This window comes from Nothobranchius furzeri, chromosome 1 (genome assembly GCF_043380555.1).
Source record: "Nothobranchius furzeri strain GRZ-AD chromosome 1, NfurGRZ-RIMD1, whole genome shotgun sequence".
Taxonomy (NCBI): Eukaryota; Metazoa; Chordata; class Actinopteri; order Cyprinodontiformes; family Nothobranchiidae; genus Nothobranchius; species Nothobranchius furzeri.
This window is the reverse complement of record NC_091741.1, coordinates 103,435,621-104,012,336: the sequence shown is the minus strand read 5'-3', so window position 1 is coordinate 104,012,336 and position 576,716 is coordinate 103,435,621. Positions and strand designations below refer to the sequence as shown.

At 42.9% G+C, this 576,716-nt stretch overlaps 11 protein-coding genes across 29 annotated transcripts; 5 read left to right on the top strand and 6 right to left on the bottom strand.

Moving 5' to 3' along the window:
- Positions 1 to 4,179: 4,179 nt before the first annotated feature.
- On the top strand, positions 4,180 to 41,267 carry irf2b (interferon regulatory factor 2b). The gene is made up of 9 exons (XM_015967452.3): positions 4,180 to 4,418; positions 16,382 to 16,474; positions 16,550 to 16,649; positions 16,806 to 16,982; positions 17,061 to 17,107; positions 21,287 to 21,365; positions 21,450 to 21,602; positions 36,869 to 36,906; positions 39,070 to 41,267. The coding sequence occupies exons 2-9, from the start codon at positions 16,388 to 16,390 to the stop codon at positions 39,331 to 39,333; spliced, it is 945 nt and encodes a 314-aa protein (XP_015822938.3). The 5' UTR covers positions 4,180 to 4,418; positions 16,382 to 16,387; the 3' UTR covers positions 39,334 to 41,267.
- A 22,061-nt stretch (positions 41,268 to 63,328) lies between these two features.
- Positions 63,329 to 75,649, bottom strand: LOC107390752 (caspase-3). Of its 2 annotated transcripts, none has more exons than XM_015967694.3 (7): positions 75,541 to 75,649; positions 74,113 to 74,196; positions 68,064 to 68,206; positions 67,072 to 67,200; positions 64,091 to 64,266; positions 63,810 to 63,924; positions 63,329 to 63,742 (listed from the first exon to the last, which is right to left on the bottom strand). In XM_015967694.3, the coding sequence occupies exons 2-7, from the start codon at positions 74,190 to 74,192 to the stop codon at positions 63,513 to 63,515; spliced, it is 873 nt and encodes a 290-aa protein (XP_015823180.1). In that variant the 5' UTR covers positions 74,193 to 74,196; positions 75,541 to 75,649; the 3' UTR covers positions 63,329 to 63,512. The 2 variants fall into 2 exon arrangements, with proteins under 2 accessions (XP_015823180.1, XP_054594887.1); XM_054738912.2 differs by lacking the exon at positions 75,541 to 75,649 and adding an exon at positions 75,364 to 75,534.
- Positions 75,650 to 76,063: 414 nt separating this feature from the next.
- Positions 76,064 to 90,338, bottom strand: cenpu (centromere protein U). 5 transcript variants are annotated; one of them, XM_070552837.1, is made up of 12 exons: positions 88,308 to 88,464; positions 88,130 to 88,181; positions 88,003 to 88,069; positions 87,819 to 87,927; positions 83,017 to 83,068; positions 82,772 to 82,940; positions 82,562 to 82,682; positions 82,403 to 82,481; positions 79,296 to 79,343; positions 78,922 to 78,983; positions 78,711 to 78,861; positions 76,064 to 76,265 (listed from the first exon to the last, which is right to left on the bottom strand). In XM_070552837.1, the coding sequence occupies exons 1-12, from the start codon at positions 88,391 to 88,393 to the stop codon at positions 76,194 to 76,196; spliced, it is 1,068 nt and encodes a 355-aa protein (XP_070408938.1). In that variant the 5' UTR covers positions 88,394 to 88,464; the 3' UTR covers positions 76,064 to 76,193. The 5 variants fall into 5 exon arrangements, 3 of the variants coding, with proteins under 3 accessions (XP_070408938.1, XP_054594885.2, XP_070408937.1); XR_011520994.1 differs by lacking the exon at positions 78,922 to 78,983 and adding an exon at positions 90,111 to 90,338 and having other exon boundaries at positions 88,003 to 88,181; positions 88,308 to 88,484; XM_054738910.2 differs by having other exon boundaries at positions 88,003 to 88,181; positions 88,308 to 88,466.
- Positions 90,339 to 98,312: 7,974 nt separating this feature from the next.
- st3gal5 (ST3 beta-galactoside alpha-2,3-sialyltransferase 5) lies at positions 98,313 to 235,236 on the bottom strand. Of its 3 annotated transcripts, none has more exons than XM_070552841.1 (8): positions 235,102 to 235,236; positions 189,297 to 189,361; positions 178,570 to 178,690; positions 125,980 to 126,189; positions 116,408 to 116,544; positions 116,139 to 116,325; positions 115,696 to 115,854; positions 98,313 to 99,599 (listed from the first exon to the last, which is right to left on the bottom strand). In XM_070552841.1, exons 2-8 carry the CDS (start codon positions 189,326 to 189,328, stop codon positions 99,342 to 99,344), a joined length of 1,104 nt encoding a protein of 367 aa, XP_070408942.1. In that variant the 5' UTR covers positions 189,329 to 189,361; positions 235,102 to 235,236; the 3' UTR covers positions 98,313 to 99,341. The 3 variants fall into 3 exon arrangements, with proteins under 3 accessions (XP_070408942.1, XP_070408944.1, XP_070408945.1); XM_070552843.1 differs by lacking the exon at positions 235,102 to 235,236 and adding an exon at positions 198,414 to 198,716; XM_070552844.1 differs by lacking the exons at positions 178,570 to 178,690; positions 235,102 to 235,236 and having other exon boundaries at positions 189,297 to 189,335.
- A 78-nt stretch (positions 235,237 to 235,314) lies between these two features.
- Positions 235,315 to 302,587, bottom strand: polr1a (RNA polymerase I subunit A). The gene is made up of 37 exons (XM_070552814.1): positions 302,301 to 302,587; positions 301,916 to 302,024; positions 301,732 to 301,827; positions 299,283 to 299,432; positions 298,987 to 299,097; positions 282,049 to 282,134; positions 281,867 to 281,955; positions 281,514 to 281,594; positions 279,988 to 280,105; positions 279,745 to 279,886; positions 279,508 to 279,669; positions 277,988 to 278,110; positions 277,673 to 277,900; positions 277,383 to 277,490; positions 277,154 to 277,300; positions 276,580 to 276,771; positions 276,355 to 276,504; positions 276,073 to 276,256; positions 275,918 to 276,000; positions 271,203 to 271,361; positions 270,534 to 270,632; positions 270,262 to 270,414; positions 269,896 to 269,978; positions 269,644 to 269,809; positions 269,224 to 269,347; positions 269,055 to 269,131; positions 268,797 to 268,984; positions 267,225 to 267,392; positions 265,564 to 265,699; positions 265,326 to 265,480; positions 263,945 to 264,065; positions 263,696 to 263,803; positions 257,284 to 257,553; positions 252,146 to 252,346; positions 239,297 to 239,414; positions 239,060 to 239,224; positions 235,315 to 235,631 (listed from the first exon to the last, which is right to left on the bottom strand). Exons 1-37 carry the CDS (start codon positions 302,375 to 302,377, stop codon positions 235,504 to 235,506), a joined length of 5,055 nt encoding a protein of 1,684 aa, XP_070408915.1. The 5' UTR covers positions 302,378 to 302,587; the 3' UTR covers positions 235,315 to 235,503.
- Positions 302,588 to 302,648: 61 nt separating this feature from the next.
- Positions 302,649 to 322,621, top strand: ptcd3 (pentatricopeptide repeat domain 3). Of its 2 annotated transcripts, none has more exons than XM_015968160.3 (23): positions 302,649 to 302,781; positions 304,554 to 304,594; positions 306,224 to 306,254; positions 308,054 to 308,099; positions 308,175 to 308,243; positions 309,325 to 309,429; positions 309,507 to 309,630; positions 309,713 to 309,813; positions 309,892 to 310,041; positions 310,119 to 310,179; positions 314,336 to 314,418; positions 314,631 to 314,775; positions 314,871 to 314,921; positions 316,987 to 317,076; positions 317,160 to 317,188; positions 318,331 to 318,437; positions 318,513 to 318,591; positions 319,394 to 319,484; positions 319,575 to 319,660; positions 319,852 to 319,988; positions 320,073 to 320,114; positions 322,128 to 322,286; positions 322,526 to 322,621. In XM_015968160.3, exons 1-23 carry the CDS (start codon positions 302,693 to 302,695, stop codon positions 322,572 to 322,574), a joined length of 1,965 nt encoding a protein of 654 aa, XP_015823646.1. In that variant the 5' UTR covers positions 302,649 to 302,692; the 3' UTR covers positions 322,575 to 322,621. The 2 variants fall into 2 exon arrangements, with proteins under 2 accessions (XP_015823646.1, XP_054594890.1); XM_054738915.2 differs by having other exon boundaries at positions 302,709 to 302,752.
- Positions 322,622 to 325,725: 3,104 nt separating this feature from the next.
- Positions 325,726 to 358,027, top strand: LOC107391212 (plastin-2). Of its 3 annotated transcripts, XM_054738916.2 has the most exons (17): positions 325,726 to 325,852; positions 326,850 to 326,889; positions 328,268 to 328,335; positions 334,570 to 334,721; positions 337,321 to 337,450; positions 337,529 to 337,661; positions 343,119 to 343,200; positions 343,291 to 343,456; positions 343,530 to 343,669; positions 343,932 to 344,027; positions 344,838 to 345,024; positions 345,106 to 345,184; positions 345,307 to 345,427; positions 347,098 to 347,231; positions 347,346 to 347,469; positions 348,711 to 348,835; positions 357,277 to 358,027. In XM_054738916.2, exons 3-17 carry the CDS (start codon positions 328,275 to 328,277, stop codon positions 357,407 to 357,409), a joined length of 1,863 nt encoding a protein of 620 aa, XP_054594891.1. In that variant the 5' UTR covers positions 325,726 to 325,852; positions 326,850 to 326,889; positions 328,268 to 328,274; the 3' UTR covers positions 357,410 to 358,027. The 3 variants fall into 3 exon arrangements, with proteins under 3 accessions (XP_054594891.1, XP_054594892.1, XP_054594893.1); XM_054738917.2 differs by lacking the exons at positions 325,726 to 325,852; positions 326,850 to 326,889; positions 328,268 to 328,335 and having other exon boundaries at positions 334,585 to 334,725; XM_054738918.2 differs by lacking the exons at positions 325,726 to 325,852; positions 326,850 to 326,889; positions 328,268 to 328,335; positions 334,570 to 334,721 and adding an exon at positions 335,591 to 335,637.
- Positions 358,028 to 365,428: 7,401 nt separating this feature from the next.
- LOC107391279 (cyclic nucleotide-gated cation channel) lies at positions 365,429 to 385,810 on the top strand. 2 transcript variants are annotated; one of them, XM_054738913.2, is made up of 11 exons: positions 365,429 to 365,565; positions 365,718 to 365,818; positions 367,039 to 367,149; positions 367,267 to 367,458; positions 367,538 to 367,642; positions 370,418 to 370,524; positions 370,638 to 371,125; positions 371,213 to 371,491; positions 377,059 to 377,157; positions 384,186 to 384,563; positions 384,684 to 385,810. In XM_054738913.2, exons 2-11 carry the CDS (start codon positions 365,730 to 365,732, stop codon positions 384,861 to 384,863), a joined length of 2,028 nt encoding a protein of 675 aa, XP_054594888.2. In that variant the 5' UTR covers positions 365,429 to 365,565; positions 365,718 to 365,729; the 3' UTR covers positions 384,864 to 385,810. The 2 variants fall into 2 exon arrangements, with proteins under 2 accessions (XP_054594888.2, XP_054594889.2); XM_054738914.2 differs by having other exon boundaries at positions 365,429 to 365,818.
- A 7,330-nt stretch (positions 385,811 to 393,140) lies between these two features.
- Positions 393,141 to 401,552, top strand: LOC107391402 (calnexin). Of its 4 annotated transcripts, none has more exons than XM_015968744.3 (7): positions 393,141 to 393,262; positions 393,373 to 393,449; positions 393,596 to 393,608; positions 393,685 to 393,767; positions 393,858 to 393,977; positions 394,056 to 394,158; positions 401,328 to 401,552. In XM_015968744.3, the coding sequence occupies exons 3-7, from the start codon at positions 393,599 to 393,601 to the stop codon at positions 401,402 to 401,404; spliced, it is 393 nt and encodes a 130-aa protein (XP_015824230.3). In that variant the 5' UTR covers positions 393,141 to 393,262; positions 393,373 to 393,449; positions 393,596 to 393,598; the 3' UTR covers positions 401,405 to 401,552. The 4 variants fall into 4 exon arrangements, with proteins under 4 accessions (XP_015824230.3, XP_015824303.1, XP_015824381.1 ...); XM_015968817.3 differs by having other exon boundaries at positions 393,143 to 393,262; positions 393,703 to 393,767; XM_015968895.3 differs by lacking the exon at positions 393,596 to 393,608 and having other exon boundaries at positions 393,144 to 393,262; positions 393,703 to 393,767.
- Positions 401,553 to 409,511: 7,959 nt separating this feature from the next.
- On the bottom strand, positions 409,512 to 483,671 carry LOC107391650 (centrosome and spindle pole-associated protein 1). Of its 4 annotated transcripts, none has more exons than XM_070552806.1 (27): positions 483,535 to 483,671; positions 483,064 to 483,159; positions 478,924 to 478,996; positions 478,657 to 478,760; positions 471,792 to 472,042; positions 471,586 to 471,689; positions 467,314 to 467,410; positions 464,509 to 464,566; positions 464,182 to 464,420; positions 463,446 to 463,564; positions 463,200 to 463,332; positions 462,957 to 463,062; positions 453,471 to 453,618; positions 453,217 to 453,393; positions 449,399 to 449,511; positions 447,837 to 447,986; positions 447,017 to 447,169; positions 446,732 to 446,845; positions 441,518 to 441,584; positions 441,258 to 441,384; positions 433,061 to 433,191; positions 432,829 to 432,966; positions 421,053 to 421,093; positions 420,902 to 420,962; positions 413,032 to 413,144; positions 412,807 to 412,919; positions 409,512 to 409,703 (listed from the first exon to the last, which is right to left on the bottom strand). In XM_070552806.1, the coding sequence occupies exons 2-26, from the start codon at positions 483,157 to 483,159 to the stop codon at positions 412,812 to 412,814; spliced, it is 3,021 nt and encodes a 1,006-aa protein (XP_070408907.1). In that variant the 5' UTR covers positions 483,535 to 483,671; the 3' UTR covers positions 409,512 to 409,703; positions 412,807 to 412,811. The 4 variants fall into 4 exon arrangements, with proteins under 4 accessions (XP_070408907.1, XP_070408905.1, XP_070408908.1 ...); XM_070552804.1 differs by having other exon boundaries at positions 483,525 to 483,661; XM_070552807.1 differs by having other exon boundaries at positions 447,843 to 447,986; positions 483,525 to 483,661.
- A 2,305-nt stretch (positions 483,672 to 485,976) lies between these two features.
- snx25 (sorting nexin 25) lies at positions 485,977 to 569,704 on the bottom strand. Of its 2 annotated transcripts, XM_015969424.3 has the most exons (22): positions 569,475 to 569,704; positions 568,891 to 569,394; positions 568,514 to 568,598; positions 548,219 to 548,435; positions 545,765 to 545,937; positions 539,115 to 539,301; positions 538,516 to 538,586; positions 523,690 to 523,880; positions 523,461 to 523,592; positions 523,121 to 523,270; positions 521,299 to 521,424; positions 521,041 to 521,205; positions 520,827 to 520,958; positions 515,598 to 515,738; positions 506,805 to 506,918; positions 506,572 to 506,649; positions 497,670 to 497,753; positions 497,458 to 497,575; positions 497,309 to 497,375; positions 486,939 to 487,120; positions 486,739 to 486,839; positions 485,977 to 486,660 (listed from the first exon to the last, which is right to left on the bottom strand). In XM_015969424.3, exons 2-22 carry the CDS (start codon positions 569,215 to 569,217, stop codon positions 486,595 to 486,597), a joined length of 2,907 nt encoding a protein of 968 aa, XP_015824910.3. In that variant the 5' UTR covers positions 569,218 to 569,394; positions 569,475 to 569,704; the 3' UTR covers positions 485,977 to 486,594. The 2 variants fall into 2 exon arrangements, with proteins under 2 accessions (XP_015824910.3, XP_070408902.1); XM_070552801.1 differs by lacking the exons at positions 485,977 to 486,660; positions 486,739 to 486,839; positions 486,939 to 487,120 and adding an exon at positions 496,169 to 496,266 and having other exon boundaries at positions 497,298 to 497,375.
- Between the last annotated feature and the right edge of the window lie 7,012 nt (positions 569,705 to 576,716).

Genomic DNA, 576,716 nt, shown 5'->3' with positions numbered 1-576,716 from the left:
CCAAATTAGCCTTGAATTGTTCACACTTTAAAAAAATTTCCATTTCCGATGTTTGGTTATGGCTTTATTGGTGTACCGAGTTGATCTTTTTGCCTGCAGAACTTCACCATGTTTCTGAGAGTAATGATATTTCCTATGGGTTAAGTTGTTTCAATCACCTGTCCAAGACCAGCCCCTGTGTTGCGAGTTTCCTCATTCCTCACAAACACACACACACACACACACACACACACACACACACACACACACAACACGCTGCTGTGCACACAAATTAAGCCAATAAAATGAGTATTCTGTTACGAAAGAATAAACAAATGAATAAACAAATAAATAAATAAATAAATAAATTTATTTATACAAAAAAGTCAGACAAATACATTTTAACCATCAGTTTTCCCTCTGTTGGACCACAACTCCCAGTGCTAACCTCTGCTACTCTTCCCTCTAGACACTGCTTCCCGTTTCCTCACCCGCTGGACTTCCAGGGTGCCTTTAGTTCCTCGTTTTAAATAAAATATTTAATTTTTTCTTTCAATCTGAGTCTGTCTCCTGATTCTGCATGTCTTGGGTTAGACATTTGCCCCAGAACATGACACACTCAAGTAAAGAGAGGAGTAGAGCTGTCAACAGATCACCACCTGGTGGTGAGCTGGATCAGAGAAGTAATAAAAGCATGTATCAGCGACTCCAAAATGTGTTTGGGACATGGTGGACGTAGAAATGATGATTAAAACATCACTAATGTGACTGACGTAGCGGCAATGTAAAATCTGTAAAAAAAAAAAAAAAGACAAATGTGTTTCTTACGTACGGAAGTCAAAGTGTGCCACATAATCATAAAAATGTCTTTTCCCTTGGATCGAATGATCATTATATTCAAGGGTAGGAAATCCCTGAAGCTGTACAAGCCAAAAGAAACCTGATTAATATGGCTAACGTGCATTTCTCCTGAGTGAGGCCAAGATAAATATCAAAAAATACAATATAAATGATAAGCAATGAAGTTACAGTTTCTAAAGAGCTTTATATATGTATATATAAATTAAAAAATTCCAAATATTATGGACATTTCAAAATAATATGTAAAAATAAGAAGGAACAACTGTAAAAATGATTCATTCCAATATGGCAGCTTGGTGATGTCATAATATGCAAATTAGATGAGTGCATTTGCTCCCAACACAAACTTTGGGTCCTACTGAAGATTTTTCTCATTTACAGCTCACCTTTGCCTCTGACCATTTTCAAGCTACAACCTTTTGAAGTAGTCGTGTCAGAATTCAATATTTTCTTGAAAAATCGGTAAAGAGTTTTATATGTGAGAAGGAGGATCTTAAAATCTATTGCAGCCAATGTAGGGAAGCTAAGATAGGAGAGATATGATCTCTCTTTTTAATTCTCATCTGAACTCTAGCTGCAGCATTTTGGACAAGCTGAAGACTTTTAACTACATTCTGTGGACTTCCTGAGAGTAATGAATTACAGTAATCCAGTCTTGATGTAATAAATGCATGAACTAGTTTTTCAGCATCACTCCTGGAAAGGATGCTTCTAATCTTAGCAATATTCCGAAGGTGGAAAAAGGAAATCCTACAAACCTGTTTAACATGGGATTTGAAAGGTGAGAGCCGAGTCCTGGTAGAAAACCATTCATCTTGTATTCCAGTAACAACTAATTACTGTTTTCAACAATTCATTTATTTACGACAACTTCATGTAAAATCTAAATTTTTTAAATAGTTTTACAGTTGGTGTTTTTTTTTTCCTGTTTTACCTTTCATCACTGTTAAACATACGGTTATTTTCTACAGTGTAGGTTACTTTTTCTGGAAAAAGTAGAGGATTCAGCTGCTCTGCTTCCCTCTGCTGGAATTCTCTTCCCCCTGACCTTTGCACCTCTCACTCTCTCACTCTTTTAAACTAAAACCACCCCTTCAGACAAGCTTTTAACACCTAGTTTACATGTAATTAATTTTCATTTTTCAACATCTTAGTGTTTCTATGGACCCATTGTTTACATCTGGGTAACTGCACACATCCACACTAGCTGGAGAGCAAGAACCCGTCTCCAGCCGTTGTCCAGAGCTGTATCTGTCACGTTGGATAGAGGCTAGGACCCAAAGGCAGTTTACCCAGGAACGGCACACAGACAAAACAAGGTCCTTTTATTTTGGAGTGATGAAGGAAGTCCAACAGGGAGCCAAATCAGGTTCAAGAACTCATAGGAGAAAAAACTAAAAAAGGTAAAAACTGGAGGCATCAAATAACGCTTATAAGGGTTTTATACACCTGTCTCATGCAGCTGATAGCTAACATCCTGTTAAAGGTTTAATCCATGTTTAACTTTGTATTTTCTAAATAAAATGATCTTTATTACAATTCTTGCATTTAGGAAATAAAACACTGAATTAGTGATAAATAATTGCCTCTGCCATTGTAATACAGGACATTTTTATGACTATGTGTTCAGGTTGAACATGTGACCGCTAGAGGGAGCTGGAGACATATTCAGAGAGGGTTTGCAGGCCTTTATGAGTCAGCAGTCTGTTCCTGGAACTGAACCTGTACTTTAACCTAACCCCTAACACACCAGGTCTACAAGTTTATAACAAGAGTTTCTTTTCTCATGTTTGTGTTTCTGCACATCAGTCTTTATTTTTGTGCTGGTGGCTGGGACCTGCCTCCTGATGCTTTTCATCTGGGAGCACCTAATGTTTAAGTTAGGGGTGACAGTGGGTGAGGTTAGGAGTTCACCCTGTAACTGGTGGGTCAATCCCAGGCTTTGTCCGTGTGAATCGTTCTGTCCTTGGGCAAGGAGCTTCACCATCCTCACCTGTTTGTGGTGGTTGGAGGGGTCGGAGGTGGCTGTGTAGGACAGCTGCACTTCTGTTATTGTGTCCCAGAGTAGCTATGGCTGGGATGTAACTCATCATGTGTGTGTGTGTGTGTGTGTGTGTGTGTGTGTGTGTGTAGGTGTGTGTGTGTGTGTGTGTGTGTGTGTGTGTGTGTGTGTGCCTGTGAAATGGGCTGCTTTTTAAATCGCTTTTATATGGGTGGGAAAGGTATGGAATATAGGTTTTATGGGGTCATTGTTATCTGTAAAGCACTTTGAGTTGCTTCTTTGTATGAAAAGTGCCTTATAAATACATTTTTGATTGATTTTTTTGATTGAGAACATACCAACTCTATTCATGCACGAGCAGAACATGGTAACTCCACATATGCATGATGAGAACATGATAACTCTATATTCTTACTTTTTATATTTACTTATCTCTTATTTCTATATTTTATTTTTGCACCAAGTACTTAATGTTGTGATTTCTTGTACATAAGACAATGAAACCTGATTCTGACTCTGGACCTTCTTGCTGAGGGACAATAGGGCTACTTTGCATCAGCTTTCATCAAGTTTCTGTTCCTGTTTTTCCAAGCTGGCTGCTCTTATACGGTGTGATGGTGTTGAAACAGACGTGAGCAAAAATCACAAGTCGTTGAATTTTACTGAAATAAACTTCTGTTTTCATGCTGGAGATTCAGGAGCTTCTATTGTGTGCTTGCTGTCTTTGGTTGTTTTTACTTCTATTCCAGATATTTATAACAAGCAGTTTTATTTTGTACATTGTTTTTCTAAACTTCCTCTTCGTTTGTCAGATAATTGTGTTTTACAGATGTTCTCGTGTATTTTTCATGTAAAACGTATTTTCTGTTAGACGGTGTTTAGGTCCAGAGGGCTGGGGTTAGTTCCGAGTTACACAAGTTTCTTCAGTTTCATCAGGTCGTGAGGAGGGAAAAGGCTGCTTCAGTTTCCTGTCTTAGCTGCTTTCTGACTTTCTGGTTTCGTTTTAGGCAGCAGCTGAGCAGAAAGGAAAGGCAGGGTGGGTATCAGGGAGAAATGAAAATGAAATCCAGCTCAAAGATCGTCAGTGAGCGGCTTAAACCCTTACTGCTGTTGTTTTTATTTACTCATAAGCGCTTCCTTACGCCAGGGTTTTAGCCATCGACATACATATATGGTATTAGCTCGTCTACAACATTCAACGTAAAACAAACTGCAAGGTAATGCTGTTTGCTTCGCTGTGTTTATTCTGTCCACGAGCACACGTTTTTGTTGAAGCGGAGGAAACAAATCAGAGTGAGGCCTCTTTTCGTTTGGCTTTCTCTAGCGGTCGCGCGCACGTTGGCCAAAGATTGTTCGTAGACGCAGCTCGAGCCCGCGAGCTAGAGGGGGATTTCCAGCACGAGCTCCACTCTCACTTCCCGAAGCAACCGTTGTTTTGCTTTCGGTCTGAGAGCACAAACAGAAATAAACATTTCCGTTCGCCGCCTAAACAAGCCTACAACTACTTGTCCAACTTTGGGGGCGCAGACTGTCCGGACAGCGGCTCCTCGAGGCGTCAGGCCGTCTAACTGAGAAGGTAACATCTTTTATTTCCGCCTATTAACCGCTGTTGGCTCGCGCGCACAGCGAGCTGCCTACAGGAGACATGACAGACAGCTGCGCGTGTCAGCGGGAGTCCTGCCGCTGGACTCGCTGTTGTTTTCACTTTTGACTTCATCTGGTTAGTGGGTCCACGCGCGCACGCACACACACACACACACACACACACACACACACACACACACGCTAGTTAATGTTGTCACACACACACTAGTTAATGTTGTCACACACACACTAGTTAATGCTGTCACACACACACATTAGTTAATGCTGTCTCTCTCTCTCACACACACACACACACACACACTAGTTAATGCTGTCACACACACACACACACACACACACACACACACACACACACACACACACACACACACACACACACACAGTTAATGCTGTCACACACACTAGCTGTCACAAACACTAGTTAATGCTGTCACACACACATACACATCAGTTAATGCTGTCTCACACACACACACACACACACACACACACACACACACACACACACTAGTTAATGCTGTCACACACACACATTAGTTAATGCTGTCACACACACACTAGTTAATGCTCTCTCACACACACTAGTTAATGTGTGTCTGTATCATAAAACAATGGCCTTAAATGGCCGAGGTGCTCTTACACATATTTTCTACATGTTTCTAAATATAGTTTTTAATAATTATTGATATTAATAGGAATTTTCTATTGGTGAGCTTTTCGTGCAGCCCTAGCCGTGACACACAGACTTCATGGTGGATCTAAGGTGACATGACCAGGGCGGGAGAGCTGATCGTGTTCCTGTTGCTGTGGATGTTACCCTAAAAGCCACCTGAAGCAGGCTAAAATGCAAAAACTGCCCCTTGACAAAACATGTACAACACCCCGTGGAAGTGCCATGCCGGCCATGTGCCCTCATCCATGATGGTGGGCAGAAGCTGCTTATTTGAGTGGCACAAATAGTCACGGGGAAAGCCCTTATCCTTTAGTAAAGTAATGCAACAAGTTCAAATGCTGCTAAATAATTAGCAGCATTATAGTTTATTTAGGCTTTTTGTGACCTGTGTAACTAGTTGTAAAAAACCTAATTTCATTAAAGCTTTTGGTTTGCTGTATTTTTATGTTGTTTTGCACAGTTACAGTATACATTAGCATTCTATACATTAGCATTCTACACATTAACATTTTATACATTAGCATTTTATACATTAGCATTCTATACTTTGGCATTCCATACATTAGCATTTTATACTTTAGCATTCTATACATTCACATTTTATACATTAGCATTATGTACATTAGCATTTTATACATTAGCATTCTATATATTAGCATTCTAAATTATAAAAACAATTCTTCATAAATGTTTGCAGGTTTCATAGTAAAAAAACTACTAATTTTTCAACACAGATTTCATGGTTTTGTGTGATTTAAGGTCCAAAATGCTATCACATTACTTCCAAAATAAAAAAAAATTATAAACGCAGATAGTCCATGTTGTCCTGAGAAAAACCATGCCTCATCAGGCAAAATTAATAGTTTTTATTAGAACATACAAAGGGATGAATTAGCTTAAAAACGCTTCAGAAGACCAAAGACAGAGGAGGACTGGATCTACCCAACTTTTATTATTATTTCTTAGCCAACAGGCTGCAATATATACCAAGATGGTTGCAAGATAACCCACTAGATGAGTCTTGGTTAGATATAGAACAGACACTTTGCAATACGATAGAGCTTTCAGACTTACCATTTATTAGCTCAAGCATAAGAAAACATGAAGGCTTCAAAAGTATTAGTATCAGCACTTCTCTGACGGCATGGTGGGAGTATCTTAAAATGACAGAGTCTTCACTAGTACCATGCAGACGCACACCTATCTGGAATAATCCTGATATTTTGCAAAATAATAAAATAGTGAACCTTCCGGACTGGAAAAATAAAGGAATCCTATACCTGGAACACATATATGAAGGATTGGACTTCATCCCATTTAATAGAATAATCTCCCAATTTGGAATAGATAAGAATAGCTTTTTAGAATATCACCAAATTAAATCTGTAGTCAAACAAAAATTTAAGCTCAATAAAATAGAATTACAAACACCACCAAGGGTATTAGACTTCTATAATCTCAAACCCCCCAAACTAAATGGTAAAATGGTAAATGGCCTGTATTTGATATAGCGCCTTCTAGAGTCCTATGACCCCCCAAGGCGCTTTACAACAAAATCAGTCATTCACCCATTCACACACACATTCACACACTGGGGGTGATTAGCTACAATGTAGCCACAGCTGCCCTGGGGCGCACTGACAGAGGCGAGGCTGCCGAGCACTGGCGCCACCAGTCCCTCCGACCACCACCAGCAGGCAACGTGGGTTAAGTGTCTTGCCCAAGGACACAACGACAGCGACAGACTGAGCGGGACTCGAACCAGCAACCTTCCGATTACGGGGCGAGCACTTAACTCCTGTGCCACCGTCGCTCCTGTGCCACCGTCGCCCAAACTACTGTCTAAAGCAGGGGTGTCAAACTTGCGGCCCGCGGGCCGGATCCGGACCGCAAGCGGGTTAAATCCGGCCCGCGAGATGGTTGTGTAAACCTTATTTTCATACTTTACAATGTAGAGTGAAAATAAACGTATCTTTGTGAGCAAGTTTTCTCTGTAATGAGTATAAATAAAACAAAGCTGCGCTCAAGGCTCACACAAGAACTTGAGTCACATCCTGAAGTTGGCTGCCACTCAGGATGTGACTTCTGGTATTGATGTGCTGGTGAAAGCTAAAAGATGTAAAGTAAAATGAGTCGAATATACTTTAAGTGCTGCATGAAACTGATCTATCCATGTGATCTGTAAGCTCTTTGAATCACTAAGGAATGTTTTTTTAAATTTGTTGATTTTTTTCTTCTTCAAATTTTCAAGTACACTTCAGGTGTTGTACTTGTACTACACTGTCCTCAGGCTCCAGCCTTGTTTTATATTGATTGTATTAAAACAAAGAAAACAATCTGAAGTTTTTTATTTTATTTACCGGTCCAGCCCACTTGGGACTAGATTTCCCTCAATGTGGCCCCTGAGCTAAATCGAGTTTGACACCCCTGGTCTAAAGTATATAAGACACTGTCCAAAATAGACGATAGAATAGCAATCCCTATTGAAAAATGGGAGGTGGATCTATCAGTCAGCTTTGACCAGAACTTCTGGTCCCAAACTTGTTTAAAAACTTTTAAAATGATCAGACACTCCAATTTACAATTAATTCAGTACAAAATTCTACACAGAGTACACTATACAGATTATCGGATGTTCAAGATGGGGTTTGTGTCATCTGACACCTGTACACACTGCACAAACAACATTCCTGACAATTACATTCATGCACTGTGGTCCTGTCCACCTGTCCAGGAATTTTGGGGTAGAGTGTGTGAAGACCTGTCAAAGTCTCTGAAATGTCATATCCCAACCACCCCCTCTCTTTGTTTACTGGGAAACCTGGACGATGTCCCGATTGAAACATCTTAGGTTCACGTGGTTCTGACTGCCATATGCATCACTAAGAAAACTATCCTCTTGAATTGGAAAAATAGAGAATCTCTCTGCATTAACCAGTATAGAAATCTTTTTTTGGATCATATTACACTTGATTTAGCCTCTGCCTTCACTTCAAATCAATCTCTCTGGGCTCCTTTGATCGGTTCCATCACATAGCGATGATGGGGGACCATTGATATTGTCCTGCGGGATGGTGTGTGTGTGTGTGTGTGTGGGGGGGGGGGGGGTCTGAGTTTGGAGTATCCGGATGTTCCCTGGAGGTGGGTTCACTGGGGGTGTCTGGGACTGGGGGGCTGTTGCCCCCCTCTGGAGGTACTTGGGTTGCCTTGGGGGGTGGACTACTGGCGGTTGTGAGTGGGGCCCCTTGGAGGACTTGGCGGCGACCATGGGTCACTGCCTGGAAGCTGCATTGCCCCTGGGAGGGTCTGGGTGGGGGCCTGGGGGCTCAGGGTTTGGGTGTGGCCAGCCCCATAGGGGGATCTGGGCGGGGTCTTGGGGGTCGGGTCCTGACATGTATGCTGCCAGGAAGAAGGCAGGAACATGCAACAGTGCCTGGCCCGGGTTCGGGGGCCTCGAGTAGACCTTGGTTCCTCTGCTGTCCCATCACAGGGGAGGGGGAGGTCCAGGAGGGGGAGGACCCAACCTTACCTGGATGTCCCATGTCTTATATATTCTGGAAGTTGTGCAAATGCAGGGATGGGCATAGATATTCTGCTGGGGTGGGGCTGGGTTGTTGCCCTCGGACTCCGTGAGGCTCTGTAATGCTGCTGCTTTGGGCCCTGGCAGGATGGGCTGGGGTCTCCATGCCCTGGGTGGCAATTTGACAACAGTGGTGCCTATTGGGGCCGGTAGGGGAGCTGGCTCCCTGGAGGGCTAAGCCCAACCAGCCATTCCTCCCCATCCCCACATATTTCTCTCCTCCTGCTCCCTCACATCATCACACAAACATACACATAGGACCTTGGGGGGTGGACAAGTCAGGGAGTGCAGGTATGGACCCCATTTCTGCATTCCTGTGGCAACCTGCCCCCCAATTTTATTTGCACCTTATTAGGGCTGCAACTAACGATTATTTTCATAATCGATTAATCTGTCGATTATTTTTCTGATTAATCGATTAATCGGTTTGTTATTGTTTAGCTATTTAACCTATACAAGTGATGAATACATTTCAGTTAAGAAAAAGAAAAACATAAGAGAATTGTGCAGTTGACTGCAATCTATTTTATTGCACATGAACACAGTCAGTGGTGTAAAATGAGCTAAACAGTGCAAAATATCAGTCCAGAATAATTTTTGGCATCAAAATATAAGAGGTAAATTCCATAAAAAATAATGTAGAATCTAGAATAGTTTGTAAGTGGTATGCATTGCTGGGGGGTGAGTGTCTTGTCCCCATGTAGTTGTCCATCGTTGCTTGTTTTTTTCTGCATAAGAAACACAAATAAACTGAAATAAGTACACATATAAAATAAAGCAGCACACACACTACAACACTAAATCAATATTACATTATTTGAATTAATTAACAATATACAGTGATCATTTATTTTGACAAAAATGTGTTGTGAGGCGTTTTACAGCGTTAGTCAGTAAAACAGCCTCTTAATAGTAAAAAAAGGACTTTCTGAATTTCTCCTGTATTTAAAAATTGAAAGCTTACAACTATGCCGCGTTATATTCACCTGGACACAGCTCGTCTGTATATTTTTCTCCGCGGAGTTGTCCTTTTTTGAATGAGGAACATAGTTATGGGTTTGTGCCGTTTTTCTCTTAACGAGAACATTCTTATAAACAGACGTGCTAAATTTGGCAAGCGCATGATACACAACACGGAGGAGATTCAAGATTGCATCTAGTCAATCAGAAGTAGAACACCGTAGACTGACGCGGCAAAAAAACATGTTTAACATCCACTATAACGAACTCAGCTCCCAAATTTGATCTGCGTTAGCTTGTTTATTTTCTGTTACTTACTGGATTTACCAGACTTTACTTACTGGATTTACCAGACTTTCCTCTGCTGCATCAGCCCCCACATGTTTTCGTCTCAAATGTTCACTTAGGGACGTCGTGCTTCTGTGCCATGCTAGATGGTTTTTGCATATTTTGCAGGTCACCCATCTTTTCAAGGCATCTAGAGTGAAGTGCTCCCATACTCGTGAGGTTTTTGTCCGGGGTTTCTCTTGTTTTGTCGCTTCCATTTTTCTTCCGTATTTCTTCTTGTTCCGCCATCTCTCACAGCAAGATGAGCGTCAGTAACGTGATACGTCATGAAAACCGAGGGCACTTATTGGCTCATTTCTTCTTCTACGGCTCCACTGGGAGATCAGTGGCTCATTACTGCCACACACTGGCGGCAAATTTAACAGATTGTAACCAATGTCAGATTGTGGTAAAAAAATAGACTTTATGCGGTAAAATATGATTATTAAACAACTAATCGATGACTAAAAAAGCTGTTAACTATTTTAATAATCGATTAAATCGATTAGTTGTTTCAGCTCTACACCTTATACACTTCCACTAACGACATTCCACACAAACACACACTTAGGGCCTTGGGAGTGAGCACATTCAACGGCACTTGGCAGGGGGATTTCTCAGCCTCCTCTCGGGTGCCAGTGCCCACTTCCAATTTTAAACCTCACTTAGACACCGAGGGCTGTGGGCGCAAGTGGGGTGGTGCGGTGGCATCAGCTGGCATAGGCCAGACAATGCCCGCACTGCCCGCTCACCACAGCCATGGAATACACCTCATGAACACACAATACTATATTGGAGCAGGCGGAGAGAGACTAGGGGTCTTGGCACACCTCTGTTGTTGCTTGGCTTCCTGGGGGCTGGAGGCTAGGAGAGAGATCTGGCCATCTGGTTGGGGTCTGGGGTGGTGGGTTGCTGTGCTCAGCGTTGGGCGGGGGAGCCTGCTCATCAGCACCCCAGCAGAAAGGGTCAAACTCTGGTTACCGGTGATGGTTGTACCCAATGTGCAGCAGTACCGGGACCAGAGTGAATAGGGTGTGTATGGGGAGCATGAGTAGGTGTCCGGTGTGCATTTTTGTAAGTCTTGGGTTGTATGTGCATGTGTGAGCATGAGGGAGGGAGTGTGTGACTGTGTTTGTGTATGACTGTATATGTCAGGTGGGGCCTTTGACTCCTCCCCTCTCCTGAAACTTCTTTTGATGATATAGATCTTCGTCCCCCCTCCCCCTGCCACACCTGGTGTGGGGTGTGGTGCCTTGGTCTGCCTGAGTGTTTGTGGCTCCCGGGTCAGGGGGTTTAAGATTTTTGGCATCTGCCTGATCAATCCAGGTGGCTGCCTGGTGGTGTCTGGGTCCCTGGGCTCTGCTGGGTCCCCGGCGGGGGTGGTGGCCCCTGGGTCCCGGGTCGCTGGGTCCCGGGCTCGGCCGGCTAGGGGGTGGGAGGCTGCGGGCGGGCCTGTTGGCTTGCCGCTGATATCTCCCGGGACTCTGCCGGCTGCTGGTTGTGGCCCCCCAGGGCGATCCTCTGTGCCTCTCGAGGGGGGCGTTGGGCCTTTCTGGTTGCAGTCTCCTTGGGGTTCCTGTGTTCTGGGGCAGCGCCTGGATCTCTGGGACTTGGAGCTCCCCCCGTCTCCTACGCATCTTTGGGGGGCGGATCTGTGGTCCCTCACACTCTCTATTGGACGCTCCTATAGAGAAACCTTACATAAACAAGCGCGTGTACACACACAGGTGCTCACATGGTGCTCTCAAAAGTATGGGCTTGGGCACATTAAACACAGGTCTTAAGACTATGGTGGGCACTTAATGCACTGTGATTTATTATCGTGTGATTGTTCAGTTAAACAATGTTGATTATATATTTCTTCATCAAGTTTACACAGTGATGGCTTGATCTTGTATTGTTGTTGTGTTCCTTTTTTTTGTTCTTTTGCTTTTTTTCTTCTCTTTTTCTGCAGGTCTAGAAGCAGACTCTTGTTCATTATTGTTTATTTTTGTGGACCCCCCCTTCCCCCCTCTCTCCCCACCTTTTGTCTTTGTGGGGTGGATTCATTTCTGCTTCAACCAGTTTTAGTAAAACTGAAGATTTTGTATCTAACTTATTTTATTTAACTTAATTTCATGTTATGGAGTTAAACACGTGTTCCATAAAACCAGCCTGGAGAACATTCTGGAGACTGTTCTTTTGTTCATCGAGCTCCTGATTAAATTAGTACTTTTTAAAGGGGTGTACTCATTTATGCTGAACATTGTGTATGTATATGTATATATTATATATATATATATTAGGGCTGCACGATATTAGGAAAACCTGCGATATTCGACAACAGTGCTTAATATTGCGATATTACTCGCGATAAATGAACAAATACTAAAGTACCGTAAATCCTCTAATACAGGCCCGGGCCTCTATTTGACTCAAGCTCATCAAGCTCCAGGCCTTTATTGGAAGGAGGGCCAGTATTAGAGGCAGGCCTCTATTTCAATTTGAGCAAAATGAACTAATGTTCCTTGGAGTTTTTGACAATTAAAATTGCGCCCACATTTTCAAAGTTAAACACATTTCTTTTAACAACAGTAGTTTCTGCTTCAGCCATCTCCCCCTGCTTTAGCCCTCTCCCCCCTCCCCCTGCTTTAGCCCTCTCCCCCCTCCCCCTGCGCAGCGGCCGCAATCTCACTGATGCGCCTGCAGCCTCTCGGAGTTCCTGCTGCTCTAAACATTAAAATAATTATTTCATTTTCTGTTCCTCACTTCTGATGACCTTCAATGGTGGCTGTTTGTTGCAACAGCAGGTACAAAAACTAACTTGTTTTTATTTGACTATTTTTCTGTCCTGCCTGTTTATTATCTTCCTGCATCTCCTCTCAATCCTAAAGAAAAACTGCTACCTGGGTTCATATATATTCACCTCATGAGTTACCTTTGAACTGCAGTTCTAAAAGATCTACTGACCGCAAAAACAGCGGAGTGCTCGCTGTTTGTCGGCCGTATCAGTGATGAGTGCGTCGGAGGACAAGGTGATGCGTGCAGCGCCCCGCTCCACAGCATGCAGCAAACGCATCAGGCGCAAATAAAAGACAGAAAACATTAAAGGAAATGAACCAACATGAACGATCGCGTGTCAGTACCTACGGTCTGGCACAGCGCGTTGCCCCCACCCCCCACCCCCGAGCGCAGGAGCTTGTCACCTGCTGACAGCAGACTGCTGTCTTTTCCGAGGGCTGCATCTTGCCGGTCATTATCACGTGACAGCGACTAGTCGACGACAGGCATAAAAAGTCACTATAGTGAAGTTGACTAGTTCATACACCCCCTACTGCTGCTCTCCAGAGTGTTCTGCAGCATAATCAGCACGTTCTCTTTGAACTTGACAGTGTAATGACCTGGCTGGGGTTGTAAGCCAGGTGCTTTCTGGGTATTGTGTTATATGTGTTTCCTATCGTTCTGCTAGTTCCTATGTGCTGATTTGCGTGTTGTGTGAGTGTTATGTAAGCCACAGGGAAGTTGATGTGTGTTCTGTGGAGTGGGTTGAATTAGCATGGTTAACTGACACCGTGACTCTGTGTGGTAGGAGCGTGATAGAGGATTGTGTCTGTAGCGTTACAAAGCGTTGAAGAAAAAGCCTAATAAAGGTCTGCTTGAACCTCTACTGCCTCCTGCTGGTTCATTTGGGGACTATAACCCTGCCGCTGGGACGCTCATACTTGCTTGTTACTACATTCCACCCGGCCACAATAAGAGACCGGCCAATATTTACCTCAACTGGCTTTGACACCGGCCACAATTGGAGACCCGGCCTTTAATTGAATACCGGCCTGTATTGGAGGATTTACGGTATGCAGTGTTGATGTCGTCTGGCGTGTGATGTCTGCTCTGGGTTCAAAGCTAACAAAAACTAATGCATGAATTCCATTACAACATAACATTTTTATTGCAAAAATATGCAGCTGCACCTGCTACTGTATTAGCAGCAAAACAACAAACTGCATGCATGCAGTTTCTCAGTGACTTTAAAACATCACCTCCACCATAAAACTTTTTCTGATGCTCCAAATACAGAAAAACATCCCTTACCTGTAGGGATGCACCGATACCGTGCCAATACCAATACCAGTATCGGTATCGGTAAAAGTTTGCCGATACCAGGAACCAATACCAATGCAGTTGCTTGAAAATGGCTTCACTGTAACTTGTCATTTCTGTTCACCTAATATTTTAGTTTTGTGATGATTTCCATTCATATATTTTACTTTTTATCTACCTCACAGTCTTTTCCTGTTGAAAGCAGAGAAGAAAATAAAATCTGTATTCCAAATCATTGCATTTTTTTTGTGTGGTGGAAGTATCGGCATCGGCGAGTACTCAGATCCAAGTATCGGTATCGTATCGGTTTGGAAAAAAGAGGTATCGGTGCATCCCTACTTACCAGGGTTTTTTGAATAAATAAAAAACAGAAAATAAGTTTAAATGTTAAATAATAGTTAACATCACTTAAATGCAACAGCAAATTCTCTCATTGCTACTGAACATTTTCTCCACTTATGTGGTTATGATACAAGGCTGTTGCTGCAATTGGGAAGTGAACTGTGCTGGGCCAAACTAGGAGAATATTAAGATTTTCTGAGGGGAAGAGAAAAACATTTGTCTACCTTTCAGAAGAGGAACTGGCAAAAAAAAACTACATGGAAAATATGTGAAACCGTTTGTTTTTAACCCCAAATTGAACAAGTTTACCTAGATCTTAAAAAGCAGCTCAGATGATGAAACTGCAACTATGATTCTTTTAACAAGCTAACAAATTGAACTAGCTCCTCTAAGACAACCGGCTAGCAGAGCTTCTGACTGACAGTTTAGGTGCAGCAGCAAATCAACTATCCTGATTAGGGCTGCACGATATTAGGAAAACCTGCGATATGCGATAACAATGATTAATATTGTGATGACGATATTACTTGCGATAAATAAAAATTTAACTCAGGAACTAAATTAATCAACAACAAGGAAATAAGAAAATCATAAAAATGAGAAAAACAAAAGATGTGAGGAAAGGGGAAAAAATGAACAAGAAAAGGCGATCAGTGGATCCCAGGAAAAGCAGAATCAGCAGAAAGAGCAGAACTAAGCTAACTCAGGTGTTTGCTAACCATCTAAATTAAGTGCTGTCCGCCTTGGGGGCGGACATCTTACCTATGAGAATCCACCCATTGGGCCAAATGGATGAAGAGCTGTATTTGATTTGTTAAAAAAAACATCACACCTCTATTTGATTGACAGAATGCCTCATGTGTAGCAAACATTTGAGCTGACCATTCATTACGATATTTATCTGTTCTTTGCGATATGCATATTGTGCATGCTGATATCGCGATAACGATATATTTACGATATATTGTGCAGCCCTAATCCTGATTATCAAGATTATAAAAGCTCATAAATGAAAAATCACTTTGATGTGTGGGGGAACTTTTCCAGGCCCTCTTTAGCAGGGTGGGACTGGGAGGAGAGTGCTGTAGCCTTTTAGCTGGAAGCTAACCGGAGCCTGGGGCTAACATCACCACCCGGTGGAACACTAGCGACACAAAGGTGGGTTGGTTCACCGGCACGTGTCAGAGTCAGCCCGATAAAAGTGATTGACGACACCGAGCGGACTCACGTTCACATTTGAAAGCAGTGCTGACTCCAGAAACCTCAGCACAAAGTGCGTTTGTTGCTCTGAGCCAGCATGACGAACAAGGGAACGGCACCGCTAACTCAGTTCGGGGTTTAATTTCCATCCTAAGGGTCTACGTAGGGGGCTGGCGTTTTACGTGAACAGACCCGTCTGATTGGCCACATGTTGGTCATAATAATACTGCCACGTAAAAAACAGCTGGTTTACAAAAAGCTGATGTATGACACGGATGGGAATGTTTGAACAAAACATTTATCGCCATTTTTGTCGTGCTTTGCGATTGGCCTATCGCACGTCCTGTTATCCCGATGGCAATAATTTTTCGATATATTGTGCAGCCCTAATACATATGTATTATATATATTTTAAATATGTATATATATTTACACATATATATTATATATATATAGATATGTAGATACACATACATATATATACACACATACATATATATATACATATCTATATATATAGATATATAGATACACATACAAATATATACACACATACATATATATATATACATATATATATATATATATAGATAGATAGATAGATAGATAGATAGATAGATACACATACATATATATACACACATACATATATATATATGTATATACACACATATTATTTGGAGCCGTGGCACAGCGCCACCCTTGAGCCTATGTAGGGGAAACGCTGTGTGTGTGTACCATGACTTGAGCGTGTACACCTGTGTGTCCACAGCTGAAAATGCCCGTGGAGAGGATGCGGATGCGACCGTGGCTGGAGGAGCAGATTAATTCCTGTCAGATCCCAGGACTAAAGTGGGTTAACAAGGTAAGAGTCCACCTGGAGACGAGCTCAGACTCACGTGTTGTGGTTCACACGATAACAAAAGCACTTGATCTGCAGGAAAAGAGAATTTTTCAGATCCCCTGGATGCATGCGGCTCGTCATGGCTGGGATCTGGAGAAAGATGCCCCACTCTTCATGAGATGGGCCATACACACGGGTGACTGCTTCTCTTCTGCTGTTGCTAATCCAAGACACTTCAGAGTTATGCAATAATAGTTGGCTTACAAAAGTGGGAGGGGCAGCTCTGGGTTACTGTAGAAAAACTCTTGACCTGTTGAGTCTGAACCATGTGCTCTGGTTCATTGGGCTGTAGGTAAGTATCAGCAAGGTGTAGACCGACCCGATCCAAAGACATGGAAGGCCAACTTCCGCTGTGCCATGAACAGCCTTCCAGACATCGAGGAGGTGAAGGATAAAAGCATCAAAAAGGGTACCAACGCCTTTAGGGTTTATAAGATGCTCTCGTCTTCAGAGAGGAACCTAAAGAAAGGTGAGTTCTGGTTCTGTTCTGCTCACCTGCTGTAGATTTGACCTGAGACCTGACTTTTTCTCTTGGGTGTGTATGTAGGAAAGAAAAAGGCTGACAAGGAGGGAACGTCTAGAAGACATAAGGAGGTGGGTGAACTGTGTGTGGGGGATGTTGGGATGAGGAATGCTGATTGGACAGTGTGGTTCTGCTGTCTCACCTACACCTTGTTTTAAAGTCTGCTGGCATGTTAGTCATAGGGAACCTAAGTCATGCCCATCTACTGCCGGACCATGGGTCCCCAACTGCAAAAAGAGAAAACGAATATGACTCTGAGAGGTTAAGTCATTTCCTGATCCAGTTTGACAAATGCCATGAATTTCACATATGATGTCCGCGATTTTTAAAGACGTATTTTGATGCCAAGAAAGCTCTGATTTTTTTTAATGCTGGCGACGGTTATTTTAGGTTTTGTGTGAAAAGATGTAACGGACTAGTGGTATGAGTGTCCACCCTGGGACTGGGACTTTGTGGGTTCAAATATGGTCAGATAATACCAAAGACCAGACCGGATTTGAAAAAAGGGGACCCAATTAGGGTTGTCACTGTAACCGGTGTAGTGGTGAACCCCGGTAAAAAAGTTGGCAATAATAATAACCGTCTTGTTTTTTAAAAAATATGTTATCTCGGTGGATTACCGTGGCTGCGGTGTAGGCGCGGTGACCCTTACCAGCCACCGTATTATCTGCTGAATTTGCCGGCGGCACATGTGCACTTTGTTTACAGCCAAAACTTCCTTGAAGCTAAGCTGAAATAGCTGAAATAATGGTCAAAGGAGGAGAAGGCAGCTCTCAGGACATTTATTATCCCTCAAAGAAGACAAAGTCGGAAGTATGGGCATTTTTTGGATATTTGAAGAATGCCGAGGGACAGCTGATAGAAGACGGCTATCCTGTTTGTAGCATGTGCAGGAAAAAGTGTGTGAAAGGCAGCAACGCTTCAAATCTCTGCGTGAATTTAACAATGATTACTGCCTGATGACATTTTCCCAAATCTGCAAAGCCCACTGGAAAGACACAAACCGAGGACAATATTTTCCTGATATAGTGTTTATTACTCAAGTAAGGGTAAAAAAGTATCTGATTAGAAGGCTACTTGAGTACTGAGTATCATCTGATCTAATATTTTTTAAATGATGACATCAAACAGACAAAAAAATAAGAAGTTATGGGCAAATATTGCTATTTTAAAGACTAAAGGGGAAAAATGTAAACAAATAAACAACATAATTACAAAATAAATTTTAGGCAAAATTTAGACACAAACTGAGGACAATATTTTCCTGATATACAGGGTTTATTTAGTCGTCTGAAAATGTAACACATTTTAAAAAGTACCGCGATAATACCAAAAACCATGATAATTTTGGTCACAATAACCGTGAGGTTAAATTTTCACACCGTGACAACCCTAGACCCAATGCCTCCCAGCTTGACACTCAGCTTTAAGGGGTTTGATTGGGGTTTAAACCACCAAATGGTTCCAGAGTGTGGATGTGTCTGCAACTCACCGCTCCCCATGGGAATGGGACGAATGTGGAGAGCAAATTTCACCAGTGCTTGATGACTAATGGGACTTTATTCTTAATCTTAGTCTCACTAAATTGAGGTAATCAAACCAGACGTGGTTGAAAGAAGCATAAAACGTTGAGAAAATCACTATAAATCTGTCCTTGTTGTAAGTAAGTAAGTAAGTAAAAGTTTATTTATATAGCGCCTTTCACAGATATAAATCACAAAGCGCTGTACAACATGATAAAGATCAGGGCAAATACCTCTAACCTTTGTAAGCAGCATCTACGCTTGGGGAGAGGACGTCATATATGCCACGTCTGATTTGTAGACATTTTAATTACAAATTTTAACAAGCTAATAAAGTACATGATGGTCAGAGTCAAAACAAATTACTTTTTTTTTAAATTGAGGTACAACATGTGATTCAGGGAGTAAGGCAAAGCTGGTTCGAGAATTAACTTATCGACCTGTTCGGGGGCCCGTGAGCTGACCAAAAAGGGAGGAGACTTAGGTTCCCCGTTGCTAAAAGACTTTATGGAGAATAGGATTGCAGAGATTAACCTGTCTGACTATCAACCATGGTGTGAAACGCTGCACTTAACCTACTGTAGACATTTCCAACACCGCAACAGGACAACAGTGTGACTTGCGCAAACCAAAACGAAAGTGAAAGTGTGTTCATGTTTTTCATTTATTTGTGATATATATATAATTTTTTTTTCTAGTTTTCACTTAATAGAAAAAAACGACATTAAAAAAATTCAGCTTGCATTATTTTTTGTCTAAATGTCAACCTATGCATCAGTGTTGGCAAAAATTGTGCCTGGAAAACCTCACCAGGGAGGCATCCAAGAGGCATCCTGACCAGGTGCCCGAGCCACCTCAACTGGCTCCTCTCGATGTGGAGGAGCAGCAGGTCTACTCCGAGCCCCTCCCAGATGACCGAGCTTCTCACCCTATCTCTAAGGGAGAGCCCAGCCACCCTGTGGAGAAAACTCATTTTGGCCACTTGTATCCGCGATCTCCTTCCTTCGGTCACTACCCAAAGCTAGTGACCATAGGTGAGGGTAGGAACGTAGATCAACCGGTAAATTGTGTAAATCACATCAACTAACACAGCCCTACAACGTCCAGAGCCTTAAGAATCTCTGGGTGTATCTCATCCACCCCCGGGGTCTTGCCACAATGGATTTTTTTGACCACCTCAGTGACCTCGGCCCCAGAGAGGAGTCCAACCCAAAGTTCCCAGACTCTGCTTCCTCACTGGAAGACGTGCCAGTCGGATTGAGGACGTCTTATAAGTTTTCCGCCCACTAATCCACAACGTCTCAAGTAGAGGTCAGCAGTACACCGTCATCACTGTAAACAGTGCTGATAGCGCACTTTAGGTTTGAGAGCTTTTACTTCCTGAGACGCTGGATGGTGGACCAGAATCTCCTTGTTACAATACAGAAATCTTGCTCCATGGTCTCACCAAACTGCTCCCACACCCGGGTTTTTGCCTCCGCGACCACCCAAACCGCATCCTCCCCCACCACCAAAACCAACTCCGTGGTCAGTTGACAGCTCCGCCCCTCCCTTCACACGTGTGTTCAAGACATGCGGCCGCAGATCAGATGAAATGACAACAAACTAAGTAGATCATTGAACTGTAGCCTAAGGTATCCCGGTGCCAAGAGCACATATGGACACCTTGAACATGGTGTTGCTTAGACAGTCCATGACATGCACAGAAGTCCAGTAACAAAACAGCGTTCAGATTCAGATCAGGGGGGTCGTTCCTCACAACCACACCTATCCAGGTCGAACTGTCGTTGCCCACATGAGCGTTAAAGTCCCTCAGCAGAATGAGGCAGTTGAAGGAGCACTCTCCAGCACCCTGTAAGGACTCCAAAAAGGGTGGGTAGTCTGACAGCCGTGGTGCCTGTGGTCCTCGGGGCAGTAACTCCCAGACTGGAGGAGTGGCTAAAGCAGATCCCAGGAAAGACATCAGACATCTCAGTCCAGAAAAGAGCAGCTCTAGGAACAGCTAAGATACTGCAGAACCCTCAAGCTCCAAGCCTCTGGTAAAGCTGTGTTTCCCAACCCTGGCCCTCAGGGCACACTGCCCTGCATGTTTTCCATGTTGCCCTCTTAAGCACCCATGTTTCCCTGCTGCCTCACACCTGACTTAAATAAATGAGTGATTAACAGGCATCTGTAGCACTTGATGTCCTCCTGAGGAGGTAATATAACTCAGGTGTGCTGAAGCAAAGGACAACAAGCAGATCAGTGGTCCCTGAGCACCAGGGTTGTGAAACACTGGTAGAGGACCTGATCTTGGAAGGATGGGACCACCCGTGGAGGGTCAGATGGGATTTTTTTTATACAAGGTAGTTTCCCTGCTTTGACAGAAACCACAAAGCCCAGCAGTCTATCATTGTCTATCATCCATCATATTTTATTAGACTGACAATTGAAGGTTGGAAGAAGTTAACATATCGCCCAACCCTACTACCCAAGTTGACACACCCCTACTGAAGGTGGTTTCATCCCAACAGAATAGTGAGCAGCTAGAGTTGGAACAGGACCTGTTAAATGTCGTCCTCATAACAGATGGGAAGGTGAGGGCTTGTAGAAGCAGTCTGATCTCTAACTAGCTGTTTGTTACTGAGGGGTTCTGGTAACTAGTCTGTTTATTTCTGGTGGAACGTGAGCCTTCAAAGCCCAAAGCTTGCAGCCAGTCTGAATATTCTTCCTCTGTTTTCATCTCAGTCTGGACCTGCTGACCTAATCAAAGAGGAAATCCTGAAAGAGGAACTGGTGGAGGTTACAGTAGCTGACAGTGGGTCAGGTAGGACTTGGAAATGTTTATTTGTCGCTGTTTTGGTTTGCCTTAATCAAAGTTAAGTTTCCTCTGTCTTTGTCCACATGGAAGGGGTCCACCCTCCAGCTGAGGAGCAGGTGATCAACAGCGAGCAGCTTCCCTACGTTTGTCAGACCATTGAGGTCATCACCGAGAACGAGGAGCAGACAGTTAGCTCCTCCCACTCGTACCCGCTCCAGATCTCTCCTGTGTCTTCATGTTGCGGTGAGACCAGTGTTGTTTTTGGCGGGCATCTTAGTTTTAGTCTTAGTCTTGATGATGAAAATGTATTTTAGTCTCAGTAGGTTTTATAGTTATCTTATTTTTTCATATTTAACACAGAGCAGTAATTGGATGTTTTTTACCTTCGGCTGACATGTTTCGGTCAGAACCTCCACCTTCGTCAGAGCCGCCAGCTGTTCGTGGCGTCACTTCCATCACACGGCTTAAATCCATCCTGAAATACCTGAATCTTAAATCTGTCATTCACGCTTTCATTACCTCCCGCCTGGATTCCGCCAACTCTGTACTGACTGGGATTAATGCACACGCTTTGAGCAGACTACAGAAAGTTCAGAATGCTTCGGCTACATTCTTCAGATGCATGCACACCACACCCATTCTTGCTAATTTACACCGGTTCCTGGTTAAATTTAGGCTTCATTTCAAAGTCTTACTTTTTGTTTACAAGGGTTTGAACGGTCTGTCTTCATCTTATCTAACCCTCCCACTGTCTTCATGGGTGACCCCCAACACATTCTCACTCCCAGCACGTCAAAAACAAACGCTTGGTCAGCCACCCTCTGCCTCAGACCCCTGACGCCAAAAATGCCCTTTTTCGTTACTTATGTGCGAAAAGGGTTTTTTCCCTTTTCTGACTGATAGTAATAATAATAATAATGCATTGAACTTATATAGCGCTTTTCAAGTCACCCAAAGTCGCTTTCACACACTCTCACATTCACACACTGCTAGTGATGGTAAGCTACTTGTAGCCACAGCCGCCCTGGGGAGGTCTGACAGAGGCGAGGCTGCCATTTGGCGCCATCGGCCCCTCTGACCACCACTAACACAGGCAAGTTGGGTGAAGTGTCTTGCCCAAGGACACAACAGCAGGATACCCCTGGCGGGAGCTGGAATCGGACCCATGACCCTCCGATCATGAGGCAACCCTCTCTACCACCTGAGCTACTGCTGATGTGATATCCGCTACCGTTGCATCCCAATGCAGCGTAAAACTGACGCGATGGGATGTCCGCAGCCAGGGCACCAAACAAGCTCATTGTACCTCACCCTAATCGTATCCTCTTATTTAACCTTCCCCTCACCCCTATCCTAACCTTAACCATCTTGCTAGCTAACACGTTAGTGATGTGTCGGTCGCTCTAAAAGCCGGCTCTATGAAGTGAACGGCGGGAGCCGCCTCGTCATTGGTCGGGTTTGGACCGAGCCAACGCGAGGGGAGGTTTCAACTACCACGGTGGAGGTTAAAAGCAGAGGGTATTTGTAACCTCCCCATCGCCAGATGGTATGTTCTAACGTTCCCCTTGGGCGTCAAATACGAAAATTCACAGTCAGAATGCATGGGAACAGACGCTTGATCACAGTGAGAGTAACGTTTTAGGTAGCAAGAGAGTTAAGGTTAGGGTGAGGGAGAGGGAAAGGTTATAAATAGTGAAACGTTAAGGTTTAGGTGCGGTAAAATGAGCTGGTTCTGTGCCGCATCAGCGGATATCCCATTGCGTCAGTTTTACGCTGCATTGAGATCTGCAAAAGGGAGAAACCCCTTTTCGCACATAAGTAACGAAAAAGGGCACTTTTAGCGTCGGGAGTCTGAGGTGGAGGGTGGCTGACCAAGCGTTTGTTTTTGATGCGCTGGGAGTGAGAATGTGTTGCCCTGCGAGGAAAGTTTACCATTGAGCAGGATTGATGGTTTATCCCTTGAGGTCCACGTGGCAGGGGTGAGGTGGTGCTCACTCCATCCCTGCCACATGGACCCAAGGGATAAACCATCAATCCTGCTCAATGGTCAACTTTCCTCGTGGGGCCACCCATAAAGACAGTGGGAGGGTTAACTGAGCTGTTGACTCCATATACACCCACACGTTCCCTTCGATCAGCCGATCATGGGGGTAGCACACCTATTCTCATGCTGCACTCAAACTTTGGAACTCTTTACCCATCCAAGTGCATTTGGTCCATCCCTAAGTGTGCTCTTAAGACACTTTTTCAGCATCGCCTACCCTTCAAGATCTACTAAAAACTGCACGACTCCTGTTTTACTTTTCCTGTTTAGCCTTCGGCTTTTTATGTACAGCACATTGGTTAGCTGACATGCTATTTTAAACTGTGCTTTATAAATAAAATTGTATGGTATATAAATTATAAATATAAAAATAGAATAAAAATTTCTAAATAACGTAAAAATGAGAAGGAATGTCTGTAAAAGTGATGCATTCCAACAAATTAGATGAGTGAATTAGCTCCCACCACAAACTTTGGGTCCTGCTGAAGATTTTTCTCATTTACAGTTCACCTTTATCTCTGACCATTTCCAAGCTACAACCTTTTGGAATATTCGTGTCAAAATTGAATATTTTCTTGAAAAAACTCTTCACACCCAAAGGGTCAACTTCTTTGAGCGAACAAACATGAAAAATAAATGTTATTTGTGTTTTTACATTTTTCACTTTAGTTCAGGCCATTTAGAATTGTTTTCATCACATTTAGCTTGTATTTTACTCAAAATATCCATCTTTTTTATTCTATGACCATTTTTGTTGCATTGTTTAGAAAAATAACCTTAACATAAAAACTATTTGACATATTTTGTATTAATTTAAATATGTTTTAAAAATTGCATGTAATTTATAATAATTTTTACTGAAATTTTAGAATTATTTGTTCTACAATCCATCTGGTATGTGAGCTTGTTTTTACATGTATAAACAAAAGAAAAGAATATTCATCCATCCATTCTCGTCCACTTATCCGGACTCCGGTGGCATGAACAAAGTCGAGAGGCCCAGATTTCCCCCTACGCAGCCACTTGGACCAGCTCTTCTTTGAGGATCCCAAGGCACTCCCTGGCCTGCTAGGAGTCATGGTCCCTCCACGGTGTCCTGGGACTTCCTTTAGGTCTCCTCCTGATTGGACGTGCCCGGAAAACCTCACCAGGGGGGGATCTAGGAAGCATTCTAATTTGATGCTCAAGCCACCTCAACTGTCTCCTCTCAATGTGGAGGAGCAGTGGATCTACTCCGAGCCCCTGTCAGATGACCGACCTTCTCACCCTATCGCTAAGAGAGAGCCCAGCCACCATGCGGAGAAAACTCATTTCAGCCGCTTGTATCCGCAATCTCGTTCTTTCGGTCACTACCCAAAGCTCGTGACCATAGGTCAGGGTAGGAACATAGATCGGCCGGTAAATCGAGAGCTTTGCCTTCTGGGTCAGCTCTCTCTTCACCACGACGCAGCACCAATCTGCCAATCAAGCATGCTCTCCAGTTTTCTCTCACTCATAAACAAGACCCTGAAATACTTAAACTCCTCCATTTGGGGCAGGACCTCATCCCTGACCCAGAGAAGGCATTCTACCCCTTCTCGACTCAAGACCATGGTCTCTGATTTAGAGGAGCTGATTCTCATCCCAGCTGGTTCACACTCTGCTGCAAACCACTCCAGTGAAAGCTGGAGATCACGTTCCAATGAAGTCAACAGGACCACATCATCTGCAAAAAGCAGAGACCTGATCCTCAAGCCATGAAAATGGATCCCAACATCACCTTGGCTGCGTCTGGAAATACTGTCCATTAAAGTTATGAAGAGAATCTGTCCAACTCTCACTGGAAAAGAGCCCGAGTTACTGCTGGCAATGCGGACCAAGCTCTGACACCGGTCATATAGGGACCGAACAGCCCATATCAGAGGACTTGGTACCCCATACTCCCAAAATGTCCCCCGAGGGACACGGTCAACACCTTCCCCAAATCTACACATGTAGATGGGTTGAGCAAACTTGAATGGCCAGGATGAAAACCAAATTGCTCCTCCTGAATCCGAGATTTGACGATCCGATGGACCCTCCTCTCCAGAGCACCTGAATAGACCTTACCAGGGAGGCTCAGGAGTGTGATCCCCCTGTAGTTGGAACACACCTTGCGGTTCTCCTTTTTAAATAGGGGGACCACCACCCCTGTCTGCCAATCTAGTGAAACTGCCCCTGATGTCCATGCGATATCGTAGAGCCGCATCAGCCAACACAGCCCTACAACAACAACCAGAGCCTTAAGGAACTCCGGGTGGATCTCATCCACTCGATGCAATTTGCTGGGTTCCTTATTTAGGAAACCTTTTACTGATTGGCTTAATGAACTGAACTGTATTGGAATGTTTATTTTGAGAAGTGCCTTGAGAAGATTCTTGTCATGATTTGATGCTATATAAATAAACTGAATTGAATTGAAGCCTTGCTGCCGAGGAGCTTTTTGACAACCTCAGTGACTTCAGCTCCAAAGATTGGAGAGTCCCCGGACCCTGCTTCCTGACAGAAGACGTGCTGATGGGATTGAGGAGGTCTTTGAAGTACTCACCAATCCACAACAAGTGCCCACCAATCCACAACATCCCTAGTTGAGGTCAGCAACACACCATCCTCACTATAAACACTGTTGGTAGCACACTTCTTTCCCCTTCTAAGGTGCCGGATGGTGGACCAAAATCTCCTCGAAGCCAAGTGTAAATCTTGCTCCATGGTCTCACCGAACTCCTCCCACACAATTTTTGCCTCCACAACTACCCAAGCCAAATTCCGCTTGGACTGCCGGTACCTATCAGCTGCCTCTGGAGTCCCACAAGCCAAAACAACCTGATGGGACTCTTTTTTTTTTTCCAGCTTGACAGCATTCCTAACCGCAAGTGTCCACCAGCGTGTTTGGGGGTGGCCACCACGATGGGCACCTGTGACCCTGCAGCCACAGCACTGCTATGACCGTACTCCTCCCCCACCATTGGAGCCAACTCGCCACCAAGTAGTGGTCAGTTGACAGCTACGTCCCGCTCCACCCAAGTGTCCAAGACATGCGGCCGCAGATCAGAGAAAACAAGAACAAAGTTGATCATCGAGCTGCGGCCTCCTGTATCCTGGTGCCAAGAGCACATTTGTACACCTTTATGTCTAAACATGGTGTTCATTATGGACAATACATGACCAGGACAGAAGTCCAATAACAAAACACAGCTCAAATTCTGACTGGGGGGGCATTCCTCCCCACCTCACATCTCCAGGTCTCACTGTTGTTGCCCATGTGAGCATTAAAGTCCCCCAGCAGGACAAGGGAGTCACCAAAGGGAGCGCTCTCCAGCCCTCCTCTAAGGTCTTCAAAAAGAGTGGGTCGATTTAGCTGCAATTTGCTCCACGAGCACAGTCAGGACCTTTCCCACCTCAGGTAGGCGGAGGGAGGCTACCCCGCTACCCTGTCATTCACTGGGGTAAACCCCAACATACAGGCACCAAGATAGGGGGCAACAAGTTTGCCCACCCCTGCTCGGTGCCTCTCAGTGGAAGCAACTCCAGAGTGGTTTAGAGTGTAACCCCTCTCAAGGTAACTGGTTCTGGAGCCAGAGCCATGCGTTGAGGTGAGTCCAGCTATAGTCGGCACCTTTCAACCTCTCACACCAACTCGGGCTCCTTCCCTACCAGAGATGTGACATTCCAAGAGCCAGCTTCTGTAGCCGAGGATCAGACTGCCAAGGTCTCCGCTTTCGGCTGCCACTCGTCACACACTGCACCGGTTCCCTTTGGCATGCAGTTCATTTCACTACCATGCATCATCCGTGACAGTGGGGGTAGGTGATGCACATTAGTTTCACTACCGTGCGTCACCCAAGACAGTGCAGCAAGGGGATGGGGATACGCTTGGGCCGCCTATTGAGTACCACTGCTATAGAGAGACTTCTTTTTAAGGTTTGGAATAAAATTATATTTTCTTACCATATTATTAGGCTCACACATCTATAAACAATTAAATAATAGCACACTTGAACCATTTTGATCCACAATGTCATAGTCAGCCTGCATTTATGGCCAAAATGACAGCTCTACTGTCTAGAGCTGGGTCAGCATCTTTCTCTTCGACTTGGATGGTTTCAGTCACACCTTACAGGTGCTGGTTTCACCCTGACCTCAGACCAGTCATTCAGGCAGAGCTGGCTCGGTCACTTTTTAATTCCTTTGGTGTGTGTGTGTGTGTGTGTGTGTGTGTGTGTGTGTGTGTGTGTGTGTGTGTGTGTGTGTGTGTGTGTGTGTGTGTGTGTGTGTGTGTGTGTGTGTGAGTGTGAGTGTGAGTGTGAGAGAGAGAGAGAGAGAGATGGATGTGCATGTGTTTACTGAGGCTGTACAGAGTGTCTTGCTGAGAAAATTCACAGGTTAACCAGATTCTACCTGTTTGCGTTTGATAGAGAAGTGGCGGATGATATTGGTTTTGCCTCTGTCTATTAAAGTGTTTTATAAACTGCTGCAGTGACTTTGAAGGTAATGGCTAGACTTTGCCAGACAACTGTAGATATTCAGTGTAGCTACACTTTAACATCTATACAGGTTCTGGTCATGAACTTAGACTACCATTAGAGTTGATTTGTTTCATTAATTCCATTGAAAAATGAAACAAACTCTTATTTACCAAGAAATCACAATGTAGCCATAGAAACACTACTTGGTATATATGTTGTGTGTGTGTGTGTGTGTGTCTGGAGGTTTCCTATTGAAAACGAGTTTTCCTCTTCACTGTTGCTACCTGCTTACTTAGTATTTGGATTGCTGTAAAGACTCAGACACTGCTTAGTCAATCACCTGACCTGAACATCATTAAGTTAGTTTCCGAGAACAAAGTAAGGAATCTCGGTGTTGTCTTTGACCATGACGTGTCATTCAAATCCCACGTTAAACAGGTTTGTAGGAATTCCTTCTTTCACTTTTGGAATATTGCTAAGATTAGAAGCTTCCTTTCCAGGAGTGATGCTGAAAAACTCTCTCTCTCTCTCTCTCTCTCTCTCTCTCTCTCTCTCTCTCTCTCTCTCTCTCTCTCTCTCTCTCTCTCTCTCTGTCTCTGTCTCTCTGTCTCTCTCTCTCTCTATATATATATATATATATATATATATATACAGGAGGAAGGAGAAAATAATCAGCTTGTTTCGTTTTTATAATTGTTCAAAACCCAGATCTTAATTGTGATTGGAATTTGATTGCTCCTTTAATGGAATCTCCTACCATCTTTATGCAGATGACATCCAACTGTTCATCTCCTTTAAGCCCCACGAGATGTCTAAGCTGCAGCTGTTACACACCTGCTTAGACTCTATTAAAACCTGGATGTGGGAGCTTTCTTCAGCTGAATGAAGATAAGACTGAGATCCTCATATGTGCCCCAGACAAGCTGGTTCCCAAAGTCAGAGACTCTCTTGGTCAGCTTGCTTCTCACACCAAACCCTCTGTCAGGAATCTTGGTGTGACCTTTGACCCAGCTCTCACCCTGGATTCTCATGTCAGTTCTCTTGTTCACTCTTCCTTCTTCCATCTCAGGAACATTGCTAAGCTGAGTCCCATTCTGTTCCACTCTGAACTTGAGACTGTTCTCCACACCTTCATCTCCTCACGCTTAAGCCGGGCGTACACTATGCGACTTTTTCACTCGCAGTGTTCAGCTTCAGCTCAAACTGTACGACTTCCTCGCAGAGCAGATCTCACTCTATTTCACTACACACTGCACGACCCAGTTCTCGGATGCGACCTGACTGCTCACACTGTACGTCTGGTAGCAACACGTCGGACGTAAAAATATGCTAAAAATAGCAGTTTTTACTCAACACGTCAGACTTTTTGGTCTTGTTTTGCCTGTTGTCCTTCGGGAGTGCTGCAGGAGGACACACAGGGATTTATGGGGGTTGGATGAGGAAAACGAAATAAAGAAAGTAAATCTGTGTTTTGTGATCAGTTTAATTTGACACGAACACGACAAACACGCTTTCTTGACAATCTTTGTGAGTAAAAAAAACGTGTAGAAGCAAAAACGAACAGCGTGTGTTATTAGGGAAATAGCGAGCGAGGGGCGTTGATGCAGGATTGCGCATGCGCCGTGAGCGGTTCTGATACATTTTGGGTCGCAGCTGCTCGCAGCGCCGCTTCAACAGTGCGATACCCTCACGAGGGACGAGCGAAATATTAAACACGCCAGAAGTCCGTGCGACCTCACAACTGCTGATCGGCAGCTGGTCACGTGGTGATAATCGCCTCTCGTAACCCCCTGTACACTACACGACCGCTCGGCGCAAAACTCGCCCCGATGTCGTGGATTCTCGCACGACTGGAAAATCGGCTCAAAAAAGAGAAAAAGTCGCACAGTGTACGCCCGGCTTTAGAATACTGTAACACTCTTTTCACGTGTCTGAGCAGAACCTCCCTGAACCGTCTACAGGTGGTTCAGAATGCCTGTGCTCGGCTTCTGACCAAGTCCTCCAAACACACCCACATCACCCCGCTTCTCCTCCAGCTTGACTGGCTTTCCGTCAACTTCAGGGTTCATTTCAAGATCCTGGTTCTGGTCTTTAGGGGCTTACATGGGCAAGCACCATCTTACATTGGTGAACTTCTCATTCCCTACACCCCCAGCAGGTCCCATGACCAAAGCCTACTGGTTGTGCAGCATCAGGCTAAAGGTCAAAGGTGGCAGATCATCTGCTGCTGTGGCCTCCAGACTCTGGACCTCTCCCCCTGAGCCTGAGACCAGTGGTCTCCTTTAAACTCACCTGTTCAGGCTTTGGTGGGACCTTTATCATCACCCTCTCCTTATTCTGTTCTCCCTACCTACTTCACCTTCCTCAGGATCCACTGACTTCCCTGTTTCCTATTAACTCTCTCTCTCTTTCATAACCTTTTTTAATCACAATTATCTATTTTTGCTAATTTTAAACATATTTTTAATAATTTTCTAAATTATTTTTTATATTTTAAATTTTTTGTTTTTGTGAAGCGCCTCGTGATTTTTATCTTGAGGGGTGCTGTAGAAAAGATCTTCTTTCTTCGTCTTCTTTCTTCTTCTTCTTGCCCTACCTTTACAGGGGCATTATGGAAGTTTGACAGCCAAAACATGTATAGAAATAATAAATTTCTTCTTAATACATTCTCCTGCAATACCCTGGTCCTGTAGAATGAGCCCTGGTATTTTTACTGTGATTGCCTATTTTTCTGTAAAATCACAGAAAAAGAGTGCTGCTTGGGTCGAGCAGGCTGCTTCGTGTGCTTTCACGCTCAGGCATAGGCCTCCGAACCGTTCTTTGAGCGTTGTTTCAGCTGTCATCAAGCAAATTGATGGTACAGATACAAGTGACATCACTGGCGCATGAGCTTGCACGTCGGACTTATGTGCAGAAGACCCGGGTTAGATTCTGGATGTGAACATAGTTTATTTAGTGTTTCTTTTTTACATTAATGGTATATATTTTTACAGTAAGATGCCCAAATTTTTATTTGAGACTCGCCGAACGGTATTGAATTCACAGATAAAAAAAGATGTGGGTTCAACTTTCATTTTGGAACAATTTTTCAAGAGCATGCAGGAGGACTGACCCATCTTAAACCTTTGTCGGCTGTGCTGAAGAGAAAGTTACAGAACCAAATTATTTAATTAATTAGCTGCACGTTCTCCTGTCCTCCGGGCCACACACACACACACACACACACACACAGAGCTGACTGTCTCAGCTGTTATTTTCGTTAAGGAGTGTGCACATACAGCATGCGCGCCTCGTGCACAAGCCTACTATTGAAGCTGCCATTACGCTTTTGGCCTGAGGGGGCAATTGCGAGCATAAAAATTCAAAACTCCGTAAAGTCCCTTTAAGTACCTGGGTGTTCACCTCACCAGTATACTGAACTGGCCCAAAAACACAGATGCTCTGTTTAAGAAGGGTTAAAGCTGCCTCCACCTCCTGAGGAGGCTGAGGCCCTTTGGAGTTAATTTCCATCTGCTAAAATATTTTTATCACTCTGTTGTTCAGTGGCCTAGTGACTACGTTTACATGCAGCCAATATCCGGGTTATGATCGGGTTAAGGTCGGTATTCGGGTTTCTGAGTTGATCAGAATAACCCGTTTACAAGCATAAATAGAAAGAGTTACCCCTAACTTGCATAACCCGATTTAAATGCGGACGTTGGGATAGCGTCAGGACGTATGGACTACATCAAGACGCAATATGCATCATATTTCGCTGTCTCTGTACTTTCGGCCGTCAACAAAAGACATAATGTTCGTACTTTTCACCAGACCGATGAAGACAGAGGTTTCCTCGTCACTCCAAAAGTGTGGTGCTGTGCCGCGACTCGCCATGTTGCTCCCAACTTGTTGTTTACTTCCGGTGTTCTGGTGCATACAAGACGTCTCGCTACTCAAAAGACCAAGATTCCTTGCGAACAGAACATGCGCAGAACACACGCTTTGATGGGGATATCATGATATGCGTTTACACGACCAAACATTCGGGTTAGAAAAGGGTTACCCCAGGTGTAGTAACCGGGTTTTTTAAAACCCGGTTATGAGCATATCCGGGTTTTTGGCGGTGTTTACATGGCCGTGCGGAACCGGGTTATTGTGAATATTCGGGTTTTAAAAGGGTTACTGGCTGCATGTAAACGCACTCAGTAATATGAATGTCCATCCCGATACTGGGAGATCAGGGTTCAACTCCTGGTCAGGTCATAACAAAGACTGAAAAAATGGGACCCAATGCCTTCCTGCTTGACATTCAGCTTTAAGGGGTTGGATTGGGGGTTTAAACAACCAAATGGTTCCTGAGTGTGGCCATGTCTGCAGCTCACCACTTCTCCAAGGGGATGGGTCAAATGTGGAGAACAAATTTCACACACCAGTGTTGCAACTAATGGGACTTTAACTTTGTTGGCTTTGTTATCCACTCTGCTGTGGTCTTTTGGGGTGCAGGCAGCTCTGACTAAGACAGGAAGAGACTGAACAAGCTAGTTCACAAAGCTAGCTTGGTTCTGGGCTACTCACTGGAATCTGTTCAGGAGATGTGTGAAACGAGGATGCTGCGGAAGATGACCTCTTAGAAATAACCCATCCCACCACTCATTTCCACTGTGGGGACCATGGACAGTTCCTTCAGAGGCATACTGAGACATCCCAGATGTAAAACAGAATGCTTCCGTAGGCCATTCATCTCCTCTGCAGTAAGAGTGTAGAACTCCTCAATTTAACTGGTACTGGTTGGGGTTGGGCAACATTTGAATTTGAACAGTTTCAGTTCCTATCATGTCCCGATTCCGAATATTTCAAGTGGCAGGATCCAAAAATATTACATGTTTTAAATGAGCCAGCTAACCAATTCAATTCAATTCAAGTTTATATAGCGCCAAATCGGGACAAGAGTTGTCTCAATGACCTTCACACAGTAAACATTCCAATACAGGTCAGGTCATTAAGCCAATCAGTAAAAAGTTTCCTTTATAAGGAACGCAGCAGGTTGCATCGAGTCACTGACTAGTGCCAGAGTCTTTACAGCAATCCTCATACTAAGCAAGCATGCAGCGACAGTGGAGAGGAAAACTTCCTTTTAACAGGAGGAAACGTCCAGAGGATCCTGGCTCAGTATAAGCAGCCATCCACCACGACTCACTGGGGATGGAGAAGACAGAGCACACACACACACACACCATATATACCAAGTAGTGTTTCTTTGGTTACATTGAGATTTCTTAGTAAATATTCTATTTGGTGAGAGATACATTTTATTGTATTTATCCTAGTGAATCTATAATTAAACGGGTAAACTAGTAGTAGCACATTCCTTGTCAAAGAGTAAAATGTTATCAGGAGAGGGAGAATGTTTAAATGGTTAGCAGCAGTGTGCTAGACGATGGCCCCCTCCATGAGGCCACGTGGGGCCATTAAAGCCAAACTGAAACCGCATTATGGATTTAAAGCATCCCTTTAGGCCTCTGGTCTGACTAATGTGTCAATTGGCGTTGCTTTTATATGTTGCTGGTTTTAGTTTTTATCTGCATGCAGTGTTTAATAATGATAATACATTTTATTTGAGGGTGCCTTTCTCAAATCCAAGGACACCTTACAACAAAACACAGAGATAAAAACATTAAAAACAACACAGAGGTTGATCGAGCAAATAAGATGCATTAAAATTTGAACATTTTAAGATTTAAGTCTGAAGGGAATAGGCTTGCTTGAATAGGTGAGTTTTGAGGTGTACCTTGAATAATGTAAATGAGGCAGTATTTCTAATGGCATAGGGAAGTGCATACGAGAGCGGCGGAGCAGAGCAACTGAAAGCTCTGCTCCCCATGGCAGTAAGGTGAGCTCAAGGTTGAAAAAGGTGAAGTGCACATGAGGATCTAAGAGACCGGGAAGTGATTGCAATAGTTAATAAATCACACAGATAAAGTGGGGCCATGTTATGGATAGATTTAAATGTGAGTATTAAGATCTTGTATATGATTGTGGTTTCTATTGGCAACCGGTGTAGTTTTTTAAGAATAGGAGTGATGTGATTTCTCGAGGGGATACCAGTAATGATGCGTGCTGCAGAGTCCTGGAAAAGTTGGGGTTTATGATGGGATTTAGTGGGGAGACCAAATAGAAGGGAGTTACAATAGTCGATGCGAGAAGTGATGAGGCTATGAACGAGGATTGCAGCAGCATGAGGCGTGAGAAAAAAAATGGAGTCTGTTGAAAATGCGTAGATGGATATATGTGGCCCGAGTAACATGGTTAATGTGAGATTTGAAAGTGTAAGTGAAAGTGAATGTGTACCTTCCAGTATGACACCAAGACTTTTTACCTGTAGAGATGGGTGAACAGCTCCTCCTCCAGTTTAAAGAGACAGTACCCCAAAACGGCTCGTTCTCAAGACTGTCCTCAGAACAGGGGTAGATGAGGGTCTGTAGAGCAACAATAATGAGGAAATCAGACCAAAGAACTGCAGTTCCACTGTATTTAGACCCCAACTGAAGGATTTAGATGTAAAAAGGAATAACTTAAAAGCATGTTATGTCTCCTTTAAGCTCAGCAAAAAAATATTTACTTAAGCCAAGTAGGTTTGTGATCTATCAAACATGGAGTACGCACAGCTGCACGCAATCTCTGCTTTATAAATCGGAGACTAACGAGAATGTTTCTCAGCTGCATTTTAGTCATATCCCACCCTCACCACGCCCATTTACTGCCATAAATAGTCAATGCAAAGTGCCTTGTGGACCTCATGCATATACATAAGCCGGCTGTTGCAGCGCTCTGCCAATGACATGGCGACCGTGGATCAAGGAAGTGCAATTTCACAGAAGCAAAAATTCAGGTACTTGTGGGTGAGGTGGAGAAATGAAAGGAAGTGCTTTTGCAAAACAAATAAGAGAAAATCCACAGAGTGGCACAGCGTTGCTGAAGCCGTCAATGTTGTGAATTCTTCAGAGAGATCTGTGGCGGATATAAAAAAAATGGTCCAATCGGGATTTGATCCCCTGACTCCCAGGTGAAAGTCACGCACGCTAATCAGTCAGCCAAATGGAGATCTCCCCCATACAAGTAGCCAGGGCGCATGATCAATTGGGTCACAGTGACAGGACACACACTGTCACAGACGCATGACATTCTGTCTCAATCTGTCCCCCTGCTGATATTCTACATTCTGTATTCTGCACTTCAGGCTGTGTGTGTGTGCTTGTGGGGGTTCTTGTTCTGTGTGAAAACGAAGCAGTACCAGTGATAATGCTGCAGGATTTCATAATTTTATCTGTCTCAGCAGCAGCACTGCAGGTGCTCTCCATGTCCACAATGTGCGTAAACAAGGTCCTTAGTCAGCTTAAAGTTGCGCACATTTTTCCGCTAAGTTTTCTTTCATAAATCCCAAAGTTTGCGTGGAAAGTTGCTTACGCAGTTTTCCGACCCCGTTTTGTGCGTAAGCAAGCTTGATAAATGAGGCCCCTGACCTGTATTGGAGTGTTTACTATGTGAAGTGCCTTGAGATGTCTCTTGTCGTGATTTGGCGCTTTATAAATAAATTTGAATTGAATTTAATTGAAAATCCTCAATATATTGTGATATTGATTTTAGACCATATCACCCAGCCCTAAACCATGGGGAAGCAGATAGATAATAAATAAAAGGGGGCCCAAAACCGAGCCTTGGGGAGCTCCTGCAGGAACCGGGAATGAAGTAGAAGAGTGAGACTGCAGTTGAATGAACGGAGTACGATCAGATATGTATGTGATGAGCCAGGCTAGAGGAATTGTGACTAATGCCGATAGATGCTAATCTTTTTAGAAGTATGTTATGAGCGATCGAATCGAATGCGGCACTGAGATCTAGTAGAACAAGAATTGAGAGAAGGCCTGAGTCTGCTGCCATTAGTAGATCATTAGTGATTTTACCAGTGCTGTTTAGCTGTATTAAGGTTTTATTGCTCTGGTATTCAGCATCAGCTCATGTGATGTTCTTTCATCAACCTTAATTTTAAGAGTGTATCGCTCTTTTTAAGTCTTTTCTTTTAAAAGGTTTTCATGTTCATTGTTGTGTTCGGCGCTTTGGATGACTCATTTCGGCCACCTGTATCAGTGAACTTGTTCTTACGGTCACTACTCATTGCCTGTGATCATAGATAAGGGTAGGACATTCCAACAATGGACAACATGATGTTGGTAGTATTCCAAGACTTTGGTAACAGTTAATTCTCGTTTTACCGCCCAGACCCAATGAAACCACTAAACTGGTCAGTTGTGGTGAAGAGGAGCTAAGCCAGCAAAGCTCTCAATCCTCACCCCGTGGTCATGAGCTGTGGGTAATAACCGAAAGAACAAGGTCAAGAACATGAGTAGCAGAAATGAGAGTTCTCCATTGGGTAGCCATGCACAGCTTCAGTGATGGGGTGAAGAGCTCAGAGTAGAGCTTTTGCTCCTCCATGTTGAGAGAAGCCAGCTGAGGTGCTTCAGATGTTTTATGAGAATTCCCCCGGCCGTCACTGGGGCAAGGTGTTTCAGGACTGTCCTGCTGAACCGAGGTCCCTGGATCTACTCAGAGTATGCGTGATGATCCTGCTGGTAGTGGTTGCTGGGAAAGTGCAGTTTGGGCTTCTTTGCTGAAGCTGCTACCCCGTTCCTCTGTATAATTAGGAGAAGACAGGCTTATGGCCAATGTTTTGTAGAACCACAGCACTTTGTCTATCCCTACCCAGGATGAGTAACTACAAATGTTGGGTTGTGGGGCTCAGTACTGATGGAGGTTAGGGTTTGGACTGATTTCTGACCAAATTTAGTTTGTCTCAAAGAAAGCGAACAGAATCGGTTTATAGAAGCATAAGGTGTCATTGTCGTGTTTGTTTATGTCCACAGATCAATAAAGTTTACACAAACCAGATGAGTGGACTGGATAGCTCATTGGTGGTGTTGTAGTGATAAACTTCTGTTTTTGTACAGGCAGCGACACGGAGAGCGACACCGAAGACACCAGAGAGGTGAGTGTGACTCGGGAGAGACACGAAGGCATCTCCAGCTGAGCCTCACACCAGAGGAACAGGTTTCTACCTGCTCTGTGCTCATTACTCACACAGGGTGTGTGTGTGTTTGTGTGTGTGTGTGTGTGTGTGTGTGTGTGTGTGCATGCGTGCGTGTGTGTGTGTTCCTTCCTGTAGTGTTGCAACAAAGTGAGAATAGGGAGGGCTTTGTCAGGAACTGTGTCTTTCAAACATTAACAGTTTGATCTGATTTGTGGGTTGTGTGTGTGTGTGTGTGTGTGTGTGTGTGTGTGTGTGTGTGTGTGTGTGTGTGTGTGTGTGTGTGTGTGTGTGTGTGTGTGTGTGTGTGTGTGTGTGTGTGTGTGTGTGTGTGTGTGTGTGTGTGTGTGTGTGTGTGTGTGTGTGTGTGTGTGTGTGTGTGTGTGTGTGTGTGTGTGTGTGTGTGTGTTGTAATGTGGGAAACTATCTGGTGTAGTCGTCATCACAAATGCGTCCTAACCAGTTAGACGGCTGCTGGGGTTAAACTGTATAAACTGGTTTGTTCTTTAAGGTGTGAGAAAGCCGTCTAAGAGGTTGTCCCTAAACTCCAGGTTCCTCATTCATCGCCTACTTATGAACAGATCTGTTTTAGTGTGGTGTTGACCATCTAGTACTGGTGTAGAAATGTTCCTAAACATCAGACCAGCTCTGACCATGCGTAAGAACAGTGTCTAGTGGCAGAACGAGGAACCACATCACTGAAGGTCTCAGTCATCCACTTATTGTTTGACCCAGTCAGTAATGATGTCTGTGGAGAAACAGCTGTGTCACACACCTGCTGGTAAAACCTAGAAGACACCTGTGACCCACGGGAACCTAACATTGTAGCACGACACCACCGTCATCAGACTCTGCTCTGACGGGGACGAGTCTGCCTACAGAAGGAGGAACAGCTGGTGTCCTGCTGCAGCCACAACAACCTGGTGCTAACCCCATAACCCTGTCTGACACCCCATCACAATGGTGGACTCATGTCTCTTCCTGGCCACCACCATCACCTCCATCATTAAAAGGCCCAGCAGAGGATGAACTTCCTGATGCAGCTGAAGAAATTCAACCTATCAGCACAGTCGATGAGGCGGTTCTACCCCGCAGTCATCGAGTCATCCTCACCTCTTCCATCACCGTGTGGTACTCTGGAGCTACCATCAGGGATATGAAGAGGCTGCAGTGTGTTGTGTGCTTTGCTGAGAAGGTCATTGGCTGTAAACTACCCTCCATAAAGGACCTGTACACCTCCAGGTCATTGAGGCATGCAGGTCGGATCACAGCTGACCCGTGTCACCCTGGACTTCGACTCGCTGCCATGTGGCAGAAGGCTCAGATCCATTTGGCTGCTTATATAACCACCAGAACATCCTACTCTGATGGCATCACCCCCGCTATTCAGCAGCTTCTTTGGCTGCCAATAAAATTCAGGGTCCACCACAAAACTTAAATCCATTCATTCAAAATCTAGTCCCCTCTTGTCTGTCCCAGCTCCTAGAAGTCACTAACCCCTCTGGTGTGCTCAGGTCCTTTTCCATCTACTTAACTGACCCACCAGCACATCTTCTCATTAGCAGGTCGGCAATCATTACCTGCTCACCTCAGGAACATGACTAGTCTTCACCTGTTTCAGGCTGATCTCAACACTCACCTGTTCTAAACTGTAGCTGTTCTTGGTGTTCATCTGATGCTATATTTGGGGTTTACATTTTCTACTCTTTAAATGTTTTATTTATTGTTAACCTGATTGTACTCCTTGGGTTTTCTGAAAGGCACGCCAAATAAAAATTATTATTCGGACCAGAACCTCTCGCCACAAGAACCGTTCCTTCCCTCTGCTGTTGAACTCATGAACGACCATCCTAGGACTGCCCACTCCAGTCACATGACCCGGGGTTGTTTGGACCTGAACTGACCTGCAGTGTCAACTAAAGTGACACGTGGTTCAGGAGATTTAATGAAATGATTTTCATTTATGATCAGTTGTACTTTTGGAGAATCATCAACACGTTTGACTCGGGAGGTACTCGTGGTACGAGGATACGACTCAGGTCCACGAGTTAGACGGGGTTAGGAAGGCCTGCTGTCCCTGACTGGCTGTCTCTAACGACGTTCTTGTCTCCATGTCTCTAACAGGGTAAAAGTGTGGGATGGAAGCATGACTACAACTCTGTCCTCAGGATCCCGTCCTGCTCTCTCCCAGGCATGTCCACCTTCGTCAGTCCCAGTAAGCCCAACTTTAGGGTGACCAGCATGAAAGACCCCGCCCCCCTCATTAGCTACCACCTGGACAGCTGGACCTACAGCCAGAACCAGAACTGTCTCTCGTCCTCAGCCAGCAGTGGTCATGAGATGCGTGCCAGTGTCATTAGGAAAACCTCTGATGTCACTTCCTCCTGACCTCAGAACAAGTATCATTGATGTCTTCAGGAGATGGGAAGGACAGAGCAAGGACCACATGCCAGGATTTGTCTTTAGCTGACCAGTTCATACTGCAGCCACCCCCACTTCCCCCATGCAGGAGGACCAGAAGAACGCCACGGATCCTCGTCCCCTCTAAGCCAGCATCCCACTGGACTGGGACAAGGGGGTGTCCCCAAACACATGTGCTCAGTTCGTCTTTGCTGAGTCACAGAGACCAAATGTCCACTATTGTGGTACTCCATGAAGACACTTTGTGACTTAGCTACACATCCCTGTGGGGCTCCTCCAGAAGACCATGATGGTGATACCAGTCCCAGCCCAGTGAGGCCTGGCGACATGTGGGTGGACACGTCCATTCTATTGAGTTCAGTTAGCTGCAAACAAACCAGAACCTCGTCTTTCTGTCACTGTCCGCATGTCCAGCCACATGTCCCACAGCTGGACACTTCAGGACGCTCTGGTGTCCCCATGGTGTAAGAAGCTTTTATACTTAATGCCTGCAACTGCATCAGCACCTTACACACCTGTGGTGTGTGTGTGTGTGTGTGTGTGTGTGTGTGTGTGTGTGTGTGTGTGTGTGTGTGTGTGTGTCTGTGTGTGTGTGTGTGTGTGTGTGAGCGTCAGAAGGCTGAACAATAACTTGTAGAATAATTAGTCATCATGCTAAAGCATCTTCTCTGTGGTGGACCACACCAGCTTCTGCCACAATAAATAATTATAATAATAATAATAATAAATCACACACAAAGTTGTGAACATTTTAATTTCCTTTCTGAACTATTTCTGTTGAGAGTTTAATGTTTAAATCTGTTAGATTGTTACTGACAGCAGCTACGTTTAAGTTTCACTTCCTGTTCTGCCTGAACGCTGCTGCAGCATGGAGGTGTAGTTCTCAGTCATCCTGGACATGATCATCCTGAGAGTTTTAGCTGAAAACAGCTGGACGTTTCTGGATATGTTGGAGACATTTAGCCTCTCATCCCAGAGGCTTCTTCCAGACTTTGGTCGTGGTCAGAAACAAACACACTGGTTGTGCTGCAGGTCTTTTTCTTTTTTTTTCTCCAAAACACGTTTTTGTCTAAATTAAGGTGATGTTGTTGTTCAAAGAATTATGTTGAAGTTCAGATTATTTCATCAAGTAGGACCTGTGGTTAGCTAGCTCATGTAAAGCATGTCATGTCTTGAAAGAATCAGAATCGAAACGAGGAATCGGAATTGTTAAAAATCAAAAGATGCCCAGCCCTGTGTGTGTGTGTGTGTGTGTGTGTGTGTGTGTGTGTGTGTGTGTGTGTGTGTGTGTGTGGCTTCTGATCTTGTCTGCAGCCAAACTGCTTCAGTCTTTTAGTAACTGACTTTTACAAGAAGTTCTTAGAAAAGAACTGAAGACACCTCTCTCTCTTTCTCACTCACACACACACACCTTGCTGTGGTAACAGGATCAGGTTCAGCTCTCCACCGTATCAGGAAGTGTGTCAGAACAAGACTGTAATAAGATAACATGACAGACGGGGGCAGGAACATGGTGGCTGTTCTTGGTTAGGGTTAGGCTGAATGTGGACGCTTCCTCGGTGCCTTCTGGCGTCCTGATCCTGATGCAGCCTAACGGGCTGTTATCTAAGCCCCTCCCCTCTCTGGCTGATCCTGGATCGGTGTGTGTGATGTTTACGGTGAGGCGTTCCCGTGGTATAAACACACCAAAGATGTATTCATGATCATGAGTCCAAAGTCCTTCATCTGCTGTACAAGCCATCATGTTAGTCCAGTCATGTGAGATATTGTTGCTGTTATTTAGTGCCACGATGCCCTTCGGGAACATAAACTGAGTTTTTGTTGATCCATCATAAGTTTGTGAACCTTCTGAATCTGCGTGTGAATCATTCTGTACGTCTGAAATAAAGAGTTTATTTATACTGCCGTGTTTGTTCAACCTTTATCTGCTGTGTTCAAAAGATCAGAGTCCAGGTTTATGGCTGTGATCCCGGAGCGGAGCGCTCGTTTATGTGCAGCTGCTGAGATAACGGGGGTGGGGTGGTGCAGCTTTAGCTCTTTTCTGTGTGTGTGTGTGTGTGTGTGTGACATGTCTAACAACAGTCTAACCACACACACACAGTTGAGCTCTAACTGCTGTTTCGGTTTCAGTTGCTGTTCCCGGTTCGCACCCTACTTCCTGTTTGTCTCGGGGGCCCAGCGGGTGGTTGCCTTGACGACCACTAACCACTAGTCATAGTAAACAGTCTGTTTTTGTTCATTTCACTGTTTGACTTTTTTCCTTCTATGCTCCAGTGCACCCCCCCCCCCCCCCTCATTTCTAGCTCCTGATTGGTCCAGGGTTCGGGTCAGAGAGGAAACGCGTTGTTTATCTGGTTAAACGTTTAGATCCTCTCACTTATTTAAAACGTCTAATTCCTGAACAAGACTGGAATCTGTTCCATGTCACTTCCTGTATTTCCACATGAAAAAGCAGGAAGGTCCTGGTGCTGTGTTGTGATGCTGCCACCTGGCGTTCAAAAGGCTAAACTGCCTTGTGATCTAAGGTGGATTTACCCAATCACAGGGCAGATACTGTTTTAATAACCCGCACTGTAAAGATTAACTATGAACAAAACAACTGAATTAGTGACATAAAATGAGTTCATTGAGCTCATAGTTCCAGCCCTTTTTGTATCTTCATACCACTAACTGAGCTAACTGGAGAGAAATTGCTGCAGCCCGCATCATCACTAGAACACCTTCTTCTCAGCACATTACGCCTGTTTTTGCAGAGCTTCACTGGTAACCTGTAAGATATCCAGTTTATAACTCCTCTGCTAACATAAAGCTCTCAGCATCACAGCTCCATGCCACCGTGCACTCAACCACCAGTAACCTACTTGTGACACCGCGTGTAGCCCATCCACCATGGGCCTTAGGTCCTTTGGCTCACAAGCTCCTCGGCTCTGGAATGAACTGCCTCCATTTATTCATCCAGCTACCTCCATTCAACACTCTCCTCAAAACGCACCTGTTTGGGCAAGCATGCCCTACGTGTCTGGCTGAACCTACGTGCAGGTCATGTCTGACTTGACCATCATTGGTCAGTCTGAAGCGTCGGGCTGTTACCACTGATTTTACTGCTTCTTCCACCTTGATTATGATGATCTTGAACGTATTGTTGTTCCTGTAATTGATTTAATTATTCCTGCCCATGATTGTATCTTGCCTGCATTCCTAAATAACCTTATAAAGGTGTGTCCTAATAAGTTGACTTTATTACTTTTACAGGTATTAGGTGCTATCTACTTAGTATCTCGAGTGTTAATGACATCAGTTCCATTTGACCAAGTGTCACTTTGTATTTTATTGTATTTATTGTTTCATGGAGAGCTTTCATCTCACTCTGTGTTATTGAGTCTAATAATTGCTATTATTATTATTGTTATTAGATGGAGTAAACAGCCATCAGCCTAAGCACACACCTAAGTTAAGGTGTCTCCAGGTCATTCTCAGCTCTTACAGTCAAAACAAACAGACAAAACATCTGGAGGCTAAATGAAGCGATCTGTTCTTCATCAGTCAAACGATGCTGCATGGAAGTAAATCTACAGTCACGTCTTGTGAGAAGCTTTGTTCCCCTTAAATATTCTGTTCCTGCTCATAACTTTTGCAAATCAAGTGCAAATATTTCCAAATACACACAACTTTTAGTCTATTATAAGAAGTGTAAACAACGTGAGATCACATCCTTTTACTGGTGAAAGTGATAAACATGTTGGAACGAAGTTCTCTGGCTGACTGTTCTATCGGGTTAGGTGAACGTGTGATAAGTTAGAAAACACTTGGGTTTCTCTTGGACATGAAAAACAAACATGAAACAGCAAAGAGGGACAAACAGCACCATGATGTCTTTACTGTAAGTAGGACATAAGACCACGAGCTTGACATCTTTGTGTAATTTAACAGAAACGTCGGTCGCTCGTGAAGAGCCTGAGGTGTTCCTCCTGACGGGGGACTTGTTTTCAGGAAGGGAGACATGTTTCAACGAGGCATATACGGTTTATTTCAAAGTAAAACCCATGTTGCATTGTTTTCCTTGCTTTAGTTCTGGGGTTGATGACGGGATATCAGGTCACACTAGTTTATGTTATTTTACAGGTAAATCTTTAGAAGTATTGTGTCAAACGTCTACGTGTTGCTCTTGTGGGAGCAGGTATCTGGAGACATGCAGCAAACAAGCAGTGGTCAGTGTGATTTTCAGACAGAATGAATGATTAGTTAGTTCACCTGTCCAGGTGTTCCCAGCTATCGGAGCACAAATAGGCCATCTAAGGCGAGGCAGACCAACCAGAAAAACTAATAAACCAACAAGGACAGAAGGCAGCAATGAATCAGCGTGTAAATAAAAATATCTAATTACAACCTCACAATTTATAAACCTGCATCTAATACATCCAACCTTAAATCCATGTACCTGTGTGGTGTCAACGCCTCATGCACGCCAGCTCTCAGTCCAACAATCATCCAGGCACTAAAATTCACTCATTCATCCATGATGCTGTAACGGAACGGAATGACTGTTTTTTTCCTTCCTCTGACCAGTGTTGGGAGTAATGCGGTACAAAAGTAATTAATTACTGTAATGCATTGCCTTTTGCTGTAATGTAGTAATGTAAGGCATTACAGGGAAAGAAAAATGTAATATTTACTCGGTACAATTGTCAGTAACGCAGTAATTACAATGCATGTTTAAACCCAGAATCAAGATGTGTGTTTCCTAAAAATTCAAATTGTGGGAAACCTGAAAAAGATCCAGTATCTACATATATGACGTCATTTATGGAGTTAGCTTTGCGGGCAGAGAGGACGCAGCGGTAACGACTCAAATACTCTAGCTGCGTCCAGCATGCGGCCGCTGTAACATTCCCAAAATCGCTCCACTAAAACAAAATCATTCACTTGCGATCGTTCATATCGGCGCATATTCTCGGGTACTTTGTACTTTTCTGACGTGCGTTGCCTCAGCTGAGTTCATATTCTGTGCCCCGGTGATTTCAACTCATTGCTGCTGGAGCGCCGCGCATGTGAAGATCCCTTTGGCTGATAGTTAGAAAGTAGGAAATCTAGGAAACAGTTTTTTCTGGAAGACGGAGAAAACATGCAGCATGCAGGAAGGTTAGAGAGAGAAAGGGCAGGAAATTATTCAAATAAAATCAAGAAAACAAAACAAAGTGCTTGAAAAGAAAAAAGTAGGTAGATTTATCCCCAATACACATTTTTACCACTGAAAAGCAATAATATATAAACATTTAATATTTATACATGTGATAGAATCAGATCACCCCAGAAGTCAGTCCCACATCCAGGGCCGTATCAAGGCATTTGAGGACCAAGGCAAATATAGGCTTGGAGCCCCCACCACCTCACTCCCTGCTCAGTTACTATAAGATGGCAGCGCGCTGAGAGTACAGATTGTTGTTGCTTTTATTTAATAAACAATCATTTTAAAGCACTGTTATTATATCTGACTGTTTTTAACAGCAATCCTAGCTCAGACACCACATAACCTTCCACGGGATGTGTCATGAGTTCAACTGGCATCAGATTACCAAACTCATACTGACGTTGTATTGTAGAAAGTAACTTAGAGTAATGCAAAAGTTGTGTAATGCCTTACATTTTAAAATCAGTAATATTGTAATGTAATGAATTCCTTAAAAATGAGGGTAACAAGTAATAAGTAATGCATTACAGTTTTGAAGTAACTTGCCCAACACTGCCTCTGACACATGACTAGTCTGCATGAGATATGGTCTCAAGGTCTCACGCATTCCTTCTAACCTGCTTATTTTCAGCTCAACAAAAGAATGAAGAATGAACTCTTTTCTTTTAATTAATCAAAGAACTCTATTTTAATAAAGCTAATCCATCAAAGTGTTAGTCAATAAATAAGATGTGACCGATCTGTGAAATCAAAATATTAATTTCCTTATTATAATCCTATAGAATATAAAGGTACTATGACTTTAAGTGTTCCAACAGGACTGATTTCAGAATCAGAATGAATTTTATTGCCAGCGCTCCAGATCAGAGCATAGGAACTTGACTCCATAGTACAACCTGACCAAGGTTACACACACACATATAGACAGGACAGATACAGGCAGACCATGGGAGCAGCCATGACAGCGCTTCTTTGTAGATGAATGAGGGAATACATGAGGAAAGTTCAGGGGAGGGAGAAAAAAAGGCATTAACAGGGTTACACCAGCAGGGTGTAGGACTCTAATGCAAAAAAAAACCCACCCGACATGTAAGCACAAACGTCACAGTTCACAACATGAGACCCGGTAGGTAGGGGGAGGGGCTGGGATCCTGGTTTCCTCAGCGGGGGCTGCCTGTGGCGCTCAACCAGCTGGCTCCGCAGGTGGGAGGGAGGTCATGGGGAAGCACAGAGAGCAGTGAGTCCTTTAGCTTAATGACCTCGGTAGAGACCACAGTCTGAAGGCGGGGGGGGGGGGGGGGGGATAGAGTTTCACAGCATTTGTCTGCATTCCTTCCATCGTGGGGGTTTTTGCACGCAACTCCAAGGCTGCTTATGGCGTCAGATTCGATAACAGAACTTTGTTTGGGTCAGGCAGAGATAATTTTTCCTCTCTGCCTTAAGTCTGTATTGATCATTCAAGTCCTCCAGTGAAGCAAATTCAGTGATTAAACATCTCCACACCGTCCGTTGACCCTTTCCGAGATGATATCAATCTTGCGTGCTAACACTGGTAACGCAGCTAAGACATTGTCCAGCTTGCGATTCACCTCGAGCAACGTCCCAGTCTGTGAGGTATCCACACGGACGGTGCCGTCCATGGTTGCGGGTCGCCCTCCAATCGCTCCCGTCATCCCAATTTTACGGAAAGCCAGATATCCTCCCACTCCAATCAGAAGAAATCCAGCGATAATCAGGCCAAATATCCACATATCTTCGACGTCCTCAATGGACAGCTGAGAGAGACAGATGATATTCCACTTCTTCCAGGAATCGAACATATATCCCGCTGCATGTGTCCCCTGAGGACAGGCGCGAGCCCCCTCCTCCGTCCTCATTGTAGAAAAAAATCTTATCAATCGTGTTGAATAACCAATTAATTAAATCCATGCTGAAAAATGGTGATTGCAGAGGAAATGCAGAGAAGCGCTCTGTAGGCAGACGGGACAAAAAGAGCCTTGGGAAAATACAGATAAGGGAGGAAAAGGCAGAAGCGACTGTTCCCTGTGAGTGCCGGAAAAGAAAAGTAGTGTTAAAAATACATAACACATTACTTTCACTGATCCAATCAAAATCTTACAGATCTGACGGAGGCGTGGTTCCGATGGTGTTTGGTCATTTTTCATTTGACCATAAACCATAACATCCGAAGTATAAAACTATGCCACGCCAAACTATGTAACGTCAGTTCAAAGCGTTCCAGAGAAAGTGATGGAGTGGCCAATCCTGATCTAAAACTCTTCAACCGAAAGAACCAACGACAAGCTGAAAAATTTGTCGCTATTCCAACAGCGGCAGCAGTTCCTTTCAGAACAAAAGCTGAACCATCCAGACCCAGGCTTGGGTCTCACCAGATGCCAACAAACTGTCGTGTACCCAGAAGTAACTCAAAGACGGGTCTGATCAGAACCGCGGCTTTTCCTACCGGCTCGGTTCCAGAGAAGATCAAGCTGGACCTCGATATTCCTGATCTAAAGAGGAATTCCATGAAGGGTATGTAGACCGGCAAATGGCGTCTCATGTGTTTATTGACCTCCTAACCAAAGCTTAATGCGAAAACAACACCTTCAGTTCCCGTCAGAATAATCGCTTCTTCGGATTTGCTGGTTCTGATTTAACATCACACGTCATCCATCCACCGTCTCATCCATTTTTAGTTACACCACACATTTAGTTTTGAAGTCAGTCTAGTTTAATTTGTTAGTAATAAAATTCTTACCTTTTAAACTTGACTCTCTCTTCTGTTGTCTCTGAGTGAATACGAAGCGGTTATCTAATCCCTGCAATAAAAAGATCCAATCTTCTGGTTTAAATAACTCACAGATCCGTAAGGTGGATTTCATATTTCCTATGGAATCCCACGCCTTATGGCTCATTAAATAACACGTAATCTATTTCATTACAATGCTGTAGACTTCATCACACAGTGGGGAAGTTCACTTGCTACAGCAGCACACATACTAATCATCTACTAACGATTACAGGTAAACACACGAAGGCAATAAGCTTTGTTGTAACCTTCAACCACTAAAAACTACGGATAAAGAGGAAGCTTAAGCTTCCAGAACATGCAGCATACAGCTAGTCAAATGTACATCAGGTAATGCACAGTTATTACACACACTTTTGATATTGTGTTGCATTGATGTTACTGTGTACCAGGATAATGCTAGTACTAGTACTAAGGAGTTATACACCCTTACTGCAGAGGGAATGAATTACCTATGGTAGCGTTCTGTTTTACTGAACATGAATCCATTTATTATCCGGTTAGCCGGAGTTGGACCACACAGGAAGCAGCCTAAGCAGAGGCCCAAACTTCCCTCTCCCCATCCACGTGGGCCTGCTCCCCTGGGGGAATCCCAAGGTGTTCCCTCACCTGCCAAGAGACATGGTCCCTCCAGCGTGTCCTGGGTTATCCTTTAGGTTTCCTCATGGTTGGACGTGCCCGGTAAACCTCACCAGTCCGAGCCACCTTGACTGGCTTCTCTCACTGTGGAGGAGTGGCAGATCTCTGAGCCCCTTTTCTTTCTGGCTCGACACTCTCTTCACCACGGCAGATCGGTACAACGCCTGCATCACTGCAGATGAAGCACCATTCCTCCTGTTGATCTCACACTCCATCTTTCCCTCACTCACGAACAAGACCCTGAGATACTTAAACTCCTCCACTTGAGGCAGGACCTCATTCCTGACCTGGAGAAGGCATTCTACCCTTTTCCAACTTAAGACCATGGTCTCTGATTTAGAGAAGCTGATTCTCATCCCATCCGTTTCACACTGTAACGTGATGTAAGTGGTTACTTTTAATAAATGATCAATAAGATGTGATTCCATATAAATATGAATTGTTCCATTCCATTTTATTTATAAAGCACGTTTCTACACGGCCGAGGCCAACCAAAGTGCTGCACAGTAAAAGAGCATAAAAATCAACACATGGGAAGAAGTAATAAAAGTAGTACAGTAACTGCTGTGGCAGTGTGAGCGTCCTGTCACAGTGTCCCGGTTGATCATGCGCCCTGGCTACTTGGTCAAGGGAATGTCTCGTTGGCTGACTGGTTAGCGTGCATGACTCTCACCTGGGAGTCTGGAGATCGAATCCTGCCTGGGCCCTCTTTTCTCCACCTTGCCATATTGCTATTGGATGGTCCCTCATGCTTTACTGACCCAGCTTGGCCGGGCTGAGCAGATGGCAGAACTGACTATTGAGGAACTCTTTTAATAACTTGTTTATCAATTTAGACAAACCAGGGAACATTTTTTAAGCGACAAGTCTCTCTGAGAAACAGGGTTTGGAAAACACTCGCTTCAGTGAGAGGAACCTTCCCACAAGGTTCTGGTTCTGCGACAAGCTCCAAGCCCCTCCCCACATCTTCAGCTCGATGTCCGCCTTACGTACTCGCTGACAGCAACCTGCACTGAGCTCAGCTCAGATGTCCTGATGGGAATCTTTTTTTGACTGATGTAGCTACCTCTGAGATGTGCATAACGATTAAAATGTCAGTGCACCTGCACACGTCGGGGTCATTCGACCAACGAGGCTTCTCTGTCAAAATATCTGGTCACTCTGAACCCTACCTTTTAAGTGTTCTGCCTTCTTGTGACAATTGTTGCAAAGAGAAACCTTAAACTTAACACCAGAGCCATGTGTCGTTATCTCATCACTGTAAATGGGGGAACATAAACTCATAGATCAGATCCTTTTTTGACCATTACAACAAAGTTTCATGTAAAGTTTAGTTCAGTACAAAGTTTAATTACAACAATCCAACGAGACAGAGCCTGGATTTGTATTCTGAACATTTTAAACATGTTTTAAACGGAGACGTGGGTGACGCATCAAAAAGCATCACCTGCTGAGCTAGAAACCACCAACAGGGTGAAAAACATCTTAATATTGTAGGCACAGACGGGCTACAACTTCTGGATCCATGTTTTATTAATAATCTTCTGTTGAACGGTAACTTTGATGTACACGAGCGACCGGTATTGGTGCTGTCACCTGTTGTGATGGGTAAAGCTTACGGTAGGCCCCGCCCACAACGCCACGGCTGCTGCGGTTACCGGTGTTTTCTTTGCTGTGGGAAACGGGTAATAACGGCTCTTTGATGGGAAAAGGTTGCAGCCCCACCCCAAGTTATTGATAAAGTGTTGATTTTGATTTACCTCCTGGCTGGCTCGCCATATGTGTAACGTTTATAAGTGTAATAGATTATCAATAGAACATAAAGGTATTGAATAAATTGTAATATTCCACAAAATTATAGATTATCAATATTATCCATCCATCCATTTTCATCTGCTTATCCGGAGTCGGGTCGCGGGGTCAGTAGCCTCAGCCGTGAGGCCCAGACTTCCCTCTCCCCAGCTACCTGGGCCAGCTCTTCCAGGGGAACCCCAAGGCGTTCCCTGGCCAGGTGAGAGACATAGTTCCTCCAACGTGTCCTGGGTCTACCTTTAGGTCTCCTCCCGGTTGGACGTGCCCGGAAAACCTCACCAGGGAGGCGTCCAGGAGGCATCCTGACCAGATGCCCGAGCCATCTCAACTGGCTCCTCTCGATGTGGAGGAGCAGCTACTCCGAGCTCCTGAATGACCGAGCTTCTCACCCTATCTCTAAGGGAGAGCCCAGCCACTCTTCGGAGAAAACTCATTTTGGCCGCTTGTATCCACGATCTCATTCTTTTGATCACTACCCAAAGCTCATGACCATAGGTGAGGGTAGGAACGTAGATCGACCGGTAAATCGAAAGCTTCGCCTTCTAACTCAGCTTTCTCTTCACCACGACAGACCGGTACAGCACTCGCATCACTGCAGATGCAGCACCAATCCGCCTTTCTATCTCATGCTCCAGTTTTCCCTCACTCGTGAAGAAGACCCTGAGATACTTCCTCCACTTGGGGCAGGACCTCTACCCTGACCCTTAGAAGGCATTCTACCCTTTTCCGAACCAAGACCATGGTCTAAGACAGACCTGGGCATTTTACGGCCCGCGGGCCACATACGGCCCTTTGGTTGACTTTGACCGGCCCGCGTAAGGTTAATTGGAAATGACAAAATAAATGTATTTTCTCATTTTACCTCATGCATGGGCTAAGGCTGCATTGCTTTTATTTTGAATTTGTTTTTTACGTGCACAATGACGCAATACGTATAGCAACAAGTGCCCGCGGTTGACATGGTGATTGTAGCCCCAGAAATGTCCACTCATGCAAAAAAAAAAAAAGAAAAAAGAAAGATGCCAAATACAGGATTTTCAACAAAAATTGGACTGCTAAGTATTTTTTTTTTTTACTGAAGTCGGAGGCAAAGCCGTGTGTTTGGTTTGCGGGGAGGAGATTGCCGTGTTTAAAGGCTACAATTTGAGTCGGCATTATGACAAGAAACACTCGGAAAAATACAAGAACTCATCTGATGCTGAGAGGGCACGGACATCCGAAGCTTTGCTAGCAAAGTTGCAAAAGCAGCAAGGCTTTTTTACTAAGCTTCACACATCCAGGGATGCAGCAACCAGGACCAGCTTTGTGATATCCCACAAAATAGCTAAAAACAGCAAGCCGTTTTCGGAGGGAGAGTTTGTCAAAGAGTGCATGGTGGAAAAGACTCCGCAGCACTAATATGCCCTGAAAAAAAAGGCGCATTTGAGCAAATCCCGCTGTCCAGGCAAACCGTGGGGAACCTGGAGCTTCAGCTGCAACGTGAAGTGGCAAGTTTTGACTTTTTCTCATTGGCCTCAGACGAGAGCTGTGATGTCCGGGGGATAACGGAGCTCACAGAGGAGCTGGAAGCAATGCGGTCGATGAAAGGGACAACGACAGGGAGTGATCTTTTTACAGAGGTAAATGCGTGCACGGACACTCTGGGATTGAAATGGGAGAGACTGTCAGGTGTCACAACAGACGGTTGTCCAAATCTTACAGGGAAAAATGTCGGACTTTTGAAACGCATGCAAGAGAAAGTGACAGAAATCGATGCAGATCAAAAATAGTTGTTTTTGCATTGTATTATACACCAACATGTGTTGTGCAAGTCAGTGCTAAAAATCAACCATGTTACTGATGTTGTTACTAAAATAATAAATTCATCAGGGCACGGGCAATGAATCACAGACAGTGTGTGGCTCTTTTGAAGGACTCCACACAGCTGTCAGATGGCTCAGCCTGGGGAAAGTGCTGAAGAGGGTTTGGGACTTGAAAGCAGAGATTCAGGATCTCTGCTGGATTTCTACTCTTCTCTTAAGGAGGAGAACTTTCCAAACCTGAGGAGACATGCTCAGAAGATGTTAGTTCTCTTCGACTCTACCTACATTTGTGAACAAACATTTTCAATGATGAAGTTTACAAAATCCAGTTATAGATCCTCTCACTGATGATCATTTGTCAGCTGTGCTTCGCATCTCCACCTCAGACATTCAACCTGACTTTGATGCACTCATTAAAGCCCAGCAGAGACTAGATTTCTTTCATTGAATAAGAAAAAAATCGCTTCAAAACACAAAATAAGGTGTTTGGACCACAAATGTAGGCAACTAGCAGTGAACTGGGACACTTTTTTTAAACCTCTTTCTCAAGATCACAGTTCAGTGATTTTATTTTACAGACAATACTGTGTGTCTGTAGAATGCTAAGAACCCCTTTCCAACAATATTTGAAACTCAAAATGTGTTTTGGAGTGAATGTGACTGAAACTGTTAACTAATATAAGTCACAAATGTTTAACAAAAACCAAATGGGCACACTTTGTTTACCATTGCCTTGGGAAATTTGAATAAATCACATTTTTGTAAGCCAACCTCTCTTTTTCATTTTTGCTCATTTATAACATATAGTCTACTCTTACCAGCTTGAAAAAACGATGGTATTTACTGCTTTTTATAAAGAAATACCATTAATATTATGCATAATTGACTTCAGCCTTTTGGCCTGGCCCTCCACAATATTTTCTGTTTCTCATGTGGCCCCATGGAAAAAATAATTGCCCACCCCTGGTCTAAGATTTAGAGGAGCTGATTCTCATCCCAGCTGCTTCACACTCAGCTGCAAACCTCTCCGGCGAAAGCTGAAGATCACGTTCTGATGAAACCAACAGGACCACATCATCTGCAAAAAGCAGAGACCTGATCCTCAGGCCACCAAAACGGATGCCCTCCACACCTTGGATGCGCCTAGAAATCCTGTCCATAAAGGGTATGAACAGAATCGGTGACAAAGGGCAGCCTTGGCAGAGTCCAACTCTCACTGGGAACGAGCCCGACTTACTGCCGGCAATGCGGACCAAGCTCTGACACTGATCATACAGGGACCTAACAGCCCTTATCAGAGGGCCTGGTACCCCATACTCCCAGAGTACCCCCAAGAGGGCCCCCCGAGGGACGCGGTCAAACGCCTTCTCCAAATCCACAAAACACATGTAGACTGGTTGGGCAAATTCCCACGCACCCTCCAGGATCCCCCTAAGGGTATAGAGCTGGTCCAGTGTTCCATGGACAGGAAGAAAACCACATTGCTCCTCCTGAATCTGAGGTTCATCAATCCGATGGACCCTCCTCTCCAGAACCCCTGAATAGACCTTACCAGGAAGGCTTTGAAGTGTGATCCCCCTGTAGTTGGAACACGCCCTGCGGTACCCCTTTTTAAATAAGTGGACCACCACCCCGGTCTGCCAGTCTAGTGGGACTGCCCCGATGTCCACGCGATATTGCTGAGCCGCGTCAGCCAACACAGCCCCACAACGTCCAGAGCCTTAAGGAACTCCGGGCGGATCTCATCCACCCCCGGAGCCTTGCCACAGAGGAGCTTTTTAACCACCTCAGTGACCTCAGCACCAGAGATTTGAGAGGCCAACCCAAAGTCCCCAGACTGTGCTTCCTTACTGGAAGACATGTTGGTGGGATTGAGGAGGTCTTAAAAGTATTCTGCCCACCGATCCACAATGTCCTGAGTAGAGTTCAGCAGCACACCATCCCCACTATTGATAGTGTTGGTAGCGCACTGCTTTCCCCCCCGAGGCACCGGATGGTGGACCAGAACCTCCTCGAAGCCGTACGGAAGTCTTGCTCCATGGTCTCACCGAACTCCTCCCATGCCCGGTTTTTGCCTTGGTGACCACTTGAGCCGCGTTCCGCTTGGACTGCCGGTACCCGTCAGCTGCCTCTGGAGTCCCACAGGCCAAAAAGACCTGATAGGACTCTTTCTTCAGCTTGACAGCATCCATAACCGTCAGTGTCCACCAGCGGGTTCGGGGGTTGCCACCACGACAGGCACCGATGATCTTGTGACCACATCTCCGGTCGGCAGCCTCAAGAATGGAGGCATGGAACAGGGTCCATTCAGACTCAATGTCCCCCGCCTCCTCCAGAACATTTTAGAAGTTCTGTCGGAGGTGGGAATTGAAGCTCCTTCTGACAGGAGACTCTGCCAGACATTCCCAGCAGACCCTCGCGATACGGCATCCTCCCCCACCATCTGAGCCAACTCACCACCAGGTAGTGGTCAGTTGACAGCTCCGCCCCTCTCTTCACCCGAGTGTCCAAGACATGCAGCCGCAGGTCAGATGAAACAACAACAAAGTCGATCATCGAGCTGCGGCCTAAGGGATCCTGGTGCCAAGAGCATATATGGACACCTTTATGTCTGAACATGGTGTTCATTATGGACAATCCATGCCTGGCACAGAAGTCCAATAACAAAACACCACTCGAATTCAGATCGGGGGGGGGCATTCCTCCCAACCACACCTCATCAGGTCTCACGGTCATTGCCCACGTGAGCGTTAAAGTCCCCCAGCAGAACGTGGGAGTCACCGGAAGGAGTGCTCTCTAGCACCCCCTCCAAGGTCTCCAAAAAGGGTGGGTAGTCTGAACTGTAGTTTGGTGCATAAGCACAGACCACAGTCAGAACCCGTCCCCCCACACGTAGGTGGAGGGAGGCTACCCTCTTATTCACTGGGGTAAACCCCAACGTACAGGCACCAAGATGGGGGGCAACTAGTATGCCCACCCCTGCTCAGCGCCTCTCAGTGGGCGCAACTCCAGAGTGGTAGAAAGTCCAACCCCTCTCAAGGAAACTGGTTCCAGAGCCAGAGCCATGCGTTGAGGTGAGTCCAACTATATCTAGTCCGAATCTCTCAACCTCACACCAACTCAGGCTCCTTCCCCACCAGAGAGGTGACACTCCATGTGCCAAGAGCCAGCTTCTGTAGCCGAGGATCAGACCGCCAAGGTCCCCGCCCTCGACTACCACCCGTCACACACTGCACCCAACCCCTTTGGCTCCTCCCACGAGTGGTGAGCCCATGGGAAGGGGGACCCACGTTTCCTCTTCAGGCTGTGCCCTGCCGGACTCCATGGGTGAAAGCCCGGCCACCAGGCGCTCGCCAACGTGCCCCACCTCCAGGCCTGGCTCCAGAGTGGGGCCCCGGTGACCCACGTCTGGGCGAGGGAACACGGGTTCCATTTATATAATTCATCATAAGAAATCTTCGGGCTGCTCTTTTTCTGATCCCTCACCTAGGACCTGTTTGCCATGGGTGACCCCACCAGAGGCAGAAAGCCTCAGACAACTTAGCTCCTAAGCCCACATAAAGGAACATAAAGGTATTCAATAAAATGTAATATTCCATAAAATTATGGATTATCAATATTATTGAGCCTTTAATATGATTGCTGATGAAAGTAGGTACTTTGGTTAATCCAGGGAAACAACACTTTATAATAATCTGACTCAGAGACAAAAATATAGTTAAAAAATCTATTTATTGCTATATTAATGATGATGGAAGGTTAATGATTATAAATGGTGACACAGTGATGTTAAATGAGACAATGAATGAACTGATGAAACATGACCTGGTGTGTTTAAGAGTTTTCTAAGTGACTCAGAAAGGTGTGATGTCTGGTTTATTAAATACATTTGGCTGTTTGTTGGATGTAATTTAACAAGTTATCAGATTAATATCAACCACTCTGACACCATTGTTTAGTCTACACACCCTAGATCATGGAAGCTCTGGAGATCCGGTCTGCAGGTGAAGGGTATACTTCTGATGTATCTGAAGATCGTAGACACCCTCAGCATATGCACGACTGGTCAGAAGATACTTCCTAGGTGGCTTCTGGTGGACGTTTAATGTCTGATGAGTGGGTGGTGGATTGGGCAAATAATAACGGTCAGTGCGCCCCAGAGCAGCTGTATCTACATTGTAGCTCATCACCACCAGCGTGTGAATGGGTGAATGACTGATAGTGTTGTAAAGCGTCAGGGGGTTCCAGGATTCTAAAGGCGCTATATCAAATACAGGCCATTTACCATTTTCTATAATGATTAATTGATTCAAAAAGGATGGTTCTTTAAGCCAAAATTATTTCACTGATAAATCTGGTTTGATTCCCCCAGGATGGTCGTTTCGCATGAGCTGGGAGCTTTGGGTGAACTGGGGGAAACAGGAAGTGGTGTTTATAAACTTTGACCAACCAGATCTAAGAAACTTAAATAGGTTTTATCCAGAGTCCTCAAACACTCCCCTTTTTGAGACGCTTAGGACTAAATGTATGTAATTTAACATACGGAGTAAATCTGTTAAACATTCATTAGTTCATACACTGATATTATGTGGATGTAACTGATAATTTATCATTACTAAATAATCAAATAGAGTCATTTACTATAAGATCTGAAATAAGTCATGAAATAATAAACATTTATTACTTTAGATTGAACATTTATTGTAGATAACACAGAATATGAGTGTAAACAACCTGTAGATTGAAAGAAATCATTTTATGATACAAAATAAGAATAATTTTATTCAGAGTAAAGTCTCGTCTTCTGCATGGACCTTGGACTGGGAGCTCAATGAGTCACCATTTATAATCATTAGCCTTTCATCATCATTAATATAGTAATAAATAGATTTTTATAAACTATATTTTTGTCTCTGAGTCAGATTATTATAAAGTGTTGTTTCCCTGGATTAACCAAAGTACTTAGTTTCAACATCAATCGAATATTAATGGCTCAATAATATTGATCCTCCATAATTTTATCGAATATCACATTTTATTGAATACTTTTATATTCTATTAACATCCATCCATCCATTTTCATCCGCTTATCCGGAGTCGGGTCGCGGGGGCAGTAGCCTAACGCCGGGGACACACTGGCCGCGGAAGCGCCACGAAAATGGGACCGCCTTCATTCGGCGCCCTTGTTAAGCTATTCTATAGACCACATGGGCCGCCGAAGCGCCGCAAATTGCCTCGTGCCGTGCAGCGATCATTTCGGCATCGGCTCTATTTTTTTCGTGAGCCGCGGGTGAATCGCGTCAATTCTGGCAGGAAGTCAAACCTAGACATAAGAGGCAGGCTGGTAAAATTAACAAAATAAAGCATTTCAAAATAAAATTACGCAATCAAATGTGTTCGTAATCAGACACTGCAGAAAAACCACACGAACACACACACATACACACATCGAACTTGTGTGCGTATGTGACCGCGTGAAGGGGGGTGTGGTTTTGGGTGTCTTTTCACCAGAGCAAACAGGACAGAGGCAGAAAGTCTGAGGCAAGCAGTTAAGATGGATGACTTTAACCCTTTGATGCATAATGGTCGCTACAGTGGACAGGTACTCAAAATTGTTATTTCTTTATTTTTGCTATTAAGCACAGCTGTTGAAGACTTTATTGCATGCGAGCCCCTCCATTTGGACTTCAGTAAGCCAAGCCAACATATTTCATGTTCAGAATGCACGCTGTCCTCTGAGATGGACATGTAATAAATTATTTGTAAATGACCAAAATGTTACAAAAAAATATTTGTTGAAATTTGTTTCATTCACACCTAAAGATGAATGAAAAAAATTGTTTAAAAAATCATGGTTGAAGATCTCATAATTCATGCATCAGAGGGTTAAATTAATTATGGAAGTTGAGAAACACAAGGAGCTGTACGACCCCCGAAAAACACGGTTATTTATGTACCCATTTCTGAAGAAACTGCTAGGATACAGCTGCAGAATTGGAGCGGGTTCCAAGAGATTCAACTGGCAGAAACAACTCATACCATAGGTACACACACACACACACACACACACACACACACACACGCACACACACACACAAGGTGTGTCCACGTTCAAGGAAAATATTTATTTATAATATTATTTCACACACACGTACGTACGCGTGCGCGCGCACAAACACTCAAACGTAGAGGAAAAGAGCTGAGAAAAGGCAGAGAGGAAATGGAGGACACCAAGTGTTTAAAAGAAAAACTACAGCTGAGCCGAGGCGCGCCTCGACTGGGGCGCGTCTGATCTGAACTGAGGAGCGGCGAGCAGAGGCCGAATTTCGTGAGCGATTCGCTTCTCTGCGCTTCGCAGCGCTTCCGCGGCCGGTGTGTCCCCGGCGTAAGTCGAGAGGCCCAGACTTCCCTCTCCCCAGCCACTTGGGCCAGCTCCTCCAAGGAATCCCAAGGTGTTCCCTGTCCAAGTGAGAGACATAGTCCCTCCACCGTGTCCTGGGTCTACCTTTAGGCCTCCTCCCGGTTGGACGTACCCGGAAAACCTCACCAAGGAGGCGTCCAGGAGGCAATTAATCTATTAAGATTTTATTAAAAGTAACCACTTATAAATATTTACAGTTTAAACCAAATAACTGAGACAACGAATGAAATGATGAATGTGAGCTTAGATGTTATGTTAACAAAACCTAATTAAGTGTTTTAGAAAACTGGGATTTCTGGGTTGTAAAATAAATGCCTTACTGACTCAGCTCGGCTCTTTTTAATAACTGTTGTTTCTCAATTTGGACAAATCAAAAGTTTACAAGTTTAACTCAGACACCTCTTAACAGAGGTTATTTCCCTTAATGTGAAGTAAAAATGTTAAACATTCTTAATAATATACCAATGTTATTGTGTGAACATACTGATGAAAAAATCATTATTAAATTCAACAAGTAGAGTTACTTGGTGTCATTTAAGATCTGACAGAAATGATAAGAATAAACATTTATGTCATCAGTGTAAAGCAGTCAAGACACCAAAGTCACTTCAGATGAAACAGTCATTGTTTAATGTCGTTTATCTTTAGCTGTAAATGGTTAGGGTCATTTTATGAGACATATATAAGACATGTTTTATTGAACGGGCTTACATAAAAGTCTTGTAGATAAGGCCACTGGACAAGTTAAGAGATATCCATTATCACCACCTCCTGGTGTCAGGTCGACACACCCTGTATCACTGCCGAAAGATAACTGTTGGCCCATTTGATGAACTGCATGGTCTCGGCCACGCTACAACACTGTTGCAAAACGCTCCAACAAAAGCCGGATATCACGTTCTGATGAAGCCAACAGGACCACATCATCTACAAAAAGCAGAGACCTGATCCTCACGCCACTAAAACACATCCCCTTAACACCTTGGCTGCTCCTACAAATCCTGTCCATAAAAGTTACGAACAGAATCGGTGACAAAGGGCAGCCTTGGTGGAGTTTAACTCTCACTGGGAACGAGCCCGACTTACTGACAGCAATGTGGACCAAGCTCTGACACCGGTCATACAGGAACCTTACAGCCCGTATCAGAGGGTCTGGTACCCCAAACTCCCAGAGTACCCCCCACAGGGCCCCCCGAGGGACGCGACCGAATGCAGGCCACTCAAAAACATTGGTCCAAAACTGTTTTTATCACTTAAGAAACATCTCCAAACTGCAAAGGTTGGTGTCAAATCATGAACTTGAAATGGTTCTCCATGCCTTTATCACCTCTCGTCTAGATTGCCGTAACACACTTTTCACGTTTTAACAAAAAAGCCCTTGACCTCCTTCAGTTGGTCCAGAACTCTGCAGCGAGGCTCCTAACTGGAACAAACACAAGAGCACACATCACTCCTATTCTGATGTCTCTGCACTGGTTACCCGTTAACTTTAGAGTTCATTTTAGAATCCTGACTATAACTTTCAATGCTCTACATGGTCAAGCTCCTCCCTATATTACTGAACTGTTAAAGCCATATGCTCCGACCCAAGCCCTCAGGTCCACCCACCAGAACCTTCTAGAAGTTCCAAAGACCAGATAAAAAAGTCGAGGTGATTGCTCCTTCCAGACTGTTGCACCCCGACTGTGGAATGATCTTCCTTCATCCTTACATAGCATTGACAGTCTGGACACTTTTAAAAAACAGCTAAAGACCCTTTTATTTAAAGCTGTTTTTAACTAAACCTTTTATTTTCTTATTTTTAACTCAAAATTGTTATCATCTTTCATTAGTTTATGAAATTTAGGACTTTATTTTTTCTGATGTTAATTCTGTTTTGAGATTATTATGATTTTATGACTTTGTTTTATTTTGTTTTGATCTATGTGAAGCACATGTGGTTCTAGGTCTGTGACAGGTGCTATATAAATAACATTTACTTACTTCTCCATATCCACAAACACAGTTGATGGAGATTTGTGGGATGCACATCCAGGGCCGTTCCACCACATCCCAAAGATGCTCTATCGGGTTGGTTGGGTAAACACCTACGCACCCTCCAGGACCCTCTAAGGGTATAAGAGCTGGTCCAGTGTTCCATGGCCAGGATGCAAAAAGCCTTGCAGTTCCTAGAGCTATACTCTTCCTATATACTCCACTGCATGGATAACATACGACATGCAAGTGCTAGCTACTTTAGTGCAATCATTTCCTCCAACAAGAACCACTCTAAAATACTCTTCTCACTGCTTAGGTCACTAACAAGTCTTCTAGATTCTTTATCATCTCACTGCATCTCCAATGAATTTTCTTATTCCTTAATGTCATTTTGCAATGAAAAAATCAATTGAGTTCATCATAATCTAGGTTTTGCCTCTGCTGTTTCCGCTCCTGATGAACTTCCACCTCCAACTCATTCATTTTCCACGTTTGAGCTACTATTCACTACTGATCCTGGATCTTGTTTGTAGCTCTAAGCCTTCCACCTGTCAGGTAGGCCCATTTTCCACAGCTCGGGCTAAAACCTGCCTTCCCTCCCTGGCTCCTCTTGGTTTCACCAGAACCATCCAGTCTATGGAAACTGCAGTGATCCACCCTATACTGAAAAAACCCTGGCGCTGACTAGGGCTGCTCAATTAATCGAATTTTAATCACGATTACGATCTGAGTTTTAAACGATTATAAAAAACATAACAAGCCGATTATTTGCTCCTCCCGCTTGCGCTGCCCTAAGTTGCAAATGAAGCGCTCCTCCACAGTGTTGCCAACTTAGCGACTTTGACGCTATTTCTAGCAGCTTTTCAGACCCCCTTCTTGACTTTTTAATCCTAAAAGTACCTAGCGAACATCTCAGAAACATTTCTGGTAACCCTTAGCTACTTTCTGGATAACTGTCGTCGACATTTCCTGCAGGTTAGCTAAACACTCCGCCTGTGCTCCGGACCGTTCTTCACAACATTAGGAAAGGGAATGATGCAGTGATGTGTCAGTCGCTAAAGACAGCTCTCGGAGCCGGCTCCTTGTTGGATTAATCAGAGTGAGTGACACACACACCGCACCTGCGGTCTCCTGAGCAGCTAAAAACAGCTAAATGTGCGCGTGCGGCGTGCTAAACACACGTGCAGCTTGCCCGATTGCTGTGAGACCGGGGTGGGGGGGTGGGGGGTGCAGCTGTGGTCGGGACAATTATTACATTAACTGATGGGCCTGTAAATAAATAGTTTATAAATAAGGTAGAAATAAGTTCCTCACGCTGATAACTAATCTCTCTGAGGACACGGTGCTACAGCACCTTGACACGACTCAATAAATGTTATGTAACATTTTGTGAACATCAATTTATTTGCATTTATTTGTTATAAATGCCACTGTATAATTCTTGCTGTCAGTATTTGCAAGATATTGGTATTTGGGTCTGTACTGGTTAGACTCAAGGTCTATAGCCCTTGGGTCATAGACTATGAGCTATAAGTATATTGGTCTTTTTATCCTGGGAATCAGGAGTTCTTTTAGTGATCATCTTGTTTCTTATTTTTGTCCTGATTGTGCCCTGAGCAGTTTTATGACTGAATAAAAACAAATAAAATCAACATAAATTGAAAAATCGTCCTAAATAATCGTGATCTCAATTTCAGTCACCATAATCGTGATTATTATTTTTGCCATAATCGAGCAGCCCTAGCGCTGACCCTAGTAACTTTAGCAACTTCTGGCCAATTACTAAACTGCCATCCATCTAAAAAAAAACTCCATCAGCACTGAAACAGCGTTACTTAGGGTCACTAATGATTTTCTTATGGCCGCTGATGCTGGCTTAATCTCCATCCTGGTTCTTCTCGACCTCAATGCAGCATTTAGCACAGCCTGCCATTCCACACCCCTGAATAGATCCTCTGCCATACGTATCTCTCACATTCTGTTTAACTGGTCCCAGTCAATGTACAATTAGAACCCACTTCCTTCAGCTGAACACTTTTACCTCCATTATTACGTGTGTAGTATTGTGTAGTAACTGGAGTTCCTCAAGGGTCAGTCCTCAGCCCCCTACTATTCAGATTTTATCTGCTCCCTTTTGAATCTTTTTTTTTTTGTTGTAAATTTAATATTTAACTATACTCAGTTAAATATGTCAAGTGCACAATCCACCAGGCTTCCACCATCCTCACTGACTGAATGCTTGCAGATATTAAGTCCTGGTTTCTTCTAACTTCCTGAAGATGAACTCTGACAAAACAGAAGTGCTTCTCATGGGTACTCCATCACCAGTGAAGGCCACAAAGTTCTCAGTAGCAATAGAAAACACTACTGGCACATGCCTAGATCAGACTAAGAGCCTTGGTGTTATTCTGGATAGCATCCTGTCCTACTCTAAAAGGGTTCAGATGAAGGCATCTGGATTTGGTTTCTTAAAGACGTTTCTCTTCTCATCCGAGGAGTTTTGTCAGTTCTAACTGGAGTATGGGAGAGTCAAGCTTATAAGCTGTAGCTGTCTGTTGTTATTTAATGAGCAGAAGCTACTCTGAGTACCCCTCCTCTACCTGGTGAGTCATTAGCATCTGTTTCATTTGAACCCTTTTTGATTACCATGACCTGGATGACTGCGAACCTTCATCAGCCTATTACCCTGTCCTACATTCTCATATCAGTCCTGTCACTTGATCAGCTTACAAAACATCAACCGCCTTCTTCCATCTCTTTCTAATCACTCCACCACTACTTTAGCTTAGTCTCTTCTTGCCTGCATTATTTTAACTCACTCCCTTTTGGTCTACCACAAAAGTTGCTGCATAAACTCTACCTGGTCCCAGAATACTGAAATAGTACCTATAATGGGATTGTGTAGTTGTAATGTGTAGAGGTCAGACATAAACACACGTATGTCCCACCGACAGGGCTTCAGATTCACATGAATATAACCGTGACGAGGCATCAGCTTTTGCGTTCTGAGCCCAGGTGGTACCTGAAGTCCAGATGAAACAAAGCCAGGTCAGACGCTCATCTCTGCTCCATAGCACCTACCTATGCAGTAGTTAAGACAGCTTAAAAGGTTGAATTACTACTGTGCACTTATTCCAAATCAAACACTCTCAAAACTTTTCTGTTACAGCTCACTAAAGGGTACCACTTCCAGGCTCATAGAGCTGTAACTGCTCATGTTGCACTGTGTGGGGTTCAAACTTCAGCTAGCAAAGCTACACATATCCTTCAGACACATTTTTCTCCAAAGGAAATCAGGAGATGAGGAGACAAGATTCGGAGTATAATGCATTTATTTCTGTCACTTTGGGTCAGTTAGGGACGCAGAACGTGGTTTGGTTCAAGTATTTACAACAAAAACTCCTCCGTCTGGTTTTAGTCCAAAGTGGTGCTGGTGTATGTATGAGTGTTCCATCACCACACACATCAGGGCCTCTATGCATGAGGAAGTGGACCCGTTTAGCCAGAAAAGTGAAACTCTTTGGTCAACATGGAGACGATGCAGGGGATTTGCTTCTTCCCACTATGCTCACGTTTGCTGGAGCTGGATTCATAGTGCCGCGCCACATGGTTGTTGACTCGGGTCAGAATCTGCATCAGCTCCAGTTCTCCACTGTAGCTTTCCAACATCTTACACAGCGACTGGATGAACCAGGAGCCAGTGTTCACATTTCTCCAGGCGAGGTAACCTGCATGTTGGTTTGTTAGAAAACAAAATCTGGACCGCGAGCAGAAACAGGAAGTGTTTGTGGTTACCTGGAGCTGTGGAGTACGCATACAAGAAGTCTGCTTCCACCGGAATCTTCTCGGAGGTCTGCCCTGCCACAGAATCAGTCTCTACTCCTTCATCCGTGGTCGTGCCACGACATGCCTAATGTTGAAGGACGTGAGGATTATGTCGCTGTGTGTGTGTGTGTGTGTGTGTGTGTGTGTGTGTGTGTGTGTGTGTGTGTGTGTGTGTGTGTGTGTGTGTGTGTGTGTGTGTGTGTGTGTGTGTGTGTGTGTGTGTGTGTGTGTGTGTGTGTGCATACACTTACCTGTATGAAGAAGAGCTTTGGTTTCCCTACCAGACTCAGACAGCTGTGTCCTTTAAAACATTGTACCAGGGTGTCGATCTTCTCACACCCATCGGTGCCGTAAATGACGCCCTCTTTTCCATGGCTGAGCAGCACACAAACAAAGGAAGCGTTCTCACTGTGGTCCTGACCCGAGTCTGCAGACACAACCAGAGTTAGAGCATCACCACAAGATTTCCATTCTTCCAAAAAACCCATGGAGCAACTGCAGCTTGTTCAGAACGCTGCTGCTAGAGTGTTAACAAGAACTAAGAGAACGGAGCACATCACTCCTGTTCTTAGATCCCTACACTGGTTACCAGTAAACTACAGAATAGACTTCAAAGTGCTCCTACTAGTTTATAATCACTCAATGGCATCAGACCAAAATACATGTCAGATCTCATTCCTGTGTACACACCCAATCGGGCTCTGAGATCCTTAGGGAACAATCAGCTGGTAGAACCTCGGGTCAGAACCAAACATGGTGAAGATGTATTTAGCTACTATGCTGCACACATATGGAATCAGCTTCCCCATGACCTCAGATCTATCCCAACCCTAGAGTTGTTTAAAACTAAACAAAACCCTAATGCACTCATCAGCCTTTACATGAATTGTTTCTTATGCTGCATCATCTTCACTGTAATCTGTGATGTAACTTTGTCTTCTCCTTTAGCTCTAAACTGTAATTCCATCTGTGTGTGTTTTAATCTGTGTTTTTATATCATGTCCTGACAATTGTAAAGCACATTGAATTGCCTCTGTGTTTGAGATGTGCTCTAGAAATAAAGCTGCCTTGCCTTAATGGTCGACTGAGCCCAAGTCCAACTGAGTTAACCCTCCATCTAACCACTGTTATGTGTGTGTGTATACACACCTAAAGGATTATCAGGAACACCACACTAATACGGTGTTTGACCCCCTTTCTCCTTCATAACTGCCTTAATTCTACATGGCAATGATTCAACAAAGTGCTGAAAGCATTCTTTAGAAATGTTGGCCCATATTGATCTTGCAGTTGATGGAGATTTGTGGGACGCACATCCAGGGCCGTTCCACCACATCCCAAAGATGCTCTATCGGGTTGAGATCTGGTGAGCGTGGGGGCCGTTGTAGTACAGTGAACTCATTGTCATGTTCAAGAAACCAATTTGAAATAATTTTAGCTTTATGACATGGTGCATTATCCTGCTGGAAGTAGCCATCAGAGGATGGGCACATGGTGGTCATGAAGGGATGGACATGGTCAGAAACAATGCTCAGGTAGCCCGTGGCATTTAAACCATGCCCAGTTGGCACTAAGGGGCCTAAAGTGTGCCAAGAAAACATCCCCCACACCATTACACCACCACCAGCAGCCTGCACAGTGGTAACAAGGCATGGTGGATCCATGTTCTCATTCTGTTTATGCCAAATTCTGACTCTACCATTTGAGTGTCTCAACAGAAATTGAGACTCACCAGACCAGGCAACATTTTTCCAGTCTTCAACTGTCCAATTTTGGTGAGCTCGTGCAAATTGTAGCCTCTTTTTCCTATTTGTAGTGGAAATGAGTGGTACCCAGTGGGGTCTTCTGCTGATGTAGCCCATCTGCCTCAAGGTTGTGTGTTGTGGCTTCACAAATGCTTTGCTGCATTCCTCGGTTGTAACGAGTGGTTATTTCAGTCAAAGTCGCTCTTCTTTCAGCTTGAATCAGTCGATGAGCGGCACAACGGGCCTCAGGATCTCGTCACAGTACCTCTGTGCATTCACAATGTCATCAATAAAACGCACCTGTGTTCGTTGTTCATAACATACGCCTGCCCATACCAGTACCCCACCACCGCCATGGGCCACTCGTTCCACAATGATGACATCAGCAAGCCGCTCACCCACACGATGCCACACACAGTCTGCCATCTGCCCTAAACGGTGAAAACCAGGACTCATCTGTGAACAGACGTGTCAAACGCCATTAAATGTGAGTGTTTGTCCACTCAAGTCACGACAACGGACTGCAGTCAGGTCCAGACCCCGATGAGGATGACGGGCATGCAAATGAGCTTCCCTGAGACGGTTTCTGACAGTTTGTGCAGAAATTCTCTGGTTATGCAAACCGATTGTTGCTGCAGCTGTCCGGGTGGCTGGTCTCAGGTGATCCTGGAGGTGAACATGCTGGATGTGAAGGTCCTGGGCTGGTGTGGTCACATGTGGTCTGTGGTTGTGAGGCCGGTTGGATGTACTGCCAAATTCTCTGAAACGCCTTTAGAGATGGCTTATGGTTGAGAAATAAACATTAATTTCATAGGTAACAGCTCTGGTAGACGTTCCTGCAGTCAGCATGCCAACTGCATGCTCCCTCAAATGTTGCAACATCTTTGGCATTGTGCTGTTTGATCAACCTGCACATCTCAGGGTGTCCTTTTATTGTGGGCAGTCTAAGGCATACCTGTACATTATTCATGCTGTCATCAGCCCCTTGATATGCCACACCTGTGAGGTGGGATGGATCATCTTGGTAAAGGAAAAGTGCTCACTAACACACATGTAGACAGATTTCAGAACAATATTTGAGTGTCATGGGTGTTTTTTGCATGTAGAAAAAGTTTCAGATGTTTGAGTTCATTTCATGAAAAATGGGAGCAAAAACTAAAGTGTTGCATTTATGTTTTTGTTCAGTGTACCTATACATATAAGTATACATATGTGGAAAAAAATTCTCGTGATAGAAACCATTCAACACAAAACAACCACCCTTGACTAAAGCATGGTTGTGGCAGCACTGTGATGTGGGCATAAGTGATGCTAAATACTAGCCTAGAAATCTAGACAGACAGTAGCCAAAGTAAAGGGATTTGGCTCTGCAGGTGGGTCTAGCCACGCAGCACTGGATAGGACAGCTTGTCAGGCTAGCTAAATACCACATGATGCAAAGATTACCAAGAGTTATATTTACATAGCAGACTCTGTACTGTGATTACATTGTTTCAACAGTCTTCTCATTTCTTCCACTTTCTGGTTTTTAAACATGACGGTGTTGTAACCCAGTTTCTTGAAGGTCTTGAAAACTTCATCAGCATCAAGATCCGTGCCTTTACGAAGGTCCATATCTAGAAGGAAATAACAGAACACGGTAAATTTGTGAAACAGGAAGTGTAGCCTGCCTCTTTTCTAGTCATCTTCTAATGCTAACTCATGTTGGCAGAAGATGTGGGTGCTTCTGAACCAAGAGAGAGTGGGCTCAACCCCAGTTTAGTCTCAGATTAACTAGAAATACAGAATGGTACCTAAACATCCTCCAGGAGGAACTCCTCCAACCATCTAACAACAGTTTGGTGATGAACAAGCCTTCTGCAGCATGATGGAGCACTGGGCAGAAGGATTAAGTCGGAACCAGTGGATCAGGACCAGAACATGAGCATGTTGGGTCCAGGAGATCCGGTGGTCCATCCTCCAGAGGCAGGAGGATAAACACAAAGCCAGCATTGATGATGAAGAAAGAGCTCCATCAGTCAGGACCTGGAGGTCAGGTTGGACTGTGGGAGTCTAGAAGGACCAACACTGGATATACTGAGCCTTTTTCTAAATGTGATCACAGCTTTTGAAACTTTCGACAAGCTTGTAATTCTTCAGTAACCATAGAAACATCTGAGTAGGAGTTCCAACACCTTCTCTAAGCTTTAGTCCACAGCTGTGATTCAAACCCAGCATGGAGAAACTTGATTCGTCAGGAGTTTGTACTCGTGGTAAGTATTTCCTGTAGGTCTTCGTTACTACTGTGTAGTTCTTATGTAGGTTCTGCACGTCCAGCACTGGCATGAGCTACATGATAGCCATAGATAACACCAGTTGTTACCTTGGGGTTAGGCTTCATTAACCTTTCACAGAAAACCACCTCGAGTCTGAAACAGCAGCATGGAAGTGCAAGTCCACGTTTGCTTCTAGTCAGGTTCTAACACAACAAAAGACTTACTGGTGGATTCGTGGAACTTCTCGTTGTTGATGATGAGACAGGTTCCGATGCTGGGGTAGGCCATCTTGTAGCGGTAGGAGGGGTCAGAACCTGCTGCTTTACTTCCTGAGCTGGCAGGGACCTTCTTCCCACCTTCAGCTGAACTGAAGAGTTCAAAATACACAAAGACTCATTAAGACACGGATTCAGATCCAGGAGAACTAGTCAGGAACATCGAGGGTCTGATGGCTGAGTTGGGGTGGAGCTTGGAGAACTTGTTGTCCCACAAAACAGAAGGAAGCAGTTAAATGTTCCATTCAGCAGATTAAATTATGTTTGCTTGTGTTTCTGGTTTGGCCACCAGCTGATCAGTCCCAGACAGACTAAAGCTCTTAGCTTCAGGATCAGCTGTGCTGTGGGCCATTGTTGCTAGTCTCCCTTCCGAACAAGGACCGGCCACGAGGACCCCGTCCTCTGTGTTGGTGTGGTCGGAGTAGCTGGTGGGACTGGCGAGTCTCCACATAACTCAGTGAGGAGGAGTTTAGTGTTGGGGGTTAATGATGTACAGGTGACATCACTGGCAGATTGAACACTCATTTGTATAGGACGGCCTTCTCCTACAGATTTTGGTTTCTTGTTTTTAGTCTTTGTTTTGACTTCTTTTAACTAATTTTTATTTTATTTTATCTAAATTTAATCTCATTTGCATTTTATTGTCCTCAGTAATGTCCATGTTCCTGTTTTGTTCTGAGTGTTTTGTAGATTCTCCTGCCCAGCGCCTTGGGCCCTCTGATGGTGGACAGGGCTGTAAGTGAAGCATGATGATGATGAAGGACCCTTTGGAGTGCTTCCTGACTTGTGGTGATTTTAGGCAGGCGCGCAGATAGGGTGGGGGACAGGGGGTTTCAGACCCCCCCCCCCCCCCCCCAGATTCAGATCGACCCCGATCCCCCCCACCACCACCAAGGCCAGAAAGAAAACAAAACCGGAGGTTTAGCGCTTGAAGCTCCTTTTTCCAATTACATTGAATGCAGCATGACTAAACAAACACCGACTCCAGAGGCACCTAAGTGGTTGCTGCTAGGACGCAGGATGAAGCGAAAAAGGCAAGCAACGATTACTGCGTATTTAAAAAAGACCAACAGTGTAAGTAGGCGGCACCGATCTGTCTGTTTATGCATGTTGGTTCTAGTTTCAGTACGTTGTTGTCAGTGTTGGGACTTACCGTAAATCCTCTAATACAGGCCCGGGCCTGTATTTGACTCAAGCTCATCAAGCTCCAGGCCTTTATTGGAAGGAGGGCCAGTATTAGAGGCAGGCCTCTATTTCTATTTGAGCAAAATGAACTAATGGTTCGCTGGAGTTTTTGACAATTAATATTGCGCCCACATTTTCAAAGTTAAACACATTTCTTTTAACAACGGTAGTTTCTGCTTCAGCCCTCTCCCCCCTCCCCCTCCCCCTGCGCAGCGGCCGCAAACTCACTGATGCGCCTGCAGCCACTCGGAGTTCCTGCTGCTCTAAACATTAAAATAATTATTTCATTTTCTTTTCCTCACTTCTGATTACCTTCAATGGTGTCTGTTTGTTGCAACCACCAGGTACAAAAACTAACTTGTTTTTATTTGACTATTTTTCTGTCCTGCCTGTTTATTATCTTCCTGCATCTCCTCTCAATCCTAAAGAGAAACTGCTACCTGGGTTCATATATATTCACCTCATGAGTTACCTTTGAACTGCAGTTCTAAAAGATCTACCGACCACAAAAACAGTGGAGTGCTCGCTGCTTGGCGGCCGTATCAGTGATCGGTGCGTCACCGGAGGACAAGGTGATGCACCCCGCTCCACAGCGAAACGCATCAGGCGCAAATAAAAGACAGAAAACATCAAAGGAAATGAACCGACATGAACGATCGCGTGTTAAATAATTTTTTGAGGTGGCGACACCTGATTTGATAATGTTACTGTGGCCGTGCTCAGGAGGCAGATCTACCGACCGCAAAAACAGCGGAGAGCTCCCTGCTTGGCGGCCGCATCAGTGATCGGTGCGTCGGAGGACAAGGTGATGCGCGCAGCGCCCCGCTCCACAGCATGCAGCGAAACACATCAGGTGCAAATAAAAGACAGAAAACATTAAAGGAAATGAACCAACATGAACGATCGCGTGTCAGTACTGACGCTCTGGCACAGCGCGTTGCCCCCCCCACCCCCCACCCCCCCACCCCCCGAGCGCAGGAGCTTGTCACCTGCTGACAGCAGGCTGCTGTCTTTTCTGAGGGCTGCATCTTGCCGGTCATTATCACGTGACAGCGACTAGTCGACGACAGGCATAAAAAGTCACTATAGTGAACTTGACTAGTTCATACAACCCCTGCTACTGCTCCCCAGAGTGTTCTGCAGCATAATCAGCACGTTCTCTTTGAACTTGATATCAAATTTTCGCCTCCTCTTCGTCTCCGCACGGTTAAAGTTACCCTCGCGGTCTATCACTGGCAAATCAAAAGTGAGACGATGACACAACCACCCCCCGTACTTGCCACAATAAGAGACCGGCCATTATTCACCTCCGCCAACTCAGACACCGGCCAAAATTGGAGACCCGGCCTTTAATTGAATACCGGCCTGTATTAGAGGATTTACGGTACTCGTTATAAGTGCCAAAGCCTCATTGCTGACTTTAACAAGTCTCATCTACAAATATGATCCCTCATGACGTTACATCAGAAGATAGTGGAGATGTGTAACCCTCAGGCTGAGCAAAGTTTGGGAGTTTTTAGAGTTTGAAAAACGCCTCCTGCCGAGAGGCTCCCAGACGGGAGAGGAGGAGAAGCACGCAGCATGAAGAGCGCAAATATTAGATAAAACGATATGAATGATACATTGTAGTGTAAAGCGCTTTGGAGTCCTTACTCTTGAGAGGTGCTATACAAGTGCGGGTCATTTAAAACGTATAATTGCTGGCAGGTATGGTCTTTGTTGACTGATCACTTTGTCTGGTCATGACTGACTTTGATTATGAAGCAGAATATTGACTCTGATGAAGAAATTCACTCATCCAGCCGGGACGATTGACACTGCTGCAGCATCAGACAGCTGGTGCTGCACGAGAGGTGTGTGGAGTTTACAAGCTCCAAACGTTGGGTTTGATGTTGGTTTAACCTTCTCTGGGATGTGATGGATGTAGAAATGATGGTAAAACACAGCTAACGTGACAGACGTAGCGACAATGTAAAAAAAAAAAAAAGAAAGCCGTAAAAAAGAGGCAGAGGCAGATGCTTTTTGTATGTAAGTCAAAGTGAGCCACATAATCATAAAAAAAGTAAAATATAAAATTTAAAAAGAGATTAATATATTTATATATAAATAAAAACTTTCCAAATATAATGAAAATTTCTAAATAACGTAAAAATATGAAGGAACATTTGTTGGTCAGGCTGAAAAGTTTGGGAACCACTGCTCTAAGTGATAAGTGAATTTTGTTTTTAAATATATTTTATGTGCAGTTTTTTAGGGCTTTTATGTTTTCTGTAAAGATTGGTATGCTGAAAATCATTTAATGTTTTGCATAAAGCATGAGGTTTTGGTTAGTAATTGTTGATTGGGAGAATAACAAATGACTGAATTAAATAGTGGAGCGCCTCTTTCGGTGTGCCCCAGGGCAGCTGTGGCTACATCGTAGCTCATCACCATCAGTGTGTGAATGGATGAATGATACACTGTAGTGTAAAGCGCTTTGGAGTCCTTACTCTGAGAGGCGCTATACAAGTGCGGATCATTTATCATTTATAGTGTTGATCAGGCAGAGCTTTGTTGCCAGCGTTCCGCTGCATAATGGCTTCAAACACGTATAAAAAAGTTAGTTTTTACGTAAACCATTGGATGAAATCACACAAACTGACTGAGCTCTAGTTAAGGCACTTGCAATAGTTTGTGTATGTGTACGTGCACATGCGTGTGTGTGTGTGTGTGTGTGTGTGTGTGTGTGGGTGTGTGTGTGTGTGTGCGTGTGTTTGGGGGAGGGTACAATGGAACTTTGTCCCCCCTAGTTTGAAAATCCTATCTGCGCCCCTGGTTTTAGGGCCCGGGCCTGTGTCTCTGGACCGTTTTAGAGGTCTAGCTCAGGGAAGCTACGGAGTTGTCTGGTTCAGGTTTCCTGAGCTCTACCTTGTTTGTTTTTCCTCCATAAACGTTTATTTAAGACAACAACGCGGTCTCGGTAGCGTGGAGAACTACTGGTCATTAGACTGGCTTCTGAAAGAGTCACTGACAGGAGGGAAGAACGGAGGATTGACACACCTGTGTAATGTGTGCTCATGCTGCTGCTATGGTAGCCCCGCCCTGCTGTTGTAGGAAGTGGGTGTCTCCATCTCACATGCTTCAGTGTCCAACAGGAAGTGAGCTGCAGCGGCCACCGTCATTAATAAAACCGGCTGTAACACCGTTGCTGTCGGATTCTCTGATCGAGTCTTTGAAGAACCCAATCAGATGACAATTAGCAGCAAATGAAATGGCCTATCAGAGGAAAGCCCTTCTAGCCAATCAGAGACGAGAAAGGTGGGACATTTAGCTAATTGTTTACAGGTGATTGGTCCTTTTCTCATCTAGTCCCACCTGTTCTATTAGCTGATTGGTTCATTTGTCTGTTCCTCGCCTTTCCTGTCTTCTGATTGGTTTTTCATCTTTGCCCATTGTCCTTCAATTTCATCGATGAAAATGACCAATTTTGGTCATTATCTAATTAAATTTTTTGTTTCATTTTCAACTAAAGTGGCCCCGCCTTCTGCATAAATGGTGTCTCTAGGAACAGAGCTTGTAAAAACGCCTGAAGGTTGCTGCTTAATGGTTTTCATCCCATCTTTGGTTTGTGGCTCTAATTGGGTCTTTGTTCTGTTCAGCAGAGTTAACAGCTCAGTGTGTGTGTGTGTGTGTGTGTGTGTGTGTGTGTATGGGGTGCACACGGGTAGTAAATCACAGCACCAGAACATGGAAGTCTGGGTTCCTCAGGTACAAAAGGTGAGTAGAAAAGACAAACATGATCTTAGTCGACACAACACTGTCTGGTTTTTTAAACTGGTCCTCAGGGACCACTGACCCGCAGGCATGTCTCTGCTTCAGCACACCTGACCCCCAAATTCCACTACCTCCGCTCCGCTCCGGCACGAACTACGCAGCAAAATCGGTCCCGTTGTAGTCAATCAGAGCTATTCCATTACTTCGGCAGTGCGCCGCCCGGCAAAAATAGAATCGATCCTATTTTTGCCGGACGCCGGAGCACCTCCGCAGTCAATGGACAGGAATCACAACCGCCCAACAGGAAAGGGAGCAAGCACAGCTTCCGTTATTTCACAATAAATCGATAAACAAAAGGCATTTTTTGTTTCATATGCACAGGTTTAACAACTTTTAACAACTATCAATGGCGGCTGAAGTTTAAATGCACAAAAGTAAGCCATAAATACAGTTTCTATCAAAGTAGTCACACTTTGTTGATCCAAACACTGCTGATCTCTCAACACAAATGATGGGCAGATTAAACAGTTCATTTTGATGCTTCTCCCACACAACGGGTGTTTGGATCTAACGTCCGCGTTTATTGCTCGGACTGTATCGCAAGATCTCGAAAATCCCGCGCATGCCTGTTTGCCCACCGGAGCGGAGCCGATGTAGAGCGGGTACCAGTAAAAATTGAGTTCGGAAGCGAGCGGCTGCGGAAGCGGAGGTAGTGGAATTTGGGGGTGAGTTACACCAGCTGCTCAGGAGGACATCAAGTGCTGCAGATGCCCGTTAATCACTCATTCATTTAGGTCAGGAGTGAGGCATCAGGGACACGCTGGTGTTCCATAGGGCAACATAGAAAACATGCAGATCCCTGAGGACCTGGGTTGGGAAACACTGATAGTGAACCATGAAGTAACTAGCTGTTAGCCTATCAATTCAGCCAGGACTGAGGTTGAATCATCTGAAACAAGTTAGACTTTAATTCTTCGTAAATGTTCCACAGAGCTCCACGTCAAACATCTGACCCGTCCCTTAGACCTGCTGGGAGGAACGAGTTAATCAGATGAATCACCTTGTGACTGGCCAAGGCATGGCGTCCACGGAGTCCTCAGCACCTTTCTGCTCGCCACCACCGCTGGAGACCTCAGCCATGTTTCTGCACACCATCAACAGAACGAGTTCAGATGGAATTCTGTCTTTTCTCCTGTCCTCCTGGGACCATGTGAAGACACGTCTAACCTGCTTCATTCTCCTAAACAAACAATGCTTTATTTATTCATGCTCATGAGGTCCGACCACACGATGAATGCATTTTATAAACAGAAGCACCTCACTTATTCATCTAGACGAGGTGCTGAAGCTCAAACTGAGAATCAGACTGAAGAAAGGAGATGTAAGAGACTGGTACCAGACGGGCTGGTCCGAGTATGCCAGAACCTGGCAGTATGCTGGGATTTGAACCCACACCCCCAGACTGGTTTGGATGACGGATCAGAACGGGTTCCGATCAAAGTCTGAAGAACTGTCCCAGAACCACAACATGCTGAACTGCAGCAGCAGAAGACCACACGGGATGCAGCAAGACCTCAGTCCAGAACTTCTGGGATGTGGTGGATGTGGAACAGAGGGTTGTCCTCACTGCTGTTCCTCATAGGTCTGAAGCCCCTCAGCTACACAACCAACAAGACTGGAGATGGACACTGACAGTCATCCACATGGATGACATGAAGCTGGACACCAAGAGCGTGCGAGACATCCACTCACTGATCCACACCAGGATCAGCAGCATTGATGTTGGAATGTCACCTGGAGAAGTGTGGTCAGATTGTGACAAAGAAAGAGAAGGTAGTGCACACAGAAGAGGTCTCACTCCCAGAAGGACAGTAGCAGAGGACAGCTACAAGTACCTTGGTAAAACCACAACCTGACTGTAAGGAGAGGAGTCACAGCCAACAGGATCCCAGCAGCTACTCACCTGGTTCATGATCCTATGATGAAAGCTACAGGCTAGCTGTGGCTACACTGTAGCTCATCACCACCAGGGTTTGCATGAGTGTGTAAAGCACCTGGGGGGGTGGGGGTTCTAGGGCTCTAACAGGCCATGCTATTGTGCCCTGAACAGCATTCCCATTCTGTCAGCAGAGATGGGATTTCTAATGAAATCTGTCGGAGCTTTAGTGGTTTTATTTATGAAGAACTTCCTGCTGTAGCTCCACGGGTCTGGTTCTGATGATACTCGCCACCAGGAACGTAGATGGAACTGCTCATGACCTCTGACCTTTAGTACGTCAGTAACAGTAAGAATGAAAATGAAACTTCTCACCAGGTGAAATGAGTCATCCTTGGACACAAATCATTTGTAGCGTTTCGGAGTCACAGAAGAGCTGATCTGAGGTAAATTAGTAGCAGAAGATGATGTACAGGAAGTGATGTAACAGCAGAACACCTTTACCTGGAGCTACAATAAACACAGGGCCAGAATGACAGAACAGCAACATACCTTTCTGCACAGGTGTAGCAGCGACTTGGTCTCACTCCCAAATGCAGCAGCTCCCGGAGCACCGAGCTCTTATCAAATCCTGAAACTTCCACCAATCAGCACAGCAGTTTCTGGGGTGGGCGGAGTTTAGAACTGCCTAGTTATGCTGGAAAGCTTTTCCCGTTTTCGTTAACTGCTGTTCTTCAGAAAAATCCCAATCACAGCAGAATATTCAGCGTTTGTTTAAGCAGCAGCAGGGCACGCCCTACAGGGACAGCTTCACACGGGGTACACATCTCAGCACAACAGCTGGATGGCAGCAGGGCACACCCTACAGGGACAGCTTCACACGGGGTACACATCTCAGCACAACAGCTGGATGGCAGCAGGGCACACCCTACAGGGACAGCTTCACACGGGGTACACATCTCAGCACAACGGCACATGATGCTGGATGGCTTCTTGCTGCATCGTGATCTGTGCGTGAGTCTGGGTTCAGGTAATCTCCCTCCGCTGTAGCTGATGGATAAAAACAACTCCTGACTTGTAGGGTTGAACAAAATCCTTTTTATTTGTTATAAAAGGTTTATAAGTAACAGGAACATCTCCCCCCCATATGCTGAACACGACACCACATACGGAGCTGTGCTTGGAGCAGCTCCGCCTTCTCATCTTCATGGCTGATGACCTGCCTCCTGAGCCAGACTCGTCTCCAACAGCAGAGCTGCTAAGCTGGAGGCTCCATACTGCAGAGATAAGAAACAACCTTTAATACAGCACCCCTCAAAATAGAAATCACAAGAGTGAAAAGTAACAATAAAGCATAACATAAAATAAAGATGGGAAAAAGGAAAAGCTGTGGTTAACGATGTGAGGAGAGGGAAAACTACAGGAACTCAGGATCCCTGAAAAGACAGAATAGGTAGACAGCAGAATAAGGGGAGGAAGGTGATTAAGGTCACGCAAAAGCCAGACACGGGTTTCTTCCATAAGTCTTCTGCATTGGTGCTTTAGGCTGTGAATGTAAACCAGGGTCCACAGCAGGACCTGATCTGGTTCTGACAGGACAGATGTTGTCCAGGACGGAGAGGCAGTGCTCATTAAAGTGGTTGAGCGTTCCACAGCTTTGGGGCAGCATGGACAAATGCTCGTTCACCCCGTGGTTTGTAACGCATCCGGGAAGTGCAAAGCAGCAGGTCAGCCGACCTCAACCTGGGCGTGGGTACATAGGGAGTGAGCAGGCCAGAGAGATGGGGAGGTGCCAGGTCGTTGAGTGCTTTAAAGACAAAAGTCAATAGCTTCAACTGTACTTGGAAAATGATGGGGAGCCAGGAAAACGTGACAGGACAGGGTTAATATAGCTACGTCGGTGCGTGTTTGTCAAGAACCTGGCAGCAGCGTTCTGGATGACCTGCAGCCGATTCAGGGCTGACACCAGAGCACCAACTAGGAGGGTGTTTGCATAGTCCAGGTGTTGTTCGCTCTTCCTTAATGAAAAGTGCACCTTTCCTGCTGCGAAACACGGAGAAGGTTGGCTGATGTTTTGGGGATGTGCGAGCGAACAAGGCTCTGGAAACCTGCTCAGAACTGATAGTAAAACGAACGCAGCAGCTTCAGAAATCCTGGAGGAGAATTTGTGCTCATCAGCCTGAAAGCAGACTGGATGTCCCAACTAGGCAATGATCCAGAAACCAAGGCCGAGTGGACCTGCCAGTGGAGTGGCCATCTCCGTCTCCTGGAAGCTCTGTGGGACGAGCTCTGACGTGATGTTCATGACAGATAATGGGTTAACAGGAAGCTTTTTGTTCAGAATGGACTGTTACCGTTAGATTATATACAGAATAGGGTTGGGCATCGTTTGATTTTGAACGATTCCGATTCCAATTCCTTGTTTTGATTCTGGTTCCTATCGATTCCCGATTCCGATTCTATCAAGACATGACATGCTTTACATGAGCCAGCTAACCACAGGTCCTACTTGATGAAATAATCTGAACTTCAACATAATTCTATGAACAACAACATCACCTTCATTTAGACAAAAACGTGTTTTGGAGAAAAAAAGAAAAAGACTTGCAGCACAACCAGTGTGTTTGTTTCTGACCACGACCAAAGTCTGGAAGAATCCTCTGGGATGAGAGGCTAAATGTCTCCAACACATCCAGAAACGTCCAGCTGTTTTCAGCTAAAACTCTCAGGATGATCATGTCCAGGATGACTGAGAACTACACCTCCATGCTGCAGCAGCACTCAGTCAGAACAGGAAGTGAAACTTAAATGTAGCTGCTGTCGGTAACAATCTAACAGATTTTAAACATAAAACTCTCAACAGAAATAGTTCAGAAAGGAAACTAAAATGTTCACAACTTTGTATGTGATTTATTATTATTATTTAATGTGGCAGAAGCTGGTGTGTTCCACCACAGAGAAGATGCTCTAACTTGACTAATTATTCTACAGGTTATTGTTCAGCCTTCTGACGCTCACACTCACACTCACACACACACACGAGCATTGGTGAGTAGCTGCGTCTGACTGCTGAAGCTCCGTGTGTGTTTTTATTCCTGCAGTGAGACAAACTCCAGAGTTTGTTCTTTAAAGCTTCTATTAAATGTTGACGCATTTTAACAAGTGTCCTCTACACTGCAGGAGTTAAAGTTTACATTACGGAGTAAAAGTTCGGCAGAGGCGTTTGTTTATATTTGACTGCTGCGTGCCGGGTGGGGTGGGGGGGTGGACCTCGGTGCAGCACAGACAGCTGGTATGATCAGCTCTGAAAAGCGTTGATCACAATTTGCAGATCACGTTTATTTTTCCACGGAGATCGGCCACGGATTCCTCTTCCGTCGGCATTCTAGGAATCGAAACAAAAAACTTTGAACGATTCTGGGAAAAATGAACAGTTGGAACCGGTTCCAATCGATGCCCAACCCTAAATTACAGAACCTTCTCCACAACGACCACAAAAGACACCAAGATGTCATTGATGTTTCAGGAACTGGGGCGAGTAAACCTTTTGACACAACTATATGTACAGATGTCCATAGAGCACATGCCTCCTGTCAATCTCCTGATGTCTTTTGCTCTGATGGTCACATAAGTGAAGTTGTGGCATCTTCTGTTAATCATCCAAGTCCAACCCCTGTCTAGCCGTGACCACAAATCAACGTTATGAACACAATGACTACCACCTTTACCGTCTCTTTGTCAGCGCGGCGCTCCAGGTAGAGCGAGTGAAGTCTTCTGATGTTCTGGAGGAAGGCCTGGCCTTGCTTCAGGTCAGCTAGTCTCTGTTGGAGTCCAGTCTCCTCCTTCTGGAGCAGCCACAGCTGCCTCTCTGCCCTGCAGGGTAAAGCACATGCTGCAGACCCTTCTAAAGACCCCAAAGCAACTGTTTCTCACCTCATCAGCTCCTGTTTTACTTCCAACAGCCTCTGTGTCTTTGTGTGAATCAGTGACCCCACCTGACACACACACACACACACACACACACACACACACACACACACACACACACACACACACACACACACACACACACACACACACACACACACACACACACACACACACACACACACACACACACACACACACACACACACACACACACACACACACACACACACACACACACACACACACACACACACACACACACACACACACACACACACACACACACACACACACACACACACACACACACACACACACACACACCATCAACACCACAGCTGCCAGTCTACAGGAACCATCAGGCAGGACATTGTTACCTTGGTGTTCTTTCTTTTTCTCGCCTGAACCTTCTCAAAGTTAGAGATCTGCAGAGAAGAGAAGAAAGGACCATCTGAAATTCCCATGTCCTACAGGTTTGTGAATGTTCTGTGATCTACCCTTTCCCGAATCAAGACCATGGTCTCAAATTTAGAGGAGCTGATTCTCATCTCAGCTGCTTCCCACTCGGCTGCAAACCGCTCCAGCGAAAGCTGAAGTTCACGTTCTGATGAAGCCAACAGAACCACATCATCTGTAAAAAGCAGAGACTTGATCCACAGACCACCAAAACGGATGCCCTCCACACCTTGTCTGCGCCTAGAAATCCTGTCCATAAAGGTTATGAACAGAATTGGTGACAAAGGGCAGGCTTGACGGAGTCCAAATCTCACTGGGAACGAGCCCAACTTACTGCCGGCAATGTGGACCAAGCTCTGACACCGGTCATACAGGGTCCTAACAACCCGTATCAGAGGGCCTGGTACCCCATACTCCCGGAGTACCCCCACAGGGCCTCCTGAGGGATGCGGTCAAATATCTTCACCAAATCCATGTAGTGTTCAGCATAAATGAGTACACCCCTTTAAAAAGTACTAATTTAATCAGCAGCTCGATGAACAAAAGAACAGTCTCCAGAATGTTCTCCAGGCTGGTTTTATGGAACACGTGTTTAACTCCATAACATGAAATTAACTTTAATAAAATAAGTTAGATACAAAATCTTCAGTTTTACTAAAACCGGTTGAAGCAGAAATGAATCCACCCCACAACAAAAACTACTACATCCAGTATTTATTATGACCAGGGTGGTTTCCAAGGACAGCACCAAGTCTTCTAGGCATGGGATGAACAAGATGGAGACATATGGCAACATCTGTCTTTTTCCATTCTTCCAGAAGAACTCTTCTAGAGCCTGGATGCTGGATGGAGAGTGATGCTCTACTTGCTGCTTCAGAATTCCCCACAGGTGTTGGACTGGGTTCACATCAGGTGACTTGTCCATCCAACCACCTTCACCCTGTTCTTCTTCAGAAATGCAGCAGCAGCTTTAGGCGTGTGTTCTGGATCAGTGTTAGAAAAGTGCACGACAACCACGTGCATGGAGTGATGGCAGCATCTTCTCCTTCAGTACAGAGCCGGACACTGTTGAGTTCATGATACCATCAATGAGATGCAGCTCCTCAACACCAGCAGCACTCATGCAGCCCCCACGAGGACTTCCATCTTTAACGGTTTGGATCACTGTTGCTACACAATTGTGACTGACGTGTGAAGCTGTGCTGATCTTCTTGTAGCCCTCACCTTTTATGTGTAAAGAAATTATTTCCTTTCTCAGATGTTGGGACATTTCTCTTCCATGTGGAACCGTTGCTGACATCATGAAATGGGAAGGGCTTTTCTTTGTGCAGTAATGCTCTTTTATAGTCACCTGTCTGCTGGACTGCTCTTAGATGATTCATCAGACTCACCTGTGGCTGAGTTCCTGTCACGCCGGGGACACACCGGCTGCCGAAGCGCCGCAAAACGGGTACCGCCTTCATTCGGCGCCCTTGTTATCCTATTCTATAGACCACATGGGCCGCCGAAGCGCCACGCGCCAGCCCGCGGCGATCGTTTTGGCGTCTGCTCTATTTTTTTTGCGAGCCGCGGTTCAATTCTGGCAGGAAGTCAAACTTAGACATAAGAGGCAGGCCGGTAAATTGAACAAAATAAAGCATTTCAAAATACAATTGTTCCGTTTTTATAATACTGTGATTAACATTTGATGAATTAAGCGGCTCTAATTACTATTATATTAATTAATTTATCATGGCTCCAGGTCTCAGTCGTTCACCACAGAGAAAAGGTGGCCTAGAGGCTGACCGATGTGGGTTTTCTAAGGCCGATATCTAAGGTTGATATTTATACATTTTAGCAGCACATTGATTGTGAAAGACAACCGAACACTCACTGTGTGCTATTTAAATTAAATAGGTCAATAAATCTCTTAAAATGTATTGAACTTCAAATAAAAAACAAACTCCAAACATAAGAAAAACAGGTGTTGGGGTCCTTCCTTCAGTCTAATAGTGGCGACAGTCGCCACACAGGTGCCTGACGGCAGATAGAGAAATGATTGAATATATCGGCCGTCCTCCGGTTTCTCGGCCCTCTGACACTTACGCTCACACAGACGAGCGTAGCCGTCTTAGCTGCATTTGGCTGCTAATACGCGTTTTTATTTCTGCAGCGAGCCTTAGAAACTCTCCTCGCTCCACCCAGTGTGTTCTTTAAAACTCGTGTTGAATTCACCGTGTTGGTGCATAACGAGCTTCCTTTTTGTTTTCAGGATGCAAACTTGACGTCAGTCTCACGGAGTAACATTTCAGCAGACACAGGGAAGGGACGCCATGCTGCACTCACAGTAAAGTAGGAGCAACGGACAGCTGGTGTGATCAGCTCAGAGGCATTGATCAGATTTTTCAGATCACGGAGATCAGCCACAGACGACTGGGAATAACGGACAGTTAATCCTGGTTCCAGTCATGCCCAGCCCTAGTCATTAGTAACACTTCACCATGAGATAATGTGGGAAAGCGTCTAGATATCGGTATCGAGGGTAGAAACACCAGTGTCGGCCAGCTGCTAGTCATGACTTAAGTCTCTTTGTGACGGAGTTAAAGTTAGCTCTATCCACCTTCCCCGGGAATAAAGGACCAGACCACATCAGGTAAACACGAGGAGAAAACAGGGCCCTGGAGTGGTGACGCAGCAGGTTAATAATCCGAAGTGCTCAAGGCAGAAAGATTGGGTGGGGAACCACCAGAGGCAGCACAAACGAGCAGGTCCCGGAGTGGAGGGCTGAAGGAGTCAATCCAGTTCATTTATGAAGCTCCACATCAGGACCAGAGTCGTCTCAAGGACCTCACACAGTAAACAGGTCAGGTCATCACGCCAATCAGTAACAAGTTTCCTATACAAGGAACCCAGCAGGTTGCATCGAGTCACTGACTAGTGTTGCGAGTCTTTACAGCAGTGTCAGCAGCTGTGATGGAAATGTGGTGGACGGGATCTTGGTGGAGCAGAATATCAGTAGGGGTGGAGGTAAAAGAATGTGGTACTACACCTGTTCCAGGAGATGCTCTCGGACGTTATCGGAGAAACAGCGGACGGACTGTTTGACTGCTGCAGACTCCACAGTCTCACTGAGAAGATGAAGACAAACCGAGCCGCTGCTTTACTTCTCCTGATGGAACATGACGAGATGAACAAGTGTGACGTTTACCTGTACTGGTCACAGAAACCCAGGAAGGCATCTAGAACCACCTGAAAATGGGTTCCTTTCCGTGCCAAGGGCCTGGTCTTCTGTCTGTGCCTGCTGGCTTCATCTCCAGCTGGTGCTCTGCCTTCATGAGGAACAACAAGTGTAATGCTCCAGAAGAAGCTCATCACCACAGAGAAGTCAATAACTCTGCTCATCTCTTTCATTTCTCACCTGGCTTTCTAGACGTTGAGCCTCTATAGGAGGACTTTACAGGCCCACCAAGTCCCAGCACTCTAGTCTTCTTTGCGTTTGGTACCCAGATGTCTTCTTCGCCCTCTTCCTCATCAGAGGTCAGAAGCCCTCTGTGGCAATGCTGGACTCCACCAGATTCATGCTCCTCCTGAAAGACGGTCTACAGAGAATCAGAGCTGGAAGTATTTTCACCGACTTGGACATGTAGACATGGAGATCTTTACTTCTGATCCAGCTTCTCTCTCCTCGTCCTCCTGCTGCAGAATCTCGGCTGGTCTAGTTGGAAAAGCAGGAATGAATCTAGTCAGTGAGACTAAACCAGACCACTACTAAACAGATGTGTGAGCAGACATTAGCATCAGTAGAAGAACGTTGGGCTGTAGACATCCCTCCTCTGCTGTGTTGATCAGACCTTCAGCTTCTACTGCAGGGCTGTTCCGGTCCGGGCCTGGAGGGCCGGTGTCCAGCATGTTTCAGCTTCAACACGCCTGATTTCAATCAGCAGCTCATCAGGCTTCTGATCAGAGCCTGATGAGCTGCTGCTGGTGAGTCACCCACTGAATCACGTGCGCTGGAGCAGAGAAACCACTAAAACATGCTGGATGCTGGCCCTCGAGGCCCGGACTTGAATAGCTCTGGTCTACTGCATCATGAACATACAGCAGAACTTATGACCCTCTAAAGGCCGTTCATGTCACACAGCGAGAACTCCAGAAAGGTCTCACACGGTACGACAAGACTTCAGCGAGGCAGACCGAGCGGCGTCTCTCTCCAGCAGCACACCTACCAAAGCAGACGTCGCTAAGCAGACCGCCAACCAAAACACTTCTTCTAAGTGTCAGCTCATGACCCAGCTCGTCTTCCTCAAAGAGGAAGCCTCTTTATTAAAACCCTCGCGTTGGCGTCAGACTCCGGCTGCAGGTCTCCTTAGAGAAACCTACTCATGCTTTTATTTCTAGTTGGCTGGACTACTGCAATGGTCTCCAAACTGGTCTTCCCAAAAAACCCATGGAGCAACTGCAGCTTGTTCAGAACGCTGCTGCTAGAGTGTTAACAAGAACTAAGAGAACGGAGCACATCACTCCTGTTCTTAGATCCCTGCACTGGTTACCAGTAAACTACAGAATAGATTTCAAAGTACTCCTACTAGTTTATAATCACTCAATGGCATCAGACCAAAATACATGTCCGCTCTCATTCCTGTGTACACACCCAATAGGGCTCTGAGATCCCTTGGTAACAATCAGCTGGTAGAACCTCGGGTCAGAACCAAACATGGTGGAGATGTATTTAGTTACTATGCTGCTCACATATGGAATCAGCTTCCCCATGACCTCAGATCTTCTCCAACCCTAGTGCTGTTTAAAAATAAACTAAAACCCTAAATCAGCCTTTACATGAATTGTTTCTTATGCTGCATCATCTCCACTGTAATCTGTGATGTAATAGCTCAACCTTAAATCTGTCTTAAACTCTAAATTATAATTTAATCTGTGTATATTTTTATTTGTGTTTTTCTGTTTGTTGTTGAGCCATTTAATGCTATTATAAAGCACATTGAATCGCCCGTGTTTGAAATGTGCTCTATAAATAAAGCTGCCTTGCCTAACTGTAGCCCACTGACCCATCATGGTGAACGGTGTTCTCCAGTGGGATGGCCTTTGTCCACCAGGAGGTTGGGACATTGGTACACCTTCATCTATGAGGCCATGCTTGGATTACTACCACCTACAACTTAATGCAAGTCTGCGAGAAAAACCAACAGCTGATACTCTGTGTTCTGTTTGCTCACACCGAACCGGGCTAAAGGGCTTTGGTTCACTCTGCTCCTCCTGCATGGAGCAGGCTGCAGGAAAACTGAAAATGAACCCAGTTTGACTACATTTAAAACCAGACTGAGAACCCTTGAGACGGATTCCCTGTGTTGTCACTGCCTTCTGTAATCCAGGACATCACATGTCTGTGTAACTGTAACTTCTGCTGCCTCTTGGCCAGGACTCCCTTGAAAATGAGGTTTCAATGGGACCTTCCTGGTTAAATAAAGAATAAATGAATACAAATGTGAGATTTCCATCAACAGCAAAGAGATCTCATGTTTTTGTGGGGGGGTTTTATGTTCGTGAGCTCATCTCACACATAATCAGTTTTTATAATGTATCTGATGGTCTAAATGGTACTTTCATTATTATAGTATAACTGCGGTTTAACTTGGGCTATTAACAGAAATAATAACTTGGTGTGTAGTTTATAATCCACATTTTAAACCAAAGCTCAGAGAGGCAGAGTCTTGCTGCTGCGGCATACCGAAGGTGTGTTTTCATTAGTCGGTTGCAGACGGGAGTCGTAGGTTTTCAAGCATGCTTGAAGACTGTTGGACACTGATTTGGGTCGTGGGACGGCTCATAAAGCTGTCGCAGAGCGGGTCACACTGGATGATCACAGATTTACAAATCACCCTCACCTTCACCGTTTTTTAATCAAATGATGCTCCCAACGAGGGATCTGGAGGAGTGTGTGATCTGGGCCTAAGACAGTTTCAATCCCTCTCACATAAAGCATCTCAGCAGCTGGCCACGCCTACCCACACCATGACTGGCTGATATGAGGTGAGCAGTGCAGAAACCTGGGAGGGGCTTGGAGTAAAGCTGCTGCTCCTTCAATGTCAGCAGTGCAACATAACTTAAGGACACCACGGACGTCTCCGCCCACATGCTCTTAGACGTCGAGAAGGCTGCATAACCCTGACATCAGGGTGTGAACAAAGCCTGGCTGCACAACAGATGTTGGTAAAAAGAGGGTGTGGGGGCATCTCCGCGCTGTTACGGACTTCCCTTTAGCTTACACATAACTTGCTTTTTATGACGACTGAAGCTGCTCCTAAAGGTCCCTCCACGGTTCCTGTGAACCTTCTTGTGGCCTGAGCTCCAGCTCTAACGGAGACAAGCTCCTGGAGCTCTGCATCGCTCCATTTTATCCTCTCAGCTGATTCAGTTTACAAAGTTTACTTCTACTTCCAGTACAGTTACACAGCCTGAGCTCGGTGGCAATTCAACACGCGTGCATGACACCACCCTCTGCTGTACGAAGGCGAGACCTTGAACTAGGAGTCTGCCATTGCAGTAACAGGACTACCAAGCTTTGCAGCCATATTCCAGCATTGCCATGCAGCCACGGCGCTTTCATAAGATGCACTGTGGCGGCATGGCGCCGTGTTCCACGGATACGTATAAATGGTAAACGGCCTGTATCGCTCTAGCTTCTTAGGGTTCCACAACCCCCCAAGGTGCTTCACAACACAACCAGTCATTCACACGCTGGTGGGGGTGAGCTATGATGTAGCTACGGCTGCCCTGGGGCAGAGGCGAGGTTGCCATAACACAGGCGCCACCGGTCCCTCCGACCACCACCAACAGGCAAGGTGGGTTAAGTGTCTTGCCCAAGGACACAACAGCAGTGTTGTCTGGTGGAAGCCGATATGGAACCTGCAACCTTTGGTTTACTGGACAACCCGCACCGAGTTACGACTGTCTCATGAATGAAAGCAGGAGTTGTTTGCTGGTCAGGAGCACACAGCTCAAACGTAACGCCTCCTCGGTCGCCAGTTCTGCTCTTTGTTTTTACGGACAGAATTTCTCGGTGCAGCCGTAGGGTGGAGTGTGTCAAGTTTGGACCTTTTCTCTGCTTTTTTGCTAATGATGTGGTCCTTTAGCCTGGCAAGCCAGACTAAATAAATGTATTATTTAGTTTGGCCACGCTCCATTGACGGCTCTCGGTTGTGGGGCGGGTTCTACCGTTGTCTTTCAAATGATCTCCGCATTCCACTGGACAATGAATGTGACATACTCTTGTTTCACTCTGTTGCATCATCCCACCCACCAGGCATATAGAGTGCCCTGATTGGCCCACAAAGTTGATAAAGCTCTGTGATTTGTTCACTAAGCAGATAGAGCACTATGATTGGCCCACCATTATGGACCAATCATAGCTCTTTATGTGTTTGAAACCCCTCTAGAGAGCTGTGATTGGCTAGCCAGAGTCCTGGTAGGAGCTGCTGAGGTTCCAATGGAGCATGCCTAGACCATTCTTTGCAAAGCAAGAATTTGGTCTAGTTCACTAGGCTAGTGGTCCTTCTAAACTGCCACCAGCTGAGTGTGAAGCTGCTGGGATGAAGATCCGCACCTCCTAAATCATGGCCATGGTCCGTAACTGGAAAAGGGTAGCCTGTCATGTCTGGGTGGGGCAGAGGGAGATGGAGCGGTGGTGATGCGGATGCTAAGCCGGTCTGTTTTGGCGAAGACGAGTTAAACCAACAAGCAAAGCTCACCTATGGTGGCCAAAAGAATAAAATAATGAACACATGCAGCTGAAAGGAATTTTCTCCTCAGGTGGCTGGGCTCAGCCTCGAAGGTAGGGGGAGGAGCTTGGACATTCTGGAGAGATTTAGGCAGGTGAACTAATACAGACAGATGAAGGAGCATACAGGTATGTGTTAACAGTATTAACATCTGGAGGTACTTAATAATGGATCACTCCAGATCAGGTACACTTGATCATTAAGGACGGGTGTTTTCCCATGGCTGTACTGGACCTAAACCATAAAACTCAACTCGTTCTCCAGACACCACAGGAATGGGTTTCCTCATCCACTCCTCGGAGATGATGAACACCTGGTGCATTACAGTATGGGTCAGCAGGAGCTCAGGAGGTAGAGCGGGTTGTCTAGTAATCAGAAGGTTGCATGTTCGATCCCAGAGAATGCTGCTGTTGTGTCCTTGGGCAAGACACTTAATCCCCTTTGCCTACTGGTGGTGGCCAGAGGGACCGGTTAGGGTTAGGGTGCCAGTGCTCAGCAGCCTTGCCCCTGTCAGTGCGCCCCTGGGCAGCTGTCGCTACATCGTAGCTCATCGCCAGCGTGTGAATGGTACACTGTAGTGTAAAGCACTTTTGAGTCCTCGAACTCTGAAAGGAGCTTCACAAGTGTGAGTCGTTATCGTTTACAGTGAGGACCAAACCTTCCTGATGTTACCTGGTTTTTCTCCTCGTCCTGGTGCCCCCCTGCTCCATCTCCTCAGCGGCTCCACCTGTCTCTGGGAGGTCCAACTCCTCCTCCATGGCTGTGCTGTGCAGTGGTTTACCTGGGCACACAAAAGCGTTGGTAGTTAGACGCCAGGTTTGGAAGAGACCCAGTCATCAGTAGCAGAAAGACTCACAGTGGTTGCACCGCAGCCCCTCCATGAAGATGGCTGTGTCGATGGCAGACAGGTCAGGAGAACCCACCTGAACACCAGAGCCGTTTAAGGGTCTAGTCGCTGTTTTATCGGTTCTACATCTTCCTACCTGGTTCTGCTCCTGCGGGCCGGGGCGGACTTGGGCTCTTCTCTTTCTGGCGCTGCGGGTTAAGGTAAAGGATAAAATAAAAGCCAGGCGGGAATGGGTTAAACCGTTAGGTGTTCTTTTAGCTAAAACTAATAAACACGCAGTGAAACAAGCTCAAGCCGCTTCACAAACGTCTTACCTCATTGCGCTCGTCCTGTTGATTTCTGTCGCGCGAGCAAAGTCAGCTTCCCGCAGTAATTTGGTTTGAGTTCCGGACTGAACCATTCCAGTTCTGGGGTAGGGGGGCTTCTTCTTCTTCTGTTCTTTAATGGCGGGTGGCACCTAGCTTGTAGGTGCATTTCCGCCATCTGCTGAGCTGGAGTGTGGATTTATTTTATAACTCTCGATTTAGAAGGTTCTTTTATACTCAGAGATCCACCTTCATTTTCTTTTAACTACTTTGTGCCCGTGCACTCATATACAGAGATAGACGCACCCCGCCTATGGGCATGCACGGATTATATTAAGGGGTGCAGCATTTGTAAAAGGTGTCATTGGTTGCCCAAGTCTCTTTTTGTCAAGGTCGTGCTAACAGAGCTGGGGCAGATTTTTTTTTAAAGAACTTTTAATGAACCTTTGCAAAACGAACAAAAGTGACTACATTTATAAAATTTGTTAGCAGAATGACATTACAGAGTAGTTCCGAAGTTCGTGTTCATCTCAACTTGCATTTTGTAGATACAATTCAACTTGGTATAGTAAGACAATAAACAAACAAACAAACAAAAAAACACAACAAAAAATCAAAACAAAAATAGAACATGAAAGGATACAAGTAAGACAGCATGAAAAAAACAAATTATATGTGTATATAAATACAAATTTTACAAGGGGAAGTTAAAGAGCAAACAAGATCTATTGTGTATACAATCCAAAAAGCGGTTAGACATTAGTGTTCATAATGAAATTAGAAAGCTTTATAGCATTGGGGGTGGACATTTTACCTAAGGATCTCAACAGCAGTTTAATTTCATTTTTGAGATTATTCCACGTAGGTGGATTTTTGAGATATCGGCATTTGTGTATGAAAATTTTTGTTAAGATTATGAGATTATTAATTAGAAATTCATTATTTTTATCTTTTAGTATAATGCCAAATAAGATATCTTCAACTATGAAATTGTTTATATAAATTTGATTGGAGTTCAGCCAATCCTGGAGAGAATTCCACATCATTAAAATTTGATCACATTCATAGAAAAGATGTTTGGTCGATTCATCGTTTTGTTTGCATAAGTAACATTTTTCCACATTGAACTTAAATCTAGTTTGTATAGAATGGTTAGATGGGTAAATATCATTCAAGGTTTTAAAATTGACTTCTTTATACTTTGGGGGTGTAACAGAATGGAATGCTGGTGCAGCCATATGTAGGGGAACGAAATTAGGCTCTGCAAATATGTAAATATGGCTGATTTTGGTTAATATGTACCAATCCTAATTTAGGCTCTGTTACTTAATTTGTGATATTAATTTTATTAATTAATAACCAAATTTTATATTGTTAAGAAGACTCAAAGGTTGTTTTCATCGATAAACTGACGATAATATCTGTGTGTCTGTGTTTCAGTTCAATGAGGAAACCAGTTTGACAATTAAAAGTTTTAATTCTTCAAATTAAACTAATGATTTTGAAATTGACAAACAGGAAATAACAATCAACATTGGCAACTTTGTGGGACAATCTTTAACAGTTGATATGCTGTTCTTGCTCAAATAGACCTAATGTTGGGGAAGGAAGATTGAGAGTAATATGATGTGGTTATGGATGCGTGTGTGTGCAAAGTGTAGTGAGAATTGAACATGAGGTGAGATGAATGCGTGTGTGCATCTGATTTTGCTTCAGGAAGAAACAGGTGTCTGAGTGAAGTGATGGTTTGGATAAACTTAGGTTTAGTTGGAAAAGATGCATCAAAACGCTATCTGTCGTGTTCTGCCTCACCGAAAATCGGACCCCCTGTTGGACCCGGGACGTCACCTTAGGATGATGTTTCATCCAGGGCACCTTGGCTGGCAAAGAAGACAAAGATGCGCCGCGAACCGGTCCAGAGTTGCCCTCGGTACACGTTGATGGTAAAGCGTTTTGTCGATGCGCTTTCTTAAGTTAATTCACTCAGAAATCAAAGACTCTGTATGAGTCTGCGTTAGAAGTTGCGATTCAGCTGTCCTGTCTGGCTGACAGGAACAGCGTGAGAGGGGGAGGGGGGGGGGGGGAGAGGGGAGAAACGAGCCAACCGGCTCCCCCCTTTGGTTTCTTCAGGTCCTCTCTCTTTCGTTGTCCAGCACGAACTGAAATCATAAGACTGAAACTTACCAAAAGCCTTTCTCTTCTCAAAGCAAACGTGTGCGTCAGCAAATGTGTTTTGGAGTTTACTGTGAGAATCTGTGTGTGGGTGTGTTTGAGTGTGTGTGTGAAGGTCAGTAACAAACATCCTCAAAAATTATCTAATTAAGTATGGATTCATTAATCCATTATAATTACCCAAAGCATAAGAATCATTCATTTGATTAAAACACATTTATAATGAACAAAATGATGATTATTCTTTAACATTAAAATAAAGAAAGGAAGTTTTAAGACTTGTTATGACTACATTTATGGGAACAACATCTTCTGTGGGAACAACATCTTCTGGCACGAAGCTGCAGGTGGCAGATGTTATGGTTTCCTCCCAGACTCGCTGGCGTTCAGGTCTTAATCTGTGGGTGAAAGTTCTCAGCGACCCAGCTTTGACCCAGCTGAGTCCAACACCACCTTTGTGACAGAAAACCCATATTTCCTCACGTTACAGGGGTAAAGAGAATTTTAGATAGTTGGTTCTCAAAATTTTTATTTCTTCTTTTGAAAAGTTTTGTAGTAACGAGAATCGGAGTATTGGGTTTGGATAAAAGGTTTTGTTTAATTTGTTTCTCAGGAAAATATTATTACATTTTTTATTGAAAATTTCTATCCCATCAACTGCTAATATTTTGAGTCTAGGGTTAAATATATAACCGATAGAAGCTTTAACTAGATGAACCAGAGCACTTGGGATATTTTTAATCACCTTATTATATTCATTTTCAGAAAAATCAACATCATATTTGAGATTGAAGTTCTTAACTGAAAGAATATTTCCATTTTCGTCTAAAATATGTGTCACTGACCAAATTCCTCTGTCCTTCCAACTTTTAACAAATATGGTTTTGGTTCTATCCAAAATAGTTCTATTATTCCATATCGGAACATCATGTGGGCTGAAGTTATGTTTGAAAACCATTTTTCCAAAAAAGAGGACTTGTCTGTGGAATTCGGAAAGTTTGAGAGGCAACTTTGGGATTTCAAAATCACATTTTAATAGGAATTCCATTCCTCCAACTTTTTCAAATATAAATTTTGGAATTGTATGCCAAATTTCCTCTCTATTTATTAAGGATTTAAGCCATTCAATTTTTAATACTACATTCAAAATGTCAAAATCTATTGCTTTTATACCACCATCTTCCTAATTCTTAATTAAATCGCTTTTTCGAATGTAGTGATTTTTGTTCTTCCATATAAAATTAAGATTCATTTTATTTATTTCTTTAATAATTTTAGGAGATATGGCCAATGATTGAGCAGGGTATATCAGTCTAGAAATGGATTCCATCTTTGTTAGAAGAGTTCTTCCAAATACTGTCAGATCTCTTTGAAGCCAACTGTTTAAAATTTTCTTGTTTTTTTCTACTGTGTTCAGAAAGTTCTTCTGGTTTCTATCACTCGGAACATTTGTAATATAAATTCCTAGATAGCAGACTTCTTTTTTAACAGGGATGTTAAACAAGGAGGTCTTCATGTATTTTTATTAGTTCACATTTATCAATAGTGAGATTTAGTCATGACGCCTCTGAAAATAATTTGTTTTTAAAGCTGTTGGGATTTGGTTTCTGTCTTTTAAGAACAGGGTTGTATCATCCACTAACTGACTAACTAGGATAGATTTATCATTTATATTTAGACCTTGGACTTTAGACGATTTTAGATGAGCAGCTCAGTGACTAAAATGAATAAGAGGGGGGAAAGACTGCATCCTTGTCTGATTCCTCTTCAAATTTGAAATCTAGGGCAGGTTCCATTAGAGAGTGAAACGGAACTATTAATATCTTTATGTAACATAGCAATTATATTTAAGAATTTTTCACCAAAGCCAAAGAATTGTAGGGTTTTAAGTATTAACCTGTGTTCCACAGAGTCAAATGCTTTAGTAAAATCCAAGAATAAGATCAATCCGTCATCTGGGAACAAAGATTTGTAATCCATAATATCAAGAACCATACGAATATTATTGTGTATTGATCTTCCTTTTAAAAAACCTGATTGAGTTGGACTAATAACTTTTAATAAACCCTTTTTCAATCTAGTAGCCAATGCAGTTGTCAGGATTTTATAATCTGTGTTTAATAAAGTTATTGGTCTTAGATTATTTAGAAATCGTTTGTCTTTACCAGATTTGGGTATTAATTTAATTATTCCTTGTTTCATTGTTACCATTAGTTCATTTGAATTAATACATTCATTTATAGCATTATGAAGTAAACATTTAATTTCATCCCAAAAATGTTTATAGAAGTTTGACGTCAGACCATCAGGACCAGGTGAACGATTTAAGCGCATCTTTTTTATTGCCTCATCCAGCTCTACTAATTTCAAGTCTACCTCACAATCATTTTTAAAACTGTTTTCAATTTTGGGGATATTATGCTGAATTAATTTAAAAAAGGTTTCCGCATTTCCTTCATCAAATGAGGCTTCATAGATTTTGCTGTAAAATTGAAATACTTCTTTAGCAATTTTTTTAGAGTCTGTGCTTTCTTTGTCCTCAATTATGAGGGATTAGATAGAGTTTTTACTTTGTCTTTGTTTTTCTAACCTGCAGAAGTACGCTGTACTTCTTTCCCCCTCCTCCATCCATCTGGCTCTTGACCGAATATAAGCTCCTTGAGCTTTCTGTAAATACATTTCATCCTATTCGTTTTGTGCTTTGGCTGAGTTTATTCTGTCTTCTTCACACCAATCAATTTTACCATATATATCAAGAATGATTTGAATGAGATTTGACTCCTTCTCATTTTTTTGTCTTTTTAGTTTTTTGCTAAAGAAAATAGTGTTTCCTTATTGAAAATTTTAGAAAATCCCATTTTTGTACAGCTGTTTGAAGATCATTATCTTTTTTAGTGTCTCTTATAATTTTCTTTATGCCGTCACAATATTCCCTATTTTCTAGTAGACTATGATTCAATTTCCAGTAATCACTAATATATTTTTTTCTTCTTGTAAACATGTTATGTTTAAATTAACTACACAGTGCTCTGTTAAAGGACTACTTGATATTGTTGAAGAACATTTATAGTCTGCTATAGCATTAGATATTAGCCAATAGTCAATTCTTGAGGATGCCTGACCATTAGGTTTTCTCCAAGTAAAGGATCTAGCATATTTATTTTGCTCTCTCCAAATATCCACTAGATTATTCTGGTTCATAAAGTCACTCATTATTTGATTTGGATGATAATAAGAGTATTTGCTTGGCCATCTATCTAACCATTCATCCTGAGTTAGATTAGAATCCCCTCCCATTATGATATGGTCTATGGCATATTTATTTTTAAATTCTTCAATAATAAAGAGAAGACATTTGTTTTTCTGTTCATTATTGTACCCATAAATGTTAATTAACATCACAAGTACCCCGTCTACTTTCGTTATGCATGCAATCCAGTGTCCATCAGAGTCAGCTTTGACTATTAATACCTCCCCTTCAAGCTTGTTGAAAAATATTGCTGTCCCAGCTGAGCGATTGGACCCGTGACTGAAGAGGATTTTGTCTCCCCACTGTTGAGACCAGAACTTTTCATCAGTTTTGTCCGAATGAGTTTCTTGAAGAAAAAAGAAGTTAGATTTTTGCCCCTTGCAGAATAAAAAGATAGCCTTGCGTTTAATTGAGTCTTTGAGTCCCCTTACATTTAAAGAAAATAAATATTTGTCTTAAGTTGAACCATAAAACACACAACACAACTGAATAATAAATGGGTTTAAAACCACCAAAATAATATTACCGCTAAGAGGTAGGAGCTGAAACTTTTGAAAGCCCTTATTCTGAGTGCTCCGAACAAAATGTCATTTTCACCTTTGTAGTTCATTATCCTGTTATCCGTTTTCCGTTGATGAAGCCGTGTGAACCTCTGAAGCCCGCCGTCTTCCCCTCCTTTCTAGCCTGGTCAATCTTGGGCCACAGCGCCATTTGTGAGTGCATGTCCTCCATGCGGTTATCTAAACGTCTACCAAGCAAGTCAATGGCTTTTAAAATAGCATCTAACGGCATCTCATTTTTACACTCTTCGGTCGTACCTTTAGTCTTCTTTTCATTCAGGGTTTTTTCCGGCGTTTCCCTGCCTCGCTTCCCTATGCTAGCAACATCCATGGGTGAAGCGTTACCCCACGAATGTTAACCAAGCCCCCACAATGCGGCTCTCCGGGATAGCCTTGTTCTGTGAGGATACAACAGACCCGTCCTCGAAATGTGGGCGGAGCGAGGCCGCATTTGAGGACGCGAGAATGACTATTCTTGGAATTCGGACAGTACTCGTCGCTGCGCTGTGACATCATCGCACTCTTACAAGCATTCTTCCCGTGGATTCGGACACACCCCAAGTCTCTTTTTATCAAGGTTGTGCTAACAGAGCTGGGGCAGAAATTTGCAAGCACAACAGTGGTGTGACGTAGCTACATAATGGCGTTACGTGTCTCCGCACCAACGCAGACGGAGAAGAATACATCAGGCTTAAGGTGTTCCCTGGCCAGCTGAGAAACTGAGGCCTAGTTTATACTTCTCAGTCTGCGTTGGGACAGAGACACACAACGCCATTATGCGTCAGCGCAAGGGCTCTCCGATGGGCTCACAGAGGGTGACAGAGACATGCCCAAAATTTCAAACATCCGTCAAAAGTGACTTGTGATTGGTCAGGACGCCGCTTCCTGTATATTCGTCACCAGCACCGCTGTAGCTCCATACAAAGGTAAACAGATATTTAGCGGCAGACCCAGAACAGATTGAAGAACGTATAGCAGAAAAAGTCTGAAAATATTAACATTTATTCACCCGTGAGTGAAGGCGTACAACATACGGAGCAAACGGGGACGGAAAACGTGGGTTTGGAGGTGGCGACCGCGAGAAGAGGTAGAGGAGAATGAAGGACAAATTTAGTTGTGCTATTAAGTCTCTGAAATATATGAACACATTAGTAAATACACCATGGGGAGCCGGTTGGTTTATGCTTGACGCGTCCGCGAGGTCCGCACAGCTCCGCGCGGCGAAATTGCGTCATTTTAACAACCACGCCCCTCCACCGCGTCTCCGCACGGCTCAAAATTTCCGCAACGCGCACCTCGGAAAATTTCTAACCACGCGGACGGACGGACGCGGAAAAACATGGCGGATCGGCAAGATCTAGTATGGCAGAGGTTCGTAAATACAGAAATTTGTATGATTCAGCTCTCAGAGATCACCGTGATCAACATGTTGTTAATAATTCGGGGAGAGAAATAGCTCGCACTGTCGGAAAAGACGAGGACGCTGTTAAAAATGCTGAAATGCCATGTTGTAGACAGTAATTTCTACTTCTACTATGGTGTAGTGTTGGATGCATGCCGTAGAGCTCCATGCTGCCCCGTTCAGTTTGGGAGAATATTGGCTCACCGCAGAGACGAGCCGCATGAACCATAAACGCTGCAAGTTGTGAAGCTCGTTCCAGCCGCGAGCCGCATCACCAAGTGGAAAGTGAATGCGTCAAGCATAAACCAAGTTTTACGCTGCTGTCCCCGTGACCCGACCTAAAGCAGCTGAAAATGGATGGATGGACCCAAGTCATCCTATTTGTAGCTGCTTTCACATCAGGACCAGCCCAGGTATGGTAGAAATGGTCCAACACACCACTGCTGACTGACTCAAAATAAAGTCTACTATTAGGAGGAGCCTCTGACTGGCGGGTTGAATCAACCAGGGGGGCCTTCCTGCATGTGCAAATAATTATCATTCTGGATACTTTGGAGACATGTCTGACTGAAGCTATCTCTGTCTGAGGACACACACACACACACACACACACACACACACACACACAGTCACTTCCACACCATGGGTCTCCAGAAGAACGAAAAAATGAATGCAAGTCAACGGGGCTAAAAACGCTCTTTTCTAATTCCGCTTGTTATGGGCCATGAATTTCACATATGATGTCCGTGAATTTTAAAGACACATTTTGATACCAAGAACGTGCTTATTTTCGAACGGAGAGAAATGCTATTTTAGGTTTTGCATGAAAATAAGTCCAGGACTAAAAATGCACTTCACCAAAGTGACGTCATCAAACCAGACACGAAGAAAACTGACGGAAAAGGGCTGTAAGTTCAGCAAACTTCCCACAGGAGGAAAGAACCACCATAAATCTGGTCAGTGGTAGGTTGCAGCAACGCTAGGGTAGAGGAGATTATGTGGTGACGTCACATATGCGATGTGCCAATTTCTAGTCTGTAGTCATGCTAATTACGAACTTTTACAAGCTAATAAATCTCAAAGTACGTGACTGGCGTGGTCGAAACACCCATCATTACTTTTCATTTAAATTGCAGTACAACATATGCATGATCCAGGGCGTAAGGCAAAGCGGGTTAGACAATAGCGTTTTAGCCCCGTTGACTTGCGTTCATTTTTTCGTTATTCCAGAAACCCATGATGCAGAAGTGACTTAGGCTCCCTGTCGGGGACCGGATACCACAGAACAGTGCTACGCCCTCTTTTGTCCAGGCAGGGAATTGCTTTGCAACCCTCCGCTGCCTGAACAGAAGTTTTAATGTGAAAACCTGTCCCGACACTCTGTGTGAGTGTCTCCATTGTGGAGCTCACGGAGAAGTATAAATCAGGCTTTAGCATATGTCAGATGAGACGGAGAACGCAAGCTTGTGATTGGTCAGGACGCCGCTGTAGTCTACAACACCACCATTGCGCCCTCATAAACAGAGTGCCAAAGATGTCTAGCAGAAAACACTGAGCAGCTTGAAGAATACCTCGTGGAAACCCCCCAAAAATATGAACGTTTTATTCCCCTGGGACTGGAGGAGTGAAAAGATACGCAGCAAGCGTTTTATTCGTGGACAGGAAACGTGAGGTTAGAGGTGGCGAGCGCATGAGGAGGTGGAGGAGGATGAGGGACAAATTTGTCTGTGTTAAAAAGTCTTTGAAATACAAACAAACACAATAGTAAATGCACCATCTTGGACTGGATACATAACAGGATAGCACAACAGCACTACGCCCTCTGTTGTCCTGGCGAGAAATTGCTTTGCAACACTCCCCAGCAGACGTGGCTGAAGGCAAAACGTCTCCGTCCGTGCGTCTGTCCCTCATGGAGCTGATGGAGACGTATAGTCTCTCTAGTGTGTCCTGGGTCTTCCTTTAGGTCTCCTCCCAGTTGGACGTGCCTGGAAAACCTCACCGGGGAGGCTTCCAGGAGGCATCCTAACTAGATGCCCGAGCCACCTCAACTGGCTCCTCTCAATGTGGAGGAGCAGCGGGTCTACTCCGAGCCCCTCCCGGATGACGGAGCTTCTCACCCTGTCTCTAAGGAAGAGCCCAGACACCCTATGGAAATAACTCATTCCAGCCGCTCGTATCCGTGATCTCATTCTTTCGGTCACTACTCAAAGCTCGTGGCCATAGGTGAGGGTAGGAACGTAGATCGACCGGTAAATCCAGAGCTTTGCCTTCTGACTCAGCTCTCTCTTCACCCTGACAGACCGGTACAACGCCCGCATCACTGCGGACGCAGCACCGCCAATCGATCTCCCCTGGTTAAGTGTTACGGGGTAGCAGTGAGCGTGGGTGGGGGCGGGCGAGGAGTGGATTCCTGCAGCCAAACTGAACTTATGGAGCCACACGTCCGGTCGTTTAGTAGTTAGTAGTTTTTGTGGCGCTACTACGGCCGGTTTTATTAGCGTTGGTGTATTTGAGAAAAAAAAACCTTCAGGCAGCCTACCTTGGTACATTAGTGCAGGGAAAACTAACACCTTCTAATGCTTTGATGGAATGATGTCATTTCCTGTCATGTTTACAAATATTACTGCACATTATACAGATTTGTTTACTTTATTAATACTGAGAAACACAATTTCAAACAGTCACTGTTCATTTTGGTTTTTTCGATTAATTATTATTATTAAAACAATTATAAATATAGTTTAAATGATCCAGAATGTGAAATTTTCATGTTTCTTTACAGTTTCAAGTAGGTGTCGTTAACACTTCCTTTACAGACTTTAACATGATTGCTTCAGAATACGTATACATCTGTTTTACTCACCAAAATAAGACTAAAGCTAAAACTAACTGGACAGCTAAATGGTGACTAAAATGAAAACTAAAACTAAATAAAAACATGTTATCAAAATTAATACTGACAGATGCAGAACTTCTTACATGCATTAGTAAGCAGCTGAAGACCTTAAAAAACACAAGACAGCAGATAAATATCACAGAACTGGTGAGAATAAAGTTAAAATACAACTATATGCTTCAGATAAGACCATGATGCATCGCTACCAATAATACACTGTTTTAGCAGCGTCATATTTGACATTATCGTGCACTGTAACAGTTTTGTTGCAGTGTTGAGAACATGTTAGCAGAGATGATCTCATACTAATTCTGCTGGTTCAGATCACAGTGATGTCATCAGACACAGAGGAACTAGAAATGTCTCTAATACTTGTAGAAGTATTCTTTTCTAGTATTTTGTGTTTTACTGTTTTGAACGTGTTGATCTGCTTGTTAGAAGGTAGACGGTGTGTGTGCAGATCAAACATATGTCAAAGATTCCTCCTGAGCCTGGACATGTGTGGACAAACAGAACACTCAGGCAGAAGAAACAAACCAGCATAGGCTTCAGGGGTCACTCCTAACATTAACAGAAGTCTGACCTGTCTGATGGACAGCCTGTTGGACGTTGGTCTTGTATTTTGTGTCACGTGTCCTTGATAAGTAAAAAGTTCCTTAAGTCTTCTTTGATCTTGCCGTTGCACAACTCAGTTTCTTCTTGATCTTTGGAAGGAGAGGAAGGCTTTTGCCGGGAACTACCCAGGGTTGGAGATGGTTGGGGGTCAGGTGGTGCAGAAGGAGCAGTGGATCCCTCCCGTCAGGTCTGTGATGACTCCTTCTCTCACAAGCTTTTGAAGCATCTGAGTCTCTCTGTCTACATTGTGCATCTTCTGCTGCTCCATGAAGCTCATGGGCAGGTGGTCGTAGTAGTGCAGCGGCATTCCCTGTTGGGAGACGTTATAGCCGAAGCCCGCCAGGCTGACCTCATCACACAGCAGGCTGGCTAGGTTCAGGGCAGTCATTCCCAGGGTTGGCACATTCTGCAGGACAGAGACAGCAGAGTCATCCAATAGTTATTTTAAAAGAGATGAGCCACTTTTATATAAAATGAGCACAAGTCTGGCTGCAGCAAGGGAAACATAAAGCCCATCTTTTAGTTCCAGGGCTTGAGTCCAGATATCAGGAGGACTATATCGTGCAGCGGAGAATCTGCAGCTGTGTACTATTGTGGAATTCACAAGGAAGGAGGCGGGTTTCATCAAATCTAAGCTTCTTATTTCAGTGTGCTTGTAATGGCTCACGAAAAAAAAAATGTAAATACATATTTCTTTCAAAGATACACATGAAAAGTGGCACTGGTAATATCTCATCGTTTATTGTGCCTGCTGTTCTAGAAGCTGTAATGTAGCACGGTCCTTTAAACTGACCTAGACCCCATTTATAAAGCTGCAAATGCACAAATCAGGGTCTGTATAAGAGGCCAAGCAGAGCATTTTTCTGCACCAGTAGCCATTAGGACGTCATTGTAGACCTAACCCTAACCCTACCTGAGCTTCAGCAGGCCCGGCAGGAAGGGTTTAGAGGTCTTACACCTACAAAACCACCGTATCCACTGAGTTTCAATGACCTTCTCATTTCATTTATTTGACCCATTCAATATCAACACTTTTCAATCAAACAGTTCATTAATGTTTCACCAGCCACACCGGGGCTCACACACCTTCAGCTAAATGCTATTATGAGCAATTACAGACATTACTTAAGTACCACACTGTAAATATTAGGGGTGGGTGCCATTAATCGATGTGGCGATGCATCTAAAAGCTTAACATGTTGTTTCGGCATCGATTATTGAACGTTGATGCTTAAAAAAACATAACATCAAAGTTTTGTTGCGAAGCCCGTACTAAAAAAATAAAAACATGTAACCGGAGCCTTAACGAGCGCGCCGCCCAGACTGTTTAGTGAGTGGCACTACCTCTTTGACCTCTTTCTCCATCCTGGAGACCGTCTCCCAACTACCGAAGAACTCAGAGAAGGCGAGGAGCATTACAAAAGCAATAGCTACTTTTATCGCGACGGATCTACGCCAGTATTCAGTAGTAAACAACAGGGGGTTTTGGTTAGTGGTGCGCACCATGGAGCCGCACTATAAACTTCCACACCAAAAGCCCTTTGCAGAAAAAGAAGTCCCCCACCTCTACGAGGAAACCAAAGCAAGCGTTCTGGAGTCCAGGAAGAAGGCAACCGGGATAGCGCTCACATGCGATGCATGGACATCGGTTGCCACCAAATCCTTCGTTACTGTAACGGCGCATTTTGTTCTTGCGTCGGACAAGAACGGGTGGAATTTGGTGAGTCACATTCTTCAAACTCGAGAGATGAGTGAGAGTCAAAGTAGCACCATGTTGGCTTTGCCCATCTCACACAACAGGAGGATGTAGGGGATCAAGAGGGAGGGGAGGGAGTGTGGAAGACAGTTAAGTTTAAGATGAGTATGAGTGTCACTCTGCTCTATTTTGTTGTGTTCACCTCACTGTACTGAAGCTCCAGGCTGAATATATGTTCAGTTGAATTATGCACTTTTATTCTGAAAATATGCAACATATTACCTTCAAATATAGCAGTTTTTTTCTGTTGCCTATGTTCCAGACTGAAAAAGCTGAATTATTTTATTTTGAGGAATGCACTTTTGATCTGTATGGCAGCTTTTTTGTAATGTTATCATATGGCAGACTCATTAAGTTTCCATTAAATAAATTTGATGGAAGTAAAAATCTTGTTTACTTGAATTAAACACCTCATTAAATCTGGGGCTTGCCTGTTTTCAGTGTTTCCCAACAATGGAGGGGGCACTAATGTAAGCAAAGCTTTCCCTGATCGAAGTTAAGTTAGTCAAAGTGCAAATATTTACACGTCATACAGTTATAAAATAAGACTTTGTCTTTGAAAAATAGTTAAATGTTAAAACAATTTATTTACTAATAGAGAGTAGTTTAAGAGCACATATGTCAGACTCAAGGCCCGCGGAGCATTTTTATGTGGCCCACGAGATAAATATCAAAAATATATTAAAACTGGCCTGCTGGCCGATTTTACCACAAATACTTCAACTCCCATGATGCTTTGCGGCGTCAGCGCGGAGCCGCCGCGCCCCCTCCTTTGTGTTTTTTCCAGCGCCTGCTGCCGCTGTCTCGGACAAACTAAACACTCCTCTCACTCAGCGCCGAGTTTACTCAGCTATTTGTCGACGTTGAAGCCCAGAAATGGAGATTTTAACCTCTCAGTAATGTGTTCACGACTGAAAGAGAAAGTTTTCCAACTAACGTCCAGACAGAGCCGATATAACTCCAGCGAACAGCACACGCTCAAACCAGCACGACTCTCTGGTTGCTGTCGTTGTGTTTCCTCCCCGACACACAACAACGTGGTCAAGCTGCTCAGACATGTTCATCAGCACAAACCTATGTGAGCACCTGTTGTCATCTAATGTTGTCATTATTATGATGAAGATGAACAAAACAACAGGAGTCTCCTCCTCAGCTCAGATCAACCCCATGATGCAGGTATCTGGCTGGAACAGGTGAGCATCACAGTAAACCAGTGGAACAAACTGAGCTTTAAATATGTTGGTTTTATGCTCTTTTTCTGCTCCAAAACATGAACGTTAACAGGTGAGATATTGCATTTTCATTTAAGATAAAATGATATTTTTATTTTGTTGTTGGCCCGTGAGAAAAGATTTAACCTACAGTAAACAGGAAGTGGAAAGGCTGCAGATAGATGAATAGAATAGAAAATCCCTTTATTGTTCCTCAGTGGGGAAAGCTAGACGTCACAGCAGCGATGACACTTATTACAGGAGAAAAAAGGAATAATATATGCCTTTAAAATGTCAAAGGTAAAGAAGTTATTAATACATGATGCAAATGTTAGACCTGAAGCTAAGTTAGCTAATGTCAAAGTTTACTTCACCAATGTCGGTTAGCATCAACGTCTTAAGTTAGGATGACCATATGTCCTCTTATGCCTGGACATGTCCTCGTTTTGGACATAAAATTAATTGGTAAAACATCAGGAAGTGTCTAGGTTAACCTCATATTGTTTCATTGACTGTCATGCAACATTTTAAATACAGCCACTGCCCTGTCTGGATGACGTGAAAGATCAGAAATAAAAGTTAAATAGAGAAACAAAGCAAACGAGGAGCTGCATGCATGTGTTGTAACTAAAATACTGAACCGTGAGTGTAGTTTCACAGATGGATTTCTGAAAAATATACCCAATGTTCAGTCGTGGCTGTTGGAAACTAAATCCTGCTTTATCTGAGAAGAAAGGTGAGCAGCACACCTTAGCTAACACGGTCAGAGCTGCTACAGCAGGTTATGAGTTCATTTCGGGACAACACAGAGTAATTATTATCCGAGGTTTATCAGTTATCACTGACAATCATTTAACTCCGAGACGTCGCCGTAAAAACAGTCCGACTTTGATGAATCAGGACATGTTTACAATCAGTGGATTGCTCGTAATCTCAGGATTATAATGATGCTACTGACATCACTCTATCTGAATAACGGGATGCAACAGAACTAAAATACTGCAGTCTGAACATCAAGTGATCTTGGATAACAATAGAAAGAGTGATGATTATTCTGATCTACTGTTGGTGTGGGTCAGGTTTTTAAAATAAACTATATTATCTTATTTTCTCTGTCAGGTAAAACACTAAACATGACTCAGAGATTCAGTGGAGAAAATATTCCTGTATCATTTTTAAAAACACATTTCCATCAATCATTAACAATATTTTTCCACAGATATGAATAAATATTTTTTAGTCTATTTGATTTATTATGCTGGTTTTTCAAAGCAAGCCTTCAAAGGTACGTGGGACAGATGAACATGACCTTCTCTGACTGTATTCACCTCAACAATCTGCTATTAGATTAAGTATGTCAGGGTATCTGCAGGTTTAAGGGAGCCAAATTTAAGACTTTTTAAGACCTTTTTTAAGACCACTTTGACCAAATTTAAGCTATTTTTTAAATTAAATTCAAGCTATAATTTCCAGCTATTGCCTGGAACCGGTGCTAACCACGTCGCAAACGTGGGATTAGCCATCCAGTTACCATTAATACTGCACTTCCCCATGGCGCAAGCTCCCACTAGCTTAACCAGCTAATGTGCACATCTAAAAATAGCCCCCTTTCACAACCAACTGAACGTGTACGGTTCCGCTTACACCAACATCATACACAAAAAATGCTGAACACAAACTAGAAATTCACGAAAATTTTATAGAAATAAAAGAATCTTGTTTATTGGGTCTTTGGTAATTTAAGACGTTTGGAAAATGGATTTAAGGATTATTTGTCATTTTTAAGGATTTTCAAGGCCTTAAATATGGAAAAGCAAATTTAAGACTTTTTAAGGACCCGCGGATACCCTGGTATGTTGTAATCTGAATCCATATTAATGTATATGTAACCCAGGTTATCTTCTAGAGTTATTGAGCCTAAATTCCTTTAAAAAATGCTCCATTGTTAGGCACCGTTTTTCGGTAGTATAAAAATTACGAGGGTTACTTGAACGCAGCATGCAGCCGAGCTGCGCAGCCCTCCCCACACCGGAGAATATTAAAACTTTTTTGTCCGTTAGGCTGCAGAGGTTCAGCTAACTGCCGTCAGCGAAGTAATAGATGACTGGAAACTTCTGGGAATGTAAGGTTCATCACTTGAGAAGGGTTTAAGATTATTTGTGAGGAGGTTTTATTGAAACAAAAATGTTTTATGATTATAGAGTGTGTTCGCTACTGACGGAGAAACCCTACTGTGAAGCCAGATTCGACACGTCTGATTTCTAGTCTTTTATTTACCGGTTTTTACAAGCTGATAAATGTCATCAAACACACCCAGAGCCCACAAACCAGACAAATACACTGTGGGCTGTTCTCCATCTAGCTCTGTCTGAAAGAGCCTACTTTACAGTGGTGTTCCTCAACACTGTGACTGGGATCTAAAATCCACATACTTGATTTACTAATCTATAACTTTCTATTGGAACAAAAACACACAAGTTTGGTTTTACATTTAAGAGCAGGAACTGGAGAGGAGCGGTGGTGTTTTTATGTTCACACTTTAGCTACAGTGACACCACAGTTCAGTAGGTACTAGGGCTGCACAATATATCGAAAACTTATCGTCATCGCGATAACAGGACGTGCGATAGGCCCATCGCAAAACACGGCAAAAACGGCGATAAATGTTTGGTTCAAACATTTCCATCCGTGTCATACATCAGCTTTTTGTAAACCAGCTCTATTTTTTACGCGGAAGTATTATTTGACCAATCAAATGTTGTTCTTTTGATATGCGGCCAATCAGATGGTTCCGTTCACGTAATACGCTTGCCCTCTACATAGACCCTTTTGGAAAGCATTACCCGAACTGGCTCAGAGCAACGAACGCACTTTGTGCTGATGTTTCTGGATTCAGTGCTGGTTTCAAACGTGAACGTGAGCCCGCTCGGTGCCGTTAATCATTTTTACTGGGCTGACTCCGACATGTGCCGGTGAACCAACCCACCTTCATGTCGCTAGTGTTAGCCTCAGGCTCCGGTTAGCTTCCAGCTAAAAGGCTACAGCACTCTCCTCCCAGTCCCACCCTGCTAAAGAGGGCCTGGAAAAGTTCCCCCACACATCAAAGTGATTTTTCATTTATGAGCTTTTATAACCTTATTAATCAGGATAGTTGATTTGCTGCTGCACATAAACTGTCAGTCAGAAGCTCTGCTAGCCGGTTATCTTAAGAGGAGCTAGTTCAACTTGTTAGCTTGTTATCAGAATCATAGTTGCAGTTTCATCATCTGAGCTGCTTTTTGAGATCTAGGTAAACTTGTTCAATTTGGGGTTAAAAACAAACGTTTTCACATATTTTTCATGTAGTTTTTTGCCAGTTCCTCTTCTGAAAGGTAGACAATTGTTTTTCTCTTTCCCTCAGAAAATCTTAATATTCTCCTAGTTTGGCCCAGCACAGTTCACTTCCCAGTTACAGCAACAGCCTTATATCATAACCACATAAGTGGAGAAACTGTTCAGTAGCAATGAGAGGATTTGCTGCTGCATTTAAGTGATGTTAACTATTATTTAACATTTAAACTTATTTTCTGATTTTTTTATTTATTTAAAAACCCTGGTAAGTAGGGATGTTTTTCTGTATTTGGAGCATCAGAAAAAGTTTTATGGTGGAGGTGATGTTTTAAAGTCACTGAGAAACTGCATGCATGCAGTTTGTTGTTTTGCTACTAATACAGTAGCAGGTGCAGCTGCATATTTTTCAATAAAAATGGTATGTTGTGATGGAATTCATGCATTAGTTTTTGTTTGCTTTGAACTGCATAAAACCAACATCGGATTGACAAAAACAGAGCAGTTCTTATATGTGAAGCCATATCTCTTAGTATTAATGTGGAGTTCGTCTGTATATTTCCTTAGTTGTTATCTAAATACATTCTTTGACTCAAAATATAACTTGGTGTCTTTCAATAAAGTTCTTATATTTTATTTTGCCCCATTTCATCAACATCAAGAGCTGTTGAGGGTCACCGTTTATCATTTGCTTATATTTTACATTTCCTTTAGAAATTCAAACGTATTCTCTCCAAAAAGTGTTTATTTTTCGACTACAGGACTACAACCGCTAAGACTACGACCGCAAATTTGTTCTGACCAATCAAAATCATAACGTGATAAGGTAACTTCAGTAAGCTTCATGTTCAGCCAATCAACTACTTTGACGTCATCGGCAGTCGAAGGACCCCGAGCCGATCCTGCACACGAGCAGATCCTGTACCGACAGCGACCGCTAGTAAAAAAAAAAAAAAAAAGGAAAGAAAAGGGTGGGGCTGAGAAGGCAAGAGAAAAAAAATTGTGGGCATTAGATGCTGAAGCCTCTAAATGTCACAAATTAACCGACATACGTAGCCGCACAGCCAGCAGCAGCAGCTCGCACCAGGCAGAAGTCAGGCAGATAGCTACACAGCAACATGGCAGCAGTAACGAGGGACAGAAAGATGCGCTGGTTCCACTGGCAGATCCAGGGGAAGTAAGTATGGAATGTAAGAGGAGAAACATTTGCAAGGATTGATGTTAGGAAGTCATGTTTAGGTTGCACTTTTATTTTATGATAACAGCTAAATTTCAACATTTTAGCTGTAAAAGGCCACATGCAGTGGGTAATAAGAAATATGTTGTGGTTTTACGTAAAAAGGTTGGTAGAAACTTTACAGTTAATGCTCACAAACTTTGAAAATCTTAAATACAGAAGTTACATTTGTATTGTTGCATTTTCTTTTAGATGTGGTATCATTTGTGCAGTAAGATTAATTACTGCATAGATTATGAAGCTTATCAGTAATACAGCTTTTAATACAACATATAGTCAACATTAGCGCTATTGCTATAATTTTGATGGTTTGACCACATATTTTTGCTGCCAAATATCCGTGCGCCGATTACTTTGGGCCGGGCCTAGTCAAAGTCCAGGGCTGTTTTTAGTCCCAGTCCATCCCTGCCTATATAACGATAAATTATCGATTTACTGCCCAGCCCTAGTCACATCTAATGCTTTTCCTCTCAGCCGTGGGCATTTCCCCCTTTTAGACATAAATTACAGCTAGGTTGCTCAAACAACGTCCGGCTCTGGACTCTGACTGGTTCTTTTCCCGTCTAGTCCTGCCTTTTCCAATTTCTTATTGGTTCTTTTTTCCATTTCCATTTTCTGATTGGATTTTTATTAATGTCAGTTTTTGTCATCGCCTTTTATTTATCAGCGGGAAAAAATCCACAAAATTGCAAAGCCGCAAAGGGTGAACCGTTTTATAGAGGGACTACTGTACACAGAGAGGAATATGGAACAGTCTGTGTCTGCAAGAAGATTTTGACTGCCATCTCTAGTTCATGGAAGAGAAGACCCTTGCTGCCACATCAAGCTGATCACAGAAACCCCTACGAGGTGGGGCTCTATGCAAGAAATGGTTGAAAGGGTGACCAAGCAGTAGAAAGGTCTTACAAGTCCTCCGTGCCGACAAGAAAACACATCACCTAGTTCCAACTTGGCAGGATACAGATGTTCTGAGGTCCATGGATAAGATGCCTTGTCTGGGAAGCTTCACCCAAGTGTTTCCCACTTGAAACCCATCCTCCATCTGTTCAACAACCAGATCTTCAAGCATCAGGATGGTGACGGTGAGCTCACCACGACTGTAAAAAAGGGCAGACTAACGTACTTGAATGAAAAGTATGCTGACCAGACAACCCAGGACTTGCTTGACATCACTTCTATTGTCAACTAGGGTTGTCATGGTAACCGGTATAGCGGTAAACCCCGGTAAAAAAGTTGACAATAAAAATAACCGTCCAGTTTTTAAAAAACTAAATTATCTCGGTGGGTTTACCGTGGCCGCGGTTTCGGCGCAGTGACCCTTACCAGCCACCGTCGCTTCAGCTGAAGTTCCCGCGGCGCGCACACGCACTTTTTAGTTTGCAACGGCACCAAAACTTTGAAGCTGAAATAATGGCCGAAGGAGGAGACGGCAGCGCCCAGGACATCCATCAGCCCTCAAAGAAGACTAAATCGGAAGTATGGGCATATTTTGGATTTCTGAAAAATGCTGAGGGACAGTTAATAGAAGACGGCTATCCCGTTTGCAGAACGTGCAGGAAACAAGTGTCTGCAAAAGGCAGCAACACTTCAAATCTAACGGCACATCTGAGTGACCATCACCCACGTCTCTACAGCCAGTGCAAGGTAAGTTAACATTAGCATTTTAGCTTAAATGCATGACGTGAGGACTTTTGGTTGAGGGAGAATGCAACGAGTCACTATAGACTGCAGCCGCAGCGTCCTCTGCCAGCATTTAAACCGTGTCACGGACACCCTGTTGCTGGAAGAAGCATCTTATTTGTTGATGATGATGAGAAATATACAGTTAGTTCCTTGTCATTGATTTGTTTACTTATTCAATGCCATTTATACTTGAACATTTGGATTTGATTACATAGTGTAGTAGTTATTTTAGTAATTTGTTTAAAGTTGCTATTTATTTTAAATACATATTTTTTTAAGGTTGACTTGTACAGTGCTCAAGTCAAGTGTGGACTGGAGTTTTAGATTTTCATTTTGATAATGAAGAAAACAAGTATATGAGAAAACAAGTGGTGTTTCTTTGATTTGTTTACATATTGTTTATGTTTTGAATGTTTGGATTTGTATAATTTAAACCTGCACAGACTACTGTAACATGTTCCAGAAAAATAAGCTATTTGTTCCTTTACTTGTGAAAAGTTGCACTTCTGCTAAGGCTTTGTGTTATTTTAGGTTTAATAAACACTGTTAAACATTTTCAGAACTATTTCAGTTTGTGTAGAACAGGACTATCAATGCTTTCTGAACACATGCAACACCGTCTAAAAAATACCGCGATAATACCGAAAACCGTGATAATTTTGGTCACAATAACCGTGAGGTTAAATTTTCATACCGTGACAACCCTATTGTCAACCCTTGCTTCAAAAGCACAAACATCACAAGAGCTGCTGCAGAGCCACAGAAGCTGGTGACCAAACAAACTGAGGCAGTCCCTCCACCAGCCACTTCCTTACATCAGTATGAGCCAGAGGAGCGTCCTGCTAAGAACAAATAGAAGACTTTGAGCATCTAATTTAAAATATCAACACACCCCCAAACAAGTGGACCAAACATTGGAGCAGTCCGTTGAAAGTGAGCTAAGCCTCTATCTTCTACGGGAAGCTGGCCCAGAGGCAGAACCACTGGAATGGTGGAAATATTTAAGAGTCTCTGTCGCAAGTTCTCCATCTGGGCAGGTTTTGGTGCTAGTGGGAACACTGGGTCATGCCAGACGTCAGCACGGAAACCAGCAAGAGCTGACCAGCTTGTATTCATTAAAAAGGCCCAGCAGAGGATGAACTTCCTGAGGCAGCTGAAGAAATTCAACCTGCCAGCACAGTCGATGAGGCGGTTCTACACCGCAGTCATCAGTCATCCTCACCTCCTCAATCACCGTGTGGTACGCTGGAGCTACCATCAGAGACAAGAAGAAGCTGCAGCCTGTTGTTCGCTCTGCTGAGAAGGTCATTGGCTGTAAACTCTCCTCCTGGACCTGTACACCTCCAGGTCACTGAGGCGTGCAGGTCTGACCACAGCTGACCCGTGTCACCCTGGACAGTCTCTGTGACTCGCTCCCATCTGGGAGGAAACTCAGATCCATTTGGACCAGAACCTCTCACCACACAAACAGTCTCTTCCCCTCGGCCGTAAGAGTCATGGACGACAATCCTAGGGCTGCCCACTCCAGTCGCTTGGTTCCAGTCACATGACCCGGTGTTGTGTTTGTACCTGAACAGACCTGCTGTAATTAGTACCTCCACTGTATATTAATTATTTTATCTTGTTTATATTCTTACTTCCTGTTTGCTTATATCTTATTTTAAGTTCTTTTCTTTTATCGTGCACCAAGTGTTGCAGTAATTTCCTAATGTTGTGATTCTCGCACAAAAGGCACTAAAACCTTCTGATTCTGAATCGGAATGATCTCACAGGAAGCCAGTGGAGTGAGGCCAGGACGGTGGGAATGTTAACGAACTCCAGATAACAGGAAGTGTTTTTATTGCTTGAGTTTTAGACCAGCTAAAGGACTGTAGTAGCACAGCAGTCCAGGCACGATGAAACAAAAGCACGAATGACCATTTACAGGCTGTTCTTGGAAATGAAAGGTTTTAATTTTAAAATGAAATTCAAGCCTTTCAGATTTTCATTCCTAAAACTCAAACTGCTGAAGCCTTGGGTTTGGTAAATAACCTCCTTTTGTGTTCTCAAAGCCCATATGTGAAGTACTCTTGTTTACCTTTTATATTACTTACTTTAAACTTGAAAGGTGGCGAGCGCATGAAGAGGTGGAGGAGGATGAGGGACAAATTTGTCCGTGTTATAAAGTCTCAGAAATACAAAAGTCACAATGTAAACACAATAATAAATGCACTATCTTCGACTGGATATACACGCTACGCCCTCTGTTGTCCTGGTGGGGAATTGCTTTGCGACGCTTCCCCGGAGACGGAGAAGTCAGAGAGTAAAACGACTCAGTCCGTGTCTCTCCCTCGTGGGGCTGATGGAGAAGTATAAACTGGGCTTAACTTATTTGGACACCCTGTGTCGGGATAGATGGATCCCCTAGTGGTGTCTCCTTATCCTATCCGAGCTCAGCTGAGTGTTATGTTCTTAAGTGTGTGTGTGTGTTTGGGAGAGCGGATTTGTGAAAGGGGGTTGTAGTGACCTAATTGTATGTCACTCAGCTGGGTGGAGGCAGAGAGGTGTTTTTGATGCACTTTAAAAAGTAACTCCAAACATCATCTTGCTTTGATGATCTTGATTATTGTACTTGTGCTGCCTTTATATTACGGTGCTGTTGCTTCAGAAGTACGAACATGAATCATGGTGGGGCGAGTGTTAAAAACCGTGAGCTCGCCCCACCACGCATGTTTAATTAGACCCGAAAGCACCTGTCAATACATCTTTATCGCTTGTGTCATATGTGGCCTCACCCATGTAATTCTATCAGGTACTGCCGCCATCACCACAGGTGAAACAAGAAAGAAAGAAAGGGCTCCTACAGGGGTCCGTGAATGGTCTGTATTTGTATAGCGCCTTCTTAAGCCTGATTTATGCTTCTCCGTCTGCGTCAGTACGGAGACACGCAACGCCATTATCCGCCCTTGCGTAGGGCTCCGGCAGGCACGCAAGTACGTACGGAGTCGAGCCCACTTTTTTAAACATCCGTCGAACGAGACGGATTACGCAAGCTTGTGATTGGTCAGGACGCCGCTGTTTACAGCTCCGCCATTGCAAAGAGAGCCGAGGTTAACTAGCGGCAGACACGGAGAAGCTTGAAGAATACCTCGCGAAAAAACTCTAAAAATATGAACGTTTTATCCTCCCGTGACTGGAGGAGTGAAAAGATGCGCAGCAAGCGTTTTATTTGTGGACGGAAATGACAGGAAACGTGGGTTTAGAGGTGGCGAGCGCATGAAGCGGTGGGAGAGTGAGAGACAAATATGTACGTGTTAAAAGTCTCTTATATACACAAAAACACAATACAAACACACTATCTTGGACCGATACATGACAGGATACCACAGAACAGCGCTACGCCCTCTGTTGTCCTGCCGGGCAATTGCTTTGCAACACTCTCCAGGAGACGGAGAAGTATGAGAGCAAAACGCTTCCGTCAATCCGTGCGTGTCTGTCCCTTGCGGAGCTGACGGAGAAGCATAAACCAGACTTAAGGGTTCTACAACCCCCCAAGGCTCTTCACAATCACTCATTCACACACACATTCATATGCTGGCGGTGATGAGCTACGATGTAACCACAGCTGCCCTGGGGCGCTCTGACAGAGCCGAGGCCTGCCGAGCACAGGCGCAACCGGTCCCCCCGGCCACCTCCAGCAGCCAAGGCAGGTTTAGTGTCTTGCCCAAGGACACAACAGCAGAATTCTCTGGTGGATTGCACCTACAACCTTGTGATTACTGAGCAACCGGCTCTACCTCCTGAGCTACTGCTGTCCCTGTGTTAATTAGTTTCATTGCTTTTATTTTTGTGGGGAAATGATATAAATGTGGGGTCATCTTATTCTGTAAAGCACTTTTGAGTCACACTTTATGTATGAAAAGCGCTTTATTAATAAAGTTTTGATGGATTGATGATGATCATTCATGAGTGCTGCTGCTCTGATGGGATGGTTGTGTGATTAAAGCTGAAATGGCAAATTAGCTTAAAACATCTTTTCATGCCTCCTAACAACGTTCTAACATAGTTTAAAGAAGAGCAGTTCTCTCGCATTTGTCTAAAAACCTCCACCAATCACACGTTTCAGACTATGCCACGGTACCCGGTGTAGCGGTAAACCCCGGTAAAACGTAGACAATCATAACGTCTTGTTTTTTTAAATATAGGGTCACCGTGGCTGCACTGCAGGTGCGGTGACCCTCACCAGCCACCGTCTCATCTGCTGAAGTTGCTGCATGCACACTTTGTAGTTTACAACCCAAACTCTTAGAGGTGCTGAAAAAAATCTATTCAAGTCTGAATCGGGATTCTTATTTATAAAGATTCAGAATCGATTCACAAAGGTTCAGAATCGATTCTAAGAACTCAAATATTTGGCATGTTACGGGTTTGAGATGCACTTTTTTGATATTTGTTAGGAGAGTCAGTACTCCGTTTAGTTTTGTGGTCCCATAAATTGAGAAAATGTATGTTTGAGTCTGATGATAAGAGGGCACTAGAATGTAATTTTTTCCATACTCAGAAATTTGAGATATTCTCATATTTATTTTTCTAAGTTGATAAATGAGTACTCAGGATTACTCATGTAACTTGTTTCTACACATACTTGAAAAGTATTTGAGCGTATTACTTTCAAAGCTACTGTTAGGTAACAACAGATTTGTTATATTTTACAAGGTAAGCAAAAATAAATGTTGCATTTTGGTCAAAAGATTGCTTCTGTTTACAGTTTTAGAATCACTTTAGTTCACCTTGTAAATTTGCATTTTTTGAGCATGACCAGTTTAAAGTAAAATAAAAATGTCCCATAGCTTTAACTAACTTGTTCAACAAAGTAGTTCATCCTAGAACTGACACTCTTTGTTAATACTGATTGTGAATCGATTTAAATTGAGAATCGAGAATGGATTCTGAATCAAATCGGCACCCCAAGAATCGGAATCGAATCAAATGGTGACTTGCTCTAAGATTCACATCCCTACAATCTCTCCTGAAGCTGAAATAATGGCTGTAGGAGGAGATGACAGCGCTCAGGACATCCATCAGCCATCAAAGAAGATAAAGTCAGACATATGGGCATATTTAGGATATTTGAGGAAGCTGAGGGACAGTTGATGGAAGACGGCTTTCCTGCTTGCAGCACGTGCAGAAAAAGTGTCTGTGAAAGGCAGCAAGGCTTTGAATCTCATGACACATCTGCATGACCATCACCCACAACCCTACACTCAATGCAAGGCTAGTTAACGTTAGCGCTTCAGCTAAAATGCCAGATGTGAGGACTTGGGGTTGAGGGAGAATGTAGCTGCAGCGCCCACTGCCCACATATAAACTGTGTCGCCTACACCCCCATACTGAAATGATGCTATGCATTATGGGGCTCCCAGGGGCAAATAAGAGCTGGTCTCTCTCCGCATCATGAATTTAACAATGATTACTGCCTGATGACATTTTCCCACATCTGCAAAGCTCACTGGAAGGACACCTATCCTGATATAGAGGGTTTATTTTAGCCTGGCCAGCCAGACTCGTCCGCGGTTTAATTCTACACACCGAACGCGCCATAAGGGACGGGCTGGCCCGGCGAGGTTTATGTAGTTGTCTGAAGATAGAACACGTTTCTGGTGCTGTAATTAGTACATGTAGTACCCTAAAAACGACCAGCAACACATCGTTATCAGGAAATAATAAATAGGAGTGGGATGTCCCACTGAGGGAAACAGTTTAGGTGTCCCTGATCTATCAGTGGGGCTGCGTAGAGCAGCCGCCAACTGTACTCAAGTAACAGCAGCCCACTTAGTAAAAGTAGCTGTCCAAGAAATTACTCAAGTAAGGATAAAAAAAAGTATCTGATTAGAAGGCTACTTGAGTACTGAGGATCATCTGATCTCATATTTTTTAAATGATGACATCAAACAGCCAAAAAAAGAAGTTATGGAGAATTTAGGTATTTTAAAGACTAAAGGGAAAAATGTAAACAAATAAACAACATGGTTACAAAATAACTAATTTAGACAAACGGAGGACAACATTTTCTGATATAGAGGAAAACCATGGTGATTCTGGACACCGTGACAACTCTATTTCAGACCAAAACCAACTATTGGACCACCGGTTGTCGGTCTCACCGACCCACCGCCCCTCCCCGGGTCCTCCACTCATCACACACTCACGTGTTCAGCAGCAAAACACCACTGGTGTGAGAGCTTCTCCGCTCAGTCACATTGGAGAAGGAGAAGCTGATGATAAATGTGCCACACTTGTGTAGCACCTCTCTGAGTCAGAGGACTCCAAAGCGCTTTACACCACAGACGTGCACATCTGCGACAGAAGTCACGTGTCTGCAGCTTTCTGCGTAGTTCAGAGGGGGGAGTCGTACCAGCGTATTTAGATGCCAAATTCCATACTTGCTATGAAAAATGTGTACAGGTTGGCAGGTCTGCATGACCTACTGTATCAAAAGCCGCTTTTAAGTCCAGAAGAACTAAAACCACAGCGAGCCCTGAATCAGTGGCAAGAAGGACATCATTAAAAACTCAACAGAGCAGATTCAAAGTGGTGAAGGGGTTTAAAACCTGACTGAAAAAACTCCAGATCCTTGTTTTCATCCAGAAAGGATCTTAACTGGCCATAAACAGCTTTCTCCAAACCTTTTGATAAACAAGGAAGCTCGGAGGTAGATATACAATTGGATAGCAGTAGGGTACAAGCCAGACGGTACTACAGCATGTTTAAACGTGCTAGGAACCACACTCGACTCCAGGCTGCGGTTTACAACAGCTAGGACAGATGGGCACTTCTTTATGAAGCCGAGGTGGAACAACGGGGGAACCAGACGGTTTTAAATGATCAATAATCTCACCAAGAGAAGCTACAGTCACTGGAACTGATGAAAGATAGCCGACGAAGTAACCAGAATATCTCCAACTGATGGAGTGATCATCACCAACACCATCACTCTGAGGAGCATTCAACATGGCCTCCACAGAAGGAAATAAGACACGAGGCTTATTACAGTTTGATAAAAGTCATCTCGAGAAGAAAACCCTGCTTGCGTTTTTAGCCGTAGCCTGGTGGTGATCTTGGCATCCTTGGGAGCTGCTGCTTTATCCCAGCTGTTTTCTGGACTACTTTAATAAACCTCAGGGCAACATGTGGTTCTGTCACAGGAAAGATCACAATGTACTCTCCCTAGTGTGTGTGTGTGTGTGTGTGTGTGTGTGTGTGTGTGTGTGTGTGTGTGTGTGTGTGTGTGTGTGTGTGTGTGAGCTACCTGGTCCCAGCCCCACAGGTGTGGTCTGGGCTGAGAGAACCTCAGAAGATCTAAAGCTGTCTCTCTGATGACCTGAGGGTTCAGCAGTCTGAACCTTGAGGGCTCCAGAGGAACTTCATTTGGAACTTTCTGCCAGAAGAAGATCCAGTCCCACAAAGGCTGCAAAACAGACACACACACAAGCATGATGACCACAGAGAACACCCTTATGATAACATGCTGCTGGCATGTCACCAGATACCACTGTGGATCCCTCTGTAGGACGGCAGAAGCAGCAAACTGTTACAAACTCATCGTGCTTATCGTTTACCCAGAACCATCAAAATAAATTACACGTGTACGCTACTGGAGAACGTCAAACACAAGGGGCTGGTGCCAGGATCTCTGTAGACAGCAATAACAGCTGCATCCGTCCTCGGAGGAACCCAGACCTGATCACTCACCACAGGCAGCTTGTTGATCATTGCAGAGATCCAGCTGAGGTCCACTTCTTTATACGCCACAGCTACAAAAACCACACGTGGGTCCTTGTCAGCCCAGCGTAGTGGCGTGCCCTCTGGGTAGCTCATCCTGATGCTAGTTTGATTCCCAACATCAGCGCTGAAATCTCCTAGAGGGCCACTGTTTAACCTAACACACACACACACACACTTAGAGATAAAGTCTTTATTCCTCAGAGTCTTGTCTGTACTAATGCAAACACACCACTGACCGGATTATAGTATCGAAGCGATCAATCAGCGGCCCAAGCTCCAGGCCTTTGAGGATGCCCCCATTCCCTACGACCACACAGCGACGGCACTGATCCGATGACCTCTCCAACAGGGGCTCAGAGTCTGGAGCTGGCAGCTGGGAAGACAAAGACCAGATGCTGAGGAAACATGGTGTAGGACCCATGTGGTAGCCCGGTTACACGTGTGGGCTGGAACGTTACATCCCTTACTAGTCCCTACGGTAAAGTACAGGGAAGTCATTACACGTATAAGCAGCTGGAACCAGATGTAGCTTTTCAGCAGAAAACACACATATGTTCAGCAGATGAACCACACTAAGAAAAAATGGTCTGGTCAGGTATTTCACGAACCTCTTGGATCAAAATCAAGGGGGCTGCTACTATCATTGGTAATCATGTACACTTTAATGCTTCTCGTGTGGATAAAGACTACAGGGCGTTATGCAATTGTTGCTCACACTTCCGGCTGTCGTAATTTCGATGTATGCACCAAATTAGGATGATTTCACTTTCTTCGCTAGGTTGTTTACTCTGTGACCTGACCTTTCTGGACATTACCTCAGAATGGGTGGAAACACTAACTCTGTGCTCTCCTCATTGGACCCGAGTGTGACTGGACAACTGACTCAAGTCGACTCAAAAATTCTTGGACTCATATGGGGCGGTTGATGTGTGGCTTTTCCAGAAACCTACCTTTTGGGTGTACCCTTTACTGTTAAGACTTTTTCCAAAGTTTTTTTTGTTTTTTGCAGACGCTAGAAAATTAGAAACAAGAGAAAATGAGGAGCAGCCAAAAAGACGACCAGTCACTGCTTGACATGCATGATGAAATCTGGAGGAGAATGGGATCATGCAACAGCAGGCAGCCCTGACCAGCCACACGAGTGTACAGGTAGTATTGTTATTAACCCTGTCTCCATTGTGTAATGATTTTAAATGTTTCAACTTTTTATAATTGCATTCAATTACTAAAATATATTTATTTTAGATTACAAAGGAAAAAGCTGGATCTTAGAGTATATTTGTTTACATCTCGTACCTTTTTGTGGCCTTAAGCTTTGTCATCCGCTATAAGCAAAGTTCAGGAATGGATGATTGCTGGTAATTCTTTCACACATTCACACTGATGCAACTGTCTACTTTTCTGTAGGTGCATAGTTAACCTGAGTGTGACCCTCTTCCCAAGGAATGAAAGCCCTTTGCTGTACTGGAAAAGCTTTCAAGCCCTGGCCAAGGCAAGCTCCAAGTACAGTGAACGTCTCTTTTCTGCTGCATCACACATTGTGGATGAAGAGAGAAACAGGATTCAGTGTGAGAAAGCAGAGAAACTTCTCTTTGTCAAAAAAATCTGCCTTTGTCAATGGAGGAAGCCTAGACCACAACCTGCGTTGTCAGGAGGAAACACTTTCCATGTTTGATACTTTTATTTTACACTTTACACTTACAAGTTGGCATTGTCCTTGTGTCCCAGGTCTTATATTTTGGTTAACAATGTTATAGCAGGGACTGATTTTCTGTCGTTATGTCTGCCTGTGGAAACACTTTTCCAGTGTTGGGATATTTTCTGTCCTGAATATTTGTTACTTCCCATGGGCTCACCACTTGTGGGAGGGGCCCAAGGGGTTGGGTGCAATGCGAGATGGGTGGCGGCCGAAGGCAGGGACCGTGGCGGTCTGATCCTCGGCTACAAAAGCTGACTCTTGGTATGCGAAATGTCATCTCTCTGGTGGGAGAGGAGCCCGAGTTGGTGTGCAAGGTTGAGAGGTTCCGACTACAGTCATGGCCAAAAGTTTTGAGAATGACACAAATATTAGTTTTCACAAAGTTTGTTGCTGAACTGCTTTTAGATCTTTGTTTCAGGTGTTTCTGTGATGTACTGAAATATGATTACAAGCACTTCATATGTTTCAAAGGCTTTTATCAACAATTACATGACATTTATGCAAAGAGTCAGTCTTTGCAGTGTTGGCCCTTCTTTTTCAGGACCTCTGCAATTCCACTGGGCATGCTCTCAATCAGCTTCTGGGCCAAATCCTGACTGATAGCAATCTCATTCTTTCATTATCACTCCTTAGAGTTTGTCAGAATTAGTGGGTTTTTGTTGGTCCTCCCACCTCTTGAGGATTTACCACAAGTTCTCAATGGGATTAAGATCTAGGGAGTTTCCAGGCCATGGACCCAAACTTTCAACATTTTGGTCCCCACGCCAAGCCTTTGAACTTCCGCTTCCGGTCGGCAACAAGATGGCGCCTGTGCTTGGCTTAGCCGTAGTCTCCGGCCACATTTTCAAACTTTTCTCCACTAACCTCCTCTTTTCCACCTTGCTCCTGTCTGCGATCCTCTTCAGTAGTGTCTCTGCTACCATCTCCTATGATCGCCAGACTCTTTTGTCCTTCCGTTCGTTTATGATCGCCCAAGACGCACCAAGGACGTACCATCCTGTTTGTTTACCTGAGTGGCGCACTGGCCCAGAGCCAAACGACGGTCCCGAGCTGCACACCTCCAGCGATGTTTATCTAGTCCCGGAAAAAACATCGGAGGAAAAGAGGTAAACGAGCAGGAATCCAGGTGAGAATAAGACTGCTCTTAAAGCGTGGTTTATCTAGTAAACATTGGCATGATCTTCTAGCGTCTCTTCCTTTGTTTGGTGACCTGAGCACCACTTCCGCATTCCCGCCAGGCCGCGTTGAGGCGCGTTCATCCGTCCAAGTTTTTTAAGGTCGGTTTATCCTCATTCCTCAGTGGTTTGTCCTCCTGTTCCCTCCATAAGTGGTTTTTATAAACACCGTGAATCTAACCCTGCTAATTTACGTCCACTAACTCCAGCTGTTTCTGTAGTTTCTGATTCCTCCACCTCACTCAGCATGGCTCTATTAAAGTCCCGCTCTGTTAACAATAAGTCCTTCCTGCTCAATGATCTAATTCTCTCTAAAAACCTGGATTTTCTGTTTCTGACTGAAGTTTGGCAGCAAACATCTGATTATTCTGGTCTGATTGAACTCTGCCTGAGTGGTTATTCTTTTCTTAGCCAACCCCGGGGTTCTGGTTATGGTGGAGGCCTAGCTGTTGTTTTCAGAGACCATCTTTCATGTAGCTCTACAACCTCTGGTCGCTTTGCTTCCTTTGAACTGCAGCTGATTAAAGTCGGGCGTAAGGACCCGTTCTACTGTGCTGTGGTCTATCGTCCACCTGGTCCAAACAGTTCTTTCCTTCAGGAGTTTAGTGACTTTCTGTCCTCCACTCTGAAGCTGTCCAGACTGGTGATTGTTGGTGACTTTAACATCCACGTTGATGATCCCTCTGATCTCTTTGCCATGAATTTCTCCAGGCTTATGGACTCCTTCGGCTTTACCCAGCATGTTTCTGGCCCCACACACACCAGGGGGCACACTCTAGACCTTGTTTTTACCCTGAGTCTAAATGCTGACAGTGTTTGTCCTGAGGACGTTTATATTTCAGATCACCATTGCATTTCCTTTACCTCGTCAGTTTCTGCGTCCCCACCTCCTGCTCGCCGTATGGTTAGTTCTCGTTTTCTTAATGAGAGCACAGCTAGCAATTTTTCTGCTGCTTTTGATCCACCCTGTTCTTCTGATAACGACCCAGATTCCTTAACTTCCCAGTTCAACAAGCACTGCCTCTCCATTGTGGACAACATCTGTCCTGTCAGAACCAGATCAGTTCCTGCAGTGAACCCTACTCCCTGGTTTAATGACAGCTTTCGCAGCCTGAAGCGCCAGTGCAGAAAAATTGAGCGTTTGTGGAAGAAAACCCATCTCCACGTCCATCTGCTGCACCTAAAGGATCTTCTGACATCCTTTAACTCTGCAGTCAGAGACGCTAGGGTTTCCTATTTCTCCAACCTGGTGTCCCAGAGCAAAGGGAACCCCAAGGTGCAGTTTAACACCATCAGCAGCATTGTCTCTCCTGCCTGTCCTACAGCCCCCATCCACTCTGTTGCAGACTGTGAGAACTTTCTGTCTTTCTTTGTGGACAAAGTCAATAAGGTTAGATCTAGCATCTCTCCTTCAGCCTTATCGCCGCCTCTCCCGACTCCAACCAGGCCCATCATCCTAGATAGCTTTGCTCCTGTTTCTTTGCCTGAGTTAGCCAAACTAGTTAACTCTATGAAGACCTCTGCATGCCCCCTCGACATCTTCCCCTCATCTTTGTTTAAAAGTGCTTTTCAGTCCATCGGTCCCAGCGTGCTCTCTATAATTAATGCTTCTCTGGTTTCTGGTCAGGTCCCTAATTACTTTAAAAACGCTGCAATCCACCCTCTTCTTAAAAAACCAAGTCTTGACCCCTCTCTCCATAGCAGCTTCAGACCCATCTCTAAACGTACGTTCATCTCCAAGATCTTGGAAAAGGTCGTGGCTAAACAACTCACAGCTGCTATTGATGAACATAACATCTATGATAGCTTCCAGTCAGGTTTTCGTAGAGCTCATTCTACTGAAACAGCACTTCTTAGGGTCTCTAATGACCTTCTGACTCACAGTGATGCAGGGGACTGTTCTGTTCTGGTCCTGCTGGACCTGATTGCAGCCTTTGCCACTGTTGACCATCACCTGCTACTGGAGATGCTGAGAGATTGGGTAGGCCTATCAGGATCTGCCCTGGAGTGGTTCTCCTCTTATCTCTCCGAGTGCTCCTTCTATGTGGCCGTCTCCAAGTTTAGGTCCTCCACCACCTCTCTTACCCATGGTGTCCCACAAGGTTCTGTGCTGGGGCGTCTGCTCTTCCTCCTCTGCTTCCTCTTCAGCACATCCTGAGCTCCTTCAAAGGAGTCTCCTACCATCTTTATGCAGATGACATCCAACTGTACATCTCCTTTAAGCCCCATGAGATGTCTAAGCTGCAGCTGTTACACACCTGCTTAGACTCTATTAAAGCCTGGATGGCTGGAAGCTGTCTTCAGCTGAATGAAGATAAGACTGTGATCCTCATCTGTGCCCCAGACAAGCTGGTTCCCAAAGTCAGAGACTCTCTTGGTCAGCTTGCTTCTCACACCAAACCTTCCATCAGGAATCTTGGTGTGACCTTTGACCCAGCTCTCACCCTGGATTCTCATGTCAGTTCTCTTGTTCGCTCTTCCTTCTCCCATCTCAGGAACATTGCTAAGCTGAGTCCCATTCTGTCCCACTCTGAACTTGAGACAGTTATCCACACCTTCATCTCCTCACGCTTAGACTACTGTAACTCTCTTTTCACGTGTCTGAGCAGAACCTCCCTGAACCGTCTACAGGTGGTTCAGAATGCCTGTGCTCGGCTTCTGACCAAGTCCTCCAAATACACCCACATAACCCCGCTTCTCCTCCAGCTTCACTGGCTGCCAGTCAACTTCAGGGTTCATTTCAAGATCCTGGTTCTGGTCTATAGGGCCTTACATGGACAAGCACCATCTTACATTGGTGATCTTCTTAGTCCCTACACTCCCAGCAGGTCCCTGAGGTCCAGTGATCAAAGCCTACTGGTTGTGCAGCGCACCAGGCTAAAGACCAAAGGTGACAGATCATTTGCTGCTGTGGCCCCCAGACTCTGGAAGTCTCTCCCCCTGAGCCTGAGATCAGTGGACTCAGTGGTCTCCTTCAAAAAGCAGCTGAAGACTCACTTGTTCAAGCTGGCTTTTGTATGACCTTCTTCACCACTCTCTCTTTATTCTGCTCTCCCCACCTATTCAACCTTCCTCAGGATCCACTGATATCCCTCTTTCGTGTTCACTTTCTCTTTCTTAACATTTTTTTAAACCACAATTGTCTATTTTTTGCTAATTTTAAATATATTTTTCAACATTTTCTAAATGCTTTTTTATATTTTTACATTTTTTGTTTTTGTGAAGCGTCTCGTGATTTTTATCTTGAGAGGCGCTATAGAAATGATACTTTCTTCTTCTTCTTCTTCAAGCCACTGAGTTATGACTTTTGCCTTATGGCACAGTGCTCCATCGTGCTGGAAAAGGCATTGTTCTTCACCAAACTGCTAGATTGTTGGAAGAAGTTGCTGTCGGAGGGTGTGTTGATACCATTCTTTATTCATAGCTGTGTTTTTGGGCTAAATTGTGAGTGAACCCACTCCCTTGGATGAGAAGCAACCCCACATATGAATGGTCTCAGGATGCTTTACTGCACCTTTTCTTCTCCGGACAAGCTTTTTTCCAGATGCCCCAAACAATCGGAAAGGGGCTTCATTGGAGAATAGGACTTTGCCCAGTCCTCAGCAGTCCATTCGCCATTCCAATTTCCCATATTTGTGTCGTTCTCAAAACTTTTGGCCACAACTGTAGATATAGTCTGACTAACCTCAACTCTGAACGTTTCCTTCAGAGGGGCTGGACACTACAGTACTCTGTAACTGTGCTCAACTGGTTCAGTTTCTATTTTACAGACAGAAACTTTCTGGTAAACTTAAGACACATGTTCCTTACAGATCCACAAGGCTAATCATGGTGTTCCCCAAGGCTCCATTTCAGGTCCTATACTTTTTAACCTGTACATGCTACCACTTGGTGGGGTCATCAGGAGACACGGGATAAATATCCACGGTTATGCTGATGACACACAGCCATACATCTCTGTGCCTCCTGATGCCCACAGCAACTGATGCATTTCTTAACTGTATTTTAGATATAAAGACCTGGAGGACAAAGAACTTTCTCCAGGTCAACCAGTACAAAACTGAAGTTTTAATTACTGAACCTGAGACTCAGCGAGCAAAATCCCTAAAGAAATTACAATCTGTCTTTTACTCTTTCTACGCCGATTAGGAACCTTTGGGATTATCTTTGAGTCTGAGTTTACATTATTCCACATTTCAAACATACAGTAAAAGCGTTTTTATCATCTAAATAACTTAGCCAGTATCCTTATTCTTCTCTCTAAAGCAAACATTGAGATTTTAATGCATGCTTTTAGCCTTCAGCTGCTACAAAACGCTGCAGCCCTTGCGTTGACTAGGACCAGGAAGCAGGTGCATAGTGTGCCCGATTTGAAATCACTGCATTGGCTCCCAGTACGCCACAGGAATGTATTTAAAATTAGTTTAATTGTTTTTAAATGTTTTAATGGTCCTAGGCCCTCCTATCTCACATAGTTACTTTAACGTATGAACCTTTGGAGACCCTGAGGTCCTCTGGCATGGGTCTGTTAATAGTTCCTAAAGAACACAAGCTTATGGAGAAGCCTCTTTCCAACATTATGAAACAGTCTGCTAGAGTACCTCAGGGTTGCAGAGTGTTAATGTTTTTAAGAAAAGCCTCATGGTCCATCTTTTCACCTACTTCTCCTGACCTGGCCATAAAGCTATAGCTTTCATATTTTTGTATAGCACTTTGAGCTGCCTTTGATATGACAAGTGCTTATAAATAAAATTTGATTGATTATTCATAGACAGAACAACAGGGAGCCTAGCACTTCTCCCTGTCCGGTTGGCTCATGGGTCCCTGAATGGTGCAAAAGGAACTATTTTCTAACCTGCTTTGCCCTCAAGCCCTGAATCACACATTCGTACTTCAGTTTAAATGAAAAGTAATGTAGTGTGACCACGCCAGTCACGTACTTTGAGATTTATCAGCTTGTAAAAGTTCGTAAACATGACTACAAACCAGACGTCGGTACGTCACATATGTGACGTCACCACAGAATTTCCTCCCCCTAGCATAGCTGCTACTTACCACATGACCAGATTTATGGTGGTTCTTTCCTCCTGAAGGAAGGATATGAAGTTTGCTGAAATTACAGCCCTTTTCCCTCAGTTTTCTCTGTGTCTGTTTCGATGACGTCACTTTGGCGATGCACATTTGTAGTCCTGGACTTATTTTCACACAAAACCTAAAATAACCCTTGCCCTGTTTGAAAATAAGCACGTTCTTGGTATCAGAACGCATCTTTAAAATTCACAGACATCATGTGTGAAATCCATGGAACAAAACAAGCGGAATTAGAAACAGTCCCATTGACTAGCATTCATTTTCTCATTCTTCTGGTGGCCCATGGTCCGGAAGTAGATGGGAGTGGCTTAGACTCCCTATAGAGAATTTCTGCCAGTGAATGACCTCACTTCCTGTAGGACAGAAGCCATTATTGCTGATAGTTTGTTGTGGTACTTTTTAACTCTGATATGGTTAAAGTGAGGGTTTGGGATTCTTCCTGTTTTATTCCTGAGTGAGGGCCACTGGCCACATTATTCAAGATATAAAGTTCTTTTTACAGAAGCTGTGCTTTCAGGACTTGCATAGAAAAATGATTTGGTTTACCTGTCTGGGGTCCAGGGTGTAAACTGCCCTTTTTAATCATATCCCAAATAACTACTACTGCCTTTTGTGGTATCAATCTTTTCAGCACAACCTGGACTGTCTGAATCTATACTTATTTTTTTATTTGGACATACACGAAATGCATATTGGACCTTAAGTCAATCAAAACATACATTATTTTTACTGTGAAACCCACAAACATGTATGATGAATGTTTTTTATTATTTAAAATGGCAATTTAGACCAGCGGTAGTCAATAGGCAGCCAAATGGCCATTCTTTGTGGGCCCAAACCGCCAGCACCCCCACCCCGGCCATCGCATGTGCGCTGTAGGGGTGGGAATGGTGCTGCTGTTAGGTTAGACTGGTTATAATTGTGCCAATGCTGATAATTCCTTATCAACATATGAGCAAAGATTTATTATTTCCATAAGAATGGGACTGTTTTTGTTTTCCAAGATAACTCCAAGTTTATTTGTGCCACTCCAAGAAGCAGTTTCTGTCCACTAAGCAGGGGAGCACATCAGGCACTTCCAAGTGACAAAAACAATCAAATAGATCATCTGGACTAAGACAGGAACAGCTGGACTCTTGCTTTTCTCCTTGGTTACAACCTAAGCCCTTCTCCTGTCTTATAGGCATCACAGAGGAGGCGGGGCTTTGCCTCACTGCGTGGAGATGGAGAAATTACCCGTTGTGGCACCTGTTTGAGCAACTTCCTCTGTGCCTACCAGGACATCATCATCCTCATTCTGACCCAGCTTCTGTTTTTCAGTGTCTAAGAAGGATTGATCAAAATCCTTGCTGTGGCGTCAGACTCCAGCTACGAGTCCCACTCTCCTGTCTTTCAGCTAAAAACCAGCTGAACAGTCATTGTTCTCATCTTCCTTTATACATAAAACCCACTCAGCTGCATAGAAACTATAATCTTTTTGTCACAGATCACTTCAGCTTCTAAAGGTTTCAGTCTCAGTTTACTGGTTATCTAAAAAAGTTGTTTCTTTAATCTAGTATAACTCTGCTTTTACTTGGCCTGATAACACAATTTAAAACTGGGGTGTAGTTCATAATCTCTCTTTTAAAAGTGAAACTCAGGGAGGCGGAGTCTCGCTGCTACGACGTCCCAAATTAGACCTGTTCAAAAGATGCAAATCCGCGTCCATAGACCCCAGAGGGTTAAACTACTCAAATGACCAGTCCTGAAAAATGTTTTCCTTCAAAGCAAAGCAGAGCCACAGAAAGATCATGTACTAATCCCATTTCAGGAGCCTGGAGTGGGTCACGGACGAGGTCCTCACCAGCTGCAGGAGGTCCTCCACTTTGCCTTTAAGACCCTGGAAACCAAATGGAGGCGGGTACAGGAACAGGTCTTCAGAAAGAGGCCCATCTTGCCACATGAAGGGCCGGAGGGCTCCATTAGAGGCCAGGAGATGAGCCAGCAATTTCTCCCTGGTGCCACCGGGTTGACATGGACCCTCCAGAACTCGGAGTGCGTGTTGGTGCACAAGCTGCAGGTGAAGAAGAGACAATCAGAAAGACTCAACATGGCTATGTGATCCAGCACTCCAGTTGATGTCTGCAAATGAAAGGTTATTTTCTGGTCAATGTGTAGGTGAAAACTGACCACTTGATACATTACAGCATGGAGAGAAGTGAGCCAACTGTCAGAGCTCCAGAAAGCTACAGCAAGAAAACCAGGAACCAAGAGCTATAGCCAGAAACCCATACCTGACCCAAACAAAGGCTCCAAGCCTTGGCCAGCTGCCTACAGAGACACACGAGAGAAAGTGAAGCCAGATAAATAAACTGGCTCTTCTGGACCCAACCAGCTAAAGTGTACTCTCAGTGGCAGGGTAATAACAGCAGAGTAGACCCACCAAGGCTGGAGACTGAACAGTACTGGAAGGGCATGTGGGAGAAAGAGGCATCACACAACAGCAATGCAAAAGCCTCTCCAAGAGAAGACCTCAGCAACCTACCCGAGCAGAACCCAGTATCCACCACTGTGGCAGACATCCAGGAAAGAGACGCAGGTATGAAAAACAGGTCAGCAGCGAGACCTGACATGATCATTGAATTCTTGGAGCTGTACAACATCAACAGGACTCTTAGAGCCTTCATTACAAACTCAATGGAGCTGTGGAAACCCCCCCTTGAGGCCAACTGCACAAGTCTCCATCAAATGTAGCATAAACCACGGAGACACACTGTCCCCCTACTGTTCTGCATAGGTCTGAACCCCCCTCAGCTAAATAATCAACAAGACTGGTGATGGATGCCGACTCAAGAATGGAACCACAATCAGCCACCTCCTCTACATGGATGACATAAAGCTGTATGCCAGACTTCCCTAGAAGGAACAATTGCAGACATTGAGGACAGCTAGAAGTACTTTGGTATCCCATAAGGAAATGACAACCTTGATGAAGCTGCAAGGAAACAAGCCACAGCCCAATACCTACAGTTAGCAAGGCAAGCTAGCTCAATGGCGAGAACAGTAATCCGATATCCTGCAGGAAAGACCACAGATGTTCACCATGCATGGAGGGTTTCATCCTGGGACGTAATTTTGGGGGGGGACGGGTGGGACATGTCCCCCCCACTTTTTCAAAAGGCAGTTTTGGTCCCCTGCACTTTTTTCCGTCCAAAAACAATGTTACGCTCCATTAAATGGATTTGGTTGAGCACTAGGACCAAAACGGAAACTGGTTTCCTATTAGACCCGCCCAAAAGCTAATCTATTGACTCTGCTGATACTTGCTAACGTATTATTGGCTGTTGCTGCTGTCACTCAAGTTGTAAACAGTCAGAACGTGCTCACGTTGTTTTGCTAGTTTGGAGCCGCTAGGGAACACCGGTACTGAGTCACATCATCAACTAGACGCTGTGTAATATCAGCTCAGCTCAGCTTCCATTACATAACATTTGAATAAGTGTTCATTTGTGAGTCTTTGGTAGTTAGACACAGCCAGGAGGCAGCATGTCAAGAAAACGAAAAGTGGATAAGAGACTTCTTTCAAAGTCAAAACGTAAGTTGGAACATGTGACACCCCTGCATTAAGCTCAGACTCACCTCCTCCTTCACAAACATACTCAAAACTAACTTTTACAAACTCATCTCCTCCACATAACTGACTCCTCAGACACAATTTATTCGTATTATTATAATTATTATTTTTTTATTACTATTATCATCATAATTATTATTACTAGTAGTAGTAGTAGTAGAAGTGTAACTTCAAAACTTTTATCATTTAACTTTATTGTAAACTTATCTATTGCAATGTATATTTTCACATTAAAAAGCTCTGAAAAATGAACAGTATCATCATCATCAACAGATTTTTTTAAGCTTAATGTCAAAGATGTACACTTTTCATTAGATTTATCTTATTTTTTCCATTTATTTTTTGTGTGTTGAAATGCAACAACTGTTTAAACACTTTTAAGGGAAAAAAACATATTTAATATGTTTTTATACACTCAAATGTTAGGGTGATGATCATGTGTAAAACATTAGTTCAGCATGTCCTCTAACACAGCAAATGAACAAACGGCCAGATCTCAGGAGGGACCGTTTATGTATAAATAATTTTTATACTTTTGACTAGGCCTGGGAAAGTAACACATTTTGCTGGACGATATTTTGTCCAACAAATTGTTGATGATAAACGATATCATTGTCAACATTATCTAGACCAAAATAACCACTAATATAATGTTAATATATCATAATAATGCAAGTACACCCTTTAAAATGCAACAAATAAACCTTCATTTAACATTGAAATGTCCAGAACCAGAACTTCTAAATGAATAAAAATAACAAACAAAAATTGAATAAAAAAGGAATCTCACTCCCTGTTAGAAAATGTTGCACCAAAAACAATAAAAAAGACCCAAAACAATAAATACAATGGCCTATCCATTGTCAACAGCCAAAACTGCACTTCAATAATGATAATAAATAAAAACTAGAACTGCAAGCAGTTATCAACGGGTTCCAAGCCCCCAGCGCCAGTCGCCCACCCGCCCCGCCCTCAACTTCGCCAGTCCTCATGCGGTCCAGCCCCAAAAACACGTTCTCCCGCCGGCGTCCCGTCAGCTCACTTCAACCGGCGCAATGAAACTAACACTCAGGATACGTCATTAAACCAGCAAAGCCTATACACATATCTTTCAGAGGCATGGCTGACTTCTCAATCGTGGTTACAATGGAATTCCACTGTTTCCTTATTAAAGAACGTGAAGATTTAATGAGTGAGATTATCAAACAATGATCTATACATCAACGGAATATTACAAATAACATAAATCCTTGATAATGTCTTTAGATTTAAAAGATTTTCAACAAAAACTATGAGTTTCATTTTGTGACTTACTGACCAAATGTTTTAAAAAATCATGAAAAATTCACAAATCATCCTAAAATTACCAAAATATTCTCACATGGCAGTGTTAACATGCGGAATACTATGATGTTGTTTTTAAATCAGTAGACTCAAAGCTTTTATGATAAAAAAATTGGGAAATATAACTATAAAGGTCACAACAAAAATTAAAATATTCATAAAAAAATAGTGCTACTTTCTAAAATTAGGAGAAAAATCTCAGATCACCATAGGTACATGTGGAATGTTGTAAATGGCTTATATTTACTGTATACCTAAAAAGCTTTCTAAAACAAATATTAATTACGTTGTTGTCCAACTATACAGAAAAACTGGTAAAAAGTTAAAAATTCATTAAAAATCTATGCTTTTGTATAGAAATCTCAAAATATTCCCAGGTTGCGTCTGTGATGTGAGAATTCTTCTCATATTTTTGATGGGGTCATAAATGTAAAACTGTACTTACAATAAAATAATATTTGCATTAGTGGCTGTAGACAAAAATATGTCCTACAATTAAACACTAGGGGGAGCTCAAATCAAAGAGGACATTTTTTTGTTTCATAAACCACCTAAGAGTGAACTTTGTAGCAAATTACAAGAAGGTTGTGAGAACAGAATTTGCGCTACAATTGCTAGCCTAAAAATGTATTTTCATAAATATAAAGCGTAAACCTCAACATGGAGCTGCGGCTTTCGTGACATAAGCTCTAGCCTATCCAGCTAACACAATCTGGAAATCTTAGCCTCTTACATGCAAATAATGATTTTTAGGAAATTTTTCAAATTTGAAATTTTAAATGATCATAAGCCACGCCCACTTTGATAAATCATTACCATATTGATAATGTAATCTTAAGACTCTATAGTGATGACAACCACTAAGTTTCGTGCAGATCCATTTAGCCAGTTCAGCAGTATAATTTCTTCCCAGTTATAGCGCCCCCTATTGTTTAATCAAGTTGAAAACCAGGACATACACTTGAATTGACCTTAGGTATGACTGTTATGAACAGCTTTGAAAAATGTCAAAATCTTTTGAAGTTACTCTAAAAAAACTTTTTCATTCTCCAAAATTTTTAAAAAAAATCATATTAAAAAAAATAAGCAAATTATCCAAAATCCCTTCACATCTTTTGGTCAGCCGCTCCTCCTCTCTTGTCAGGGAAAGATGTGATGTGATTGAGTTTGACGGCCGGGAGGAGTTAACGAAAGTACGTTGGACTTACTATGCAAATTTCTACTAATTTGCATAAGTTTAAAACATTTTTTAAAATACTCATCTAAATTTGACTGACTCAATGAACATACTGGATGAGATCATTTGTTTTTTTACGAAAGTAATGGGGAGAAACATGCCAAAAATATTTTTGGGGTACCACAGCGCCACCTATTGGACAAAATTCAAAAAATTTTCTGTGATTGTAGATGTCATTATGACTGATATGAATTGTAATTTTCTGTATAGAATATGTATTTTTCAGGAGTAAATGGGCGAAAACGTTTAAAGCCTATTTATAGCCTATAAGCCACGCCCACTTTTTAATCATTTTCAAAATATAGCTTAAGGGTCCGATGATTAACATATGTGCCAAGTTCTGTGGAAATCCATCAAGCCGTTTAGCTGAAACAAACTTTTTGACTCTTTAGCGCCCCCTATTGGTGAATCCACACAAAATCGGGTAGATAGGGCTTACCGCTCATACTTCATAAGGGTGTAGAGTCTCATCAATTTATCTTGAGAAATGGTGAAGATATCATCAATTACCACATGTGCTAGCTAGCACACTGATTTTGACATGGTGTCATTAGCCCAATTTTCAATATTTCTGCATTTTTCTTCATCACCACAACTTATCTTAGTCCATAGATCATATGTACGAAGTTTGAAGTTGATTCGACGAAAAATGACGAATAGGTGATTAAAAGTAAGTTTTGAGTTTTTTGCGATCTAGCAAAAAATCTAGTTAGGCGGAAATGGGCGTGGCCAATACAAAAAAGATGGAGAATCACCCAAGGATCATGTACATATAAAGTTTATGACTGTAGGACCTACGGTTTGGGAGCTAGTAGCTGAAACGTGTTGACCTCCGCAATAGCGCCACCTAGGTGACGCGGGGTCCAAATTTTCGAATCTGAGTAGCGGTCAGGATTTTGTATCAGACTGCCATGTCAGATTTTTCCTGGCAATTTCTGGCTCCTGCCCCCATACAAACGTAGCGGAGAAGAATAATAAATAACTAGAACTGCAAGCAGTTATCAACGGGTTCCAAGCCCCCAGCGCCAGTCGCCCACCCGCCCCGCCCTCAACTTCGCCAGTCCTCACGCGGTCCCGCCGCAAAAACACGTTCTCCCGCCGGCGTCCCGTCAGCTCACTTCAACCGGCGCAATGAAAGTAACACTCAGGATACGTCATTAAACCTGCAAAGCCTATACACAAATCTTTCAGAGGCATGGCTGACTACTCAATTGTGATTACAATGGAATTCCACTGTTTCCTTATTAAAGAACGTGAAGATTTAATGAGTGAGATTATCAAACAATGATCTAAACATCAACAGAATATTACAAATAACATAAATACTTGATAATGTCTATAGATTTAAAAGATTTTCAACAAAAACTATGAGTTTCATTTTGTGACTTACTGACCAAATGTTTAAAAAAATCATGAAAAATACATAAATCATCATAAAATTACCAAAATATTTTCACATGGCAGTTTTAACATACGGAATAATATGATGTTGTTTTTAAATCAGTAGACTCAAAGCTTTTTTGAAGAAAAATTGGGAAATATAACTATAAAGGTCACAACAAAAATTAAAATATTCATAAAAAAATAGTGCTACTTTCTAAAATTAGGAGAAAAATCTCAGATCACCATAGGTACATGTGGAACGTTGTAAATGGCTTATATTTACTGTATACCTAAAAATCTTTCTAACAAAAATTTATTACGTTGTTGTCCAACTATACAGAAAAACTGGTAAAAAGTTAAAAATTCATTAAAAATCTATGCTTTTGTACAGAAATCTCAAAATATTCCCAGGTTGCCTCTGTGATGTGAGAATTCTTCTTATATTTTTGTTGGGGTCATAAATGAAAAACTTTACTTACAATAAAATAATATTTGCATTAGTGGCTGTAGACAAAAATATGTCCTATAATTAAACACAAGGGGGAGCTCAAATCAAGACAACATTTTTTTTCTTTCATAAACCACCTAAGAGGGAACTTTGTACCAAATTACAAGAAGATTGTGAGAAGAGAATTTGCGCTACAATTGCTAGCCTAAAAATGTATTTTCATAAATATAAAGCGCAAACCTCTTTGTGGAGCTGCGGCTTTCGTGACATAAGCTCTAGCCTATCCAGTTAACACAATCTGGAAATCTTAGCCTCTTACATGCAAATAATGATTTTTAGGAAATTTTTCAAATTTGAAATTTTAAATGATCATAAACCACGCCCACTTTGATCAATCATTACCATATTGATAAAGTAGTCTTAAGACTCTAGAATGATGACAACCACTAAGTTTCGTGCAGATCCATTTAACCAGTTCAGCAGTATAATGTCTTGCTATTTATAGCGCCCCCTATTGTTTAATCAAGGTGAAAATCAAGACATACACTTTGATTAACCTTAGGTATGACTGTTATGAACAGCTTTGAAAAATGTCAAAACCTTTTGAAGTTATGCTAAAAAAACATTTTCATTCCCAAAAAATTATTTAAAAAAATCATATTTAAAAAAATAAGCAAATTATCGAAAATCCCTTCACATCTTTTGGTCAGCCGCTCCTCCTCTCTTGTCAGGGAAAGTTTTGATGTGATTGAGTTTGACGGCCGGGAGGAGTTAACGAAAGTACGTTGGACTTACTATGCAAATTTCTACTAATTTGCATAAGTTTAAAACATTTTTTAAATTACTCATCTAAATTTGACTGACTCAAAGAACACATTGGAATAGATCATTTGTTTTTTTACAAAAGAAATGGGGAGAAACATGCCAAAAATATTTTTGGGGTACCAGAGCGCCACCTATTGGACAAAATTCAAAAAATTTTCTGTGATTGTAGATGTCACGATGACTGATATGAATTGTAATTTTCTGTATAGAATATGTATTTTTCATGAGTAAAAGGGCGAACATTTTTAAAGCCTATAAGCCACGCCCACTTTTTAATCATTTTCAAAATATAGCTTAAGGGTCCGACGATTAACATATGTGCCAGGTTCTGTGGAAATCCATCAAGCCGTTTAGCTGAAACAAACTTTTTGACTCTTTAGCGCCCCCTATTGGTGAATCCAAACAAAATGGGGTAGATAGGACTTACCGCTCATACTTTGTAAGGTTCTAGAGTCTCATCAATTTATTTTGAGAAATGGTGAAGATATCATCAATTAACACATGTGCTAGCTAGCGCACTGATTTTGACATGGTGTCATTAGCCCAATTTTCAATATTTCTGCATTTTTCTTCATCACAACAACTTAGCCTAGTCCATAGATCACATGTACGAAGTTTGAAGTTGATTCGACGAAAAATGTCGAATAGGTGATTAAAACTAAGTTTTGCATTTTTTGCGATCTAGCAAAAAATCTAGTTAGGCGGAAATGGGCGTGGCCAATACAAAAAAGATGGAGAATCAATCAAGGATCATGTGCATATAAAGTTTTTGACTGTAGGACCTACGGTTTGGGAGCTAGTAGCTGAAACGTGTTGACCTCTGCAATAGCGCCACCTAGGTGACCCGGGGTCCAAATTTTCGAATCTGAGTAGCGGTCAGGATTTTCTATCAGACTGCCATGTCAGATTTTTCCTTGCAATTTCAGGCTCTTGCGCCCATACAGACACAGCGGAGAAGAATAATAATAATAAATAATAAATAATAAATAATGAAAAATCCGTAGAAAAACAATAGGGTTCCCTGCCCTTTGGGCTTGGAACCCTAACTAGAACTGCAAGCAGTTATCAACGGGTTCCAAGCCCCCAGCGCCAGTCGCCTACCCGGCCCCGCCCTCCACTTCGCCAGTCCTCACGCGGTCCAGCCCCAAAAACACGTTCTCCCGCCGGCGTCCCGTCAGCTCACTTCAACCGGCGCAATGAAACTAACACTCAGGATACGTCATTAAACCTGCAAAGCCTATACACATATCTTTCAGAGGCATGGCTGACTCCTCAATCGTGATTACAATGGAATTCCACTGTTTCCTTATTAAAGAACGTGAAGATTTAATGAGTGAGGTTATCAAACAATGATCTATACATCAACGGAATATTACCAATAACATAAACACTTGATAATGTCTTTAGATTTAAAAGATTTTCAACAAAAACTATGAGTTTCATTTTGTGACTTACTGAACAAATGTTTTAAAAAATCATGAAAAATACATAAATCATCCTAAAATTACCAAAATATTCTCACATGGCAGTGTTAACATGCGGAATAATATGATGTTGTTTTTAAATCAGTAGACTCAAAGCTTTTTTGAAGAAAAATTGGGAAATATAACTATAAAGGTCACAACAAAAATAAAAATATTCATAAAAAAAATAGTGCTACTTTCTAAAATTAGGAGAAAAATCTCAGATCACCATAGGTATATGTGGGATGTTATAAATGGCTTATATTTACTGTATACCTAAAAAGCTTTCTAACAAAAATTAATTACGTTGTTGTCCAAATATACAGAAAAACTGGTAAAAAGTTAAAAATTCATTAAAAATATACGCTTTTGTACAGAAATCTCAAAATATTCCCAGGTTGCCTCTGTGATGTGAGAATTCTTCTTATATTTTTGTTGGGGTCATAAATGTAAAACTGTACTTACAATAAAATAATACTTGCATTAGTGGCTGTAGACAAAATATGTCCTATAATTAAACACTAGGGGGAGCTCAAATCAAGACGACATTTTTTTTGTTTCATAACCCACCTAAGAGTGAACTTTGTGGCAAATTACAAGAAGATTGTGAGAACAGAATTTGCGCTACAATTGCTAGCCTAAAAACGTATTTTCGTAAATATAAAGCGCAAACCTCTTTGTGGAGCTGCGGCTTTCGTGACATAAGCTCTAGCCTATTCATTTAACACAATCTGGAAATCTTAGCCTCTTACATGCAAATAGTGATTTTTAGGAAATTTTTCAAATTTGAAATTTTAAATGATCATAAACCACGCCCACTTTGATCAATCATTACCATATTGATAATGTAGTCTTAAGACTTTATAGTGATGACAGCCACTAAGTTTCGTGCCGATCCATTTAGCCGGTTCAGCAGTATAATTTCTTCCCAGTTATAGCGCCCCCTATTGTTTAATCAAGTTGAAAACCAGGACATACACTTGAATTGACCTTAGGTATGACTGTTATGAACAGCTTTGAAAAATGTCAAAATCTCTTGAAGTTACGCTAAAAAAACTTTTTCATTCCCAAAAAATTATTTAAAAAAATCATATTTAAAAAAATAAGCAAATTATCGAAAATCCCTTCACATCTTTTGGTCAGCCGCTCCTCCTCTCTTGTCAGGGAAAGTTTTGATGTGATTGAGTTTGACGGCCGGGAGGAGTTAACGAAAGTACGTTGGACTTACTATGCAAATTTCTACTAATTTGCATAAGTTTAAAACATTTTTTAAATTACTCATCTAAATTTGACTGACTCAAAGAACACATTGGAATAGATCATTTGTTTTTTTACAAAAGAAATGGGGAGAAACATGCCAAAAATATTTTTGGGGTACCAGAGCGCCACCTATTGGACAAAATTCAAAAAATTTTCTGTGATTGTAGATGTCACGATGACTGATATGAATTGTAATTTTCTGTATAGAATATGTATTTTTCATGAGTAAAAGGGCGAAAATTTTTAAAGCCTATAAGCCACGCCCACTTTTTAATCATTTTCAAAATATAGCTTAAGGGTCCGACGATTAACATATGTGCCAAGTTCTGTGGAAATCCATCAAGCCGTTTAGCTGAAACAAACTTTTTGACTCTTTAGCGCCCCCTATTGGTGAATCCAAACAAAATGGGGTAGATAGGACTTACCGCTCATACTTTGTAAGGTTCTAGAGTCTCATCAATTTATTTTGAGAAATGGTGAAGATATCATCAATTAACACATGTGCTAGCTAGCGCACTGATTTTGACATGGTGTCATTAGCCCAATTTTCAATATTTCTGCATTTTTCTTCATCACAACAACTTAGCCTAGTCCATAGATCACATGTACGAAGTTTGAAGTTGATTCGACGAAAAATGTCGAATAGGTGATTAAAACTAAGTTTTGCATTTTTTGCGATCTAGCAAAAAATCTAGTTAGGCGGAAATGGGCGTGGCCAATACAAAAAAGATGGAGAATCAATCAAGGATCATGTGCATATAAAGTTTTTGACTGTAGGACCTACGGTTTGGGAGCTAGTAGCTGAAACGTGTTGACCTCTGCAATAGCGCCACCTAGGTGACCCGGGGTCCAAATTTTCGAATCTGAGTAGCGGTCAGGATTTTCTATCAGACTGCCATGTCAGATTTTTCCTTGCAATTTCAGGCTCTTGCGCCCATACAGACACAGCGGAGAAGAATAATAATAATAAATAATAAATAATAAATAATGAAAAATCCGTAGAAAAACAATAGGGTTCCCTGCCCTTTGGGCTTGGAACCCTAATAACTAGAACTGCAAGCAGTTATCAACGGGTTCCAAGCCACCAGCGCCAGTCGCCCACCCGCCCCGCCCTCAACTTCGCCAGTCCTCACGCGGTCCCGCCCCAAAAACACGTTCTCCCGCCGGCGTCCCGTCAGCTCACTTCAACCGGCGCAATGAAAGTAACACTCAGGATACGTCATTAAACCTGCAAATCCTATACACATCTTTCAGAGGCATGGCTGACTTCTCAATCGTGATTACAATGGAATTCCACTGTTTCCTTATTAAAGAACGTGAAGATTTAATGAGTGAGATTATCAAACAATAATCTATACATCAACAGAATATTACAAACAACATAAATACTTGATAATGTCTTTAGATTTAATTGATTTTCAACAAAAACAATGAGTTTCATTTTGTGACTTACTGACCAAATGTTTCAAAAAATCATGAAAAATACATAACTCATCATAAAATTACCAAAATATTCTCACATGGCAGTGTTGACATGTGGAATAATATGATGTTGTTTTTAAATCAGTAGACTCAAAGCTTTTTTGAAGAAAAATCAGTAAATATAACTGTAAGGGTCACAGTCAAAATTAAAATATTCATAAAAAAATAGTGCTACTTTCTAAAATTTATAGAAAAATCTCAGATCACCATAGGTACATGTTGAATGTTGTAATTGGTTTATATTTACTGTATACCTAAAAAACTTTCTAACAAAAATTAATTACGTTGTTGTCCAACTATACAGAAAAACTGGCAAAAAGTTAAAAAATCATTAAAAATCAATGCTTTCGTACAAAAATCTCAAAATATTCCGAGATTGCCTCTGTGATGTGAGAATTCTTTTTATATTTTTGTTGGGGTCATAAATGTAAAATTGTACCTACAATAAAATAATATTTGCGTTAGTTGCTGTAGACAAAAATATGTCCTATAATTAAACACAAGGGGGAGCTCAAATCAAGACGACATTTTTTTTTGTTTCATAAACCACCTAAGAGTGAACTTTATGGCAAATGTCAAGAAGATTGTGAAAACAGAATTTGCGCTACAATTGCTAGCCTAAAAATGTATTTTTGTAAATTTAAAGCGCAAACATCTTCGTGGAGCTGCGGTTTTCAATATCTAAGCTCATGGCTATCCAGTTAACATAATCTGGAAAACGTAGCTTCTTACATGAAAATAATGATTTTTAGGAAATTTTTCAAATTTGAAATTTTAAATGATCATAAACCACGCCCACATTGATCAATCATTACCATATTGATAATGTAGTCTTAAGACTCTACAATGATGACAACCACTAAGTTTCGTGCAGATCCATTTAACCAGGTCAGCAGTATAATGTATTGCTATTTATAGCGCCCCCTATTGTTTAATCAAGGTGAAAATCAAGACATACACTTGAATTGACCTTAGGTTTGACTGTTATGAACACCTTTGAAAAATGTCAAAATCTTTTGAAGTTACGCTAAAAAAACTTTTTCATTCCCAAAAAATGATTTAAAAAAATCATAATAAAAAAAATAAGCAAATTATCCAAAATCCCTTCACATCTTTTGGTCAGCCGCTCCTCCTCTCTTGTCAGGGAAAGTTGTGATGTGATTGAGTTTGACGGCTGGGAGGAGTTAACGAAAGTACGTTGGACTTACTATGCACATTTCTGCTAATTTGCATAAGTTTAAAACATTTTTTAAAATACTCATCTAAATTTGACTGACTCAATGAACACACTGGATGAGATTATTTGTTTTTTTACGTAAGAAATGGGGAGAAACATGCCAAAAATATTTTTGGGGTACCACAGCGCCACCTATTGGACCAAATTCAACAAATTTTCTGTGATTGTAGATGTCACTATGACTGATAAGAATTGTAATTTTCTGTTTAGAATATATATTTTTCATGAGTAAAAGGGCGAAAAATTTTGAAGCCTATAAGCCACGCCCACTTTTTAATCATTTTCAAAATGTAGCTTAAGGGTCCGATGACTAACATATGTGCCAAGTTCTGGGGAAATCCATCAAGCCGTTTAGCTCAAACAAACTTTTTGACTCTTTAGCGCCCCCTATTGGTGAATCCGAACAAAATGGGGAAGATAGGGCTTACCGCTCATACTTCATAAGGGTCTAGAGTCTCATCACTTTATCTTGAGATATGGTGAAGATATCATCAATTACCACATGTGCTAGCTAGCGCACTGATTTTGACATGGTGTCATTAGCCCAATTTTCAATATTTCTGCATTTTTCTTCATCACAACAACTTAGCTTAGTCCATAGATCACATGTACGAAGTTTGAAGTTGATTCGACAAAAAATGATGAATAGGTGATTAAAAGTAAGTTTTGCGTTTTTTGCGATCTAGCAAAAAATCTAGTTAGGCGGAAATGGGCGTGGCCAATACAAAAAAGATGGAGAATCATCCAAGGATCATGGACATATAAAGTTTTTGACTATAGGACCTACGGTTTGGGAGCTAGTAGCTAAAACGTGTTGACCTCCGCAATAGCGCCACCTAGGTGACGCGGGGTCCAAATTTTCGAATCTGAGTAGCGGTCAGGATTTTCTATCAGACTGCCATGTCAGATTTTCCCTGGCAATTTCAGGCTCTTGCGCCCATACAGACACAGCGGAGAAGAATAATAATAATAAATAATAAATAATAAATAATGAAAAATCCGTAGAAAAACAATAGGGTTCCCTGCCCTTTGGGCTTGGAACCCTAACTAGAACTGCAAGCAGTTATCAACGGGTTCCAAGCCACCAGCGCCCGCGCTGTCCACGCGGTCCCGCCCCAAAAACACGTTCTCCCGCCGGCGTCCCGTCAGCTCACTTCAACCGGCGCAATGAAAGTAACACTCAGGATACGTCATTAAACCTGCAAAGCCTATACACATCTTTCAGAGGCATGGCTGACTTCTCAATCGTGATTACAATGGAATTCCACTGTTTCCTTATTAAAGAACGTGAAGATTTAATGAGTGAGATTATCAAACAATAATCTATACATCAACAGAATATGACAAACAACATAAATACTTGATAATGTCTTTAGATTTAATTGATTTTCAACAAAAACAATGAGTTTCATTTTGTTACTTACTGACCAAATGTTTCAAAAAATCATGAAAAATACATAACTCATCATAAAATTACCAAAATATTCTCACATGGCAGTGTTAACATGTGGAATAATATGATGTTGTTTTTAAATCAGTAGACTCAAAGCTTTTTTGAAGAAAAATCAGTAAATATAACTGTAAGGGTCACAGTCAAAATTAAAATATTCATAAAAAATAGTGCTACTTTCTAAAATTTATAGAAAAATCTCAGATCACCATAGGCACATGTGGAATGTTATAAATGTGTTATATTTACTTTGTACCTAAAAAAAACTTTCTTACAAAAATTAGTTACTTTTTGTGCAACTATACAAAAAACTGGCAAAAAGTAAAAAATTCATTAAAAATCAATGCTTTCGTACAAAAATCTCAAAATATTCCGAGATTGCCTCTGTGATGTGAGAATTCTTTTTATATTTTTGTTGGGGTCATAAATGTAAAATTGTACCTACAATAAAATAATATTTGCGTTAGTTGCTGTAGACAAAAATATGTCCTATAATTAAACACAAGGGGGAGCTCAAATCAAGACGACATTTTTTTTGTTTCATAAACCACCTAAGAGTGAACTTTATGGCAAATGTCAAGAAGATTGTGAAAACAGAATTTGCGCTACAATTGCTAGCCTAAAAATGTATTTTTGTAAATGTATAGCGCAAACATCTTCGTGGAGCTGCGGTTTTCAATATCTAAGCTCATGGCGATCCAGTTAACATAATCTGGAAAACGTAGCTTCTTACATGAAAATAATGATTTTTAGGAAATTTTTCAAATTTGAAATTTTAAATGATCATAAACCACGCCCACATTGATCAATCATTACCATATTTATAATGTAGTCTTAAGACTCTACAATGATGACAACCACTAAGTGTCGTGCAGATCCATTTAACCAGGTCAGCAGTATAATGTTTTGCTATTTATAGCGCCCCCTATTGTTTAATCAAGGTGAAAATCAAGACATACACTTGAATTGACCTTAGGTTTGACTGTTATGAACAGTTTTGAAAAATGTCCAAATATTTTGAAGTTATGCTAAAAAAACTTTTTCATTCCCCAAAAAATATTTCAAAAATTCATATTTAAAAAAGTAAGCAAATTATCCAAAATCCCTTCAGATCGTTTGGTCAGCCGCTCCTCCTCTCTTGTCAGGCAAAGTTGTGATGTGATTGGGTTTGACGGCCGGGAGGAGTTAACGAAAGTACGTTTGACTTACTATGCAAATTTCTACTAATTAGCATAAGTTTAAAACATTTTTTAAAATACTCATCTTAATTTGACTGAGTCAATGAACATACTGGATGAGACAATTTGCTTGTTTACTAAAATATTGAGGAGAAACATGCCAAAAACGTTTTTGGGGTACAACAGCGCCAACTATTGGACAAAATTCAAACTTTTTTCTGTGATTGTAGATGTCACTATGACTGATATGATTTGTAACTTTCTGTATAGAATATGTATTTTTCATCAGTTAAAGGGCAAAAATTTTTAAAGTCTATAAGCCACGCCCACTTTTTAATCATTTTCAAAATATAGCTTAAGGGTCCAATGATTAACATATGTGCCAAGTTCTGTGGAAATCCATCAAGCCGTTTAGCTCAAACTAACTTTTTGACTCTTTAGCGCCCCCTTTTGGTGATTCCAAACAAAATGGGGAAGATAGAGCTTACCGCTCATACTTCATAAGGGTCTAGAGTCTCATCACTTTATCTTGAGATATGGTGAAGATATCATCAATTAGCACATGTGCTAGCTAGCGCACTGATTTTGACATGGTGTCATTAGCCCAATTTTCAATATTTCTGCATTTTTCTGCATCACAACAACTTATCTTAGTCCATAGATCATATGTACGAAGTTTGAAGTTGATTCGACGAAAAATGACGAATAGGTGATTAAAAGTAAGTTTTGCATTTTTTGCGATCTAGCAAAAAATCTAGTTAGGCGGAAATGGGCGTGGCCAATACAAAAAAGATGGGGAACCATCCAAGGATCATGTACATATAAAGTTTTTGACTGTAGGACCTACGGTTTGGGAGCTAGTAGCTGAAACGTGTTGACCTCCGCAATAGCGCCACCTAGGTGACGCGGGGTCCAAATTTTCGAATCTGAGTAGCGGTCAGGATTTTGTATCAGACTGCCATGTCAGATTTTTCCTGGCAATTTCTGGCTCCTGCCCCCATACAAACGTAGCGGAGAAGAATAATAAATAACTAGAACTGCAAGCAGTTATCAACGGGTTCCAAGCCCCCAGCGCCAGTCGCCCACCCGGCCCCGCCCTCACCTTCGCCAGTCCTCACGCGGTCCCGCCCCAAAAACACGTTCTCCCGCCGGCGTCCTGTCAGCTCACTTCAACCGGCGCAATGAAAGTAACACTCAGGATACGTCGTTAAACCTGCAAATCCTATACACATCTTTCAGAGGCATGGCTGACTTCTCAATCGTGATTACAATGGAATTCCACTGTTTCCTTATTAAAGAACGTGAAGATTTAATGAGTGAGATTATCAAACAATAATCTATACATCAACAGAATATTACAAACAACATAAATACTTGATAATGTCTTTAGATTTAATTGATTTTCAACAAAAACAATGAGTTTCATTTTGTGACTTACTGACCAAATGTTTCAAAAAATCATGAAAAATACATAACTCATCATAAAATTACAAAAATATTCTCACATGGCAGTGTTGACATGTGGAATAATATGATGTTGTTTTTAAATCAGTAGACTCAAAGCTTTTTTGAAGAAAAATCAGTAAATATAACTGTAAGGGTCACAGTCAAAATTAAAATATTCATAAAAAAATAGTGCTACTTTCTAAAATTTATAGAAAAATCTCAGATCACCATAGGTACATGTTGAATGTTGTAATTGGTTTATATTTACTGTATACCTAAAAAACTTTCTAACAAAAATTAATTACGTTGTTGTCCAACTATACAGAAAAACTGGCAAAAAGTTAAAAAATCATTAAAAATCAATGCTTTCGTACAAAAATCTCAAAATATTCCGAGATTGCCTTTGTGATGTGAGAATTCTTTTTATATTTTTGTTGGGGTCATAAATGTAAAATTGTACCTACAATAAAATAATATTTGCGTTAGTTGCTGTAGACAAAAATATGTCCTATAATTAAACACAAGGGGGAGCTCAAATCAAGACGACATTTTTTTTTGTTTCATAAACCACCTAAGAGTGAACTTTATGGCAAATGTCAAGAAGATTGTGAAAACAGAATTTGCGCTACAATTGCTAGCCTAAAAATGTATTTTTGTAAATTTAAAGCGCAAACATCTTCGTGGAGCTGCGGTTTTCAATATCTAAGCTCATGGCTATCCAGTTAACATAATCTGGAAAACGTAGCTTCTTACATGAAAATAATGATTTTTAGGAAATTTTTCAAATTTGAAATTTTAAATGATCATAAACCACGCCCACATTGATCAATCATTACCATATTGATAATGTAGTCTTAAGACTCTACAATGATGTCAACCACTAAGTTTCGTGCAGATCCATTTAACCAGGTCAGCAGTATAATGTATTGCTATTTATAGCGCCCCCTATTGTTTAATCAAGGTGAAAATCAAGACATACACTTGAATTGACCTTAGGTTTGACTGTTATGAACAGCTTTGAAAAATGTCCAAATATTTTGAAGTTATGCTAAAAAAACTTTTTCATTCCCCAAAAAATATTTAAAAAATTCATATTTAAAAAAGTAAGAAAATTATCCAAAATCCCTTCAGATCGTTTGGTCAGCCGCTCCTCCTCTCTTGTCAGGCAAAGTTGTGATGTGATTGGGTTTGACGGCCGGGAGGAGTTAACGAAAGTACGTTTGACTTACTATGCAAATTTCTACTAATTAGCATAAGTTTAAAACATTTTTTAAAATACTCATCTTAATTTGACTGAGTCAATGAACATACTGGATGAGACCATTTGCTTGTTTACTAAAATATTGAGGAGAAAAATGCCAAAAACATTTTTGGGGTACAACAGCGCCAACTATTGGACAAACTTCAAACTTTTTTCTGTGATTGTAGATGTCACTATGACTGATATAATTTGTAACTTTCTGTATAGAATATGTATTTTTCATCAGTTAAAGGGCAAAAAATTTTAAAGCCTATAAGCCACGCCCACTTTTTAATCATTTTCAAAATATAGCTTAAGGGTCCAATGATTAACATATGTGCCAAGTTCTGTGGAAATCCATCAAGCCGTTTAGCTCAAACTAACTTTTTGACTCTTTAGCGCCCCCTTTTGGTGAATCCAAACAAAATGGGGAAGGTAGGGCTTACCGCTCATACTTCATAAGGGTCTAGAGTCTCATCACTTTATCTTGAGATATGGTGAAGATATCATCAATTAGCACATGTGCTAGCTAGCGCACTGATTTTGACATGGTGTCATTAGCCCAATTTTCAATATTTCTGCGTTTTTCTGCATCACAACAACTTATCTTAGTCCATAGATCATATGTACGAAGTTTGAAGTTGATTCGACGAAAAATGACGAATAGGTGATTAAAACTAAGCTTTGCATTTTTTGCGATCTAGCAAAAAATCTAGTTAGGCGGAAATGGGCGTGGCCAATACAAAAAAGATGGGGAATCATCCAAGGATCATGTACATATAAAGTTTTTGACTGTAGGACCTACGGTTTGGGAGCTAGTAGCTGAAACGTGTTGACCTCCGCAATAGCGCCACCTAGGTGACGCGGGGTCCAAATTTTTGAATCTGAGTAGCGGTCAGGATTTTCTATCGGACTGCCATGTCAGATTTTCCCTGACAATTTCAGGCTCTTGCGCCCATATAGTTTTAGCGGAGAAGAATAATAATAAACTAGAACTGCAAGCAGTTATCAACGGGTTCCAAGCCCCCAGCGCCAGTCGCCCACCCGCCCCGCCCTCCACTTCGCCGGTCCTCACGCGGTCCCGCCCCAAAAACACGTTCTCCCGCCGGCGTCCCGTCAGCTCCCTTCAACCGGCGCAATGAAAGTAACACTCAGGATACGTCATTAAACCTGCAAAGCCTATACACATCTTTCAGAGGCATGGCTGACTTCTCAATCGTGATTACAATGGAATTCCACTGTTTCCTTATTAAAGAACGTGAAGATTTAATGAGTGAGATTATCAAACAATAATCTATACATCAACAGAATATTACAAACAACATAAATACTTGATAATGTCTTTAGATTTAATTGATTTTCAACAAAAACAATGAGTTTCATTTTGTGACTTACTGACCAAATGTTTCAAAAAATCATGAAAAATACAAAACTCATCATAAAATTACCAAAATATTCTCACATGGCAGTGTTGACATGTGGAATAATATGATGTTGTTTTTAAATCAGTAGACTCAAAGCTTTTTTGAAGAAAAATCAGTAAATATAACTGTAAGGGTCACAGTCAAAATTAAAATATTCATAAAAAAATAGTGCTACTTTCTAAAATTTATAGAAAAATCTCAGATCACCATAGGCACATGTGGAATGTTATAAATGTGTTATATTTACTTTGTACCTAAAAAAAACGTTCTTACAAAAATTAGTTACTTTTTGTCCAACTATACAAAAAACTGGCAAAAAGTAAAAAATTCATTAAAAATCAATGCTTTCGTACAAAAATCTCAAAATATTCCGAGATTGCCTCTGTGATGTGAGAATTCTTTTTATATTTTTGTTGGGGTCATAAATGTAAAATTGTACCTACAATAAAATAATATTTGCGTTAGTTGCTGTAGACAAAAATATGTCCTATAATTAAACACAAGGGGGAGCTCAAATCAAGACGACATTTTTTTTGTTTCATAAACCACCTAAGAGTGAACTTTATGGCAAATGTCAAGAAGATTGTGAAAACAGAATTTGCGCTACAATTGCTAGCCTAAAAATGTATTTTTGTAAATTTAAAGCGCAAACATCTTCGTGGAGCTGCGGTTTTCAATATCTAAGCTCATGGCTATCCAGTTAACATAATCTGGAAAACGTAGCTTCTTACATGAAAATAATGATTTTTAGGAAATTTTTCAAATTTGAAATTTTAAATGATCATAAACCACGCCCACATTGATCAATCATTACCATATTGATAATGTAGTCTTAAGACTCTACAATGATGACAACCACTAAGTTTCGTGCAGATCCATTTAACCAGGTCAGCAGTATAATGTATTGCTATTTATAGCGCCCCCTATTGTTTAATCAAGGTGAAAATCAAGACATACACTTGAATTGACCTTAGGTTTGACTGTTATGAACAGCTTTGAAAAATGTCCAAATATTTTGAAGTTATGCTAAAAAAACTTTTTCATTCCCCAAAAAATATTTTAAAAATTCATATTTAAAAAAGTAAGAAAATTATCCAAAATCCCTTCAGATCGTTTGGTCAGCCGCTCCTCCTCTCTTGTCAGGCAAAGTTGTGATGTGATTGGGTTTGACGGCCGGGAGGAGTTAACGAAAGTACGTTTGACTTCCTATGCAAATTTCTACTAATTAGCATAAGTTTAAAACATTTTTTAATATACTCATCTTAATTTGACTGAGTCAATGAACATACTGGATGAGACCATTTGCTTGTTTACTAAAATATTGAGGAGAAAAATGCCAAAAACATTTTTGGGGTACAACAGCGCCAACTATTGGACAAACTTCAAACTTTTTTCTGTGATTGTAGATGTCACTATGACTGATATAATTTGTAACTTTCTGTATAGAATATGTATTTTTCATCAGTTAAAGGGCAAAATTTTTTAAAGCCTATAAGCCACGCCCACTTTTTAATCATTTTCAAAATATAGCTTAAGGGTCCAATGATTAACATATGTGCCAAGTTCTGTGGAAATCCATCAAGCCGTTTAGCTCAAACTAACTTTTTGACTCTTTAGCGCCCCCTTTTGGTGAATCCAAACAAAATGGGGAAGGTAGGGCTTACCGCTCATACTTCATAAGGGTCTAGAGTCTCATCACTTTATCTTGAGATATGGTGAAGATATCATCAATTAGCACATGTGCTAGCTAGCGCACTGATTTTGACATGGTGTCATTAGCCCAATTTTCAATATTTCTGCGTTTTTCTGCATCACAACAACTTATCTTAGTCCATAGATCATATGTACGAAGTTTGAAGTTGATTCGACGAAAAATGACGAATAGGTGATTAAAACTAAGTTTTGCATTTTTTGCGATCTAGCAAAAAATCTAGTTAGGCGGAAATGGGCGTGGCCAATACAAAAAAGATGGGGAATCATCCAAGGATCATGTACATATAAAGTTTTTGACTGTAGGACCTACGGTTTGGGAGCTAGTAGCTGAAACGTGTTGACCTCCGCAATAGCGCCACCTAGGTGACGCGGGGACCAAATTTTCGAATCTGAGTAGCGGTCAGGATTTTCTATCAGACTGCCATGTCAGATTTTCCCTGGCAATTTCAGGCTCTTGCGCCCATATACTTTTAGCGGAGAAGAATAATAATAAATAATAAATAATGAAAAATCCGTAGAAAAACAATAGGGTTCCCTGCCCTTTGGGCTTGGAACCCTAATAATGAAAAATCCGTAGAAAAACAATAGGGTTCCCTGCCCTTTGGGCTTGGAACCCTAACTAGAACTGCAAGCAGTTATCAACGGGTTCCAAGCCCCCAGCGCCAGTCGCCCACCCGGCCCCGCCCTCACCTTCGCCAGTCCTCACGCGGTCCCGTCCCAAAAACACGTTCTCCCGCCGGCGTCCCGTCAGCTCACTTCAACCGGCGCAATGACAGTAACACTCAGGATACGTTGTTAAACTTGCAAAGCCTATCCACAAATCTTTCAGAGGCATGGCTGACTTCTCAATCGTGATTACAATGGAATTCCACTGTTTCCCTATTAAAGAACGTGAAGATTTAATGAGTGAGATTATCAAACAATGATCTATACATCAACAGAATATTACAAATAACAAAAATACTTGATAATGTCTTTAGATTTAAAAGATTTTCAACAAAAACTTAGAGTTTCATTTTGTGACTTATTGACCAAATGTTTTAAAAAATCATGAAAAATACATAAATCATCCTAAAATTACCAAAATATTCTCACATGGCAGTGTTAACATGCGGAATAATATGATGTTGTTTTTAAATCAGTAGACTCAAAGCTTTTTTGAAGAAAAATTGGGAAATATAACTATAAAGGTCACAACAAAAATTAAAATATTCATAAAAAAATAGTGCTACTTTCTAAAATTAGGAGAAAAATCTCAGATCACCATAGGTACATGTGGAATGTTGTAAATGGCTTATATTTACTGTATACTTAAAAAGCTTTCTAACAAAAATTAATTACGTTGTTGTCCAACTATACAGAAAAACTGGTAAAAAGTTAAAAATTCATTAAAAATCTATGCTTTTGAACAGAAATCTCAAACTATTCCCAGGTTGCCTCAGTGATGTGAGAATTCTTCTCATATTTTTGTTTGGGTCATAAATGTAAAACTGTACTTACAATAAAATAATATTTGCATTAGTGGCTGTACACAAAAATTAGTCCTATAATTAAACACAAGGGGGAGCTCAAATCAAGATGACATTTTTTAATTTCATAAACCACCTAAGAGTGAACTTTTTGCCAAATTACAAGAAGATTGTGAGAAAAGAATTTGCGCTACAATTGCTAGCCTAAAAATGTATTTTCATAAATATAAAGCGCAAACCTCTTCGTGGAGCTGCGGCTTTCGTGACATAAGCTCTAGCCTATCCAGTTAACACAATCTGGAAATCTTAGCCTCTTACTTGCAAATAATGATTTTTAGGAAATTTTTCAAATTTGAAATTTTAAATGATCATAAACCACGCCCACTTTGATCAATCATTACCATATTGATAATGTAATCTTAAGACTCTATATTATTGACAAGCACTAAGTTTCGTGCAGATCCATTTAGCCAGTTCAGCAGTATAATTTCTTCCTAGTTATAGCGCCCCCTATTGTTTAATCAAGTTGAAAACCAGAACATACACTTGAATTGACCTTAGGTATGACTGTTATGAACAGCTTTGAAAAATGTCAAAATCTTTTGAAGTTACGCTAAAAAAACTTTTTCATTCCCCAAAAATAATTTTAAAAAATCATATTAAAAAAAATAAGCAAATTATCCAAAATCCCTTCACAACTTTTGGTCAGCCGCTCCTCCTCTCTTGTCAGGGAAAGTTGTGATGTGATTGAGTTTGACGGCCGGGAGGAGTTAACGAAAGTACGTTGGACTTACTATGCAAATTTCTACTAATTTGCATAAGTTTAAAACATTTTTTAAAATACTCATCTAAATTTGACTGACTCAATGAACATACTGGATGAGATCATTTGTTTTTTTACGAAAGTAATGGGGAGAAACATGCCAAAAATATTTTTGGGGTACCACAGCGCCACCTATTGGACAAAATTCAAAAAATTTTCTGTGATTGTAGATGTCATTATGACTGATATGAATTGTAATTTTCTGTATAGAATATGTATTTTTCAGGAGTAAATGGGCGAAAACGTTTAAAGCCTATTTATAGCCTATAAGCCACGCCCACTTTTTAATCATTTTCAAAATATAGCTTAAGGGTCCGATGATTAACATATGTGCCAAGTTCTGTGGAAATCCATCAAGCCGTTTAGCTGAAACAAACTTTTTGACTCTTTAGCGCCCCCTATTGGTGAATCCACACAAAATCGGGTAGATAGGGCTTACCGCTCATACTTCATAAGGGTCTGGAGTCTCATAAATTTATCTTGAGAAATGGTGAAGATATCATCAATTACCACATGTGCTAGCTAGCACACTGATTTTGACATGGTGTCATTAGCCCAATTTTCAATATTTCTGCATTTTTCTTTCATCACCACAACTTATCTTAGTCCATAGATCATATGTACGAAGTTTGAAGTTGATTCGACGAAAAATGACGAATAGGTGATTAAAAGTAAGTTTTGCGTTTTTTGCGATCTAGCAAAAAATCTAGTTAGGCGGAAATGGGCGTGGCCAATACAAAAAAGATGGAGAATCACCCAAGGATCATGTACATATAAAGTTTATGACTGTACGACATACGGTTTGGGAGCTAGTAGCTGAAACGTGTTGACCTCCGCAATAGCGCCACCTAGGTGACGCGGGGTCCAAATTTTCGAATCTGAGTAGCGGTCAGGATTTTCTATCAGACTGCCATGTCAGATTTTCCCTGGCAATTTCAGGCTCTTGCCCCCATAAAGATCAAGCGGAGAAGAATAATAAATAATAACTAGAACTGCAAGCAGTTATCAACGGGTTCCAAGCCCCCAGCGCCAGTCGCCCACCCGCCCCGCCCTCAACTTCGCCAGTCCTCACGCGGTCCCGCCCCAAAAACACGTTCTCCCGCCGGCGTCCCGTCAGCTCACTTCAACCGGCGCAATGAAAGTAACACTCAGGATACGTCATTAAACCTGCAAAGCCTATACACATATCTTTCAGAGGCATGGCTGACTTCTCAATCGTGATTACAATGGAATTCCACTGTTTCCTTATTAAAGAACGTGAAGATTTAATGAGTGAGATTATCAAACAATCATCTATACATCAACAGAATATTACAAATAACATAAAGACTTGATAATGTCTTTAGATTTAATAGATTTTCAACAAAAACAATGAGTTTCATTTTGTGACTTACTGATCAATTGTTTTAAAAAATCATGAAAAATACATAAATCATCATAAAATTACCAAAATATTCTCACATGGCAGTGTTAACATGCGGAATAATATGATGTTGTTTTTAAATCAGTTGACTCAAAGCTTTTTTGAAGAAAAATTAGGAAATATAACTATAAAGGTCACAACAAAAATTTAAATATTCATAAAAAAATAGTGCTACTTTCTATAATTAGGAGAAAAATCTCAGATCGCCATAGGTACGTGTGGAATGTTGTAAATGGCTTATATTTACTGTATACCTAAAAAGTTTTCTAACAAAAATTAATTACGTTGTTGTCCAACTATACAGAAAAACTGGTAAAAAGTTAAAAATTAATTAAAAATCTATGCTTTTGTACAGAAATCTCAAAATATTCCCAGGTTGCCTCTGTGATGTGAGAATTCTTCTTATATTTTTGTTGGGGTCATAAATGTAAAACTGTACTTACAATAAAATAATATTTGCATTAGTGTCTGTAGACAAAAATATTTCCTAAAATTAAACACAAGGGGGAGCTCATATCAAGACGACATTTTTTTTGTTTCATAAACCACCTAAGAGTGAACTTTGTAGCAAATTACAAGAAGGTTGTGAGAACAGAATTTGCGCTACAATTGCTAGCCTAAAAATGTATTTTCATAAATATAAAGCGTAAACCTCAACATGGAGCTGCGGCTTTCGTGACATAAGCTCTAGCCTATCCAGCTAACACAATCTGGAAATCTTAGCCTCTTACATGCAAAGAATGATTTTTAGGAAATTTTTCAAATTTGAAATTTTAAATGATAATAAGCCACGCCCACTTTGATAAATCATTACCATATTGATAATGTAATCTTAAGACTCTATAGTGATGACAACCACTAAGTTTCGTGCAGATCCATTTAGCCAGTTCAGCAGTATAATTTCTTCCCAGTTATAGCGCCCCCTATTGTTTAATCAAGTTGAAAACCAGGACATACACTTGAATTGACCTTAGGTATGACTGTTATGAACAGCTTTGAAAAATGTCAAAATCTTTTGAAGTTACTCTAAAAAAACTTTTTCATTCTCCAAAATTTTTAAAAAAAAATCATATTAAAAAAAATAAGCAAATTATCCAAAATCCCTTCACATCTTTTGGTCAGCCGCTCCTCCTCTCTTGTCAGGGAAAGATGTGATGTGATTGAGTTTGACGGCCGGGAGGAGTTAACGAAAGTACGTTGGACTTACTATGCAAATTTCTACTAATTTGCATAAGTTTAAAACATTTTTTAAAATACTCATCTAAATTTGACTGACTCAATGAACATACTGGATGAGATCATTTGTTTTTTTACGAAAGTAATGGGGAGAAACATGCCAAAAATATTTTTGGGGTACCACAGCACCACCTATTGGACAAAATTCAAAAAATTTTCTGTGATTGTAGATGTCATTATGACTGATATGAATTGTAATTTTCTGTATAGAATATGTATTTTTCAGGAGTAAATGGGCGAAAACGTTTAAAGCCTATTTATAGCCTATAAGCCACGCCCACTTTTTAATCATTTTCAAAATATAGCTTAAGGGTCCGATGATTAACATATGTGCCAAGTTCTGTGGAAATCCATCAAGCCGTTTAGCTGAAACAAACTTTTTGACTCTTTAGCGCCCCCTATTGGTGAATCCACACAAAATCGAGTAGATAGGGCTTACCGCTCATACTTCATAAGGGTGTAGAGTCTCATCAATTTATCTTGAGAAATGGTGAAGATATCATCAATTACCACATGTGCTAGCTAGCACACTGATTTTGACATGGTGTCATTAGCCCAATTTTCAATATTTCTGCCTTTTTCTTCATCACCACAACTTATCTTAGTCCATAGATCATATGTACGAAGTTTGAAGTTGATTCGACGAAAAATGACGAATAGGTGATAGAAAGTAAGTTTTGAGTTTTTTGCGATCTAGCAAAAAATCTAGTTAGGCGGAAATGGGCGTGGCCAATACAAAAAAGATGGAGAATCACCCAAGGATCATGTACATATAAAGTTTATGACTGTAGGACCTACGGTTTGGGAGCTAGTAGCTGAAACGTGTTGACCTCCGCAATAGCGCCACCTAGGTGACGCGGGGTCCAAATTTTCGAATCTGAGTAGCGGTCAGGATTTTGTATCAGACTGCCATGTCAGATTTTTCCTGGCAATTTCTGGCTCCTGCCCCCATACAAACGTAGCGGAGAAGAATAATAAATAATAATGAAAAATCCGTAGAAAAACAATAGGGTTCCCTGCCCTTTGGGCTTGGAACCCTAATGAAAAATCCGTAGAAAAACAATAGGGTTCCCTGCCCTTTGGGCTTGGAACCCTAATAATGAAAAATCCGTAGAAAAACAATAGGGTTCCCTGCCCTTTGGGCTTGGAACCCTAATAATAAATAATAAATAATGAAAAATCCGTAGAAAAACAATAGGGTTCCCTGCCCTTTGGGCTTGGAACCCTAATAATGAAAAATCCGTAGAAAAACAATAGGGTTCCCTGCCCTTTGGGCTTGGAACCCTAACTAGAACTGCAAGCAGTTATCAACGGGTTCCAAGCCACCAGCGCCAGTCGCCCACCCGCCCCGCCCTCAACTTCGCCAGTCCTCACGCGGTCCCGCCCCAAAAACACGTTCTCCCGCCGGCGTCCCGTCAGCTCACTTCAACCGGCGCAATGAAACTAACACTCAGGATACGTCATTAAACCGGCTAAGCCTCTACACATATCTTTCAGAGGCATGGCTGACTTCTCAATCGTGATTACAATGGAATTCCACTGTTTCCTTATTAAAGAACGTGAAGATTTAATGAGTGAGATTATTAAACAATAATCTATACATCAACAGAATGTTACAAATAACATAAATACTTGATAATGTGTTTAGATTTAATAGATTTTCAACAAAAACAATGAGTTTCATTTTGTGACTTGCTGACCAAATGTTTAAAAAAATCATGAAAAATACATAACTCATCCTAAAATTACCAAAATATTCTCACATGGCAGTGTTAACATGCGGAATAATATGATGTTGTTTTTAAATCAGTAGACTCAAAGCTTTTTTGAAGAAAAATTGGGAAATATAACTATAAAGGTCACAACAAAAATTAAAATATTCATAAAAAAATAGTGCTACTTTCTAAAATTAGGAGAAAAATCTCAGATCACCATAGGTACGTGTGGAATGTTGTAAATGGCTTATATTTACTGTATACCTAAAAAGTTTTCTAACAAAAATTAATTACGTTGTTGTCCAACTATACAGAAAAACTGGTAAAAAGTTAAAAATTAATTAAAAATCTATGCTTTTGTACAGAAATCTCAAAATATTCCCAGGTTGCCTCTGTGACGTGAGAATTCTTTTTATATTTTTGTTGGGGTCATAAATGTAAAACTGTACTTACAATAAAATAATATTTGCATTAGTGTCTGTAGACAAAAATATGTCCTAAAATTAAACACAAGGGGGAGCTCATATCAAGACAACATTTTTTTTGTTTCATAAACCACCTAAGAGTGAACTTTGTAGCAAATTACAAGAAGGTTGTGAGAACAGAATTTGCGCTACAATTGCTAGCCTAAAAATGTATTTTCATAAATATAAAGCGTAAACCTCAACATGGAGCTGCGGCTTTCGTGACATAAGCTCTAGCCTATCCAGCTAACACAATCTGGAAATCTTAGCCTCTTACATGCAAATAATGATTTTTAGGAAATTTTTCAAATTTGAAATTTTAAATGATCATAAGCCACGCCCACTTTGATAAATCATTACCATATTGATGATGTAATCTTAAGACTCTATAGTGATGACAACCACTAAGTTTCGTGCAGATCCATTTAGCCAGTTCAGTAGTATAATTTCTTCCCAGTTATAGCGCCCCCTATTGTTTAATCAAGTTGAAAACCAGGACATACACTTGAATTGACCTTAGGTATGACTGTTATGAACAGCTTTGAAAAATGTCAAAATCTTTTGAAGTTACTCTAAAAAAACTTTTTCATTCTCCAAAATTTTTTTAAAAAAATCATATTAAAAAAAATAAGCAAATTATCCAAAATCCCTTCACATCTTTTGGTCAGCCGCTCCTCCTCTCTTGTCAGGGAAAGATGTGATGTGATTGAGTTTGACGGCCGGGAGGAGTTAACGAAAGTACGTTGGACTTACTATGCAAATTTCTACTAATTTGCATAAGTTTAAAACATTTTTTAAAATACTCATCTAAATTTGACTGACTCAATGAACATACTGGATGAGATCATTTGTTTTTTTACGAAAGTAATGGGGAGAAACATGCCAAAAATATTTTTGGGGTACCACAGCGCCACCTATTGGACAAAATTCAAAAAATTTTCTGTGATTGTAGATGTCATTATGACTGATATGAATTGTAATTTTCTGTATAGAATATGTATTTTTCAGGAGTAAATGGGCGAAAACGTTTAAAGCCTATTTATAGCCTATAAGCCACGCCCACTTTTTAATCATTTTCAAAATATAGCTTAAGGGTCCGATGATTAACATATGTGCCAAGTTCTGTGGAAATCCATCAAGCCGTTTAGCTGAAACAAACTTTTTGACTCTTTAGCGCCCCCTATTGGTGAATCCACACAAAATCGGGTAGATAGGGCTTACCGCTCATACTTCATAAGGGTGTAGAGTCTCATCAATTTATCTTGAGAAATGGTGAAGATATCATCAATTACCACATGTGCTAGCTAGCACACTGATTTTGACATGGTGTCATTAGCCCAATTTTCAATATTTCTGCCTTTTTCTTCATCACCACAACTTATCTTAGTCCATAGATCATATGTACGAAGTTTGAAGTTGATTCGACGAAAAATGACGAATAGGTGATTAAAAGTAAGTTTTGAGTTTTTTGCGATCTAGCAAAAAATCTAGTTAGGCGGAAATGGGCGTGGCCAATACAAAAAAGATGGAGAATCACCCAAGGATCATGTACATATAAAGTTTATGACTGTAGGACCTACGGTTTGGGAGCTAGTAGCTGAAACGTGTTGACCTCCGCAATAGCGCCACCTAGGTGACGCGGGGTCCAAATTTTCGAATCTGAGTAGCGGTCAGGATTTTGTATCAGACTGCCATGTCAGATTTTTCCTGGCAATTTCTGGCTCCTGCCCCCATACAAACGTAGCGGAGAAGAATAATAAATAATAATGAAAAATCCGTAGAAAAACAATAGGGTTCCCTGCCCTTTGGGCTTGGAACCCTAACTAGAACTGCAAGCAGTTATCAACGGGTTCCAAGCCCCCAGCGCCAGTCGCCTACCCGGCCCCGCCCTCCACTTCGCCAGTCCTCACGCGGTCCCGCCCCAAAAACACGTTCTCCCGCCGGCGTTCGTCAGCTCACTTCAACCGGCGCAATGAAAGTAACACTCAGGATACGTCATTAAACCTGCAAAGCCTATACACATATCTTTCAGAGGCATGGCTGACTCCTCAATCGTGATTACAATGGAATTCCACTGTTTCCTTATTAAAGAACGTGAAGATTTAATGAGTGAGGTTATCAAACAATGATCTATACATCAACAGAATATTACCAATAACATAAACACTTGATAATGTCTTTAGATTTAAAAGATTTTCAACAAAAACTATGAGTTTCATTTTGTGACTTACTGAACAAATGTTTTAAAAAATCATGAAAAATACATAAATCATCCTAAAATTACCAAAATATTCTCACATGGCAGTGTTAACATGCGGAATAATATGATGTTGTTTTTAAATCAGTAGACTCAAAGCTTTTTTGAAGAAAAATTGGGAAATATAACTATAAAGGTCACAACAAAAATAAAAATATTCATAAAAAAATAGTGCTACTTTCTAAAATTAGGAGAAAAATCTCAGATCACCATAGGTACATGTGGGATGTTATAAATGGCTTATATTTACTGTATACCTAAAAAGCTTTCTAACAAAAATTAATTACGTTGTTGTCCAAATATACAGAAAAACTGGTAAAAAGTTAAAAATTCATTAAAAATATACGCTTTTGTACAGAAATCTCAAAATATTCCCAGGTTGCCTCTGTGATGTGAGAATTCTTCTTATATTTTTGTTGGGGTCATAAATGTAAAACTGTACTTACAATAAAATAATACTTGCATTAGTGGCTGTAGACAAAAATATGTCCTATAATTAAACACTAGGGGGAGCTCAAATCAAGACGACATTTTTTTTTGTTTCATAACCCACCTAAGAGTGACCTTTGTGGCAAATTACAAGAAGATTGTGAGAACAGAATTTGCGCTACAATTGCTAGCCTAAAAACGTATTTTCGTAAATATAAAGCGCAAACCTCTTTGTGGAGCTGCGGCTTTCGTGACATAAGCTCTAGCCTATTCATTTAACACAATCTGGAAATCTTAGCCTCTTACATGCAAATAGTGATTTTTAGGAAATTTTTCAAATTTGAAATTTTAAATGATCATAAACCACGCCCACTTTGATCAATCATTACCATATTGATAATGTAGTCTTAAGACTTTATAGTGATGACAGCCACTAAGTTTCGTGCCGATCCATTTAGCCGGTTCAGCAGTATAATTTCTTCCCAGTTATAGCGCCCCCTATTGTTTAATCAAGTTGAAAACCAGGGCATACACTTGAATTGACCTTAGGTATGACTGTTATGAACAGCTTTGAAAAATGTCAAAATCTCTTGAAGTTACGCTAAAAAAACTTTTTCATTCCCAAAAAATTATTTTAAAAAATCATATTTAAAAAAATAAGCAAATTATCGAAAATCCCTTCACATCTTTTGGTCAGCCGCTCCTCCTCTCTTGTCAGGGAAAGTTTTGATGTGATTGAGTTTGACGGCCGGGAGGAGTTAACGAAAGTACGTTGTACTTACTATGCAAATTTCTACTAATTTGCATAAGTTTAAAACATTTTTTAAATTACTCATCTAAATTTGACTGACTCAAAGAAAACATTGGAATAGATCATTTGTTTTTTTACAAAAGAAATGGGGAGAAACATGCCAAAAATATTTTTGGGGTACCAGAGCGCCACCTATTGGACAAAATTCAAAAAATTTTCTGTGATTGTAGATGTCACGATGACTGATATGAATTGTAATTTTCTGTATAGAATATGTATTTTTCATGAGTAAAAGGGCGAAAATTTTTAAAGCCTATAAGCCACGCCCACTTTTTAATCATTTTCAAAATATAGCTTAAGGGTCCGACGATTAACATATGTGCCAAGTTCTGTGGAAATCCATCAAGCCGTTTAGCTGAAACAAACTTTTTGACTCTTTAGCGCCCCCTATTGGTGAATCCAAACAAAATGGGGTAGATAGGACTTACCGCTCATACTTTGTAAGGTTCTAGAGTCTCATCAATTTATTTTGAGAAATGGTGAAGATATCATCAATTAACACATGTGCTAGCTAGCTCACTGATTTTGACATGGTGTCATTAGCCCAATTTTCAATATTTCTGCATTTTTCTTCATCACAACAACTTAGCCTAGTCCGTAGATCACATGTACGAAGTTTGAAGTTGATTCGACGAAAAATGTCGAATAGGTGATTAAAACTAAGTTTTGCATTTTTTGCGATCTAGCAAAAAATCTAGTTAGGCGGAAATGGGCGTGGCCAATACAAAAAAGATGGAGAATCAATCAAGGATCATGTGCATATAAAGTTTTTGACTGTAGGACCTACGGTTTGGGAGCTAGTAGCTGAAACGTGTTGACCTCTGCAATAGCGCCACCTAGGTGACCCGGGGTCCAAATTTTCGAATCTGAGTAGCGGTCAGGATTTTCTATCAGACTGCCATGTCAGATTTTTCCTTGCAATTTCAGGCTCTTGCGCCCATACAGACACAGCGGAGAAGAATAATAATAATAAACTAGAACTGCAAGCAGTTATCAACGGGTTCCAAGCCACCAGCGCCAGTCGCCGACCCGCCCCGCACTCAACTTCGCCAGTCCTCATGCGGTCCCGCCCCAAAAACACGTTCTCCCGCCGGCGTCCCGTCAGCTCACTTCAACCGGCGCAATGAAAGTAACACTCAGGATACGTCATTAAACCTGCAAATCCTATACACATCTTTCAGAGGCATGGCTGACTTCTCAATCGTGATTACAATGGAATTCCACTGTTTCCTTATTAAAGAACGTGAAGATTTAATGAGTGAGATTATCAAACAATAATCTATACATCAACAGAATATTACAAACAACATAAATACTTGATAATGTCTTTAGATTTAATTGATTTTCAACAAAAACAATGAGTTTCATTTTGTGACTTACTGACCAAATGTTTCAAAAAATCATGAAAAATACATAACTCATCATAAAATTACCAAAATATTCTCACATGGCAGTGTTGACATGTGGAATAATATGATGTTGTTTTTAAATCAGTAGACTCAAAGCTTTTTTGAAGAAAAATCAGTAAATATAACTGTAAGGGTCACAGTCAAAATTAAAATATTCATAAAAAAATAGTGCTACTTTCTAAAATTTATAGAAAAATCTCAGATCACCATAGGTACATGTTGAATGTTGTAATTGGTTTATATTTACTGTATACCTAAAAAACTTTCTAACAAAAATTAATTACGTTGTTGTCCAACTATACAGAAAAACTGGCAAAAAGTTAAAAAATCATTAAAAATCAATGCTTTCGTACAAAAATCTCAAAATATTCCGAGATTGCCTCTGTGATGTGAGAATTCTTTTTATATTTTTGTTGGGGTCATAAATGTAAAATTGTACCTACAATAAAATAATATTTGCGTTAGTTGCTGTAGACAAAAATATGTCCTATAATTAAACACAAGGGGGAGCTCAAATCAAGACGACATTTTTTTTTGTTTCATAAACCACCTTAGAGTGAACTTTATGGCAAATGTCAAGAAGATTGTGAAAACAGAATTTGCGCTACAATTGCTAGCCTAAAAATGTATTTTTGTAAATTTAAAGCGCAAACATCTTCGTGGAGCTGCGGTTTTCAATATCTAAGCTCATGGCTATCCAGTTAACATAATCTGGAAAACGTAGCTTCTTACATGAAAATAATGATTTTTAGGAAATTTTTCAAATTTGAAATTTTAAATGATCATAAACCACGCCCACATTGATCAATCATTACCATATTGATAATGTAGTCTTAAGACTCTACAATGATGACAACCACTAAGTTTCGTGCAGATCCATTTAACCAGGTCAGCAGTATAATGTATTGCTATTTATAGCGCCCCCTATTGTTTAATCAAGGTGAAAATCAAGACATACACTTGAATTGACCTTAGGTTTGACTGTTATGAACACCTTTGAAAAATGTCAAAATCTTTTGAAGTTACGCTAAAAAAACTTTTTCATTCCCAAAAAATGATTTAAAAAAATCATAATAAAAAAAATAAGCAAATTATCCAAAATCCCTTCACATCTTTTGGTCAGCCGCTCCTCCTCTCTTGTCAGGGAAAGTTGTGATGTGATTGAGTTTGACGGCTGGGAGGAGTTAACGAAAGTACGTTGGACTTACTATGCACATTTCTGCTAATTTGCATAAGTTTAAAACATTTTTTAAAATACTCATCTAAATTTGACTGACTCAATGAACACACTGGATGAGATTATTTGTTTTTTTACGTAAGAAATGGGGAGAAACATGCCAAAAATATTTTTGGGGTACCACAGCGCCACCTATTGGACCAAATTCAACAAATTTTCTGTGATTGTAGATGTCACTATGACTGATAAGAATTGTAATTTTCTGTTTAGAATATATATTTTTCATGAGTAAAAGGGCGAAAAATTTTGAAGCCTATAAGCCACGCCCACTTTTTAATCATTTTCAAAATGTAGCTTAAGGGTCCGATGACTAACATATGTGCCAAGTTCTGGGGAAATCCATCAAGCCGTTTAGCTCAAACAAACTTTTTGACTCTTTAGCGCCCCCTATTGGTGAATCCAAACAAAATGGGGTAGATAGGGCTTACCGCTCATACTTCATAAGGGTCTAGAGTCTCATCAGTTTATCTTGAGAAATGGTGAAGATATCATCAATTACCACATGTGCTAGCTAGCGCGCTGATTTTGACATGGTGTCATTAGCCCAATTTTCAATATTTCTGCATTTTTCTTCATCACAACAACTTAGCTTAGTCCATAGATCACATGTACGAAGTTTGAAGTTGATTCGACAAAAAATGATGAATAGGTGATTAAAAGTAAGTTTTGCGTTTTTTGCGATCTAGCAAAAAATCTAGTTAGGCGGAAATGGGCGTGGCCAATACAAAAAAGATGGAGAATCATCCAAGGATCATGGACATATAAAGTTTTTGACTATAGGACCTACGGTTTGGGAGCTAGTAGCTAAAACGTGTTGACCTCCGCAATAGCGCCACCTAGGTGACGCGGGGTCCAAATTTTCGAATCTGAGTAGCGGTCAGGATTTTCTATCAGACTGCCATGTCAGATTTTCCCTGGCAATTTCAGGCTCTTGCGCCCATACAGACACAGCGGAGAAGAATAATAATAATAAATAATAAACTAGAACTGCAAGCAGTTATCAACGGGTTCCAAGCCCCCAGCGCCAGTCGCCCACCCGCCCCGCCCTCAACTTCGCCAGTCCTCACGCGGTCCCGCCCCAAAAACACGTTCTCCCGCCGGCGTCCCGTCAGCTCACTTCAACCGGCGCAATGAAAGTAACACTCAGGATACGTCATTAAACCTGCAAAGCCTATACACATATCTTTCAGAGGCATGGCTGACTTCTCAATCGTGATTACAATGGAATTCCACTGTTTCCTTATTAAAGAACGTGAAGATTTAATGAGTGAGATTATCAAACAATCATCTATACATCAACAGAATATTACAGATAACATAAAGACTTGATAATGTCTTTAGATTTAATAGATTTTCAACAAAAACAATGAGTTTCATTTTGTGACTTACTGATCAATTGTTTTAAAAAATCATGAAAAATACATAAATCATCATAAAATTACCAAAATATTCTCACATGGCACTGTTAACATGCGGAATAATATGATGTTGTTTTTAAATCAGTTGACTCAAAGCTTTTTTGAAGAAAAATTAGGAAATATAACTATAAAGTTCACAACAAAAATTTAAATATTCATAAAAAAATAGTGCTACTTTCTATAATTAGGAGAAAAATCTCAGATCACCGTAGGTACGTGAGGAATGTTGTTAATGGCTTATATTTACTGTATACCTAAAAAGTTTTCTAACAAAAATTAATTACGTTGTTGTCCAACTATACAGAAAAACTGGTAAAAAGTTAAAAATTAATTAAAAATCTATGCTTTTGTACAGAAATCTCAAAATATTCCCAGGTTGCCTCTGTGACGTGAGAATTCTTTTTATATTTTTGTTGGGGTCATAAATGTAAAACTGTACTTACAATAAAATAATATTTGCATTAGTGTCTGTAGACAAAAATATGTCCTAAAATTAAACACAAGGGGGAGCTCATATCAAGACGACATTTTTTTGTTTCATAAACCACCTAAGAGTGAACTTTGTAGCAAATTACAAGAAGGTTGTGAGAACAGAATTTGCGCTACAATTGCTAGCCTAAAAATGTATTTTCATAAATATAAAGCGTAAACCTCAACATGGAGCTGCGGCTTTCGTGACATAAGCTCTAGCCTATCCAGCTAACACAATCTGGAAATCTTAGCCTCTTACATGCAAATAATGATTTTTAGGAAATTTTTCAAATTTGAAATTTTAAATTATCATAAGCCACGCCCACTTTGATAAATCATTACCATATTGATAATGTAATCTTAAGACTCTATAGTGATGACAACCACTAAGTTTCGTGCAGATCCATTTAGCCAGTTCAGCAGTATAATTTCTTCCCAGTTATAGCGCCCCCTATTGTTTAATCAAGTTGAAAACCAGGACATACACTTGAATTGACCTTAGGTATGACTGTTATGAACAGCTTTGAAAAATGTCAAAATCTTTTGAAGTTACTCTAAAAAAACTTTTTCATTCTCCAAAATTTAAAAAAAAAAATCATATTAAAAAAAATAAGCAAATTATCCAAAATCCCTTCACATCTTTTGGTCAGCCGCTCCTCCTCTCTTGTCAGGGAAAGATGTGATGTGATTGAGTTTGACGGCCGGGAGGAGTTAACGAAAGTACGTTGGACTTACTATGCAAATTTCTACTAATTAGCATAAGTTTAAAACATTTTGTAAAATACTCATCTTAATTTGACTGAGTCAATGAACATACTGGATGAGACCATTTGCTTGTTTACTAAAATATTGAGGAGAAAAATGCCAAAAACAATTTTGGGGTACAACAGCGCCAACTATTGGACAAACTTCAAACTTTTTTCTGTGATTGTAGATGTCACTATGACTGATATAATTTGTAACTTTCTGTATAGAATATGTATTTTTCATCAGTTAAAGGGCAAAAAATTTTAAAGCCTATAAGCCACGCCCACTTTTTAATCATTTTCAAAATATAGCTTAAGGGTCCAATGATTAACATATGTGCCAAGTTCTGTGGAAATCCATCAAGCCGTTTAGCTCAAACTAACTTTTTGACTCTTTAGCGCCCCCTTTTGGTGAATCCAAACAAAATGGGGAAGGTAGGGCTTACCGCTCATACTTCATAAGGGTCTAGAGTCTCATCACTTTATCTTGAGATATGGTGAAGATATCATCAATTAGCACATGTGCTAGCTAGCGCACTGATTTTGACATGGTGTCATTAGCCCAATTTTCAATATTTCTGCGTTTTTCTGCATCACAACAACTTATCTTAGTCCATAGATCATATGTACGATGTTTGAAGTTGATTCGACGAAAAATGACGAATAGGTGATTAAAACTAAGCTTTGCATTTTTTGCGTTCTAGCAAAAAATCTAGTTAGGCGGAAATGGGCGTGGCCAATACAAAAAAGATGGGGAATCATCCAAGGATCATGTACATATAAAGTTTTTGACTGTAGGACCTACGGTTTGGGAGCTAGTAGCTGAAACGTGTTGACCTCCGCAATAGCGCCACCTAGGTGACGCGGGGTCCAAATTTTTGAATCTGAGTAGCGGTCAGGATTTTCTATCAGACTGCCATGTCAGATTTTCCCTGACAATTTCAGGCTCTTGCGCCCATATAGTTTTAGCGGAGAAGAATAATAATAAATAATAAATAATGAAAAATCCGTAGAAAAACAATAGGGTTCCCTGCCCTTTGGGCTTGGAACCCTAACTAGAACTGCAAGCAGTTATCAACGGGTTCCAAGCCCCCAGCGCCAGTCGCCCACCCGCCCCGCCCTCCACTTCGCCAGTCCTCACGCGGTCCCGCCCCAAAAACACGTTCTCCCGCCGGCGTCCCGTCAGCTCACTTCAACCGGCGCAATGAAAGTAACACTCAGGATACGTCATTAAACCTGCAAAGCCTATACACATATCTTTCAGAGGCATGGCTGACTTCTCAATCGTGATTACAATGGAATTCCACTGTTTCCTTATTAAAGAACGTGAAGATTTAATGAGTGAGATTATCAAACAATCATCTATACATCAACAGAATATTACAAATAACATAAAGACTTGATAATGTCTTTAGATTTAATAGATTTTCAACAAAAACAATGTTTCATTTTGTGACTTACTGATCAATTGTTTTAAAAAATCATGAAAAATACATAAATCATCATAAAATTACCAAAATATTCTCACATGGCAGTGTTAACATGCGGAATAATATGATGTTGTTTTTAAATCAGTTGACTCAAAGCTTTTTTGAAGAAAAATTAGGAAATATAACTACAAAGGTCACAACAAAAATTTAAATATTCATAAAAAAATAGTGCTACTTTCTATAATTAGGAGAAAAATCTCAGATCACCATAGGTACGTGTGGAATGTTGTAAATGGCTTATATTTACTGTATACCTAAAAAGTTTTCTAACAAAAATTAATTACGTTGTTGTCCAACTATACAGAAAAACTGGTAAAAAGTTAAAAATTAATTAAAAATCTATGCTTTTGTACAGAAATCTCAAAATATTCCCAGGTTGCCTCTGTGACGTGAGAATTCTTCTTATATTTTTGTTGGGGTCATAAATGTAAAACTGTACTTACAATAAAATAATATTTGCATTAGTGTCTGTAGACAAAAATATGTCCTAAAATTAAACACAAGGGGGAGCTCATATCAAGACGACATTTTTTTTGTTTCATAAACCACCTAAGAGTGAACTTTGTAGCAAATTACAAGAAGGTTGTGAGAACAGAATTTGCGCTACAATTGCTAGCCTAAAAAATGTATTTTCATAAATATAAAGCGTAAACCTCAACATGGAGCTGCGGCTTTCGTGACATAAGCTCTAGCCTATCCAGCTAACACAATCTGGAAATCTTAGCCTCTTACATGCAAATAATGATTTTTAGGAAATTTTTCAAATTTGAAATTTTAAATGATCATAAGCCACGCCCACTTTGATAAATCATTACCATATTGATAATGTAATCTTAAGACTCTATAGTGTTGACAACAACTAAGTTTCGTGCAGATCCATTTAGCCAGTTCAGCAGTATAATTTCTTCCCAGTTATAGCGCCCCCTATTGTTTAATCAAGTTGAAAACCAGGACATACACTTGAATTGACCTTAGGTATGACTGTTATGAACAGCTTTGAAAAATGTCAAAATCTTTTGAAGTTACTCTAAAAAAACTTTTTCATTCTCCAAAATTTTTAAAAAAAAATCATATTAAAAAAAATAAGCAAATTATCCAAAATCCCTTCACATCTTTTGGTCAGCCGCTCCTCCTCTCTTTTCAGGGAAAGATGTGATGTGATTGAGTTTGACGGCCGGGAGGAGTTAACGAAAGTACGTTGGACTTACTATGCAAATTTCTACTAATTTGCATAAGTTTAAAACATTTTTTAAAATACTCATCTAAATTTGACTGACTCAATGAACATACTGGATGAGATCATTTGTTTTTTTACGAAAGTAATGGGGAGAAACATGCCAAAAATATTTTTGGGGTACCACAGCGCCACCTATTGGACAAAATTCAAAAAATTTTCTGTGATTGTAGATGTCATTATGACTGATATGAATTGTAATTTTCTGTATAGAATATGTATTTTTCAGGAGTAAATGGGCGAAAACGTTTAAAGCCTATTTATAGCCTATAAGCCACGCCCACTTTTTAATCATTTTCAAAATATAGCTTAAGGGTCCGATGATTAACATATGTGCCAAGTTCTGTGGAAATCCATCAAGCCGTTTAGCTGAAACAAACTTTTTGACTCTTTAGCGCCCCCTATTGGTGAATCCACACAAAATCGGGTAGATAGGGCTTACCGCTCATACTTCATAAGGGTGTAGAGTCTCATCAATTTATCTTGAGAAATGGTGAAGATATCATCAATTACCACATGTGCTAGCTAGCACACTGATTTTGACATGGTGTCATTAGCGCAATTTTCAATATTTCTGCCTTTTTCTTCATCACCAACACTTATCTTAGTCCATAGATCATATGTACGAAGTTTGAAGTTGATTCGACGAAAAATGACGAATAGGTGATTAAAAGTAAGTTTTGAGTTTTTTGCGATCTAGCAAAAAATCTAGCTAGGCGGAAATGGGCGTGGCCAATACAAAAAAGATGGAGAATCACCCAAGGATCATGTACATATAAAGTTTATGACTGTAGGACCTACGGTTTGGGAGCTAGTAGCTGAAACGTGTTGACCTCCGCAATAGCGCCACCTAGGTGACGCGGGGTCCAAATTTTCGAATCTCAGTAGCGGTCAGGATTTTGTATCAGACTGCCATGTCAGATTTTTCCTGGCAATTTCTGGCTCCTGCCCCCATACAAACGTAGCGGAGAAGAATAATAAATAATAATGAAAAATCCGTAGAAAAACAATAGGGTTCCCTGCCCTTTGGGCTTGGAACCCTAATAATAAACTAGAACTGCAAGCAGTTATCAACGGGTTCCAAGCCCCCAGCGCCAGTCGCCTACCCGGCCCCGCCCTCCACTTCGCCAGTCCTCACGCGGTCCCGCCCCAAAAACACGTTCTCCCGCCGGCGTTCGTCAGCTCACTTCAACCGGCGCAATGAAAGTAACACTCAGGATACGTCATTAAACCTGCAAAGCCTATACACATATCTTTCAGAGGCATGGCTGACTCCTCAATCGTGATTACAATGGAATTCCACTGTTTCCTTATTAAAGAACGTGAAGATTTAATGAGTGAGGTTATCAAACAATGATCTATACATCAACAGAATATTACCAATAACATAAACACTTGATAATGTCTTTAGATTTAAAAGATTTTCAACAAAAACTATGAGTTTCATTTTGTGACTTACTGAACAAATGTTTTAAAAAATCATGAAAAATACATAAATCATCCTAAAATTACCAAAATATTCTCACATGGCAGTGTTAACATGCGGAATAATATGATGTTGTTTTTAAATCAGTAGACTCAAAGCTTTTTTGAAGAAAAATTGGGAAATATAACTATAAAGGTCACAACAAAAATAAAAATATTCATAAAAAAATAGTGCTACTTTCTAAAATTAGGAGAAAAATCTCAGATCACCATAGGTACATGTGGGATGTTATAAATGGCTTATATTTACTGTATACCTAAAAAGCTTTCTAACAAAAATTAATTACGTTGTTGTCCAAATATACAGAAAAACTGGTAAAAAGTTAAAAATTCATTAAAAATATACGCTTTTGTACAGAAATCTCAAAATATTCCCAGGTTGCCTCTGTGATGTGAGAATTCTTCTTATATTTTTGTTGGGGTCATAAATGTAAAACTGTACTTACAATAAAATAATACTTGCATTAGTGGCTGTAGACAAAAATATGTCCTATAATTAAACACTAGGGGGAGCTCAAATCAAGACGACATTTTTTTTGTTTCATAACCCACCTAAGAGTGAACTTTGTGGCAAATTACAAGAAGATTGTGAGAACAGAATTTGCGCTACAATTGCTAGCCTAAAAACGTATTTTCGTAAATATAAAGCGCAAACCTCTTTGTGGAGCTGCGGCTTTCGTGACATAAGCTCTAGCCTATTCATTTAACACAATCTGGAAATCTTAGCCTCTTACATGCAAATAGTGATTTTTAGGAAATTTTTCAAATTTGAAATTTTAAATGATCATAAACCACGCCCACTTTGATCAATCATTACCATATTGATAATGTAGTCTTAAGACTTTATAGTGATGACAGCCACTAAGTTTCGTGCCGATCCATTTAGCCGGTTCAGCAGTATAATTTCTTCCCAGTTATAGCGCCCCCTATTGTTTAATCAAGTTGAAAACCAGGACATACACTTGAATTGACCTTAGGTATGACTGTTATGAACAGCTTTGAAAAATGTCAAAATCTCTTGAAGTTACGCTAAAAAAACTTTTTCATTCCCAAAAAATTATTTAAAAAAATCATATTTAAAAAAATAAGCAAATTATCGAAAATCCCTTCACATCTTTTGGTCAGCCGCTCCTCCTCTCTTGTCAGGGAAAGTTTTGATGTGATTGAGTTTGACGGCCGGGAGGAGTTAACGAAAGTACGTTGGACTTACTATGCAAATTTCTACTAATTTGCATAAGTTTAAAACATTTTTTAAATTACTCATCTAAATTTGACTGACTCAAAGAACACATTGGAATAGATCATTTGTTTTTTTACAAAAGAAATGGGGAGAAACATGCCAAAAATATTTTTGGGGTACCAGAGCGCCACCTATTGGACAAAATTCAAAAAATTTTCTGTGATTGTAGATGTCACGATGACTGATATGAATTGTAATTTTCTGTATAGAATATGTATTTTTCATGAGTAAAAGGGCGAAAATTTTTAAAGCCTATAAGCCACGCCCACTTTTTAATCATTTTCAAAATATAGCTTAAGGGTCCGACGATTAACATATGTGCCAAGTTCTGTGGAAATCCATCAAGCCGTTTAGCTGAAACAAACTTTTTGACTCTTTAGCGCCCCCTATTGGTGAATCCAAACAAAATGGGGTAGATAGGACTTACCGCTCATACTTTGTAAGGTTCTAGAGTCTCATCAATTTATTTTGAGAAATGGTGAAGATATCATCAATTAACACATGTGCTAGCTAGCGCACTGATTTTGACATGGTGTCATTAGCCCAATTTTCAATATTTCTGCATTTTTCTTCATCACAACAACTTAGCCTAGTCCATAGATCACATGTACGAAGTTTGAAGTTGATTCGACGAAAAATGTCGAATAGGTGATTAAAACTAAGTTTTGCATTTTTTGCGATCTAGCAAAAAATCTAGTTAGGCGGAAATGGGCGTGGCCAATACAAAAAAGATGGAGAATCAATCAAGGATCATGTGCATATAAAGTTTTTGACTGTAGGACCTACGGTTTGGGAGCTAGTAGCTGAAACGTGTTGACCTCTGCAATAGCGCCACCTAGGTGACCCGGGGTCCAAATTTTCGAATCTGAGTAGCGGTCAGGATTTTCTATCAGACTGCCATGTCAGATTTTTCCTTGCAATTTCAGGCTCTTGCGCCCATACAGACACAGCGGAGAAGAATAATAATAATAAATAATAAATAATAAATAATGAAAAATCCGTAGAAAAACAATAGGGTTCCCTGCCCTTTGGGCTTGGAACCCTAATAATAAATAATGAAAAATCCGTAGAAAAACAATAGGGTTCCCTGCCCTTTGGGCTTGGAACCCTAACTAGAACTGCAAGCAGTTATCAACGGGTTCCAAGCCCCCAGCGCCAGTCGCCCACCCGCCCCGCCCTCAACTTCGCCAGTCCTCACGCGGTCCAGCCCCAAAAACACGTTCTCCCGCCGGCGTCCCGTCAGCTCACTTCAACCGGCGCAATGAAACTAACACTCAGGATACGTCATTAAACCGGCAAAGCCTATACACATATCTTTCAGAGGCATGGCTGACTTCTCAATCGTGGTTACAATGGAATTCCACTGTTTCCTTATTAAAGAACGTGAAGATTTAATGAGTGAGATTATCAAACAATATCTATACATCAACGGAATATTACAAATAGCATAAATCCTTGATAATGTCTTTAGATTTAAAAGATTTTCAACAAAAACTATGAGTTTCATTTTGTGACTTACTGACCAAATGTTTTAAAAAATCATGAAAAATACACAAATCATCCTAAAATTACCAAAATATTCTCACATGGCAGTGTTAACATGCGGAATACTATGATGTTGTTTTTAAATCAGTAGACTCAAAGCTTTTTTGAAGAAAAAATTGGGAAATATAACTATAAAGGTCACAACAAAAATTAAAATATTCATAAAAAAATAGTGCTACTTTCTAAAATTAGGAGAAAAATCTCAGATCACCATAGGTACATGTGGAATGTTGTAAATGGCTTATATTTACTGTATACCTAAAAAGCTTTCTAAAACAAATATTAATTACTTTGTTGTCCAACTATACAGAAAAACTGGTAAAAAGTTAAAAATTCATTAAAAATCTATGCTTTTGTATAGAAATCTCAAAATATTCCCAGGTTGCTTCTGTGATGTGAGAATTCTTCTCATATTTTTGATGGGGTCATAAATGTAAAACTGTACTTACAATAAAATAATATTTGCATTAGTGGCTGTAGACAAAAATATGTCCTACAATTAAACACTAGGGGGAGCTCAAATCAAGACGACATTTTTTTTGTTTCATAAACCACCTAAGAGTGAACTTTTTGGCAAATTACAAGAAGATTGTGAGAACAGAATTTGCGCTACAATTGCTAGCCTAAAAATTTATTTTCGTAAATATAAAGCGCACACCTCTTCGTGGAGCTGCGGCTTTCGTGACCTAAGCTCTAGCCTATCCAGTTAAGACAATCTGGAAATCTTAGCCTGTTACATGCAAATAGTGATTTTTAGGAAATTTTTCAAATTTGAAATTTTAAATGATCATAAACCACGCCCACTTTGATCAATCATTACCATATTGATATTGTGGTCTTAAGACTCTATAGTGATGATAACCACTAAGTTTCGTGCAGATCCATTTAGCCAGTTCAGCAGTATAATTTCTTCCCAGTTATAGCGCCCCCTATTGTTTAATCAAGTTGAAAACCAGGACATACACTTGAATTGACCTTAGGTATGGCTGTTATGAACAGCTTTGAAAATTGTCAAAATCTTTTGAAGTTACGCTAAAAAAACTTTTTCATTCCCAAAAAATTATTTTAAAAAATCATATTAAAAAAAATAAGCAAATTATCCAAAATCCCTTCACAACTTTTGGTCAGCCGCTCCTCCTCTCTTGTCAGGGAAAGTTGTGATGTGATTGAGTTTGACGGCCGGGAGGAGTTAACGAAAGTACGTTTGACATACTATGCAAATTTCTACTAATTAGCATAAGTTTAAAACACTTTTTAAAATACTCATCTAAATTTGACTGACTCAATGAACATACTGGATGAGATCATTTGTTTGTTTACGAAAAAAATGGGGAGAAACATGCCAAAAATATTTTTGGGGTACCACAGCGCCACCTATTGGACAAAATTCAAAAAATTTTCTGTGATTGTAGATGTCACTATGACTGATAAGAATTGTAATTTTCTGTTTAGAATATATATTTTTCATGAGTAAAAGGGCGAAAAATTTTAAAGCCTATAAGCCACGCCCACTTTTTAATCATTTTCAAAATGTAGCTTAAGGGTCCGATGACTAACATATGTGCCAAGTTCTGGGGAAATCCATCAAGCCGTTTAGCTCAAACAAACTTTTTGACTCTTTAGCGCCCCCTATTGGTGAATCCAAACAAAATGGGGTAGATAGGGCTTACCGCTCATACTTCATAAGGGTCTAGAGTCTCATCAGTTTATCTTGAGAAATGGTGAAGATATCATCAATTACCACATGTGCTAGCTAGCGCGCTGATTTTGACATGGTGTCATTAGCCCAATTTTCAATATTTCTGCATTTTTCTTCATCACAACAACTTAGCTTAGTCCATAGATCACATGTACGAAGTTTGAAGTTGATTCGACAAAAAATGATGAATAGGTGATTAAAAGTAAGTTTTGCGTTTTTTGCGATCTAGCAAAAAATCTAGTTAGGCGGAAATGGGCGTGGCCAATACAAAAAAGATGGAGAATCATCCAAGGATCATGGACATATGAAGTTTTTGACTATAGGACCTACGGTTTGGGAGCTAGTAACTAAAACGTGTTGACCTCCGCAATAGCGCCACCTAGGTGACGCGGGGTCCAAATTTTCGAATCTGAGTAGCGGTCAGGATTTTCTATCAGACTGCCATGTCAGATTTTCCCTGGCAATTTCAGGCTCTTGCGCCCATACAGACACAGCGGAGAAGAATAATAATAATAAATAATAAATAATAAACTAGAACTGCAAGCAGTTATCAACGGGTTCCAAGCCCCCAGCGCCAGTCGCCCACCCGCCCCGCCCTCAACTTCGCCAGTTCTCACGCGGTCCCGCCCCAAAAACACGTTCTCCCGCCGGCGTCCCGTCAGCTCACTTCAACCGGCGCAATGAAAGTAACACTCAGGATACGTCATTAAACCTGCAAAGCCTATACACATATCTTTCAGAGGCATGGCTGACTTCTCAATCGTGATTACAATGGAATTCCACTGTTTCCTTATTAAAGAACGTGAAGATTTAATGAGTGAGATTATCAAACAATCATCTATACATCAACAGAATATTACAAATAACATAAAGACTTGATAATGTCTTTAGATTTAATAGATTTTCAACAAAAACAATGAGTTTCATTTTGTGACTTACTGATCAATTGTTTTAAAAAATCATGAAAAATACATAAATCATCATAAAATTACCAAAATATTCTCAGATGGCAGTGTTAACATGCGGAATAATATGATGTTGTTTTTAAGTCAGTTGACTCAAAGCTTTTTTGAAGAAAAATTAGGAAATATAACTATAAAGGTCACAACAAAAATTTAAATATTCATAAAAAAATAGTGCTACTTTCTATAATTAGGAGAAAAATCTCAGATCACCATAGGTACGTGTGGAATGTTGTAAATGGCTTATATTTACTGTATACCTAAAAAGTTTTCTAACAAAATTTAATTACGTTGTTGTCCAACTATACAGAAAAACTGGTAAAAAGTTAAAAATTAATTAAAAATCTATGCTTTTGTACAGAAATCTCAAAATATTCCCAGGTTGCCTCTGTGACGTGAGAATTCTTCTTATATTTTTGTTGGGGTCATAAATGTAAAACTGTACTTACAATAAAATAATATTTGCATTAGTGTCTGTAGACAAAAATATGTCCTAAAATTAAACACAAGGGGGAGCTCATATCAAGACGACATTTTTTTTTGTTTCATAAACCACCTAAGAGTGAACTTTGTAGCAAATTACAAGAAGGTTGTCAGAACAGAATTTGCGCTACAATTGCTAGCCTAAAAAATGTATTTTCATAAATATAAAGCGTAAACCTCAACATGGAGCTGCGGCTTTCGTGACATAAGCTCTAGCCTATCCAGCTAACACAATCTGGAAATCTTAGCCTCTTACATGCAAATAATGATTTTTAGGAAATTTTTCAAATTTGAAATTTTAAATGATCATAAGCCACGCCCACTTTGATAAATCATTACCATATTGATAATGTAATCTTAAGACTCTATAGTGATGACAACAACTAAGTTTCGTGCAGATCCATTTAGCCAGTTCAGCAGTATAATTTCTTCCCAGTTATAGCGCCCCCTATTGTTTTATCAAGTTGAAAACCAGGACATACACTTGAATTGACCTTAGGTATGACTGTTATGAACAGCTTTGAAAAATGTCAAAATCTTTTGAAGTTACTCTAAAAAAACTTTTTCATTCTCCAAAATTTTTTAAAAAAAATCATATTAAAAAAAATAAGCAAATTATCCAAAATCCCTTCACATCTTTTGGTCAGCCGCTCCTCCTCTCTTGTCAGGGAAAGATGTGATGTGATTGAGTTTGACGGCCGGGAGGAGTTAACGAAAGTACGTTGGACTTACTATGCAAATTTCTACTAATTTGCATAAGTTTAAAACATTTTTTAAAATACTCATCTAAATTTGACTGACTCAATGAACATACTGGATGAGATCATTTGTTTTTTTACGAAAGTAATGGGGAGAAACATGCCAAAAATATTTTTGGGGTACCACAGCGCCACCTATTGGACAAAATTCAAAAAATTTTCTGTGATTGTAGATGTCATTATGACTGATATGAATTGTAATTTTCTGTATAGAATATGTATTTTTCAGGAGTAAATGGGCGAAAACGTTTAAAGCCTATTTATAGCCTATAAGCCACGCCCACTTTTTAATCATTTTCAAAATATAGCTTAAGGGTCCAATGATTAACATATGTGCCAAGTTCTGTGGAAATCCATCAAGCCGTTTAGCTGAAACAAACTTTTTGACTCTTTAGCGCCCCCTATTGGTGAATCCACACAAAATCGGGTAGATAGGGCTTACCGCTCATACTTCATAAGGGTGTAGAGTCTCATAAATTTATCTTGAGAAATGGTGAAGATATCATCAATTACCACATGTGCTAGCTAGCACACTGATTTTGACATGGTGTCATTAGGGCAATTTTCAATATTTCTGCCTTTTTCTTCATCACCACAACTTATCTTAGTCCATAGATCATATGTACGAAGTTTGAAGTTGATTCGACGAAAAATGACGAATAGGTGATTAAAAGTAAGTTTTGAGTTTTTTGCGATCTAGCAAAAAATCTAGTTAGGCGGAAATGGGCGTGGCCAATACAAAAAAGATGGAGAATCACCCAAGGATCATGTACATATAAAGTTTATGACTGTAGGACCTACGGTTTGGGAGCTAGTAGCTGAAACGTGTTGACCTCCGCAATAGCGCCACCTAGGTGACGCGGGGTCCAAATTTTCGAATCTGAGTAGCGGTCAGGATTTTGTATCAGACTGCCATGTCAGATTTTTCCTGGCAATTTCTGGCTCCTGCCCCCATACAAACGTAGCGGAGAAGAATAATAAATAACTAGAACTGCAAGCAGTTATCAACGGGTTCCAAGCCCCCAGCGCCAGTCGCCCACCCGCCCCGCCCTCAACTTCGCCAGTCCTCACGCGGTCCCGCCCCAAAAACACGTTCTCCCGCCGGCGTCCCGTCAGCTCACTTCAACCGGCGCAATGAAAGTAACACTCAGGATACGTCATTAAACCTGCAAAGCCTATACACATATCTTTCAGAGGCATGGCTGACTTCTCAATCGTGATTACAATGGAATTCCACTGTTTCCTTATTAAAGAACGTGAAGATTTAATGAGTGAGATTATCAAACAATCATCTATACATCAACAGAATATTACAAATAACATAAAGACTTGATAATGTCTTTAGATTTAATAGATTTTCAACAAAAACAATGAGTTTCATTTTGTGACTTACTGATCAATTGTTTTAAAAAATCATGAAAAATACATAAATCATCATAAAATTACCAAAATATTCTCACATGGCAGTGTTAACATGCGGAATAATATGATGTTGTTTTTAAATCAGTTGACTCAAAGCTTTTTTGAAGAAAAATTAGGAAATATAACTATAAAGGTCACAACAAAAATTTAAATATTCATAAAAAAATAGTGCTACTTTCTATAATTAGGAGAAAAATCTCAGATCACCATAGGTACGTGTGGAATGTTGTAAATGGCTTATATTTACTGTATACCTAAAAAGTTTTCTAACAAAAATTAATTACGTTGTTGTCCAACTATACAGAAAAACTGGTAAAAAGTTAAAAATTAATTAAAAATCTATGCTTTTGTATAGAAATCTCAAAATATTCCCAGGTTGCCTCTGTGACGTGAGAATTCTTCTTATATTTTTGTTGGGGTCATAAATGTAAAACTGTACTTACAATAAAATAATATTTGCATTAGTGTCTGTAGACAAAAATATGTCCTAAAATTAAACACAAGGGGGAGCTCATATCAAGACGACATTTTTTTTTTGTTTCATAAACCACCTAAGAGTGAACTTTGTAGCAAATTACAAGAAGGTTGTGAGAACAGAATTTGCGCTACAATTGCTAGCCTAAAAATGTATTTTCATAAATATAAAGCGTAAACCTCAACATGGAGCTGCGGCTTTCGTGACATAAGCTCTAGCCTATCCAGCTAACACAATCTGGAAATCTTAGCCTCTTACATGCAAATAATGATTTTTAGGAAATTTTTCAAATTTGAAATTTTAAATGATCATAAGCCACGCCCACTTTGATAAATCATTACCATATTGATAATGTAATCTTAAGACTCTATAGTGATGACAACCACTAAGTTTCGTGCAGATCCATTTAGCCAGTTCAGCAGTATAATTTCTTCCCAGTTATAGCGCCCCCTATTGTTTAATCAAGTTGAAAACCAGGACATACACTTGAATTGACCTTAGGTATGACTGTTATGAACAGCTTTGAAAAATGTCAAAATCTTTTGAAGTTACTCTAAAAAAACTTTTTCATTCTCCAAAATTTTTAAAAAAAATCATATTAAAAAAAATAAGCAAATTATCCAAAATCCCTTCACATCTTTTGGTCAGCCGCTCCTCCTCTCTTGTCAGGGAAAGATGTGATGTGATTGAGTTTGACGGCCGGGAGGAGTTAACGAAAGTACGTTGGACTTACTATGCAAATTTCTACTAATTTGCATAAGTTTAAAACATTTTTTAAAATACTCATCTAAATTTGACTGACTCAATGAACATACTGGATGAGATCATTTGTTTTTTTACGAAAGTAATGGGGAGAAACATGCCAAAAATATTTTTGGGGTACCACAGCGCCACCTATTGGACAAAATTCAAAAAAATTTCTGTGATTGTAGATGTCATTATGACTGATAAGAATTGTAATTTTCTGTATAGAATATGTATTTTTCAGGAGTAAATGGGCGAAAACGTTTAAAGCCTATTTATAGCCTATAAGCCACGCCCACTTTTTAATCATTTTCAAAATATAGCTTAAGGGTCCGATGATTAACATATGTGCCAAGTTCTGTGGAAATCCATCAAGCCGTTTAGCTGAAACAAACTTTTTGACTCTTTAGCGCCCCCTATTGGTGAATCCACACAAAATCGGGTAGATAGGGCTTACCGCTCATACTTCATAAGGGTGTAGAGTCTCATCAATTTATCTTGAGAAATGGTGAAGATATCATCAATTACCACATGTGCTAGCTAGCACACTGATTTTGACATGGTGTCATTAGCCCAATTTTCAATATTTCTGCATTTTTCTTCATCACCACAACTTATCTTAGTCCATAGATCACATGTACGAAGTTTGAAGATGATTCGACGAAAAATGACGAATAGGTGATTAAAAGTAAGTTTTGAGTTTTTTGCGATCTAGCAAAAAATCTAGTTAGGCGGAAATGGGCGTGGCCAATACAAAAAAGATGGAGAATCACCCAAGGATCATGTACATATAAAGTTTATGACTGTAGGACCTACGGTTTGGGAGCTAGTAGCTGAAACGTGTTGACCTCCGCAATAGCGCCACCTAGGTGACGCGGGGTCCAATTTTTCGAATCTGAGTAGCGGTCAGGATTTTGTATCAGACTGCCATGTCAGATTTTCCCTGGCAATTTCAGGCTCTTGCGCCCATATAGACACAGCGGAGAAGAATAATAATAATAAATAATAAATAATAAATAATGAAAAATCCGTAGAAAAACAATAGGGTTCCCTGCCCTTTGGGCTTGGAACCCTAATAATGAAAAATCCGTAGAAAAACAATAGGGTTCCCTGCCCTTTGGGCTTGGAACCCTAATGAAAAATCCGTAGAAAAACAATAGGGTTCCCTGCCCTTTGGGCTTGGAACCCTAATAATAATAGAGTTGTAATTTTTTAACTTTGATATATATATATATAGGATGGAAAAATTATTGAGATGGGCACGTGACGTGTCAAGGGGTCTTTACATAACACCCCCCACCCCAAATCCACACAAGCCTGCTGTGTCCCCCCCACTTCTGAAATCAAAATTTCGTCCCTGGTTTCATCCCAAATACAGCACCCTGACACTGTACACTAGAGCCTTTTATCCAGGAACACTACTCAGGCTAAAACTGCTCTGTACAGCGTTGTTTGAGTCAGCCCATCTCAGTGTGTTTTGTTCCCATGCAGCTCCATGACACAAAGTGGGTGCACCCCTCATAGGTGCGGGGGAGGGTAGGGGCCGCTGTAGTCGCGGGGGATGGGGGGTTGATCTTTACTCATGACAAAATAACATGAGGTGATCAGTAAACAGTGTACGGTAACTTGTACGCTCCACAGAAACACAACTCAGCTGAAAAATGGCAGTATTGCTGGACAATTTGCTCAGTTTTATGGCTTTTTGTCAGACTCTGAACCAGGAAATGGCTGCAGGCAGTGAAACAAAAAGCAAAAAACTCCGGAGCAACCAGCGACTCGACCCCCTAGCCAATCAGTGGCCAGAATCACGTTACCAGCCCGACACAGCCTTGCCAGGTTCCTCTACAGAGCGGGGACTAAAAATAAGGGAGAAAGTGGAGGGAAAATACCGAACCGTGCCCATGGGAACAGTGGTCGAGTTGAGCTGTATTGGTCCAAGTTGCTCTGAGTAGTGCTCCTGGAAAACCACCTTTATTCCTCTAACTCTGGGCTTTGATTCACCAGCTGATACCAGTAGAAACCAACCTGTAGTTACGTAGCAGTTACCTAGTAGTAATAGTAGTTACAGTAGATACCAGTAGTTACCCAATAATTATCTAGTAGTTACATTAGTTACTTAGTACCCTCAGTTACACCAGTAAAATAAAGACAGCTGTAAAGTATTTACTTCAGCTGATGTTTGGGTTATGACTGATGTATTGTCCAGTAAAAAAATGAGCTTACAGTAGACCTGAACATGACTCACCCGTCTCTGAGAAGGGCTGACGTGCAACTCCACATGCACATCAGTTCCCGTCTGGATGAGAGGCAGGGAGATCAGCATCAAACCCAGCAGTGCCAGACCAAGACACAGCACCAGCACATACCTGCAGACACACCAGCAGAGAGGAAGTCCTGGTGCACAACATCAGGACCAACATTTGTGTAGGTAACCTGGAGATCATGTCCGAGTGTAGGAACCTTACCACAGCTACCGGACTGGGTTGGGGTCGGGCGACATGGACTTAACGTCTCACTCAAGAAGAAATATTTTAATTCCCTTTCTAAACACATAAATGTTGGTGATGTCCTTCCCCACTAAACCACAGAGAGAAGTGGCCTCTACCCTTACTAAGATTAGCTGAAATTAACAGCTAATTCTTAAGCAGAAGTTGGTTTTCAGGAAGTGATGAGAAAAAAGCAACCACAGCTTGTCTGAATTTAAGGCTGTATGTTCTCTGAGTCATCCTCTGAGGTAGGGGTCAGCAATCCGCGGCTCTGGAGCCGCTTGTGGCTCTTTCATCCATCTGACGTGGCGTGCTGCTTGAATGACTGAATATTTAATTAAAATATATTTTATTTTACTGCATTCATTTTTATCTGTATGCCAGTTCTAAATGTGAAGGATTTCTGTGTAATCCTGAGCAGGTGTACAGGTCACCTGCTTGTTTGTAATCAGATGTCTCTATGAGCTCTAGGAGCTTTCTGAGCTGAAGAGGATGTGAGATTCTGGACTTTTCCTCAGACAGGCTCATGGATGCATTGCCACATTGGAGACAGGAACAAGCGCTATTCAGCCAAAGTTTCATCATCAGGAACATTTTCTAAGTCAGTGGTTCCCAACCTTTTTCCCAAGGGACCCCGTTTTTTAACAGTAAAATTTTTGACGACCCCCTCCCATTCTCTCTTCCAGTACAAACATTATTAAGAAATGATAAAATTGTTCAAGCACATTTTAATATGCTTTGATTGAATAGATAACAGTAATAGTAGGCTCCAGTACAGAACAAAGTCATTAACAAAACCAAACAGAGCATAATGTGCTTGACAGTTTGTATTACTTCTCTGAACACAATGTTTCTTGTAAACACTGATAAATCAATCATTCCTTTCAATAAACGTTTGACACATAAAAACTACACTGAGCAAAATGTACTTAAATGTGTATATTACTGTTTATACTAGATTATTTACTGTAAAGGCTGTGATTAATCAACAAGTCCTATCTTTAATGAACTTTTGACACTTGAAAATAAAACAGTGAGCTGAGCAAAATGTTCTTAAAAGTGTGTTACTTTTTCTGTACTAATTATTTCCTGTCTTAATATCAGTTAACTTTTCACTCATGAAAAAAATGTGAGCAAAATGTAGGCTATAAACAAGTAATAAATGAAGTTTTAACCCCTTAAAGTGGAGAGGTCCTGGCGACCCACTGAGAGGCTTTGGCGCCCCCTTGTGGGGGTCGGGACCCCCAGTTAGGAACCACTGCTGTAAGTGACAAGTCTCTCTGTGAGACAGGGTTTGGAAACACTCACTTCAGTGAGAGGAACCTTCCTGCATGGTTCTGGTTTTGCTGCTGTCGGTGACCGACACTCTCCAAGCCCCTGATCTACAGTCAGGTCCATAGATAATGGGACATCGACACAATGCTAACATTTTTGGCTCTGTACACACCACCACAATGGATATCAAATTAAACGAACAAGATGTGCTTTAACTGCAGACTGTCAGCTTTTATTTGAGGGTATTTACATCCAAATCAGGTGAACATTGTAGGAATTACAACAGTTTGTTAAGGGACCAAAAGTAATGGGACAGAATAAGAACCTTAAATCAAACTTATACATTTCAATACTTGGTTGCAAATCCTTTGCAGTCAATTGCAGCCTGAAGTCTGGAACACATAGACATCACCAGATGTTGGGTTCCATCCCTGGTGATGCTCTGCCAGGCCTCTACTGCAACAGTCTTCAGTTCCTGCTTGTTCCTGGGGCATTTTCCCTTTATTTTTATCTTCAGCAAGTGAAATGCATGCTCAATCAGATTCAGGTCAGGTGATTGACTTGGCCATTGCAAAACAGTCCACTTCTTTCCCTTCAAAAACTCTTTGATTGCTTTTGCAGTATGCTTTGGGTCATTGTCCATCTGCACTGTGAAGCGCCGTCCAATGAGTTCTGAGGCGTTTGGCTGAATATGAGCAGATAATATTGCCCGAACTACGTCAGAATTCATTGTGCTGCTTTTGTCAGCAGTCACATCATCAATAAATACAAGAGAACCAGTTCCACTGGCAGCCATACATGCCCACGCCATGACACTTCCAGCACCATGCTTCACTGATGAGGTGGTATGCTTAGGAACATGAGCAGTTCCTTTCCGTCTCCATACTCTTCTCCTCCCATCACTCTGGTACAAGTTGTTCTTGGTCTCATCTGCCCATAGGATGTTGTTCCAGAACTGTGAAGGCTTTTTAGATGTTGTTTGGCAAACTCTAATCTGGCCTTCCTGTTTTTGGGGCTCACCAATGGTTTACATCTTGTGGTGAACCCTCTGTATTAGAGCCCTGCATGGGCCTAAAATCTGAGCCCGTGTCCGGCCCGGCCCGAGGGGGTGGAGCCCCAGCCCGACCTGGTCCGAAAAGGTTTTCAGGATTCTCTGGCCCGACTCGAGCCCGAGCCTGACTTTTTTTTTAACCTTTCATAATGTTTTGGCGTGATAGAATGCTGAGCATTCTAATTATCTGTGAGAAGCGTTCTGCAGTAAAAAAAAAAAAAAAGAAAAAGAAAAGAAAGAAAAACAGCATTCAATGCAGCATTTTTTTCTAACAGAGCGTATTTTTCGAGCGGCAGATGAAATTTACGAACACTATATTAATTGGATGCGTTTGTAAATTTAATCTTGTGCAATTAGAAAAAAAGCAGCATTCTAATTTTCTAACTGCGAGCGCATTTACAGAGCAGCAGATTAAATAAACACCCCCAAATAATATAGCGTTTGTAAATTTAATCTGCCGCTCTGAAAATGCGCTCTGCAGTTAGAAAAAAACAGCAATGAATGCTGCATTTTTTTTAACTGCAGAGTGAATTTATTCACAGAAAAATAGAATGCTGCCGTTTTCATGAGAATAAACGAATGTTTCTGACACATCAAAGTGGACATAAAATGGCATATTAGAATAGGGGCACATGTTTCATTCAGCAGTTTGAGAATTTGTTTATATAGGTGCATTTATAAACCACACAGACCTTAACTGAGCTAACGGGTGCCGGTGCGTGAGAAGCAGGCAGGTGCTGCTGCGTTTAAGTGTTTCAGTTTTTTTTATGAACTCGATTAAAAGTAAAGGTGCCCGGCCCGTGTCTGAGGTAATTACACAGTCGTTGGGCCGGGCCGACCCGCGGGCCTAGGGCTCCAGTGCAGGGCTCTACTCTGTATTCACACTGGTGCTGAGCTCACCGGTGTGTTCCTTCTTTTTGAGAGTGTTCCAAACTGTTGTTTTGGCCACACCTGATGTTTTTGCTATCTCTCTGATAGGTTTCTTTTGTTTTTCAGCCTAATGATGGCTTGCTTCACTGATAGTGACAGCTCTTTAGATCTCATCTTGACAGTTGACAGCAACAGACTCCAAATGCAAATAGCACACTTGAAATGAACTCTGGACCTTCTATCTGCTCATTGTAATTGGGATAGTGAGGGAATAACACACACCTGGCCATGGAACAGCCGAGAAGCCAATTGTAGCTGTCAGTTGTTTGTTTATTTCAAACACTTTGAATAATTTCCAGCCGGGGGCACTGTTGTCTAATCAGAAGCTGACTGATTCTGATGTGAAACCAGAAGTTGCTCATTAGTTCATATTAGTTCAACACATTTGCGTTGGCAAAGAAAACTTTCTGCAAGGAAACCCGCCCTGGCTGAGCTAGGAGATGGAATTTTGCCTCAAACAAACCATCAGAATGGAGGTACATGTTTAAGAAATGTTTGGACATTAATATTGAGTTTATTTTGACCGTGCACTGATGTATGTTGGTTGGTTATGTACCCAGCCCGGAGATTCTGTATTGTGTGACACAGCATTCCAATAGGATCTGATATTTGCAGCCCCTGGGAAAGCGGAGAGAGGTATATGATTTACTGCTCCTGTGATTAAGATGTGTGTGTTTTTTTTGTTGTTTTGTTTTTGGGTTGCTGTAACCATTGTTCATTTAACCGTTTGTACAGTTTTCACGGTCTGATGGTTGACCTCATCAACAGAAGTAATTTCAGATGAACAGAAATAAAATCTCTGCACCAGTCGAGGCTCTCTCATCACATTTCCCTTCCTTCAATCCTGGGACTGCTACACCAATTGTCCCATTACTTTTGGTCCCTTAACAAGAGGGAGGCACATATGCAAACTGTTGTAATTCCTACATCATTCACCTGATTTGGATGTAAATACCCTCAAATAAAAGCCGACAGTCTGCAGTTAAAGCACATCTTGTTGGTTTAATTTGATATCCATTGTGGTGGTGCACAGAGCCAAAAATGTTAGCATTGTGTAGATGTCCCAATATTTATGGACCTGACTGTACATCTGTAGCTTGCGATCCACTTTACGTGCGCGCTGACAGGAAGCTGCACTGAGCTCAGCTCAGATGTTCAGATGGTAATCTTGATGACTGATGTAGCTACCTCTACGATGTGGGTAACAGTAAAAATGTCAGCTCATCTGCAGCCTTGAGATTTCTGCATCAAAACATCCGGTCACTCCGAACCCTGCCTTTAAACTGTTCTGCCTTCTTGTGACGATTGTTGCAAACAGAAACATTAAACTAGATTAACACCAGAGCCACGTGTCGTTATCTCACCACTGTAAACGAGGGAAAATAAACTCCTTGATCAGATCCTTCTATTACCTTTAACCTTGTTTCATGTAAAGTTTACTTCAGTACAAAGTTTAATTACAACAATCCAACGACACAGAGCCTGGATTTGTATTCGGAACATTTTAAACGTGTTAAAAGGAGACGTGTGTGACGCGTCACAAAGCATCACCTGCTCAGGTATTAAAACAAAAGTAATATAAAAATATTGTAGCAGAGACAGGCTACAACTTCTGGATCAATTTTATACAAACCATTTTATTATCTTCTGTTGAAAGATAACATTGAGGTACATGAGCGAGTTGTACTGGTGCTGTCACCTGTTGGGATCAGTTAAAGCAGCCATCAGCTGTCTTAGGGTAGGCCCCGCCCACAACGCCACGGCTGCTGCAGCTCCCAGTGTTTTCTTACTGTGGGAAATGGGTAATAATGGCTCTTTAATTGGAAAAGGTTGTCAAGGGGACACCAGAATTTTGACCCTTTGTATGTGGTGTCACACCGCTCATGGGGCTGTCCTCTTAGCCTTTAGACAGTAGAAAACTGTTTACATGAGTTGAAACTCCATTGAAGTTAGTCAAAACAAGCCAGTTTGTAGCCTTTTATCGCTTTTACTTAGTTGATTTCACAGTGAAATGGTAATTCTGGTGTGAGGTTGGATGCACGAATCCAGTCCAATCTACCTTTATTTGTATAGCACTTTATACACAACACTGTCGACCAAAGTGCTTCACACACAGATAAAAACATAATTAAAACCAGTAAAAAAATGAATATACTAAAACATACAAAAACATAGTAAAATAAATAAAACACGACACTGCTTAAAGACAGGAGTAGATTAGAATAATCAGTCAGTATTAAAAGCCAGTGAATAATGGTGAGTCCTGAGGAGCGACGTAAAAACGACCAGAGAAGATACATGTCTAATACTGCCTGGAAGCTGGTTCCAAAGTCCAGGCATGGCAGCGGAAAAGGACCCATCTCCTCAGCTTCAGCCTCGTTCTTGGAACCACCAACTGCTGCTGGTCAGCCAACCTCAATTGGCGAGTTGGCTCATGAAGCATGTCCAGCATGTCCGGTGGATAGGAAGGAGCCACTCCATTCAACGATTTGTACGCCAACACCAGTATTTTAAAACAAACTCTAAAAGCGACTGGAATCCAGTGCAGAGAAACCAACACCGGGGTGACATGCTCATGCCTGCGAGTGCCCGTTAGCAAACGAGCAGCAGCATTTTGGATTAACTGAAGTCTATTGAGACGACCCTGACTCACCCCGACATAAAGACTATTGCAGTAGTCAAGCCTTGAGGTGATGAACGCATGAAAGGGTCTTTCCAGATCACTTCTCACCAGAACCGACTTGACTCGGGCCAGCTTCCTTAGTTGGAAGAAGCAGGACTTCACCACAGAGTAGATCTGCTCGTCATACTTCAGCTCTGCATCAACTTTCACACCTAAGTCAAGGATGTCCTTCAGAGGAACGGGTGCCAACAGGTCCAAAGGAGAAGGGGAGATGGTTGATGCCCCACTAGGTTTAAAGTAGTAGGTTTTGCTCTCATTTATGCTCTAAAAGTTTGCAGCCATCTACCCTTTGACCTCCTCAAAACATTGTAGGATGTTCGCCACCCTTTTTACTGGTGCATAAATCTGACAGTCATTCGCGTAAAAATTAAAGAACCATATTTCCAAAAAATGGCACCTAAAGCCTGCCACACAAAGAGCCATCTACTGAGCAAACGGCCTCGAATGATCGCTTGCTCAGTAGATCGCTTGCTGTGTGCGCCTGATTTTCACTGAGTTTTTCGCCTCACAAGACGCTGAGGTGAAAATCTGACCAGTTAGATATTTTCGGCCTCATGGGGGGTAGAAACTCGCCATGTGTGCACTACATGTGCTGCCGGATGAGCTGAATTATTCTAGTGGCCAATCAAAGCGCGTTCTCTGATCACATGACCCCAAGATGTATTCAGATGCAGTCCCCTGCCCTGTCTGCGTGCAGGCACCTTTTCATATCTCTAGAATCAGTCCTCGGTAGGTACCACGGCATTCGGTCGGAGCCTTAAAAAGTACCAAAGTCGGTTCTCATCCCCGGTGAGGCTGTAGCATACTGGTGGCCATTTGTTACCAGTAATAATATTTATGCTGCTAATATTAGGTTTTAACAGAGTTACATAGTGTGGGCATTTAGGTAAAACTCCACTTATACAAGATAGATTTCCGTCCTTGCTCTGAAAACTAATGGTTAGAAAGACCAACTGAGCTTGAGTGGTTGCGCCGTAGGATGGCAGCACCGACGAGAGCTCCCAGTCATCTCAGCAAAAATCTTATTATTTATTTTGTTCTGCTCTCTATTACTGTGCGCACAGCGCGATCATACACGCGGTATGACAGACAAGCGCTTCTGGAGCTACGTTCATCAGCCAGTTCGGACTTTACAGCAGGTTTTGACTCCGTGGACGCTGTGCTGCCTGGGATCCTTTGTTTACTCGCACGACGTCGAGGGAAAACAAAGAGGGGAAAACGTGCTGGAGTTTTGTGCCGAACGCGACAGAGAAACAGCAAGCCACCTCTCCCCAGCATCCTGCTCGCGAATCTCCAGTCTCTGGACAACAAACTTGACGAGCTGCGTGCACGGATTAAACACCAGCAAGACATCAGGAACTGCTGCGTTCTGGCCTTCACGGAGACATGGCTGGAGCCCAGCGTCCCCGACTGCGCCATCACGCCGGATGGATTCACTGTTTACCGGGGAGACCGAACGAAGGACTCAGGCAAGAAGAGGGGAGGAGGGGTGTGCTTTATGGTTAACTCCTTGTGGGCCAGGGATGTGTGTATCTTAAAAACTTACTGCTCTCATAGCCTCGAGCTCCTGACCGTTAAAGTCAGGCCTTTTTACCTCCCGAGGGAGTTCAGCTCAGTTCTCCTCTCAGCTGTTTACATTCCACCACACGCTGATAAAGCCACGGCTATGGACGAACTGTATGACATCATCACTGGACTTGAGAACAAAAATCCAGAAGCTGCCTTTATTGTGCTGGGAGACTTCAACAGAGCCAACATGAAGAAGGTTCTCCCCAAATACTATCAGCACATCTCCTTCCCCACAAGAGGTGATCAAACATTGGACCATTGTTACACTCCATTCAAAGAGTGTTACAAACCCCTCCCCCGCCCAGCTTTTGGTAAGGCAGACCATTGTTCCATTCTGCTGCTGCCTGCATACAGACAAAGACTAAAACGGGAAAAACCAGCTTCCAGAGTTATTTACAAATGGGACAGTGAGGCTGAGGAGGTCCTGCAGGACTGCTTTGAGACAACTGACTGGCAGATATTTGTGGATGCAGCTGATGGCAACATCAATGAACTCACAGACTCTGTCATTGGATATATTGGGAAGTGCATGGATGATATCATCACAAAAACCACTGTCCGCATATACCCAAATCAGAAACCCTGGGTAAATAAAGATGTTCGCGCCAAGCTAAAAGCGCGAACCTCTGCCTTTAACTCTGGAGATGCTGACGCATATAAAGCAGCCAGGTATGACCTCCGAAAGTCCATAAAAAAGGCCAGAAAGGACTACAGGGACAAAATGGAGTCCGGCTACCACAGCTTTGACACCAGGCGACTGTGGAATGGACTGCGCTGCATCACTGACTACAAGAAGGTCAGCACAGTCAGTGTTCAGCCCACTGCATCTCTCGCAGACGAGCTGAACAACTTCTATGCTCGTTTTGATGCAGACAACAGAGAGGAGATCCTCTACCCTCAAGAGGACAGTGAGGCTGCAACTCTAACTCTGGAAACAGAAGCTGTGAGATGGGCCTTTAAAAAGGTCAATCCTCACAAAGCTCCAGGACCAGACGGCATCCCAGGCCGGCTACTCAGAGTGTGTGCAGACGAGCTGGCAGAGGTGTTTACCAACATCTTCAACCTCTCCCTGAGGCAGTCAGTGGTCCCGACGTCCCTCAAAGCATCCACCATCATTCCCGTTCCCAAAAAATCAGTGGTCTCCTGTCTGAATGACTACCGTCCTGTTGCACTGACATCCGTCATCATGAAGTGCCTGGAGCGGCTGGTCAAATGTCACATCTGCTCCTCCCTCCCTGACACACTGGATCCTCTTCAGTTTGCCTATCGGACAAACAGAGCCACAGAGGATGCCATCGCCCTGGCAACACACACCGCCCTCACTCACCTGGAGAAAGGGAATACATATGCAAGAATGCTCTTCATCGACTACAGCTCGGCATTTAACACCATCATCCCCTCAAGACTTGCCACGAAGCTCGTCGACCTTGGGCTGGGAACACCGATCTGCAGTTGGATTCTAAACTTCCTCACAGACAGGCCCCAGGTGGTGAGAGTTGGTAAGCACACTTCCTCATCACTCATCCTAAACACAGGTACGCCCCAGGGTTGTGTGCTTAGCCCCCTCCTATATTCCCTGTTCACACACGACTGTGTTGCTAAACATGAGACCAACATCACCATCAAGTTTGCGGATGACACAACCATCATAGGCCTCATCACAGGGGATGATGAGACGGCCTATAGAGAGGAGGTGATGGCACTGTACGAGTGGTGCCTGGAAAATAACCTGACTCTCAACATCAGCAAAACCAGAGAAATGATAGTGGACTACCGGAAACGACCAGTCAGGGAACACCAACCCATCCGCATCAACGGGGTCGAGGTCGAAAGGGTCAGCAGCTTCAAGTTCCTTGGAGTCAACATCACTGAGGACTTCTCCTGGACCCTTCACACAGACACTACTATCAGGAAAGCTCGCCAGCGGCTTTACTTCCTGAGGAGGCTGAGGAAGTTTGGCGTGAGCGCCTGCTTCATCTCAAATTTCTACAGGTGTGCAATTGAGAGCTTGCTGACGAGCTGCGTCACAGTGTGGTACGGAAGCTGCTCTGCCAGCAGCCGTAAATCACTACAGAGGGTGGTGAAAGCAGCAGAGCACATCACTGGCATGAGGCTTCCTGCCATTCAGGACATTTATCTCCAACGATGCCTCCGGAAAGCACACAGCATCATCAAGGACCACAGCCACCCGGCACATCAGCTGTTCTCCTTGTTACCATCTGGCAGACGTTACAGGAGTCTGTCTGCTCGGACTACAAGACTTAAAAACAGTTTCTATCATCAAGCCATACGACACCTCAACCACAACACCTAAACACACACAACACAGGACTCAGAAGCTACCCTGCAGCTTCACAAGTACTATATTTAATCCGTACTGGTCACTTCACTTTATTGTTATTGTAATTTATATCCAAAGTGCAACACTGTAATCTATATCCTGCATAATTTATATCCTGCAATACTGTAATTTATATCTAAAGTGCAATACTGTAATTTTCTGCAGCTCATTCCTGTGCAATATCCCATCTGCCCTCCCGTCATATTTCTTTTCAGGATTTTCTTTATTGACACATATATATTTAGTCATCTTTTCCCTTTTACCATGTCTCTCTAATATTTTGCTCCTTACTATATTTTTTTTTGCTTTATTTTATTATATTTTTATTATATTTTATTATATTTTCTCCTGTATCATGTTGCTGAGAGACCGCTGCTCGTCATACACGTTTCATTGCAATGTTGACCCTGTGCTAACTTGCATATGACAAATAAACTAAAACTGAACTGAACTGAGTTAGCTCAGGTTACTCCTGTGTGCTAACCTGTAGCCTGAATAGTTGTTTCATGTTTATCTTGTAGTTCCTCCTGAATAAGGAACAGAGAGAACCCACACAAAGGTCATAATGGCGGTAAACCACTAAGCTGTGAACAACTTCAGCTCATTGAAGTCACACACTCAGCTGCAGCAGACTTACCTGTGTCGAGTCCAGCGTAGCAGGAACCTCATGATGCTCTCATGTCATGTGCTGGACCATGGAGCCTGAACACACACAGGAGGTTAGGGTTGTCACAAGCGGCTAATTAAACCCTCATGGTTAGACAATCAGGATACAAACAAGGACTTCACTGGTCTAGTTAAAGCACTTAAACAAACACCAGACACACACACACACACACACGGTTGAGAGGTGTATCAAATGTCCCACAGGCACTTTTTAATTATATATTTATAATTAATGTAAAATTATTTAAACTTCATCTAGAGGTGGCCCATATCGTTCATTTCTTGCCCAGAGAAAAAAAAATCTATGATGTTAAGCTAAATTTATGATGATGTCATTGCATCTACTGAAGATCACATGGGTCATGCACCGTGGAGTTATTAGGGCAAACATGGCTGGAGTCTAACAGTGTTGGCTCATATCAGTGATTATACTGTAATTACTCAGAGTCTCTGGTTGCTCTTTTATGAGTATTATTTTCGGGCTACTGTTGCCGTAACCCACGCCTTACAAACTCTTAACTTTTTCTACAGAATCGCTCATAACAGAGTATTTACTAGCATAGCAAACCAGAGCGGAAAAAATAATTAACCCTATAGTTTTCTATTCCAACCCTTACAATATGTTTGAGGTCATTTGGCCAATCCGGCTATCCGTAGATGTTTCCTGATTACACAGGGGAGGGAGGGGTTTGACTCGTCTCTGCAGAAGCAGGATGGAAAACAGAACTCTGTTGGCATTGAATGTTCCCAAATAATTAAAAACCAGAATGCCAAATGCAAAGTTTAGAGCAGCACATTTAACCAAAGGCTCTCAGATTGAGCAAACATGCCGCTAGCATAGCGGCTAATCGCTAGCATAGCAGTTTCACCTGTTATATCGATATAAAGATATAAAGTCATCTTGTTTTTTGTTTAAAAATTATATCGATATTTTAAAAATATCGATATATGGCCTAGCCCTAGCTCCATTGAACATATGCGAAGAGGAATCTCTGAGACTGTTATAGAATTCCACTGACAAATAACTAAAGCTTTTAAGGAAAACAGGGGATTAACAGACGACATTGATGACCAAGGACCTTTCAGACAACAACTGAAAAACGCCGTCTTAAAATGACTGACACCTTGTTAGAGCAAATACCGTATTTTCCGGACTATAAGCCGCTACTTTTTTCCACGCTTTGAACCATGTGGGTTATAATGAGGTGCAGCTTTACTGAAGATTTTCCTTCACCTGCCAGGGGGAGCTTTAGCAGAAAGTGAAACAGGTGGAAGTCAAAAGTGGAAATCGAAGAAAGTGCTCATTTTAATTTAGCACATGCAAGCAGCCGGCACGACGAGGAATTTTTTTCAAATCCATACCCCTTCATCATGGTAACTACACGTATGAGTTCATATGATGCCGCATTTAAGTTGAAGGACATCGATCTGGCAGTAAAGGAGGGAAACAGTGCTGCCGCACGTAAGCTTGGCATGAATGAATCCATGGTTCGGCGCTGGAGACGGCAGCGGGAAGAACTCATTCAAGCCAGCTTCACCCGGGGATGATGACAGCAACACGGACAGCGACACTGACATCGTCACAGAAAAGGTATGTGACAAAGCTCTTCTGAGGCTGTTCAACTCCGACACTGAAGAAGAGGACTTTACTGGCTTTAGTGCGCAAGAGGAAGATGAGAGCGAATGACTTTTTCTGGTAGGCAAGTGTGTTTTATTTACTAGCCAGGCATGTTTTGTGTGCAGTTTTTATTTTCTAATCATCCAGGGCTTATTAATGCTGTGTCAGCGCTGTTTTTTTCTTCTAAACATGCATGCAAATGACCGGTAATAACGCGTCAGTTCTCTTTTTATTTTATAACCATCCAGAAATATGAATGCTATCAGTGCTGTTTTCTTTTCTAAACATGCAGGCACGTTCACCCGTGTTTAAAATTTGTTTTGTTGAATTAAAACAACAATGAAAAACCTCCGTATAGCATCTTTCTGTCTAATTATCTTATGTTATGGCCGTACATGCGCTGTGCGCCGGAGACCTGCATGTGGCTGCTGCGCCGTGGCTTGTATTTGAGTGCGGCGTGTGTGTGCAGAAAACCTTTTTTTTGTTGGTGTGGCTTATATTGAGGTGTGCTCTATAGTCCGGAAATTACGGTATGTCATGAAATGCTATGTTGGGTTTCCAACAGGAAACCTGTCTGGACTGATAAACTGGGTTGTACACGCAGAAAAGAATGAGGAAAAAAAATGGGTGCTGATAGTGTCTTTAAAGCATCAACATCTGCTGAGGGAGTGTTTGATGCAGCAGAAGGCTGAAGGAGAGGAGGAAAAAGACAAGATGTTATTACTGCGAAAAGAGGTCACTGGTCAGAAGATTGTTTTAGCCATCCACCAAGTCCAAAGTACAAAGGACAAGACCAGGACCAACGACTAGCAAAAGAAGAGCCAGAAAAGAAGAAACAGGAAGTTGAGAGAGAGAGAGAGAGTGAGGTAAAGCCGATAGAGGAGGCAGATGGATTTTTACTAGGGATGCACCGATCAGGTTTTTTGCTGCCGATCACCGATACCGATATCAAAGAATGCTGATCACCGATACCGATCACGTTCATTGGCCAGAAATTTTCTACAACATTATAATGAGTGCTACAAACTACATAATCTGGGAATAAAGGAAATGTAACCTAATCTAAAATGGTCTGTATGACCCCCAAATTCCACTACCTCCGCTCCGCTCCGGTCCGCCCCCGCCTTCCGCAGCCACTCGCTTCCGAACTCAATTTTTACTGGTACCCGCTCTACAACGGCTCCGCTCCGGTGCGGAGACCTGAGGGGGGCAAACAAGCATGCGCGGGATTTTCGAGATCTTGCGATACAGTCCGAGCAATAAACGCGGAAGTTAGATCCAAACACCCGTTGTGTGGGAGAAACATCAGCATGAGCTGTTTAATCTGCCCATCATTTGTGTTGAGAGATCAGCAGTGTTTGGATCAACAAAGTGTGACTACTTTGATCGTAGAAACTGTATTTATGGCTTACTTTTGTGCATTTAAACTTCAGCCGCCATTGATAGTTGTTAAAAGTTGTTAAACCTGTGCATATGAAACAAAAAACGCCTTTTGTTTATCGATTTATTGTGAAAAACGGAAATTGTGCTCGCTCCTTTTCCTGTTGGGCGGTTGTGATTTCTGTCCATTTACTGCGGAGGTGCTCCGGCGTCCGGCGAAAATAGGATCGATTCTATTTTTGCCGGACGCCGGAACAGAGGGCGGCGCACGGCGCCGCACTGCCGGAGCACGGCCGCAGTAGTGGAATTGCTCTGATTGACTACAACGGGACCGATTTTGCTCCGGCGTTCGTGTCGGAGCGGAGCACAGCGGAGCGGAGCGGAGGTAGTGGAATTTGGGGGTTAGGGTTGTCACGGTGTGAAAATTTAACCTCGCGGTTATTTTGACCAAAATGACCACGGTTTTTGGTATTATCGCGGTATTTTTTTTAAACGTGCTACATTTTCACACAATTAAATAAACCCTGTATATCAGGAAAATATTGTCCTCAGTTTGTGTGTAAATTTTGCCTAAAATGTGTTATTTTGTAATTAAGCTGTTTATTTGTTTACATTTTCCCCTTCAGTCTTTAAAATAGCAATATTTGCCCATAACTTCTTATTTTATGTCTGTTTGATGTCATCATTTTAAAAATATTAGATCAGATGATACTCAGTACTCAAGTAGCCTTCTAATCAGATACTTTTTTACCCTTACTTGAGTAATCCGTATATCAGGAAAATATTGTCCTCGGTTTGTGTCCTTCCAGTGAGCTTTGCAGATGTGGGAAAATGTCATCAGGCAGTAATCATTGTTAAATTCATAATTATTCTCGGAGAGAGACCAACTCTCATCTGCCCCTGGGAGCCCCGTAATGCATAGCGTCATTTCAACATGGAGGTGTCCGTGACACGGTTTATATGCAGGTAGCGGCGCTGCGGCTGCTTTATATAGCGACTCGTTGCATTCTCCCTCAACCCAAATCCTCGGATCACGCATTTTAGCTAAAACGCTAACGTTAACTTGCCTTGCGTTGACTGTAGAGTTGTGGGTGATGGTCACGCAGATGTGTCATGAGATTTGAAGCGTTGCTGCCTTTCACAGACACTTTTTCTGCTCGTGCTGCAAACAGGATAGCCGTCCGTCTTCCATAAACTCCCTCGGCATTCTTCAAATATCTAAAAGATGCCTGTACTTCCGACTTTGTCTTCTTTGAGGGATAATAAATGTCCTCCTGAGTGCTGCCGTCTCCTCCTTTGACCATTATTTCAGCTTTAGCTTCAAGAAAGTTTTGTTGTAAACAAAGCGTGTATGTGCCGCCGGCAACTTCAGCCGATGATACGGTGGCTGGTAAGGGTCACCGCGCCTACACCGCAGCCACGGTAAACCCACCAAGATAATATAGTTTTTTAAAAACAAGACGGTTATTATTGTCAACTTTTTTCTTTTTTCTTTTACCGAGGTTTAGCGCTACACTGGTTACCGTGACAACCCTACCTGATCGTTTGCTCTGATCTATTTTGAAAATTCCGATCAAAACCGATAGGGGCGTTATCGGCCGATTACGATCAAATGCCGATCCATCGGTGCATCCCTAATTTTTACATCTGCAGATTTATGCTTAACAACAGAAGTAAAACCTGAAATAAAACACCAGTTAGTTTTCTTTGTGACAGTGGCACCTGCAGCGCAGTTCTTAGAGTCATACATCGTCTACCCCCTCAAAGGGAAGCATCAATGGGAAATCAGCTGACGGAAATATAGAATGAAAAAGTCTCAGCGAGCCAATTACATATGAACATACAGAGACACAAACAACTAGTTTTAGCTGATAACTGTCTGCTCAGAAGAGATTTATTGTCACTCTTAAATATCTCCCTACACCCATGTGCAGGAGGTCGAATCAGGCGCTTCTGTTCTCTACAAATGCTGTTCACCATTTGTGGAACCTAGACATTGCAAATAAGGCCCAACAAAAACAGAAGAAGACTCCTCAATGTAGTGACTATTTACCAAAAACCAAAGAGACACAACTGATGAACGTAGCGGTGAGATAAGCGACAGCCAGGGCCGGATAAACAGTTCAAAAGTTGTTACCGCAGTAATGACTATAACAGACGTGGCATGCCAGATTAGACCTAGTTCTCTACTTAGTGGAAACCAACAAGGGAGTAGATGGACTTAAAACACACATAACTACTTCACACATCTCCTCAGCCAAACCATCAAACTGAAAAGATCTGGTATATTATGCTAACAAAGATCAAAGCATAATGGACTGGGAACAACTGGGAAAATTAGGTTCAGACCAGTTACTGGAATGAGAAAGTTCCCACTAAGCTGGCTGGCTACAATAACTCCCTCTGTCCACCTGTTGGAGGAATGACTCATTCTCCTCTCAGTAGAGGAGGACCACCTCCTTGCTGGGGTTCCTTTTCAGTTGTGGACAAAGGGAGCCTCAGATGTAGGACTGTTAAAAAAAAAAAACGCAAACCAGTAAAAATAAGGAGAACATAGGCCCATAATAAAGCAATCAATATCCTCTAAAACCTGATGTACAGAAGGAATTCTACCAGTGATTCAAGCTAACCTGGAGACAGGAGTCAAAGTGGAATGCTCAGATGTTCCGTGGAACACCAATCTTCCCAGTAGGAAAAGCTCCACCCTTAGGGAAAGATGAGAAAGTGAAGTACTCTCAAGAGGATAAAAGATTTCTGCAGATACCATTCAAAGATCCAAACAACGGACGTGTTGCCCAACACATCTGCTGAAAAGGAACGTGGAAACAAAAGAATCGTTTTACAAAGAATATACTAATTTATGGAGGATGGATTAAACAATGGTTTTGCAGAAGTGGTTCCTAAAAGTGAACTAAGAATATCTCAAAACAATACATATCATAAAGTTGTGTTTGACACCATAAACCAGATTGTTTCACCTGGCCCTGTCACGTTGAGAGGATGGTTTGGACCCAAAATGCAGTACCCAGGATGACACGAGGCAGGAGTGGTTTTAAAAGTAAAATCATTTTATTAGGTGATGAACCAAAAATCCAAAAAGGGGAGGAAGCCAAAAACCAAGTCCTGAACAACAGGAGTACGAAAGCTCACTTAGTGCAACAAAACCTAGAGCCATAAGCTCACTAGAGCACGAAACAACGCTGATAAACAATAATGGACCGACAACAACACAGAGACAACACAGGGCTTAAATAGACTGGGAGGAACAATTAGGGAAACAGGAAGCAGGTGTGTGGAGTGAGGGCTGGAGGGAAGACAGGTGACAACAATCATCTAAATGGGGAAGCAGAACCAAAGGAGGCCAGATAAACACAAAACTGAACTAAAAGACTGAGGGAAGGACTCACACACACACACACACCCAAATACACTCAGACACAGACACAGAGCTGGGGACAAAGAGGCTGGAGCTACAACTGGAGGGGATGGGGATGATCGAATGCCTACAAACAGAAAACACATAATTGAGACGCAGAAAAAGAACACATGAGGGCGCTATGAGACACAAAAGGGAATCAAGAGAGGATGGAGACACATCAGGAGACACATAAAGGAGGGGGCAGACACAGACCATGACAGGCCCCTCTAATCCAGATTACTCAGAGTCTGACTGCAACAGCATTGTTTGAGATATCAGGGCCAGTTTTCACCCCCCATCCGCTTCCTGTTCTCCCATCCAACCACCTTCCTCCTAATCATGGTCTTTACTTCCGTACATTTCCAGGACGTTTGCCTCATTCAGAAACACATGAAACAACCTCATGCACTGTAGACATGATTCCGATCACTCTGTCCAAGGACGTTAGACCAAATTAGCCCACGCATGATGGATTTATTAATTAAGGGCCGGTTATTCACTGGAGAAATTGTCTTTCAGTTTCCGTATACATGCACCCCCACAGATGACTGGCTCAGTCAAGAAAGGTGTGCTTTTACTTTCCTCAGCATTTAGAGTTCCCATGGCAACGTAATACATTGTAATACAGGTATACCTTCAGGGAATGCTCTTGACTTGACTCCTGTTTAATCTTTGATGCTGGCCATTGTTTGGCCACTTGATGGAGCTTCCAAGCTTTTGTTGACCTAACTTGGATGTTTTCCCTTGTCTGCTTGTTTTATCTGCTCTTCTCAGAGACATAATGGACATAGGGTTAGTTAGCTGGTTAGTCAAGGAGATCTATCATTAAATCCTAATCCAGCCCACAGCCTCCTGCTGCTGTTATTATCAGTAATCTAAAATAAACATCCCACATGTATTATTGGAAGTTCAGGATTCTTTATAGTTCTGGTACATTCAGCAGCAGAACTTTATGCTTCATCATCTCTGAAGTGAGAACATTCAAACAAACCAGGCCAAGCATGTTACTTTTATATTGATCTTATTTCATTGATAATTGATTTAGTTTTTAAACCATGACTTGTTTAAGTTGTTAATTTAAAAACAACCTGTTAAAAGCACTAGAATGCAGGAGATGACATCTACTCACTAAAATCTCTGTGGGAGACCCCCAGACCAACCCCCATTCACACCAGGTCCTCTCCGTCTGTCTCCATCGTTAGCGCTGAGGACGAGACTGGGACACGCGGCTAAACACGTCTCTGCCTTGTCCTCTTCTCAGGAGGAGCAGAAACTCGTTAGAAGGTAACTAAAGGCTTTGCTGCTCTGAGTTAAAACAAGAGAATCAGGTGTGTCTGAGCAAGGACACGTAGAAAACATGCAGCCACTGTGGCCTTCAGGGACCAGGTTTACTCCCCCGTCATTCACTATAGAAGTTGTTCTGATTTCATGTTTAGCTACTTTATTATACGTTCATACCGGCCCTTCACCTGCTGGATGGTGTTCTTCCACAAAGAGCATGTTGATGTTTTTACATTTAAAATGCCCAGAACTACTGGTGTGTGTGTGTGTATGTGTGTGTGTGTGTGTGTGTGTGTGTGTGTGTGTGTGTGTGTGTGTGTGTGTGTGTGTGTGTGTGTCACCTGCTCTGTTTGCTTTGATCAGGGCATTGTTTTGTTTTTTTGTCTCACCTTTTTCCACCCGGCCCTGACCTGCTTTCACGTCTGACTGCTTCGGTGTTGGTACCAGTGGTTTGGTTAGTAACGTCTGGGTTTATACATCAACAATCGCTTCCAGGTGAGCTGTAGGATCTTTTATGACATCTTTTTTTTTATCTCTGTGCACATACGCGAGTGGCTGGGCGACAAAAACAGACAATCAATACGTGACGTACACTTTTAGGAGAGTTTACAAACAAAATCCTCGATATATGTCTAAAGAAGAGGAGGTTTAGAGAGAAGCTTAAAATCTGCATTGAAAATAAATTAAAGTTATTAAAAACCCGCATGAGCTCTGGGATGATGGAAAACGTAGGTCTGACTCACCGGTGTTTTTTTCACCAATCTGCTGGGGAGACATTTAGTCCTATTTAACAGAAAGCCCTGAAGCCTTCACTCACGAACGTCTTGAGGCCTACGATTACTTTGCTTTAGGGAAAGTTGAGCCGATCTCTTCTGAAAGCAGAAAGCAGTGGTTGTGCCAATAGCAGCAGTTAGCTCCGACGAGCAGCGCTACAGCTTTACATCACCTGTGGGTGACGGCCAAAGAAAACAGACAGTCCTCACAGCGGCTGTGTAGCGGCGAGGATTGACTACATATTTGTTAAGTGAGCAATAAGACGTGATATCCCATATAAATATGAAATATTAACCTGAAAGATCTTTGATTTAGATTACTCTAGGTTATTGTACTATTCAGGGTACACACACTTCATATTAATTCAGACAGAGTCAAGGATATAGTTATTAAAATGAATTAAATTCTATTTTCCTAACTAATGAGTAGACAAGCCAAAGTATGAATGAGATGATGGTTGTACAGGATAACCGGTGATGTGATGTTTTAGCAGAATCTTGTAAGTACCTGAGAGATCTTGTGATGTCTGGGTTGTAAAAACAGTTTGGCTGTATGGTTTGATAAGCTAGAGATTATTCATAAAACCATCCGACACCATTGTGCAAAGTCTACGATACCCTTGGATGACGGTTGCTCGCAGCAGTCCGGACAAAAGGCAGCCAGAGTGGTGAAGTCATGGTCACAGGAATCCCAAAGAGTCGTAGTTCTCTTTGAATTCAGATTTCTAGTCCGGCCATGAGATGCAACCAGGGTCTGCAGGTCAGACGAGGTGCTGGGTGGCTCCTAAAAGAGCCGCTACTGATATCACTCACAAGCGTGGCAGAGAGACTTTGACCTTGGGGTCAAAAGAGACAATGGTTCCAAATGCTTGCTCACACCAGTCTGCCGAACCCAGAGGCAGCTGGAGAACTAAGGAATCAGGAAGTGATTTCTGTATTTATCAACTTTTGTTCACAAATTATAGACAAATCAGAAATTGAAATTTTTTAAAGACGTTACCAAAGACCTCAGAAAACCACGCCTTCACTCAAGATACTTATTGGCATATTCTTAGTGTGAAGTGAATGTTAAACATTAATCATAACCTGATGATGTATGAGCATACTGATAGATTAACTTGTTAAATCAACACATACTGATCTGGTGTAGTTTAAGATCTGAAATGAATCATTGCAGGAAAAATATTTATTTTAACACATCATTGATTAATGCACACATTATTAAAACACTTTGGATTTAAACATCTTGTTCATTCAACACATTTGATTATATCAACCTATAAAGTGGTAAAGCCATTTATGATAGACAGATAAGCTTTACTCAGAGTAAAAGTTTCGTCTTCTGCATGAGATCTTAGCTTCCAACAAAGATAATGGAATTCAGAAGAAGGTTTTATTATGGCTTCCCTTCTTGGCAACAAGGTCGTAGAGCCGTGTGTTTACTGGTTTGGAGACCAGCAGTTAAGATGTGTCAGGATGTGTGACAGTTTGTGCCTGCAAGTCAAAAAGTTAACTTCTGGTCATTTAGATGAAACACTCAGCCTTTTGGTGTGCTACAACAGCAAAGCTGGGTCCTTTCCCCTTTCTTTATTATTATTCTGATGGCGGATTGAGACACCTGAATCGGAATGTAAAAACTAGATGACTCCATGGATTTAAAAATACAGGAAGATGAATGTTCTCAAAAACATATTCTCCAATTAACAAATACTTGGTCACAAGGAATTACCATGAACTAAATGAGCCTCACAAACTGTCAGTTGCTGCAGGAATCCAGGCGTTCCTCAGAGTGTCCAGGTGGCTTCCCATTAGGGTTAGGCCATGGGAAAGAATGGGCCATTGGCGATGGGCTGTGACGTTATGTTGGTGTTTTACAGGAGGCGATTTGTTTATTTCCTTGTTTGGCCGTGAGTTTGTTTGTTATTGACAAATGTATGTTACGCACAGAGAACATCGTGGAGGTAACAATCAAGAAAAGATCTCCATCAACGCTTCTGAGCCGTTTCTCACCTTCTCGGCCTCTTGCTGCTGACAGTGGGCGCGCTGAGGAGGGGCTCGGAGAGCGTCTGTAATGCACTCCACGGTGTCCACAGCAGCGCGGTGTTGAGTGGAAACCCTTCTGTCTTTCAGAGAGTCTGGAAGACTTCTGGTTGTTTCATTTGGAGAAATGTTTCCTGATTTTAAAACTTTGGCTGAGTAGTGCTCGTTATTCGGCGACTGCTTCGAGTGTGGATTCAACCAGAACATTTAAACATCCACAAGTCTGTCTGAGGCAAAAATCCAGAACCTCATCACCTCTTCAGTAACCTCCCTAGAGATGTGATTACACACAAGCTGCACAGGTTTACGCCGAGCAGAAGGTAGGCGCGTTCGGGATGCGGCAGGTGGAATGTTCCTACTTTAAGTGAAATCGTTTTATTGCTGTTTATGTTACCACTCTGATCAGCTTGCTTGGACAAAACAAGAATTAAAATGAATGGAAATTTAATTAATGATTAAGTATTATTTTAAAAATATAAAATAAATGGACCATGTGACATCTGGCAGCATGCAAACGCTGCCTCCTCAGAGTGCGTCCAAACACAGCAGCGATTCCTTCCATTTCCTACCCAAACTCATAAAAGAAAGAAACCCAGTAGCCCGTTAAAAAACCATTGTACTTAAATAAAATACCACGATGGTGGGCACCACAGAGAAACAAAGAGGCTTCTTCTAAAAACTTTAACTGTGTTTAATACGGGTTGTTTACACGTCACTCTACCAAACAACAAAAACTAAATTCAACAAAAAGAAAAATCTAAATTTCTTTTCCAGCAAACATATGCACTGTGCTTTATTAAAAAAAATCTATGTTTTGGGCTTCTTCTCTGTTCGCAAATCAGGCCGTGCGTCATGATGTCACATGCACGAATTAATCGCCCATTTTTGGACCGACGATTGGCGGTGGGAAAAATTATGCAAATCTCCCAGCCCTAGTTCCTATCATATCTTTTGTATTTCGCAGTCGTTTACAGAGGAAATTCTAATAAAACTTTTTATCAAGCCTCCCACGGGCCGAAATATCAACCACACAGCAAGAATGATACACCTGTTTGGATAAATCCTCCTCCAAACATGCCAAACAACCCAATTATAGGCAAAATGTGTTGTTTCTGGTACACTCCTGTTGTGTGAAGGGCTGACATGTTTGTTATGACATCATGTGACATCACGGTGGAGAGAGAGAGAACCACCAAGAAGGTGACGGGGGGAAAGTTTGCAGGTCTAACTGTTTTGGAGGTTTAACTTCTGCAGAAGTGAAGTATTTTGGGTTCCAAGCAAATGATACAAGAGAGCCGGTGTTCTGTCAATCCCTGTTCCCCCTTCAACAAGTGCTCCGTTGCTATAAAGAGGTGATGACCAGATGTGATTGCGTCAGCAGCGCCGCAGACAAATGACAGAGCTGAAATAACAGCCTATTTGATGCCTGTGATTCAAGGAGATGGTTTTCTGATAGAAACATGCTGCTCTCTTCCCATGATGTCGTGACTGGCCCAGAAATCTGCATACCTGTGACACAAGCTCACCATCGGAACAGGTTTTCAGCACCGCAGGGAAAGTTATCGGTCCATAACGTGCAATGTTGAAGCTTGGGCTGCATGGTGGCGCAGTTGTTAGCACTGTTGCCTCGCAGCACAAAGGTTGCAGGTTCGAAACTCGGCTGTGGTCTTTCTGCGTGGAGTTGCGTGTTCTCCCCATGCACGCGTGGGTTTCCTCCGGGTACTCCGGTTTCCCCCACAGATCACAACATGCCCTATAGGTTATAAATTGTAAGTCGCTTTGGATAAAAGTGTCTGCCAAATAAATAAACAAACATAAACATAAAGATACTGTTTTTCCTGGTGAAAATTCTTTGTAATAAGCTGCTTATTTTAATAAAAGTTGTTGATATTATGTATATTATTTTTCCAGCAACATCAGTGTTTAGTATTCGGTTTCTGAAAGGCGAGGGTAATGTCACTTGAGGCTTACATCATAATTTATTAGCAATGGTAATGCCATACATCGTGGTGGCCCAGGCCAAGGCCTTTCTTCAGAGCTAGCTCTAAAGTTTAATTATTCAGATTTTTAAGCATTTATTACACTTAAGAGTAACAAAATAATTCACCCCCCAGAGTTGTCATGAATGTAAACTAGATCTATTAAACCCAAAATATGTTTTTGAACCAGGCTGTAAACATGTTTATTTCTGCTGCAAAATTGGCATTTTTAACATGGGAGTCAATGAGGATTTGCTCACTTCTGACTTCAGCCCCTAGTGGATGAAGGTGGAATTGCAGTTTTTGCCACTTCCTTTTTTGCTTCATATCCAGAACCGAATTATGGGGAATTGCTAGTGGAGCAAGGCTAATTTACAAGTACCGTATTTTCACGACCATAAGCACATTATTTCTCCAAAATGTACGCCGCGCCCTATGGTGCGCCTATTGTGTTGTTGTGAGACGCGAACGTAGTAGAAGACAAGGGGCGTGGCGTGAACGTACGGACGTGAGCGAAGACAGACCTGTGGATCTGCCACATCGTCATCAACATCTTCGATACTTGCCTCAGACTCCGGCTGTGAGTCTCCGTCCACTTCCTCTGCTTCCAGTTCAAAAAACAGCCGTACTATCTGAACTGCCTGGTGGACATTTATCCTTATCATCATCCTTTATTAAAGCCTAATAAAAGCCTACTAAACTGCAGCGACAATATATCTGTCCGGATCACTTCAAAATATTAAGTTTACCGTCAATATCTGTCTAATTGTTTGTTGTTACTCCGTTCGTGCGACTCCTTTCCCACGAAGCGGCTCCTTTTTGCGCACATCTCGTTACTCGTGCAGCCTTCCTCTCTCTCTCAGCTACATCATGATACTTTTTATCAATTGAATATGTGAGACTTCCACCAACAGCAAAAGGATCTTATGTTTTTGTGGGTTATTTGTTCACAAGCACATTCCCTCTCACGGATTACTAAACTGCTGTTTTGACAAGTTATCAGATTGTCTAAAAATAGGTCGTTTTTTTTAGTTTAGTATAACTCCGCTTTTACGTTGCCTATTAACAAAATTTAAAAATTGGGGTGTGGTTTATAATCTCCTTTTTAAAGCTGAATTGAAATCGAAACTCAGGGAGGCGGAGTCTTGCTGCTACAGCGTCCCACATCAGACCTGTTCAAAAGACGCGGATACGCGTCCATGGACCCCAGAGGGTTAATAAAACACAATTCAAATCGCACTATTTTCTTAGGCCTATTAATAGCACACATATGATTTTGTTCATGTGGAAAGTTTATGTGGTTAAATCCACCAACTACCGGTAAACACATTCTGAACTTCAACACAGCACATTAGCGCTTGAAGCGGAGCTGCGAGCAGCTGCGACCCAAAAAGTACCAGAACCGCTCTCGGCGCATGCGCAATCCTGCATCAACACCGCTCGCCCGCTATTTCCCTAATAACACACGCTGTTCGTTTTTATTTCTACACGTTTTTTACTCACAAAGGTCGTCAAGAAAGTGTGCTTGTCATGTTCATGTCAAATGAAACTGATCACAAAACAAAGATTTACGTTCTTTATTTCGTTTTACTCATCCAACCCCCATAAATCCCTGTGTGTCCTCCTGCAACACTCCCGGTGTACGACCGGCTTTAGTAGGAGGGAGACCCACGATTATCGCTTTGTCGCGCATGTCTCACTGAAAATGAATGGAGGAGAGGCGAAGTTGCCTCCCGTGTGTCGAGCCCATTAGAAGAGCACGAGCCGTCAGTGCACGCAATGAGGAAGTGCACGTGCGCTCTAAACCAGGTCTGAACCAAGACTAGACCAGCAAAGTGAAGCATGCTTTTGGCTGTTTATAATTTTCACAATGTCTGGTTTGCACTGATATGTTCCGAGTCCCGAGCCCGCACAGATGTTTTACCGGTACGTTTTACCGTGCCCGCGCCCTATAACACGGTGCACCCTATGGTCGTGAAAATACGGTATATCGTATTTTCTTTTATGACATGGAATTTGTGTTTATCTTTGAGTTTTGTGCATATCTTCATTTGGAACAGTTTCCACTGTGCAACTTAAAGTGCAAAGTGTACGGTTCAAAGGATTGGACCAGAGAAAACCACAAATAAAAGTTTATGCATCCATCTCGTCATGGTGTCAGGAGCAGTTACACTAGGAGCCACGTTGTCTGAGGCTTTAAGTCTCTGGTAGGGTCACCCATGGCAAACAGGTCCTCGGAGAGAGATCAGACTAAGTGCAGCCCACAGACCCCGTAAGACAAGTATAAATGGAAACTGTTTCCCCTCGTCTGGTCACTGGGGCCCACCTCTGGAGCCAGGCCTGGTGTTGGGGCACATTATTGATGACCTGGTGGCCGGGCTTTCACCCATGGACCACAGCCGGGAACAGCCTGAAGATCAGATGTGGGTAACCCTTCCCATGGGCTCACCACTCGTGGGAAGGGCCAAAGGAGCCGGGTACAGTGTGAGATAATAATAATAATAATGCATTGAACTTATATAGCGCTTTTCTAGACACCCAAAGACACTTTCACACACTCTCACATTCACACACTGCTAGTGATGGTAAGCTACTTGTAGCCACAGGCGCCCTGGGGAGGTCTGACAGAGGCGAGGCTGCCTTTTGGTGCCGTCGGCCCCTCTGACCACCACTAACACAGGCAAGTTGGGTGAAGTGTCTTGCCCAAGGACACAACGGCAGGATACCCCTGGCGGGAGCTGGAATCGAACCCATGACCCTCCGATCATGAGGCAATCCGCTCTACCAGATAGGCGGTAGCTGAATGCAGCGACCTTGGCAGTGTGATCTTCATCTACAAAAGCTAGCTCTCAGTATGTGGAATGTCACCTTTCTGGTGGGGAAAGAGCCAAAGTTGGTGTAGGAGTGTGAGAGGTTCCGACTAGATATAGTTGGACTCACCTCAACACATGGCTCTGGTTCCGAAACCACTTTCCTGGAGAGGGATTGGACTTTCTACCACTCTGGAGTTGCTCCCACTGAGAGACCCCAAGCAGGGGTGGGCTTACTTCTTGCCCCCATCTTGGAAATCCCAATTCCAACGTTTGGTTTATCTTGGTGAATGAAAGGGTAGTTTAAGTCTGCCTTCATGTGGGAAGACTGTGTCTGACTGGGGTTTGTGCTTATGCACCAAATTGCAGATCAGATTAAGCACCCTTTTTCAAGTCCCTGGAGGGCGCGCCTTCAATGCTCACACGGGCAATGACAGTGAGACCTGGAGGGGTGAGGTTTGGAGGAATGACCCCCTAATCTGAAACCCAAGTGGTGTTTTGTTATTGGACTTATATGCTTGTCATGGATCATCCATAATAAACACCAGGTTCAAGAATAAAAAGGTGTTAAAAATGTGCTCTTGGCATAGGATGCCTTAGGCCGTAGCCTGATGGTGGATTTTTTTTTTTTCCTGATTTGTGGCTGCATGTTGTGGACATTCGGGTGAGGAGAGGGGTGGAGTTTTCAACTGACCACTAACTGGTGGTGAGTTGGCTTTGATAGTGGGGAACGATGCCGGTCAGACCTGGCAGACCCAAACGTGTTGTGAGGGTCTGCTGGGATTGTCTGGCAGAGTCTTCATTAAGAAGGAGCTTCAATTCCCACCTCTGACAGAGACTGGATAAGACAGCTCGGCAGCCTCGCCTCTGTCAGTGCGCCCCAGGGCAGCTGTAGCTACATCGTAGCTCATCCCCACTAGCGTGTGAATGGCTGATTGTGTTGAGAAGTGCCTTGGGGGGTTGTAGAACCCTAAGAAGGCACTATACGGATACAGGCCATTTACCATTTGAGTTTCCTTTAGTTAGCTTTGCACCAAAGAAAAACAGATAAGATAAAAACATACAAGGTAAAAATCAGATAAAACAGTCAGGCATAAAGAAAAGGGACTGTTCTCACATATATACAAGCAATCAGAACAGACTTAAAACAGTCTAAGTACTCAGAAGCAAAATGATCAGAAACTATTAGTAGGAGACTATTTTCATGTTCAGTCTGAAACAGAGTGCCCAATTAGAATCAGAAATCATCATTAAAAGTTTTTTTTCAGTCAACCACTGATTTAATTCAATGATTCAATGAATCTAATGTTTTTAAATAGCGTGGCAAAAACATCAGTTAGTTCATAATTCAAGTTTCAATTCAATTCAAGTTTATTTATATAGCACCAAATCACGACAAGAGTCGTCTCAAGGACCTTCACACAGTAAACATTCCAATACAGGTCAGTTTATTAAGCCAATCATAAAAAAGTTTCCTATATAAGGAACCCAGCAGGTTGCATCAAGTCACTGACTAGTGTCAGAGTCTTTACAGCAATCCTCATACTAAGCAAGCATGCAGCGACAGTGGAGAGGAAAACTTCCTTTTAACAGGAAGAAACCTCCAGAGGATCCTGGCTCAGTATAAGCAGCCATCCACCACGACTCACTGCGGATGGAGAAGACAGAGCGCGCACGCGCGCACACACACACACACACACACACGCACACACACACACACACGCACACACACACACACACCATATGCCAAGTAATGTTTCTATGGTTACATTGTGATTTCTTAGTAAATATTCAATTTGGTGAGGGATAAACTTTATTGTATGTATCCTAGTGAATCTATAATTAAACAGGTAAACTAGTAGTAGCACATTCAATGTCAAAGAGAGTAAAATGTTACTATCAGGAGAAAGAGAATGTTTAAGTGGTTAGCAGCAGTGTGCTAGCCGATGGCCCCCTCCATGAGGCCACCACAGCTCAGCAGAACATCATTGTTGCTTCTTCTGTAGCTCCAGTTTTGCTGCGTCCTCCTCACTAAGTTTCCATGACTTTAATGTTGCTACATTACTTAGAAATGTGTGTAGGGCTCGAACTTAAGGCTGACTATAATCTGTTAAAATCAGCTGAGCAGGAGCTGTTGGTGGTTCTCCACTCCAAATACAGGTCGAGAGGGGAACTGTGCGTTCCCGGTTCTGTCTCCAATGCACTAGAACGACTTACCCTTGGTGTTATGCTGGCACTATCGATTCTCGCTCGGAGACTCGTTTTTATGCCATGGCGTTTAGAGATCACGACACTGCCTTGATCTCTTGTTTTTATCTCGTTTAACATGTTTTTATGATGGTTTCCTGTGTTTATAATGTTTTTATGACTGTTTTTATTCTTTAATCTTTCTTTTAATGATCCATGACACTATATTTGTACTTATCGTGTTTTTGGTTGTGTTCAGCACCCTAGTCTGCTGAGAAGTTCTTGGAAGGAGCTTTTTAAATAAATGAACAGAACTGAACTAAAGAATGGTTCTTTAAGGTGAAGGACCTCTTTAAAACACTGTTAACGCTGCAGAACTCAGGCTGGTGTTGAATAACAAATGCCGCCACTTCAACGTTAGCTCAGTGCAGACTCAGCTACCCCGTGGGATCACAGATATAAAAAGTAGCTACATCCCTCTTTAGCTTTTCTGAAACCCCCCAGCTGGCTGAGAATGAAAGTGGTTTCCTCCCAACAGGACTGAGACGTTAAAACTGGTCAGTGATTACGTGACTGCAGAGGTCTTACATAATGCTCCATCATCAGACGTGTTTGTGTTCTAAGACTCAAGCATCATGGGGAGGGGTCATGACAGGTAACCTGATGTTACAAGCATTGTGTTTATTCATCTAACAAACAGCTAGTGTGTTCAGTGTTGATGGTTCTGTGAATAGAGGTGCAACCATACAAGCCCCATGCTGTACTTAAGTTATAACGAGGCGTTTAAAAACATACTGTTGGGTCGGCCCCTGGGGACTGGGCTCAAGAGCTGGATCCAGTTGTTGTGGAGCCTTCAGAAGACACCTGTGGGAAATACTGAAGCTGACTAACTGTGCTGTTCCCATCCCACTTCGGCCTTATCTGAGAAAGAGTGGTTCACCTGGTGATGTTATGCTGTTTTTTAAAACTGTACCCCCCGGGCCTGAAGACAAGATGATGTCAGATGCAGCAATGGTTAACAAACTACAAGGTGATAGTGCCAAATGCATCTTCAAGAAACAAACGAACATATTAGGCTGCTGCTGCTTTGATGTGTTTATGCATGACCTCTAGAGGTTGTGTGCTGAACTTTCCTTGTGGTTAAATCTAGTGATGCACCAATAAGACATTTTTAGGCCGATCTCCGATATTAATTTCATTGTTTATCTTTATGTATTTAGCAGATGCTTTTGTCCAAAGCGACTTACAAGTGATAATTGGCATATTGCCCTTGAGGCTAACAACAACAATAACAACAACAACAATGACATCAGTCATGGAGGGTAGGGAACAAGGAGTGGACAGTAGAGAGGGGGAACGGGTGCAGGCAAGGTGCTGGTTAAGAAGATGCTCTCTGAAGAGCAGGGTCTTCAGGAGATTTTTGAAAATTGAAAAGGAAGCCGCAGTTCTGGTAGTGCTTGGAAGGCCATTCCACATTTGTGGAATGATGCATGAGAAGAGTCTGGATTGTCCTGAGCGTGGTGTAGGCACTGCTAGCCGACGATCCTGTGATGACCGGAGCGGCCGGGCCAAGACGTAAGCCTTTGCAAGAGGATTCAGGTAGATGGGAGCCGTACCATCTCGGACTTTGTATGCTAGTGTTAGCAATTTGAATTTGATGCGTGCTGCTAGCGGTAGCCAGTGGAGCTCAATGAACAGAGGGTTGACATGTGCTCTTTTTGGCTGACTAAAAACCATTGTTATGGCCGATATTTGCTGATACCGACATACTGACATTAATGCTTCTATAATCAGCAGATTTTGTGTAGAATGAAAATTACTAAAGCTGAATTTATGTTAAGTACATACACATTTACACTTTTGAGAGTATCACAATCACTGTCACGTGACTAAACAAATAAACATCACCCCCTCACCCTCTTGTAGCGGTGAGGATTACCTACATATTTGTTAAATGATTAATAAGATGTGATATTCCATATAAATATGAACCTTATTGGTTTTTGAATATTTGATTCAAGACTAGATGTCTTAGCAGACCTGTTGTTGCTTGGCTTCCCGGGGCTGGAGGCTAGGAGGGGGATCTGGCCGTCTGGTTGGGTTCTGGGATGGTGGGATTCTTTGCTTGGCGTTGGGCGGGGGAGCCTGCTCATCAGCACTCCAGCAGAAAGGGTCGAACTCTGGGAACCGGTGATGGTTGTACCCTTTGTGAAGCAGTACTGGGACCAGAGTGAATTGGGTGTGAATGGAGAGTGTGAGTGGGTGTCTAGCGTTCATTTTTATTTTATTTATCAATCAAAATTTATTTATGAAGTGCTTTTCATGCAAATGCAGCTCAAAGCGCTTTACAATATTAAAAACAACCAGACAGCAGTCGGTTTCCCACCCCTCCCTTTGTTTCTCCCTCCTCCCACCCTCAATCCTGTCCCAAGCAGATGCAAAATCCCGCACGCACGCACGCACGCACGCACGCACGCACGCACACACACACACACACACACACACACACACACACGTACGTAATAGAGAAAGGGCAGCTGGCTGAGTGCAGATGTAGTAGATACAAAGAAGACGAAAACGCCATCAAAGGAGCCAACTGCACCGGGGGCATCAAGATTGGCAGCAATAGCCTTGGCATAGAGTAGACATGGGAAGCACCCCGGCCGCCACAGCCCACCGCTGCCCCCAGGGCAGTCAGCCCCCACAGAGGAAACACTAGTTTACTAATGAGACTAAGATAACAGTTAAGAAACAAATTAAACGTAAACAGCTGACAAATAAAAATCTAAATAAAACACAGTGATAAAAGATGACCAAGTAGAAACATATAATTACATTTATAAAATATTGTACAACAAAGTATTAAGACTGGTTAAAACTAATAATTATTACAAGTTAAAATATGTAAGAAAATATGCCTTATTTAATTAAGAGTAGTAAGTAATAAAACACTGATAAAATATATGTTAAAAATAAATAAATAATAAACAAATAAAATAAAAAGGTAAAAACTGGCCACAATAGATCAAAATCACTTAAAAGCTGTACTAAAAAGGTGAGTCTTGAGCCTGGCCTTAAAAACAAGAACACTCTCTACGGCCCTGAGGTCCTCTGGCAGACTGTTCCAGAGGCGAGGGCCATAAAACTGGAAGGATGCCTCGCCTTGGGAGTGTGTCCTAACTTTTGGAATGACGAGGAGATGGCTGTCAGAGGAGCGCAGGGACTGCGAAGGCTCGTACTTATGAAGCAGTTCTGAGAGATAAGAAGGCCCAAGACCATTAAGACATTTAAAAACCTTTAAAAGAACCTTCAAATAAATCCTGAAACATACAGGAAGCCAATGCAGCTTGTTTAAGAGTGGTGTAATGTGCTCCTGCCTCCTGGTCTTAGTCAGGACACTAGCTGCTGAATTTTGTAGGAGTTGTAAACCTGAGGTACTCTTTTTGGGAAGACCAGAAAGCAGGGCATTACAGTAATCAATTCTACTGGTGATAAAAGCATGCATCAGCGTCTCTGTATCGGCCAGAGAGAGAAAGGGGCGGACTCTGGCGATGTTTTTCAGGTGATAAAAACCAATTTTTGTAAAATTCTTAATGTGGGGAATAAAAGTTAGCTCAGAGACAAAAATAACACCCAGGTTCTTCACTTGAGAAGACAAATTAAGAGTTAGTGATTGTAGCTTTGGAAAAAGTTTCTCTCTCTGGGTCTCAGGACCGATGACTAAAACTTCGGTTTTGTCCCGGTTAAGCTGGACTGGAGAAAGTTTTCTGACGTCTAGGATTCAATATCCGAAATACAATTAAAAAAGGGCATCCAATGGTCTTGCGTCATCGGGAGACACAGAGATGTACAACTGTGTGTCATCTGCATAACTGTGAAATTGCACTCTGTGTCGTCCGATGACGCCACCAAATGGAAGCATATACAGATTAAAAAGCACTGGGCCTAAAATCGAACCCTGGGGCACACCACAAGTAATCTCACGGGTCTTAGAACAGAAGGTATCTAGACTTACCATAAAAGTCCTGTCTGAGATATGAAGTAAACCATTTATGGACAGCACCAGAGAGGCCGATGTGTTTTAACCGGTTTAAAGAATGTTGTGGTCCACTGTGTCAAAGGCAGCGCTTAAATCCAGTAGAACCAGAACCGTCACTTTCTGTGCATCATAATTTATTCTTACGTCATTCAAAACTCTTAACAGGGCCGTCTCAGTGCTGTGGTTTACTCTAAAACCAGACAAATTTCTCTAGGACATTATGTGCAATAATAAAATCATTAAGCTGCATTAAAACAAGCTTTCCTAAATTTTTACTTAAGAATGGTAAGTTAGATATTGGTCTGAAGTTGTTGAAATCACTAAAATCTAAGTTTCTCTTCAACATTTTTGTAAGTCTTAGGTTGTATGTGTATGTGTGAGCATGAAGGAGGGAGTGTGTGACTGTGTCTGTGCATGGCTGTATATGTCAGGTGGGGTCTTGGACTCCTCCCCTCTACTCGGGCTTCTTGTGCTACTACACATCTTCGTCTACCCTCCCCCTGCCACATTTGGTGTGGAGTGTGGTGCCTTGGTCTGCCTGAGTGTTTGCGGCTCCTGGGTCAGGGGGTTTAAGATTTTTGGCATCTGCCTGATCGATCCCGGCGGCTGCCAGGTGGTTCTGAGCCCCTGGGCTCAGTTGGGTCCCCGGCGGGGCTGGTCGCCCCTGGGTCCCAGGTCGCTGGGTTCCAGGCTCGGCCGGCTTGGGGGTGGGAGGCTGCGGGCAGGCCTGTGGGCTTGCCGCTGATATCTCCTGGGCCTCTGCTGGCTGCTAGTTGTGGCCCCCCGAGGCAATCCTCTGCACCTCTCGAGAGGGGCAGGGGCTCTTTTGGTTACAGTCTGCCTGAGGTCCCTGTGCTCTGGGGCAGCTCATGGCTCTCTGGGACTTGGAGCTCCCTCCATCTCCTACACATCTTTGGGGAGCAGATCTGTGGCCCCTCACACTCTCTATTGGACGCTCCTATAGAGAAACCTTACATATACAATAGGGATGGACAATATATCAACATCAATATCGGTATCGGCAGATGTTAATCATTTTTTAACATATCGGTTCGATAAATAAAACTGGGCCAATACTAACAACCAATATTTTTTCCATCTCGTCTCCTTTTGTTTGCCTGTTTCAGTGGGTGGGGGTGGGGGGTGATGTGTAATTGCTTAGTCATGTGAACAGTGATGGTAATCATCTCAGAACCGTAAATGTGTGTGTTGTGTTTACATAATAACGTAAATTCAGCTTTAATAATTTTCATTCTAAACAAAATCTGCTGATTTTAGAAGCATTAATGTCAGTTTATCGGTATCGGTAAATATCGGTTATCGGGCATAACAGTGGTCTTAATATCAGATATTGGTAGTGGCCCAAAGATTTCATATTGGTGCATCGCTAATGTACAAACATTCAAAAAACAATAACAATAAAGTTTTAAGTATCAGGTGTGACATTAAAAGCATAAGCTTTGATGCTCCACCTGAGAGTAAATCTGTAAGGCTTGTCACCAGCATTCAGATATCAGTTCGGTTTGCCTCACAGCCAGACAGGACACGGAGAAAAATAAATTACAAGCAGGTACAGATTAATACCAACAGAGTTTAAAAAATTGTCATGATTGTTTCCTCCTGTATATTTATTTCTAATTTAATAACAAATAAAAATTTACAATTTAATTTTCATTCATTTTTCATTAATATTAACTACGGGTCGGCCGATTAATCGGGCCGATATTTAGCATTTTTTCGTCATCATCATCGGCCAATAAGCCTCTTTAGTACAGCTGATTTAAAATCGGGCACCTCAGCGGTCAGCCCGCTGCTGCTGGAAGCCGGTGAAGGACCCCGATCCTCCTAACGAGTATTTACCTCCGAGTAAAAGGTAAGGCTTCTCTTTGGTGTTTCTAACCCTACAGCTGTGTGTTTATTGTGAATTAAAGTAAAATATGAAATAAAACTTAGCTGAGTGAAAGAAAAAAACAAGCCATAAGAACCACCCTAACCGGCAGCATGCTGCTTAGAGCCCTGCACAGGCCTAAAATCTGAGCCCGTGTCCGGCCCGGCCCAAGGGGGTAGAGCCCCAGCCCGACCCGGTCCGAAAAGGTTTTCAGGATTCTCTGGCCCGACCCGAGCCTGACTTTTTTTAACCAACTAAATGAAAACAAAGTGCGTCAATCCTGACCAATGTGTTAAAAGACGTGCAGGATCCGATCAATTTGTTTTTCCCTCGTTTACCGTCATGGAGATAACAGCGCAGGCTCTGGTGTTTATCAAGTTAAATTTTTTCTCTTTCCAACAATTTTCACAAGAAAACAAAACAGTCAAAAGCAGGGCTTGTGTTGACCGGATAGTTCCCGTATTTGACGGTTTATTTTGACGGAGAAAGAATTACCCCGACACATGCAGACGAACTGACATTTTATTCGTTACACACATCGCAGATGTAGCTAAATTACCCAAGAAAAGATTCCCATCTGAACATCTGAGCTGCTCAGCGCAGCTCGCTGTCAGCGCATATGTGCACAGCGAGCTGAAGTTGTGGAGATTGGCTTGCAGCGTGTTGCAGAACCAGAGCGCATGTGGGAAGATTCCTCCCACTGAAGCAAGTGTTTTCCAAACCCTGTCTTTCAGAGAGACTTGTCACTTAGAAAATGTTCCCTGATTATGAAACTTTGGCTGAATAGTGCTTGTTCCTGTCTCCAATGTGGCGACACATCCATGAGCCGTCTGAGGAGAAGTCCAGAATCTCTTCAGCTCAGAAAGCGCCTATGATTACGCACAAGCGTGACCCGTCAACCCTGTCTCACAGTAAGACCGGGTTGGGCCTGTTCAGGTTTATGCAGACAATCTTTACATAGAATTGACTTACAGATATAAAATGAATTCAGTAAAATATAAAGCATTTTATTTAAATATCCATTCATTATTTTACAAGCACAGAGAGCCGCATCAGATGGATGGCCGCGGTACATGTTTTCTCCAGGACCAGAGAGGGCGCAAACTCAATACATCTCTTTTATTGTGAGGTAATAATTTCTCCGAGTTTTGAGGTTGCTGGCGAGAGTATACATGCACGCTACGGGTGCGGGCGGGAGTGTAACACACACGTTGCAGTTGCAGGCGGTAACGGTCAGATATTCAGCGGGCGCGGGATGAAGAAAACAGTCCCGCGCAGGCCTCTACTGCTGCGTTTGAGTTTCAATTTTTTAAATGAATTTGATTAAAAACAAAGGCGCCTGGCCCGGCCCGTAGTAATTACACAGTCGTTGGCCCGAAGCCCGGCCGACCCGAGGGCCTAGGGCTTCAGTGCAGGGCTCTTATGCTGCTAATGCTAGGCTAGCTTGTTGTTAGCTTTAGCCCTTACCGTTCCTTTTAATTTCCTAACGTTAATGTCCTATGAGCAGTGTTGGGAACGTTACTTTTAAAAAGTAATTAGTTATAGTTACTGATTACTTTGTCAAAAAAGTAATTCAGTAACTAACTGAGTTACAAGATCATAAAAGTAACTAATTACCAAGAAAAATAACTACTTAGTCACTTTTTTTCATTAACGCATGCAAGAATTACTACAATAGTGAAATATAAATGACTAATGACTGGAACATAATAAAATGTATGTCCAAATGTTTTTTATTAACCTGAATACTTTAAATAAATAAGCACTTAACAGGAGGAACTACTAACAGGAGCATTACACTAATCTAGATTATTAAAAGGTCACTGTGTGATATTTAACAAGACCCCAATCAGCTAAAATTTAAAATTGCAAATAAACACCTGTAAAGGTTCCTGAGCCTTTAAATGGTCTCCCAGTCTAGTTAAATTACAGAAATAAATGTAATTTCGCACAGTATTCTAATTTTTCCAGCTTCACATAATTGTCTGTTAGCAGCATTTCTTTTGCTGATAATCTAGTAACGGTTAAATAAATAAATAAAAATCCTTTAAAATGACACTAGAAAAGGCACAAATCTGATGGAGGACTTAAATGTACTAACTTGGGTCAGACCCAACCACAGAAGAGCTGAAGCTGGGTGGTAAACACACAGGTAGTTCTGATAGCACCTGAGCTCCATGGCGTCTGAAACTGATGCATCAGTGTTACAGCGGGACTAAAGACATGATCAGAAACAGGTTACAGCTGGATGATCTAGGAAGGTAGAAGATCGTCGCGTCTGAGCGGTGAACAGGTGAGCGGACCTTCGGGACATCCCGCTGTCACGCCAAGAAGGGCACGGCTGCAGATCCACACCTGCAGCAGCGAATCTGCGGGTCTGCAGCCGTAGACTATTCATCACGTCTTCCTCGTTCTTCACGGGCCGTGAAGCGCTTGGATGAAAACATCTACCTCTTTAGCTCCTGATCAGCTGATGACAGCTTCAACACACCGTGCTGCTTAACGCACGCGTTTTCCTATCAGTAACAGAAACGATAGTTTTGTTAAAAGAATACGGTAATTAATTCTTTTGCTCGTTACAGAAAGAAATATTTTTTTTATTAACGTGGTTATTTTAAACGGCGTTATTCCCATCACTGCTCTGTTTTGTCTACAGTGGCAGCGACTGAGACGGTGAGGGTCTCCGCCCACCCGGCCAATCATCATCATGTTTGTAAGTGCGTTACAGACACCTCTCTCTCCCTGACTGCAGCTGAAGTGTGGCGGTCAGAAAGCCTCACACTGTTGCTCAACGTTCGACAAGCACATAGTAACGCACAACCTTCCGTCCCCAGTAACGGCGTTGCAACAGTGGGAAAAGTAATTAATTAGATTATTCCGTTACATAAAAAAGAACGCCGTTAGAAACGCCGTTATACTTAAACGGCGTTACTCCCAACACTGCCTATGAGCACAAAAAAATGCACTTACAAAACTTCCCATAGAAATATTATATATTAAATAAGTCCCAATTTTTTTACATGAATTTCATCCTTGGCTTCAGCCCTAACAAAATATAATAAAATATGTGTATTTCTCAGATTTAACCCCTTTATTGCCAGGTTTATTATCAAAACTAGAAATTTGAAAACTGTTAAAAAAATGAAAAAATCAAATCATTTTTTGTGTGTTATGTCCAGAATCCAGATGACCTTTTTTGTGGGTAAACTGTCACAGCCTTGGAGTGTCACAAATAGGCATACAAATATTTTCTGCTCACTTTGTAGTTTTTGTGTGATGTCATGTTTTCTAAAATACGCACTGTTAAAGTCCTTTGAGCACAAAAAATGCACTTACAAAGATAGCCAGTAGAACACTTATTGATAGCACAAGAACAAAGAAAAAGTGTGTGTGTACGTGCATGTGTGTGTGTGTGTGAGAGAGAGAGAGAGAGAGAGAGAAGAGAGAGAGAGAGAGAGAGAGAGAGAGAGAGAGAGAGAGAGAGAGAGAGAGAGAGAGAGAGAGAGAGGTTGCTTAGGAAGGCGTTTCCTGTTTTCAGTGTTGCACTACGTGTAGCTGTTTGGTGTTTGGGGCTCGCTAAAACTGATTTAATTTCTCTGTACTAGGATATCTCTGAGTTATTGTAGCACAAAAGCACGCTAAAACACAAATTTTCTGTTGTTCCACCTAGCTTTTAGGGTACCATTTGAGTTTGCACGCAGTTTATTTGGTGTTGAACAGTTTGCTCGTCCAGTTAGCTTAGCCTCAGCACAGCTGAGGCTAAGCTAACTGGCTACTTCTGTCTCTGCTTCTCCGGCTCCTATTTCTTGCTCTCTGTGTCAGACGTTTAGTTACTCCTCTGCCTCCTTTAGTGATAATGGTACGTGTAATAAATGTAGCATTTTTGTAGCTTTGGAGGCGAGGGTGTCGGAATTGGAGTCCCGGCTCCGCGCTGTTGAAAAACCCATAAACAGCCGTAGCTACTTAGCTAGCGCGGAGCTAACTAGCTCATAACAACTCTGTAGCGATCCTCCAGCAGAACCCGAGCAGCCGGGACCTCAGGTCGGCTGGGTGACGGTACGCAGGAAGCATAGAACCCAGCTCGTGGGCCACCACCAACCCGTCCACGTTTCTAATAGATTTTCCCCGCTCAGTGACGCACCCACTGACAAGCCGACTCTGATCATTGGCAGCTCCATAGTCAGAAACGTGGCATTAAGGTTGGTTTATGCTTGACGCGTCCGCAAGGTCCGCACGGCTTCGCGCGGAAAAGTTGCATCATTTTAACAACCACGCCCCTCCACCGCGCCTCCGCACGGCTCAAGATTTCCACAACGCGCACCTCGGAAAATTTCTAACCACGCGGACGGACGGACGCGGAAAAACGTGGCGGACCGGCAAGAACTAGTATGGCAGAGGTTCGTAAAAACAGACTTTTGTATGCTTCAGCTCTCAGAGATCACCGTGATCAACATGTAGTTAATAATCTTAGGTGTGTTCTTGCTGTGTCTTTCTAAATCCATGCTTTCGTTCTTTTTAAACACAGAAACAGTTTGGTTTACCTGTTTTGTAGCTACAGTTTCGCCGACGGCTGCCGGCTTCTTCAGGCTGACGCTGATGGTGGCGCTTCACTTCCTTCTCCGTTTATCTGCGGGCAGCAGAGGACGTTGTCGCCCTCTACTGCCCGCTCTCCCCTCTCCGACGATGCAGTCCCATGCGTGGTCCAGCGTGTAAACTCCGTCGTCCCTGTTCATGGTCCCACATCCACGTCTCCCTATCTCTATTGCTTCCTTGATCCATCTTTTGTATTTTTGTTTTTCGGTGGTTATGATCCGTGTGTTATCCCAGTTCATTATATGGTTTTCTCTTAAGCAATGATCTGTTACGGCTGACTTTTTTATTGTACTTTCTGCTTCTTCTTTTGCTGCTCTTGTGTGTTTACGATTTTCCTCTTTCTCGCACTCCTTTCTATGTTCTGGAAAGAGGACACCTGGACTTGAAAAGGAATTACAAACTTGATAAACAAATGGAGGAACTAATTAAAGGACACATGATGGAAAAACAGGAAAAAGAGTTCATAAAAGTAAAAGAAAGACACATAAAGAAGTTAAACAGACTCATAAACAAGAAAAAGAGGGGAGAAATACAAGGTAACTCCACACCAAACTCATGGGTATGTAACATTTCACAATACAAACTAACAGAAGCAGAAGAGAGCATATTAAAGAAAGGTTTAAACTTTGCAGTCACACCAAAAGAAATACCATATGATGAATTTATTGTAGCAACAGAACTAGCATGTCAACAGATCACAGATGAGGGAAAGAAAGCAGAACTCAGAAATAACATAGTTGGGATATTAAAAAACAGCCAAATTCAACACAGCAATATTACAAAAGAAGAACAATCAGCCATGACAGCATTATCCAAAAATGAACAGATAATTATTCTACCGGCAGATAAAGGAAGAACCACAGTAGTTATGGACAGAGAAAAATATAAACAACAGATGAACCAGATGCTAGAGGACAAAAATACATATGAAATACTTAAAAAAGATCCAACAGAAAACATTAAGAAAAATATGAAAAAATTACTGAAGCCACTGCACGAAAAAGGCAAAATAACAGAAAAAATGTATAAACACTGGATTCCCACGGCGAATATAACACCAAGAATATATGGAACGCCAAAAAACACATAAACAAAACACCCCACTTAGACCAATAGTTGACAGCATAGGTACACCAACATACAACATGGCAAAAGATATCAGCAGAATCATCAGCCCGTTATTAGGAAATACAGAGCAACACTGCAAAAATAGTATAGAATTGGCAAAAGAACTAAAGGAAATTACAATAGAAGACAACGACATACTCATCTCACACGACGTCACATCTCTGTTCACAAAAACACCAACCCAAAAAACCATAGACATAGTAGTTAACAGAATCAGACAAGACAAAACTTTACACAAAAGGACAAACCTCACAGCAGACGACATAGCACAACTGATAGGACTGGTAGCTAACTCCACTTACTTCACATAAGATAACACAATATACAAACAACTGGAAGGCTTCGCCATGGGTAACCCGTTATCAGCCACCCTGTGCGAGTTTTTCATGGAAGACCTGGAACAAAAAGCCATAGCCACCGCCCCCCCAAACTGTAAAATAAAACTATGGAAACGCTACGTGGATGACATACTAGAAATCATACCAAAAGGTCAAACAGAAACACTAACACAACACTTAAACAACATTGACGACACGGGCAACATAAAATTCACTTATGAGTCAGAAACAGAAGGCAGCATTTATGGACATGAAAATCACCAGACAGACCGACGGGACCCTAAACATAAACACATACAGGAAACCAACACACACAGACCAATATCTATTATGGACATCAGAACACCCCACCATACACAAAATGTCAGTAATCAGAACATTATATCACCGAGCAAACATAATAACAGAAGAGAGAGACCGTAAACAAGAAGACAAACACATACAACACGCTTTAAAGACCTGCAGATACCCGACATGGGCGATAAACAAAGGAAAACAACAAACAAAAACAGAAAGCAAAGAACAACCCAAAAAAAGAACCAGAAATCCAGAAAGACAAGAACCAAAACCAGCGATAACCCTACCATACATCAGAGGCATAACGGAAAAAATAAGAGCAACAATGAAAAAACACAACATAAACACACCAACAAAACCATACACAACAGTTAGAAACAGACTAGTACACCCAAAAGACAAAATATCAGCTGGACAAAAATGTGGAGTCATCTACAAAATCCCATGCAAAACATGCAATAAAACATACATAGGAGAAACCGGACGCCAACTCAATACACGGACAATAGAACATAGAAAGGAGTGCGAGAAAGAGGCAAATCGTAAACACACAAGAGCAGCAAAAGAAGAAGCAGAAAGTACAATAAAAAAGTCAGCCGTAACAGATCATTGCATACGAGAAAACCATATAATGGACTGGGATAACACACGGATCATAACCACCGAACAACAAAAATACAAAAGATGGATCAAGGAAGCAATAGAGATAAGGAGACGTGGATGTGGGACCATGAACAGGGACGACGGAGTTTACACGCTGGACCACGCATGGGACTGCATCGTCGGAGAGGGGAGAGCGGGCAGTAGAGGGCGACAACGTCCTCTGCTGCCCGCAGATAAACGGAGAAGGAAGTGACGCGCCACCATCAGCGTCAGCCTGAAGAAGCCGGCAGCCGTCGGCGAAACTGTAGCTACAAATCAGGTAAACAAAACTGTTTCTGTGTTTAAAAAGAACGAAAGCATGGATGTAGTTAATAATTCTTGGAGAGAAATAGCTCGCACTGTCGGAAAAGACGAGAACGCTGTTAAATATGCTGAAATGTCATGTTGTAAACAGTAATTTCTACTTCTACTATGGTGTAGTGTTGGATGCATGCTGTAGAGCTCCATGCTGCCCCGTTCAGTTTGGGAGAATATTGGCTCACCGCAGAGACGAGCCGCACAAACCATAAACGCTGCGAGTTGTGAAGCGCGTTCCATCCGCGAGCCGCATCCCCGAGCGGAAAGTGAATGTGTCAAGCATAAACCAAGCTTTAGAGGCTCCAGCAACCATAGTTAAATGTTTACCTGGGGCCAGAGCGGGCGACATTAAATCTTATCTGAAACTGCTGGCTAAGGATAAGCGTAAATACAGTAAGATTGTTATTCACGCTGGCGGTAACGACACCCAGTTACGCCATTCGGAGGTCACTAAAATTAATGTTGCTTTGGTGTTTAAGTTTGCCAAAACAATGTCGGACTCCGTAATTTTCTCTGGCCCCCTGCCTGATCGGACCAGTGACGACATGTTTAGCCGCATGCTGTCCTTTACCCGCTAGTTGTCTAGGTGGTGTCCTGAAAACAACATGGGCTACATTGATAATTGGAAAACTTTTTGGGGAAAACCTGGTCTGATGCGGAGAGACGGCATCCATCCCTCTTTGGATGGTGCAGCTCTTCTTTCTAGGAACATAGCCAATTTTATTAGTCCTCCATGACAACCCAGGGTCCAGACCAGGAAGCAGAGTCGTAGTTTAACCCACCCCTCTGCAGCTTCTGTACTGTTACCCACCCACTACCCCATAGAGACAGTGTCCTGCCCACGGCCAAAACCACACAGATTAAATATCAGGCTTAATAAAGCAAATCATGGAAATATCATAAATATTACATCAAATTCAACTGAGCAGAAAACTAGAAAAATTAAATGTGGGTTGTTGAACATTAGATCCATTTTTTCTAAGACTTTGTTAGTTAATGACTTGATTTGTGATAATCAGATCTCTTTGCTCTCTCTCACAGAATCCTGGCTGCAGCAAGAGGACTATGTTAGCTTAAACGAGTCGACTCCTTCAAATTATTTAATATATCATATTGCTCAAAGTACAGGGCGAGGAGGAGGAGTAGCAACCATTTTTCATCCGGACTTATTAATCAGTCCCTTACCAATTAATAGCTACAGTTAGTTCGAACATCTTATTCTTAGTTTTCCTAATCCAGATAGCAAAACTGTAAAACCACTCTTGTTTGTAGTTTTATATCGTCCACCAGGCCCTTACTCTGAGTTTTTGGATCAGATCTCTGATTTTTTATCTGATTTAGTGCTAAATACTGATAAGGTCATTGTAGTGGGGGATTTTAATATTCATGTGGACATTGAAAATGATAGCCTCAGAATCAGAATCAGAATAAGTTTTATTGCCAGCGCTCCAGAGCATAGGAACTTGACTCCACAGTACAACCTGACCAAGGTTACACACACACATATAGACAGGACAGATACAGGCAGACCACGGGAGCAGCCATGACGGCTCTCCTTTTAGTGGATGAAGAGGGGAATACATGAGGAGAGATCAGAGGAGGGAGAAAAAGGCATTAACAGGGTTACACCGGCAGGGTGTAGCTCTCCAATGCAAAAAAACACCCAACATGTAAGCACGAACGTCACAGTTCACAACATGAGACCCGGTAGGTAGGGGGGAGGGGCTGGGACGCTGGTTTCCTCAGCGGGGGCTGCCTGTGTGGCGCTCAGCCAACTGAATCCGCAGGTGGGAGGGAGGTCAAGGGAAAGCACAGAGAGCAGTGAGTGCCTTCAACTTGATGACCTCGCTGTGCAGAGACCACAATCTGAAGGCGGGGGGGTAGGTAGGGTTTCACAGCATTTGTCCGCATTCCTTCCATCGTGGGGGTTTTTGCACGCAACTCCAAGGCTGCTTATGGCGTCAGATTCGATAACAGAACTTTGTTTGGGTCAGGAAGAGATAATTTTTCTCTCGGCCTTAAAGTCTGTATTGATCATTCAACTCCTCCGGTGAAGCCAATTCGGTGATTAAACATCTCCACACCGTCCGGTGACCCTTTCCGAGATGACATCAATTTTGCGCGCTAACACCGGTAACGCAGCTAAGACATTGTCCAGCTTGCGATTCACCTCGAGCAACGTCCCAGTCTGTAAGGTCTCCACACGGACAGTGCCGTCCATGGTTGCAGGTCGCCCTCCAATCGCTCCCGTCATCCCAATTTTTCGGAAAACCAGAAATCCTCCCACTCCAATCAGAAGAAATCCAGTGATCATCAGGCCAAATATCCACATATCTTCGACGTCCTCAATGGACAGCTGAGAGAAAGATGATATTCCACTTCTTCCAGGAATCGAACATATATCCCGCTGCATGTGTCCCGTGAGGACAAGCGCGAGCCCCCTCCTCCGTTCTCATCGTAGAAAAAATCTTATCAATCGCGTTGAATGACCAAGTAATTAAATCCATGCTGAAAAATAGTGATTGCCAGAGGAAATGCAGAGAAGCGCTCTGTAGGCAGACGGGACAAAAAGAGCCTTGGGAAAACATAGATAAGGGAGCAAAGCAGAAGCAACTGTTCTCTGTGAGTGCTAGAAGAAGAAGCCTTTAGTAATATCTTAGACTCAATTGGTTTTACTCAAAGAATACATAGCTCCACCCACTCCTGCCATCATGCATTGGACCTTGTGCTGACTTATGGCATAGAGTGTGAGGAAATAACACTCTTTCCACATAATCCAGTCCTCTCGGACCACTTTCTGATAACCTTTGAGTTTTTTTATAACTGAGTTCTCGAGACATGAAAGTAAATTTCACTATAGTCGGTCTCTATCTGACAACGCAGTTGCATCTTTTAAATCAACTGTTCCATCTTTACAGTCCTCATCATCTCAGAGACATGTAGCAGAGGGCAATATTTTCAGTTCAAGCCCCTCAAAAATTGATGCATTAGTTCTTCATGTTAATTCCTCTTTACGTGTGGCATTAGATGACAGCATGGGATAAACTTCCACTGTTATGCTCACGATACTCAGTTATATTTATCCATTAACCCTGATGAACCTAATCGGTTGGGTAGATTACAGGCTTGTCTTGAGGACATAAAAATTGGATGACTAAACTTTTTGCTTTTAAATCAAGACAAGACGGAAGTTCTCATCTTTGGACCAGAAATCCAGAAAAGGAAATTGCTTAGCCAATCCTGACCTGAATGGCATTACAATAATCTCCGAGAACAAAGTAAGGAACCTTGGTGTTATCTTTGACCAGGACATGTCATTCAAATCCCACGTTAAACAGGTTTGTAGGATTTTCTTTTTCCACCTTCGGAATACTGCTAAGATTAGAAGCATCCTTTCCAGGAGTGATGCTGAAAAACTAGTTCATGCATTTATTACATCAAGACTGGATTACTGTAATTCATTACTCTCAGGAAGTCCACAGAATGTAGTTAAAAGTCTTCAGCTTGTCCAAAATACTGCAGCTAGAGTTCTGATGAGAATTAAAAAGAGAGATCATATCTCTCCTGTCTTTGCTTCCCTACATTGGCTACCTGTTAAATTCAGAATAGATTTTAAGATCTTTCTTCTCACATATAAAGCTCTTAATAATCAAGCTCCATCATTAATCAGTGATCTGATTGTTCCATACGTTCCTAACCGAGCACTTCACTCTCAGACTGCAGGTCTACTGGTGGTTCCCAGAATATCTAAAATTAGGATGGGAGGCAGATCTTTTAGTTATCAGGCTCCTTTCCTGTGGAACCAGCTCCCAGCCTTAGTCCGTGAGGCAGACACTTTGTCTACTTTTAAGAATAGGCTTAAAACATTTTTATTTGATAGGGCCTATGGTTAAAATCTGATGTTAGCCTAAATCTGGACAAGTGGGGGAGTAGAGGGAGGTGGAGTGTACAGTTGGTTAAGACGGCTCTCCCTTGCCCTGCCTCCAACATGCCTCCATCTAAATAGGATAGATTATCCTGAGTTATCTCTGTAGTTATGCTGCTATGGGCTTAGACTGCTGGAGGATACACTGACCACTTTTCACACTCTACTACTTTCTTCTACAATCTGCTCTTTAACTGTATTATTTTCTGCAATTTCAGTTGTTAACTTTATTTTCTCTCTTAAGTGTTTTTCTCCGCAGAAGAAGCTACAATGATGTTCTGCTGAGCTGTGGTGGCCTCATGGAGGGGGCTATCGTCTAGCACACTGCTGCTAACCACTTAAACATTCTCTCTCTCCTGATAATAACATTTTGCTTTCCTTGACATTGGACATGTTACTGCTAGTTTATCCGTTTAATTAGAGATCCACTAGGATAAATACAATAAGGTTTATCTCTCACCAAATAGAATATTTACTAAGACATCACAATGTAGCTATAGACACATTACGTGTGTGTGTGTGTGCGTGTGCGTGTGTCTGTCTGCTCTGTCTTCTCGATCCCCAGTGAGTCGTGGAGGATGGCTGCTTATACTGAGCCAGGATTCTCTGGAGGTTTCTTCCTGTTAAAAGGGAGTTTTCCTCTCCACTGTCGCTGCATACTTGCTTAGTATGAGGACTGCTGTAAAGTCACTGACACTAGTCCACTAGTGTGAGAGCTGCAACAGAAAATGGAGCAACCATCGTCTTCAAAACAGGTAGAAACAGAATAAAACACAAAGACGGTACTGAGTTTAACATATATGATCACAACAGACTGTATTACATTGAAACTGTTACTGAATACACTGATAAATGTGCTAAGTGCTTGGACATACAAACGTGGCATGAAATTCTAGGTCACTGCAATCATGATGATTTACAAAAGCTGGAGAATGTAGTTGATGGCATGAAAATCAAAGGCAAAATGGGAAAAGAAGTAAACTGTGAAGTATGTAGCCAAGGTAAATTTGTTCAATACAGAAATAGAAAACCAGACAGAAGGGCTAAGAAACCTCTTGAACTAGTGCACACAGATCTGGCTGGTCCAATAATTCCAGAATCTAAGGATGGTCATAAATATGCACTATCATTTGTGGATGATTACTCAAGTGCTATTTTTGTGCATTTCCTGAGAAACAAAAGTGATACGGTACAAGCAACCGAGAAGTTCCTAGCGGACACAGCCTCATATGGTGATGTTAAATGCATTAGGTCTGATAATGGGACAGAGTTTATGTGCAGAAGGTACCAAGATTTACTGAGTAAACATAAGATCAGACATGAAACTTCAGCGCCATATTCCCCCCATCAAAATGGTACTGTAGAGCGGAATTGGCGCACCCTTTTAGATATGGGGAGGTGTATGCTCATTGAGAGCGGTTTACCCAAGTACTTATGGACATATGCAGTCCAGACCGCAGCTGTGATCAGGAACAGATGTTTCAGTCGTCGTACTGAACAAACACCCTACTTCTTACTAACAGGATGCAAACCCAACATTTCTACTATGCAAAAGTTTGGTTGTGCATGTTTTGCTTACAGGCAAAACAAAACAAAGCTGGACTCAAGATGTACTGAAGGAATATTCATTGGCTATGACAAATACAGTCCTGCATATCTCATTTACTTTACTTTGAACAAGAATGTGCAGAAGGTTAGACTGGTAAAGTTTGTAAGCAAAAATGTTGAAGAGAGGCAGACACAAACTAGGGCTGCAGCTATCGAATATTTTTGTAATCGAGTACTCTATCGAATCTTTTTTTCGATTAATCGAGTACTCTAATAAATTACCCTTTTGTGTTTGTAAACCTTTATATCATACATTGATGAGCCAAGATGGCGTCGAGTATGGCTGCCTCGTCGCGAGCTCCACCAAGTTCCAACATTACACGCTCCATACTGTACATTAATGCCACTGTGTTGCACATACCAACCTCTGTACATTTTATATCTCTTATCTTATTGTTTACTTTATTCATTTGTATACTTAGATTAGCCATTTTTATATTTTACTTGTTTTTACATTACTGTATTTTTGCACAACTCTGTTGCTGTGAAGCTCGCACACAAGAATTTCACTCGCATGTACTGTACCAGTGTACCTGCACATGTGACGTGACAATAAAAGTGATTTGATTTGATATCCAATAGCATGTTATAATTATGAAAGACCTCTTAAAATGAGCAAGCAATTGCCAGTTATTCAAGTTTTTTTCAAAATTAGTTTGCATAACTTCAGCACTTCAACTTTACTTCACAGTAAACAAATGCCTGTGCAAAAAATAAGTAAACCTGAGCCGATTTTCCCCTCGTGCGAGAATCTGCTAGCCTGCAAGCCAGACAAAAACTAGGAGGATAACGCTGCGAGCGGCTGCGGCCCAAACAGAACCAGAACCGCTCACGGCGCAAACAGCTCGCCGGCTGTTTCCCTATTAACACACGTCCGTTTTAATTTCCACACTTTTTTTCTCACTCTAACAAGGATTGCCAAAAGCATGTTTGCTGTGGTTTTGTCAAATTATACTGATCACAAAACATGTATTTACTTTCTTTCGTTTTCCTCCGCCACTCATAAATACCCGTGTCCTCCTGCAGCGATCCCGAGGGAAAACAGACATCAATAACACAATAAAAAGTCCGACGTGTTGTGTAAAACTGCTATTTTTTAGCACATTTTAAGTCCGACGTGTTGCTACCAGATGTAAGGTGTGAGCTGAAACTGAGCGCTACAAACGAAAAAGTCGCAGAGTCCGCAGAATATATAGAAATACAGGCTAAAATGCATTATCTTGTAGAGGCTCCGAGTCCGCTTGCAGAAGTGACATTTACAGGTGCTGCAGCACGGATGATAGGGTGTTGTGCTAGGCTAAATCCATTTTACTGTATTTATACTGGACTACGTTTTCCGTCTTACGACGTGAAAGATGGTTCCACAACTTTGACATTTTCGGTCTTTTTCGCACTCCACCGGGGTTCAAGTTGTCCGCCATGGCTTAAGAGAAAGTTAAGTTATATTCGCTACTCGCGTGTGCATTCAGTCCAGTGGGCATGTGCGTCACTTATTTCGGTCCGGGTGAAACATGACCCCGGGCGATTGCAAAGCCATGAATTAATTAAATATGAATTAAACGAATCCTCGAGGCAGAGAATTTGACTCGAGGATTTTTTTGTACTCGAATTATTCGAGGTACTCGAGGAATCGTTTCAGCTCTAACACAAACAGTTCTTATCCCTGAGGAGGATGACATACCAACTGTCTCACGACCTCGAGTGGTGAAAACGTCATCCTCTCACAAAGATGAATCTGATGGTGAAACTTCTGATGAAAAATGGAAACAAAATACAGACACAAACCAGGCAGCAGGAACAAACAGAAGGTATCCAGAAAGGATGAGAAAGAAACCAGAATATTTAAAAGACTATGTATCAAAAGGGGAGGATAATGATGATCAAGGATCATATATAGACTATTGTTACAGAGCAACATGTGGTATGCCCATTACATACAACGATGCTATAGAGTCCCCAAATTCTGATAAATGGAAAGCAGCAATGGATGAAGAGATGCATTCTTTATTAGAGAATGACACCTATACCTGACTAACTTACCAAAGGGCAAGAAAGCAGTGGGGGGTAGATGGGTATATGTTCTGAAGAAAAATGATAACGGATCAGAAAGTAACAAGGCTAGGTACGTAGCAAAAGGTTACGGTCAAAGAGCCGGACTAGATTATGATGAAACATTTTCCCCAACAGCTAGTCTAACAAGCGTGAGGGTACTGATGCAGTGTGCTGTACAGGAGAACCTCATTTTACACCAGATGGATGTCAAGACAGCTTATCTTCATTCACCAATAGATTGCGACATATATATCTAGAACAACCAAAAGGATATGAAGTTAAAAGCAACCCGGATGAACATTTAGTGTTTAAACTGAAGAAGTCTCTATACGGATTAAAACAATCTGGCAGGAACTGGAATAAAACTTTACATGACTACTTGATAACTAAAGGATTCAGTCAAAATCCTGCAGACCATTGTGTATATACCAGGACAACAGAGAGAGACAAAGCTATAATACTCATTTGGGTTGATGACATTATTTTAGCCGCCAGTGATGCATGTGTTCTGCAAACAGTAAAGTCAATGCTGGCAAAGAGATTCAGAATGAAGGACATGGGATCACTAAAACATTTTATCGGTATAGAGTTTGAACAGAAAGAGAACTGTATTCAGATGACTCAACAGAAGTACGCTGAACAGATATTAGAAAGGTTCAATATGCATGACTGTAGAACAAGAGCAACACCATGTGAACAGAAGAGAAACTAACGATGGTGCAAAGAAACTCATAGATGTACGACTGTATAGAGAAGCAGTAGGTAGTCTTTATTTGACATCATGTACAAGATCAAACCTCAGCTTTATTGTAGGCAAGTTATCACAGTATATCAAAGACCCGACTGAAGAACAGTGGATTACTGTGACTCATGTACTAAGGTATCTAAAAGGTACAACAGGAAAAACTCTAACTTACAGACCAAATGAGACAAAACTAAGAGTACAGGCTTACAGTGATGCAGACTGGGCTGGTGATGTAATGGATAGACGAAGCACATCGGGTTACTGCGTTAAACTTAATGATGAAAGTGCATTGATATCATGGAAAACAAAGAAACAACCAACTGTAGCTTTATCAAGTTGTGAAGCAAAATACATTGCATTAGCAACAACTATACAGGAATGTTTGTACCTTTCATATTTGTTGCCAAGTATGTATGCACAGGACATGATGACACCCTTAATCCTAGAGGACAACCAGGGTACCATTGCTTTAGCAAAGAACCCCGTCAGCAGGCAGATATGCAAACACATAGATATAAAATACCATTTTATAAGATCATGTGTGAACGATGGGAAAGTGATGTTACAATATTGCCAAACTGATCAGATGGTAGCAGACGGAATGACAAAACCAGCAACAAAAATGGCATTGAAGAAATATGAAAACATAATGTTTGGAAAATAAGAGAAGTCAGGAATAAAAGACAAAGTGAGAACAAGTGGGGGTGTTAAGAACTGAGATCTACAAAAGGTCATGATTTAATATTGATTTATATTACATATGCTTGTGTTCTCATTTGTTTTATCTCTGTATGTATATCTTTATCTTTTGTTAACTAATGTCATGTGGTGTAATTTCACTAATGAGATCGCTGTCAATGACGCATAAAAGGCACGTGACAAAATAAACCAGGTGTTCCCTGATTGAGAAGCGAAGCAGTGATGTGGCTGTATTATTTCCTCCGTCAGTGAGATTGATGACTCTAACACTAACTTCCGTGTTTATTGCTCGGACTGTATCGCAAGATCTCGAAAATCCCGCGCATGCTTGTTTGCCCACCTCAGGTCTCCGCACCGGAGCGGAGCCGTTGTAGAGCGGGTACCAGTAAAAATTGAGTTCGGAAGCGAGCGGCTGCGGAAGACGGGGGCAGAGTGGAGCGGAGGTAGTGGAATTTGGGGGTAAAGTTTTGTTCTCCCCTCAGCTGATGCTGGTTCGACTCTCGGTGGGGTCGGCAACAATCTATTTAGCCAGCTGAAACATTTAATTTGTTTTTATTTTAGTTGTAATGTTTATTTTCTGCAAAATATTTATGTCTCTAAAAGTTCTTTGAATTTGGTCGTTCCTAAACAGCATTTTAGTTTAAACTCTGCTCACAAATGGACTCACACTGGCTAAATAAACGAATAAATAAATAAATTAACACATTAGTCATTATATTGTAAACGGTATACCAGTAAATTGTTGTAAACATAGTACTGGCAAGTGTAGCTAGAAAAGAAGAAAAAGGGTTATAAACCACCTTTATACTGCCGTTACTGGGAAGCGAACCTGCGCAAAATTGCACGCTAATCTGACTCTATTTCACCACTACATCTGACATAAAGCAGGTGGCGTTACATGTAATTTTGCCATCCAGTGTGTATTTGTATATGGGATGTATGGTTTTTCTGGCAGTGTCTCAGTAGAAGCCATTTTAGAAATAATTTGTCAGAAAATTCACAGAATATCCAGATTTGAGAACCAAGACCAGACCCGCTTCGGGGGTGGAGACCAAATTGAAGCTGAGATGGGAGGAAAATGCATGAATGAGGCCAAAACTGGCTTTGGCGTGTTTCTTATGAGTAAATGACAATATAACATGATAAAAAGTTCCAAAAGTTAGATTTTTAATTATGGAACCTTTACAAAAACGGTTCAGTTAACTTCTCAACTCCGTCCTCAATCTTGCATTTTAGATGATATTAGCTATAACACCCTCTTTGGTTCCAGACTGCTATCAAGTCTGACAACTGGAAGGAATTGGACTGAATCTGATGGAGTAGGCGGGGCTGACTCTGGGGAATGGGCGGGGCTGACTGTGGTGCAGCCCCACCTTCTGGTGCAGCTCCGCCTTTGTGGTTCTGCAGCGAGCACCACTTGCGTGCTTGGGGGTCATCATCTCCTCTTGACATCTTGGATCCAAAGGGGCAGGGGCGCAGATAGGATTTTCAAACTGGGGGGGGACTAAGTTCCAATGTACCCTCCCCCAAACACATGCACGCACACACATACACACACACACACACACACACACACACACACACACACACACACACACACACACACACACACACAGACTATTGCAAGAGTCTTAACTAGAGCTCAGTCAGTTTGTGTAATTTCATCCAATGGTTTACATAAAAACTAACTTTTTTATACGTGTTTGAATCCATTATGCAGAGGAACGCTGGCAACAAAGCTCTGCCTGATCAACACTATAAATGATAAATGATCCGCACTTGTATAGCGCCTCTCAGAGTAAGGACTCCAAAGCGCTTTACAGTGCATCATTCATCCATTCACACACACATTCGCACACTGATGGTGATGAGCTACAATGTAGCCACAGCTGCCCTGGGGCGCACTGACAGAGGCGCCCCACTATTTAATTCAGTCATTTGTTATTCTTCCAATCAATTACTAACCAAAACCTCATGTTTAATGCAAAACATTAACTGATCTTCAGCATACCAATCTTTACAGAAAACATAAAAGCCCTAAAAAACTGCACATAAAATATATTTAAAAATGAAATTCACTTATCACTTAGAGCAGTGGTTCCCAAACTTTTCAGCCTGTCCAACAGATGTTCCTTCATAGTTTTACGTTATTTAGAAATTTTCATTATATTTGGAAAGGTTTAATTTATATATAAATCTCTTTTTAAATTTTATATTTTACTTTTTTATGATTATGTTGCACACTTGACTTCCATTTATAACGCATCGGCATCTGCCGCTTTTTTAACGGCTTTTTTTTACATTGTCGCTACATTTGTCACGTTAGCGGTGTTTTACCATAGTTTTTACATCCATCACGTCCCAGAGAAGGTTAAACCAACATCAAACCCAACGTTTGGAGCTTGTAAACTCCACACACCTCTCGTGCAGCACAGCAGCGTCAATCGTCCCGGCTGGATGAGTAAATTTCTTCATCAGAGTCAATATTCTGCTTCATAATCAAAGTCAGTCATGACCAGACAAAGTGATCAGTCAACAAAGACCAGACCTGTCGGCAATTATACGTTTTATCTAATATTTGCGCTCTTCATGCTCAGGCCCCCACAATGCGGCTTTAAAATTGAGGCCAACCCAGAAGTAAGAAAAATTGCAGTTCCACCCTCATCCACTAGGGGCTGGTGTCAGAAGCGAGCAAATCCTCATTGACTCCCATGTTAAAAATACCAATTTCACAGCAGAAATAAACATGTTTACAGCCTGGTTCCAAAACATGTTTTTGGTTTAAATGATCTAGTTTACACTCATGACAACTATGAGGGGGGTGAATTTTTTTCTCACTCTTCTGTTTAAGTGTATTAAAAGCCTAAAATTCTGTATAATTAATGAGCATCCGACCCACATGACCACAGAGCTAGCTCCGTGGAAAGGCCTCAGTAGAGCCTCGGTCTGGCTTGGAAACTGTTCCGGGATTTTGAGTCTCTGTGTTTGTGTATTCATCTTTGGATATTATTTGTGCAATTGTTGGACAAAATGACTTGCTGTGGCATTAATTGCACTAATAGAGCATCCAAGGAGTCTCCACTTCATTATTTTCGGTAAGTAAAATGATATTTATGGATTTTAGGTCACTGCCGAGCTGAGCTTGGATTTTAACATGTACTGTTTAACCATGAAATGTAAATGTAATAGGGGAAACCCCAGTGCATTTAACATAATGCTGCACTTTAGAAAATGGGTTGAAATATAACATGTTGGTGGAGCTGGGTTCTGACTATCGGCTTGTGGAGCTCTCAGGAGACCGATGTTTTCCACCCAGAATGCCGGCTGTTTCTCCCCGCAGCCCGGTCCATCTCTGTCTGATCGCGGCTTCTGTGTGCTGCGGCGGGCTGACGGCTGGGTCTTATGGCAAGCCAGAACGCCAAAATACGCCACTTCTCCCCGCAGCTCGGCGCATCTCTGTCTGATCGCAGGTCCTGTTTGCTGCGGCGGGCTGACAGCTGGTTCTCCCAGCAGCTCGACGCATCTGTCTGATCGCGGCTTCTGTGTGCTGTGCGACTGCCGGCTTGTGGAGGTCTCCGAGACCTCTGTGTTTCACCCGGTTTTACCCAGCGGTCAGCCCGGCGTATCTCTGACTCAGAAGCTCTGGTGTTGTGCACAGTTAACTCCAGTTGTAGCTAGGTTGCTACCTCCATTAGCTTAGCTCCCACCTCCGCATAAGCTTTGGGTTAGCTTCAGGTTAGCTTGTAGCTAGTTCGACCAGGTGTCGTCAGTTGATCCCAGCCTTACAGCCCCACCCTTATAGTTAGGGTTATTAATAGATGAGTGTTTCTCTAATATTTATCATATAGACTGTAATGTGCTGAGTTCTCCTCTGCTCATTCTGCTACAGACTCAGCTGAAGATGGATGCTCTACACAAACACTAACAACTGTTTCTCCTGCTTAGTTTCTGTCTGATGGCTCAACAAAAGTCACATCCAGCATGGCAGCAAGTCACGGAGCCAAACCAAGGAATGGAGGGTGTGATATCAGCAGGAGGCTGGTGAGCTGGGAGCTGAAGAAGGTAAAAACACAACCTGAAGGTTCCCCGTCTCCAGGCTAACACAGAAGCTGCTGCTGAGTCAAGAGCACTAAAGAGTTAGTTAATACTGAAGCTGTTTTACATGAAGATGTTATGAAACAGTCAGTTAAAAAGACTGGATGAACTTTAGATGTTGCTGGTGTGTTTTAACAGGTTGCTGTTGGGTATCACTGTGGGATCTGTGTCTCTATTCTAAAGGTGCATTTATTTATACTTACATGTAAATGTGTACATCCCTATAAAACATCTGCTTAATAAATGCTCTGAAACCTGGTTTGTTATTTAATATTTGGTCAGTTTATTGGTATATTTTATTAATCTTGTGATGATGTTTGATGTTTCCACTGAGCAGTGACTAAATTAAGATTCAATAGTTGGTTAAAAACAGATTAGGTTCTGAAATCGTGAGCACCCACAGCTGTTATTAATGATAATTAAGCATTCTGATGAGGTGCCAAACATCCAGATATCAGCCATAAAATCAGCAGCACTTGTTGGCCATCGGCTGACCACGACCACCTTATATCGATATCGGCAATAGAAAAACCAATATCGGCCGACCTCTAGTATTTAGTCTAAACAAGCTGACCAGCAACATATTAATGTTACAATTAAAGGATTCCAGCTAAAATAGGAACAGTGTGCCTGCTAGGCCGTGACCCACAGACGCTCCTCGCCCGCTGATAGCTGCACTGATCATGGTATCCAGGTCTGAGATGATGTTCAGATGGAAATCTTTTCTCGATATATCTAGTTGCCTCTGTGATGTTCTCTTTTCGTGACGTTTAAAATGTCTGCTCATCTGCATGCACCTGGGTGATTCCAGTCTGTCGGGATGACCAACAGCCTTGAGATTTCTCCATCAAAATAAACGGTCAATAACTGTAAATATCCAGTTAACGCGACTCCTGCCTACATTTAACTTTAACGTCCTCTTGTGAAGATAGCATGGCAGCCCTTCACACAACAGGAGTTTATCAACTTGCAACACACAAAGCTGCTTCCTTTGTTTACACACCTAGCTATCCCATCATGCAACGCGCGACAGCACCCGCTAGGTCACCTGACAAGGATAGACATTTACAAAAATACTAAGTTTTCTGTTTTTGTAGATAATTTTGTTTACAGACTACGTAGCTAACCCACTACCAACATGAGCAGCTAAAGCTTAAATACCGCTGTCTTTCATGTCCGGCTGCTAATATGTTTACATGCATATCTATGACGGAAACAATGTCGGTAACATTAGAAAAGTGGACCAAACACGTCATTTAAATACTTCTACTTTATTATTAATGACGTAACGGGAGTACGGTTCTGCCCTCTGGTTCTCGGTAGAGCGTACTTCTGTAGGGACGGTCTCCGTGTTCAGTTGGATCTCACACCCACTCAAGGCACTCATCACCAAGCTAACACTAAGCTAGCACTAGCAGCAGCCCGCCACTAGCGGCGCAAGCACGTCTAGCCCATATGTGTGTGTGTGCTGTAATTCCTACACACACACACACACACACACACACACACACACACACACACACACACACACACACACAGAAAGGCTAAACGTTCACGGTGACGAGACAAACATGCTAACGGTCACCGTGCAGAACCAGAGAACGGAGCGGAGAAGCGCGGTTGGTCTGGACCTCCAGACCAGCGCACCATGGGCGTAAGTAGTTCATAACCGCGTCTAGCGGACTTGAGTCGTGAGAACAGAGATAACCATCAGTTTAAATGGCTGACACAAAGTCCCCTCAGAAACATGCTGGTTCCTGACGGGACAGGAGGACAGCCAAAAGACAACGTCCACACATGTCCCAGCCTCATCAGTGCTGCAATGACAACCGGTCCAAACTGGATCGTGTCTGACCCACTAGAAGCTCCGTGCTGAACCGGAGCCCTTTAAACACCTGTCCCGGTGCTTACTTGGCCTCTTACCTTAGCGTCCACACCGGAGACTCCTCTTCCAGCCCGGGCTCCCTTCTATTCGGGGTGAATGACCCGCCGTCCCAGCTCAGCCTCCTCCAGGAGAGCGTGCAGCTCCAGCCAATCAGAGCTCAGCTCCAGCCAGCATCACTTCCGCTTCTTCTTGCCACGAGTAAGTAAATACATGTTTACATAAACAATCTATTCACAGAGTAAAACATCAGGTCTGTTTCATTCTTTTATTTTCAGACTTTAAAAAACAAAGATGGAAGTGTGATTGTGATCTGCTCTGGGATCATTCATCCAGCGCCTAGACCTGCTGTTTCTCTGCATGAACATGTGACTGGTGAGGTTAGCTGATTAAGATCCATTACTGCACACCTAGGCTGACTCAGCAAAAGCTCAGAGATGCAGTCACACAGCATGGCTGCTGGCTGGTTTCTGCTGCAGCGGTTGTTTCAGTTCAAACAGCCCCGTTCCACCTCGGACCACTTTACCCACCACCAGACAGGCTGAGGGCGATGAGAGCTGATCATGTGATCCTGAAAAAGAAAGCAGCTGTAGTGAATAAATCAACACACTGATTGATCTGCTGCAGTAACTAGCAACCTTTACTAATCTAACTCCAGCCGATACGGATCTCTCCTCAGCACGGCATTATTAAATACCAGCTCCATGAACTGGAAGTACCCCTACAACAACACCCAGCTGCCCTTGATGAAAAACATCTGTCATAAAACTAGATGTAAGAATAAGATAAAGAGACAAAGTTAAAGGTTTTTGTCGGTATTTGAAACAACACTTGTGCTTTATTGCTCAGGGCTGACGCTTGTATCTGTTGCTGGGATGAGATGGGAAAGACAAGAGGATGCTGCTGCATTACACTGACTTGGAATTTGCAGAAAACTAAGAGAAGAGGTTAATGTACGGAAATGCCCTGAAATGGAAACTAGTTTATTTTGGTTTTATGTAGCCTACTTCTCTTTTCAAAAGGCTGCTGTTTTATTCTTGTACTTGCAGGCTGTGTGGCTCTGATACGGGCAAAAACAGAAGAGGGTTGTATATTGTTTTATTAGAGGGTTGAAGAACAAAAATAATGTGTTTAATATTGCCAGGGAAGCACCAAATATTGCACAGCAGACGTGGTATGTCGTTCTCTCCATGATGCGCTGCTGGAAACTAAATCATGAATGCTCATCATGTATTTGTAGCCTACTTAGTCATTTTGATAGTGGGCTAATACGCACTTACAGCCTGTGTTGCCTTCACATAAGGCGTATACATGGCTTTTCATTTTTTGTGGCTCCAGACGAAATTGTTGTTGTTATTTTTGGTCCAATACTGAAGATTGTGGGTTGCTGCCCCTGCATTAGGGGAGGCCTCCGACTGGCAGATAGAATCAGCCAGCGGGGACTTCTTGCATGATGACGCTATCATTCCGGACACCATAGCGTAAAACAACGCCTCTGATTGAAGCCATCTCCTTTTCTCGGTCTCCCCGCCAACTGCCTTTGTTTCATTTAAGACACCACAGACTTCTCCCTGCATCTTTGGCTCACTCGCGTGCTCGGAGATGACACGTTCCTGAGAAGTGTGTGAGAACAAACCCCCCCCATCATACAACTATGGTCCTGGTGGCCTCATATGCAGTGACGGATGACTTATTTCCCCTCTCCTCCGTGGTGGCCGTCTCTATCAGTGTTCAGTGCGTGGAGTGCCTCATGGGACAGAATGTCTCCTCTTTTGCCAAATGGGGTTGCTGCAGCTTGGTTCTGTGACAGAAAGTACCCGGCGGGAGGGAGAGGGTGTGCGCTGCTGCTGCATGCGCCGGAGTCCTCATTTTTTCTTTCTCCTTTATGGGCTGGCTGCCTCTGTTGGTGCTCAGCGCACGGTGCACCTGGTGAACGAGAGTGCGTCCTCTTGCGTGAAACTGGGCCCACCATGGATTGCGGGGTCCTATGCACTACGCATGATCTGTGCGTAGGGAGGGACGGCGCTGCCAGTACGGGACCCGGAACGACACCATCTGGACCGAACTGGGCCAAACGTGGAATCAGCATAAGAGCTGTGTGATTTAGAGTTTTAAGGAAGATAAACTATGGCCAGCTATGCTAACTAAGTTATTTTGCTGCTACCGCTAACAGATTACAAGTGCCTGTTATTGGTTTTCTCCGTGTTTTTATGCAAGTCAGCACTAAAAACTTTAAGAACTCCATAAATGTTTTTAATTTCCAGTTATATTTAGGGATGCTCAATATTGGCCTTTTTTACTGATAGCCAATATTTAGCTAACTCTACATTTCCAATAAGGTTATAAACCAATAGGCATATGTGCCCCACACATGTCACACCATCAGATCATTAAACAGTGTTACTCCAGTGATGCGAGGAGGTGAACTAAAGGTGGGAATTGTTTTCAGGTGTATTTATTAGTTTTACCTGCACTCATTTACCAAGGTGGACCACCTGAAAGTTTTTTCCCCTCACAAAACCACTTAACGCCGATCATCTCAGACAGGGTATCTGCAGGTTTAGAGGAGCCAAATTTAAGACTTTTTAAGACCTTTTTAAAGGCCACTTTGACCAAATTTAAGCCATTTTTTTTAATTAAATTTAAGCTATAATTTCCAGCTATTGCCTGGAACCGGTGCTAACCACGTCACGAACGTGGGATTAGCCATCCAGTTACCATTAAACTTGCACTTCCCCATGGCGCGAGCTCCCACTAGCTTAACCAGCTACTGTGCTCATCTAAAAATAGCCCTCTTTCACAACCAACTGAAGGTGTACGGTTCCGCTTACGTCAATATCATACACAAAAAATGCTGAACACTAACTAGAAATTCAAAAATTTTTTTATAGAAATAAAAGAATCTTGTTTATTGGATCTTTGGTCATTTAAGACCTTTGGAAATTGCATTTAAGGATTATTTGTCATTTTTAAGGATTTTTAAGGCCTAAAATTTGGAAAAGCTAATTTAAAACTTTTTAAGACTTTTTAAGGCCTCGCAGATACCCTGCTCAGAGCAGCAGCAGCTGATTAAACAGCTGCAGCGCTCCGTCAGTTGGGTTCGGCTCCAGGTGTTTACCAGAGCAACAGGAAGCAAATGAAAAGGAATAAATGTGTTTTATAGCTAGGTTACTGACTTATGTTCACAGTGCTGCTGTGTTACACTTCTACCATATCTTCAAAGCAATGGAAACAAGGGTTTGTCCAATAATTTGATTGATTACTGTGGTAAATTCATCGATTATTAAAATAATCTAGAAGACCTAGAAGCAACTGCACTCTGCCTGAAGGTCCCACCCAGGTTATGAGCCTATCAAGGATGCTGTGGTCCTCAGTATCAAAGCTGCAGTGGGATGGAGCATCACTGTATTTAGACCAATATCGTTTAATAGTTTAATCAGTGCAGTCTCAGTGCTGTGGTGTTGTCTACAGCCTGACTGGAGACTATCTAGCAGGCTTTTGTCACTAAAAGCTGTTCAGCTGGATCATAACTGCTTTTTCTACCATGTTCCCATGAAAGGAGATTAGAGATGGTCTGTAGTTATTAATCAACAAGGATCTAGTTGCATTTTCTCTAAAGCTGTTATCACAGGACCATAGCGTTTGCAAAACGGGATTTGCAGCGGCTCCCTGGGGAGGATAAAGGTCGTTTATAAGATCAGACCGTGGCGGTAATGTGGCGCAATCGTGGCAGTTTTATAAAAGATTAGGTGATGGTGGCGGTCTCTGCGCTGCCGCAGACTTCCGTTTATCTTGGACATAACTTGGATTTTATTGCGATAGAAGCCGTGATCGTTAAGTTTTTTAACAAGCAGCTCCTAAAGGTGTTTCAGTCCCTGTGCAGTCTCTGGTGATCTGAGCTTCAGCTCTAACAAAGAGGCTCATGGAGCGCTGCAGTGCATTTACACCACACGTACCATACAACGTTAATACCGCGTCACTAGTGATGAACATATTTACCCAGCATGGTGGCCTGCTTGAGGAATTTGTAGCTGGTCTCGAAGGTCATCTGCTGCAAGGGGGAGGAGTTGGACTGGATGGCGTGTCGGTTTAAAGGCTTATAAACACCTTCAAAACACATGTAATCTGCCACGAGGGACAGATGTCTGGGGTCCACCTCAATACCTGAGACAGAGATGAGAGGTCAGCCTGAGCCTTCTGTCAGGTGTGTGTTGGTGTGTGTGAGCAGAGCCATACCATACACAGCAAAGACATCTTTGATCTCCTTCTCTATGACTTTTAGAGCCACTTCTATCCCGTAGGTCTGAGCCATGGCATGCACTTCATTAGAGTACAGCCTGTTGACATCCAGGACCTGCAGACACAAACCACTACAGCATAAATCACAAGTGCTTGTATAGGTTCAACCACAGATTATCTAGTACCAGCGGCCTCATTCACAGAACTTAGTGCAAACCCTGTTATTTAACTGTTTTGCCTTCTTGTGAAGATTGTTGCAAAGAGAAACAAACGTGATTAACACCAGAGCCATGTGCTCTGCGTTATTATCGCCATGACTGTAAACGAGGGAAAAAGACAAATTGACCGGAACCTTTTCTTGCCCTTTTCAACATTGTTTACTGTAAAGTTTCGTTCAGTACAAAGTTTAATTACAACAATCCAACGAGACAGTCTGGATTTGTATTCTGAACAGTTTAAACATGTTTTAACCCTCTCAGGCTCAAAATAAGTTTTGATAAAAGGACGAACAACTCGACACACGGGAGGTGACATCGCCTCTCCTCCATTCATTTTCAATGAGACAAAGCGATAATCGTGAGTCTCCCTCCTACCAAGCGAAACGCGAAAAACGTGCGTGTGAATTTTTGCGCTCGTGCACGTGTCATGCACAGGCGACCCAGCGACGCGATCCCAGAAAGTTGAAATATTTTAAACTTTTCATCGCTGTCGCTCGGACCAATCAACGGAGGTTTCATTCACTGACCAATGAGCGGACAGGATGCTCCGTACATATTCGAGTAAACATGAAGGAGAAGTTGATTATTATTATGTTTTATAAAGTAAAATCAGAAGTAAGATTTCTCATAACTCTAGCAGCACCTTGTGAAACATCATATCTACCAATTTTTAACTCTGAACTGCTTAAATAACCTTAATTCCCTCCAACCTGACACAGCCAAACAAAACAACGGAAGTTTCCATTTTGCCATGGAACAGAATGTGTAGACGGCTTTGCCGCTGGCCGCTGCCGTGAATCGCCTTCCGTGTGTCAGCTAATAAAAGCGACAGCGACAGCAACGAATTTCGCTGATCGCGGTCGTTTGTCGCCTCCCGTGTGTCGAGCCCGGTACTTCTGAGTTAAAAAATGCTCATGAAATACATATATGGAGTAACCAGGTAGGTAGGTTTTAACGTTGCAAATCTGCAACTCCTGCCTCCAGAGGGTTAAAAGGAGACGTGTGTGACTAGGGCTGGGCAATAAAACGAAAATGTATCGTTATAGAAATTTCTGACTCTTATGATAATTTTTCCCATGTCAATAAATTTGATAATAAAAAATGAAAAGATGAGTGAAGGTTGGCAACGTTCAGGTCCCATTAAGAAGCTGTACCACCTTGATACATGTGACAGCCCCATCTGGTGGACAACTTTTGTTTCTGCATATACCTGTAGTTATCGTCCATTTATCGTTATCGAGGTTAAATCCTCAATAAATCGTGATATTGATATTAGGCCATATCGCCCAGTCCTATGTGTGACCCATCAAAAAGCATCACCTGCTCAGACCCAGTAGGCCCACCCACAATGCCGCGGCTGCTGTGGCTCCCAGTGTTTTATTTACTCTGTGAAACAGGTAATAATGGCTCTTTGATTAAAAAACAGGGTTTGCTGCAGCGCTTTATAAGCCTGGCGGCCCACCAGGCTAAGCGTCAGGCCCCGCCCCCCTGCCCGACCATACCATGTCCGCTGACACGAACGGCACAACGAAACTAGAGCCCTCCATCAGCTAATACTGGTGAGAAACAGCAGCAGAACGTGTGCAAGCCTGAACCAACAGGGTGTATCCTGAACCAACAGGGCGTATCCTGAACCAAAAGGCATTATCCTGAACCAAAAGGCAGTATCCTGAAACAACAGGGCATAGCCCACACCAACAGGACGCAGTCTGAACCAACAGGGCAAAGCGTGAACCAACTGCTCCAAGAAGGAGTAGCCCACACCAACAGGGTGTATCCTGAACCAACAGGACACAGTCTGAACCAACAGGGCGTTTCCTGAACAGGGTATATACAGCAATCCTTAAGTAAAATTTACTACTTTTTAATACTTTTTTTTACTACCTTCAGAATTTTTTTAAAACCATCACAACACTAAATTGCAAGTGTTAATCACCGACCTATTTACAAATATTTTAACATATATAACATACAAAAAGAATAGACTTAGAGACTCACTGATGTTGACAACGTATTGCACATATTTATTTTACTTAGAAAATAAGCCAGGCACTTCTGTTCAGCGGTTCAGACAGTTGACCACGAGGCCTGAAATGATGCACAACGACCACTGAATATGACGTCATCATTATGTGACCGGATATGCTAAAGTAGGGCTGCTGATTATGGCAAAAACAATAATCACGATTATTGTGACTGAAATTGAGATCTCGATTATGTAAGACGATTTTTCAATTTATGTAGATTTTTATTTTTTTATTTTTATTCAGTCATAAAACTGCTCAGGGCACAATCAGGGCAAAAATAAATAAGAAACAAGATGATCACTAAAATAACTCCTGATTCCCAGTATAAAAAGACCAATATACTTATAGCTCATAGTTTATGACCCAAGGGCTATAGACCTTGGTTTAACTCATTTCAGTCTAACCAGTACAGACCCAAGTACCAATATCTTGCAAATACTGACAGCAAGAATTATACAGTGGCATTTATAACAAATACATGCAAATTGCTGTTCACTAAATGTTGCATAGAATTTATTAAGTCATGTCAAGGTGCTGTAGGAGTGCACTAGCACCGTGTCCTCAGAGAGATTAGTTATTTATCAGCGTGAGGAACTTATTTCTACCTTATTTATAAACTATTTATTTACAAGTCCATCAGTTAATGTAATAATTGCCCCAACCACAGCTGCACCCCCACCCCCCCAACCCGGTCTCACAGCAATCAGGGGCACGCTGCACGTGTGTTTAGCGCGCCGCACGCGCACATTTAGCCGTTTTTATCGGCTCAGGAGCCCGCAGGTACGGTGTGTGTGTCACTCACCCTGGTTACTCCAACAAGGAGCCGGCTCCGAGAGCTGTCTTTAGCGACCGACACATCACTACATCATTCCCTTTCCTAATGTCCTGAAGAACGGTCCGGAGTGCAGGCGGAGTGTTTAGCTAACCTGCAGGAAATGTCGACGACAGTTATCCAGAAAGTAGCTAAGGGTTACCAGAGATGTTTCTGAGGTGTTCGCTAGGTACTTTTAAGATTTAAAAAGTCAAGAAGCGGGTCTGAGAAGCTGCTAGAAATAGCGTCAAAGTCGCTAAGTTAACTTGGCAACACTGGGAGGAGCGCTTCATTTGCACCTCAAGGCAGCGCAAGTGGGAGGAGCAAATAATCGGCTTGTTTTGTTTTTATAATCGTTCAAAACATTTCATTCGGAATATATTTCTATGTCGATGTTCAGAATACGACATCTGATAGTCTGAAAAAAATAATACCTAATTTGGAAAAAAATAATACCTCTGAGACCAAATTTAACACTTTTAATGGCCTTAAATTTGACTATTTTTATTTATCACTTTTTAATACTTTTTAAAACCCCGCGGACACCCTGCTGAACCAACAGGGCATAGCCCACACCAACAGGATGCAGTCTGAACCAACAGGGCATAGCCTGAACCAACAGGGCATATCCTGAACTAACAGGGCATAGCCCACAAAAACAGAACGCAGTCTGAACCAACATGGCATAACAGCCTGAACCAAAAGGCAGTATCCTGAACCAAAAGGCAGAATCTTGAACCAACAAGGCGTATCCTGAACCAAAAGGCAGTATCCTGAACCAACAGGGTGTTGCCCACACCAACAGGGCGCAGTCTGAACCAACAGGGCAACACGTGAACCAACTGCTCCAACAAGGAGTAGCCCACACCACTAGGGCATATCCTGAACCACCAGGGCATATCCTGAAACAACAGGGCATAGCCCACGCCAACAGGACACAGTCTGAACCAACGGGGCATTGCCTGAACCAACAGGGCATATCCTGAAACAAAAGGCAGTATCCTGAACCAAAAGGCAGTACCCTGAAACAACAGGGCATAGCCCACACCAACAGGACGCAGTCTGAACCAACAGGGCAAAGCGTGAACCAACTGCTCCAAGAAGGAGTAGCCCACACCAACAGGGTGTATCCTGAACCAACAGGACACAGTCTGAACCAACAGGGCGTATCCTGAACCAAAAGGAGTATCCTGAACCAACAGGGCATAGCCCACACCAGCAGGACTCAGTCTGAACCAACAGGGCATAGCCTGAACAAACGGGGCATAGCCTGAACCAACAGGGCGTATCCTGAACCAAAAGGCAGTATCCTGAACCAACAAGGCGTATCCTGAACCAACAGGGCATAGCCCACACCAACAGGATGCAGTCTGAACCAACAGGGCATAGCCTGAACCAACAGGGCATATCCTAAACCAACAGGGCATAGCCCACACCAGCAGGACTCAGTCTGAACCAACAGGGCATAGCCCACACCAGCAGGACTCAGTCTGAACCAACAGGGCATAGCCTGAACCAACAGGGCATAGCCCACACCAACAGGACTCAGTCTGAACCAACAGGGCATAGCCTGAACCAACAGGGCATATCCTGAACCAACAGGGCATAGCCCACAAAAACAGAACGCAGTCTGAACCAACATGGCATAACAGCCTGAACCAAAAGGCAGTATCCTGAACCAAAAGGCAGAATCGTGAACCAACAATGCGTATCCTGAACCAAAAGGCAGTATCCTGAACCAACAGGGTGTTGCCCACACCAACAGGGCGCAGTCTGAACCATAGGGCTGTAGCAAAGCCTCGACGACGTAGGCGGCTCGATTCTAAAAATTTGTCGACGTCAGATCCGGAAGTCGACGCTCCACGCCCACTTGTTGCATCCCCAGGAGTTTGTAAATAGAGGAGGAATCTGCCTGTTTTTCCTCCTCTAGTTCGCCCTCTTCTCCGCCTTCACTTACATCTCCGCCAAATACCGAAGACCCGGAACAATGTCCGTCCACCAATAGATTATTTTCCTGTTTTGCCCGCCTTCGTCTCCCGGCAACGGACGACAACTTCCGGGGTCAGATGCGCTGCTTCGTCTCTACCACAGATGTAGAAAATCACCGGGAGCGTTTCTCCCTTCATAAGGGAGCTTCTTTCAGACATTAGGAGAGCTGTTTTGGTGGTAGCAGTCTCTCCTCCGTGCTGGTCTGTTTGCTGCTGGGTGTTTTTGGTTTATTTAAACTCGGTAACTTGAATTTAACGCTGGTAAAGCTACTGTTAGCATTTTCGCTAACAGCTTCTTGCGCTTGGATAAGCTGTTACATTTTGGTTTAGAGTTCATCTTTTTTGTGGTGCAGAGCTCCCTGTTATTAGATTTAGAGTGTTGTGGGTTTTCGGTTTAGTGTAAAATATCACCTTGAGTTTGGTTTAACCACCCAGTTTAGAGTTTGGACTTTTGGAGATCCTTATTTTGGTCCAGAACTCAATAATCTTTGCCCAGTGGGACATCCCTACTTATTTGTACTTTGTTTTAATTGCCCACAGGCAGAATTAGTTTTATTATTCCCAACCTGTGGATGGAAAGATTTATGTTTTTTTGTAGTTGTAAATAAACCTGATCATCATTTTAACTTTTAAATCCCGTTATTGTCCCTTCCTTTTTGCACACGAGCCAAACTCCCCAGGAAGAGTCGTAACACCACTCGCCTCACGCACATTACTGACCCAAACAAAGCAGCATGGAGACACTCCGTCTCCAACCACCTCTCAGGCAGCAGCCTGCACTCCCAAGTTCTACACGTCACCAGAACATAACCAACCGCAACACAATAAAAGCAATGTTATACAAAATGGAAGGCCTGTAGTGTTTATTCTCTTACAGTAAGAATTAATCAATTTTTTTGAGGAATTTATTTGAGATTTTCTGGTTTTTGTTAATTGTGCAATAGAAAAATAATCATTAGATTAATTTTCTAAATAGTCATTAGAATAGTTGACTATTCGATAAAATAATCGTCAGAATAATCGTTTACCCCCAGCCCTACTGAACCAACAGGGCAACACGTGAACCAACTGCTCCAACAAGGAGTAGCCCACACCACTAGGGCATATCCTGAACCACCAGGGCGTATCCTGAAACAACAGGGCATAGCCCACGCCAACAGAACGCAGTCTGAATCAACAGGGCATAGCCTGATCCAACAGAGAATATCCTGAACTAAAAGGCAGTACCTGAACCAACAAGGCATATCCTGAACCAACAGGACGTAGCCGCCACCAACAGGTTGCAGTCTGAACCAACTGGGCATAGACTAAACCAAAAGGCAGTATCCTGAACCAACAGGACACAGTCTGAACCAACAGGGCAAAGTGTGAACCAACTGCTCAAACAGGGCAGACCCTAAACCAAAAGGCAGTATCCTGAACCAACATGGCATAGCCTGAACCAACAGGGCAAAGCCTGAACCAAAAGGCAGAATCCTGAACCAAAAGGCAGTATCCTGAACCAACAGGGCATATCCTGAACCGGGCGTATCCTGAACCAACAGGGCGTATCCTGAACCAACAGGGCGTTGCCCACACCAACAGGACGCAGTCTGAACCAACAGGGCAAAGCGTGAACCAACTGCTCCAACAAGGAGTAGCCCACACCACCAGGGTGTATTCTGAACCAACAGGGCGTAGCCCACTCCAACAGGACACAATCTGAACCAACAGAGCATAGCCTGGACCAACAGAGCATATCCTGAACTAAGAGGCAGTATTCTGAACCAACAGGGCATAGCCACCACCAACGGGATGCAGTCTGAACCAACTGGGCATAGACTAAACCAAAAGGCAGTATCCTGAACCAACAGGACACAGTCTGAACCAACAGGGCAAAGTGTGAACCAACTGCTCAAACAGGACATAGCCTAAACCAGGGGTGTCAAATATGCGACCCGCGGGCCGGATCCGGCCCACAAGCGGGTTAAATCCGGCCTGCGAGATGGTTGTGTAAACTTTATTTTCGTACTTTACAATGTAGAGTGAAAATAAACTTATCATTGTGAGCAAGTTTTCTCTGTAATGAGTATAAATAAAACAAAGCTACGCTCAAGGCTCACACAAGAACGTGAATCACATCCTGAAGTTGGCTACCACTCAGGATGTGACTTCTGATATTGATGTGCTGGTGAAAGCTAAAAGATGTAAAGTAAAATGAGTCAAATATACTGTAAGTGCTGCATGAAACTGATCTTGCCATGTGATCTGTAAGCTCTTTGAATCACTAAGGAATTTTTTTTTATTTTATTTGTTGATTTTTTTTTTTTTTTTCAAATTTTCAAGTACACTTCAGGTGTTGTACTTGTACTACACGGTCCTCAGGCTCCAGCCTTGTTTTATATTGATTATATTAAAACAAAGAAAACAATCTGAAGTTTTTTTTAATTTACCGGTCCGGCCCACTTGGGACTAGATTTCCCTCAATGTGGCCCCTGAGCTAAAATGAGTTTGACACCCCTGGCCTAAACCAAAAGGCAGTATCCTGAACCAACATGGCGTAGCCTGAACCAACAGGGCAAAGTGTGAACCAACAGGGCATATCCTGCACCAACAGGGCGTATCCTGAACCAACAGGGCGTAGCCCACACCAACAAGATGCAGTCAAATCCAACAGGGCATAGCCTGAACCAACAGGGCGTATCCTGAACCAAAAGGCAGTATCCTGAACCAAAAGGCAGTATCCGGAACCACCACAGTATATCCTGAACCAACAGGGCGTAGCCCACACCAACAGGACACAGTCTGAACCAACAGGGCATAACCTGAACCAAAAGGCAGTATCCTGAACCAATTGGGCGTATCCTGAACCAACAGGGCGTACCCTGAAACAAAAGGTAGTATCCTGAACCAACAGGGCAAAGCGTGAACCAACTGCTCAAACAAGGAGTAGCCCACACCAACAGGGCGTAGCCCACACCAACAGGGCATAGCCTGAACCAACAGGGCATAGCCTGAACCAAAAGGCAGAATCCTGAACAAAAAGGCAGTATCCTGAACCAAAAGGCAGTATCCTGAACCAACAGGGCAAAGCGTGAACCAACTGCTCCAACAGGGCAGACCCTAAACCAAAAGGCAGTATCCTGAACCAACATGGCATAGCCTGAACCAACAGGGCAAAGCCTGAACCAACAGGGCATAGCCTGAACCAAAAGGCAGAATCCTGAACCAAAAGGCAGTATCCTGAACCAACAGGGCATATCCTGAACCGGGCGTATCCTGAACCAACAGGGCGTATCCTGAACCAACAGGGCGTTGCCCACACCAACAGGACGCAGTCTGAACCAACAGGGCAAAGCGTGAACCAACTGCTCCAACAAGGAGTAGCCCACACCACCAGGGTGTATTCTGAACCAACAGGGCGTAGCCCACTCCAACAGGACACAATCTGAACCAACAGAGCATAGCCTGGACCAACAGAGCATATCCTGAACTAAGAGGCAGTATTCTGAACCAACAGGGCATAGCCACCACCAACGGGATGCAGTCTGAACCAACTGGGCATAGACTAAACCAAAAGGCAGTATCCTGAACCAACAGGACACAGTCTGAACCAACAGGGCAAAGTGTGAACCAACTGCTCAAACAGGACATAGCCTAAACCAGGGGTGTCAAATATGCGACCCGCGGGCCGGATCCGGCCCACAAGCGGGTTAAATCCGGCCTGCGAGATGGTTGTGTAAACTTTATTTTCGTACTTTACAATGTAGAGTGAAAATAAACTTATCATTGTGAGCAAGTTTTCTCTGTAATGAGTATAAATAAAACAAAGCTACACTCAAGGCTCACACAAGAACGTGAATCACATCCTGAAGTTGGCTACCACTCAGGATGTGACTTCTGATATTGATGTGCTGGTGAAAGCTAAAAGATGTAAAGTAAAATGAGTCAAATATAATGTAAGTGCTGCATGAAACTGATCTTGCCATGTGATCTGTAAGCTCTTTGAATCACTAAGGAATTTTTTTTTATTTTATTTGTTGATTTTTTTTTTTTCTTCAAATTTTCAAGTACACTTCAGGTGTTGTACTTGTACTACACGGTCCTCAGGCTCCAGCCTTGTTTTATATTGATTATATTAAAACAAAGAAAACAATCTGAAGTTTTTTTTAATTTACCGGTCCGGCCCACTTGGGACTAGATTTCCCTCAATGTGGCCCCTGAGCTAAAATGAGTTTGACACCCCTGGCCTAAACCAAAAGGCAGTATCCTGAACCAACATGGCGTAGCCTGAACCAACAGGGCAAAGTGTGAACCAACAGGGCATATCCTGCACCAACAGGGCGTATCCTGAACCAACAGGGCGTAGCCCACACCAACAAGATGCAGTCAAATCCAACAGGGCATAACCTGAACCAAAAGGCAGTATCCGGAACCACCAGAGTATATCCTGAACCAACAGGGCGTAGCCCACACCAACAGGACACAGTCTGAACCAACAGGGCATAACCTGAACCAAAAGGCAGTATCCTGAACCAATTGGGCGTATCCTGAACCAACAGGGCGTACCCTGAAACAAAAGGTAGTATCCTGAACCAACAGGGCAAAGCGTGAACCAACTGCTCAAACAAGGAGTAGCCCACACCAACAGGGCGTAGCCCACACCAACAGGGCATAGCCTGAACCAACAGGGCATAGCCTGAACCAAAAGGCAGAATCCTGAACAAAAAGGCAGTATCCTGAACCAAAAGGCAGTATCCTGAACCAACAGGGCAAAGCGTGAACCAACTGCTCCAACAGGGCAGACCCTAAACCAAAAGGCAGTATCCTGAACCAACATGGCATAGCCTGAACCAACAGGGCAAAGCCTGAACCAACAGGGCATAGCCTGAACCAAAAGGCAGAATCCTGAACCAAAAGGCAGTATCCTGAACCAACAGGGCATATCCTGAACCGGGCGTATCCTGAACCAACAGGGCGTTGCCCACACCAACAGGACGCAGTCTGAACCAACAGGGCAAAGCGTGAACCAACTGCTCCAACAAGGAGTAGCCCACACCACCAGGGTGTATTCTGAACCAACAGGGCGTAGCCCACTCCAACAGGACACAATCTGAACCAACAGAGCATAGCCTGGACCAACAGAGCATATCCTGAACTAAGAGGCAGTATTCTGAACCAACAGGGCATAGCCACCACCAACGGGATGCAGTCTGAACCAACTGGGCATAGACTAAACCAAAAGGCAGTATCCTGAACCAACAGGACACAGTCTGAACCAACAGGGCAAAGTGTGAACCAACTGCTCAAACAGGACATAGCCTAAACCAGGGGTGTCAAATATGCGACCCGCGGGCCGGATCCGGCCCACAAGCGGGTTAAATCCGGCCTGCGAGATGGTTGTGTAAACTTTATTTTCGTACTTTACAATGTAGAGTGAAAATAAACTTATCATTGTGAGCAAGTTTTCTCTGTAATGAGTATAAATAAAACAAAGCTACGCTCAAGGCTCACACAAGAACGTGAATCACATCCTGAAGTTGGCTACCACTCAGGATGTGACTTCTGATATTGATGTGCTGGTGAAAGCTAAAAGATGTAAAGTAAAATGAGTCAAATATACTGTAAGTGCTGCATGAAACTGATCTTGACATGTGATCTGTAAGCTCTTTGAATCACTAAGGAATTTTTTTTTTATTTGTTGATTTATTTTTTTTTTTTTTCAAATTTTCTAGTACACTTCAGGTGTTGTACTTGTACTACACGGTCCTCAGACTCCAGCCTTGTTTTATATTGATTATATTAAAACAAAGAAAACAATCTGAAGTTTTTTTTAATTTACCGGTGCGGCCCACTTGGGACTAGATTTCCCTCAATGTGGCCCCTGAGCTAAAATGAGTTTGACACCCCTGGCCTAAACCAAAAGGCAGTATCCTGAACCAACATGGCGTAGCCTGAACCAACAGGGCAAAGTGTGAACCAACAGGGCATATCCTGCACCAACAGGGCGTATCCTGAACCAACAGGGCGTAGCCCACACCAACAAGACGCAGTCAAATCCAACAGGGCATAGCCTGAACCAACAGGGCGTATCCTGAACCAAAAGGCAGTATCCTGAACCAAAAGGCAGTATCCGGAACCACCAGAGTATATCCTGAACCAACAGGGCGTAGCCCACACCAACAGGACACAGTCTGAACCAACAGGGCATAACCTGAACCAAAAGGCAGTATCCTGAACCAATTGGGCGTATCCTGAACCAACAGGGCGTACCCTGAAACAAAAGGTAGTATCCTGAACCAACAGGGCAAAGCGTGAACCAACTGCTCAAACAAGGAGTAGCCCACACCAACAGGGCGTAGCCCACACCAACAGGGCATAGCCTGAACCAACAGGGCATAGCCTGAACCAAAAGGCAGAATCCTGAACAAAAAGGCAGTATCCTGAACCAAAAGGCAGTATCCTGAACCAACAGGGCAAAGCGTGAACCAACTGCTCCAACAAGGAGTAGCCCACACCACCAGGGCATATCCTGAACCACCAGGGCATATCCTGAACCACCAGGGCGTATCCTGAACCAAAAGGCAGTATCCTGAACTAAAAGGGTGTATCCTGAACCAACATGGCGTTGCCCACACCAACAGAACACAGTCTGAACCAACAGGGCATAGCCTGAACCAACAGAGCATATCCTGAACTAAATGGCAGTATCCTGAACGAACAGGGCGTAGCCACCACCAACGGGATGCAGTCTGAACCAACTGGGCATAGACTAAACAAAAAGGCAGTATCCTGAACCAACAGGACACAGTCTGAACCAACAGGGCAAAGTGTGAATCAACTGCTCAAACAGGGCATAACCTAAACCAAATGACAGTATCCTGAACCAACATGGCGTAGCCTGAACCAACAGGGCAAAGCGTGATCCAACAGGGCATATCCCGAACCAAAAGGCAGTATCCTGAACCAAAAGGCAGTATCCTGAACCAACAGGGCATAGCCCACAAAAACAGGATGCAGTCTGAACCAACAGGGCATAACAGCCTGAACCAAAAGGCAGTATCCTGAACCAAAAGGCAGAATCCTGAACCAACAGGGCGTATCCTGAACCAAAAGGCAGTATCCTGAACCAACAGGGCGTTGCCCACACCAACAGGACACAGTCTGAACCAACAGGGCAAAGCGTGAACCAACTGCTCCAACAAGGAGTAGCCCACACCAACAGGGCGTATCCTGAACCACCAGGGCATAGCCCACATCAACAGGATGCAGTCTGAACCAACAGGGCATAACAGCCTGAACCAAAAGGCAGTATCCTGAACCAAAAGGCAGACTCCTGAACCAACAGGGCGTATCCTGAACCACCAGGGCGTATCCTGAACCAACATGGTGTAGCCCACGCCAACAGGATGCAATCTGAACTAACATGGCATAGCCTGAACCAACAGGGCGTATCCTCAACCAAAAGGCAGTATCCTGAACCAAAAGGGCGTATCAACAGAAACAAAAAGAAAGAAAAACAAACACACAAGATCAAAGCAATCTACGTCCAGTGACACCACAGTGCTGACTGGTAGTGAGTGGCACTATCTGTGATTTTAGGCAAATTCCAAATGATTTCTTTCCCACATTGGTTGAGCTGACAGATAAAACTGTGCATTAGGTTTCGCAGAACTGTGTGAATTGTTTTTCTACCAGCAGCAACAAAGCAATGGCTTGCACCCTCTAAAGGTGGTCTGTTGTAAAACAAACATGTAATATTGAATTTCCCTAAGCTCCACTGTTTATCATGTTTGAGGTCTTGAATAAAACTCGCCACGTACGTCGCTGTACTTGAACATTTCATGCATGTTGATGCCCTCCGTGTTGAGAACAGTCTGTTTCTCCCCAGACTTGGTCATGGTCTCACTCAGCAGACAGCGTGTAAGGCCCCTGGTCTCCATTACGACGGCGTTCTCGGCGATCGCTGACAGAACTGAGGTCAGGTCGAAGTGCACCTTGTTCACAGGTAAAGCCAGCTGGACCTGAGAGGGTGAAAGGAGGGGTTTATTTAATAACATCATTCTAAAGACATGGGTGCCTGGCTGCAGTCTTCGTTGTAGTCTTTTGGATAAAAATGCTTTAGGGTTTTAGTGCGTTTCAGTCAGTAAAACAATGAGGGTTTTTTTGCTTTCACAGAGAAATTAAATGGATTATTATTCTTAAGCAAATAAATCAATAGGTCACACCTGTGCTCTGAGCGTTGAGTTTCATATGTCATTTATTTGAGGGCTAAAAGACCATCTCAGTCCTGCATACAAAACTCACAGAGTGGCATCATTCCTGTCCTTTAGTGGTCCCTTCAAAGAGCAGCTGAAGACTCACCTGTTCAGGCTTTGGTGGGACCTTCATCATCACCCTCTCCTTATTCTGCTCTCCCTACCTACTCAACCTTCCTCAGGATCCACTGATTTCCCTCATTCCTATTCACTCTCTCTTTCTTTACATTTTTCTTTACATTTTCTTAATCACAATTGTCAAATTGTGCTTATTTTAAACATATTTTAATAATTTTCGAGATTCTTTTTTATATATATATTTTTTGTTTTCGTGAAGCGCCTCGTGATTTTCATGTTGAGGCGCTGTAGAAAAGATAGTGTCTTCTTCTTTATTGATACTTGCAACACAATATTATGAATTTATTGATTAAAAGTAAAGAAGTTGCAGATCTGTGCATCACACAGTAGATTACCACTAAATGAAAGTATAACTTTATTTCCTCATCAGAATGGACACTTAGGGATCATACGGCGTATTCTACACAATATGTCAATAGAAATTTAAAAAGTATGTTCAGTTTATTTACTACTTAAGTTTTTAGGCCCCCAACTTAATGTCTTTAATTGTATCATTGAATATTGTCAACAAAAACACAGCAAAGCATCATTTTACCTGCAGTAATTCACTAGTGAAGCAAAACTTTACACCTCTGAAAAAAGAGAACCATGAATAAATAAATCAGGAAGAAATGCTTTTTCTGGGTTTACGTTTTTCACTGCAGTTCAAACAACTCGGAATTTTGAGTTTATCACATTTAGCTTGTGTTTGATTTTTGATGTTTTGATTTTTTGGACAACGCAGCAACGATGTAAAATGATTTCAAATAATTGTTTGATTGAAATTAGTTAGTTTTTTTTAGTATCACAGTGGTGATCAGCATCCCGACATGTGTTGCAATTGGGGACGAAATGCTTGGATTGTTGCTAGAGGTCACACACCTGCTCTGTCTGTCGCTCCGAGCTCCTCCTCCACTCCACCTGTCTGACTGTCTCCTCCACCTGCTGCACGGCGCTGCTTCAACATCTGACCAGCTTGTGTGCGAGCGAGGTCGGTCCAACTTTCTATACTAATTTGAAGAAACCGGGCCCAGCCTGGATTCGAACCCCGGTTCCCTGCGTGTAAGTCATGGGCCTTACTAGAGTGTCGCTGTCCTCCAAGCCTATGGCTCCACCCCCAACCCAGAGGTGAGCTAACGCCACCATGTAGAAACCAAGTACTAGAAAACGACCGGTTCTGTGATTTAGGCTCAACACAACATCAGTTTAAAGACCACTGAGAACTATTTAAACAGCTAAAAAGGTCATTAAAGTGGGATTCAAATATAATTTCTCCTTGTTTGTATAATTCTTTTAAAATGTCATCAATAAGAATGTTAATTGGATGAATTACTTTATTGCTATGTGGAACAGGAATTACAAAGAGGTGCTGTTGATTAAATGTTAAAACAGCTTGTTGCAGTCAAACAGAAGAACTGTAGAACATTTCTAAAGGAACCCTCCAGTGAATTGTTTTAATGTAACCGTTAAATACCTGCAGTCACTAACGTAATCTGACTCAGTTGGAGCTAATTTGTCTGCATGTTGATCTCGGAGACGATAACAAGTCGGAGGTGTTTTTTCTGTCGGCTCTGCAGATGGACCATCCATCATCCAGAATTTCTCCTTTAGCAGCTGCGAGAATCTAAAATATTCCCACACAGGAGACTTCGAGCACTTTCTAGGTGGAACGGAGCGGTGTAGGGTGTCCAAGGAAGGTCCGGCCTTTCTTGCCTCTGACTGGATGGAAGGGCTCTCTTATGATTGGCTATTTCATGTAACAGCAAACAGTCTTCCTTTGCTGCAGCTTTTTATGTCTGCAGCCACATCTTAATGAACACATGAACATAGTGCTATAAAAACCATTCTATCCTGTTCATTCATAAAAGACCTGAAAAACATCAAATGTGTGCTTGTAATGAATCGTTTGTCTCACGGTTAGGCTGACTTTACATTGGGTTACCATACTGCTATTGGGTATCTTATGTCTTCACCTTCTCGGGTTAAGGCGGTTTGCTAATCTATGATTTGTGCTCATTTTAGTTTAAACCTTGTTGTGCAACCCACCCCGTCAATAATAACCGCTTCTTGTAGAAGGTCGGTGGCTCCTGAGTGAAACTGAACTTTCAGCTCCATATGCGGAGGCATGTCTGAGACTTGCCATGCTGCTTGACCCAGTGAGACTTGAAATGAGATGTGCTGTTTTTGATGTTTTGTCTGACAGATCCAGGTTCTGTTGGGACCCGTGGCTGCATCTCCAAAGACACATGAAAAGTGAAACAGGATCAGAAAGCCAGGTGAGGTGGTTTCTTTATGTTGTCATGGGAAAAGGCAATGTGCAACGACACTCATCCACCACATAACCAAATACTGTTATGACACAACTGGAGGCTTCAGTCTGGACCTGACTGGGTGTTTTGTCTAGTGCTTTGAGAGAACTCAACTAACCTGTTTATTAGTCCATGTGAACTCACTTACGACACATCTGGGTCAGCACGGCCCACCCTCATTTGGTGTATTGTGTTCACATCTGGGTAGCCTGTGTAGTTTCTGTGCTCAAGCGACCATTTTTACAGACCTACTGTCCTGGCAGTCTGCTCTGAGCTGAGCTGACTCAACATACCCGCTGTCGACTGGTTGGCCATCTTAGCTAAATCCCTCATCCAGAGCAGAATCGTGACAAAAAACGGTGAGCATGTGGGTGACTAGCATTCCTGTGAACATCCAGTCTGACCGGCTCAGCGACAGATTTTTGAGGCGTCTCACGACCAAATCAGCCTCAAACAGTCTACAAGCATGCTTGAAAACCTACGACCCCTGCCTGCAACGGACCGATGAAAACACACCTTTGGGATGCCACAGCAGCAAGACTCCGCCTCTCTGAGCTTCGGTTTCAATTTATGTTTAAAATGTGGATTATAAACTACACCAGTTTTACACCATAAACTACATAAACTACAGCAGTACCAGATGTTATTTCTGTTAATAGCCCAAGTTAAACCAGAGTTATACTAAAATAGTTAAACTACAGTTTTACTTTAACTGTGCTTGAAGATGAACATGAAAAATAAATCACAACAACATGAGATCCCTTTGCTGTTGGTGGAAATCTCACATATTCAACCGAAAGGGATGGTTCAGTAGCGTTTAGCTGCAGAGGGACAGAGGAAGCTGTGCTCTGTGACAGCGAATGTGATGTGATGTCACAGAGTTTCGGAGTAAATAGTGAGACAGAGATCTGTGACAGATCGTTACTTCTCTGTAGTTTAGTGGGTTTTTTATGTATAAAGCAGAAGGATGAATGTCCAGCAGACAGATCGGCTGTTTAGCTGGAAGACGAGAAAGGGAGCCCCGCAGCCGGAGTCTGACGCCAAAGCGAGGGTTTTAAAAATGATCCTTCCTCTTTGAGGAAGAGGAGCTGGGTCATGAGCTGACACTAGAAACAGATGTTAAAGGCGGTGCTTTATTTTGTCTCTTCAGATTTGTTCTTAGCGATGTACGCTTTGGAAGATGCGCTCATGATGTAGCGTGTCCTGTTGGGGCGAGACGTCGTACAGTCTGACTCACAGAAATCTTGCGGCGTACGGTGAAACACCGTCTGGACTTCCCACATTGTGACAATAACAACCCTGTACGATGGGGGGAGCCTCTGATTGGTGGGTAGCCAGCTGGGTTTCCTGCATGTCAAATTCATCAGTCTGGACAATGGGCAGTTTTTGTTTATTTTTCTCACATGCAGACAGGGGCTACCATCTTGGAATCATGCGAGCGGAAAACGCGCTTTGATTGGCCACTAGAATATTTCAGCTCAGCCAGCAGCTCATGTAGTGCACAAATGGTGAGTTTCTACCCCCCGTGAGGGGGAAAATATCAAACGGGTTTGATTTTCACCTCCAGTGGGTTTACAGTAGGTAAATAGAATATTTACTAAGAAATCACAATGGAGCCATCGAAACAGTATGTGTGTGTGTGTGTCTGCTCTGTCTTCTCCATCCCCAGTGAGTCAAGGTGGATGGCTGCTTATACTGATGCTAGGGTTGCAATGATTATAAGTGTCGGTGCTATGATTATAGTCTGAGACGTCCAATCAGGGGACCCATCACAGCCCATTCAAGACTCACTTCAATCAGCAAGCATTTTTCACCTTGATCTGTGGCGTACAAGTGTCTTGCTGGTGTTGTGTTTCATGCTTTTAACCTATTTACATAACATCATGTGTTGAGATTCATCAGAAAACAGCCTGGAAACGACAAGGGTGACTGAACTATATCACCTGCTCTTTATCCACTCCAAGTGGAACCCCTGGCCCTGTAGCACAGATCTGGGTCGAGACCAGAGGTGGATGGGCACTCACAGAACAGCTGGAGTGTCATTGACGCCCCTGGTGAACCTTCAACTCCGTTATCGTCCCAGTCCGCTCCTGGTCGGGACCCAAACCATGCCCAGAACCCAGTTCTCTGAACCTCTTGTCTTTTGAAACGATGGTTCTGTTTTCCATTCTAAAGACATCCTCTCAGCTATGTGGTCCCTAAAGGGAGGCTGAGAGGCAGCTGGTGCTGGTGGTCACACCCCTGGATAGGACACATGAAGCTGCAGCTGGTCCTCACCTCACACCAGAGCTCCTCCTGCTGATCAAAGGAGTATCCCTCTATAGCGGAGTGCAGCTGAAGAACAGAGTTGACCCTCATCTGGGACGGGGACTCTTCTGCGTGCCTTGTTGCTCGGCTCTTCCTCTTCTCCACTCTCACTTCTGCAGACTCATGCTGCGACTCCTCCACAGCATTGGACTCTGGGCTTTCCTGGCTCTCAGCCTCCTGACCAAGGTCAGCCTGATCTTCTTCAGCATCATCACCTTCATCTTCACTTTCGTAGTCCACCTGCAGACAGAAAGCAGACTGTGGTGTTGGTCCCAGCTGAAGTAATGGGATTACATCACAAAGAACACCTGTGTTTAGTTACTGAAGCCATGGACCCAGTGACCCTTTAACAACCAGCTGAACAATAATCAGCAATAAGACAGAGGACTAGTTACTGTGTGTTTGTCGTGTCCCAGATCTGAGGAGGAGTTATGAGGTGTGGTGCAGCAGCACTAAGAACCTAAACTCAGCTGTTGTCACATCCTGGTCCTCACGACCAGCTCTGATATACGATGCTGCTGCTCACATCTACGTTAAAGGAGACACACCGTGACGTTCTCCTTAAGTTGTAATGGTTCTATGGTTGTTCATAAACGTCTCTGCAACAAATCCCGCTCACGTAAACCTCAGAACCTTCCAGAAGGATTCGTTTCAGAGCTGCCGCTGACCACGTCCACCCTATTAACCCTTTGCACCTACATCACCTGATTCCTGACACCTTCAGCTTAATCTTTGTTTTCACTTCATTAATAATTCCTGGCTGACCCCATTTAGTTCTTCTCAGTGAAAAAATTTATTGATATTCTGTTTGTTCATGCTGCTAAAGCACATGGAGTGCCGCTGTCTAAAAACGTGCTTTATGAATGAAGCTGTCTTGTCTGGGTTAGCATGGCTGAACTGCTTCAGAAGAAGTAGTACACTCAGGCCCTGAATACCAGAGCAACAGAAGCCAAGATCTACCACACCAGACAAGACCCAAGGTGTAGAACCCTGAGACAATCCACCACATAACTGCAGGGTGTGAGATGCTGGCAGGGAAAGCATCCATGGAACACCACAACCAAGTGGCTGGTGTCGTGTACAGGAACATCTGTGCAGAGTATGGACTGGAAGCCCCTAGGTCAAAGTGGGTAACATCCTCTGAGGGGTAGAGAACCAGAGAGCTGCATACATGCGCTTGTATATGTAAGATTTCTCTATTGGAGCGTCCAATAGAGAGTGTGGGGGTCCCGGGTCGCTGGGATCCGGGCTCGGCCGGCTTGGGGGTGGGAGGCTGCGGGCAGGCCTGTGGGCACGCCGCTGATATCTCCCGGGACTCTGCTGGCTGCTGGTGGTGACTCCCCCCGGAGCAATCCTCTACACCTCTCGAGGGGGGCAGGGGCTTTTCTGGTTACAGTCTCCCTGGGGTCCATGTGCTCTGGGGCAGCTCCTGGATCTCTGGGACTTGGAGCTCCTTCCATCTCCTACGCATCTTTGGGGGACTGAACTGTGGCCCCTCACACTCTCTATTGGACGCTCCAATAGAGAAACCTTACATAAACAAGCACGTGTACACACAGGTGCTCACATGGTGCTCTCATAAGTATGGACTTGGGCCTTTTCAACACATGTCTTAAGGCTGTGGTTGGCACTAAATGCACTGTGATTTATTATCGTGTGATTGTTAAGTAAAACAATGTTGATTTTATAGTTCCTCATCAGGTTGACACAGTGATAGCTTGCTCCTGTTGGCTTGTTGTGTGTCCCTTTTCTGCAGGTCTAGAAGCAGACTCTTGTTCATCATTGGTTGTTTATTTTTGTTTCCCTGCTGCCTCACAACTGACTTAAATAAATGAGTGATTAACAGGCATCTGCAGCACTTGATGTCATGTAAATCAGGTGTGCTGAAGCAGAGACATGGACAACATGCAGGTCAGTCGTCCCTGAGAACCAGGCTTGGGAAACACTGGTAGAGGACCTGATCTTGAAAGGATGAGACCACCCGTGGAGGGTGAGATGGGAATTTTATACACACACACACACACACACACACACACACACACACACACACACATATATATATATATATATATATATATATATATATATATATATATATATATATATATATATATATGTATATATACTACCGGTTAAAAGTTTTAGAATGCCTCGTATTTTTCCAGTTACTTGTTGCAGTTTAAGTCATTCATGTCCAATAAATAGCTAGAAATGGTACAAAGTTAAGTGGTGAACTGCCAGAGGATAAAAAAAGGTAAGGTTACTCAAACTGAAAAATAATGTACATTTCAGAATTATACAAAAAGGCCTTTTTCAGGGAACACAGCTGTTCTGCAGCATTGAAGGTTGATCAAGCCTTGAAAGCAGGTGCTACTAATTCCCACAGCGGACAGCCTGCTGCTGCTGGAAGCCGGAGAAGGACACCCGATCCTCCTAACGAGTATTTACCTCTGTACCTCTGAGTAAAAGGTAAGGCTTCTTTCTGGTGTTTCTAGCCCTACAGCTGTGTATTTAGAGTGAATTATAGTAATGCATTAAATAAAACTTAGCTGAGTGAAAGAAATAATGAGCTGTAAGAACCACCGCTAACCGGCAAACTTGCTGCTAATGCTAGGCTAGCTTGTTGTTAGCTTTAGAGACCGTCTTAAACTCTCATCTGCTGTTAGTTTAACATGTTAGCTCCAGTTTTATAGATGACATTAGTTTCCTGTGTACATCGCTATAAAACATCTGCTTAATAAATGCTCTGAAACCTGTTTTGTAACCTGTTATTTAATCAGGGTTTCCCTTACATAGGCGTAGCCGTGGCGGCCCGCCACGGCTGAAATCCCACCGCCACACCTACAAGATCCCAAGTTTTTTTTTTTTTGAGCCGTTTCCCGAAGAAGCAGCAGGAATTACTATGTTGTTGCTTGTGATCACAGCCGGCGGGCAGCAAGGAGGAGTAGGCAGGGCAAGGTGAAGTTACAGCATAAGTTACTGAGTTTAAAATTAGAAAGGTAGCAGTGGATATAATGCTTTTTGGTTTACATGTTTCAATAGCATTAAGATAAACGAGTGTTGACGATCTTGACAGGGTTTCCTCCAGTGCTTATTAGGCCAGGTTCTCCTCCCCCCACCAGGCTAAGCATCACTTATTCATGTAAAATTTATTTTTTTTTTCATGTCTGACTTTAACCGCATCTAATACTGTATTACGGCGTGAGCGCAACAGCGACAACTTAATATCGATGCGTGAGCAGCCTGAGAGGTCGGGTGCTTTCATCTGAACCCTTAAAACCTCCAGCAGGCTACGCTGCACTATTGACGTGTTAGCGCGCGGCGCTAACAACTTAGCGACGTGACATGCCTCGGAGAAAGCGTAAAAACACGTTGGACGCTTCTTCTGAAGCGGGAAAATAACACCTCTTCTTAAGCAGAGCACGACGCCGCCTCGGCTTGTTCACGGCCACCGGACTGAGCTCGACAACATTGACCCAGCACAGCCACTGGGTCGTTGGAGCTGCCCCGTGACTGCCTGATGGAAAACCAGCGGGTTTCATCAGACTCGTTAAGTTTCTTGTTTTTGCTGGGGACCCCCTGTATTTTACCGCTCCCTCCTGCAGTCTTCCCCTATTAAAATTTAAAATGATTCTGTAAACTCCGTGTATCAATAGAAAAAAATCTCTGCCTCTGCCAGCTGCAGTAAATGTAGTCTCCAAATAATAAATAAGAGGTGTATTCATCTGTGTATCTCCTTTGATCTACATTAGTGATATTCTCAGCACCAGAACAATGAAGCAAAGGAACAGATTCCTGAGTTTGTTATAATTTTATTTATTAGGTGCATCTAACCTGTTTTATTTTTCTCTCAAATGAGATCAAATCAGTGCTTCTATGGGTTGTCTCCAATGTGCACTGGAAAATTTTACTTTATTTAGAGACGTGTCATAATTTCTCCCCAAGCCCTTTTTCCTCCTCTCCTCCATATCTTATCCTCAAGGCCTTTGCCTTTCTGTGTGTGCTGGGTGCACGGCTGCTTCTGTATTTTTCTGGAAACTGGAAACTGAAATTCACTTAAATGGATCTCGTCAGTTGGTCACTCAACGCGATTGATAAAATTTTTTTAACTATGAGAACGGGAGAAGGGGCTCCCGGATACCCCACCGGGACAAACCCAGTTGGACACATCATGGACTCCTGGAAACAGTGGAACTTGATGTGTTTAACTCAGCTGTTTGTGGATGACTCTGAAGATGTGTGGATATTCGTGGTGTTGGTGTCAGGTTTCCTGCTCATTGGCCTTGGAGGCTACCTGGCTTACCGAAAAATTAACGAGCTGTCGAGGAATATTGGCCTGATCCCGGAGCTCAGAGATGGCTTGCACCGCGCTGTGAATTCACAGACTCGTATAATTGTCGAGATGAATCGTAAGCTTGGAACTTTGGCCGAGATTCATTAATTGGCACAGAAAATGGATGCCATCAAGGAGAGAGTGGACAGATCAGCACGGATTGGGATAGATTAACGTCCATTATTGGGATTTTGAGAGGTTGAGGACGAACAAACTGCAAGACAGAGAAGAAATTATCTCTGTCTGGCCCCAAAACAATTTCTAATTGGAATGTGGCGCCCTTGAGCCTGCAAGGCTCCAACGAAAACTCCCCCCTCAGAAGATATGTGGAATGTGCCGTCGCTATGGCAACTCAACTCTGTCTCCTTTCCCAGCCTGGGCGGGACTGCGCGAAGGCCACCGAAACGTTCCAGGGTCACTGCAACCCTCCAACCATCAATGCTCCCCCCCCCCATCCACACTGAGGTGACATGCGCTGCTTCTATCATGGCTGCAGGAACTGAAGTGCGGACAGTCCCAACCCACCACCCCACCTAGTGGACACTTATGTTGTGTAATGTCTGAAGTCTGTTGCATATATGTTTGAGGTGTTTTTTTGCAGAGCAAAGCTGCCCTCCCCGTGGAGGGTAACTCTGAAGTGCCTTTTTTTCCCTCCACCTGAACCAATCCTCATGTAACCCTCTTATCTCTATTAAGGTAGCACGACTCAGGGTTGCGAATAACCACAGTCACCAATTCTTGTCATGTGTCTTGCCCATGAATGTCTGATCTCTGAATTGTGTGTACTGAAACTCTAATTTCCTTCTGGGATTAATAAAGTATCTTTGATTGATTGATTGACTGATTGACCACGGCCGCCTCATATCGATATCGGCAACAGAAAAACCAATATCGGTCTACCTCTAGGTCAGATGACCACTTGGTCCAAACAACACTGCCTCTGTTTTGCTCTCATGTGGACAGAAAGTTCTCTGCCATCCATACCTCCACTTCAGTCCAACAGTCTTCGAGTCCACTGAATAAAAAATAGATTTCAGGAGGACTGAAGAAGCGCTCTGCAGGCAGACAGGACAAGAGCCTTGGGGAACAAGCGTTTGGTGCCAGAAGAAGGGTAAGGGTTTGCCGGCCAGCTCTACTTTAAAGCAACAGTAACAATGTCAGCCACGGCGCTCCAGCAGCTCTGATAAACCCGACGAGCGCAGAGTGGTGTGAATGTTTCTGCAGACGACAAGTCTCTGAGTAGATAAAGATGCTTTTGGCTGGGGGCAGGAAGGACCTCCTGTAGCCTTTTGGATTCCAGCAGGTCTGACGATGTCATGAAGAGAACCAGAACCAGGCCTTTTTGGTCCCTGGCTCATATGCTGCTTCCTCAACAGCTGATTGACCAAGATCTCACACTCTCCACAACAGATTAAAATATATTATAGAAGATATCCAGCATCTTGCTGCAAAGCTTAAAGGACTGGAGCTTCCTCCTGCAGTAGTCTACCCTCTCTTCTTGTAGACCACTTCACTGTTGTGTCTCCAGTTCAGTCTGTTGTCCAGGTGGACACCGACGTATTTACATTCTTCCTTCACCAACCCTTCCTCTCACATGATGCAAATAGAGCTAAACTTGCTCCTGCTTCTTCTGACATCTACATTCATTTCCTCTGTTTTGTCCACATTTAAGATTAGATGAACGTCCCGTGCCACACGGCGCTCCAGCAGCTCTGATAAACCCGACGAGCGCAGAGTGCTGTGAATGTTTCTGCAGACGACAGGTCTCTGACTTGTACAGGAAGTCTGAAGTGTACAGCGTGAAAAGGAATGGTGAGAGTACCGTCCCCTGTGCTGCTGACCACCTGGTCAGACACACAATCCTCCAGTCTCAAACTGGCGTCTGTCTGTCAGGTAGTCATGAATCCAGGTGTTTGTTCACCTCCTAAATGGGTTTATGTAAAAAGTCTCCTGTCTGAGGTTAGCAGCACTGTGAGCTTGTGATGCATGATTGTGTTTGCATCCATTCACAGGAGCTGTTCATGAACCTGACAGCGTGGTCAGTCCTACCTCCTCCTCCTGTCTGCTTCTTCTCTTGGCATCTGACGCATCAGCATCTCCTTCATCTCCCTGGTCATCAACTATCTCCGTTTCCTCCTCTTCTCTTTCATCATCAACCTGCAGTGTCAACGGGACAAACATATCTGCTTTTTACTGTTTTCAAGGAGGAAAAGATCCTTTGAATATCGTAAAAGCTGAACAGAACACCGAAAACCAAGCAGAAGTGGGAATGAGCCACAACGTCTGGTCAAACCATACCCCAGCTGTGGCATCTCCATCAATGTCTTTATCTCTGAGGGTAGCCTTCCTCGTCTCCACGGCGATGGAGGCCAGTTTGGCTGAGCGCTTCTTAACAGCCTCAAGGAGAAGACGGAAAAACCTGGGAATGGTTAGGCACGCATCAGGATGGTTCTTTGTAGTCCCACTGGAGAGGCTCGCACGCTCACACACACACACACACACACACACACACACACACACACACACACACACACACACACACGTCTATCTTTCTATCATAGTGAGGACCCTCCATTAACTTCCATTCATTTTTGTGATTTCACCAAACCCTAACCAACGCTGATCTATTCCTAAGCTTAACTAAAACTTAATTCACACCATACATCTAACTGGAATAGTAAGCTTCTAAAAAAAAGTGAGGACCAAAAAAATGTCCTCACTTTGTAGGGAAAATGGTCAAAATGGTCCTCAGTATGTAGTGTGTACAAGAACACACACACACATACAGATGCACACACGTACATAAACACACACGTGTACATGTACCACATGTACACACACTCACACACGTACCCACACACACACACATGCACATGAACACATGCACACACGTACACAAACACACACACACATACACACAAACACACACACGTGCAAATGCACCACGCATGCACACACATGTACCCACACACAGATGCACACACAAACACACACACAAACTCCCACACACACGCACACACACACACACACACACACACACACACACACACACACGTACACAAACACACACAAACACGTGCAAATGCACCACACATGCACACACATGTACCCACACACAGATGCACACACATACACACACACAAACACACACGCCCACATGCACGCACACACACATACACACACACATGCACACACATACACACACACATGCACACACGTACACACACACACGTGCAAATGCACCACACACGCACACACACACACACATGTACCCACACAGACGCATACACGCACACACACACACACACACATGTACCCACACAGACGCATACACGTACACACACAAACACACACGTCCACATGCACACACACACATACAGATGCACACACGTACACAAACACACACGTGTACATGTACCACATGTACACACACTCACACACGTACCCACACACACACACACATGCACATGAACACATGCACACACGTACACAAACACACACACACACAAACACACACACACGTGCAAATGCACCACACATGCACACACACATGTACCCACACACAGATGCACACACATACACACACACAAACACACACTCCCACATGCACGCACACACACACATGCACACACGTACACACACACACATGTGCAAATGCACCACACACGCACACACAAACCTGGTTTCCATGAAGTGGAGGATCTGATGAGGAGATAGTAATTTATCATCGATGTAACGCTCGGGAGGCAGGAAGTGAAACATCACTTTGAAAATCCGCAGCTTTTGATGGTTTTCAACACGAAGTGTCTCAACCACATCTACTTTCTGCAGCACCTGCACACACACAAACATATGTAAGCGGGGCGGGTGCAGCAGTGAGACAGAAGGATGGCAGCACAGAAGGACTCTACTCTGACCTCAGCCAGGCACACCCTGGTGAGTTTCTTCCTCAGGACTTTAGCTCTCTTCAAGGCTTTCCTGTTGTTCAGAACCGGGATGCTCATCATGGGGGTTTTGATGTTGGAACCAGCCACCATCAGGATCTCCCTCAGGCTGTGGGAAAGACACATTTATGTACAGAATGAGACAGCAAGTACTGTGCATGCCCCCAAAAGGCTAAACTAAATGTAGAAACCCTATAGGTATGATTGCTGTTGATGCGGCCGACCAGAGCTGTGGCCGCAGGGTCGTCGGTGTCTGTCGTGGCAGCAACCCCCGAACCCACTGGTGGACATCGGCGGTGAGGGATGCTGTCAAGCTGAAGAAAGAGTCCTATCGAGTCCTTTCCACCTGTGGGACTCCAGAGGCAGCTGATGGGTACCGGTAGTCCAAGCGGAATGCAGCTCGGGTGGTTACGGAGGCAAAAACGTTGCCAAAGGTGTGGGAGGAGCTCGATGAGACCATGGAGTGAGACTTCTGTATGGCTTTCAGGAGCTGCTGACCACTTGTGGAACGGTGACCAGAATACTACGAAGATCTCCTCAACTTATTCACTGCCAATGACGACTAAAGCAGCCACTTGCATTTTTTTACTGTGTGGGCGTCGGAATGAGCGCCCACACCTTTAGTAGTGGCGGTGGTGGTGGCGACGATAAAAATGATGATGATGGTGATAAAAGTGTTGATGAGGATTAAAGTGATGATGATGATGGTGATGTTGTAGGTAGCCATTAATAGAGGTTTATAATTGTTGCTTGGCTTTTATTTATTCAGTTGGCAAACAGGGCAATGGCAATAAAGTTGATTCTGAAATATTTTATTATTTTATTTTTGTGATGAATGTATGGGTTAGGGTTTTAGGTCTTTTTTATTTAGTAAATTAAAATAGAAAGCTATTTCAATAAAATGACAAACACAATGGATGACCAAATTGTGAATGAAATTAAAATACTTTTATTCAAGAGTAAGTCTAAATTATAATTTCTTGTGCCTGAGACGGTCCCATGTCCCCCAGTTCGTCTTTGCTCTGGCCAGCACCGCCTGCAGGTGTCTGGATCTCCTCCCTCAGGGCCACTTTAGGTGGTTTTCCAGGAACAATACTCAGAGCAACTCGGACCGACCACAGTTCCCAAGCTCGGTACGTTTTCCCTTATTTTTAGTCCTTGCTCCGTTGAGGTACCTGGCAAGGCTGAGTCGGGCTAGCATTGTGATTCTGGCCACTGATTGGATAAGGGGGTAACTGGTTGCTACAGAGTTTTATATTTTCAGTTTCAATGCCTGCATTCATTTCCTGGTTCAGCATCTGACAAAAAGCCATAAAACTGAGCAGAATGTCCAGCAGCACCAACGTTTTTCAGCTGAGTTGTGTTTCTGTGGAGCACACAGGTACACTGTTCATGAGTAAAGATCACACCCCCGCACCTATGAGGGACGCACCCACTTTCAGTCATGGAGCTGCATGAGAACAAACCTACAAACCACGCTGCACAGAGCAGTCTTAGGCTGAGTAGAGCTCCTGGAAAAAAGGCTCTAGGTCCAACTTTAAGGTAGACGGTGACTGAAACTTGCAGCAGCTACATTAACACCACCTATGGCCCAGATAATGGTTTCTCGTGCACGTTAAAGGTGAATACATTACCGAGGGATTCCCAGAGTGACGTTCATCTCTCCTCTGCCAGCAAAGTGGAAGGTGTTGAGGGTCATCTGGGTAGAGGGCTCTCCTATGGACTGAGCTGCCAGCAGGCCCACAGCCTCACCAGGTTCACACAGAGATCGCTGCCACTTATAATGCAACAGCTGACGAATGCTGAACACAGGTAGAGAGAACACACGTCACATTCAGTCTCCTCTTACATTAAAAACTAACCAGTGAACAGTTTCAGGCACTTCTAACATTCACTATTGTCTTAAACGGGTCATAGCACAACTGGTTTACAACTGGAAACCCTTCATAATGTATATCATGAAACTGTTGAGGCTCACAGTAGCCCAGGAGCCCTGAAAACTCACCAAACACAACCCCATAACTGGAACTCTAAGCAGTTATAAACGGGTTCCAACCCAACCTAAACCAAGAAGTTCTGAACATCTATTTATTGGGTTTAAGGAGCCTAAAGCCTGATTTGTGCTTCTCCGTCTGCGGAGACATGCAACGCCATTATGCGTCGGCGTAAGGGCTCTCTGACCAGCTCACGAAGGGTGACGGAGGCATGCTCAAAATTTGCTAGAACGCAACACAGAAAATGATGCACTAGATATCCTCGGCTCTCTTTATGTTATTGAGGGTGCAATGGCAGCGGTGTCGACGACAGCGGTGCCCTGACCAATCACAAGCTTGCGTTCTCTGTCTCGCTGGACGGATGTTTAGAAAAGAGAGCTCGATTCTGTCCGTCCTTGGGAGGGCTCTCCTGCAGGCTCGCAAGGACGGATAATGGCGTTGCATCCGTCCGTCCCGGCGTAGATGGAGAAGTATAATTTAGGCATTAAACGTCTCCGTCCATGCCTGTCTCCTCCTGGGGCTGATGGGAGACGTTTAAATCAGACCTAAAACCACCAAATGGCTCACCGCTCCCCACGGAGATGGGTCAGATGTGTGATGATGACTAAGGGCAACAACAATGGCCTTTGTGTTCTCTGTAAGCTCCACCGGTCCATTCCTGCTGCTCTTCAACCAACACCCCTGCCTGCTTTGGTTTGGTTCAGTCACCGAAACCAAAAGGTCGCAGCCCCAGGCCCGGAGGAGAGGCTCCCAGATGTCCAGACTCCTGCGTCAGGTCATCGGGTCAGGGCCTAGCCCACTAAAAACACCCCTCCACCCCCAGCTGAATGCTACGCCACAGCCCAGGTGACTAATCTGACTTAGACTAATAGACTGTGTGCATGAACTGTGTGTTTTTCTTTTTGTTGGACGAGTTGAAGCAGCTTTTTTCTGAGCGGACCGTTTCTCAGTGGTAGTTAACCTAAACCAGTCTAACCAGTCCAAACCGTGGAGACCCAGCAGACGGCCAGGTTCTGAAACACTCAACCCAGCTCGTCTGCACCAACAACCATTCAGCCTCTTCCTCCTCCATCCTGATGCTCAGCGTGAACTTCAGCAGCTCATCTAGACGAGGGCTGATCTGTGCTGTCGTGTGATTGGCTGATTAGACTCTGGTGTGTGTTCAGTTCCACAATGCTTCTGCTGCCCGTCACACACTCGGGTGTTCTGTACCTGTGAGCGTTCCTGCCGCCGCTCCTGCTTTCCAGGTATTTCTCTGTGATGTCGTGAAAGTTTTCAGAAATGGACCCGAAGCAGACGTCCGGACGAAACAATCCCAGCGAGGGGTCTGGGCAGCGGCACGACCTTTTGATGTATTTAGCTCTGCCACCATCTTCCAGAGATTGCCACTTCTTCACCAGCTGAGGACCAAGGAATCAAACCACAGTTAGAAGGAAGTCGGTCACCGGTAGGTGTGCTGTGATGTCATACCTGCTGGACAGCAGAGGCTGTCTCTGTGCCCTCTCGGAGTTTAGACAGTTTCTTCTGGGAAAACAGCAGGAACGCCCCTGATGAGCACGCACACACACACACACACACACACACAGTTACATCACTAAAGACAAAGCTACCCTAGGTAGATAGACTGACCGTCCTCTACCTGTGCGAGGACAGGGGGTGTCTCTCTTTGATTTCCAGCGCTGGATGGCTGCAAAGTGTCGACTGGCAGTCTGAGGGTCCAAATGGGCCAGAACACTGTCCAGGTCCTGGGACGTCTTGATGACCTGGTCAGAGTGAGTCTGAACTGATCAGCTGCACCAGAAACATGTTTATTAATAAAGCATTCAACGGGTTCCCCTCTGGGACCAATATCACTGGATCTGGGTCTGCGGTACAGGTCCAGTAGACAGGCCCAACCACCCCCCAGCAGGCAAGCCTGCGTGTCCACGGTTGACCTGGGTGTTTCACACCTGAAACACCTCCCCTGGAGGCGTCCAGGAGGGCCAAACCACCTCAGCTGGGTGGGATGTAGCTAAAGTACCAGCAGCAGCGCTGTGGCCCGTTTGGGTCCCTTTGGTACCTCATAGTTGTCCTCGATGAAGGGGAACTGTCTGGGCTGCAGGAACTGAGTCTTAGGGATGTCCAGCCCATCTTCACCATACAGGAACTGGACCACAGAACCGTCGCTGTCCCTCACAGTCAGATCGTACTGCACCACCAAACCCTCCAGGTGCTTGATGATACACCTGTGGTGGTGGGGGGGGGGGGTCAGCACAGCTCTATGGTACAGGAAACTGTCATTACCAGCAGCTAGTCCTAGCATCAGCATCACCTCTGCAGGTATCCCGATCGGGATGTCTTCACGGCCGTGTCCACCAGTCCCTCTCTGCCAGCCATGCAGTGGAAGAAAAACTCCTGACAAGACAAACATTCCTGGCTGTAACTTCATGATTCCTGAACCAAAGAGCTGGATTCATGTTCTCTAGGACGGAAGGAGGCGGAGCCTCCGAACCAACTGTGTGGTCCCGGGAGCGCAGTGTGTCTACCTGCATTCTGCTTTAGGATGAATCAGCACATTTCATGCTGTTTAGAAGATCCTGAGGACCTCGTTTCACATTTTAGTAAGAATTCAAGAGAACTTGTTCTCCAGAGTTAAGCCCACACATTCCTCATGTCCTGCGTGCTTTACCACACATACCTGTGGCTTGATTCCTGTGAGAAACCGCCCAGAAACAAAGCCCCCGGCACCAGGTGAAGGGTCATAAGGCTGGAAGCACGGCAGGAATTTCCCAGAAGGCATCAGTGGAGGCCTGCGGCCCTCCAGCTCAATCTGACCAAGCAGACATGAGATCTGACACAAAACACCACAAATGTGTGTTAAGCAAGTTAAAAGGACCGCAGCAACCAGAGGTGTGTGTGTGTGTGTGCGTGCGTGTGTGCGTGCGTGCGTGCGTGCGTGCGTGTACATACCTGCATGGTGTTCACCGTAGAACCCTTGGCTCCTGATTGGACCATGAGCTGGAGGTTGTTGTCCGGGAAGGTGGTGTGAAGTCCAACTGGCATGCACACCTTCAGGTAAAGATCACATTGGACATGATTAGTCTGGACTTCACCACCAACATCCGTCTTGCACACCTGAGGGACAGTCACATGACACAACCGTCGCCATTCTACAGGACCATCATGGCCAAGAGACCACTGTCCATTCTAGTAGAAGGTCCTGTCGTTTATCTAATGGTTTCAGCGTTCGTCTGTCTGCCACACTCCAGCTCTCGGGTCGGTTGTAGATACACCTGTTCAGTTTCTCTTCTAGTCGGGTCTAATCTGAAGTCCCTACTGACACGGTCCCGCTCGGTCGATGCGTGGACTTCCTTCTCCAAAGACCAGCCAGCGGAGTGGGCGTGACCAACCCAGATTACGCCCACCAGAAGAACAGCTGATAAAGACGCGTCACACTGTGACACTTCTGATGAAGACCACGGTCGCAGGTCGAAACATGTGAAGGTAAACTCAGAACACAACCTTACCCGTCCGAGCCAGAAAACCTAATTAAGCATGGTTCCAGTCTATTCTACTCAGGTCTGTGTTATAGCTACAAAGCTAACTGTGACCTTTGACACGGCCGCAGTAACAGCGTACCTTGTTGATGTCATTGTTCACTTGGTTGGCCACCTCCTTAAACTTGTGGTCAGCCATGCTGAAGTCTCTCTGGTCAGGGTTGAGGTGAGCATCTTGCCACCGACTCCGGGCATCAGCTGGATCCACGTTAGGTTGCAGGTTGAATGCTGCCTGGAGCGCCTGAGCAACAGGAAGAGCAGAGCTGTAGTGGTGAGTGTGCTCCGTCACTCAGGAGCTGGTGACCCCGACAGGCAGGGACACCCTGGACAGATGTCTAATGCGGCCATTTTGCATGGAATCAACGAGGCGCCGCTGGAAAGCAGCAAAGCTTTCACTCAGAAGTAGGGTAGTAAGGATTAGGAGCGGTGGTGGTACGAGGCTAGTCAGAGGAATCATCTCGTTATTTAACATGAGCTGATGCCACTGACGTCTGCGTTAGCTTGAATCACCCTAACACCACCTATAACGGGTTTGAATCAGAATCAGAATAGGTTTATTGCCATTGTCAGTGAACAAACAATTCACAAACTAGGAACTTGCTTCGGTACTAACGTGCTACATATAACATGAATAATAAGATTAAAAATAGAATTAAAAAACTAAAATGAACACTCGTTCATCAAACATTTGTATAAATATTGCTAAATTCCTCCCTACGAAGGAAATCTAGAACGTTCGTACGAACGGTCAAAATCCTATGATAATGCGGTGGCCTCTCGTACACACGTTCCTTCGCACTCGTCTGATAATAAACCCCACCTGAACGCTGTAATCCACCCGCTTCTTAAAAAACAGTCTCGACCCCTCTCCATAGCAGCTTCAGACCCGTCGCTAAACTTCCGTTCATCTCCAAGATCTTGGAAAAGGTCGTGTCTAAACAACTCACAGCTGCTCTTGATCAACATAACATCTATGATAGCTTCCAGTCAGGTTTTCGTAGAGCTCATTCTACTGAAACAGCTCTTCTTAGGGTCTCTAATGACCTTCTGACCCACAGTGCTGCAGGGGACTGTTCTGTTCTGATCCTGCTGGACCTGACTGCAGCCTTTGACACTGTTGACCATCACCTGCTGCTGGAGAGGCTGAGAGACTGGGTAGGCCTATCAGGAACTGCTCTGGAGTGGTTCTCCTCTCATCTCTCTGAGCGCTCCTTTTCTGTGGCCGTCTCCAAGTTTAGGTCCTCCACCGCCTCTCTGACCCGTGGTGTCCCACAAGGTTCTGTGCTGGGGCCTCTGCTCTTCCTCCTCTATCTGCTTCCTCTTCAGTACATCCTGAGCTCCTTCAAAATAATCTCCTACCATCTTTATGCAGATGACAACTAACTGTACATGTCCTTTAAGCCCCATGAGATGTCTAAGCTGCAGCTGTTACACACCTGCTTAGACTCTATTAAAACCTGGATGGCTGGGAGCTTTCTTCAGCTGAATGAAGATAAGACTGAGATCCTCATCTGTGCCCCAGACAAGCTGGTTCCCAAAGTCAGAGACTCTCTTGGTCAGCTTCTTCCCACACCAAACCTTCTGTCAGGAATCTTGGTGTGACCTTTGACCCAGCTCTCACCCTGGATTATCATGTCAGTTCTCTTGTTCGCTCTTCCTTCTTCCATCTCAGGAACTTTGCTAAGCTGAGTCACATTCTGTCCCGCTCTGAACTTGAGACAGTTCTCCACACCTTCATCTCCTCACGCTTAGACTACTGTAACTCTCTTTTCACGTGTCTGAGCAGAACCTCCCTGAACCGTCTACAGGTGGTTCGGAATAGAGCCCTGCACGGGCCTAAAATCTGAGCCCGTGTCCGGCCCGGCCCGAGGGGGTGGAGCCCCAGCCCGACCCGGCCCGAAAAGGTTTTTAGGATTCTCTGGCCCGGCCCGAGCCCGATTTTTTTTTAACCAGCTAAATGAAAACAAAGTGCGTCAATCCTGACCAATGTGTTAAAAGACGTGCAGGATCCGATCAATTTGTTTTCCCCCTTATTTACCGTCACGGAGATGACGGCGCACAGGCTCTGGTGTTAATCAAGTTAAATTTTATCTCTTTCCAACAATTTTCACAAGAAAACAGAACAGTCAAAAGCAGGGCTTGAGTTGACCGGATAGTTCCAGAATAGAAAGAATTACCCCGACGCATGCAGAAGAACTGACATTTTATTCGTTTCGCACATCGCAGATGTAGCTAAATCACCCAAGAACAGATTCCCATCTGAACATCTGAGCTGCTCAGCGCAGCTCGCTGTCAGTGCATATGTGCACAGCGAGCTGAAGTTGTGGAGAGGGGTTTGGAGCGCATCGCAGAACCAGAGCGCATGTGGGAAGGTTCCTCCCACTGAAGCGAGTGTTTTCCAAACCCTGTCACTCAGAGAGACTTGTCACTTAGAAAATGTTCCCTGATTATGAAACTTTGGCTGAATAGTGCTTGTCCCTGTCTCCAATGTGGCGACACATCCAGGAGCCGTCTGAGGAGAATCCCAGAATCTCTTCAGCTCAGACAGCTTATATTACGCACAAGCGTGACCCGTCAACCCGGTCTCACAGTAAGACCGGGTTGGGCCTGTTCAGGTTTACGCAGACAATCTTTACATAGAATTGACTTACAGATATAAAATTAATGCAGTAAAATATAAAGCATTTTATTTAAATATCCATTCATTATTTTACAAGCACAGAGAGTCGCATCAGATGGATGGAAGAGCTGCGGGTTGTGACATGTTTTCTCCAGGACCAGAGAGGACGCAAACTCAATACATCTCTTTTATTGTGAGGTAATAATTTCTCCGAGTTTTGCGGGTGCGGGCGGGAGTGTAACACACACATTGCAGTTGCAGGCGGTAACGGTCAGAAATTCAGCGGGAGCGGGCAGGAGCGGGATGAAGAAAACAGTCCCGCGCAGGGCTCTACTGCTGCGTTTGTGTTTCAATTTTTTTTAATGAATTCAATTAAAAATAAAGGCGCCCGGCCCGGCCCGTGTCCGAGGTAATTGCACAGTCGTTGGCCCGAGGCCGGGCCGACCCGAGGGCCTAGGGCTTCAGTGCAGGGCTCTAGTTCAGAATGCCTGTGCTCGGCTTCTGACCAAGTCCTCCAAACACACCCACATCACCCCGCTTCTCCTCCAGCTTCACTGGCTGCCAGTCAACTTCAGGGTTCATTTCAAGATCCTGGTTCTGGTCTTTAGGGCCTTATATGGACAAGCACCATCTTACATTGGTGATCTTCTCAGTCCCTACACCCCCAGCAGGTCCCTGAGGTCCAGTGACCAAAGCCTCCTGGTTGTGCAGCACCAGGCTAAAGACCAAAGGTGACAGATCATTTGCTGCTGTGGCCCCCAGACTCTGGACCTCTCTCCCCCTGAGCCTGAGATCAGTGGACTCCTTTAAAAAGCAGCTGAAGACTCACTTGTTCAAAGTGGCTTTTGTATGACCTTCTTCACCACTCTCTCTTTATTCTGCTCTCCCCACCTATTCCACTTTCCTCAGGATCCACTAATTTCCCTCTTTCCTATTCACTCTCTCACTCTTAACATTTTTTTAATCACAATTGTCTATTTTTGCTCATTTTAATATATATATTTTTTTTATCATTTTCTAATGAGACATGGAGGATGGCTGCTTATACTGAGCCAGGATCCTCTGGAGGTTTCTTCCTGTTAAAAGGGAGTTTTCCTCTCTACTGTCGCTATATGCTTGCTTAGTATGAGGATTGCTGTAAAGACTCTGACACTAGTCAGTGACTCGATGCAACCTGCTGGGTTCCTTATATAGGAAACATTTTTATGATTGGCTTAATGAACTGACCTGTATTGGAATGTTTACTGTGTGAAGGTCCTAGAGACGACTCATGTGATTTGGCGCTTTAGAAATAAACTTGAATCGAATTGAATTAAATTAAATTCTTTTTTATATTTTTACATTTTTTGTTTTTGTGAAGCGCCTCGTGATTTTTATCTTGAGAGGCGATAAAGAAATTATATTTCTTCTTCTTCTTTCTTCACCTGTGCGTAGTACCCAGGTGCTCGTGCCCGTTCTCAGTCATTTACATACAGACACGCCCTCAATTAACCATATTTGATCACGCTGCATCTTCAGCTCAAGAGGGGACAATAGGAAATATAGGAGAAACTTAATTGACAGCGAGATGGAGACACTGGCTACCAAAGTGCAAAGTACCATTGACAGGAGGCGAGGGAGGGGGAGGGGCAAACACAGCGAGAAACATGGAGGACCGGACTGGTGGTAACGCGTCGGTGTTTAACCTCCTCATTAGAAAAAGTGTGGGTGCTAAAACATCCACATCCCTCATGGGTGCGACGCCTAGGCTGGTCCGCTAACACACGCACGCACACACACACACGCACACACACGCACACACACACACGAACTTTACCCCATTATCACCAGAAAAGCATCGAGTGTGAACCGGAGGACGCAGCAGGGAGGAGGGGGCGGGGCTGTTACGCTATAGGTCAGGCAGAATTGCTTTTCTACGATTGGCTTAAACTCCTTCACCATGCTGCTCAATCGTGACGTCAGACATGAGCACCAGACGTGCACATCTGCTACAGAACTCAGGGGTCTGCAGCTTTTTGGTAGTTTAGAGGAGCTTGTCGTATCAGCATATTTAGACGCCAAATTGCGTACTTGCTAGGTACAGGTGGGCAGGTCTGCAGATGCATCCTGGGAGGAAGAAGCACTGAATCTGTCAAATTTCCTAAAAGCTCTTGTATGTCAGCGTAACGAGGACTCACTTTCGTCCCGATCTTCAGCGACTGTTGTATGATTTTTTTCCTCTTCACATCAGCACCTTGTTTGACGAGGATGTCCTCCACACCTGGACCCAGACAGAGGACAGGTTTAGGCCTGGTGTTCTCGTGCCAGAGGATGGGCCTGCTGGTGATCTTACCCAGGGTGAAGCCTCTGTACAGCTGCAGGTAAGCCGTGAAGAGCCGGGCCAAGCAGCTGAGCAGCTTCCCGCTGGTCTGCCCTCCGTAAAGCTCGTAGCAGCAGTGGACCAAACCGTAGGCTGAGGAACCATAGTGAGCCTTATCCAGAACCCCGACCAGCAGCTCCCCCTGTCGGATCACCACCTGGAAAACCAAGTCTGACTCTGATGCCTGAAGGTACGTTTCCTTGAAAGCAAAACTCCTGATGTTTCTCCGCTCATGGAGCTGTAACGTTTTCCCACCTTGGAGTCGCACATGCTGTCGGGTATGTACCCAGGAGCGGCTCGAGGCGGGACCTGGATCCAGGCCTTGCCGGGGATTTTGGACGAGCCCATCAGGTTGAGAGGCACAGCTTCCTCTGGGATGACATTCAGCAGTAACGTGGACACCACCTACAGGAAACACACAGCGTTAGGGACATCTGACATCTTCAAAGGCAGCTGAGCAGCTTCTCCTCAAGCTTCTACCTGCTTCCCTGTCCACAGGCACTGGGGCTTGAAGACGGCCGGAGGCAGCAGCTTAACTCTGCCGGCTTTGTCCGTCAGTCCTCTGTACACCAGCTGGGTGTACTGGTCTCTGGTGAAGAAGCAGCCTCGTATGGTCATCCTGGTCCCTGATACCATGTGGTCCTGGATCAGACCTGCTAAAGGTTTACCATCCTGAGCAGAAACACAACGGTTAGGCTGGCTGCTAGCAAACCAAACTGCACGACTACAGCAGCCCGCTGGAGGCAAGCAGGTGAGCTGTTCAGGCGCAGCAGAAAGGGTGTGTGTGTGTGTGTGTGTGTGACATCAACATGCTAGACTGGGACACTAAATATTAACTAAAATCAATAGTACTGAACATTAATATTTACTAAACGAAAGTGACGAGTAAACAAAATCGGTCAAAATGCCTAACAGCTGCTGGTCCGTGTGACCTTTGTGTCTATGAAGTGTTCGGGTCACCAGAAGTTTAGGATGCTGCGTTGTGCCTTATCTTCTTGCACTTTCCCTCCTGTTGTCCTACAGCTGCAGCACTGAAGGGTCTACAGACACACACCTTGGGCACGAGGTACTGCTGGTTGGTGCTGACTAAGGTGTAGGCCTCTGCTCTGCTCAGCTCACTTTGAGGGAAGTGAGCGTTCATTTCGTCTCCGTCAAAGTCGGCGTTGTACGCCTTACAGTTGGCATAATGGAGCCTCAGCACCTGTGGCATCAGGCAGACAGATGGGGGTTGGTGTGTTAGGGTTAGGATAAGATCCAGATCCAGATAAGAGGGTGAGCCCTACCTTCTCTCCTGGTAGGATACGAGCGCAGTGAGCCTGGATGGAGGGTCTGTGCAGCGTGGGCTGTCTGTTGAGTAACAAGACATCTCCATTTTTTATGTGCCGGTTCACCTGAGGAACCACAGCAGCACAAGGGGTTAAACCAGGGTTAAGATCATGTCATCGCATAAGTGGAGCTGAGGAGAATAACCCGATAATCGATGCATCGAGATGCAGACAAATGATTCAGAATCAGGGAAGAGGCACGCCTTACTCCACTACAGTGGAATACCCTTTTATTTACACACACTTACTATCTTCATGGGCATCTTATGTGGACCTGGAGAAGGTGTCAGCAGTTGCTTAGCAACAGCTTCCCTCTGAGTGAAGTTGGTAGCGGACAGGATGGTCCTCCTGCCGTCCTCGTTTATCACCATGGAGGCTCCTGGGTGAACGTTGGGACCGTTTAAGACAGCCTGACGGAGCTCCTTCAGGTTCCACGGTGTGACCGGCTGAGGGTAGGTCAGCTTGGTGGCAAAAACCTGAAAGAGTCAGAGAACTTGGGTTTAAATCCTAACGTCCACCAAATCCACCCATCCTGCAGACCGAGGGGACCACGGCTCATTTACCATCGGTATTCCTATCTCATTTGTTCCTATGTACATGTCAGGACAAATGACCGACCGCGCGGCGTAGTCCACACGTTTGCCCATCATGTGTTTCCGGAACAATCCATCCTTCTTCTCCAGGATCTGACAGAGAAAACAGAGGAACAGGAACATCTGGTGATGGTACATGTTTCACACAGGATCCAGTTTCATTTCTATTCAGTTTGTTTCTATCTATAGTACCGAACCAGGACCGGAGTCGTCTCGAGGACCTTCACACAGTAAACAGGTCAGGTCATTAAGCCAATCAGCAAAGAGTTTCCTATATGAGGAACCCAGCAGGTTGCATCAAGTCACTGACCAGATCAAATCATGTTTTATTTATGCTTTTCATGCAACGAGTGCAACTCCAAGTGTTGTATTAAAAACAACCACAGTCAATGTCACACCTCCCCCTTCTATATCTCCCTCCTCCCACCACACACACACACACACACACACACACACACACACACACACACACACACACACACACACACACACACACACACACACCAAGTAATGTTTCTTTGGTTACATTGTGATTTATTAGTAAATATTCTATTTGGTGACAGATAAACTTTATTGTATGTATCCTAGTGGATCTATAATTAAACGGGTAAACTAGTAGTAGCACATCCAATGTCAAAGAGAGTAAAAAGTTATTATCAGGAGAGGGAGAATGTTTAAGTGGTTAGCAGCAGTGTGCTAGACGATAGCCCCCTCCATGAGGCCACCACAGCTCAGCAGAACATCATTGTAGCTTCTTCTGAGGAGAAAAACACTCAGAGAAAAATAAAGTCACATCAGTTTCTGCCAAATCTAAACCGGCTTGGACGAGCTTGTGGCACAGACACACAGGTACTTCGGGGCGAGTAGCAACACCTGGGGAAGGTTGGCTGCGTATTTCCCCTCCCCAGAAAAGTGTGTTGTCTCATTTAATGACAGCTCACTCCTGTGCGGTGCCCACGAGGCGTCCATCTTCCTCGGTCATCTTTTGTTCGCACTAATGACCTCATCAGCGTTTATCGGCTCTCCTTTTAAGTCTGCTGTGAATCAGAAATACTCCCAAACTGCAGAACTTGTGTTCTTCTAAGGCACCAAGTCAGCTGTAGTGCAACCGGCCATTTTTCTCCCCGTTCCTCTCAGTGCGTCTACTCCACGCGGTCATGCGATGACATCGTGTTCATGAACTTTAAGGACCGTCTCCAAAAGTTGGACCAAACATGTTGCACTGTTTGAGTAAAGCTGAAAATCCAACCACACGTCTAATCTAATCCTCGCCTCCCGCGTGAACTGAACGGATCCTGTTGCTGTTCGTAACACCAGCTGTACGGTCCTACCGTGATACCGCCCAAGCCCAACTGACACGCCTACACGCGTGATCCGTACACGTCCTGGATGCTGACTCAGGGCTGGACTACACACAGACGAGCACGTAGATCTTCTGATGGGACAGAGCCTGGCTCCGGTATTACCTGGGCGTGAGAGCGGCGTTTTACCTGTCTGATTCCAGGGTATTTCTCCGTCATCAGTTTGTCCATGTCGCTGTCAAACACGATGTTCACGTGGCTCTGCAGGCGGACCCACACGTTGTAGAGTTTGTCTGGTAAAGTTTGTCCAGGAATCCCAGACAGAAAGGCATGGTCCTCTGGCTCTCCAGCCTGAAGGAAGAAGATCCAGTTAGAGAGTCTCTGAAGTACCTGATGGACCCACAGCTGCTTCTACAGCAGCGTCACCTCCGTCTCCTCTGGGCTCTTCTCTCCAGCTAGAAGAGCCAGAAGCTTTCTGATGACTCCACAGTCCTTCATCACAGCCTGCATATTGACCGTCTGACCGTTGGTGAACATCTGGTCCCCGAGTCGGTTGATTGGACGATACCTGATGGAGACAGGATGTGGTCATCGTGGTCCAGGTCACCAAAGAGGCTGTTACTGTTAAAGGACCCTTGGCTCTAGGTGCTGCAGGTGGTGATGTCATACCTGCAAGGTGGAACCACCAGCAGCTCGAGGAAGAAGAGGTCCGGGTGGAAACCCGTCTCTGAGGCTCTAGACCCACTGGTCTCCTCCAGTCCAGGGAACAGACACCTTAGGAAGAACCCTGGAGACACAAAGATGCCAATGACTGGCTGTGTCCAACAATGTCCCTCATGCTCTTCTGGAAAATAAAGAAATAAGACACGGTGTCCACCTCTAGGGTCCGCATCCTTCCAAGGTCGTATTTTAGGGACAATGGGGTTACGACGGAGCGACGAGGCTGTCCAAGTTCAAAGGACACTCAAGACGCGTCCTGATTACTGCTGAACTTCTCATTACCAGAGGCCATCCCAGGCCAAAGCGTTAAAACGCCGTCGTGTTACTGGACCATCACTTCTGGTCTTAGTGGTGAAAGAAGGACCCAGCCTACGCTGACCAGGAAGGACGTGTCCTCATAAGGATGCTACTGTTACATACTGGACCGACCCTCAGTGCCAGCACCTGTAGAGCTGAACTGAACTGAAGCCCACTGGACAGCTCCTACTACCACCATGATGGCCAAACCTTGAGTCTCATCACTCCAGGAAGGACAACAATGCAGCTGAGAGCAGGGCTGTATCAATTAGCTGAACTGATGTAGCAGAGATTTTCCTCCGGTAAAGTATTCAAACGTTAACTCCCGTCGAGCGGTGTTGAGAAATAGTAAACATAAATTCATGTGCAGATTAAATGCATCTAAATTGTAATAATTCTGCCGTTGTCAAACATGGACCTCAGAGCCATGCTCCATCAGTCTGTCCAGACGTCCAAATATCAGCAAACAAGACTCCAAATCCTGCCGTCTGTAGCTACTTTCTCCTCCAGCTGACTTCTTCGTACTGAAACTGATGCCCCCCCCACACAGCCGATGTAGCTACAAGCTAACTGACGCTAACAAAAGCTGTGGTTGAGTGACTCTGCAGCCGTCTGCCTTCTAGGCTGTAACACTTCCCAACATGAGGCCGAGGCAGGGGCCTTTCCTGGAGCAGTGGACGCTGAAACACGCCAGCAAAGGTAAATATAACCTGTTTGGTCTGTGTGTGATGAACCATAAAAATGATAGTCGAACAAACAGAACAAAGAGGAGGCTAGCTGCTAGCGCTAGCACTGACAGGCCATCTGCTACCCGTCAATCAGAAGAACATGCCCCTAAGTATTCCAACTTCAAACTTTAATCACACCTCTACAGATAAGTTACACATTCAGAGTTGTCATGAGAGTAAACTAGAGCTATTAATCCTAAAAGGGTTTTTGAACCAGGCTGTAAACATGTTTATTTCTGCTGAGGAGTTGGATTCAACATGGGAGTCAATGAGGATTAGCTGCTTTCTGGAGTCAGCCCCTAGTGGCTGAGGGTGGAACTGCAGCATTCTGCGCTCCTGCGTTGGTTTCCTTTGTGGCAGGCGAAGGCTGACCCTTGGCTTTTAGCATTTAAAGCAACCTTTAAACATTTCCTCTTCGTGAAACTAGTCCTGACTGAAATGACACGTTACCTTCTTTCTCCCAGACTTTGTTGACGTGTTCTCGGGCTGTGCTGGCAGTCAGGTAGACCCTCTTTCCAGTCATCAGATCTTCTACAAGAGCAGAAACAAGTCATGTTTACTGGATCAACAAGCTGCGTTTGCGTTTTCACAGCTGCAGTTCAGTGACGCACTGGTTAAGGTTTGACCACAGAGCTTGGTGACCTTGGTTACCTAAGAGCTCAGCCCTGGCTCTGATATGAGTCTGGCTTTATTTAATGCAGCGTGATAAATGAATCATGCAGTTATTAGACCACGCCTGCCTGACAGCCTTGTGGATCGGACTGGCAGCCCCCTCTACGTAACAGGAGGTGACGGTTCCTCACCATTAGTGCGGTCACCAGTTTGTCCTCCTGATGGCATCGTGACAATCAGCTTACTGTTGTGTTCACGGCGAACCGTTGACCTGCCCGCTCTGCTCACAGACAACACAGCATCAGGCCCATGTACTGATGGGGTTACGATGACAAGCATGATCCATTTAAACAAATCCATCAAGTGGGTTTACCTGCAGTGAGGACACTTCCTGGATTTCATGTGAACCTTCCAGAAGTCGTTTATCAAGCTTCTCTTCTTCTCAACCAGGTGTTTAATCTGAAACCAGAGGAAAGCCAAAGTCATGCCACCACCTAGAGGTGTGTTTGTGTAAAATATGAATAACTTCCAGGGTTGCACCAAGTAAGGTTGTGTGTAAACATGACCAAGCTATCTGCAATATACAACATAGTTCAGTCCAAGACGGCGGACGCACATGTTGCTCATGGGACTACTTTTTATTAGCCTCCAAGATAAGGGGAATTTCTCTTTGTGATTTCTTAAGGTTTGAGGTGGTTCATGCATCTGGTCAGGATGCCTCCTGGACGCCTCCCTCTGGGGGTGTTTTAGGAATGTCCTGCCAGCAGGAGACCCCTGGGTCGTCCCACGAGAACCTGGAGGAAATACATCTCCAGGTTGTCCAGGGAACGTCTGGGTGCCCCAGCTGAGGAGCTGGCAGACTTGCCTGGGAGGCCCTACTTGGGATGCTGTCCCCGTGACCCAGACTCCGGAAAAGCGGAGGAGGGTAAGATGAGGATTTATTTAACTACTGTTAAGTCTTTAGGAAAGACTTGGCGACATTATTTACTGGTGTTTTCCCTTTCTGCTGGGTGACTGGACCTTGGTTGTAGGCGTGCAGAGGTTGGTGGGGTACCTTACTAGCTCAGTGGCCTAGTGGTAGAGTGTCCACCCTGAGATTGGGAAATCGGGGTTCAAATACTGGTTGGGTCATATCACAGACGTTAACAATGGGACACTTTAAGGGGTTGGACTGGAGGGTTAAACCATTAAATGGCTCCCCAGCGCAGCCGCAGCTGCAGCTCATCACTCCCCACGGGGATGGGTCAAATGCAGAGAAAAAATGTCACACACACCAGTGTGTGACATTTAGTGTTAATTTGGGGACTGAGTCTGATATTGCATCCAGACTGCTGTGTGTGTGTGTGTGTGTGTGTGTGTGTGTGTGTGTGTGTGTGTGTGTGTGTGTGTGGGTGTGTGTCCTCAGACAGAGATAGCTTCAGTCAGAATGATAATTATTTGCACATGCAGGAAGCCCCCCCCCCTGGTTGATTCAACCCACCAGTCAGAGGCTCCTCCTAATTGTAGACTTTATTTTGAGCCAGCCAATCAGTCAGCAGTGGTGTGTTGGACCATTTCTACCATACCTGGGCTGGTCCTGATGTGAAAGCAGCTACAAATAGGATGACTTGTGGGCCATTCCCATCTGTACCGGGTCGGCCCGGGCCGGGTAGCCCCAGTCGGCCCCAGCCTGGCCCGGTTGATTCCACACATCCTTGCCTTAAGCCCATGTGGGCTGATTCTACCCACCAATCAGAGGCTTACTCTAATGGAAGGTGTGAATTTGCTGTCAGCAGTGGGTGTGTTGGCCCTGGTCGGCCTGAAGCAGACCCCCTCGAGAAGAGGGCTGAGAATGAGCCTTGGTTGGCCCGGAAAAATACCAGGCCACCCAGATATGTAAACAACCTATGCTACCCGGCCCGGGCTGACCCGGTACAGATGGGAATGGCCCATTGGATCCATCCATCCATTTGCAGCTGCTTTAGGTCGGGTCACGGGGACAGCAGCCTAAAGCTTGGTTTATGCTTGACGCATTCACTTTCCGCTTGGTGATGCGGCTCGCGGATGGAACGCGCTTCACAACTTGCAGCGTTTATGGTTCATGCGGCTTGTCTCTGCGGTGAGCCAATATTCTCCCAAACTGTAGGGGGCAGCATGGAGCTCTACGGCATGCATCCAACACAACACAATAGTAGAAGTAGAAATTACTGTTTACAACATGGCATTCCAGCATTTTTAACAGCGTTCTCGTCTTTTCCGACAGTGCGAGCTATTTCTCTCCAAGAATTATTAACAACATGTTGATCACAGTGATCTCTGAGAGCTGAATCATACAAATGTCTGTATTTACGAACCTCTGCCATATCAGCTCTTGCCAGTCCGCCATGTTTTTCCGCGTCCGACCGTCCGCGTGGTTAGAAAATTTCCTAGGTGCGCGTTGCGGAAATTTTGGGCCGTGCGGAGGCGCGGTGGAGGGGCGTGGTTGTTAAAATGACGCAACTTTTACGCGCAGAGCCGTGCGGACGTGCGTCAAGCATAAACCAACCTTAAGCAAGGAGGCCCAGACTTCCCTCTTCCCAGCCACATGGGAATGTGCCCAGAAAACCTCACCAGGGAGGCATCCTAACTAGCACCTCAAATGGCTTCTCTCGATGTGGAGGAGCAGCGGGTCTACTCCGAGCCCCTCCCAGATGACCGAGCTTCTCACCCTATCTCTAAGGGAGAGCCCAGCCATCCTGCGGAGAAAACTGATTTTGGCTGCTTGTATTTGTGATCTCGTTCTTTCGGTCACTACCCAAAACTCGTGACCATAGGTGAGGGTAGGAACGTAGATCGACCGGTAAATCCAGAGCTTTGCCTTCCAGCTCAGCTCTCTCTTCACCACGACAGACCGGTACAACGGTCGCATCACTGCAGACTCAGCACCAATCCACCTATCTATCTCCTGATCCAGCTTTCCCTCACTTGTGAACAAGACCCCAAGACACTTAAACTCCTACATTTAAGGTAGGACCTCATCCCTAACCCGGAGAAGGCATTCTACCCTTTCCCGACTCAAGACCATGGTCTCGCGCGATAACCTGTGAGAATAATACCGCAAGGCTTGTCTTTGATATTCAGGCATAAATTATGATTGCTTCACAGCCAAACGGGACACGATAAAAACAAGAAAAAAGACCATGGTCTCGAATTTAGAGGAGCTGATTCTCATCCCAGCTGCTTCACACTTGGCTGCAAACCGCTCCAGTGAGAGCCGGGAACCATTGAGCCAACAAGACCTCTTCATCTGTAAAAAGCAGAGACTTGATCCTCAGGCCACCAAAACAGATGCCCTCAACACCTTGGCTGCACCTAGAAATCTTGTCTATAAAAGTTTTGAACAGAATCTGTGACAAAGGGCAGCCTTGGCAGAGTCCAACTCTCACCAGAATAAACATATTTTAAACAGTTTACCAATGAAGGTGTGACAGTGTCTGTCACTGTGACCCAATTGATCATGCGCCCTGGCTACTTGGCCAAGGGGATATCCCTGTGGCTGACTGGTTTGCCCGGGAGTCTGGGGATCGAATCCCGCCCGGGCCCTCGTATCTCCACCTTGCTGAATTTGGCATTGTCAGCAGGATCCATGTAGTACTATCAAGTAGGTCCATGGATTTGAAGTTTGTGGCACCCTGCGCGGGAGCACGAGGACGTGCTTGTGAAAAGAGGGGGGAAGTTGTTAGTGTGAGTGTCCTGTCACTGTGACCCGATTAATCATACGCCCTGGCTACTTGGCCAAAGGGATGTCCCTTTGGCTGACTGGCTAGCGTGTATGACTCTCACCCAGGAGTCTGGGGATCGATTCCTGCCCGGGCCCTCGTTTCTCCACCTTGCCACATTACATTGGTATCAGTTCATATAAAAAACAATCATCAGTAGAACCCGTCATATCTTCACTCATTACTCATCTCTTCCAACAACCAGCACCATTTACATTCCAGTAACTTAATCTCTATGGTTAGTGCCAAAGCTCGCACCCTCTTTGACCGGTCCTTTTTCCAGTTTGCCTCTTCCAATGACTGGAATGAGCTGCAGAAACCACTGAAGCTGACTACCTACATTCCATTATCTACCTTCAATAATTCCTTGCGTACTGTAAATGAGAACAGTCTGTTGTCTTTATGTCCAACTGTTTTATCTTATTTTGATCTTCTCATCTCATCTTGTTCCACCTATCCGGGTCCGGGTTGCGGAGGCAGCATCCCAACTAGGGAGTTCCAGACCGTCCTCTCCCCGGATACCTCCACCAGTTACTCTAGCAGGACCCCAAGACGTTCCTGGGCCAGTATGGAGATGTTCTTTTTCCAAAGTGTCCTGGGTCGACCAGGGGGCCTCCTGCTAGCAGGGCATGCGTGAAACACCTCCCTGGGGAGGCATCCAGAAGGCATCCTAACATGATGCCCAAACCACCTCAACTGACTCCTCTCAATATGGAGTAGCAGCAGCTCTACTCCGAGTCTCTCCTGAATGTCAGAGCCCCTCATCTTATCCCTAAGGCTGAGCCCAGCCAACCCGCAGAAAATTTAAGCCACTTGTATCCGGTACAGCGCCCGCATTACTGCAGACACAGCACCAATCTGCCTATCAATATCATGCTCCATTTTTCCCTCACTCGTGAACAAGAACTAGAGATACTTGAACTCCTCCCCGCTGATGACAACAGTAAGACCACATCATCTGCATAAAGCAGAGATGAGATTATCCTGCCACCAAACTCCATACCCTCAACACCAGGGCTGCGCCTAGAAATCCTGTCCATGAACATTCTGAACAGGACCGGTGACAAAGGGCAGCCCTGATGGAGTCCAACCCCCACTGGGAACAGGTGCGATTTACTGCCGGATATGTGGACCAAACTCACACTCCTCTGGTACAGGGACTGAATGGCCCTCAGCAAAAGACGACCCACCCCATACTTCTGGAGTGTCTCCCACAGGGTGCCTCTGGGGACACAGTCATAAGCCTTCTCCAAATCCACAAAACACATGTGGCCAGTTGTGGATTGGTTGGACAAACTCCCATGACCCCTCCATCACACTATCAAGGGTAAAGAGTTGGTCCACAGTTCCACGGCCAGAACAAAAACCACATTGCTGCTCCTCTATCTGAGGTTCAGCTATCAACCAAACCCTTCTCTCCAGTACCTTGGAGTAGACCTTTCTCGGGAGGCTGAGAAGTGTGATCGCCCTATATCAATCAATCAATCAGTCAGTCAGTCAGTCAGTCAGTGAGTCAGTCAATCAATCACATTATTAAAGACATAAGAAGGTCCATAACAGATAGTAAGAAAAAAAATTGATAATTAAAATAGGTAAAATGCATGCAAGCTATTTTACGCTCACATAAAGGTAAAAACGCCAATAATTGAAAACATTAGAATAAAACATGACAGAACCCTATGTAGGGTTTGTCAGGGACTGGATTATACTGTTTTTAGAGTCCCTTATCTACACATACTTCCTATAGTTGGAACACACACTCTGGTCCCCCTTTTTAAAAGTTGGGACCACCACCCCAGTCTGCCACTCCACAGGAACTGCCCCCCGATGACCACGCAATGTTGCAGAGACCTGTCAACCAAGACAGTCCTACAACATCCAAAGCCTTGAGATATCCAGGTCGGATCTCATCCACCCCAGGGGCTCAGCCACTGCGTAGTTGTCCAACTACCTTAACGACTTCTGTCCCAGAGTGTGGCCAGTCCATTCCCAGGTCTCCCAGCTCTGGTTCTTCTTTGGAATGTGTGTCGGTGGAATTGAGGAGCTCGTATTCCTTCCACTGCCTGACAATAGCCCCAGCTGACGTCAACAGTTCCCCATCCCCACTGTAAACAGTGTGAGCAATTTGCTGTCTTCCTCCTCTGAGGTGCTGGATGGTTTGCCAGAACCTTTTTGGAGCCGATTGATAGCCTTTCTCCATGGTCTCACCAAACTCCTCCCATGCCTGAGATTTTTGCCTCGGCAACTGCCACTGCTGCACCTCGCTTGGCCCTCCGGTGCGTGTCTGCTGCCTCTGGAGACCCACAGACCAGCCACTCCCTGTAGGCCTCCTCCTTCAGCTTGAAAGCTCCCCCCAACCTCTGGTGTCCACCAGCAGGTACAGGGAGTGCAGAATTATAAGGCAAGTTGTATTTTTGAGGAATAATTTTTTTATTGAACAACAACCATGTTCTCAATGAAGCCAAAAAAAACTCATTAATATCAAAGCTGAATGTTTTTGGAAGTAGTTTTTAGTTTGTTTTTAGTTTTAGCTATTTTAGGGGGATATCTGTGTGTGCAGGTAACTATTACTGTGCATAATTATTAGGCAACTTAACAAAAAACAAATATATACCCATTTCAATTATTTATTTTACCAGTGAAGCCAATATAACATCTCCACATTCCCAAATATACATTTCTGACATTCAAAAACAATACAAAAACAAATCAGCGACCAATATAGCCACCTTTCTTTGCAAGGACACTCAAAAGCCTGCCATCCATGGATTCTGTCAGTGTTTTGATCTGTTCACCATCAACATTGCGTGCAGCAGCAACCACAGCCTCCCAGACACTGTTCAGAGAGGTGTACTGTTTTCCCTCCTTGTAAATCTCACATTTGATGATGGACCACAGGTTCTCAATGGGGTTCAGATCAGGTGAACAAGGAGGCCATGTCAGTAGTTTTTCTTCTTTTATACCCTTTCTTGCCAGCCACGCAGTGGAGTACTTGGACGCGTGTGATGGAGCATTATCCTGCATGAAAATCATGCTTTTCTTGAAGGATGCAGACTTCTTCCTGTACCACTGCTTGAAGAAGGTGTCTTCCAGAAACTGGCAGTAGGACTGGGAGTTGAGCTTATTTATTTATTTTATTTATTTATTTAACTTATGTTTTTCAGGAGGATAAACTGCTTGAGATGTAACATCTCGTTTTCGAGCAGGTCCTCCTACAACACAACCAATAACAAATAAGGTGGCAGAGTTAGAAAGTTATAACAGACTTAAAAAAAAAGGGAAAGTCAATAATAGTAAAATCAACGATATGTATAAATATATATATATACACACGTAAATATAAACACATAAGCATGGATACATAGATACCCACACGTGTACATACGTACATACATACCTATATACCAAATTAAATTAACTAAAACTGCTGTGAGGCACTCAAAGAGAAATAAGGGCAAGAAATTACATTGTAAATAAACCTAAAGTGAAGTAGTATCCCAATTGAATACAAAGTTTGGCAACGAAATACAGCATGTTAGCCATTGAATGCACAAAATCATCATAGTAAAGATTAAACAAAGCAACTACAGCTTGGCTTTACATAAGCATAAACAGTGCGGGAAAATTTACGAATTGTTGAGATGGATCTTAATTCAGTGGGTAATTTATTCCAGTCCTGAGGAGCTTTAACACAAAAGGCGAGTCTACCCACCTCCTTTTTAAAACGAGGAACAACAAATGATGGAAGAGTAGTTAAGCGGGTGGAATACAAGGAATCAATGGGAACCAAAAGTGTTTTTAGATAAAGTGGAAAATCAAAATAAATGCACTTAAGCATAAATATCAACCAATGAAATTGTCGTCTAGCTTTTAAAGGAAGCCAACCCAGAAGATCATACATATAACAATAATGAGTGTTAAATGAACACCGCAAAATAAAACGACACAAACTGTTATAGACGACATCAAGAGACCGCAGGCTAGAAACTGTTGAGTTTTGGTATAAAATATCAGAATAATCAATGATCGGTAACAGAAGCTGAGTGACGATGCGCTTTCGTACAATAGGTTCAAAGCAATTTATTGAGTTATAAAGGATACGTAAACACCGTGTGACCTTAAGACATGTTGTGTGAATGTGAAATTTAAAAGACAGCTCTGGCTCTAGCCAAACTCCTAAATATTTCATTTTAACAGACGGTTGAACCGGGGAGGAATCCAAAAAATAAAGATTAAGAGTCCTGTCACTGTCAGATAGAGTACTACATCTATGAAACAGCATGGAGTAAGTCTTAGATTTATTTAAAAGAAGTTTGTTCTGCGCTAGCCAGAGCTGCACTTCGTCAAAATTAGGCTGAATAGCTTCTTGTAATTCGGATTTACTCGACTTAGAACAGTATAAGACTGTGTCATCTGCATATAACTGAACAGAACAGGATCTGCAGCACTGTGGTAAATCATTAATAAAAATTGAAAATAATAATGGCCCAAGTGAAGAGCCTTGGGGAACACCTCTGATGACACCACGCGTGTTTGATTCAGAACCATTAAAGGAAACAAATTGAGAACGATGATGAAGAAAAGAACTAAACCACAGTAGAGACGGCCTTGACAGACCAAAAGCATATAATTTATCTAAAAGTAGATAGTGATTGACGAGGTCAAAGGCTTTTGTTAAATCAAGAAAAATCGCACCACCAAATAAATTATTGTCAAAACCAGAATAGATGTCATTAGAAAATTTGAGCAGTGCAGTAGTTGTCGAGAAGTTTTTTCTGAACCCCGATTGGTACTGTGATAGTAGGTTGTTAAAGTATTTAGATAGTTGGATAAAAACCAGTTTTTCAAATACTTTAACAACTGTATTAATTATAGCAATGGGTCTATATTTATTAGGTTCAGATGTATCGTTTCCTTTATGCAGTGGTATTATTTTAGTACATTTCCAAGCTTTTGGAACAGAACATGAGTTAATTGAATGATTAAAAAGAATAGATAATGGTAAGGCTAGAACATCAGCAGCTATCCTAACAAAGCGACTCTCTATGCCATCTGGACCTGCAGCATTCCCACTAGAGAGAGACAGTATAACTTAACGCACTTCCTCAGAACGAATTTCAGAAAAAGAAAATCCACTGGAGCAACAGTGAGGCAGGGTGTAAGACCCATGATGTTCTGCAGAGGCAAGGAGAGGAGAGGAAGCAAAGTGCTTACTGAATGCTTCAGCAATTTCAGCCGGGTCATTAATAAGACTCCCATTAACATTCAGATGTGAGATTTTAACATTAGTTTTCCCCCTCAGGTCTTTAATTTTATCCCAGAAGCGCTTAGGGTTATTGATATCCTTATGCAAAGCATTCTTATAAAAATTAGCTTTAGCATTCCTAGTCTGGGTAGTACAGAAGTTCCTTAGTTTTCTATAAACTGTCCAATGCTCATGCAGATTGCTAAGTTTTGCTACTTTCCACGCTTTGTCGTGCTTCTTAAATAAAGCAATTAAATCATGAGAAATCCAAGGCAAATGGCTGCCCTTAATTTTTACACTGACCCAAGGAGCATGTTTATCAAGAACCTGCATGAACTGAGAGTGGAAAAATGCCCAAGCATCATTAACATCAGGTATAAGAAACAATCTATTCCAATTAAGAGAATGCAGCTCCTGTAAATACTGATCAGTGTTAAAAGTATGCAAGTCACGAAGTCTGATCATCTTAGCTGGTGTATGTGGTAAAGATATTTTCCAGAAGCAAAAAATAACAGAATGATCACTAAAACAGTTGGGCAAAATGCCATAATCAGAAAATCTGTCTGGGTGAGTTACTAATATCCAGTCAATGAGAGAAGAGTTTGTGGCACAAGTCCTAGTTGGCTCTGAGACCAGCTGTGTCAGATTTGAGCTATTTAAAAGAATACGTTCTGGAAGAGTAGATTCATCAAGCCAGCTAAGATTGAAGTCGCCAAGTAAGATCAATTCCATTGAGTCCCCCAACGAATCAACCGTTGCTAGTAAATTTTGTATTGCTTCAAGTCTAGGGGAGGAGGGGGGGCGATAGATGTTGCCAATTATAATGTGCTTATTTCCATTAAAAGAAATTTTAGTAAAGATGGCTTCGAAGTGAAGTGGTTTGACTGTCGGGACAATAACCTGAGACTGCAGACTAGAGGAGACATAAGTGGCAACCCCGCCACCCCTTGTCCCTCTATCCATTCTATATAAAACAAAGTTGTCAAGAGAAATATCATTGTCAGAAATGTTATCATTCAACCATGTCTCAGACAACGTAATTATTTTTGGTTCATTATAACCAAGCCATGCTTTTAATAAATCAGTTTTAGGAAATAAGCTTCTTATATTGAGATGGATTATGTGTAAACCTTTACCCATAACAAGAAAGACGAGGTACAAAAATAACCCTCACAGCAGGCAGATACAGAAGAAAATCTAAAACGAAAATAAACAGAAAAAAAAGAACAAAATATAATAAAATTACACGGAAATTAAATGAGTTATCACTCATAGTCCAAAAAGTCTCAGATCTGAGCCCATGGCCTGCAACCTGCTCAAAGCACAGCCACCTAAAATTGCCATAACTCAACATGGTGGCTGGATTTTATCAATATAAGTAAATAAGAATAAAGTAAGGATAATTTGACCTTAGACGAAATTTGATTTCACCGAACAAGAGGAGAAGCAAAAACAAAAAGGAATTACCTGCTCTGCGGAAGAGCCAGAATTAGAATAATAAAAGAAAGAGGAAAGTCACAAGTCCGCCCTCCGCAGGTGCTCGTACACCCAAAACCTCTCAGGGCATCTCAACCCAAAGAGTCCAGGTGACTTTCAGCAGCCACTGGGTCTGTAAAAAGCAGATGATCACCATCAGAGATTATCTTGATGCTTGCAGGATAAAGAAGAAAAGCTTGTAGTCCCAAGGCGCGAGCCCGGTTCAAAACCGGGAAGCAGCGGCGTCTCCGACGAGCTGTTTCATCGCTGAAATCAGCAGCAAATCGAACCGATTTACCAGCCACCAACACCTCAGACTTCCTTGCCAGAGCCAGGATCCGATCCCTGTCATTCGCTCGGAGAAAACAGACCACCAAGGTCCGAGGAGACCCTGACGCGCCAGGTTGTCCAACCCGCCGCGCCCGAGTTATATCAGGAGAAGATCCCGCCAGCTCTGGGAACCACACCAACAAGTTGCTCCTAAGATAGGATAGAGCATTGTTGAGCTCAATCCCCTCCTTTAAATTGAGGATCCGGATATTATTCCTTCTACTTTGATCATCGAGGGCAGCAATCTTCCTCTGTAGTTTCTGCAGGTCTGCGCTCTGAGCCACGGAAGCGTCCTCCACGCACCGCACCCTTTTTTGGAGTAAGGTGGTGATTTGTTTTTGAGTTTCAAGCTCTTGTGTGTGCTTGTCAAGTGTAGATCGAATTGAGTCAAGTTGAGAATCAAGACTATCAAACCGATCTTTGGCATGTTTTTCTGCTTTGTCAAAAAAACTTTTGAAGAGTAGACTCCAAAGTCTCCTTGTTCAGGACTTCCAGTGACACGTCAGCAGCGTCGTCGTCAGAGCCCTTAATTTGATCTTTCTGCTGGCGCTTAGGAGGCATTTTTATCAGTAATATGGCTTAGTCAATCACCTTTTTTCCACTCCTTCAAAAAAGGCCTTAAATTCAAGTACCAAACGCAAAAAGGTCAAAAATCCAGGTAGTTAATTAAATAAGGCAGGAGAGACCGCAGGCACACAACCACTCACTCCGCCATCTTGTATCTTGACTCCATCCTCAACCCGAAAAGGCCCCACAAGCTCATCTTTGATGATACCAGCCCAAACCAGTACTCCACCTCCACCTTGCTGGCGTCTGAGTCGGACTGGAGCTCTCTGCCCTTTACCAATCCAGCCACGGGCCCATCCATCTGGCTCATCAAGACTCACTCTCATTTCATCAGTCCATAAAACCTTAGAAAAATCAGTCTTGAGATATTTCTTGGCCCAGTCTTGACGTTTCAGCTTGTGTGTATTGTTCAGTGGTGGTCGTCTTTCAGCCGTTCTTACCTTGGCCATGTCTCTGAGTATTGCACACCTTGTGCTTTTGGGCACTCCAGTGTTGCTGTAGCTCTGAAATATGGCCAAACTGGTGGCAAGTGGCATCTTGGCAGCTGCACGCTTGACTTTTCTCAGTTCATGGGCAGTTATTTTGCACCTTGGTTCGTCCACACGCTTCTTGCGACCCTGTTGACTATTTTGAATGAAACGCTTGATTGTTCGATGATCACGCTTCAGAAGCTTTGCAGTTTTAAGACTGCTGCATCCCTCTGCAAGATATCTCACTATTTTTGACTTTTCTGAGCCTGTCAAGTCCTTCTTTTGACCCATTTTGCCAAAGGAAAGGAAGTTGCCTAATAATTATGCACACCTGATATAGGGTGTTGATTAGGGCTGAGACGACGCGTCGACGTAATCGATTACGTCGACACGTAAAATACGTCGACGCATATAATTTGCGTCGATGCGTCATCACGTTCAAAAACAAACATGGCAGCAGCGAGTAGTGGCAACGTGAGCGGGGTCGACTTAAATCACTCAACCCGAACTCGCAGTCCAAAAGTATGGGACTATTTTAACAGAAAAGGAAGCGATTCAGTCGTTTGCCGGCTTTGTAAAATGGAAACGGCCTATCATAAAATCACGACGACTATGCACCGGCACCTCAAACGAAGGCATCCAGGAGCAGCTTCTGCAAACGAAAAAACACCGTAAGATTTCAACTGTTTTTTTTTACTAACGCTGTTTTATAACATTCAAACACCCCACGTAGCCATGCACTAACTCACACACACAAGCAGACTCACTGCTGCCACGCTGCTTAGCAGTAACATATAGCAGCAGCTGTTATCTGTTTTGTTGGTATTTATTTGTGGCTCATGATGACCAAATGAGTCGGAATGCGCACGTGCTGATTATGAGAATCGGCGAGAGCTGAAAATGTGGGACAGCGCTAATTGTCCGCAGTAAAAATGTTAACAAAGACAATGTAGCACCTGCTAAATGTAGCCGTCGTGGACATTATTACAATATTGTTGAAGTGCTTGCAAAAGCAAAATGACAACGGACTCTTGATTGTCATGTTTAATGCCTCGTCCTGTTTGAACGTTATTTTTATACATCATGCTCCTCCAGCTTGTTGATCTTATAGATCTAAGTTGCACCATCTAATGACTACAAAAATGTGCAGCATTTTGTGTTAAAAACCTCTTTAACAAATCTTATAGATTAAATATTTTGAAAAAACACTGAAATACAGATCTTCAAATTATTATTTTGATATTATGCTTTCTACACAAATATTTTTGTAATAATTTTAATTTATCTGTGTTGTATGTGTGATTTATGTTTTCAGGAACAAACAGAAAAGTCTGGAGGACTACTTTCAGAGAAGAACACCCTGCACCCCCCAGGAGGTGGCTGTACTTACTGAAAGCGTCCTATCTATGATTCTGAAAGACATGAGACCACTTGCTGTGGTTGAGGGTGAAGGATTCAAAGAAATGCTGACCACCTTTCAACCAGGTTACACTCTGCCTTCTAGGCGCCATTTTACAAGCATGATGGAGAGAAAGTATCAAACTTCAGTTGAGAAACTAAGGAACGAACTAAAAAAGGCCTCATCCAAAATTTCTTTTACCACTGATGCTTGGACAAGTCTAGTCACAGAGTCCTACTTAGGAGTAACTTGTCATTTCATCAATGACAATTGGGATCTTCTCTCCTTCAATTTAACAACATTCCCAGTTGAAGAGCGCCACACTGCAGAAAACCTTGCCTCCTGGGTGGCGAAGGTGGCAGAAAAATTCCACATTTCCTTGCATAATGTCCTTGCCATTGTGCATGATAATGCAAGTAACATGGTTGCAGCTCTCCACATCCTGGAAGAGAAGTTTGGAGTGGTATCCTATCGGTGTGCTGGGCATACAATGCAACTGGTTGAAAACCATGCACTGAAAGACCCCAAGATTGATAAGGCACTATCAGCTGCACGGGGCCTTGTAAAGCACATCAAGAAAAGTGAGCCAGCTAGCATCAAGCTTAAGGAGAAGCAAAAACAGATGGGTACAGCTGAGCATAAACTAATCCAGGATGTAGCTGTCAGGTGGAACAGCTCATACTACATGATTGAACGTTTGTTGGAACAGAGATGGCCAGTAGTTGCGACGCTTTCAGATCCAGAAGTCACACAGCGTGGGAAACAGTACCTGGATCTGAAAAATGATCAGTGGATTCTTCTGGGTGATTTGAAGGAGGTACTCAAGCCTTATGAGCAAGCCACTAATGTTCTTAGTGGACAATCTTATGTCACAGCCTCTGTTCTCCCCCCACTGCTGAAGGGTCTTCTGAAATCCACTCAAAACAAATCCTTCGATTCTGCTGCAGTGAACATTTTCCAGAACAGTGCAGAAGAGGAAATCATGTCAAGGTGGCAGCCAGAGGTATCTGCATTTCAAGAAGATGGGGAAAAATGTGTCACTCATTGCTGCTGCCCTCGATCCACGTTTTCGTAAACTGAAATTTCTTTCTCCAGAGGATGCTCTGAAACTGCAAGTAAGAGTACAGAAGGATGCACTTGACCTCAAAAGGGAGCAGAGATCACAGCTACAACAGGCAACTGTGGGGCAGGAAGCCTCAGCAAGTCCCCCAACAAAGAAGAGGTCTGTGTTGGACACTTTGTTGGGTACAGATTCTGAGGAGGAAGATTGTAATGAAAACATTGACCAGGGTGGGGACGGAGAAAATGAGACAGTGAGGAAAGAAGTACTGTTGTACTTTGGGGAAGCACCTATTCCAAGGGATAATGACCCCCTTACATGGTGGAAGAATAATGCAACAAGATTCCCCACACTGGCTACTTTAGCCAAATCATATCTGGCTGTACCTGCCACATGGGCACCCTCTGAAAGGCTTTTTTCTGTTGCTGGAAACATCGTCACCAAAAAAAGGGCAAGCCTGACTGCTGAGCATGTAGAAACGCTAACATTCCTTCACACCAATGCATAACTGATACATGTGATGAATATGATTGGACACACACACACACACCGAGAGAAACAAGAGAGAAGGCAGCAAAATGGATGTTATTTTTTTAAAGAGCACTTTTTTTGCAGAGAGCAAAGTGAATGTTATATTTTTTTGTTCAAAGACACCATTGCTGCTGTTTATTTTATTATTTTTTGTTGTTTTGCACAACATTAATTTCTTGTTAAATGCTACCTCTAAAATAAGATTGTACTACTATTCTATTTTGGATTTTTTTTATTAAAACAACAATGCATAACTACTTCATGTGATGAACAAAAGAAAAGGCAAAATTAATTTTATTTTGAAAATGAACAACACTTTTTTGCAGAAAGCGAAGTGAATGTTAGATTTTGTTTGTTAAAAGACGCCATTGCTGCTATTTATATATTTTTTGTTATAAAATTTCCTTGATTTATATGAATATTTTGCACAACATTTAAGTTTTTGTTAAATGTTATCTCTAACATAAGATTGTACTACTATTACAACAACTTTATTTTAGAATTTATTTTATTAAAATGTGTTCAAATGAAGAAATTTGCATTTATTTCATTGAGATACATAAATTAGTAATAATCAAACTTTTATACAAGTCAAATAATTGGGAAATAATCAATAATTTAATCTAATCAAATTAACAAATTAATCGTTAGATTAATCGATGCATCGAAAAAATAATCGCTAGATTAATCGATTACAAAAATAATCGTTTTGCCCAGCCCTAGTGTTGATGTCATTAGACCACACCTCTTCTTATTACAGAGATGCACATCACCTAATATGCTTAATAGGCTTTCGAGCCTATACAGCTTGGAGTAAGACAACATGCATGAAGAGGATGATGTGGACAAAATACTCATTTGCCTAATAATTCTGCACTCCCTGTACGGAGGTTACTGCAACGACTGGCACCGGCCACCTTGTGATCACAGCTAGCAACAGCCGCCTCAGCAACTGCAGAGCGGAACAAGGCCCATTCAGACTCAATATCCCTCACTGCTCTCAGGACGTGGTCAAAGCTCTGCTGGAGGTGGGAGTTGAAGACTATCTGGACAGGTTCATCTGCCAGGCGTTCCTAGCAGACCCTCACAATTTGTCTGGGTCTACCAGGTCTGCGCAGCATCTTCCCCTGCCATCTGATCCAGCTCATCACCAGGTGGGTGATCAGTTGACAGCTCCGCTCCTCTCTTTACTTGAGTATCCAAAACATATGGTCTCGGGTCAGATGATACAACTACAAAGTCCATCATTGACATGTAACCTAGGCTGCCCTGGTACCAAGTATACCAATGGGCATCCTTATGTTTGAACATGGTGTTTGTTACGGCCATACTGCGACTTGCGCAGAAGTCTAAAAACAGAACACCGCCCGGTTTCAGATTGGGCGGGCCACTCCTCCCGACCACGCCACTCCAGGTCACGCTGTCATTGCCAATGTGAGCATTGAAGTCCCCCAGCAGGAGCACCATCTAGTACTCATCCCAGGGACTCCAAAAAGGGTGGGTACTCTGAACTGCTATTTGGTGCATAAGCACAAACAACATCAGGACCTGTTTCCTGACCCGAAGGCGCAGGGAAGCTACCCTTTAATCCCTCGGAGAAAACCCCAACATACAGGCAGAGACTTTTGGGGCTAACAGAAAGCACCCCAGCCCTCCGCCTCTCACCCTGAGCAACTCCACCATAAAAGAGTCCAACCCCTCTCACGGTCTTGGGTTCCAGAGCCAATGCGATGTGTGGAGGTGAGCCTGACTATATCTAGCCGGTACTGTTGAACCTCTGCCACAAGCTCCAGCTCCTTCCCAGCCAGAGAGGTAACGCTCCATGTCCCAATAGCCAGTTTATGTGTCCGGGGATTGGACCGCCAAAGCTCCCGCCTTGGTCTGCTGCCTGATCCACATTGCACCAGACCCTTCATGTTCCTCCTGCAGGTATTGGGTCCACAGGCGGATGAGCCCATGTTCCGGTTCGTGCTGGGCCCAGCGGCCATGCCCTATGGGCAAAAGCCCAGCCCCCAGGTGCTCGCTCACTGGCCCCAACCCCAGGCCTGGCTCCAGGGTGGGACCTCCGTAACCCTCCGGGCCGGGTACGCTGGCTCTTTGATCTCACTTCCACAAAGAGTCTTCTGAACCGCACTTTGTCTCACCCTTCACGCAGGACCAGTTTGCCATGGGTGACCCTACCAAGGGCACAAAGTGTCCCTGACAACATAGCTCCTAGGATTCTAGGGGCACTCAAACTCCTCCACCAGGATAAGGTGGCGGTTCAAGGAGGATCTTATATGTTTTTTCTTTGGTGTAAAGCTAACTATGTGTCTGTTGCTGCTGCCTCTTGGCCAGGTTGTCGTTGTAAATGAGAATGAGTTCTCTATCGACTCATCTGGATAAATAAAGGTTACATAAACAAAACAGAATCAAACCAGAGGCGGTAGGTAAAGAGAGAATGACCGAGAGAAAGTCAGAGAGAGAAAGAAAGAGAGGGAGGGAATGAGAGCTCACAGGTTTAGAGTTCTCTGAAACTTCAGTGTTTGCTCCAACTATCATGTTCGTGAATGCCTTCAGCTCCTGCTCAACCTCATCCCCAGTGGCTTTGGGGTTCTCCTCCAGGAACTAAATCAAACACACACACACACACACACACACACACACACACACACACACACAGTAGGTAAAAAAAACATGTCAACAGTAACTAAGGAACTGAAAATATGGATTATTTCTATTTAGGTCATTAAATGCCCTGAAATAAAGCCAACACATATCTATCTGCACATGCAACGATGTCCAGGACTTACCCGGCTGAGGACCTGTTCGGTCTGATAGACCTCCTGCATGGCTCCATGGTCCACTAACCTGAGCTGGTTCAGCAGCAGGTGGATGGCAGTGCGTGGGCAGGACAACATATGACAGGCCAAGCATGTCCCTCGGATCAGCAGGTACAGTCTCTGTTGGGTGGGAGCAGAGCAGACTCAGAAACTGCTAACATCAGTGTGTAGCACACAACTGTCGCCACAGGTTACGCTGCAGCACCACGGGGCCCACCTGCACTACCCCTAACCCTGGCTCTAAAGCCGATCTTCATCCACGTGCGTCACACGTCACGTGATCAGGAAGCAGAACACCCACATGTTAGATCGTTTTGGGCCGCTGCTGTAAAAAAAGTGAGGCGCGAACCAGAAAAGCTTCTGCTGATCACAATTCAACAACGGATTATGAAAGAACGGATAACGCTCGAAACGCGCAGATTCTTCCTGATGAAGAGGTTGGTCTCCGCTTTGTTTTGGCGTCGACATCATCCTAGCGCGCAACGTTCTGTGACTCTTAAAAAAACTGTGAAAATGCTGAAAACCGCTGGCAGCGAAGGGGTTTACTGATCAGGAAACGGCTGGCAGTGAATGAGTAAAGAGTGAACGCAGCTATAAAACCAAGCAACTGCTACATTTGCTAGTCTAACACCAGTTAGTGGCCATAATATTATTTATGTTAGAGCCACATACGATTTGTGGAAGTTATATTCTGTGACAATCTGTTTTATATTTGATTTTTGTCATGCCTAGTAATTAAGGTTAATTTCAGTTTAGTATTATTTTGAAGTACAGACTTTTATTTTGAAAGTATCACTTCTGGTTAAGCTGTAATGTTTATGTTTAAGATTCTAGATAAAGGAAGCATGGATTAATATAGTTTTCCATCGTGTTTCTTGTTGGAATTAAGGAAAACAGACTAAAGTGTTAAGAGAAGTTCATTTTTTCTTGGACTTTTTTTCAAAATAAAGATTAAAATTCACAGTTTTGCAAGCATCCTTTATATATTTAAATACAAGGCATGTTTATTAGGGCTGTAACGGTCCGCTAAAATTGTGTTCGGTTCAGTTCAGTGTTTTGAAGAGCTCGGTTTGATTAACTTTCGGTATATTATTATTATTATATATATTTATTTAATATCTGAAGCGGCTCCTATAGTGAGCAGAAGCAGGTGTCATCACAGGCTGCTGATGTAGCATGATGTCTGATTATTTCACAGGTTATTAGTGCAGCTGAGTGTCACGCTCATACAGAAACGTGTTGTGTTTGACTGTTGATGCTCCTGTTTTTATTTCTGCAGCGAGCCTTAAAAACTCACGTCACACCGCCCAGAGTTTCTTCTTTAAAACTCGGATTAAGTTACGAGCTACCTCAGCACCGTATTTTTGTTGTAGGATGAAATCTTTACATCAGTTGTCCTGGGGGAAAGTTCAGCAGACGTGTTAGTTTACATTTTAGCTGCTGCATGCCGGTACACTGTGAGAGAAGGGAGGGAGGGGCGACGCAACGCTCCGTTCAGCGTCTCTACGGGCTCCAGCAGCAGCGACAGCCAGCTGGTTTTACCCGCTCTGACAGGCGTTGATCAGAATTTGCAGATCACATTTTTTAAACGGAGATCGGGCGCCCCGCCCTGTGTCGAGTCTACACACTAGCATGTAGCTAGTGTGCTGCTCATCTCCAATCATGGAACAAGAGCTGATGTAAAAGGTCACTCTTTTCTTATTTTTGGACAGGGAGCCTAAGTCACTTCCACACCACGTTTCCCCGGAAGAATGAAAAAAACGAATGCAAGTCAACGGGGCTAAAAACACTCTTTTCTAATTCCGCTTGTTATGTGCCATGGATTTCACATATGATGTCCGTGAATTTTTAAGACACATTTTGATACCAAGAACGCGCTTATTTTCGAACAGGGGGAAACATTATTTTAGGTTTTGTGTGAAAATAAGTCCAGGACTACAAATGCTTCACGAAAGTGACATCATCGAACCAGACACGGAGAAAACTGAGGGAAAAGGGCTGTAAGTTCAGCAAACTTCCCACAGGAGGAACAAACCACCATAAATCTGGTCATGTGGTAAGTAGCAGCTACGCTAGGGGACGGAGATTATGTGTTGACGTCACATATGCGACGTGCCGATTTCTGGTGTGTAGACATGCTAATTACGAACTTTTACAAGCTGATAAATCAAAGTACGCGACTGGCGTGGTCGAAACACCCATCATTAGTTTTAATTAAATTGCAGTACAGCGTGTTTTATTTAAACGTTTAGATTTCTTCGTTTGAATTCAACCTTTGGCTTGGAAACACCTGGTCCACTTACAAAACCCTTTACTGACAAAAACACAAATTCTCCCTGCTGCATGTTCATCGTCTGCACTCCAGTCTCCTATTGGTCAGATGCAACATATAACACGTGTGATAATGGTGAATACTTACATCAAAGAACAGGGGGTTGTAGACAGGTAGAGGCAGCTCCACATGTCCAAAGTGTCCGGGACAATTGTTGAAATCCTGGCAGCAGGTGGAACAAACCTGGGTAGAACAGAAAATCAAAGTCACTAACACCTGAGCTTTGCTAAAATAAGGAACACCGTAAGTGACTACAAAGCTAGTGGTGTACCTCCTTGGTGTCTGCTGGTCCCAGAGCCAGATCATACAGGCTGTTGAGGGCCACATTCCCAACAGAGTCCAAGAAGTTCGAGTTAGTGATCGCCTTCACACTTAACTTCCTGATATGGGAATAACACAAGGTTTCATCTGGTTAGGGCTCCTCCATGGTCACTATGCTGTGTGAGTGACTGTTAACTGCGCTAGTGTGCTCTTGTTCAGTTAAGTGTTTCCTTTAAAATCAGTTATAAACACCGAGCAGAAAAATAAATAAAGCTTTACTTAACAATCACCCCCGGCTGCTGAAAATAAACCACGTTTGAGGTTCTGGAGCCACGAGCAGCTGCGTTGTTTTGAAATTAGCTTAGCCAAAAGCTAGCTAACAAGCTATTTCTTACCTTATTTCTTCGGTTGAGAACAGGCTGAACGACATGCCCTCTAAACACCGCCATGGCACATCTTTGGCAAACAACATTTTGGGGGACAAAGCTACAACTTTTCAACGCTTGAAAGTTAAAAGTTCACGGCTCGCTGCGGAACCCCATGCGTGATGCACACGTGGGAGCAGTCCATCACAGTTTGGCCTGGAGGGGAGGACACGCTAGCAACACGACTCGGGTTTTACATCGTTTACTAAATACATCAACTTTATAGGGACCTATTACAGATTGGTGTTGCTTTATATTCACCAACATATGATGAAGTGCACAAAACTGAACTTATATGTCTTCTACCCCGTTTATTAGCTCTAATGGTATGTCGTGGTGACGTAACGTTCGCATTGTAAAACATGGCGGCTCCCTGTTGGCATGTAGGACACCACATCCGCAGAAATGCACAGTCTCTGCGGGTAAATATTGAGCATCTTGCTGGCAACAGGTACTAGAATGTATTTTATATATTATTCGCCTGCTAATAAATGTGTTATTTAATAGAACGAGGGCTGCGCCATCTGATAGGAAATGATTTCTCATACACATACAAGCGGAACTCCGCACGCGAACGCGATTTATAACTACACAGCATTAACTTTAGCAAAGAACCAAAGAAATTAATTTAGCGAATGCTGGCCCAAGTTGCTGGGGAGAGGGAAGTGATCCGAGCCCGAATACGCTGGCAGTCTACATTTCAAAAGGGCCAGCTCCTCCTGGGAGCGTCATTTGGAATCGTAGTATGTCCAAGGAAGATCCCGCCGTTCTCGCCTCTGATTGGCTAGAAGGGCTCTGCTGCTATTGGCTATTTCATTTAGCGTTCCCACGCTGAGTGCAGCCTGTCCTCCAGGAGTTTTGTAGTGAAAATGTGAACTTAGCGCTATAATACCCATTCTGTCCTGTTTGGCTAAACATTATTTTATGTTTCTTTTGCTAAAAAAAAACGAAAATGTAAAATTACGTAAAGCTATTGTTTTCTAACTCTAAAAAAGACCTCTAAGGATGCCCTCAGTGACCACTCTTGAGGGAAACATCATGGAGGTGGTCCAAACACAAACACCTTGGTGTCCGGCTCCATGACTCCCTCTCCTTCAGCCCCATGTAGATAATATTGTGAAGAAAGTTTGGGACATTGGTACACCTTCTTTTATAAGGCCATGCTTGGATTACTACAACCTACATCTGTAACTTAATCTCACAGAGAAGTCCTGCATGGAGCAGGGTGCAGGAAAACTGGAAATTAACCCAGTTTGACTACATTTAAAACCAGACTGAGAACCCTTGAGACGGATTCCCAACTGCCTTCTGTGATCCAGTACATCACATGTCTGTGTAACTAACTTCTGCTGCCTCTTGGCCAGGACTCCCTTGAAAATAAGGTTTTTAATCTCAAACTGGGAACGTTAAACTGGTTTGTTCAAAACAGGAAATTATGTTTATTATAGCGATGGGTTCACTATTCCTTCAAAAACTCCTCTAGATCTGGCTGTAAACAACAAACCTGCAGCGAGGGAAAGCGGTTTCCTCTTACACGAAATAGCCAATAGTAGGAGAGCCCTTCCAGCCAATCAGAGGCTTCCTTATTTGATTCCAAATGAGGCGTCGGGGGGAATGCTTGGGCATTCCCTGGCCAGCCAAGAGACGGCTCCACACCTGCTTAGACTCCATTAAAACCTGGATGATGGGAACTTTCTACAGCTGAGTGAAGAAAAGACTGAGATCCTCATCTGTGCCCCAGACAAGCTGGCTCCTAAAATCAGAGACTCTTGGTCAGCTTTATTCTCACGCCTTGGTGTGACCTTTGACCCAGGAAAATGCAGCCAAGAAAGAGTTTGGGGTATTTGTCATGAGGAAATAACAAACTTGTGTGGTATAAAAGCTCCTAAAAGTGGATTTTCCATGACAGGGCCCCTTTTATAGCTCTTTATAGACGGATGGAGCTAACCCTTTACAGGAGGAACATCTCCAGATATATCAGAATTCAGCTAAAATAGTGTAGAAGTTTACTTATACTTGACATAACCCAAAGAGATGCATTGTACCGGGTCATAGCAGAGATTCTCCTTTCCTGTCGCCCCTGGGCAGGTTGATGTTCCAGTCACAGCTAAAGACCACGTCCGTGTGGTTATTTACGTAGATGCAGTCAGGTCAGAAGATGTGGAGGTTGGTCAGGTCTGTACGGCCCAGTTTATTATAACATCTACATCTGCTTCCCTTTAGGGCCTTTGGCTGGACTCCAGCTGTGCATCAACAAGCTAAAGGTAAAAGAAAGGTGCTAATGTTGTGTGAACCTCTTTTAGCTCCACCGCTGTAAACGTGCTGCAGCAGCATCTCCAACCACTAAAGAGCTGCGCGTGTGTCCATTCAACCATTATTCTCTCAGTTCCACCAACAGATCATGATGATTTACTAAGAAACAGCCAAAAGTGTCGTCCTGCTCTGTGTTTTTGCTGTAAGTGATACCAAAGCTGGTTAGAACAATGACTAGTAGCTTTCACAGCAGTTGGTCAGAATAAAATCCAGGAGCGTCTGACTTCGTGGAACGGTTGTCGTGTTTTTGTAATCGCTATTTTTTCTCTTCCCATTTCTATTATGATTTTAATCTCATTAATTAGTAAATGTTATTTTTAAATATATTTTTGTCCTTGTAAATATAAAATAACGTTTCTATATTATTATTCAGGGTTTGTCAGCTCCTCTCTGGAGCGACGCTGGGATTTGGGATCCCAGATAAACCGCACAAATCCCATTCCATGTTCTATTTTACATCTACCAGAACCTCCTCTGCTCCCCTGTCACACATGTGTTGCCATGGTAACCAGACAGAATGACAGCTAAGAGGCTGCACTCAGACATTTCCTAACAAAACTAACTCCATCCAGAACGACTGCTTAGATGTAAATGAGAACCCGTTGCTCTGCGGTTTATCCCTGACGGGAACCTCTCCTCTGTCCCGACCGCGTTTACAACCTCTCGTTCGGTTCCTTTGCACTTCCACAGAAAGTTTTCTTTATTCTGGGTAGAACGCAGGAATTCCCTCACGAGCTGAGGATGTAGCGTGACCAAATATGGTTAAATGAGGGCGTGTCTGTATGTAAATGACTGAGAACGACACGAGCACCTGGGTAGCACAGGTGGGATTTATCATCAGACGAGTGCGGAGGAACGTGCGTACGAGATGCCACCGCACGATTCATAGATCAGGATTTTGACCGTTCCTACGAACGTTCTAGATCTTGTTCATAGGAAAGAATTTAGGAGTATTTCTACTGATGCATGATGAACGAGGGCCTGGACCATTTACCTGTGAACACTGATCCAAACCAGAGTTCCAGCGGCCGTCGGGGAGGGCAGAAACACTTTTACGTGTTATAAACGTTCTTGATCTCAGATTTGCTCGTTTCAGCACGAATAATTCAGCCAGAGGAGGAAGTAGCTTCAGACAGATCTGGAGTCTTACTTCCTGATATCTGGAAATCTGTCTTCTGATTGGCTAACAGCAACACAACTCTACCGCTAACTCTGGTTGCTCTGCAATGTTGATGTTTTATCTCCACAAATAACACAAGCCTGGAGGAGTTCTGCTGTGTGGTGGAGTAGCTAATGCTAACAGTTAGCTTGTACTAGCTGAGACGTTCTCTGCTGTTTCCTGGATGCCAAACCAACAGCCCTCCCCGTCTTGAGTCCTGATGGGTGAGTCCATGAATGTTAGTGAGAGTGTGACGTAGACCTGTCAGGCTTGCCTAATCCTAGAGCTCCACCGTCTGTTTTCTATCACAAGCTACTGCAGGAGATGGGTGTAGGAGACTATTTTGTGCAATCCAATAAACTGCCTGATCACAGTGATCTGTTGATAATGGAAAATGATCTTTCTTTCTGTTGTGTTTCAGAGTCTGTTATCCTCCCCAGGAAGAAAGCATGGTATGTTTGGGTTGGAAGTGTTTCCATAACGCCGCTTCCCTCAGACTTCTGAATCTGAAGCCTGTGCCAGGTCATGTGGGTTGTGTAGTTTTCTGTAAAGGTGTCATGTAATTCAAAACCACATTTACCGTGTTGTTGTTGAAGAAAAGCACCTTGGGGGGTCAGTCAGTGGTGTAACGGACCCAGAGAACAGCTGGTAACAGCATAGCTAACATAGCAGGGCTGCCAACCACGCATGTCTTGTGTAAAAATCTCCACCAAAATGTTTCAGACTGGCCAGAGACATCAGCTTGTTTTTAATATTGTTGTGACAACAACCATACACACTTGAGTGTGGCTTGAAGATAGCTGGAAACAATTATTCGTGAATAAATTTTCTTCCATTTAACATTTAATTATAATAATGCTTGTTTGTGTGATGACAAATCTGAGCTTTGTTCAGTCAATTCAGTTTATTTATAAAGCGCCAAATCAGGACCAGAGTCGTCTCAAGGACGTTTTCTATATAAGTAACGCAGCAAATTGCATCAAGTCACTGACTAGTGTCAGAGTCTTTACAGCAATCCTCATACTAAGCAAGCATTTAGCGACAGTGGAGAGGAAAACTCCCTTTTAACAGGAAGAAACCTCCAGAGGATCCTGGCTCAGTATAAGCAGCCATCCTCCACGACTCACTGGGGATGGAGAAGACAGAGCACACACACACACACACACACACATAGACACACACACACGCACATGTAGACACACACACGTAGACACACAGAAAGTCACACAAACACGCGCCCACACACACGCACATCAATGCACACACATGTAGACATACACACAGACCATTATTCAGTAAATAAAAGTTACAGCTGTTGATCTTTGGGTGTACCAACAATTCCAGGGAAAGCTCAGTACCCCTGCACCACCACACTAGTGCTTATCCAGAGAAATACCCGTGAGATAATATGTACCTGTAGCACCCCTCTGTTAATGCCGCCATGGACTATTCCTTTAAAGGTTGGTTTATGCTTGACGCGTCCGCGAGGTCCGCACGGCTCTGTGCGGAAAAGTTGCGTCATTTTAACAACCACGCGCCGCCGCACGGCCCAAGATTTCCGCACCGCGCACCTAGGAAATTTTCTAACCACGTGGACGGTCGGACGCTGAAAAACATGGCGGACTGGCAAGAACTAGTACGGCAGAGGTTCGTAAATACAGACATTTGTATGATTCAGCTCTCAAAGAACACTGTGATCAACATGTTGTTAATAATCTTGGAGAGAAATAGCTCGCACTGTCGGAAAAGACAAGGACACTGTTAAAAATGCTGGAATACCATGTTGTAAACAGTCATTTCTACTTCTACTATGGTGTAGTGTTGGATGCATGCTGTAGAGCTCCATGCTGCCGCCTACAGTTTGGGAGAATATTGGCTCACCGCAGAGACAAGCCGCAAGAACCATAAACGCTACGAGTTGTGAAGCGCGTTCCATCCGCGAGCCGCATCACCGCGCAGAAAGTGAATGCGTCGAGCATAAACCCGTGTCAGGGTTTCGTTAAAGGGGAACTCAGCAGTTTTGACTTGCTTGTAGCACCCCCTAGTGTCAGTTTTTAGAACCGAAACCTAAAATCGTCGCTGTGCATTCGTCATTTTAACACCCGCAGAAACGTCTCCCAGCCTTCCTTGCGAGTCCCAACAAGGTTTTATAAGCTTTATTGTGGCTCGGAGATCAGTTTCCTTTTGTAAAAACCTTCCTGGGACAGCTTTAAGCAAGATGTTTCATTGTGTGTTTAATCTTGTTGAACAGGAGCAAGGAGGCAGTGCTGGAGACTCTGGCCTCAACCCTCAACAGGGTGAGACTTCATTAGTTTCATTAGAGTGAGTGTTTTAGTCTGTGGTTAATTAGCTTCTTCTTGTTCTCCTTACAGGATTCCACAGCGTATCCCTACCAGTTCCAGGATGATCCATACCTGTCTCCCAGGACAGCCACTGAGTTTGTATGTTCATGAAAACAACCCCACCAACTTGTAATGTAACGTCTTTTAGAAAGTTCAGCTCTCTGTAAATCAGTGCCGTTGGTCTTCTGGCTGGCTGTTGTGGTGCCTTCACATCTGGGTTGGCCCAGTCTGGGTTTAGGGGCGTATGTTGTGTTCACATCTGGGTAGCATGAGCCTTTTGTTCAGACCACCTCTCTGGCGGTCCAGCTGGGGCTGAGGTGACCCAACACACCCGCTGCTGAATACTGAATGGCGACTGAAATTCACACCTCCCTTTAGGGGGAGGCTCCGATGGGTGGGTTGAAGGTTCCCAAAGTCAGAGACTCTCTTGGTCAGCTTGCTTCTCACACCAAAACTTCTGTCAGGAATCTTGGCGTGACCTTTGACCCAGCTCTCACCCTGGATTCTCATGTCAGATCTCTTGTTCGCTCTTCCTTCTTCCATCTCAGGAACGTTGCTAAGCTGAGTCCCATTCTGTCCCGCTCTGAACTTGAGACAGTTCTCCACACCTTCATCTCCTCACGCTTAGACTACTGTAACTCTCTTTTCACGTGTCTGAGCAGAACCTCCCTGAACCGTCTACAGGTGGTTCAGAATGCCTGTGCTCGGCTTCTGACCAAGTCCTCCAAACACACCCACCTCATCCCGCTTCTCCTCCAGCTTCACTGGCTGCCAGTCAACTTCAGGGTTCATTTCAAGATCCTGGTTCTGGTCTTTAGGGCCTTACATGGACAAGCACCATCTTACATTGGTGATCTTCTCAGTCCCTACACTCTCAGTCTCTCTCTCCCTACCACCCTCTCTCTCTCTCTCTCTCTCTCTCTCTCTCTCTCTCTCTCTCTCTCTCTCTCTCTCTCTCTCTCTCTCTCTGTCCCTGTCTCTCACAGCCACCATTCTTTACTTGAGGACACCACAGACTTCTCAGTGCGTCTTTTGCCCCACCCACAAGCTCAGATTGTGGCGCTGTGTGAACAAAGCCCGGCGGGGCGACCAGATTGCTCCAACCCAGACGTGAAAGTGTCATGCTGTCGTTGTTTCTGATGGACCACATTCCCCATCATCACTTCCTGTCCCTCTGCAGAAGCTGTATTCCCTCGCCCAGGACTCTGGCAGATCTGCAGCCAGATACTTTGTGAACAACCACCCCAAGTTCTTCACCAAAGACTTTGCAGAGCCACACATCCCGGTAAGTGAGATGGTGTGGATGACGGTAGCATGGGTTGGACCTGTTGACACCAGCTTACTGTGAGGCGGTGCTTGTAGTGTCTGATGCCCGAAACGGTGTCGCTGCTGCTGGAGGAGGTCAGCGAGGAGGCGCTGAAAGAACGGATCACCCTGAGGAAAGTTACAGCAGCTGTGGACATGTACGACCAGCTTCTGCAGACTGGTGAGGTCTCTCACACACACACACACACACACACACACACTGCTGTATGTCATCACTGTTGGGCTGCATCTCCTTTCTCCAGGCACAGCTGTCTCCATGGAAACAACACACGAACTGCTGGACCTGATCTGCCTGTACTGTGACAGGAACCCAGTCCAGGAGGGAGAAGCTGGTGCGGAGGAGGTGAGTGGGTGGAGGATTAGCTCAGGTGCTGCCGCTGAGCCACAGCAGCATGTGTGAGGATTTACCTGTGCTGTTCAGGAGAAAGAAGGGCGCAGGATGACGAGTCGCCGAGGAGCAGACGTCCCGAGGCTCTCCTGGACAGAAAACAACAACGCAGAGAGGATCTTCTACCTGCTTCCAGAGAGAGACACCAGGTGTTACTCAGCTGTTATCCGTGGCATGGTGAAGGTACAGATGCACCTGACCCTCTGGTGGTGTCGCTGTAGCTCCTCCTGGATGAACATCTCACCTCTTTGTCTCTGCAGCATGGAGCCTACGCTAAAGCATTCAGTGTGTACTCAGACATGCTGAACAACAGGACCCCAGGTACACACACACACGCACACACGCACGCACGCACGCACACACACACACACACACACACACACACACACACACACACACAGAGGCACCTCGGTGTTAGAGCCTCTACAGTAGCATGTTAGCTAGCTCAAACCTCTGATTTAGTCATTGTGATGCTGGATGTGTGACTCTAGAAACATCTGTCCAGTTTCCGACCCCTGACCCCTGCTGGGCTCCGTATGATTCGTTAGCCGTTTTTCCATCGCTGGAACTGCAGGATAAATTGTGGGACGGGGAAGCTGTCCCAGTCCTCTCAGCTGTTGTCTCATTCCAGTCCATGTAGTAGACGATTACAATAGTGAGTTCTGGATGAGATGAAGGCATGCAGCCTTGAAGGACAGAACAGGGTGAAGACGGGCAATATTACGTAGGTGAAAGTAGGCTATTTTAGTGATCTTGCAGATGTGAGGTTGGAAGGAAAGGCTAGGGTCAAAGGTGACACCGAGGTTTCTGATATGAGGAGATGGAGTGACCATATGTTAGGGCTGGGCGATATGGCAAAAATAGAATATCACGATTTTTCCAATATTTTATCACGATTTCGATTTTATCACGATTTTTTATCCATGAATAGCATAACTTCAATTGCGTATTAAAGAAGAGAAACATTGAATAAACAAACATTTATTCATATTAGGGATAATCAGCACAGTGCTAACACACTTATATTTTAAACTCACACCAGAGATGATAAAAGCCCTGAGAGAAACAATTACAAAAATCAGTTTTTCTCGTTTTTCAAGTAACTTAACATACATTAAAATCGTAAACATATTTAAAGTGCAAACATGTCAATTGCAAACGTATTGTGCAAACATTTACTTGTTCAAAATACTATGTAGCTCCCAGTTGCTCATGTAGTGGATAGTTAAGCTCAAATACGGCTCTGATGTGCGGCTGGACCAGAGATCGCTTGTGGTAGCAAAAAACTGCGCATTCTGAATATTTTCTGCAACAAGTCTCTAAATAAAGTAAAATTTTCCAGTGCAGATTGGAGACAACCCATAGAAGCACTGATTTGATCTCATTTCAGAGAAAAATAGAACAGGTTAGATGCACCTAATAAATAAAATTACTAACAAACTCAGGAATCTTTCTTTGCTTCACTGTTCTGGTGCTGAGAATATCACTAATGCGGATCAAAGGAGATACACAGATGAGTGCACCTCTTATTTATCATTTGGAAACTACATTTACTGCAGCTGGCAGAGGCAGAGATTGTTTCTATTGATACACGGATTTACAGAATCATTTTAAATGTTAATAGGGGAAGACTGCAGGAGGGAGCGGTAAAATACAGGGGTCCCCAGCAAAAACAAGAAACTACGAGTCTGATGAAACCCGCTGGTTTTCCATCAGGCAGTCACGGGGCAGCTCCAAGGACCCAGTGACCGAGCTCAGTCCGGTACCGACACCGGCTCGGCAGAGGGTGGACGAGCCGAGGCGGCGTCGTGCTCTGCTTAAGAAGCGGTGTTATTTTCCTGCTTCAGAAGAAGCGTCCAACGTGTTTTTACGCTTCCTCCGAGACATGTCACGTCACTAAGTTGTTAGCGCCGCGCGCTAAGGAAACCCTGCGTTCCTCTTCGGAACGAAAACCTCGTTGTTGCTCAGCCGCGGCAAAGCCATGTTTGTTCACACACAAATGAAAACAAGCGGGGCACTAATATATTACTATGACTCACTCTGATTGGTTAAGGGTCAAACAAAGGCGTGTCATTCGCCTGAGGTAAGTTCCCTTTTCATTCAGAGGCAGAAATTCTACAGCAGAGCTGTGAATCGTGATAAAACGGTCTCTCAAAAATGACAGACCGTCAGATGTGTGGATCGTAAAACGGTCTAAAATCGTCATATCGCCCAGCCCTACCATATGTCCATCAATACTGAGTGAGAAGTCCTTGCTGGAAGTGCTTTTGGTCCGGTAATTAGCAGTTCTGTTTTATTGCCGTTCAGTTTTAGGAAACTGGTAGACAGCCAGCACTTTATGCCACTAACAGTTTGTTACGACAGACTGTGGTTGGAGTAATGGCAGAGTTGTAGATGGGAAAGGTTTAGGCCTAGTCCACACGTAGCCGGGGTTTTTTAAAAACGAATATCCGCCCCTCCAGAAACTTGCATCCACACCACCTCGTTTTAAAAACAAACTCAGTCCACACGTACCCGGATAAATACGTTGTTAAGGACCTGTAGGCGGCAGTACTTCCCCCGTTCTTAACCTCGTCCTTCGTCTGTGGTCTTCCGCAAGGAGCAGTAATTCCGCTTGCAAAAACAAACAAGCAGAAAGCGCTTGGACAATTGATGGATCGGGTAGTGACAGAGCGCACCTCTGAGGGCTTCCATGATGTCGGCTAGTGTAAACACAGGTCGCACACGTGATGTCAGCATTTTTTTGTCGTGGAAAGTGACGTTGTGGACCTTAAAACTCCGGTTTTGTCTGTCCACACGCAGACACCCAAAACGGAGAAAACGCAGATCTTCACTTTGGCCGGAGTTTTTATAAAGATCCATTTTCGTGTGAAAAAACTCCGTTTTCGTGTGGATGACAGGCAAAACGTAGAAAAATATCTACGTTTTGGCAGATCCCCGGCTACGTGTGGACAGGGCCTTAATGTCATCAGCAAAACGGTGAAACCCAAGTCCATGGTGACCAGTGATGTGCCCAGTGGGTAACATGTAGATGATGAAAAGAAGAGGACCAAGAACTGGACCCCGGGGGACACCACGTGTAATTGGGTGATCTTGGAGCTGCAGTTGTTTATGGAGATGCACTGAGATCTGTTGGTGAGCTCATGTGAGCCAGGAGAGGGCTGAACCAGTAATACCAGTGTGCCACTGCCAACGATGTAGGAGGACGGAGTGATCGACTGTATCAAATTCAGCGCCTAGGTTGAGGAGGAGGAGCATTGGAGGAGATCCGGAGTCTGAAGCCAGCAGGAGATCATTGGTCACTTTGATCAGGGCTGTTTCTGTGCTTTGGTGAGAACGGAAACCGGACCAAAAGGTCTCAAAGAGCTCTTTGGAGAGGAGATGATGGGTTAGCTGAGAGACTACTGAATGCTCAAGGATTTAGGCAATGAACGGGAGGTTACTAATGGGGCGAAAGTTTTCAGGGTCATCGTGATTCAGATCGAGTTTTCTGGGCGTTGGTTTAATGGCAGCTGGTTTGAATGCTGAAGGGACAGTTCCAGAGGTCAGCAATGAGCTGATAATTTCCAGGATAAGTGGATCGAGGCGTGGATGACATGATTTTACTAATGGTGATGGGATTGGGTCCAAGGGGCAGGTGGTGAGACTGATTTTCTAAAAGTGCTTATTAAGTCCCAGGTCTGTCATCAGGGATAGGGTAGCAAACTCATTTTGGACGGACATAGGGAGGATGGGTGGGAGGTCAGTGAGCCATGGAGCAGCGGGAATGAGGTCCTGGTGAATTCTATCAGTTTTCAATTAGAAGAATTCCATAAGTTCCTTACATTTTTCTTCGGTGAATGCTTGTAAGTTATTGCTCTGGGGTTTTAGAAGTGTATTAATGGTGGGGAAAAGCCTGCGGGAATTCGAAGAGCCATTGAGGATTGAGCTAGAGTAGAAAGATGTGTGAGCAGAGGTAAGTGCAGTTCTGTACAACTGGCGAGTTAACCAAAAGTTCTCGGCAACTCCAACCGGCCTTTCTGAGTACCTACTTCTGACCAGGTACTCAGAAAGTTCCCGGAAACGGCCGTTCGGCCCGTTCAAGTGGAGGCACGCATGTTGGGAAGTTCCCGTAAATGTACTCTGCAGCTCCGACAGTGGAAACGCACCCGTTAGCTGTGTAAATACAGGTCCAGCAGGGCCTTTATTGTTCCTCACCAGAGGAGTCGATCCTTTATTATTATTATTGTTCCCCGGATGTTAATGCGGCTCGGCTGTGGGAGGTGTGCTATTACTTTTATAAGCGATCTGATTTACCGTGGGGCAATTATTAGCAACAAAACCTGAAAAATGAGCTGGCCCAAGTGGCTGGGGAGAGGTTAAGTCTGGGCCTCGCTGCTGCTGTCGCCCCGGCGACCTGAGCCCAGATTAGCAGCTGAAAATGGATGGGTGGATTCTCCTGCTGTCATCCCAAGTAAACCTTTCCTTCTGTCTACAGGTGATGTCCATATCTTCAACGCACTGATCTCTGCAGCTCCAGAAGTCAGAGACGGATACAGCGAGAGATGGGATCTCATCAGTGTAAGTTAGTTGTTTTACTCTTGGCCCATAAGTGGTCATTATAGTAAACAAGCCATAAGTAACTTGTGTTTTCATTTATTAGATTAAGATAAACACGGTCTCATTCTGGAAAATTAACCTCACTTTGTAAATGTTCTGGATCAGCTTAGGTTGAATTAATTCTGCAGTGACAACAGCTGGTTGATCATCTCCACACCATTTATCCTCTGTAGGAGCTGCTGAACCACATGAAACAACAGGAGATCCATCCTAACCTGCTGACCTTCAACAGCGTTCTTAAATCTCTAAGACAATGTGGGAGTCTGGCTAGAAGCTACTCCCCACAGACGCTGAACGAGATGAAGGCTCTTGGGATCGGTAACGATGAGCCTGCTTGCCGTACTGTACCACCTCCAGGGCTCATGGGTGTTGGCGTTGAGCTTAACTTCCTGTTGTTTTGTCTTTGCACTCAGCTCCCAGTTTGGCCAGCTACGACCACATCCTGGCCGTCTTTTATAAATCAGGTACTGCGCCTGGATGTAAAACGTTAGTCACAGCTCCATCAGTGCCCATTCAGTCCATCTCCGTTTGATTCAGCGTAATTTTATTGTTCCGGTGGTCGTGTCACACTGGGGGAGGGGGGGGTGGGGGTCGGTACTCAAAACAGTCACAGTGGCGAGCATCCTGGTGATGATGAACATTCAGCTAAGTCGCTGGTTTTTGTTAAGACACTGAATCCAGAAATGGCTGCTGGCAGCAGACATAGCAACCTGAGACCCCACCCCCTAGCCAGCCAGTGACTCCGCCCCCAAACCAAAGTGTGACTCCGCCCCCAAACTAACATGTGACTCCACCCCCAAACCAACGTGTGACTCCGCCCCCAAACCAACCAGTAACCACACTCCTAGCCAGTAAATAGACCCTTTTACTACCTACGTCATCAAAAGTTGCGCGCGCAGCCTGGCAACGAGAGTGAAGGCTTCCTCATTCACACTCGATACTAAAACAGCATTTTAAACCCTTTGTTTTGAAGTTCTGAGCACATAAAAATGTCGGGTTGTTGCGTGTATGGATGCCAGAATCGCTTCTCTTCAAGCAGTGGACTGAAAATTTACAGAATTCGGAAGGGAGCACATCCATTTCTACAAAATCGGAGGCGTCTGTGGCTGCAGGCCATCAAAAGGGTTGATGAAAACCGGACTGAAAACACGATCCGAAATGCTCGAGTTTGTAGCGCCCATTTTATATCAGGTAAGGTAATTATGTACTAAGATTACATATAAATGTATACGCTTTATTTCATGCTTCAAATTAACATTTCATTCTAATTCATCTGTACTGCATATTAGTATAAACTGTATTTCTCTAAAATTAACACGATTGTACTCTGAGCACGCTAAAAAAAAGAAACCTATGCTACACTCACCCTGCCATGCAGGTACAGTTGGCTGTGAAGACGTAGTTCTCTGGTTTGTTTACTATGACCCAAGCCTCGTACATAGCAGTCTTGTGTCCTTGTCTTTGGCTAGGAAGGACTTCTGCCTTCAAGACGCAAAACTCAGAGTCTATGTCGTGATGTCTTACTTTCTGTACGTGGCCACAGACAACATAGTTGTATGCATCTAACGATTTGTATGCCCGTACTTCTCACGTGTGTACTTACTGGGCCTCTCCACTAAAAACGTATATATAATCGGGCCACGCACCTACATCTTCCACCCATTCCGTAATGCCACAGGGATCCGGGAGTCTGTTGCCATTCGTTAAAGTGAGTTTAACAATATAACATTCAAGATTTGCCAGTGATAACCCCGCAGCGTAGCTTGATAAAGCCTGAAACAACACCATTCTCTGTTGCCAAGCTGCGCGCGCATTCTCGCTGACGTCATATTGTTTACAAACAGTAAAAGGGTCTATGGCCATCACCTGCTGACCGTGTGCATTTGGCCTGACTCGGTAAGTGGGACCAGTGACGTGGTGAGGCTCCTGACGGGGGGGGGGTGCTGCTCTGGAGTCACACTTACAAACATATGGTCCTCAAACAGAAGCTCGTATTTCATGTTTGACCTTAATTAAATATTTTGTTTTTTTAAACTTCTTAGTTAGGATTTAATTTATTCCATAATGTTCAAAAATACACGAAGAAGAAAAATAGTATTTAAAATCAGCGTAAATGTGACTAAAAATGTATGTTTTGTTCTTGGCAGAGCTCTGTTATTACACATGAAAATGGTGTATGGTGTGTTTCTGAAGTCCAGACAGCTTCTCCACGATCACTCGGCGGTACAAGTCGTCCTCTAGCCTCTCTGCTTCTAACCCTAACCCTCCTCTCGCTTCTGCGTGGATATTCGATCAGGAAACGGGTGAATTCAGCGATTTTAACCATAAAACTAAACCAGATCATTATTAGTATTTTACATGTCACAGTGACAAGGGAGGCAGTGCCTCTCACCACGTGTCACTGACACCGACCTGTTGCTGATGCACCGGCCGTCCAACGCGTCGAGTCATGCTGCGTGGGTACTGACGGAGTCGTGGCTGTTGGACCTGACTGGAGCGTGTTTGTGACCTGGCTGGTTTTGTCTCCAGTGTCCTCTGGACCAAGCAACTCTGATGTTTTACAAAATTTGATGACCGAGCTGGAGGGACAGAGCTTCACCTGTGTGGACCCCGATGATGGTGAGTCGGTGTGTGTTTGGATGTCCGAGTGTAAAAGACATGATGGCAGCACACTGAGCCTCTGCTCTCTTTCTTCACCACAGTTCTCTTCTTCTCCAGTGCCATGAAAGTAGTAAGTGTCATTACTTTGTTTCAGCACCACAACCCTCTTCAGCTCTAGTGTTTCCTGTGTCAGGACGTTCCAGAGGCTTCTGGAGCACAGAGGAGACCACCATAAAGGTGTTTCCTCAGGGTGCACAGCACTGTGTTTGGATGCTAGCAGCTGTTAGCGCGGATCCATGCTCATCCAAGTCGGGCTATGGTGTTAGGGTTAGGGTTAACCAGACAGTAGGTGGCAACATGAGCCCTTCCTTGTTAGCAGTCTTCTCGTTAGCCAGTGGAGGCTCCTCTTCAACAAGCTTCTGACTTTTACTTCCAGCCCTCACCATGATGCCTCTGAGCTGTCGTTCAGTCTGGTTGCCTTGGCAACGCGGCGTGTATGATCAGGGAGCGGAGGAGGTTCTGGAGGATCCTCGTAGCTGTAACTTAAAATATGAACTGGAATCAGATTTGTGCTGTTTATCTGTCGGGTCCCAAATCCCAGCACAGCTCCAGACGGATGTTTTTCAGGAATCGGATCGGTGCGCTCACGGAGGAGCCGTTCCTCTCCGCCACGTCCTCCCAATACCACCGGATCAGTCCTGTTACAAAGTTTGTCGGCCACAGGTCTTTTCTAGCTCTTACTGCCAGTTATGTGATGGTACAAGACCTGTATCCGCGTAGCTCCTCAGGGTTCTTCAACCTGCCAAGGTGCTTCACTTACACAACCAGTCATTCACACTGGCGGGGAGGAGCTACGATGTAGCCACCTGCTCTGGGGCGCTCTGACAGAGGCGATCTTCCTTTATTGGGTAAAATCATGTGTGGACGAGTACTGCGGTGCCCCCGTTCTACCACTAGTTCCACGGTGTGAGGTCTTATATTCAGGAACATTATCACTCGTGTTCACGAGTCCTTACAGTTGATGTATGTAAGTACTGCTGATGGATGAAGGTCCTGGAGCATTTGATGCTCGTGGATCAGCAGAGTTGGCGTGGTGAATAAAACCAGACTCGTTTTAATGAGGAGGAGCCTGCTGGTGCTTTGGACTTGGTGTGAATCATATCAGAAAAACCAGCTTTATTATGTCATGATGTATAAAACCCGAGAACTGAAAGAGGGTGGACGTTCTGTGTTCCTTGGCTGACCATAGACGGTGTCTTCTGACTCTCTCAGTGTTTGGACAACAAGGATCTGGAGCTGGGTTACCGAGTGCAGAGTCTTGTTGAAGTAGGAGAGAACTGGAGGCTGCTGGGAGATTCCGTCCAGCTCAGTATTTACTAGTGAGTACCAGAGTCCTGCAGAGGTGCAGACCCCATCTTTCCCTTAGTGACTGGATGCTTTCTGTCCTTCTGCAGCGGTCGATTCTTCAACCTCCTGTGCATGATGGAGGACGTTGATGTAGTGCTGAGGTGGTACAAGCAGATGGTCCCATCGGTCAGTAACACCGCCAACCAGGAAGCACCACACATGACATGTGACCTAGAGCAGGAACAGGAATCATGATCTGAGCTTATTTTAGTCCTTTAAAAGTAAAACATCACACATCAGGGTGAGTGGAGCTCACGACGCGTTCCTGGTGTCCTCCGAATTTCTGAGCAGGAAGTGATGTAACAACAGGCTCGTTTTTGCATTCCAGCTTCTACCTCGGACAAAATGGACGCCACTAGTGTTGAGTACTAAATCAAAATAAGTAACCAAGTGTTCTCTGCACCTAAGTAGTAGTGACACACACACACACCCTTGGACCGTTGCAACATACAAGCAGAAAACATTACAAATCAAATGTAAACATACAAACGCAGGAAAAGTGGAAGCCATAAACACCGGTCACTTCTGGCAGCAAAGTTAGGTGTGTCAACAACATAACCGTTGATGACAACAATATCAACTTACCGGTGCTATTAAGTAGCAAAAAGGAAGAAAACAGAACATGTAATGAGAAAATTAAAGACCATAATCACTTCCTGGTAGCACTGGGCGCAGCCATCTTTAAATTGTGAAACCTACGAGCTCGCAGCTCAAAATTCGGAGTTCATTGCGTCATTTCCGGCTAACTTATCTTGGAAAAACGAGTTCAGAGGACAACTGGAACGCACCGTTACTCTGCAGTCTAACCTGCCGAGTCGTGCTTTTATTTTGACGGGACATAAAAGCAGTGTGGTTGCTGACTGGCTGAATCAGGATGGACCTAACCTATAGTAAGTTGTGTTTCTGTTTCTGATTGGTCCATGTCTAGCTGTACTACCCCAATGCTCAGGGCATGAAGCACCTGCTCCAAGCTCTAGACACGGACGGACGTCTGGACCTGCTGCCGGACATCTGGACAGGTCCGAGCTTCGTGTCTGACACAGTTCCACTCCCAGTGTTCCGTCAGCCTCCTGAACCGTGTGTGTGTGTGTGTGTGTGTCTTTCTACAGACATGAAGACTCTAGGTCTTTATAACAGGGCTGATCTGTTGGAGCAGCTGCTTGGTCTGATGGCTGGAGAGGAACACAGTCCTGAGGTCTGAGTCGTTGCTACCAGGTTCTCTGTGTCTTTCACCATGGTGCTGTTTAACAATGTGTGTGTGTGTGTGTGTGTGTGTGTGTGTGTGTGTGTGTGTGTGTGTGTGTGTGTGTGTGTGTGTGTGTGTGTGTGTGTGTGTGTGTGTGTGTGTGTGTGTGTGTGTGTGTGTGTGTGTGTGTGTGTTTGTAGCTCCAGGAGGCATTTGCTGTGTGTGCTCTGGATGTGAAGAGTGTGTTTGAAGAGAAGGCAGGTCTGGAGTGGAGCGCCTCATCCCTGTCACATGTCACCACGCTGCTGCTGAGAGCCAGCAAGGCTCAACAGGCCTGGTGAGACAGAGACACGATTGTCTCACAAATGCTCTCCAGATCCAGAAAAGTGTCTCATGTCTCCTCCTGTCTTTTTATGCGCAGGGACATGCTGAAGCTCTTCAAAGCCCATAACAGAATTCCTTCGTAAGTTTTCGCTAAAACAGAGTCCATCTGTTCCCAATCAATCACTCTAGATACCTGATTCTACTGAGGAAAGTCTGTTCTGGGAAGGACCCAGTTCACAAGGCAGGATGTTTAAGTTGTCAGATGATTTTCCAAACACGGGGATATGTGTATATACACACGCATATATATACATGTACACACACATATATATATATATATATATATATATATATATATATATATATATATATATATATATATATATATATATATATATATATATATATATATATATATATATATATATATATATATATATATGTACACACATACAGTGGGGCAAAAAAAGTATTTAGTCAGCCACCGATTGTGCACGTTCTCCCACTTAAAATGATGACAGAGGTCAGTAATTTTCATCATAGGTACACTTCAACTGTGAGAGACAGAATGTGAAAAAAAATCCATGAATTCACATGGCAGGATTTTTAAAGAATTTATTTGTAAATCAGGGTAGATCAGTATTTGGTCAATAACAAAAATTCAACTCAATACTTTGTAACATAACCTTTGTTGGCAATAACAGAGGTCAAACGATTACTATAGGTCTTTACCAGGTTTGCACACACAGTAGCTGGTATTTTGGCCCATTCCTCCATGCAGATCTTCTCGAGAGCAGTGATGTTTTGGAGCTGTCGCCGAGCAACACGGACTTCCAACTCCCTCCACAGATTTTCTATGGGGTTGAGGTCTGGAGACTGGCTAGGCCACTCCAGGACTTTCAAATGCTTCTTACGGAGCCACTCCTTTGTTGCCCGGGCGGTGTGTTTGGATCATTGTCGTGTTGGAAGACCCAGCCACGTTTCATCTTTAAAGCTCTCACTGATGGAAGGAGGTTTTGGCTCAGAATCTCACGATACATGGCCCCATTCATTCTGTCCTTAACACGGATCAGTCGTCCTGTCCTCTTAGCAGAAAAACAGCCCCAAAGCATGATGTTCCCACCCCCATGCTTCACAGTAGGTATGGTGTTCTTGGGATGCAACTCAGTATTCTTCTTCCTCCAAACACGACGAGTTGAGTTAATACCAAAAAGTTCTACTTTGGTTTCATCTGACCACATGACATTCTCCCAATCCTCTGTTGTATCATCCATGTGCTCTCTGGCAAACTTCAGACGGGCCTGGACATGCACTGGCTTCAGCAGCGGAACACGTCTGGCACTGCAGGATTTGATTCCCTGCCGTTGTAGTGTGTTACTGATGGTGACCTTTGTTATTGTGGTCCCAGCTCTCTGCAGGTCATTCACCAGGTCCCCCCGTGTGGTTCTGGGATTCTTGCTCACCGTTCTCATGTTCATTTTGACCCCACGGGATGAGATCTTGCGTGGAGCCCCAGATCGAGGGAGATTATCAGTGGTCTTGTATGTCTTCCATTTTATGATAATTGCTCCCACAGTTGATTTTTTCACAACAAGCTGCTTGCCTATTTTAGATTCACTCTTCCCAGTCTGGTGCAGGTCTACAATTCTTTTCCTGGTGTCCTTCGAAAGCTCTTTGGTCTTGGCCATAGTGGAGTTTGGAGTCTGACTGAGGCTGTGGACATGTGTCTTTTATACAGATAATGAGTTCAAACGGGTGCCATTAATACAGGTAACGAGTGGAGGACAGAAAAGCTTCTTAAAGAAGACGTTACAGGTCTGTGAGAGCCAGAGATTTTCCTTGTTTGAAGTGACCAAATACTTATTTTCCACCCTGATTTACAAATAAATTCTTTAAAAATCCTGCCATGTGAATTCATGGATTTTTTTTCACATTCTGTCTCTCACAGTTGAAGTGTACCTATGATGTAAATTACTGACCTCTGTCATCATTTTAAGTGGGAGAACTTGCACAATCGGTGGCTGACTAAATACTGTATATATATATATATATGTAAATATATATATGTATGTGTGTGTATATATGTTTATATATAAACATATATCTATACATATACATATCTCTCTCTCTCTCCTCTCTCTCTCTGCACCAGTGAGGCTCTGCTGAACAGCTTCCTGTCAGTGTGCCAGAGGGACGGAGCCTCTGAGAGGGCGGTGGAGCTGGTCCAGCTGTCTGCAGCCTTCTGTCTGACGTCAACATCTGGATTAGCCAGCCGAGCTCTGGCTGAGTTTGATCTGAACCAGGAACAGAGGTGATTGTTCCCATCGTCTACCGCCTGTACTGATGTGGTTGTCATGGAGATGGTGTTGTTGTAGGTTTAGAGATGATAAACTAGGGGTTTCCTACTCCAGCCCTCAGGGGCCCCAGTCCAGTATGTTTGTTTCTCTGCTCCAACACACATGATTGTAATCACCAGGTGTGTTGGAGCAGAGAAACAAACACAACTTGGTGGGCGGGGCCTTGATGTGGATGTTGTCATCTGTCTTCCAGGTTGGTGTTGGCTGGGCTGGAGGCTGCAGCAGGACCTCCCTCTGACTGAATCAGACCACTGAATTAAACCTGTCTAATAAAAGCCTCTGACATCCACGAGAGGTTGCCGTTTCCTGTCACATGATCCTGGGAGGAGATTCTAAACAGTTTAGATTAAAGTGCTTTGGGCTGGTGGGTGGGCGCTCAGTGATAATCCACCAGCTTCCCGTAACTTCCTCCTTGCTGCCGTGTTTAGGTCATCAAGAAGAACCAGGAATGCCAGCGACCTTCAGCTGGAGCCACCTGCACACCAGGCTTCAGTGTATTCATGTCAGAATCAGACGTGTGTGTGTGCGCGTGTGTGTGTGTGTTCTCTGTAGCAGCACACATGAACCTAAAGTTTCATAGTCATGATGTCATGGGGGGGCGAGCCAGCTCAGGTGAGTCCCCAATAGAATCCTTTCTTACCTTCAACCAATCAGACGCTGAGCTGCCAGTGCAACCAAATAAGGACAGAGGAGCGTTGGAGGAAAGGCTGAGGTGGGTGTGTTCAGCAGAGCTCCACGCTGTCCCCGTTGTCCTTGTCTGATGAGACGCTCCTGGTGGACTGGACGTGGACTCGAGGCTAAAGGACTGACTAGAACTGGAAACACCTTCCACTGATGAGTCCGCTGAGTGGAACTCTGGTTCTGGTTTGTGACCCAGTTTGGTCCAATCAGCTCTTAGATAGACTTGCGTCAGACTAAAAGACTTTGGTCTACAGACGAGTTCCTGGTGGACTCGAACCATCAGCCCTCCACCACTGCAGCTTCCAGCTGTTTGGTTCTTTGTAAACATGCAGCTGTGCATTCTGGGTAAACAGCTCTACTATGGTCACATCTGTCCATGGGTTTTGTGTTTATTCAAATGAAACATTGCAGTAAGTCCTGAGTTTTTCCTCCTGGACCTTTCCAGACCGTTTCTCTGATCATCTAGAGGAGTTTAGAGCTGTGGCCTAAATGAGACTAGGGTTTCATGGTCTGATCTTCAGAGGAGTCATCTGGCACATCACTTGTCCTAAATAGTTTCCACTTGTGAATACTGTCTCCCTGCAGCGTGATGGACGTCCACCTGGTAGGAGGTGACCTTTGACCCATGTCAACATCAGTTGTTGGGTTGTGACACAGAGCCCTGTTGTGAGTTGGGATGTTTCAGGTTCGACTTGGAGAAGAAAAGCCTTTACACAGCAAAAGCATCCCTGCCCACATCTAAAGTTAGAGATGTGATATTTTATTAGAAGTTAGAAATTTAAAGTAACAAACTATTGAATGATTATCACTAATAACCAATCAAAGACATGTTCCTCCTAACAGATGCGTATCTTTTTAATGGAGTCTAAGCAGGTGTGGACTGTTCCATTCACAATTCCATCATGAATGGGAATTGTAGTTGACTAAGACTAAAATGCATTTTTGTCATCAAGACTAAAACTAAGATGCCCGCCACAAACAACACGTGTGTGTGTTCTTGTACTTACTACATACGGAGGACCATTTTGGCTGCAAAGTGAAGGCATTTTTCTGGTCTTCACTCTTTTTAAAAGCTTACCAGTTGGTTTCAGAGCGATTGTAGTTGAGAGTAGGGTTAGGGCAAGAGAAACCTCCTCAGGTCTTGATTCTACAAAGGTGAGATGTGGTGTGAGTGAATGTTGAGGAAAGACTACAAAATCACTGATGTCAGAGCAGAGCGACGGGATGAGAGCGGACTCAAGGAATGCAGAGTTTTAGTGACAGGATGTGGCACACCTCCCGTTTCAGAAAATCATGGTGTGAATCAGGGCACCAGTCATATTTATCATAAAGGGAGCCCAGCGTGTTATCTCTGGAAGCTGTAAACTGCTGTGAGAGGATGCAGATCCAACATGTGAAGGAGCAGGGGAGTGGCCTGGGGTAGCACAAGCCACCCTTGGAATCTGATTGGCCACCCCAGGTGCCACCACACTAATTTACCTTTAAATAGGCTTTTCATTGTCCACAAAAGACTTGGCGGTAAAACACAAAAAAAGCATAACCATTGGTGCCACCCATGCACAAAGTTGTGCCTCACCTTGGCCACCCCATTTTAAAAGATCTGGACACGCCACTGTGAAGGTGGACAAATGAAGTCTAGAGAGCAACACCGTTTTAGTGTCACCGTGTCAGGTATAAAGCATGTCTGGCTTTCACGCCTGATTGCTTTAAGTAAAATAAAACCTGTGGTTGAACCCAGCAGGATACCCTATCAGCCATACTGAAACGCTTTGGATTTCACTCACTTATAACAGATGAAGGAAAGGATCTAATAATCCTGACTTTCACAACAGCTCTCTGAATGTCTTTGCGCCTTCTCTGAGAAACGGCAGCAGTTTAGAGCAGACTCCCACCTCCCTACGAGCCTAGGTCTTCCAGGTTCAGGAATTCACTCTGACAAGATCCAGCACATCCGCTGAGAGGAGAGGGTTGAGAAAGAACGAAAGAGTCTGAACAGGAGGAGGAATTCCTGCGTGTACGGACCGGCAGAGCTGCAGGATACCTTTACTTTGATCCCTCTTTCACTGTGAAGAACTTTTGGCACCATAAATAAAAAAAGGACCATTTGACATGTAGGGATTGCTGGTTTCTATCATTAAACGGTGTCCGTGAACACGGATCTGGTGTTACGCATTATTAGACCTGAATCCACAGACGCACCGCTGGAGGCTGGAGGTGATCCAGCGCTGCCGCCAGTCTCTCAGTGTTGATGTGGCAAATGTTGGGAAAAACACTAATGCAGGGTGATGGTAGGAAAGACGATGAAATACTGAACACCCGGTAGACTTGGCAGGTATGACCCTGTCAGCTATACACTCTGGAGGATGACCCGTTCCCATGTGTTTCAGGATTTACAAACATCTTTTCTGATTCAGAAGGTCAAGCTAAACCTAACCCTGCATCACCATGGTAACCAGCCTGGAGTTACTGGGTAACAACACACACCAAGCTGTGTAAAGCAGTTATTTTTCAAGAGTTTTACCTCTCCAGCCCCAGTGTGTGTGTGTGTGTAAATGGATTCCTTAACATTTAATACCTCATGTCTGATAAAATGAGTTTCTGTAGTTGGGTGAACACCTCCCCAAGTAGAAATAAATGAGACCCATCCAAGATGGCAGCCGTGCACTACTATGTCTGTGGTGACTCCACCCTTCTCCACTGCTGCTCACACAGCGGGGGAGGGGGCTGGAGGGGCAGTGACACCACCGATCAGTGTCAGCGGAGGAAAACGGACTGAGAGGCAGAAGGAGGTTCACTTACCCCGGTGGTTCCAGCAGACTGCTCCAGTGGACGTGTTCAGGTGAGCTGGAGGGTAGAAGGGTGTTTCCTCTGGGCAGCTGTTCATTTTTTATTGATTCTTTTAAAAGAGCATTTCCAGTAAGGTGATTTTTGATGCAAACTGAACCTTTTTTCTTACATGTTGAGAGTGAATCCATCATTAAGGCTTTTTCTTCATGACCCTGTCTGATCAGCTCGTCCCAGAGATCATCTGTCTGACGAGTCCTGCCAGTTGTCCTCTCTGGGTCTGGACAAATATTGGGTACAGGGCAGGAATTACACATAGGCTTCAGGGGCGGGTGGTCTATTTTGCCCAGACCCCCAAAATGCCTGGAAACGGCCCTGGGTGGGACTGACTTTTGAAGCTGATCTGTATTGTACCGAATATATAAATACTACATGCTGATAAGTTATTGCTTTATACAGGTAGGAGGTGTAGTGGGATACGTCTGCCTTGCTCGGTTTGGTTTCCCTGTCATGTCTGTCTCTGATCTTCCTGCATCTCCTCTCAGTCCTCCAGAAATCTGCTGCCTTTTTTCACCTCATGGGTGACTTTAAACTGAGCAGATCAAAGACATCTACCAACCCTAAAACCAGCGGAGTGTGTGCTGTGCACAGTCATGTTTGTTACTAAGTCACCGGAGCAGTAGAGCCCTAACCCACACGAATAAAAGTCAGAAAGTACCAGAGAATGTGAGCAGACAAACATCGTGTGTTAATTATATTTTTTGGGTGGCGCCACTTTGAGAAAGTTTCTGTAGCTGTGTGCAGGATGCAGCCGCCTGCAGCGCTTCAGTAGTCAGTGCTCTTCATCCTCTCTGCTCAAAACAGTCCCTGCTATGCTGAGTCCATATAAACAATGTAATATAGGTGGAAACCCCCTGGGTGTGTAAGCTGGGGGCTTCTAGGGGAGCTCACCACCCTTTCAGGGGAGCCAGGCTCCCATTAGCTCCCCCATAATTTCAACCCTGGTTGGGTAAATGATTTTGACTGTGGATGTGTTTCTGTTCTGTTCACAGACCTGGTTTATTATTGAAATCACCTGAGGATCGGCTAACTGTGAGTATAAGAGGAGCAACTCCTTTAGTACTGCTGTCTCTGCATGTGTCTGTGTCCTGCTGCACCAGCTAAATGATGCAACCACCTTATTTGCATGCTGGCCCCTTTGCTTGTTGCTCTGCTGGCACATGCAAAAGAGATGCGATGGAACCAGGCCTGGAATTAAAAGTGTAAATGAAACTTATATTGGTCCAGGACATTCAAAACCAGCCTCTAATGAGAGGCTCTCCTCTGCTTTGCTGCTGCTGTAGCTCCTGCAAAGGGCTATACAGCATGACTCCGCCCATTACAGCGTGACTCCGCCCATCTCCACCACAGGGTGTGCCTCTCTTTAGACCTGCATTAGTTTTGAATATGAAAATGGTTGTTTCAGAGGCTGACACCAGCTCACTATTACACATTATAAGTAGTTGACTCACGATTTTACTGTCAAATGTTTAAAGCTACTTAAGGAAAGGTGCTGTGGGAAAATTCCCCATCAGAAAAACCTGTTTATGTAGAGGGACAGTGTTCCTTTTCTGCCATCAGAGCCATCCATAGTTAAGGGTCTCGAGGTTGTGGGTTAAATAGCTGCTGCCTTGCTCCAGGCTGACTTAACACAGCAGTTCTGTCTGAGAGCTGCAGGACAGCTCCAGGTGGATCTGTAAATAATCAATACTAGGGATGTAAGAAAATATCGATATGGCAATATATCGTGATATTTTTCCAGCAATATTATATCGATATTAAAAAGCAGTGTATCGGACATATCAATATGGCAATATATCGTGATATTTTTCGTGCGATTAATACATCGATATTCAAAAGCTGTGTATCTAATTCTTGAAAGAATTTACATGCAAACATTTGTGTATTTTCTTTTCGTTTTGTGCAATTCAATCGCCACCCGCTAGTTGGCAGCAGTGTGCAATGGGTTTTGTTTCCACCATTGAAATGTAAAACCCTCCATCATGGTTCAGATACCTCATGTTAACATGTTACGTATCAGTTTGGACTGTTTATTGAACATTCTTATAATAAATTCAGTAAAAAAAAATTGCTTGTGACGTCTGACCGAATGTATCACAATATATCGTGATACATCGTATCGTCTCCGCTGTATCGTGATATGTATCGTATCGCCAGAATTTCAAAAATGCACATCCCTGATCAATACCATCTGATAAATGAAGCTACTAGAACAGGACATGTCGGACTGATGCGTATGTTTATGGTTTATGATGAGCAGCCATAACATGACTGTGGGACAACGCCATCTCAAGAGAACCTCTTCAGATGAAGCTACACCTTTGTGAAGAAGTCAACCAGCTAGCTAGTTTCACGAGTGACATACATGGATCCTGTTTGCTGACAGTGAAGGTTTGTGCCCATGTCTCAGGTTCAGGATGTCTGGGAAGGTCGGTGCCGAGGAGCTGGAGGAGATCAGGGAGGGCTTCAAGAAAGTCGGTGAGTTTGTGGTTTGTGTGTTAGGGACAATAAACAATATTGAACTATTTAGTCATAAAAATCTTTTAAAGAACGTTTAATGTTCTTTAAATGGCATTTAATACAAAACCATTCAAGTGTGTGTTATGATAATTTTTTACCAACTGTTACGATCCGGGCTGTCCGGGGACCTGGGGGAACAATTGAGGATGCATGTTCTCCTGTTAAATGACCACAACAACATTTATTTACATAAATATAACACAAAACACAGAATATCACAAAAATAGGACACATCAGCAGCAACTCAAAACTGGTAACAACGACAAAACTCTCATTAACCAAATGAATACACACACTTCCTTAACCGAGTGATGTCTTATTTAAGCCAAAACAACAAACAGTTCAACAGTTTCTAAGAGCACCCAAAGCTGTTCCATGTAACAAAACAGATGCTGCTGAGGAGACACCAGACCAGGGAACCTCTCTGTGGGGTAAACTTCCCCTTCTGGCACAATGGTTGTGACGCCTTTGCTCCATGGTAAAGTTACCCGACATTAAGCTATGTTATGCTATTCAAAATGTATCAAATCAAATCAAAACCAAATCAAACTTTATTTATCGAACTTTTCATGCAAAGCAAGCAACACACAACGTGCTTAACAGATTAAAATGACCCATATAAGCCACAAACCATTCCCAGGCATACACACACACACACACACACACACACACACACACACACACACACACACACACACACGCACGCACGCACGCACGCACGCACGCTCACACACACACACACACACACACACACACACACACACACACAACACATTAAAAGCCCACAGTAAACACTAGGCTGACCTAGGGGTTGTATGAACTAGTCGACTAGTCGACTTCACGGCTCTGTAGTGACTTTTTATGCCTGTCATCGACTAGTCGCTGTCACGTGATAATGATTGACAAGATGCAGTCCTCCGAAAAGACAGCAGGTGATGAGCCCCTGCGCGTTGGGGGGCGGAGGCGACGCGCTGTGCCAGGGCGTTGGTACTGACACCCGCCGTAAAACGGACATTTAACCAAACTGTGACCTTTTCCCTCTTGCAATTTTACCTTCCTCGTAAGGTAAGTGCTCGCCCCGTAATCGGAAGGTTGCTGGTTCGAGTCCCGCTCGGTCTGTCGCTGTCGTCGTGTCCTTGGGCAAGACACTTAACCCACGTCGCCTGCTGGTGGTGGTCGGAGGGACCGGTGGCACCAGTGCTCGGCAGCCTCGCCTCTGTCAGTGGGCCCCAGGGCAGCTGTGGCTACATTGTAGCTCATCCCCACCAGTGTATAATGTGTGTGTGAATGGGTGAATGACTGATTGTGTTGTAAAGCACCTTGGGGGGTTCCAGGACTCTAGAAGGCGCTATATCAAATACAGGCCATTTACCATTCCCCTCACCCCCATCCTAATCTTGACCAGTTTGCGAATGCAAAGCTCTGATCGTTGACGCGCTCCAGACATCTGCGTCCTGAGCACCGCCAAATCAGGTGTCACCACCTCAAAAACAAATTAAACACGCGATCGTTCATGTCGGCTCATTTCCTTTCATGTTTTCTGTCTGTTATTTGTGCCTGATGCGTTTAGCTGCTGCGGAGCGAGGCGCATTACCTGTTTTGTCCTCCGGTGACGCACCCCCAAAATTCCACTATCTCCGCTCCGGCACGAACTCCGCAGCAAAGACAGTCCAGTTGTAGTCGGTCGGCGAGCAGCGGCACTCCGCTGTTTTTGCGGTCGGTAGATCTTTTAGAACTGCAGTTCAAAGGTAACTCATAAGGTGAATATATATGAACCCAGGTAGCAGTTTCTGTTTAGGATTGAGAGGAGATGCAGGAAGATAATAAACAGGCAGGACAGAAAAATAGTCAAATAAAAACAAGTTAGTTTTTGTACCTGGTGGTTGCAACAAACAGACACCATTGAAGGTAATCAGAAGTGAGGAACAGAAAATGAAATAATTATTTTAATGTTTAGAGCAGCAGGAACTCCGAGAGGCTGCAGGCGCATCAGTGAGTTAGCGGCCGCTGCGCAGGGGGAGGGGGCTGAAGCAGAAACTACCGTTGTTAAAAGAAATGTGTTTAACTTTGAAAATGTGGACGCAATTTTAATTGTCAAAAACTCCAGCGAACCTACCGACCCGACCCCCCCCCCCCCCCCTGCCGCTTCCGGTGTATGACGTCATCAACGACTAGTCAATGTCGACTCGATTTTCATTACTTGACTGTCGACTTTAAAAAAATTTAAGTCATGCAACCCCTAGGCTGAGCTCCGATTGGACAGGTAATGAAAGACACGCAATCAAGGGAGCCATCTGCCTCGACAGCAGCAGATCCACGGCAGCAGCCAAGACACCAATCTGCCCTGAGATCCTGCCCTGGGAGGGAGGGTGGCAACCCCCACCACTAAGGTCGTGTCTAAACAACTCACAGCTGCTCTTGATGAACATAACATCTATGATAGCTTCCAGTCAGGTTTTCGTAGAGCTCATTCTACTGAAACAGCTCTTCTTAGGGTCTCTAATGACCTTCTGACTCACAGTGATGCAGGGGACTGTTCTGTTCTGGTCCTGCTGGACCTGACTGCAGCCTTTGACACTGTTGACCATCACCTGCTACTGGAGAGGCTGAGAGACTGGGTAGGCCTATCAGGATCTGCTCTGGAGTGGCTCTCCTCTCATCTCTCTGAGCGCTCCTTTTCTGTGGCCGTCTCCAAGTTTAGGTCCTCCACCACCTCCCTTACCCAGGGTGTTCCACAAGGTTCTGTGCTGGGGCCTCTGCTCTTCCTCCTCTATCTGCTTCCTCTTCAGCACATCCTGAGCTCCTTTAAAGGAGCCTCCTACCATCTTTATGCAGATAATATCCAACTGTACATCTCCTTTAAGCCCCATGAGATGTCTAAGCTGCAGCTGTTACACACCTGCTTAGACTCTATCAAAACCTGGATGGCTGGGAGCTTTCTTCAGCTGAATGAAGATAAGACTGAGATCCTCATCTGTGCCCCAGACAAGCTGGTTCCCAAAGTCAGAGACTCTCTTGGTCAGCTTCTTCCCACACCAAACCTTCTGTCAGGAATCTTGGTGTGACCTTTGACCCAGCTCTCACCCTGGATTCTCATGTCAGTTCTCTTGTTCGCTCTTCCTTCGTCCATCTCAGGAACATTGCTAAGCTGAGTCCCATTCTGTCCCGCTCTGAACTTGAAGACAGTTATCCACACCTTCATCTCCTCACGCTTAGACTACTGTAACTCTCTTTTCACGTGTCTGAGCAGAACCTCCCTGAACCGTCTACAGGTGGTTCAGAATGCCTGTGCTCGGCTTCTGACCAAGTCCTCCAAATACACCCACATCACCCTGCTTCTCCTCCAGCTTCACTGGCAGTCAGTCAACTTCAGGGTTCATTTTAAGATCCTGGTTCTGGTCTATAGGGCCTTACATGGACAAGCACCATCTTACATTGGTGATCTTCTTAGTCCCTACACCCCCAGCAGGTCCCTGAGGTCCAGTGACCAAAGCCTACTGGTTTTGCAGCACCAGGCTAAAGGTCAAAGATGACAGATCATCTGCTGCTGTGGCCCCCAGACTCTGGAACTCTCTCCCCCTGAGCCTGAGATCAGTGGACTCAGTGGTCTCCTTCAAAAAGCAGCTGAAGACTCACCTGCTCAAGCTGGTTTTGGTGTGACCTTCATCACCCTCTCCTTGTTCTGTTCTCCGCACCTATTCCACTTTTCTCAGGATCCACTGATTTCCCTCTTTCCTATTCACTCTCTCTCTTTCTTAACATTTTTTAATCACAATAGTCTATTTTTTGCCTTTTTAAATATATTTTAATCATTTTCTAAATTCTTTTTTACGTTTTTACACTTTTTGTTTTGTGAAGCGCATCATGATTTTTATCTTGAGAGGCACTATAGAAAAGATCTTTTCTTCTTCTTCTTCTATCTGGGCACTACCCAAGGAGCGCCCCAGCCGCCGCCCACCGACCACCGGTCCCGAGGCAGAGGGCTCCACAGAGGAAACACTGGAAGGATTAAAATACTTAACATGTAAATTAACAAGAGCTAATATGGAAAATGTGTGAAATGTATTATGTAAAATATCCAATAAAATGTGATTATAGAAATCAAACAACATAAATGTGTAACACAACAATAATTAAAAATAAATAAATAAGTAAAACAAGCAATGCAATAATTAGTAATCAGTTAAAAGCTCAACTAAAAAGGTGGGCCTTGAACCTGTTCTTAAAAACATAAACGTTCCCTGCGGCCCTGAGATCCTCCGGCAGCCCGTTCCAGAGGCAAAGGCCGTAATAACTAAAAGACGCCTCGCCGTGAGTGTGACTCCTGACTTTAGGAATGACAAGGAGACGGCTGTAGAGAAGCTCATGGACCACGAGGATTCATATGGTAAACGCAGTTGTGAGAGATAAGATGGACCAATACCGTTAAGACACTAAAAACCATTAAAAGTATCTTAAAATGGATCCTGAAACATACAAGGAGGCAATGCAGTGATTGTAAAACTGGAGTGATGTGCTCCCGCTTCCTGGTCTTCGTCAGGACACGTGCTGCTGAGTTTTGTAAAAGTTGTAGAACTGAAGTACTCTTTTTGGGAAGACCAGAAAGCAGGGCATTGCAGTCGTCTATCCTACTGGTGATAAAGGCATTAATCAGCCTCTCCCTATTGGCCCGAGAGAGAATGGGGTGGACTCTGGCGATGTTCTTTAGATGATAAAAACCTATTTTAGTGACGTTTTTAATGTGGGGGACAAAAGTCAGCTCAGAGTCGAAAATCATGCTCAGGTTGTTCACATGTGAAAATGGATTAAGACATTGATTGTAGTTTTGGTAAAAGTTCCTCTCTCTGGGCCTCAGGACCATGACTAAAACTTTTTGTTTTGTTTTGTCCCGGTTGAGCTGGAGAAAGTTTTCTGCCATCCAGGATTTAATGTCTGAAATGCAGATAAAACGTGCATCCACTGGCTGTGTGTTATCAGGAGACACAGAGATGTACAACTGTGTATCATCAGCGTAACTGTGGAAATTCACCCCGTGTCTCCTGATGATGCCGCCAAGAGGGAGCATATAGAGGTTAAAAAGCACTGGGCCTAAAACTGAGACATTACACATGAAAGACAAACTATATTAATTAACTAGGCCACTGTTGTTCAAATGCAACATCTGTCAGTGCGATCCAGGGCAGCTGTGGCTACATGGTAGCTCAACCCCACCAGCGTGTGAATGTGTGTTTGAATGGATGGATGACTAATGTGTGTGTTGTGAAGCACTTTGGAGGGTTGTCAAACCCTAAGAAGGCACTATACTAATACATATCACCTACTAGAATATTGTTAACTCATTGGCTGCCAGCGTTTCTCACCGTTTTTACTGTTTTTGTAAGAAGAGTCACTAGAAGCGCGCTAGAATGATGTTGATGCCAAAACAACCAAAACAAAGCGGAGACTCACCTCTTACATTAGGAGGAATCCACGCGTTTTGAGCTTTATCCGTTCTTTCATAATCCGTTGTTGAATTGTGATCGGCAGATGCTTTTCCGGTTCACGCCTCACTTTTTTTATAGCAGCGGCCCAAAACGATCTCCTAACACATGGATTTTCTGCTTCCTGATCACGTGACGTGTGACGTATGTGGATGAAGATCGGCTTTAGAGCTGAGATGTTTGTTCTCTCGGTGCGGGGGCTCATTCCGACACCTACACAATAAAAAAAAAAATGCAAATGACGACTTTAGTCGTCAATGGCAGTGAATGAGTTAAGAGACGTTAAAAATGTTTTAAGCTAATTTGTTTTCCAAATTTGCTATAAAAGCTTCAAGTTTAGCATTTTTAAAAATGCACGTCTTGGCTAATAGAAGCTAACCATTAGCATTAGCAACTCCAATACACGGCAGAACTCCTCCAGGCTTGTGTTAGTTGTGGAGATAAAACATCAACATTGTAGAGCAAACAGAGTCAGTGGTAGAGTTGTGTTGCTGTTAGCCAATCAGAGGAGATGTTTGAATATCAGGAAGACTCCAAATCCTGCTGCCTTTCCCCTTTCCCTCTTCCTGTTCCGCTGGCCAACTTCTACTTCCTGAAACAGGAGTGCCAGAGCCCCCCCCCCCCCCCCCAATAATAAAGACTACTGCAGATTTATTGAAACAATGATGTAGTGAGAGCTATAAACTTGTCCTTATCCTTTCTCCCTCTCTAGATTTGGATGGGAATGGTTACATTAGTGCCTCTGAACTGGGCGCCCTGTTCCGAGAGGTGGGCTGTCCGTTACCTGGATACCAACTACGAGAGCTCCTCCAGAAGCTGGATCGAAACAATGACAGCAAGATCAGCTTTGAGGAATTCACGGCTGTAGGTAACGCTAACTAACTAACTAACTAACTAACTAACTAACTAACTAACTAACTAACTAACTAACTAACTAACTAACTAACTAACTAACTAACTAACTAACCACTACAAAACAGCTTGAAAAAGAAGATGGCACAATGTGGAGCTTACCAGTTCACTGCAATGCAAAAAAGAGCAGAATTTGTGACATACTGCCTGCCAACAAACAAACAAACAAATAAATAAATACACCTATGCTTAAATACATGGCCCACCCCATTCTGAAAGGGCTTGAAACCCCACAGTAGATATTGTCCACTCTGTTAAATACCTTGGAGGTCATCTTTCTGACACACTTACCTGGTGCTCCATTACCACAGCTGTTTTCTTGAATGGCCACCAGCACCTATATCAGGGGTGGATAACGCCCTTCCCCAAGGGCCGCCATACAGCATGTTTCAGTTTTTTCCTGCTTCAACACACCTGATTTTATTCAGTAGGTAACTAGCGGGCTTCTGCAGAGCTTGGAGGCCAGATCATAGCAGACCCGTCTCACCCTGGACAGTGTTTTTGACTTGCTCCCGTCTGGCAGGAGGCTCACATTCATTCGGACCAGAACCTCTTGCCACAAAAATAGATTCTTCCTCTCTGCGGTTGGACTCATGAACATCAATCGTAGGCCCGCCCACTCCAGCTGCTTTGTTTCAGTCACATGACCCTGTGTTGCACCTGAACTGACCCGCTCTGACTTGTACCTACACTGACTTCTATAAAGTAGCTGCTTCTCTAATTATTGATTCCTTATAATTATCATTTCGTTGTGTTTATTTCTTAGTTCTAATTTTGTGTATCATTTATTTTTTCTTGCACCAATGCTGTGATTCTCACAGATATGGATATAAAACCTTCTGATTCTGATGGATGAGCTGCTGAACAGGTCAGTCAAGTGTGTTGGAGCAGGCAAACAACTAAAACATGTAAGATGGTGGTCCCCAGGGAAGGGAGTTGCCCGTTCCTGGCCTTTATACTCTAACCCCTTAAGCCCTAGGCCTATTTTGAAGCCTATTCCTCGAAAAATTGTAAAAATGGTATTTAATGGCAAAAATAGTTTAGATAACCCTGAAGTGCTGAGTTTGCTGATTAATTTGTTGGGAATTATTACTATTTCTTCTGTAGTGTGAGGGTTGTTTTGGGTCTGTTAAGGAACTAACGTCATAGGGCAGCACCATCTGAACCACTCAGCCCGATGCAGCTCGACCCGACCACTGCTCCCAAAGGCACGGTTCAGTATTGTTCCTCTCCTGTAAATGGTCTGTATTTGATATAGCGCCTTCTAGAGTCCTAGAAGCAAAAGAAAGAAAAAAAAGAAAAAAGAAATAAAAGCTAATATCTTAATTCGACCTTGAATGAAAAATGTTGTTATAAAACCTCTTAAAAGTTTTTTTTTATCACTGAGGAGGCAGCGCTCATTTCTGTCTTCAGTCTGACGGAGCGGCGCATGTGCTTATTGAATCTGTGTGTGTGTGTGTGTGTTCGGCACAGCTCCAGTCACCGCGTCTCGTTATTGGCGCTATTTAAACAAATGTTGTAAAATTCCTTCTGCCCAGCCCAGATGTGCTCACTTGTGCACCCGTGAGCCGTGGTTCCGCTGGAACGCGTGTGACCTCTGACAGACGCACTCTGAACTTCAGATCTTCAGCACGTTGTTAATAGCCTGACACGTTTAGAATGCTGTCCCACAGTCAGTGTGCTAATATAATAATATAATAATGCTAAAATGCTCAGATGGGAATCATTTCTTGATTTATTTTGTTACATCCACAATGTTCTGTGTGTGAGGTTTACAACACCTGCATGAGACAGGGTGTTAATTACAATCTGCCAGAATGACTCGCCACCTTCAGATTCCTCCAACACCGTTAAAAATGATCAAATACGGAACATATCGGCGTGCGCAGGTCAGAGTGCTGAAGCTCGGCGTATTGTTATTATGACGCTAGGGCACATGCAGAGGACACACACACACATGCAAAATATACTTGTTTTCAATTACATTTATTGGGCCCACTTACTTTTTCTTAGGCCCACCCACAAATGAGTTTCTGGCTACGCTAATGGTGACATATGACAGACTTCTCTGAGCTCTGCAGCCATTACACTTTTCACCTCGAGCACCCCCTAGCAGCAGGTCGTGCACCCCCAAGGGTGCGCACACCACACTTAGGGAATCCCCGGGCTAGGGGGCAGAGCCACTGGTTGCTCTGGAGTTTTTTGCTTTCCGCTTCACTGCCTGCAGCCATTTCCTGGTTCAGAGTCTGACAAAAAGCCATAAAACTGAGCAGAATGTCCAGCAGCACCATTGTTTAGGCTCAGTTGTGTTTCTGTGGAGCGTACAGGTTACCGTACACTGTTTACTGATCACCTCGTGTTATTTTGTCACGAGTAAAGATCACACACACATACCTGTCTGAATGCCTGCTGGCCACATCAGGTTACAGTTGTTGGTATGAACAAGACTATGGCTCGACTGAGTGTGTGTGTGTGTGTGTGTGTGTGTGTGTGTGTGTGTGTGTGTGTGTGTGTGTGTGTGTGTGTGTGTGTGTGTATTTCTGACATTCAGATCTTCCAGGAGATGAAGGATGACCGCATGGCTCAGGGTTTCAGGAAAGCTCTCAACAAGAAGGAAGGAATCGTGGCCATCGGGGGTACCAGTGAGATCTCCAGTGAGGGAACTCAACATTCCATCTCTGGTTGGTAAAGCCTTGAGCATTCATTCAACAAGCACACTTTTGGAGTTTGATGCTCATAAAGTGGTTTGAATATTTCAGAACAGGAGCGCTTTGCCTTCGCCAACTACATCAGCACAGCTTTGGAGAAGGATGAAGACCTTAAGCATGTTCTGCCCATCAACCCCACCACTGGAGCTCTGTTTAAAGCCTCAGCAGATGGCATTTTGCTCTGGTAACCTTCCTGTTATCATTTCATTCTGTTCTCAGTGAGTCTAGATTTTAGTCACTTTGAGTCTAGATTGTTGAATCTTTCACGATGTTCTGAGATTCTGAATGCGGGGTTTTCATCAGCTGGAAATGAAGGCTGAAACATCTGGATTTGCCTGGAATGACTCTGTCTCATAGATTTGTTTCACCTTTTAGGTTGAATTAGTGACATTAATGAATCTTTGTATCGTTTTCTGATTTTTCCAGTTTCCCCAGCATCTCGTGATTCACTGGACTGGTTTTAATGAAACTCCCAGGAAATAATTAATGGATGTATATGATTGAATGAAGATGGCTCCTACAGCTGATCAACAATAGCAAACACAAAAATAGAGATGCTATTACAGATATTGAGCCAAGCATTGGTGTTCTAGTAGCAAGAGTCTTCCCTAACACGTACCCCAAGCACCAACTGATTGAAAACAATGTCATTAATTGCTGGAATCAAACTTTTTTGTTTGCAAAACTCTGAAAATGTTCATGAGGAAATTTGGTGCTGCAGTACCTGGGAGTCTACCCTAACGTAAACACTTGCTTCCATATTTTTTGTTGGGATTTACTTTTATATTCTTTCATTAAAAGGCAGGTAAAATTTGGTTTGGGGAACTTTTACTGAAATGCATAGAGAATTTATGTATTTCAAATACATTTAGTTCTGCTGGTTCACACTACTGTCTGGTTATGGTTATGGTTAGGGTTCATAGCGCCACAGCAGAATACTTTAACAGTTCTTCTGCACCGCACAATCTCACGACCCAGCTGGCAGACCCCCCATTTCAGGAATTCAGAGATAGTGGCCTCCAAGAAAGTTTTAGGGAGGGTGCCGATTTCGAAGGCCTCGTTAAACATATCTTTTAAGGCAGGGGCTAAAAGGTCTGCGTTGGTTTGATGTATTCTGTTGAACACCAATCAGGTCCAGGTGACTTATTGCAGTTGACAGATTTAATGGCCTCTAAGATCTCTGCTACCATAATTTTACAATGGGAATTATTCTAGAGTTTGCTTCCGCTCTGGCCTGATGGATTAGTTGTCTGGTAGCTTTGTCCCCAGATTCAGAAAAGCTCAGCTTTGCCTTGAGTAACACCAGACGTCAGGCAAAATCCAAAAACGTAATCCAGTACACTGTCCGAGGTCATAAATCCAGTAATCAGAGAGTGAGTCAAAACGCGAGCGAACGAGAACAAACAAGTGGCTGGGGCTACCAAAACTGGTGCAATCATCCGGCACAGTGATGTGTCTCCATCCTCCTTTTGAACCCGCGTCCCTGATTGGGAAATCTCCTGCAGCTGCCGCTCCCTCTGCTCCTCACCTGTGGAGAATTAACTCAGAGCTGATGAGAGGAGATGGTGTGACTCACCTCTGCCCAGGAACATGACAGGTGGAGGAGTTTGAGTGCCCTAAGGATCCCAGTAGCTATGTTTTCTGGGGCACTTTGTGCCCTCGGTAGGGTCACCCATGGCAAACTAGTCCTAGGTGAGGGTGAGACGAAGTGCAGTTCAGAACTCTTCTTGGAAGAGTTAATCCTAGAGTCAATCAATTTCCCTCTGGGATTAATAAAGTATTTTTGAATTGAATTGAATGGAAGTTAAATCAAAGAGCCAGAGTAGAGCTTTGGCGGTTTGATCCCCGAACACAAAAACTGGCTATTGGGACATGGAACGTTACGTCTCTGGCTGGGAAGGAGCTGGAGCTTGTGGAAGAGGTTGCGCGGTACCGGCTAGATATAGTCAGGCTCACCTCGACACATAGCTTTGGCTTTGGAACCCAAGACCTTGAGAGGGGTTGAACTCTTTTATGCTGGAGTTGATCAGGGTGAGAGGCGGAGGGCTGGGGTGGGCTTTCTGTTAGCCTGTATGTTGGGGTTTTCTCCGAGGGATGAAAAGGTAGCTTCCCTGCGCCTTCGAGTCGGGAAACGGGTCCTGACTGTTGTTTGTGCTTATGCACCAAATAGCAGTTCAGAGTACCCACCCTTTTTGGAGTCCCTGGGACGAGTACCAGATGGTACTCCAACTGGGGACTCCATAGTCCTGCTGGGGGACTTCAATGCTCATGTTGGCAATGACAGCGTGACCTGGAGTGGCGTGACTGGGAAGAACGGCTCGTCCAATCTGAACTCGAGTGGTATTCTGTTATTGGACTCTGCGCAAGTCGCAGTATGGCCATAACAAACACCATGTTCAAACATAATGATGCACATTGGTACACCTGGTACCAGGGCAGCCTAGGTTACATATCAATCACTGACTTTGTTGTATCATCTGTAGCATTAAGGAGTGGCTACATTTATAACAAATGATGAACAAGATGTGATAATTCCATGTGAATATGAAATATCAAACTGATGGATCTTTGAATGTTTAATCAGAAGATTCTAGTTTCTTTTACTCATCAGGGACCATGAACACACTTCCTATTTATTCAGACAGAGTAAAGTTTAGTTTGTAAAATTTATTTATTTCTATTGTCCTAACTAATGATTATACAAGACAAGGTATGAATGATGTAATGTAATGTATGTGGTGGATGTCATGTAATGAATATCAAGTGATTTAATGTGATGAGTGGAATGTTGTAATGGAAGCTAGATGTTTTAGCAAAACCTTTCTTAAGTGTCTGTGAGTTTGTGGAGTCTGGGTTGTGAAATCACTTTGGCTGTGTGTTTGTAAATTAGAGATTTGTTCATTAAACCATCCGACGCAATTTGTGTCGAGTCTACGCACCCTTGTGTGAAGACTCACACCCTGCACTCACAGGGTGTGAAATCCCTTTCATCCACTTTTGTCCAAAGCAACTTAATGAAGCCAGCAAGTTGCCCTTGAGGCCAACAACAAATACTAATCAGTCAGTCCTAGGTGGCAGTGAGGCAGCATAATGAATCATAGAGGGAAGTGAACATGGAGTGGACAGTAGAGTAGGGGACGGGTGCAGGGAGGGTGCTAGTTTAGAAGATGCTCTCTGAAGAGCAGGGTCTTCAGGAGTTTCTTGAAGATTGACAAGGAAGCTCCTGTTCTGGTAGTGCTCGGAAGGTCATTCCACATTTGTGGAGCGACACATGAAGAGACTGGATTGTCCTGAGCGTGGTGTAGGCACTGCTAGCTGATGATGCTTCGATGACCGGAGCGGCCGAGCCGCACATATGCACATACCACCAGAACTAACTTATACATTACCTGCAGCTCCCTGGTGGCTCATGTCCACATCATAATTGCAGATTAACCAAAATGCATGGTGAGAGACTTTCTCAATAATTTTGCTAAATCTTTTATATATTCTTTCTTCCTCTTTTACCTGTTTAATTTATTGTTGTTGTTTGTTTTGTACAAAGCTGAATTGGTTCCCTTTCCAGTTTCCAATGTGGAAAGGTTAATTCCAGCTAATTTTTGCATCTTTAATCTGCTCTAATTATAAAATGTTTTATTTCATGGGTGACCAAAATTAACTCTTGAACTAAACATGGCCTACTGCCTATAAGCCTGTAGTACTGAAACAAACTATTTTACCAACTGTCATTTACGGATTTAGCTGTTATTGTAAAATAATCTAGTCCAGATTTGAAGAGTCTAAGTATTGTAGTTTAGAGCTGGACCAGATCTCAGGTGGACCTGATGAAACGTGTGTATTTATTCAACTGTAACAAACCAAATAAAAGTTTCACAAATCACAAACTATGTTTTAAGGACTCTGCTATTAGTTTTAAATAATCTAGTTAAAGTCTGAAGAATCTAGGTGTTGTAGATCTTGAGCTGAGCCAGTTCTAATGTGGCCTAGAAATGTGATGAAATCTTCTTGCTTTGAACTTTCACAAATGAAATAAAGTTTTTAAAAATCAGAATGTGCGTACTTGCTACGCAAAATTCTTACAGGTTGGCAGGTCTGCTACTGTTTGTGATTTGAATTTGATGCGTGTAGCTAACGGTAGCCAATGGAGCTCAATGAACAGAGGGGTGACGTGCTCTTTTAGGCTGATTGAAGGCCAGATGTGCCGCTGCATTCTGGACCATTTGAAGAGGTCTCACAGTCAGGCTGGAAGACCAGTTAGAAGGGCATTGCAGTAGTTATGGTGGGAGATGACTGTAGATTGTACCAGGAGCTGGGTGATGTATTGTGTTAGGTACGTTCTTATCTTTCATGTGTTATACAGCACGAAACGGCAACGTAATCGTTAAAGGTTAGCTTGTCATCAGTCACAACACCCAACATTCGAACTGTCTTTGAAGGAGCCAGAGATGGAGAATCATTTTGGATTGAGATATTGTGCTATATGGATGGTTCCGCTGGGATGACAAGTAATTCAGTTTTGGAGCGGTTGAGGTGGAGATGGTGGGATTTCATCTATGTTGATATGACAGAGACAGTCCGAGATTTGTGCAGAGACTGTGAGGTCATCTGGCAGAAATGACCGAAAGAGCTGGGTGTCATTGGCATAGCAGTGGTAGGAGAAGCCGTGTGATCGAATGATCTCACCCAGTGAGGTGGTGTATATGGCAAAGAGAAGAGGTCCCAGTACAGAGCCCTGGAGGACTCCTGTGGCAAGCTGGTGAACAGCAGAAGATTGTCAGAGCCAAGATACACTGAAAGATCATCCTGTCAGGTACGATTCAAACCCGGAGTGTGCTTTCCCTGGGATGCCCATGCTAGAGAGGATGTACAAAAGGAAGCCATGGCTGACCTAGTGTATCCGCCCCAAAAACATTCACCAACAGCTGGGAGAAAAAGGTCGAGGGGCAAGGTCCTTCCATGTCTGTGGGAAGGCCAACAGTTCTTCCAGGTCAGCCAACTAAGCCCCGCAACTTAGCATTATCCTCTGTCACAGAAGCTAGCTTGACCTCCATAAGTGTAACATCCTGACATGTAGCATTAGCGGCAGTTTCCAGGGAGGAGATATGCTGCTGGTGGTCTGAAACACTCATCTTGAACATAGCCAGCAAGGATTCAAGCCCTGAAGAAGCAGTGTTGAACTCTGAACGCTGTGTTCTTCCAACATAGCCGTTAGCATAGCCACAGCCGTAACTGTTTCCTCCTTCTTAGCTCTACTTGGCATCTTTGTACATTGTATTTGGCCGTCAAGTAGTTATAGCTGCCGAGCAGATGAAGGGCACAAAGTGAACTTATAGGGTGTATAGAGCGCAGGAAAAGATGACTACTCCATCTTGCTCCAGAACTGGAGGTCCAGATCTCATCTTTTGAAGGGGAACTACATTTTATGTTAGTATTTAGTCCTCATCAGATCCTTGTGTGAGCTTGGTTCTTGTTTAATGTCCTGACTATTTCTTGAACCATTGTTTCCCTCTGCTCTCCCTCTTCCGTACCTTCTGTTTGCTGCCTCTCCAACCGTTCATTTCATACGAGCCTTTGTTCAGCTCTCCTGTCTTCATCAGTCCAGTCCACTTGTGTCCTTTCACACCCTTGTCTGTTTTTTCAGTAAACTGATCAACCTGTCGGTTCCTGACACCATCGATGAGAGAACCATCAACAAAAAGAAGCTGACACCTTTCACCACGCAGGTCAGAAACCCCTGACCTGAAAACTCATTCTTCATTGTAGGATGGTTGAAGGAAGGAACTTTAAGGAGAAGCTTGACTTCTCATCAACAGGAGAATCTAAACTTGGCTCTGAACTCAGCCTCAGCCATTGGCTGTCAGGTGGTGAACATCGGGGCTCAGGACCTGAAGGAGGGCAAACCCCACCTGGTGCTTGGACTCCTCTGGCAGATCATCAAGATTGGATTGTTTGCGGATATAAAGCTGAGCCGCAACGAAGGTACAGTGCCAAGAGAAGCATGTTCCTTCTTCCTGATTTCTGTTTGAGGTTTCACCCGCGTGTCTGCGTCCAGCTCTCGCCGCATTGCTGGAGGAGGGGGAGAGTCTGGAGGCGCTGATGAAACTCAGTCCTGAAGAGCTGCTGCTGCGTTGGGTCAACTTCCATCTGAAGAAAACTGGCATGACCATATCCAACTTCTCTGGAGATATTAAGGTGTGAAAGCATCCTTGTGAAGCTATGAAACCACAGCAGGTCAGGTGTTTCTGCATCCATGTTGATGCTTCTTTTGCTCCTTAGAGGAAGAACTGGTCTTCAGGTTTTCCTAAACTCAGTTCTGTAATCTTACTCCGTTTACGAACCTCGTGTTTTATGAACCGTTGCACCAACAGTCAGATATTTATCTCTAACATGATGATGTTTTGTGTATGTGAAGATGTTTCGTCACCAACATCTGTCAATTTGTGTTTCTGTGCAGGACTCCAAGGCCTACTTCCACCTGCTGGAGCAGATAGCTCCAGACGGCACCAAAGAGGGCGTTCCTCGGGTGGAGATTGACATGACTGGTCTCTATGTGAGTTAGCAGTTCACTTCCCATGTCGTCTGGTTTAGACAGATCCCACAAACAGAGCAGATTAAATTCCAGCTTTACTCATTTGGTGGTTTGGCCTCAACTGTTTACAGTATTTGTCTGGAAGACGATTATCGACTTCCTGTTTCCTGTAGGGTTACTTTTAGCTCGCTGTATCATTCTGACTGGACAGGAAGTGTTTTCTGAGCAGATTCTTGTCCTCTGTTTGCTGTTAGGTGATTTTATAGAATCCTATCATCTGAGGTTCCCAGACAGAAACACATCCGTTTTATCTCCAATGGCTAAAGTCACAACGCCAGAAGGGATGTTTGAGTGTGTGTATGTTCATTAGCATAACATAAACAACCTCTCTGCTGAATCACACCTCATCATGGTGGAGAGGACCAACGCAGTGGCGCCCCCAGGAAAGTCTCACAGGACATCAGCAGATCCCAGATACCATCAGCCACAATGAGCTTCCTCTGTAGGGTGTCCAGATGTTTCTTTAGTGCCACACAAGCCACCTCTCTGCTGAACCGCACCTCATCATGGTGGAGAGGACCAACGCAGTGGCACCCCCAGAAAAGTTTCACCGCCATGTTGACTGCTTATGAGTTTTAATAACTAATTGTCATGTTGGTTTGATTTTCGATGATGTCACACATAACACAGGCACACACTAAATGTTCTCAAAGACCTCAGACACAGAGAAGTAGCTGGAGAGGACCTGATCATTCATGGGTCTAAGATGTCATGGTTAAAGTCCAAGGAGAAGGTCTGGGGCACCAAACAAATGTTTCTGACTGTTTTCAGGAGAAGGACCTTAAAAAGAGAGCAGAATGTTTGCTGAAACAGGCCGAGCTGCTGGGTTGCCGACAGTTTGTGTCCGCTACTGATATTGTGACCGGCAATGCCAAACTCAACCTGGCCTTTGTGGCCACTCTCTTCAACAAACACCCGGCTCTCACCAAACCAGAGAACCAGGACTGGACCGTGGAAGGTGAGCACGGAAGCAAACACACACCTCTTCTCAGGATTAAGTTTGAATTGTGGTTTTTCAGTGCTTCAGCTTGTCTTTTAGGTGAGACTAGGGAGGAGAGAACCTTCAGGAACTGGATGAATTCTCTTGGAGTCAATCCACATGTTCACCATGTCTACGGGTCAGTACCAGGTTCTGTTGCAGAAACTGTTCTGTTAACCACAGTGGTGTTAATCTCTGTGTGTGTGTGTGTGTGTGTGTGTGTGTGTGTGTGTGTGTGTGTGTGTGTGTGTGTGTGTGCAGAGATCTGCAGGATGCCATAGTAATTCTGCAGCTGTATGAAAAGATTAAGGTGCCAGTGGACTGGAACCATCGGGTCAACCTTCCTCCCTTCAAAGGAGTGGGAGGAGGACATTTAAAGAAGGTCAATAAGCAAACATTTTCTACAAGTTCACACGTTCCATCCATCCATCCATCCATCCATCCATCCATCCATCCATCCATCCATCCATCCATCCATCCATCCATTTTCTTCCGCTTATCCGGAGTCGGGTCACGGGGGCAGCAGCCTAAGTCAAGAAGCCCAGACTTCCCTCTCCCCAGCCACTTGGGCCAGCTCTTCCGGGGGAATCCCAGACTTTCCCTGGCCAGCTGAGAGACATAGTCCCTCCACCGTGTCCTGGGTCTACCTTTCGGTCTCCTCCTGGTTGGACGTGCCCAGAAAACCTCACCAGGGAGGCGCCCAGGAGGCAGCGTAACGGGATGCCCAAACCACCTCAACTGGCTCCTCTCGATGTGGAGGAGCAGCAGGTCTACTCCGAGCCCCTCCCGGATGACCGAGCTTCTCGCTCTATCTCTAAGGGAGAGCCCAGCCACCCCTGTGGAGAAAACTAATTTCAGCCACTTGTATCCATGATCTCATTCTTTTACTGCTTTTTCTTGCTGAGGACTGTGCATCAGGATCTCCTCGAAGCTGTGCGGAAGTCTTGCTCCATGATATCACCAAACTCCTCCCACGTGCGGGTTTTTGCCTCTGCGACCACCCGAGCCACATTCAGCTTGGACTGCTGGTTCCTATCAGCTGCCTCTGGAGTCCCACAGGCCAAAAAGACCTGATAGGACTCTTTTTTCAGCTTGACGGCATCCCTAACCACCCGTGTCCACCAGCGGGTTCAGGGTTGCCACCACAATAAGCACCGATGACCCTGCGGCTGCAGCTCTGGCCCGCCGCCTCAAACATTGGAGGCATGGAACAGGGCCCATTCAGACTCAATGTCCCATGCCTCCCCTGGAACATTTTGGAAGTTCTGTCGGAGGTGGGAATTAAAGCTCCTTCTGACAGGAGACTCTGCCAGACGTTCCCAGCAGACCCTCACAACACGTTTGGGCCTGCCTGGTCTGACCGGCATCCTCCCCCACCATCTGAGCCAACTCACCACCAGGTAGTGCTCAGTTGACAGCTCCGCCCCTCTCTTCAATGTTCAAGACATGCGGCCGCAGGTCAGATGAAACAACAGCAAAGTCGATCATCCAACTGCAGCCTAAGGTATCCTGGTGCCAAGAGCACATGTGGACACCTTTATTTCTGAACATGGTGTTCATTATGGCCAATCCATGATGAACACAGAAGTCCAATAACAAAACACCACTCGAATTCAGATCAGGGGGTCGTTCCTCCCAACCACACCTCTCCAGGTCTCACTGCCGTTGCCCACATGAGCGTTAAAGTCCCCCAGCAGAACGAGGGAGTCGCTGGAAGGAGCGCTCTCCAGCACCTCCTCCAAGGTCTCTTAAAAGGGTGGCTAGGCTGAGCTGCAGTTTGGTGCATAAGCACAGACCACAGTCAGGACCCATCCCCCCGTAGGCAGAGGGACGCTACCCTCTCATTCACCGGGGTAAACCCCAACGTACAGGCACCAAGATGGGGGGCAACTAGTATGCCCATCCCTGCTCGGCGCCTCTCAGTGGGAGCAACTCTAAGTTCACACTTTTCACAGTTTTATTCATAAAACATTCCTTTAAAGTGTGTGTGTGTGTGTGTGTGTGTGTGTGTGTGTGTGTGTGTGTGTGTGTGTGTGTGTGTGTGTGTGGCAGATTGAAAACTGTAACTATGCGGTGGAGCTGGGAAAGAAGAAAGCTGGCTTTTCTCTGGTAGGAATCGGCGGTCAGGATCTGTACGATGGAAACCCGACTCTCACACTGGCCCTAGTGTGGCAGCTGATGAGGAGGTGATATCCTGCTTCACAGCCAGACTTCATCTAATTTTTCTTCTTTTTAACTAAATGAATTAAATGACTAATTGCCATGTTGGTCTAATTTTAATGATGTCACACATAACGCAGGTACACGCTAAATGTTCTGGAAGACCTCGGACACGGAGAAGTAGCTGGAGACGACCTGATCATTTCATGGGTCAACAAGACTTTGGCTGAGGCTGGAAAGAGTTCTTCTTTCAAAAGCTTTAAAGTGAGAGACTCACTCATTCATCATCAGGCCCTCACTCATTCATAATCAGAGACACACTCTGGACAGGGGGCGTGCTTAGCAATAAAACAACAGAAGTATTGCTTACATTATATCACAGTACAAGATAATCACTTTTCTGACAGATCATACATCATTTCTGAAAGTAGAAAACTCCGAAAAGATACTTTAACTATCAGGGTCTCACTCATGCACTACCCACATCACCCCGCTTCTCCTCCAGCTTCACTGGCTGCCAGTCAACTTCAGGGTTCATTTCAAGATCCTGGTTCTGGTCTTTAGGGCCTTACATGGACAAGCACCATCATGCATTGGTGATCTTCTCTGTCCCTACACCCCCAGCAGGTCCCTGAGGTCCCGTGACCAAAGCCTACTGGTTGTGGAGGCTACCAGGCTAAAGGTCAAAGGTGACAGATCATCTGCTGCTGTGGCCTCCAGACTCTGGACCTCTCTCCCCCTGAACCTGAGATCAGTGGACTCAGTGGTCTCCTTTAAACTCACCTGTTCAGGCTTTGGTGGGACCTTCATCACCACCCTCTCCTTGTTCTGCTCTTGTTCTTCTTTTCCCAGATTCACTGATTTCCCTCCTTCCTGTTCATTTTCTCTCTTTCTGTCCTTACATGTTTTTATCACAACTTTTCTTTTTTGTCATTGAAAATTTTTAAAATCTTCTCAGTATTAAAAGGTTTTTGTTTTTGTGAAGCACTTCATGATTTTTATCTGGAGAGGCGCTTTATAAAAGACTGTTTTCTTTCTTTCTTACCACACTCGTGGGGAAGCAATAGCTGAGGAGGTAGGGCGGGTTTTTCAGATATCGGAAGGTTGCCAGGCCGATCCCAGCTTCCACCAGAGAATGCTGCTGTTGTGTCCTTGGGCAAGACACTTTACCCGCCTTGGCTGCTGGTGGTGATCGGAGGAACTAGTGGCGTCTGTGCTCTGCAGCCTGGCCTCTGTCAGCGCGTCCCAGGGCAGCTGTGGCTACATCGTAGCTCATCATCAGTGTGTGAACTTGTGAATGACTGAATGTGTTGTGAAGCACCTTGGGGGGGTTATAGAACCCCAACAAGAGTTTTAAAAATACAGGCCATTTATTAGAGACACATTCATTCACTATCAGGGATTCACTCATTCACTATCAGAGAGGTCTACCTCCATTAGACTGGCCATCACCAGGTAGTGATCTTAGAACTGTAGGTTAATTTGTGTGTGTGTGTTCCTTTCAGGACAAATCGATCAGCACCAGCCTTCCAGTTCTGGACCTGATCGATGCCATTCAGCCACAGAGTGTGAACTTTGACCTGGTGAAGAGAGACAGTCCTTCAGATGAAGACAAGCTGAACAATGCCAAGTAAAGCCTAACAAAACCTGGTTGTTCTACTGATCTTGTGTCACATAGGAGGTTCTGTCTGATTCTGTCAGACAGGCTTTAGTGTGACCTTCACCCTCTCTGCTTGTTCTGTTCTTCCTACCAACTCCACCTTTCCAGGGATCCACTGATTATCCTCCTTCCTTTTCACTTTTTCTCTCCCTTTCCTCACATATGTTAATCACAAATGTTTATTATTTTTTTAAATCATGTTTCAAAATATTTTATATTGTAAATGTTTTGTTCTTGTGAAGCGCCTCGTGATTTTTATCTTGAGAGGCGTTTTATAAAAGGTTGTTTTCTTTCTTTTGATTCCAGTCAGGTCACCATGGTAACACAAACTGAGCTCAACAGCGGCTCCAGAGCAGTTTGTGTTGAAAAGCTCATCCTGTTCTGTTAACTCACCTTCATGCGGGTCATCTAACCCTAACCAATCAAACCACATGCTGTTTGACCCGAGCTTTGTTTTTCCTGATTTATAATTCTCAGCAAATACATTTTAATTCAAGAAATCCCTATTTTCTGCTCCCAGCTGCAGCTAGACATCAGCATAAAGAAATGGAACAAAGGTGGAATAGTTCCTCACCACTACTGATTTACAGTAACATTTATTCAATTGTTAATATTAGTTTCAGCTCATCTGGACCTCTAAACATCAAATAACAATAAACATTTTTTTTTATTCCTTGGAGAGGAAAGGAAGCATAGAGATCGTCCTAAAATGACATAAAACTGTTGGTGTGACAGCTCAACTAATATTTGAGCTTGGGGGCTGCTACCTTTCTGGAACCGGCCAGAAAGAGCAAATCGTTCAGATAAACAGAGCTCTCCTGTCTCCTGTGCATAACGGCTGGAGCATTTGGAAAAGGCACACGGATTAGAGGAACAACTGAACTAGTTATCCCAAATCCCTATCCCAATAGGACTTGGAAGTATGCGTCCTGGTGCACGTAATCTAAAACCTGTTTCATCATGACCATGCAGAGATGTTGGGAACAGTTGAATACAGACTGGTCGAGAATAGGTCACATTCTTCCCATTTATTTCAAAACCATATTGATTGATTGATTGATTGATTGATTTAAGTGTCACACACCGTATCTGGTGCCCAGCCCTCACGGGCTTATTAGACCCTATGACCAATAACAAACCATAGCCATGTGACACAAAGCAAAATAAAACACACCATTACAAAACATACACCGGTATTGATACACTCCACATCCTAAATTTAATCAAACAGTCGTCGTCGTCGTCGTCGTCTTCCTCCGCTTATCCGGGTCCGGGTCGCGGGGGCAGCATCCCAACTAGGGAGCTCCAGGCCGTCCTCTCCCCGGCCTTGTCCACCAGCTCCTCCGGCAGGACCCCAAGGCGTTCCCGGACCAGATTGGAGATGTAACTTCTCCAACGTGTCCTGGGTCGACCCGGGGGCCTTCTGCCGGCAGGACATGCCCGAAACACCTCCCCGGGGAGGCGTCCAGGAGGCATCCTGACCAGATGCCCAAACCACCTCAACTGGCTCCTTTCGATCCGGAGGAGCAGCGGTTCTACTCCGAGTCCCTCCCGAATGTCCGAGCTCCTCACCCTATCTCTAAGGCTGAGCCCGGCCACCCTACGGAGGAAACTCATTTCGGCCGCTTGTATCCGCGATCTCGTTCTTTCGGTCATTACCCAAAGCTCATGACCATAGGTGAGGATTGGGACGTAGATCGACCGGTAAATCGAGAGCCTGGCTTTCTGGCTCAGCTCCCTCTTCCCCACGACAGATCGGCTCAGCGTCCGCATCACTGCAGACGCCGAACCAATCCGCCTGTCGATCTCCCGATCCCTCCTACCCTCACTCGTGAACAAGACCCCGAGATACTTAAACTCCTCCACTTGAGGTAGGACCTCTCCCCCGACCCGGAGGTGGCAAGCCACCCTTTTCCGGTCGAGAACCATGGTCTCAGATTTGGAGGTGCTGATCCTCATCCCAGCCGCTTCACATTCGGCCGCGAACCTACCCAGCAAGAGCTGAAGGTCAGAGCTGGATGAAGCTAGGAGGACCACATCATCCGCAAAAAGCAGAGACGAGATTCTCCTGCCACCAAACTCGACACACTCCACACCACGGCTGCGTCTAGAAATTCTGTCCATAAAAGTGATGAACAGAACCGGTGACAAAGGGCAGCCCTGGCGGAGTCCAACCCTCACTGGGAACAGGTCCGACTTACTACCGGCTATGCGGACCAAACTCACGCTCCTCTGGTAAAGGGACTGAATGGCCCTTAACAGAAAGCCACCCACCCCATACTCCTGGAGCGTCCCCCACAGGGTGCCCCTGGGGACACGGTCATAAGCCTTCTCCAAATCCACAAAGCACATGTGGATTGGTTGGGCAAACTCCCATGCCCCCTCCATCACCCTTGCAAGGGTATAGAGCTGGTCCACAGTTCCACGGCCAGGACGAAAACCACATTGCTCCTCCTCTATCTGAGATTCAACTATCGATCGGACCCTCCTCTCCAGTACCTTGGCGTAGACCTTTCCAGGGAGGCTGAGGAGTGTGATCCCCCTATAGTTGGAACACACCCTCAGGTCACCCTTCTTAAAGATGGGGACCACCACCCCGGTCTGCCACTCCCTAGGAACTGCCCCCGATGACCACGCAATGTTGTAGAGACGTGTCAACCATGACAGCCCTACAACATCCATAGCCTTGAGATACCCAGGACGAACCTCATCCGCCCCCGGGGCTCCGCCGCTGTGTAGTTGTTTGACTACCTCAGCAACTTCTGCCCCCGAGATCGGACAGTCCATCCCCAGGCCTCCCAGCTCTGGTTCCTCCTCGGAATGCGCATTGGTGGGATTGAGGAGCTCCTCAAAGTATTCCTTCCACCGTCCGACTATAGCCTCAGTTGACGTCAGCAGCTCCCCATCCCCACTGTAAACAGTGTGAGCGAGTTGCTGCCTTCCTCTCCTGAGGCGCCGGACAGTTTGCCAGAACCTCTTTGGAGCCGATCGATAGTCTTTCTCCATGGCCTCACCAAACTCCTCCCACGCCCGAGATTTTGCCTCGGCAACTGCCACTGCTGCACCCCGCTTGGCTATCCGGTACCTGTCTGCTGCCTCCGGAGACCCACAGACCAGCCACGCCCTGTAGGCCTCCTTCTTCATCCTGACGGCTCCCCGAACCTCTGGTGTCCACCAGCGGGTACGGGGGTTGCCACCACGACTGGCACCGGCCACCTTACGACCACAGCTAGCAACAGCCGCCTCGACAATCGCAGAGTGGAACAAGGCCCACTCGGACTCAATGTCCCCCACTGCTCTCGGGACGTGGTCAAAGCTCTGCCGGAGGTGGGAGTTGAAGACCGTCTTGACAGGTTCTTCTGCCAGGCGTTCCCAGCAGACCCTCACTATGCGTTTGGGTCTGCCAGGTCTACGCGGCATGTTCCCTTGCCATCTGATCCAACTCACCACCAGGTGGTGATCAGTTGACAGCTCCGCCCCTCTCTTCACTCGGGTGTCCAAAACATACGGCCGCAGGTCAGATGATACGACTACAAAATCTATCATCGACCTGTGACCTAGGCTGCCCTGGTACCAAGTGTACCGGTGGGCATCCTTATGTTCGAACATGGTGTTCGTTATGGCCAAACTGCGGCTTGCACAGAAGTCCAATAACAAAACACCGCTCGAGTTCTGATCAGGTGGGCCGTTCCTCCCAATCACACCCCTCCAGGTCAAGCTGTCATTGCCCACGTGAGCATTGAAGTCCCCCAGCAGGACAATGGAGTCCCCTGATGGAGCACTATCTAGCACTCGTCCCAGGGACTCCAAAAAGGGTGGGTACTCTGAACTGATATTTGGCCCATAAGCACAAACAACAGTCAGGACCCGTTCCCCGACCCGAAGGCGCAAGGAAGCTACCCTCTTGTCCCCCGGGGTAAACCCCAACACACAGGCAGAGAGTCTCGGGGCTAACAAAAAGCCAACCCCAGCCCTCCGCCTCTCACCCGGAGCAACTCCAGCAAAGTAGAGTGTCCAACCCCTCTCCAGGTCTCGGGTTCCAGAGCCAATGCAATGTGTCGAGGTGAGTCCGACTATATCTAGCCGGTACCGCTCAACCTCTGCCACAAGCTCCGGCTCCTTCCCCGCCAGCGAGGTGACGTTCCATGTCCCAAAAACTAGTTTTCTTGTCCGGGCATTGGACCGCCAAGGCTCCCGCCTTGGTCTGCCACCCGATTCACATTGCACCGGACCCTTCATGTTCCTCCTGCGGGTGGTGGGTCCACAGTTGGACGAGCCCATGTATCCGGTTCGGGCTGGGCCCGGCCGGGCCCCATGGGCGAAAGCCCGGCCACCAGGCGCTCGCTCACGGGCCCCAACCCCAGGCCTGGCTCCAGGGTGGGACCCCGGTAACCCTCCGGGCCGGGTACTCCGACTCTTCGTTTTCACCGCCATGAAAGATCCTTCGAACCGTTCTTTGTCTCACCCTTCACCTAAGACCAATTTGTCATGGGAGACCCTACCAGGGGCACTAAGTGCCCCAGACAACATAGCTCCTAGGATCATTAGGGCACTCAAACTCCTCCACCACGATAAGGTGACGGTTCAAGGAGGAGTTAATCAAACAGGACACAGAATACAGAAAAAGGCAGGGTACCAGTTCTCAGTAGGGTACACAGAGGTATTTATCTTCTTGTTAAATGACACCGGATATATGATTCTGTGACATAGTCCTTTTTGAAACTGAACATAATTTCTAAGTTTTGGCTTATTCTAAAGATCCTGCTTCCATTGTTCCCTATGTTTTATTCCCAACTCCTGTTTAACATGGTTGATGTTACATTTGAAATTATTCTGGAGCATATCTGAATCTGTTAAAAATTTGAAATACCCCTAAACAACGGATGAAAACGAGTTCTATCCCAGTTAAAATGTTTCTTTCTTAATCTTCCTTCAGGCAGACAAAGAAGACAGTTCCACAATTGCACTATTTCACTTTTTTGTTTAACAAATGGAACACATCCTGCATCCCACACCTCCGCTAGCTTTGTAGCTAGCTAACCCTAACCCACCAAGAAAACATCTTAGAGCTCGATGCTGAACAGAGCTACATTCAAAGACTTCCTCGACGCCCCAAACTCCTGCCGCATAAAGTAAGACTAGGTCAACTAAAGCTTCATCGAGTTGTGTGAATATGGAAAAACCAAGATCTGTACAAGATTTCTTTTTAGTTAACAAGGCACCTAATGCTCTTCCGGTAGATTCTACTAATAGTTTCTGTTCTTCATGAAACCTAATCCTCTCATCCATAAGAAAACCTAAATATTTATAAGATGGGATAAACTTGGAGGACTCAAAACCAAAATGAAATATACAAGTACTCTTGCAGAACCATATTTCTCATTAAATTAATAATCTTGGTTTTATGCTGTTAATAGCAAGACGCCATTTTCTATGTAATGTTTTGTAAGTGGTTACTTTTAATAAATTGTCAATAAAATATAAAGGTATTCAATAAAATGTAATATTTCATAAAATATGGATTATCAATATTATTGAACCTTTTATATTAGATTTATGATGAAACTATATGTATGTATATATATATATATATATATATATATATATATATATATATATATATATATATATATATATATATATGTGTGTGTGTAGGTATATGTATAGTTTCATCATAAATATTGTTTTTAAAAATCTATTTATTACTATATTTCTATTACTAATGATGATGCAGGCCAAAGGATTATAAATGATGATTTAAGATAATACCAACTGAGACAATGAAGAAACGCTGATGAAACATGATCTAAGATATTATTAAGAGCAGAATTAAGTGTGGTAGAAAAATGTGATGTCTGGGTTTATAAAATAAGCAGAATTTTATGAGATTTAACAAGTTTTCAAATGAATAATAAACCATCCAATGCCAGTTTGCTGAAAGCCCACAAAATCGTGTGATGAGAATTGTCGGGAGATCCGTTGAGCATGCGGAGGCGAACCTGCCAGGCTGGCGAGTTGGTTTAGACTCTGCGGATAGTCAACGTTTGTAGGCTCCTCTGAATCCGGCTCGGACAGTCAGTGAGATATTCTCCAGTATTTCTGCTGGAAGCTGGCGGAGTTGCATCTGATGCAGTTTTGTCGATGTTGTCACCAGATCTGCTCGGGCCGCCAGATCGGCTTGGGGTCCTGTGTTTGCAAAGTACGTCACAGTAGATGTTCGGCTAAACCTAAGATTTACGGAAGTTAGGACACCACGTTTGTAAAAGTTACGTTAGCAAGTTGACAGTGATGATTTTGATTGATAATAAAATAGGTCTTTTAGTTCATTATGGTCATTCCTTAGGCTTCCCCGCATTTTAACAGGGCAATATTTTAACATTTTAACCTGCAACAATTTACAAAAGTCACTATAATAAAGAGCCATCTTTTCTTGATTTCCCCCCACTCTTTGTACTTAATCTAAAACATGTGATAATGCCCTGTGGCGTTTCTCCAATGACAGAAAATCAGTAGGATAATTCCTATTCTGTCTTGTGGTCTGCTGTAACAGATATGAATTTAACAAATCATTAGTTTCCTTTTCCACTTGGGGTTACACCCCTTTTAGGGCTGCTCGATTATGGCAAAAATAATAATCACGATTATGGTGACTGAAATTGAGATCACGATTATTTAGGATGATTTTTCTATTTATGTTGATTTTATTTGTTTTTATTCTGTCATAAAATTGCTCAGGGCACAATCAGGACAAAAATAAATAAGAAACAAGATGATCACTAAAATAACTCCTGATTCCCAGTATAAAAAGACCGATATACTTTTAGCCCATAGTCTATGACCCAAGGGCTATAGACCTTGGTTTAACTCATTTAAGTCTAACCAGTACAGACCCAAATACCAATATCTTGCAAATACTGACAGCAAGAATTATACAGTGGCATTTATAACAAATAAACGCAAATAAATTGATGTTCACAAAATGTTGCATAACATTTATTGAGTCGTGTCAAGGTGCTGTATGAGAGTGCACTAGCACCGTGTCCTCAGAGAGATTAGTTATTATTTATCAGCATGAGGAAGTTATTTCTACCTTATTTATAAACTATTTATTTACAAGTCCATCAGTTAATGTAATAATTGTCCCAACCACAGCTGCGCCCCCACCCCCCACCTGCTCTCACAGCAATCGGGGCAAGCTGCACCTGTGTTTAGCACACCGCACGCGCACATTTAGCCGTTTTTAGCGGCTCAGGAGTCCGCAGGTGCGGTGTGTGTGTGTCACTCACTCTGGTTACTCCAACAGGGAGACGGCTCCGAGAGCCGTTTCTTTAGCGACTGACACATCACTTCATCATTCCCTTTCCTAATGTCCTGAAGAACGGTCCGGAGCGCAGGCGGAGTGTTTAGCTAACCTGCAGGAAATGTCGACGACAGATATCGAGAAAGTAGCTAAGGGTTACCAGAGATGTTTCTGAGGTGTTCTAGGTACTTTTAAGATTTAAAAAGTCAAGAAGGGGGTCTGAGAAGCTGCTAGAAATGGCGTCAAAGTCGCCAAGTTGGCAAAACTGTAAGGAGCGCTTCATTTGCTACTCAGGGCAGCGCAAGCGGGAGGAGCAAATAATCGGCTTGTTTTGTTTTTTATAATCGTTCAAAACTCAGATCGTAATTGTGATTAAAATTCGATTAATTGAGCAGCCCTAACCCCTTTTATACCAGATTGGGGCCTGCCCACTAGGCAGGTGTGTACCAAAAGCTCTTCAGTGATTAGGTAATTTCTCTTTGAGTTAGCCAGATAGTGAGGTCTGAAAGGACAAAGCCTATATGAAGTAGAACAGGGTCACTTTTAGGCCATTTCCAACAGCAACTCAGTCTAAAACAGCTTAGGACAGCGTGGGTAATGCCAGCTCATCTCAGACTTGTTGGTTTCCCCGCCAGCTCCGAGACTAGAAGTGGACGAGGCCTTATGGCACTTGCAGGGGGAGGGGGACACGATCTCTACTTGACAAAAATAGCACAAGGTGATCAGTAAACAGTGTGAAGTGATCTGTAAGCTACACAGGAATACAACTCAACACAAAAATGTTGCTGACATACTGCTCAGTTCTATGGCTTTTTGTCAGACTCTGAACCAGCGATTCCACCCCATAGCCAATCAGCTGCCAACAGTCCTGATGCTGGCCCCGCCCAGCCCCTGGAACCACAATGAAGCAGGAACTGAAAAGTAACGAATCGTGCTGGAAAAGGTGGCCAGACCAAACCAAACCCTCCCAAGTCACACTGAGCAGTGCTGGTGGAAGACGACTAGTCAATTAATCATTTTAAAAGTTACTTAAAAATGTTAAACTAAATATTCTAGCTTTAAATGTAGATGTGTTGCCATAGCAACCCTTGACGTGAACCTCCTCTTGCAGGTATGCCGTCTCCATGGCAAGGAAGATCGGTGCAAAAGTCTATGCTCTGCCTGAAGACCTGGTAGAAGTCAACCCCAAAATGGTGATGACCATGTTCGCGTGCCTGATGGGGCGGGGCATGAAGAGGGCTTAGCAGTGCAACACACACACACACACACACACACACACACACACACACACACACACACACACACACACACACACACACACACACACACACACACACACACACAGTTTGATCCATGTTTAGTGGGCTTCCTTTCAGATGAATCAAACATGTTGATGTGAGGAATTTTATTCAGTTACATTTTTCTTCGGAATAATCAAACAAAATAAAGTTATTCAGCTTTTAAAATCTCATTTTTACAGTGGAGCTGTATGTTGGTTGCAGTGCATGCTGGGGAAATCCTCACCTGTGGTTGTGTAAAGAAGCATCCTGAATCACACACAATATTTGGCAATTTTTGGTCTAGTTTGTGTGACGGGCCTTTCCCCTCATTTTTATCTCTGCTTTCCATTACTGACTCGGTTGTCTCAGCTGTTCTCGTGTCCTGCTGAACACAAGATAGTTTCTTCGTTAGCCGGGACAGTTGGAGGTTTTTAAAATCTGTACTCAAGTTTATTCTCTGTCTTATGTAAGCTTTATAACAAAACACAATAAACTTTGGGTAACTACATTATAATGCATTGAGCTATTTTTGTGAGACATCAAGGAAAAACCTGTAAACACAAATAAAAACTACAAACCCTGCACTTGAAGTTCTTATTTTTAGTTGCAATTTTAGCCCCTGGAGACATTTTCAAACCTGCAAAAGTACACATCTGATTACATGACAACACTTAAATGTCCTGCATTTCATAAAGTGCTTCTAGAATCTTGGAACCCCCCCAAGGTGCTTTACAACACAACCAGTCATTCACCCATTCACACACATATTCACACTCTGATGGTGATGAGCTACTTTGTAGCCACAGCTGCCCTGGGGCGCTCTGACAGGGGAGGCTGCCGAGCAAAGGCGCCACCAGTCCTTCCGACTACCACCAGCAGGTAAGGCGGGTTAAGTGTCATGCCCAAGGACGAAACGACAGCAACAGACTGAACGGGGCTCGAACCTGCAACCTTCCGATTACGGGGGCGAGCACGTAACTCCTGTTACACCGTCACCACAGTTAATCTATTCTATGACAAAGTCTGAGGACCAAAAAAATCATAGCTGAAAATTGTACTTCCTGAACACAGCCTCTGTTCAGAGAAATGTAATTTATGTCCAACAGGACTGACTGGCTAAAGCCGTCTTAGACAAATCTCTTGTGAAGAGAATCATGCCAAAAAAACTGTGAACGTGTAGTGATTTGAAAGTTTGTGGCTGTCCAGCATGACCAGCTCTTCAACAGCTTGTTGAGCACTGTCACTACCAAATACAGCCTCCAACAGTCTTCAAGCACTGCTTGAAATCCTACAACTCCCATCTGCAATGCACCAATGAAAAGACACCCAGGGATTGATGTGAACAACTAGTGATGAGAGCACAATACAAGAGTAGAATTTGCAACATTAGAGGTGAGGCAGAGGGGAGTGAATTGCTCCACCTGCTGCCATTTCAATCCAAGTTTATTTATAAAACGTCAAATCAGGATCAGAGTTGTCTCAAGGACCTTCACACAGTAAACATTCCAATACAGGCCAGTTCATTAAGCCAATCAGTAAAAAGTTTGCTATATAAGGAACCCAGCAGGTTGCATCGAGTCACTGACTAGTGTCAGAGTTTTTACAGCAATCCTCATACTAAGCAAGCATGCAGCGACAGTGGAGAGGAAAACTCCCTTTTAACAGGAAGAAACCTCCAGAGGATCCTGGCTCAGTATAAGCAGCCATCCTCCACGACTCACTGGGGATCAAGAAGACAGAGCAGAGCACGCACGCACGCACACGCACGCGCACGCAAGCACAAGCACACACACGCACACACACGCACGCACGCACGCACGCACGCACACACACACACACACCCACACACACACACACCATATGCAAAGTAAAGTTTCTATAGTTATATTGTGATTTCTTAGTAAATATTCTATTTGGTGAGAGATAAACTTTATTGTATTTATCCTAGTGAATCCATAATTAAATGGGTAAACTAGTAGTAGCACATTCAATGTCAAAGAAAGCAAAAAGTTATTATCAGGAGAGGGAGAATGATTTAGTGGTTAGCAGCAGTGTGCTAGCCGATGGCCCCCGTCCATGAGGCCATCACAGCTCAGCAGAACATCATTGTAGCTTCTTCTGGGGAGAAAAACACTTAGAGAAAAAATAAAGTTAACAGCTGAAATAGCAGGAAATAATACAGTTAAAGAGCAGATTGTAGAAGAAAGTAGTCAAGTGGGGAAAGTGGTCAGTATGTCCTCCAGCAGTCTAAGCCTACAGCAGCATAACTACAGAGATAACTCTGGATAACCTAGCCTTTTAGATGAAGGCATGATGGAGGCAGGGCAAGGGAGAGTCGTCTTTACAGACTGTACACTCCACCTCCCTCTACTCCCCCACTAGCCCAGATGTAGGCTAACATCAGATTTTAACCATAAGCCCTATCAAATAAAAATGTTTTTAGCCTGTTCTTAAAGGGACTTTACGGAGTTTTGAATTTTTATGCTCGCGATTGCCCCCTCAGGCCAAAAGCGTAATGGCAGCTTCTATAGTAGGCTCGTGCACGAGGCGCGCATTATGTTCTCCTTAACGAAAATAACAGCTGAGACAGTCCCTTGTGTGGTGTGTGTGTGTGTGTGTGTGTGTGTGTGTGTGTGTGTGTGTGTGTGTGTGTGTGTGGCCCGGTGGACAGAGAACAGGAGAACGTGCAGCTAATTAATTAAATAATTTGGTTCTGTACCTTCCTCTTCAGCACAGCCGACAAAGGTTTAAGATGGGTCAGTCCTCCTGCATGCTCTTGAAAAATTGCTCCAGAATGAAAGTAGAACCCACATGTTTTTTATCTGTGAATTCAATGCTGTTCGGCGAGTCTCAAATAAAAATTTGGGCATCTTACTGTAAAAAAACATACCATTAATGTAAAAAAAGAAACTCTAAATAACCCATGTACACGTCCAGAATCGAACTCAGGTCTTCTGCACAAAAGTCTGACATCTTACCAGGCGTGCTACAGCACCAGTTACATCAGTTGCATCTGTGACATTTATATCCTAGCTGACAGCTGAAACAACGTTCAAAGAATGGTTCGGAGGGCTGTGCCTGAGCGTGAACGCTTATGAAGCAACCTGCTCGACCCGAGCATCTCTCTTTTTCTGTGATTTTACAGAAAAATAGGCAATCACAGTAAAAATGCCAGGGCTCATTCTACAGGACCAGGGCATTGCGGGAGAATGTATTAAGAAGCAATTTATTATTTCCATACATGTTTTGGCTGTCAAACTTTCATAATGCCCCTTTAAAAATAGACAAGGTGTTTGCCTCATGGACTAAAGCTGGGAGCTGGTTCCACAAGAGAGGAGCCTGATAGCTAAAAGATCTGCCTCCCATCCTATTTTTAGATATTCTGGAAACCACCAGTAAACCTGCAGTCTGAGAGCGAAGTGCTCAGTTGGGAACGTATGGAACAATCAGGTCACTGATGTATGATGGAGCTTGTTTATTAAGAACTTTATATGTGAGAAGGAGGATCTTAAAATCTATTCTGAATTTAACAGGCAGCCAATGTAGGGAAGCTAAGACAGGAGAGATATGATCTCTCTCTAGCATTTTGGACAAGCTGAAGACTTTTAACTACATTCTGTGGACTTTCTGAGAGTAATGAATTACAGTAATCCAGTCTTGATGTAATAAATGCATGAACTAGTTTTTTAACATCAGTCCTGGAAAGGATGCATCTAATCTTAGCAATATTCTGAAGGTGGAAGAAGGATATCCTACAAACCTGTTTAACGTGGGATTTGAATGACAGGTCCTGGTCAAAGATAACACCAAGGTTCCTTACTTTGCTCTCAGAGATTAATGTAATGCCATTCAGGTCAGGTGATTGACTAAGCAATTTCCTTCTCTGAATTTCGCGTCCAAAGATGAGAACTTCAGTCTTGTCTTGATTTAAAAGCAGAAAGTTTTGAGTCATCCAATATTTTATGTGGTCAAGACAAGCCTGACATTATGGCTGTCACTGACCAGAGAAGCACTAGACAAACTGGCCATCTAAGCAGTGCTGTTATTTCGATTGCTATGAGGCCTGATCACCCTCATGTGTTTATTCCCGTCCGACGGCACATTCTGGGCAAAGTAAATCCGTTTTACGGTATGAAAAGTCCAGACACTTGCCGTCTGAAGCTGTTTTTCCATCTCGAAAGAACAGTAAACAGAGTGTGCTTATAAGCCACATGATTCCTGTAGCTAAGCAAAGATATCATTCTAACTTTAGCAACACGGAAGGTGAGCACGAAGCAAATTACATGCGCACGCATTATACCAGCAAATAATGACGAGAGCCGCTGAGAAACTAAAAGGCAATCCATCCGCCGAAGGTATTTTTTTTATTAATTTGAACCACCTAAAAGAGCTTTTGAGCCGACCAGCTGAGGTAGCATTGCTAATGTTGAGCACGTGGAGGTCATGCCACTGAATCTGATTCAAGGGGCTTTATCAGCGACAGACTGCAAATCAACTCACAATCCCCTCGGGGTACAGTTTGGCTAATCAAACAGTTGTGTTTGAGCCTCCAATGTCATGTGCCGGGGTGAGTGCTCCTCTCATTTTTGTTCCATCTTTGAGCTGCTGTGTTTCAGGAGAGGGAGGCTCCAGCTGCAGCTCATTAACAATCAGCGGGTCCAGCTATAAGTGGAGGAGGAGGGGAACACATCTCGACCCCGGATGATTAACTACAACTTGGTAGTTCCAGCCCTTTGTGTCTCCAGGTTAACTCTAGTGATTTTTGGATTTTAGAACCCTTGTGGATATACTTGTGCTTACCTGTTCCCAGGATTTTTGGATCGTTTGTGGACCTTACCTTGACTCCTCAGGATCTCCTTGGACTTCTGAAGCTTCTGGAACTTCTCTGGTTTTCCTGTGGCTCCTCTGATTGACTACTTGGACATTTCCATGATCCCGCTGGATTACTCACCTGTGCCCCATAAATCTACTGGACGCAGCATTCACCGTTCTCCTCTCCTCCCTGCCGGCCCGCTCTCCTGCTCTCTTCGCGCCCCCTCTCCTGGACACCCCCTCTTGGATTCACCTCGGCACTTCACCTACCCTTCCCTATTCCTCAGCCCCCAGCTTCCCGTAAGTCTTTACTCTGCACCTTCCTAGTTTAGACTTACCTCCCTGGACTCACCTGTTCCTCTGCTCTCCCCTCCTCAGACGCTGCGGTTCTGTTGCAATCCCCACTGGACCTTATCCAGTGTGCCCTCAGTTCCTGATTTTTTAAATAAAATTCTTTAATTTTTCTAATTGACTTGTGAGTGGTGAATTCAGCATGTCTTGGGTTAAACTCGTCCCCAAAACCATGTCATCCAAGTGATAAATTCAGTCGTGTCGATCTTATAACAATGCCATTTTGACAAGTAAGTCTAACAGAAGATCTTGGCAAAGAAGGAAGAAGTGATGTAATCTGCTGCAACAGGTGCCACCAACACCACCACCCCACCAACCACCTCCCACCTCCAAATTTCACACCATTCAACCGCTTCTCCCCCTCCAAGAACTCTACCCCTCCTGTTTTGTTCCAGTTCCCAAAACATCACATCCCAGGGACCACTACAGACCTGTCGCCTTGACCTCCCATCTGATGAAGACTAAGGAGATACTCATCCTCACCCATCTACATTCAGTGGTGACCCTGGAAATAGACCCACTGCTGTTTGCATATAAAGCACATATGGGGTGGAGGGCGTACTCATTTACCTGCAGAACCAGGCTCTGACTCGGCTCGAGATGCAAAAATGAGCTGTGAGAATCGTGTTCTTCGACTTCTCAAGTGTCTTCAACACCATCCAGCCATGTCCACTGGAGCAGAAAATGAGGGGTGCAGGAATGGGCAAACATCTGACTGCATGGACCATCAACTACCTCACCAACAGGCCACAGTACGTGAGGCTGCACAACTGTACATACCATACCATACCATACCATACCATACCATACCATACCATAGTTTATTTATATAGCACGTTTAAAACACAGCATGGGAGCTGCCCAAAGTGCCGCACAGGCCAAAACAAAACACGACCAATCTAAGGAACTAAAACAGAAGATAAAAATACAAATCAAAAGCAGATAAAACATGAGAAATACTAAGAACACGTTAAAACAATAAAACACTAAAACAAGTCACTGTCTAAAAGCCAAATCGTAAAAGTGGGTCTTTAAATGAGATTTAAAAACCAGTAGCAGAAGCAGACTAGCAAATAGTGTGAATTGGTTGAGGTTAAAAAATGAGCCCATAGACACGTCCAGAAATAAAGGCACAGATGAGTGACAGAATGCAAATAGATGGTTCTACCACTACCAAGCTTTGATCATTCAATTCAATTTATTAATTTCATTCATTAAAAAAAATGATATCACACAAAATATAACTTGCACTGTTTAAATGAAAAGGAGCAAACAGAAAATCTTATAGTCTGCCCCACTTACATAATTGAATAAATCATAATAAAATAAAATGTATTAACTCACAAAATATAATTAAGAGTCAGCTGCCTAGCAGCATGCCAGACCTTTAACACTTCATTTTGATGTTTCATTGTCGTATCATAAATGCATTGGAGTTCTATAACTACTTTGAGTAATGATCCTTATCGCTGTTTTTGTAAAATATATGCTGCTCCCATGTTAAATTTTTGTCAATAATGACCCCTAAAAACAAAATTTTCCTCCCCCTTTCAATGGTAACATCTTCTACAGACAGTGACACACCAATGTATACTCCTCTTGGACCAAATAACATAAAATGAGTTTTCTCCAGATTTAGGGACAATTTATTTATATTAAACCACTGTTTCTGTTTTCTTAATTCCATTTGAATCACTTCTCTTATATGTTCTTTATTGTCACTTGCGTAAATATTTTTTTTGTGTCATCTGCAAATAAAAGACAATTTAACAATTGGGATACCTTTGTGATATTTTAATGTAGAGATTAATAAGTTTGGGACCTAAAACAGACCCCTAAGGAACTCCACATGAGATATTGCATGTGTCTGATTTTACATTATTTAACTGAACATGTTGTTGCCTATTCATCAAGTAACTTGTGACCCAATGAAGTGCTGTTCCTCTGATACCGTACTTACTAAGTTTTTCCAAAGAATGTTACGATCTATGGTGTAAAAAATCATCATCACATTATAATCCTTAACGATTTTAACATACGGCCCCATTCTTCTCTTCTGTTTATCCCAGATGTTCCTTGATCTGCCACTTGGAGCTTTATTTAACTTGAATTGAGCCTGTGGTCTTCCATTTCCTTAATATGTTCCTAACTGTGGACCAGACAGCTGAGATCTCTGAGACAACCTTCTGTGTCCTTCCTCTAAATCAGGATGGTGAACAATCTTTGCTTTCAGCTCATGTGAGGGTTGTTTTCGACCCCGTGTTGCTGCTCTTCAGAGAAAATTCAAACAGGAGGGAAACACTGGCACCCTTAAATACACTCTCATAACTTCACCTATGAATGGAGGTCAAAGGTCACTGAGCTTACCAAACCAATTCTGAGTTCCAATCTTTAATTCTAAAGGTTTTGGAAGCAATAAAACGACAACAGTGCTCACATTTCTGCACCTGCCTAATTTTGTTTAAACCATTATTGAACACTTCTGTTTCATTTCTCAGATATCACTGTGTTTGCCTCCTAGATGATGTTTTTATTGTAACAACCAAAGATTTGTTCAGGAAAACCATGAAGATTAACAAGGTTGCATAAACCTTTGCTTCTGACTGTATGATCTAATTAACATCCACAGGTGTGTGCATAAAGACAATTATCTGTTTCAGTAATAAGTGTACACACACACACACACACACACACACACACACACACACACACACACACATACACGCGCGCGCCAACCACATCACAGGTCTCTTCAAAGAGTCTTGAATTTAGATGAGTCTGTGGTAAAAAGAAACACACACACACACACACACACACACACACACACCCACACACAAAACCCATTTAAAATTTAAATACCATTTCAACTGTCCATGTGATCCTTCCTTTTATCTGCTCCATTAAACAGCTGCTCTCAGTATGTTCCCCAGACATTTGGACTCCAGAAGCATCACCAGGTTGGGAACCGTGATTCTGTTAGTGCTGCTGAAGCCTGTCTGTGGTGATGGAGCATGTCATTTCATGTTTTGATTGTGCATGTGGGCTGATGTGTGAGGTATGCGACGCATGTGATTATCGGCATGTGTCTGGCGTTACTCTCTTTCACTAGGCTGTGTGCAGGATGACAGACCCGCTGCATAATTCACAGAGACTCTCTGTAAAGACATGGGTGGAGGAAGAGAGTGACCGTGCTGACAGCACTCTTAGCAGGTAAACACTCTGGTATCTTTGCCTTGGTATTCGGTATCTGATTTTATGTACACACACACACACACACACACACACATATATATATATATATATATATATATATATATATATATATATATATATAAACACACATATACGTAGTGGAGCAGGTACAGAGTTTTAAGTATCTGGGGATAGAGATTGACACCTGCCTATCTTTCTCTGAGCATGTAGGCTCTATCTACAAAAAGGCACAACAGCGTTTCCACCTGCTCAGGAAACTACGAGCTTTTAACATCAGCAAGGACATTTTAAACCTGGTTTATAGATCACACATCTAACCCTTCCTTCCTTCTTACCCATAATATCTGTGGCAAGGTGGAGAAACGAGAGCCCAGGAGGGATTCGTTGCCCAGACCCCCCGGTGAGACTCATGCGAGCTAACCAGTCAGCCAAAGGGACATCCCCTTGGCCAACTTGCCAGGGCGCATGATCAGTCGGGACACTGTGACAGGACACTCACACTGCCACATATCAATTCAGTTCAAGTTTATTTATAATGCTCCAAACCAGAACCAGAGTCATCTCAAGGACCTTTACACAGTAAACATCCCAATACAGGTCAGGTCATTAAGCCAATTAGTAACAAGTTTCATGTACAAGGAACCCAGCAGGTTGCATCGAGTCACTGACTAGTGTCAGAGTCTTTAAAGCAATCCTCATACTAAGCAAGCATGCAGCGACCGTGGAGAGGAAAACTCCCTTTTAACAGGAAGAAACGTCCAGAGGATCCTGGATCAGGATAAGCAGCCATCCTCCACGACTCACTGCGATGGAGAAGACACACACATACACACACACGCACGCACACACGCACACACGCACGCGCGCGCACACACACACATTGTTAGCATTTATCTGCCTGTCCAAAACAAGATCCCCATCCAGTACAATTCAGTCTCAATTCACTAACTGCCACAAGCAGGCAAGGAGGGTTACTGTCGGCCGGGTTCTCTGCATGGGGCTGGGACTGATCCTACAGCCATACTACTGCCCTTTCAGCCAACCTACTTATGTTTGCTAAACATAAATCAGATTGAAAACAAACGTTATTGGCATTTTTTTTGTTCTGTTCCTGTTCCTAAACACGATTATTTATTATTCAATAACAAGGAATGTTCAATTAGTTTGGAACATCATTAGCCTGTTTTTAAAGAATTAATCTCTTAAATTTTTTGTAGAGGTCAGTCGATTTGTGACGACACATCTTCAGAATTGCAAAGGATGGCGGCCATTGACCAGAAAGAAATCAATTCCCAAAATTCCTTCCGAGGACGTGGGGCTCTTTCTAGGTAGGACAATGTGGGTGTTCAAAGGGAAATTTAGCATCAGAGAGGATATGATATCTGTAGGTGCAGTTTCAGGAGATGAGTGATTTTACTGTAAGTAGTTATTGTCATTCTATTCAGGTTTGTCAGTATGGTGATGACCCTCAGAGAATGGGCTCAGAAGAGTTTGGCTGAGGAGACGGAACGACCAGATTCCTTTTTGGAGCGCTTTAGGGGCCCAGCCAACATGGACATTCAGGCCCCACCCAGCAGGTTCAGCCACAGCCACACTGGATCGGACACAGAGAACAAAATCAGACGTTCCAGATGCATGTATGGCACCAACAATAGTCATAATCAACTCAGTACAACAACATTGTTTTCAATTTCTGTCTTTTTGATCTCCTTTCAGGAGGAGGCAGTGGACTGTTTTATCTCCATCTGATAACATCTACTATCACTGGCTGATAGTGATTGGAGCGGCAGCATTTTATAACTGGACCATTCTAGTGGTTAGGTAGGGAGCTCTTTCCATGTATTGGAGTCTGCTCTTGCTTTAATGACATGCGCACGCACACACACACACACACACACACACACACACACACATGCACACAAACACACACACACACACACACACACACACACACACACACACACACACACACACACACACACACACACACACACACACACACTAGTCTTTCTATGGTTACATTGTGATTTCTTAGTAAATATTCAATTTGGCGAGAGATAAACTTTATTGTATTTATCCCATCACTAGTAGTAGCACATTCAATGTCAAAGAGAGTTAAATGCTATTATCAGGAGGGGGATAATGTTTAAGTGGTTAGCAGCAGTGTGCTAGCTGATGGCCCCCTCCATGAGGCCACCACAGCTCAGCAGAAAACCATTGTAGCTTCTTCTGGGGAGAAAAACACTTAGAGAAAAAATCAAGTTAACAGCAGAAATAGCAGGAAATATTACAGTTAAAGAGCAAATTGTAGAAGAAAGTAGTCGAGTGTGGAAAGTGGTCAGTATGTGCTGTAATGAATCACAGTAATCCAGTCTTGATGTAATAAATGCATGGACTAGTTTTTCCGCATCACTCCTGGAAAGGATGCTTCTAATCTTAGCAATATTCCAAAGGTGGAAAAAGGAAATCCTACCAACCGGTTTAACGTGGGATTTAAATGACATGTCCTGGTCGAAGATAACACCAAGGTTCCTTACTTTGCTCTCGGAGACTAATTTAATGCCGTTCAGGTCAGGTGATTGACTAAGCAATTTCCTTTTCTGAATTTCAGGGCCAAAGATGAGAACTTCAGTCTTGTGTTGATTTAAAAGCGGAAAGTTTTGAGCCATCCAATTTTTATGTGTTCAAGACAAGCCTGTAATCTACCTAACCGATTAGGTTCATCAGGGTTAATGGATAGATATAGGTCCTTCTAAAAAAACATTAGCATATTGTGATAAAGTTCATTATTGTCTGTAATGTACTGATAAACATTAGACTTTCATATATATTAGATTCATTACACACAACTGAAGTAGTTCAACCTTTTATTGTTTCTAATATTGATGATTTTGGCAAACAGCTCATGAAAACCCCAAATTCCGTGGTGTGTGTGTGTGTATGTGTGTGTGTGTGTGTGTGTGTGGGGGGGGGGGGGGGGGGGGGGGGGGGGGGTTCAGCTGGTGAGTTAACCATGCTAGCAATATTGTATTGTACAGATTACTATCATGTACCAGACAGTTAAAGTAGTATCGGTCAGTTAATATAATATTAATACTAATGAGCGTCTGTCAGCTGTCTCATACTCATTAATATCTGTTCACCTTACGTAGATTAGCTTACAGAGAGGGAGAGAGACACCTGTCATCCATTTCTGGAGCTCAAGCGGGCTTCTGTGAGCTGGATCCGACCCAGATACCAGCGAGCCAGTCCAGCTGAGATTTTTAAAAACTGCGCACCCTCTCCTGGTGGTCCAGGCAGCAGTTCTGATATGGTTCTGACCCAGATACCAGCTCCACTGGCCCACTGAGCCGCACGTCTCTTCTGGTGGTCGGTTCTGACGGTGACCTGAGTTCCAGAAATCCACATTTAATTTTTTAAACCCCTCCACGGGTCTCTGGAGCCCAGCGTGGACCTCCCTGACCCGGTACCGACCGATGTGGGCTACAGAAGTCTGTCTTTTCAGCTGCACAAAACACCCTCAGGCACGGAGATAGAGGCATTGTTTATCTTATCTGGAAACCCGTGGACTCGATGTCCAGACAGGCTGTAGTTGGTACAGCGTCCACACACTACAGTTTATCAACATGAACACAAACCACCACTAGTAGACACACACACTGACTGGATAACAGGGCATCTCTACCCTAAAACTAGCCCCTCTCCACACTGAGCTGAGGCAGCGCCGAGCTTCTAACTCCCTTTGGTTACGTCAGAGGTTCACATTTAGAAACAAGAGAAAGGACAGTTTTTACTAGAAAACTCTGCTTTTATGTATTTTATAACCAAATATCCACAATAAGCTTTTCAGATAGTATTTTTGGACAGCAATTTATATGAATTAGAAAAAATAATTAATTAATAAATAATTTGCTCTTAGGCTGTGCAGTGGTTAGAGCTGTTGCCTTGTAGCAAGAAGGTCCTGGGTTCGCTTACCGGCCTGAGATCTTTCTGCATGGAGTTTGCATGTTCTCCCTTTGCATGCGTGGGTTCTCTCCAGGTACACCAGCTTCCTCACCCCGGTCCAAAAACATGACTGTTAGGTTAATTGGTCTGTCTAAATTGTCCTTGGGTGTGAGTGTGTGTGTGCATGATTGTTTGTCCTGTGTGTCTCTGTGTTGCCCTGCGATGGACTGGCTCTCTGCCCAGGGTGTACCCCGCCTGATTGCCCGTTGACCACTGGAGATAGGCACCAGACCCCCCCACCCCCCACCCCCCCCCCCGCGACCCTACGTGGACAAAGCTGGTTCAGAAAATGGATGGATAATTTGCTCTTTAAAAGACTACTTCTTCTTAAGCTACTGGAGGTCTAACAATAAATAGTGCAATAGCTCCCTCTAGTGGCTCACCAACTGAACAACATTATTACTACAGAACTACCGGTACATTATTTTCTGTTTCAACTACAATCACATAAGCTAAAAAATATATTTCATTAGAGTTACTTTTATTTCAAAGGACACTTCATGAACATTTCTGGTTAAATGTGTGGTGTTTGTTTAAAACCACATTTCTCTCATCTTCTATTTGCCTTTTTGTATTTGTTCTGATTTAAAGAGCATGTTTTGATGAGTTGCAGACAAAAAACATCTTGGTGTGGTTGGTGCTGGACTACGTCTGTGATGGCATCTATATATTGGATATTGTTGTTCGTCTCCATACTGGTACTTTGAACTTGTCATTTTCAAAATGTAATTTTACGTAAATATTCTAATTCAGATAACTTCTGTTCTGGTTTAAAGTCATAAATTTGGACATTGTTATGCTGTATTTAAAGGCTTCTTGGATCAGGGCTTGTTGGTAAAAGATGTGAAACGCCTGAGGGAAACCTACATTGGAACATTACAGTGTAAGCTCGATATCTGCTCTATTCTCCCTACGGACCTCCTGTACCTCACAATTGGGATGAGTTTCACACCCCTCTTACGATTCAACCGGCTGCTGCGGCTCTCCCGACTTTTAGAGCTTTTTGAACGAACTGAAACCCGGACAAGCTACCCCAACGCTTTCCGAATCTGGAAGCTGGTCCTGTACATCCTCGTCATCATTCACTGGAATGCCTGTGGGTACTACAGCTTCTCCAAAGCCCTGGGACTGGGCTCTGACTCGTGGGTTTATCCCAATGCATCGGACCCAGAGTTTGGCTCCCTGAGCAGAAGCTACATCTACTGTCTGTATTGGTCAACACTAACCCTAACCACCATTGGAGAGACACCTCCTCCTGAAAGAGATGAGGAATACTTGTTTTTGATATTTGATTTTCTGGTAAGTTTAAAAAACCTTGTCTTAATTTCCTAATATCTACAATTCGTAAATTGTTGTTGTCTGGGTCTAATGTTGTTTCTGCTTCAGGTTGGTGTTTTGATTTTTGCCTCCATTGTTGGTAATGTTGGATCCATGATCTCCAACATGAATGCAACAAGAGCAACCTTTCAAACCCGTGTAGATGCACTCAAACACTACATGCACTTCAGGCATGTCAGCAAGGTGCTGGAGCAGCGGGTTATTCGCTGGTTTGATTACCTCTGGACAAATAAGAAGACAATAGATGAACAGGAAGTGCTGAGGAACTTGCCCAATAAGCTACGAGCAGAAATTGCAATAAATGTTCATCTGGACACATTGAAAATGGTAAAGACTCAACCCCATCAAACCTTAAGGTGGTAAATATTCTGCATTTAAACTATGGGCACCAATTATAAAGCCAATTGGCAACCCAGCAGAGAGGCCCAAACCATTTTCTCCCCAGCAACTTCCACCAGCTCCACTGGTGGGCCAAATGTGGAAACATTATCCTTCCAGCATGTCCTGGGTCGACATGGGGGCTTCCTGCTGGCAGGACATCCTTGAAAAACCTCCCTTGGGAGGTGTCTTGGAGCACGGCTGCGTTCAATGAAAAAAACTATTTTTAAACGTAGCACTTGTACAACATCTTTTCAAGTCAATTTTTCCCCCGAACTTTATTGAACCAAGGTAAGTTACTTGTTTTTTTGTAAGGAAGATGCTTTTTACTGGCCCACAATGTCCTAATCTGGGAAGAAAAACTGAGAAAACAGAAAAGACACAACGGCAGAAACGGTCCAAAGTTTGGGATGAAAAGTGCAACTACGGGCAGATTAGCTAATGCTAGCGGCTCAAGATCAAGTGGGGTTCCGAAAAAAACAATTGTTGTGAAACTAAGAACATCTAAATTCTACAAGCGGGAAAAAGTACCAATCATCCTGTTTATTCTAAGCTGTCTGCAGCACTATACAGCAGAACCACAGCCGTCAGGTTGCTGATTCAAGTCTGCTCCACACACCGTAGCAGGAAAATGGCAACCCACTGTAGCATTTAATTCAAAACAGATTATTGCTAACCTGTACTCAATAGATATGTCACCATTCCATTTTTAGTAGTAGAAATAAAATGTTATCAGCATTTCCAGTACCACTCTACATGTTAATGAAGTATATTAAACTCTACTGATCATAGTTTAACTGTGGATGCATGTATATATGTTCTTTTGACTAAGATTCAATTTTCAATTCAGTTCAATTCAAGTTTATGTATAAAGCGCCAAATCACATGAGTCGTCTCAAGGACCTTCACACAGTAAACATTCCAGTACAGGTCAGTTCATTAAGCCAATCATACAAAGTTTCCTATATAAGGAACCCAGCGAGTTGCATCGAGTCACTGACTAGTGTCAGTGACTATACAGCAATCCTCATACTAAGCAAGCATGCAGCGACAGTGGAGAGGAAAACTTCCCTTTATTACGAAGAAACCTCCAGAGGATCCTGGCTCAGTATAAGCGGCCATCCACCACGACTCACTGGGGATGGAGAAGACAGAGCACACACACACACACACACACACACACACACACACACACACACACACACACACACACACACACACACACACACACACACACGCACGCACGCATGCGCACACGCACACACACACACAACATATACACCAAGTAGTGTTTCTATGGCTACATTGTGATTTCTTAGTAAATATTCTATTTGGTGAGAGATAAACTTTATTGTATTTATCCTAGTGAATCCATTATTAAACGGGTAAACTAGTAGTAGCACATTCAATGTCAAAGAGAGTAAAATGTTATTATCAGGAGGGGGAGAATGTTTTAGTGGTTAGCAGCAGTGTGCTAGCCGATGGCCCCCTCCATGAGGCCACCACAGCTCAGCAGAACATCATTGTAGCTTCTTCTGGGGAGAAAAACACTTAAAGAAAAAATAAAGTTAACAGCTGAAATAGCAGGAAATAATACAGTTAAAGAGCAGATAGTAGAAGAAGGTAGTAGAGTGTGGAAAGTGGTCAGTATGTCCTCCAGCAGTCTAAGCCTATAGCAGCATAACTACAGAAATAACTCTGGATAATCTATCCTATTTAGATGGAGCCATGTTGGAGGCAGGGCAAGGGAGAGCCGTCTTTACCGACTGTACACTCCACCTCCCTCTACTCCCCCACTTGTCCAGATCTGGGCTAACATCAGATTTTAACCATAGGCCCTATCAAATAAAATGTTTTAAGCCTATTCTTAAAAGTAAACAAGGTGTCTGCCTCATGGACTAAGACTGGGAGCTGGTTCCACAGAAGAGGAGCCTGATTGCTAAAAGATCTGCCTCCCATCCTAATTTTAGATACTCTGGGAACCACCAGTAGACCTGCAGTCTGAGAGCAAAGTGCTCGGTTAGGAACGTATGGAACAATCAGATCACTGATGTATGAAGGAGATTGATTATTAAGAGCTTTATATGTGAGAAGAAGGATCTTAAAATCTATTCTGAATTTAACAGGTAGCCATTGTAGGGAAGCTAAGACAGGAGAGATATGATCTCTCTTTTTAATTCTCATCAGAACTCTAGCTGCAGCATTTTGGACAAGCTGAAGACTTTTAACTACATTCTGTGGACTTCCTGAGAGTAATGAATTACAGTAATCCAGTCTTCATGTAATAAATGCATGAACTAGTTTTTCAGCATCACTCCTGGAAAGGATGCTTCTAATCTTAGCAATATTCCGAAGGTGGAAAAAGGATATCCTACAAACCTGTTTAACGTGGGACATGTCCTGGTCAAAGATAACACCAAGGTTCCTTACTTTGTTCTCGGAGATTAATGTAATGCCATTCAGGTCAGGTGATCGACTAAGCAATTTCCTTTTCTGAATGTCAGGTCCAAAGATGAGAACTTCAGTCTTGTCTTGATTTGACCACCACAACTAGTAAGCCTTGGCTCGTTCAAAACCTGACAATCTGAGGAACAGAGTTCTGATAGTACAACTGACTCACCAGGAAGAATGCAAGTTTCATTCATGCAGAAGAATGTCACCTCATGCTGGAAAAATATTATACCGTAAATCCTCTAATACAGGCCGGTATTCAATTAAAGGCCGGGTCTCCAATTTTGGCCGGTGTCGGAGTCGGCGGAGGTGAATAATGGCCGGTCTCTTATTGTGGCCGGGTGGAATGTGGTAACAAGCAAGTACAGGGGCGGTTGTGTCATCGTCTCACTTTTGATTTGCCAGTGATAGACCGCGAGGGTAACTTTAACCGTGCGGAGACGAAGAGGAGGCGAAAATTTGATATCAAGTTCAAAGAGAACGTGCGCTGCAGAACACTGGGGTGCAATAGGGGTTGTGTGAACTAGTCGACTTCACTATAGTGACTTTTTATGCCTGTCTCGACTAGTCGCTGTCACATGATAATGACCGGCAAGATGCAGCCCTCGGAAAAGACAGCAGCCTGCTGTCAGCAGGTGACAAGCTCCTGCGCTCGGGGTGGGGGTGGGGGGGGGGGGGGGGCAACGCGCTCTGCCAGAGCGTCGGTACTGACACGCGATCGTTCATGTCGCTTCATTTCCTTTAATGTTTTCTGTCTTTTATTTGCGCCTGATGTGTTTCGCTGCTGTGGAGCGGGACACATCACCTTGTCCTCCAACGCACCGATCACTGATGCGGCCACCAAGCACGGAGCACTCCGCTGTTTTTGCGGTCGGTAGATCTGCGTCCTGAGCACGGCCACAGTAACAATCAGGTGTCGCCACCTCAAAAACTAATTTAACACGCGATCGTTCATGTCAGTTAATTTCCTTTAATGTTTTCTGTCTTTTATTTTCGCCTGATGTGTTTCGCTGCTGTGGAGCGGGGCACATCACCTTGTCCTCCGACGCACTGATCACTGATGCGGCCGGCAAGCAGCGAGCACTCCGCTGTTTTTGCGGTTGGTAATCTGCCTCCTGAGCACGGCCACAGTAACAATCAGGTGTTGCCAAATTATTTAACACGCGATCGTTCATGTTGGTTCATTTCCTTTGATGTTTTCTGTCTTTTATTTGCGCCCGATACATTTCGCTGTGGAGCGGGGCGCATCAACTTGTCATCCGGTGATGCACCGATCACTGATGCGGCCGGCAAGCAGCGAGCACTCCGCTGTTTTTGCGGTCGGTAGATCTTTTAGAACTGCAGTTCAAAGGTAACTCATAAGGTGAATATAAATGAACCCAGGTAGCAGTTTTTCTTTAGGATTGAGAGGAGATGCAGGAAGATAATAAACAGGCAGGACAGAAAAATAGTCAAATAAAAACAAGTTAGTTTTTGTACCTGGTGGTTGCAACAAACAGACACCACTGAAGGTAATCAGAAGTGAGCAACAGAAAATGAAATAATTATTTGAATGTTTAGAGCAGCAGGAACTCCGAGAGGCTGCAGGCGCATCAGTGAGTTTGCGGCCGCTGCGCAGGGGGAGGGGGGAGATGGCTGAAGCAGAAACTACCGTTGTTAAAAGAAATGTGTTTAACTTTGAAAATGTGGGCGCAATTTTAATTGTCAAAAACTCCAACGAACCATTAGTTCATTTTGCTCAAATAGAAATAGAGGCCTGCCTCTAATACTGGCCCTCCTTCCAATAAAGGCTTGGAGCTTGGTGAGCTTGAGTCAAATACAGGCCCGGGCCTGTATTAGAGGATTTACGGTACCTTAAAATGGCGGTTTTATTCCCAATTGACCAGATGTTGAGTGCAACCCTGAAGAGCTGTGAAAGACCCAAATCGTTTATGTTTACATGCACCAAATTTTCCCAGTCAGATTCAAATGTTACTTGATCGGAAATCCCAAATGTCTGTTTACATAGTAATTAAGTGAAATGATCCAATCATGCCGTGAGTATACATACACCAAGCATTCAATCAGATTAAATAGATTGAGCATGTGCAGAGCTGTCTTTCCCGGGGAAAAAAGTGTAAACAAACGTCATCTTGTCCTTACGTCTTTCCCCTTGCATTTTATTTCCTTATTCTCTAGCTTTGTCCGTTGACTTACGTTTTCCCCCATTATGGACCTTCTTCGCATTTTTGCTTGTTTCATGCTTTTGTTTTAACTTATTGCTTTAGCTAAGCTACCCACTCAGCGGTACGTAATGCTACTGCTCCTCCACCACAGGAGAGGAGAGCAGGACAACTTACTAACAATCACCCGCTCACTACAGTTATAAAAAAATAGTGTCTGCAACATACCACTTATGTTTACCTCCCGCCATGTTTTTGACTTGTCCTGAGCATCTGCAAAGGGGGAAAGATTTCATGCTGAAGTTGCACATATGTACAGTGGGCATTATTTTACTCCAACAATCCAAACGGATTGTGTACATGGACGTCAATCGGAATGATGATCGGGCAAAAACCACCTCTCTCAATCAGAAGGAAATTTAAATCCGATTGGGCCGTATCAGATCAGAATATTCTGATTGACATGTTCACATGAAGAATTTTTTATCTGAATTTTGATCTGACATGTAAACATAGCTAGTGTCATTTGAATGAGGTTTTCCGGGCATGTCCAACCGGGAGCGGACCCAAAGAAAGACCCGGGACATGCTGGAGGGACTATGATTCTCGGCTAGCCAGGTAACGCCTTGAGATTTTCCCGTAAAAGCTGGCTCAAGTGGTTGGGGAGAGGGAAGTCTGGGCTGCTGCACCAACACAACCCCAGATAGGTGTAAGAAAATTAATGGATGTGGTAAAAATATTTTTGAAATTATGACTGTGCCATAAATTAGGTACTTGAACATTATATTGTCTAATTTCTACGATGTTTATTGAATTGTAGTGGATTTTTATTGTATCTTTCTTCTGAGACCTGTTGTACTTGCATTATTTTGTATGTGTCTGTGTATGTTTGCATGGAGCTAGGTGCATATTTTCCAGGACTGTGAGGCTGGCCTCCTGGTGGAGCTGGTGTTAAAACTTCGACCACAAGTTTTCAGTCCTGGTGACTACATCTGTAGAAAGGTTTGCATTTTTTTTTACTTGGTTCTAAAAAAGAGAGATGAAAGGTTTTCAAGCTTTTGCTTTATCAGAAGATTAAAGTAATGACATTTATCAATTAGCAAAAAGGAGCACACAATTTCAGTTTCAGCCTTGTTACTTGATAATTACCTACTTTTATTTTTATTATTTTTATAGACATGCAATCTTATTCAAGGATTACATATCATTTACCAAACTTTACCTTTATTTATTTATTAAGCAGCTTAAAACAACTAACTGCCAGACAAAGTGCTGTTCAGACATGAACATAGATAATAAAACTGTTTAAACTGTAAAAACAGTACAATCAACAATACATAAAAACAATAATGTCACTACACATCACTAAAAGCCCAATATTAAAAATAGGTGTTCAACTCAGATTTAAAAACCAGCACTGAAGTAAACATCTGAAATGAAGTGGAATAATTTAGGGCCGTACTCTCTCACCTTCAGCTGGGACCTGAAGACAGAAAACAATAACAGGTTTTCAGAGCAATGGGAGCATGTGGATATGAGTTTGAATGGGTCACTCACCAAAATGAAACACGTTTTTTGAGTCATTTGAGTCAATGAGTAGAGCTGTAGCGACACATCGTCAACTCAATTCTTCATTATTATTATTTATTTTTGGATGTTTTATAATTCCGACCAGACACGGAGACAGAGGTGAAAGAGAAAGGAAGAGGGAGGTTCCACAAAATAAACAATCAACGATGAACAAGAGTCTGCGTTTATACCTGCAGAAAGAGAAAAACAACACACAACAATACAACTGGAGCAAGCTGTCCCTGCGTCAACCTAATGAGGAAATATAAAATCAACATGGTTTTACTGAACAATCACAATAATAACTCACAGTGCATTTAGTGCCAACCATAGCCTATATTTATTTATTTATTTATTTATTTATTTATTTATTTATTTATTCACTCACTTCAGACCATTCAAACAAGTTAAAATCAAATACAAAATAAAATTTCTTATTTAGAGGATTTAGAGATTCCTCTTTGGTCCTTAAAGGAGAATAGGGAGAAGCTCAAGGCTTTTCATTGCCCTATCCCTCGACATCTTTCCAATTCCAAAATCCACATAAACATCTCTACACATATATCATAAACCAAATCAATAAGCAAAATTTGAACTTTCACATTAGCAAGAAATCATCTAAACACTTATTCTTTTACATCTTAAATTAAATCCAAAATCAAAATTCAAAATCAGATCTTATTGACTTTCATAGCTTTACCAAATCCTTAATGTCTATCATATTCATTAGCAAATTAGTCATTTTCCATAAGTTTTCTTCTATATAATTTGTTTAATAGTACAACAGTTTTACATTTTTTATGTTTTCCTCTATGCTATTCCACCAAACCACTCCTCGGACTGAAATGGTCATTCTTTTTGTGTGGTACGTACATGACTGTCTCATGTAATTTTGGCTTCTGAGCATATAATCTCCTTCTCGCCCCCTAAAATGTTGTAAAATGAAAATGTAAAATATTGCCATGCCTTGAGACGTGTGTTGAAAACCCATAGCAAAGTTAAATTGAAGATAAGATCTCATTTCTGTCACATTTGCATCTCCTAGATACAAATGAGCACTAATCGAGACTGAAGTGTTTTTCGCATTCTTCTCAAATAAGTCTTACAGTGAGCACCATGTGAAATCTCAAAATCCTTTTACAACTGCCTCTTTTCCTGATCTCAGATAAGTGAGAAATGAGACATGTAGTGCCACTTTCAAGAACGTCTCAATATGATATCCTCACTTCAAATCCCTATCTCAGTCACGTCTCGGTGAGCAATGATGGCGTCTCTCATTGCTCACTAAGTTAGCTCTCAGCTTAGTCTTTTTTTCACCATAGCAAAAAGAAAAATCAGAGCAATGCAAGCTCTCAAATGACACATAGATCAGTTTATTTCTTGACAAAATACAATTCAATTGAGATTTACATTTACATAATGTTCAACTTACAAAACTTGTTGAATTCTTACATGTCATAACTTGTTAATTATAATTTTAAGCTAGAACATTTAAAGACTATTAACACAGCCACAATGCGCTCAAAAGTTATCTATTTGATTTTTTTAATTCATGAAATTTCAAGATATTTACATTGCACTCTCAGTTTAATTAACAGTTATGTAAATATATAAATGAAAATGGTTGCTTTTTACAGAAGTCACAGCAAAGATGTGTTATACAGAACAGTAAAAATACAGAGGTCAATGTTGTTATTGGTCAGTTTTGGTCTTAATGGTTAAAACTTTTCAAGTGTGTTTGGTAAATAAGCTACAAACACTATGCCAGGCATAGATGTCAAGTCAAGGTAAATAACTTTACCCAAAATACAATCCAAGGGAACCACTGTACTGACAGAGGTTTCCAAAAGTGGAATAACATGACTGCATGTACCATTTGTTCTACTATCTTGCAGCAAAGAAAAACCTGCATCGTTGAATTCATGAACTAGGGCCCATTTGACACAGAATTGTTCTGTGACAAAGAAGAAATCTATCTTTCCATATTGTTTTGTCCTTCACTAGAAAAACCAACTGTGAAATTGTTTTTTCTATTGCCTTTCCTTTAGTGTTTTGATGTGAGATAATTCCTCTCAACTTTTGCCCTGTGAAAGACCCTTACTGTTGTAGAATTGATGCAGTGACCAGCACATCTTTCCAAAGCAGAGAGGTGAACTGTATCCAGTTGAAGTACAGTAGATGCACCATATAGTTTAGTCCTACACAAATCATGGTTTCCCGCACAGAAAATATCATCTTTGGTTGTATGTGTGTAAAATTAAGCAATGGCGTTTCCTGGCTTTATGGTTTGTGAAATAACAGGAATAGACTGCACAAGTATGACTACATGGATCACCTGCATAGGTATATTTTGAGTGCCATGTATAAGCCTTAACAAATGTCCATTCTTATCTTCAAAATGGAAACATGAATGAGTCCATAATGGGCCAAGGGCCCTGACACTGTCTGCTATGTGCACGAGAAGGTGTACATTTGCAGTTTTGTACCCGTCACCATAGAGTGTAGCAATTTGAGAACAACAGTTCCACAATAGTCTTTCTGCATGATCTATCTGTTCAAATGATATCGATTCCATCAATAAAATGAAAATCGTTTCACTTAGTAGAAGTGATTAGAAGAAGAAGTGATTGTAGTACAGTGTTGCAATAATTCCACGGAAAACAACAGGTGCATAGAAAAGCAAAAGAGCACGAAATTCTGATGCTTTGAAAAACATTCTGTGAGATGTCACTGACCGAGGTTATAGAATTGAGGATGAAGGAGAAATTTCCTGAAATCTCCTTTCAATTTCTTTGGCATTTTTGGCCATGCTGAAGGGATGACATGAAAACTCTGTAGAAAACCACAGAACCATCAAAAGGTGCATCACTCCAAGGAGTACTGAGTGCATGTAATCTAGGGCAGTGCCTTTAACAAGGTTATAACTTTTAAGATTGCTAAGCCAACAAGGACCCTTCACACCTTTAATAGTAGTACAACCCTGAAATTACATACACTCCTGATACCTCTCCAGGTGGCCCTGTCTTGTCAGCTTCCTGTTGTGCTGCTCTAGGAGGATCTGCTCACTCAGGGTGTCAGCTGCACTGGTGGTGGTCACGGGAGCACCCACAGGCCTCACCTCAATGAACTCCTTGTAGTCCCAGGTCACCCTCTTTCCACCACGGTAATTGCGGTACCTGATCTTGGGGAAGAACTTGAGCTTCAGGGCCTCCAGTCCCTTAGTCAGCAGGTCCTGGAAGTCCTTGCCTTTCTCGTTGAGGAGATCGTGCACCCTCTGAACATGGGATCGTGCACCCTCTGAACATGGGGGAAGCGGAAGAACCTGATGTGTTCGGTCACATTCTTTAACAGGTCAGTGTACTCCAAGGAGTCCTTGGGCCTCACCTTGTTGTCCTCCTCGCCCGTCAGCACGGCCAAAGGCAGGGTGCACATACGCCCATAGATGTCCCTGAGAAGCAACTTCATAATCTCTATGCCCAGCACAGCCTCGTTGGCCTCCAAGGCCATGCACAGCTGGAGCATCTGCGTCATCCGAAAGATGTAGGTGTCGTCCGAGTTCCAGATCCGGAGCGGCAGTGGAGCCATGCCCACGCTGGCAGATGACCAGGGCGACGGAGCCAGAAACCCACGCTGCCTAGTCATGCTGTCCATGTGGATGGACGAGGTCCCCAAGCTCACATTGAATTCTGTGGAAGAGTGGTTGCGTGGATGTCCGTGGAAGAACTCCTCAGGGGCCAGTTCGTGCTGGAATGATGAATGAATGACCCGCACTTGTATTGCGCCTCTCAGAGTAAGGACTCCAAAGCGCTTTACACTACAGTGTATCATTCATCCATTCACACACACATTCATACACTGGTGGAGATGAGAGGCGAGGCTGCTGAGCACAGGAAGGCCCTCCACGTCTCGTTGTAGCCCCCGCAGATACGGGACTGGATGAAAAGGGCTTCCAGCGTCAGCACCAGGTGAAGTGTCACGGCCATGACCATTGTGTGCATTCCCTGTTCGTCGATGTGCTTGAACGAAACAAGCATTACCTCGTTCCTAAGCAACTCGTGGAGTCTAGCCACATGAAAAAAGTTCTCAGACAGAATGTCCCCTGGCACATCCTGTCCATGCAGGAGAAGCAGCCTCCACCCTAGAAGCCAGCTGAATGTTGGACTTCCAAGACAGGTTCTTGAAATGACTGATGTAGTTGCTCACCCTCTTCAACAGTGTCTTATTGTACTCCTTCTGGAGGGCACCACAGCACACTATAGCACCACTCATTGGGTGCCTGTAGAAGGGCGACTGGTGACGGTGGGGTGTGTCACAGTAGAACTGCAAGAAGTTGAGTGGCTGCCAGAAAAATATCTACAACGTGTCTGGACAAGTCCATCCTCTTGTGGTTCAGGTTGGACTGGCAGTTTGACGTGTCCCGCATGGACATGTAAGTGTACGAGTAGCCATTGTTCCCTGTCACTCTATTCAGCCCGAATCTTGACGTCTTCCGGTCCACTGAGCTGTCCCTGGATGTGATGGTGCACTCAACGTGGAAGGACACTGCCTTGATGTGCTCAGGTACAGAGAACAGCTCACCTCACCGCAGAGGCCGCATGTCCTTCTGGCCTAGCTGGATGACATATTTCATCCACTTCATGCCATTTGGTAGATTCACACAGTCAATGCAGCTGTCCAGCAAAGCCAGGATGAAGCCCTGGTCCCCCGGGCAGACCAGGAACTTCTTTAGGTCGGAGGTCAAGTTTTTCATGACAGAGGGTCTGGCTTTGTCTCGCCGAGGCAGCTCTCTCAGTCCCTGCTCAAACCTCCGGGCAACCTCTTTAATAGCCGTGGTTAGTTCTCTTTTAAGCACTGCGTATCGCAGCGGGGTGAGCGTGCTTTTGATGTCAGGGATAATGGCCAGCCACAAGTGTTATCCTCCCTACAGATAGCTTAATCTGACACCGTGGCTGCAATTCCACACCAATATTTCCCACGAGTTGTATTGCTGATTGTGGATATGTTTCTCGATTTGGCTCCACTGAGGCGTGGACAAACTCCCGCTAATAAAGAGGTAATTAACCCGCGGCAAAAGGGAAGCAAAATGGGTTACCTCCACCATCGATATCGTACTCCATTTTCAGCTCCTCTGAGCGGGGGTGAGTGGTGGGGAAAATGGGTATGAACAGATCCTCCTGTCTCAGAAAAGCCTCAGGGTTTCAATCCGCTGCAAGAAAAAGAGCTGATGTGTTGATTTCTGCAACTCTGCTGAACTCCATCTCGATAACCAAAGTGTGCCAAAGCGATAGACTGAGAGGCGAGCGCACTGGTTTGGTCTCTGTTCAAGTCGGAGTGAGAATGACCCCTCAGTTTCGCTCACACAAGGTTTGCCACTTCCTGTTTCACCCAGGAGCTTTTGCATCAATTTGAATGGCGTGATCAGCTTTGAAACTTTGCCTTCCCCCCCATTTGTGGCCACGCCCAATCCAGCAACACCACCCACGATGTTTTCCGACCAGCCGATGCGGAGATACAGACACATGAACCGCTGCGTATTTACCGCGCCGAATATTCAAAAACCGGAAGTTGACTGAAACTTCCGGCAGCTCAAAACTAGTTTTTTTTAAGGATAGGTTCAATAACTGCATGTTTGAAAACAGATGGTACAGAGCCAGACTGTAGGGGTAATTTAATACAATCTACAATGCAGGGCCAAATTTGGTCAAACATCCTGATGAGCAAGATAGTAGGAATTAAATCAGAAGGGCATGAAGTTGGTTTCATGTGTTTCTGAATGAGGCCAATGTCCTGGAAATCTACAGGAGTAAAGACTTAAGACTTAAGTAAAAAAATGTAAGACTTAATTGAGACTTGCAAAGCAATGACTTGGTCCCACCTCTGATTATGCATTACTAAATGTATTATAACCCAAACATCATGTGGGGCTTGACTCCACTGACCACGTTGATGAGACTCCACAGTTGCAAATGTTTTTGTAGCATATCTTCCTGTAGCAATAAAATAGCCAGTTACAGCATTTACAATACCATACCATACCAATTTATTTATAAAGCACCATTTATGAATAGCATGGCCGCTGACCAAAGTGCAGTACATAGAAGGGCAAAATGGTCAAACATATCAGCAAAAACAAAGTGAAAATATGGAAATCAGATAAAGTACATGAAGGCATAGCCTAAATAATCAAGAATAAGAACTGCCACTAAAAACTAACAGAATAACTATCCAAAATAAAAAATAATGCAGCAAACGATAAAAATATTTGAGATGGCACAAATAAAACCATAAAAGCTACAAGATAGTGCCAGGTGTTAAAAAGTGAGCTACTGAATCATAAAAGCTAAATTAAGGAAAGTAAAACCGGTACTAGAGTTTCACGGTGTCACGGAGAGAGGGCAAAGCTGAAGAAGTGTGTTTTAAGGGCAGACTTAATTTACTGCATTCTCTCTGCATTTTCCTAGGGGGATGTTGGTAAGGATATGTACATAATTAAAGAAGGCCACCTGGCAGTGGTGGGGGATGATGGACTCACCCAGTTGGCCGTTCTGACTGCAGGAAGCTGCTTTGGGGAAATTAGCATCCTGAACATCAGTGGCAGCAAGATGGGAAACCGACGTACAGCTAATATTCGAAGCCTAGGATACTCCGACTTGTTCTGCCTGTCAAAACTGGACCTGATGGAGGCACTTCAAGAGTTTCCCCATGCCAGGGCCCAACTAGAGCAGAGGGGGAGGGACATCCTGCAGAAGGAGGGGCTTCTGGAAGAAATGAACATATCCGCAGGAGAAGAGCTTGGAGAGAAGATGGAGAAGTTGGAAACTAGCCTAGATCGGCTAAAGGTTAGTTCTTCTCAGTCTCCTGCTTTTGATGATATTTCCATCAAGATTTATTTAATCATCAATAAAAATGATGAATTTGCCCTGGAGACTTGATAACAACTGTTTTATTTTTATTGTTAGACGTGTTTAGCTCGTCTGCAAAGTGAGTTCAACTCATCGCAGCTTCGACTGAAACAACGACTCACAGCCCTGGAACAAAATGTCACCGTGAGAGTGACCGGCAGCGGGTTCCTGTCTGACGCCGATGGCAGCATTTCTGGCTGTGATAATGTACAAAGTGAAATCAATATCAGACTCTAAATAATTGTTTTTAATTACTGTCAGTGACTTTCAAATATGGTCTGTCTGAGTTTATTGTTATTATCAACTTATGTCTATTGGTCAAAACTTCCATCTTTCAGGACTAAATTCTGTGTGTTCTACAGTTTGGGGGCAATCTTGCTGCAGCTTTCTGGACTTTCTGTAAACAGTTGAGAGTGGGTACATTCACACCAATGAGAACCGAGTTAGCATAGTCCAGTCCTCCTCACTGGCACCAAGTCATCTCTATCCAAGACCAGTTCATTCTCACTCGGCTTCGACAACACCACACTTCTACCCACCGCCAAAGCTAAGAGCTTGGGTGTCATCTTAGACAACACCTTATCCTTCATTCCTCATATTAACAACATAATAAAAACTGCTTATTTTCATCTTCGCAATATCAATCGGCTACGCCCCTCCCTCAGTCAGCACTCCACTGCTATTTTGGTCCACAGCCTGGTCACCAGTCGCATCAATTACTGTAATGCCTTCCTCTCCGGTCTCCCTCTAAAATCACTCAACAAGCTACAGTTAGTCCAAAATTCAGCTGCCCGGATAATCACTAAGACCTCCATTTTTGATCACATCACCCCGTCCTTCAACAACTTCACTGGCTCCATGTCAAATACAGAATGGACTATAAGATACTTCTTCATGCCTTTAAAGCCATCCATAATCTTGCTCCACCTTATCTTTCTAATCTCCTCCACACTGTCACTCCCACTCGCTCTCTCCGATCATCATCTTCACCTTCCCTGTCTGTTCCTCGCACTTGTCTCAGTACTATGGGAGCCAGAGCTTTCAGCCACTCAGCTCCAAAACTCTGGAACACTCTACCGCCTGACCTAAGCAATAGAAACCTTCAAGTCTCAACTCATAACTCACATGTTCCGCCTGGCTTACTCACTGTAACTGTCCTCCTTCCATCTACTCGTTTTAGTCTATTATCCATCGCACTGCTCCGACTCTACCTTTGGGAATTACTTTTAGCATTTATTTCTTGTTGTTTGTATTGCTTGCTTGCCATATTTTGTCCTGTACAGTGACCTTGAGAGCTTTGAAAGGCGCTTGAAATAAAATGTATTATTATTATTATAAGTGATGAATGCGTGAATAACAGATTCTACATGCGGTCTCTTAAGAATGGGCTTTACTCAAGTTAGACAACGAAGCTGGACGCAACAAGATCTTACAGTGGAATGAATTAGTGGGAATTTATACATTTTTATCAATGTCAATATCATTGTCGATTCTGTCTGTCATTCCAATCCCTCATCAATTCCCAAGTAATTCAGTAGAACAAAACATTCTCCTGCATTAAAACTGTCAGTTTATTATTGATAAATAAACAATTATAACTGGTAACGATTTAAAAGATCTTTCCAAATGTTTTACTTTATACTCCTTGTGAAGGCAGAGTCATCTTCTTGTTTGGTGTAGAGTTTTGCAAAATCAGCAAAAATCTCACGACACGTCAAAAATTTAATCACTGGAGTCTGCTAGTGTGGAGGTGTGTATATAAGGCAAATAGTGCTAATATGACAAGCAGTGTCAGCTGATTAGTTACCCGTAGTGAAACTACAAATTAATTATGACCAATAAGATGTGATGAATCCATTCAAATATGAAATATCAACCTGAGTGATCTTTGAATGTTTAATCAGAAGATTCTAGGGCTCTTTGCTTCTTCAGGGACCATAAACACACTTCGTATTAATTCAGACAGAGTCAGTATATAGTTTATAAAATGAATTTCATTCTTTTTCCTAAACTAAGTATTATACATGACAAGATATGAATAATAAGATGATGTAATGGATATGGAGTGATTTAATGTGATGTGTGAAATATTGTAATGCAAGCTAGATGTTGTAGCAAAACCATTCTTTGTATCTGAGAAAGTTGTGAAGTCTGGGGTTTAAAAGAGTTTGTTTATAACAAGAGAGTTGTTTATTTAAAAACAATCCGACGCAATCTGTTCCAAGTCTATGCACCCTTTGTGTGGAGATTCTTGTTCGATCCAGGGGATCGAGATGGTCACTGCCGGTGGAGTGAACCTCTGATATCAGGAACCCGTAGATGGCTCCGATAGGACTCGTTTAGTCTGAGATCCCTCCAGGTGAAGGCAGGAAGCTGGAATGCTTGTTTGCGTCTCAGGCTGCTTGTTTGGCTCTTAGAAGAGCCGTTTGTCTGATATCAGCTGCAGCGTTGCAGAGAGGCTTTGACTGGAGGTCAAAGGAGATGGTTTCAAAAATGCTCGTTTCTGAATTGGCTGGTTCGAGAGTCAGCTAGAAACTGCATTGATCGGTAAGTAATTCTTGTTTTAATAAACTCATTGCTTATGAATCCTTGTGCATTCTGGCAAATCAGAATATGCCATGTCTTGAGGGCTTACCAAAACATTCCTCAGAAGACACGCCTTCTTCAGATACAAAGGTGTTTAACACTTATGTGAAGTGAATATTAACCTTAATGAGTATCTTATTGTAATGTGTATGAGTGTAGATAATGATTAACTTGTTAAATCAACACATACTGATCATAAGATCTGAAATGGATCATTGTTTATGTTTTTGTTTATGTATTTAGCAGACGCTTTTGTCCAAAGCGACTTACAAGTGATGATTGTCATGTTGCCCTTGAGGCTAACAACAACAATAACAACAACTTGACATCAATAATGGAGAGGAGGGAACAAGGAGTGGACAGTAGAGAGGGGGGACGGGTGCAGGGAGGGTGCTAGTTTAGAAGATGCTCTCTGAAGAGCAGGGTCTTCAGGAGTTTCTTGAAAATTGAAAAGGAAGCCGCAGTTCTGGTAGTGCTTGGAAGGTCATTCCACATTTGTGGAACGAAGCATGAGAAGAGTCTGGATTGTCCTGAGCGTGGTGTAGGCACCGCTAGCCGACACCCCTGTGATGACCGGAGCGGCCGGGCCGAGACGTAAGCCTTTGCAAGAGGATTCAGGTAGATGGGAGCCGTACCATCTCGGACTTTGTATGCTAGTGTTAGCAATTTGAATATGATGCGTGCTGCTAGCGGTAGCCAGTGGAGCTCAATGAACAGAGGGGTGACGTGTGCTCTTTTTGGCTGATTGAAGACCAGACGCGCCGCTGCATTCTGGACCATTTGAAGAGGTCTCACAGTACAGCCTGGAAGACCAGTTAGAAGGGCATTGCAGTAATCGAGGCGGGAGATGACAGTAGATTGCACCAGGAGCTGGGTGGCATGTTGTGTTACACGCTAAGAAAAAATGTATGTAAAAAAACAGTAGAATACTGGCAGCTACAGACGGCAGCATTTTTACCGTTATTTTACAGTAACTTACTGTTAAAGTGAATACAGTACAGGTACGGTAAAAAAACAGTAAAATGCTGGCGTCTGTAGCTGCCAGTATTCTACTGTTTTTTTACAGCACCCGTTCTGTATTCACTTTAACAGTAAGTTACTGTGTGAGTAATTTACAGTACAGTTGCTGTAGAATAACAGTAAAATGCTGGCGTCTGTAGCTGCCAGCATTCTACTGTTAATTTACATTTTCAATGCTGTAACAGTTTTAAAGTATTTTACCGTTAAAGTAATTTTTGTAGTGAACATATCAATTTATAGTTACATACTGGCGTCTGTTGCTGTCAGAATGTTACTGTAATGAGTTTCATTACTGAATTTACTTTATGAGTAAACATCTGCGAAAATACAGTGCAACTATAAAACCACTAAAATAGTAAAAATGTTTTCTGGCACAGGGTGTAACACAAAATGAAATGACCCACAAAAAAGTTATTGGTGCAGTTTTCAAAACGTGTAAGCTCTATGAAACATAAAATAAAAAGAGGATGACATGAAGAACATAGGTCTGAATGTTTATTTAAAAACCAATATGCAACAGTAAACCATACGCAGTTTTGTTCTTACAAATTAAATTAGAAACACGCATTTCCATGGCACAGGGAATAGTTAAAAAATTGGCCGCATAACAAATAAAATGTCCATGGCTGCAATTACGATTCAATAAAAAGAAGAAAAAAATGCAGATTGCAGTCTTTTACATTATCAGTTTTAACAATTCTAAGATCCAAAAAAATTAAAACTCTAAAGAAAATAACCTAATACAAATGCTTTGCTGAATCACTGGGTAAATGATAAGTACCCAACCATAACATTTTAATATGGCTACAGAAAAACATGCTTTATTATCCTGAACAGGATTATAAATAGTCAACAATGACTTTGTTAACAGGAGTGCCACTTACTTTTTGGGTGTGGATGAGGAAGCCAGAAGGGAAAAAAATAAGAAAAATATTATTAGAATATGAGTCTTTTAGAAACATAAAATAAACAACAATGACTAACCTGCATGAAGTTCCACTCAAAATCCATAAGATTTTTTATCAGGGTAGAAACGTGCGCATTCACTGTCTGCAGTTTCTTTTGGATGGCCTTCCCTGTCTTTTTGGACACCACCTTTCCTTGGTAGGATTTTGTGCCTGTCTCTGGGTTAATCCCAATGAAATGCCTGAAAAAGAAAAATACGTCCAATATGAGAAAAACTTGCAGACTACAGTGGGTCACTCTCAAAGCAGCAAGTGCTTGTAACAATAAAGGAGTTCTTAAGCAGTACAGCATGAAATTGCTCACACTACAAAACTTTCTCCACATTTAGCTTTGTTCCAGCCTTTTTTTTTCCCAAAAAATTCAATAAAAATCATACTATAATGGCAACAAAAGGTTATTTGTTAGTTTTTTGAAAACTTATTATGAATAAAAATAACTTAGAAATCAAATTTACACAAGTATTCACAGCCTTTGCTCAATAATTTGTTGATGGTTCTTCTACAGACAATTTCTTTTGAGTTTTGTTTTATGCTCTGATATGTACTGTCAAGGATCTTATATACGTAGGTCATGTCCAATCAACTGAATTTACCACAGGATGACTCCCGTTAAAGGAACACTTGGCAGTTTAGGCTTGTTTTAGCACTCCCTAATGTCCGTTAGTAAAACCAAAAGTAATAATAATAATAATAATAATAATAATAATAATAATAATAATAATACATTTTATTTCAACAGCGCCTTTCTAAACACTCAAGGACACTTTACAGACAGAGATAAAATACACAACAATAAAAGATAGAACAGCATAAAACATGGCAAAACATGATGGCAAAGGTTGTGAATATTAATGTACACGTTATTTCTCAGTGATCTTTATTTTTAATAAATAAAAATATATTCAAATCGTCACTATGGGTGTTGTGTGTGGAATTTACCCCAAAATTCCACTATCTCCGCTCCGCTCCGCCCCGCCCCCCGCTGCCGCTTGCTTCCGAACTCAATTTTTACTGGTACCCGATCTACAACGGCTCCGCTCCGGTGCGGAGACCTGAGGTGGGCAAACAAGCATGCGCGGGATTTTCGAGATCTTGCGATACAGTCCGAGCAATAAACGTGGAAGTTAGATCCAAACACCCGTTGTGTGGGAGAAGCATCGAAATGAACTGTTTAATCTGCCCATCATTTGTGTTGAGAGATCAGCAGTGTTTGGATCAACACAGGGTGACTACATTGATAGTGGAAACTGTATTTATGGCTTAATTTTGTGCATTTAATGTTCAGCCGCCATTGATAGTTGTTAAAAGTTGTTAAACATGTGCATTTGAAACAAAAAACGCTTTTTGTTTATCGATTTATTGTGAAAAATGGAAGTTGTGCTTGCTCCCTTTCCTGTTGGGCGTTTGTGATTTCTGTCCATTGACTGCGGAGGTGCTCCGGCGTCCGGCAAAAATAGGATCGATCCTATTTTTGCCGGATGGCGGAACGGCGTGTGGCGCACTGCGCCACACGGCCGCAGTAGTGAAACAGCTGATTGACTACAATGGGACCGTTTTTGCTGCGGCGTTCGTGCCGGAGCGGAGTGCAGCGGAGCGGAGATAGTGGAATTTTGGGGTTACCCCCAAATTCCACTATCTCCGCTCCGCTCCGACACGAACACCGGAGCAAAATCGGTCCCGTTGTAGTCAATCAGAGCTGTTCCACTACTGCGGCCGTGCTCCGGCAGTGCGGCGCCGTGCGGTGCGCCGCCCTCTTTTCCGGCGTCCGGCAAAAATAAAATCGATCCTATTTTCGCCGGAGCACCTCCGCAGTAAATGGACAGAAATCACAAACGCCCAACAGGAAAAGGAGCAAGCACAACTTCCGTTTTTCACAATAAATCGATAAACAAAAGGCGTGTTTTGTTTCATATGCACAGATTTAACAACTTTTAACAACTATCAATGGCGGCTGAAGTTTAAATGCACAAAAGTAAGCCATAAATACAGTTTCTATCAAAGTAGTCGCACTTTGTTGATCCAAACACTGCTGATCTCTCAACACAAATGATGGCAGATTAAACAGTTCATGCCGATGCTTCTCCCAAACAACGGGTGTTTGGATCTAACTTCCACGTTTATTGCTCGGACTGTATCGCAAGATCTCGAAAATCCCACGCATGCTTGTTTGCCCCCCTCAGGTCTCCGCACCGGAGCGGAGCCGTTGTAGAGCGGGTACCAGTAAAAATTGAGTTCGGAAGCGAGCGGCTGCGGAAGGCGGGGGCGGAGCGGAGCGGAGGTAGTGGAATTTGGGGGTTAGTCTATTTTGGTATAAGGCTGTAATATAACAAAATGTGAGAAAAGTGATGTTCTCTGAATACTTTCTGAATGTACTGTATTTTGGAGAAATTATCCTGCTTTTAAAGGGATATTCCACCCCTAAGTGAAATTTGGTCTATTTCCATTTTCCCTCAGTTAGATAAGTGAGAAAAAGCATTTAGTAACCAGCACAGAAATTCTCCTTATCTGGCAGCAGTATGTCTGCTTTAGCTTAGCATAAACAGTGAATGGCAGATACTAGCATTTTGTGTGCACAGCACCAGAGAGGCCGATGTGTTTTAACCGGTTTAAAGAATGTTGTGGTCCACTGTGTCAAAGGCAGCACTTAAATCCAGTAGAACCAGAACCGTCACTTTCTGTGCATCATAATTTATTCTTATGTCATTTAAAACTCTTAAAAGGGCCGTTTCAGTGCTGAGGTTTACTATAAAACCAGACTGAAATTTCTCTAGGACATTATGAGCAATAATAAAATCATTAAGCTGGATTAAAACAAGCTTTTCTAAACTTTTACTTAAGAATGGTAAGTTAGATATTGGTCTGAAGTTGTTAAAAATCACTAAAATCTAAGTTTCTCTTCTTCAGCAGGGGCCTCACCACCACCCCTTCAAAGGCAGCAGGAAAGACCCCTGTTTGAAGAGAACAGTTCATCATGGTTAAAATCTCATCTCTAAAATATTCATAAAATGGCTTAAAAATGAAGTAGTAACTGGATCTAAAAGACATGTGGTGGGCCTTACTGAGGAGAAAACGTTATCTAGAGCTTCAGCCTCAACCAGGACAAAACTGTCCAGTGTTTCCTCTGGTCAGGGTACACACTCAGATTTCGATAAAACCATGTCACTGTGAGAGGATAAAATGTTGCATCTGATTGTGTGTACCTTCCCTCTGAAGTGGTCTGCAAACTCTTCACACACTCACACCTACTAGTCGAGTGCCTACCAATCAGAACCCCCCAACAGCAATGTCCTAGACGTAGCCAGGTCATGACCACAGAGTCTCGTCTCCTATGGAAAATATCCCGCCCACGACCACCCACCCATCTCTGCAAAGCAAAATAGGACTGTCCAGTGCTCCCCTCATCCCAGGAAGCCTGCCACAAAGTCAAAGTTAAAGACCCACTAGTTGTCACACACACTGATGTGTGTGCGAAATTTGTTCTCCGCATTTGATCCATCCCCTGGGGGAGCGGTGAGCTGCAGACACAGCCGCGCTTGGGAACCATTTGGTGGTTTAACCCCCCCAATCCAACCCCTTAATGCTGAGTGTCAAGCAGGGAGGCATTGGGTCCCATTTTTTCAAAGTCTTTGGTATGACCCGACCAGGAATCGAACCCTGATCTCACAGTCTCAGGGCGGACACTCTACCACTAGGTCACTGAGCTGGTAACCTCATAGCCTCAAGACCAACTGCAGATCGACACTCCGGATGCTCCAACTCCACCTCCAAATCCACAACCTGCCTCCCCAGTGCGCTTTTAGCCTCAGCATCCGCCCGTTCATTACCCTCCACCCCCACATGCACGGGAACCCAGACAAAACACACCTCGCAACCCTTAACACCCAACCAGTGCAAAGCCATTTTGACAGACACAGCTGTGCAGGTCCAAGGGAGGGGGAGGAGTAGAAAGCCCAATTCGGGAGAGCTCAAGGTCCAGTCCATTCCTCCTTGAGGGCAGGAGATGACGCCAGAGAGAGCTCTAAGGTCCCAGCTCCCAAGGCAAAAAGGCACCAGTTGCAACAGAAGGTGTGTGTGTGTGTGTGTGCGCGCGTGCGTGCGTGTGTGTGTGCGTGTGTGTGTGTGTGTGTGTGTGTATGTATATGATATGGTAACTATATAACTAGTCATGTGATCAGGTGATTCAGGAACCAAAGTCCAACACCTCTACCAGATATCAGGAAGACAGCAGGAAGCAGTAACCTGTGATAAAAAGGTAAAATCGTTAACTTTCCGTACTCTTCCCTGCTGTTTGAACTTTTAGCTGCGTGTTTGTTTTCATCTCGTCTTGTTTAATTTCCCTTTTAAGAGAATTGTGTTTTTGTTTCTACTGTTTTTTTAACTTTTTCCCTGTTGGATCAGTCTATGTACTGGGGTAAGACAGACCAATCAGTACATGCATTTTCATTTTGTCGCTTGAGCTTGTGCAGGCTTATGATTTGTAAAATTAGTTTCGAATTACCTTTTAGAGATGGAGAACAGTGTTCTGATGCTGAACCTGATGCTGGTAGCTCCGGTGTCTGCTGCAGATCACGTAAGAGTTTATCTGTTATAAACATATCATTTACTTACTTCTGATCATCCTTACCGTAAACATCTAAAGCCATCTTTGTCTTACCTCAAGCTTGGTTTCCTAGAAAGCATCTGGTTGTCCATTCACCAGCGGCCCTGGCTCATGGGTGTTTATGTGTTTGCTGTGGGACTTCCCATGATTCTCTTCATCAGCTTCATGTGGCCTGACAAGGTACTTTATTCTCATTTATGTGTGTTTTCCTGACAACTAGTTCAGCTTCATTAATGTACCTGGGATGTTTACCTGTAGAGGTTTGGACCACCAGATCAGCCGTACTACTATAAGAAATCAGATGATGTTCAACCAGATGATCCTGAGATCTCATTGCTGAAGAAATCAGCAAAGACCAAAGGTCGGTCTGTCTGTCTGTCTGTCTGTCTATTTAGCAAGTAAAAGTAAGTAAGGTTTATTAATATTATACTCACAACAGAAAGAAAAATCACCTGGTGCTACACAAACTAAACCACCAAATGGTTCCCGAGCTGTGCCTGCAGCTCACCTCTCCCCCAGGGGATGGGTCAAATGCGGAGAACAAATTTCGCACATACTAGTGTGTGTGACAACTAATGGGACTTTTGACTTTCATAGATCAACTAAACAAATCATAAAGTCATAAAATGAGCATGAATACAAAACAGAAACCAATGAAATATAATTAAAATCAGAAAACACAAAATACTTAGAAGCAGTTTTAAATAAAAGGGTCTTCAGCAGCTGTTCAAAGGTGACCAGACTGTCTCAATACTACATAAGACTAAAGGAAGTTCATCCCAAAGTTGGGGTACAACAGCTTGGAAGGAGAGATCATTTATATCTGGTCTTTGGAACTTCTAGAAGGTTCTGGTTTGAGTACCTGAGAGCTCACATTGGAGCATACAGGTACTGGTCATAAAAGGAGAATATCATGAAAACGTTTATTTATTTCAGTATTTCCATTCCAAAAGTAAAACTTGTATATTAGATTCATTCATTACACACAAACTGATATATTTCTTTTTATTTCTTTAATGTGGATTATTATAACTGACTTAAATCCTTATATAGGAAACTTTTTACTGATTGGCTTAATGAACTGACCTGGATTGGAATGTTTACTGTGCGAAGGTCCTTGAGACGACTCTTGTCGTGATTTGGCGCTGTAGAAATAAACTGAATTGAAATGAATAGAATGGAGTCCACTGTTTTGTTAGTTTTGGCGTTGACATCATCCTAGCATGCAACCCGTTCTGTGATTCTTAAAAAAACATTGAAAACGCTGAAAGGCGCTGGCAGTGCAGGGCTTTTCTGATCAGGAAACGGCTGGCAGTGGGCAAGTTAAAACAACATCTTCTTTTTAGCAAATTTCTTAAAACACTAAACCTTGAATTACAGAAAAAAGAACAAAAAAGATTTTTTATGTCCAGTGGGCAACACATTTGTACAATACGCCCCATATTGACGAAGTACATGTAGGAGTACTTCTACAGATATTCTGTAGTCAGTATCTCTTTCAGTGAGGACATTCCTCTTGTACTGTTTTACCACTGATTCTGAGTCAGCAAATATTTTTTAGGCTTAAAATATCTCTAACAAAGTCAATAAAAACCCTCTAACATGGAGGACCCACTGGAAAACGAGATGTTTAATCTCTAGTGGTTTTATCCTCATAAAATATTAGTCGATAAATAAATAAAATATAAAGCTGCCATGTTCATTGTAAACCTGAGCCTGATTTTGAAACAGCAGTTCATGCTTTTATTACATCAAGGCTCGATTACAGTAATTCTTTGTACCTCGGTGTTTCACAATCCCACCTCTTGCTCAGTTGGTGCATAATGCTGCTGCACGGCTGCTCAGTGGGATGAAAAAGACTGAGCAAGTTACTCCTGTCCTGGCCTCACTGCACTGGCAGCATGTTTGTGTTAGAATCCAGTACAAGGTGCTTTATGGGCTTTGACATCTCTGCATGGCCTTGCTCCAGCTAAGCTACAGGTTTTTATTCCCCTGCACGGTGTCTGAGGTCAGCTGATAGGATGCTCCTGGAAGTCACAAAAACAAGACGCAAGCTCAGAGGTGACAGGGCTTTCTCTGTAGCGGCCCCCAGGCTCTGGATAGCCATTGAGCATTAGGTAGGCCTCTTCACTGTCTGGTTTTAAATCTCATTTGAAAACCTATTTTTAGGATTTGACTTTTAACTCCGCATGAGAGTCTTTTGAGTGTTTTTTAGTGTTTTATCAGTGTTAGTTCTTAAGCTTTAGTTTTTATGTATTTTTATGTTGTGTTATTTAAAAAGTCTGTGAAGCGCTTGTAAGGTGCTATATAAATAAAGCTGCCTTGCCTTGCCTCAATGATTGTGATGGGCAAGGTTGTTAGATGTAACAAAATCATGATGAACAAATCTTGAAATAAATCATGAAGTAAATATATAATTTAAACGAATATTTTACTCATGGTTCGTGTAATTAAATATTTAATGATACATTTAAAAATGAATATTTGTAGCTTTAGTTATTGATTGAATTTTGTCACTTTTGGCTCACCATACATTGCAACAGGAACTCATGTAATATTTAGGCAAGGCAGCTTTATTTCTAGAGCACATTTCAAACACAGAGGCAATTTGTTGTGTTTTACAATTATCAGGAGATGAAATGGAAACAACATAAAAACACAGATTAAAACACACACAGATAGAATTACAGTTTAGAGCTAAAGGAGAAGACAAAGTTCCATCACAGATTACAGTGGAGACGATGCAACATAAGAAGCTATTCATGTAAAGCAGGGGTGTCAAACTCAAACTCACACGGGGCCGAAATGAAACTCTGGGACGGAGTCGAGGGCCAAACGTAATATTTTTTGAAAAAGTGACGGTAAATTTGCACATTTTCTTTATCAACATAAATGCAATTTTGAACCTTTAAATTTGGAAACAAACTTATTTCTGCATTAACACTGAATGTGGAATAACCAAATTACACACGAGCAAGTCAGTTACAAATAAAACACATCAGTGGTATTCATTACTTGTGGTATAATCAGCATTTTATAAATCTATTCAGGATTTATGTTTTCTTGTTTATTCATTTTTCTTATTTTTTATTCTCCTTTTTTCTCCTGTAATACGTGTCATCGCTGCTGTGACATCTAGCTTTCCCCACTGAGGAACAATAAAGGGATTTTCTATTCTATTCATCTATCTGCAGCCTTTCCACTTCCTGTTTACTGTAGGTTAAATCTTTTCTCACGGGCCAACAACAAAATAAAAATATCATTTTATCTTAAATGAAAATGCATCATCTCACCTGTTAACGTTCATGTTTTGGAGCAGAAAAAGAGCATAAAACCAACATATTTAAAGCTCAGTTTGCTCCACTGGTTTACTGTGATGCTCACCTGTTCCAGCCAGATACCTGCATCATGGGGTTGATCTGAGCTGAGGAGGAGACTCCTGTTGTTTTGTTCATCTTCATCATAATAATGACAACGTTAGATGACAACAGGTGCTCACACAGGTTTGTGCTGATGAACATGTCTGAGCAGCTTGACCACGTTGTTGTGTGTCGGGGAGGAAACACAACAACAGAGTCGTGCTGGTTTGAGCGTGTCGCTGTTCGCTGGAGTTATATCAGCTCTGTCTGGAAGTTTGTTTGAAAACTTTCTCTTTCAGTCGTGAACACATTACTGAGCGGCTAGAATCTCCATTTCTGGGCTTCAACGTCAGAAAATAGCCGAGTGAACTCGGCGCTGAGTGAGAGGAGTGTAGTTTGTCTGAGACAGCGGAGCTGCAGACACCGGCAGCAGGCGCTGAAAAAACACAAAGGAGGGGGCTTCGTCGGCTCCGCGCTGACGCCGCAAAGCATCATGGGAGTTGAAGTCTTTGCGGTAAAATCGGCCAGCGGGCCAGTTTTAATATATTTTTGATATTTATCTCGCGGGTCACATAAAAATGCTCCGCGGGCCGCATCTGGCCCGCAGGCCTTGACTCTGACATATGTGATGTAAAGGCTGATGAGTACATTAGGGTTGGGGCACATCTGAGGTCATGGGGAAGCTGATTCCATATGTGAGCAGCATAGTAAATAAATGCATCTCCACCATGTTTTGTTGTAGGCTTTACCTTTTTCCAACTTTCACAATGGTCCACAGTTTATGGCCTTAACGTCAGTTACCTCCACTGTGTCATTTGGGCAATTTTAATTTAGCAGAGTTATAGTAGATAATCTGGGATTAACGATGCAGCTTTCTGGGTCTGTTGCATTCAGTTTTTCGTACAACATGATGACACTGGCAGCTTCACATTCCTGACATTACAAGTAATCCATCAAAACTAGATTTGTCCTGATCCATGACTGGGAAGTAGCTGGAATTTCCACACAGAGCAAACCTGTTCCTACTGTGAGGTCCGCGGTAATAATTCTAATAATACTAATGAATTTATAATTGATCTTGATGGTGAAACTAAAGGCATTAATCACTGAACATGAGTGCAGCTCAGTGAGCTAATATCAGCTCAAACTGTGTCCTTATGTATGAGGATTGCTGTAAAGTCACTGACACTAGTCAGTGACTCGATGCAACCTGCTGGGTTCCTTATATAGGAAACGTTTTACTGATTGGCTTAATGACCTGACCTGTATTGGAATGTTTATTGTGTGAAGTGCCTTGAAACAACACTTGTCGTGATTTGGCGCAATATAAATAAATAAATATATATATAAATAAACTTGAATTAAATTCTGTAGTGCTGCTGCACACCTTTCCATACAACCTGCTCGATACTCGCTTCTGTTCAGTTAAATTTTTCTCCTTCTCTGTTTTTTCTGGAAGCCAGATTTCCCTTTCTTGGGGAAGACATGACTTCCTCCTGCCTCCAGCTCTGGCTGTCGGTGATATCAATGTCTCATTAGCTGTACATGCAGGGTGCAGCCCCGGGCCAGGTGTGGACTAAACCACTTTGAATTATCTCTGAGGATCTAAACCCCCTAAAAATGTGCATTTATTATTTTCAGGCAAAATTAACCTCTTCACCCAGGCAAAGGGAAGTTTATTAAGACATTAAGTAAGTTGGGGAAAAGAAAACCTGTCTTAAGGCTGTCTCAGGACCCCTCCCTGCAGCGGGCCCTGAGAGAACAGTACCCCCCGCTTCAGTCCGACGCCCCTGGTAATCAGAACAAAACCTCAGACATTTCACACACGAGTCTCCGCGAGGTGAGGGGGAGGGGCTGGGAAACTCCTCACTTCAGAGAGAGCCGCAGCATCAGTACGTTCATCACTTCCGTTCAGAGATGGGAGGGAGTTAAAGGGTGGAGGATGCATTGACTCCCAGACGGTTCCATGACCTTCACCAGGTCACAGTTCCAACCAGGCTAGGGGGAGGACAGGGTTTCATAGCATCTGACCACATTGCCTCTGTGGGGAATTTACTCTTCAGCCTCAGACTGAAGACTCAAGGGCACCAGATTCCAAGATTGATTGTTTTGGGACAGTCAGAGATACATTTCCTCCCTGCCTTACTGTTCTGTTGGTCTCAACTGCTCCAAAAAGCTGAATAATGGTGTTTGAACTATTCTATGCCATGTTGGGACCACTCTCTCCATGATGATATCCACTTTTTGAGTCAAAGCTGGAATCGCAGCCAAAGTCTCTAGCTTGCGATTCATCTCTGCAATTGTCTGTGTGTTCACAGCATGGTAAACTGCATCCCTGAGTTCAGGAAGCACTCCAGTCTCCCCGGAAAAATCCTTAAATTTCCAATATACTGGATAACTGCCCACGCCAAAAAGCAGAAATCCGGAAATCAAAACTGTGAAAATCCGTACATATTCGGTGTCCTCAATGGAGAGACTTACTATATTCCACTTCTTCCAGGAATCCAAAATATGCCCGACTGGGTGCGTTTCACCCAGACATGTAGGAGCCCCTTCCTCCAATCACATTGCTGGCAATCACATTAAAAGACCAAATGACCAGATTCATATTTTAATCATTTTTAGATTTTCAGAAGCAATGCAGAGGAACGCTGTGGAGACAGGCAGACAGAACAAAGAGCCTTGGGGAGATCAGGGAGGAGAAACCAAAAGCGACTGCAAGATGCAAAAAGAAGAGTTGTCAGTTATAATCATCAAAATTAGAGAAATATATCAGTCTGTGTGTAATGAATTAATCTAATACACTAGTTTCACTTTTTCAATGGAATTACTGAAGTAAATCAACTGTTCATGATATTCTAATTTTATGACCAGAACCTGTAAGACTTTCAGTAATATGGGGAGGAGCTTGACCACGTAGAGCCCTGAAAGTTCTAGTCAGGATTCTAAAATGAACTCTAAAGTTAACGGGTAACCAGTGCAGAGACACCAGAATAGGAGTGATGTGTGCCCTTCTGTTTGCTCCAGTTAGGAGCCTGGCTGCAGAGTTCTGGACCAACTGAAGGAGGTCAAGGGCTTTTTTGTTAAAACATGTGAAGAGTGTGTTACAGTAATCTATACGGGAGGAGATAAACACATGGAGAACCATTTCAAGTTCAAGTTGTTTTGACACCAACCTTCTCAGTTATGAGATATGCTTTGGACAAACATTTTTGAGTAGTCTTCCAGAGAAATTGATTGTTCAAAAAATAATAAAATACAGTTTCCTCAGGTTAAATGAACAAGTTTGTTCAAAAAATAATAAAATACAGTTTCCTCAGGTGAAATGAACAAGTTGTTGACTAATCAAGGGAACCGTGCCCTCAGGGCCAATGATCAGACGTTCAGCCCAAAACAGAGCCTTGGGGTACCCCACAGAACAGATGGGTAGAATCTGACATGATTTGGTTTCTACAGAAACTGTAACTATTGTTAGAAAGGTACGATCTAAACCAGTCTTCCAGAGATCCCCCACAAAGTCACAGTCTGTTATTTAAGGTGCAGTGATCATTAGTGTCAAAAGCTGCAGAAAGATCTAACAATACCAACACTATAGACAAGACAGCTTTATAGTACATCTCCTACACAAAGGCATCTCAATGTGCTTTACAGCAGTAAGAACAGACAAAACAAACACAAACATGAACAATAAATTACATATAAAACACTGAACACTAAAACTAGCAAACAACATATCATCAATAAAGCATTGATGACTATAAATTAGAAAACTAACAGAAATTCAATAATTGGGGTGGGTAAGAAGGCTAACCAGGAATTTCTAAGTGTAAGGTAACTAAAACTAAGGCAGTAAAAACAAGTACAGAGAACTACAAAAACATTGAGGACTAAAACTAGAAAACTAACAGAATATCATATATTGGTGCCACTAATCTAAAAATCAGGGTGAAACAGAAAATGTGAAGCAGGCAGTTAAAGGTGAAGATTAACAGGTAGCTGGAATGAAACGCTCTGAGTCTCTAAACGCAACAGATAAGAACACAATAGAAAAAGATTCAATATGTCCCTTTTAAATAAAAGTGTATGACTTTTTTATTTGAAATCATGAATTTATTTTGTGTTTACAACTTCTCGACAATGTAAACAGTGGTGTGTGTATGTGTGTGTGTAGGATCACTGAACAGTGAAGATCCCTCAGGAAAGATGACCACATCAACTCACCAGAGGAGCCGGAGCAAGCACTCCTGATCTTTGTGTTTTTGCCTCCTCATTATGTCTAAGAGATGGTCAGGGTTCAGTCAGAAACCGGTGTCCAGTCTGAGCTTCATATACTGGTGTGCTAGGGTTTACAGTGTCAGTAATAAAGAATATACACTGAACAAAAATATAAACAAAACACTTGTTTTTTTCTTCCATTTATCATGAGCTGAACGTAAAGATCTAAAACATGTAATGAATACACAAGACCCATTATTTTCAAACATCGTTCACAAATCTGTCTAAATCTGTGTTGATGAGCCTAACACCAACCTTCCTCACAGGTGTGCCATATCAGCGCTGTTGTACCTGAATGTGCTCATTGAACGATTGTTCATGAAGTCTTTCGGGGGTTTTCTGAACATGAACAGAACTCACTTGTATTTTGCCTGATGACTGAATGGCGTGCCTGAACAGGTTTATGTATGGCGTTCTCTAGCCGTTCGAGCTCCAAATCTCCATGGAGCTAAAGCCTTAGCTAAAACATGCTGTTAACCAAAAGTAGACCCTGCAAATGTGGCCACCATAGGCAGTAGCAGTCAGTGTGGCATCTCTCCCTCTTTACCTATGCTGTGTGGACGTCATGGTGCATTCAATTTACCTCGGAAAATATACAACTGTCATGGTGGTAGGAAGCCTCCTGACCCACATGAAGAATCACACACAGCAAGAAGGTAAGAAATAATAATAATAAAAAAAGGAAAAAAAATGTTTATTAAAGGAAAATAAATTAACTTAGGGGGCAGCTTCGAACGAAGCGAGACAAGGACCAGAATCTAAAATATAAAAACACACGGCGGGTGAAACCAGGAACTAGAGAACCAGGTAATAGCAGAGGAAACAAAAATCTGATGGAGCAGGAAACTGGGGATGGATGTGAGGAGGGGGTAGGTCAGCTCTGGTCAGTGGTAGAGAGGGATGAGGCAGGTGAGGTTTGGCTGATGGGTATCCAGGGCAGGTGGACAGCGGAGAGCAGGCGGCCAGGGGAGATGAGTGACGATGACGAACACACACTCCAGGGAAGCTGATGCTTAAGCTGAGATCCGGTGGATGATCTAAAGGCAGGACAGGAAATTAATACAGAGTGAGTAGGACGGGTGTTCAGCAATACTGAATTCAGGACGAGGCTAGAGGCTACCCAAAGTGAGAGTATCAACCGGCGCTGGGGTGTGGACACACCACTCCTTAAATCCCCTGGCCTTGCTGATGGGGAAATCAGCCACAGCCGAGACTCTCCGACACGCCCACCTGCAAACAGACTCAGAGGAGCAAAACAACATGATGAACCAGGTAGACAAGTGCAGAACCATGACAAGTGATGCGCTAGAGCGTGTGGATCCCTGGCTCCTCGCCCATCTTGCCATATTAACATACCAATATTATGTAACGTCCAAAAGGGTCAATTTTCACTTATATATTGATCAACATAATAACCTTTCATCTACAAAAATAAATACACTTTCTGTTTGGCCTTCCAGAACCAGAAGGTTCTGTTCAGCACGTGTTGACATTCCATGAAGACAAAACATTCAAACGTTCTCACCCAAGGTCCTACACTCTTTGTGTGAATGCCAGACGTCAACATTCTTCACCCTACGACAGACTAGACTTCATGATTTTCCAACTCATAAGTTAAATAATCACATGTGATGAATGAACAAGATGTTTAAATCAAACATCTGAATAACCTGGGCTTAAATCAATGAATTTGAAATGAATCATGTTCTTACAACGATCCATTTATATCACAAATCACTATGTGTTTGATTTAACATGTTAATCATTGTTTACGCTCATACACATTACAATAAGATACATATTGTAACGTCCAGCAACGGTCAGTTTTTAGGTGCTGTTTGACCATTCAACATCTGGTCAAAAAGGAGACACGAGACTGCATGTGTCCCCTCTAAATCAGCCTGCCTCCATCCCACCAGCTGGAGCTCAGAGCCTGCAGCTCTGACAGAGATAGTGAAACCATAACAAACATTCTCTCAAGGTCCCTCACAGTGCACCCTCTTATCTAAGACTCCTTGCTCACAGAAGAAAAAAGAAAGATTTTTAAATCATTAAATACATGTTTGTTTATTGCTACATTTAATAAGTATAAAATAATGAAATGTTTTGTTAATCTGTGCTCAATGATATATGTTTCAGCATGTTTACTTGGCGAGGTCATAACCATTTTGCACTCACACAAAAACAAAGTAAGGTAAAGTTAAATCCCATGACACATAAATAACCTTTACCCTTGTAACGGTTTTCAGGTTTTGCTTTATTGACTAAATAGATGAATATGGACGTTGGGCGCCAGTCAGGTCTCCCTCCTGACACATGGGATAAAATAACAAAAAAACAGGCGTACAAGTTGCAATGGTGAATGAAAATAAAATCTCCCGTTACACAAAGAAATATCAGAGCCTCTGTATCAAAGAAGGCGTGTTTCTGAGGTTGTCTTGGTAGTAACCATTCCTCAACTTGTCAGCCTTTGGTTGGCTACGAAAATCATAACATGAGATCCTTAAAACTGGATCACTCTGGGTGATTCAGCAGTTCTAGAGAAGCTTCAGACCGGCCACCTGAAGCACACCTCTCTAAATAATTTTAAACAATTTAAACAATACTAACTACTAATGATGGATGTATTTGTTTGAATGAGGTGTGAGATGGATGGTGTGTGTGAATGAGTGTTATTCAGAACTCTCGTTTCCGTAGAAGCAAGTCTGAGTGGGATGATGTTTTGCGCCCAACTATGAACAGAGTTTGACCGGAGTAGTTGCATAAACACATGAGAGGCCATATTTGTCGCATCCACACATACCCTCAGTGAGACCTCCGTCACGGATCCAGAATGCCAGGTCCACGGACCCTCCTTTCAGTACTGGACCCAGTGGTACAGCGTCACAGCACGACAAACTAGTCCTTGGATCGTCTCCAGGTAAAAAGCAACAGGTGGTTCACGGCGTCAAAAGGGGACCCTCCTTTGGTCAGTGAGTTCAGCTTTTATTCTGAAAGGAACGGTTGCTTGGTTGGTAAAATGCAACAGAGTTTTCCAGCTTGGTGGTTCTCAGCTTAAAAAGGGAAGTACTGATGGCCGGTCCAGTTACTTCGCTTAGCATGCGGTGAACTCCAGTGAGATCTTGAGAACTGAACTAAGATGGCGTTGGAACTGGTTTGATCAATCTGGATGTTTTGAATTCTGGTCGAATCAAAGCTGGCAGATTTATAAACACCACAGAGACTATGCCACGCTTCAGACTAGGAAGGATCTGATTGGATCAGTAACAGCAATGTGTCATGCGATTGTTTACCTTACGTGTGTCAGTGTGTCTAGTGAACTAGATTAAGCCATTTACTTATTAAAACATATTAATCATAACATTGTGATTTCACAGATTGGTCACATTGTATTATTGACTAACAGTTGTTTTGATTAGCTTTATTGAAAATAGAGTTCTTTGATTTAATAAAAGAAGAGTCTTTATCTTGTTTCTTCTTTTGCTGGAAAGTAAACAGTTTAGATGCAAATGCATGACCTTGAAGCTGTCTCATGCACTCGAGCACTGTGTCAGAGGCATCTGTGGAGAGAGGTTAAATAACCTTGGTGGAAATAGCTCCATCATGTTACACAGGTGTCTCTACACAAAGATTCCCATGATGATATTCTAGTGTTCGGCAAAGGCTCAGCGGAACACAACGAATGGCTACAGCAGGTGCTTAAAAGATGTGAGAAGGCTGGTCTAACTCTCAGTGAAAAATGTGAGTTTTTGGTGGTGTTACGGCCCAGGCCCATTTGTTTTTTTTCCCTGTGTGTGTGTGTGTGTGTGTGTGTGTGTGTGTGTGTGTGTGTGTGTGTGTGTGTGTGTGTGTGTGAGAGAGAGAGAGGAGATGCAGCACCTGTCTCCCATCTCACTAAATTGCCTCCCAATTAGACTCTCCCAGCTGATCCTGATGATCAGCTCTGCCAGCAGCATAAAAGCCAGCCAGCCCTCAGTTCAGAGAGCAGCAGGCCAGAGAGGTTCTCTCTGGTCTGCTGTCTCCTCAGCAGCTTTTGGTTTTGTTAAGTTAAAGTATTATGTGACAACTTTGGTGGGTGCTTAGGAAACTCTCTGTGTTTAACCGTCAGCCTTTTCAGGTGTAAAGGAAACTTTACCCCTTCGCTTGCTTTAAATAAGACATCATTCAGTAAAAGGGAAATTATGTGATGGTCTTACGTAGTTTTAGTATTAATTGGGTTAATATGAGAGTTTACTTGTTACTCGTTTTGCGTTGCTGCTGATGTGTCTTGTTAATCTGTGTTTTGTGTTTATATTTATGTAAATAAATGTTGTTTTGTTACTTTTAACACGAGAACATGCGTCCTCACTTGTTACCCCAGGCCCCCTACACAGCCTGGATCGTAACAGGTGGAGAGAGCGACGTTTCTAGGACACAACATAAGTACAACAGGAATCAAGGCAGATCCGGATAAAATCAGCGCCATTGAAAACATGCCCGAACCACGAAATGTGGAAGAGGTCCGCCGTTTCCTGGGGATGGTGAATTATGTCGGCAAGATTTCATCCAGCCTACCAGCCCTCACGAAACCTCTGCGAGACCTGCTAAAAAGTGACAGCACATGGACGTGGGACGCTCAACAGAGGACAGCGTTTGAAAAGATAAAAGAGGAACTGAGCTCTCCCCTAGTGCTGGCACATTATAGTCCCACAAAGGAAACAATGGCGTCAGCAGACGCATCCTCATATGGACTCAGAGCGGTTATTTTACAGCGGCAGGCGGACGACAGGTGGAGACCTATTATATATATATATCACGAAGCCTGACACCCACAGAGGTACAATATGCCCAGATTGAAAAAGAGGCTCTTGCTGCAACGTGGGCCTGTGAACGACTCAGCTCATACCCGGTTTGGAGTTCACAGTGAGAACTGACCACAAACCTCTGGTCTCCCTGTTAGGTTCTTGGGCCTTAGACAACCTACCACCAAGAATCCTAAGATTCAGGCTCAGACTGCTGAGGTTCAACTACAAAATTATTCATGTCCCTGGCAAACAGCTTGTCACAGCAGATGCTCTTTCCAGAGCTCCTCAAGGACCGGAGAAGCCAATAGCAGCTTGCAGCAGGAATGTTGGATGTATGTTGACCACATCCTATGACAACTACCTGCCACAAAATGTAAATTGGCCCACATCATGGACATTCAGAGCTCCAACAGCATTTGTAAACAGCTGAAAACATTTACGGAAAAGGGCTGGCCCTCCAACAAGAGGAACGTCCCAGAGCACCTTCTTCCGTTTTAGCCTGAAAGGACTGATATTCATCTGGCGGAGGGCCTGCTTCTCAAAGGCAAGAGGATTTTGATTCAAGCATGCATGCAGACAGAAATGTTGGACAGGTTGCATGAAGGTCATCTGGGGGTGACTAAATGTGTTGCACGCACACAAGAACCCTTGTGGTGGCCGGGGATAACACGACAGATGAAAGACATGGTGGAAAGGTGTGAAATCCGCTGCCAGTTTTCACAAACAAGAACCGAGCCACTGATGACTACGCCTCTACCACTACGCCCGTGGCAAAAAGTAGCGGCTAATATCTTTCAGTGGAAAAACAGCCATTATATTGTGGTTGTGGACTACTTCTCCCGATACATTGAAGTAGCCAACCTCCCACCTCTCACAACAGCTAAAACGGTGGAGCGGCTGAAGGTGATCTTTGCAAGATTCGGCGTGTCGGAATGCCTGGTGACGGACAATGGCCCACAGTTTGCTTCCTCTGACTCAGATACTTCCGGGTACCACTGTGACCAGGTCGGGAAAGGTTTCCCGCCCACCAGAGAGATTGGACTTGTGAATATTCTCGTTCTAGTTGACCCCTACATTTAAAAACAAAAGGGTGATGTTTCTAAAACAAGGTGTTTATGTTAGATTGTATTGCTGATACAAAAGAGTTGTAAATGCTTGGTTGCAAACACTGGACTATAAGTCAGGTTTCTGTTAGAATGATACTGTTATGTTGGGTACAAGATTATCTTACAAGTAAAGAGTTTTTCAAGCTAAAAGGGGGAGGTGAAGTGAAGCTAGGATGGTGTCTATAGGGGGTGCCATTGGACTGATAGTGAGAGAAAAAGGAATGTGGGGCGGGGAAGGAATAAAGACAGACAGACGGAAGTCTTGTGGAAATGAACAAGTGGCTCCATGGTCTTCATTTCATCAGTTAAAGACTTCTACAGGGACCTTGAAGTGATTAAGAAACAGAAAAGTTGGGAGATATTCATCATCGCCTCCTCTTGGTGTCAGGCCAACACAACCTGTGTCTTGGGCAGAAAGTTAACCCTTGGCAAACTGATGAATCAGGCTGTGGAAAAATAATCTATGCATTACATGGCCTTGGCCACCTTACAAAGTAAATATGACATACTAGTCATTAGTTAATATACTGATATTAAAATGTGACACAACTATTAAATCATTAAGTAGACTAGTTTGGTGTATTTAAGATCAGAAATAATGCATTTTAAGAATAAACTAGGGCCGTGACTTGATAAAAAAATTAATCTAATTAATTACAGGCTTTGTAATTAATCTAAATTAATCGCATTTTTAGAGTGTTTCTGTTTTAACTAAAACTTCTGTTTTCAACTTTAAGACACGTTGCTTGTGATTGTTTACAGAGCAGTGAGAACACGGAGCGCTCTCCCAGTGGCAGCCAGGAGCCTCTCGTTTGTCTGACAACTTTCATAAACCACTGTTGGGGCAAAGACTTATTCTGTCTGGAACTTTCAGCGCTGCACAGATGTTACGTAAATGTTAAAAATATAGCTTGCCGCAACTTTTGTAATGTTTCCGGTGCCATCGGGCAGCTGCAGCAGAGACGATATCTGAAAAATGTCTGCGACACGGACTCCGTTGTTGTCTGGAAGTTTGTTTTTTCCAAGTTAAGAAAAGAGGCAGACAGGTTTCCTAAATCCTGCATCAATCAAAGCAAGGCAACTTCTTTCTGTTTTTATTCCGTTTTAGTAGCTATTAGCGCTGTGCATTGTTGTGTGCGTCAGTGATATTCGGTCTACGAGGAAATCATGCAATGACAAAGGTTCCGCCTTTCTCGAAATGCAAGCTGCGATTAAATGCGTTAATTTTTTAACGCGTTTTTTTCTAATTAATTATTCATAATTAACATGTTAAAGTCCAGGCCCTAGAATAAACATTTATGTCGATTATGTTGACATTACTGTCAAGTAATCAAGACATCAAATAACTTTAGATACAGCATTCATTGTTCTATGTAATTGTAATTAACCTGTAAAGTGAGAAAAACCAGTGTAAAGCAAGAATAAGATTCTTTTTGTTAGGTTAAGTTCTGTCTTGTGACTTGAAGCACAGATTCTGTTATGACTGTACCTCCTGGTGGTGAGGTCACCAGCAGTATGTTTTCTGGTTTGGAGACCAGACAGTTAACCTGTGGCACACTGATTAAGCAGTCTGTGGACAGTGTCCTAACCTTTGCATAACATGGCCTTCGCCTACGCTACACCACTATCATCTTAAAACTAGCACCATAACTCTGCCTTAGTAGCTTGTTCACTTGCTCCACTCTGCTCAGAACCTCTCGTCTCCATTTTTTTCCACTTGTTGAGAATGTACAGCCTGGCGCCCTCTGCTGTTAAGGGTATGTAATGACCCTAGACAACTATCAGCATGTGTGAATGCTTAGAAACCGTTCATAAGACAACACCACATTTTAAAATTATTTTTAATGAAAAATACCTCGTCATATATTCGAGTCAATATGGTTTCTAAAACATGTATATATCTTACATGAGGTTTGTCACCTAGATGGTAAATGCCAAAGGCCTGGAATGAATGAATAAAGTATATTCTATTCTATGTCAACACATACGGGTGAATATTTCCTGAAACCTCCGTAGTTCTGGCAAAGAAAACTACAGAAAGTCAGTACATGTGAAAATATAATTTATTAAAAGCATTACATAGGCAATAAAAAATTAACTCATGAACACACGAGCTTCTTTGATTTTAACTTTTAAAAATAGTTCAGATCCTGAGGTGCAGTTTTTCTGGCATAAATAAAAAACAAACCCAGCTTAGCCACACAAACAGTTATTCAAGATAAGAACATGATGTTTAAGAGGAACGATGTTTCCCATTATTGTCCTATCCCAACCGCTCCCTCCTCATCAGTCAATCTGATGGTTCTGGCTGCATCCAGGGAACTACCGAGCCCTTATGGTTCAGATGCACAGGGGAGAAGTCAGTAGACATGTCCTGAGGTCCTGTAGACAAAAACAATACCAGTGTCCAAGGGGGTAGGAAAGGCAGAAAATCAGATTAGCTCAAATTAAGGCCTATTATAAGGTAGTAAATAAACACAAAATGTGACTTGATAAATTAACTTAAAATAAAAAATATTATATCTTATCAAAGAAAATATTTATATGTGCGGGCCGTGCAGCATTTATATGACTGGTTTTGTTGTCTTATCTGTTGAATGTATGAATGATGTCAGGACAGCGTATGTTGATACTAGCAAGCCACTTTCTACCTCATGATGGAAAACGTTTTCCCAACTTTGTCTCGATGTCCTGGCATTTAAAGACTTGCTAAAGCTGGTCATAAGCAAGGACAGACTGGCTATGTGGCGTACCAGCCATTTGCCGAGTGGTCTGACGCGCTGTTTGGATCACTTGTTTGACATCATTTGAGTAAGCAGTCCATAACCAGTAGATCTGTGGCCAATCACATTTTTAAAATCCCTTTTACTTTTGTCCTTCTTACATTGGAGAAGTACCCAGCTGCAGAAAAGATGGCGCACAGAGCTCTACTGCAAACTAGAATCTGCGGCACCTCCACATCGGAAGTTAATTTGACCTGAAAGTCAGGTGACTCCACCAGCCCAAGTACTTGTTCTTTGTGGATACTTTCGTGTAGCACGCCGTGATGGCTGAAATGAACATACATTTATGGGTGTTATCAACATTTTCTAATTTATACATCATAATTTTTTTGAAGATGGATTCTATAGTCGTTTTATTATTTAGGGATTAGAGTTGGGATGAGCCGCTGTTTCTCATTCCCCCAATGAGTTTTTCTCTTGATTGCAAAATGTTGAAATTAATTTGGTCTTATTTATCTAATCATTTACTTAATATTTTCAATCTTTCCTTAGATAATGGAGTTGTTCCCAAAATAACTCTAGTTTACAAAGAAGACGACCCTGCCATCTTTGACAATTATAGGCCAATTTTGGTTTTACCAACAGTCTCCAAAGTTCTCAAAAAATAGTGTACAAGAGATTAAGTGAATATCTGGACAAAAGTTAACATCATACTTACTCATCAACATGGTTTTAGGCAAAGCATTCTATTTACATGGCACTTGTTCATTTTCTGACAGAAATATATCAAGCTAAATATGGAAAAGAAAGCACTATAGGTATTTTTCTGGATCTCTCAAAGGTGTTTGATACTGTTAATCATACCATTTTGTTGGAAAAACTTTCATATCTTGGTGTATGTCACAAGTCATTTGACTGGTTCACCAGTTACTGACTGATAGGTATCGGTCTGTTAACTATAATGGATTAGAATCCTCTCTCCTTCCTCTTCAGTGAGGGTTACCTCAAGGCTCCATGCTGAGACCCTTTTTATTTTATACATCAACAATCTCCCTAATGTTCCAGATAAACTTTCAAAAATCTTATTTGCAAATGATACCAGTGTGTTTCACCCCCATAAAGACCTGGTCACTCTTACAAAGAAGTTAATGAAGCACCTGACAAGCTATCTACTTGGTTCAAGTAAAAAAAAAAAGCAGTCACTTAACGTAAAAAAAAATTAAAAAAATGTTATATTATTTGGTAACAAATTTAGTTCACATAACTCTTCAATGACAATCCAAATTGATAAAATCCCCACTAAGGAAGTCAGCTGTACTTGTTTTCTTGGCATCCTAGTAGGCTATTCATTATCCTGTCGCTGTCGTCGTGTCCTTGGGCAAGACAGCTAACCCATGTTGCCTGCTGGTGGTGGTCGGAGGGACCGGTGGCGCCAGTGCTCGACAGCCTCGCCTCTGTCAGAGCGCCCCAGGGCAGCTGTGGCTACATTGTAGCTCATCCCCACCAGTGTGTGAATGTGTGTGAATGGGTGAATGACTGATTGTGTTGTAAAGCACCTTGGGGGGTTCCAGGACTCTAGAAGGTGCTACATCAAATACAGGCCATTTACCATCCTAGAAACCCCACATTAGAATAAAATAGAATAGACTTCATTGATCTTACAGTGGGGAAATTCACTTGTTACAGCAGCACTAAAACTTAGAATGATTTGAAGAAAAATAATAACAGGTACATGTTCAGCGCTGCACAGGCAGTTATCTAGTATTGTAACCTTAGAGCCTTAGAGACATTACTAAAAAAAATTGCCAAAGTTACAGGTATACTCGGGAAAATTGGGCACCTGATTAATAAAAAGTTAGCTTTATCGTTCAATGTTGTATCCATATATTAACTAATGTAATGTTGTTTGGGCTAGCACCATTCCAACTAAACTGCACTCCACTATTTGTCTTTACAACGAGCCTTGAGAATAACTTTTATTGTAAATCTCAGACACTCATCTCAACTTCTCTTTGCCCAGTCGAGTATTCTCGGTGTTTAGTTAATCAGCTTCAAGTTGCATTATTTGTTTACAGTCCTATAAAAAAGTTACTTCCTCGACACTTTCACAATACGTTTTCTTTTAATAATGAATTTAATCAGTATTCAACCTTTAGCAGTTCACTCATTAGGCCAACGTACTCCTGTACAACCCTGACTCAGTTTAATGTTCTCCATTGAAGATCGAAGGTATGGACAAGTCTTCCTGCATCATTTGCAGAACTTACAAAAAGTCAATTTAAAAAGGCCGTAAAACTGATGCTGTTGAAAAGATTAAACTAACATTTTAATTTAGTGAGTTTTAAATTTTGATTTGTAAATAAGGTCAGTAGGAAGGAAAGCAAATAGTACTGTATTAATAACTAACATTTTTTGTAGTTATTTTTTCAAAAGTTTCAAATCTCAATTTTTTTTAAATGTCAGATTTTATTGCTTATTTGGAGTTTGCCACACAATAAGCTCCTTGAGGGTTTTTGGCAATTTCTCCGTCACATTTATTAATATTTACTTGTGTATTGTTTTTCATTGTCAAAATAAATCAAAATCAAATCAAAATCAACTTCTACGGTGGAGTCTAAACAATCATCTGATGTATTTTGTATATAAATTGCTATTTTCCAGGATTATATAAACACTTGATCATACTGTTCCTAAAAATGGAAGCGCCACCAGATTTTTATGTTTTAGGGTTATTTTGTCTATGCTAGATGCCATCAGCTGACCTGTTTCATTTCCTCTGCTCACTTCTTAAGTCTGCTTCTTGCTGCATCCTGACACCTAAAGATCTAAGGTAGTCATCCTGAGGGCCATCAGGTTGGCTGGAAGCAGCAACTTCCTGGAGGTCAGAAGAAAACCCGAAGAGATAGACTTAACAACACAAGGATGCAGCTTCATGGAAACTCAAGTGGACAAGAAAGGACCAAAGGGTTTTCATTTATGTAGTGTACCTGATGACAGAGCTGGGACTGTCTGGCCAATCTTCTCCTCACCCTGGCTGGCAGCTGATCAATTCTGTTGGGTTCTGGAGTTTGGGGCGCTGGAGAAGCTTCACCTAACGGGTCTCAACACCACAAGAAAACACGTCATGTCACTTTGCTATACACACTGGTAGAGACGAGAGTGAACAAGAAGCAAAAACGAAAAAAACCAAAACAAACATACAAACAAACAAAAATAAACGTTTCAAGTCATGTTTGGGAAACAGCCTTGTTAATCTTTATGATTTTCCGGTATAAATCATAAACGATTTCAGGTAAATATGTCATACGGGAGAAACACACAGTGATATCTGTGAATTGAAACAAGGCTTATAGGATTTGCAGAAAGAACAATTAATGTTTAAACAGAATTAGGCAGGTGCAAAAATGTGGGCATCACAAAAATGTAATTCTAAATCTTTTGTCTTTGCAAAGATGTACAATAATATTGTCTTTGCTCTCACTAAAGACAGCTCACATACGGAGGTTTACCCCAGTGAATAAAATAAAAGGCTAAAATATGTGTGTAGCAGCGAGGACTGACTACATATTTGTTAGGTGATCAATAAGATGTGATATCTCATATAAATATGAAATATGAATCTGATTGATCTTTAACTGATTTAGATTACTCTAGGTTATTGTACTATTCAGGGTACACACACTTCATATTAATTCAGACAGAGTCAAGGATACAGTTATTAAAATGAATTAAATTCTATTTTCCTATCTAATGAGTATACAGGCCAAAGTATGAATGAGATGATGGTTGAACATCTTAGGTGTGTTCTTGCTGTGTATTAGTTCCAATTCCATGCTGTCGTTCTTTTTTTAAAACACAAACGGTTTCGTTACCTGTTTTGTCGCTACGTTTCGCCGGCGGCTGCAGGCTTCCTCAGGCTGACGCTGATGGTGGCGCGTCACTTCCTTCTCCGTTTATCCACGGGCAACAGAGGACTGCCGGCGAAACGTAGCGACAAAACAGGTAACGAAACCGTTTCTGTGTTTTAAAAAAAGAATGACAGCATGGAGATGATGGTTGTACAGGATAACCGGTGATGTGATGTTTTAGCAGAATCTTGTAAGTACCTGAGAGATCTTGTGATGTCTGGGTTGTAAAATCAGTTTGGCTGTATGGTTTGATAAGCTAGAGATTATTCATAAAACCATCCGACACCATCGTGCAGATTCTACAGTAGCTTTGGGTGACGGTCGCTCTCAGCGGTCCGAACAAAAGGCAGCCAGAGTGGTGACGTCATGGTAACAGGAATCCCAAAGAGTCGTAGTTCTCTTTGAATTCAGATTTCTAGTCCGGCCATGAGATGCAACCAGGGTCTGCAGGTCAGACGAGGTGCTGGGTGGCTCCTAAAAGAGCCGCTACTGATATCACTCACAAGCGCGGCAGAGAGACTTTGACCTTGGGGTCAAAAGAGACAATGGTTCCAAATGCTTGCACACACCAGTCTGCCGAACCCAGAGGCATCTGGAGAACTCACTAGATCAGGAAGTGATTTCTGTATTCATCAACTTTTGCCTGAGGAAGTTTGCAGCCGCAAACGAAACGTAGCGGGAAAACAGGTAAACAGAACTGCTCTGTGTTTTAAAAAAAGAACTACAGCATGGAATTAGAGAAACAACACAGCAAGAACACACCTAAGATGTTTGTTTATGAATTTTAGACAAATCAGAATCTGACATGTTTTAAAGGCGGTACCAAAGACCTCAAGAGAACGCCTTCACTCAAGATACTTAGAGGTTATTTCTTAATGTGGAGTGAAAATGTTCTTACACATTTATGTGGAGTGAATGATAAAACATTAATTCAACAATTATTATGAGGTGTGAATATACTGACATTAAATTATTAAATCAACAAATATTAATCTGGTGCCATTTAAAACCTGAAATTTATCATCACAGGAAAAATATTTATTTTAACACATCATTGATTAATGCACACATTATTAAAACACTTTGGATTTAAACATCTTGTTCATTCAACAAAATCTGATTATATCAGCCTATAAAGTGGTAAAGCTATTTATGATTTAAGGAAGATGATGTTTACTCTGCCGGTTTGCTTTCTGCTAAAATAAGGGAATTCAGGAGAAGGGTTTGTTATGGCTTCCCTTCTTGGCAACAAGGTCGTAGAGCGGTGTGTTTACTGGTTTGGAGACGAGTGCAGGGGGAACAGCCTGGACACTCTGTGCGATGACCTTTCACCTTACAGAGGACAAATAACCACATTTTTGTCCTTCGGTACACTACATCTGTAAGTGCAGTGGTTCAGTCTGGTTTTTATCATTTTAAGACAACTGGCAAGGGTCGAACAATATCTACTAGCAACTGTCTTTGAATATGTTATCCATCTGTTTATCTCTTGTTAGTTGAACCACTGCTACTCCCTGTGTTATGGCCTGGAACGCTCCTCTTTACATCACCTACTGTTTGCCCTGAATGCGGCAGCACATTTGCTAACTGGTACAAGGAAGTGCAATCACATAACTCTCATATCACCAGATATAAAAGTTGAGGTGATCGCTCCTTCCTGACTGTTGCACCCCGAATTTGGAATGATCTTCCTTTATCCTTACGTAGCATTGGCAGTCTGGACACTTTTAAAAACCAGCTGAAGACCCTTTTATTTCAAGCTTCTTTTACCAAATTCTTTTGTTTTCTTATTTTTAACTCAAATTTGTTACATTTTTCATTTATTTTACTTTATTTTTCTATGTTAATCTATTTCTGTTTTGAGCTCTTTATGTTTGATTTAGTTTTCATCTATGTGAAGCATTTTGTATGTGATAAGTGCAGTATAAATAAAATGTACTTAGTTAAGTGTTTGCTTCTCTTCACTAACTTCCTATTTGTTGGAGGATCCAGTTTAAGGAGTTGCTCTTTTTGAAATCTCTCTGTGTCATGATCCTGAGTGATCCTGCCTCTCTGCATTGCTGTGCCCCACCTAACTATGCTCACCTGTTGCTTGTCTACTCAGGACTGTCTGTCTAATCATCTCCACCTGTGCTCTCCAGGATATAAGCTTCATCCAGCCACCGCTCTGTGCCAGATTATCTGAAGCTCCTGCTGACGAAATTCAGCCTTTACCAAGCCAAGCCAAGCCAAGCTCTTCTACGTTTTTGACCCTGTTTCTGTCCCCAGGCCTCCTGCCCTTTGCCTGCTTATCCTCACCGACCTGGACCTCCTGGCTATCAACCCCTGCCTGCTCTCTGACTCCCTTCTGCCTGCTGGACCCTGGTGCCTCCCTAATATCTGACCCCCCCGTGTTCCAACCTGGACTGCTTTCAGGACCACGCCTTCTGTGTTGTCTCTGCCATGGTGAGAGATCGCTAACCAACTGCTCTGTTTTTGTTCAAGTGCTGCTCGCCAGGAAAATCTTAGCAGCTCAGCAAACTGTTCCTGTGCCCGGCATCTGGGGCAGAACAACAAGTCCTCAACAGATAAAAACTATTACTAATTCATTCTGGTGTTGGCTGAATACTTGGGTCCTATTTACTCATGGTTATGAGACTATGGCCTAGCTCCGCGACACATAGATGATCTACTGACCATTTACACTCCTGTCAGGAATTTGAGGTCCGGTTCCCAACCCTGTTAGTGATCCCAAAGGCTTGACTCAACACGTGGAGATAAGGGCTGCCCATGGGGACACGGTCATAAGCCTTCTCCAAATCCACAAAACACATGTGGATTGGTTGGGCAAACTCCCATGCCCCCTCCATCACCCTTGCAAGGGTATAGAGCTGCTCCACAGTTCCACGGCCAGGACGAAAACCACATTGCTACTCCTCAATCTGAGATTCAACTATCGATCATACCGTCCTCTCCAGTACCTTGGAGTAGACCTTTCCAGGGAGGCTGAGGAGTGTGATCCCCCTATAGTTGGAACACACCCTCAGGTCACCCTTCTTAAAGATGGGGCCACCACCCCGGTCTGCCACTCCACAGGAACTGCCCCTGATGACCACGCAATGTTGCAGAGACGTGTAAACCACAACAGCCCTACAACATCCATAACCTTGAGATACCCAGGACGAATCTCATCCGCCCCCGGGGCTCCGCCGCTGTGTAGTTGTTTCACTACCTCAGCAACTTCTGCCCCCGAGATTGGACAGTCCATCCCCAGGCCTCCCGGCTCTGGTTCCTCCTCGGAATACGCGTAGGTGGGATTGAGAAGCTCCTCAAAGTATTCCTTCCACCATCCGACCATAGCCCTAGTTGACGTCAGCAGTTCCCCATCCCCACTGTAAACAGTGGGAGCGAGTTGCTGCCTTCCTCTCCTGAGGCGACGGACAGTTTGCTCCCAATGAGAGGTGCGGAGCAGGGGTGGGCATACTTGTTGCCCACCATCTTGATGCCTGTGTGTTGGGGTTTACCCTGGTGAATGAGTAGGTAGCCTCCCTCTTCTTCATTACTCCGCTAACAAACTTTTGTGGCTGAGCTTTTACCTGCCGTTCCCTCCACCAGCAGCCCTTCACCTCCATCCAGACATCGCCTTCCAGCCACGCCGCAGCTGTATTCATCGAGGATCCCGACGAAGTTTCTGTGTCCAAAATCCTGGCACAGTTAGCTTCTTCTGGACCAAAACCCGGCGTCCTCCCAATGCAAAGACTCGGATTATCAATCACAGCATGTTTGCCCAAGTTGCCAGGTCAGCTGATCACATGGTCAAACACGGCAACTCCAGCATTAACTTCGGTCTACTGAACATTCGCTCTCTTATGAGGAAAGAGCATCTCGTCCACGATCTCCTTTCTGACCACAAACTTGACTTTCTCTGCGTGACTGAAACATGCCAATATCCTAATAATGACTTCATTTCACTCAATAACTCAATAATCGTTGGTGATTTTAACATTCACATGGATGAAGCTAATCTTCTTACCAGAGATTTTACCTCCTGTCTAACATTTTTGGACTCCCACCAGTATATAAACTTCCCCACTCACTCTAAAGGCCATATTCTGGACCTGGTCTGCTGTTCAGCTATTACCCCTGCCCAATGCAAAGCTAGTTATTTTCCTATTTCACATCATAAGTTAATCTTGTTTAATGTAACTGTAAAGGCTTCTAAAACCCTCATCCCTCGCAACATTGCATTTAGAGAAATCAGCAATATAAATCCTGACGAATTCTGTGCTGCAATATCTGATCTACAGCCTGCTCACACTTCCTCATCACCTGATGATCTTGTTTTTAACTATAATTTTAATTTACATAACATTGTAAATACTTTTGCCCCACTTAAGCATTGATCTATCTCATTTAACCGCTCAGCTCCTTGGTTTACCCACGAACTACACTGTCCTATGTCCGAAGGACGCAGATTGGAACGTCTGTTTAAGAAAGCTGTCCATAAAGATCTATATAAGAATCATTTGTTGCATTATAAAGACTCCATTCACACAGCTTAATCGCTTTATCATTCTAATTTAATCAGCTCGAGTAAAGGTAACTCCAAGACCCTCTTTTCACTGTTTTCCAAAATTACAAAGCCTCCTGATTTATTGCTTAACAGGATGGTTTCCTCTGACTATTTCAACTCCCTCATGTCCTTCTTCACATCCAAAAGCTCAAATATCCACCAACAACTCCACACTGCCGGAGATTCTCATTCAGAGGCTGAGCCCATCCTGACAACTTCAGGTCATTTATTCTCAAGTTTCACTCTCCCATCTGCAGCTGAGATATCAAATATCATCAGGGAATCTAAATCATCCTCCTGTCAGCTTGGCCCTCTCCCCACAGTGCTACTTAAAGCTTGCCTTCCATCACTGGTCCCTCTCATATCTATCATATACTCCTCCCTCAGTACCGGTGTTGTTCCATCAGCATTGAAAACTGCTTGTATCACTCCCAATTCTCAAAAGCCCGGTACGGATCCCACCAATTTGGGGGGTTGGGGATTATGACACGTCACACCTTTATGTTAATATTGCTTTATTTGATGCACTCCACTTTGAACTGCACCAATCCAGCAACTGCTGCATTTTAATAACTAGTATTAAAGGTGAGTACACCAATATTTGCACAAGAATAATTTTTGTTTTAAACTCTAGTGACACACTTTGCAGGGGGTGTTTGGCATTTAATTTTTCTTGGCGTCTGGAAAAACATCTCCTTCTGCCCCCCTTTATTTGACTTTCTGCCCCCTGTATTTTGGACCACGATCATTACTGGGCTGGCCCTATTAAAAACGTTCTACACCCCTGCTTAGTAGACTTAATGAAGTATTTTTTAGCCAGTATAAAAATGACTGAAACACAAATTTACATATTTGGAATTATTGACCAATATCTTTGATTTAATTTATTTGTTAAGAACATCAAGATTCATTACAGTGAACATTATAATAAAGTAAATATTTCTAGTGCAGAGAGGAGACAACCCATAGAAGCACTGATTTGATCTCATTTCAGAGAAAAATAGAACAGGTCAGATGCACCTAATAAATAAAATTACTAATATAAACTCAGGAATCTGTTTCTTTACTTCATTGTTCTGGTGCTGAAAACATCACTAATGCGGATCAAAGGAGATACACAGATGAATGCACCTCTTATTTATTATTTGGAAATTAGTGGGCGTGGTTTACATCAATACATTATTTTAAATCTGAAATTGATTTGGATTGATCAGAAGTTGCTATGTGTATTGTTTATTTGAAAACTATTTACAGAGCAGCCTCAGAACTGAGAATAAATATTTTTGATCACAATAGTAAAGGAACTATTACAGAACAAGTTTTTCAGTAAAATCAGAACATTAATATTTAAGTGCATGAATTAATGCATCTGAACTCATGCAGTAGGAACTAGGAAATATGAAATACTAGAACCAGACACAACTTTTTTTTATTTTAATTTGATTAAACTGATTTTTCCTAATGTTGTTGGCATTTTTCCCCACACACAGTTAAACAAAACAATGTTGATGTATGTATGTGTGTGTGTGTGTGTGTGAGAGAGAGAGAGAGAGAGAGAGAGAGAGAGAGAGAGAGAGAGAGAGAGAGAGAGAGAGAGAGAGAGAGAGAGAGAGAGAGAGAGAGAGAGAGAGAGAGAGAGAGAGAGAGAGAGAGAGAGAGAGAGAGAGAGAGAGAGAGAGAGAGAGAGAGAGAGAGAGAGAGAGAGAGAGAGAGAGAGAGAGACGAGGATGGGGGGTGGGTGGTGGTGTTAAAATAATTTTAAAAAAAAACCCGACCGGAGCGGAGGCAGTGACCGACGCAGCACGAGCCGTTTTCAGCTCACATACGTTACGAAAAAAGTTACTTTAAATATTAAATCGAAAAAGAGGCGAGCTGAAGAAAACCTAGGGAGTTCTGAAGAAACGTGAGCAACGGTGAAGCAAGCACAGAGAGATCTGTTACTGTCTGTCTGTGTGTGTGTGTGTGTGTGTGTGTGTGTGTGTGTGTGTGCGTGCGTGCGTGCGTGCGTGCCGGAGCACAGTTTTGTGTGTAGAGGGGGGGGGGGGGGGGGGGGGCGCTCCATGTGACTGGCCTATCACAGAGCATGAAGGCAGTCAGTTACCCAATGAGGATTTTTCTTCAGCATGATTACAGATATTTACGAGTTTTACCCATTTCATGCTCGTATTCGTCAAAAATGCTTTATCCGCGGCTCATCCCTAGCTGTAACCACCCTGCCCTGCCTCCTCCTCCTTGCTGCCTGCCGGCTGTGATCACAAGCAACAAACAGAGTAGTTCCCACTGCCTCTTCGGGAAACAGTGCAAAAAAACCAATTCTATAAAACGGGATCTTGTAGGTGTGGCGGGCCACCATGGCTACGCCTATGTAAGGCAAACACTGTGTTTTTTAGGTCTTACCAATGAAAGCGCTCTCTGACTCAAGAAGAAATCCTCTTCTGGATGACCCCATCAAATTTCTCTGCAACATACAAAACTGTGCTCACAACTTAATTCCATTACAGTTACAACAAAGAGGATGTGTTATGACATTAAATTTCAAATATCTTACCAAATAATCATTTTGGTGGGGAGGGAACAGGTCAAAATCATCTGCAACACAAAAAGGTAAATGTCCTGTATTTCAAGAGTCAAGAGTCATTTATTGTCATATTCTCCACATGTGCAGGACATACAGAGAAATGAAATTCAGTTTCAGCACACACAATTCAAAGATCAGACATACGTGGGTAAGACACATAACAAGAATTGGTTACTGCGGTCATTCGCAACATGAGTCGCGCTACCTTAATAGTTAGATGAAAAGGGTGTTACATGAGGAAAGTTCAGGGAGGGGAAAAAAAAGGCATTAACAGGGTTACACCAGCAGGGTGTAGCACTCTAATGCAAAAAAACACCCGACATGGAAGCACAGACAGCACGTGTACAACATCAGAGTCCAATGGGGAGGTGGGGGTGGGCGGGATCCTGAAGCCTCCAATGGGAGCTGCCACTGCGGCGCATCGACCAGCTGCAGAACAACAGGTGGGAGGGAGAGATAAGGAACAGAGAGCACAATGAGGTCCCTGCAGATATAGCCTGAAGGGAGAGGGTGAAGGTCGGGACACAGCATCTGTCGGCATTCCTCCTTTTGTGGGGGTGTGTTGAGGCAGCCTTGAGAGGCTGCTATGGCGTCAGATAAGGATAAACATAACTTTGTTTAGGGTAGACAGAGATAATCTTCCCCTCCGTCTTGTAGTCTCTAAGTGGTCATTCATGTCCACCAGTGAAGCCAATTTTACATTCCACATCCCCGCATCGTCCGGCGACCCTCTCCGAGATCAAATCCATCTTGCGCACTAACACAGGCAACGCCGCAAGGACATTGTCCAGCTTACGGTTCACCTCGAGTAACGTCCCAGTCTGTGAGGTCACCGCACGAGCGGCACATTCCGTGGGTACGGGTCGCACTCCAATCGCTCCCGTCTTCCCAAATTTCCAGAAAACCAGATATCCTCCCACTCCAATCAGAAGAAATCCAGTGATCATCAGGCCGAATATCCACAAATCTTCCACGTCCTCGATGGACAGCTGAGAGAGGCACACGATTCGCCAGACCTCCCAAGAATCGAGTGCATATCCCGATGCGAATGTCCCCTCGGGACAGGTGGGAGCCCCCTTCTCCGTTCTCATCGTAGAGAAAATTTTGTCAATCACGTTGAATGACCAATTAATTAAGTCCATATTTCCAAAAAAAGAGTAGTGGTTTCAGGAGAAATGCAGAGAAGTGCTCTGTAGGCAGACAGGACAAGAGCCTTGGGGAAGCCGATAAGGGAGCTGAGAAAAAAGCGTCTGTACTCTCTGAAGGCTGGAGAATGAAAGAATAGAAAGAATGAATGAAAGAATATTTATGATGACTTCTAGAATCCTATAACCTCCAAGGTGCTTTACAGCACAACAGCCACACACCCATTCCAATGATGGCAGTGACGAGGCCCAATGTAACCTAGGGCTAACTGTAAACTCTTAATTCCACTTCTTCCATTGACAGTTTTCTATTGTCCCCAAAAAGAATAAAGACAAAGCTGATATTTTCACCTTTGCATGTTCCAACAGGCCTTTTCATGTGAATAAAAAATAAATATATCTTTCCACACCATGCTGCTCTTGAGCTGAAAATCTACTGGCTAGCTTTGAAAAAAGAACAAGAAACCAGCAGTGAGCAAACAATTAATGGAGTCAGGCCACTCAGAGGAGGGGGAGCATATACCCCCACCTCCACTTAAATACTACCTATAGAGCGCCCAGGAAGCAACAGTCTACCACCGCTCCCTGGGGCAGAGCACCCCTACAGAGAAAAAAACTGAATTAAAATGAGTAAAAATATGAAAATAAAAGCTAATATAAATGACAAAAATAAGAAAATAAGTAATAAATAAAATCATATAGATAGTAAAATAATAATATTATTAAATAATGAAACAATGCTAAAATATAATCATTTAAAACATGCAAAGCCAGTAATAAAATACACTGCTCACAAAAATTAAAGGAACACTTTAAAGAAACACATTAGATACATCAGATCTCAATATGAAGTTGGATATCTATACAAATAACGACAGGGCAATGTCTTAGGAACAAAAGGATGCCAAGTCTTTTGATGGAAATAAAAGTTATCAGCCTACAGAGCGTTCAGTTGTGTAGACACCCTAAAATCGGGAGTGAGATGAAGATGTGGCAGGCTAGTCCATTATTTCAAAAACTTAATTTCTGCAACTCAAATTGCTTTTCAGTATCTTTTGTGGCACCCACGAGCTTGTGTGCATGCTTGACAAGGTCGGGGCATGCTCCTAATGAGACAACAGATGGTGTCTTAGGGCATTTCCTCCCAGATCTGTGTGAGGGCATCCCTGAGCCCTTGTACAGTCTGAGGAGCAACCTGGCGCCGCCTAATGGACTGAAACATAATGTCCCACAGATGTTCTGTTGGGTTTAAGTCAGGGGATCGTGAAGGCCATTCAATTGTTTCAATTCCTTCATCCTGCAGGTACTGCCTGCATACTCTTGCCACATGAGGCCGGGCGTTGTTGTGCATTAGGAGAAAACCAGGACCTACTGCATCAGCGTAGTGTCTGACAAAGGGTTCAAGGATTTCATCTCGATACCTTATGGCAGTCAGAGCACCATTTCCTAGGCAGTAGAGGTCTGTGCGTCCCTCCATGGATATGCCTCCCCAGACCATCACTGGCCCACCACCAAACCTGTCATGTGGAACGACGCAAGCAGCATAAAATTCTCCTTGTCTTCTCCAGACTCTTTCACGTCTGTCACAGGTGCTCAGGGTGAACCTGCTCTCGTCTGTAAAAAGTACAGGGTGCCAGTGGCGGACTTGTCAATTCTGGTGTCCTTGAGCAAATGCCAGTCGAGCTCTATGGTGCTGGGCAGTGAGCACAGGGCCCACTACAGGACGTCGGGCCCTCAGGCCATCTTCATGAAGTCTGTTCCTGATTGTTTGGGTAGAGACATTCACACCAGAGGCCCTCTGGAGGTCATTCTGTAGGGCACGAGCAGTGCTCAGCCTGTACCGCCTTGCACAAAGGAGAAGGTATCGGTCCTGCTGATGGGTTGTGGACCTTCTACGGCCCTGACCAGCTCTCCAAGAATAACCACCAGTCTCCTGAAATCTCCTCCATGTTCTGGAGATTGTGCTGGGAGACACATTAAACCTTCTTGCTGCAGCACGTGTGGATGTGCCATCCTGGAGAAGTTGGATAACCTGTGGAACTTCTGTAGGGTTAAGAAATCACCTCATACTGCCAGTAGAGAGCCAAAACTAGCACGAGTGGAAAACCAGCTGAAAAAGATCAAGAGGGAGAAACTTGAAATGACCTCTACATGTTAAACCAGTCCTGTTTGGAAGGTTTGGTAATTGTTGCCACTTGAGTGCATCAGTCGTTAAGTCCATGAACACCAATACAACTGAAAGTGATTAACAATGCCCTCAGCTGCTTAATCAACCAGGAAATTATCAGACAGGTTTAATTGATTTCATGCCAGGCCCAATAAAATAAGCGTTCCTTTAATTCTTGTGAGCAGTGTATAATCATGTCAAACGAGAAATAAAACAATAGTAAATAATTAGATAAAAGCTAACCTAAAAAGGTGGGTCTTGAGCCTGGACTTAAAAACATGAACGTTCTCTGCGGCCCTGCGGCCCTCTGGCAGATCGTTCCAGAGGCGAGTGCCGTAATACTGGAAGGACGCTTCGCAGTGAGTGGTGTCCTGATTTTAGGGATGACCAGGAGATGCCTGCCAGAGGAGCGCAGAGGCCGTGAGGGTTCATACGGTAAAAGCAGTTCTGAGAGAAAAGAAGGCCCAAGACCATTAAGACACTTAAAAACCATTAGAAGAACCTTAAAATTGATCCTAAAACATACAGGGAGCAAATGCAATGATTCTAAAACCGGTGTAATGTGCTCCCGCCTCCTGGTCTTCATCAGGACACGTGCTGCTGAGTTTTCTAGAAGTTGTAAGCCTGAGATGCTCTTTTGGGGAAGACCAGAAAGCAGGGCATTACAGTAGTCTATTCTACTGGTGATAAAAGCATGCATCAGCATCTCACTATTGGTCCAAAAGAGAATAGGGCGGACTCTGGCGATGTTCTTTAGATGATAAAAACCTATTTTTGTGATGTTTTTAATGTGGTGGATAAAAGTCAGCTCAGAGTCAAAAATCACACCCGGGTTCTTCACTTGTTCAGAAGGATTAAAAGACAGAGATTGTAATTTTGGTAAAAGTTTCTCTCTCTGGGCCTCAGGACCAATGACTAAAACTTCAGTTTTGTCCTGGTTGAGCTGGAGAAAGTTCTCTGCCATTCAGGATTTGATGTCTAAGCAGTTAAAAAGTGCATCCATTGGCCAAGAGTCATCAGGAGACACGGAGATGTACAACTGTGTATCATCAGCATAACTGTGAAAATTGACTCCAAGTCTCCTAATGACACAGCCAAGAGGGAGCATATAAAGGTTAAAAAGCAGTGGGCCTAAAATTGAACCCTGGGGCACACCACATGTGATCCCATGGACCCTCGAGGAACAGTTATTTAAACTCACCATAAAAGTCCTGTCTGGAAGGTAGGATGTGAACCATCTATGTACAGCACCAGAGGCCAATCTGTTTTAAATGGGTTAAAAGAATAGTGTGGTCTACTGTATCAAAGGCAGCACTTAGATCCAGTAGAACCATTACCATCACCTTCCGTTTATCATAATTCAATCTAAAATAATTTAAAATCTTCAAAAGGGCCGTCTCTGTGCTGTGGTTCACCCTAAAACCAGACTGAAATTTCTCTAGGACATTATGAGTGTTTATAAAATAATTTAGTTGATTTAAAACCAACTTTTCTAAAAATTTGCTAAGAAATTGTAAGTTAGATACCGGTTGATAATTTTTTAATTCATTAAACTCTAAATTGCTCTTCTTCAACAGAGGTCACACCATCGCCCCTTTAAAGGCAGCAGGAAAGACCCCCGTCTGAAGGGAGCAATTCATCAGGGTTAAAATCTCATCACTAAAGATCCATAAAATTGTTTAAAAAACGAAGTTGAATTTGGGTCCAGAAAACATGTGCTGGGTCTCACTGAGGAGAAAACTTTATCAAGAGTCTCAGCTTCTAACAGGACAAAACTGTCCAGTGTTTCCTCTGGTATAGACACACATTCAGATTCATCTAAAACCTTATTGCTTAGGGAGGGTAAAATATTCCTTCTGATGGTAAATGGTAAATGGTAAATGGCCTGTATTTGATATAGCGCCTTCTAGAGTCCTGGAACCCCCCAAGGCGCTTTACAACACAATCAGTCATTCACCCATTCACACACACATTCACACACTGATGGTGATGAGCTACGATGTAGCCACAGCTGCCCTGGGGCGCACTGACAGAGGCGAGGCTGCCGAGCACTGGCGCCACCGGTCCCTCCGACCACCACCAGCAGGCAACGTGGGTTAAGTGTCTTGCCCAAGGACACAACGACAGCGACAGACTGAGCAGGACTCGAACCAGCAACCTTCCGATTACGGGGCGAGCAATTAACTCCTGTGCCACTGTCGCCCCATCCCTCTGTAGTGGGCTGCAAACTCCTGACAGAGAGCATTTGAGGGGGTTTTCTGAAGTGAATTGGACGTACGGTTTAACATGTTGTTTATGGTGGAAAAAAATATTCTGGGATTGTGTTTATTGACTAGAGTGAGTTTGGAAAGGTATGCATTTCTTGAATTTCCATGGCATGGCATGCCTTGCTTGCTTTCTTAGGGACAGTGCAGATTAAAGAACTTGAACAATACATTGCATCAGAAAATATGCCAGATTGTAATACCAGTGCTAATTTACACCTGCAGTCCCTAGGCAGGTAATAAAAGCAGTAAAGTACCACTGTGAGGACAAATTACTGATGGATACAGGTTTGGTTTCAACCATTGTTTAAGTTTGAATTTGAAGGAACTGTATGATTTTGAGTCTCATGCTGAGTGGTATACTATTCCAATATTTAGTCCCCTTAATGGATAGTGTGGTCTTGCAAAAAGCAGTGCACCTGTAAGCAGTGTTGGGAACGTTACTTTTAAAAAGTAATTACCGTAAATCCTCTAATATTGGCCTGCATTCATTAACGGCCGGGTATCATATTTTGGCCGGTGTCGGAGTTGGCGGAGGTGAATAATGGCCGTTTTTTTTATTGTGGCCGGGTGGAATGTGGTAACAAGCAAGTACCACAGGGGGGCGGTTGTGTCATCCGTCTCACTTTTGATTTGCCAGTGATAGAGGGTAACTTTAACCATGGCAAGTGCGGAGACAAAGAGGAGGCGAAAATTTGATATCAAGTTCAAAGAGAACGTGCTGATTATGCTGCAGAACACTCTGGGGAGCAATAGGGGTTGTATGAACTAGTCGACTAGTGGACTTCACTGCTCTCTCTGCTGCCCCCAGTGTTGCAAACTCCCCCAACAAAAAGTAGCCGAAGTTGACCCAGAAACACCCAGACGTAGCCAGGTGATGTCACACGCTAATTTTACATATTGTTGATATCATCATGCCACATTGGCATTCATTTTTTCCTCAACATCTAAAAAAGTTATATATATATATATATATATATATATATATATATATATATATATACACACACATATACACAGAAGATTTTTAAACATGTTAGTCTTTCTTAGGATTAAATGGGAGGAAAATCAAAACTATTTTACGAGTTAAAATGATTATTAATATGACTCAAATAGCCCGAATTGCTTTGATGTAAAATAAATTCTAAAAGTACAAATAAAGCGATATTAAGACCGTTCTGTTATAGAACATAGCTCAGCCCTCCTGCTCTCCTCATTCTCAGACGCTGTCATTTGTGCATTACCAGTAGAGGTGCTGAAAAAAATTGATTCAAGTCTAAATTGGGATTCTTATTTACAAGAATGAGGTTCTTATAGATGTAAAATAGAACATGGAATGGGATTTGTGCGGTTTATCTGGGATCCCAAATCCCAGCATCGCTCTAGAGAGGAGCTCTGACAAACCCTGCATAATAATATAGGAATGTTCTTTTATATTTATAAGGACAAAAATATAATATCATTAAAAATAATATTAACTAATTAATAAGATTAAAAACATAATAGAATTGGAAAGAGAAAAAATAGTGATTACAAAAACATGACAACCGTTCTACAAAGTTAGATTCCTTTCTGGTTTTAGCTCCAGTCATGTGACTCGGCTGTTTTTCTACCATATTTATGTAATGGGTGAAATAATTAGTGGATGAGGAACAGCAACTGAGACCTTCAGTGTTCCCCATTCTACCACTAGATGCTGTTCCTACACATGGTCTGAGTACGGTTGATAAATGAGGCCACTGCACTTTTATGCTGATGACAGTTATTTATAGTTGCAGAAACACTGAGACATTGATTCTGTACAGTAATCATAACTTCAGCTTAAACTTGTTCTCAGTGCAGATAAAACTAAGCTCATGTTGTTTAAGGAGGCGAGTCCAAATGATTCTGTCAGCTATCACTCGAGTGTGAAGACATAATGATGGTTCACACGTATAAATATCTGGGTGTCGTGATTAATGATTTGCCCACTTTCAAACCTCGTGTAGAGAATTTTGTTAAGAAGCTGAAGTTAACTCTTTAGAACGTTCATTCTGTGTTTATCTTCTCAAAATGTTTCGCCCACGGATAAACGGAAGTGACTCCACCAACACCAGCGAACTCTGATGATGACAAGAGGCTTTAGAAACATGTCAGGTAAAAACTTTTTACTAAACTGTGTAAAAAAAATAATAAAGAAATGGATTAAGCTGAAGTTCAAATAATGTTTTTTATTTCCAGAATAAATTATGTGAGATACTGCTGTTGTGCTCTTGGGCAAGACACCTAACCCGCCATGTCTGCTGGTGGTTGTCGAGGGACCGGCGGCGCCTGTGCTCGTAAAGCCTTGCATCTGTCAGTGTGACCGAGGGCAGCTGTCATCATCATCGACGTATGAAGAATACACTGCAATGTAAAGCACTTTGGAGTCCTCTGCCTCTGAAAGGTGCTGAACAAGTTCGGGTCATTTACCATCATCATTCAGCTCTGAAGTTCATTACTAACCCTAGATTTGTGACTGAATTATAATCTCAGGTTTGACCAGCAGGATGAAGACTCCTTTATACAGATTAATATACAAAGCAATACTGAGACTACTGCTGGTCACTGTTCTCTTCATCTGTAAGACTAAATCAGTGTGTTTACATGCAGCCAGTAACCCTTTTAAAACCTGAATATTCACAATAACCCGGTTCCGCACGGCCATGTAAAGACCGCCAAAACCCCGGATATGCTCCTAACCGGGTTTTTAAAAACCCGGTTACTACACCTGGGGTAACCCTTTTCTAACCCGAATGTTTGGTCGTGTAAACGCATACCAGGATATCCCCATCAAAGCGTGTGTTCTGCGCATGCTCTGTTCGCAAGGAATCTTGGTCTTTTGAGTAGCGAGACGTCTTGTATGCTCCAGAACACCGGAAGTAAACAACAAGTTGGGAGCAACATGGGGAGTCGCGGCACAGCACCACACTTTTGGAGTGACGAGGAAACTAAAGCGCAAACAAACGTGGTCGCTATCTCTTCCGAACTGGGAAACATGTTGTTGTTTTCACGGATACCGGAACAAGAAGAACCAGAAATGATGCATATTGTGTCTGGACGTAGTCCATACGTCCTGACGCTACCCCAACGTCCACATTTAAATCAGGTTATGCAAGTTAGGGGTAACTCTTTCTATTTATGCTTGTAAACGGGTTATTCTGATCAACTCAGAAACCTGAATACCGACCTTAACCCGATCATAACCCGGATATTGGCTGCTTGTAAACGTAGTGAATGATGCACACACTGAGGTTGACAAAAGAGCTTATGTCCATTTAGCACCCTTGGCTTAGAACGAACTGCAGAATGACAGGAAAACAACAATTTGTGTTTTTAAATCTAACCTAAGAAACCTTGAGGCCAACTCTGTGACATCTAACTGTTTAATTAAGTTTGCTTCCCATTTTTAACTGAACTTTAACTATTTTATTGCTATTTTTTGTCTTGTTGATTCCTGTGTTTTTTAATCATGAAGGTTTTTGTAGCTTCATGTGATGCTTCCTGCTGCCAATCTCCATCAGGTTTCCTTTGAAAAGAGATGTGTAATCTCTGGGTTCTTTCTTCCTGGTTAAATGGAGACTAGGCAGCTTTGGCTTGCTTTAAGCACCTCCTAGTGTCTGCTTGTAGAACCAAAACCAAAACCTATCTCTTGGCTGTGCACTTGTCTTTTTAATGCCTTAATCTAACAGCTGAAATGTCTCCCAGCTGTCCTTGGAGTCTAGAGGAGTTAGGCATCACTAAATAAAGCAAATAAGATGTGTTCATGATCTAAAACACGCAAGCAACATGCTGGAACCAGACTGCAGTGCCAGTAATGTCAGCTCACTTTTTCTAAGTCCCAGCCATGGACGTCACTAGGATTGAGATGGGGGGGGGGGGGGGGGGGGGGGGGGCTTAGCCCCAGGAGCTTGACCTTGAACATTTTTTGTCACACCCTGCAAAAACTTTGTCAATTAATTCATTATCTGAAGAACATTTAATAAAACCTATTATTTTATCACTTTCTTTTCCTTTCCTACCTTTGTGCATTTTCTCTCTTCTTTTTATAAAAAATAACACTTAATCAGTTAATTAGTGGGGTCTATGTTGAAGAAAGATTTTATATAAGTCCATTAAAAATTAGATATGTTATATTTCAAAATAAAGCTATTCATTTCAGTCTACTGCACTTAACAGGGGGAAATGTTGCAGTCATTTGTTTAACTTGTTTAATTACAACTTGCTTAATTATAAATGTTACTGAAATATGACAAAGAACAAACGAATAATTGTCAAACTTTTATTCTGCCAAATGAGTGTGCAGTTGACAGTTTTAATATATTAATAACACTGCTATGATGTGGAATAAAGGAGTATATAATTAACAATTACAAGACAAAATAACAGTATATATAAAAATTAGGGCTGGGACTTGATTAAAATTTTTAATCTAATTACTTAGAGGCTTTGTAATTAATTAATCTCAATCGCATTTTAATCGTTCAGGAAAATGTGCTCTCAAAGCAAAACTTAATTAAAATTATGAGACAGAGAATTAAACATTAGACATAGTTATTACTGTAAAACTAAAGCTTTTAATAAAAAAAATGCATTTTAATTAATCAAATGTCACAGTGTGATATGAAACAAGACCCAAATCAACTAAAATGTATAAATACAAATAGAAAACACCTGCAAAGGGTTCCTGAACCTTTAAATAGTCTCTCTGTCTAGTTGAATTACTGAAATAAATTTGACTTTGCACCAGATTCTAATTTTTCCAGTTTTACTTGTTTGTACAATTGGGAGTTTTTATTAGCATTTCTACTCATAATGTAGTAAAAACACACATAAATAATAATCCTTCAAAATGACAGTAGAACAGGCACAAATATGATCTAGGACTTAAATGTGCTAGCTTTTAACACCAGAGCAGGCTTGGCATATTCTGAGAATGATCAGGAACACTAACTGGTTCCAGTTGGATGACTGGAGGATGATGGGATGATAAAAGATCATGGCGAGGAAATAATGATCTGACGAACAGGTGAGCGGACCTTCCTTACATGGGAAGTCCTGATGTTACGTTAAGAAGGGGGTGCTGCAGACTCGCAGGTTCACGCCTGCTGCAGCGAATATGGTGTGATCTCCAGCCTGATCACAACTTCCTCGTTTCTCGCTGCCCCTGATGCACTTAAGCATCCGCCCCTTAGCTGATGACAGCTTCAACACACCTCGCTGCTTAATGATGCATGCGATGATGTTTAGACAGAGACTCGTCTCAGAAACGTATAACTCCCCGACAGAATTGTTTAGAAAATCATCAGAAAAGTTTCAGAGTGTTTCTGTTTTAACTTAAACTTCTGTTTTCAACTTTAAGACACGTTGTTTGTGATTGTTTACAGAGTAGTGAGAACACGGAGCGTTCTCCCAGCGGCAGCCAGGTGCCTCTCGTTTGTCTTACTTTCATAAACTACTGTTAGGACACAGAATTATTCTGTCTGGTGCTTTCAGCGCTGCACAGATGTTACGTAAATGTTAAAAATATAGCTTACCGCAACTTTTGTAAAGTTCCCGTTGCCACCGGGCAGCTGCAGCAGAGACGATCTCTGAAAAATGTCCGCGACCCGGACTCCGTTGTCTGGAAGTTTGTTTTTTTCCAAGTTAAGAAAAAAGGCGGACGGGATTCCTAAATCCTGCATCAGTCCAAGCAAGGCAACTTCTTTCCGTTTTTATTCCGTTAGTAGTCATTAGCACTGTGCATTGTTGTGTGAGTCAGTGATATTCTGTCTACGAGGAAGTCGTGCAATGACAAAGGTTCCGCTGTGCTCGAAATGCAAGCTGCGATTAAATGCGTGAAATTTTTTTGATGTGTCTTTTTTTCTAATTAATCATAATAACGTGTTAAAGTCCCAGCCCTAAAAAAACTCAAAATGATAGGGGGGCTTGTGATTATTTTAGGGGGGCTGAAGCCCCCCTAAAACGGACCTAACGACGTCAGCGGTCCCAGCGGACCCGACCACCAACTGTGATGTTGCAAGTGCAATGTTCTGGCCACAGGGGGCGATAGGGGCTGGATGGTCTTTCATTAACGAAGATAATTTAAAAAAAATGAAAAATGAGCTAAAATCTCTTTATATAATGGGTTAAATAAAATATAAAGTTCTGACCATCATGGACTGTAGATCTTTGTCTGGCAAACTGGTGATTCGAATCTCTGGAGTCTTGGCTCCTTCTGCTGGCGATGCCCAGTTTCTCTTCTTTATCATCTTCACTGGAGCCCAGCTTTGACTCTCCATCCACATTAACTATACATTTTTTTTCAACCAGAAAGTATTGATCAGTCACAGGTAATGACATTTTACTGGTTTCACAAGATTTACACTAAAAACCAGGCGTTACCTGGGTATTTTAGCTGAAAGGGGTCATGGATGTGCAACGGGTTTCTGAGCTCTATTTTTTTGGAGTTAGGTCTTCGGACTGGAGCTTGGAGCCGGAGGCGGGCCATGTCGAACACATCCACCTCTGGTAATCTAGAGCAATTCAATTTCAATTCAAATCAGTTTATTTCTAAAGCGCCAAATCAGGACCAGAGTCGTCTCAAGGACCTTCACACAGTAAACATTCCAGTACAGGTCAGGTCATTAAGCCAATCAGTAACAAGTTTTCTATATAAGGAACCCAGCAGGTTGCATCGAGTCACTGACTAGTGTCGGAGTCTTTACAGCAATCCTCATACTAAGCAAGCATGCAGTGACAGTGGAGATGAAATTTCCCTTTTAACAGGAAGAAACCTCCAGAGGATCCTGGCTCAGTATTAGCAGCCATCCTCCATGACTCACTGGGGATGGAGAAGACAGACAGACAGACAGACAGACAGACAGACAGACACACAGACAGACACACAGACACACACACACACACACACACACACACACACACACACACACACACACACACACACACACACACACACACACACACCAAGTAGTGTTTCTATGGTTACATTGCGATTTCTTAGAAAATATTCTATTTGGTAACAGATAAACTTTATTGTATTCATCCAAGTGAATCCATAATTAAACGGGTAAACTAGTAGTAGCACATTCAATGTCAAAAGAGTAAAACGTTATTTCAGAAGAGGGAGAATGTTTAAGTGGTTAGCTTCCCTCCATGAGGCCACCACAGCTCAGCAGAACATCATTGTAGCTTCTTCTGGGGAGAAAAACACTTATAGAAAAAATAAAGTTAACAGCTGAAGTAGCAGGAAATAATACAGTTAAAGAGTAGATTGTAGAAGAAAGTAGTAGTGTGTGAAAAGTGGTCAGTGTATCCTCCAGCAGTCTAAGCCTATAGCAGCATAACTACAGAAATAACTCTGGATAACCTAGCCTTATAGATGGAGGCATGTTGGAGGCAGGGCAAAGAAAAGTCGTCTTTACCGACTGTACACTCCACCTCCCTGTACTCCCCCACTTGTCCAGATCCAGGCTAACATCAGATTTTAACCATAGGCCCTATCAAATAAAAACGTTTTAAGCCTAGTCTTAAAAGTAGACAAAGTGTCTGCCTCACAGACTAAAGGTGGGAGTTGGTTCCACAAGAGAGGAGCCTGATAGCTAAAAGATCTGCCTCCCGTCCTATTTTTAGATATTCTGGGAACCACCAGTAAACCTGCAGTCTGAGAGCGAGGTGCTCGGTTAGGAACGTATGGAACAATCAGAACACTGATGTATGATGAGCTTGATTATTAAGAGCTTTATATGTGAGAAGGAGGATATCTTAAAATCTATTCTGAATTTAACAGGTAGCCAAGGTAGGGAAGCTAGGACAGGAGAGATATGATCTCTTTTTAATTCATATCAGAACTCTAGCTGCAGCATTTTGGACAAGCTGAAGACTTTTATCTACATTCTGTGGACTTCCTGAGAGGAATGAATTACAGTAATCCAGTCTTCATGTAATAAATGCATGAACTAGTTTTTCAGCATCACTCCTGGAAAGCATAAAGTTAAAGTCCCATTAATACATCACACACTGGTGAAATTCATCCCCGCATTTGACCCATCCCCACGGGGTACGGTGAGCTGCAGCAGTGGCCACGATCGAGAACTATTTGTTGGTTTACAGCTTATAAACTTGACTCTTCCATATACCAGTTAGAATTGACAAAGCTCCTCAGATGAGAAGCGAAATGTTTTCAAGAAACCAAAGAAGTCCAGCTGCCTTCATTCAAACTGCTTTGGAATACCATGACCTGGATGACTGAGAACCTTCACCAGCAGACAAAAAAATAGCAGAACTGCAATATCACGAAAAACAACATACCGTAAATCCTCTAATACAGGCCCGGGCCGGTATTTGACTCAAGCTCATCAAGCTCCAGGCCTTTATTGGAAGGAGGACCAGAATTAGAGGCAGGCCTCTATTTCTATTTGAGCAAAATGAACTAATGGTTCGCTGGAGTTTTTGACAATTAAAATTGCGCCCACATTTTCAAAGTTAAACACATTTCTTTTAACAACGGTAGTTTCTGCTTCAGACATCTCCCCCCTAACCCTGCGCAGCGGCCGCAAAGTGTCACACCCTGTCTTGTCTCCCAGTTCTGTTTAGTCATGTGTCTCTGTTAATTGCTCCCACCTGCCTCTCGTTTCCAATCACCCAAACTCCCAGCCCTCTTGTATTTAAACCCCTTCAGTTCTGTGTCTATTGTCGGTTCATTGTTTCATTGTCCAGCTTGTGCTTCATTACAGACTTTACCTCGTCCTGGTTTGTCTGCCTGCCTGATTCCTCCCCAGCGTGTGGATCCGCACCTCCGCTCCGCTCACCGGCACACGCTGACACACTGATGCGCCTGCAGCCTCTCAGAGTTCCTGCTGCTCTAAACACTAAAATAATTATTTCATTTTCTGTTACTCACTTCTGATTTTCTTCAATGGTGTCCGTTTGTTGCAACCACCAGGTACAAAAACTAACTTGTTTTTATTTGACTATTTTTCTGTCTTGCCTGTTTATTATCTTCCTACATCTCCTCTCAATCCTAAAGAAAAACTGCTACCTGGGTTCAGATATATTCACCTTATGAGTTACCTTTGAACTGCAGTTCTAAAAGATCTACCGACCGCAAAAACAGCGGAGTGCTCGCTGCTTGGCGGCCACAGAGATCGGTGCGTCACCGGAGGACAAGGTGATGCGCCCCGCTCCACAGCAGCGAAGCGCATCAGGCGCAAATAGAAGACAGAAAACATTAAAGGAAATAAGCCGACATGAACAGTCGCGTGTTAAATTAGTTTTTGAGGTGGCAGCACCTGATTTGATAATGTTACTGTGGCCGTGCTCAGGACGCAGATGTCTGGAGTGCGTCAACAATCAGATCTTTGCATGCGCAAGCTGGTTAAGGTTAGGATGGGGGTGAGGAGAATGTTAAATTGCAAGAGGGTAAACGTCACAATTTGATTAAATGTCCGTTTTACGGCGGGTGTCAGTACCGACGCTCTGGCACAGCACGTTGCCTCCCGACGCGCAGGAGCTTGTCACCTGCTGACAGCAGGCTGCTGTCTTTTCCGAGGGCTGCATCTTGCCGGTCATTATCACATGACAGCGACTAGTCGATGACACGCATAAAAGTCACTATAGTGAAGTCGACTAGTTCATACAACCCCTACTGCTCCCCAGTGTTCTGCAGCTTAATCAGCATGTTCTCTTTGAACTTGATATCAAATTTTCGCCTCCTCTTCATCTCCGCACGGTTAAAGTTACCATCGCGGTCTATCACTGGCAAATCAAAAGTGAGACGGATGACACAACCGCCCCCCCCTGTGGTAATTGCTTGTTACCACATTCCACCCAGCCACAATAAAATACAGGCCATTATTCACCTCCCCCGACTCAGACACCGGCCAAAATATGATACCCGGCCGTTAATTGAATACAGGCCGATATTAGAGGATTTACGGTATGTATTTTTAACAATAACAATGATACTCAACCCTAGATATCCAGTGTGACTCACAATATCATTAAACATAGCATATCTTGCAGCTGTTGGCGTCTCTTGAGGACCTCATTCCCTCTTTAGGCATTGTTAACCACAACGGCGCCGCCAGTCTGACCAGTCGATCCAGTACCTCAGAGGTCAGTGGCATCCACAGTGTCTGCATTCTCTGCAGCAGGACCACTTCACCCTGTGGTGGGAAAACCACCTACCCTAGGGGGAGTTGGCGTTTGCAGCGACACACCACCTGAGACTCCGCACCCTGCAGTGGGTTCACCACCTGCCAAAGGGGGGATTGATGGTGGCGCTGAGACTCCGGCTGAAGCCCAGCACCTTGCGTTGGGGACTCCACCTGCCGAAGGACGGGCTGATGACATCAGTGACCCTACTGCACTACGGCTGGCGCTGGTGACCTCTAGCCCCGAGGTTGGTGACTCCCTACCAAAGGGGAGGTTGAATGGCGCCCTGTACCACTACTGGCTGACCCTGATCTCTCTGACTGCACCGGCGCGTCGACCGAGGGCCCTCCAGAGCGCTCACCTGCACGGAACCCTCGCAAGGCTGCACCAGTCTACAATCTAAGACGTTCTTGGTTTCCATTTTCAGCTCTGACAAAATATGTTTTGTTAGTCGCGTGCATCGGTCTGATATCGACCGCAGCTGAGATTAATTCTCAGCCTCCTCTAATGCGTCTGTACAAACCTGGGCCCTCTTCGGGTATCACACTCCGAGACCGCCCAGCTGGACTGCAGAGATAATAAATGATAAACAATAAACATTTTCTCCTCCAAGGTCCATCACAGAGGAACTCTTTTAAAATAAACTCCGTTATTCCAAGAAGAAGAAGAAAAGAAGATTTTATAATTAAAAATCATTGAATGAACTTTTGTTATAGCTGATTATAAATAATGAAATGTTTCATTAATCTGTGCTCAATGATTGTTTTAGTATGTTTACTTGACGAGGTCCTAACATTTGCACTCACAAGTAAAGTTAACGCATGCCACATAAGTTAACCTTTTGCCTGGATTCTGATTCTCCATCACAGAGGGTGTGTCTCTGCAATGCTTGGTAACATCCTGAAAACGTGCCAGCTTCTGGTTGGCTATTCAAGATAACATCAGTCTGTTAAAACTAGTTTTACTCTGGTTTTTCCCTGAGTTTAACTTCAGACAAAACAGTTCGAACAGCTCAACAGTTCGAGGGTTCTAGAAAAGCTTTAGACTGGCCATCTTTTGCATAACCTCTGGAACTACAAGGATTTTGACACATTGTCAAAACCTTAAATCTTTTTCGCACCTGCGAAGCTGAAACAGCAAGATAGTTTCCTGCAGAACAAAGCTGATTCCAAACTCCTTCAGAGTTATTTTTAAGATGCTCGGTTTCATCCAACTGTCGTGACCCGAGAGACATCTTCGGACTGAAAGAACCGGCACCTCGGCCCTCTACAGCCCTCCGGTGCCAGTGGTCATCTGACCTCTCACTTTCCGATCCACCAAGAGGTTCTCTTGATCCGGGTAAAGTAGACACACAGATAGCATCTGAATGTGGTTCTGATAACATCTTTATAGCTTATTTGCAAACCAAATTCTTTCCATCCAGAACTCATCTCAGAGAACGGAGATTCTGAAAATATTCACACATAGGTTCCAGACACCCATCTTGTAGTTCGCATCCACTCACAGTAAATAATAGTTTAAACCATTTGTCAAGTCTTAAGTGTTTGTAAAATAAATTCTAACTTTGCTTGTAAACCTGAATGTTTCTTGAATCAAAGCGAAGTGTGTACGATCCCTTAATGAATAAAAGAATCTTAGAATCTTCTGACTAAAACAATAAGACCAAGCAGGGAATATACTATTTATATGGAGTATCACAGCTATTGGTCACAAGTAGTGGTAATAATATAAATAGCTTTTCAAGCAATTTACTTAACCCAATTTACCCTCTATTATCATTACACATAGCTATAAACGTATAAATATATAATAAAAAAATAATGAAGTGGTTACACATTTGTCTAACAACATCCGTAAATAGTTGCTTGTGCACCAAAGGCAATTATTGGAACATCTGGTTGTCGGTCTGGTCGAACTGCAAAATTTCCGCACTTCCCTGGGTCCTCCACTCATCACACACACGTATTCAGCAACAGAACACTACTGGTGTGAGGTTCTCCGCTCAATCACATCAGGGAAGGAGAAACAGCCGGCTGCTCCCACTTCGGCTTTAGGACAAACTACCAGAGTCCAAAAAGAAAATCACCATTTGAAGCCACGGACAACAACAGAAGCTTGGATGTAGAAAAGGGCAAATGGTGTTTAGCACAATCTTGTTTCCTCTGACATCACAGGTCTCCGGTTCCGGCAGAAGCATCTCAGATTCCTGACGGAAGAGGTGAGCGTTCCGTGATCGTGTTTGCGTTCAAAACAGCAGCTTTAAATTAGGCTCTACTGAATTCAATGCTTTTATTACTTCAAGACCCAGTGACTAAGCTGAGATTAGGTTACACACTCAGAGATCAGAGCAGTCACACCCTCTGCTACTCTCTTCTACCACTACTCCCTTTATTTCAGCTGTTAACTAACTTGTCTTTTATTGGTCGGATGACATATGCTAATTTTTTGAGATAGGAATTTTGGGTTTTCATGAGCTGTATGCCAAAATCATCAATATTAGAAACAATAAAAGGCTTGAACTACTTCAGTTGTGTGTAATGAATCTAATAATTTTGAAAGTTTGGGTTTATCAGTACATTACAGAAAATAATTAACTTTATCACAATATGCTAATTTTTTGAGAAGGACCTGTATTACTCTATGCCTGCAAGCCTTCTCACTCATTCCCACACACACACACACATTCCTGTATCCTATATCTCATGATAAAAATAAACTGGAAGAGCAGATGCTCAGTTGTAAGCTTCAAGCTTTTGACTGAGCATCTGCCCTGATTTACAAACAGTAAAACGTCTGGTTAACTCATTCACTGCCATTGACGACTAAAGTCATCATTTTAAATCCAATATTTTTTTACTGTTTGGGCATCGGAATGAGCCCCCGCGCTGAGAGAACAAACATCTCAGCTCTGAAGCCGATCTTCATCCGCATACGTCACACGTCACATGATCAGGAAGCACAAAATCAATGTGTTAGGAGATTGTTTTGGGCCGCTGCTGTAAAAAAAAGTGAGGCGCAAACCGGAAAAGCTTCTGCCGATCACAATTCGACAACGGATTATGGAAGAACGGATAATGCTCGAAACACGCAAATTCTTCCTGATGTCAGAGGTGAGTCTCCGCTTTGTTTTGGCGTCGACATCATCCTAGCGCACAACGTTCTGTGACTCTTAAAAAAACAGTAAGAACAGCGAGAAACGCTGGCAGCGAAGGGGTTTAGCAATCAGGAAATGGCTGGCAGTGAATGAGTTAATTGTCTCTCTCTTTTCTCTTTGACTGCAAGTATTAGATGATTGATAAAATCCCTAACAGATACATAATAGTCTCCTACACCTATCTCCTGCATTAGCTTCTGACAGAAAATAGTCTCCTACACCTATCTCCGGTGAAACTGTAGGATTAGAAAATCCTAACAGATCTACGTCACAGTGTCACTAACATTCATGGACCATGAACCGTTCACACTGGAGATTGTTTGATGTTGCATTTCTGCTGAAATGTGAACAACCACATCTGAATTGAGCACCAGGACCTACAGTGTGACCCAAGCCTTAATGTCAGGAAACAAGACTCCAGATCCTGGCATCTGAAACTCAAGTCTGATCTGGCTCCCTTCGAGTTCCTGAAACAGGTACACTGGAGACCTCCCCACCCCCACCCCCCAGAGTACAACTTACAAGGCATTCATTCCTGTTAGAGACCACTGCAGACGTGTTTATTAGATGGGTGAATAAAAAATATAAAGGTGACCTTTAACTTCTTACACTCTGTAACATAAAATGTGCTACTACTAGTTCATCTGTTGTCTCTGTGTGTGTGCGTGTGTGTGTGTGTGTGTGTGTGTGTGTGTGTGTGTGTGTGTGTGTGTGCTTTGTCTTCTCCATCCCCAGTGAATCATCTCAGTTTATACTTCTTCCTGATCATCCATGATCATTTCTGATGAATGCTGAGTGACTAACCCTACCCCCCCCCCCCCCCCCCCGGTAGAAAACGCTTTGCATTTTGCAGAAAGTCACAATCATGGTTCTTTTTTCTAAATATTTCAAGAGATTATCGTAACAATAAAAAATGTATAACATGTGAAGGTCAGAGTACATTACTATAGCCACTGTTAAATAGATAGAAATGGGCAGCATGTTGCTTGTGGATAAAGAAGTCCTGCATGAGACATTTCCAGGTTTGCCCATTTGGCAGGAGTAGCTCTGGATAAGTAGGCTCAGTTGGAATGTTTGCTTTGTACAGTGCCTTGAGACGACACATTGGAAGATCTTCCAAAAAAGGAAAATCCTGTATTTTACACTAATTTAGAAAATGTTGCAGAGCATAAATGATGTGAGGGAATAATCCACAAACAAGGCATCCGATGTCATGTAAGATTATAAACCAATAGGCTGTAGCACCCGGCACCATCTCTGACTGGTTCTAACCTCATACTAACAGGAGAGTCCAACTCGTCCCAGTTATCCTGCTGCAGGTGAGCTTCCAGGCGCCTCTGTTCTTTCCTTAGCTGCCGACGCAGCGCTGACAGCTCACTGAAAATGTCCCTCTGGTCTCCTGAAACACACATAATCAAGCTGTGATTAGTGAGCTTAAATCAGCTCATACAAATGACCAAAACAGCAAAAATTAAGATAGACTGAGCCCAGAAGACAAACTCAGGTGTAAAATCTGGAAGGTTTTACAGTACCTGCAGCTCTGAGCTGGTTCCTGCAAGCAGGGACGGGAGGAGACTGACGGCCGGACAAACAGCACTCCTTAAAAACCAAGAAGCCCAAGAGAAATAAAAGCACATTATTTTATTCTTCAATTATTTTAACCATTAAAAGTCAGTCTGCATGTTTGTGAAGTTGTCTCATCAAAAGATTTCACAAAAATGATCTCTAATTAACCAAATGGTTTCATCCCTGTTATTACACACATCAGCACTGCTGTTTATAAATATGTAACGTCCTCTTTTAAATGAAATAAATGGAATGGAAATGGAGTAGTGGGTGAAGCGGTGCTGGGTGATGTTGTTTATACAGACCAGATGCCTCATTTATCACAACTTTTCCTATACTGCTTCCTACAAATTACATTTATGATCTATGAAACGTGCGGCGGGCTCTCGTACGCACTTCTCCGCAATCGTCTGATGATAAATCCCACCTGTGCGTATCCAGGAGCTTGTGTCAGTTCACCATCATTTACATACAGAAACACCCTCAAGTAACCATATTTGGTCAGGCTACATCCTCAGCTCGTGAGGGGATTCCCTGGGTTTTTCCCCCCCCCAGAAAAAAATAAGAAAAGCTTTATTGACAGTGAGATCGAGACACTGGCTGCTGAAGCGCCAAACAGTCAAACAAATAGCAGAGTTTATAAATGCTGTCGGGACAAAGGAGAGGTTCCCGTCAGGAATAAATCAAAAATGAATCTGATAATTCATAGAGTAACGGGTTCTCGTTTACATCTGAGTCGTCGTTCTGGTTGGAGTTTCATTTGGAAATGTTGTCTGAGAGCGCAGCCTCAGCCTCTTCTGAGCTGTCTGTCGGGCTGGTTGCCATGGCAACAGGGTGTGTATGACCAGGGAGCAGAGGAGGTTCTGGGGGTTTCTCTAGCTGTAAAATAAAATATGAACTGGAATCGGATTTGAATTTTTTACATTTATTACTGAACAGGAACTTCCAAATGACTGGACAAACAATTTGGAATGAACAATTTAAACTTTGAACTGTAATGCATTTATTCTTAAAAAAGTTTGAATCTTGGTATCTCTTTTTTAGCAGTTTTTAAGACTATTTCTTTTTGTAAACTTTCAAACGTTTTTATTTGATGTGGTAGGCCTTGAAGCAGTTTCTCTCCAGCTGCAGGCAGAGTCCTGCACACCTCTCACTGCCATGGGGTGCTTCTCTGGCACACCGTGCACTGCTATACCAAAAACTTTTGTTTTAGCAAAAATAATTATTTATTGTAAAAAGATAAATAATGCTGGAATGAAGCTGAATCTTACAATTAGCAAATAGTTGAGGATTGTTCAAATCAAAAAATCAAAAAAAGACTGAACAAACATTCATACCTGTTGGATAAAAACTGATATTGTAATGTTATTAATGACTTGACTTGACCATCTGGTGTTTTTAAACCAAGTTTCATCCATTTTATTTTTACTCTGGTAACAGACAAGCTTTTGTAGTTCCTACAGGGAGGATTGAACTTGCCCCAGTACCAGGACTGGTGCTGGTCCCGTTATCAGTAGAACTCCCTTGAGAAAGTCCAGACAGTTTTGTTGTTTTAGAAATGCACCTGGAGTGTCTTCCTGCCTGAGAGTCTGTCAGGAATGTCGAATGTGTGTGCGTTTATCTTTTTGTGTGTCAGCTTAAAAAATACTTTCGGAAGGCATCTGCCCGATGAGAGTGAACCGAGACCCGGTTTGGTGTGTATTCCTTTCCTCTCCACTTTGCAAAGTCTAAATTGATGGTTGATTATTGATTATTGGTTTTGATAAACTGATTACTGTAACCCTCTGCATGTTGAACGTTCCCTAAGGTAATCCTGGATTGAATATAAAATTACCCAACAATACCCAGGTTCACTGGATATCTGTCCTTCTTTGTGGTCACTGTCTTCAGATATACGCCTTCTGGGACACCTAATGGATCGTGTTGATTTTCTTTGAGGCATTTCCAAAGTTTCATGCTGGCTTTTTATGCTAATTAGCTTCCCCGTTCCGTTATCCGCTTTCACCGCGGCGCTGCACTCCGCTGTGCTCCGTTTCAAACAGGCTGTACAGTAGGATTTCCCCTGGTAGCGATATTTTCCATAACTCTGATTGCTTCATGCTGTAGATCGTTGGAAAGCTGCTTTTATGTACTTTTAGGAACCGTTGGAATTTATTGAATCTGATCAGCCATTCAAAAGTTATAAAACGGAGCATTTTGGATGACGAACTCAGCACGTCTCTGAATCTGTGTTGTGATTCGTTGTGCTCAAGACAGGGAATGCCGGTGGCTACCGTAATGTATTGTATATGCACGAAAAGCCCCATTTTAAATCTTTTCAGCACTTTGGGAATTTTTATGATATCTTGAACGGTTCAGGAATTATGGTAATGAGAAGTGTGCATGCCTAATCCCGTCGACGGCAACAGGTTGGTAATAAGAATATTGTGGCATTAACAGAGGGGTGCCGGCAGTTCGGGTTAGGGGGCCCCCCAACACAAGGGGGCCCCAGGCGGCCGCCAACCTATGCCTAATGGTAAAATCGCCACTGGTCCCGAATCCCAGCGTAGCAGAAGGATTTCTTCCTCACAGAGAACGTGTTCCTCCAGAGAGCACGCTCAGTTAAATCCTCCAATAGGCAGCCTGAGGGTCTGAGCATGCGATGAAGGCCGAAAATGTAGAAAGTTTGCAAGTTTGAAAGTTTTTGAGTTTTTTGTCATGGGACCGAAGAAATCAGCAGCTGACACGGAAACACCTGGGGCCAAGAGGAGCCATCCCCAGGACTCGCCTGAGGCCTCATCTCCCCGTAAGGATGTGCTATATTTACTAGAATCCATAGATAAACTGCTTCTGGGATTTGAGGGGCGACTCCAACTGCTTGAGGTTCTTCACAAGGAATTCCAGAACTTTCGACAATCACTGGAATTCAGCCAGGAGCAGGTGAAGCGGCTCGCTGCTGAGAACGCGTCTCTGCGGGAATCGGTTTTCCTCCCTGACTGATGGATTTGATCGGATCTCCCAGGACAATAAAGTTCTAAAGGAGACAGTTCTGGATCTCCAGGCACGCAGCAAGAGAGATAACCTGGTGTTCGCAGGCCTTCCAGAGCTGACCAGAGGAGAAGTGGAGGACTGCAAACAAACCATCAAGGACTTTCTCCACACCCACATGAAGATACCCGAGGAAACTGTTAAAAACATCACCTTTCATCGAGTACATCACCTTGGAGCCAGGAGAAAAGACAGCAGAAGACCTCGTCCCATCGTGGCAAAATTTGAGCACTTCAAGCATAAAGATCATATTAAAAGCCACGGGAGAGCTTAAAGGGACTTTAAGGAGTTTTGAATTTTCATGCTCGCGATCGCCCCCTCAGGCCAAAAGCGTAACGGCTTTCATCATTTTTTTCTCTGTACTCTCTGAGGGTTCCCAGCAGAGTTCTACAAAGAATTCTGGATCATTCTGGCTTCAACATTCTTCAGAATGGTGAGGGGAATCAAAGAGAGTGGCAGATTACAGCCAAACATGAATTCAGCCAATATTAGTCTCTTGTTAAAACCACGCACAAAGCCTGTTAAAGCCCTGGCAAAAAGATTAGAGAAGCTAACCCCTTTCATAATACACCCTGACTAAACTGGTTTCATTAAGGGTAGACAGTCGTCCACAAACTCACGTAGATTACTTAACTTGATAGACTACTCTCACAGTAGAAATATAGAAACTAGTATATTATCTCTAGATGCTGAAAAGGCTTTTGATAGAGTTAACTGGAAGTTCTTATTTGCAACTTTACATTAATTTGGTTTTGGGAACTTCTTCATAAACTGGCTACAAACATTATACAGTTCACCAACAGCACGTGTCAGGACGAATGACCAAATATCAGCTAGCTTCTGTCTTCAGAGGGGGACCAGGCAGGGATGCCCACTGCCCACCTCACTGTTTGCTATCTTTATCAAACCACAATCAGGCCAACAACAGATATTAAAGGCATAAAATGTAAGAACATAAAACATAAAATCAGTCTTTATGCAGATGATGTTTTACTCTTTCTCCAGAATTCTCAATCCTCTCTCTCATTCAATAGAACTGATAAACTCTTTTTCAACAGTTTCAGATTGCTCTATAAACTGTTTAAAATCCACAGTTCTACCAATTAATATCTTTTGTCGATTTGTTTAATACACAATTGGAGTAAGGGAATATCACATAACTGGAAATGAATGTCTCTCCCAAGTTGGCAGATCTAACCAAACTAAACTACATCCCACTTTTAAAGAAAGTGGAAGATGATCTTGCAAGATGGAAATCCTTACCAATATCACTCATGGGGAGGGTTGCTACAATTAAAATGATGGTCTTACCCAGAATAAATTACTTATTTTCAATTATCCCAAACAAGCATGGTGCAGCCTTGTTCTGTGTGCGCACACAGCGGTACAAGTGGTAATGCTGCTGGAATTAATAATTTTATCCTACTCAGCAGCCAACACATTTTCACAACCTAAGCGTCGAAAAATGATGCTGTGTGACCAAGCATTTGTTTCAAACACGTTGGGAGCCCACGCGCTGTTCCAGAGCATCGTTTTCCGACGCCAGCGGTAAAACGGAGATTTCAACGACATTTCACCTCTGACAATTTAACCATCCCCTCACCCCTATCCTAACCGTAACCCTGTATGTCGGTCTAAATTTTCAGTTAAGCATGTTTGAGAGGAACGATGAAACGCAAAGCAAAGCTTTGCATACGCAAGCTGGTTGAGGTTAGGATGGGGGTGAGGGGAAGGTTAAATAGCAAGAGGGTATATATATATATATATATATATATATATATACCCTCTTGCTATTTAACCTTCCATAAATATGTGTATGTAGAGAGAGAGAGAGAGAGAGAGAGAGAGAGAGAGAGAGAGAGAGAGAGAGAGAGAGAGAGAGAGAGAGAGAGAGAGAGAGAGAGAGAGAGAGAGAGAGAGATAGAGATAGAAAGAGAGAGAGAGAGAGAGAGAGAGAGAGAGAGAGAGAGAGAGAGAGAGAGAGAGAGAGAGAGAGAGAGAGAGAGAGAGAGAGAGAGATTTTTACACAAACAAAAAACTGCTCTAAGCCACCACCATCTTCATCACATCAGAAAGAAACCATTGTACTGGCGCTCCAACCCCTGCAGCATGGTTTCTTTATTAGTTTTATTCTGTTGTTCTATGTGACTCACAGACAGAGGAGCTGCAGAGTGCTGGCTGGTAACACTGGGAGGTCTGGAAGGGCGCTGGTGCCACCCATGCTTCCTCTGCAGAGTGGGGATTGGAGGAGAGGGCTCTCTGTGAACCTAAAAACAAACAAAACTGTTAGCTTTTATTTGTTGCCACTTAAATTACAGAATTATTGAGGAGGAATCAAAAAAGCACACCAGTGAAGTAGAGATCTGAAGTAGATATGCTTTTGGAATCACGGCAGACAGAGATGTTCTTAGGTGATACTGAAACAATGTTGAACATACCTCCTCTACTCGTGTCTGCCTCTCTCTCTCATACTGTCTCGTTTTTAGCATGGTGCTTTCCTTCTCCTCAACCTCCTCCTCCTTCTTCTTCTTCTCTGCATCCATCCTCCTCTGTTCGGCCAGCCGAATCAGCTCCTCGTTCTTGGCCCTTTGCTGTGAGACGCGTTGGATCGTAAAGAAACCACATAGAGGGTAAAGCCAGGGCCACACTGTACTTTTTCAGCTGTAGCAAAGAACTGCTTCATGTCACACTGTGTGACTATAGAGAGGTCGCACACTGTATAGTCCAAGATTTTACTGAGTCAATCTGCACAATGTCTCGCTCTAGCAGCCCAATGCCATGAGCGCACGTGTCAAAAAGCACAGGTCAGTAAATGCCGACAGATACCCAAGAAAACAACAATGGCGAGAGAAAAAAAGTGCCACCCTTACTCTATTATTAGACTCCAAACCAAACTCCAAAGAGGTGTTCCACATGTTTCTGTGTGTAGCCTCCGTTGTTGCTAATGTTGCTACTGCTACTTCTGTACACTTGTCAGTTGTTGTTTATTCTCTGGTTGTATTTTAATTGGTCATTTGCACAGGAGTCACAGGTTTTCAAGCACTGCTTGACAACTTTTGAAGTCTGACTTTGGTCGTGAGAGTGCTCATTAAACTGCCGCTGGGCCAGTCACAGTGGATGGCCACAGACATTCAAATCACCTTCACGTTCACCTTTTTTCCACCATTCTGTTCATGACACCATTCTTGTCTGGGACAACCGAAAAATGCACAGTGTAGCCTGGTCTTCAGGGAGAAAAACGATGTTTAAAATCCTCACATCCACCTCCTTTTGCTTCTTCTTCTCTTGCTCTTCTTCATACTCCCTCTGGATGCGCTGCCTCTGCTCCGAAAGCCTCTTCTCCTCCTTTTCCTCCTCCAGTCTGAGTCGGTCCCTCTCTACTGCTTTTTTACGCATTTTCTCTTCAATCTGTGAACATACACAGACTAGATTAACCCACCAGCAAGAACCATACAATTAAAGGCCATCTTCCACTTTAAACCCATCTAAGCATTTTTGGATAGCTTGACCTATATATGAAGTGTTTTTAATGTAATTACGACTGAGTTCAAATTATAAAGGCATGCTTTGGTGCCTTTTAGTGGGTTTCTCTAGCCTAGTGAACTAGACCAAATTCTTGCTTTGCAAAGAATGGTCTAGGCATGCTCCATTGGAACCTCTGCAGCTCCTACCAGGACTCTGGCTAGCCAATCACAGCTCTCTAGAGGGGTTTGAAACACATAAAGAGCTGTGATTGGTCCATAATGGTGGGCCAATCATAGCGCTCTATCTGCTTAGTGAACAAATCACAGAGCTTTATCCACTTTGTGGGCCAATCAGGGCACTCTATATGCCTGGTGGGTGGGATGATGCAACAGAGTGAAACAAGAGTATGTCACATTCATTGTCCAGTAGAATGCGGAGATCATTTGAAAGACAACGGTAGAACCCGCCCCACAACCGAGAGCCGTCAATGGAGCGTGGCCAAACTAAATAATACATTTATTTAGTCTGGCTTCCCAGGCTAGGGTTTCTCATGACCTGCTTGAAAAACAGCGCCTTCTGGTAAAAAAACGGAAGTGATGTAGGAGGGAGAAATCATTCGCTTCATTAGTGGCTGTTTACACAGAGCTTTATCGGGAGACGTCGCCAGAATCGGAGGAAGAATTCAATTCAATTCAATTCAAATTCAATTCAAAGATACTTTATTAATCCCAGAGGGAAATTAAGAGATCAGACATACTTAGGCAAAGACACATAACAAGAATTGGTGACTGTGGTCATTCGCAACCCGAGTCGTGCTACCTTAATAGAGATCAGAGGGGTTTACATGACGATTGGGTCAGGTGGAAGAAAAAAAAAGGCACTTCACAGTTACCCTCCACAGGGAGGGCAACTTTGCTATGCAAAAAACACCTCAGACAGAAATGCAACAGACATTACACAACATAGGTGTCCACTAGGTGGGGTGGTAGGTTTTGAGACTCCCACACAGTCAGCTTTATGCCAATGCTGTGACAATAGTATCAGTCTCCACTGTTTTGCCCCTCCTATGTCACTATGTCAAGTGACAGAAACTTGCTAGCTTTTTGTTGAAGCTGACTTTTGCACAGCTAAAGACAAATAACATCTGAGAGTCATTCAAACACTGAAAAGTGTGATCAACTTTATTTTTTCACCAAATAGAAAGATGTTTATGATTTTAAAACAACTTAAAAGATGGACTTTAACTTTTGATGAAGGAAACTATACTTTTAACATTTTATTCCTACCATTTCAGTAGCAGAAAAACAGAAAGATAGCAGATTGGTAATCAGAACTTCAGAAGATTAAATTGGTACCTGCTGTTTGAGGTAAGCTTTGTACTTGTCCTGCTCTTGGAGCTGAAACTCATCAGGCTGGCTTGCAAAGATTTTACCTCGGGCAAACTGAGGGGCCTGGGCATGAGTAAAGCCTAGGAAAGAAGGAAACAAGAAAGTTTAGTAACGTTTGTACATTTGGGCTCCAGGAACGTGATTGTGTCGTCAAGTAAAAAAAAAAAAAATTAAATAAAAAAACCTGAAAATGGCCAGGGGTGAGGGGGCTGACTTAGGCCCCCAATGGGGTGAAGGGGCACCGCCCCTGTAGTGGGACAGGGGTAAAGCCCCCGGTAGCTGGAGCATTTTCACCAATCTTAAGTGGGGTTGGGAATCTAAAACCAGTTCTTGTTGAGAACCAGTTCCCATTGTTTAAATTCCTAGGAATCGTTTGCCACTTTTGCAAACGATTGCCCTCATCAATTCCAGTCGGCATGAATTATGTCACCGCACACGTTGCATAGCTTGATAGCGATGGCTCATCAAAATCGACAATAGAAGTTGTTTAAGCTTTTGGCCAAGAGCAGATTATCAGTGGTACCAGTGATAAGGACTTGGATCAATAGACAGAATCAACAATGCCATTGATATTGATAAAAACTCATCAGTTCCCACCCTTAATCTTAAATGTGTTTCTTGGCTCTATGGGGGATTTTTTTTATATCGTCTCCACTCTGTACTCACTGTAAGCTGCCATTTACCGTCAATATCTCCATTTACACATGCGCAGCGCTGATTTACTTTCGGTTTCCTCTATAGACGCCACCAGTTTAAACGTCATCAGGCATGCGCCTAGCAACTTGTACCTGTTTCTTCTATGAAGATGGTTTCTAGCAAACAGTCAGGGAACACGCAGTCTTGTTTTGAATCGATAGTGGGCAGTAAAGGGTAAAATTTCTGAGTAATTTTTGAGTGGGACATGAAAACTATCGAGGTGGGCCTCTATCATGAATAAGTTCACAGAGAAACCAGCCAATCAGAGGCGAGATGTCAGAATATGAGGAACTAAAACTGAGAAAGACTCCAAATCCTGCTGTTTTCTGCTCCCCCCTCCTCTAACTAACTTCTGGTTCCTGAAACAGGAGCACCAGAGCTTTTCCAACAGAGACCCGCTCACAAGGCATTCTAGGCAGATGAGACATAGAGAGACCACTGCAGATGTGTGGGGAAAAAAAGTCTACTTGGTCTTTCAATGCATAATGTTGGAATGTGACGCCTGAAGGTAAAGTACCAAAACCTCTCTGGAACCTTTTCACAATAAAGTACAGAACACTATCTACAAATACAATATTAAAATAAAATCTGACTAAGTAACATGATGTGGAAGAAATAAAAAAATCCACTAATAATAATGGAAATAATGTGTATAATCTAATGGAACAATCCTGGGGGACTAAGTCATTTAAATGCAAAGCTGATTTATTTTCTGTGGTCTGTCACTTAGTGAGCAGCTGTGGTCAGCAGCAACACCAACAGATGATCAGACCTGCTGCATCAGAGTCACGACCTGGTGAAACATTAGAAACCAGGATGAACATCGGTCAGAATTACTACCTAAAACTAACTTCAGGGTGGTTTTGCTGTTCATGGTGATGATGGAGATGTTTCACAAACCAAAACTTTTCTTTTAAATCATTCTAAGGCGTTAACGTTAACCTGCTGCTCATCTGAAATGTTACATTCATAGTAGATGTCTGGAGAAAATATCCAGTCTGCCTAATAAAAACCTATTAGGTTTTAAGTGTAGAGTTAATCTGCATACTGAAATCACCTCTGTTGCTATTCAGTGGAGATTCCGAAAAATGACCAATCAGATTAACCTATGAAGCTTATACCATATATATATAAATATCCCGGATACTTATATATTGATCTAAGTTCATACATCAACCTGTTTGATCTAATTTTAATCCAAAGATTAATGTTTAATTTAGATAATTAAATTTAATAGCTAAAGTTATTTTAAATCAGAAACTAGGATCTTTGCTTTCAAATAACCAGAAATATTATACCTTTTCTGTGTTTCGTTTCAATAAAGACGCAAGTTTAAAAATGAAGAAATTTATTACTAACAAATTTAAACTGAAAGATTTGAAACGACAATCATAAACGATAATTCAAGGATGAAAATTTAATGACAATTTTTAACAGCTTTGATATTAAACTTGTTTTAAAAGCAAGCCTGTGCCTGAATGGAAGCTAAATGAAAAATACGAGTTTGGATGCGTGGATGAATTTATGAGAAGGTTTCTTTCACAGAGAGCAGAAGCATTCTGGATGGAATTGATGTTTTGCGGCTAACTGAGTTATTTAGAGAGAAAACAGCATCAGACGCAATCTGTCGAAGTCTACCTCACCCATATAGAAGACCCTCCTTCGGATCCGAAGTGTCCAGGTGCAGATGGTTTCCTCCAGGCACGAGGTTGGTAGAAGAACCTCTATGCGACCAAATCAGTCCTGAGATGTCTCCTTGGGTCACTCGACTGGTGGAACAATTTGCGTCTCAAGATCCGTAACTCTGAAGGAGTTTTTCGTCTTTTAACTTAACTCAGAAATCAATGACTCTGGGTAGAGTCTTCGTTAGCTGGTTACAGTTTGTTTATTCTTTAGCTATTCTTGTCAGCGTGACTGGAACAGCAGGTGGAGGTTTCAGGGACGGCCATTCCCTTTTCCTCCGTGGTGTTGGTTCAAGAACTGGTTCTGAAGCTGGTGATGGTTAGTTTTACCAAGCTCCCAGGACCTCCCACGCTCTCCGGAAGAAAGCTTTGATCATGCGTCGAAACATGTGTTGCAGTTATTGTTTATCTGGACTCTGTGTTAGCTGGATAAGGTGAACTGACCTTCTGATATGCTGAACACATCTTTTACTGTCATCATAATCATTATTATAATAATAATTATTATTATACCCAAAACATAAATTCATTTCACGTAATTAAAATACCTTTATACTGAACCAAGTGATCATTTATGAGAGTATGTTAAACAGTAATAAAATCAATGAGTTTTTTAATTATTATCTAATTATTATCGTCGTGACTTGAAGTGTCCTTCTCCTGGGATGGAACAGCAGCAGATATGGTGATATGATCTTGAGACATTGTGGCTCCTTGGGTTAATCTGTGGATTTAAAAGTACTGTTTGACCCAGCTTGACCCAGCTGAGTAGATGTGACCTTTGCCACAAATTAGAGAACCTTCATCACGTTACATAAGGATTTGAGATTTCTTAAACCTAACTCCTACTTCTGCAGTTGTTCATATATAAAAATAAATACATTAGTAACAAACAGCTGTTGACACCTTTAAGTTCAATGATAACGAGTAAGGATATTTAGACCAGGATCAATTATATTGTTGCCATCTAAAAAGGAGTTAGGCTACAGAAAGGTGTGATTGTTGATCAAAAGGTAAAATGGCCGACCACACAGACAGGACATGCTTCTGCTCACAGATTGATGCCATGAATAACCAGGTGCTTCATTAACTTGTTGGTATTTCCATACCATAGGTAGTCTGGTAGCAGCCTTTAGGTTAGGTTAGGTAAGAACTTACAGCGAAGCCTGCGGCCTTTATCTGTGGAACAGTCAGCTAGACAACCGCAGGGCTGCTGCGTAAAGTGTTGTATCTAAAGAGGCTGAAGACAGATTTTCTTAGCTTGCCCTTTAATTGGTCTTTTTCATCGATTATAGTTCATATGGTGTAATAAATGCTTTATTATTTTAAAATATTGTAATATTTCACGTCTGCTGTAATGGTTAAGGGTGTCACTGATTAAGATAAAAACGTGTAAAGAATGGTTACCAGGGATCCGCTGACTGGCGTCATGTTTCCTCCTCTCTGGAACAGAATCAGAACCTCTCTCAGTGGGGTCCAGCTTCTCTGATTGGTGAGCCATTTTGGCAGCCATGGCTCTCCTCTGCCATGCCTCTGGGTTGATAAAAACCTCCTCATTCTGTTTGTGCATCTGATTCAGGTCAGCTGGGCCACGAAAAGCTAAAGTTAGAATTATAAAAGATATGTACAATGCACTGTACAGTGTTTGTAATGAAAACCACCTATGAGATTCCCCGTACTGTCCCTGAGAGGGGCACCACCTCCACCTCTGCCCCAGGGCTGGTGGTTCTTCATGTCAGCTTGTAGCTGGGCCTCATGGCGTTCCTTCTCCTCCCTCTCCATACGCCGGCGTTCTTGCTGCTCTTCAATCTGCATTAACATATATAGTGTGTGTCAGTGAATGCCTTTGTGTGTGTGTGTGTGTGTGTGTGTGTGTGTGTGTGTGTGTGTGTGTGTGTGTGTGTGTGTGTGTGTGTGTGTGTGTGTGTGTGTGTGTGTGTGTGTGTGCGTGTGCGTGTTTGTGTATGTGCGTGTGTGTGTGTGTGTGTGTGTGTGTGTGTGTGTGTGTGTGTGCGTGTGCGTGTTTGTGTATGTGCGCACGTGTTTGTGTATGTGCGTGCATGCCTGCATGTGTGTGTGTGTGTGTTTGTATTAGGGATGGGTGACATCTTGAGATTTAAAAAAATTAATATAATTTCAAACAAGAAACAAAATGACTCAGCAACATTTGTATCGATATAAATGTACAACCAGTGTATTTCTAGTTAGCTGGTGCAGCTATTGCTAGCTGCTAGCTTGCTCCATCTCTAAGCAATCATTCAATCAAACTTTGTATAGCACTTTTCATACAAAAGAAAATGCAGCTCAAAGTGCTTAACAGATTAAAATGACCCCATATAACCCATATTCCCATCCCTTCCCCACAAATATAAAAACAATTGTGACAGTTACAACCCTCATCCCACAACCCATTTTCCAAGCACACGCACAGGGTTTGTAAGTAAAAGCAGTTCCGAAAGATAAGAAGGCCCAAGACCATTAAGACACTTAAAAACCATTAAGAGAACCCCATTACATGTATTCTCACATGTCTGTTCAATCAGAAAACCTCTGAGTTCTGCCCTAAACTTTCAATTTGACTAGGTGGCTTTTAATTAGTGATTAACTGTGTCCAAATCCGCTGAAAGATCTAGTAGTAGCAGCAGTACACAGGACCCCGAATCAGATGCAGTCAGAATATCATTCAGCACACAAATCAGAGCTGACTCAGTAGTGTGGTGGGGTCTGAAAGCCGATTGAAACACGCCCAACAGTGAATTTGTCTGCATGTAGGTTATAATTTGTAAGTAAACAGTTTTCTCCAGAAACTTTGACAACAAAGTAACTTTTGGAATTGGGCGTAAGTTATCATAGTTTGAAGGATCCAGGCCAGGTTTCTTTAAAATCTGCTGCACAACCGTGTTTTTTAAAGACAATAGGATACACACACGTGAAAAGACTGGTGTTCACAATGTTTAAAATGACTGGATCCAGGACAGACAAGATCACGTACCAACTTCGGCGGTATAGGGGGTCCTCAGGAGAACCTGCTGGCTTCACCGATCTAATCAGTTTGCCATGGTCATGGAGGTGAACAGCAGTAAAACTGGAGTAGGTGGGTAGAGATGGTGATTCCGCCATGCAAAATTGTTCCAGAGGGAGAAGTCTATGCCTAATGTTGTCAATCTTATGGAGGAAATAGCCCTGGGGCTCATTACACAGAGAGATAGAAGGGGTTGGACTGTCAGAAGAAGAAGAAGAAGAAGAAGAAGAAGAAGAAGAAGAAGAAGCAGAAGCAGAAGCAGAAGCAGAAGCAGAAGAAGAAGAAGAAGAAGAAGAAGAAGAAAATATCATTTCTATAGCGCCTCTCAAGATAAAAAATCACGAGGCACTTCACAAAAACAAAAAATTTAAAAATATAAAAAAGCATTTAGAAAATGTTTAAAAATATATTTAAAATGAGCAAAAATAGACAATTGTGATTAAAAAAATGTTAAAGAGAGAGAGTGAACAGGAAAGAGAGAAATCAGTGGATCCTGAGGAAGGTGGAATAGGTGGGGAGAGCAGAATAAAGAGAGAGTGGTGAAGAAGGCCATACAAAAGCCAGCTTGAACAAGTGAGTCTTCAGCTGCTGATGTAGCTAACAAAAGTATGGAGTTTATGGTCCCATACAGTTTGGCCTGATCCCCTCTTTGCTGCACATAGTATCAGAAAAGTATTTGTTTCTTGCAGATCTAACCACTCTCTGATATCTAGAAAGCAACTCAATAAAGAGCCATTGCAATATAGTCAACCTTTTTCCACCGTCGCTCCAATACCCTGCACTCGTACGCATGTTCCTCTGCAACCGTCTGATCCCACCTGTGCATGCCCAGGTGCTCATGTCTATTCAGTCATTTACATACAGAAATGCGCTCAATTAACCATATTTGGTCACACCACACTAGGGCTGGGCGATATGACGATTTTAGACCGTTTTACGATCTACACATCTGACGGTCTGTCATTTTTGAGAGACCTTTTTATCACAATTCACAGCTCTGCTGTTGAAATTCTGCCTCTGAATGAAAAGGGAACTTACCCCAGGCGAATGACACGCCTTTGTTTGACCCTTAACCAATCAGAGTCACGGTAATATATTAGTGCCCCGCTTGTTTTCACCTGTGTGTGAACAAACATGGCTTCAGCCGCGGCTGAGAGCGACAGCGAGGTTTTCGTTCCGAAGAGGAACGCCTCGTCCATTATATGGAACTGGTTTGGTTTTTCACCAGAGGACAAAGAGCAGCGAAACATCATTTACAAGGAGAGCGTCAAGGCAAGTGATGGCAACACCACAAACTTGTTTAATCACTTGAAAAGAAGGCATCCCAAACAATACAAAGAGAGCCAGCTGGCAGCTAAAGCTAAAAAGCCTGTGGCTGCAGCGGCAGCGGCTAGTGCTTCTTCCAGGCAGCAAACGCCAACAGAAACACTCACAAAACTCACTCCTTACGACAGAGACAGCAGACGATGGAACAGCGTGACAGATGCAGTGACGTACCACTTGGTTAAAGATTTGTGTCCCGTGCGACCAGTAGGAGTGGGATTTAAGAAAATGATAAAAACATTGGATCCACGCTACGAGTTTTCCAGCCGCAAGTATTTTTTCGAACGCCGCCATTCCACGCATGTACGCTGAAAGCAAAGTGAGAGTTGCAGAAAATATTCAGAATGCGCAGTTTTTTGCTACCACAAGCGATCTCTGGTCCAGCCGCACATCAGAGCCGTATTTGAGCTTAACTATCCACTACATGAGCAACTGGGAGCTACATAGTATTTTGAACAAGTTAATGTTTGCACAATACGTTTGCAATTGACATGTTTGCACTTTAAATATGTTTACGATATTAATTTATGTTAAGTTACTTGAAAAACAAGAAAAACTGATTTTTGTAATTGTTTCTCTCAGGGCTTTTATCATCTCTGGTGTGAGTTTAAAATATAAGTGTGTTAGCACTGTGCTGATTATCCCTAATATGAATAAATGTTTATTTATTCAATGTTTCTCTTCTTTAATACGCAATTGAAGTTATGCTATTCATGGATAAAAAATCGTGATAAAATTGAAATCGTGATAAAATATTGGAAAAATTGTGATATTCTATTTTTGCCATATCGCCCAGCCCTACACCACACCCCTTACTGTGAGTATACAAAATATATATACAGCCTAGATGCTCTGTTACGCAATGTCACGAATGCAGAACTGTCAAGTAGACATGCGGATGGAAAAAAGTGCAGGGGACAAAAATTAACTGTGGAAAAAATGGGGGGATCATGTCTTGTAATCATACTATGATCAATCAATCAAAAATCAAGATATGACAGGTGGACATTAATCATGATATTTTTATTTATTTATTTTTTGTCCTTTCCTGAGGAATAATTTAATCCCAGAAAAGTGTCATTGACACTGCTCTCATCTAGGACTCTCTTAATCTTGATTCACTGTTCTTTGTCCATGTCTTCTGCAGTGGAATAACAGTGTCTGAGTTGTGAGACGTATGATATGGAGATCTTCTCCAGTATCCTCGGTGACCACCTGGAAGTTTAGTGGCCTCTCCTAGTACATGATTCGATATGGATCCTTCCAACGTGGTGCAAGTTTGGCAGAGTAGGAATCGACTGCCCTGGATTTCGGATCGATTCAGAGCCAGACCTGATCCTTTTCTTTGAACTCCACTTCTTTTCTTTTTCCATCAATTTTTCTTTTTTATTGTCGTGCATTTTCCAGGTTGTTAGCAACTATCTGTCTGAGATCCGAGAGTTGCCTTGCCGTTTGATATGCATGAGAATCTGAGTCACAGAGTCATGTAGATGTAGCTCACCATCTAGGGGCCCTTTTAAGGTAAGTCCAAGGTTGAGTTCTGCCGGAGTGACTTTTGATGATTCATGTATTGCTGAGTTCTGGGCAAATTGAAACTCTGCCAAGTATTTGTCCCATGTCTTATGTTTTCCCTCCAGATTTGACGCAATCATGGCTATGGTTTTGCGATTTACATGCTCACTCAGGTTGGTATGTGGATGGTAGAGTGATGTCCTTTATAGTTGCAGATTCAATTGTTGGCAGGTGTCCTTGAACAAAGAAGAGTCAAAGGGTTGTCGTGGTAATGGCAGAGTAGTTGTTGACGAAAAACTGCTGGGACCTAGATTTGATGAAGAGTTCTATGAGGTAATTGAGTTATTCTATACACCTTGTCCTCAATGATGGTGTATGTGGTGGTGAGACACTCCTTAACATCCCGTCTCCAAGATCCTGGTGTACAGGTTTTGGACATCCTAATCGGTCTGTTGAGCTTTCCATATTTCCTCGTCAGTTATATTTAGGTGGGGTGAAGTATCCTTCGTGGAACGCATTACTACCGCCAGGCTGGGTGTTTGTTGCAGCTCCAGTGGTGCTCTGGATAGAACATCAGGGACTGTGTTGTACTTCCCTTTGCTGTACTCCACTGTAAACATGAATTCTTAAAGGCGCAACACCCAACGGATCAACTTGATGCTGGGTTTACTACTGCCCCTGTGACCCGACTCCGGATAAGCGGATGAAAATGGATGGATGGATGGTTTAAGCACAGGTTATTCAAACATTTGATTTAAACATCTTGTTCATTCATCACATTTTATTATTGAAACGTATAACTGTAAAGTCCAGTAGGATTCGAGTAGGTTCACTTTTTATTCAGAGTGAGGAATCAGCAGTCTGGCTTCTACGCAGAGAGTGCAGGTCCTTGGGTGAGAATGTCTGTCTGGAATGTTTTGTCTTCATGCATGTAAACACGCACTGAGCAGAACCTTCTGGAATTGGAAGGCCAAATAGAAAGTGGATTTATGCATGTAGATGAAAGGTTATACTGTGGTCAGTTGGACGGTGAAAAATAGACCCTTTTGTATGTTACAGTTAACCTTGAGTGCTTCTTGTAAAGTTGCGCAATATTCACAACATCACGTAGGACTTGAGAACAGGAAGCGGGAAGTGACTATTGTTTATACCAGATCAGACATGCCGTCTTGTTTTGTGAGATTCTAATTCATTAACAGTGGGTAAGTACGCTATTTATTAAAATATTTTAAGATCAACAGTACTTTAAAGTTTTCAAAACTGCGGCTGGGTTTGTGCTGTAATGCCAGCCACTATTAGAGACCGGCCTTTATTTTCCCCCGCTGATGGTGAGACTGGCTAATGTAGTAGACCCGGTCGGTAATGGAATACATGCCAATATTAGAGGATTCAGTAGCACATGTATCAACAGCATGGTAGCTGACAATATGCGATTGATGTCCAAGAAAAGGAAAGAAGATAAAATAGTCAAATCAAGAGGTACCAAGTAAAACAACACAGGCAAAATATCTGGTAAAGTGCTAAAAGCAACATAAAAATAATAAAAAATAATGTTTTTAAAAGGAACCCAGGTCACAAAACCTTGTGGTTCTTAAAGATAAATGTTAGTATCAGTTATATTAAAGTGGTGTAAAAAACCTGCTTAATGTCTTCATTTTTATAAAATTTACAAAAATTGTTTAACTCGTAGGCCGCCATTTTTGTTAGCGTCGCAATGCACTCTGGGTAGTGGCGTCATATGGTTTTACCTCGGTTGCACCAGCGGCTTTGGGACCCTGTAGTGACTGTTCAGCGACATAAACATGTCATCTGTTCAACCTTTTCATTTGAACCAGAGTGGAACATTAATGAGGACATCACTGACCATGTTTCACTAAACGAGCATCAACATGAAGAGCAAGAAGGGCGAGATGAAGCGAAAGCAGGACAAAACCGGTGGCGCGTGTGCGGCAAACACGTTTCCATGGTAACCGAGAGGGAGAGTGTTTGTCGTCAAGAGCTTACAATTGTGTCAGCAGAAGTTGGTAAGCTATTGTGTGATCAAATGTATATAATTATGAATGATTTTGGAGAATATTAGCATCCAGAGCTGTCGTGTGCTACATAGATGATTAGGATATTCAGTGAAACGACTGAAATCATTTTTGCAGATATTATATATGTGGAGAACACTGTGTTGCTACACTTACTGCTTTTTTTACTGACGGGAGAGGTGAATCTTCAGCTTCATCCGTGACGAATGGCGTGACAGAAGCGGCAGCTGCAGGAGCGGGTTGTCGGCTCAGGAGAGCGTCCAGCGTCTCTTGTCTCTCCGAGGGCGTTTAGGCTCCTTGTGTGGGAAAATGGTCGCTAAAGCATTTAGTTTCCATCTTTTCTTATACCCAGCCACTCTGGTGAGCTCTTTAAGTAGTTGTGGTCCACTATTAGCCTCAAACGCATCATGAGAGAAATGTTGGGAACACAGCCGCGGATCTTTGGGAAGTTGTGTCCATCCACAGGCATCTTCCCACTGCTTCTTGCCAGTGGGAAAGCTATGTAAACTCACATCCCTCCCCTTGTTGCCCTCTGACTGGAAATGACATCCAAAAGCAGCACAATGTGGCCTTTTACTTCATCATTAATACAGTGAGCGCGTAAACAAACACTAGCGTCAACAGCTTTTCTTCCAAATGCAACCAAAATACGTCATCACCCCCAGAGTGCATTGCGTGCAGAAAACATGGCGTCCTACGTATGTCAAAAAATGTACTAAATATTATAGATTTATAAATAAACAGCAATATATTGTGTGTTTCTAACAACAGTTTGGTACAACAGAAAACTTGTGGCTTATTAGGGCATACACGTCCTCATAACTGGAGTTCCTTTTAAAGGGAGAACAAAGTACGAAATGATAAAACTTGTAAACAAACACACCAGCTACAGTCCTGTCCATTGAATCAAGTACCAAAAGTGATGATGAAGTAGTGGGTTTTGAGACCAGATTTTAACAGATCAACAGATATGTCTGAATGAACCGAGGTAGGCTATTCCAAAGCTTCGGAGTGGCGTGATGCACGTTCACCACGAGTCTTGTACCGCATTTTTGCAACACACAGCACAAGTTTGTCAGCCGAGCATAGAGACCTAAAGGGAATATAGGAATCGAGGAGTTCTGCTAGGTAACCAGTGCAGCTCGGCTAGAAATGGGGTGATGTGATACCTCCAGTTCCTGACAAAAAAAACTGCCTTTGGGAAGAAAGGCAACAATGGCCCCAAATCCATGAGCCACATGATGGAATTCCTGGTTCACTGCAGTCCAGTACCATTCAGAGCACTTTGGACTGTACAAGGAGTTTATAGAGATGGAAATAAATGTAAGAATATTTATATATTTATAGATCATTTACTTTACATTGCATGAATTTAACATTGTATTTATCTACTTTACCACACAAAATACATTTTTCTAAGATGGCATTAAAGCCATTGCAATTAAATTCTAACTTGTCTGAAAATTTGACTAATTCTTTATTTTGTTCATAGGTAAGTGGAAGAAGTGCACCACAATCAATAGAAATATCCTGAAACCACTGTTGAGGGTCTGCCCTCATGAGGAAGTTACTATGCAGTAATTTCTCCAAAAAACTGTGCCAAAAACGCCCTGGAGCGTAAATAAGTAAGGCAAATTAAAAATCAGTGCCATCACAACTTCATTTCCCATGATTCCCTGCAGCCGGAAGCAACGTGATGACGTCACCGAAGTGACGCCGAACCCCGGAAGTTACACAGGTTCCGCCCGCCCGCTGGAGAGAAAAGCGAGGTGTAGAGCGGCAAACTTTGTCTTTTGTCCCAGTTTTAGCTGGTGTTGAAGAGACTTCTGCTACGGCTCCGGACACACACACACACACACACACACACACGCACGCACGCACGCACGCACGCACGCATTCCACAAGTGGTTTGATCCTTTCCAGCCAGACAAAGGAATCAGCCATTTTGGGTTTTCAACTACCTCCATTTTGATACCCCACCTATCAGATAGTCACATCACATTATTATTTCATAATTACTAGTTATTTGTTTGATTAAATAAGTTGGTTGATGTTGATTGGCTAAACACTTTGGGAGAAGCTGAAGTGGGTATATTAGTTAATAAATGTTATTGCCAATTAAGCATTTGTCTCAAGTGAGTTTGTTTGTGTTGATATAAAATACAACTGCAGCTCTTTAAGGATTTTACAGACTTTACACAGATTGATTAGAGGTTGTGGATTCATTTTCCCCTGTTAAAAAGGGGTGGTGCCCCGAGGATACACAAGGATTTCCTAATTACGTAATAAATCGGTAAATATTTCCATATTTACAAATTTATTGATGAATCCAAAAAGTAAGTAAAGCTTACAAATTATTCGTTGACTAATAATCACAACACCACCCACTTGCCACTTCCTTGCTGAACCTGTACTTAGCATCTCTGTAGGGAGTCCTTGTACCCACTTTTAAAAGATAATTTCTTTTCTAACAACAGATGTTTTAATTTTGGAGTAAATCAGGCGTCATTGTTTTAACTTCCCCTGGTGCGTGATGGTATGATGTTGTCCTGGCAGAGGTGGATGTAAGAGGTGACGATATCTGTGAACTCATCTAAACTGTCAGAGGCAGCCTTCATTACCTCCCAGTCTGTGATCTCTAAGCATGTGCGAAGCTCATCTACTGTACAGCCTCGTTAGTCCACTGTTTTGTTGACTTCACAACAGGCTTGGAGAGTTTCAGCCTTTGTTTGTATGCAACGATCAGACGGATGTTCATGTGGTCAGAAAGTCAGAGCGAGGTACTGCATGATAAGACTCCCGTTTAAGAACTGGCAGTTCAAGTTTAATGACACTGCTCAGTGTCAGTAAGTTTAGATGGCATTAAGAAGTAATTTTATTCTGCATTTACTGAGTTATTTTTGAAATACTCAGATAAGAAACATTTCTGTTTTGTACTCCAAAAACCTGTGAACCTGGAGCTGTTCTTTTCATTTTTTTTGTTTAGGCAATAAGCTAAAACTTGAAGAATATGCAGCTGGATGGTTAGGTGGTTTTCCAGTGCACTGATTACAATAAAAATGGTGGAATTCCTTAACTTGACATGTTTAAGTGATTTTTTTAAACATTTTTCAACTGACTATTGACAAAATTAAACAAAAAGCATCAAAACAATCACAAAAAATTGCCGCAAATCCCTAGAGGAACTGATAAAGGAAGACTTACCAGGCTATAACTCTAACTCTCGAGCCTTGGAGGTTACATTTAATGTAGCATACCTGTTGTTTCAGGGCATCTCTATAACTCAGAGTCCTGCTCCTGGTGGATCTGGGTCTCTCTGAAGAGACTTCGGTTAGTGGATCCACAACGTCATTGCTGGGTCGGCTAGAACGATAACAGAAGATCATCATCAGCTTTGAGTTTTATATATTAGTTTTACCACACCTCTTCTTCAGCACAAAGAGAGTTTAAGGTTAAACTGAACCCTAGAAAGCTCAAATTCTGACAGCAGGGACACTTACTTCACAAGAGGATCAGGAAAACTCCAACAACTGTTAGGACTGTAGTTCCCAAACTTGGTAGGAACAGTTCCCCTTGGTGGTACATTCCAGTAGGCCAAGGGAAACTCAGGACCAGGAACTGAATAATGAGCGTCTGGAAAGGTAATCATAAACTCAAGACTGGCAACGCTGAATGTACAGGGCTTTCTGGTTCTAGTCCAGAACCAGAAGCTTTTACAAAAACAAAGAAAATACGCCAACACTTACAGTGGGCCATGTTGGGATCAAGCAAGTTTCTGGTTTTGTAGGACTGATAGGGTTCTAGGCATGGACTTCTGTAAGATTCACTCAATGAGGAAGGAGGGTGAGGATGAAACACAGGATTTCTGCAGGAACATAGATTTGATTAATGATGTAGAATACTGTAGTAAATGCATCAATGACAGAGCTGCCAGCAAAAGAAATAAACACATGAATAAGGATGGAACAAATAAGTGCTGAACCAGTAGACATTTGAGTCAGTGAGAGACAAAATAAGGTCCTTGAATAAACTGTTCTCCATCATAGACAATTAACTCCCTCCAAGACACCTCAAAAGAGACAGAAGAGCTCTGTCTCGAACAGATTCATTCAGTTTTGCTGTTCTAAAGCAGGTTCCAGAAAGTCATTCTCTATTGACTCTTTGCATGTGACATCATGCAACTCTTTTGCCATGACGGATGTCAAATTAACTATGTACGTACATCAAAACTCATGTAGAGTTAGTCCAAAACAATTTAGTTTGTAGCCTTCAATCCTTTTAAATTTGTTGATTTCAACAAAATCAACAAAGAAAACAGCTCTAGCAGGGAGATAGTACTTCCGAGATTACGTAGAAATTTTGGGGTGATCGCCAATGAAACCCAATGATTCTATACCATCAAGATGTGTTGGAGTTTTCTTTAGGAACATTACATTTATATCTGATGAACACATGGGTGCATTTATGGTCGACATAACATACCGAGAGACTGGATGGCGGTTAGGAGATGGACCGTCTTCCCCCAGACCAAGGACTGAGCTGTACTCCAGTAGCGGGGACTGGAAGGCCACATGTGGATGCTCAGGACAAGGTCCTTCCCAACCACTAACAGTCTTCTCATTAGAGGGTAAAGGTCTAGACAATGAGTCAGTCTCATCAAATGGCTTCAAACACAATGGGCCTTTTCCTCTGTTCAGTCCAAACTGCAGAATCCGTTCCGGCTGCATTGTACACACAAAAAAACAGCAGTTAACAAGAAAACTAAATGAAGGCTATACACACATACAAGTGAGTCAAATACCTGCATACCTGCTTCTCTGGATCAGTTGCTCCAGTTGCAGCAACTTTCAGCTCCAAGTCTTTTTCCCTGCATCAACACAAATGTGTGTCAGAGGATAGAAAAAAATGCACATTTCACACAGAGAGAAAAGTTGTAATCTGTGGACATGTGTGTAAAACACACAAGAGGGCAATAGTGGTAAAGAAGTTTAGTGCCTGCTAGTAACTCACAGTGTACATACGGTAAATTTAAAATTAATTTAGCCACCGGTAGTAATTTACTCTACCAGCCAACTGTGATTGCAAATTAATGCTGTCAAGCTGCATTTACTTAGGACAAAACCAGCAGCTGCAGCATGGAGCGGGTGGAGGTGATGGTAACGAACATGGGGCAACATCGATTATATGGACCTGGTTTGGGTTTACGGAGTCAGATGTTGAGCAGAAAAACAATGTCAGTAAATAATGGTAGGTGACAGTAAAGTCTTATCTGTGTAAGAGCTCATTAATGCTAATTCTCTTAAATGCTGTCTGTTTTTTAATAGATGATTAACACACAGGCTTCCAAACTCTTTGGACGTCTCCTGTGATTTAGTTAAAACAAACTTCCCTCTGCAGTTTCAGCAGTTTCTCCTATTTATTAGGAAGGTCGAGTCTGACATAAGCTTCTATCTCTCTGTGCTGCCTGTGAGCATTTCAGTCAGACCCACTGATCAGCTGATCTGAAAGACTTTACTGAAAAAGTAGTGCATGCATTTATTACCTCAAGACTGGATTACTGTAATTCATTACTATCAGGAAGTCCACATAATATGACCAGAAAGTAACCTTTCACTTGCAGACACAAAAACACCATCTGTACATCTTTGCTCAAGGCCTCATGCAGAAGCCAGACTGCTGCATCCTCACTCTGAATAAAGTGCACCCACCTCAAAGTTCCTACATGACTTTAACACTTATAAGTGGAAATAATCAAATGTGTTGAGTGAACAAGATGTTAAATCAAATGTTTGAATAATCTGTGCTTTAATCAATAGCTATGCTCATACACAAATGTAATAAGATAATTATTAATGTTAACATCCACTTCACATAAGTGTTTAAAACATTCTCATTCACACAAAGAGTTAGCCTCCCCGAGGATCTGAATGAAGGAGTGACTTCTGAGGTATATTTTGGTAATGCCCTCAAACGTGTCAAATTCTGATTTGCCAAATTTATAAGCAAACAGGAATTACTTCTCGATTAAATCAGTTTCTAGCTGACTCTCGAACTGGCCAATTCAGGAAAAGGCATTTTGAAACCATCTTCTCCTTTGACCTCAAGTCAAAAGCCTCACTGCAACGCTGTGGGTGATATCAGACAAAACGGCTCTTCAAAGAGCCAAGCAAACAGCCTTAGACACAAACGAGCATTCCAGCTTCCTGTCGTGACCTGGAGATATCTTAAGACTAGACGGGTCGTATCGAGCTAATCTACGAGTTCCTGGTATATATATATATATATATATATATATATATATATATATATATATATATATATATATATATATATATATATATGCATATATATACGTATACATATACATATATATACATATACATATATATATACATACATATACATATATATATACATACATATACATATATATACATATATATATATATATATACATATATATATATATATACATATATATATATATACATATATATATATACATATATATATACATATATATATACATATATATATATACACATATATATATATACATATATATATACATATATATATATATACATATATATATATACATATATATACATATATATATATATATATATATATTATATATATATATATATATATATACATATATATATATATATATATATATACATACATATATATATATATACATATATATATATATATATATATATATATATACATATATATATATATATATATATATACATACATATATATATATATATATATATATATATATACATATATATATATATACATATATATATATATACATATATATATATATATACATATATATACATATATATATATATACATACATATATATATATATATATATATATATATACATATATATATATATACATATATATATATATATACATATATATACATATATATACATATATATATATATATATATATATATATATATATATATATATATATATATATATATATATATTAAACTACTCCTAAGCAAATACCATTTGTTTAAACATTTCAGCTGCCCAGTTTTTTAAACAATGTTCGGGGATTTCAGTTTTCTCCTGTTTAGGATTTTATTCTCTATTCTTCACCAACTTTTGTGCTTTACTACATTTGTTAGTGATTTTTGCATCTTAATCTTCAAATACTATCAGTTCATTTTGACAATTTAGTTTGAGCTTCACTTCAGCTATTCAGCAGCTTCAGCTATCTGTTTCAGAATTCAGCATTCAAACAGCATTTCTGCAAGAAATGCAATTCAACTAGTTTAGATTATAACTAGTTTAGATTATGTTGTTGTCTTGAAGACCTTGTACAAAACAAGTTCCTAATGGCCTGGAAATGTCACATTGTCTTGCAAAAATGGCAAGAAAGCATGCTGAACACTGAAATAAAACAGAAAAAATAAAAATTCTTAGTTATTATAAATGCTGTAAAAGCTAAAATATTATTTATGAATAGAAATCAGTGATGAAATGTGTGTCGAAGCTGTATTTTATTTGTGGCCTGGTTCATCCTTGATTGTAGAGTTGTTGATGGAGTCAGGGAGACCTACATCAGACATACCTCTTCTTGTTACGATGCTGTTCAGCGATCTGCTCCTTAAGCTCCTGTCTGTAGCGCTCTTTCTTCCTCTGTAAAACCTCGTCAGTATCAGCTGCTCCTGAAAATAAATGTAAGAGTATATATATATATATGTTAAATGACATTTGTTCGATAGTTAACCTCCTTTATTGTTTGAAAAACTTTTCATGTACTTAAGAGTTTGAATATATTTGTAAAATGGTTAAAATATATATTTAAAGGTGTTTCTTTCATAATCACATTACAATACCTTAAATGACCATAACCAACCAACATTCTTCCACGAGGACCCCATGCCTGTATTTAAGGCAAGCATGGCCTCAAACCCCAACTACTACCAGCATTCACATATCAAAACTGATTTATTACAACTTATTATTAGCAAAAATGGAACTGTAGTGTTGAGTTTATGTTCACGTTCTCTAGGGAGAAAGAAAGTCTCAAAACATCGGTGTGTGTGTGTATCTAGATTTCTGTGTGCGTAACAAGATTTGTGTGCGTGTAGACAGATCTATGAATGTGTAACCCTTGACTTTTTTGTGTGCAACTTCAGCTCCTACACATACAAATCATTGAATACGCAAACAAATCACCTGGTACTCACAGACAAAACACAAAATCGCCTAACTGATTTGTGTGTACATGGTGCATTTCAATGTTGGTTGGAAGATGGAAAATCTAAATTTCCTTTGGATTTAGTCTTAACTTGTGTTGAAGGGACAAATATGTTTTTCCATCCATCCATCCATTTTCAGCCGCCTATTTGAAGTCAGGTCACAGGGGCAGCAGCCTAAGCCGAGAGGAACAGACTTCCCTCTCCTCAGCTATTTGGGCCAGCTCCTTCCGGGGTCCCAAGGCGATACCTGGACAGCTGCGAGACAGTCCCTCCACCGTGTCCTGGGTCTTTCCTTGGGTCTCCTCTCAGTTGGACTTGCCTGGAAAACCTCACCAGAGGGGTGTCCAGGAGGCATTCTGACCAGATGCCCGAGCAACTTCAACTGGCTACTCTTGACGTGGAGAAGCAACGGGTCTACTCCGAGCCCCTCTTAGATGGCCAAGCTTCTCACCCTATCTCTAAGGGAGAGCCCAGACACAAAGAAAACTCACTTTGGCCACTTGTATCTGCAATCTTATTCTTTTGGTCACTATCCAAGTCAAGTTCGGTTATAAAACAACTCAATGAATTAATGAAATTTTAACTCTTACCAGTGTTTCATGCCAGGAAGCTACTAGCCACACTCAAAAACACCAGCTAACTCGTTCCTCTTACACCTCGTAACTACAGACAGCCAGTAAGAAAAACACAAGGACCGGAGTCCTGAGCATGAAGTGTGACTCATGCACCACTTTTTTTTTGTAACAGCAGAATGGCACAGGTGTCCGATTCCTTTGAACAACCTCTTCACTCACAGTACCAGCCTGATGCTAGTAACACAACATTTGCAACAGTGAACAAAGTATTAACTAAGAACAACACAAATCCCTCAAAACAAACATGCATTAACACCAGAAAATAGACCAAATGAACTAAAAACATGACTGCCCACAATGCACGTCACACACTGCAGCTCCTGCAGTGGGCAGGGTCAACAAAGAGCAAAGCCGTTAACAAAGTTTCTGGTAGAGCTTCTTATATCTCTGCAGCCATTCGGTCACTACCACCATTTATACGTACATAATTAAAATATATAAATGTCTATGGTCACACTTTTAGAATAAAGGGGTTGAGTCTCGAAATTAACTCTGCAGGTGTTATAGCCACTGTGGGAGTACAGAGTTAGTTTTCTGGAGTTATTTTGTCCAAAATGACACTTAGAGTTGATTAGGAAACACTCCTTTTTAACACTCAGGTTTAGCTTTCACTGGAGTGGTTAGCAGCTGAATGGGAAGCGGCTGGGATGAGATTCAGCTCCTCTAAATCCGAGACCATGGTCTTGATTAGGAAAAGGGTAGAATGCCTTCTACGGGTCAGGGATGATGTCCTGCCCCAAGTGGAGGAATTTAAGTATCTTGGGGTCCCAGCCCCTCCCCCCTACCTACCGGGTCTCATGTTGTGAACTGTGATGTTCGTGCTTACATGTTGGGTGTTTTTTTGCATTGGAGAGCTACACCCTGCCGGTGTAACCCTGTTAATGCCTTTTTCTCCCTCCCCTGAACTCTCCTCATGTATTCCCCTCTTCATCTACTAAAAGGAGCGCCGTCATGGCTGCTCCCGTGGTCTGCCTGTATCTGTCCTGTCTATATGTGTGTGTGTAACCTTGGTCAGGTTGTACTGTGGAGTCAAGTTCCTATGCTCTGGAGCGCTGGCAATAAAATTCATTCTGATTCTGATTCTGTCTTGTTCACAAGTGAGGGAAAGCTGGAGCGAGAGATCGATAGGCAGATTGATGCTGCATCTTCAGTGATGCAGGCGTTGTACCGATCAGTCGTGGTGAAGAGAGAGCTGAGTCGGAAGGCTCTCGATTTACCGGTCGATCTACGTTCCTACCCTCACCCATGGTCACGAGGTTTGGGTGGCAATAAAGGAAGCCATCATGCTCACCAGCTGTAAAGCTGTGCGAGGTGTTAGTTTGGCTCCCAGTTGGAAGTGGGTCATGTGGCTGTGGAACGCAGCTATGCGGTGATCCAGGAGGTGCGCTCTGCCCGACTGAGAACATATTTCTAGTCCAAGGAAGGAAACCCTCTTGCTGGGAACTAGGAAGCTCTTCTTGTAATTTACGGGGAAACCCAGGCTTAACTATGAGAAAGAACCTGGAAAACGTGAGACTCCGCCTGCACCCGAGAACTCGCTACCAGAGCCCAATTGTCCAAGTAGACAAGAATGAGGATACCACTCTTTCTGAGAGGTGGTAATGCACCTTCCACACATTTGAAAAAAGGTGAGGGGTGCTAGGGCTAGTCTGAAAGATAAAACCAAATACTCGTAAGTTTGCCCTTTGAATGCAAAGCACAGGAACAGCCGGAATTGTAACCGGCAACCCATGGCGACCATGCGCTCAACCCAAAGGGACAAAGCACATGCATGTTAGAGAACGGGTTGCAGTAAGATAGCTGATCAATGCTGTCGTGATGGCGCCGTTGCCCTCTAGCAGAGCAGGAGGACTCTGCACTGTGTTTATGACACCCTTTTACAGTTCCATGTCTGTAAACAGTGGAGAGCCGCAGTTTTGCAGCCAACTTAAAACAGCCACACATAATTGACTAAATGGGTTAGCGGGCAGCTGGGTGGGAACAGTGCTCCAAGGTCCGCCAAACACATCGCCAAGCAGGTCTGCAACATGGTGGAAGAGCTGAGTGCAAAAGCGGAGGTGGTCTGGGCCTGGATAAAACCCATCCAACTGCGCCGACAGAAAACCTGCACTGCTTAGAGGGTAAATCATCAGGTACACCCACCCCATTGTTACCGGTCAGGGCCAAGTAGGCTGCCAGTGAGGGCTCTATAGGGAAAGGTCCACATAGGGAATGGTCCACAAACTGTCCATAGTCCAACACCACAGTGCAGGTGGACAGTGGCTTCCCCCAGAACAACGCAAACTCATCCATGAAGTAAGAGAAAGGTGGTGGTACATTTTTAACCTCAGCTGGTTCTGTGGAGACGTAAAAAAACTGAAAAACAGGACCTCATTTTGGCATAGGAGTGGGCCAATCCACTTCCAATTTTCTCCACCGCTCATCAGCAAAGAGGAAGAAAAGAAGTGTCCTCTTGATGGTTGAGAGTTGAGGCAGGGGCACTAGTAACACCGTCCTCGCCGGAACCGTGCAAAGCCGCAGGAGCCGACTTGGAGCATGGGGCCCTGCTGCAATTTTGCAGCATTCACCAGGACACAGAGGAAGTTCACATGCCGATTGAGCATGGGACAGCAGAGCGGAGCAGCAGAAGCGAAAAGAGCCCGGAGGCAGAAAGCTAAAAGAGCCAGGAAAAGACTGCGCATTATGGTTGATGCTGATCGGAAGGCAGTAGAATCCACATCAGCGAGCAGTTATGCTAACTTTTCAATAACATAGCTAATAGTTGTTTCACTGTACTTATGTGTTATCAGCAAGCGTATGAACCGAGGAATGGTGGTGATGCTGGATGCTTGCAAGTGGAGGGCGAGGCTACCACCCAGTGTCACACTCATTTGCCTTTACAGATGTGATTAGATTTGTCTAAGTGTGCAGATCCACTGAGATCTCTAGTGACCATCTTGGGGGTTCGTGAACCCCAGGTTGGATACTGGATTAGATTGTAGTAACAGTTAATTTATTCATTACCTATAACAAGACCCATGGTAAGCTTTTCATTTGCATTTTCGTTTTTGCTCAGTTCTCTCCATCTCCTGTCTTCTCCTCCAACACCTAAACTTTCCATTTTGCCCCTGAAAAAGGCAAAATTAAACAGACTGAAATGAGAACTGAGCAGAGCAAACAAAATCACTTCTTTTCTAGGTACAAAAAAACAGGAAAAGGCCTGATTTTACCTTCCATCATTTCTAGCTTCCTGGTTCTTCTTACACCTGGGATCAGTTTCCAGCAGCAAGTGCCTTTCGCTTTCAGTCTGCTCCAGTTCATCATTGTAGTGCTCCTCATCATCTGAATCCTGCTTCGTAAGTCTACTTTGATGGTTCCAGTGTTCGGAAAGAACTGGTGTAAACCCCTGGTCATCCTCATCTACTGTTGGACTGGTTACATTCCTCTGCAGCACAGATCTTTGTTTGGGAATACCATCCACCTGCAGGAAAATAATCATCATGGTAGCGTTTAGAATTAGCAGGAGAAGTCACTGGTCTAAGGTACAGCAGTGAACCCTGGATTTAGGCTGGTTTGGTGTTAAACATGTTTTTGCCACAGCATGTTGAGATATAGTAGGGTGTGAAAGTTTGGGCAGCCTTGTTAATCTTCATGAGTTTCCTGTATAAAACATTGGCTTTTATGATAAAATTGTTCAGTTAAAATTAAACTTCTGGTTTGACTATGCAAGGATAGGATGCACAAAAAGTTTTTGCACCGAGACATTCATCTAAAGTCCTCTCAATTTGAAAAGCTAATGTATCAGTGCGATAGGAAAAATATAGAGAGGGAAAACATTAACTACGTGCCACAAGCCGCAAGTAAATATGCCAAAATCTCAAGACAAGCGACAAAAGCCAACAATGCTAAGGGACAGATGGACAACGTGGAGGTAAGATGGATGAAGCTGCCCCCGCTAAAGCAGGAGTGACAACAGATTTGAACACCATAATGGAGGCAATAGCTGAGTTATTTACTTGGATTGCGAAGTTCACATGTTCAAAGGGGCAGCTTACTGTATTTTCTTTTTCTTGAAATTTACTGAGACTGAAGGAGGCGAGGCTGCCGAGCACAGGCGCCACCAGTGCCTCCGACCACCACCAGCAGACAAGATCGGTTATGTGTCTTGCCCAAGGACACAATGATAGCATTCTCTGGTCGAAGCCGGGATTGAACCTACAACCTTCCGATTACTGGACAACCAGCTCTACCTCCTGAGTTGCTGCTTTCCCTATGAAAGTGTCTTCTCAGGAAAAACATAGAGCTTCCGGGTATGGCGGTGAAGCAAGTGGAAGCATAGCCAGGAGCTCAGCGAGGGTCCAGCATTTCCCTATTTTTTCAACTACGGATAACATCAGACTTCGATAAATATTTATGGGGAAATACAAAACTACAAAGATACAAACCACAGAAAGGAAAACCGATGAAGAGAACGAAGGAATGGCGACGAGGGAAGGGAATGAAGATGCCCAAAACACTATGGCCACGCTCCAAGCTAGCATGGAGGCTATCCGAGAGGAAATCATGGCTAGCCACGCAGAAATGAAAAAACACTTCAGCGAAGCTTGGGAGACGATGAGAGTCGACATGAAGCAAGAGCTGGGGAGTTTTAAAGACGAGATGAATAAGAAGATGGATGCGGTGGGGGCCAACTTCAAAAGCGCGGAGACAAGAGTGGAAGAAATGGAGCAAAGAGTGAAAGAGGTGGAAGAGTGGAGCGCTAATGTTAAGGAGGTGCTCCTTCAGACCGTAGAGGAACAACAGCGAATGCTGGCCAAGCTAACCGATCTGGAGACCCGGTCACGGAGGAACAACCTTTGTATATTTGGAATACCAGAGGACCAGGAAGCTAACAACCCGACTGAATATGTGGAGAAGCTCTTAAAGACTGAACTAGGTATGCAGAACGCAGAGTTGGGGATACAACGATGCCACAGATCACTCGGTCAGAAGCCTCCTACACACGTGCCCCCCAGATCCATGATTGTATGTTTCCTTAAATATAACATTGAAGAGCAAGTGCTGAAGAAGGCATGGTTGAAGAAAGATATACGAATAGAAGGACATCAGATTTACATGGAACACGAATACCCAACAGAAATCATCCAGAAACGAAAAGAATATGCCCCGTTACGGAAAATACTAAAAGAAAAGGGCATTAGATTCCAGACACCCGCCCCAGCAAGGCTCTGAGTCTTCTACAAAGATGGTCCAGTTACCTACACGAATGTGACATCAGCAAAGCTAGCTCTACAGAGGAAGGGCCTGCTGAAAGGAGGAGAAGATGAGAGATCTGGAGAACCGTCCAGCAGGGGACCAGCTCAAGGGACGAACAGGACTCAAGCAAGGCCAAAAGACAACTCGTGGACGGTCAGCGGACGAGACCGAGGACGGGGAAGAGTCGTGGATGTTCAGGGGGCTCGGGAAAAACTTACACGTTTCACCACCCATCCCAACTGAGAGACTGAAACTGGTTAAGAGGTTGTGAGTAAACATTCCGTTTAAGGTTGATTAACATAGGCAAAGAAAAACTGTTTGAGGGAGTGAAGATAAATAATGTTTAATATTAAGATGCAGATTAGGATTATAATCGTGTTCACGTATCAGCAGACAGCGGTGGTTTGACGAAATTTAATAATCGGACGGCTGGACTGAGAAGAAGAGAGTGCATTGTCACCACCTACAGGGGGTCAGGATGGTACCAGAGGAGACATCACACTCCCTTGAGGGGCCCTCTACAGAGAGAATTCCCCTCATAGTCTTAGAAGTGAATTTTCTACTTCTTTCTTGAAGTCATGTTCAAATGTATGTTCAGTTGTTGTTCGTTATGGCACAGGTTGTTGTTTGTTTGTTTTTTTACGGGTCGGGTTGATCAGTGCAGGGAGAGCCTATTTTTTAAATGTTGTTTTAAGAGAACACCATGCCATTTCAGGAATATAACATTGTATCATTAAACGTCAACGGGCTCCATAACCCCATTAAGAGGAAAAAGGTGGCAACTAAGATGAGAAGGGAAAAACAAGAAATAGTTTTTGGCAGGAGACCCACCTAAACAATAAGGAACATGAGCAATTAAAACGTCTGGGGTTCAAACATATATACTACTCATCATTTGGACAGAGACATGCAAGGGGAGTGGCAATATTGATTGGAAATAAAACTAACTTTCAGTTAACTGAACAAATAGGGGACAGAAAAGGGCGATATGTTATGGTAGTGGGGCAAATTGATCATAAACCAGTGACTCTACTAAATGTTGACAAGCCGCCAGGCAATGATCAGGAATTTATTAAGAGATTATTTAATCTGATTGCGGAACACACCAAAGGAACCCTAATCTGTGGGGGGGATTGGAACGTACAACTACAGCCCCATTTAGACACCAACAATAAGACTAAAAGGACGAATCCGGAAACAAAAACAGTTAAAAAACTTCTTCAAAAAGGAAACACGATGGATGTCTGGAGGGAGCTGCATCCCAAGGAAGAAGCTACAATTTTTTCTCATTTCCCCATAGAAAGTACTCCAGGTTGGATTATTTCTTTATGACTAACACCGATAGACATAGAATCCTCAGATGTAAAATAGGAGTAAGAGATAAATCAGACCATGCAGGGATCTACCTATCTATACATCTAGAGACTGAAATAAAACAAACTAGCTGGAAGTTGAACACAAGCTTGTTAAATGATCCCCAATGTATACAATTCATAAATGACGAGTACAAAAGCTATTGTGAACTAAATGATAATAAAGAGGTATCTCTAATAAGAGGAAAATTGATCATGTGGCCCTCGAACAAAAAGAAAGAGAAACATAAACAAATGAATGAGTTACTAGCCAAATCAAAGAACTTAGAGACTAAGCACGCCACCGTTAAGGACCTCCGACTATTGGAAGAGATTAATTTAACAACACGGGAATTCAATTATATATATGACAGACAAGAGGAATTAAAAGCTAGATTTGTCAATCAAAAATACTATGATTATGGCCCTAGGGCAAAGACATTATTGGCTTGGAGAATAAAAAACAGGAAGAAGAAAGAGGAATTTATTGTATTAAAGATGAAGAGACTCAAATGCTGTGTTATACTGCTAAAGAAATACAAAACTCATTTGTAAACTATTACAAAACACTATACTCGCAGACCCGAGAGGTCGACCCTCTACATATTAAGAAATTTTTGCATTCTTTGGGCCTACCTAACATTGGGAAAGAACAAAATAAAAAACTAACGCAACGGATTACTAAATAAGAACTGGAAAAAGCCACTGCAAAGACAAAAACGAATAAAATGCCGGGTACAGATGGTTATACATCAGAATATTACAAAATCTTTAGAGATCTGCTCTTGCCACTATTATTGAAATGTTTCAACTATGTGTTAGAGGGAGGGGAGGCACCACCATCCTGGAGACAGGCAATACTTTCAGTAATCCCGAAGGGGGGCAAGGACAGAAGGCACTACAGCTCATACGACCAATTTCAATCCTAAATATGGATTATAGATCATTCACTTCGATAATAGCAGACAGACTCAAAAATATACTACCTGAAATTATTGATGAGGATCAGACAGGATTTCTCAAGAACAGACAGATTCAAGACAGCGTAAGACGAGCTCTACATATATTAGATTATATGAATAAAACCCCGAGCGAGTCAGTTGCCCTGAGCCTGGATGCAGAAAAAGCCTTTGATTCTCTTAGATGGGAATACCTTTTTCTGGCTATGGAACGATTTGGTTTCGTAGACTCTTTCATTCAGATGATTAGGAACCTATACTATCAACACTCAGCGAGCATAAAAATAAATGGGAGTTTAACTGAAGCGGTAGGTCTGGAAAGAGGTTGTCGGCAGGGATGCCCGCTCAGCCCAGCATTATTCGGCTTATTTATCGAACCACTAGCACAAGCCATTAGGGAGGACGACCAAATTAGGGGGATGAGGATAGGGAGGACGGAATACAAGATAGGTCTCTATGCAGACGATGTTCTGCTGACTCGCGGATCCAGAAAAGTCTGCCCAACCTATTGACAAAGATGGAAATGTTCGGAGAACTCTCTGGATATAAAATAAACATCCAAAAAACTCAAGTGATTACATAAAATTACACACCTACGGCAAAGATCAAAAACATATCCAAATTACATATCTCGGTATTAAGATCTCCAAAATACTGACAGACATCTATGAAATAAATTACTCACCAATTACAAGGGAGCTAAAAGAAAACATCCAAAGATGGAACATACTGCCACTTGATTTATATAATAGAATCGACATGATCAAAATGAATATATTGCCTCGACTACTTTTCCTCTTTCAATCTATACCGGTACATATACAAGCCAAACAATTTGCACTATGGAACAGAATGCTCTCGGGATTTATATGGAAGGGCCGCAAACCGAGAGTTAAATACACAACACTACAACTGCCTAGGGAGAAGGGTGGACTTTCCCTCCCAAACTTAGAAAGTTATTTTAAAGCAGCACAATTAAGATATTTACTCTATTGGTGTGATCCATTGTATGTGGCAAAATGGAAAAATGTAGATATGACACAATTAAAATTACCACTACAGACAATATTAGGGGATAAACTGTATCTGGAAAAGAAAAAAAAGAGTTAAATGAATGGACTAAAACGCCTTTAAAGATATGGTTTGACGAATGTGAGAAACATGAATCAGACACCAACAAAAAACAACTTAGATGGGTCACAAGCGATAGGGAATTCTCCCCGGCACAAATAGATGGCCGCTATGCGGCATGTTCGACAAAAGGGATCTGACCATTTTGCTCAATAGCAGGGAGGGATGGACTACATAGTTTTGACAAATTAAGGGTCACATATGGTCTGGAAGACCTGCATTTTTTTTTAGATATCTCTAAGTCAGGTCTTATTTCAACAGTAACAAACACGGAAGAACAGAGGGACGGCCTAGTCTCCCTTATAAAAGAGGCATATCAAAGTAAGATTAAAAACAAACAAATTACTAAACTTTATCGGAAACTACAATCACTCAAAGACCAATCAACTGATTATATTAAAATTAAATGGGAAAGGGAAGCACAAGTCACCATATCAGATGAAAGTTGGGCAACTATATGTGAAACACAGAGGAAAACTACCAGTTTGGGTTAGTAGAGGGAATTCACTTGGAAAAATTTTACCAGGTTCTTTATAACCCCTAAAATAAACTGCAAACAGAGAGGCCAACAGAGAGAAGGACATTGCTGGAGACAATGTGGGGAAAACATGGCAGACCACTTCCATATTTTTTGGAAATGCACGGTAATTCAGCCATATTGGAGGGAGATGGTCGATGGTCGACACAATCACAGTCGTGACGGGTTGTGAGGTAGTTAAGGATTTCTGTACTGTTTATTTGGGTGATATCCCATCAGTAGTCCCCACAAGAGACAAATATTTAATGAATATCATGCTGGCAACAGGCAAAAAAGCGCTTACCAGGAAATGGCTAGAGAAGAATGCCCCAACAAGGAAAGACTGGCAGGGAATAGTCGAGGAACTATATAAGATGGAAAAACTGACAGCCTTTTTGAACCTTAAATTAGATTGTTTTCATAAGAATTGGGAGAAATGGGAGAGATTTACTAACAGCAATACCACGCAATGATGGAGGGCAGGTTGTATAACTAAGGTTTAGCCTACTCCCATATGTTTACTGGAAGTGGAAGGGCCTGTTGTGGATACGAACACTTCATAATGGACTGGAAACACCCCTTCAGAACATCATCAGAGGCGGAACATTAAGGGCTACATGGACCCCGATATATGGACAAAACCAGAGATGGCTCTCCCGGAACAGGGCGGACCCGATGGTTCCACTGTGCCATTTGTTGTTGTTGTTGTATGTTTTATGTACCTTAACAAAACTTTCAATAAAATGAAAATATAAAAAAAATAAAAAAAGAAAGTGTCTTCTCAGGCATGAAGCTCACTGCATGTCACTGGCGTGCGTGCGTGCGTGCGTGCGTGCGTGCGTGTGTGTGTGTGTGTGTGTGTGTGTGTGTGTGTAGTCACCTGAGCCATGTAGCACCTGTAGTCCATCTTTAGCTCATGCTGCAGCCTCTGTTTCTTCTTCTCATACTCCAGACCGAGAGGTAGACCCACATTACAACTCTCATCTGTCCAAAAACACCATCATTAACAGACCTGTGGTGAAAAAGGTTCTGACCCAAAACAAGACACGACAGATAACGTTTTTAACAAATGTAGAGAGCTAACTGACTGGTGAAAATGCATATTTGCATTATTAACATAGAAAAGGACGTGACTCCTGATACGAACCTTTTCCTGGAGCAGTAAATGTAGGTGGGATGTTCTCCTTACTAGTGGAACCGTAGCCTCTGCAGTGTCGTACCTGTCAGGGAACAAACACAAATAGATCAATGAATTAAAAACTGCACTGAAATCCAAAAGTATGATAAAATTCAACAATTGGTTCAGACGGTTTTTATGACAAGTGAACAGTAAAACAGAAAAAGAGGCAGCAGACGTATAAATAAAGTTGTTATTAATAACTGGATGTACAGCTATGTTCAAATGTTTAGAAAAGTTGGTTTTCACAAAGTGTGCTGCTTCAGTGTTTTTAGGTATTTTATATTAAGCGTTTCTATAGTTACCAAAGAAAAACTACAAGTACTTCATTGGTATCAAGCTTACTGACAGTTACATTATGTTTGTGTAAAGAGTCAGTATCTCCAGTGTTGGTCCTTCTAGACCTCTGTAGTCCACCCTGACCTCCAGATTCTCACTGATGGGAGCTCTTCTTCATCATCAATGTTGGATTTGTCTTTATCCTCTTGACTCTGGAGGATGGACCACCAGATCTCCTGGACCTGGATCCAACATGATGTTCTGGTCCTGATCCATTTGGTTCTGACTTTATCCTTCTGTCCCGGTCCTCCATCATGCTGAAGAATACATTCTTCATCACCAAGTTGTTGGATGGTTGAAGGAGTTCCTCTGGGAGGATATTTATAGCGTCTTCACATCTGGCCTGGCCCAGTCTTGGTAGCCTCGCCTGGCTTCTGCACAACCAGGTTTTGCTCATGCAGCCTTCTCAGGAATGCAGATGTCTCCAAGCACACGGGCAGGGCAAAAGATGCACCGAGGAGTCCGTGTTTTCCTCCTTAATTTAGTAACCAAAGACGGCTGTGAGCCGTGCTGCATTTGGAGACAGATATGAAGGAGACAGTTTCCTACTCTCTCCCTGAGACCACTGTGTGCTCCTCACAGCAGTTTGTCCTCACGCTGCCGCAGCTGGACCTGGTGGTTCTGAGCAGCAGTCAGACTAGATGTTTACTCTACTACATCCAGATTGCTAATGAATCACACATGCGAAAAGCACGTGGGTTATTTTACTACCGTGCGTCAACCGTGGGGGTTGGGTGCTTAGCCTGGCGGGGTTATAAAGCACTGTGGGAAGCTAGGGCTGTGCGATATGACGAAACATTTTGTCTGGACGATAGAAAATGTCTATCATTTCATTTGAAGCTCTATCGTTTATGTCACGGTTAGGAGTTTTACGGCAGTATTATACATCAAAAATCCCTTTACGGCATGCCCCTAGCAAACGCGTTCTCAACCAGGGTCAAGAGGATGACCAGCTAACCCAAACCGAGGCACATGTAGGTAAAAGTGGGGAAACAACTTCTGTCATATGGATGTGGTTTGGATATAAAAAGACTGACGTGGACTAGAGAACAGTTATTTGTAAAGTTTGGTGCGTCCCGGTCCCAACAACCGACTCCAAGACCACAAATTTTTTTTATCATCTGCGGAAAAACCAGGAAAAAGAATACAGGGACAGTCAACGAGCTAAAGCTGCGTCAAGTGTTGGAGTTGGCGAAATTAAGCGCTCATAATGTACTCTTGACACTGCAACAGGCTTATACTCGTGGCACGCCACAAAGCCATAGCTCCTGCAGATGGAAGGAGATTACTGCTGCGCTGGCCAAGCAAATCTACAAAGATATGGTTCCAGTGTACACGGTGGAGAAACGTGGGTTTCGTGAGTTGGTGCAGACACTCGATCAGAGATACGAAATGCCCAACAGAAAACACGTGACCAAAGTCGTGTTACCAGAGTTATAAGATGCATGTCAGGCCAAAGTGGAGGCGGAGATTCACAAGGAGATGTTTTATGCTACAACAACAGATATGTGGTCAGGACGAACGACACATCCATATCTGAGCCTGACGATATATTTTATCGACCAAGATTGGAACTGTTGCAGATTTGCAACGTTAAAACCTACCTACCTGGTTACTCCACATACGTATTTCATGAGCATTTTTTTAACTCAGAAGTACCCCTGAAGGACTTAGTTGTTTGTCCTTTCATCAAAACTTGTTTTGAGCCTGAGAGGGTTAAAGCATCAGCCAAGCCAAGTGGCCTCACATTCAACCAGAGAGTTTATTGAAAAGGAGCCAAGTCTCCATCTCCTGCTGGAAGCTGGTCCAGACACAGAACCACTGGAATGGTGGAAAAGAAATGAGGCACACTTTGCCCTAGTGGCCAAGCTAGCGAGGAAATATTTATGCATCGCTGCCACAAGTTCCCCATCAGAGTGGGCTTTCAGTGCAAGTGGGAATATTGTGTCAGCCAGAGGTCAGCACTGAAACCAGCTAGAGTTGACCAGCTCGTATTCCTAGAAGCCTTAGACTTAGCAAATCTTTTTGATGTTCTCAGATTTCATATCCATTCTACTTGAAGTGCTTTTTGACCTCGTAAATATGGGAATCATTTTGCAGCTACACTTTAAACTTGAAAAGCTCCATGTGTGATATTTTGTAACCAACATTTATTTTAGGGGCAAGGCCAGTAGGCCTGTATTATTGTTGTTAGATTGAGGCTGATGTTGTTGCTGCACTTTAAACGTTGAAGTTTATATTAAGTGTGGTGCACTTCAGTGTGTTCGATCTGTGTGTGTTCGATCTGGTACTTTTTATATCCAATAAGAAGACAGACCATTACTAATGTGGGTAAGTGCATTCTATTGCCTGCGCTACAGAACAGAGAAACATCTTACACGTAAATGATGCTACAAGAGAAGTCTGGGAGGCTTTACTCTTCTGAAGTTGGCTGCTGCTACATGGTGAATTATTTTATCTGCAGAGGTTAACATGACCAACACGTCTTCCTTGGAAAAAAACTTCTAAATAAAATTAATATTTAGTTCCAATTACCTTTGTCTGGTGTATAATTTCAAACTGCATTGCCACATTGCAATTTTATATAAACTATTCATAAATTGAATTACAGTGATCTCTCGTTTATCGCGGTAGATGCATTCCAGACCTGGCCGCGATAGGTGAAAATCTGCGAAGTAGGGACACCATATTTACAGTATTTATTTAACAGGTACGTATTTAGTATTCAGACTTTTAAAACACTCCCTTTATATAGAAAAAAATGTTATTTTGTTTTTTTATAGTTTTGTTACAAAAAGTGCATTTTATGATGAAATTGATGAAAAAAACAGGAATTTCTTGATATTTCGCATAGAAAACTACCGCGAATCGATGAAAAATAACGCGAATAGGCGAATTTCCCTTGAATAAGGCTCCAAAGAAAAAATCTGCGAAGTCGTGAATCCGCGATAAACGAACCACAAAGTAGCGAGGGATCACTGTAACAGAAAACTTGCTGTATGGTGACATTATCGAGATATGAAATTTTGGCCATATCCCCCAGCCCTATGGGAAACCCTGCATCAGAAAAGATGGCTTTCCTCCAGCCCACAGCAGTCTGATCCCTGGTCCTTCAGCAGAGCATCAACCTGTCCCTGGTAGTTCTCCAGGTGGTGAGTGAATCCTTTGCTGGCGTTCTTGACACAAGGCCATCCTTCAGGTCTTCTTCTCACTGAGCTGCAGATGTAATCACACCTGTACTGGTGGGACTCTCTTGTGCCCATTTTCCAGCTCAGCACAACTGAAATCAGTTTGGTCCAGTAGGATGGCCTTTCCAGCTGTGGTCGCTGCCCCTTCTTCATTGCCGATGTGATTCCCAGAGTACAGAGCCCAGCTGAAAACGCAATGTCAGCTACCATGGATTACTGATTGGCGAGGGGGTGGAGTCACTGGTTGCTCCAGAGCTTTCTGCCTGCAGCTGTTTCTGCGTTCAGTCTGGCAAAAAAAAAGCCTTTTTAACCCAGTGAAAAGGAATTTTAGGGATTACATTTATTGCATCAGTTAATGCATAATTCTCATCTATAATGGCGGGTAAACAGAGGTCTGAGGGAGTTGTAAACATTATCTGTTACGGTCCCCTTTTCTGTTTCTTCATTAGACTTTTATCAGTTTTCCAACTGGTGTAAATTCATCAATTATTTCTGAATTAAAACAACAGTTTAGTTCCATTAAACACGTTTTGATGCTCAGGTGTAAAGTTAGGTGTTTAAGCAGAGAACAGCCGAGTTGAACCTTGATTTCCAGGTAAGGAGGCTCTTCTAATCTGGCTTTATCTGCAGCCACTCGCAACTTGTGTCTTCTGATGAACTCGTCCAGCTCGTCGTCCATCTGTGTGACACAGTTACAACAAACAGCTTTAGTTCGGAAGCACGACTGCTGTTCGGTTATTAGGTTACTGTCTCTTTAAGGGCCGGTTGTTAGGCAACCGTAAAGCGTTGCCTTCTTCTGGATGATAAGCTAGGCTAGGGTTAGCAGCTAACTGCTAACAGCCCGTAGAAAACGGTCATTTTCTTTACCAACAACACAGGATATATACACATAAAGTCGCAGCATGACAACTGCCCAGATTTCTCGCACGACGCAAGTAATAACAGCTGTAATGTCCATTTTAAGAGCTAATTCAACTACGATGCTAGCTTCATTTCAACTAAAAAAACAAAGTGAAGAGAACGAGACAAGAATTGAAGAACTACTCTTAGCTACTGGTGAGATCCGCGTCGTGATGCCAGTCTTGTTTATCTCCCGTTAGAAAGAATTAAAGCCACAGTAGTTGCTGCGTGTTGACTCAGTCGTTGAGTAGGACCCCAGATGCTTGTGGAGTTCGTTTGACAGCTATGAAGTACTTCCGGTTTAAAGTGAACCAGTGGTGGCCTTGTTCGAGTTGAGCAGCGCCTCGCTTGGAGGACAAAATATATGCAGTAAAAGACAGAAGAGGAACTGAGGGTCCGGTGTATGTGGTAAAATGTCTGGATCGAGGAGGAAGAGACAGGATTCTACACAGGAACTTATGGTTACCATGCCCTTATCTTGTGGAGAAAAAGAACATCTCAGACATGAAAGACAGAAAACAGGATCATATGAAAATGAGGAAAGGTACTCAAAACTCAAGGACAAAGGCTCTGGTTGTCTTAAGCCACGCTGAGAGTTCCAGTGAAGAGGAGTATGAAATATGGGTGCCTGAGCAGAGGGAGATTGATCAACACAACACAGATGCCCGAGTTGCCAAACCTACACTCTGCCTAACTCCAAAAGAAAAGAGTCAGCCACTGGAAGAAGAGGATGATTCCCTCACCCATCATCAGATGGAAGAGCTTGTACCTCAACAGGAGGAACTACAGGGACAGGAGATGTGTCAGAGTGATGACTTGGATCCTGAGGCTCAGACCCTAAAATCCCAGGTTACAGAAGAGGATGCGGCATCATCAGAAGATGACGAGGATGTGGGACATGTCAGAAGATCTAAAAGGACTTGTCAGCCAAAAAGTATTCTTACCAATGATGAACTGGGAAAGCCTAGTGTAAAATAATTAAGATAGTAGTTAAACTAGTTATTGTTAACAGATGTCAGCTATTGTTGATGGGCTGTTGTTTCTGAGGGGCTAGAGCAATTAAAGTAACACAAGTCATTTATTAGACAATAATTTGTTGAACTTGAAACTACACACAGAAAAAAAACTTTATTTTAAGAGTGTTTTGGGAAAAAGTGATAGTGTGACTGAAGTCATTCTTTATATGAGAAGGCTACATGTTAAGGCATGAGTGTTGTAAGACACGGAGTAAGTTGGAATGGTAGCTATAGCCATACGTGACTTAATGGACTTGGGAGGCCTACCAATGTACCGCTATATTAAGTTGATACAAAAAAGCAGGAAAAAGAATAGTTCTCTACCAATCCTGTAGTCGGGGTACTGTAGTCATCAGAAGTGTAGTCGATGACAAGTTGTTATTTAAAGACAGAAAATTGCTCAAACGTATCTAAGATGTTCCAAGGAGTGATTTATAATTAAAGATTGTACTAAAAGAAAATGTTGGATCAACATTTTATTTATTTATTTATTTCTGTGGGGGAGGGTGTTAGCCTAGTGAACTAGACCAAATTCTTGCTTTGCAAAGTTTGTTCTAGGAACGCCCCACTGGAACCTCTGCAGCCTCTAACAGCATTCTGACTGGCCAATCACAGCTCTCTAGAGGGGTTTCAAACACATAAGGAGCTGTGATTGGTCTATAATGGTGGGCCAATCATAGTGCTCTATCTGCTTAGTGAACAAATCAGAGCTTTATCCGCTTTGTGGGCCAATCAGGGCACTCTATATGCCTGGTGGGTGGGATGATGCAACAGAGTGAAACAAGATGGCGACAGCTCGTTTGAAACATCTTTTACATCAATTTGGACTATTAGAACTTGGGCTTCATTAGAATCAGGAGCAGATAAATGTATTTGTGTGCTTTTTTTTCTTTTCTTTAGAAAAAATGATGTGTTTTCTCCTTCAACTGCGGACCGCCTCATTTACCGATAGCTGTTGCGGTGAGAATGTCACATTCATTATCCAGTAGCATGCGGAGATCATTTGAAAGACAACGGTAGAACCCGCCCCACAACCGAGAGCTGTCAATGGAGCATTTATTTAGTCTGGCTTGCCAGGCTAGGAGGGTGTAGCACAGTGAAATATGTTCCAGATATTCTGTTTATTTCATTAAGGGTTGAACAATATAAGTCTATATATATATATATATATATATATATATATATATATATATATATATATATATATATATATAGTTCATCTATGATGTTATCAGTTAAAATGTTATCCATAATGCGTACTGATGTTAAACAGAAAAGAAAATGTTGTGCTAGTCCTTTAAGAGAAGAAGAAATGTTGGATTAGGCCTTTGGGAGAAAAAAAAAAGTATGCTCGAGTTATGCACCAGGGGCATTTTTCTGTAAATAAAAGTTGCAAAAGTACGAAGAAGAACGTGTTGTCTGGCAATTCATTCAAAGGGGGCAACATTGTGAAGTGCCTTGGGGTGTTTTAGAACCTTTGGAAGGCGCTATACAAATATAGGCCATTTAGTTACAACAAACCTTGAATCACATTTGATGACAATTAGATGAACAATGTTTCAGTAAAAATTAAGAATCCATCAGGTTTTCATTGTAATTTATTGCTCATATAAATGCTCTCTAAACATTGTTTGGTAAAAATAAAATCTATCAATAGTAATCTAAATAAAATCATCACAGCGACTGTAGCATGAAATTATATTGCACAGTTATAAGCCTCAACCAGAATGACAGAAAAAGTGTTGTTGCTCAGTTTGTGTGCAGGAATGTTTGGAGGTCCGTGAACGACGACGTTTCTTTCACAGGAACATTAAAAACATTTGAACTTGGACTCTGATACACTTCATGTTTGACCTAAACTCATGAGAGATTCAGTTTCAATTTGCTCTAGAAATGATCTGCAACGTCTGAGTCACTGGAAAAGAAAATGGTGTGGCAAACAATCTCAGAAATACGATTTGTTCTACTCCGGATGTAATATGTGTGGTCGGAACACTGCCTGAAGGAGAAGTTAGATCTCTATGTAACTTCTAATTTTCCAGGTTTACACGAGGACCACAGTTCCTCTCAGTCATCTTCATGAGTATGTCTCAGCTCTGTCCCATCTCTCCCAGCTGCCTGTGATGACTCAGCTACATGCAGGCCAGATAGATGAACCAAGAAGGCTCCACGTTGTTAAGTGGCTTTGGTCTTTGTGCTTAGACGTTGTCCACAGCTGTCCTGAGCTCAGGACAAAGTTCTTTGAGTAGCATTTCCATTAGTACCTGGCAAAGACAATGATATGTAGCAGTTAAACTGTGACTGGATAAATCACAGTGTGTTTGAATTTCTGTTTTTCTCACATAGAGCAGATGTTTGTTGGCACTGGTCTCCTGTAGAGCATTAAAGATCTTGATGATACCAAAGCGGGCATTCTGCTGGCCAACAAGATTTGCAAGTGCATCTGATTTCAAAGAAAAGGTGGACATTGTTTTGTGTTAATTGTACTGTAGATATCTGAGATAGGTAAAGTCCTACAGGCCACATTAGCATGTGCCCCTACCTGGAATATTTTCAAGTAGTTTCTGTTGAGCCTGCTCCTTGGTCTCGCTGCGCTCAGGATTGGTTCGGACCTTGCTGTGCGGCGCCAGGTTCCCATTAGGCCAAAAGGTGTCCCTGAACACACTGATGTAGCACACCAGCATCTGCTCACAGAAAATCCAGTTTACGGTGTCCCGTATCTGTCTGAAGTACACAACACATCCTGTTATTAACAGATGAACACAGATGGGTTGCACCTTTGCACTGCTCTAAGCTTTCCTTAATACCACAAGCCACTTTTTAAATTAAATAATTTTATGTTGAGAAATGATGGAATTACAGCATTTTGGGTCAAATTTTCCAAATCATGTTCTCCACCATCTGTTTATACTCAGTATGTGATGGCTTAGGCTTGATTGATGCTGAATGTGTGTAAACTTGATTGAGTATTAAGCCAGGGGCACACAGAAGACTGATGCGCTCCTCCATGGAAGTGCTGTGGTTTTGGAAAGTCAAATGGTCACACAGGACTCACTGCACCACAAATGCTTCTTGGAAAATCGCAAGACAGTCACAACATCACGTGGGACTTGAGAACAGGAAGCGGAAAGTGACGTGATCAGACTTGCCGTCGGGTTTTGTGAGACTAATTCATTAAAAATGGGTAAGTACGCTATTTATTAGAATACTTTACTATCAATAGTACTTTAAAGTTATAAATACTGTAATCAAGTAGCATTTATAAGCTTCTCGTCCATGTTTTGGCAGTTGGGTGTGTGCCGTAAAGCCCTTCTGCATCATAATGTCTGTTGTGCAGTACTCCACAATGTTATAAACAGCTGCGCCACGGCACTTGAAATAGAGTGGGTGACTATCTTAAGCGCCATGGCGCAAACCGGCGTTTTTGGGATGTTGCGTTGCGCTCCCTGTGTAGCCACTCTCAGTAACTATAATGGCTTCTTTTTAAAATGACTGCGCGAGCTTGACGTGGTGCAGTATATCTGTCTTCTGTGCGCCTCGGGCTTTAGCCATTTTTGTGGATTTGCTAAGGGCAGATGGTTGTGATCTTTAATTAGGCTGGCACAAAAGTGAAATTCTTGGAGTTACATCGAATAATAGTTTTCTGATAGTTTTATTAAACACATGAATTCACACACAGGAAAAAAAACATCACCTGCCTTTTGCTTTTCCCTTGCAAATGTATATTCACACATTAATAATATTATTATGAATGTTTAACATCTTCACTTCGCATTAAGATTTGCTCCACATTAGGTGAACTAACCTCTCTAAGTGTTAGAGAAAAGAGTGGTGTCTGAGTTCTTTGGTAATGCCCACTTTAAATTTGTCAAATGCTGATTTGTCCAAATTGACGAACAATGGTTAATAAAAGGGAGTTCAGCTGGATCCAGCAAAACAGCCCCAGACCATAACACTTCCTCCTCCATGTTTGACAGTTGATGCCACACACTGTGGAACCATCCTTTCACCTACTCAACGGTGTACAAAGATCCTCCGCAATGAACCGAAGATTTCAAATTTGGATTCATCAGTCCATAATACCTTCTTCCAGTCTTCAGAAGTCCAACGGTGGTGTTTCATGGCCCAGACAAGCCTCTTTCTCTTATTCTGATGTCTTAGCAGTGGCTTTCTTGCTGCAACTTGTCCTGTCAAACCTGCAGCTCCAAGTCTTACCTTCACAGCTGAAACTGAGACTTGCTTACTACGACCACTATTAAGCTGTGCTTGAAGCTGTTGTCCAGTGAAACGCCTATCACACAAGCTGTTAACTCTCAGAAACTTGTCCTCTGATGCAGTTGTGGCTTTGGATCTGCCAGACCTCTTCCTGTCAGAGTTTGCCCCAGAGTGCCTTTTGATGGTGAAGTAAATTGTACTCATTGACACCTTCACTTTCTTTGCAATTTCTCTGTAGGAAAGACCTACATTTTTAAGTGTTATGATGGTCTGTCTCTCTTCCATTTTTAATTGCCCTTTTCTCACAATTTTAGTAGCAACACACTATTATCTGCAGTACAATACTGTTCAACTGATGCTCACGAGGGCATGGTACCACAGTATGTTCCAACACTACTTTTATGCAGACAGAGGGGGTTGTAAGTAATCCAGACAAGTTGGAACACCTGTGGGAATTAGTAGCACCAGCTTTCAAGGCTTGATCAACCTCCATTGCTGCAGAACAGCTGAGTTCCCTGAAAAAGTCCTTTTTGTATAATTCTGAAATGTAAATTATTTTTCGGTTTTGAGTAACCTTACCTTTTTTTAACCTCTGGCAATTCAGTACATAACTATTGCTGACTTATGATCGAGCAACGCTTCTGGAACTCCGGCCTGATGTCGGTTTCATCAGCCAGGTGATTGTGACGAACCAGGGGGATTTCAGTCCCCCGCACTCATTTCGGAGCTCTCGGTGCCACCCGTCCCTCCGCGGTGTGTATCCGGTCATCATCAGTGGAGGAGGCAACGCCGGCGTCGTGGCTGTCGAGGTGGGAAACGTGCACCTACGTGCCAAACCGCCCCAGTCCTGGAAGGAGCTCGCCGGGCTGTGTGGGCCTGGACGTCTTCTCGTGGCGCCACTGCGCCTGTTGGACCCTCCACCATCCTGCTTGGTGCCATTGGTGGGCTTCGACTTGGATGCTCCGTCGCAACATGTATTCCGGGGGTTTTGCTATCTCTGGAAGGGTATCAGCCTTGCTAATCTGCGTCATGTGGACTACGTGTCAACTGCGCCTGTGTCTCTGGATTCTGCTGCTACTGGACCAAAGACGTTATCGTCGGCTCACCTCGGCCTGGTTAATGCAAGGTCGGTAATGAACAAAACTTATTCTGAAAGACTTCTTTGAGGAACAAGGCCTCGATTTTCTGGGTATTTGTGAAACCTGGATGCCAATGGGAGACACGAGTGCCCTGTTGGAATTATTATCTGCAGACTGTAGTTGTTTTAATGCGCCAAGAACTGCGGGCAGGGGGCTCCTCATTGTTTATAAATCAGGTTTTAGCTCCAAACAGATTACCCCTTTAAATCCTTTTTCTAGTTTTGAGGTTTGCTCTTTTGAACTTGGACCTTTTCCTCTACTTTTTGTTGCGTTGGATTATCGCCCGCCTGGACTGAATGTGGGATTTCTAAAAGACTTTGCTGACTTCTTGGCTATGAATGTGTTGAAATATGATCAGATTTTGATTGTAGGAGACTTTAACATCCATATTTGTTGCCCTGATAAGCCGATGGTCAAGGATTTTTTGCACCTGTTAAGTTCCCTGAATCTCTCACAGTGGGTTCAGGGTTCTTCACATGTGAAGGGACACACTCTTGACCTAGTTCTTTCCTCTGGTCTTCAGTCCATCAATGTGGACACGTTGAGGCCTGTTTTCTCAAACCACTCTCCGATTTTATGTAATTTTAGTGTTCCGGCTCGGCAGATCCCAGCTTCTCTTCCTGAGAGGCGCAGTCGTGCCATAAATCCTGCTAAGGTGGCAAGATTCAGTGAGCGCTTTAGCCTAGTAGGACAGGATCTTCTCTTAGCCCAGCTCCCCGTTGAAGGGTTCATTACTCATTTTGATATGCTATGCACATCTGTTTTGGATGACGTTGCTCCCTTTAAGATTAGGAAAGGAGGGCATAGGGTGGAGCCGTGGATGTCTGATGAGACCCAGGCCTCCAGGCAGGCCTGCAGGAGAGCTGAGCGAAAGTGGAAGCAAGACAAACTTCATGTGTCCTATGAAATTTCTAAAAAGTAACTTTTTGAATACCAGGAAGTGGTATGACAGGCTAGGATTAGGGATGCACCGATCAGGTTTTTTCTGCCGATTACCGATACCGATCACGTGGATTGGCCAGAAATGTTCTACAACATTATAATGAGTGCTACAAACTACATAATCTGGGAATAAAAGAAATGTAACCTAATCTAAAATGGTCTGTATTAGGGTTGTCACGGAGTGAAAATTTAACCTCACGGTTATTGTGACCAAAACTACCACGGTTTTCGGTATTATCGCGGTATTTTTTTAAACGTGCTACATTTTCACACAATTAAATAAACCCTGTATGTCAGGAAATATTGTCCTCAGTTTGTGTCTAAATTTTGCCGAAAATGTGTTATTTTCTAATTATGTTGTTGTTTACATTTTTTCCCTTTAGTCTTTAAAATACCAATATTTGCCCATAACTTCTTATTTTTTGTCTGTTTGATGTCATAATTTTAAAAATATTAGATCAGATGATACTCAGTACTCAAGTAGCCTTCTAATCAAATACTTTTTTACCCTTACTTGAGTAATAAACCCAGAGATGGAAAGCAACGAATTACATTTACTCACGTTACTGTAATTGAGTAGCTTTTTTGTAAATTTATACTTTTTAAGTCGTTTTTAAAAGCTGTACTTTTACTTTTACTTGAGTAAGTTTTTAAAAAAGAATTGTAATTCGCTACATTTTAAATGATATCCGTTACTGAGTAAAAATAAATTATAGGCTTAATAAATTAAAAATATTCTATGTAGCAGCGTCGGAACAGAAAGAGGCACCTGCATGAGCACTGCGTCTAAACCGTGGGGGGGGGTACACTTTTGCTCAAAGACATCAGTTCAGTTCCTGTGATCCACTCGCTGTTTACCTCCTCTCTCCCTCCTCTCCTGTGGGTTGGATCCCGTACCTTCGCGCACCGGTGTGACGTCATCAGAATTCTGCTCGGTTCGGTAGCCGGACTCGGTTCCGTGTTTGAATTGTGTTTCTCTACCGCTCCGCACAGAAGGGGCAAAATAATGTTTAGCGGTCGTAACAAGCGGATTCTCAGCGCTTTGCTCATAAAACAGAAGACCTGCAGGCCTCTGTGAGTTAAAACATCCTGATACTGTTCAGGTGTAAACATTGTGCTCCCTCCCTGTGTTTGAACTCAGAAGATGCTTCTTGATGCCACACATATGTGATGATTTAGCTTGTTTCTTTATTTTACTCCAGAATAAGAGATTAAATTATTACTAAAGCAGTTCAATGTAGTTAAATTAGTCATTCAAAAGATTCTAACATGCTGCAGTGTGTGTGTGTGTGTGTGTGTGCGCGCGCGCTTGCGTGTGCGTGCGTGCGTGTGTGTGTGTGTGTGTTACACATGCATCCTATATCTTGGCTGCAGTAATAGCTCAGGAAAATAACTTGTATTTCATAAATAATGACATCTTAATAGTGTCTACGATAATGTTTTATCTTATCTTTGGTGTGGGAGGTGTACTTATCATGATACAAGCCTTTTAAAACATGTTAAAGTTTTACAAGAGGAGATAAATGCATGAATTTAAAGTTCATGTTTGGAGACCAACCTTCACAGTTTGGAGGCTCACACTGGTGAGGAGACACCATTAGTTCTAGTAACACCTGGGCTCCCAAGGCCTGTTCTGACAGGATGGACGTTATGGGACCCTTAAGGATTCCAGTTGGATGATTGGAGGATTATTTAGGAGGATTGGAATGAACAAACTGGTTTCAGTGGTGAAGGGTTAAATGAGTGAGTGAACCCACTACCAAGGATGAACTCTGCTAACTTTAAAAATCAGCTGCTCTAAATAAGCATGAAGGTCAGAGGAGCTCTAGGATGGACACGGATAAAGGAACTGTAATGTAGAGGTAAAGTAGGGCAGGGCCAACGTTAGCAGCTGTCATACGGTCCATTTGAAATGTTTGACTTTCATTTAGCTTGTTATGTGACAGGTTAGAGTACAGTCTCATGTTAGAGTTTTGTCATGAGAACATTGAGATACCTCACACACTGATGGCATCTAAAAATTAACATTTTTGTTTCAAAATAAAGAATAATTTTAATCACAGTTGAAACGTACAATCCTAGAAAAACCTTGTCCAATCAATGTGCACGTCCTGTTCTCACTGATTGGATAGAAATCCCTCCTTCAAGCTATGTGTGTTTGAGCGTGTGTGTGTGTGTGTGTGTGTGTGTGTGCGCACACACACGAGTGAATTGTGAACTGGCATTGTGATTTAGCACTGCTTAGAACACATATGTCAGAGTCAAGGCCCGCGGAGGATTTTTATGTGGCCCACCAGATAAATATCAAAAATATATTAAAACTGGCCTGCTGGCCGATTTTACCGCAAAGACTTCAACTCCCATGATGCTTTGCGGCGTCAGCGCGGAGCCGACGAAGCCCCCTCCTTTGTGTTTTTTCAGCGCCTGCTGCCGGTCTCTGCAGCTCCGCTGTCTCAGACAAACTACACTCCTCTCACTCAGCGCCGAGTTCACTCAGCTATTTTCTGACGTTGAAGCCCAGAAACGGAGATTCTAGCCGCTCAGTAATGTGTTCACGACTGAAAGAGAAAGTTTTCAAACAAACTTCCAGAAAGAGCTGATATAACTCCAGCGAACAGCGACAAGCTCAAACCAGCACGACTCTGGTTTGTTGTTGTTGTGTTTCCTCCCCGACACACAACAACGTGGTCAAGCTGCTCAGACATGTTCATCAGCACAAACCTATGTGAGCACCTGTTGTCATCTAATGTTGTCATTATTATGATGAAGATGAACAAAACAACAGGAGTCTCCTCCTCAGCTCAGATCAACCCCATGATGCAGGTATCTGGCTGGAACAGGTGAGCATCACAGTAAACCAGTGGAACAAACTGAGCTTTAAATATGTTGGTTTTATGCTCTTTTTCTGCTCCAAAACATGAAAGTTAACAGGTGAGATGTTGCATTTTCATTTAAGATAAAATTATATTTTATTTAGTTGTTGGCACGTGAGCAAAGATTTAACCTACAGTAAACAGGAAGTGGAAAGGCTGCAGATAGATGAATAGAATAGAAAATCCCTTTATTGTTCCTCAGTGGGGAAAGCTCGATGTCACAGCAGCGATGACACGTATTACAGAAGAAAACAGGAGAATAAAAAATAAGAAAAATGAATAAACAAGAAAACATAAATCCTGAATAGATTTTAAAAATGCTGATTATACCACATAAACTATGCTTTAAATGTCATTCTGAACGTGTTAATTTAACTGTAATCTTTTAATGTACAGCGCCTTGTCTGGTTGTAATGCCATGTTGAATGCGCTTTATAAATAAAATGGTATGGTATGGTATGGTAAGTAATGAATACCACTGATGCCTTTTATTTAAAACTGACTTGCTCGTGTGTAATTTGGTTATTCCACATTCAGTGTTAATGCAGAAATAAGTTTGTTTCCAAATGTAAAAGTTCAAAATTGCATACATGTTGATAAAGAAAATGTGCAAATTTGCCGTCACTTTTTCAAAAATATTAAGTTTGGCCCTCAACTCCGTCCCAGAGTTTCATTTCGGCCCCGGGTGAGTTTGAGTTTGACACCCCTGACATAGATGTAGCCATCCTTACGCTGACAAAAATGTAACTAAGTAACTTACTTTTAGTACATTTTGTTTACAATACTTTTCACTTTTTCTTGAGTAAAAATTTAGGCAAGTACTTTTACTTGTAATTGAGTAAAAAATAATCAAAGTATTGGTACTCGTACTTAAGTAGGAAATTTTAGTACTCTTTCCACCCCTGGTTAAACCATACAGTCAGACTTATTTTACAACCCAGACATCACGGTTTTCTAAGACACTTAATCAGGCTTTGCTACATATCATCTAAGCTTACATTCCATCATTTCATTCATTATCTCAGTTATCTGGTTTCAACCATCATCCATCATAATTTGTTCTGTGTCATCATTAGTAGTAGAAATATAGTATCAAATTTATTGTTATAAACTCCCATCAAATTTCTGACAATTACCACCCATTACTGAAGTATTTGGTTCCAGCCCTCCCTCCATCTGCAGACCGATTAACTGATAAAAATAAACAATAAATATAGTTGATTAACAAATAGGGTTTGCGGCATTCAATTTCTTTTAGTAAAAATAACAGTTGATATCTTTATTTAGACTTTTGACTAGTAAGAATATAATATAGGATTAATTATATAATCGCTTTGTAAAATAGGTAATTACAAGCAGGGTCGGTTGTTGATTAAATGTTAAAATGGCTTGCCAGAGTTAGGGTTAGTGACTCAGGTCTGCTTTCTCAGTTAAACATGACACATGCATTGGCTCATATAGATGGCATGAATGATAAGGCGCTTCATTAAATTATGGGTGTTTTTATGTTCATTGAAACAAATCTGAACCCAGATGTTACATGTAGCTCTGGAGCACGGCTTTGCGGATTATACAGGGACTTTTTATGCCAGAAAATATCTTTTCTTATGGTTTTTTTGGTACCCTGCTCTAATCTAATTTTGATTTCATAGCTAATTATCACAGAAGGACCTGCTGGATCCCAGATCCAAAGCAGGGTCCTCACACACTTTGACTAACATAAAGGTTTCATAGTTTAAGTAGTTCTGCTTCATAACAAAGCCAGAGGGCACTGCCGGTACAGCGGCTGGTCTCTATATTAGGAAGAGTCTGCTGCTCACATACCGGTATTACAGAAAGAAGCTGATCCTCTTGATGCAGCAGCAACCGTGTTTATTAAAGTCTAAATTATCGCTCTCTAATTTTTGTTGTTAACAAAAATAGAAAAATTTGTTTTTTCATCAAACCATTTTGGTTCATCTTTTTCAAGGGCCTAATACAGAAATCAAGCACTTTCCATACCTTGAAAACACGTTATTAAAATTCAAGCATTTTCCAGGATTTCAAGCACCTGTACGAACCCTACCATAACCTTCAACAAGAATGGCATAGAACCCTACCATAACCTTCAACAAGAATGGCATAGAACCCTACCATAACCTTCAACAAGAATGGCATAGAACCCTACCATAACCTTCAACAAGAATGGCATAGAACCCTACCATAACCTTCAACAAGAATGGCATAGAACCCTACCATAACCTTCAACAAGAATGGCATAGAACCCTACCATAACCTTCAACAAGAATGGCATACCATACCATACCAAACCATACCATCTTTATTTATATAGCACTTTAAAACACAGCCATACGGCTGACCAAAGTGCTGAACAGTCACACAATAATAGAGATAAAAAACATAAAACAGTACTATAAAAAACAGCTAACAATAAAAAAGACAAGCCGATAAAAAAGTACAAATAAAATCTTACAATGGATGATAAAATAAGAGTAGTAAAAGCCAAACTAACAGCTAACTGTTAAAAGCAAGAGTAAAATAGTGTGTCTTTAGTCTAGACTTTAAATCTGCCAAGGTGGATGCCAGTCGAACTGTGACTGGAAGTTCGTTCCACAGTTTAGGATCCGCAACATAGAACGTTCTTTGTCCACATGATTTGTAACACGCTTTCGGGACCTCGAGGAGCAACAGGCTGGAGGACCTGAGTGTGCGACCGGGAGTATAAATTGAAAGAAGGTCAGATAAGTACACGGGGACAAGACCATGGAGGGATTTGAAAACAAAAAGTAGCATTTTATTTTGGACCCTGAAAGTGATGGGCAACCAATGAAGGGATTTGAGAACTGGTGTTATATGCTGGCGCCTGTCAGTACGTGTCAGGAATCTAGCAGCTAGGTTTTGAACGAGTTGAAGTCGAGCAAGGGTTGACTTATTGACACCCATCAAAACTGCATTTGAGTAGTCGAGCCTAGATGTGATGAAGGCATGAACAACTGATTCCAAAATTTTTCTAGATAAAACAGCTCTTAATTTGTACAGATGGCAGAGTTGGAAAAAACAAGATTTTACAGTGGCATTGACCTGGGCGTCCATCCTTAGAGATGAATCCATCTTCACACCCAGGTTTGTCACAACAGTTATTAGATTTTGAGAAATAGATGAAAGATCTGGGGTTTGGAATGAGCTAGATCTGACCGGATTAAACAGGATCAGTTCAGTCTTGGAATCATTGAGATGCAGAAAATTTGTGGCCAGCCAACATTTCACATCATGTAGGCAGTCTAGAAGAGGCTGGATGGATTTCTGGGGTTTCACCGACGTAAATCTGACAGTCGTCAGCATATAGGTGATATTGAACAGAGTGTTTAGAGATTAGGCAATAGGTATTCAAATCCTGAGGGTGTTGACTATTGTGATCTGTTTCCATCATATATGTTCTTAACTGATTCAGTAACCTGCAATCGGGTTGTGGGCGGAGCTACACACATGTGAGTGATAATGAATGGGCTGCTTATTCACAATTGTTTGAATGCAGGCTAACTGCAGTGATGGCTGTGTGTCAGTTTAACCTCCATTCCCTGGTTTCTAACTTTTAGTCAGCATGGCTGAACCAAAAGTGGCTTTTAATGAGTGGGACAATAAATAATGCAACTTATTTCTGAGTCTGCCTTCTTGATTTCCAAGCCACAACATGAATAAATCTGAAGAGGGTTGTTACTGAACATCTCTAACCTCGTACTTACTTGTTGATGGTTCGTCCAAACGTCACCTGTACCAGAGCTATCAGCGTCTTCCTCACCCACTTAAACACTGAGCAGAAACACACACATCATGGATATCAGCATTTACTTGGATGTTGTCAGATTTTATGTTTTGTTACTGAGCTCCTCACTTCCTCTCAGCTCAAAGATTTCCCCGATGAGCATGAAGCATGGTTCAGCCAGGGCATTTTTCCTCCCTTCGACCTCATCGCCGTAGTCTGACAGGTCGCTGTCATCATCACTGTCTTCCTAAAGACAACAAACACAAGCAGTAGATGGTGAGTTTGTGAGGATTCAAGTGGAAATCCACAATTTGCCTGCTTTGCCAAGTGTGTGAGTCTACCTCGGTGTGAGAGAAGAAATCTCCAGGTAATCTCTCCAGAAATGAGGCCAGAGAGAAGGAAGATTTCTTCTGAATAGACATGACCTTAAACCAATCAAAACATTATTAATGTACAATTACTACAATGATTATCAGAATAAATGAAGCAACAAAAACTAAATCATATCCAAAGGCTTGGATAGACAATGAGCATTACACATGTAGTAAAGATCTATTCAGGGCCAAAGGGGTTCAAATGAAGGCAACTGGACTTCCTTAGTTTCTTGAAGATGTTTCACTTCTCATCCAAGCAGCTTTGTCAATTCTGTCTGGAATAAGGGAGTCAAGCTTATAAACTGCGGAAGCCTGTTGTAGCTTAATGAGCAAAAACTACCTATGAATACCCATCATCCCGACCGCCAGAGGAGTCGTTAGCCTCTATTGTGTGGGAGACATTGTTTTGATTAGTTGCAGGAAGGTGTCACCTAGACTGAAACTGTTTGCGAATAAGATTCGGAGCTGCATTACAGGTGGTGGAAAGGTGAAACCTGAGTTGTGTGAGTGGGTTTGTTGGGCTTCTCAATTTTCACTGAGTTGTGAAAGATGGCTGCCCCTACTGATCCAGGATCCTCTGGAGGTTTCTTCTAAACAGAAAGGAGTTTTCCTCTCCACTGTTGCTACATGCTTGAGTGGGGATTGCTGTAAAGACTCTGACGATGGGTTCCTTATATAGGAAACTTTTAACTAAATGGCTTAATGAACTGAACTGTGATGGAATGTTTACTTTGTGATGTGCCTTAAGACAACTTGTTGTGATTTGGCGATGTATTAAAAAACTGAATAAAATAAAACAGAAAGAAGCTACTACAGAAACCTGGATGTCTCAGCAGGAATTGCTTCAACATAGAAATGTGATTCTTCAAAAGCATCAATGGAGGTCATTGCATTCTTTGACTACATTTAAAACCAGACAGAGAACCCTTGAGATGGATTCCCTGTGTTGTAACTGCCTTCTGTAATTTTAAACATAACATGTGTGTGGAGCTGAAACATTTGTAACTAACTTTTGCTGCCTCTTGGCCAGGACTCCCTTGAAAACAATGTATTTAATCTCAATAAGATCTTCCTGGTTAAATAAAGAATAAATAAAATTACCCTAATGAGATTCCTTAACAGTTTATAGATCCACATAAGCTTGTTCCATAGTTTAATGACCATCGTATGCAGCTGATATTCAACTGTACATGGGTCTCTTGTTTATGCCAAATAAATATGGATCCCAAAACATTGGTTTACTTCTTTTATTTCTTACTTCTCCAACATCCATAAACTTCTGTGTGTCCTCCAATGGCAAGTCTAAAGTACAGCAGACATTAGTAACAACACAACAGTGTTCTGGGTTTTTGGATACAAAGGTCCGACATGTTGATACCACGTCGGGTTGTGCAGTGGGGGAATATGGGATGGGAGCTGTGCTCTGCGAGGAAGTTGTACAGTCTGAGATTGAGCTGAATGTAAAGACTAAAAAAGTTGAAGTGTTACCTTATAATCTGAATTCTGACTAAATGAACAAATAAAAGTCAACAGCTTTTGGGATACTAGAAAGAGGATCTAAAACATATAAAAGCATGTAATAGGCAAAAAAAAAGGGAGACTTCATTAATAGATCCTAGAAGCAAGATGCCACTGATATCCGGGTTCTGCATTATGGCAATAGCCAAAGGCTCAATTGCAGCAGCAAACAGGAGAGGCAACACTGGGCATCCCTGTCTAGTTTCACGTTTTAAGTTGAAATAATCACAAACAGTATTATTGGTGCAGACTGCAGGACCCCCTACCCTGGCTCAGGAGATGAGTTCCTCCACGACAAACCCTCCACCTCAAATCCCTAAGTTCCCCGACACTACAGAAACCCAAACCCAGAATCCTCCACTACTCCATGGGAACACAAATCGAGTCCTCTACCCCTCATCCACTGTTTTCACATTCCACTTTGCTGGTAGGTGATTCAATAATCAGGAATGTCCACTTTTTCAACGTCATGACAAGATGTTTTCCATCAGCCTCTGTTCTGCTCTCCTGGATAAACTTCCTGGTCTGTTGTGCTAGATCCCAGCTTCAGTTAAGAGTGATCATTCATGTGGGATCAAACAATTTTACACGCCAGGAGTCTGTCATCACTCAACAGCATTTTAACCAACTCTTTGACATTCTGAAGAGCAGCAGAATGTTTGTTTTCATCTCCGGCCCGATCCCCACAGTTTCTCGTGGTTATGGAAGTCTTAGCCGTCTGCTCTCTCTCCCCTCTTGGCTTCAGTCTGCTTGCAGGTCCCACAGTTTTGATTTCATCAATAATTTTAACCTGTTTTGGAACCGTTTCTCCTTTTTCAGGTGAGATGGTATTCACCCCAACCGACATGGCTCAAGCATGTTAACCACTAACATCCGGTATGCTGTGCAGTCCCATAGATATACAGGGAGTGCAGAATTATTAGGCAAGTTGTATTTTTGAGGAATAATTTTATTATTGAACAACAACCATGTTCTCAACGAACCCAAAAAACTCATTAATATCAAAGCTGAATGTTTTTGGAAGTAGTTTTTAGTTTGTTTTTTATTTTAGCTATTTTAGGGGGATATCTGTGTGTGCAGGTGACTATTACTGTGCATTATTATTAGGCAACTTAACAAAAAACAAATATAAACCCATTTCAATTATTTATTTTTACCAGTGAAACCAATATAACATCTCCACATTCCCAAATATACATTTCTGACATTCAAAAACAATAGAAAAACAAATCAGCGACCAATATAGCCACCTTTCTTTGCAAGGACACTCAAAAGCCTGCCATCCATTGATTCTGTCAGTGTTTTGATCTGTTCACCATCAACATTGCGTGCAGCAGCAACCACAGCCTCCCAGACACTGTTCAGAGAGGTGTACTGTTTTCCCTCCTTGTAAATCTCACATTTGATCATGGACCACAGGTTCTCAATGGGGTTCAGATCAGGTGAACAAGGAGGCCATGTCATTAGTTTTTCTTCTTTTATACCCTTTCTTGCCAGCCACGCTGTGGAGTACTTGGACGCGTGTGATGGAGCATTGTCCTGCATGAAAATCATGTTTTTCTTGAAGGATGCAGACTTCTTCCTGTACCACTGCTTGAAGAAGGTATCTTCCAGAAACTGGCAGTAGGACTGGGAGTTGAGCTCGACTCCCTCCTCAACCCGAAAAGGCCCCACAAGCTCATCTTTGATGATACCAGCCCAAACCAGTACTCTACCTCCACCTTGCTGGCGTCTGAGTCGGACTGGAGCTCTCTGCCCTTTACCAATCCAGCCACGGGCCCATCCATCTGGCCCATCAAGACTCACTCCCATTTCATCAGTCCATAAAACCTTAGAAAAATCAGTCTTGAGATATTTCTTGGCCCAGACGTTTCAGCTTGTGAGTCTTGTTCAGTGGTGGTCGTCTTTCAGCCTTTCTTACCTTGGCCATGTCTCTGAGTATTGCACACCTTGTGCTTTTGGGCACTCCAGTGTTGCTGTAGCTCTGAAATATGGCCAAACTGGTGGCAAGTGGCATCTTGGCAGCTGCACGCTTGACTTTTCTCAGTTCATGGGCAGTTATTTTGCGCCTTGGTTTGTCCACACACTTCTTGCAACCCTGTTGACTATTTTGAATGAAACGCTTGATTGTTCGATGATCACGCTTCAGAAGCTTTGCAATTTTAAGACTGCTGCATCCCTCTGCAAGATATCTCACTATTTTTGACTTTTCTGAGCCTGTCAAGTCCTTCTTTTGACCCATTTTGCCAAAGGAAAGGAAGTTGCCTAATAATTATGCACACCTGATATAGGGTGTTGATGTCATTAGACCACACCCCTTCTCATTACAGAGATGCACATCACCTAATATGCTTAATTGGTAAAAGGCTTTCGAGCCTATACAGCTTGGAGTAAGACAACATGCATGAAGAGGATGATGTGGACAAAACACTCATTTGCCTAATAATTCTGCACTCCCTGTATATCTATGGTGGATTCTCTTCCACAGACATGACGGTTTACAACCCAGCCATCTTCACCTTCTTCAGCCATCGCTCACTCCTCCACTACAAATAACATCACCCCCTACAGTCCTCCCATGATCCAATAGTCTTCTGTGTGTCTTCTAAAGGTCACAATCCCCAAAATGTTGTCTTCTGCTGACAAACCCCAAAGTTTCCCTATTCCATTTCATTTATCAAACAGCAAAGATATAAACTGTATTCATGGCCGGAGAACCCAGAACACCAGATGTTTACAATCCATCCCTCTCCAACAGGTTAAGAAGAAAAATGTTCTCCAGGATTCAGTTCAGTGTGCCCTGTTAAATGCCCGCTCCATCTCAAACAAATCCTTTATTTTAAATTAGCTGTTCACCAGAGAAAAGTTGGACTATATATTTCTTACTGAGACGTGGCAGCAAGATGGATATTTTGTACATTTCAATGAAATATGTCCACCACATAGCTCTGTGTTTACCACACCACAACCATCACGTCGTGGTGGAGATCTGGCTGTGGTCTTTAAGGACAAACATGTCTTTAATCTGGTGAATAATGGCCCTTTTACTACTGTTGAATGTCAAGTCACCAAAGTAGGGTTACAAAATGTATTTCACTGTATTTTAATCTACCAACCTCCCGGTTCAGATGGCCCTTTTCTCTGAATCTGTAGAATGTCTATCATCAATGATCAAACTAGAAAAAGTTTCAATTATTGTTGACTTTAACTTACACATTAATGATCCTACTTGTAGCACAGCAGTAGAGTTCATGTCTATGATTGAGTCTTTTATCTTAGAGCTGCACGTTTCAGGCCCCACACTAAATGGGACACACTCTAGATCTTGTTTTCTCGTTGGAAAGTTCAACGAACTACAAATCTTTCCTTCATGAGAAAAGAAACACCATAAATCTGGGCATTTGGTAAGTAGCAGCTACACTAAAGTAGAGGAAATTCTGTGGTGACGTCATTAGCGACGTGCAAAAGTCTGATTTGTAGTCATGCTAACAGGAAACTTGTCAAATCAAATCAAATCAAATCTTGGGCCCATGTGCGAACTGGCCCTTTGGGACTGCAGATGGAAATTAGCCCTCGGCTATAATCTGGTGTGTTTACATTCATGTTTTTTGTATTCATGTATGTTCAATAACATGCACTGTCCCAACAAAATAATAAATTAAATTCAAGTAAATTAAAAACTAAAATCAAATCAATCAAATCAAATGTTATTTAAGAAGTGCTTTTCATGCAACGAGTGCAACTGAAAATGCTGTACAACAATAAAAACAACCACACAACAATAAATTCCCCACCCCTCCCGCACAGATCAACATCCAAGATCCCTTCTGTATCTCCCTCAAGATGGCGCCTGTGCTTGGCTTAGCCGCAGTCACCGGCCACTTTTTCTAACTTTTTTCCACTAACCTCCTCTTTTCCACCTTGCTCCTGTCCTCTTCACTAGTGTCCCTGCTACCATCTCCTATGATCGCCAGACTCGTTTGTCCTTCCGTTCGTTCACGATCGCCCAAGATGCACCGAGGACGTACCATCTTGTTTGTTTACCTGAGTGGCACACCGGCCCGGAACCGGAACCAATCGACGGTCCCGAGCTGCCCGCCTCCGGCTGTGTTTGTCCGGTTCCGGGAAAACGTCAGAGGAAAAGAGGTAAGCGAGCAGGAATCCAGGTGAGAATAAGACTTTTCTTAAAGCGTGGTTTATCTGGTAAACATCGGCGCGATCTTCTAGCTTCTTGTCCTTTGTTTGGTGACCTGAGCGCCACTTCCGCATTCCCGCCAGGCCGCGTTGGGACACGGTTCATCCGTGCAAGTTTTTAAGGTTAGTTTATCCTCATTCCTCAGTGGTTTCTCCTCCTGTTCCCTCCATAAGTGTTTTTTATAAACACCGTGGATCTAACCCTGCTAACTTACGTCCACTAACTCCAGCTGTTTCTGTTGTTTCTGATTCCTCCACCTCACTCAGCATGGCTCTATTAAATTCCCGCTCTGTTAACAATAAGTCTTTCCTGCTCAATAATATAATTCTCTCAAAAAACCTGGATTTTCTGTTTCTGACTGAAGTTTGGCAGCAAACATCTGATTATTCTGGTCTGATTGAACTCTGCCCGAGTGGTTATTCTTTTCTTAGCCAGGCTCGGGGTTCTGGTCGTGGTGGAGGCCTAGCTGTTGTTTTCAGAGACCATCATCCATGTAGCTCTACAACCTCTGGTCACTTTGCTTCCTTTGAACTGCAGCTGATTAAAGTCGGGCTTAAGGACCCGTTCTACTGTGCTGTGGTCTATCATCCACCTGGTCCAAACAGTTCTTTCCTTCAGGAGTTTAGTAACTTTCTATCCTCCACTGTGAAGCTGTCCAGACTGGTGATTGTTGGTGACTTTAACATCCACGTTGATGATCCCTCCGATCTCTTTGCCATGAATTTCTCCAGCCTTATGGACACCTTCAGCTTTACCCAGCATGTTTCTGGCCCCACACACACCAGGGGGAACACTCTAGACCTTGTTTTTACCCTGAGTCTAAATGCTGACAGTGTTTGTCCTGAGGATGTTTATATTTCTGATCACCATTGCATTTTCTTTACCTCGTCAGTTTCTGCGTCCCCACTTCCAGCTCGCCGTATGGTTAGTTCTTGTTTTCTTAATGAGACCACAGCTAGAAATTTTTCTGCTGCTTTTGATCCACCCTGTTCTTCTGATAATGACCCAGACTCCTTAACTTCTCAGTTTAACGAGCACTGCCTCTCCATTGTGGACAACATCTGTCCTGTCAGAACCAGATCAGTTCCTGCAGTGAACCCTACTCCCTGGTTTAGTGACAGCCTTTGCAGCCTGAAGCGCCAATGCAGAAAAATTGAGCGCTTGTGGAAGAAAACCCATCTCCCCTTCCACCTGCTGCACCTAAAGGATCTTCTGACATCCTTTAACTCTGCAGTCAGAGACGCTAGGGTTTCCTATTTCTCCAACCTGGTGTCCCAGAGCAAAGGGAACCCCAAGGTGCAGTTTAACACCATCAGCAGCATTGTCTCTCCTGCCTCTCCTACAGCCCCCATCCACTCTGTTGCAGACTGTGAGAACTTTCTGTCTTTCTTTGTGGACAAAGTCAATAAGGTTAGATCTAGCATCTCTCCTTCAGCCTTATCGCCGCCTCTCCCGACTCCAACCAGGCCGATCATCCTAGATAGCTTTGCTCCTGTTTCTTTGCCTGCGTTAGCCAAACTAGTTAACTCTATGAAGACCTCTGCATGCCCCCTCGACATCTTACCCTCATCTTTGTTTAAAAGTGCTTTTCAGTCCATCGGTCCCAGCATGCTCTCTATAATTAATGCTTCTCTGGTTTCTGGTCAGGTCCCTGCTTACATTAAGAACACTGTAATCCACCCGCTTCTTAAAAAACCGAGTCTCGACCCCTCTCTCCATAGCAGCTTCAGACCCATCTCTAAACTTCTGTTCATCTCCAAGATCTTGGAAAAGGTTGTGGCTAAACAACTCACAGCTGCTCTTGATCAACATAACATCTAAGATTGCTTCCAGTCAGGTTTTCGTAGAGCTCATTCTACTGAAACAGCTCTTCTTAGGGTCTCTAATGACCTTCTGACACACAGTGATGCAGGGGACAGTTCTGTTCTGGTCCTGTTGGACCTGACTGCAGCCTTTGACACTGTTGACCATCACCTGCTACTGGAGAGGCTGAGAGACTGGGTAGGCCTATCAGGATCTGCTCTGGAGTGGCTCTCCTCTTATCTCTCTGAGCGCTCCTTTTCTGTGGCCATCTCCAAGTTTAGGTCCTCCACCACCTCTATGCGCCTCGTGATTTTTATCTTGAGAGGTGCTATAGAAATGATATTTTCTTCTTCTTCTTCTATTACCCATGGTGTCCCACAAGGTTCTGTGCTGGGACCTCTGCTCTTCCTCCTCTATTTGCTTCCTCTTCAGCACATCCTGAGCTCCTTCAAAATAATCTCCTAACATCTTTATGCAGATGACATCCAACTGTACATCTCCTTTAAGCCCCATGAGATGTCTAAGCTGCAGCTGTTACACACCTGCTTAGACTCTATCAAAACCTGGATGGCTGGGAACTTTCTACAGACGTATGAAGATAAGACTGAGATCCTCATCTGTGCCCCAGACAAGCTGGTTCCCAAAGTCAGAGACTCTCTTGGTCAGCTTGCTTCCCACACCAAACCTTCTGTCAGGAATCTTGGTGTGACCTTTGACCCAGCTCTCACCCTGGATTCTCATGTCAGTTCTCTTGTTCGCTCTTCATTCTTCCATCTCAGGAACATTGCTAAGCTGAGTCCTATTCTGTCCCGCTCTGAACTTGACAGTTATCCACACCTTCATCTCCTCACACTTAGACTACTGTAACACTCTTTTCACGTGTCTGAGCAGAACCTCCCTGAACCGTCTACAGGTGGTTCAGAATGCCTGTGCTCGGCTTCTGACCAAGTCCTCCAAACACACCCACATAACCACGCTTCTCCTCCAGCTTCACTGGCTGTCATTTAACTATAGGGGTGTGATTTGACAAAACCTTTACTTTACGTGAGACCCTCACAAGAGACGAGCAAAATATCAAACATATTTGATGTTCGTGCGACCACACAGTCGCTGATCTGAAGCTGGTAATAAGGTGCCAGCCATTTATCGTTACCCCCTGTGTACGACATGATGCAAAACTCACCCCGACCTCAAAGATTCTTGCATGAGAGGAAAATGATCTTAAACCAAGCCAAAAGTCGTAAATTGTATGCTCGGCTTAAGTGAGGAGAAACAAGTGTGCGTATAAACAAGCAGGGTAACAATTCACACAGTTTCAAAAGAAGGAAAATTTCTAGTTTGAGAGCCTGTTACCTTGAGGTGTTCAGGTGATGGACTCAGAAATGCATACAGAGCTTCTGACTGGCACAGTCGCTCATCCATCAGCAGCCGCTGGAACACAAACACACACAACCCTGGTTCCTTATCAGCAGCTGCTATTAAACCCGGAGGGAGAACAATATGTTCTTCTCCAAGGACGACAATCAAGAATGTGGAGATATGTGACACATGGAAAACATCTGCTCCGCTTCCTGCTTTTTGTTTACCTGGAGAAATGCATTCAGCTGAGTTTTACTTTTGTCCAAGAACTTCTGGTCAATGGATTTGAAGGGAAGTTTACTCAGCGTTGGTAACTGGAGTTTTTTCAAGGACGGAAAACACTGGGAACAAGCAAAGATAAATCTATCACTCATTCATGTAGCAACTATTTTAAACAGTTTTATATTTTGTTGATGATATACATTGGAAATTAACATGGACTGGATTGCTACCAGTGATATCAGTAAAGTCCTATATCATCCAAAATCCACTTTATGGAGGTTGCGACCATGTTTTTTTAATTTTTTTTATTTCCTCATTAAATGCACCCCCAAAGTGGTTTTTGGCTTCACATATGCATTTTACTGTCTCAGTTGCAAATACTAGCTAGTGTGCCCAGCAGCTGTAAATGCCTGGTTGAGATATGGTTGCGTCAACATCAAGTATTCTCTAGTCTGGATAACAAGCTGACAATTTTTTGGGATCCTAGTGAGTCAAGCGAGTCCTGTGGGATTCCCGTGAATTAGGAGTCAAGTTATTTATAATCATGTTACTGGGACAAAACAGGAAAAATAATCAACAGGAGTGGGCAAGAATGGGAATAAAAACAACATTAAGATTGCTGTTCAATATGAAACAAACATATGAACAAGACCCCGAGATACTTAAACTCCTCCACTTGGGGATAGACATCCCTGATACAGTGAAGGCATTTTACTCTTTCCCGACTAAAGACCACAGTCTAAGATTTAGAGGAGCTGATTCTCATCCCAGCTGCTTCACATTCAGCTGTGAAATGCTCCAGTGAGAGCCGGAGATCACGTTTTGATGAAGCCAACAGGACCACGTCATCTGCAAAAAGCAGAGATTCAATCCTTCGGCCACCAAAACATATCCCCTCAGCATCTTGGCTGCACCTAGAAATCCTGTCCATAAAAGTTATGACCAGAATCAGTGACAAAGGGCAGCCTTTGTGGAGTCCAAATCTCACTGGAAACAAGCTCGACTCACTGCCATCAATGCGGACCAAGCTCTGACACTGGTCATACAGGGACCAAACAGATCAGATTGCCTGGTACCTCATTCTCCTGTCCCCAAGATACCTTTTCCAAATCCACAAAACACATGTAGATTGATTAGGCTAAATCCCACACACCCTCCAGGACCCCCCTAAAGGTATACAGCTGGTCACCAGGACGATAACCACATTGCTCCTCCTGAATCTGAGGTTCAAAGATCCATCTCACCCTCCTCTCCAGAACCCCTGAATAGACCTTACCATGGAGTCTCAGGAGTGTGAGCCCTCTGTAATTGGAAAACATCCTGCAGTCCCCCTTTTTTTTTAATAAGAGCACCACCACCACCCCGGTCTGCCAGTCTAGAGGAACTGCCCCTGATGTCCAAACAATTTTGCAGAGTCGCGTCAGTCCACAGAGCCCTGCGACATCCAGAGCCTTAAGGAACTCTGGGCAGATCTGATCTATCCCTGGAGCCTTGCCACAGATCTGATGGTGAACCAGAATCTCCTCAAAGCCATATGGTCTCACCAAACTCTTCTCGTGCCCGGGATTTTGCCTAAACAACCACCTGAGCCACATTCTGCTTACCCATCAGCTGCCTCTAGAGTCCCACAGGCCAAAAAGACCAGATGGGACTCTTTCTTCAACTAGTATGCCCACCCCTGCTCTGTGCCTCTCAGTGGGAGCAACTCCAGAGTGGTAAAGTCTCCAACCCCTCTCAAGGTAACTGGTTCCAGAGTAAGAGCCATGTGTCGAGGTGAGTCCAACTATATCTAGTCGAAACCAGTGGCGGCGCCAAGGGGGCGCTATAGCTACCCCTGGATTAGTCATTGCACCCCCATAGCACCCCCAAGTAAATATTAGATTTTTTTACAATTTAATTTGAATGTGTGGATGTCATAATATTTAACATACAAAACAAAAATAATCAGTAAATTGTCATATAGATAGTAAAAACTTAAAAACAGGAAATTGATGTTAACCTTTGACCTCATTTTCCACCTGCGAACGAGTGAAAGGTAGAGCTAGTGGTAAAATGGATCGGTTTTTGTTGCCCAAATTTCCACAGGTTCAGTCAGAAACGAATGAACCTTTGGAAGTGATCTCAGACCCACAAAAACCTACGGATCTGGATGAAGAGAGTCAACCCTCAACCACCGCAGCAGTCGAGGGTTTTGCCGCTGGAAATGCTAACACTAACGTTAGCTAACCTTGCAACACTATAGATGGTTTTCTGTGTGGCTGTATGCATTTATGATTTCATGGACAAGTCAGCGATTGTTCATATGTTTATGATGTTTATTAATGATTGTTTCAGGTGTTGTTGAGGTTTTGTGCACACATGTATATCTGCTAGTGTTGAAGTTGTTTTAGAGAACAATAGGTACGCATGACCACTTCCTTCATAGCACCCTCAATAAAAAGACTAGCTCCTTCATAGCACCTGCAGAAAAAAAATTCTGGAGACGTCACTGGTCGGATCCTCTCAACCTCACCCACCAAATCAGGCCGCTTCTCCACCAGAGAGGTGACATTCCATGTACCGAGAACCAGCTTCTGTAGCCGAGCATCAATGTCCCTGCCTTCAGCTACCACTTGACCCCTTTGGCCCATGGGAAGGGGGACCCACATTTCCTCTACGGGCTGTGCCTGGCAAGGCTTCATGGGTGAAAGCCCTGCAACCAGTTGCTCGCCAATGTGCCCCACCTCCAGAGAGGGGCCCTGGTGTCTGGGCAAGCGAATACTGTTTCCATTAATATTATTTTCATAAGGGGTCTGTGAGCTGTACTTTGTCTGATCCCTCACCTAGGACCTGTTTGCCATGGATGACCCTACCAGAGGCATAAAACCTCAGACAACTTAGCTCCTAGGATCATTGGGACTCAAACCTCTCAACCACAGTGTGGTGGAAGCCCAGGGATGGGTGACTGTGACCGTCACTCACACCTTTGAAATTTTTTGAATAGGTGCAATAGTTAAATAGTGATGAGAAGGTTGAGACCTCCAATCTGATGTCTGAAGCACAGATCCAAAATTTTTATCATAAATATAAATGCAGCTGCTTGAATACAACTGCCAGGAAAAAGGCAGGAAACCATTCCTCCCCATCCCTCCTCTCTGATTGGCTTTGTGTTCAAGCTTCTTCTGGCTAAACAGAATTCTGCTTCCACACATATGATTCACAAATCGACCGGATGGGTCTCAGAAGTTTTGCATTCACTTTTACTTGTGTTCAGAGTTATCATGGCGATGTGATTAACAAAACAGACATCGAACTCCAACATGTTGAAGCAACATTTTTGTAACCATTATAATTTGGGTATAACTGCAGATTAAGTTTCAGATACGTTTTCGGGGTTTGCAATACAGCTTAATAGAATTACAATTGGGAAATAGCCTTTTTAATACACAGAGAAAAAAAAGCATGACATGCAATTACTTAATCTTCAAATGCATATTTGATTAAACTATGTTTATTAATTTTTTTATCTCAAATGTTTAGAAATTTCAACCACTTAAGTTCAGGTACTATCTTAACAACAAAATCAGGACCGAAATTAACCAACCAACCCACCAACCCAAGTGAGGCTTGTGTCATTTGTGGAGATAAAACAGCCATGTTACAAGACAGTGGTAGAGTTGCGTTGCTGTTATCGCATCCGAGGATACATGTCTAAATATCAGAAAATAAGATTCCAAAATCACCCCCCAACCTGGAACTTTAAATCAGTTAAAATTTTCAGAGGATGACCACTACCAGTGTCAGCTCTACTGGTTCTGTCATCTCCATGAACTAACAAACCAAATTTACATTGTATACACCTTTTGGCTTTAATTTAGCTTTTACAATGTTGAGCTACCAGTTTTTCATCATATTTAAAGCAGTTGTAATGTTTTACCTTTCTAAAGCTAAAGTTTTTAGTCTTGAACAAAATCTGTTGGTATTTACAGTTCAGCTAGTGGTGAAACTTCAAATTTTTATAATTTCTGCTTAAAATACCAGCTTTTTAAACAATTCAGCTGTTCAGATTTTAAACTTAGTTTAAAAGTTAATGTTTTCTGTTTAAAATAATTTTTCCAAAAATGTATCTACTTTTAAGCTTTGTAACTATGTATTAGCAGTTGTTTTTTTTAGAACATCAAATTTTTAAATACATTCTAATTATTTTAAAATTCCCCAGTAACTGCTACATTTTAACTTCTTACTTGTGTTTTGGTTGGTGGGCTAAGCAGAAATTGAGGTACTTGTGGGTGAGGTAGAAAAATGAAAGGAAGTGCTTTTGCAAAACAAATAAGAGAAAATCCACAGAGTGGCACAACGTTGCTGAAGCCATCAATGCTGTGAGTTCTTCAGAGAGATCTGTGCCTGATATTAAAAAAATGGTCCAATCTGAAAGTGGAGGCAAAAAAAAAAAAGATGTTTTGCCACTGCCAGAGTGTGTCTGCCACTGGCGGAGGCCCTGGAACCTCTGATCTCCCACCACTCGCCGTTAGGATCTCGGCAGTATTCGGACCGGCCAGCATGTGTGGTATCGTGCCAGAGAAGGAGGGAGACACTGACCATGCAGAGGAGACTGGTAACGTTTAAGCCTTTTATTAAAACAGATCAAATGTGTCCGTAATTAAAATATAAAACAAAACCAAATCTCGTTGTTTGCCCACAGTGACTCTGGACGAAGTGTCCAACAAGGCATCCCGGGCAGCGAACGAAGGTGTGGCTGCAGGGTCGGCCTGTCTCACCAGTGCGCCTCGGGCGCATAGCGCACCTGGAAGTGGCCAAGTGTTAACTGACTCTGTCCTGCAGGCACAGAGGGATATGATTTGTGCGGTGAATGAAGTGCGAGAAGAACTGCACAGAATATGTGATGTCCTGACTGAAATGTCAGGAACACTTAAAGAATTGGCAAGAAGGGGTATAATGCTGCTGGAATTAATAATTGTATCTTCTCAGCAGCAGCACTGCAGGTGCTCTCCATTTCCAAAATGTGCATATGCCAGGTCCTTAGTCAACTTAAAGCTGCGCACATTTTCCCGCTACGTTTTCTTTTAGAACTCCTAAAGTTTGCGTGGAAAGTTGCTTTAGCAGTTTTCCGACCCCGTTTTGTACGTAAGCAAGCTTTATAAATGAGCCCCCCTGGGGTCTCATTTATCAAACATTGCGTAGAATCCTTACTAAAACCGCACTTAAGTTCAGCAAAAAAAAATGTACTTACACCAAGTAGGTTTGTGATCTATCAAACATGGAGTACGCACAGCTGCACGCAATCTCCGCTTCATCAATCGGAAACTAATGAGAATGTTTCTCAGCTGCATTTTAGTCACATCCCGCCCTCACCACGCCCACTTACTGCCATAAATAGTCAATGCAAAGTGCCTTGTGGATCTCATGCCTATACATAAGCTGGCTGTTGCAGCGCTCCGCTAATGACATGGCGACCGTAGATCAAGGCAGATCAAGGAAGTGCAATTTCACAGAAGCAGAAGTTGAGGTACTTGTGGGTGAGGTGGAGAAATGAAAGGAAGTGCTTTTGCAAAACAAATAAGAGAAAATCCACGGAGTGGCACAGCGTTGCTGAAGCCGTCAATGTTGTGAATTCTTCAGAGAGATCTGTGGCGGATATAAAAAAAAATGGTACAATCAGGATTCGATCCCCAGACTCCCGGGTGAAAGTCACGCATGCTAACCAGTCAGCCAAACAGAGATCTACCCTGTACAAGTAGCCAGGGTGCATGATCAAATGGGTCACAGTGACAGGACACACACTGTCAGAGACGCATGACATTCTGTCTCAATCTGTCCCCCTGGTGATATTCTGCATTCCGTATTCTGCCTTTTAGGCTGTGTGTTTGCACGCGTGCGTGTGTGTGTGTGTGTGTGTGCATGTGCACGTGTGTGTGCATGTGGGGGTTCTTGTTCTGTGTGAAAACGAAGCAGCACCAGTGATAATGCTGCAGGATTTCATCATTTTATCTTTCTCTGCAGCAGCACTGCAGGTGCTCTCCATGTCCAACATGTGTGTAAGCCAGGTCCTTAGTCAACTTAAAGTTGCGCACATTTTTCAGCTGTTTTCTTTCATCAATCCCAAAGTTTGCGTGGAAAGTTGCTTACGCAGTTTTACGACCCCGTTTTGTGCGTAAGCAAGCTTGATAAATGAGGCCCCTGGTCTTTAGGCCTTCCATGGACAAGCACCATCATACATTGGTGATCTTCTCAGTCCCTACAACCCCAGCAAGTCCCAGAGGTCCAGTGACCAAAGCCCACTGGTTGTGCAGCACCAGGCTAAAGGTCAAAGGTGACAGATCATCTGCTGCTGTGGCCCCCAGACTCTGGACCTCTCCCCCCGAGCCTGAGATCAGTGGACTCAGTGGTCTCCTTTAAACTCACCTGTTCAGGCTTTGGTGGGACCTTCATCACCACCCTCTCCTTGTTCTGCTCTTATTCTGCTTTTCCCAGGATCCACCAATTTCCCTCTTTCCTGTTAATTTTCTCTCTTCTTTTCCTTATATATTTTTAAATCACAATTTTTTTCTCATCTTAAACACATTTTAATCATTTTTAAAATATTTTTTATAATTACATTTATTTTTCCTTTTTTGTAAAGTGCCTTGTGATTTTTATCTTGAGAGGCACTATATAAAAGTAGACGTTCTTTCTTTCATTCTTTCAAACAAACATGAGGAGAGAGACGAGCGTTATAGGTGGAAACACCAGCAAGGTTGTTGAAAGCTATTGACTCCTCCAAAATCAGACGTACAAATACATGAGCCGAGAAAACAGATGGATGTTTTTACTGGGGCAGCAGCAGCTTAACAGGTTGAGCGGGTTGTCCAGTAATCGGAAGGTTGCAGGTTCGATCTCAGCTCCGGACAGATAATTCTGCTGTTGTGTCCTTGGGCAAGACACTTAACCCACCTTGCCTGCTGGTGGTGGTCAGAGGGACCGGTGGCACCTGTGCTCGACAGCCTCGTGTCTGTCAGTGCGCCCCAGGGCAGCTAAGGCTACATCGTAGCTCATCCCCACCAGTGTGTGAATGTGTGTGTGAATGGATGAATGATACACTGTAGTGTAAAGCACTTTGGAGTCCTTACTCTGAGAGGCGCTATACAAGTGCGGGTCATTCATCATTTATTCATTTCTGGAGTGTTTATGGAGGCAGTAGAGCCCCACAGGGCAGCACAGAAGAATGAAAAAGAGGAGTCCCTTTCAAGGATTATTGTAGAGTTTTTTAACCCTCTTATGACCATAATCATAACAGGGCCGCCTGGTATTTTTTAGTCTTATGGCTGTAAAATTGTAATAAAAAGTGCAAAGTGTGTGTAACTCTTCTCCTTTTTTCAGAACAACCTTGGCTTTCAGTGTATGGTTTTTATTTAGAATTTATTTCTATTAAAGCCTTTAAAAAAATCAGCTTAAATGTGAAAAAAGCAAAAAACGGATTTGAATTTTTTACATTAATTACAGAACAGGAACTTTTAAATGACTTGGGCAAACAATTTGGAATGAACTATTTAAACTTTGAACTGTAATGCATCTATTCTTAAAAAAGTTTGAACCTTGGTGTCTTTTCTAGCAGTTTTTAAGACCATTTATTTTTATAAACTTTCAGACGTTTTTATTTATTTTAGCAAATAGTTGAGGGTTGTTCAAATAAAAAAATTAAAAATAAAGACTGAACAAACATTCATACCCTGGTTCACTAGAGGTCTGTCCTTCTTCGTGGTCACAGTCTTCAGATATAAGCCTTCTGGGACACCTAATAGATCGTGTTGATTTTCTTTGAGGCATTTCCATAATTTCATGCTGGTTTTTATGCTGATTAGCTTCCCCGTTCCGTTATCCGCTTTCACCGCGGCGCTGCACTGTACAGCAGGATTTCCCCTGGTAGCGATATTTTCCATAACTCTAATTGCTTCATGCTATAGATCGTTGGAAAGCTGCTTTTATGTACTTTTAGGAACCATTGGAATTTCCTGGATCTGATCAGCCATTCAAAAGTTATAAAACAGAGCATTTTGGAAGACAAACTCAGCACGTCTCTGAATCGGAGTTGTGATTCATTGTGCTCAAGACAGGGAATCCCGGTGGCTACTGTAATGTATTGTATATGCACGAAAAGCCCCATTTTTAATCTTTTCAGCACTTTGGGAATTTTTATGATATCTTGAACGGTTCAGGAATTATGGTAATGAGAAGTGCGCATGTCCAATCCCGTCTGCGGCCACAGGATGGTAATAGGAGGGTTAAAGAGCAAGTCACCCCTAAATAAACGTTTTGCTGATAACCTATATAAACGAGTGTCTAATGGTGCTGTAAACACGTGCAGTCAATAATTTGGCACTTTAGAGCATCTTAGTTAAAAATTAAATATCCGGCCTAAAACTGTCAGTGTTGCGCCCTCTTTACATAAAACTCTGCGTTTTAATTTAAATCTGCCATCGCTATTGGCTAAGAGGTACCCTATGATTTTAGCTGGTAGCATATGATGTTACAATGTGTGTGTGTGTGTGTGTGCGTGCGTGCGTGCGAGTGTGTGTATGTGTGTGTGTGTTTGTTAGCAGCTCCGCCCTCTCGGTCTACCAGGCAACAGCATTTGTTGCATCTTCCATAGAGGAAGTGGGAGTGGAATAAGATTCTGGTAGGGAGGTGACTTGCTCTTTAAGCATCTTTCCAGTACACATTTGTGGAGAATTTTGCAGACAGACACAATTTGCTCTGAGACAGAGGACTTGTCCAGTGACGATGATCATACTGGTGCAAGTAGAGGTTTGACACTGCCTTACCTCAATGAGTTTACGGTGCAACATCTGGAATTCGTAGAGTTTCCTCTGAACGCTCCAGTGACTGTTAGACATTTCTTCTCCTTCTGCCAGGCTGACACACACACTGTAACAAGCTACAGTCTCACCACCTTCTTCTGCAGCCTGGAACACACACGCACGCACGCACGCACACACACACACACACACACACACACACACAATTAGCACTAGTACAGTAAGTAGCTGGCGTGCTAGACATTAATGATCTGAGTGAAGTGAGTTGTCTTTATTTTACAAAGGGGCCAACTAGTGCTAAACACATCTGGGAGATTCGAAGAGATTCTGGTCCACCATCCGGCAACTTAGGAGGGGAAAGCAGTTCGCAACAAACATCGTTTATGGTGAGGACAGTGTGTGCAGCTGACCTAAACTAGGGATGTACTCAGGGAGTACTTCAAAGACCTCCTCAATACCAACGGCATATCTTACAGTGAGGAAGCAGAGTCTGGGGACTTTGGGTTGGTCTCTCCGATCTCTGGTACTGAGATGTGTTCCAGCTACGGGGGATCACACTCCTGAGCCTCCCTGGTACAGTCTATTCAGGGGTTATGGAGAGGAGGGTCTGATGGATTGTATAACCTCGGATTCAGGAGGAGCAATTTGGCTTTTGTTTTGGCTGTGGAACACTGGACCAGCTCTATAACCTTAGGGGGGGTCCTGGAGGGTGTCTGGGCGTTTACTCAACCAATCTACCCATATTTTGTGGATTTGGAGAAGGTGTTTGACCGCGTCAACCAATACTTTGGGAGTATGGGGTACTAGGCCCTCTGATATGGGCTATAAGGTCCCTATTTGACTGGTGTCAGAGCTTGGTCTGCATTGCCGGCACTAAGTCGGACTTGTTTCTAATGAGAGTTGGACTCCGCCAAGGCTGCCCTTTGTCAATGATTCTGTTTATAACTCTTATGGACAGGATATCCAGGCACAGTCATTGTGTTGAGGGGATCCATGTTGGTGGCCAAAGGATTGAATCTCTTCTTTTTGCAGATGATGTGTTCCTGTTGGCTTTATCACAACGTGATCTGAGATTTCTCCGCTGTATGGCTGTGCTCTCCCTCAGAGATGAGATGAGAAGCTCGGTCATATGGGAGGGGCTCGGTGTCAACCCACTGCTCCTCCACACTGAAAAGAGCCAGTTGAGGTGGCTCGGGCATCTAGTTAGGATGCACTCTGGATGTGGTTTTCTGGGCACATTCAACTGGGAGAAGACTTAAAGGAAGACCCAGGACATGCTGAAGGGACTATGTCTCAGGGAACGCCTTGGGATTCACCTGGAGGAGCTGGCTCAGGAAGCTGGGGTGAGGTGAAGTCTGGGCCTCCCTGCTTAGACTACTGGCCCCGCGACCCGACCCCGGATAAGCCGGCGAAAATGGATGGATGGATGGCATTTCCCTCTGTTAAGAACAAAGCTTCTTTGGTAACACTTTGCAATAAGGGTCCCTTTACTAACATTACTTAGAGCATTATTAAGCAATAATAAACTAACAAAATATTAACTGATTAAATATTTTATGTAATGCATTGCTAAGAAGACCCCTCTCCCCAAACCTTTGTCCTAAAAGTGAAGGGCACTTAATTAACTACATCAAGAATGTTGATAAAGGGATCTTTTGTTTATTAATGTTTAATAATGCAGTAAGTAACATTAATAAAGGGACCCTATTGTAAAGTGTTACCATTTTGTAGCGCACTCAATGGTCAAGTATTCACATAAAAATGACCAGAAATTAACTTTTAGTTTCCAGACATAAACTACATCACAGATCCAGGGATGCATTACATCTGTCTGGCCCCCAAACAAGAAAAGCAAGGATCTATGACATGCAGCCAAATAAGTAGCCATAATAAGTGCTTTCCTTATCTTGGCTGGAACAAAAGTAATGCAGAAAACCAGACTTTCTGCACTCACTCTGAATAGTTAATTTTCCTTGAAACATAAATGACTTTCCGACTGTATAGGTTGATATAATCAAATGTGTATAATGAACAATTTGTTTAAATCTCGAAGTGTTTGAATAATGTGTGCATTAATCAATGATGTGTTAAAATGAATGTTTTTCCTGCACTGATTCATTTCAGATCTTAAACTACACCAGATCAGTGTTTGTTGATTTAACAAGTTAATCTATCAGTACACCAATACATCATATGATTAATATTAAGGTTTAACATTCACTTCACCTAAATGTGTAAAAAAAAAAACATTTTCACTTCACAATAAGAGTTAACCTCTCTGAATATCTGAGGGAAGGCATGATTTCTGAGGTATTCTGGTAATGTCTTTTGAACGTGTGAAATTTTGATTTGTCTAAGTTTATAAACAAAAATTAATAAAAGAGAGAACACTTCCTGATCTAGTCAGTCTTCGACATTCACTCCATAAGGCCAATCGGGCAAAAAAGCATTTTGAGAGGATCCTATCTTTTGACCTCAAGGTCAAAGCCTCTCTGCAACACATGTGAGTGATTAAGAGACACAATGGCTTTTTTTAAGAGCCACTGAACAGCCTTAGATGCAAAATAGACACTCCAGCTTCCCTCCATCACCTGAAGATAACCCAGACTAGAAGGATCATATTCAGAGCTGGCTACGAGCTCAGGTACAAGAGGTCCACACCATCGGCATTGTTCATTTTGACCTAGGGCTCGGAACTCCTCCGTCTTCCGCACATCTTTGGGGGCAGGTCTGTGGCCCCTCACACTCACTGTTGGATGCTCCTATAAAGAAACCTTACAGACACAAGCATGTGCACGCACACAGGTGCTCACATGGTGCTCTCACAAGGATGGACTTGGGCATTTTCAACACATCACATGTGTGGTGGCTGTGGTTGGCACTAAATGCAGTATGAATTATTACCTTTTGTTTCTCAGCATAGATAGTTACTTTTCTATATCCTCATGGTGCTGGCGCAGTGATATTGTGTTCCTGTTGTATTTGTGTGTCCACCTTTTCTCTCTCTCTCTTTCTGCAGGTCTAGAAGCAGATTCTTGCTCATCACTTATTGTTCATTTTTGTGATTATTCTTACACTTGTGTCTCCATGTCCATTGGTATTCAAAACAACCAAAAATGTTGCTAATAAAGTTTTGGTATCAGGAGTGGCAATATAGCAGAAGCTATAACGCTCCACCTGTGAGAATAAAACTGCAAGGCTTGTCTTCGGCATTCAGACATTAATTCTGATTGCTTCACAGCCGGACAGGACACGGTAGAAGAAAAAAAAAGAAAAGGAAGGGGGAAATCTCTGAGCACACAGGTGGGGCAAACAACACACGGAAAATTCTTTGGTGTCTGCCTTGACCAAAGTGCGGCTCAAAGCATGGCAGCGCTGTCTCTGTGTGTGTACTCCTCAGCAGTGAGGAGAGACAGAGAGATGTGCATGTGGGAAGCATCTGCTGGTTGATTCTATCTGCCAATCTGAAGCTCTTCCTGACGGTAGGCGTGTAATTGAGCCGGACAAACAGTTGCCAGTGGGTGTGTTGGACCAGCCCAAAGCAGACCGCCTGTGGGCCGAACAACCAACTGGTTGAGCATGGATAAACACAAGGCCACCTAGATGTGAACACTTTGAAAGACACCTAGTCCGGTCCATGCTGGCTCAGATGACTACAGGAACTACAGATGAAATCTAGCTTATAGCTAATTCTGGTATGGCTGAATGTCATGCACTGTGCCTGTCACATAAACAAATTGAATTAATTAAAAGAAACGTGGAAGCGCCACAAGTTGCAAATGGACAGCACCTCCCAACAGCGTTGCCAACTAAGAAACTTTGTCACTATTTCCAACAACTTTTCAGACCCCTTTCTTGACCTTTTTTCTAAAAGTACCAAGAAAACAGCCTAGCAACATTTATGGTAACCCTTCGCTGCTTTCTGTATAACTCTAATGTCGACATTTCCTGCAGGTTAGCAAAAAACCCAGCCTGTGCTCAGGACCGTCCATCCAGACATTAGGAAAGGGAATGATGTATGTACAACCTGATCCCGTTAATCAGTTAATCACCACTAAGGTAGCGCGACTCGGGTTGCGAATGACCACAGTCACCGTATGTCTGATCTCAGAATTGTGTGTACTGAAACTCTAATTTCCCTCTGGGATTAATAAAGAATTGAATTTGAATTACATCGACTGACCATTCATAAACCTATCTTGGTGGAGCTCACTCGCTAAAACAGCTGTTTTACAAGCTAAATAAATTCAAGACACAGCAAGCCATATCTGAAACTGATTTGTTTTCTCAGGGCTGCAAACTCTCACACGCATTTTACTGTCTTCACAAGGTCTCACGCCACACTTCCAGTCTCTCACGCTGATAAACAATAACTGTTAATCTATCTGAGCAACACGTTGCTACTGTACACAACCCTACAGCAATACTGGACAGGACTAAATAATTATTACACAGCAGGTTGTGGAAATTCACTGTAACATGGATGCTTATATGTTTATATTTATTTCATATTATAACTGCCCTCTACATCTCTTCCTCTGTCAGTATTTGAAAAATGTTTTATATCAAACTGGGTATGTATTAAGTACAGTTAAATATCTTACACCTCTCAGGCATAAACTATGAGCGAGTGTATTGGCTTTTTTTATACAAGAAATCAGGAGTTGTTTTTGGAATTATCTCGTTTCTTTCTTTTTTTACATTTCTTTTTTCTTATGATTGTGTCCTGTGCAATTTTATGACCAAAGAAATAAAGAAATTCTTTACATAAAATAAATAAAATCTAAATTATCTTAAAAAATTGTCTTAACTAATTGAGATCTCAATTTCATTCAAGAGAATCATGATTATCATATTTGTCATAGTCGAGCAAACCTAACTAGGACATTAAAGCACAACTGATTTTGGACGGTAAAAACTGACAAAACAGTGGAAAGGGCACTTGGGGTCCTTAGGACACAAGGGCCAGGTGCCTCTGTTAACATTACACAAACGACAGCAGCAAAGGTTGTTGTTTTCCACCCCAGGGCTCTGACCAAACTTCTACCTTCTGAAGCAGGAACGCCAAAGCTTTTTGCTCACAAATGATGACCTAGTGGAACCTGCTGGGTGTTTTTAGACACTTGAAGGTGGTCTTGATGCTTAAAACCCAGGAACTGAAAGCAGTTACTGATTTGTATCATTTTCTCTGCAGCTCAGTGTTTGCAGTTTTATGATAAACTGAAATGTGTTTACCTCAGCAGTGGTAATATTAGCCCTCCAGTGGCCCAGATTTTCACACCACCGGTCAGTCCTGGTTATGTGCTGCTGAAGCTCATTGTGTTCTTTTTCCATGGTTCCTATTTCTTCCTTTAACTTGCTCACAATCTACAAACACACACAAGAGACGTTCTACCAGCAGGAACAGTATGGAGTCAAAAACAGACATGTAAAAACTCCAGTTTGTTACCTTTTTGTCCGGTTTGGGAGCGTTCTGGATGGAACCCAGGGCCTGTCTCTTGTATTCCAGTTTGTCATAGAGTTGGTGGAGTTTTGTGGCGGCATAGCTGGCTTGCTCATTGATTCCTTTGCTGCCCTCGTCACACACTTCCTCCCCAGCATCTACACCATGACACTGAACACATGGGACACTGATGAGATGATAAATGCATGAAACAGCATCAGAAATAAGATGCAAGTTTTTTTTAAGTATGTGTGTATAGCTGACCCCTTCCTCATTTTCCTCTGGGCTACACTGTGATTGGCTCTGAGTGTCGTCTCTTCTGATCAGCCTATCATAAAGGTCAGAGACCAGGAAGGAGGGGTAGAAACGCTCTCTCATTGTCTCAGCCACCTGGAAAATAATTTGAGAACAGAAGATTTACTGTCGCTGCATCAACACTGTGCAATGTTGGGAGATATGCAGGATTTCTACTTGCAAAGCACCAAAACAACAGAACAAAGCCACATGAGACGCTGTAGTTTAATTACAGTTACAAGTTTGTTTTTTATTCATGGTTTTTAGCGGTTGAAGGTTATAATACTAGACCGTGTGTGTATGCACATGCACCTTTGCTATTATATATCTTCAAATTATATCTGTTGGTGCTGCTGTAACAAGTGGATTTTCCCACTGTGGGATCAATCAAGTCTATTCTATTCCTATAATGCGATGAGGTGAACTAAAGGTAAGAATTGTTTTCAGGTGTATTTATTAGAGCACTTATTTACCAAGGTGGGCTGCCTGATTGTATTTTCCTTACAGAAATACTAAACACTGATAATATTGGCTGTCACAGTGGCACACAAACGATTAAACAACCAGATTCGCCACTCTGCGTGTTCAGGTCGGCTCCAGCAACCCACTCCTCTCCCGCCTCCGCTCGCTGCTACCATCGTGGGCAGCAGTAGCTCAACAGGTTAAGCGGGTTATCCCGTAATTGGAGATTGAATCAGGAAGGTCCAATGTAGCTCGTGTTTTTGTTTGTTTTATTTTTCTCATGCTCAACCAGTAATCGGAAGGTTGCAGGTTCGATCCCGGCTCCGGACAGATAATTCTGCTGTCGTGTCCTTGGGCAAGACACTTAACCCACCTTGCCTGCTGGTGGTGGTCAGAGGGACCGGTGGCGCCTGTGCTCGGCAGTCTTGCCTCTGACAGTGCGCTCCAGGGCCGCTGTGGCTACATCGTAGCTCATCATCATCAGTGTGTGAATGTGTGTGTGAATGGATGAATGACACACTGTAGTGTAAAGCGCTTTGGAGTCCTTACTCTGAGTGCAGGTCATTTATCATTTATTGTAGCGCGTTTAAAACCAGGGGAAAATACAGATGTGTACTCACCAAGCAAAGACCTTTCAGATGTTCACATCGAGCACGTTTCCTCCCAGCTGTGGACATTTTCTTCTCTTAGACATAAATTGTTAAGCCAACATAAACATCAATATATGATGTCTATGGTTAGCGCCAGCTTGTTTAAACAGTTGCTGGCTCCAGACTAACAGGTTGTTTTCTCTTCTGTTCAGTCTGCTGATTGGTTGTGTTTTCTGTTCTCCATCTTTTCAGTTTTCTGATAGGACTTTCAATATTGTCAATTTTCGTTCTCTCATTGTTGCACCCCGACTTAAGAATGACCTTCCTTTATCCTTACGTAGGGTTGACAGTCTGAACAGTTTTAGAAAACAGCTGAAGACCGTTTCATTTAAAGCTGCTTTTACCTACATCTTTTGTTTTCTTATTTTTAGCTCAAATTTGTATTCGTCTTTCTTAGTTTTACTTAATTTTTGTCTTATTTTAATCTATTTCTGTTTAGAGATAATTATGTTTTATTTTGTTTTGATCTATGTAATTCTATGTCTGTGATAAGTGCTATATAATTAAAATGTACTTGCTTACTTTTGTCAATAAAATGTCAATCAATATTTGTCATAATTTAGTCTTTATAGAAGTATAAATCTAAGTTCATGTTCACCACAGTTTGGAATGCCTGTCCCTGAAGTAAGCGCTGGACAGGAAGTACTCCTACAAAACTTGTACCAAGCTGCAGTATTTACCTGCTCCTGTAGCCTGACAAAGACCTGAGTTCCTTTGTTTCCCACCAGACTCTGCTGGACCTCCTTCAGAAGAAACCTTTCCACTGGAATTTCTTTGCTCTCCACAAAAAACTTCTGGTAGATTTCACCAACAATTTGGGGTACCTCATTCTGTCAAACAAAAGCACAGTTACTCCTCCCACTGATCTCAGACATGCAGCACTTCATTCAGGAAGTTTGGCTGCTTTTCCTTGCTACAGACATTTAAACTGCTGACCTCTAAGCCACTTTAAAGGTGTTTGCTCAGAAAGAAGTCTAACAGCAGAAAGGAAACCCCATGAGGTGTGTGTGTCGGAATAACCTTGTTGGCAGTTTTCAGCGTTTCCACCAGCTCCCAGAAGCTTATCAGAGCTCGCTTATCAACTCTCTCCATGTAAACTCTAAAATGCTCCCTGTAACCTGGATTACACAGAATATCATCAAACTGGAGGATCTGAGTGAAAAAAAGAAGGGAAACAAAAAATCTGTCATATTTATGGCAGAAATAATCATGTTTGTTTTTGTTCACATATTGGTTTTATCCCAATGACCTTCTGACTCTGAGGCTCATCACCATCCTCAGCTCCTCCATCCTCACTGTTTTCATAGCTTGGTCCTCCGAGGAGCCGAATTCGTTTCTCACATTGCTTCTTGGCAACAGTCAGCTGGTTGATGTATCGTTTCATATCCCTGGCCCGCAGCAGGTCTGCCTTCATGGCTGCAGATTCTTTACCTTTTCGCTCTAAAACAGAGGGACATAGTGATGAGAGGCCTCCTCGGCAGGATTCTGGTCAAATAGGAAGAGACTAGACTTCTGACAGAGTAGGAAATAGACAGCACAAATATTCTCTCCGTTTCATTGAATCAGGGAGGTCCATTCTAGCCTGTTTTCATTTGTTTTATTTATTTTGTTCTCATGCTCAACCAGAAATCTTACGATATCACCGGGTTCCCACGAGACTCCGGCATGTTGCTTAAATATGGAGCCATCAATACAGTTTGTAAAACGTGAGTAAACAGCATTTGGATGAGCGTTCTGTCATGACAGAACATGGCAGCGTATTGTGTAATGTGTTAAGCCACTTCCAGGCTCAGGAGGTAGAGCAGGTTGCCTCATGATCGGAGGATCATGGGTTTTATTCCAGCTCCCATCAGGGGTACTCTGCTGTTAGCAGCTTTGTAGGTGTGTAACGGGGGTGATGGGTTAGATATAGCCCATTTCTAGCAGTGCTACTCACCAGCATATTGCCCTACATTTAGGGATAGAGGCACCCTTGGAACTGTAAGGACATCAAGGAAGCTGCCTGACTACAGAAACCACCTCCGTTTCAGCCTGAGAGGTAGACAACAAAGTCTCCTTCCAGAAAGCTTGAGACTTAGAAGTACTATTAAAGGACACAGGGAGGAAGAGATTCTTTAAAAAGCACAACAGCTGCTAAATGAATGAATTAGACGGACCCACTTCACCATAGAAGCCCTTACCCACAGGATCTCCGGTCTCACAAAGAAGCTTTGAGAACTTCTCCCTATCACAGTGTTACGAGTTTCCCACTTCGAAAGAGCTCAACTAGCGCAGCACAGGAACAGCAAAGAAGGGCAACAGCGCAAATTCCAAAAACTACAGCCAAAAACATCAGAAATAATTGGATCGCCACCAGAGGACACCAACCGGATGGATGTACAGGACCAGTGGGTGAAGAACATATCACACTGAATACTCACACAAACAGATAAGGATGTCTTAACTAAAAGATTCAATTTCGCCAGCTCTCCACAACACATCCCCACAGTAGACTTCATCACTGCCACAGAATCTCCAATAAGAAACAACAACCTGAGGGAAACGGAAGCTGAAGAACTGAGGATCAAGGTTACAGCAGCCCTTTCGAATGTGAAGACTCCACCTTCTACCTGTATCCACAAGAAAGAAAAGCCATCTGCTCCCTCAGCAAAGACCAGAACATCGCAAATTTACTTGCAGACAAGTGAAGTTGTTCGGTTTTCTGAATACAACAGATAACCACAACAAAGTTGCCACACTTTTCATTAATTTATTTATAGAGCGCCTTCCTGCTGCCAAACAAGGCAGTCCAAAGCACTGAACATAGAAGTGTAAAAACAACAAGCATTAAAATGATAAGGGATCAATCAAATCAAATCAAAGATACTTTATTGATCCCAGAGGGAAATTAGAGTTTCAGTACACACAATTCAGAGATCAGACATACATGGGCAAGACACATGACAAGAATTGGTGACTGTGGTCATTCACAACCCTGAGTCGCGCTACCTTAATAGAGATAAGAGGGTTACATGAGGATTGGTTCAGGTGGAGGGAAAAAAATGCACTTCAGAGTTACCCTCACCCGGGAGGGCAGCTTTGCTCTGCAAAAAAACACCTCGGACAGATATGCAACAGACTTCAGACAACACAACATGAGACTCCAATAGGAAGGCGGGGGGGCTGGGATCTTGTTTTCCCAGCGAGAGCAGCCATCTAAGGCGCTCATCTACTGTACAGTCACAGGTGGGAGGGAGATCTTGGGAGAAGCGAAGAACACATTGACTCCTCCAGCTGAAGTCCACCAATCCGAAGGTGCGGGGGGGGGGGGCTGGGTTCACAGCATCTGTCTGCATTCCTTCGTGGGGGTTTTAGTTGCTTGCCGCTCAAGGCTACCAGGGCCTCAGATTCAGACAACAAGTATTTGTTTGGGTCAGGCTGAGATAATTTTCCTCTCTGCCTTCAGTCTTTAAACTGATCATTTCCAGTCCTTCAGTGAAGCCAATTTTGGGTTTTAAACTTGTCCATACTGTCCGCTGGCTCTCTCCGAGAGGACATCCATTTTGCGCACTAATACCGGTGTCGCAGCTAGAATATTGTCCAGCTTACGATTCACCTCGAGTAACGTCCCAGTCTGAGAAGTCTCTACACGGACGGATACATCATAAGGAGTAAAAAGTACTACACATGAATTCATGTTACTTACCAAAGCAATAAAATCATCGATAAAGTCTTAATTTAGATAAAAAACTACATGCAAACAAAAACTTAAAAACCAGGCACATCAGTTAAACCGACACCATCTTTTAAAACAATCAAATCAGAGGCCTAACAGGGTGCTGGGAGTCTGTAGTGCATTTTTAATTTGCTTTAAAAGCCCCAAGTATAACGTATTTTCCGGAGTATAAGTCGCTCCGGAGTATAAGTCGCACCAGCCATAAAATGTATAATGAATAAGAAAAAAACATATATAAGTCACACTGGACTATGTCGCATTTTGGGGGGAAATTTTATTCTTTTTCTTAGAACATCTGGGACCAAGCATTTCACATTGCAAGACAAATACCGGTAACAATAACAGAATTAACAATCAGTGCGCAGCAGCGCGCCACGGTCTCCAGCAGAGGATGGCGATGTTTCAAACCCTCCCAGCGGGCGGGGAGAGCGCCCGCAGCACCCCGCCACAGGCTGCAGCAGGTGACGGCGGTGTTTGAAACTCTCCCAGTGGGGCAGAGGAGCTGAAACCTTGACCGGAGCCAGCCCTCAGCAGCGCGCAACGGTCTCCGGCAGGTGATGGCGGGGCAGGGGAGCTCATTCCTGGTCCGGAGCCAGCCCGCAGCAGTGCGGTATACATAATTTGGTATATAAGGCACTTTGGTATATAAGCCGCTGGACCAGCCAGACTATGAAAAAAAATTGCGACTTATAGTCCAGATAATACGGTAGTTGTGAGTCTTAATTCCAGTGGAAGGCCATTCCACAATTTTGGGGCAAATGCACTAAAAGCTCAATCTCCGTGACTCTTACGCTTGGTTCGTGGAACAACCAGTAGGTTGTTGGCAGCGGAGCGCAGTGATCTTGAGGGGGCGTGTTTCTACAGTAGTGATGACAGGTAAGGCGGTGCAGTCCCTGCTAGTGACTTGAATGTAAATACCAGAATCTTGACCTCAATGCAATGTTTTACCGGAAGCCACCGCAGTGCATGTTATGCTGGAGTGATGCTCTCCCATTTTTTCACTCCAGTCATAAACCTTAAAGCAGCATTCTCAACCATCTGCAACTTTGACAGTGTGGAAGTGGTTAGACCAACATACAAAGAGTTGCAGTAGTCAAGTCTGTAAAGCACAAATGCAGATGTTACAATCTCAAGGTCCTTACTGGATAGCATAGACTTAATCCTTGCAAGGTGCCGGAGCTGGAAAAAGCAGAATCTCACTACGGAGTTCACTTGTGCATCAAAGGTCAGTCCAGAGTCCAATCTCACACCAAGATCAGTTACCACACAGACTGTGCTTTCCGTGGGTGTGGGTCGCCCTCCAATCGCTCCAGTCTTCCCAAATTTCCAGAAAACCAGATATCCTCCCACTCCAATCAGGAGAAATCCAGTGATCATCAGGCCGAATATCCACACGTCTTCGATATCCTCAATGGACAACTGGCTGAGGCATATGGTCTTCCACTCCTTCCAGGAATCCAAAATATACCCCACCGGGTGTGTCCCCTGTGGACATGTGGGAGCCTCCTGCTCCGTTCTCATTGTTGAAAAAATCTTATCGATCGCATTGAATGACCATTTTCTCAAATCTATGGTTAGTAAAAATAGTTTTTCAGAAGAAATGCAGAGAAGCGCTCTGTGGACAGACAGGACAAAGAGCCTTGGGAAAAAAAGAAAAGGGAGCGAAAGAGAGAAGCGTCTGTACTCATCGAGTGCCTTGAAATTGAACAAGACGGAAGTCTCAGCATTGAAGTCTACAGGAAACCAACTTACACAGACCAGTATCTGCATTTGGACTCACATCACCCACTGGAGCACAAAATGTCAGTCATCAAGACTTTGTAACGGAATGAAATGACTGTTTTCCACCTAAAATTAATTTCCCCCCTCTCCTCAGCAAGAACTAATCTGCATGAGATATTGCCTCAAGGTCTCATGCATTTGCTTCTAAACTGTTTTCCTTTCCAGCCCAAGAGAAGAATGAAGACAAAGGACTCTTCCTTTTTAATAAATCAAAGAACTCTCATTTTTTATAAGCTAATCAAACAAAGTGTCAGTCAATAATAAAATGTGAACCAATTTGTGAAATGAAAATATTAATTACTTGATATTATAATCCTACAGAATATAATAAGTAATATAACTTTAAATGTTTCCACTAGAGACTGATCACACGTAGAGTTAAGACATGACACATTGCTTTTACTGATCCAATCAGAATCTGCCAGATCTGACGGAGGTGTGGTTTTGGTGGTGCTTGGTAAATCTGTCATCTTTTCATTCGACCATAAACCAAAACATCCGAAGTATAAAACTATGCCCCCGTCATCTTTAACGCCAGTTCAAAGCGTTCTAGAGAAGTTGGAGTGGCCAATCCGTAACTTTCCTCTTCAGCCGAAAGAACAAGCTGGATAAAATCTGTTGCATTTTACCAACCAAGCAACGGTTCCTTTCAGAATAAAAGCTGAACTCAATGACCCTCTGGGTCCATCTGACGCTGTCAACCAACTGTCGCTTTTTACCTGGAGACAATCCAAAGACTAGTCAGTCCAGGGTATATACAGCAATCCTTAAGTAAAATTTACTACTTTTTAATACTTTTTTTTACTACCTTCAGAATTTTTTTAAAACCGTCACAACACTAAATTGCAAGTGTTAATCAGCGACCTATTTACACATATTTTAACATATATAACATACAAAAAGAATAGACTTAGAGACTCACTGATGTTGACAACGTATTGCACATATTTATTTTACTTAGAAAATATGCCAGGCACTTCTGTTCAGCGATTCAGACAGTTGACCACGAGGCCTGAAATGATGCACAACGACCACTGAATATGACGTCATCATTATGTGACCGGATATGCTAAAGTAGGGCTGCTCGATTATGGCAAAAACAATAATCACGATTATTGTGACTGAAATTGAGATCTCGATTTTTTAAGACGATTTTTCAATTTATGTAGATTTTTATTTTTATTCAGTCATAAAACTGCTCAGGGCACAATCAGGGCAAAAATAAACAAGAAACAAGATAATCACTAAAATAACTCCTGATTCCCAGTATAAAAAGACCAATATACTTACAGCTCATAGTTTATGACCCAAGGGCTATAGACCTTGGTTTAACTCATTCAAGTCTAACCAGTGCAGACCCAAATACCAATATCTTGCAAATACTGACAGCAAGAATTATACAGTGGCATTTATAACAAATACATGCAAATTGCTGTTCACTAAATGTTGCATAGCATTTATTTAGTCATGTCAAGGTGCTGTAGAATACACTAGCACCGTGTCCTCAGAGAGATTAGTTATTATTTATCAGCGTGAGGAACTTATTTCTACCTTATTTATAAACTATTTATTTACAAGTCCATCAGTTAATGTAATAATTGTCCCAACCACAGCTGCGCCCCCACCCCCCAACCCGGTCTCACAGCAATCAGGGGCAAGCTGCACGTATGTTTAGCACGCCGCACGCGCACATTTAGCCGTTTTTAGCGGCTCAGGAGTCCGCAGGTGCGGTGTGTGTGTCACTCACTCTGGTTAATCCAACATGGAGTCGGCTCCGAGAGCTGTTTCTGTAGCGACTGACACGTCACTACATCATTCCCTTTCCTAATGTCCTGAAGAACGGTCCGGAGCGCAGGCGGAGTGTTTAGCTAACCTGCAGGAAATGTCAACGACAGTTATCCAGAAAGTAGCTAAGGGTTACCAGAGATGTTTCTGAGGTGTTCGCTAGGTACTTTTAAGATTTAAAAAGTCAAGAAGGGGGTCTGAGAAGCTGTTAGAAATAGCGTCAAAGTCGCTAAGTTAACTTGGCAACACGGAGGAGGAGCGCTTCATTTGCAACTCAAGGCAGTGCAAGTGGGAGGAGCAAATAATCGGCTTGTTTTGTTTTTATAATCGTTCAAAACATTTCATTCGGAATATATTTCTATGTCGATGTTCAGAATACGACATCTGATAGTCTGAAAAAAATAATACCTAATTTGGAAAAAATAATACCTCTGAGACCAAATTCAACACTTTTAATGGCCTTAAATTTGACTTTTTATTTATCACTTTTTAATACTTTTTAAAACCCCGCGGACACCCTGTCAGTCGTACTGCTGACGCTGTTTCATCGGCTCCGGTACCGAAAGAGGGGTTAGAGGACCTGGCAGTCTGGATCTGTATGGAGGTCTCATTCTAAGGGTATGTGTGGAGCGACAAAAATGGCGTCTTATGTGTATATGAATCTCCGAATCAAAGCTTAGCATGAAGAACACCTTCACTCCCATCAGAACTAATCGTTTCTCCGGATTTGCTGGTTCTGAACAACATTCCACACTACACCATTCTCCGTCTCAATTCACCTTAGTTACACCATACATTTAGTGTTTAAAGTTAGTCTAGTTTTAATTTGTTTAGTAATACATTTTTAAACTTTTAAAACTTGACTCTCTCTTCTGATGTCTCTCAGTCAATATGAAGTGTTACATAATCCCTGCAATAAAAAGTTCCAATCTTCCGGTTAAAAGTACCCAAAGATCTATAAGATTGATTCCATATTTTCTATGGAATCTCATGTCTCATGGTTCATTGAATAACATTTAAATTAAACCCTTTACAACTTTACACCATCAGGTCCAGAACATTCCCACAAAGACTGAAGGAAAACAAAAGGAAGAAAAACACATGAAGAAAGCTCTTCAAAACTGTAGATAACCTCACTGGGCCTTTGTGAAATCTACAAAGAAGTCTGGAAAACCATCCAAAGCAGCAACTAGCAAAGAAAAGGACAACAGGCACAAAGGCATAGTAATCCCATAGGTGGTTGGAGACTCAGAGAAACTTAGAAGAATCCTCTCCAAACACAACATCCCAGTAAACTTTAAACCCAACAACACCCTCAGACAGAAACTAGTCCATCCTAAAGACAAAACGGCCAAACAGAAGCTCAGTGGCGCTGTTTATGCAGTCCAATTAGGGCTGGGCGATATATCGATATAATTTTTAAACAAGTTACAAGATGACTTTATATCTTTATATTTATATAACTGGTCAAACTGCTATGCTAGCAACTAGCCGCTATGCTAGCAACATGTTGCTCCATCTCTAAACTATTACGTGTATTCTCACAAGTTTGCTCAATCTGAGAGCCTCTGGGTGAATGTGCTGCTCTAAACTTTGCATTTGGCTTCCTGGTTTTTAATTATTTCGGGACATTCAACGGCAGCGTATTTCTGTTTCTCCATCATGCTTGTGCGAAGCTGGAGAGACAAGTCAAACCCCTCCCTCCCCTGTGTTATCAGGAAACATCTACGGGTAGCCGGAGTGGCCAAATTACCTCAAACGTATTGTAAGGGTTTGAATAGTAAACTATAGGGTAAATGTTTTATTTTGAAGGCGAGCTCAACGGGTGAGAAATGTTGTTCTGGTTTTTTCCGCTCTGGTTTGCTATGCTAGTAAATACGCCATTGTGAGCGATTCTGTTGAAAAGTTAAGAGTTTATAAGGCATGGGTTACGGTGACAGTAGCTTGAAAATAATACTCATAAAAGAGCAACCAGAGACTCTGAGTCATTACAGTATAATCGCTGATATGAGCCAATACTGTTAGACATGTTACATACATGCATGTTTGCCCTAATAACTAATAACTCAGGGGGCAGCAGTAGCTCAACAGGTTGAGCGGGTTGTCCAGTAATCGGAAGGTTGCAGGTTCGATCCCGGCTCCGGACAGAGAATTCTGCTGTTGTGTCCTTGGGCAAGTCACTTAACCCACCTTGCCTGCTGGTGGTGGTCGGAGGGACCGGTGGCACCTGTGCTCGGCAGCCTCGCCTCTGTCAGTGCGCCCCAGGGCAGCTGTGGCTACATAGTAGCTCATCACCACCAGTGTGTGAATGTGTGTGTGAATGGATGAATGATACACTGTAGTGTAAAGTGCTTTGGAGTCCTTACTCTGAGATACAAGTGCGGGTCATTCATTTCATTTAACTCCACGGTGCATGACCCACGTGATCTTCAGTAGATACAATTACATCATCATACATTTAGCTTAACATGATAGATTTTTTTTTTCTCTGGACAAGAAATAAATGATATGGGCCACCTCTGGATGAAATTTAAATAATTTTACATTAGTTATAAATATATAATTAAAACGTGCCTGTGGGACATTTGATACACCTCTAGCTCTCGTGTGTGTGCGTGCGTGCGTGCGTGTGTGTGTGTGTGTTAACAGACAGATGTACCAGTGTTTCTAAACCTCAGACTTGAAGAGAATAGGCACTAAGGGTAAAGATTGACAAGAATCAATACATTTTTATGCATTTAATCTACTGATTTATGTATACAATTTCTCAAGACAGCTCGAAGTGAGTTAACTTGTAAATATTTTACAGGAGGAAAAATATCGAGATATATATCGTATATTGGAATTCAGCAAAAAGATGTCGAGATATAAGTTTTGGTCCATATCGCCCAGCCCTAAGTCCAATGTAGTGAGGACAGTCCAGGGGTCTCAAATATAAAACATTGCGTAGAATCCTTACTAAAACCGTACTTAAGCTCAGCAAAACTCAAGCAAAACTCGGCAAATTTACGCCAAGTAGGTTTGTGACGTATAAAACATGGATTACACACAGCTTCACACAATCTCCACTTTATAAATCAGAGACTGCCAGAGCATCGTTTTCCAATGCCCACGGTAAAACGGAGATTTCACAGACATTTCACTTCTAACCTCTAGCGATTTAATCATCCCCTCACCCCCATCCTAACCTTAACCCTGAATGTCAGTCTAAATTTTCTGTTAAGTGTGTTTGAGAAGAACGATGAAATACAAAGCAAAGCTTTGCATACGCAAGCTGGTTAAGGTTACGATGGGGTGAGGGGAAGGTTAAATAGCAAGAGGGTAAAAGTCACAATTTGGTCAAATCTCCGTTTTACTGAGGGCGTCGGAAACCGAAGCTCTGGCACAGCGCGTCATTTTTTGACGCTTAGGGTGTGAGAATGTGTTGCTGCAGGTGTTCTCCATGTCCAAAATGTGTGTAAGCCAGGTATTTAGTCAACTTAAAGTTGTGCACATTTTTCCACTAAGTTTTCTTTTATAAATCCCAAAGTTTGCATGGAAAGTTGCTTACACAGTTTTCCGACCCCGTTTTGTGCGTAAGCAAGCTTTATAATTGAGGCCCCAGATCTTTACATCGGGGAAACTAAACAACAATTACACAAGAGAAAGGCACAACACAGGAGAGCCACCTCTTCGGGTCAAGACGCTGCAGTCCACCTACACCTGAAGGACAAGGGACACACCTTTGAAGATGACAAAGTACACTTTCTGGACAGAGAAAATAGATAATTTGAGAGAGGAGTAAAAGAAGATATCTATGTCAAACATGAAAAACCCACTTTATATAGGGGAGGGGCTTATATTTCCCCTTTCAAGTACCTATAATGCAGCTTTGAATCTCTTCCTAAGCAGTTTCAGTCTAGGTCACACCTTCCTGCATCTAATCAACACGACTGCCTCTCAATAGAGGCTATCAACTCATCAGGGGATGGAGAGGCGAGGTACCCAGAGTAGTTTCGGCTCATTAAATAACAACAGACAGCTACAGCTTATAAGCGTGACTCTCCCACATTCCAGTTAGAATTGACAAAGCTTCTCGGATGAGAAGAAAAACGTCCTCAAGAAATCAAAGAAGTCAAACTACCTTCAATTGAACCCTTTTGGATTACCATGACACCTGGGATAACTGAAAACCTTCACCAGAATATACCATTACTCAGTGTGACTTTGATGGGTGTGGTTCAATCAGACAGCAGTTTCCAACAGCACTGTTCAGTATTTCCCCAACTTTTGAGTACCTGCTTCATTGTGATACCTAGAGTGCTGTCCCGGTCTGGAAATGCTACGTCAGCAACCGTCGGTCACTGATTGGCTAGAGTGGTGGAGTCAGGGGTGGACTGGCCATTTGTGAGTTTTGAAGAATCCCAGAACAGCCTCAGCCAGTGTGCCCAGAGTGCTCTAGGGCTGGCTGGTCGACACACACGCCACCAGCCGCCGGATGTCTCCAGTCAGAGGTTCAAACAAATTGCAGTAATGTCCCACCTCCCCCGACTTAAAGAACTGTATTGTGTCCTTGGACAAGACACTTAACCTGCCTTGCCTGCTGGTGGTGGTCAGAGGGATCGGTGTTCGGCAGGACTCGCCTCTATCATTGCGCCCCAAGGCACGTGCGGCTCCATTGTGGCACATCCCCACCAGTGTGTGAATGTGTGTGTGAATGGGTGAATGACTGATTGTGTTGTGAAGCACCTTGGGGGGTTGTAGAACCCTTAGAAAGCTTTTTACAAATACAGGCCATTTATTAAGATTTTTCCAACAGCACCGTCTTCCCATCACCTCATCCCAACCCCACTATTGTAGGTACTCCAGGGCTGAACTATCGTCCCAGTCTGTCCTTGGGTAGAGTCACTGGTTGCTCCAAACCTCTCTGCCTGCAGCCGTTTCTTAGTTCAGTATGACAAAAAGCCAAAGACTGAGCAGAATGTCAAACATCACCACAATTGTTGTATCGAGTCAAGTGCAACAAACAGATTAACTCAAACTAATTATAGAACACCTCAAGCTATTCTGTAAAGAATATTGATATCCCAGCACCTCATTCTCATCCTGATAGAAATTTTCAAACAGAATAACAATGGCTTTGTTTAAAATTTAACAAGTTCCACTACATCACTATTCATTGTTGAATGACTCAGCACTTAATCTTGACACTCATGTAAATACAGTGGTGAGGTCCTGTTTCTTTAACCTGAAAAGACTATCCAGGATCAGGCCTCTGCTGTCCAGAGCTCATCTGGAGTCTGTGTTGCATGCCTTCGTCCTGTCTCGGCTGGACTACTGCAACGCTCTGTATGCTGGTCTGGCCCAGTGCACGGTTGCACGGCTCCAGTTTGTGCAGAACTCTGTGGCTAGGTTCCTGACAGGCACTAGATGTCGAGAGCACATTACCCCAGTGCTGGCTACTCTGCACTGGCTCCCGGTAAAATATCGAGCTCAGTTTAAAATCTTAATTCTCGTTTATAAGGCCCTCCAGGGCAGTGCCCCCTCGTACATTACTGCGCTTTTGAACAGGTATGCTCCATCTCGGTCTCTTCGCTCAGCCGAGCAGGAACTTCTGGTGGTCCCCCGGTCGAAATTTCGATCGAGGGATAGTCGTGCTTTTTCTATTTTGGCTCCAACTCTGTGGAACGAATTGCCACTGAGCATTAGGCAGGCACCATCCATTCAAGTCTTTAAGTCTCGTTTAAAGACTCATTTTTATCTGATTGCGTTTCAGCGCTAGGGTCACTTGAATTGCCCTAACATTAAGGTTTTAACTATTCTTTTTAAACCGGATGCTTGATTTTATTTTGTCCGACATTTTTTTTTTTATCGATTGGTCTTATTCCAATATCTCTTATCTGTAATGCTGTTTGCTTGCTATTTTATGATTTTATGTTTTTATCCTGCTTTTATGCCCATGTATTGAGAATGTTTTTCTTTTAATGATGTTGTTCAGCACCTTGGGCTTCGGATAATGTTGTAGAAGGTGCTATACAAAAAAAATTTGATTGATTGAATTTGATTGATTGTTTCACTGATGACACCAACATGTCTCCTCAGGAGAGGAAAATGTCTTAATTTTAAACTGCACAGGAAATTTTTCAGTTGTTCAAGTTTGGTTGATAGGTCTCTAATTATGCAGCCATCTCTGTTTTTATCCACCACTGAGAAGCTGTCCAGACTGGTCATTGTTGGTGATTTCAACATTCACATTGATGATGCCTCAGACCACTTTGCTATGAGTTTCTTCAACTTCATTTACTCCTTCAGCTTTACTCAGCTTGTTTCTGTCCCCATACACAACAGGGGGCACACTCTGGAACTTGTTTTTACCCTGGGTCTAAATGCCGACTGTGTTTGTTCCGAGGACGTTTACATTTTTGTCGACTTCTGCGTCCTTACCTCCTGCTCGCTGTTTGGTTAGTTCTCATTTTCTTAATGAGAGCAGAGCTAGCAAATTTTTTGCTGCTTTTAATCCACCCTGTTCTTCTTCTAATGACCCAGATTCTTTAATTTAAACGAGCAGTGCCTCTCTGTTCTGGACAACATCTATCCTGTCAGAACCAGATAAGTTCCTGCAGTGAACCCTACTCCCTAGTTTAATGACAGCATTCACAGCTAAAAGCACCAGTGCAGAGAAATTGAGCACTTGTGGAAGAAAACCCATCTCCATGTCCATCTGCTGCATCTAAAGGATCTTCTGACCTAGGAGGGAGAATATCAGTCCTGTATTGGCCCAACTTCAGTGGCTCCTAGTTGAGTATCAGGTTAAGTTTAAAACCCTGCTGTATGTGTATAAGGCCTTACAGAGCACTGCCCCTAACCATCTCTCCTCACTGCTCCATAGATACATCCCCTCAAGGGCCTTGCACTCCCTAGACAGGGAACTCTTGGAAGTGCCACGCTCTAGATATAAATCTAGGGGTGATAGTGTATTCCCCCCCAGTTTATAGAATGTGTTGTCTTTGCTTGTGAGGCAGGCATCATCCCTCCAGTCTTTTAAGTCTTGTTTAAAGATACTTTCACCAATTGGCCTTTTCCCGTTGAGTCACAAGTCAGTCTTGGTTTGATTGTGATTTTATTATTTTATTGTCTTGCAATTTTTAAGTTCACTTTAATTATCTATCTATCTATCTATCTATCTATCATCTATCTATCTATCTATCTATCTATCTATCTATATCTATATATATATCTATATATCTATCTATCTATATCTATCTATATATATATCTATCTATCTATATATATCTATATCTATATATATATATATATATATATATATATATGTGTGTGTGTGTGTTAATTGTACAGCACATTGAATTCCCCTGTGCTTGAAATGCACTACATAAATAAAGCTGCCTTGCCTTGCCTAATGTGTTGATCTTGTTTTATTTTTTCCCATTGCTGTAGTGTCCATGGGTGTCAAGAAAGATGTTTTTAAATTAAATGTATTATTACTCACTTTTGTGCCATACTGCATATGAAAAGTATAGTACTTTTCCTGACTTGACTGCCTGAAGCTACTAACTCTGTGTTCTTGTTTTCTATGTGTTTTTGTGTGTCCAGCTGGTTGTGTAACTGGGATTTGCAGACAAACAAGGTAAAAGTAAAGAGCTGCAAACTGTGGATATATCTGGAATTCATTCGTAGAATGTGTATTCCCAGTACATCCTCGAAATGGGCTTCAGGGTTCAGTGTATGACCCAAGAATGCTTTGACAAGTAACCTGTTAAGCCTGGTTTATGCTTCTCCGTCAGCTCCGCAAGGGACAGACACGCACGGATTGACAGAAGCGTTTTGCTCTCATACTTCTCCGTCTCCTGGGGAGTGTTGCAAAGCAATTGCCCGGCAGGACAACAGAGGGCGTAGCGCTGTTCTGTGGTATCCTGTCATGTATCGGTCCAAGATCGTGTGTTTATATTGTGTTTTTGTGTATATAAGAGACTTTTAACACGGACATATTTGTCTCTCATTCTCCCACCTCTTCATGCGCTCCCCACCTCTAAACCCACATTTCCTGTCATTTCTGTCCACAAATTAAACGCTTGCTGCGCATCTTTTCACTCCTCCAGTCACGAGAGAATTAAACGTTCATATTTTTAGAGTTTTTTCGCGAGGTATTCTTCAAGCTTCTCCGTGTCTACCGCTAGTTAAACTCGGCTCTCTTTGCAATGGCGGCGCTGTAAACAACAGCGGAGTCCTGACCAATCACAAGCTTGCGTAATCCGTCTCGTTCGACGGATGTTTAAAAAAGTGGGCTCGACTCCGTACGTACTTGCGTGCGTGCTGGAGCCCTACGCAAGGGTGGACAATGGCGTTGCGTGTCTCAGCACTGACGCAGACGGAGAAGCATAAATCAGGCTTTAGGCCTGAGATGGAACTGCCCATCCCATTATGCCACGGCCACCCAAAGTCACATAGTATTTATATTATGGATTACAATGGGCATTAGCCAGCTGCAGAACTTGTATCCTCCATCACAGTCCAGAAGACTTAACACGGGAGGGTTTGTAGGGAAAATACTAAACCTGCTCTTAGAAAAATGCTTATTAAATATGATGTATTGTGTGTTTGTAAACAAATTGAGCAGACTAACATGGACCAGGCTCTAGTTTTGATCAGTCAGCTAATGTCAAACCCGTCTGTCCAGTTGGTGTCAAAAACAGGTCCAACAAAGAAATGTAAGGAAGTTACTTTGGTACTTTCAACTATTTTGACTAACGGTTTAGGGAAAGCAATAGCTAGTCTGCATAATGATGAAAAGTTTACCTTTCTGCTTTTTGAGCTGAGGCAGGCTGCTGATGGTGGTGGTGTGAATAATTTCTACCACAATCTGATACCTGGAAAGAAGAAAAGGCTTCAGCTGTTACAACAAAGAGAGAAAATCATTACAGGCTGTCTAGGATGAACACAGACAACCGAAGGGCATCAGATGTAAAAAATCTTTGTGAAAACACACAAGTGACATATGTTAGTAATAAGTCAGCTCATAGCTGTTGTATCTCAGACTAATGAGGCTACAAAACAGTATGATGTCTACCCCCATTTAGATGGAGAATATTGCTGCGGAGTCACTCTGTTCCTATGACAACCCTAAACTGCAAGAGCAAAAATAATCTCAGTTATGAGCAATGTTTGTTTACAAATGCCACAAAAGACACATTTACCACACTGGTGTGTTTAAACAAAGACCTGTGCAGGTACTGAACATCCTCAGTTTAATGAGGTGCGTCTATGTGTGCGTCTGTGTGTGTGTGTGTGTGTGTGTGTGTGTGTGTGTGTGTGTGTGTGTGTGTGTGTGTGTGTGTGTGTGTGTGTGTGTGTGTGTGTGTGTGTGTGTGTGTGTGTGTGTGTGCTTGCTGCCATGCCTGAGTTGTTTGAGGAAGTTGATATCTGTAGAAGTTGATATCAGTTTGATGAAGTCTTCATAAGAGGCAGTGTAGGTGTACGCCTTCTTCTGCTGCTCGGCTTGCTGCTCCCTCTGCTCAAGCTGAATCAGCAGCATCCTGTTGATGGAGTCTGGATCGCTGAGCAGCTCTACCAAAGGCTTCAGCACTGGAGGGAGAGCGCACACACACACATGTGTACAAATTCAAGAGCGCATGCACGCACACACACACACACACACACACACACACACACACACACACACACACACACACACACACACGTGTCTGTTTTTCAGGATACTCCATTGACTTCCATTCGATTTTGTGATTCCACTACTATGCCTAAACCATACCCTAACCCTTACCTTAAAGGAGACATAACATGAAAAACCCACTTTTTTATCCATTAACACAGTGTGTTTCACATTTTAAGTGTCTAAGTGAGCAAAAATAAATATTATTCACTAGAGTTGCTATTTAGATGTTTAATAATTAAGTTTTGGGCATATTTGTCCACCCGTTCAGTTTTTCAAAATACCTAATACATCTGAAATTTATGTCATCACGAGAACTACCAAATATGGTCATGGCCCTCCGGCTAAACACAGAGCGAATCCGCTAAGATTTTTGTAGTCCATTTTGAAAAATGCAGAATGTCGGGTTATTTTAGCCACACACAGTTCAAAACTGTTCCTTGTTTTAAGGAAGGGTGGTGTAGCAGTATTTAAAACCCAGAAGCTGATACTACTGCTAAAAAAACTGAAGAAAAAAGTAGTGTGTTTCTGTGTGTGTGTGTGTGTTCGTGTCTCCCAGGCTAGTGGCTAGTACAGAGTGCTTCGTCTAAAATGAGTCATTTCCATCTGAATTTGGCAGCAACGGGACATAGCAGCGAAGCGGTAAGCTTCATATCACTCTAAAATGTCGGCAAACTTTACTTTAGATTTACGGGCATTAGCAATGCTATAGCATTAGCATCCGACCCGCTAACGCTAGCACAATATGCTAGTAAAGTTAGCACCCAGATTAATGTGGATTTGGCCAATTTTCGTGGAATAAAACGTGATCTGGAAACTCTGATCAACGCCTTTTTTCAAACCAGATGATAACCTTCCACTGACTGTAGCAGCAGAGAGCCTGTGTGTTGTTCTATGTGAGTGTGATGTAATCTTAGCATCCAGTAAATAAAGTCCCATATCAGCTAAAAGGCAGCGTGACAAAGTCGTTAAAGTGCGTCAACACAGTGGATTTAATACGAGTTTTAAAGAACAATCTCTGAGTGAAGTTAGTTTTTTGTCTCACTGCAGATATAAAAACCAACTCTGCATCAGTCAGACACAGCTAAGCTCACAGACACTCGTCTGTATGAGCGTGAGTGTCGGAAAGCTGATAAAATCAGCTATAATATAATTAAAACAAAAGTAAAAATGCTCCTTTGCTTTTTAGAGTCCACATCCAGAAGTCTGGAGCCGTGTTTCACTGACAGGCTGTCAGACTAAAGCCCTGATGAGCTCAGCTGGGACAAACTCCGGTCTGATGTTTAGGTTAAGTGAATATCTGCTTCTCCAAGGCCTTGAGATGCTAGTAAAAAATAATTTAGCCAGCTTGCTAATGTTACTTTTCTTCTCCTCTGAGCAACACAGAACGCTCAGATGTTGGAGCTTCACGTCACCTACTGAGGAAGGAGACCCACCAATAAAGATGGCCAGACCAAAGGGAGTGACGACACTTTAGCCCTACACCTCAGCCACCCTCATCATTAAGAACACCTCACCCCCTGAATCACTCCATCTGATGACAGCAGAGTGATTTATTTGATGTTTCACTGGTTTAATCTGTTTGGAAATGATAGAATTACATTCTTTTCTGCAAACAACCATCTGATTTGGACGAGTACATAATAACTTTCCCCAAGTTCAGCAGCAGCTGGCCTATAAAAACAGCTGCAGCATGTAGTAAGTCTGTCTGCGCTGCTCTCTAATGAGCTTCCTTTCATAAGGAGTCATTTGTTTAATTTTAGTGTCACTATTTTATTACATTTGTAGGAAAATATGAAGTCACTGCAGCAAAGTGAACTTGTAAACAAAGTAAAAGATGAACCAAAACAACACAAACATCACTATAAACATGAAAGCTAAAGAACCAATTTTCCTAAAGCTGCTTGTAAACAAAATATGTCATTAAAGTTATTGTCTATCATTGCAGAATATGGTGATGACATCATGGAGCTGGTCTTTGGAAAAGTTTTCCCTGAACCAACTCAGTATCTAGATGAGGTACAGAAGATCAGCTTCCCACCAACCCTCTGGTCTCAGTATTCAGACAACGGAGGTCTCCCACTGTTATCCAGGACCAGTTTGAAGCCCACATACTGCCCCTCCCTCATCATCAGGAAACTCCTGCTGTATCCTGAGGACAACAGATGATGGCAGGAGGACAGGAACTCTGAGACCTAGATACCACCAGCACCGAGACACAAAGCACCTGTGTGCACAACGCCTGTTTAACTACTAAAGCCTATTTATTATATTGTTCTACTTGTTTGCTGTGAGGTTAATACTTTGTAAAAATTTGTATATTAATAAAAACAATTAAAAAATCACTGATTGTATGTTTTCTTTTAGATGTAATGGTCCAAACTCAGCATTGTAAACATTTATTGCATCCTGTAGGTAAATACACAGAACAGGCTCAGATCCAGGAGGATCCAGCATGCTTTTCTTCCATTCTGGCTTTCACCTAACGGTATTTATTTAGAATGCAAGTAAGATTTAACTATATTTGTTAGCAAAGCAGACCGATCTTGGGAATTTCACTGCAGCAGTGATTTCAACCTCTGTGTACATGTTAGAATTGCCACGGTTAAAGCTAAACACACATTTAATAAAGATATAGGCTACGCATTGCAGACAATAAACACGTAAAGTTGTATGCATTAGAATTATAATGATCACATTAAAGTACATTTGGAGAAATGTACTTTATTTGTGACTAGAATCTCAAACCTTTAAATCAAAATGTAACTGCTTTTTATCCATTTTCAGCCATTAAGACACCAATATAAAATAAGATTACTTATAAAATTATATATATATAAACACACAGAGAGCTAAAATATTCTTTTAATGGTGTTTTAATGAGCTGTATCACTTTTTTAAAACAATTTTTGAATAGAAATAAGCAAGCAGCATTCCTTGTGTGTGTGTGTTTGTGCCTGCTCGCTTGTCCCTCCGTTGGCCGTGACACGTACGTGTGTGTGTGTGTGTGTGTGTGTGTGTGTGTGTGTGTGTGTGTGTGTGTGTGTGTGTGTGTGTGTGTGTGTGTGTGTGTGTGTGTGACTACTACAGACAAATGCATGAGAGTTGGCAGCCCAGGGTTGTAATATTACAACATCAGATTTAAGTCTACAAAAATAAACCTTCCCCTTTTTTTTTTCTTTTTAAAACCACATTTACATTGCTAATAGGTCCTATTGTTCAGTTCTGCAACACTACTGGCTGTTAAAATGTGTAAATAGGCCCGTTTATCTGGCCTCCTAGAACAACATGTGAAAGGTTAAAAAAGATTTTGCAGTTGTTTTCTAAATGTGGGTTTCTGGGGGTTAAAAAGCTTGATGGACAACTCTGCCGACATGTTTTAAAAATGCTAATATAACGTTTCTGCTAGGGATGCAACGATACCACTTTTTCCCAAACCGATACGATACAGATACTTGGATCTGAGTATTCACCGATACCGATTACCAATACCGATACTTCCACCACAGAAAAAAAAGCAATGATTTGGAATACAGATTTAATTTTCTTCTCTGCTTTCAACAGGAAAAGACTGTGAAGTAGATAAAAAGTAAAATATATGAATGGAAATCATCACAAAACTAAAATATTAGGTGAACAGAAATGACAGGTTACAGTGAAGCCATTTTCAAGCAACTGCTTTGGTATCGGTTCCTGGTATCGGTTAACTTTTACCGATACCGATATTGGTATTGGTATCGGTGCCGATACTGATACCAGTATCGTATCGGTGCATCCCTAGTTTCTGCTACGCTACATAATGATTTCTCTATAGAACTACAAAGTCCAGCTGGAGGAGGAGAGTAGGTCTGCGCTGTGGAGGGGGGCGGAGTTTGCAGCTCCTCCAGATTTAAAGAGCCAGTACCCAAAAATGGCTCATTCTCAGACTCTTCAGAACAGGGGTAGATGAGGGGTTTATAGAGCCACAATAATGAGGAAATCAGACAAAAGAACTGCAGTTCCACCGTATTTAGACCCCAACTGAATGACTTAGATGTAAAAAGGAATAACTTAAAAGCATGTTATGTCTCCTTTAACTAAAACTTAATTCACACCATACTTCTAACTGGTATATCAAGCTTCTGGTAAGCTCCTAAAAAGTGAGGACCCAAAAAATTTCCTCACTTTGTAGGAAAACGGTCAAAATGGTCCTCAGTGTGTACAAGAACGAACACACACACACACACACACACACACACACACACAAACAACAACAACCATCTCATCTCTGATCACAGTCTGCATTTAACATTTTTATTTTTTAGAAATTTTCTCTAAAAAGGTGATGTTTCATTATCTGTTGCCATGGTGATCATTTTAAAAAGGTCATATTATGCAAAACTGAAGAAGATGGAGGACCAGATACAGCAGAATAACACAACTGGGGTTTGAATAAACTTGAAAACCATTCAGTCACAAACTGAACCACCTTTGGGGTGGGTTATCAACAGATTTGAACCAATGACTCTTTACAAAAACGACAAGCTCGCCATCACATCACCCGTAGGTTTCTGAAGAGCTGAATTAAAGCCCAGTGGGCGGTACCCAACACCTTTTAATGATTTGCCAAGTGAAGTCAGGAGTTGTCAGTCTGTTTGTAAGAAAAAGGTTAAATGGTTTTTATTCCAAAAAGATGTCCCAAATAGAGTGACGCCTTTTTTTTGTTAGTCACTTTACATTATTTTCGACTCTTAATGCCCTAGCGTGTAATATGTTTACCTGTTTACTATCAAATTCTGTGTATCCAGTTCACAAACTCGTCATTCTTCATTAATGTTGCTCAACAACATCAATACTAAATATTCCTCTCAGCTTGAAATTTTGGCTAAGTCAGAATTGTTTACTTGATCTCCACAGTGTTTCCCCGGCTCTAGCCAACCCTCGTTCGCTAGCCATGGCTAATAAGCAGCCATTGATCACTCCATTTCCAATAGCTGGGAGCTAAGTGGCAGCTAGCTTCTTTACAACACTGCTCCCAGATCAACGTGACACCGGACCTCCCAGCTGACGTCACCCCTCCTTCAGGTGTGAATCGGTGACAGCTTCAAGGTCTGACAGATCTATCTTAGCATCTTCAGGACTAGTAGGTTGGTGTAACATTCATAATTAAAAATGCTTCTTTTAATTGGTCAAGTACTTATATGATTTGTGTGGGTTAGGCTGCAAAGATTGGAAATTGATTCTCTGAAATGCATGATGCTAAAACGACTCACTCACTCACTCACTCACTCACTCAATTACCGGCCGGGTCTTCTACATTAGCCGGTCTCGCTGTCAGCACCTGTCCTTGCGCTAGTACTGGTACTGGCATTATCCCGGTACACAGTAATTTTAATGCAACGCTCAGTATGTGTTCAATATTGTGCAATACAAGATTTCTATAGTATGTCAGTGTCCCTTATGCTGCATAGTTCTGGAAACACAAGTTTTCTTTTTATTTGTTATTTTTAGTGGTTGAAGGTTACAAAAAGAGCTCACAGCCTTTGTGTGTTTACATGTAATCATGTTATTTTTCTTCTTCCTTTTCTCTAAGCATATGTGCTGTTGTAGCAAGTGAATTTCCCCACTGTGGGAAAAATAAAGTCTACTTTATTTTATTCAAATTCATCAACAAATTCGAAGCCGTTTGTAGTCGATGTGCTAACCAAGCTAACCAAAGCCAACAGAGGTTGGTGAGCATTTTCAGCCTGGAAAACTGTACTTAAATGACTCTGCTACCACCTGCCTTCCAGGCTGTAACATTTTTACTGTTAGGAAGAGGGTGAGGTCTTGCCTGGAGCAAGCAGGGGTTAAGCCGCTAGCGCTAGCCCTGACAGCTGATCTGCTAGCTGTCAATCAAATGGACACACCCCTAGGGTTGCAACAATTAGACATTTTGGTGCATGTTAATAGTCTGTTATCTTTATGCTGGCTGTATCCTATAACCGACCTGCCAACCTTGTCCACGTTTTTTGAGAACCACACGCATCGCATTTTGTCAAAGACTTTTGCAGCTCTGTTGCTGTTCCCATTCACTGGCTGGAAACATCTTTCTGAATAATCCAAAGTATCCGGTTTTAAAATTTTTGCATTAACTTGAAGGTTTCTGAAAAGTTATAATAGTAATTGGATGCTTCACTGGATGCTGTTATAAATACTACAAAAAATGAAAACTAGTTCCTTTGTACTTGAATCAATTCATACTGGAAACAGCAAGACTCAGTTCCTGACAGTGTTCTGACTTTTTAGCTGCAACACTGATCAGGGGGTGTGCTGCAGCAGGGAAACAACTAAAATCTGCTGGATACAAGCCCTCCGGGACCAGGATCGGGCACCCTCCCAGGCATGTCTCGGTACCTTTGGTTGAGATTACTTCTGTGAGGCAGCAGCGTAGTGTGTGGGATTTGGTGTCTTTTTGTGGCAGTAGACACAGCAGCAGGATTCTGGCTACACAGCGAAGGAAGGCCATCTCAGAGTCTGGACTGACCAAACAGGGATGGAGGGGAAACGGCCGAGCAACCTCCTCAGGTCTGTGTGAAGACATAAAAAAAGAGAACACTATGACCAGGGCATGACTGATAAGTGTCTGTTCCATCCAAGGGAGCACCACACAGATCTAACTATGCTCCTAACATGGAAAGGACAATAATTGTAGTTACACCCTCATCCACTAGGGGCTGACACCAGAAGCGAGCAAATCCTCATTGACTCCCGTGTTAAAAATGCCAGCTTCACAGCAGATATGAACATGTTTACAGCCTGGTTTGAAGAAACATTTTAGGTTTAATACATCTAGTTTTCAGTCATGATAACTGTCATGGGGGTGAAGTTTTTGTAACTCTTCCATTTAGGTATAATTAAATGCTTTAAATTGTGGATAATCAGATTTGATTGACAGGTAGCATGAGAGAACACAAGGGAAGACCCAGGACACACTGAAGAGACTATGTCTCTCAGCTAGCGAGGGAACGCCTTGGGATTCCCACGGAGGAGCTGGCCCAAGTGGCTGGGGAGAGAGAAGTCTGGGCCTCTCGGCTTAGGCTGCTGTCCCCGCGACCCGACTCTGGATAAGCGGTTGAAAATGGATGGATGGATGAAAGTAGCGTGAGCTCACTCGTGAACACTCGCTCACTGTTCACAAGTGAGGGAAAGCTGAAGTGCGACATTGATAGGCGGATTGGTACTGCGTCTGCAGTGATGCGGGCGATGTACCGGTCTGTCGTGGTCAAGAGAGAGCTGAGCCAGAAGGCAAAGCTCTTGATTTACCGGTCGATCTACGTTCCTATCCTCACCTATGGTCACGAGCTTTGGACAGTGACCGAAAGAACGCGATCTCGGATACAAGCAACTGAAATGAGTTTTCTCCACAGGGTGGCTGGGCTCTCCCTTAAAGATAGGGTGAGAAGCTTGGTCCGGGAGGGGCTCGGAGTAGACCCACTGCTCCTCCAGATTTAGAGAAGCCAGTTGAGGTGGCTAAGGTATCTAGTTAGGATGCCTTCAGGACACCTCCCTGGTGAGGTTTTCTGGGCACGTCCAACCAGGAGGAGGCCTAAAGGGAGACACAGGACACGTTGGAGGAACCACCTCTCTCACCTAGAGAGGGAACACCTTGGGATTCCCCTGGAAGAGCTGTCCCAAGTGGCTGGGGAGAGAGAAGTCTGGGCCTCTCAACTTAGGCTGCCGACCCCATGACCTGACTCCGAATAAGCAGAATGAATGAATCAATGGATGGATGGATGGATGGATGGATGGATCGATGGATGGCAATAGCATGAGCGTCAGAGCTAGTGCTAGCGGCTAGCTCCAGGAAGGGCCTCAGCCAGGGACTCACATTAATAGATAATAATAATAATAATAATAATAATAATAATAACAATAACAATAATAATAATAATAATAATGCATTGAACTTATATAGCGCTTTTCTAGACACCCAAAGACGCTTTCACACACTCTCACATTCACACACTGCTAGTGATGGTAAGCTACTTGTAGCCACAGCCGCCCTGGGGTGGTCTGACAGAGGCCATTTCGACTCTCTGAACTTTAGCTGTGTCCTCTGTGTTTGTGTTTGGATGTTAAGAGTAGTAGGGCTAATTGGGTAAAGAAACTGGAGCTAGGTAAGCTGACCAAAGCAAGCAGAGACTTCGGGACTTTGCTGCCACCACTGTGAATGATTTGCGAGGTTGCCGCTGCAGAAGGGAAGTTTAACAAGTTTTGGTTTCTCTCCCTTTTGCAGCGGTGACCCTGCGATCAGATATCTGTGAATCTGCCGCTCCAGCCTGACTGACATAGCAAAGCGAGCGAGCTCCCAGCTTCTCCCATCTGCTGACCGGGAACAGTTGCTAGTCGCAGCCGGCCAGTTGCTGCCCTCTCCCAGGGCACTTCCGAGCATGCTTCACTTTTGAGTTGCTACAACGCAGTTATCTGATAAAAGCACCCAAAAACCTCCGTTAGCTTTTGGGTAGCTACCTGGCTCCAAGCTCCATGTAGCTTTGGTGAGCTTTTTGGTAGCTACATTGATTCAGTTTATGGGTATCAAGCATTTGCTCCTACCCTCACAAGCTCCACTCTCAGCTCCACCTCTTTTTCCATTTATGGATTGTCTGGGCATAACAAGACGTGTGACACGGCCAAGATGGCAGTGGTGAGAACCTCCTATATTGTGGCATTTTTTACATTATTAGAGAAATGGGAGGGATATGTCCATCGATATCTACATAGTGCTTCATGGGTGAAAGCCCGGCCACCAGTCACAGACAGAAAAGCAAACAAAATAAACGACAAGCATCTTAAAGTGCATCTGAGTACCTTGCAGATGCAGCCTTGAGGTCAGTGAAGTGTGAATGAAGGATGCGGATGCTGTCGTTACACACTACATTGACTAGGTCAATGTCAGCCAGTCTGGATTTGAGCTGGTCAATCATCTGCCACCAGTCTTCCAGCAGCATGGAGTAAAGCTGGCCTTCATCACGACTCAGAGGAGCATACCAGGACAGGATGTAGTCTCTGTAGGCATAGTCGAACACTAGAAAGAGAATCACAGCAGTCTGTGTTAAAATGATAGCAGCAAAATTTACATGATGTTCCTTCGGTTCCCCATTTTACTATTTCCTTTTTCCAACTCTTTCAATAACTTACTTATATATATATATATATATACAGTTGTGGTCAGAAGTTTACATACACTTGTAAAAAATATAATAAAATGGCTCTACTGAGTGTCCTGTTATGTATAAAACTGATTTTTCTCTGATAGAGTGATTGGAACAGATACTTCTTTGTCACAAAAAACATTCATGAAGTTCGGTTCTTTAATGTCTTTATTATGGGTTAACAGAGAAAAGTGATCACATTTGCTGGGTCACAAATATACATACAGCAACATGATCTAGCAATTTAGGTGACTTAGAAACGTGTCAGTGAACTGAGCTTCATAGCATGGCCTCTTAACTTCTTGTGAGTGATTATGAGTGACTACAGCTGGTGACTTCTCTTAGGCCAGGTAAATAGGGCTCATTGGATACAAACGCCCACAAACGCTACAATGGGAAAGTCAAAGGAGCTCAGCATGGATCTGAAAAAGCGAATTATTGACTTGAACAAGTCAGGAAAGTCACTTGGGGCCATTTCAAAGCAGCTGCAGGTCCCAAGAGCAACAGTGCAAACAATTGTTTGTAAGTATAAGGTGCATGGCACTGTTTCATCACTGCCAAGATCAGGAAGAAAATGCAAGCTATCACCTGCTGCTGAGAGAAAATTGGTCAGGAGGGTAAAGAGTGAACAAAGAATCACCAAAAAGCAGATCTGCCAAGAATTAGAAGCTGCTGGAACACAGGTGTCATGGTCCACAGTCAAACGTGTTGTGCATCTCCATGGACTGAGAGGCTGCCGTGCAAGAAGGAAGCCCTTGCTCCCAAAGCGGCACCTTAAGGCTCGACTGAAGTTTGCTGCTGATCACATGGACAAAGATAAGACCTTCTGGAGGAAAGTTCTATGGTCAGACGAAACGAAAATCGAGCTTTTTGGCCACAATGCCCAGCAATATGTTTGGAGGAGAAAAAGTGAGGCCTTTAACCCCAAGAACACCATGCCTACAGTCAAGCATGGTGGTGGGAATATTATGCTGTGGGGCTGTTTTGCTGCCAATGGAACTGGTGCTTTACAGAGAGTAAATGGGATAATGAAGAAGGAGGATTACCTTCACATTCTTCAACATAACCTAAAATCATCAGCACGAAGGTTGGGTCTTGGGCGCAGTTGGGTGTTCCAACAGGACAATGACCCTAAACACACATCATAAGTGGTAAAGGAATGGCTAAATCAGGCTAGAATAAGGGTTTTAGAATAGTCTTCCCAAAGTCCTGACTTAAACCCCATTGAAAACATGTGGACAGTGCTGAAGAAACAAGTCCATGTCAGAAAGCCATCAAATTTAACTGAACTTCACCAATTCTGTCAAGAGGAGTGGTCAAAGATTCAACCAGAAGCTTGCCACAAGCTTGTGGATGGCTACCAAAAGCGCCTAATTGAAGTGAAAATGGCTAAGGGACATGTAACCAAATATTAGCACTGCTGTATGTATATTTGTGACCCAGCAAATGTGATCACTTTTCTCTGTTAACCCATAATAAAGACATTAAAGAACCAAACTTCATGAATGTTTTTTGTGACAAAGAAGTATCTGTTCCAATCACTCTTATCAGAGAAAAATCAGAGTTTTAGAAATAACGGGACACTCAGTAGAGCCATTATATTATATTTTTTACAAGTGTATGTAAACTTCTGACCACAACTGTATATAAATATATATATATATATATATATATATATATATATATATATATATATATATATATATATATATATATATATATATATATATTAGAGCTGAAACGATTCCTCGAGTACCTCGAATAATTCGAGTACAAAAAATCCTCGAGTCAAATTCTCTGCCTCGAGGATTCGTTTAATTCATATTTAATTAATTCATGGCTTTGCAATCGCCCGGGGTCATGTTTCACCCGGACCGAAATAAGTGACGCACATGCCCACTGGACTGAATGCACACCCGAGTAGCGAATATAACTTAACTTTCTCTTAAGCCATGGCGGACAACTTGAACCCCGGTGGAGTGCGAAAAAGACAGAAAATGTCAAAGTTGTGGAACCATTTTTCACGTCGTAAGGTGGAAAACGTAGTCCAGTATAAATACAGTAAAACGGATTTAGCCAACCACAACACCACATCCTCCATGCTGCAGCACATGTAAATGTCACTTCTGCAAGCGGACTCGGAGCCTCTACAAGATAATGCTTTTTAGCCTGTTTTTCTATATATTCTGCGGACTATGCGACTTTTTCGTTTGTAGCATTCAGTTTCAGCTCACACCGTACATCTGGTAACAACACGTCGGACTTAAAATGTGCTAAAAATAGCAGTTTTTACACAACACGTCGGACTTTTTATTGTGTTATTGATGTCTGTTGTCCCTCGGGGTTTCTGCAGGAGGACACGGGTATTTATGAGTGGCGGAGGAAAACGAAATAAAGTAAATACATGTTTTGTGATAAGTATAATTTGACAAAACCACAGCAAACATGCTTTTGGCAATCCTTGTTAGTGTGAGAAAAAAAGTGTAGAAATTAAAACGGACGTGTGTTAATAGGGAAACAGCCGGCGAGCTGTTTGCGCCGTGAGCGGTTCTGGTTCTGTTTGGGCCGCAGCCGCTCGCAGCGTTATCCTCCTAGTTTTTGTCTGACTTGCAGGCTAGCAGATTCTCGCACGAGGGGAAAATCGGCTCAGGTTTACTTATTTTTTGCACAGGCATTTGTTTACTGTGAAGTAAAGTTGAAGTGCTGAAGTTATGCAAACTAATTTTGAATAAGACTTGAATAACTGGCAATTGCTTGCTCATTTTAAGAGGTCTTTCATAATTATAACATGCTATTTGATATCAAATCAAATCACTTTTATTGTCACATGTGCAGGTACACTGGTACAGTACATGCGAGTAAATTCTTGTGTGCGAGCTTCACAGCAATAGAGTTGTGCAAAAATACAGTAATGTAAAAACAAGCAAAATATAAAAATGGCTAATCTAAGTATACAAATGAATAAAGTAAACAATAAGATAAGAGATGTAAAATGTACAGAGGTTGGTATGTGCAAAACAGTGGCATTAATGTACAGTATGGAGCGTGTAATGTTGGAACTTGGTGGAGCTCGCGACGAGGCAGCCATACTCGGCGCCATCTTGGCTCATCAATATATGATATAAAGGTTTACAAACACAAAAGGGTAATTTATTAGAGTACTCGATTAATCGAAAAAAAGATTCGATAGAGTACTCGATTACAAAAATATTCGATAGCTGCAGCCCTAATATATATATATATATATATATATATATATATATATATATATATATATATATATATATATATATACAGGTGCTGGCCAGTAAATTAGAATATCATCAAAAGGTTGAAAATATTTCAGTAATTCCATTCAAAACGTGAAACTTGTACATTATATTCATGCAATGCACACAGACCAATGTATTTCCAATGTTCATTACATTTAAATTTGATATTCATAAGTGACAACTAATGAAAACTCCAAATTTGGTATCTCAAAAAATTAGAATATTCTGAAAAGGCTGAATATAGAAGACACCTGCTGCCACTCTAATCAGCTGATTTACTCAAAACACCTGCAAAGGCCTTTAAAAGGTCCCTCAGTCTTGTTTTGAAGGCACCACAATCATGGGGAAGACTTCTGACTTAACAGCTGTCCAAAAGACAATCATTGACACCTTGCACAAGGAGGGCAAGACACAAAAGGTGATTGCTAAAGCTGGCTGTTCGCAGAGCTCTGTGTCCAAGCACATTAACAGACAGGCGAAGGGACGGAAAAAATGTGGTAGAAAAAAGTGTACAAGCTCTAGGGATAACCGCACCCTGCAGAGAATTGTGACGACAAACCCATTCAAAAATGTGGGGGAGATCCACAAAGAGTGGACTGCAGCTGGAGTCAGCGCTTCAAGAACCACCACGAGGAGACTCATGAAAGACATGGGATTCAGGTGTCGCATTCCGTGTGTCAAGCCACTCCTGAACAAGAAACAGCGCAAGAAGCGTCTCGCCTGGGCCAAGGACAAAAAGGACTGGACTGATGCTGAGTGGTCCAAAGTTATGTTTTCTGATGAAAGCAAGTTCTGCATTTCCTTTGGAAATCAAGGACCCAGAGTCTGGAGGAAGAGCGGAGAAGCACAGAATCCACGTTGCATGAGGTCCAGTGTAAAGTTTCCACCGTCAGTGATGGTGTGGGGTGCCATGTCATCTGCCGGTGTTGGCCCACTCTGTTTCCTGAGGTCCAGGGTCAATGCAGCCGTCTACCAGGAAGTTTTAGAGCACTTCATGCTTCCTGCTGCTGACCAACTTTATGGGGATGCAGACTTCACCTTTCAACAGGACTTGGCACCTGCACACAGTGCCAAAACCACCAGCACCTGGTTCAAGGACCATGGTATCCCTGTCCTTGATTGGCCAGCAAACTCGCCTGACCTTAACCCCATAGAAAATCTATGGGGTATTGTGAAGTGGAGGATGCAATACGCTAGACCCAACAATGCAGAGGAGCTGAAGACGACTATCAGAGCAACCTGGGCTCTCATAACACCTGAGCAGTGCCACAGACTGATCGAGTCCATGCCACGCCGCATTACTGCAGTTATTGAGGCAAAAGGAGCCCCGACTAAGTATTGAGTGCTATACATGCACATTCTTTTCATGTTCATTCTTTTCAGTTGGCCAACATTAGAGAAACAAACATTTTTTCATTGGCCTTTAGAATATTCTAATTTTCTGAGATACCAGATTTGGAGTTTTCATTGGTTGTCACCTATAAATATCAAAATTAAACGTAATAAACATCGGAAATACATTGGTCTGTGTGCATTGCATGAATATAATGTACAAGTTTCACGTTTTGAATGGAATTACTGAAATATTTTCAACCTTTTGATGATATTCTAATTTACTGGCCAGCACCTGTATATATATATATATATATATATATATATATATATATATATATATATATATACACACTCACCTAAAGGACTATAAGGAAGACCTGTTCAACTTCTCCTTAATGCAATTATCTAATCAGCCAATCACATTGTATAAGTTGTGTGTTTACTTGTGTTTACTTGTAAAACTTCAAATGTTTTTTTTTATTATATATATATTAAAGAAAGATTAAAGCATGGCAGTTGCTTCAGTGCATTTAGGGTTGTGGTCCTGGTCAAAACCATCTCCTGAACTCCAAACTGAATGTCAGAATGGGAAAGAAAGGTGATTTAAGCTATTTTGAGCGTGGCATGGTTGTTGGTGCCAGACGGGCCGGTCTGAGTATTGCACAATCTACTCAGTTACTGGGATTTTCACACACAACCATTTCTAGGGTTTCCAAAGAATGGTGTGAAAAGGGAAAAACATCCAGTATGCAGCAGTCCTGTGGGTGAAAATGCCTTGTTGATGCTAGAGGTCAGAGGAGAATGGGCCGACTGATTCAAGCTGATAGAAGAGCAACTCTGACTGAAATAACCACTCGTTTCAGCCGAGGAATGCAGCAAAGCATTTGTGAAGCCACAACAAGCACAACCTTGAGGCGAATGGGCCGCAACAGCAGAAGACCCCACCGGTACCACTCATCTCCACTACAAATAGGAAAATGATGCTACATTTTGCACCAGCTCACCAAAATTGGACAGTTGAAGACAAGTTTCAGCTAGGGCTGCTCAATTAATCGAATTTTAATCTCAATTACAATCTGAGTTTTGAACAATTACCAAAACAAAAAGAGCCGATTATTTGCTCCTCCCTCTTCTGCTGCTACGAGTTGCAAATCAAGTGCTCCTACCACAGTGTTGCCAACTTGGCAACTTTGTCGCTATTTCCAACAGCTTTTCAGACCCTCTTGACTTTTTAAATCTTAAAAGTACCTAGCGAACAACCTAGTAACCTTTCTGGTAACCCTTGGCAACTTTCTGGATAACTCCCATCGACAATTCCTGCAGGTTAGCAAAACACTCAGCCTGTGCTCCGGACCCTCCTTCAAGACATTAAGGGAATGATGTAGTGATGTGTCGGTCGCAAAAGATTAAGCTCTAAGCCGGCTCCCTGTTGGATTAACCAGAATGAGTGACATACACCGTACCTGCAGGCTCCTGAGCCGCTAAAAGCAGCAAAATGTGCGTGTGCGGTGCGTTAAACACACGAGCAGCTTGCCCCCGAGTGCTGTGAGACCGGGTTGGGGGTTGGGGGTTGCAGTGCACCTCCAATCACTGTGGTTGGGACAATAATTACATTAAAGCTTCTTTCCGGAGTATTTCTCTTATCCAATGGCACCATCTAGTGGCTGACAAGCATATCACACCTTCTGTTTTTTTAAGATGGCAACTTCACCTTTCTGTTTATAAATGTGCTTCTGTAGCCAACAAACAGAGCTCAAACACGCTATGTACGAGTATTATTCTCATGTCATGTTGTGTTCTCATCCATTCATCTATTTTCATCTGCTTATCCGGAGTTGTGTCGCGGGAGCAGTAGCCTAAGTTTAGAAGCCCAGATTTCCCTCTCCCCAGTCACTTGGGCCAGCTCTTCCAGGGAAATCCCAAGGCGTTCCCTGGCCAGGTGAGAGACATAGTGTTTCTCAATGTCAAGGAACCTTTCCTTGATGTCTTGGCCCTGCCCCGGTTGCCTAGGAGATACGTCATCAGGAGCTGCCAAGACGTATTCCAGTCGATTCCAATGTTCATGTTCTAGCGAGGCGTGTGTTCTCCGTTTGTTAGCCGTTTAGCTAGCTGAGCAAGGACACACGGGAGGTGTCTTGTAGCCTAGCCTTGGTCAAAAATAATCCACAATACACTGCGGTATTTTCAAAGACGGTGGATCAGAAGCCGGCAGCTACTTCGGGGACAATTTTCAAGTTTAAAAGTAAGTCAGCAAATTTTAAATGTTTTTTTTAGATCCAAAGAAGTCATCTATTGTTGGTTAGCTGCTTAGTCGTTGCAGCTTCAGGGGCTAGCAGGTAGTAACTCGCTTATGTTTTAAATTTAATAAACATACACAATTTAAAAAGTAAAAGGCTCATTATATATTTGTATTGAAACTAATACATATAAAATATAACGTTATCTCCCGTGTCACGTGACGTTACTTGACCGCCGTGGAAGCCGCGGTCACGTGATGCAAGTCTGTTCCATTTAACCATTTTCTTTAACCAAGGAAGGACAGTGTCCTTGTAAGCAAGGCACCTGGCCTCGCAAGACATCACCTCGCAAGGCAAGGTGCCTTGACATTGAGAAACACCCATAGTCCCTCCAACATGTCCACAGCAGCAGATGATCGGTCACCTTTGGTCTTTAGCCTGGTGCCTCACAACCATCAATCAATGTATGATGGTGCTTGTCCATGTAAGGCCCTATAGACCAGAACCAGATTCTTGAAGATGTAACCCAGTGGTTTCAGTCGAGATTCCCCTATTTTGTGATGATTTCACAAAGGATCTGTCACTCAAATATGTTGAAACCATAAAAAGCCAGTGATAGGCTCAAACACAAAAAATCACTCCTGATTGCTTGAAAAGCTACAAAGCCCACCCCCTGCTGCCTGTGTCTTGGGCACAGCCGCACTGTTCTTTCTTATCTGTTCGAAAGTGCGCGCTGTTTTTTTTTTGTCTGTTGGAGAGAGCCGTTGAAATGAATCGGAACTGTTCTGTGAAAAAAATAAACTGGAAGAGACTCGGTGAGTCTGAACCAGTTTTAAACAGAATCTTAACTATCAGACAACTGAAGCCAACTCTCACATTTACAAACTAGATCTGCATGGACTGTAGCCAACCATGTATGGGGAAAAAACACAGGAGAGTTGAGGCGCTCGGTGAGTCGAACAGAGCTAAGGCTAGCTTAGCATTTAGCAGCAAAATTAGCATCCACCATATTCGCCTTAGCCTATTTTGTGTGGGGTTTTCCCCTTGGGTGTTAATTTTCACAGGCATGTCATTACCTTGCATTTTAGTTGTGTTGCAGATGTTGCCCAGAGGTTAACAAATAAAATATTTTAATGTATTTTGTGTTAGCGGAATTTGAGTTATAGTGTTGTTCTCTTTTGCATGTCATTTGCATGCAAACCATGAAGATGTGGGCATTTGTGCAAATTTACTAGTATTATAAGATTTAATTTTTGAGGGGAAAAAAGCTTTATTAAATTACATTTCTAATGTGAAAATATGCTTTGTATCTAAAATTTATATTTTTGAACATTTAAAGGAAAACTTGACATTATATTCTGTTTAAATCTCATGCAACTTTAAGTTAGCATTTCATTAAATAGTTAAAGTTCATGGGAAATTTAAGACTATTTTGATATTTTAGTTACAATGTTAACCTTTGAACTGAAAATTAGCTTTATGGGATACACAGAACATTCCATAATCCTAAACTAGACTGTAAAAATTAAATGTTACATTGAAGTTGGATATTTTTAATGTTAAATGCTGTTAATTTTATTAAACCACTTGCACTGATATTATATGGCCACATATTGAACTAGAATTATGAAGTCAATGATACTAGTCCTGTTCTTTATACAGGCCAGGTTTTTTTTCTGGGTTAAACAGAAGCCATTAGACTGGAATTGGATTCGATCAAACTGGATTTTGGCCTGAAAAAAGGCTGTTCTCCCAGCACGAACTACTGCAACTGTGCTGTGAGACTGTTACACAATACTCACTTTTGACTTGAGTTGACTTGACTAAAACTACTGACTAAGAAGCCGGCTGGACAAAATTACACCTGAGCTCAGATTAGGGAAAATTAGGGTACTGTTTATTTTAAATTTTGTATTGTATTGTTATTATTACTGCTGTTCACTCAAAACATTTAATACAGTACAACTTACTGTATCTGTGGCTCCAGTCATTCTTTTGCATCTTGGCGTGTGTTAGTACCCAACCCTCTTCAATAACCTAGTCATTGGCCCGACTGGTAAAAATGTTATTATAGGTTTATAATCCATTGTAATCGGGTTATAGTCAAGTCAAGTCAACTTCACTTTACAACAGCATAAAAGCTGACCAAAGTGCTTAACAAGCCAAAAAGAACAGAAGTTCCCTAAAAATTCTAAAAATAAGATAAAAAGTTCATCACAAAGTAAAAACATGATAAAAACAGACATATCAAACTGACATAAAAGCTACTAAAAACAGATGCATTCTCAAACTGAATTAAAAGCAACTGAGAACAGATGAGTCTTTAAAAGTGATTTAAAACCAGACAGTGACGACACCATCCTAATCTGAATCGGGAGTGCATTCCACAACCTTGGAGCTGCTACTGAGAAAGCTCCATCACCCCTGAGCTTTCTCTTTGTTCTCGGCACCTCCAGGAGAAACTGGTCGGCTGACCTCAGTGACCGAGATGGGGAGAAAGTTACTAAAAGCTCACACAGATACTGCGGAGCAAGGCCATGTACAGCAATAAAAGCCAATAAAAGACCCTTGTACTGGACCCTCAAATCGACAGGCAGCCAGTGCAGCAAAGCTAAAATTGGAGTAATGTGCTCCCTCTTTCTCGAACCTGTCAATAGGCGTGCTGCTGCATTTTGCACCATTTGAAGACGGGAGAGGTGAGACTGAGGAAGACCAAGGTACAGTGCGTTGCAATAGTCAAGGCGTGATGTAATAAACGCGTGAATCACCATCTCAAAGTCATGACTTGAGAGCAGACGCTTAACCTTGGCGATCCTCCTTGACTGATAAAAACTGGCTTTGGTGACTGCACTGATTTGCTTTATAAAATGAACCCTGAAGTTGACTGGCAGCCAGTGAAGCTGGAGGAGAAGCGGGGTGATGTGGGTGTGTGTGGAGGACTTGGTCAGAAGCCGAGCACAGGCATTCTGAACCACCTGTAGACGGTTCAGGGAGGTTCTGCTCAGACACGTGAAAAGAGAGTTACAGTAGTCTAAGCGTGAGGAGATGAAGGTGTGGAGAACTGTCTCAAGTTCAGAGCGGGACAGAATGGGACTCAGCTTAGCAACGTTCCTGAGATGGAAGAAGGAAGAGCGAACAAGAGAACTGACATGAGAATCCAGGGTGAGAGCTGGGTCAAAGGCATAAAGATTCCTGACAGAAGGTTTGGTGTGGGAAGCAAGCTGACCAAGAGAGTCTGACTTTGGGAACCAGCTTGTCTGGGGCAAGTAATAAGCATAAAGTTTATGAACAGAACCGGTGACAAAGGGCAGGCTTGGTGCAGTCCAACTCTCACTGGGAACAAGCTCGACTTCCTGCCGGCAATGAGGACCAAGCTCTGACACCGGTTATACAGGGACCTAACAGCCCATATCAGAGGTGTTCTCATATATTTATATTTTAGAGACTTACTTGTCCGTGAAAAGTTCAACAACTCTGCATCAGCTGAGGTATTCCTTAAATATGAAGCATCTAAGCGGTAGTCTAACGGCTGGTGAAGGACTGTTGGTGAGACGGGGACACGCTGGAGATCAAGTAAACAACGCTGACTTAGCAACCAGCTAATCGTGGCTCACGGCTGGCGTGGTGGAGATGGGCGTCACGAGCTACTAGTTAACCATGGCTAGAGGCGGGGACACGCTGTGTATGCTGTGTGTAAACTCCCACAGATTACCAGCAAAAGGAGATCCAGGTCTAAAGGTAACATCTGAGAAGAAGCCCTCAGAGTCGGAGCATCTCTGTAATGTGTGGAGAACTAAATCACCGTTAATAGAGTGTTGTGGAGATCAAGTAAACAACGCTGATTAGCCACTGGCTAGCGGACGAGCGCTGCAGCGTGTTAGGAGGAGACTTGAGTAGGTCTTTGGAATGGGCACGTTAGTACCGGATCAGGAGTTCTGGTATGGACACAATGGGACCGGATCAGAAGTTCTGGTACTGACACGTTGGGACTGGATCAGGAGTTCTGGTACTGACACGTTGGGACCGGATCAGGAGTTCTGGTACTGACACGTTGGGACCGGATCGGGAGTTCTGATACTGACACGTTGGGACCGGATCAGGAGTTCTGATACTGACACGTTGGGACCGGATCAAGAGTTCTGGTACTGACACGTTGGGACCGGATCAAGAGTTCTGGTACGTTGGGACCGGATCAAGAGTTCTGGTACTGACACGTTGGGACCGGATCAGGAGTTCTGGTACTGACACGTTGGGACTGGATCGGGAGTTCTGGCACTAGGAAAAGACAAATGAATTGAGTTTGGGAGTCAGAGACACTAATCGGAGGCTGGCATCCAGCTAATAGCGGGCGGGGATCTGAACATATGCGGCTTCCTTGTGTTGGCCATGATGATGAACAAAAAATTTTGTGTTTTGATTTACTTGTTTTTTATTCAAACTAACAAGTACAGCAACGGTGTAGCTATTCTTTTCTACTTCTTGATTGAATTAGCAGACTCCATGCTTCCAGGGCGCACTGCTGCCCTCTGCTGGTTCTTGCAGGTTACAGTCATAGTCCAAACGGGTAACGTGGAGCTCGTATGTCCCTAAACAGCTACTGTATTTTAACTCATTCACTGCCAATGACAACTAAAGTCGTCATTTGCATTTTTTTACTGCTTGAGCATCGGAACGAGCCCCCGCGCTGAGAGAACAAACATCTCTGCCCTGAAGACGATCTTCATCCGCATACGTCACAGATCACATGATCAGGAAGCAGACCATCCATGTGTTCGGAGATCGTTTTGGGCCGTTCGTGTAAAAAAAAAAGTGAGGCGTGAACCGGAAAAGCATCTGCCGTTCACAATTCGACAACGGATTATGAAAGAACGGATAACGCTCGAAACACGCGGATTCTTCCTGATGTAAGAGGTGAGTCTCCTCTTTGTTTTGGTTGTTTTGGCATCGACATCATGCTAGCGTGCAACGCTCTGTGACTCTTAAAAAAAAACAGTAAAAACTGTGAAAAACGCTGGCAGCGAAGGCCGTTAGTGATCAGGAAACGGCTGGCAGTGAATGAGTTAAGATGGTGGATGACCATGGAGCGTCGACCACAGTTTATGTAAATAAAAATGTATAATTTCAAATTGAGAGGAATATTTCGAACTGATGTTGGTGAGAAATATTAGTGAAAAATGACAAGTTTGTGAACTGGAAACACAGGATTTATTGTAAACAGGTAAAAATATTACACACTGGGCCTTTAACTTTTAACCTGTAGTGTGTATGGACATTTTTACATTGTGGGTACATCTGGCTGGTCCACACAATGACAAATGACATGTGTGAATGAACTTTGATTTGGGTTAGGGTTAGGAATAGAAATGCATTGGTTATGGTTAGGATTGGGCTATGGGTTAGGCATAATGCAGTCACAAAACATGAAAAAAAAAGAATGGAAGTCAATGGAGGGCCCACACAAGCATATACGTACGTGCGTGCGTGCGTGCGTGCGTGCGTGCGTGCGTGCGTGCGTGTGTGTGTGTGTGTGTGTGTGTGTGTGTGTGTGTGTGCTCTGTCTTCTTCTTCTCTGTCCCTCTTCAGAGGGAGGTGTCATGATCATGTGGGGAGTTACTGCCAAACTCCGGAAGGGAATATATTAACGATTAAAGTAAAAACGTGCCATACGTTTTGCTTTGTAATCAGAATCAGCTGAGACAGCAAACTGGAGCAATACATCGCTGCTAGAGCTTTTCTCCTTTAGAGCTGGAGCTCAGATCACCAGAGACTGCACAGGGACTAAAGAGGACAGACACCTTTAGGAGATGCTTGTTAAAGAAAAAACTTAATGAGTGCTGCTTCAATCACAATAAAAACCAAGTTATGTCTAAGATAAACAGAAGTCTGCGGCAGCGCAGTGACAGCCCCATACCCCCTTTATACTGACATCACCTACCGTCACGGTCTGTGCACTTATAAATGACCTAAGGCTCTCTGATGCCGCCACGGCGTTGCAGCAAATTGTTTTCTAAAACAGGCTTTTAAGAAAAGATTATTGTTTTGTTTTAGTGGTTTGTTAGCTGCTAGCTACACATACCTACATGCTGTGATGAGAACTTATGTTCACTGTGCTGGGCAAATTTGTATTTAACAAGTTGTGTCAAACCAAGGGGCCATAGGGAGCCTAAGTCACTTCCGCATCACGGGTCCCCGGAAGAATGAAAAAATTAATGCAATTCAACGGGGCTAAAAACGTTATTTTCTAACCCACTTTGCCTTACGCCCTGGATCACACATACGTTGTACAGTAATTTAAATGAAAAGTAATGATGGGTGTTTCGACCACGCCAGTCACGTACTTTGAGATTTATCAGCTTGTAAAAGTTCATAATTAACATGACTGCAAACCAGAAATCGGCACTAGGGGCTGGCATCAGAAGTGAGCAAATCCTCATTGACTCCCATGTTAAAAAGGCCAATTTGTTTACTGTAAACATATTTAAACATTCAAAAAACATTCTAGGTTTCATAGATGTAGTTTACATTCATGATAACTCGGGGGGGGTTGAATTGTTTTGTAACTTATGTTCAAGTGTAACTTCACTGAGTCCATCCTCACCTCCTCCATCGCTGTGTGGTACGCTGGAGCCACGGTGAGGGACAAACATAGACTGCAGCGCATTGTGTGCTCTGCTGAGAAGGTGATTGGCTGCTGCCTTCCATCTCTCCAGGACCTGTACGTCTCCAGAACTCGGGGGCGTGCAGGTCGGATAGCAGCTGACCCTTCTCACCTGGGTCACAGACTTTTTGAGCCGCTTCCCTCAGGCAGGAGGTTACGGTCCATCCGGACCAGAACCTCCTGCCATAAGAACAGCTTCTTTCCATTTGCTGTTAGACTTGTGAATAGCTTATAAACACACAACCATGCTCGTCTTCTGTACTCGACACAACATCACGTTATCGGCCATGTTACCATTACCTACCATTTTTTATAGCTGAAAGTTTCCTTCTATTTTTATTCTATTTTATTCTATTGTTAATCTTATTATTATTCATGTTATATGTACCACATTAGTACCAAAGCAAGTTCCTAGTTTGTGAATTGTTTGTTCACTGACAATGGCAAAAAACCTATTCTGATTCTTATTCTGATGCTTAAAATTCTGAAAAATTAATGAGCATCAGAGCCAAGTGACGTCAGAGCTAGCTCCAGGGAAGGCCTCAGCCTCACGTTAATAGATGTTCGGCCATTTAGACTCTCTGAACTTTAGTTTTGTTTGTGTATTTGTGTTTGGATGTTTATCGTGGAATTATCTCACAAAGGGAAAGCTGTGGTTAGGTCTGAAACGATTCCTAGAGTACCTCGAATGATTAGAGTACAAAAAAAGCCTTGAGTCAAATTCTCTGCCTCGAGGCTTCGTTTAATTCATGTTTAGTTAATTCATAGCTTAGCAATCGCCCGGGGTCATGTTTCACCCGGACCGAAATAAGTGATGCGCAAACACACTGCACTGAATGCATACGCGAGTAGCGAATGTAACTTAACTTTCTCTTAATCCATGGCGGACAACGTGGACCCCGGTGGAATGCGAAAAAGACAGAAAATGCCAAAGGTGTGGGACCATTTTTCACGTCGTAAGGCGGAAAACGTAGTCCAGTGTAAATACTGTAAAATGGACTTAGCCTACCACAACACCACATCCTCCATGCTGCAGCACCTGACCAGGAAACATCCACATGTACATGTCACTTCTGCAAGCAGACTCGGAGGTCCGCTATATATTCTGTGGACACTGTGCGACTTTTTCGTTTGTAGCATTCAGTTTCAGCTCACACTGTGCGTCTGGGGGCAACACGTCGGACCTAAAAATGTGCTAAAAATAGCAGTTTTTACACAACACGTCAGACTTTTTATTGTGTTGTTATTGACTTATGTTGTCCCTCGGGATTGCTGCAGGAGGAAACAGGTATTTATGAGAGTGGCGGAGGAAAATGAAAGAGAGTAAATAAATGTTGTGTGATCAGTATAATTTGACATAACCACGGCAAACATGCTCTCTCGACAATCCTTGTTAGTGTGAGAAAAAAAAAGTGTAGAAATTAAAATGGACGTGTATTAATAGGGAAATAGCTGGTGAGCCATGTTTGCGCATGCGCCGTGAGCGGTTCTGGTGCTGTTTGAGCCGCAGCCGCTCGCTGTGCTACTTCAACAGTCATCCTAGTTTTTTTCTGGCTTGCAGGCTAGCAGATTCTCACACGAGGGGAAAATCGGCTCAGGTAGTATACTTATTTTTTGCACAGGCATTTGTTTACTGTGAAGTAAAGTTGAAGTGCTGAAATTTTTAAAACAAATTTTGAATAAAACTTGAAGAATAACTGGCAATTGCGTGCTCATTTTAAGATGTCTTTCATATTTTATAACATGCTATTTGATATAATGGCTTACAAACACAAAAGGGTAATTTATTAGAGTACTCAATCGATAAAAGATTCGATAGAGTACTCGATTACAAAAATATTCGATAGCTGCAGCCCTAGCTGTGGTTATTAACAGACCATCCAAGCAGGTTTCTGCTTCTTTTTATCAGGAAGTAAATTTATATTTCTGTACTTTGTTTCGCTGGTTGAATGGGGAAATGCTGTGTCGTTTAACTGCTTGGTCAGACATGCTAGTGGGGCTGCTGGCTGGATAAGAAACTTGAGCAGATGCCCGTCTTCTTCTGGCTCCGATGCAAGGCTGTAGTAATGCTGGTCACTTGTGGATCTCTGAGGGAGATCACAGAAACACTGTAGCTGTTTTAGTTGATGCTGCTTCACTTTTGAGTCACTCAACTGCATTTTCTCATTAACAGTTTGCTGGTTGAATGGGAGAAAATTCTATGAATTTAACATAACACTGCTTAGTGTAAGACGGGTATCTGACCGAGGATAGTGGAGGCCATTGGGCTTTGCTGGTCCACCACAATGAAAGGTCCGCGAGACCACCATTGCCGACACTCCTGGCTGGAGACGCCCAATATCTTTGGTCAGCTTAACTAGTTATGAAAAACAGTTCACGAAAACACCAACCCAGACAACCATGGCTATAGTAGTTAACAGGCTCAGACAAGACACAACTTTTCATAAAAGGACAAACCTCACAGCAGACGACATAGCACGATTAACTGAACTGGTAGCTAACTCCACTTACTTCACTTTCAACGAAAACATATACCAACAACTAGAAGGCTTCGCCATGGGAAACCAATATCAGCCCCCTTTGGGTGTTCCTCATGGAAGATCTGAAACAGAAAGCCATAGCCACTGCCCCCTCCCTAACTCAACAAGCGAAAAACAGAACACCAAAGGGAGCATGAGAGGGAAACAAGTTGAAGACACACAAGAGCAGAAAGTACAATAAAGACATCTGCTAACCCTAACAGACCACTGCACAAGGGAAAACCACATAATGGACTGGGATGTTACAGGGATCATAGACATCTCTAAGGAGACGTGGACACAGGACCATGAACAGAGACGATGGAACATTCACAGTGGATCACTCATGGGACTGTGTCATCAGCAAGGAGGACGCCGGGCAGTAGAGGGCGACACCGTCCTCCACTGCCTGCGGATAAAAGGAAGTGACGCCACCATCACTGGCGATCTCTGATGATGGCTAGAGCTACTAGCTGAAACGTGTGATGTAAACAAATCATTTTTAACAAACTGTGTGAGAAAATAACTAAAAAATGGATTACGGACAAAAAACACAGTATGAACGCACAAAAGTGGGATTAACTAGTTATGACTTGTTACCAAGCAAGCGAGGGTACCTTCACGTTGGAGTCGCTCTACCATGCTTTTCTTACTAAAAACACCCGGAAAAATTCCATTAACTTTGGGTTAGCATGTACTGTAGCTAATGTCCCGCTGTTCTCCGACTGTGGAGAATGAGCTAATCTAAAATGCCTGGGCGTCCGGTCGCAGCAGTCTGGGGCTCTGCTTGTAATTTAACAGTCCCAGTTCATATTAGATCCCCATAGGCAACCAGCATGACTACAGCCTCACACAGAAGCCAGTCGGCCCTGCGAGTGTGCTACCCCGCAGTCCCCGGAGCCCTTCTTAGCTTCATGGGCTAGCTAGATTAGTAGCTACATTGGTTAATTTGTTCTAACCATGTTCCAAAAATTACAGCCCCTCCCTCAGCTCCACCTCTTTTCCCATTTTTGTGTTGTCTGTGCGTGATGAGATATTTGACTCCATCAAAAAAAAATCTGTGGTGGGAACCCCCCGTTTTTGGCTTCAATCTGTTTCCTAGCAGAGCAATGGGCAGGCTATGTCCATATTTTTATATGTCGATGTGCTAAACTAACTCAAATATGTCAAAAACTTTATATTTTTTGTATAGTATCTAAAAGTTGGGTCATTTTGAGAAAAACAGATTTTCCAATATTACATTTTAATGCCAATATCAGTTGATATGAATGTTAAACGGATAATATTAGACATCCAAAAATGATCTCATCTTGTGCATGTACTCCAATGTCCTTAAATCATCTGGTGCTTGGATCAGTAAACTAGAACGGGGTCGGCAACCCGTGGCTCTGGAGCCGCATGCGGCTCTTCCATCCATCTGATGCGGCTCTCTGTGCTTGTAAAATTATGAATGAATAAATAAAATGCTTTACATTTTACTGCATTAATTTTACATCTGTATGCCAATTCTAAATGTAAAGATTGTCTGCATAAATTTGAACAGGTCCAACCCGGTCTTACTGTGAGACCGGGTTGACGGGTCACGCTTGTGCGTAATCAGATGTCTCTATAGGCGCTTCCTGAGCTGAAGAGGATGTGAGATTCTGGGCTTCTCCTCAGACGGCTCCTGGATGTGTCGCCACATTGGAGACAGAAACAAGCACTATTCAGCCAAAGTTTCATAATCAGGGAACATTTTCTGAGTGACAAGTCTCTCTGAGAGACCGGGTTTGGAAAACGCTCGCTTCAGTGGGAGGAACCTTCCCGCATGCGCTCTGGTTCTGCGATGCGCTCCAAGCCAATCTCCACATCTTCAGCTCGCTGTGCACCTTACGTACGCGCTGACAGTGAGCTGCGCTGAGCAGTGTCCAGCTCAGATGTTCAGATGGGAATCTATTCTTGAGTGATTTAGCTACATCTGCGATGTGCATAACGAATAAAATGTCAGTTTGTCTGCATGCGTCGGGGTAATTCTTTCTATTCTTTCTCCGTCAAAATAAACGGTCAAATACGGGAACTATCCAGTCAACACAAGCCCAGCTTTTGACTGTTCTGTTTTCTTGTGAAAATTGTTGCAAAGAGATATAATTTAACTTGATTAACACCAGAGCCAGGTGCACTGCGCCGTCATCTCCCTCACTGTAAATGAGGGGAAAACACATTGATCGGATCCTTTTCTGACCTTCCCCACCTACAAAGTTTAATTACAACAATCAAACGTGACAGAGCCTGGATTTGTATTCTGAACAGTCTAAACATGTTTTAAAAAGAAACGTGTGACAAAAGTGGCACCTGCTCAGTAAAACCACAGACGGGCTACAAATTCTGGATACATTTTATACAAATCGCTTTATTGATTATCTTCTGTTGAAAGATTAATCTGACGTACACGAGCGACCGGTATTGGCTGCTGTCACCTGTTGTGATTGGTTACAGCAGCTCTCTACAGTGGCTCCCAGTGTTTTCTTTACTGTGGGAAACAGGCAATTATGGCTCTTTGATGTGAACAGGTTGCCGACCCCTGAACTAGAATGTCTGTTAAATGAGTAACGCTGTAGCTGTAGCATACTGGTGGCCATGTCTTAGCAGCAAAAAAAATGTTGCTAATATTATGTTTTAACAGGGTCCAATACTGTCTGCATTTACGTTCACCTCTGAACACTTAAACTCACACACACAAAAAAACACGACAAGCCTTGGGAAACATCTGTAAAGGCTGAAACCTGCTAAAGTTCCTGACAGAAAACCGTGGTAGTTAGTAGTAATGTGTTGTCTGACCTTAAGCACCAAAAGCTGTGAGATGTTGAAGCATCAGTCATACTCGTAAGCACCGCACTCCGTGCAGATACCGATATCTGATATTAAGATCATTGTTATGGCCAATAACCGATACCGATATACTGACAATAATGCTTCTAAAATCAGCAGATTTTGTATAGAATTAAATTATTAAAGCTGCATGTACATTATTATGTACACACAACACACACATTTACGGTTCTGAGATTTCATTCACTGTCACATGACTAAACAATTACACATCACCCCCCCACCACCACCACCGCCACCACCACCACCACCCTCTGAAACAGGCAAATGGAGACGAGATGGAAAAAAATATTGGTTGTTAATATCGGCCCAGTTTTATTCATCAAACAGACATCGATGTTAAAAAATGACTAACATCGGCCGATACCGATATTGATGTCGATATATTGTCCATTCCAAATAAAAACAATAATAATACACCAAACTTATATAGCGGTTTTTAGGACACTCAAAGATGATTTCACACACTCACATTCCCACACTGCTAGTGATGGTGAGCTACTATGTAGCCACAGCCACCCTGGGGAGGTCTGACAGAGGTGAGGCTGCCATTTGGCGCCATCGGCCCCTCTGACCACCACCAACACAGGGAAGTTGGGTGAAGTGTCTTGCCCAAGGACACAACAGCAGAAAACCCGCTCTACCTCCTGAGCTGCTGCCTCCCCAGCAATCGTAATAAAACAGCATTACTAAAAGGGGAAAACTTTACTTCTGATATCAGTACGAATTTAAGCAAATTTTAGGAAGCAAAGAGCAAGTTGCCACATGAGGGAGATGAAACGAAAACAGGGTTCTCCTGACGGCCTGTCTCAGCTGTTGTTTTGGTGATCAAGGTGTTTTGGTCGAAAACCTCTAATGATTAATATCATTCTATATAACATAACTCAACACACCCCAAAGCGTTCAGCGAAAGGAATCCTATTATTTATTTATGTTTCTGGTGTCTGTGTGTTTGAAATCTTCTGTTCTGACTATTATGGGATGAGATGCAAAATGCCAGGAAACTGAAGCGATACAAATCTTTAATATAACAATGAACTAATCAATATGATGGTCCATTACCTTCCTTCAAGGCTTTGTCCACATTGTGTGACACCACTACCCTCCTGCTCTGACTGGACTCCTGAGCTGGCACCAAGAACTGCCCCTGAGGAACAACAAAATAATCTGATTACTTCACTCCATCTTCAGACAGAGAAACAACTGCCTGAAAAGAAAAGCAGAGGGTCAAAACAAAAGGTGATGGAGAAGGGCAGAAGAACATGTCAACCCAGACAAATGTTTCTGACAACCTCTCTCGGATGTCAACATCAACGTGATCAGCAGGAAAGCCATGGCAGCCTGCTGCAAAGACGATAACTGCGCTAAAGTGCATAGATGACAGGAGAGAGGATACCGCCAGAGGGGTGCAACAGGAATCCTGCTGTGTTGTGACCTACCATCAGCCTGCTGAAGAACTCCACACGTGCAGCTGGCTGCCTTCTGCTCCTGTCAAAGCAGCTGATCTTCAAAGGGCTCTTCCTGACCAGTAGAACGAAACTCCCAGCCAGGAAACACAGCAAGGCGAAGGAAACGTAGATGAACAGCTTGAGGAAGAAGGAGGTGAGGGTCAGGCCTCCCCAGACCAGCTGAAACCCAAGTGCTGCAGCTACGCCTAGGCAGAATGCTGGGACGAAGTGAGGGGAGGTAGACATGGGCTCCTCTTCTCTTCCAGGACGGCTACTCCGTCCAACCGGCGGGGTGATGGTAGCTGAGGGGGTGGGCATGCTGCGAGCCCACCATCCATATATGTGTCACTGCTGGTTGGTCCCTGCTGCGGAGACGCATGGACTACACAGCCGCGTCCATGACCGGGCATCCCCGCTCTGACATCTCCTCATTGAGCCCCAGAACCGAACCGGCCCCGTCCCAGGGTCAATCACAGGCGCGACAACCGCTGTCACCTTGGAGACAAAAACCATAGCTTTGTAACTGTTGCTAACTTCATGAGCTAGCCCAAACAAACTATAGAAGGTATGCTTACCTTCCTGATTATACAAAAGTGTGTAGATTAAAAAAAAAAGCTCTTTTGAAGTATTGTATGGTCCGCAAGCTGACTGACAGGTAGCCAACTAGCTTAATACAACATTAGCTAATGCTAGCTAGCTCAGCTATCGGTAAAAATAAACAACTAAAATCTGACCGACGACTCATCATCGTTTCCCACGCAGAAACAAAAGTACCAGAATATATCTACTGACTAAAATAACGTGTCCCCAAACCGCCCAAAGCTAGAGGCACCGACCGCGCTGAGCTCAAAACAAGTAAATGTTGTGTTTAAGGAGCTCCAGCTGACTGGAAAGGAGTCAGCCAATGAGCGTTGTCGTTGACAGCTGACGTTGTGTACGCTTTATCCTTCCTGACAGTTAGAAAGGGCGGGGTTCTAATGTGAACGTAGAAATCGATTCACCGCCCAACAACCCGCGTTCTATTATCAAACATACCATCAGATGAAAGCTGTGCTCATCTCTGTGACGTCAGATTCGTCGCAGGCTGCCGTACACACAAAGGCGTCATTCACCCTGGACACGAACGAGGGTTTTTACAGCGAGTCCTTATGTGTTTATTTCACAATATCATATCACACACATAAATATCTATCTGATTATAACATCAGACGTTTTGTAGAGAGCGACATGCAGAAGTGTGAGCACTGTTTATTACTGGAAGCTTAGTCTTTTAAGCAGAGTCGGTACAGGATCTGCTCGGGTGCAAGATCAATAATACCTACCTGCAGATCCTCTCCAAACACGCCCCCATGTGCCTGTTGAGCTACCCCCGAGCTCAATAACGGCGGCCCTCCCAGCGGGCGGGGAGCATCCCGCTGTCAGCTCCAGCAGCTCCACACAATTGAAAGAATACGTTTATACAGAAATAGTAATAATGTAATTAAACAGACAGGACTCCAGGTTTAAATATGAATGTATGGATTTTTTTTCTTGCATACACACTTTATGGCCATCTCTGTGAGATTATTTTTGTTTCTTGCATACACACTTTATGGCCATCCCCAGTGAGATTATAAAACACAGATACCACCAACAAATAATCAGTTGCCGAACAATAGGCACAACGTACCTATGCTACTGAAGTTAGCAGGTGAGTAATGTATGTGCAAGTGTTCATTTTAAATGCAATAAAATTAAATGTCAGAAAAAGTAATTTGTGGTAATCGTTTTAATTAACCCCTTAAGCCCACTAGCCTCCATTTTTGGGAGCACGCCTCTTACAGCAACATTTAACTTTCAACCATTTGTTATTACAGGCACTAACAGTGGGTCTAAGTTCAGACGAGTTAATATTTATGTTACTATTTATGATTTTTTATTGCTTCTTTACAGTGAAAAGCTGCTAATTTTTAGGCATATTTACATGTGTATATATGCATTTCATATATTCTGTTAACAGGAATAATTGCTGGCCCTTTGACACAAAATGTATTGATTTAGAAATTACTAAAATATTTTGCATTAAGTATACAATTCACAAGACTAGTAAACTGATATTGACCATACACTAACCTGTAAAGAATATACTGTAAACACAAAAGCAGAAAAGTTTGGCTTTAGAAAAAAAGTTCAGACAAATGAAACACCCAGCAACAGCTTTTATTGGCCTTACAAAAACCTACGGGAAAAAAAATAAAAATGTCCACACAATGACATGAGTCCAGAGCTTTTCTGAATTTCTCCAAGTATATGAGCAGTTCCACGGCATAGGACATCAGCTGCCTCTCACTAATGAGACAAAGATAAATAGCAATTAGTAAAATGACATTTACACCTAGAGGCTGTCATAAACAATGTGAAAACAATACATACTGTATAGGCATTAGCACTGTTCTTGTGTTTGTAGAATACGTCCGGGCTACCACATTGCCGTCGTGAGTTTGCTGCTTATTAGATGAGGAGTCATTAACGGTCAAATAAATAGCCTATTGTTACGTTTATTTTGGCCAAAAGGCTTGCATGTAGCCCATTAAAAATTATATTAAAAAAATATGCGTCCATGACGTCTTCCCCCACTGCCAGTAATGCTTAATTTTATGTAAAAGTGTTTCAGTAAAAAATTACGAATGCACTATCTATCAAACTATGTCTTAAACGTTCAACTTTCTAGTACAAAATCTTCGCAAGTTGTAAAAATTTAAATCTGTCTACCTGAACCGTCATTTCCATCTGTTGCAGCACGCATGCAAGTTCTATTTCGTCTAGTCTTAGCCCTTAAGCGAGCTGCTATTGGAAGGATGATCTCCACATCAGCCAATCATGAAGAGCTTCAATGTATGCCCACTAATAGTGGGCCCCCTTGTGGGTATATAAGTGGAGCGACTCCACTGTTCGCCTCCTTTTTCTCTTCATGCCAAGCCTGAGAGCTTCTCTAAAGAGCAATTATCAAGAAGATTACGACTCACCAGCATGTCCAGCGACACCAGAACCTGCCCGGCCTGCCAGACGGGCTCCATTTCCAGCGGCGACCTGCACGCCAAATGCGAGGTCTGTCTCGGGGCTCATCACGCTGGCCTGGCCTTGACCCCACAGGCCTCGTGCCCGTTTTGTGCCGCTCTGCCTGTGGCTGAGAAGATCCGCCGGGTCGAGTGCTTCACTCCCCCCGCCGACGAGGAATTCCCGGTGGCTGAGGCGCATTCGCTGGACAAGGCTTTGGACTTCTACAACGCCGGTCAGGAGCCGGCTGGCTTCAACCGGCTGGATGACTTCACCGACAGCGAGGACTATGACGAGGCTAGCCGCCTTAGCCATTCCTCCCTCCTAGACAACACGGAGGTCGACGAGCCTGGCTCAGCGGGTCTTCCTGCCCCAGCAGCTTCTCTCTCCTCCCTACCAGCAGTAAGAGCACTGCTTCAGGAGCTGCCCGCCATCATCTCCGCAGCTGCGGTCTGCAAGGGGCTAGCCGTTCCAGAACCGCCGCCGCCCGAAGCTGATGACTTGGCGGGAATTTTCGGGACAACTCAGACGCGCTGTCCAGACCCCATCTGGCCGCGCTTCCCCGCTGCTATGGGCTGCTGGTCCGCCGCCTTCACCGAGCCTGCAAAGCTCAAGGCGCCAGTTTCCACCTACGCGCCCATCACCAAGGTCGAGGGCTTCTCCGACCAGGGCTGGCCGTCCGTTCCTCCACTCGAGCCGGACTTGGCCTCGCTGTTTGGCGCCAAGAACCACCTCACTGGCCCGCAAGCAGTTCCCGCTTCGAAACATGACCAGCTGCTGACAAGGCTCACCGACCGCGCACACCAGTGTGCCTTTCAGACCGGCGCTGCAGGGAATAACATCGCCCTTCTCGCCTTTGGCGTTTCGAAGATGATGGAGGAGCTGGACGCTCCCGACGAGTCGAAGACCGCCATCATTAAAACTACTGATGCTATCCTCAATCTATGCGCTGCTGTGCTCACCGGTTCTGCTCGGATTGCTGCCTGGCAGACCCTCATCCAGCGGGCCCTGTGGCTCAAGGCCCTGCCCTCCATTCCTGATCACCTGCACAGAGAGATGCTGGAAGGCCCCATCACCTCTGACGTTTTGTTCGGTCCCCATCTTAGGGGCATCATCGAGAGGGCTCAGAAGACAGCTGAACTATCAGCTACGGTGCGAGACTTGGTCCACCCTCGGTCAGCCTCGCACTCCGGCCGTTCCGCCAGAGGATGGGACGAACGGCGTGGGAACTTCAGGCGCCCAGCTGCGCCGCCCGCTCCACGGAGCCTGCCCCCCGCTTCGGCTCCACCTCAGCGAGACCAGCGAGTTGGCGGCCAACGGGTTCGAAGGAACCAGCAGACGCCGTTGTGGCAGGTGCAGGTGCAGGAGCCTCACCGGAAGCAGCCACGGAAATGACTCCTTGGGGGGAATGTGTGTGTTCATGAGTGTAATGCTGTTGAAGCTGCTGTTGATGTTGATGTTGGTTTTGAAATAAAACCCAAAAAACGTCACTTAAAGAGCTCAATCCTACAGTCCTCTGCAGAGTCCTCTGCCGGCTCTTCACACACGTTCCCCACATCAAGCACTGCGGCACATATACGTATTCCCGCAGTCAGTCATGTCTCACGGCCGGCTGTAAAGGTGCGCTCCATTCGTGCACCGGCCCCGGCCTCCGGCCAGGCCCAGCCCGTCCCGTTTTCCCTACAACGCTGGGTGGGACGGGACGTCATGAAGCGGCCGCGGTCACGCGCAGCGGCACAGTACGCGGCTCCGTCCGCGGGCACTTTGCCGTCCCCGTGTATGGTCCCGGCTCCCACACGCCCTGCTCCTTTGGTCTCCACACCCCGCGGTGAGGATCAGCCGCTTCCAGCTGGTTCACACTCGCCCTTTCGAGCACAGCCCTCCATGGGTCGCCCCCAGTCTTCTGGGGCGAGCGACGGCGGTAAGGGCGCATACTCAGTCTTCAGACATTACTCACGTGACCGCGAACACGCGTCCGCTGTTGGAACGTGTGCGCAAATGGCGCCGCCTTTCTGCCATGGGCAAATGGATATCGGAGACCATTCATTACGGTCACACACTCCATTTTCAGGACGCTCCTCCTCCCTTCAACGGGATCGTGGAGACGACGTTCACATCACGAGTTCAATCTCAGACCCTGGAGCTGGAGCTGTGGGAACTTCTGTCCAAGGACGCTATTTCCCGAGTCCCTCGCGGACAAGAGCTCTCGGGTTTCTACTCCCGCTACTTCGTAGTACCGAAGAAGTCGGGAGGAATGAGACCGATTCTAGATCTTTCCCTGTTCAACTGCTCCATAGCAGTGATGCATTTCCGCATGTTGACAATAAGGCAAGTCCTAGAATACGTGCATTCCGGAGACTGGTTAACGTCAATAGACCTGAAAGATGCATACTTCCACATCCCGGTAATTCCCAGGCACCGGAAGTTCCTGCTCTTCTCATTCAAGGGAGTTCGATACCAATTCAATTGCCTCCCTTTCGGCTACTCGCTAGCCCCGCGCATTTTCTCCAAATGTCTGGAGACCGCGCTGCAGCTGCTGCGTGTGGCGGGAATGAGAGTTTTATTCTACCTGGACGACCTGCTCCTGTGCGCTCGGTCCGAGGACGAGGCGTCGGAACAGACCAGGAAGTTAACGGAGCATCTGTCAACCCTGGGGTTTTCTATAAACTGGGAGAAGAGCTCCATCCTTCCATCCCAGTCGATTGTGTTTCTCGGGGTGGAGCTGAACGCCTCCCTGATGAGAGCACGTTTGTCGCCGGTGAGAGCGAAAGATCTCATCGCGGTGATCTCCCGCATGCAACCCCGCAGGATCCTGAGGGCCCTGTTCATCATGAAACTTCTGGGCATGATGGCTGCAGCCCACGCTGTGGTGCCGCTAGGGTTGCTGCACACGATGCGCCTGCAACGTTGGTTTATCCGCCTCCGGGTGCACCCAATACGTCAGAAGGCACGTATGTTGAGGGTTCCCCCCTCAGTGGTGTAGTGAACCTGATTAGGCTCTGCCAATTATGTAGAGTAATGGTTTATGCTCTTTTATGAAAGAGGAACCATTCTACACTTTAATTTGTGATATTAATTTGTAATAAATTAATAACCAAATTTTATAGTTTTAAGAAGACTCAAAGGTTGTTTTCATCGATAAACTGTCGATAATATCCGTGGGTCTGTGCTTCAGTTCAATGAAGAGACAAGTTTGAAAGTTAAAAGATTTAATTCTTCAAATTAAACTAATGATTTTGAAATGACAAGCATAGGAAACAACAATCAACATTGGCAACTTTGTTGAACAATCTTTAACAGTTGATATTGTAAACTTGCTCAAATAGACCTTGTGTTGGATGTGCTGAAGATCGAGAGTGATGTGATGTGATTATGGATGCGTGTGTGCAAAATGTAGTGAAAATTGAGAATAAGGTGAGATGTATGCGTGTGTGCATCTGATTTTGCTTCAGGAAGAAACAGGTGTCTGAGTGAAAAGTGATGGTTTGAATAAACTTAGGTTTTGTTGGAAAAGATGCATTAAACGCTATCTCTCGTGGACTGCCTCACCGTATTCGGACCCTCTTTTAGACCCGGGACGTCAAAGGGCGATGTTTCATTGTTACAAACCCTAGGTGTTAAGCGTTGTGGCAAGGGGTAACATAAAAACTGATGCGGAGAAAGGAGGGGGAGAGTAAATAAAAGGGTTTTATTTCGCAGAATTCAACCCAAAATACACAGTCCTAGACTGGAAAAGTTCAAAATGAATGTACTTAAACAAAACACACGAAGGAGAAACTGGAGATAACTCAAAACGCCTGGGACAAACGGTCCCGGGGAGGAAAACACGACAATAACTATAGATCTAGAAACGAAAAACAAAGAGCCGGAACTAACTAAAAACCAAATCTCGACGGCTATCAATATTATTACAAACACAACTTAAAGCGAGCTATAAAGCTAAAAACGAAAACAAACGGCCTCACTGGGGCAGAATCAAACAGATCTTCCAAACGAACCAAGGATACTATTTACTGTTAGCTGAAGTCAAACCAAGTCAATCCGAATTACCAAACCGAGCTAATCGAGGGGAGAAAGACAGAGGTTTAATCTGTGGTTCTCCCGCTGAGAAACTGAAACAGGAATCTTTTAAGAGCGTCTCATCAGCGGTAGATTGTCCGCAGCTGAAGCAGAGTGGGCGGGCCGAGGCGGAGGCCAGCCTGATGGAGGACCTGTCCAAGGTCCTGAACAGCAAAGAGGGAACAGGACCGGGCCATACAAGGTGCGGGAGCCCAGGATCCATAACATTCATCCAGGGCACCTCGGCTGGCAGAGAAGACGAAGGTGTGCTGCGACCCGGTCCAGAGATGACCTCGGTACACGTGATGATGAAGCGTTTGCAGATGCGCTTTCTTAAGTTTAATTACTCAGAAATCAAAAGACTCTGGACGAGTCTGCGTTAGCGGTTGCAATTCAGCTATTCCTGTCTGGCTTGGCAGGAACAGCGTGAGAGGGGGGGGGGGGGGGACAGGAGCCGCAGGCTCCCTTCCCCGGGTGCGTGTTCAACACGTCCGAACTCTCTCGTTGACAAACTCGAACTGAATCATGAACTGAAACTTACCAAAAGCCTTTCTCTTCTCAAAGCAAAACTTGTGCGTCAGTGCAGATGCGTTTTGGAGTTTACTGTGAGAGAGTGTGTGTGTGTGTGTGAAGGTCATTATAACATCTTCAAACATTATTTAATTAAGCATTGATTCATTAGTTATGATTACCCAAAGCATAATAATCATTCATTTGATTAA

Bases quoted from the DNA above. Each gene is read 5' to 3' on its own strand.
- LOC107391402 (XM_015968744.3), top strand. The intron at 393,978-394,055 runs GTACTTTATTCT...GTTTACCTGTAG, and splicing joins GCTTCATGTGGCCTGACAAG to AGGTTTGGACCACCAGATCA. The intron at 394,159-401,327 runs GTCGGTCTGTCT...GTGTGTGTGTAG, and splicing joins GAAATCAGCAAAGACCAAAG to GATCACTGAACAGTGAAGAT.
- cenpu (XM_054738910.2), bottom strand. From the start codon at position 88,393: ATGGTTCAGTCCGGAACTCAAACCAAATTACTGCGGGAAGCTGACTTT. The intron at 87,928-88,002 runs GTGAGTCTTTCT...TTGTGTGCCCAG, and splicing joins GGGGCTGCGGTGCAACCACT to GTAAACCACTGCACAGCACA. The intron at 78,862-78,921 runs GTGAGAAACAGT...TTTACCCTGCAG, and splicing joins GTAAAACAGGAGCTGATGAG to GGCAGAGAGGCAGCTGTGGC.
- polr1a (XM_070552814.1), bottom strand. From the start codon at position 302,377: ATGTTGTTTGCCAAAGATGTGCCATGGCGGTGTTTAGAGGGCATGTCG. The intron at 269,979-270,261 runs GTATGTGTGGTA...TTGTCTTGTCAG, and splicing joins TCACAGGAATCAAGCCACAG to GAGTTTTTCTTCCACTGCAT. The intron at 235,632-239,059 runs GTAAATATGTTC...TTTCTTTTTCAG, and splicing joins CAAGCAGGCCACCATGCTGG to GATCACATGATCAGCTCTCA.
- LOC107391650 (XM_070552806.1), bottom strand. From the start codon at position 483,159: ATGGACGACGAGCTGGACGAGTTCATCAGAAGACACAAGTTGCGAGTG. The intron at 464,421-464,508 runs GTATGCAGGTAT...TGTACAATGCAG, and splicing joins CAACTGATCCAGAGAAGCAG to CCGGAACGGATTCTGCAGTT. The intron at 421,094-432,828 runs GTCAGAACTTTA...TTTGTGTTGCAG, and splicing joins AAGATCTACAGTCCATGATG to ATGATTTTGACCTGTTCCCT.
- LOC107391212 (XM_054738916.2), top strand. From the start codon at position 328,275: ATGTCTGGGAAGGTCGGTGCCGAGGAGCTGGAGGAGATCAGGGAGGGC. The intron at 334,722-337,320 runs GTAGGTAACGCT...TCTGACATTCAG, and splicing joins GCTTTGAGGAATTCACGGCT to ATCTTCCAGGAGATGAAGGA. The intron at 343,201-343,290 runs GTCAGAAACCCC...TCTCATCAACAG, and splicing joins TGACACCTTTCACCACGCAG to GAGAATCTAAACTTGGCTCT.
- irf2b (XM_015967452.3), top strand. From the start codon at position 16,388: ATGCCCGTGGAGAGGATGCGGATGCGACCGTGGCTGGAGGAGCAGATT. The intron at 16,650-16,805 runs GTGACTGCTTCT...ATTGGGCTGTAG, and splicing joins GAGATGGGCCATACACACGG to GTAAGTATCAGCAAGGTGTA. The intron at 16,983-17,060 runs GTGAGTTCTGGT...GTGTGTATGTAG, and splicing joins AGAGAGGAACCTAAAGAAAG to GAAAGAAAAAGGCTGACAAG.
- ptcd3 (XM_015968160.3), top strand. From the start codon at position 302,693: ATGGCGGCTCCCTGTTGGCATGTAGGACACCACATCCGCAGAAATGCA. The intron at 308,244-309,324 runs GTATGTTCATGA...GTCCCTCTGCAG, and splicing joins CCAGGACAGCCACTGAGTTT to AAGCTGTATTCCCTCGCCCA. The intron at 314,776-314,870 runs GTAACGATGAGC...CTTTGCACTCAG, and splicing joins GATGAAGGCTCTTGGGATCG to CTCCCAGTTTGGCCAGCTAC.
- st3gal5 (XM_070552841.1), bottom strand. From the start codon at position 189,328: ATGAGGTTCCTGCTACGCTGGACTCGACACAG. The intron at 116,545-125,979 runs GTGAGGACCTCG...TTGTCTTCCCAG, and splicing joins TGGAGGACCTCCTGCAGCTG to CTGCCAGCTCCAGACTCTGA. The intron at 116,326-116,407 runs GTCAGTGGTGTG...TGTGTGTGTTAG, and splicing joins CGCTTCGATACTATAATCCG to GTTAAACAGTGGCCCTCTAG.
- LOC107390752 (XM_015967694.3), bottom strand. From the start codon at position 74,192: ATGGCTGAGGTCTCCAGCGGTGGTGGCGAGCAGAAAGGTGCTGAGGAC. The intron at 68,207-74,112 runs GTGATTCATCTG...TGAACTCTTCAG, and splicing joins ATGCCTTGGCCAGTCACAAG to TTCAGCTGAAGGTGGGAAGA. The intron at 64,267-67,071 runs GTAATCACAGTA...TTGTGTCTGCAG, and splicing joins GAGAAGACTGTTGAAACAAT to ACTCGGGTCAGGACCACAGT.
- snx25 (XM_015969424.3), bottom strand. From the start codon at position 569,217: ATGCCCACCCCCTCAGCTACCATCACCCCGCCGGTTGGACGGAGTAGC. The intron at 521,425-523,120 runs GTAAATACTGCA...ATTATTTTCCAG, and splicing joins TTGTCAGGCTACAGGAGCAG to GTGGCTGAGACAATGAGAGA. The intron at 487,121-497,308 runs GTAAGTACGAGG...TGTGTACTTCAG, and splicing joins TTTGGACGAACCATCAACAA to ACAGATACGGGACACCGTAA.
- LOC107391279 (XM_054738913.2), top strand. From the start codon at position 365,730: ATGACAGACCCGCTGCATAATTCACAGAGACTCTCTGTAAAGACATGG. The intron at 365,819-367,038 runs GTAAACACTCTG...AATTTTTTGTAG, and splicing joins GCTGACAGCACTCTTAGCAG to AGGTCAGTCGATTTGTGACG. The intron at 367,643-370,417 runs GTAGGGAGCTCT...TCTGATTTAAAG, and splicing joins TGGACCATTCTAGTGGTTAG to AGCATGTTTTGATGAGTTGC.